Here is a 576,716-nt window from a genome sequence, read left to right on the forward strand (position 1 = left end):
CTAATTCATGTAATGCTTGAGATATGTCTTATTATTGATCCCATATTATAGATGGGGAAATCGAGGACCAAGAACTATCTAACTTGCCCAAGGCTATACAACAAGCACACGCAGATCCAGGATTTGAATCCAAGCAGTCTGACTCTGGAACCTACACTTTTAGCCATGTTCATTCCATAGAGTGGAAAGTCCCACCTAGGGACCCAGAAATAACTTCCTGGATTAGACAGGGTTTCTTGACCTTGAACTGGTAAGTAGCATTTTGAGAGATGAGACTAATAAGACCACGATGTGGTGAAAGCAACCTGAATAAATGTCACGGGAACGTCTGTGCTTGGGGGAAGAGGCACAGCTGGAATTGACACCACGTAGAGTGCAGAGGGTACACTGGTAGATACAGGTAGGAAGAGTGGGTTCCAAACAATCACATAGGTCTGGCCATTGCTAGGCACTCAGGTTCTAATTTTCAGGTAGGTGGGAGCTATAGAAGGTTTCTATGGCAGAACTCATTTAGCTCTCATTTGATCTACCAGGAAAACAAGAATTGGAAGGCAGTGGGAGGAAGCTTGTTTTTTTTAAAGCTTAATCTATAGGAACAATTGCTGGCTTAACCCTCAGGAAACTTATATCTATTAACTGCTTCTCAAATTTTGAATTTTTTTCCTCAATACTTCTTAATTATTAACTCCTGACTTTTAACCCTCTGGAAGGCAGGACCTGGCTTCTACCTGTTTCTATCCTCAGCACCTACAACAGGACCTAACTCAGCACAGAGGCTTATTAGAGAAGAATTCTGGAAATGAATGAACATTTGGGTGAAGTCATGTGTTGCTGAAATTCTTTCATTGAAGTGGTACGCCTTGTCTACTTTCTGAAGAGACTACAGGGCAATAACACACAGTGCATGACATGACAGTCTTTCTCAAAGGTGAAGAGGGTCTTTGGAACCAGATCTGAGCAGTTTCTGTGATTTCCACCCTGGGAGAAGTGGTAAAGGTGGTGAGGGGCTGTGTGTGCTGGGGAAGGCCCTAGAAAACACTGGAGAGGTGGACTGGGACACACACTCAGGGGCTGTGTGACCGTAGACAGTCACTTGGCAGGAGTGTGAGTTTTGAAAGGGGAGGTCCTTAGGAACTGTGACATCCTGGCAGGACAGCTGGAGCCTGGGATGTATGCACTGGGGGGTCTCCCTGCAGCCTCCCAAAGCATCTGTCAGGGTCCTAAACTTATAGAGTGCTAAACGCAATTAGCTTTCTTAAGGAACATGATGAAGAGTGGCATTTTACATCAGGATATGATGAGGGTAGAAGGTAGTCCAATGCCAGGGAAGAGCTCAAAAGCGGACCCTGTGAGAGACACCCTAAACTTTTGGTTACCCTGCAATTGAGTAAAGGGTGTCACCCCTTGCCCCCAGCTAAGAGGAGAAGGGGGAAGGTCTAGAGACCCCCAGGAATTAATCTTCTTCAAAGAGGGACACTGAGGGCCTGTGTGCTGAGTTGGTGGCAATAACCTGACATGACCTCAATGTCATTGAGAGACTAGAATAGCGATAGGGAGGCTGGAAGAACCCAGGAGCCAAAGCAAGACTCACCTACAAACAAGGACATCCCCACATCAAGGAACAGCCAAGAGAGGATTCCCAGAGTGCACCCCCATGCCTGCTGGTAATAGCTCCATATCCAGAAAAGTTTCTGACAATTACATTTACTAAGACTCATCTTTTTCTCTACTAGAACAACTGTCATAGTAACTTGACCATATATTCTTTTCCAATGACCTTAAATATTTTTCCTTTTCTTTTTAACCAAAATATAATTCAACTTTAATGAAAATGTTGTAGCGATAATAATAAATTACCCCATATCCTGTCACCTAACACAACCCCTATTGTCATTGTTTCTTATTCTAATTCCCCTAATCAATGACAGATTCTCTCTTGTCTTATAGAAAGGACATTCCCAATGGGAATGAGCAAATGGAAATAGAAAAGGATGAATTAATCCATCCTCTATTTAAAGTGATACAATCTACTTTAAATAGAACACAAAGGGCTTCATATATGAACCTAGAACCTTTTTTTCGGCAATGGAATCCAGCCCTAAGCCTTGGGACAAGTTCTTTGAAATTTGCAAATTAAAGTAACTAACACATGCATCTTGTTAAAGCTTGAAGTAAGAGAATGGGACTGACAGGAGTGTAGAAAAAACCGTACATGCCTGTAAAGATGAAGTTTGGCTCACTGGACTGGTACTTATGTTGCACCACAGTCCAAGCCCCAGTTGGCCTTCCACTCTATTCTCCCATCAGTTCTGCACATAAACCCCAGATCCAGACCTAGCCTGCCTCACACTCTGCTACAGTCTGAATGTGCCCCCTTCCAAATTCAGGTATTGCTAACATGATGGTATTAAGAAGTGGAACATTTAAGAAATGATTAGGCCACAAGGGCTCCTCCCTTGTAATGGGATTAAGGCCCTTTTAAAAGAGGCTTCTTTGGGCTAGGTTGCTGTGTAATGATGCAGCAAGAAGGCCCTCACCAGACCAAATGTAGTTGCCTTGATCTTGGACTTCCCAGCCTCCAGAACTGAGAAATAAATTTCTATTCTGTATAAATTACCCAGTCTAGGGTATTCTGTGCAGCACAAAGGAACTGAGACACTGTCTTTATATTTGCAACTTTCCCCTCTAGCAGATGCCTCTTGTCTCTGACCATCCAATGCCCAGCTCAAATTTTAGTTGTGAAACAGTTGCAAAAAGCCATTCCTTTCCTTCCACTCTGGAGAGATCAATTCTTGCTTTCCATGATCTGCCTTCCAGGTAGGGAGGCTGTGTGACTCCTTTCTCACCAAACGAGACATAGAAGTCTGCTCTTGCTGGTGAGAGGTTGGTACTGAAAAACATTTTTTTTTTTCCCTGCTAGAAGGTGACAGTGCTGGCACCAACCTTTCTCCCTTCCTTCGTCCTGCCTTGAATACAGATGCCATGTCTGGAGGTGCACAGCCTTCTTGTGGCAAGGAGGTGATGAACATGAGAGGAAGGTCATGAGCTGTCAAGTGTGTGCCAGTTGCTGCCTATATCCAGACACTTAGTAGGAGAGAAAAAGAAACTCCTATTTATTTAAGTCACGGTAAGTCAGGTTTTTGTTACTTGCAATCAAAAGTATTCCTAACTGATATAGCCATTCTCATCAGCCTTCCCTAAGCAACCCAACCTGAGAGGCAACGCCTACAGTGGATACAAACTTGGGTTCTGAAGCCAACCTTAGTTTTGAATCCCAGGTCTATCACTAACTAGCTGTACAACCTTGAACAAGTTACCTAACTTCCATGAGCTTCATTTTGCTGATCTAAAGTATGGGAATAACAGTGGTATGTACTTCATATATATGCTAAATGAGATAATGCACTTAAAATACTTAAAACATTGGCTGGCAGATAAGTGTCTAACAACACTGGTTTTCCTAGCAGAGGTGGTCCAATCACCCTTAGCACCCACTGGAGACTGAACTCTTCCTGTCTGCCATAGCTGGGCCCACTCATCCCGCTCTCAGAGTGCTGTGTTCTGACTCTGTAGCCTGAACAGAGAATCCAGAGCAGTTGTTCCCTCCATCTGCCCCGACCTGCCTCCTGGGAGCCTCCACCCTGCAGCCTGATTGGCCATGATGAGCTTTCATGCTTGCTGTTCTTACTCTCACAGCTGATCTGGGACCTCATCCCATTTTATCCACCAGTTTCTTAAAGGGGGAACTTGTAGCAAAGAGAGGGAAAAAAGAGAGCTGTGAGTCCATTTTCCATCGCCCTGCTTCCCAGCTGCTATTGGCTGGGCAGTGGCGAGGCTCTGGACGTTGCCATGGCAGTGGGCTCTAGGACACCACACGGCAGCCTCTTGGTCTCTCTTGCACTTCAAGGATGGGAAAAATAAATTGTTCAAAGAGTCTCTTTACCCTTTGGGAACTAGGGATTATGCTGAAACTTTATTATTACTTTAAATAAATAAATTACTCCCTTGAGGCCAGATGAAAACATGCTCTTATTAAATTTTTTAAAGGAGAAAAGGAATTGGAGAACAAAATCAAAGGTGCCCAAATGGATTGAAGTGGCTCCTCAGAAGCTGACATAATAGCAATTTGTATTTATATTATGCCTCTCATCAAAGGAACGTTTCACAAAGGCCCCATTTCCCCAGAGCTGCCCCACACTACAGAGTTCAACTTCATCACAGAAGAGCCTAGAGCACTGGGGGTCTCCCAGCATCCAAAGCCCCACCTCAGGGCTCTGACCAAGGCAGCTGATCTCTGCCTCTGGCCCCCAGGGCTGGCTGAGTCTCAGAGTCCTCAGGAAGCTGGGAGAGGCATGTGTGTTGCATTGGTTGGTGGGAAAGAGAGTGCTGCCTCCCATGTACAGATTCCTAGTGGAGACTGATCATGGAAACCTAACTCAGAGAGGGGGGTGTGCACTTCCCACAACACACACACACACACACACACACACACGCACCACGAAAACTAACTGTTGGCAAGCGGAGCCTGTCTGGGAATGAGTTTCCTACTCAACTGCCTATTAGCAGAGACCAGGATTTCTGACTGTGTTTCATTTTCCCCAAGTGTTTCCAACATTCAGGAAAGTAATAAATAACTTTTTCTTTCCTCATATTCTAGGTGGGAGACAAGACATTATATACATGTGTGTGTGTTTGTGTGTGTGATGCATCTATCACTGGATCTACTTGTCTTTGTTTCCACAGTGCTTGATATATAGTAGGGGTTAAATAAGTCTTCTTTAAGTAAAGGACTGCACAAGTGATTTAATGAAGGACAAATTGGATAAATTAAATAAATGGCCAAAGTTTCCAGGCAGAAGTGATCACGCTGTGCCTGGGGAGCTTGACAGGATTTCATTCTTCAAACACAAAAGCAATTAAATAATATAGCAACCATTTATTAAAGGTTTACTCTTTGCACAGTGCTGAGCTATGAATTTGATATAGCCTTTCTCATCACATCATTTTACAGATGAGGAGACTGAGGTTCAGAGAGATCATGACCTGTGCATGGATGTGGTAAGGTCAAGGTTGGAATCCAGCTCTTCCTGGCTCCAAATCCACACTCCTCCTCATTGCCTCCTGCACCCCCAACCCACTCCCAGTTCCACCTCATCTTTCCACCATGATGTTCACATCCGTACCTGGTCCATGGAAATTTCCTACTCGAAACACCTTCTTCCTCTCTCATTTAGTAAAAGTTTTGTATTTTCCTTAGAGTCCAACCCTACCCTAAAATCTTCTGGTATCCAGATTTTGTCCCAGCACAACCATCAAGCAAATATTTCATCAGGAAAGGCAGAGTAGGGGGTCCCACATCAATTAACCAAGGTTTGGATAGTCCATGTAAATGGTAAGTGACTTCTACAACCCATGGTCCAGCTGTTTCCCTTCCGGGACCTCCATCATTTTGACTTCACACAAGCAGTGACTGTGAGCTCACTGCCATCAGAGACTGGAGCCTAAGTCTCAGCTTCATCCGTGAGTATCTTTGTGACATTAGGCAGGACACTGAACCTCTCTAAGCAATATTTTCCTCCTTTGGAGAAATGGAGATAATAATACTGACCCCACTTCATAGGGCTATTGGAAGAATTGGATGAAATAATAGCTATAAAGTCTTAACACAGTGTACCTGGCATATAGTCCTGTTGGCCATGATGGTCCGAGCATGATGGTTGAAGTGGCAACTCTTACACCCTCCTTGTGCAGTGTTAGCCTTGATGGGTGGGCTGATGTTCTGTGCAGGTGTTTTCTGTGACCTCAGCTGAGTGTCACTGGGGAATGCAGTGAGTGAAAAAGGGGAGACCATCTTCTATTAATATTATCCAAGCCACATAAATGGCTGCTTTACCTGAGTTGGACCAACTCCTGGGGAGGTTGATCCCCAAAAGGTGACATAAGAAATGTCAAACACTGGGATAAAAATGTCCTGGAATATTTCAAAGACATGGCATGCAGTAACATCAGAAGGGCAATTGGTGACCTTTGAGGCCTGAGTGCCTCTCCCTGAGATAACCTCTGCCCTTTCCCACCTCTGCTTTCTTGTTCACACTCATCCAGCTGGTGCCCACCTCCATTCTCCCTCCTTATCTTTACGTGTGCCAATCACAACCCTCCTCAAAGCCCAGTTGAAATCCCACTTTCTCTGTGAGGCTTTTCTCACCACTGTACTCCAAATGCCCCTCTCCTTCAGCACTGTCTGTACCTCTCACATGTCAGTCTCAGTGTGGTGACCTTGCACTGATATTCCATTGTTCACATTTAAGCCCTGATGATTAGTCTGCAGTTCTTCACAGGCAGCACCCATGCCAAGGATAGATTTTTACATTCCAAAACCGCGGTCAGTATGGAAGTGAAATGGAGCTGACCACCAGTGTCCAAGCTACATACTTTTTGGGCAGAAGATAAGTAGAAACCAACTGACCTGGCAGAGTTCTAAAAGTTCATACAGTCCAAGTCCTTTTTTTGAAATAAATGAATAAACTGAGAACCAACAAGCAGAAGTTTCTAGCCCAGAGTCACAGTTAATGTCAGAGCCCAGACTAGTGTTTCTCTACTCAGGCCATGGGTAATATTAATCTTTATAAGAGAACCAAAATCAAATCATATTTTCCATCTTCTCCCCCCATATCTTAATGGAAATTCTGAGCTTCATTGTTTAATTGGGAAAACTGCCAAAAATGTGTGCTCATTTTTGATCCACTGTGAGTCTTCCAAAGTTTGCCTATTTTGAGGACGTGAATTCTCCAGCCTCAACCTTTATGTTCCACTCCACCATGTTGGACATCCTACAGTCCCCCTAGAGCTCCCACACAAGCCTTGGCACATCTTCCCCATGCCTCGCTTCACCTGGCTAGCCCTCCCCTCCTAGGTCTTAGGTTTAAGGTCACTGCCTATGTGAAGTCTCTGCTGATCCCCCCCCCACCCCACAAAGACTCTGCTAGGTGCTCCCATCAGGTGCTGTGTATTTTCTGCAAGAGGGTTAGCTCACATCACTCTTCAAGGTCCTTATTATATTGCATGGAAACTTTCCTGCTTACTTGACTGTCTTTGACCCCAAAATGATACACTGAGTATCTGTTTCAGTCACACTTCCCCTGGTGGTGAGCTTCCTTGGGGGAACTCCCCCTCTTCCCATCTCATTCCTTCCTGAAATACGGCTGCCGTCCTGATGAGACCCACGTCCCTGGCTGCAGTGACACATCTGGTGGCACACACTGGCTGATTCTGAACTAATCAAAGTGCCTCACTCCCATGCCACACTGATTGGCCCATGGGTGACCACCTGATGCAAGATAGGCCAATCAGAGGCTTTTCCCTGGAGTTTTCAAACCCAAGCTGGGAGGAGGGCACCTCTTTTTCTCTTTATTAATGCACTAATGACCTGAGGCCAGAGGTGCCTGGAAGCCATGGAGTAGCTGTTTTGGAACAATGAAGCAGACTGAGAGAGAAGAGCAAAGACATTTAGAGGAAGAGGATCTTGAGCATGTTTGATTCCTCATTTTCCAAGTTCAGCTGTTTCCCTGCCAGTTAGATGGTTTGATCAAATGACACTGTTATGGGCTGAACTCTCCCCCATCTCCAATTCATATGTTGGAGCCCTAACCCATAGTACCTCAGAATGTGACTGTGGTTGGCAGGCACTTCCTTCCAGGGGTATTTTTCTAATTTCCAAAGCAGCTACTTGCTTACTACCAGGAATGCGCACTTCCTACCTCTGTTATGAATGACTTTACCTGGTAAATATTAATATCATTCTTTTTTTCCTGTAATAACGTTACCCACATTCTATGTTGGACCTCCATTCACTCACCAGATAGCTACTGCATGCCCACGAGCTGTCAGAAAACAAAGTAGCCTGACAACCGTAACTCAGTTTGCTACAGAGAATCTACCATTGAGCTAAGATTCAAAGTCTTAACGTTCTACAAGTGTTAGCCATGGGGACTACTTCTTAAACCTTGAATAGCTTCTGCCTTATTCACACTTGATTTTGTTTGTTGGTTGTTTTTCCTCCTCTGCTGTCTTTGTTATCACTACTCACTTCCCCCACTCCATTGCAGGGATTCTATTCTTCCTAAAGTATAGTTTGTGAATGTATTTTTCTGCCGCCTTTTTCCTCAATAACCCTGTTGCTTGTTTAAAAGTAAACTATTTACTTAGGAAGGTTTGAAAAATAGAGGTTAAAGACAAACAATGAGAAATTTGCTAAGCTGGCTGGGTGTGTTGGCACACACCTGTAATCCCAGCACTCTGGGAGGCCAAGATGGGAGAATCACTTGAGGCCAGGAGTTCAAGATCAGTCTGGGAAACATAATGAGACTCTGCCTCTATAAAAAATTAAAAAAAAATTTACTAAGTTATGAAAAGTCTTTAATAATTGGTATTTCAGAGTCTCAGAGGCATGAAAACAAGGAACTGATTTTTTGTTTTTTTAGTTCTCTTTGCTCTTTTGCAAATGCATCTTTCTCCGTAAATCTCATATAGCCTTCTAAATATTTTAACTATGGCTTTGATAACCTCCCTCCCCATTTTCACCTCCTTCTGTTCCTCACTAGCTTCTACCATTTGGGAACCCACGGATAATAATCAGTCCTTCATAATGGACATGCTTCCAACAAAGGACTTAACTACCTTTGCTTATTACTTGTATCACAGAGCAAAAGGCTGTAAGAAAAATTTTACCTAGGCAGCATTTTATTTAAATAACGTTGCTATGTCTTCCACAAAAATGCAGACTAAAAATATTAAAAGTGTTTACTACATTGATTTTTCAATGTTCTTTATGTGGACAAGATAAATTCTTCAGTTTAGCTAAGGGATTTTAAAATGAATAACATGAATTCTCTGCCTATGAATCTAAGTTAAGTGACTTTGTCCTAATGATGGGAAAATCAAGCCAAATTTATAGGTATGTGAATCACAACCCACTCAGCTCAGGGCTCTGAGAGAACTCACTTTCTCATTTTTTTCAGATGCTCTCACTTTTGTTATCTTCTTAAAGATTTTACCTTGCTTTTAACCTGGCATATATCAAAGTATTACCGAAATAACACCTAGAAAATAATTCTGAGTTCAGATGTGTTTGGAAAATGCTAAGTAAAATAAAGTAAGCATTTTCTTTTTAAGGCAGCAAAACTTCCCAGAGATTTTTAAGTGCTGTGTACCGAGAAAACTGGCAAGGGATGCCACCGGAAACAACTCACAAATTTATGTGACCTTCTACGCTCCTTTTGCACAGAGCATCTTTTAGGATCAGCGGTCTAGGGCACACTGGTTTGATATCTCTAGCCACTTCAAAGACTTACAGAAGAAAGAAAGTTTAAAGACATAAAATAAAAAAAAAAAAAGCTTTGTTTTTCTTTTAAAAATCCAAGCTATTACTCTACTTGACCTTGGAACTACTATTAACTGCCTCAGAGGAAATGCCATTTCTGGTTGGTACCACATGGTGTATTCTTAGAAAGGACCATATCCAAACCCTTAAGTAAAATGGTCATATATTTCAATATATAAACAGAATTGAGTCAACAAAAAATACCCAGAGAAGTATATAGATGCCCACTGGATGGTAACAATCATTTTATCTTCCCCATAAACTTGAGATGACAGAGAAACAAGTGCGGCATACACATACGATCAAATATTATTCAGCCTTAAAAAGGAAGGAAATTCCAACACATACTACAATATAGATGAAAGTTGAAGATGTTTTGCTAAGCCACATAAGCCAGACACCAAAGGACAAATATCATATTATTCCACTTATATACAGCGTTTAGAGTGAAATTCATAGACACAGATAGGATGGTGGTTGCCAGGGGCCGAGACAAAGAGGAATGCGGAGGGATTGTCTAACGAGTATAGAGTTTCAGTTCTGGAAGACGAAAAAGTCCTGGAAATGAATGGGTGATGCAGCACAACAATGTGAATGTTCTTAATGCCACTGAACTGTGCACTTAAAATGGTCAAAATGGTAAATTTTATGTTATGTTTTACTGCAATAAAAGAAATAACTGGTGAAGACCACCATATGGAAATCCCAGACGCCAGAGGGTGAGACATTAAGAAGACAAAGGAGAATCTGAGTAACTGGTGTTTGAAGAATATTTAAGACAAATCTCTCCTCAGATTTCTGTTTTGAAAATATTCTTCTGAAATATAGGAGGAAGGCCACACAGTGGCTTTGAAAGGGAGAGTTAAGAAACAAATACTTTAAAAATCCTAAGTTTTTAAGGGCCTACTGTATACAAGCACAGGGCTGGGTAATATAACGGATACAAACAGAAAATGTTTTTTATCCCTATCCTCAGATGATTTATAATCTTACAGGGAGACATATCTATGAGTAACTTGGAGATTACAAAGACTGTGTTAAATGAGCATGAGTTATAAATACAGAGCTTTAGGGATATGGGGGAAGAAGGCACAAAGTCTGATTGAGGATCCTTTCCCTCTTCTTCATATATACCCTACTTCTTCCATCTTCGAGGTCCAGGCCAAGCTCCACTGCCTATGGGATGCCATTCCTCGTTGTTCTAACCCACTGCAGTCCAGCTTTTAAACTCTTATTATAAATTACACTCTTGTAACTATTTAGAGTTTCACCCTTTTAATTTAATTAATGGTCTTAGGTAGACATTGTAACATGACTAACATATATACATATATGTATACACACACATACATGATGTATTTTAACATGCTCTCCATATTTGGTTAGAGGCGTGTGTTGCTTTGGGAGTGTTTAGGATTGCTAACATAGGAGTGAAAAGGAGGAACATTGGGTTTTGAGTCCATAGAGATAAAAAAGTTTTGAAAGCCAGGCTTGGTCAAGAGAGAAAGGCGTTTGTAAATTCCAAAGCTCCCCTCTCCAGATCAGAAGCCAAGTCAGGCAAACTCAATGGTAGAACTTTACCCTAACTCCTAGTGCAGAGAACACAGGCAAGAGGGAAGGTTCTTACCAGATAAGAAGAGGAGAAAGCATAACCCAGGCAAGGAGGAGGAGGAGGATTTTCTGTGCATGTGTCCAGGGTATGAATATAGGTCATTTCTCTGAGAACCAAAGAGCCTTGGTCAAAGGTGGGAAGTGAGTTGACTGAAACATCAGACTAGATAAAATGAAGTCTTCTAGAACACGTGGGGCGACTGCTGTTCTGCCCCTCTATGTCACAGATGGCCAGAAGCCTTAAACAGGTGGGTCTGAGGGAGAGACCGGATTCCACACGAGATGTGCATTGCATGCAGAGCTCCCTCGAGTTCCCATACACCCCAATTTGGGGGTGAGGGAAACAGGGCTGCTGAGCCCCTGCAACACTGTGTTAGATGAAAAGGATAAACAATGCAGAGACCTCTCCAACACTGATATATTTTAATGACTATGGGCTTCAGCTGTGAGCACCAGCACAACACTCACAAAAACCAGATGAGACTAGCCATCGAGGGCAGATACCAGCACAAAGTGTTCAGAAGTCAAACCAGACCAACCTTAGTCTGGTGGCCAGAAATGAGGACAGCTCACAGGCAACCCTTCCCCCCATCCTCAAAGAACATGTCGGCTTTCCCTGCACACATCTGGCCATCTTGGGAAGGGACAGAAAGATGCTTCTTGTGAAAGGAAAAATAACCCTGAATGAACACTTATACTTGAAATTCACTGAATATATACCCAAATTAGACTAAGAAACTATTCTAAAATGAAAAAGATTAAATTATATTTAATTGGAAATTTTAAATCTACCCTACCCTTCCTATTGGTAGGAATGAAGAGAATAGTTATAGAAAAAGTTTATTCTTTTATTTTCTAATCCATCTAGCTTAGACTGTGTGAATGTTCATCCCTTTTCACATGTTTCACACAAGAAGTACGCATCTCCTAGAGATCTGTGGAATGCTTCATGCTGTATAAGCAATAGGTGTCTCTAAATATGTGCTGTATGGAGAAACAAAAGGGAGAAAATATGGATTTCATTTCTTCCCTGCCTCTCATTTCACCAAAAAACAAACAAACAAACAAACAAAAAAACAAAACAAAACAAAAAAACCAGAGAGATAAAATAGAAGGAATACCATTATAGAAATCACAGAGAGAGTTCTGTAAAGAGAACTGGTATTGGGAAACTCATAGGGCTTAGTCTTTAGAATATTAGTAATCCTGGCTACAGACAGTCTTCCTGCAAAGCTTTCTGTCAATAAGCTGAAGCAAATATCTATCTGGACCAGTGAAGTCCCACAAAAGTAATAAGCGAAGTTTTCAATCTTCAAAAATGTTTGAGCGTCTCTCTGTTATAGTGGAAAAACCCTAGAACTTCTCATAAATGGATATTTCCCCTGGGGGACTAATATCCTCTCCAGGGTCAAACTTGAGTTCTCCTTATGATGCGGGGAGGCAACATTCACAAGAAAGTCACTTTTCCCCCCCTTCCTATTCACTTACCTTTAAATTCACTTTGCCTTAGGAAGTCATTGAATATCTATTTTTTCTGATTAGTGTTTTCAACAGGGGAGAAACTAGGACAAATTTTAGACAAAGCAAAAGACAATCTTAAAAGTTGACAACCAGGCCAGGGAAATCTTAATGAGAAAGTTAACAGACTGGCTGACTTTTCCTTGGTGTGCAAGACAGGCGTGCAAGGCTATTAACAATAGAACTCTGCACAAAGCCCTGTGGAAAGCAGGTGAATATTGATTCTTAGTCTTAAACCCATAAATAATTCATAAGGCAATTGTAGCTTAAAGATACAGGCATTGCTTTTATTTTTTTCCTGGGACAATGGTATTCAGAAACTACTATATTCAGTATCCTATAAAAAGAGTCTTCTCATCTTTTAAGAAGCCACTCAAATTTCATCTTATTCCTAAAGTCTTCTAGGACCATCCAGTCCTCACCAATCACTCCCTTTTCTGAACTCCAAGAGAATTTATTGCCTGTAGCACTCACTGGGCATAAGCTGCTAGGTATCTTTTTTTTTAAAAAAAAAAAAAAAAAAAAGAAAAAAGACATGGTCCAATAGATAATAAAACCCTCCAAAGTAGGGATCATATTACATTTCTCTTATTATCCCCAATACCTATGCTGGAGCCTGGTCCTCAGCCCGTAAGTGTTCAATAAATATTTATTGTTAATAATGATATGTTGTAGATGCATCTGCAACATAATCTGGACAAACACAATACAGGAAAAGTGCAAATCATCATCTAACGAACATGCAAGCCAAGAAATCAATATGAGAGAGCTGTCTGAGCACCAAGTGAAAGACAAAGTAATACATTCTTCCCTACCCCAAGATCCAACATGGTGATGGATTATGCTACATAAAATTATCAATAAAGACCAATGTAGTCACAATGATTTCTAAGCAGTAGCAAGAAACATTAGATACAAAAAGTAACATTATAACAAAGGCAGAAGAGCTGAGAGGCCCTAAGTTGAATAATAGATACATTCATCTGATGAAGAACCTCTTTGCAAATAAGTAACTTCAAGCATAATGAAAGCATGATGCTTTCATTTCCTCCTTCTTTATTTCCCCAACCTAGAGACTGTGATTCTGATTTCCCTCAAGGTACGCAGAATGAACGTCACTTGCCCCTTAAACAAAGAAGCAGAAAGGCAAACTTGGGCATTCAACCTTTGTCAAAACAAACCCAGCCCTTTCAAATGAGTTAAGTTCTCATGATAAGAGTCAGGTTGAATAAATTCATACAATTCTTAATTATATACACAACAAGGGTAGAACAATCTGCTTATTTCTGGTCCAAATCCCTGTCTTCTTCCATGAGGTTTGGCTTACTAACTCAGCAGCAGAAGATTGGGGCCAAATCTATTCCAACAATGAACCTCATCTTGCCTTTCGCTGTCACTCTTGTGTGCCCTTTCTCTACCTATATCCTTCCTTTTGTCCCGGAAGGTAAGAGACTCTTAGGCAGAAAGCTCTACCATCTTCACTGAGCATATAGGTAACATATTCAGCACTACTATTGGTTTGACTAAAGTGAAGCAGTGAAAAATTTCATCAGACCAATCCAAAAGTCTCTGCGCCCTGGCAGAGACCTGGGGCAGGGGTAGGAGAGTGGGTACTACAGGATGATGTTTTTCTCTCAACTTGTAGGTGCCTTATTATTGCATGAGCAGCCTAAATGGGAGAATTAATTTTACTGGTCACTTCAATAGAACATTGATAAGGATTTAACTGATTTTTTAATAGCATTTCCTAGTTCTTTGGCCTAATTGACCAGTCAACAAGATTTGAACTAATACACTTACTCCTTACCTTACCCACTTCCATGATTCTCAGTCACATTTAAAAGTTTGAATGGAATAAAGAACTTGTAAAACTAATTAGCTATTTAGACATGGCTCTAATGGCCTGGATTTTCTCCGCTATACTTTTATACTTTTGGTATATAAAATCCACTAGTTAAAGGAAATGAAGATTGAATTCCATGGGTTAATTTTTGTATATCAACAACAATTTCCATAACCAGCTTGGCTTCCTTCATGGCCAAAGGATGACCAATACCATTCTCAACTCTGAGATAATTGGCTCATGGCATCTTTCTGTGGGTCAAAGTTCTCATTGAAAGAAAGAAAGAATTTTTTTTCCTGGAAAAAATATATAAACTATTCCTTAATTTAGTGAATTCAGGAAGCCATATCATTATAGTATGTGGAGTTTTCCTTCTAGATCCTAAAGACATGGACTTAGAAATGATTCCTGTACTCACAGTCTTCAGGTCCAGTGGGTGCAGGGGCTTGAGGTGCTCCAAGCCTTTTTCTTGTTGGTAGGGAATATTTCAGTGCGATGCATTCATGTCCAGAAACATTCAGGAAGAAAACTGGAAAGCATCTAAATAGAAATACAGAGGAGTTCGTTCAGCATGATCGTTTTGTAGGCTAATGGGGGCAGTCCACAAAATGGTGAGTTGGAGCCATGGCTGAAGCCAGGAGGCACTAAGGGGCAGAAAGTTGAATTCTCCACTAGATGGCACTAGGACACATCTGTGGCATCCGTGGGTACTGTTACTATGGCAGAGCAGAGGAACGGGATCAGATTTCATACCATAGGCAAGGTCCTATATGGAGTATCAATGGATTAAAGTGAGTATATGTGGGTATTTCATACCTTCTCAGGTTTGATCCTACATTGAAGGGTATGCTTGGGGTGGAATATGTGTATGCTCTTTTGAGTATGATTACTGGTTTGGGTATGAATATATATATATATATATATATATGAGTGTACACACAGATACACATACATACACGTATGTTAGATTATATGGATATGGGTCAACATAGATATGGGTATAGATTGGGGACCATTAGCACAATAAATGGAAATCATATTGGAGAAAGGGGATTATCTTCTGTTGAGTGTGTATTGAGTACTAGGCCTTTTCCTGTGCTTTCTCATTTAATGTTCACAATAGCTGTGAAAAGTGGCTATTATTGTCCCATATTTACCAAACTTGATGGACTTCACATAGGTTAAAGAACTTGCCCAAGGTCACACAGGTGGGAAGCTGCAGGGCCTGGACTGAAATGCAGTTCTGCTGAGCTCTAAAACCATAATGCAGTCACACCTCACATCATATAGAATTGCTGCAGTTTCTTACAATGTGCAAATTAACTCCAGGGAATTTGGTTTGTGGTATGTTTGCACAAATAATACTGACATGTGCATTATACAAAATGAAAATAAAATATATGAAAAAGTTTGATTTATGTTGGACTACAAACAAACATAAAAAGCTAAATAAATAAAGCATTCCACTTTCCCCTTTTTCACCCAAGATAATTATTTAAAAAAAACCCACCATAGAAAAATACACAAGAATTAATTCCAATATATCATTCTATTAAAATAGGAGTCATTTAGAAGAATATTGAGCTTATTTTAAAGTGGATATATCAAATCCACATGCATACATAATTAAAGCCATTCACTATTTGCCTCAAAATACGTTCACATTAAGGTAACAGTATGACTTTCATTTACGCTGCCTCTTCACATTTGTAGGAAAAGCCATTTCCATTGAGATGGTTGGTGTTCCCCTTAACTCTACCGCTCAACTATGGTCCATTGTCACTGAAGACATGGTAGCCTTTGGACACCAGCCTTTTAATTTTTTCTTATCCAGAAGGTGTATTGTTGCATAAATTGTGTTTTTGTGAGACAAATTAAACAATGTAGTATACACTGATATTTAGCAGAGTGTCTGACAAATAGTAAATGCTGAATAAAAGTCAAAAGTGGTGGACATGATGCCTACAGGAGGAAGAAAAGTAAGGAGACAAGGAAGAGAGAGCTGAAGGAATATGTGAACTAAAATAAAATCTTAAGGCTCACCCCCCACCAGCTGACTGAATGGACCCCCTCTTGGCCAAGGGAATATTGTAAAACTAAATTGGCTACCACGAGGAGGGAGGTCAGACATGCTTCATCATGCTCACCTCCCTTCTTGGAGATATCCTTTGTAAACCATTAACAGACCTAAGGGTATGCAAGACAAATCTGCAGGTCCCCAATGTACACAATAAATATATGTCCAGGTGGCTTGTCTCTGATCAACAGCTCATCTCAAAACATTCCAAGCCTTTAGACAAAGCTTCAAGTCTTTAAACAATTACAAGTTAAAGAATCTTTAAACCCACCTATAACCTATAAGCACCCCCGCCCGCTTCGAGATGGCCCACCTTTTTTGGGCCAAAACAATATATGCCTTCCATGTATTGATTTATGACTTTACCTGTAACCCCTGTCTCCCTGAAACGTATAAAACCAAACTGTAACCCAGCCACACTGAGTCCACTCGTTCAAGGCTTCTTGGGCATGGCTCTGGGTCATGGTCCTCAAATTCGGCTCAGAATAAATCTCTTTAAAAATATTTTACAGAGTTTGGCTTTTTGTTCCATTGACAAATAGAAAGAGAGTAAGAAGGTGAGATGAAAGGAGAGGATGAGGAGAAGAGGAGGAAGGTATAATTGTGGAGAGATGAATGTGCAAGTTAATCTGCAGCTCTTTTCTTCTTCTCCCCAGAGGTTCAAAAAAGACATCTGAAACAATATGGGATTTTAAATATCTATCCTGCACCTTGCATTCTGTTCTTCACCTTAGTCATTGCAGTTTTCTGTTTTGTCTAAGATGGGTTAGCTTCTCTGAAGGCTAGGAAGAATGTGCTGAGAACTAAGCCCCCAGCTGAGGCAGTGGGATCGAAAGGGAAGAATGACAAGCAGCATTCCATCAAATTGTACTCTGGCTGCTGGGAAAATATGTTGGTTGTGCTGTTTAAAATTGACTTTTTGGCTGCATGATAAAAATGAAGGCTGGCACTCTAAAACTGGTTGGAAGTTGTGAAAGCTCCCTCTAGAAAAGTCGAAGCAAAATAGAGACATTTTCTCTGGTCCTTCAGAACTGTAATGAACATTAACTGCAAAATAGTGACGTCTCTGAAAGTTGAGAAGTCACACCTCAAGTGGAAGGAAAAAGAAAAATATTCTCTGTTGCTTTTGACAGTAAAATTCTACTTAACAAATTTTCTAAGTAGACTTTCGCCGTGTCAAGTCCTCAGTCTTTGTGTCTAAGAATGTTCAAAATTGAATTGATAAAAAAAATAATAGTAATAATAAAGGCAAACATTTATTGAGCACTTATTAAATGTACAGCACTGCTTTCCATGTTTTATATCATTTTATACTCAATACAACCCTATAAATTAGGTACTATACTACAGATGAGAAAAATGAGGCTCAGAGAATTTGAGTAATTTGGTTAAAGTCACACAAGTAGTAGGTGGCACAGCTAAAACTCAAACCCAGGAGCTAGCTGAAGCCAAAGCCCTTTTTGTGGTCCACCATGCTATATATAGATAACATTCAAAACGCCTATGTCAGTGCCTGGCACACAGTAGGTATATGGTAATACTCACCTTTGCTTTCTTTCAATTATTACCCTTGGATTGTTACCTCTCTCAGTACAGCTCTATTTCAATCTGTACATAGTTTGAGAGAATGTCATGTGCAAGGAGTGAAACTAACTTCAATCTGAGGATATGAAATATTCATTCTTTCATGGATGCTTCTGTTTTGCAGATCCTAGATATTTGCATAAAAGCCTAGCTTCCTTTCCCAGGCTCAAGAAACCATAAGATGTGGGCAACAGCGGGAGGCTGCCTACATGGATATATGAGGAGGTAAGACGCTCATTGGTGAGAAGGAAGACATCTGACTCTGTTGAGTTTTCTTTATCCGTCCCATTCGGAGACCTTCCTACTTACATGATCACATAGTATACATAAACTTTTAAAACTAGAGAAAAATTCCAAAGCATGACCTTGTTTCCAGTAGGTGATTTCCTGAGCTATTAGAGGACAATAACAAGTTGGCTCAGGAGCACTGGGCATGGTAGCTACCAATTAATTATTGCCTCAATAAAAGGACAAGCCCCTCAACCATAGCTCTGTCAAAGGAATAACTGTCTCAATTCTTTCCCTACAGTCTCTCTTTATCTTCTTAATCCCCAAACTAGGATAGCAAGATGAATGAAGAAATTGACGCCCAGAGCTGTCTAAGGTTATACCATTAAATTATAACTGACCTAGAACCTAGGTTTTTTATCTCCTGCTCAAGGAAATCTTTAATTCAAAGCATTTGTACAAATTCTGAAAGATGCCTTGCTGGGGGAAAAAGGGGTGGGGGTGGAAAGAACCCTAATTAATTAAAAATGTTTAGAAAATACAACTTTAATCTATCACCCTTTTAGAAATTTAGAATGTATATTTTGCATACACTCTCATAAATCCTGCTGTAGATTTTTAAAACCACGTTTTGACTGCAGCTTATTTATTTATTTTTTATTTAGGATATTATGGGGGTACAAACATTTTGGTTGCCTCACCCAAGCCAGGATTAGAGATGTGCCCTTTCCCCCATACAATGCTCACCCCTCAGCCCCCAATGAATATTACTACTGTGTGAGCACCTTAGTGTTGATCAGTGCCAATTTGATGGTGAGTACATGTGGTGCTTATTCTTCCATTCTTGTGATACTTCACTTTAGAGATTGGGCTCAAGCTCTAGCCAGGAAAATATAAGAGATGGTAGATCACCATTGTTTTTTGTAATCGAATAGTATTCCATTGTATACATATACCATATTTTATTAATCCACTCATGTATTGATGGGCACTTGGGTTGTTTCCACATCCTTGCAATAGTGAATTGTGCTACCATAAACATTCGACTGCAGATGTCTTTGTTATGAATGTCTTTTGTTCCTTTGGGTAAATGCCTAATAGTGCTATTGCTGGATCAAATGGTATTTCTATTTTTAGTATTTTCAGGTGTCTCCAAATTCTTTTCCACAGAGTTTGTATTAATTTGCAGTCCCACCAGTAGTGTAAGAGTGTTTGTATCTCTCCACATTCTTGCCAGCATTTGTTGTTTTGGGATTTTTTGATAAAGGCCATTCTCACTGGGGTTAGGTGATATCTCACTGTGGTTTTGATTTGCATTTCCCTGATGATTAGAGATGTTGAGCATTTTTTTCATATGTTTGCTGGCCATTACTCTGTCTTCTTTTGAAAAGTTTCTGTTCATGTCCTTTGCCCATTTATTGATGGGGTTGTTTGAGTTTTTCTTGTTGATTTTTTTTTTTTTGAGGTCTACATAGATTCTTGTTATCAGCCCTTTATTGGATATGTAGAAAGCAAATATTTTCTCTCATTCTTTAGGCTGCCTATTCACTCTAATGATAATTTCCTTGGCTGTGCAGAAGCTTTTTAATTTGATCAGGTCCCATTTATTTATTTTTGTTGCTGCGGTGATTGCTTTGGGGGTCTTCTTCATAAATTCTTTGCCTAGGCCGATGTCTGAAAGAGTCTTCCCTACATTTTCTTCTAGGATTCTTAAAGGTTTCATGCCTTAGGTTTAAGTCTGTTATCCACCATGAGTTGATTTTTGTAAGAAGTAAGAGGTGGGGATCCAGTTTCAATCTTCTGCATGTAGTTATCCAGTTTTCCCAGCACCACTTATTGAAAAGAGATTCTTTTCCCCAGTGTATATTTTTGTCTGCTTTGTCAAAGATTAGCTGACAATATGTGGATGGTTTCATCTCTGGGTTCTCAGTCCTGTTGCAAAGGTCTGTATCTCTGATCTTGTGCCAGTACCATGCTTTTTTAGTTACTATAGCCTTATAGTACAGCTTGAAGTCTGGTAGACTGATACCTCCCATTTTGTTCTTTTTGCTTAAGATTGCTTTGGCTATATGAGGACTTCTCTAGTTCTATACAAAACATAGAATTATTTTTTCTAGATCTGTAAAGTTGCTGCAGGGCAACTCAGTCCAGAAAGAAGCTCCTCTAGTTACTCCCCACCTCCAAGGGCAGGGTTTGCCCCAGCACGAAAGACAAGCCCCCAGGCTGGGGGAGGAACGTCCAGAAAGTGGCTTCTCTTGTTACTCCTTTCCTTCAACGGTGGGGTCTACTCTGCCATGCTGGAGCAGGGGCGTTGCCTGAGACCATTGCCTGAGCTTGCTCTGCTGGGTTGGGGAAGGGGTGGTGCCCAGAACCACAATGTGCCCCAGTGTTTCTAGGCTGTGGACCCCCAAAATGGCGGCTGCCCACCCACAGAGAGCCAGCACTGGAGGCAACTGCTCGGGGGCAGCGGGTGCTGGGTTTGGCAGGCTGTCTCAACGAGCCACTGGCTGTCCCCACTGCTTCCCTGTCCCACTTACTCATGTCAGTCCAGTAGAGGGTCCTACACTCTCTGCCCCACCCTGCGCCAGCCAACTTTTTGGCAGTTTCCAAGGGCAGAGCCTTCCTTTTGGCGTTCACCTCCTTTGTTCTGGTCCTGGTGACCACCAGAGGCCAGGTGCTTGTCTCCCAACTCCCTCCTGCGGACCCGGGAAGTGTCCACTCAGACTAGTCCCTCCCCTGCCCAGTGTGGACCTAGCACAGAGCATTGGAAAGTTCAAAATGTTTCCCGCTAATGTCTCTTCTCCACATAGCCTGTCATCCTGTGCCACAACTTCACACTGACTTCAGGCGTTTCCCTGCCTGAGTGGATGAGGAGGTCAGTGGAGGAAGAGTCGTCCTCCTGTGGGTCAGATCACACTGCCCCAGCTGGCCAATGGGCATGGCTGTCCCATGTTCTATTCCCTATTGTATATCTTGCACTCTCCAGACTTTGTGGTCAATTCTCCAATTCACCTCTTCTTTTTCCAGCACTGCTTGTCCCTCGCTGCTTCTCTGCAGATTCACTATGCTGTTCCTGTGGGAGAGCGATCCACTCGAATGTAGCTGTCCATGTTCTTCACCTCCTACTCTGGGAGCAGAGAGCCAGGAGGTCACCACTGATCCACCATTTTCCCCCCATAAAGCCCAGTTTATTTTTTAAAACACCTGCTAATATATTCAGAGGCAATACGTATTCCTCAAAATCCATTTTGGATCATACATCTCAAAATGATTCAGAACCAGTTCTGGCAATGCTCTTTATTAATCATAATAGCAGAAATAATCATAACCATAATTTCTTTTTACTGGTATTTCTGTTATACCAGCTCACTCCAGAATACCCCCATAGCTTTACAACAAGTCTCCCCAAGGCCCCAACTTTTCCCATCTGATTTATGCTCCTGCTCGGTTTGCCTTCCCTCAATACCCTCATTCTGCCCCCTTCCTGCCTTTTTATCCACCATGATACCCCACTTTTCTCAGTATAAATTCAACTTCTTGATCTCCCTCTCTTTCTAGGTTCTTATTCCACCAGTCTCCAAGGTGAGCCCTTTGGTTTAACTAACCGGGCTCATTCTCTGATCCCTAACTAGGTCACGCACTCCCTGCTTTTAAGGTCTTTCCTTCTCCCAACTTCCCACGTGTGCTGGTGTGGGTTTTTCAACAGATTGTGGCTTCCTTTGATAGTAGAGGCTGTCACCTGTTTGTCACTGTTTCCTTCTCCACATTCAGACCCATGTTGTGCACCAGGGTTGTTGTAACAATGAAAGCTGGCTCCCTGTGCTAACTTCACTTCCCATCCTATTCTCAAAAATGAAAGTCCACTTTTGATGGCCTGAAACTCATGTGGTTTTATTTTTTAACTTTATGATAACAAAGCTTTATTATTATGGAAATTGGAAATACTTAAAAGAATTGCATTGGAGGAAAACAAGCAAGAAATAATTTAGTTCTGTATTTTTTAAAAATGTTATTGCAATTCTAGACCTTCAGTTATAGGAGAGTAGCTGTAGGTTGGCCATGGATGTCCAACTATGAATAAATAAGGCCTATAAAAATATAAACTCCAACTAGTTACATCTTTGCCACAGAAAGGTCACTGCAGAAGACTCAATGGCTATGAAGGCAGAGAGGGCAAGATAGGACAATGTATAGTCAAAAGATCTGGCTTTGGGTCCTAGTTTTATGGTTGACTCCTGAGTGATCTTGAGAAAATCTCCTTAACCTCCTGAGCAGAAGTTCCCTCTGCTGTAAAACAGGAAGTTTAATATTTAAACTCATAGGGTTACTGTGGGAATTAAGTGTGGTAATTGCTGTAAATGTCTTGTAATTTATAAGGGGCTCTGCAAATGTGAGTTATTATTAAGAAAACATTCCGGGCATCTCCAGCTTTTTTTTAAATGCAAACAAGAAATGTTTCCAACTTCCCTAAAGAAATATTTTATCATGAGATGTGTGATTCTCCTATGTCTGTATGATTGCTACGTGTTTAAGCTCTAATTCTGTTCATATTACATTCAGCAGAGTCAACTTCTTAACAAGTCATTCTTCACTTTATTGTTTGGAGGCTGATGTTCAAGCTGGTGTTAGCAACACAGTTAAGTATTATGACTAACATTTCCATTATATTAATAGATGCTGATTCCAACTTTAGACTTTCAACTACACACACACACACACACACACACACACAATTAGGCTTATTTTCCCCCTCCTCTCTCCTTCTCCTTCCCTTCCCCCTTCCTTCTGTACTTTCCTTCCTTCTTTTCTCCCTTCCCATTCCCTCCCTCCTTCCTTTTCTCCCTTCCACCCTTCCTTCTCTCTCTCCTACTTTCCTCTTATCTCCTTCATGCCTCTATCACTTCTTTTCCTCCAACAAGATCCTAGAAACATTCACATCAGAAAATGCCACATGAACCTTTGACGAGAGTGACATATTTTACTTCTCCCCTGCCTAAGTCAGCCTGAAACACTTGCAAACCCTTGCATTTTCTCCAGAGCATACAGACGGCTCTATTTAGTAGGTAAAATGTACCTAACTGTATGTTATTTACCAATTAGGTCCCAGAGCAGATGATAAAGTTAATGCATAATCTACTATGCAGGGTACTCGATTACTGAAGAATGTTCCCCAGACATCCCATGGCCTACAGGGGCAATGCATTTTCTACGACATGATGGGAATTATTGACTCACTGGACCAGAATGCTCTCAGAGTCCACATAAAGGCCCTATTTCCACAGTGGATTGAAAAGCCAACAGACTCTGGTTTTCTGCATATTCACAGTTTGCAAATTATTGATCCACTAATGAATCAACTGAGCATCCTCTGAGGATCTTTAGCCCCTATGTGTGCAACTCTCCTTCAGGAGGCCTGAGTCTCGGAACTCCCCAGACCAGCACCTGCACAGCAGCTGTTAATGACACTCAACTGCTCAGATTGTTTTTGTCTTTAAAATGTAATATTTCAGCTTTCCCTAAAACATACAAGGTCAGGGAATGTAATATCCCCTAGTAAATAAGAGAAATGCCCAATTACATTATAAATAAGAAAGGCCTATCAAAACATAGTCACAGAATTTTCAAACTGAAATGAAATGTAATAAAATTACTTACAATTTATTATACATTAAGGCTAACTGTGGTGAATTAAAAGCAAGACTGTCTTTTAAACCAAGTGCTTCTGTGTGTGTGCGTGTGTGTGTGTGTGTGTGTCTGTGTATGTGTGTACTGATATTTCCGAAGGGTCATTGTTAGAGCTTGTTTAATTGAATTCACTCGTGTCACAGATGAAGATGGAGAGACCAGGAGGAGGAGGGGTGGGCCTGGAACCTGGTCTTCCAGATTTCTAGGACTGCAGCCTTCCCGTTGCACCAACAGTTTCTTAGGAAAGTATGTTCTCCAGTGACTGACACAAGCTACACAGGCTACATGGAATATTTTGAGAGAAGGGTCAAAACTTGATTTCATCCCCATCTGGTGTACTGGAACAACTGTCTTCTAAATTTCAGTGTAAAGATCAATTCTGTCTTGAAAGACCGCTATCACATATGCAGATGAAACATCACACTGCTATTTGCAGAGGAACAAATAGCTCCTCTATTTCCATAGTCTCTCCGTTCCCACCAGCCTCTACAAATCATCCCTCCAACTCACACTTCAGTGGACAGCCTTCTGCTTAATGCAGAACTCCAAACCGGAACCAGTGTTCTGTACCATCACTCTTCCTCTTCCTTGGAAATTCTCCCTCTCTTCCCATGTTCCTGTCCTCTCTTGCACTGGAATGGAGGGGGCAGCAGCAGATGCCTTTGTTGAGATCACAGAGATTCACATATGTGAAGTGCTCACTCTATGTTGAATAAAAGAACAAGTGGATTCCAGAATAGGTCCAGCCAGGGACCTGTTCTATTTGGCTTTGCTCTCTGAAGGTTCCACATGTTCTTCAAGTTTCTCATATTTAAAAGATTGAAAAGATTTCTAAACCCACACAATTGGTTCTCTAGCAATGTAATTTCAGCTTCAGTGCAAGCAGTGAAGTCTTGAGTGGTATGTCTTTGCATTGCACCTACTCGATCTATTTTTCCATCAAGGGCTCATAAGCACCACCACAACAATGACCTTTTCCTTACTCCTGTGTTTAACCCCCAGTGGTCCTCATTATATTGCTCTGTCCAACAAATGCTGATGTCCAGCTCTTTCTGCTCCTTCCATCCCCAGATAATTTAGAGTTGACACTAATAAAATGTTTTGCAACTTACAGCATGAAGTCATTAAAGATCCTCTGTCAGGTAATTGATAAAAGAACAGTCTAGCCTGTCCTTCACATTCACTGGCTCAAAGTTCATGCAAACTGCACTTGTACAGATCATACCTATGCCACCTTTGGCCTGCCAATTTGAGATTATCATCCATTATCCATCAGGGGATGAATGGTGATGTTGATCCCTGGCCTTCTATGCTGCCTGACAGTTGGGCTGCTAGGGGAATTTCCAGGCCCCCACCAATGCTAGGATTCTGGAATGCTGTAATGCCAGAGGAAAGGATCTTGATGGAGAGGTCCCCACACCCAGCACCAAGTGGAAGCTCCCAGTTCTCATATCATGGCCAGGGGCCATAAGTGTGCCTCAATATCTACATCTTCTATCTAGGTCTTCTGAGCAAAGCTGAGGGACGTGCTCCCCAAGGCAGGTATCTCCTCACTCAGCCAACTCTCCCTTCCCCTCCAATTCCTCTTGGCCTCAAGCATGACTTTCTCTCTTCATGCAACATTAGCATAGGTGGTGTGTGAGGCAGAGGACGATTTCTGGCAAGCAACTGGGTAGGTACCTTCCCAGGGAAAGTTTGTTTGTTTTTTAAACCTCAAGCATAGGTTTAAGCTGCTTTTAATTTATGAAAATGCATTGGTTGAATTTGGCTCACTAATATAAAATCACGGCTTACATGTCTAATAAATTTTCTCTTGACATCAGTCAGTTAACCTGAATATAATTTAATAATTTAACTTCATTTTATTGTTAATGCCAATTATCATTTGACTTTTTAGCCATAATAAATTTATAATATCGGCATTATTCTTGAGTTTTATAAGACAAAATAAAAAAAAAAAAACAAAACATGCTCACCATCATTGCTTTTAAACCCACAATTATATGTAGCCCAAACACACCACTGAGCAATGTGCTCAGAGATCATGAAACCCCAACTCTCCATCAGACGAGCCACAAGTTTCCAAGGTCAACAGGGTCCTGCATATGTCAGATCTGCAATCACACCATGACAAAGGTGAGGCAGACAATCAGGTAGACCAGAAGGTTTCCATTTAACACCCATGCAATACGTCCAAATAGTTGGAACAGATTTTTGAACTTCCTCCCATGGGCACAGATAGAGCTATAAATATGTCCCCTTGTTTTACTGACAGGAACCTCAGGAGGTTGATATTCATCTGTCCCAAATAAACTCTTGCAGGATTCCCTTTAGATTTTTTATTACCACTTTGGAAAAATGTGCAAATAATTTGGTGACAGGCTAACCTTTGTTTGGCTGAACATTATTAAATATACAACAATTATCACATACAGTATATTCTATGTGCATACAAGCCCCTTCAGGATAATGCATATTCTCAACCCCTAGAGACAAAAGTATGAATTATTAACATTCAATCGTCAAGCTCTGTAAAACTAACTCTCAGATCGTGGCACTGAATACTCACCACTCTGGCACCTATCCAGGCTGGCTGGAGAATTCATGCACTACAGTGTGTGACACACTCATTCTCTCAGGTGAAATACTGCAGGCAAAACTGCATGATTTATTAGGCTGCTACAGCAGGGCTGAATAATTAGATCATCTCTTTATACAAGGCTACATTTTATGATGATTTTGTAAACTCTATAATCTAAATTGGGGTTGCATGGGGATGTGGGGAGGGAATGGAAAGCAAACTAACTGGAAGATGCTGTATGTGAAATAACAGCTATATCATTCCATGCCACCAAAAGTATAACCCCCATCCTCAAAAAGTTTGCAATTCATCTATATTATTGGCTAACAAGCACCTCAGATATCCCAATAGAAAAATGATCATATATATGTATATATATATACACACCTATACACACACACAATGTATTTTTATTTTGGTGAGTGGGGAGGAAAATAAAGAGAAGCTTAGAAGCCAATAATTTCTCCCATGAACAAATTTGAAAAGAAGAATTTCCAAAAGTTAGCAAGAAGGGACAAAGTTAAAGAAAGAGCTATGTCTTACCCCACGGTTCCTCCTGAGCCTTGAAACGATGGTTCTGAAAAGAGTAGCCAACGTCACCAAGAAGACCACATGGAGTAAGAATTTAGGGTCCTTTTCAGAGGGCCAAGGCCGAGAAGACAGCCAGCGTGGAAGACGTAAGAGTGCCCAGGGATTTGCTCTCCTGGCTCACTCAGTTCTTCCTCACTCTTTCTTAGTCTCTCAGTGCTAACTAAAGTGGGTGTGTCATCGAGGAGATTTGCTTTTGAATTGCCTCCCCTGGATGACTCTCATTAGCATCCCATTCTCCTCCAATGGCCAAGCGATACGTAAGGACCAGCTTGTTTTCCCATTGGAGAATTTGCTTCCTATTAAGTAGCCAGAAAACCCATCTCAGGGGCACCTGCTACAACCCTTGGAAGATAATTCTTCCTGTGGCCACTCTGGTTCTGCTTGGCTTCCCCTCTGCTACATGGTTTCCTTCTCTTTTTTTCTTTACACATTACTGAGAGGTTAAATTTTTACGAATCTTATATTGATAAGACATTTCTATCTTTGAGCTGATGGAAGATAAAGAGGGCTCATACACCTGGCCCTCCCGGGGTGGAAAACTCCATTTGAGAAACTAATTGGCTGTCTTAATTGTTGATGCCTGAGCGTACTTTATCATGCAATTCAGATGGGAGAGGCAGGTTCAAAGAAAAGGTCAAGAGAAACCCTTCCCATAGGATCTGGTCCCTTTCTCTCTGAGAGAAGATAAGACTGAAGTCAAATTACACTACCATGGTTATTTCCAAACTGAAGCAACTCAAAACTAGGAGCCTAGACCCCAATCTTCATCACCTTCATTTCATTCTCCTCCTCTTCATTCTGTTATCACAAAAAGAGGCAAAAAATAACATTTTATTCCCCAATAATATATTTTATAACAGTGAGTAGAATGACTTGCACATATTTGCCTTGAGCATAGAGTAAAAACTGAGGCTATCTTGTATTTAGTGTTTCCTTTGTACATCACATAATTGGTCCCCAGATTTCCCTGAAATCTTAGATTTTATTCTGAAAACCTTACATTAGCTATGACTTTATCCTAAGGATCAACTCCCTTTAAGCCTCAATATCTATTCCTTGCCTTTGGAAATGGAACTCTTTTTCCAAAGGCTCAGCATGCTGTCTTTTGGGCTTTTGCTATATCTATAGCAACCACTCTGTTGGGGAACCTTACAAATAAAACTAGGCTTTGGAGTCTGGGCACACACAAAAAGATACATTGCAACAATAAACATTTAAGATTCTTTGTTTAAACCAGCAACGATGGCTTATTAATAGTTGCTGATGTGTTGCTCTTGGTTCTGATTAAAGAAAGAGTGTTTTTTTTTTTCTTAAAATTTAGTATATCTCCAAGTTAATTTGCTCTTGCATTTAAGAAATTGCCATTTGATAATTGAATATTAGATCCATGCTTAGAAGAAATGTGTGGTTCCAGCTGGCAATTAAGGGTGAAGTCCTCTTACCTGTGCCAAATTTCCTAACTTTCTCCAGGAGTTACAGGTCTCCATTTTGAAAGCCTCCCCTTTAAAGAAATTTAATGGCTTTATGAGGCCATTTACCCTATTCTCAGAATTCCTGTGAAACTGACTAGAGGAAAAGTACCAAATATTTTACAAGGAGGAACAAATAAAGAAAATAATGTCTAGTCATGTTGGATTCAATGCCACATTTTCTTTTAGTCAATAATCAACTTACTAAAAGAAACAAGGGCTCCTAGGAGAAATGGCTTATTCTTGGGTTGGGATAGAAATATACAAAATGAGCCTAGAGAATTTTGCAGTGCCAAAAGGTAAGAAGTGTTTAAACAGACACAGATGCTCTTACACACACAGGTGGTGGGTATGTCAAAGGAAAGCAAGAGCCAAGAGCTTCCAATGGCAAAAGTTGCAACAATTTGAACAACAAAGTAACTAAAGTAGTAAAATAAAATATATATTCATGAATCCATATTGATATAAGTAAATTATTAAATAAATAAATGGGAGAAGAGACAAATCTTCCACTCAGAACAATTCCAAATAATTTATGTAGATACTCAGCCCTCACGAAGGTACAATGCAAGTTCTAAGTGTGGGCTGCTTCCTGTGACTCCCTTCCAAAGAATGTGCACATCATGGACATTGGAAGTACCAGACAGGCACTACCTTGAACATCAAAAGTGATGTCATCTTTTTGTATCCTTCGTGTACCCTTGATATGAAGTGATGAGAATAGCACTTTTCTTCTGTGGGCTCCTCTAAGTAAGTAAGTAAATAAATAAATCCACTCTAATCATAATTACAACATCAGACAAATCTACAAAATACCTGATCCATAGTCACAAAGTTGTCAAGGTCATTAAAAAATGGCAAGCCTGAGAAACTGTCACAGCCAAGAGGTTCCTAAAGAGACATAATGACTAAATGCAACGTAGTACACCCTGGATGAGCTTCTAGAAGAGAAAAAGATAAAAACTAAGGAAATCTGAATAAAGGTCTAATAATGGAACAAGACTGGTTCATTAACTGTGACCAATATACCATACTGACGGAAGTTGTTAATAACAGGGAAAAAATGAGTATAGGTTATATGGGAAGTTTATCTTTGTAATATTTCCATAAACCTAAGCCTATTCTTTCAAAAGTTTATTTTCCAAAAAATAAAACCTACCCAGACAAAACCTAAGTGCATGGACACAATGGCATGCAACAAATGTTTGTGGAATTTGTGAAAATAAATTTGTTCCTTAGTCTCTGTGAGTTTACCCTAGTGTATCACTTTCTACCCAAGAGTTCTTCTTTTATTCAATACCAAAAATGACTTTGAGGGTAAAAATGGTATATGAAAAAAGCAAATTCTATAGTGGAAGAATCAGAATTAACATTTTACAATAAAAATAAATATTGACATTACTTATACTCACAGCAGAATTTTCAAATGATAATTCTCACAAGAGACCACAGTTTATTTCCAAAATATTTTCAGATTTATTTGTGAGGCCAAATTATGCATTAATGTATTGATGAAGGTAAGGCAGATGTTCTCCATTTTGAACATCAAAATCTTGAGGCAGAGATACATGTAGAATGTGTTTAAGGCACAGATATGCTTAATAATCTTCATATTGGCAATAATTAAGTTGCGGCCAGGGTAAGCTGTTTCAGTTTTCTGGGGTTTAGTTTCCTTGTCTGAAAAATGAAGGATACTCCCATCATAGAGGAAAGTTCATGTACAACCACTATCATACAGTTCCAAACACATAGAATATAATACATTGATTTATATTTTAAAATAAAGAAAGAACTGTACTAAATATTAAGGAAAAAAATTCACTTTGGTAGGCCGAGGCAGGAGAATTGTTTGAGGTCAGGAATTTGAGACCAGCCTGGACAACAGAGCAAGACCCATCTCTACAAAAAATTAAAAAATGAGCCAGGTGTGGTGGGGTGTACCTGTAGTCCCAGTTACACAAGAGGTTGAGACAGGAGGATCTCTTGAGCCCAGGAATTTGAGGCTGCAGTAAACTATGATGTCAACTGCACTACAGCCTGGGTTACAGAGCCAGATTCAGTCTCAAAAAATAAATAAATAAATAAAATAAAAGCAATTTGGAGTAGGTTTGTTGCCTGGCTTATATCTCCAGTAACTCAAATTTTATGCCTTCAATTGTAAGTATAAAATGAAGACATCTTCAGGCATTTAAAGATTAGGTTTAGTATTGTAGGATCCTTGTTTAAAAAATGACTAAAAGATGTAATTCATCAGAAAGAAAAATAAATTCAGAAGTAAGGAGTGGGGTTCAAGAAAGTTGGTGAACAACGAAACTGGATATTGTGATGATAAAAATACATAGGCATTTACTGTAAATAATCAAGAAAATGTGCTTCCTTTTATCTTTAAAGTATGCTGGAATTAAAATTCTAGACAGCAGTAGCATGAAAATTGGGAGTGAGGAGATCTAAGGGGTATGAGAAGTACGGAGGTCCTTCTTTGTACACTCTGTTAAAAAAATTAGTAATGGTACAAGAAGCAAGTTACAGAATAAGACTTTGTGTATAGCATTGCTGCCTATTATGTAAAATTTTAAAATCCCCAATAAAATAATTATAATACACACACACCCTATATCAACTATATAGAATGTTTTAAATCGAAAGAATTGAACTCATCAAACTCATAGCAGTTGCATATTGAGCAAGGGTTCTAAGAAGAATTAAACTTCATCTGTAATGTACTAATTATTTGTATATTAAAAAAAGAGACAGCACACATATAGCAAAGTATTTCTGCTTATTAATTGGGGTAATGGAAACACAGGTATTGTTAGATTTTTCTTTGCATGCCTTATTTTTTTCTATTTTTAGCAAAAAAAAAAAAAAAAATTTAGACTAGCTTTTCCATCTATTTCCCACACTGTGTATATCTCTGAATTACCCCAAAGCACCCAGGTAGTTCCAGGCAGAACCAGTGCTAGCAACAAGGTTTCCTAATTTCAAGTCCACCGTTCTTTTCATTACACCGATATTCTAGGTTTTCTGGTTGTAATCAACATTAGCTGCTCCCTGGGGTCTTTAGAGATGACTTTTGAAAGTTTCCATAAGCTTTGGGTTTTCATCATTTTTTCTTCTACTCTCAATGCCTAGATTGGCACCAATTTACCCTGGAGAGGTTCTTGTGAGCCTTAATTGAGAACCACAAAAGATAGCAAGATCTTTAAGTGAGTAGCTCTGAATAATTTCCCCAAGCAGATCACTCTGTGGAATTTCATTTTCAACATGAATGGTCACACTTCAAGCAATGAATGAGATGCATTGTTCAGGGGGAAATGACACATTCAATCCTGTAGTGCCGCTCAACAGTCCCAGGTCAACTTCGGAGTGCGTCAGCATTTTCATTACAAACCCGTCAGCGGGATGTAAGTGCCCAGAGGCTGCATCTAAAATCAATTTGCTGAGTCACTGCTGAGAAGGTTGGCTCAACAGAACACACAAGACGTCACAAACATAAACGTCAAGACCTCTTCCAAGATGACTTCCCTGACTAGACTGGTCCTCCCCCTGGCCTCTATTTGACCCTGCATTTTTTCCTTGTTCATAGCTTGATTATTATTGGCTCATATGAATAGGCTCTTACTTCTCTTATGGGGTCACACTTTTTCTTGGCAATTGGACAAAATCTGAGGGTAGGCGGAAGGTCTTCCATTTATCACGCAGCTCCTTACAGAGCCAAGTGATAGTTGCACACAACGGGTTCTTGAGATGGAATAGCTGAATGAGAAAGGTCATCAATAATCTAAAATAGGATTATGCATTTAGACATCATGAAAACTCTCTTTTTATGGCCCTGGACTAACTACCAGATTATAGACTTAGCTGGAATGTGTAATAGGCTATTTTTTCTGGAATGTGCACATGATGGAGTATAAAATGTGTGTAGTACATCCAAATCTATGTCTAATGTGCTTTGACTCTGAAACACCCCTACTTTTTTCTCTGGGTGTCTGAAGGTGGCACATCCTTCATATTTAGTCCAAGATGGTCCGGGTCTACCTCAGAGAATTCTTGCCACTAGCTCATCATCCCTTCTCTGTTGCCTCTGAACTCCTTTTGTGCTTATATTATGCTGTGTGCACCTTAACTCTTATTTATGTTATCTTGGTCTGTGAGTTATTTCAAGGATGTTAGTTCAATTTGCCAAGTAAATGGAAGAGCCCTTGAGAGTAGCCCCTTATTTCAGAAGTTGAAACAGTTTGAAAAGTTTGCTGACAACTTACCATGCACTGGAGAATTAACACCTTAACTGCCATGTGAGTTGTATTTAACTCATGCTAGTTTTGAGCCTGGGGCCTCGTGACACATATGTAACTCACATGTCTCTTCACCTTGGGAGCTGCATGAACTATTTTTCAAGTAGCAGATAACTCATTCACAGAAAACAATGAAAAATAATAAATTTTTCATTAAATTAGAAAGGATTATTTTGTTTTCAAAGTTCTTATTCTATTTTCATAATAAAACACCGTGGCCCCAAAGACAATTTTTTTTTCTAGTGTGGCCATGGATGTGTTAACTCTGTGTTGATTGACTGCTATTGAGAGAAGACACCAGCTTCACTCCTCTAGGTTGGGCCTCCTTCAAAGTCACAGAGTTGGTGGGGGATTGAGTCGGAACACAGAGCACTCTCAAATGGTCTATAATCACACTTTCCCATTATTTTGCAAAGGTAGCAATCTGTTTTAAGAAATATTCTTCAATATTACCTTCAGGTTGGCAAACTCAAAGGAGATTTTGACTTAGAGGGAGAACCGAAGGATTCTCAGCAACAACTGTAAACCTTAGCTCTGTAATTTCTTCCACCACTTTAGAGACTCACAGCTTCACAGAGTGAAAGTGCTTTAACTTAGTAGCTTCAAAATTCTTTGACTGTGATCCGCAATAAGAAACATATTTCACATTGTAATCTAGTACATACATGTAATTAAACAAAAGAGAAAGAGAATTAAAAAGAAAAATCTCAGGAAAATCTACTACATATGGTGCATTTAATATTGTAGCTCCTTCCCTGTCTTATCCTACCCTGTCCTATCCCATGCTATCCTATCCTATACTACATCATTGAAAAAGAGGTTGGATATGACCAGCTATATTGAATTTATGACTCTGATATAGAAATTACTTTTCCCACATTACAGATAAGAATTTCTTATTCCCATTATCGGGCTTCAACCTTTTTAGTGACCTTCTAACCAGTAAGAAGTACTTCAGCATGTTTGATAAGATCCTATTTCTCTGTAACTTCTCTACCCAGATTTATTAAAACTTTTCCTGTCAGCCTGAATTGTGGCTAAGGCCAAAGTCTCTCCTCACTGCAAAGCATTGTGACCAGACACTCCCTTCAGGGCTATCTGAGAAACTACAAATGGTTCCTCCTTCATTAAGCTACTACGATCTCTCTTTCCCTCTTCCCAGATCTAAATAAGAAGGAGCTAGAGCGACCAGTTTCAGTAAGGAGAGGATTGCAGGAAAAACAGACATTTGCCTTTAAGGAAGTACAGTGTTAATAAAGGAAATTTCTCCTTGTTTTGCCCATTCATGCCTGAAGTCAGGTAAGAGAGATCTCCAAGAATATTATTCATAAAGATTTGGAATGTCTGCAAGACATATGCACAGGGAGATGTTACAGGAAAAGAAAACTATAGGCCAATATCCTTTATAAATAAAGATGCAAAAAATATAACACAAATTTAGAAAATTAAAGCTCACAATACATAAAAAAATACAATACTTCATGATCAAGTAGGGTTTACCCTGAGAATACAAGTTTAGTTTAACACTTGAAAATAATTGTAATTTACCACATTAAGAAAAACTAAAATCTAAACAAATAAACAAAAATACCCTGCATGATCATTTCAATAGTCTCAGAAAAATCTTTGACAAAATCCAACATTCAAACCTGATAACTCTCACAAACTAGAAAGAGAAGGGAACTTCTTCAACTTCACAAATAAAATCTACAGCTAATCTTATACTTATTAGTAAAAGACTTAATGCTTTTCCCCTAAGATCAGGACCAAGGTAAGGTTGTTCACTCTCATCACTTCTATTCAGTATTGTACTGGAGACGCTAGTCAGTATAAGTCAGTAAGAAAAGAAAAGAAAGGCATCCAGATCAAAAAGAAAGAATAGAAACCATCTTTATTCACTGATATGATCATTTATGGAGAAAAATCTGATGGAATCTATAAAAAACACTACTATGAGGGAGTTGATCAAGGTTGCAGGATACAAAATCAACATTCAGAAATTAATTGTATTTCTATATATTATCAAATAACAATCATAAATTAAAACTTAGAAAATACCATTTATGATAGCATCAAAATATTTAGGGAAAATTTGACAAAATCTATGAACTGAAAACTATAAAATGTTACTGTGAATAACTGAAGACCTAAATAAATGGACAGAGATACCGTAGTCATGGAATAGAAGACTCCATCTTGTCAATATGTTAATCTCCCCAGATTACTCTCTAGTAATGTCAGCTTTATTTCATTCAAAATTCCATCAGGCATATTTATAGAAATTCGCAAACTGATTCTAAATCTTTTCTGGATATATAAAGAATGTAGAAGAATCAAAATAACTTCCTAAAAGAAGAACAAAGGTGGATAGCTAACAATACCTGATTTTAAGTCATAATATTATATAAAGCTACAGTAATTAAAACAGTGTGCCATTGGCAGAAAAATAGACAAATATATCAATGAACAGAATAGAGAGTCCAGAAATAGATCACTACATATATGGGTAACTTATTCTCTATGAAGATGCAAAATTCTGTGTAGAAAAATGATCTTTTCTACAAAAGATGCTAGAACAATTGGATATGCACATGCCGAAAAAGTAAACTTGGATTTATACTCACCCCATATGCAAATATTAACTTAAAGTAGAGCATAAGCTAAATACAAATCCTAAAACAATAAGACTTCTAGAAGAACACAGAAGAAAATCTTTGTGTCCCTGGGTTAGGTGAGGATTTCTTATATATGATACCAAAAGCATCATTTATAAAATAAAAAATTGATAATTTGACTGCATTGTCATTAAAGACACTGCTCTTCAAAGGACACTGTCAGAGAATGAAAAGACAAGTCCCAGACAGGGAGAAAATATGGGCAAATTACATGTCTGATAAAGTACTTGTGCTCAGCATACATAAAGAACTCTCAAAATGTAATAATAAAACAAGCAACTCAATAAAAATATGAGCAAAAGATTTCAATAGACACTTTGCAAAGAAGATAAAAAATGTAAAATAAGTACATGAAAAATGTTCACCTTTATTAGTCCTTAGGGAAAGGAAAATAAAAATACAATGAGATACCACTACACACCTATTACACTGGCTAAAATGTTAAAAACTTACCATACTAAATATTCTCAAGGATGTGGAGGATCTGAAACTTGTGTATACTCCTACAGAGATGTAAAATGGCCCGAGCACTTTTAAAAACAATTAAAACAATTTCTTAAAATTTAAACAATTCCTACTATATGATCTAGCCATTCCAATCCTAGATATTTACTTAAGAGAAACAAAAACATATAGCTACACAAAGATTTGCACATGGATGCTCATGGGAACTCTGTAATAGCCAGGAACTGGAAACAACCCATATGTCTATCAACCAGAAAATGGATAAGCAAATTGTGGTATATCCACACAATGAAATACTACTCAGCCATCAAAAGGAACGGACATTTGATATACACTATAATGTGGATGAATCTTAAAATAATTATATTGAGTGAAAAAAACAAGACCCAAAAGAGTACATACTATATAATCCATTTACATAAAATAACAGGAAATGCAAATTGATGTATAGTGACAGAGAACAGATTATTGATTGCCTGAGGATAGGGTGAGGGGAGAAATGATCATAGAAGACAGCAACTGCAAGGGAGCAACAGAAAACTTCTGGGGGTGATGAATATGTTCACCACCTTGATTACAGTGATAGCTTCATGGATATATACATATGTCAAAACATGTCAAATTGCATTCTTTAAGTATAGGAAGTTTATGATATGTCAATTATACTTCAATAAAACTGAAAAATCAAGTTTTGAAAATGTCTGATACTATATCTTCAGATACACTAAAAAAAAAAAGAAAAAAAAAAGGACAAAACTATATTATAGTAAATTTTACAAACCAAAAGTGATAGAATAATTTTAGAATTAGGACAAGGTGTCTGCTGCTACCCTGCAGGGGAGAGGGGTTGAGTGAAGCACAATTGAAAGTTGAGACAAGGAAAATACAAAGCCATAGCATATGGGTATTCCCATGAGCTGGGATTCTTTTATAGACAAGTGTTTTTTGCACACACAGATTGTAATTCCTCCTTTGGGGCTACTCCTCTTTCCTCATACCAGTTCATCAAATATACCAAGGCAGCTGTCTGAACTCCTCTTAGATCTCCTCTTGTCCAGAATAAACATCCCCAGTTTCTGCAGAGGCAAGACATGGTTTCCAGATCTACTCATGTTTTCATCACCTTGTTTCTACATGGTTCCTTCCAATCACTACAAAAATTGCCCAGTGGGTGGGTGGATACTGTGTGTATGCTTGAAGCTCCCAGGTCTCATGCCACCAGTGAGGACAAGCTTCCAGAGTCTCAGTGTTGACATGGAAGGTCAGATATGTTTGGATGCAGCCCTGACATTGCACCACAGGACCTAGTTCATGGAGACAAAGAGGGCCCTGACGGAGGTCCCCGAGAAACAGCCAGACTTGTACTTGAGGACTAGGATACATCATTTAATTCAATACTTAAAATGTATGTAATTTCCTTTGGAACATGACTTAGAAATTGTTCCACTATCCAAGGTACTCTAAAGCAATTGTTATACGGATGTATACATTTGTATAATTTCCATCTTGGGCATTTTTGTTCTGGAATCCTTGGAAAGGCTGCCAGGTCAGGAGATACCTTACATCAGAGCATGCCTCCCTAATTCAGACACATCTGAGACTCCTTAATTCATACGCTTTCATTTTCTTATCCTCTCACACAATACACCATTACCGCAAAGTGTGAGTGAGACCGTGCAACACGCATCAGGGCTGGGCTAACAGAGGGGAACTGGGATGAAATGACCTCAGTGGGTCACAGCCCCTGTCTTCAAGGAGCTGGGTCTATTGGGGGAGAGGATTGGGATCAGACAGGAAGCTAGTATAGCGTGTGGCTTGGAGAGAAATGAGCCAAGAGGAGGAAAGCTTGGAGAGTGTGGAGCTGTCTACCTGCTGGGATAACAGGGAGTCTCCCCTCCTAAATCCCCCATTGGGCTGTAAGTCCCTCAGCTCAGAGAACCTATTCTCTTCTTTGGTAACATGTCAATGACAGCCAAAATGCCCTTCCTGGAGCAAGGGAAATGTGATGCATTTCCCTTCTAAAATAGGCCACTTGGAGTAGCAGAAAACGGACCTGGCTGATAATACTGACCCCAAAGTTCTTAGCTAGGAGATCTTGGGAAAATTATTTTCCACTTCTGAGTGTTAGTTTTCTAATCTTTAAAACCTGAATAATAACAATACCTTCATTTTTGGATGAAGAATTAAGTGGTATTTCTCAGGGTATGTAATAGTGCCTCACTCTTAGTGGGCATTATACAAACCAAGCTGGTACGGTGGACTTCTTTTGTGTCATAGGATTGGTAGGAAGGTGTCTGGGTCTCACTGAACACAATGGGAAGACACTGGTCTGTGGATCAGGAGATGTGAATTCTGGTGAACTTTATGTCACTACCATGGCCCATTTCTAGTACAAACCAAAAGGTAGACCAGCTGATCAATTTGGTCATGCTCAGCAGCAGAAATTCCAAAGGAAGTGACCTGAAATGCTGATTCTCAAACCCAGCTGCTTACACTAATAATCTGGGGCACCTGGAAAAAATGCAGACTATTAGACCCATCCCGAGGTTCTCTTTTATTCAGCCTAGCATGGAGGCAGGGAAACTGTATTTTTGATATCTATTCCAGGAGTCCAAAGCTGGATTTGGAAACGTGTTCCTCTTTGAGGTCTGTCAGTTTTGACACAAAGTGCCAAGACATTTATTTGTCTGTCTCCAGAAAAAGGATTTGAGAGCCTTTGTAGTCTGATTTGCTGCTTCTCTAAGCAAGGTCTAAAGGAAGAGTTTATAGAGAAAAGTATTGTATAAACAGCAAAATGTTTAGCCTACGAAAGAAGAAAGGTCAACAAATGGTTCCCAAGTAATTATAAAAGCCACTTTGTATGCAAATAATGCTACTAAACGGTGGATGTGCTAATTACAAATTATTCTTATCTCATCTGCAAAGCCTTTTCCTGTGTTCAAATGTGGATTATAGACCTGTGTTCAGCTCAGGACCCAGGCATCCGCTATACCCTGGGGCAAACCAGGGCCATCACCTTGGACTTTGCACTTTTGGAGATCTTCTGGGGCCAAGAGGTGACATTCTCCAAGGAACTCTGAGAGTCAGGGAAGGGGGAGCTTTCTAAATGTAAACAAAGGACTGGACCGCCCGCCTACACACCCTTGGCTCACTCTTTCTTTGTCAATTGTGATTTTGCCTCTATTATCACTCCAAGCAAAGGTCCTCAGCTCATGCTTGGATTACTGGTTCTATTACCTCTCAGTGAGCACTTACTAAACACCAGGCACTGCTTTAGACATTTCACATGCTTTATCTTACCAAATGCATAAAGCACACATGATTACATGTCTTACAGATGTAGAAAGTCAGGCTCCAAGAGGTTAAATAATACAGCTAATGTAGCACAGCTAGTGAAACAACTAAGGTCTAAGTAAAAGACCCAGGGTCTTCATCACTCCTCGCTACTTCCTCACACCTCTCCAATAACTCCATGTTATCTATTGATGACAGTTTCTCCATAGGCTAAATTCTCTCACATTTGGCTGCCAGATTTATTTTCTATCAACAAAAAAAACAACACTTACTGGCACGTAGTAAAGTGCCAGGGACACTTCCAAGTGCTTTTGTGCCTTATCTCATCCAATGCTCATAAAAACACTATAAAGCAGATTGTATTATTATTCTCATTCAACTGAAAACAAAAAACAAAACAAAACAAAAACTGACCCTCAGGGCATTTTGCTGTCAGGATTGTAGAACTTGTATTTCTTGAGTGTGGATTTGAACTCAAGTCTTCTGACTACGAGGCCTGAGCACATAACCCTTGAGCATGACCCTTCCAGTCCTCTACAGTATTTGCCAGTATCTTTGATCACACACCACATCCAGTTTGTCACTCACCAGTTTCTTACTGGTTTCCATCTCAGAATAATAGGTTGGGTTTTGTCCAGGAAACTGAGTCACAAACTCCAACCCTAGGAAAAGCATGTAAAAACCTAGTACATTGTACTACATGTAACAGAGCTCAGAGAATATTTGTGGAATCATCTAATAGGAGGCCTGTTGGCAAAGGTGTTCCCACTTTATCTGCTCCTTGGCCTATTGCCAGATAGCTGATTCATTCCTTATTTCCAACCTTGCCTTTGTTTTGCCTTCTGACACCATGGGGTTTCCTGAACTCTCAATTACCCAAATTACCTTCAATATCTGGCTCTTATTTGATCTCTACATTTTGGGAACTTCCCCGGTCTGGCTGTCCCAACATTCCATCTCAGGTAGGATTGGTTGGGTAAGGAAAGAAAGTTTCAAGTCCAGGGGATGAAGTAAACATTCACTGTGGGACTTAACTGTAATTCAAGTTCTGGACAGTGTTTAGGAACAGGAAAGTTGGGGAGAAGATGAAAGGAAAGATGTTCTGGCTGGGATTGGGGATCTGGGAAGGCCTATGATGGATAATACTAGTCTAAGTAGGCAGCATCTAGGGCCTATGAATTCTAGGACCATGCTAGATGACAGTCCTAGGGAACCATGGCTTTTAGGTAGGTCACCAAATCAGGTAATTAGACATAAGAGGAAAAGATGGCCTCCCAGTTACAAGACACAGGATATTAACAAGATCAGGATCAATGGCCAGGATGAATTGGTGAATCATCATTGAGCAGGTGCCCAAAGATTCTGTGAATTCTTACCTGCACTGACTATCCATCTTCTACCATTTCCAATTCAAATATCTATCTCTGATTTATAAGGGCCCTTAGATTATAACCACAACCCAATTATTTAATTTCCAATACCCTCTAAATTACACCCTCCCAACTGAGACAATTGATGATCCTAGGATATATAAGCATTCTGTGAGTCTCACCTTGTCCATAGAGACTGTTCTGAAGATACACTTGGCATAAAAAGAAAGAACCCTAGGGTGAAGTGATTGCCTATAGCTGCAGCCCCCAATCCCCAGGCTGCATACCAGTAAGGACTGTTAGGGACCAGGCTACAGAGCTCCGCCATCTACCCCCTTCCCCCCATACCCCAGACCCCTGTCCATGGAAACACTGTCCTCCACGAAACTGGGCCCTGGTGCGAAAAATTTGGGGGACCACTGGCCTATAGCGTAGACCTGTCTGATGAACAGGTAATGCCCTCTATTAGTACTGAAAGGATGCTTCCTAAGTAGCTACAGAAGCCCTCAAGTCCCAACATAATGTAGAAAAAAAATGGAGCTTACTCTCTTGTAAACTCTTTCAGAAACTTTACTAAATTTATAATACCCTCTGGCATAAGGTGCTTCAAGCTCAGATCAAAAGAATATATTTTCACAAAGATAAATATTTTCTACAGCATTCTCCAAGGATAGAACCCTCCTATCACCAAAACAACTAATTTTTTTATTAGAAGCAGAGATTGGAGAAGGTAGTAGTTATCAGAAGATAGGGAAGAAGTGATCTGAATATTCTACCTTTGCTCCAAGTCATAGATGAATTTCCATGGGGTCATGAACAGGTAGGTGGCTTCGTCTTCTTCTTTGGGGCTCTTGACAACCACCCATTGATTCCATGAAAGTTTCAGATGATCGGAGGATCTCCCAACACCATGGTTCCAAGATTATTTCCTTCCTAGCCTCCAGTAAACAACATTTATTTATCCTAAGATGATTATCCTAGGGAATTCAAATCTTAGTTCACAATTTTAGGTTCCCCAAATTTAAACCTTTACTGTTATACAACTTAATTTAATTATAATTGTGAGACCTATACTATTGGGGTTGGTGGCAGACACTTAACCTTGTTTGGTTTGGCATTCGTTCTACCCCTTTCTCAAAGGTTGTCTTTAAAATTGGGTTGCATACACATTCCCAAGCATTGGGAAGGTTCCATCTAAACTTTGAGGTTGTCTGTCTACCCCGTCAACCACAGAACTAACCCAAATCTCCTGTGGTCCTCCGTGATTGATCCATACAGGTCATTGCCTAGGCTTTTCGTGTTTCTGCCACAGTTACCAAAGTAGACTAAACATTTTAAGATAAAAGGGAATACAGAATACTCCTGGGTGGGGAGTTAACTTTTAGAACTATTCATGCTTTTTAAAAGAGGGATTCTTTGGGACAACAGCCCAGGGAGTGCTGTGATGGGCAACAGCGATTTCTGAAAAGAGTCTAAAGGCTTCTCTCAAGTGACTGCAGGAGATTGTACTGGAAAAGAAAGTAATTAAGGAGCCATTTGCATCAAGGAAACTCAGGGAAAAGTAAAAAGAGCCTTGGGGTTATGTGATGGTTATGATGGTTCAGCTAGAGGGGATTGCTACAGTCATGAGAGGATATTTTTAGATCTTCACCATGAGAACCTGGTAGATTTCCTGGATGGCAAGTTCACAAAAGTTTGGAAGCTCTCCCTAAGACTGCAGTCCCTGGGAGTTTCTTACTCTCACAGTAATTTACACACAATCTTCAACAATTCATCACAATTACCAGGTAAGCATTCCTACTAGTTTACGACTATAGTGGCTTCTGCTCCAGTCAAGCAGATCTTAACTATGATTCTCTGGATGCTCTTGTCTCTCCAGATTTTGGGGTGACAGTGTGCCCTGCAACTTTAGTTCTCTGATGGGTCCAAGAAAAGTCCTTGATATTCCATTTTTCTAACTTTTCTTCTGAGGAAGGGAGTGAGGACTTCCTAGCTCTTTACACATACCAGCTAAAATTAGAAGTCTTTAAAGGTTTTCTCCTATGCTTTCTTCTATAAATTTTATAGTTTTGGGTTTTACATTTAAGTCTATGATCTATTTTGAGTTAAGTTTTATAGATAGTGTAAGGTATTAATTGAATTTTTTTTGCATATGGATATCCAATTGTTCCTGCACCATATTTTGGGGGGAAAAAAACCCAAAGTATCCTTTCTCCATCTAGTTGTCTTTACACCTTTGTCCAAAATCAGTTGTCTGCATACAATTGGTCCTCTGTTTTGTTTGGTGGACCTATGTCTATCTTAAAACCAATACCATATAATCTTGATTACTGCAGATTTATAGTAAGTATTGAAATCATATAGTGTTCGTCCTCTAATTTTGTTCTCTCTTAAAGTTGTTTTGAATTCTAAGTGCTTTGCATTTTCATATTTTAGAATTTTAGAATCATATTGTCAATTCCTACAAGAAAAGCCTGCCGGTATTTTGACTGAGATTGTATTGAAGTTAGAGACTAATATAGAGAGACTTGACATCTTAACAGTATGGAATCTTCCTACATATGAACAATGTATACTGCTCCATCGATTTAGATCTTTCTCTATTTTCTCATAGCAACATTTTGCAGTCTTCTTTGTATTGGTCTTATTCTTTGATCAGACTTATGCCTAAGCATTTCATATATTTTGACACTATTGTAAGTGGCATTACTTTTTAAAATTTCAACTTATGATTATTTGTTGCTCATATGTGGAAGCACAGTTGAATTTTGTATATTAATTTTTTAAACCTGATACCTCTTTTAATTCACTTATTAGTTCTAGTAGCTTTTTTGTAGGTTTCATCTGATTTTTTTAAGTGGATAATTATGTTACCTGCAAGCATAAATAATTTTATTTCTTCCTTTCAAATTCAGGTACATTTCATTCTTGTCATATTACAGTGGCTGGAACTTCTAGTACAATGTCAAACAGAAGTCATAAGGGCAGATATCTTTGTCTTGTTCCTCACCTTAGAGAGATGGCATCCTATGCTTCACCATTAAGGCTGATGTTAGCTGTAGGTTTATTGTAGATGCCTTTTATCAGATTGCGGATGTTTCCTTCTATTCATCCCGATTCCAGGGCAAAGTCCACTTATTCTCATACCAGAATCCTCTGAGGTAAACATGCCTGGGTAGACTCAGGACAGCCTCAGGTGGCCATGGTCTGAGAGTACGGGCACTGTGTGCTTTTTGTCTCATGCTCTAGGTCTCCCCTGTTGATATTGAAGCATGAGATGCCATGAACCTCATCAATGTGTGCACAACCTGGAAATTTAGGGAAAAAACATCTCCATGCCAAACAATTCTTTGACCAATGAGAAAAGTGGCAAATCAATTCCTCTTTCTCCCTTTCCCAGGAAGGACTGGCTTGAGATACAAATGTTTCTGCAGCCACCAGGTGGATCAAGCCTGAGATGAAGTGAAACAATCAAGGATGCGTGATTCCAAGCAGAGGCCAGCTTGGTGATTGGCTCTCCCTTTGTGGTTGTTTCACTCTCTTTTTCCCTCACTCCTGCTTCCCTTGAATTACACTTTCTAATAAGATAGTAGCACAAAAGCCTCTGCTCTCTAGGGCATCCAAGCTAACAAGGTCTGCAGATGTGAAGACTGGACCTATTATATTTATTTTCCCAGCCACGAAGAAATTGTTGAAGAATGAAGCCAACCCATAGAGATGGGTGAAGCTAAGTGATCACAAAGAAAAGGAACTGAGCCTGCTGGACTAAGTCAAAGCTCTGAAACCTACTCTACCTCTGGATTCTGGTTCTGTGAAACAGTACCATTTCTTATTGTTTAAACAACTTACAAAGTTGGATTTCTATTAATTGCAGCTGAGAGTATATTACTTATGCCTTGTTTAATATTCTAATTATTATGATTTCTTCCATTACTTTTATATTTAGAAAGTGGTTTTCCATTGCTAGATTAAATAAATATCTACCTATTTTTTTTTCTTGGCTTCCCAGCATTTAAAATCAAGATGCTTCATCCATGTGGAATCATTTTGTGTGCATGGTGTGAGGTAAAGATCTAACTTTATCCCAATTCTAAATAATCAAATACTGTGTCAGTACAAGCCATTCCTTCATCTTTTATTTCTCCCCTGATTTGTGATGACATTTTTATAGAATCTTCTCTACTTATTAAGTTAAATAAGAATCAAGATAAGTTCCAGAGCAAGAGTATGTTAAATCTGCCACCAAGAGGTGACATTAGTGGTCACCTGTGGTCATTTTAATTCATTTACTGTACATACTTGCAGTTTTCATTGCTAAATTTGAGTTATTTTACTAATACCATTAACTTCATCATATCAGATAAATGCAATAGCAGTGTGAATACATAGTAGTAAGATAATGACAGAAATAAAAATAGAGATCATTTTTAAGCAGAGTTTTAAATATAGAACATTATAAACAATTGAAAGTACTCAGAAATTGGTAAACATTGCACAAATGTGTGTAACGAATAGTCCCACAGTTAGAAATGACTCTGATGGACAAAAGCAAATTGTGCAACTAGGAAAGTGCTAAACTCTCCTGTTATAAACAGTAATTCACACTAGCAGTGATAGGTAATGCAAAATTTTTAAGTGTAGACTAAAGAAACATTATCAACATCAGAAACTCATTGGTTAAATGTTCTAACATGATAGGAGTTTGAGAACATAAAAGCTGTATGCAATGTGGGTAGGCTGCTATCTATCCCAGTTCAAGGCCCATTCAAATCAGCACATCAACATGAATAGTGAGATGAGAAGTGGGGTTATTTCAACTGCTGAAGGTCTCCAAGCTCATACAGAGATCTTCAAGGAGGTTGCTGCCTACCCAGAGAGGCATTACCAGCCTTCATGAAACTGACATGGTTTCCAAAAGGATGAGCCATTGCGTGAGGATGAGCAGAAAGCTGAAGGGTGTGCCTGGATTTACAGCATTGAAAGACCACCTCTCCATCTGATTTGGTGGGAACGCATTGGGGGAAGCCAGCGTAAACATTACCCTCATAATCACTTGGGTTTATGAACAGATGGACCTAGGAGCTACATTTCCAACTCTAACTGTTCATAATTCTAATCTATACCAGTCTCTGCTTTTGGCCATTTATACTGTTCTAGTCACCAATCTGTCAAGTCTAGCACCAATACCGTACTGTTTTAATTATTCTCTCATGATTTTTATTTAAAAAAAAATTTCTTAGCAATCTGTAGCCTTTATTCTTCCAGATAAATTCTAGAATCATTTCATGTTGAATTAACCTATAAATTATAATGAGGAGAACTGTCATATTTATATGTATTTCCCTATGTACAAACATAGCATACTTCTTATGTATTAAGCCATATTTTATGCTGTTCAGTCAAGTTTTGTGATTTTCTTCATATGACTACAGCATATTTTATACTCAGCTACTTTATACATTTTGTTGTTGTTGCTCTATATATTTTTGTATTTATTTATTTTTTAAAGGACTTGTTTTTTATAATATTTTCTGTCTGATCCTTCTTGGAATATAGGAAAACTTCTGATATTTACATATTTTCTTTGTATTATAAAACACTCTTACTGGCCTTAGTAGTTTTAAAATCAACCTTTTTACTAAATACTTTCCATCTTTTTCTATTCCATGGTAAAACATGAGAATTATTTATCTTTTCAAAGTTTGAAATAACACTTTCAAATCAGCCAGGGTCTTTGGGAAATTTTTTTTCAATTATTTTTGTTCTCTTTAAATACATCTTGAAAGATACATTTTCCCAAACAAACAAACAAACAAACAAAAAAACTATCCATTTATTTGAATTTATCACTATAGGGTTTTATACAGTATTATGTTACTTTATAAGCACTGCGTATCTATGTTTATATTAGCTTTTTAATTTCTTATGTTGCCTTTTTTTATTAGATTTTCCAAAGATCATTTATTTTATTGTGATTTTCTTTTTCTAATGTACCAAATATTATTTTTAAGTCTGTTTCTCTGTTTTTCTATATCATAATTCATTAATTTTTATTTCATATATATTATTTTATTTCCCTTTTTTTAGGTGTGTTAATTCTCTAAAGCTTATTGACATGGCTGCTTAATTTATTACTTTCATTTCTTATTGCTTAATAAAAAACATATATAATAAAAAATATATATTGTTTAATAAAAAGTGAATATGCCAATGATTCTCTTTTGGCCACCAACCGTACATTTTGGTAAATACTACTCTCATTTCAGGGTACTTTCTAACCAGTTGGCAATTACGTTTTTTATTTCCTCTTAAACCCAAGCATTTTTTCAAGGAGTTGCATGGGTTAAAAAAATAAACTTTTGTTTAAAACATATTAATGCAAACTCATTAATTATTATATTCAAATTGTCTTAATCTACTTAATACATTAAATGGTCACACAGATATATAAAAACGTCCTGTTTTTCTACAAATTCCTTTTTATATTTTGTATGGGTTTTAAATATATCTTGATGCTATTAACTGATATATAAATCTGTTTCAAATGACATCTTTTATCAATTAAAATGATCCATTGTCTTATTTTGTGCAGTTTTTATTTTAATTTTACTTTGTCTGAAATTAATATTGTCATTTATTCTTTTCTTACACTTGAATGTGCTTGATACTGTTCTATATTTATCTTGAAGTTTTACAAACAGAGAGAAAAAGTCTTATAAAAGAGGATTTAGGAGCATCTCTATTCATTCTTGTCTGCCATCTTTTTCTGGTCCTCTGAGGAGCCACAATGCCTACCTCACCCATAACACCCCACTGAGACTTTGTAGCTCTGCCACGGTGAGCAGAGGTAATAGGATCAGGAAGGGGCACCCGATTCAAAGAGAGGATATGAAATGGCTGGACCCAAGAACTCAGTATATCATCCCATAAGAGTGATGCCTGGGCAATCCAATAACTCCCTCACCTGACAGGAGTTTAAAGGCAAAACAGAGAGAGCCAGTAGGCAAGAGAGAGGTGCAAAGCTGTGGGGACAAACAGGCTGTGTGTACAAGTCCTAAGAAGGAGAGAAGGGTATAAGAGAGCAGTCAGTTGGTGGTGTCTGGGGCATCAGATGCTGAGAGGAGCACAGTGATGGTCTGCAGGGGTGAATTGGGATGGCAGCCAGTGCCATTGGAGTCTGGGGACTAGAGCACTAGAGTTCTTATCTACTATAAGAGCTTTTGCAACATTTTCTTCTAGAATTCTTATAGTTTCATGCCTTAGGTTTAAGTCTGTCATCAATTTACCAGACTTCAAGCTATACTACAAGGCTATAGTAACTAAAACAGTATGGTACCAGCACAAGAACAGAGACATAGACCAATGGAACAGAACTGAAAACCCAGGTATAAAACCATCTTCATATAGCCATCTAATCTTTGACAAAGCAGACAAAAACATACACTGCAGAAAAGAATCCTTATTCTATAAATGGTGCCAGGAAAATTGGATGGCCTCATGTAGAAGACTGAAACAGGACCTGCATCTGTCATCTTTCACAAAAATTAGCATGAGAATTGAAGATTAAAGACAGTTTACCTGGATCTGTCAGAGACAGGAAGGCTCCAGTTGACATTTCCAGCAACCGTCTTACAAATTTCTCTGCATGTAAACTTGCACAGGTATTCTGATGATCAGTTTTACTGGGAAGGTGATTAATGCCTTCCATCTACATTATCACACATTTTCTTCAGCTTAAAAATATTTTTCTTAATTCATCATGATAATTAGGATCACAGGTGCCGGAGTCAAATGGCCAAGGAATGCATCAAGGCTCTCTCATGTGTGAGTTGAAGAACATTTGCAAATTATTTCACCTCTCAGTGCCTTGGTTTCCTCGTTTGTAAAATACAGATAAACTTTGTACCTGCTTGTCCTGTTCCATGAGCAGTAATGATGAGCTGATGACGTGAAGATGCTTTAGCACATATCTGGGCACAAAAGGGTTTGATAAAAGTTAGCTGTTATTATTATTGCATATTTGACTATCAATTCTGTTCTAATCTAGCTTCTTCCTCAAGAATGCTTATAATTCTTTGGTTACTTCTTTATTCAGAGACTTTTGTAATCCTCTTTTTTCATGATTTACTTTGCTTTTGCTTCATATTAAGGTAGAACTAATCAGGTTTGTCTTCTACATCACTGGTTTAATTTTCTATTGCCTTTCTTGTTCTTCAGTGTCAGCAATGTGTACTTTCATTCTGCTACTGTTTTCTTGCAGTTGTTTTTTATCTTGCCCATCTCTCATCTTGTCCACTCATGTTTTTATCTCATTACTCTCCCTCTGAATGACTGTCAGTTACCCTTTAATGGAGACTGGACCCTAGTGCTTCTTATTAAGAATGCAAAACTATTTTCAAATTTTCTCTTGGTTTCCATACTAAATGATTTTTCATTGCTGTTCACTTTTATTACATTTTGATATGCAATTTTGAAATTGCTTTAAGTGTTTTGTTTAAGTATTTATGAATCCCAAGAATAAAGGAATTGCTTCTTCTTCCTGAAAGAGAAGGCATGGGGCCCAATCCTCTGCCTGTCGGCAGACAGTCTGTGTTGTTTGCCTGCGGCTCTTCTCTCTGACTTATTGGGTGTGGCTCAAATTTCTTTCTTGGGTTTGTAGCTGCATGTTGGGCTATAGCTCTTCTGATACACTGATTCTTCATCACCTATAATTTGGGACTTGATAGTATAAATAGATGAAATATATGAAAAACCAGAGGCTATCTTGATACCAGTTCCCTCACTCTGCCTTCATCTACAAATCTTTACTTTGGGTTATCCCCTTTCATTTATTCATTCATGAAAATAAGCATTTAATAACTATGAATTGCATGTCTCCTATATGATAAGCCCTGGGATAAACTACTAACAAAATATACTTGAATTATCCCTCAAGAAGTGCCCACAAACAATCTCACAGATATATAATTGTGAATTATTGAATACTATGAGGAGAAAGAGTACTAGTGTGAATTTAATTTCCAGAACAGAGACAAATTCAGTCTTGGGAGTGATTGAGGAAAAGTTCTTTGGCGCTGACACTGGTAATTCAAGGGTGCATGGGAGCTGTTCAAAGAATGGGAGGGAGAGCATTCTAGATGGGGGAAAGAGTATATGCAAATACATTGGGGTAGGACTCAAAGAAAATCTGTGGCTGGAGCACAAAGTGCAAGAGGGAGCTTGGAATGCAATGCAGTAGAAAAGTAGCCTGGAGCCAGCTCAGGTAGGACCCCCTCCCCCACCTCAAGGTCTTATTTAGAACATTAATATTTATTCTAAAAGCAGTGTAATGCCATTATCCAGGTTTTAAGTAGTGTAGTGATATGCAAGAATTGGTCTTTAGAAGATCTTCCTGGTTGGAGAATAGAGAATTAATTAGAGAGTCAATTATGACACAGTGAAGCCAGCTAGGGGCTGGTGGCTTGGATAAAAGAAGATGGTAGCTTCTACCAGGGTAGTTTGGGTAGGGATGGTAGGACTTGGGTAGATTGAAGAGATATGTAGAGAGCAAACATGACCAAATATGGTGGAAGAATGGAATAGCGGGAGAAAGAGGGGTCAGTGATGCCCCTTAGGTCCTGGTTTATGTAACTTGAGTGGTTTTCATTGAAATAAGTTTAAAAATAGTTTTGGAATGAAAAAGCACAAGGTTATTTTTGGTAATGGTTGCAATTAGACGAGTCATGAAGACGTCCAAGTAGAAATGTCAAAAGGCAGTTATAACACAGATCTGGAGCTCAAAATAAAGGTTCAGGCTTCATTTGGGAGGCTTGTGAGTGTTTGACTAATAGAGCCATGCTTTGGGTGTCCATGAGAGCTCCAAGAAAGAGAAATTAACTTGTGTAGAGAAGTGGTTAGGACTGAGCCTTGTGAAACTCCACATTCGCTGGCTAAGGGAGCAGTGTGTGCCTGTGAATCAGATTGAGTGGGAGAGGTCCACCATGGAGAAAGAAAATCAGGACAGTGTGTGTGAATGCAGCTGAAGGAAAAGAAGGTTTCCACAAGAAGCAATGGGAAGCAATGTCAAATAAGAAATTTTGTCACCCTTAGCCTTTCTTTCCTAATTTTCTAGCAGGATTATAAAAATCTTATTCTGGGGGTTTCCATCTGTGAGTGGATATAGAAATGGAAGTACTCATTGGGAAGGGAGGGAGGTGAGGGAAAAAAAATCCATACTAGACAATTATTACCAATTTTGTGGAAGTTTCTGTAGGGTGCAAATTTTGTTTCTCAACCAGGGAAGGGCCGTGGGATAGGGACAGAAGGATTACGTGGACTCAGGAGTTAGACTGCCTAGATTCAAACTCCTCCTCGGCTTCCTCACTAGCTAAGGAGACTTGAGCAAGTTTTCTGTGCACACTTTTTCATCTATCAAATGGGAATAAAAATATTACATTTCATTCATTGTGGTTGTGAGGATTCAGTGAATCAACGTTTGCAAAGTATTCCTGATGGTACCTGGTGCTTAAGAACATCGGTATTAGCTGTGATGATGACTTCAAGTGGGCAAGCTCATTCTCTGCCCAGGAGCTAGCAGAGCTGGAAAGCCAGTGTAGACATCAGCACAGCCTCCCTGGCCATCTTCCCATTGGCGCTATTTTAGCTGGTTGCCAAGATAGATTATCTGTTCTGTTTCTTCACATGAGTTTTACAGGGAGGAAATAGAAGGTTGTTAGCCAGAGAACTAGCGCATGCTATAGTTTTAAAATTTTATTTATTTGACCAGATACTTGAAGAAGTAATCATCCCCTCATAATAGACAGAGCTACTTGTCACATAGACTGCCAATTAAGGGCTCAACAGGCCGATAAGACCCTTATGTTTTACTCCCCTGAACAAATAGTGTGACCCCTTTCAAAAGTATGCTGTCAGCACCCTTCACAGCAGGCTCGGCAAGGTTGCTGACCCCGTGGCCCAACCATAAGTCAACACTGCAGAATATTCTGCCACATAGTGACCCATCATAATGAACAGCTTGCCGTGTGACTTGCTGAACCTGAATCTTACTCCTTCCTGCCTGTCACCTTAGAAAACAGCTTATTCAAGAGCTTAAGCCTGTGGTCCTATTTTCCATGGAACACGATCCATTCAAAAGTCACAAAAGTTAAATTGTACACAGAGTGAAGAGACGCATTTCCCCTTTCCCACCTGCCCAGTTGTCACGCAGTCACGCAAAGGCCTCGGCACTGCCACCTGTGACTGAAGCTATCGGCTTCTCCTGCATCTTCCAGAGATTTTTTTAATTGTTCCCTCACCCCCATTTTTCAAATCACCAAATGTACTATATTATGACACTGACATTTTCCACCTTCCTTTTTTTTTTTTTTTTAAATGTAATATATCTTGGGGATCTTTCTATATTGGTATATAGAGAGCTCCCTTCTTTTTTAAAAGATACATAGTATTTAATTGTGTGGATATATGATGATTTATTTTAAAGGCCCTCATGACAGACTTCTGGTTTGCTTCCAATCTTTTTCTATTGCAAACAAGGCTGCAATTAACAACCTTGTAGGTATATCATTTTGCACCTGTGCAAGTAGTATCTGTGGAATAAATTCCCAGAAGTGGGATTACTGGGTCAAAGGGTATTTGCATTTGTAATTTTGACAGATATCACCAAATTGCCCTCCATAGGGGTTGTACTCATTGAAATTCCCACCAGCAATGTAGGAAAAGGGCCTGTTTCCCCACAACCTTGACAACAGGGTTTGCTTTTGATCTTGCGGATTTTTGCCAATCTGATAAGTAAAAAAAAAAAAAAAAATGGGATTGCAGTGCAATTTCCATTTCTCTTATTATGTATGAGCTTGCACATCTTTTAATTTAAGAGACTTTTGCATTTCTCTTACTGTTGCTGTCTGTTCATATGCATGATCCACCCATCTATTGGGTTGTTCCTTTCCTCAGCTATTTTAAACATGGCTGGCCCTGCCCCTGCCTAATTTTTAATATACCACCCTGGTACCCAGTTGTTGTGTTTGGACAGGACCATTTCTTGCCTGAATTCTCTATTTATAAACACGTGAGTGTGTGTGTGCAGAGAAGGGGACACATGAGACTATTATTAGAAGGGGAACGAAGCAGGGAGGGCTGGAAATTTAGGACTGACATTCAAACTCTGCCTTTTTTTTTTTTTAAAGTAGTGATTCTGGCAGATTCTCTCCACTTTAGCAGGGTTTCATTTCTTCCTCGTTCTGAAAGAAATGTGCAAATTAGAGAATATGTATAACCTCTTTAGAGTGGCCCCCGGAACAATTACTCTTAAGACAGTAGTTAGGAAAATTGTGAATCAAAGCATAGGATTTGGGGGAAATTGTCAAAGAAGAATTACCCTTACAACCACCTGCCAGTCACCTGGAAATCCACTGGTGAAGAAGAAAAGTGGCCAGGACTTTGTTATCTCTAGGGGAAAGGAAGGGAGAGTGTCATTCTTAATTGAGATGCTGACATGGTGGGAGAGATCTGCTGTGACATGCTCCCTGCCAGGAAGGAAGCTCATTCCCTAGATGTATGTATCTGATCTACCCCAAGCTTTAAAAATAGAAAGGGTGAGCCCAGTCCAGGGGCTGCTCCGGGGTGGAAGGGAAGCGTAATTAAATGCAAACATTGACCTAGTAACACAGACTCTCATAAGGTAATGGCTTACTCCATAAATATTCCTTAAGGTGAAACTCAGAAAATGGTTTGAAATATGACCACCAACCCAATCAAAATAAAACCAAGAGAATTTGATTTTTATCTATGCCTTGTCACTTATTAGCTGTGTGTCCTGAGACAAATTGTTGAGCTACTGCTGGGCTCAGTTTCCTCTTCTGTAAAATGGAGGGGTGGTTGTGGCATCTCAGAATCCTTTTTGGGCTTCATACGCTAGGATTCTCTGCAACACCAGAGGATCAAGATGTAAATAAATGGAGCCACACATCTAGTTTTCAAGCATCTAAAGAAAATTTATACTTAAAAGGTAGTTATCACTAATGGAAAAATAATTGAAAATTTTGTGTGGTCCTCTATTCATGCTTTAAGTGGCAGGTCAAGTTCTAAATCTTCCTTGCTGCCACTGATAAAGTCATTGGCCTCTTCTCCACCCTGCCAGCTCCCAAAATCCTGGGCTCACAGTACATCTGGCCTTTCGCAGGGTATTTTGCTTAGTCATTGTTCCATTTCCATTCATTAAGTTTTGCCTTGGTTTTCATTTCTATAGACACTTTCTCAGGAAACCTGCTTTGCTCTTGACACTTCAGCTCTCACTTGCAAGCTAATGAAAGGAAAATACAATTAAATTGATATTGGCCTTCCATATTTGAGCAGGTACCATTATTAGGCATCCTATTTAATGCCTCATTATTGTTGTTATTGTCTTTGCTTCTAGATTTAAATGACCACTTATAGGTTTTCCTTTTGTACAATACTTCCTATTTCTGATCATGGACTCTTAGAGATGGAGGAAACTTTAAAAATATCATCCAGCTCCATCTCCCATCTACTATTTCAAAATTCCTCATGCAGCATCCCTGCCAAAGGATCATCAAGTGGCTTTACACTCCTGCTAACAAGGAACTCAGTAACTCACAGGCGACTGATCACACAGGTATCTCAACTATGGCAGTATGTGCCTTCCCATTTTAGCCTCTTACAAGCAGTGTGACATTCATCCATTGCTCTTTATGCCTTAAGTCATCCTAAATCAGGAAGAAGCATTTGGGAGTTGATAGTGTCAATTTAGTGTATATTTAATAGTAAAAGTGCCGAATACTAGCTGTAATGTTTAGCAGCTGTTTTGTGTTGGAGACACAATTCTGATGATTATATTTTTTAAAGTCATTTCCAAAAGAGTTGAGACAACTTACGGACAAGTAAGGATGGGAAGACTAGAGAACTAGGATTTTGTCACAGCTTTACTCATAAGTGGTGACTTTAGGGAAAGTCACTTCTCATTCTGGTTCTCAGTTTCCTAATAGTATGTAAAACAAAGAGAAAAGAATACATCATTTTTAAGCACCACCCTTCCCCAGCTATAACTTTTAATGAGACCATGACAATGCTTTGCAAAACACTGATAAATAAGTGAATGAATAAATTAGTGGTAAATGAATTTCTATGACCAAACAAATATATACATATATAAATACACATACATACACATATACATACAAGGTAGAAAGCCATCCACAAGACGTGGGCTCAGGGTTGCTATAAAAGTTCCAGTTACTACCAGTATTCAGGAACATTCAGATAAAACATGATTTTGACATCCTTGGTGACTTCTGAGATGACTTTTCCACTTAGATCCTTCATTATTTTATTGCATTAGTGATTCTGGCTCCTAATAAATGTTATTACACCTATAAAGGGAACACTGCATTAATCTTATAAATTATTAGGCTCTTTTCAATAAATTGTGTTGATGATGGCTGAATGTATCGGTTGCCTTAGGAAAGCAAGCAGGCCACAGGAGCCCAAGTCCTAGCGCCAGTTTAGTGTAACAGCCCCGGAGGGGAGTGCAAGACAAAGGTTAGGGAGGGGTGAAGTAACTAAGGGAATAATCCTTTGAGTGAAGTCCAGTCTTATTTACATGCTCAATCCAGGCCAGTCACTGCTTACGACATTGATACACATGGAAGATTCTTTTCTGGCACAAATCTGCGTGTGGAGAATTTTGTTGTCTGTGGAAAATAACAACTACCAGGACTCTGAAGGAAAACCGCCTCCCTAAACTTTGTAGGATTTGCCCCACTGAAAGCTCATGAAAGAATCAAGGCCTTAGAGAAATCAGAACACCCAAGAAAGGTTTCCAAAGCTGTTCAAGGCCATTGGAGTGATTCATGGTGGAATTTAGCAAAAAATTTCATTACTTAGCTTTCACCACTGTGTCCCAGTAGATTGTTGGTTTGGCCCATTGTTCATTTGGGACTACTAGTTTGAGAAATAAGAAAACTATAAGTAGCGTGGTGAAGTGGAAGAGCATTGACCTGAGAATTAGAATAGAGTTCTGGTCCCAGATCTGTTACTTTGGGCTGTGCTTTCTTCATCTGTAAACGAGGGGAGAGATGACTGCTAAGATTTCTTCCAGCGTTAATTGTCCATGAACTTTTATTTATGAGACATGAAGATCATATCTACCTAACTTTCATATCTTCAACCCACAGATCATTGGACCCATCAGTTTTAAATTTTCATGTGATTAGAGTGGTGAATTCCCGCTGGTTCACCTTTCTCTTTTACATAAGCTTTCCATTCCAGATTACCTATTTTACTCGCCCTCTCTTTTAAACATTATATGCTTTCCTTTTTCCTCAAAGATCCCACTTTTTCTAAAGGCTTTCACATCCATGAATCTATGGGATAAGGTAGACTTTTATCTTTAAAGTCTCCCCTGGCCGGGCGCGGTGGCTCACGCCTGTAATCCTAGCACTCTGGGAGGCCGAGGTGGGCGGATCGTTTGAGCTCAGGAGTTCGAGACCAGCCTGAGCAAGAGCGAGACCCCATCTCTACTAAAAATAGAAAGAAATTATATGGACAGCTAAAAATATATATAGAAAAAATTAGCCGGGCATGGTGGTGCATGCCTGTAGTCCCAGCTACTTGGGAGGCTGAGGCAGGAGGATCGCTTGAGCTCAGGAGTTTGAGGTTGCTGTGAGCTAGGCTGACGCCATGGCACTCACTCTAGCCTGGGCAACAGAGTGAGACTCTGTCTCAAAAAAAAAAAAAAAAAAAATAAAGTCTCCCCTGACTAGAGTTGCCAGATAAAATGCAGGGCATCCTCTTTACACCCCCTTTACATTTCTTTACATTTGAATTTCAGATAAACAATAATGTTTTAGGACAAGTATGTCATGGACATGTGTGTGCTAATAATTATTTGTTGTTTATCTGAAATTCAGCTTTTACTGAGCATCCTGTTTTTTGATTTGCTAACTCCAACAACCTTGTCTTTGAGCAGAGTTCTCTCCCCCACTTCCAAAGTCCCATGGATCTCTGTTTGAGTCATTCTATGAGCACTGACATTAGTAGTCATCATTTGGGAGTCTGTGTCCATCTGATTTTCCTAACTAGATTATAAATCCCATGAGAGACACAACTGAGTGTTATACATTTTGCATCTTCTCCTACCCCCAATGGTGCTTTTCATCATTTTATAATTGGTAGATTTCTTTAAGACTCCTTCACAACTCATGTACTTGCTCCCAATGATTAAAACGCACTGCCTCTTCCTCAAGCAGACTGAGACAACATACTCAGGCCACATTTGCCTGGAACCACAAGAAAATAGGATGAGACTCAATGAAAATTAACACTGGCCTCCACAGCAGTTGATCAGTGTTACCAGTGACAGTAAAAAAAAATATAAATTAATCTAATTATTTCTAGTGAATTTGAAAGTACTATAATGTCACTTGCAGGGCTGAATTGTTGGCTTGCCAATTTTGTCCTAGCTATCCTTCAACCTACAATCTCCTTCATGCAGGGCACTGAACCAACTCCTCATGTATTTGAAAAGTCTTATAAGGCACTGAGTTCCTTTTGTTTCCATTCAGTGCTGTGTATTTCTAACCTCAGAAAACCAAGGGCACCAACCCACCTCTCTCCTCAAAATAAAGTCCTTTATTTTAACTTCCTTTCCATGCTGAGTATATATTTTCCTTTCAAGTCTTACCACCTTCTACAGCTTACTCACCATTTCCCAAACACACCCTGAGCATGTGCTTGCCCTTCTGCCTCTGTCTCTGATGTGCCTCATCTCTGCCTCTCCAAATCCTGCCCACTCATAGTCACTGGTTTGTGAAACTGTAGAGTAAAAGGCACCCTAGAAATCTGCTCTGACACTTTCACTTTAAATGAGAAGAAACAATGAACCTCAGATCTGCTCAACAATACTCTGCAGCAGAGTGACACAGCCATGACTCAGAAATGTCCCCAACGTCTTTTATTTGTTCCCTTTTCACATTTCCTCTTCAAGAATCACCTTTGGCTACCACCTCTTTTGGAAAGACTTTCCCCATCATTGCAGCCAGAAATTTTTTCTCTGTCTCCTTTAACCCCAAGTGGCATTTTGTTTGTAGCTCTCTTGAGGCTCTCAGTCCTTTTTAGGTTGTGTTTTTGTTGTTGGCAAGGTTCCAAGAGAAAACTATTCCCTGTGCTGAGAGCGAGGAGACAGGGTGGCCCCTGGAGTCCTGTTTTCCTGATGGCCTGATAGTTCATTTGGGAAGAATAATGAGTGGATGTTGTTGCCCAGCAGCTGAATCTCATACGACTGCCTTAACACTCCGGACAGTGTTCAGAATGGAGAAGCAACTCTGGGAAAAGGGAGCAGGATGCCTGGAGTATTCCAGGGTCACAGTGTATGACGTGTGGTGGGGAAGAAATGGTCTTGAGTAGAACTTTGTCATGTCTTGTTGTATGCAACCTAAGCCCAGGATAACTTGTCATAAATTGATTAAGAGAGATATATGAAATAAGTATAATTGTGCTAGGGGCACTCCAAAACACTAATGTAACTGTGAATCTGTTATCAGAGCCTTATCCAAAGTTCTGGATTCTCCAGGGGGAGAATCTTAGAAGAGGAATCAGTTGGCATGGGGTGGGACAATGCCAAGAGCGAGCCGGGGGGTCAGTGTCAGCATCGGACCAATTGCAGAGTGGTCCCTTATGTGCACACATGACAGCCCCAGGTCTCCATGCCACAGTGAACTGGTTCATCAAATGTTTTGACAAAAACTCCATACGACAGTGTATCACACTTGATCAAATTTACGAAAAAATTGTGATTCATATGGGAAGTTTAGCATCGACAATCTACCTTGTGGCAAATAATTGACTTTAAAGGACATGGCTTTTCATCAATACCATTTTCTTTGAAAACTCTTTTCCCCCCAAAATGTTGAAATAAGAGGAATGTATGTAAAGACTACAACCACACACGGTTAATTTCTCCGTGAGTCAAACTTTCAGACCCCTGCCCTGGCTGGTTATGTATCCGGTCAACAGACATCCATGGGGTGCTTCCTGGGGAGCAGAGCTGGGCCCACCCCCACAGCAGTAAATGTAACAGGTGCGACCTCTGTCTCATTGAACTTGGTCTCATGATCCAAAGCCACAAAAACACCTGCTATACATACTTTGGCACAGGAATTAAAATATGTAATAAGTTTTAATATGTTTGGAGCAGCAGGTTTTATGCTGAAAACCCATTTTTTCATTTTTAGGACTGTTTCATCATCAGATGTGAGCATCATGTTCAAGGCACTGACTGCCTCATAAAAAGGAAGATCTTTTTTCCCCACTAAAACAATGCTCGGATTTGAATGCTTCATCAAAAGAGGAGGATTTCTCAGGATCAGCCGTATTCCAAACACTTAGATCACAATATGGTAAATTTTCAAAAGGAAGTCACTTTTGCCAAGATTTAAGGGCTCATATGTGTAAGTTCTATACTTCAAATATAAGTACATCTCAGAATATTATTAAAAGCTACCATTTACGGGGTGTTTCTTATGTGTCTGATACTGTTCTAACCCTTTTTGTTTGTGTTTGAATTTAATCTACACACAACTCCAAGAGGTAGGCACAACTCTTACTATTTTTATTTTGCAGATGAGGAAACTGAGGCACTCAGTTTTTTACATAGACATAAACTAGAATGTGGTTCAGCCAATATTCAAATCCAAATGTGTGGCTCCAAAGCCCACCTGCTCTTGGTTATACAAACTGGTAAGTAGTCTGCCCTCACCATAAGTATCAATTTCAGACTACAAATCAGATTAGTATTTTCTCCCCCTCTGGAGAAATCTAAAGTGGTCATTCAGAGCAACTCATCTTTTTGCCAATTATGTGCTACCTTAAAACAAAGTTGCAAGAAATGAGAAAGATAAGGCTTGACCAGGATAACACTGTCACAAACTATATGAGTACAAAAGAGAACTATTCAGCATTATTAGTATGAAGTTGTAGATCCAGGGCAACATCAAGACACCAAGCTGTTCAAAAGCTGGCTCTTTGTGGAGTTAGCCGTGCTGAGTAGAGGTGGACTTGCAGAGATGCCCTAACCAGGCTCACACTTAAATTATACAAATGGCAAAACAGCACAACAGCACAAAGAATATATGAGCTTAAGTCAGGTCATGACCTACAGCAACAGAACTTCACTGGGAAATGACAAATGCTTATGTCTCCAGTACTGTCTCAATTGGTTTCTCACGCAGAGAACTCAACTAACATCCTATCTGGTATTAAACCAGACAACAGGTGAGAACAAGGACCAACTAGGCAGCACAGTTGCTGCCAGCAGGTAGGTAGATTACAGGGACACCTTGAATGAAAGGTAAGACTTGGGAGTTCCCAAGCCAGAAACCACTTCTTGATTGCTCACTCATAGACTGGTCTATTCCGGGAAACAGGGATAACAGGTGAATTTATAAATATGTCTTACCACCTCTATAAAAGTGCTGATAAGGGAGACTACACAACTCAAGCCAGTTTGTAGCCACAATGGTTGGTACAGTCTGAGTGCAATCAGTGTTTGTCAGTTCTGTTTTATCTGTGTTTTCCTGTCAGAGTTTACAAGAAGAAAACATTAGCTCCCAAATGCTTGGTTTACCTTCTTTGTGGTTGTGGTCTGCTGTTAAGACACGTGCTCCATGGCTTGGGCTGGGGATGTGACATCCAGGACGCACTGAGGCTTAATGTTGACCCAATTGCACATAAAAACCAACGAGAATACTGATATCACTCAGTAGTATATGGCGTGCTATAAAAAAAGGAACTATCAGTATGTCTGAAAGTCATTCCTTCCCACACTGTTGAAATAAAACCTTTCAAGTGGCCTATGGAAGCAAGAACCTCTCTTTGTGGGACAGTGGGGAGCAAAGATAAGGATGTTCTCTGTGCCATCGTCACAAAGCAGGACCAGATGTGGCTAGCTGAGTTTTTCCTCACTGACGGTAACATCCCCCTAAGATCCCTGACGGGCAGCCCCAAGCCCTAACGCACCACACCAAGTGGGTTATGAGGCCAGACCAGAGAGCCACCGAACCTCACGGAGTCAGCCAGGCTGGTGCTGCCCTCTGTGGGCCTCTCGCCAAACCAGCTCAGAGACAGGGCCGAGGCCTGAGACCTCAGAGAGCAGGACAAGTAACCACATTCTAGTCCAGGGGGAACGGGAGTAACATTTAATGGTCGCGTATTGCAAACGAGTCTCCAGACGGGGTGCCCCGCAATGCGTGGGCTCCTTCATTCTTCCCATTGTTGTGGGACATCAGTATTGTTGTCCTTGCAGGGACTGTGGCACAAATGGGGCTTATGTGAACTGCGGATGCCAGGAGCCTAGTGAGCCGTGAGACTGGAATTTGGCCTCCGTCTGTGGATATCAGAGCAGATCAGCATCTTTACCAGGTCCAGCCATTTAAACTCAAGAAGTGAATCTGAGTCAGGGCCGAGAAAGACCTTGAGGACAACGTGTTTATGCTGAGCTGTGTTTGTTATAGCATGTCACATTTTAAAATACAGTTTAGAAAAAAAAAAGAAAATAATTATAAAATAAAACCTGATTGTATACTGTGAGTCAGATCATAAATTCTATCACTTTCATATTTAGGAGAACCTTCTCGTCAGACATGAGCATTCTAACAGAAACTTGACCTTTTGTTGAATGGGTTCCAACAATGATAAGAGGATCCACCGACGTCAGAGCCAGAGCCGTCACGCCAAATCCACTCTTCGATTAGACTGTACCGTGTTTTGAACTTCTTAGGCAAGCCCATAAAGACCTCCCAAAGCATATATTCTCTCCTGCTTCAAGAAACTAGTGGAGTTAGTCTGGCAATTCATTTACCTTGACTTGCAGGGTAATGTTTAGATGCTTTCTAGGCATATGTATCATCAAATGCTCTGTAGTACAAAAGACATTTTTCCAGCTGACCCAGATGATGACTCTAGACAGAAACTACTCAACACACTTTGTGGTTTTGAGAATTTGGAGGACTGTGGTCTCAGGAGCAAACCCAGTGATTGTCTATTTTACCTTCTCTGCAACTCGTTGAAGGAGGTCAGTGTCCTACTCAAATTCCCAGATGTGGCTCAGTCCTACTTCATCTCTGGAATCTTCCTTAAAATACAGCAAGTACAGAATGAGAAACAGCTAGACTCAGAAAAGAATGATGAGCCAGTGTTGCAGCAAGCCTGCTGGCAAGCCTTCTATGAGACCTTCAACTTTCCTTTCAGTCGAATGGTTCCTATTTTATTATAATTTCCTCTCCTCCTTTTTACAAAAATGTGTTACCAGCTGGCTTGGCATAAAATACGAATCCTTCAGACGCAGGCTGCCCTGTCATACCTTCCACGTGCTCCATTTCCACTTTGCATCTGCTTGGCCCCCTCTGGCTTTGGGACCTACCCCTGTGTGTTCATGCTCGCACTGAGCAGGGTTAGGAAGAGAGAGAAGGGACAATCTTCTTGGTCCTCAGTTTCCAACTTCCCACGGGGTGACCAGGTGAGGGTGTGCGTCAGCAAGTGGGGGAAGGGCTGAGTGAGCAATGTGCAGGCTGGACGGACCCCAAAACCCTCTATTCAACCCCATTTCCTAAGGAAAGCAGATCATTGGTTGTGCCCACTGGAGTATCAGCAGTTTGCTTCAGAGAGTCAGGCAAGATTATTCTGTAAATAACAGGACTAAGAAAGTTTGTTTATAAGACTTTATAGTAGGCAAAAAAAAAATTAAAAAATTGTTAATGAAAGGTATATATTTCATTACAAAATAATTGAAGCTTATGAATAATTAGCTATAAATACTGTCCAATGGGGTTCTAATGTCACCTCCTAGTTTTGTCCCATAAAGGACAGGTTGGACACTTTTTGTTAAGGTCACCAATTACATTGTCTTCTGTTCTGGTACACACTGGAATGTCCCTTCTCCTCCATCCCATGTCTGCTGACATGTCATAGCCTTTCTTCACGGGACTGACTGTTTTCTGTTCCAGGGCTCTTCTGGATGATTTTTCTTCTTTCCACCTGCAGATGCCCAAACTTCAGTGTGAGCCCGGGCTTCTGGAGAGAGCCCTGACTTCCCTTCCTTAGGTTGTGTGAAATGCTAGCTGCCTGCTTTGCTTGTCAATTTTAGAAATGTCTTTGATGTGTCTGCAGTTCCGGCTCCAGCCTCAGCATCCTGCTCTGCCTGTATTCATTCATTCTCTCTCTCTCTCTCTCTGCCCTTTGCTGTGGAGAAGGCAGGGAATCCACATTCTGATTTAGAACAAGGCTCGACCCATCAAGCATCTTCCCAGAAGCCATCGATGGAGCAAACATCTCCGTCCTATCCATAGCATGAGCTGAGTATCAACGGAATAGTGAGATTTCCTGAAGCCACATATTGGTGTTGTTATTAATGGCTTCCTTCAATATTGTATTGTGCGAAAACATTTTAGCATTTTCTAATTACTTCCACACATATTATTTCATTACTTTAAATTAAAATACTGACCTAGTCAGGGCCAGTATTCTTCTCCTTTTGTAAATAGGAAAACTAAGTCTCAGAGAGGTACATTACACATTCAAGTTCAAAACCAGTGTCAGCAAAACAAGAATTATTGTCTCCTAAAACTTAGTTCACGATTCTTATTGCCAGATGTGCTTCTGGAAGACTATTGTGTGACATGATATTGGCAAATAAAATCAGTCTGCCCAGGGGAAACAGGCTCTTTAAAGCAGTCTCACTGGGAATCATTTTGGGAAGTTAAATATTCTCTAATGCATCCGTTTCACAAACCTGGATTTTCAAGTGACTCATATCTGCTCAAAGTGGGGCACCGTGAGCCTGCGCATTTCAGCCATTGAATCAGCCTCCGTGTCTCTCCTGACCGGAGGGAGCTGCAGGCTGGCTGAGCCTGTGATGTGTATAAACGGGAGAGGCGCAGAAGGAATGTCCGACAGACGCTTGCGCAAGTCCGGCCCTGGCTGTGGCCACTAGTCAGCTGTTTTCCATCATCTTCCCAGGAAACTATTTCTACCAGGACTGGAGGGTGGAATCGCTGGGCCCAGGTCAACACACTGCTTCCGCCAGTTACCCCCCTGTGCCAGACCCCGTCCCACCTCTGTCTCCTGACCTGCTGCCACACTCCCAACCCGAGTTGAGGGTTTTGCTGTTAATACGGCCACTGGATCATACCTTTCCCGTCTAGGTTTGTGTCTTACTCTTTCCCCCAACCCTGTTCCTCCTGATCTTGCCCTGGTAGAATATGGAACTAGGGCTAAGGGAAACTAGATCTTATTTAAAATAAAGGTTGCCCTGTGTTCACATCTAGAGCTATTCTTATCACCCTCCTTATTCTAGTTGTCTCTTTAATGGTTTCTTTCTTCTTTTTTTTTTTTTAATTTCACTGTCATTTCTGGCAACTTTTGACCATCTTTGCTTCCTCTTTTCTGGATCCTGAGCTGAGCTTAGGGCTTTTCTGGATGTGTAGTCACTGCCAAATCCTTTCTATGCAAAGGTGTCAAGGATTCTCAACTCTGCCCCTGCGTGAGAATCACATGTAAATCACGTGTGAAGTCAGGTGCATAGCCTCTGCCATGGAAATTAGTTGAAATAGGAGGTGCACAGTTACAAGAAAAAAAAAAAAAAAAAGAAAGAAAAAGATACAAAAAACAAACAAACAAAAACAACTCAGCAAACAAGAAGAGGAGAAAACCCACAAATGATTCTCCTGCATGGGCAAGGATGAGAAGCATTTAATTAAACATTATATGCAAGTTTTAGTGCAGAGGCAACATCTGTAGGGAGAGAGGATGCAGACATCTTATGTTGCCATCTGTCCCCACTGATTACATCCCTGATGATCATTAGGAGGTTTGGGGTGAGAGTTAAAACATAACCCTAATTATAACATAAAACTTGTTTGGAAATTCAGCTAAATTGTTTAATATTATGAATTGTTGTAAAGGTCATGGAACATGAGCATTCTTAGAAATCAGGTGCTTTACATGAAATCTTGAGATTCAAAGCTGTAAGCTTTCAGAAAAAAAACAAAACCTAGTGCTGGTCATCAGGGTGCCTTCAGTGGGGAACATGATCCAAGCACAAGAAGCCACAGTGACCTGGTGCTTTGGCCCACGTCTCCACCAAGCACAGGTATTCTCTTCTGCTGCCACTTCCCTTTGGTGTGGCTCTTTAATCTCTGAAGTGTGCTGACATTCTTCATTATCCCAGACACCAACACTATTCAATTGGTTTCTACAGGGATGTCCATTTTGTGAAGCTGAATGTAAATAAAAGACCTTGGTGTAAGTAGTGCACTTATCAAACCAAGACTTTACCATGTTATTCATTAGGCAAATAAATTAATGTCAGGCCTCCTTATCTACTGAGCCATCAAGGGACAGACCAGCTCCTTGACAGGATTCTTTTATGAACAGTTATTTGTGTGTGAGAGAAAATCTCAGTGAAAGCCTGAAGGGAAGTGCCAAGGAATTAGAGTATTTTCTGCAGAGCAGCTGCAGTGTGAACAGGGAACGGGGGGCTGTGTTGTGAGATCTAACATTTCATGTGCTGCCTTGACATCTTTGAGCCACACAGGACCACAGCGCCCTACCTGTGAGTTCCCCTGCTCTCTCCAGATGTGTCTCCCACCTAGCAGATAGGTTTCCCACCTGGCCTGTTCTACTAGCAGCCAGGCCAGCTGCACCCCTACAAGTTCCCAACCTAATGGGTTTCACCTCCCTGCCAGTCTGCAGAATTATTCAAACAAACCAGTCATATCATCCTGTGGGGACCAGGGGCCATCTCGCCCTCTTGTTCCTACAAAGCCTGCCTCCCCCAGTTCCTGCTTGTTCAGTCTATCCTGAGTGCAACCCCAGGGGGCCATACATGATGTGTGGTGTCCTCTCTCTTCCCTCACTCCCTGGACTGTGAGAATACATGACTAATAAACTGCTGTCAATCTCTGTATGGTGTCAAAGTGTCAGGTGTTCAGCCATCTAGTATTATTTAGGGTAGAGGCTTCTTCTGTCATTAAAGGGTTGAATAAGAGATCATCAAAGCAGAGGCCCATCTCTTTCCATCTGCAGCAGCACTTCAGCCTTGGTGATCACAAAATAGGCAGTCAGGGCCCTGGTTTCCAATGCAATATTTCCACTTAGGTATGTAACATAAACCCTCTTGGCCTCAGTTTTCCTATCTGGAAAACAGACACAATAACATTGGCCTCTACTTGCTTGACAAATGTTTATTACATCTAATAATGGTGCTTTGGAACATTAGAGACACTAAAAATCTGTACAGCTATTCTATAATTACTGCATTCAGTTTTTAGAATAGTTTTCTTCACCTAGTCTAGGATAAAATGGGAAGTTCCTTTTTAGCGACCCGGAGCATTATTCCTCAACCTTCCTATGTCTTCCCCTAAAATGTTACCTGAAGAAGGAAAAAAGAGAGGAAGAGGGAAAGAAGGAAGAGGAAGAAGAGAAGGAGAGAGGACAGTGGAATCATTTGAATGCAGCAGAAGTGACAGAATTTTTCTTTGCAATATTCTAAGACAAATGCCCCTAATTGTGCCACCATATCTCCACATGGAGAACCCTGTTTGGGTACAAGGTGCAGGCACGGGAGAGACCAAGAGTCAGGAATTAGATCTGCGCCTGCCTAAAAGGAGTATTATGACGTGACTTGGGTGACAAACAGCTTTAAGTGTCTCATGAAACAACATACAACCAAGCAAAAGTTGAAATATCTTTTTCTCTCTCCTTTTTCCAAACTCCTTTATCTCTCAAATTTCTACTGCTACATAAAAAGTCTTCCCTGAAGCTCCCTTCCTTAATGATCGCACAAATTGGTAGAAGGCTGGGATTGACACAGACTTTAAAAGTCAGTTATGTCAACACAAATCTCTCTCTTTCAAATTGCACGGTGTGGAGATGTTAAAATAAAGCTGGTCTGGGGTGAGAATAAAACCCTATATCTGGAGGCATGGCAGTGGGGAGAGAAGGTCATGGGATGGTTTCCTGGGGGGACTTGCCATATGAAGGAGGGGGCAAAGAGGGCTTGAGGGAGAGGGAAGATCACTCTTTAAGTAAAGAGAGGAAGGGAAAGCATGGGATACTTGCCAAATGACAAGGTCAGGAGGTCTGGAGAGGGAAGCCCACGTGAAAGGGAGCCTGAAGGTCAGGTGGAATGGTGGCTGATCCTGGAATATTTTATTCCTTTTTTAAAAAGTTTGATTTCATATTGAAGTGATGGAGAAGCGTTAAAAGATTTTAAATGGTCAATGTGTGCGTGTGTGTGTGTTATCATCAGACCTGTACTTTAAAAAGCTCACTGTGGCAGTAAGTAGAATGGAGACTGCACTAGCATATTGAAAGCTAGGGAAGACTATTATGAGACTCGAAGTGAGAAATGAGGAGGAACCAGTCTATAGCTGTAGCCACAATGAAGGGCAGAAGGGGATTTGGTTCAGGTACCCTCTGTGTAAAGGTAGAATTCAGTGTATACAGTGTATAGGGCAATGGGCTCCAACTCTTCCACTCATAGCTGGGTGACCTAGGACAAGTTCTTCTCTTTCTCTAAGACTCCTTTTTCTCCTCTGTAAAATGAGAGGGTTGGATTAGATGTACTGTGATCCCTTCCAGCTCTTAACACTCTGTAATACTAGGTTTTTGGTACAATTTGAATGGCATCTGAGGAAATTTGGTTAGAGAAATTCCCAAAAGGCCTCATTATAAAGTGGTCCCATAGATGAGAGTCCTAGGACAATTATGGCAAGACTTAAGAAGACTATTACTACAGATAATAATAGTGTTTTGTTTTTACACAACACTTTCATGCCTATAATCACCTATAATCTGTGTTAATCTTCACTCTATCATTGTGAAGCTAAGAGGTATAATGATCATTATCTACATTTTTAAAGAGGAAGAATTGAGTCTTGAAAGCTCAAAAAACCTGCCCAAGGTTCCAAACAAGTCACGTTGGAGTCTGGACTGGCTTCCAGTACCCCTGAGCCTGTAACACAGAGCTCTTCACCTTACCTGGGGCTGCCTCCAGTCTAACCTGGACCTTCCAGGGGCATTCCTGATGAGGACCTCACCCCATTCCCTCCAATGAGCCCAGGAATCAAATGTCACCAGGGTCAACTTCAGCTTGGGTTGCTAGGTTAGCAGGAATGACTCTGAGTATTTACAACCTGCTCATGATAGTGATATATTCCTGGGAAGAAGCTCTAAGTAGTTTCCTTTTGAGAAGAAGGGAGCCCTTAGGATGACTACATGCAAACAAAATCTGAAATTCTCTCATTTGCTATGTGAATTGCAAGTCAAAATGCAACTTCTTGGTATTTTTCCAAGAGGCTCAGAGAGCTTACCAGTTTATTTTCAACTGGGTGACCTTGCCCAGGAAACGAGATTTGGTAGGACAGCCAGTTGTGGGCACTCTTAGGAGGGCAAACATCCTTTTTCGCCCTTTCTTCTGCTCCCCCATCATATTGTTGAAAGGCTTCATTAAGGATCTGTGATGAAAGGAGAGAATAAATTCCTCCTAGAATTCTTATCCCTTAACAAATAGGCAAGGTCGTCACAGACTGTCTTCCTGCCCCACCGACTCTGGCTCCAGATGAATCTACGCCTCACTTCATTTCCTCCATCCCTGTCTTATGTCCCACATGGACTGGTCAGAGATTGAGTGATTGTTATGGAAGAGAGAGGGAAGGAGAAGAGGTGTTCATGTATTCGTGATATTTAATTAGTACCTATGAGGTGCCAGGCATTGTGCTGCTATTTTATACACGCTATCTTTTTCATCCTCACTATAATCCTATGAAGTAAAGGACACTATTACCATTTTAGAGATTAAATCAAAGAAGTGAAGTAACTTGCTTAAGTTCACATAGGTAAAAAAAAAAAAAAAAAGTGAGAATTTGAACCCAGGAATGTATGACTCCAAATCCTTTCTAGCTCACCATACTACCTTCCAATTCCAATGGTCAGCTGAGCGCTGATCTTGAAAGTTTATCTGAGCAGATGACTTCAGTTTTGCACAGTATGGCTAAAATCTCAGCAGCATGAAGGATAGTAAGATAAGAAGAGAGTGAAGGTTAGGTAAGAATCTGACTAATATTCATACAGATTTGTCCATGTTCTTCAAACAACCTTATCTATAGTTCCCACCTGTTATGTCTGATGAGAAAACTGAGGCTGATAAAACTTACGTGCGACGAAGCCAGTAGATTTCACAGTCAGGATCTGAACTCAAATATTCCGTTTCCCATGCAGGGGCTGGTTGCACTTCATCATGCTCTTATCTCCCATAACTCTTTATCTATCCACGGTCAAGAGACAGTGATGGTGGCAAATACGTGCTTTTTCAACATGTTGATGGTTCCGGTAATACTGCTATTTTGTTTTATTATGACCTCTATAAGCACTGTCCTTGAAGTTCCCCATGATAAACATAACAGCTCCACAGACCAAGCAGCAAAAGTGCAGTGATTGGCAGTTTTGCCAGGTTTCTTCTTGTTCCAGAACTGTTCAAATATTATAGGATTAAGAAATGTGTTTTTAGGGTGCTTTGGTCCAGAAAGTTCCAAAAGGAAATTATAAGAAATGGTTTCCACACTTCAAGATTAAAAATACTCATCTTACTCACTTTGAAAGGAAGTGAGGAAATGGCAGAAGGAGCTGTAACAGTCTTCATGAAAAAGACTCAATCCCTTGTAATTAATGGGAACCTCTAAAATCAGAAGCCAAGGCCATTAATCATTTAGCCAACTCTTCATGAGGTTGGCATCATGCACTCACCCACACACCTGTAATGACTCAATTCACAATGGGCAAACTAGAACTGTGGAACGGTCCTCAGCACAACATTTTAAAACTGCTGCTAGTGGAACATGAATGCTCTCATTAAATCAATGAGTTTGTGCTCTGTCTAGCCCATAAATGTGGCTTAAAGAATGTTTTTAAGGCTGGGCTTGGGGTGTCACAATTGTTTCCAGGATTAGAAGTGATAGGCAGGGAAATTTTAATCTCAATATATGGTAGGAATTCTTGGGTATCTTGTCAGACTATGAACATGATTATGCCTGAGTGCCCAGGGAAAGCTGAGGAAAGGAGTTCAGGAGAAATAGTACCTGCATTGGGTGAGAGATAGAATTAGATTTCTGTCCAGTTCAAAAGTATTTGTGTTCTTTTCTCAGATATTTCTTGGAGTGATAAAATTAATTGAGAGACACAAATAGATCAAACTCCTCGAGGGAGTTCCAGATGGATTGTAAGAGCACAGTGGCTCTTGCTAGAGAAAACTTGCAGCAATAATGGTGGTTTCAAACGACATGACTTCCCAAGCCCTAACCCAGCTAGCCCAAGGTATTCTCTGCAGAGGTGACTACCAATCTTCTGGTGGAGGGAAAAATGTCTTCTATCTATTTCATCCTAATTCTCCTGAGTTCTTCATTAAACCTTAGTATGCTAGAGTTCGTTTAACTGAAATGTTTAATTATATGGATTGTACTACATTGACTGATCATTTGAATTTTACCAGAAAAGGGAAGAAAAACATTTTAGATGAAAACATTTTTAAAACATAGGTTGTCTGGAAGTCAGTACAGACTCAGTCTCTTCTGTTTCCGGCAGGCATTTATATAGAACATGAACCACAAAATAGGATTTGTGGTAGGTGATTTACAGATACATGGCTTATCATTGTTCTATGATTGTCTCTTGCATATGTATTTTACTTAGTAAACTGTGAACTCCTTGAGGTCAAGGACCATTTCTTACACTATTTCAGCACTATATACCATATAGTCAGGCCTAGAGAAGATTCCAATCGATGTTTCTTAACTTGAATAGATTGCTTCTCAGAAGGCATTTTCCCAGTGTCCTAAAGGTACCTCTGCAATAGCACTTGGTTCTTGAGAAAAGCACTTGGTCACATGGTCTTGAGAATACACCAATCTTTGCTCATCCATCTGGGAGTAAGAGGGCACCAGCTCCCTACCAAGAAGTAATTCCATCCTACTTAGGGTCTTCACTGTTATTACTGGCTTCCAAACAGAAGGAGCCTATCTTGAATACATTCTTCAGAAATTTTCTTTATCCCTTTCTTTCTGTCCATGACCAATTCCATCTTTAAGGCCGTATAAAAAGGTATGAAGAATCATTGTGGAATTAGGCCTTACAGAATCCAAGAATAATAACTTACATATGTCATGAAAGGTTTAGGTGTAACAGAAATGACATAAGCTCCAGGCATATTTATGGAGTTAAGAAAAACAATGTTATTTTATACAAATGTGTGTCCATATATTCTATTCTATTTTATATATATATGTATATATATACAGCATATATGTGTGTGTGTGTGTGTGTATGTAAAGTAAGAATGAATGGAGGCTCTCAGCAGTTTTCATGCCCAAGGACCTGGGGTTATGTGCTAATAAGTGGAAGTTTGGGAATGAACTCCCAGTCTATCTAACTCTTGATCCAGGATTTTTCTTTCTCCCATCACAGTTGCTGTGCCTTGGAGCATGAGGGGAATGTGTTCCCACAAAACACCATCAAAAGTTACTACTTAAACATTTCCTTCAGCCATATATGAAAGCTAAATCAGATAAAGACTCCAGGAAGTGTTCAACAGGTAAGGCATCTTGGAGAGTTAAAAATAAATTCTTCTAATAGTCCTTTAGAAAGTTAAAAGAGATCATATCACAGCCAGGTAAAAATTCAATAATATCTTCCCTACCAGCCAAGGAAAGGAAAATGATCAAGAAATTCAGCTCTGATCCAACCCACAGGCAATTGCAGCCATTCTCAAAAGGACCCTGTCTTCCCAAAATAAATGTCTGCTCCACTTCAGTTAAAATTAGACACACATCAATTCTGGCTGTTGACACAGAAGCCTCTGGCAAACAGGGTGGAATCCAGGACCTTCTACAGAAATGACCAATCTCTGAAGACATCCCCTAAGATACCCAAGGCTGAAGAATTAAAGTGTCTCACTATTTCTTCATCACCAGCATCCTGTCTCTGCCTTATGACCAGCTACACTTTAGCAACCCCCAGGGCATGAACAAAAATTGTCTCTTTTTGTGACCAGGCCTCTAAAATGGAATAGCACAAATATGAGATGGTTTTATTTTTTTATAATATTCTTAATTCCTGGAATCTATAAAATTGCCTTGGCAACATAATATTCATTATCTCCTTTATCCATTTCTTTGGGCAAATATTAATATTTATTGATCATCTACTACCACATTGTGCTAAGTATTGGGGCATAAGACAAGGTCCTAGTCCTCAGTGGCCCCATGACTGAAATATGAAAAATATTATTACCCCTCTTTGAATAAGAAAAGACATTCAGAGAGGTAAATGACTTCCAGTGTTAGTGCTGGAGCAGGAAAAAAGCCCATTGTCAGAGATGTGACTTCTCAGAGATGTGACTTCCTTTCTATCCTCATTTCCATTAAGACAGAAAAACCTCATGGCAACTCCTGCCTTATTCATGCCTCTATTATAGTTTTTCCCAAGAATATTAAATATTCTTGGGAATATTTAATCACTCAATATTTAATTACTCATTTCCTATGTGAATAATCATAGGAAGGACATTTATATTTGGACTTGGGAAAATAATTTTGTGTGTGATAAGGAAAGGAAGAAGTAGAACTCATCTCAAACTTTTTTCCTGCATGAGTTATTTTGCTATGAAAAATTACCTACTGAGACAATCATTTTTGGTTTGTAGTTGTTTGCTATGATCCTGGTCCTCATCATTCCAGGCCTGTATTCTCATAGCAGCTTCAGAACTGGTCTTGTCCTCATAACTTTTTATCCAAACCTAACCATCAAAGCATTAATATTCATAGAAAAGATTTTCTATTTAACTCACTTGCTCAAGGGACTTAACTTATTTTTTGTAGAATAAAGTCCTCCTATAGGATGGAGGTCAAACTCCTTCAGGATCATTTCAGTAATCAAGTCTAATCTCCCTACCAGTTCAACAAATACTCATTGAGAATTTAGATTGGGGATACAACAGTGTAAAACCCAGAGTCTTTGGAAATCCTGGTTTGGCAGGGTAGGAGAGGAAAGGGAAACCAATCATTAAGCAAATAATCACAACACAGTCTGAAAATTCCCTAGTAGGAGCTGCTAGTAGGCAGAGGGATAACTCTTCAGGAGAACTGATTAACTCAGTCTGAAGATGTGTGAACAAGGAAGGCCTGAAGGAAGAGATGCTTAAACTCTTCTTCAACAAGATTCTCCCTTTTCAGCCAAGCCAGTCTTCTTAGTATGAAAATGTGCCAGCCACATACATTTCTGCCTCCTATTTTGGCTTAATTCAATGCTTTTTATTTATTGAGAATTTACTATGTTCTAGACAATGTGTTAAGGGTACAGTTTTATCACATCATTGTGGGAGAACTTATTTTCTTTATTTCCCATGCATTTACTCAATATATTTAGGTCAGTAAATATGAAATATCAGATTTTGATTCAAAAGTGTAGTTTATTATATCTCAAACAAGAAGTAGTACAATTAATCAAAGTTTGTGCCTAAACTAGCGACATAGTTTTGCCATCTAAACGATAGCTTGTTCACATCAGCAGCAAAAAAACCTTGAAAGTGAGTGACGATAAAATCATGAAAGGCGTTTTCCACAACTTGTTGAAAATTGAATATTTTTCCTTCCAAGAAGTGGTCCAATGCCTGGAAGAAATGGTAGAGTTGGTACAAGGTCTGGTGAATATGGTGGATGACAAAGAGTTTCCAAGTCCAGCCTCAGTAGTTTGAGCAGCACTGTTTGTGAGACATGTGGTCCAGCGTTGTCTTGCAAGAGGATTGGCCTGTCTCTATTGACCAGTCTCAGCTGCTTAATCACAAGCATCCTCATCATCTCATCCAATTGGTTGCAGTAGACATCTGCTATAATCGATTGACCAGGTTTCATGAATCTGTAGTGGATAATAGCAATGCTGGACCACCAAACAAACACCATTAGCTGTTTTTGATGAATATTTGGTTTTGGACTGTGTTTTGGCACTTCATCGTTATCCAACCATTGTGCCAAATGCTTGTGATTGTCAAAAAGAATCCATTTTTCATCGCATGTAGCAATACAGTGTAGAAATGGTTCGCCTTTCTGTTATGACAACAAAGAAAAGTGAGCTTCAAGGTGATTTCTCTTCTGACATTCTTTTAATTCATGTGGAACCCATCTATCTGGTTTCTTTACCTTGCCAATTTATTTCAAATGGTCCAATATTGTTGGAATAGTAACGTCAAACCTTGCTGCTAATTCACACATAGGTTGAGATGGATTTGCTTCCACTACAACTTTCAGCTCATCATTATCCACCTTGGTCTCAGGCCGCCCACGTGGCTCCTTTTCAAGATTAAAATCACCAGAATGGAACTTCTCAAACCATCGACATACTGTGCATTTATTAGCCACATCCTTCCCAACACTTCGTTAATATTCCAAGCTCTCTGCACTGAATTGGTTCCACGATGGAACTCATATTCGAAAATAACATGAATTTTTGACCTATCCATGGTTTCACAAAAATTGCTCTAAAAGAAAATTTGAAAGATAATCACAAGCCAAAACTTGCTTTTGCAAAACTAAGGATGTACCTTCATAATAAAAATAAAACAAAAAGTGTCAAAGTGAAATGTCAGAGACATCAACTGTCAACCTTAGTACTTAAGGAAATTGGACATTTCATACTTAATAACCTAAATATTAATATTTAAAAGACTTAAAAATATTGATGTTTGACATCATCATTTCCTTTGTCCAAACTTTCAACTCTAAGAACATGTCCTCTATGAATTCATTCTATAGTCTCCCAGGACTTAGAAACACTCTTACAGGTCTGGTGTCCTCAATATATACTGTTTTGTTCCCCTATAGTGTTATCCATATAGATTATGTTTTTATGTAGTATCATTGGCCAATGTCCCATAAGAAAAATACACTCAGGACTATGTGCTATGTCACTACCTAAACGATTCTGTAAAGGATACTGTTTATTCTTTTACTCAGGGTCCTCTTTATGATGGTTTATAGGAGACAGTCCTAGCAAGTGTTAGTGTTAGGAGAGTTCTGAGTCTACTGAGCAATTCATCTATTTTAACCTGATAAGATACTATATAATTTGCATAATTCATCAGGTTTTCCTTTTCAAGGGAAACTAAATTATATCTTATAGCCAAATTTGTGGCCATCTCATAGGAAGTATTTGTGGAATACTGGGCCCCATTTCTCTCTTTCTCTCTTTCTCTTTCTCTGTTTCCATTTTGTTGCTTTTTGCATATCCTGGTAAGCTACCTTAAGTCCCTTCCAGGCCAAAAAAAAAATCTCTTCTAAATAGATAAAAATAATATTTTCACTGTTCTTTAATTATCCAAGTCTGTAGCACAGGGATAGCATGGGACTAGGGTCTCACTACAATTTCAAGGGTTGGATATTCTGGGAAATATTTGGCTGTTTTACTATCCTGTGTTTTATTATCCTATGAATGGTGGGAAATGTAGGCAGAGTCCCCTGAAGGAACACATGAGTAAAACTCTTATTTTGCTTCATGACCAGAGCAAATTAAAATGAAGCTAAGATGTAAATTTCAAATACCAATCCTGGAGTCATAGAGCCTGAGGAGCAAAAAGATCATTTCAGGCCTTGAAGTTCTCACCTAGTAGGAGAAGACAGGAAATGGAGAAATCTGACCCTTATTAATGCCTCTGATTTGCCAAGCTGTAATGATATTCCTTTCCTTAAACTTTATTGATTTTGCTAAACTCTGAACTCTGTCTTGCTTTAGGGAAAGCCATAGAGGCATAGATTTTTATGTCAAAAAATTTGTAGGATCAACATTTGTTCTTTGCTGAAGGCCTGTGGAGGATATGGAGAACAGGCTTATTGGAAAAAAGCTTCAGTGACTAGCATGCAGAGAAGCACTGGGAGCCACTGATAGGCTGCAGACAGCTGAAATCAGGCCTGGTCTCTGTGACCTCTTCTGTAAAATACATTCCAGCCAGTTAAAACTTCCAGGCTAGCCCCGAAGCAACGTGATAATGCTGTCCCTGCCCAGGTTTTGCCCTCCATTTTTTTAGACTACCTAGTGAGTTGTTGATCCAGCATCCAGCTATCTTTTGCCTATAGCCTACATTGAATCAAGTTGACCTTCTAGGCCAGCTGTTACATGTCTTTGTAAGGAAGACAGGTAATAGCAGGGATTGGAGGGTTCCTTGAAATAGTCCCTCTTTGTCTCCCATACCTTCTAAAGACTATCTCCTCTAATAATCTACTGCGGAGACATGATATTTTATCATAAAGAATTAATTCTTTGGATTCGACTATTTCTGTCATCCTATGTCTCTACCTGTCTGTATAAATGAGTTTCTCTAGAATGTTTCATCCTAACAGCTTCCCTTCCTAAAACTAGGGGAGAATTGCCTTGTTACTAAGGAGATGACAGGTCAAGCAGGGTGGGCAGGGGGAGAAAGAGGAACAGAGAAAGGAGAGAGAAAGAGTGCCCAGTTCCAAGAAGACAGATTAATGTATGAATGTACATCCCAATTTTGAGTCAAAAAAACTGCAAACCATGCAAGAATTGATTTGAAGGGATTCTGTGCTGGTAGTGATCCAGCAGAAGAAATGCAATCTTTTTCTGGAGAAAAATATATTTAACCTGAGACTTGGGGAACCTACACAAATAAATTTTCAAGAGAAATGACCAGCCCATGGTCAATATAAACAGAAATACAAACAAGCAAATGTGTCCACAAACCAGCAGAAACAACAGATAGCAAAAAATGTACTCACAAAGACTTCATGTTGTATAAATACCACACAAGTCCTATAAAATAACTGTGTTTACTACATCTATGTTTAAAAACATTAAAAGCTCTAGAAAATATATTCAGTCAGGAAAGAAGAGACCAAAAAATAGGTTGGTAAATTAAACAACAATGACAGATAACTGACTTCTGCTTAGGATGTAGAAAACACAAAAGAAAATTATTCTTACTCTCAGAACAATATAAAGGGGATAACCTATGAAAACAAATTTTTCTTTTCTTTTTTTTTGAGACAGAGTCTTGTTCTGTTGCCCAGACTAAAGTGAGTGCCATGGCGTCAGCCTAGCTCATAGCAACCTCAACCTCCTGGGCTTAAGCAATCCTACTGCCTCAGCCTCCCGAGTAGCTGGGACTACAGGCATGCGCCACCATGCCCGGCTAATTTTTTCTATATATATTTTTAGTTGGCTAGATAATTTATTTCTATTTTTAGTAGAGACGGGGTCTCGCTCTTGCTCAGGCTGGTCTCAAACTCCTGACCTTGAGTGACCCACCCACCTCGGCCTCCCAGAGTGCTAGGATTACAGGCGTGAGCCACCGCGCCCGGCCCATAATTTTTCTTAAAGCTATTGGAGAGCTGAGGTTGTAGGACAACTGGCTAGCCTGAAATCTACAAAAAGAGAAACGTCTCCAAGGAAACATAGGACACAAGCACTTGCTTTTCTGGGGGAGGTGCTAACCCTTATACAAGCCAGTAAAAAGTACTCCCCTAAAATTTGTAACAATTGCTAAAGAATAATCATTGTTAAAAATTGTGTGAGAATATAGAAATGCTAGGAACCACAGGCACAAGGGAAATTAGTGTCAACTCTCAGGCTCTCTTTCATGGGACCATACTGGCGACGCACAGGAAAGCTGAGGGCAAAGTGAGAGAGATGAGGGAAAGCCTCCCATGTGCTGCAGGCCTGGGAGCAGCAAAAACTATAGGAAAGGCAAAAAGTCCCGACTGTATTACTATTAAGAAAAGTAGACTTAAAATAAGGAATATTGCTAAAGATAGAGAGGGATATATCATAATGGTAAGGGGATCAATTAAAAAATACTTAATAATACTAAAGTTATATGCAGCTAAAAACAGACCTTCAAAATACATGAAACAAAAATTAACAAAGCTGAAAAGAAATAAACAAATACAGAATAGTTGGAGAGTTTAATACCCTTCTCTCAGTTATCAATAGAACAAGCAGACAGAAATCAGAAAGAGCATAGAAGAACTGAACAATACTACCAACCATCTTGATTTAATTAATATTTACGAAATACTTGATCTAACAGCGTACATATACATTTTTTAGAGAAAATGAATTTGTAGTATAAAGCTTTCAAACAAAGGTATCTCCAGGTCTAATCCTCTCATTGCCAAAGATTTCTTAGGTGACACCAAAAAGATAATTTGCTATATTTCAGGCAGAAGAAAAATTATTCCTGATGGCAGGTATCAGATGCAAGAAAAAAATGGTGAATACAAAGGGGAAAATATATGGGCAAATCTAAACAAATGTTAACTCTATAAAACAATTAATATATCTAATTATAGGGAAAATAGGCTAAAATAGACAACAAGGAACAATGGAATTTGAGTTGAGAAGGAGTGATCATATTTAAAATATTCTGAGGCTCTAGTATTGCCTAGAAAGTTGGTAAAAAAATTTATTGTCTTTGGACTTTGAAATGAATGCTTATTCAAATAGCTATAGTTAGCATGTGTACACACATACTTTTTATAAGTATACTGAAAAAAATGAAATGATAAAATTTTTAAAAAAGGGAAAAAAATCAATCCAACAGAAAATAAGAAAGGAGAAAATACTGAAGCAAAGACAAAACAAATAGACAATCATGATCAGATGATATGAATAAGTTCAGATTCATTTGACGTGACAAAAATTGCAGGTTCACTAAACTTTCCAATTAAAAGACAACGATAGTAAGAATGGATTTTTAAAAAATACCATGTCAGGTTATTGGTTACTTACAAGAGCTATACCTTAATAAAGATATAGAAAATCTGAAAGATAAGAGTAGGAGAAATAAAGAGAGATATCACGCAACTAGTAGCTTAAAGAAAGCTGGTGTAACAATATTGATAGTAGACACAATAGACTCTAAGACAGAGTATTATTACAAATAAAGTTGGTCACGATAAAAAAAAGATTCAATCCACTAGGAGGATGTAAAAATGCTAAATTCATAGGTGTTCAATAATATAGCTTGAAAATCTATAAAAACAAAAATTTGATAATACTACAGGAGAATTGACATCCCAACAGTGCAAAGTTTCAACATATCTCTCTCAGTAATAATTTATCAGATGATAAAATTATCAATAAGGATGTTTGCACATTACAATTCATAACTTTGATCTCATGGATATATAGCATGTATCACATCCTGAACTGAAAAATACACACACTTTTTACCCATTCTGTTTTAACTCTCTCTTGCTGTTGAATTGTAATGGTCTGCTTTGTGCGTGTCTACCTGACTAGTTGTGGATTCCTTGAGGGCGGAGATCATATCCTACTCAACTATGTGTTCCCACTTACAGTCTCTAGAAAAAAAAAAGCATATGGTAGGCACACAAGAAATCCTGGTAGAAAATATATTGTGTAAATGAATGAATGAAAATGGCAATCCACATTTCTAGGGACCCTGGTCTCAGTGTGGAAGAGTCACACATTAGCCAACATTGATTCATCCCCGTGGGAATGCTACATAAAACTGGGGAAGGGCACTAGATGGGCAGATGGCAGCTTATCCTGATGTCCTAGTGTTAACATTTTTAATGTGTCATACCTTAGCATGACTTTGGCACTTCCCCTCTTCTCTCTGAACCACCTCTTGCCTTGTGTCAGCTCTGAAGTCTGGCTTCCAGGCTCAAAGGCTCTAAAGCCTCCTGGGCAGCTTCAAGATGCTGAGCCTGGTGGTCCACACCCACCTGTTCTTCCTATCACTCTTAGGAATCAAAGTTCCTGCTGTGCTTCTGCCACATCACTTGGTCTCCTCCCTAGGAGCAGAGCCTTCCCCACCACCCACGCTCGGCTGTGATGTCCTGCCTGAGCACGCTCCTCCATGTTCCCCCAGCACTTTTGAATGGATTGTGTTGATCCTTTTCAGCTTACAACATCATTATACCACAGTAACCAGTCCTGACAATTTGAATCCTGAGGCACAAGAATACTCTAAAGAGACCAACAAAGGATTAGGGGAAGCACAGCATCCCAACAATTTTTAATTATGATGAGATAATATGTAAGCATAACATGGGACAGACAGTAATTTTGCCATTCAATTTTGCCAGGCTGTGCCTGGAGCAGTCAGTGAAGCATGGTTTTTTATTTATAATTGGTATGTGCTGTTGTTCAAGGGTGGGTGGCTGCATCCCCACAACACATCACACTGCGAGTCCCTGACATGCCCTTCCCTCTGGCTTCTCTAGACTGGAAGGAACCTGTTTATTCTTACTATTATTGATATTGTTTTTTTCTGCCTTTGCTTTCAGCTGTTTCATTGGCATTAATTAAAGGGTCCTGGGCTTACAAAACAGGCAGACATCCCAGTCACAGGGACGGCAGTACGCAGGCGCCAGGCTCTCTGATGGTACAAAAGCAGGGGTTCGAATGAGGAGACATCAAACATCATTGTTCTAATACATAAATACATGGAACGCTAGGACCCACCAGGACTGGGAACACAGGGGTTTTCAGCAGGTCAGGACGTTCACCTGCTACAGTCAAAGCAGCCTGCAATATAACTAGCAGACAAAGTAAGGGCTACAAGCTCGGACAGCCAGGATGTGGGGTGGTCTTAGGCTTCAGAGAAATAAAAAAGTAAGAATAAAACCCTACTAACCAGAGGAGAGAAAGGGTTTCTTACAGGATGTCTGAAGTGAAGAAATGAGACTAAACGCTCAGAAAACAAATCAGAATGTAAAATCAAAATTGCCCTTCACAAGAAACACCTTAGGGTCGTGAAGTAGTTTTCTGGGAGTGAGTTCATCAGGGTTCTAAGCCAGGTTTTGTGCTTACCTCTGTGTCATGGAGCAATCTCCTTCCTCCCCGCTTCATCCGTAAAATTAAAAGTTTGTAACACAGTTTCTCACAGTTCTCACTCTTTTCTCACAAGCTACCATGCTGCTCTACCGATTCAATACAGTCCTAAAACCCCTCTCTTTCCAGTGCCTTCGGAGCTCATTTGCATACGTGGCTATATGTGAGCGCGCTGGCGCATGTGCGCGCGCACGCGGACACGGGCGCGCGCACAAACCCCCCTCCCCCGCCCCACAAATGAGGCAATTATTTCAGAGTTACATTTTGTATATTTGTAACCCAAATGATATTTCTAAGTCTCACCGTTCACCTTATTTCCATCTTGCCTTCAAGTGGCTTTTCATTTTTTTTTAAAAAAATTAAATCAGATATGGAATCAAATAGCTTTTATTGAAATGCTTATTATACACCAATATTCCACCAGGAAGTTTCAATTATGTCCTCTTTGATTATTCTCATATTATTAAAGACAGATGAGACCAACAATATTATCCCCATTTAATAGAGGAGGAAAACAAGGTTTAGTAATTTCCCAAAATTACAGAACTACAAGGGGTAAGTATATTTAAAATTATATTTTTAATTAAAAATTAAAGAATAAAGATTACTGATCTTTTATCAAAATCTTAGAAATATTTTAATGCCCATCTGCAATTTCCCGTCCAGTATGACATTCTCCCTGTCTATTCTGGCCTCTCCTTCCTCAGAAGTGATTATTCTACTCACTGGGAATTTCACATAGAGTCTTCTACCATCTCACCATCGGGTACATGATTCTTACTCAAACGTGAGCTTCTGGAGGACAGAAACCACGTCTTCCACATCTTACAACCTGTCCTGAAGTTTCTTGCACAAATCATAAAGCCAAGAAAATTAGAGATACCCAATAAAAAGGAAATAAATAATCATAGCTATTTGAGTAGCCTAGTTGAAGTCACAGTTGTATAAACTCAAATTCTGTTCTCTTGCGTGCTTAGCACCCTTCTATGAAAGCTATAAGAGAAAGTAGAAGATTCAACATATTCACTGCAAAAGCACGAGAGAAGGTATAAAGGGCGAAGATTCTGAGTGTCTCTTTCTTTCTCTCCGTTAATGGGGTGGTGAAGGACAGAGCACAACATACTGTACTTAATGCAGATTCTGTTCAGTGAAACAATGATTACAATCAATTTGACTACTAATGTGACTTATCTTGTAAATTGCTGGGTCATTAACTTCAACAACATCAATGTGCTGTCACTATCCAATTCCACCACATTAGTGTCCGAGGTAATAGGAGAACGAATGTATTAGTGCATTATTGGTGGCTAATAGAGACAGCAAGTCTTTTTTTTTTTTTTTTTTTTTTTTTTTTTGTTGAGACAGAGTCTCACTTTGTTGCCCAGGCTAGAGTGAGTGCCGTGGCGTCAGCTTAGCTCACAGCAACCTCAGACTCCTCGGCTTAAGCGATCCTACTGCCTCAGCCTCCCGAGTAGCTGGGACTACAGGCATGCGCCACTATGCCCGGCTAATTTTTTCTATATAGATTTTTAGTTGTCCATATAATGTCTTTCTATTTTTAGTAGAGACGGGGTCTCGCTCAGGCTGGTCTCGAACTCCTGACCTTGAGCAATCCACCCGCCTCGGCCTCCCAGAGTGCTAGGATTACAGGCGTGAGCCACCGCGCCCGGCGGAGACAGCAAGTCTTTAATGTGCTGCAGAGAGCAGCTAAGGCACCAGGGACCGAGACAACAAGGCTAAGAGGGTGGATGGAGAGATCAGGATCCACGACACGGTGGCGCATTAGGGCTGCCGCGGGCACTTACCTGGCCTTTTTTGCCTTGGTGCCTCAGATGTCACAAGAGATGGGTACTGGGGAGATCTCAACCTGTGGCAGAGAGAATGCACATTCTCACCTGGGGCAAAAGTACCAAAAGCATAGCAGAGGCTCATCCAAGATTAATGGGCCTATTTTAAGTCCAGGTTTTGAAGCAGGGCCTTTTCCTGCCAGCCGCAACTTCACTGAATGCAGACGAGCGCATGCTCATTCTGCACACACAACAGTGCCGTATTCGTAACTGGGATCTAAAGTCGTCAAATCCCAAGTCCTATCCTAAAATTCACTTAGCCAAATGCATTTATATGCAACTTGAAAATTCCTCTGATGCTTATTTTTGAGAAAAAAATCTAAAATATTGTGTTTGTGTTCCAGAGATGCTCATGGTGCCATCCCAACCCATCCCAACCCATCCTTTCTTGTGCAGAAACTGCGACACTCCCAGCCCGGCAGTAGCAGCACCCACCACATGAGCCCACACTCCACCACACTTCCTTGAAGAAGAGATGAAAGATTCACCGAGGTGGGTCATATTCACTCTTTCAAGAGTGTGGAATGGAGGTGTGAAAACTGAGACAGTTGGAGAGTGTCAGTCACCAGCGCTGTAGCTCCTCCAAGGTGGAGTTGGTGCCAGGACACCGGAGCCACTTTAAAGCCAATATTATAAGGGAACAAAATCTAAGAGCCTTGCAGAAAATGTTCTAATGCAGAAAGGAGAATGAAGAACTTCAGTGAAGTGCAGAGAGAAGCCTGTTCTCTGAGAGATGGAGAAAGAACAGCCACTTGACAGCTTTCCAGGTGGCGAGCATAAAACTTACTGAATATCCACAACTGGGTTCTACCTACTTCTCCCATATATATCTTTTTGCTAAACTGGTTTCAGTGGGTTTCTATTTCGTGCAGCTGAACAACCCCTATGGTAATCTACTTTCTTCCTGATTGTCAACAAGCATTTATTGATTACTTGCTGTGAGTGGCACGCTAAACCCTGCCAGAGACACACAAAACTGAAAGAGGAGGTTATAGCTTTGCAGGGAATTATAACTGAGTTGGAGAGATTTTTCCTATTGAACAGACTTGTATCTTTCTTCGCTGAAAGTGGAACTTGTGGGAGCCCAGGGTCTGTGATCTGTATAGTGTCCGTCCTATGGCTTAGAGCCAAGGTGGAAACTGTAAAAAGAGAACATGTGAGACATACTGCATGGGGTGGGGATGGAACCATCACCGACACCACCACCACTGGCTGCCGTTGCCTGTGGGCCCCTAGGAAGCTGGCCCTGGGCCTCTGTACTCCTCACAGCTTCTGCACGGGTAAGTTAATATGAATATACCTGTTTTCAGAAAAGTAAACATTGCACAGTTAGCAAACAACAGAATATTGTATGTAAACCCAACTAGTTTGTCTGCAGTCTACTGTCAGCCATTATCCCTCCCTTTTCCATGTCTACCTCTCTCTTCAGAGGCCACGTAACCTGTTCCCTTCTCAGGTGACCCTTGGCCTTCATAATCAAATCTATAATCATTATCCTGCCTCGAATCAATAACCCACTGTATGTCTGATTTCTGCATCTGAAAGAAGGTATATTGTCCCCTAGTTATAAAAGTTTAGGTGGCAAGAAAAGGGTAGGCAAAAGACAGCATCTTTAATGAAAATCCTGAAGCACAACCTTGCCCTTCCTGCAAATAAAGATAGCTCTAAAAGTTTGCATGTGGAATGAGCACTTTAGGAATGGCTTTAGAACTTCCCTGAATTCATGTGTTTTCCCTTACCGTTATTATTAAATTGGGCAGAAAAACATCTTTGTTGATACTCTGTAGGTTTTAGTTATTTTATTTTGGAACATACTATCTTCCCTTCCCTAAAGAAAAGATGAATTAGAATGATGAGGTTGAACATATGGCAGATATCACTCAACATAATCAATGTGAATCTACCATGAACAATTGTCTCTTGCCAAAACCTATTCTACACAAGGTATGTAGGGAGATGTGAAGACAGCTATCATGGAGTCTATCACTTCTGGTCCTTGAGGGTGACAGATATATCCATTACATGTCTGTGGCTTTGGGCTTAAACTTTATCCTTAATAGATTTTCCACATCCTAGCAGAGAATTACCACCACAGAGGCTGCCACCAAGTGACAGACATGGCTGCACGTAGATACTTGGCACAATGGATTAGATATGTTGAAATTATAACACATACACAAAATTTTTAAAAACTTTTTTATTGTGAAATAACTACAGATTCACAAAAGCCTGAAAAGAAATGTACATGGAAGCCCAGTGCACCATTCCCCCAATGTAAACAGCTTATGCAACTGTAGTACAATATTATAACCAGGAATTTGACTTTAGCAAAATCCATAGAGCTTATTCAAATTTCACCAGTTATATAGGCACTCATTAGTGTGTGTATTGTGGGGTATATGTGTATCGTTCTGTGAAATATTATTGCACGCGTAGTCTTGCATAAAACCACCGCCACAATCAAGGTACTTGGCTGTACCATGACAACAAAGATTCTCTTATGCTATCCCTTCACAGCCATGGTTGCCCTGTCCTTAGCCTCCCCAACATCCCTAATCCCTGGAAACCACTAATCTCTTCTCCATCTCTACAATTATGTCATTGCACGAAAGTTACATAAATGGAATCATGCAGTATGTATCCTTTTGAAATTGGCTTTTTTCACTCAGCATAATTTCCTTGAGGTTCATCCAAGATTTGTGTGTATCAATAGTTTGTTCCTTTTTCTTGCTAAATGGTATTCCATGGTATGGATAACCACAGTTTATTTAACTATGCACCCATTCAAGGACATATGGGTGGTTTCCAGTTTGAGGTTATTACAAGTAAAGCTGCTAGGAACATTTGTGTGCATGAAAATAAGACTTTATTTCTCTGAAATAGATACTCAAGACTGAAATTTCTGGGTTGTATGTTAAGTAGATTTTCAGTTTTGAAAGAAACTGCCAAACTATTCTGAAGTAGCTGTATCAGTTTACATTCCCAGCGATGTATGAGTGATCTAGTTTCTTTGCATCCTTGCCAACATTTTTCCTTTGCCATTATTTTTCATGTTAGCCGTTCTCATAGGTGTGTAGTGATATCTCATTATGATTTAAATTTACATTTCTCTAATGGCTAATGATGTTGAACATTTTTTTGTATGTTCATTTTCCACCTATATATCATTTTCAGTGAAATTTCTATGCATGATTTTGCACATTTCTAGTTGGATTTTTTTTTTTATTATTGAGCTTTGAGATACACAAGACTTCTGTGTGAATTTACTTCAAATGTTTATTTGGAAGATAATTTTAAAAAATATTTGTATGTTACATTCTTGATACAGTTCAATCTTGATTATTCTGCAAAAAGTAATGCACAGTAATAGACACTTGGCTGTTTTTCTTTGCGTTCACTTAATAACACCTAATGAGTACTCTGCCTACTTTTATAAATTAATCAATCATGTACTCTAAATTATCTTTTAAGTCTCTAATTAATTAGTATGCTTCCCTGCAATATACCTTCTCGTACTTCTCCAGCTTTATCTTTCATTATTCTACCCACTGAATTTCGTGCTCAATTACCCTCAACTTTCAACCCCTCCTCAAACACACCATGTCTTTCTTGACTCCATGCATTTAGATAAGCTTTTTTCTCAGGCTAGAATGTCTTTTCCCCCTTTATGTAGAAAACTCCTACTCAAACTTCAAGATCCATCACCTCCATGAAGTTTTCTCTAACTGCACCAGCCTTTCAGTCACTTCTTTCTCTAAATTTCTGCTCCATTTTGCTTGACCTTAGGTTATAGCATTTACTACATTACTGATTTTCTTGACTTGTCAATGACTAATATTTCACATTCACCCATGGTTTCCTTCCCCTATAAAATAGCTGGCAGAGGACACACGGAATGTGTGAGGTCAGAGTTCTCTGCCTGGAACACTTGCATAATTTTGTTCCCCCCAGCACTTGAGTGACACACTTCCCAATAATCTACTATGTTTGTTTCCAGCTTGACAGTAGAACTTTTCATTGTAATTATGTAATTAAATCATATACTATTTAAACTGATGAAGTAGAGGTGTGAAATAAAATGGTTTTTTTAATTAAGTTAATTGGTTTGGGAAAACTTGATAAAAGCAAGTCAGATTAGGTATGGGTGAAAATTTATAAAAGAGTAGGGGTAAAAATCATAAAATTCGAGATGTTCAGAGCTCAGTGTGTTTTGATGTAAGTATTTTTAACTTTTCACTCTTCTTCGAAACAAAAGGAAAATAAAATTAGAAATTTTATATAATGCATTATGGATGTGGTTTATGTAAGAAAGACTATGTGAAACTCCAGCCATAGAACCTGTATACAGAAGTCCTTGGCCTTACATTAAAATTGATTAATTAATGATCATTTTAAGCTAAATATATAGTATTTATAGCATTAGCATTTTTTACAATTCTTCTCTTTAACTCTCTCCATAAACAAAATACTGGTTTGAATTTTTATCAGTTTACAAGGCTTCTATTATATTTTCCATTGGAGCTTATCATTCAAAAAACCTTTTTTATTTACATGCTTTCACACTAGATTGAGAGCTCCTTAATGTCAGGAACCTGGCATTTTGCCTGACACATCATGAGTACTCAATAAATTATTGTTGAATGAATAGAAAAATCTGTAAAGCAAATTTATAAAAATCAGAAGAAAATTGTATCTTACCATCTTGATGCAATTATTTAATTCAATTCATTCAAAGAAGTTATCAGTCTCAAATATCAATAGTCAGTTCAGAGGAGTTCATTCTCTCTCTTCCTTCTACAACCCCATATGCCCAACAGAATTTGGATCTATTTGATGATGTGAGTCTTGCTAAATATGTGTGTGTGCATGTGTGTTTGTGTGTGTGTATGTATGTATACATATAAAATATGGTCCCATAAATGTAACTAGATCTCTGTGGAAAAAATCAGACTTTTGGCATGGAAATGTTTCTTAAATATTATTATTTTTCTACATACCTTCTGTAAGATGGTCATGATGTAGTTTAAGATAACCTAGATATTTAAAATGAAACATTTTTAAAGGCAAGCCTAAATTAAGCCCTGTGAATTTCATCCAGAGTATAGTGTATTACATATAAACCAATTTTTACTCCAGACAGTTGCTCTGGGCAGCATCCATAGAATCCATGTGAAATCCAACTTGCTAGATGAGATGTTTTGCATTAGCTTTTTACCAAGTGACCAAGAGACCTCCAAGATTTGAAGAATCCCCTCATCCCCACCCTTGGTCCAATTGACACAGGATGGAAAATTGGGAGTGCACTTCTTAGCACTGCCTCTGCCATTAAATAATTGTATTGATCAAAGATTTTTAGGCATTTATTCAGCAATTTACAAAAAGAAATGAAAAGAATGAATCAGGTCCTGTATTGTCGATTACCTTTGGCTTAGCTCCTGTTCCTACTTTCTCACTTTGGAGAACCAATGACACAATCTACCTTGGTGCGAGTGTCAAGTATCTTGTTTTTCAGCTGGAAAGCTAGAAGTGACAGCTTGTTATATTAAGAGGTCTCTGCTTGAATAAATTGATGTCAAGTTTTATTACATATAGGCCAAACTAAGAGGCACAAGACAACCACTCAACAACTATGTATTAAACAACCAAATGGTGTACAGCAGTATTGCAAGCTCTTGAAATAAAGATAGAGACAGGCAAAGTCTGTGTTTTCTAGAAGGCTGAAGTCTACCAATGAAAATGCACAATAATCACAAACCAAGATATATAGATCCTTATGGTGGTGAAAGGAACCACTCCCTTGTCTCTATGGGCAAGGTTATTCAAAGAGATGCCTCCTAGAGACACTAAGACTTTGTGGAGATTTAAGGAAACAGAGAGCTTCAATAGGGTAAACAACCTGAGAGAAGGGGTTCATACTCATAACTTAGTTTAAGAAAGAAAGAAATGAGATAAAGAATGATTTTTTATTTTTTTCTTTTCTTTTTTTTTACCCCCCAGAATGATTTTTTTTTTAAATAAAAACCATTCCCTAGAATGGCAAAACAAAAAGATATAAATTAATACCACTAGCAGTTTTTATATGTCCAGTAACTCTTTTTTTTTTTTTTTTTTTTGTTTTTGAGACAAGCTCTCACTCTGTCACCCAGGCTGGTGTGCAGCAGCATCATCATAGCTCACTGCAACCTTAAACTCCTGGGCTCAAGTGATCCTCCTTCCTCAGCCTCCTGAGTAGTTTGGACTATAGGTGTGCCACCGTATCCAGCTCATTTTTCTATACTTTTTGTAGAGACAGGGTCTTGCTCTTGCTCAGAAATGCCTAGTCACTCTTATCAGATGCTAAAAGAGTATTTTTCAGATTAAGGGTTGGAACCCAATGGAGAATTGCAAGATTACCATTTTTTTTAAATGAAATAGAATAGAAAACATTGGAATATCTCCCATACTGTAAAGGTAGGTTTTTATTTGTTTCATTTTATTTGTTTCAATTATTGCCAGGTCCCGGGTCAGAGTATAAAAATGTATTACATACTGTGCATTGTAGCAAAAGAATTTTAAAATATTGCTCTAGAAAGTTCTTTTCAAATTTAGCTAACAATCAAAATTATCTAAAAGTTGTAAAAAAAAAAAAAATATGAGTTTCCAGGTCTCATCCAAAGAAGAGGGGGACAGGGTCCCGTGGAGAATGCCTCAGAAAAAGCTACAGACAGTCCATGAGTCATTTACTCTGATTAGAATGAGCAAGAAGAACAGTGAGAAAATTCACAACAGTGAGAGTGTAGTACAGCCTAAGCATCAGGACCCACAAGCAGAGTTGAAGACTCATGACTGTGGGAAGTGCATCACAGCAGACCTTTAGAGGAGATTTATTGAGCACTTGCTATGAGTAGGATTTTAAGGTACCTGTATTAGTCCATTTTGCATTGCTATAAAGGAAATACCTGAGGCTAGGTAATTTATTTTAAAAAGAACTTTATCTGGCACACAGTTCTGTGGACTGTACAAGAAGCATCCCACCAGCATCTGCTCCTGGTGAGGGCTTCAGGGAGCTTCCAATGGAAGCAGAAGGTGAAGGGAGAGCAGGCGTGTCACATGGCGAGAGAAGAAGAGAGAGAGACGGAGGAGGTGGTGTCAGTCTCTTTTAAACAACCAGCTCTTGTGTGAACTTATAAAGTGAGAACTCACTGATCATCGTGGGAAAGGCACCAAGCCATTCGTAAGGGATCTGCCCCCATGATCCACACACCTCCCACTCATCCCCACCTCCAACAGTGGGGATCAAATTTCAACATGAGATTTGGAGGGGCCAAATATCCAAACTGTATCAGTACCTACGGCATTGCAATTTGAGGGGGAAGAGATAAAACACATACAAAAAGCTTGATGATTCAAGGTACTATGAATATCATAAGTACCATTATGTGAAGAAAAAGAGGATTTTAGGATAGAGTCCACCAGAGAAAAACTCATGGAGGAAGTAAGACCTGCTTTGGTTCAACCATGAAGAATGATTCAGCCAAAGGCATGTTGAGGGAAGACAGTATCTTCCTCACATTGTGCTCCAATTGCTGAGAATATAGTAACTATCTATTGAGTAGGGAAAGTTAGTGGAAGGAAAATGAGACAATGAACCAGAGAAGTAGGTATAGATGGTAAATTTGAACATGAGATAAGCCCCAACTCTTTGTATGTAAGAGGTATAAGAGAATTAGAATCAGAAAAATTAACAAAAAATTCACAAAATTTTCCATCCCTTCTCTTAACCTCTATGACAAAGTTATACAGAATGTAAAGGGAAAGATTCAAAGATTTCCTCCAAAATACTTGGCTGGATGAGACTTGGGGCTCAGGTTTAACCAATAGCTTTGGAAAAGAGATTCTGTTTTAAGGTCATAAGAAAAGGCATGCATATGGATTTGCAGTATTATTAATAGTTTTTATATATTCCATTGCAGCCATGAGTCTTGACCTAGGAGAACTTGGGAGCTTTGCTGCTGAGGCTCCTCCCCAAGGAAACGAAATGAAATTAGAGTTACTGGGTGTGGGTCGTGAGTATTTGTGCTATTGAAAAATGCCACCAGTAACTCTAATGTGCAGCCAGGGTTAGGAACCATTGAAATGTGAATCCTGAAATTCATACTGCTACTGCAGAGCAGAGTTTATGCTCTCTTTCTTGCTTTTCCACAGAAGAAATCAGACTGACATTTATTGTTTTTCCAACCTTGCCCCAGGCCATAGCCACAATAGAACCATGGGCAGCAATGATTCTTTTCCTTAACTCCGTAGGCAAAACCAAAGATGAGCTTTTATGCTGAAGCTCCTGACAGCTGCTTCTGCTCAGTGCCAATTATACTAACCTAGACATCCTCCCCTTCCCAGCTCTGTGGCATACCATTGTCAGGCTTTCGTATTCAAAAATCTTCAGTGGCCCTCAATTGTTTAAAGGCAAAGCCCAAGCTCTTCATCTGGGCATTCCTGGCCCTCTGTGATCTGGCTTCAAACACTTGTTCATGCTGTGGTCTCAGAATTCTGTCTATATAGTCACCTTGCTATTCTCATAAATGACACATCTTTCCTCTTTCTTTCTCTTGCTCTTGACTACATCGGCAATGACAACCGTTCTATTTTTCTGCTCACTTCATCCATGTGTTTCTACTCAATGTCAAAGTCCAGTTTAAGTCCCTACTTGACTCTCAATAGCCCAACAACCTGCAGTTTCCATGAAGCATCTTCCCACTACTCCGAGCACCGGGAAAGATGTCAGATTTAATGGTACAAACAGCACTGCAGTTGTTCAGTGAAGACAATTCATTGTATTTGGATCATTTATTCAGCATTATGACTTTATGGTCTGGCTGCCTGAAATCAAACCCTACTTCTTTAACTATTTTATCATATGACCTCTCTAAGCACTGATTTCTTCACATGTAAAGTGTGGAAAATAATAGTCCTACCTCGGAGGTGAGGATTAAATCAGATAATGCAAGAAAATTCTTTAACATAGTGCCCGGCCTCTAGAGACTCTTCAGTACATTCTAGCTGTTTTTATTTGTCTGTGTGTTCATTTTCTGATGACTCTATCTTGTTTCCAGTAAAACTGTAAAAATGCTCAAGCACAGATTCTACTTTGTAAGCCATAGCAACTAAATCAGAACAACACAGTTTGACATCAGAGCATCTAATTTCAAGTTTCAGCTCAGCCACTTATTTCTTGTGTGATTTTGCCATGTTGTTTGACTTGTTTGAACCTCAATTCCCTGATATCTAAAATGGGAGTTATAATAATAATGATATTTCCCATATTCTGGAGATTGAAGAAAATAACATACCAGAAAGTTCTTTGTTATCTCTCAAGTACTATTCAGAAAAAACATAGTCAAAGTTATGGTAGACAGCCTATGTGTGTACTGAAGTTTTCCACAACATCCAAGTTTGAGATCACACACTAACAAATACATTTACTTACTGAAAATATTGGCTCTTTGTGTATTTGTCAATTTAAAAATTAAAAAAAATGGGTGTAAAATATATGTCTTGATTTCTTTAACTGAAATATAATAGAACCAAATAAGAAGAAAGATCTTTGAGATCTTTTCTAAGTTCTAGATTTTTGGAAAGTGCCCATGTTTTTATATGAGTTGAAAAATACAAATATATAAATCTGTGTGTAAATAAATGAACATATATATTCATCTTAAAAAGTTCTCTAAATTTTTTCCTTATATGTATATTCTACATGGGAAAAATAGGAAAAAAAGGTACATGTTATTAGGGTTATCTCTGGATGGATGGTTGACTTAAATATTTAAATATATATTTCTGCTTTATGTTTCAAATGTTCTACAATGAGATTATGGTAACTTTAGATTTTTGTGAACTTACTGTTTTAAAAAATAGTTCTTGAGACATAGAATTCCATTGTAAATATTGGCATTGTTATGTCTGTGCACATGTGTAAAGAAACATAAACATCTCCTAGGACACACAACTAGCAGCATGCTATGACCATGCTTTGCTCCCAAACATGTGCCTTCATTCATTGCTTGTTATGTTTAGAAAACTGAAGGGACAGAATGAATAGAGTTGGGCATAAAGTCTTATCTGATGTTTTGTAACGAGATTATTACCATCTCATAGGTAAAAATTTGAAACCACACACCAAAAATACAACGTTTAAAACTTTACCCGGAGAAACCTGGCATAGTACAGTGACCCCAGAATGCAGTCCAGTAACCAAGTATAACTCACAGGTCTGGTGACTTTATATCTAGGTGTTAAGGAGGCCAAAAGGAGTTCCAGGATAAAAGACTTAAGGTTATACTTGAAAGTACTAAAAACTACAGATTTACTTCAAAAGTAGTTACTATGCTCTTATAGAAAATATTTAATTATTTTTTCCTGAAGAGGAACACGTCTCCCCCTTTAATATGCTAGCTATAGAAAATAGGGTTTTCTCTGTGGAAATAAACTTTATAGACATTTTAGTTGATAGCATATGTCAGGTACAGCACATAATACCTACACGTTGTTTATCTGGTTTAATTTAGGGACCTCTGAATATCATATTAATTCTTTAATGTTTATGTGTGGATTTTCACATTTAGATGAACATGAGGTAGGAATGGGTCAGGAATTCTTAACTGGTGATTTGGAATACACGATAGGGGGTGAGTTATATCCTAAAACATAAGGTAAAACTTTTCTGGAGGAAGAAACTACAGTTTTCATCCTTTCCCCAAGGAGTTTATGACCCAAAACGGGCAGCCAGGACTGTCCTGGTTTATGTCTATTTATCTGGTATAACTTTTATTAGCATCCCCTTTCACTCTCAGAATTGTTCCAGCCTAGACGACAAGCTATACGGTCACTCTGTTTAAGGCCCGGAGGCCAAAGCATTGTTTTTCTCTTTTTGCGGAAGACAACATCAATAAGTGAGTCAGGACTAAATTGGCAAGAGGGAGGGTAGGTTTGAGAGAAGTTTCATGAAATTCTCTGAACACAAATGACACATATACCAACTCTGGGTTTAAATTCCTTGATTTTATATTCCACTTAAATGTGGAAAACACATTACCTAGGAATGGTGCATCCACCACTCCAAAAAGCTTCTGTTCATTTTTTCTTCCTTGCATTATATCTGGTTAGATACTAGAATTGGCAGGTAAAGAAATATTTGATAGTTTCTGTGCATTCATTCATGTTGCATTATTATTATTATTATCATTATTTGAGACACAGTCTCACTCTGTTGCCCGGGCTAGAGTGCCATGGAGTCAGCCTAGCTCACAGCAACCTCAAACTCCTGGGCTCAAGCAATCCTCCTGCCTCAGCCTCCTGAGTAGCTGGGACTACAGGCACGCGCCACCATGCCCGGCTAATTTTTTAAATATATATATTTTTAGCTGTCCATATAATTTCTTTCTATTTTTAGTAGAGATGGGGTCTCGCTCTTGCTCAGGCTGGTCTTGAACTCCTGAGCTCACACAATCCACCCGCCTCGGCCTGCCAGAGTGCTAGGATTACAGGCGTGAGCCACCGCGCCCGGCCCATGTAGCATTATTAAGTACCCATTTAGTAGTATTTCTGTGGTAGTGGACAGGGAAAAAATGTGAAATCAGGTCTTCTTTCTCCCATAGCTTACCGTCTGTTGGAGGAGACATGGCACACATTTGTTAGAAAACAAGACATCTAATGAATGGTAGGCAGATAATTAGAGATCTAAGAGCTCTCTGTAAGTCAGAAAGGTTACAAGGACTGGTTGAGATGAGTTTTTGTGGAAAGATTACCCTGTAGGCAATGGGATACACTTGGACATTTTTGAGCACAAGTTAGAATGTACTAACATAACTTGAGAAATGACTCCAAGGCACGGCTTCCGGAAAATAAATAAATAAATTCCTTAGTTTTCCTGAAGACATTCACAAAAATTATCAGGCATTATAGAGCCTTCCATGCTCCATAACACTTGTCTCATTGCAAAATCTCTCCAGTTTTGGTTTCTGTTGTTAAGTTATTAAATATTTAGGTATATTTTAAATCCATGGTGACTTGTTCCTAGTTCTCTTGTCTTTCTTTCTGGAGAAAGCTCCTCAAGTCCAGGGACAATTTCTAATTCTATTGTGCTTCTCTACATAGTATCTCCTGTCTCTCTGTATCTGTCTCTCTCTCTCTCACACACCCCAGATAGAAACCAGTCTTGAGCCTTCGTGCAAGTGTGGATGGCGGTGGATGAAGGCCTTGGTTTCATTTCAGTGGTCATTTGTCATGTTCAGATCATCAGGAAAGTATCTTGATGGGAGCCACAGTTGCATATGGGGAGAAAATGTCGCCTGTGTCACAGTGGGCATTCTAAATAAAATTCCTTATTCTACTAGACTTTCCAACATCATTTGACAGAGGTGATCACTCTCTCATCATCAGCCTGACTTCTAAATGTTAGGGAGCTCCAGAGCTTAGTTTTTGGTCATCTTCTTTACCTACTTGCTCTTGTCTGGTGAACTGATTCAGTCCCATGACTTTAAATACCACCTGTATGCTGGTGATGCCCAAATTTGTATCGCTACCTCTGACCTCTGGCTGATCTCCAGATGCGTGGCTGTAACTTCCTATTCCACACCCCCACTTGCAGGTGTGACAGGCAACTCAAGCTTTACACATTTGAAATAGGGCTCTTGGTTGAAGCCTACTACCAAAGTCCTCATGCTCTCACTCTATTCCAGATTTCACAAATGGTGTCTGCATTCTACCACTTAGTTGCTCAAATAAAAGAAAAAAACTTCGAGTCTCCTTACTATGAGTCATCCCTGACATCTGTCTTTCTGTGATACCATATATACAACCCATCAGCACCGTCTGTCAGCTCAGCCTTGGAAATGTATGCAGATTTCCAGACCATTTCTCTTCACTTCCACTGCTGCTTCCCTAATCTGAAGCCATTCATTTTCTCCCAGATTCTTTAAATTGCATCCAAACTGGTCTCTCTGCTTCCAGCCTTGCCTTCATACAGTGTATTCTCCACAGTGCAGCAGAGTGATCCTTCTCCGGTACAAGTCAGATCATGGTGCTCCTCCACCGCTCTGACCTCATTTCCTAACTTTCCTCTTCATTCTCTTGGCTCCATGCATTTGGTTTTCTTAGTTGTTCCTCATACATACCAGGTACATTTAAAATATGAATAGCACCTTTCCTTCTCCTAACTCTGTGTTTGTTTCCTGCTTTATTCTTTTTCAGATTTCTTAGCCTACCTCACACACTACCTATTTATTAGTTATCTGTCACTATTAGAATATTGGAGCATAAGTTCTATGGAAGCCAAGATTTTTAACTATTTTGTGTACAGCTATATCCCTAGTGCACCAGTTCTTGATGCTCAATAGATAGTTGTTGAGCACAGAAGTGAATATGTAAATGAAGGGATGAATAAATACACAAGCAAATAAACCATTAAACTTCTGTCTTACTCATCCATGGAGTTTCTATCTTTGTCACAGCAGAGTTCTAAAAGTTGCCACATGAAAGACTTAAGTCTGTTAACATATAAATAACTACACAGGTTTTTTTTTATTTGTTTGTTTGATTTTTTTTATTTTCAGAAAAGTGTGAGAGTTGGCACGTTTCCCCTCACCACTTCCTCCATATCCTCCTGTAACTTACTGATTTTATGCATGATTTGTACCACTTGGGGTCATTAAATAGTAGAATGAGAAGGGTCACTATAGACCATTTAGTCCAGATTATCATTTCAGAAGAGAGAAAATTGAGGCTTGGGTTCATGAAATGACTTGCCCAAGCTTACGGAGCTAGTTCAAAGCAGAGTTAGAATTTGATTTCAGGTCTCTAAATTTTTATGCCCACTTCTTTTCTACCACGACAAGGATAAGCAAATCTCTCTCTCTCTCTCTCTCTCTCTCTCTCTCTCTTATATTGTCCTTGCTACCACTGTCGGTGATCACAATTCAGTAACAGCGGTCTTTAAAAAGAGAGCCAGATTTGCAAGTGCTTCTGAAGCTCAGCGATGACTTTCTCAGAGTGGGAGCGGCCGGTGGTGAGGTCCCCCTCACTTTCACAGAACAGAAGAGGCAGGGATTCATCTGTGGGCACTGGCAGTGCTGGTGCTTACTGACAAGCCCTGAGAATGGAAATATCCTGCTTGTCCTTTTAACAGGATTTCAGCCAGAGATTTGAGGGAAAAGTACTGCAGCCTAGTGGGCTGTGAATATGAGTGGAAATGTCAGAGCTATGAATCAGTTAACACATTTTTATTTAGCATCTTCCTGTGAAGGAGGATGAGAAGACATTGCTCCTGTGCTTAAAATCCTCACCATTTCAGGGTGGAGTCCAGAATAGTCTCAGACCCTGTTAGATCTTACAGGTTCTAGCACTTAGGACTTGGGAAAGTATGACCTGAATGGCAAGAACAGGGGTGGTTTTCATGGAGGACACGATGCTTAATCTTGTCATGTAGGGTGGCTGGGATTTAAGTAGGTGGAGGGGATTGTGCCAATTGCATTGCTTGCTCCTGTTCTCTCTGGACTCAAGAAATACATTCACATTCTTCAGCTCATGGAACCCTCAAACTCTACCTAGAAGGTAGAAAGGCCAGAGAGTGTATTTCCCATGTTGCGCAGAGAAACTGAGACTCCAACCTGTGAAGTAGCACATGTTCTCCCCATCAGGTTTAGCGCCAAAGTTCCCCAGATTCCTTCCTAGCACACTTTCTAGAATACCCTGTGGAAGATTGCTCCTTTGTATATTTCTCTACATTCTGAAGATGCAGGTACTAACCCAATCTTGAAAGCTCTCAGAGAGGTCAAACTTGGCTCCTGCCTTAAGTTCTATGATATAATTTTTAAAAGGAAAAAAAAAAAAAAAGTTCAAGACATCCCAAAGTGTCAGTTTCCTCTTTGCTGTTCATAACCAAAATGTTTTAACAGCCCTGAGGAGCCATCTATCCCTGGGGCCCCGACTCTTTGAGGCCTATCTGCGGAGGGTGCGCAGTTGACCTGGCCGTGCTGATGAGAAAGGCACAGATGTCTACCATCTGGTCAGGGGTCCTTGTGCCGGTGCCAATTTCCTGTCACTGACAGCCAACACTTGATTGATGGAATTTGGTACTCCCCCATTTTTTTTCTTAGTACAATATAACCTCATGAATTCAGATGGCACTTAGCCAAAACGAGAGAATTTGAACTTGGGCAGGGTAAAGTTTACCATCAATAAAATGAGGGTCTGTTAAATAAATTACCAATGTAAACAGGATTGTAAAAGGGACAATTTAATCTACTTACAAGAATAAATTGTTTTCAAGCACTTAAGTTGCATAAATTTACATACAGTGTGCTAATTACAAATGATTGATAGCCAGTCTTTCAAACACATCTGGTAGGAGCCCTGTTCTCTAACACTTTGTTAGACACTAGATAGCATTACTTGAAGTATTTGAAAATAGTACAAATATAACTTTTATAGATGTGTATTCACACACATTTATATAAAAGACAGTCCTTGCTTTTTATCAAGCCATGTTCTTGGAAACCACACCATAAAGAAGATTATCAAACACAGATCACTAAAAGCCAAATTCTGTTTTTAGATAGGAACAATGTTATAATTGGGACTGGTGTGCCAGACCCAGCGATCACACCAACTAAATCATAGATTCAATCAGCATATGTCAGAACAACCTAAACTACAACCACCATGACTAGAGAAAACAGCTAATATTTATTGAGCAGTTGCTACATCCGAGTGCTTTACATATATTATCTCAGTCACCAGTATATGACCATTGGGGAGCTACTGCCACCATTTTATGGGAGATGACACAGAAACTCCAAGAGATTAAGTAATTTGCTCTTGATCACATAGTTGTAATCAGTAGAGTTAGAAATTAAATCTTGGTCTGATTCCAAATCCCATGTCTCCTTTTAGAACTATAGCATCTATAATCCTTCAAAACTGTTAAATTGTGCATAGCTATATAACTTATGAAATGGGTATAAATACGCTGCCATTTTCTATGACCTGGATGAAATTTTATCCTTTAAGAAAACTTGCTGTTGAAGCAAATTCTCTCCTTTTATGCAAATATCTTTTCCAAACTGTGAAACTATTCAAATATAAGACACCAATTTAAACACAGCTGTAGTATCTTTGACATATATTACTTTATACATTTTTTTCAATTATTAGTGTACATGTCTTATCTTTCCTAATAAATACTAATAAATATTAAGCTCATTAAAAGTAGAGACTAAAAAATCACTAATCTTTGCACACACCACCCTCTTTTATTTTACTACCCAGAATAAAGTCTTGACCATTAGGTGCTTAAATGTCTTCATTGCATGAATTAGCCAATGAATGAATTTTATCTTATCATAAATGATTATATGTCATAAATTTAAAATCAATATATGGCTATGATAAATATTAGAGTGTAATCTTTAAAATTACTTTAAATTTTAGAAAATGATTGGTGGTGGTAATGGGGAGACGAGGTATTAAAGAATGATTTGGATATCTAGGGATTTTGAAGTATAAAGTTTCCTATAGCTAGCAAATTAGTCGATATTAACCCCTTGACTTCAGAGTTAACATTCAAAGTAAAAAGGAAACATTTAAAAATTGTAGTAATGCACACCTAACTTAAAATTGACCATTTTAACCATTTTTAAGTATACAAATCAGTGACGTTAAGTATATTCATTCACATTGTTGTGCAACCATTACCACCCTTCATCTCTAGAATTTTTTCATCATCTCAAACAGAAACTCTGTACCCTTTAAACAATAATTTCCCCCTGCCCCTTCTATCTAGCCCTTGTGACCACTATTATACTTTGTGTCTCTAGACATTTGCCTATTCTAGGTACATCATATAAATGGAATCATTCAATATTTTTTAAAACTGCATTTATATCATCTAAATATTTAAAAACCTCATCATCAACTTCCAAACTGATAAACTAGGGGAGAGAAATATCTTAACTCTAGTCTTTTTATTCTTTCTATTTGTTTTCTTCTCTCCTTATATTTGATAATATAAAAGACAGGCTTGCTGATAAAGGTTCAACAAAGGCAAGCAGAAAGAAGGCTCTATGTCCCAATAGGGACAGTGGTCTTCATGTCAGTTGTTCAGGGCGATGTTCGTATTCATCAGTGATTATTGCACGTGTCTGACAGCCAGTTTAGCATTCAACTTTCTCCCCCAGTCCCTGCCTCTTGTCTTTTCCTTCCCTTATCTAGTCATTATTAAAAACCATCAAGTGAACAGATAAAAGTGACAAAATGGGATGTATTCAATAGTCAGCATTGCATACATAAAACAGCAAAATGGATACCAGTGTGCTGGGGAATCCTCAACATTTCTACTTATTCTGACTATTCTTTCATACTAGTTCAACTAAATCCAAACTAAAAGGGGCTGAGTGAACCATTAAAATCGCTCAGTGTACTCAGAGCAGGTCACCAGCCACAGGAACAGAGAATGGAACTCAGCTGTCAGTTCTAGTCATAAAGCACCATGTTGCTTCCGTGCGTCCATGTCAAGGAGTCTCCATTTTAAGAGAAGCCTCTGCGTTATCTGTTCTCCCTGTTGAGGAAATGTTCTCTTTGTTAATGTCATCCCATTACTTCTCATCACGTCTCCGTGTACTGGGTTGAATAATTCCTTTGCCTCCTTAGAAGTTAAACACTTCAAATATTTATAGGCTGTAACTTGAAAAGTTTTGGGCTAATGGATCATATTTCTACCTGAGGGACTCCTTTATTTTCCAAAATTACTGTGGGCGCATAATCTTTAATCCTCCATTATTTCTGATTTCTCCAGGTTAAGCATCTGTGGGTGGCAGCGAATTTAACTGACACCTCCAAGCTGCCTTTTTAAGATAAAGACTTTTCTTCCTTACGTTCAAACATTTGAGCTTTCGGGAGAACAAATTGGCTCTGTACTTTCTGGCATAGGAAATCTGATTTGGCCAAACAAAACATTAAGACTGAAGAGATGCAGCTGGTTCTTGAACCGGAATACAGGTAACTCTTATTACAAAATATTGCTACAGCTTTACATTATGCAGTGAATGAGCAGCTGTAAATCGTCAAATGAGGTCACATCTATGAAAGGGATTTATAAAATATAATAAAAATAAAACATATTAGTAGTAATATAAATTGTGTCAGGTTGTTTGGATATTTGAGGTTTTATTTGGTTTATACTAAAATTTAAAAAGCAGTAGTGTTGGATAGATATAAAATTTACAGAATTTATCCTTTTATCTCTGACATAAGGCCATCACAATGAACCTCATTGTTGTAATAAGAGTAGCTCACTTTTATTGAAGGTTTGTTTATTCCGTGTCAGTACATGAGGCTAAGTCTTGTGCAAAGATTCTATCAATCCTTACAATATCTCTCAGAAATGTCTCTAATGGACAAGGAAGCAATTTGGGGCTTACAAAGGCTATTACCAAAAGCTACTCTACTAATGTGAACTTGAACCCAAATCAGTTCAATGGCAATGTCTAGGTTTTTATAATACTTTCCTCTTCCATGATATTACGATGCTTTTCAGTTACTGAAATGCACCGACAACTTTCCCCCTAACTAAATGGGTGCAGCTTCCAGGTTTCGCATTCTTTGGAGAGTTTTGCATTCTTTGTCTTTCTCCTTCACTGTCAACTATGAGATGCTCCAATTTCCTCCTGTCTCAGTGGTGGCAGTCCCCTCACTCCCCTAATCTGGTGCTGAGGTCTGCTAAGGACTTGGAAAGCAGATGAACATGTTAAAACTGTGCAGTAAATGAAAGTCACTATACATTGGGAGGGGGACTAAGAAGGCTGTTTGAGCAAAACAGGCTGTTGCACAAAGCTGTTGTTTTAAGCAGAAGCAGCTATGGGAATGGGGAAGCAGGTGAGGGAGCTACATTAAGTGAAAAGTAGAAGAGAGGCTTTCTGTGAGTCTCTCCGTTTGGGCATTTTATAAATCCATGAATGAAATTCTTATAAACATATCAGAATGAACTATTTATTCACTGATTCATTGATTCCTTAGTTCAACACACTTTATTGGAAACCTCTTCTGAGCCAGTCACTGTCCTGTCAGCCACACGTTCAGCAGGGAGCAGGAGAGAAAGGGCCCCTTCCCTCCAAAGGGCATTCTCATGGCAAAGGGAGAGCTCGGACCACAAGCACACAGCAATCGAGATAGTTGCTGGAGACAAATGCAATCTAGGGATGTCATGGAGCATGACGGGTCACAGAAATTGCTCTGAGGAGATGACGTCGGAACTGAGACTTGAATGACAAGCAGCAGCAAAGATCTGAAGGAAGAGCTGTTCAGACTATTCCCTCAAAGAAAAACAGAACATGAGAAGGTCCCAAGGCAGAACAGGCTGGGCTTCTGTACCAAACAGAAAGGTCAGCGTGACTGGAGCTTGGAGAGGGGGAGGAAGAAGATGGAAACCAGATCACAGGGTGCTTCTAGTGCAACCTTCATGCAACGGGAAGACACTGGAGGCTTTTAAGCTGCAAAGAGGCATGACGTGATGCACGTTTTTAGAAGATAAGTTTGACTGCTATATGGAGAATAGTTTTCTTTCTTATTTCTTTGTTGCCATGTACAGCTTTCTATGATTGTAAATAACTTTGTCAAACTAAACGTTGATCAGGCCAATCATCTTATTTGCCTTTAAATTTAAAAGAAAAAAGGAAAAAAATCTTAAAAGAATGAGTACCTCAGGGAGTGTCTTTTTCTCTTGCTTTCACGAAGTCACTTTATGTAATCCTCTCTCACTCTGGGCTTGGTAATAACCACATCTCCAATGGACCTAGACTCACCATAGAATGTTCGGTTCTCAACAATCTTGTTTTCTCAATCCTTCAAGGATTCAACTGCAGCGAATTACTCCAGGGATGCAGAGAGACTTTTCTCTCTCACTCTGAGTCCCAGACTGATTCTCCAGCATTTACTTTCTAATGCTAGAACTATGACCTTCGGAATTTTGTTTCTTTGGCTCAAAGTTTAGATCCCCTGTTAAAACGCAGGTATCTCTAAGGGGAGCAAATTCTAGCTTATCATCACTGATTACTATCACCTCAAATTGAGGTTTTATTGGGAGAGAAGGAGCAGAACATCGATGAGCTCTGGAAATTACCACGACTGGGACAAGATCAGATGCAGTGAGCAGGGGCATCCAAAATAAAAGCCTCTGAACTGAGAAATGGCCCAGGGCTGCCATTCCTTTTCTGCTTCATTTCAGCCTTTTCTTCTGGCTGAATGCTATTTGTTTGAGTGAGCAATAGCCTCTTTTACTTTGAGAAAGAATTAAAGAGAAACTTGATAATGCTTGTGCCTGAAACCAAGGTAGAGGGACGGAGTTGAAACTCCAGGTAGAAGCTCCAGAGAGTTTGCTGGAGCATCTCAGTTGGTAGTCAACACTCAGTGCAGCCAGGAGCCATGTACTTGGGGAGTGAGGAATAGCAGGAAAAGACTAATAACCTCTTCAGAGAAACAATTTGATACAGTAGGAGGTGCACAGGAAGGGGCATTTGGAGACCTGTTCTGGAACACTAGCTCTAGCATTCACCCCTGTGGGAACTTGCTAGAAGGGGAGGCTATTTCAAGGAATTCACAATAAGGAGTTGATGACTAGTGAATTAACCCTCACAGGAACCCTCAATTGGCCAAATAAATCTCCAATAGCCTATTTGGCAGTAGAAAGGAAAATCTCTAAATCTCTACCCTCTAATCACACAAAACTAATTCTGGCCACATTAATTAAACCCTCAATCATATGTGCTTTTGTATGTATGTGTATGCATAGTTATACATGTGTATATTTATAAGCAAACTGGTATTCATGAAGATAGATAGATATGTATACATTCACATGTGTGTGCATATCCACACACACAAATCTATATGCTTGTATGCACGTGCATACACACATATGTGTGTGAGTATGCAAGTAAACCTGCATGTTATGCATGTTTATAAATGAATTTGAACTTCTATTTGGTAGAAAGACTTCATCCATGATGGAATAACTGGTACTAGACTCAGCTGCTCACCAAACAACTACAAAACCTGGATAAATCATATCGAATCATTATTTGTGGATATTGGAGAGCAACTGAATGAAACATTGGATTCCTTCAGAGAAAGAAGGCATAGGAGATAATACCCACATTTACTCAGACTTTCTACCCAAGGACTTTTTCTGGTCTTTGATACAGAGAAGAGGAGCTCAAGCAATGGATAGTGATCTTTATGGCCAAAGGAAGCAAAATCAGAGTTTGGGTCTGGTAAGGTAACTGGGATTTTGCAAGCCTGTTGTCAGAAAAGCAGTAACTCAAAAAACCTGGGTGGAAATACACCTCAGGTCTTAGGCCAACTCCTAGACTATGCAAATGCAGCATGAGACTATAGGAAGCTTAGAAACAGCAGATGCTGAGAGGTTGAGAGTTTTGATCAGAGGTTGCAGAGGTCCTATAGAGGGCAGCCAGAGTAGAGGTAATGTGAGCAACACCCGAGAAAATTAGAGATCCTGAAAAGGCCATACTTTAGGAGTAAGGACCATGCTAGGGAATAAAAATAAAATTTTAAAAACCCATAAATAGATCTGCCCTAACAAAGTTTTGATTAAGCTTGAAAATAATCAAAGGGCTTCACCATTTAATTTAATTAACTACCTGCCAAAATAAAATGAAATTCATTTTAGAAAATGATAACCTAATCTAGAGCCTCTGCAAAGCATTGTTGAAAATGTCCAACATACTATCAAAATTTACTAGGCATAAAATGAAACACAAAAAGTGACTTACCATAAAGAGATAAGACAGCAGAAGCAAATCCAGAGACAATCTAGATGCTGGAGTTACACAAGAATTTCAAAAAACTATGTTAAAGAAAATACAGGAGAAAAAATGGATGTAATGAATAAAAAGATAAAATATTTCAGCAGAAAATGAAAATCTATTAAAAAGGAATTAAATGAACATTTTAAAAGTGCAAAATACAACATTTGAAATTGGATAGGTTTAATAGTAGAGTGGACACAACAGAAGACAGGATTATTGAACCTCATAAGAGCATATGAGAAAATACCCAAACCAAAACAAGGGAGGAATAAAAGAATAAAAAGAACAAAACAGAAGGAAATATGTGAGATGAATTACGAATTAAACTAGTATGTACATAACTGCAATCCTAGGAGAAGAGAAGGCACAGGAAAGAAATAGTACTTGGGGTGAAAATAAAGGTCAAGAACTTTCCAATACTGATGAAAGACACCAACCCACAGATTTAAGAAACTCAGTGAACCCTAAGTGGAAAAAAAATGCAAAAATGTTATATACAGGCACTATAGAGTCAAGCTTCTGGAAGCACAACTAAAGAGAAAATTTCCATAGAGAGAAATACTGGCATGAGGGAGGAAGTTTGATTTCTTTAAATAGCCTTTATATGCTGCTTTGCTGAGAATCTTTGGCAAATCCTTTGACAATCTTTAAATGCTTGTTATGATAAAATGAGAGAGCATATTATATGCCCCTTTGGAAGTTACTCAGTACCTGCCTCAATTTCACTTCCTCTATAATGTCTTATCCAACCACTCCAGCTCCCCTGAGAACTGGAACAGAGCCAGGTGTCTCTTTATTCTTGTTCTCTCGGTGTTTTATGTCTGTATAGATCATGCCTCTCCATCTCAGTGCTCAGCTCCTTAAGGATGCAGGCTCTCTCATGAACATTTCACATAGCTCCTTCAAAGCTTGGCACAATGCTAGAACAAATTATACTCCCTATGAAATTTTGTTACATTGAATTAATTAAAGTGTATTAGTCCTCGTAACACAAGAGAGTGTAAAGTTTGCAGATTTTTTTTACTCATGTAATCCCTGCATTCTTTCAATCAGTACTTCCTATTCCCCTTCTGTGTGTGAAGTTCTTGTATCTAAAAAACAATTACCATTGTTCCATAAATTTTCAACATGTACCTAAAATAGGCCAAATAAATACCAAATTTAGTATCCTGTTAAACATTATTATCCATTTACAATATCTATTACCCTTTTAAAATTTCAATACCTAAGACTTCTATAATCAATTGCAATTGCATGAATACACAATAACTTTTTTTATTAAATCTGAATTTAAATATTTGTTGTAGAGCCTTCATTTAAAATCTGACCCTCTTCTGAATGAAATGGCTTTATGAAATTTAATAAAACATGAAGGTCATAAAATGTATTAAACTATTGTACTTTCCATTTTTAATTCTGAGCAGGCAAGATTCAGAGGGAGCAGCTTGCTTTTTTACAGCAAGACAAGGCAAATTGGAAGACAGGATGATTTCTCTTCTTCCAAGCCCTCACCCTCAGGAAGATTCCTATCAACTAGTATGGAAAAGCCTGGGCACAAAAAGACAGGGGACACACCCCATGACTTTCCCAGGACCTTCTGCCTGAAGATTCCATAATACATTCTCTTCTTGTGCAAATGTGCCCAGAGAAATTTTAACCAATGGGGAGATCCCAGCTGCCTGTGGTTAAAAGACCATCAACACCATATGAAAGATTCGTCAGAAACAAATACTTCAACTGGAACAAAAGGACCTCCTCAGAGCACAACTGACCTGTTTTTGAGATGCTGGATTTTGGGGAGGGGCCTTGAGAAGGAAAAAAAAAAAGAAAACATTATTAGTTTTACCCTTTAAACTAGTGTCTATTCCTTTTTTTAATATCCTCTCTAGCTGATTGTTTATGGTTCCAGGGAACCGGACAGTTAATAAGTACTAATTGAAGGAACAGATACGCGGTTCTCTTCTGCCACATTTTCTCATGAATATAATTCAAATCTGAAGTGCTTCTGACAACAGTTTTGGTCACCTGAAAACCAGTGTTCTTTTTTGTCTTTTTTTTTTTTTTTTTTCCCCAACATCTTGTAAAGAAGTGTGCTGAATAGTGTGGTTCTCAAACTTTGGTCCTGACTCAAATTAAAATTGCTGATGCTCTATAAAATGGCTTGGAAGCATCCCCAGAAAAAGAAACACTTTACCCTCCCTGTTCCCAGTCTCGAGGCCAACTGCAAAAGGGCAAGGAACATGGAGTCTTCACCGGAGGAAATCCTATTCTAGAATGTTCTCCACTCACACCTCCCAAACCGTGATGAGGGGTGGAGAAGGGCACACCACCCACAGCCTGCAGTTGGCCGCCAATGCCATCTTCACTTCTGGCCCGAGGTCTTGGAGACAGGAGAACAGAAAGGAAAAGAAGGAAAGGGTATTAATACATTTTTTTCATTGCTCATTTATGATGTGACAGGCATTATTCTATGAGCTGTAAAGATGAATAAAATACTGCTGTCACCGACTTGAAGGAATTTCTTACTATGTGGCAGAGACCTGTGCTGGAGAGCTTCCCTTCGTCCTTCCTGATTCACCATCCACCCTCTTCGCTGCCCTAGAAGTTTGAACTGTATGGACTATTTCAAAAGGCTCTTCTGCCCTCTGCTTTCTGATGAGTTCAGTTAGTGGAGCACTTTGCAAAGAGAGAGTGAGAGTGGCTTGAGAGTGGAGAGAATTGGAGCATATTTATTGCTCTGACTGCCTCCCTGCCCAGTCACCTGGGTTGTCTCCATCCCTCAGATGAATCATGGTTCCTACTCTGGACTTTTTCTCTCCTTGGGCTTCTGTAACCACCCCCCTCCTTCACTTCTTCAGGCTTAGAATGGTCACACCATTTCTGCCACCAGATTCAGGATGCTGTATTACCCACTGTGGTTCACTCCATTCTGCCAATGCTTTGAGAATACTTCTTTTATCAGACTACCCTGAAATTATCAAATTTTATTGTGGCATCTCTGGCTGACACAAGGACTTTTTCTGACTTGCAGTGTGACCCTGGCCAAGTTATCTAACCTCTTTATGCCTCAATTTCTTGACTTGTAACATGGAGACAATAATGTATATCTTGTATATCTGTTTTGAAGATTAGAAAAGGACAAAGCACCTGAGACCTGGTACCACTCAGTTGTTTGATTCAGGCATTGGACTTATATTTGAGTATATGGGCTTAGTCAAAATAGAGAGAGAAAGATCAACATTAAGCTACATAAGCTGGTGATTCTGTAGCTCATTCTCTTTAATGAGTGTCTGTTCCAAAGTGATCTCAGTTCTCATGTGACCTTTATTTTATGATAATTTTCCCATTAACCAGGATTTTGCTGTTTGGAGTTTTGTTTATTTGTTTGCTTTCTATTTACATGGCCCCTAAACAAAAGCCAACCACCTTCACTGGTGCTTAGTCAAGAAACAGCTCTCTGGTGGAAAAACTGGCTGAGTTAGACTTATTGAAAAATTGTGAGTTGGTCCTCACTGTGGTATTTTCTAAGATATTTCAAGATAATTTTTATTTTGAATCATATTTCCTGGATTTAGAAACCACTCCTCAGAAAGGCTGGCTCTCCCATGCAAGTGTTCAACCACAGGGATCTTTCTCTCTGCCTTTCTCCCCACTAGAGTCTTGTCCCTTCTGTGTCCTTGTAGATCCAATTCCTAGCATAAGTCCTTGCACAAAATAGATACTCAATACATATTTCCTGCACAAATGAGTGACTACACGAAAGAGTGGAGCCAGAACATAAAATGCTTTATAAGATCATCACAATCCCTAGGGAATGTTTCTTTTCTCTCTTCCCCACCCCCTTCAAGGGAGAGCTGAAATGCATGGTGGGTCAAGGAAAGCCAGTGGTTTATTGGGTACTCACTTAAAGTCAACATATGGAAGGTTCAGTTCATTGGAGCTCATGGATGTGAATAAGAAGTTTGAGGGATTCACAGATATGAATGAGAAGTTTTTCTGTGGCTGTTCTATATACACTAACCAGATTTCATAAGACTAAACTAGTTAGCCTCCTGAATCCTTGATTTGTTATTTTTTAAATGGAAGACACTGTGCCACTTTTGTTCCATTTATTGTTAGTGTCTTTGAAGAAGGCTGAGGGTGGGTATTGCAATGTGGGCACAGTCGAGGTGATATGAAAAGCTACCAATACAGCTCTGGGTCCAGCTCACGCTTCCTCCATCTCTTTGACAGTGACCTTCCACTTTCAGGGGTACATTTCTTGGATTAGAGCAGTCTGAATACCATCCCTATCTTGGAGCAAAGTGCACATTTTCTCAACATCCCTTTTGATTCTTTCTGGCCCCCTGGTGTCATCCCCTAGGGTGGCTGCAGTTTGTAAACAATGCTAACAAGAAAATCCTGACAGAAGAGATTTTGAATTCATTTTCTTTACTTATTTACAGAGTTCTCCTCCTCCCTGTGTTTGTTGCTAGCTGACTGACATGCTATGTTAGCCAAGTGGGTCTGATAAGCCTTCTGTGTTAAGTGGCAATGATGACAGACAATACTCTGCTCTGAAAATGGATAATTGGGCAATCAACTTGGTCTCTCAGTGACATCGAGACTTTGGGACATAAGTCTTTGAATAAGTTGATCTTTTAGCAATCTTATTTAATTGACGTGAGTTCCATCTACCTAGAAAAATAACTCATGCTTCACTTGACCAGCCTTGAAAGAAAAAAAAAAAGATAGAAAGTGATCTAACTATTTAAATCACTTTAGTTAAATTTCTGGCTGTCATGTGTCATTCATTCATTCATTCATTTGACAAAGATTAATTAAATTCTGCTATGTGTCAGGCCCCATTTTAGGTACTGAAGATACAGCAGAGAATAAAACACATAAGCTGGCAAAAGTCCCTGTCCTTATAGAGTTTATATTCTATGTGGAGCAGATGAAAAACGAACAACACAAATAAAAAATCATGCAACATATTAAAAGATATTAATTGCTCTGGTACCAAATAAAGGGAGAAAGGAATAAGACTTGGGCAGAAGCTTCGAGCTTAAAAGAGGCAGCACAGGCAATGTCTCCAAGGTGAGGTGTGGCTGGCATCTTCACTGCACAACAAAGAGGCCAGTGTGGTCTAAGAAGCGTGAGCGAGAGAGATCAGAGAGGTGATGGGATCAGTCGTGTGGGTCAATGGGTCTTTCTAAGGTAACTTTGGCTTTGACACTCAGTAAAATAAGGATACTGAAGAGTTTTAAACAATGAGTGACATGATTTGATTTATGTTTTAACAGAGTCATGCTGTTGAGGATAGCATGCAGAGTCCAAGTTTAGAAATAGTGGGAGTTAGGCGAGCCCCACCATACTGTGGACAAGAGACAAAGAGATTTTAGTGGTTGAAATCAGGAGGCAGCAGTGCAGGTAGTGAGAAGTGGGCACGCGAACCAACAAGATTTGCTGATGGATAGGATGTGGGTAAGAAGATGGTGAGGTGTTGAGCCCGAACAATCACCAGAATGATGCTGTCATTAACCAAGCCAGAGACCCCTGCAGAGGAGTCAGTTTGGGTGGAACGGTCAGGGGTTCAGTTTTGACATACCAGTACCTTCCTACTGGGTCCAGTGCTGGGCTGAGAAGGGATCCTTGGGAGGGCCAAAGCCAAGAGTCCCAAACCCCAAATGAGCAGTCATTTGGTCAGTTGACTCACCTATCCAAAAATATTTGTTGAACACCTACTGAGTACCAGGCAGTGTTCTAGGCTCTAAGGCTATAACAGTGACTAAGACAGGCAGATCCTCTTTCCTTAAGGGCTTATAATTTTGTGAGGGGATATGAAGGTAAATACTGGACAGATGGATGGATGAACAGATGAATGGATAGGCAGATGGATGGATGGATTAGTAGATGCTTGAATGGATAGAGATAAAGGAAGATGATAGATATCCATGAGATAACTGCAGAAAGTGATAAGTCTTGTGGAGAAAATGTGTCTTTCCTGAGAGGTGAAGGAAGTTAAACTGTTTATAACAAAAGATGGGGATTCCTGGCTTTGAATTCTGTTCGGTCATGGCCATTAGGCAGGTTTTTGACTTGTGCTGGACTGTTGCCAAGCATTAAGAACATTATACCAAAGTCCAGAAAACTGCTAATTAATCCCACAGGATTGTGGTCCCCAACCCCGGTACCGGTCTGTGGTCTGTTAGGAACCAGGGCTCACAGCAGGAGGTGAGCGGCAGGCCAGAGAGTGAAGCTTCCTCTGCATTTATAGCTGCTCCCCATTGCTCACATCACTGCATAAGCTCCTCTTGCTATCAGATCAGTGGCAGCATTAGATTCTCATAGGAGTGTGAGAACCCTACTGTAAACTGCACATGAGGGATCTGGGTTGCACACTCCTTATGAGAATCTAACACTTGATGATCTGAGGTGGAGCTGAGGCGGTGATGCTAGAGCTGGGGGGTGTCTGCAAACACAAATTATCACTAGCAGAGAGGTTTGACTGCAGAACAAATGTAATGCATTTGAATCATCCTGAAACCATCTCCCCACACACCAGTCTGTGGAAAAATAGTCTTCCATGAAACTGGTCCCTGGTGCCAAAAAGGTTGGAGACCGCTTCCACAGGAGATGGCAGAAACACACTTGCCATTCATCCAGCACATGCTATTTAAAAGCCTGTTGTGAGCATGTGAGTGCTCTTGGGCTAAGAGCCCATGGGCTAGGTGGAACAGGAGCTGCACAGCCTGCCAGTGCACCATCAGCCCATGCCCAGGATGAATATCCCAGGTAACTACTCTACATTGGCCAAGTTGCACCAGATACCTTTTAGTCCCAGAGATTCCCGACCACCCCACTTTTTTGGAGGCACCAACACTGAGCTCAAAATGTGTTCAGTTCATTCCATGCAGTATACCATGTGTACCTTCAACAGTTAAACTGGCATTTGTTAAGGTAACATAAGATGCAGCAAATAGATGGGAAGCATGCACTTCGGGTCATTGAATCCGAACTGTTCTTTCACTCCAGCCTGTTTTCTGCACAGCAGGCTTTGGCTCTAATGACTCTGTTTCTCACTGAACTCCTAGAATAGCAGCAGCAGTCTCAGTCTCTTTTAGTCTCTTTCCTGTCTCTCCTTGGGGGAAAATTGGCCTCTTGTGCTTTTCTCATTCTAATGGAATGAGCCTCTAAGAGTTGGCCTACCAATTTCTTTGGGAGTAAATGCATCTTGTGGATATTAAGGCACAGTACAGCCACCTACATGGGAAAGAAGCACAGAAACGTACTGTGGTGTTGAGAGTGATTTGATTTACTTCAATGAGCATATGTACAGAGCACCTAGGCATGTGTTGGGGCCACGGGCAGCTAAAATTCTTTGAGACCTTACTACATCCTGAGCGCCAGGGCTGGAGCATTATGTGGGCCAGCTCAGTATACCCTCACCACTTTGTGAGGACACAATACTGTCTGCATTTTAGACACAAGAAATGGAGAGGCTCAGCAACTTGCCCAAGTCATGCAGCTAGAGAAGTCTTGAAAGCCAGGATCTTCTGTCTATGTCAAAGCCTGAGCTCACCACACTTTTCCAGTGTGTCTCCTGATGCTGAAAATGCACAGGAAAGATGCAAGTCAAATCAACAAGTAATGAATGTGGGTAACATAATTCAACAGGAAGAAAGGAGCACAGCCTCTCAGCAGGAGCCTTAAGAGGCATAAAGGTGAGAGAGGAGGGTCCTCAGTTCAAGGCTCAGTCCTGGCACTCTGTTGTTCTCCTACAAGGCTAGATGGTGGATATGGCTCTGAGTACTCTGTTAGCTGTCCTCACTCTCATGTAGTCTCCACCCCATGAGGCCAAATATCACCTGCACTTGAGGCTCCACAGGCTGTTTGCCCATCTCCCCTCAGAAGCTTCACCAATTCTTAAATTTTTCACTTAATTCAGCAAGCATTTATTAAACTCCTACTATTTGCATTACATGCATGCTTCCTCCTTATAAACACAGTTCAATGTCAGGGATATTATATGCATGTGTTAAAATATGTATCAGATTATTCATTATAGCATTATCTTAATAATAAAAAGGAAATTGGTTAAATAAATTATAGTACCCCCATACAAGTGACTGTTCTGCAGCTATTTTAAAAAAAATTTAGAAAAAAAATCTCCAGTGGAAACTAAAAGAGATCAGGCATGGCCATTCTCATATTAGATAAAATTGACTTAAATCAACAAAGGTAAAGAAAGACAAACAGAATCATTATATAATGGTAAAGGGAGCAATTCAACATGAAGACAACAATCCAAAATACATTTGTACCTAACACAGCAACTCCCAGACACATAAAGAAAATTTTACTAGAGCTAAGCAAAGAAATAAATAGCAGCATAGTAATTGCTGGGGACTTCAACACCCCACTGTCAGAGCTAGAGAAATCATCAAAGCAGAAAATAAATAAAGAAACACTGGACTTAAACCAGACTCTAAATCAAATGGCCCTAACAGACATTTACAGAACATTCTACTCCAAAACTACTGAATATACATGCTTCTTAGCAGCACATGGGACATTCTCCAAGATTGATCATATCTTAGGCCACAAAACAGGCCTCAACAAATTTAAAAAAATTGAAATCATATCATGTATCTTCTCAGACCACAGTAAAATAAAATTAGAAATCAATCACAAGGGAAACATTCGAACCTATACAAACTCATGGAAATTAAACAAACTGATGTTGAACAATTATTGGGTCAGGAATGAAATTAAGGTGAAAATCAAAAGATTCTTTGAACTGAACAACAAAGCGGACACAAACTTTCAAAATTTGTGGGACTCAGCAAAAGCATTCCTCAGGAAAATTCATAGCCTTAAATGCTCACATCAAAAAGACAAAAAGATCACAAATTAACAATCTAATGTCAGGTCTCAAAGAACTAGAATGAAGCTTTTCAAAAGAAGGTAGACAAATGGCCAATAAACATGAAAAAAATGCTGCATGTCACTAATCATCAGGGAAATGCAAATTAAAAACACAATGAGGTTTCACCTTACCCCAGTTAGAATGGCTTTTAGTAAAAAGCTCAAAAAACAATAGATGCTGATGTGGAGGCAGACAGAAAGGAATGCCTATATACTTTTGGTGGGACTACAAATCAGTAATGACCCCATACTTTTTCTTCATATAAAAAAAATTTTTAAACCCTAAAAAAAAACCCGACATAGTGTGAAATGAAAAAGCAAGATACAGAACATTTAGTATGCTATCAATTGTGTGTGTATTTGTGTGTGCAATACACACACACATACACATGCCTGTTTGTAAGCTATGCAAGGATATAGAAGAAACCAATATTTATTACCTCCAAGAGGGGACTGGATGGCTAAGGAATAAGAACAGGAGGAAGACTTTTACGATCCAGTAGTGCTTTTCAAACTATCTCCTTCGGGGAAAGACCTGTAATATTTTCCCCACCTTGGCCATTGCAGACCAGGATGTGGTCCTATTGTGCATGTTTCTATGCAACCTACTCTTTGTACCACTTGCCACGTGAGTATGACAACATTCAAACTCATTTATTCCCTATTCCTGGACTGGAGCCCACTGGTTTCATGCTGGGATGTTGAAACAGTGTCATGTTACCATAGATATTTCTAATTCTTTAATTCTTACTCTTAATTTCTGTTGTGTACCCATAACAAAGAGCTCATGGACAGGCACTGTCATACCCTCTTCTGTACTTTTGACTTTGGACCCATTACCTTTCCAAGCAAATTTTCTTTTTCAAAAAATTGCCAGTGACCCCCCCCCCCTTAGCAGGAGTGAGGATAGACTCAGCTATTTTGAGTTCCTTTGGGTGCTCTCTTCCAGCATCAGCTCTCAGCAAAGTGTGGGGTTGTTCAAATCTATCTTTGGCTCTTTCACCTCGAGCTTCCCCTGTCGTTCTCCCTCTTCTCTCAAGCAACGTCCCTACAGTCCCTCCACCTGTCCTCTCTGACACTTATTGTGGCTGCCAACTCACTCTTACACAGATGTGCAGTCCTAATAAAAACATAAAGTATTTCCCTTCCCATGTCAACAGAGGAGTTGAAAAGATGGTTTTCCAGACTGAAGGAAACAAGGCATCAGATGACGGATATCAGACGTGAGTGTCTTTAGTTGGCCACCACTTACTGCTGGTCAGCTCTAAGGGAGAGTGCATGAAAAATCTGGGAATGCGGTCAGGAGACAGGGCGTCTATAGGCTGTTCTTGGCAGGGGAGGCACAGGGTCCCTGGGGAGGAGACTCACATTAAGGGAAATGAGACTGGCCTTTCTAGGTTCATGTAGTTCAATCAAGTAGTGACCAGAACTAAAGCATGCTGTCATCTTAAAGATCCAAATAGTTGCCAGGTCAAAGAAAAATCAGGCTGAACATTTTAACCTGTCTAAAGAGAGAGAATGTCTATCAGAAGCACAAAACTGTGGAGTCCCAGGGGCAGATGTTGGCAGTGTCCATTCAAGCCATGACCCAGGGAGACGGGTCCAGACCTGAGAATAGAACACACCAGGTCCTGGTGGGAGAGATATTCCTACTGCAGAGATGGTAGCATCAGCCTGAACCTACGGCTCGCCAGCACGGCGCTCGTCCCCATTGTTCTCGTAACATATGGATCCAGCAATCTGTTAATACAGGTTGCATTACCATGTGTCTTTGCCTACAGGGAGAGAACGTGCTGGCTCTTCTGTTGTACGTCTTATTATAAATTACAAAGCTGGCTCTGTGGTTTATATTCCAGGCTCTTGTAAACCCAGATAATGTGAATCAACTCTGGGGATGTGGATCCACTTTTTGGTCACTAGGAAAACTCAAGTGTAGGAGCATAGGAGGCTGAAGAACTGACCATGGGTGGGAATGTTCCAACATGGCAAAGCTCCCCTGAGGCCTTGTGGCATCCAGACAGCTAAAGACTGAGGAGCCAGCATCGCAATGACTTTCTCTCAAATTTCTCAAGCTCTTTTGGTCAAAGCAGAAGCTCTGGACATAATCCTCAGGCTTCTGTACTGGTTTTGATTTGGCATGCCTCAGCCATGGAATGAGTGTGTCTGACATGCAATTACACAGCTGCAATAGCTGTATACTAAAGACCATGTAAAAATGCCCCATGTCAAAACAGTCAAGACAAAAAGTCACATACTTTTTAAACCCTGTTTTAAATTTAAAAAAAAGAAATTAAGAGATAATACATGGACGTGTTTCAAATATTAACATGTATTTTAAAAGGACAACAAGAAGTCTTCCTCTCTTGCTCTATTTGCCCAGTTTCCATTTCTCCCAACAAGTAACCCCTGTGATTAATTTACTGCACACTCTTGTAAGTAGTTTAGCACATACAATCCAATAAGATATGTTTTTATTTTTTCCTTCCTTTTTTTTTTCCACCCAAAGTAGCATACTCTATGCTTTTTTCTGTATATCTTGGTGATCTTTTAATCAGCTTATGGTGGGTGATTTTTCCATTTTTTTAAAAAATATGGAATGCTTCACAAATTTGCATGTCATCCTTGTGCAGGGGCCATGCTAATCTTCTCTGTATCATTCCAATTTTAGTAAATGTGCTGCCAAAGCGAGCATGATTTTTCTCTATCAGTACAAAAAGTCACTTCTTTCAGGAAGTCGTATCATTCTCATAGTAAACAAGGTAAGGACGCAGGATTTGGCATCAGACAGGCACAGCCTTATAACTTATGATTTATGTGCCTTGGGTGGGTTTCTTAATTTTAAAATTCAAATCTATAAAATGGGGGACAATAATACCCAGTTTACAAGACTTTAATTAGGTCTAAATATATATGTGGTGCCCTTAACATGTTGTCAGGCATATGACTGTTGGAAAGGAGGAGAAGATGGAAGAAAGAAAGTGGAAGAAGAAGATAAGGGAGGAGGAGCAGGATTCTGCGTTAGCTTAATTTCCAGGTTCCTGCAATTTCACCGCCTGGGCACTGGATACACAAGTTTCCCGCCCCACACCCAGGGGACTTTAGATTCTTTATTTCTAAGTGAGAAGAGAATTAGACTGGATGATTTATGAAGCGTTGTTGATACAATTGTTAGAATTTAATGCCTTCAAAAAATTCACTAAGTTTTCCATTTTTAAATATTTATTTAATGTGCATTTATTATGTACCTGCTTTGTGCAAGACAGTTAGAGAAAAAAAAAGTGAATGAGACATGTCTCCTCTCTTCAGAATAATTTACAGGTTAGATATAGGCAGGAAAAATACAAAGGAGGGGGCCAAGAAAAAGGAGAAAGAAGAAAAGTTTTTCCTAAAGTCTTCATTTGAAAGAGACAGAAAATTCCATCAGGAACAATGGAGTTGGCTCTGAAACCTGTCCCAGTGACATGGTCAACGTCAGTTAATCCCCATGGGTTTGCTGGCAGAAGAGAAGCCCTAGTGAATGACTTCGTTCTTGACTTTCACCTCAGCGGTGTGGTGGGTGGAAGGGAATGCTCTCTTGGAGGTGAGGCACCACAGGCAGCAACACAGGTGCTGAGAAAAATTGGCTCAGTTCATCTTTGAACTCACAATTCAACTCAATCCCAGCTGATTTACCTGTATTAAGCACCTGGACATGATAGTTATGGAAATTTGAGTGAGTCACCTTCAACTTCCTCACCTGTAAAGTGGGAACAGTGATAGAAGCCTACCTCGTAGGACTGTTGATGAGATTAAATCAGTTAATGTGTGAAAAGCACTTGAAATAGTATTTGGCACATAAAAAGTCCTGTATGAATATTTGCTATCATTGTTATTGTTATTCAGACCCGGGAACAGTGCTCATGGCTACGGGAGACATGAAGATCCATAACACAGCATTTTTGTTCTCAAAGAGAAAAATCCATAGGACGCCTGAAGATGCTATTTTTGGGCTTTACATTAGTTATATAGGGCTGAGTCCACTTAGATTCTCTAAGAGAAACTTCCTTTGACTTCTCTAGACAACCTAGGTGATCAATCTCTCTCTATCGTGACTTCAGACTAACTTAAATCTTTAGCATTGCAGGTCAGTCCACTATTGTCCGAGAGGTAGAGAAAGCTGATCAACACTTTGTAAATAGGCTGCAGAGCCACTAGTGAAAATGATGAGATGCTCCTGGATTCAAAGCCAAAATGCTACTATTGCATCTTTACTGGATAGTCTAGGAAGATAGAACACTCAGCACATTCTTTCCAGGATGACAGAACCCATACCAAGAAGAGCACCAGCCCACGTCTACGGTTTTAGGTCATTGGTACATACCACTCCAGGAGATTGAATGGTGTGGTGGCTATTGTTCCTGGGGGAACTCTTGGTGGATTCTTTCTTGTGGTTGAAATAAAATCTCTTGTCTGGGCAACTCCCAGACAAATGGCCAATATCTCAACTTACAGAGGTTTTTTTTTGTTTTTGTTGTTTTGTTTTTTCTTTTTTCTTCTCTTTTTTCTATCCTTAGGCATTTTTCCTAAAAAGAAACAACAAGAAAAGTGGATAATTATGCATGTTATTCCTTCTCTGGCCTTCTCCCATCTCTGTCGCCCTCCCCTCCCCAAAGCATCAGAAACACAAAAATGAGCAGGAGTCAATTAGAGCAAAACCAGCTGAAAGTAGGTGATTTGCAGTTGGGTATGTGGGACCAATTGCTGTGATAAATGTGCTTTTAAGTAGCTAGTTCTGCAAAGGATATAGACTGTTTACGTATGATTAATTAAGAAATAATTATCTTTGACTGGGGGAATATGAGACAATAAATGGACCATAAAATCTAAATAAACACTCAGGCTGCTGCCTTTACTTTCAATTGGTGCCAGGGAGATTTATGATTTGTATAAAAAGACACGATAACCAACCACCCTCCTCAATCCACACACCATTTCCAAAATCCAAAGGCATTGTGAAATCACACTTGACACAATTCTTGTTTATTATACGTTCATTCCCTGTCTGAGGACGTTCCACATCAAAAGAGCACATGAGTGCACAATCGTTACGATGCTCTCATTTTCCATTTGTTGAAATCCATTGTCTTAGAAGTCATCAGTGGCTTCCTCAGCCACATCTTCATTTCTTATCTGACCTACAGAAATGCTTCAGGAGAGGTTCTCCAGGGTCTAGTTCTCCTCATTCCAATCCGCCTTGCACACTGCGGCCAGTGTGCGCATGGTGCGCTCTTGCTCAAAAACAAGCCAACAGCCTTCCCCAAAAGTTCAATTTCTTTTTCTTTTTTCTTCTCTCCCTCGCTCTCTTCTTTTCCCTAGGGAATAAAATCCAGACTGTTTAGGCTGGCCTTCAAGACTCTATCTTTCATGAATTCATACACTTAACAATTATTGAATCCTCACATGTGGCAGGCATGTATTAAGAATGTAAATACAAGTAATATGTGTCTCTTGATTCAAGGACCTTACAGTTTCAAGAAAGGGGAGAAGAAATGTAAACAAACAAATAAGTGCACAAAGTTGAGTTCGATAAAAGAAAAATTGTACAGGGCATGGTGTACGCATACACCCAAAAAGAACATGTAATTGCATTCTCCTTGGAAAAGCCTAGGGAGTTTTCTACCAGGAGGTTGACAGTTTCACTGAGGATTGAGCCAAGTCATATTGAATTGTGGTTAGAGGTTCTCCAGAATACGAAGTGGGAAAAGAAATTCCAAGTGGAGGGTGCAATGTGAAAAGAGAAGGGAAGTTGGGGAGTGGCTAGGAGCTTGATGTGGGGAGCAGACAGGAGTAAGACAATAAAATAAGTTGGAGGCAGAAATAAATAATCAAAAGGTGCTCTGTAAAGAAGTAAGAATTACCCTACTGTGGCAGAGGAGATCCGAAGACAGATTTTAAACCAGGAAGGAATATGCTTGAATTTTCATTTTACAAAAATTACTCTGATTACATGGATGGAGGAAGGATTATCAGAGGACAAGGAAGGTTGTAGGGAAACTGTTTATTTTATTTATTTATTTATTCATTTATTTTTGAAACAGAGTCTTGCTCTGCTACCCAGGCTAGAGCACTAGAGTGCCGTGGCATCAGCCTAACTCACACAGCAACCTCAAACAAACTCCTGGGCTCAAGCAATCCTCCTGCCTCAGCCTCCCAAGTAGCTGGGACTACAGGCGTGCACCACCACATCCAGCTAATTTTTTCTATTTTTTAGTAGCTCAGCTAATTTTTTTTTTCTTCTATGTTTAGGAGAGATAGGATTTCACTTGCTCAGGCTGATCTTGAACTCCTGACCTCAAGTGATCCTCCCGCCTTGGCCTCCCAGAGTGCTAGGCTTACAGGCGTGAGCCACAGCTGCCAGCTAAGGGAAACTGTTTAGAAAAAGCATTGCAGGAGCTCATAGGGTGCACACTAAGAGCCCAAATAGTACGTTGCGACAGTGCATTTGAAAGAGCATTGATGTAAGAAGAAAGTGGACCTGGGATGTGATTTAGAAACTATGTAACCCATGCTAAGTCACTTAACCTATCTATGCCCAAGTTCCCTCAGCCATAAAATATAAATACTCTTGCCTACCTCTCAGGGTGGTTGTGAAAATAAACTAAAGTAACTTTCCAGAAGTGTCTAACACAATGTCTCGCATACACAGGGACTCAGTAAATAGTAGTTAGTGTAAAGACACAGCAGTGGGGATGAGGGATGTAAGGGTGTGACAGATGCTAAAGCAGTAGAGCTTACTGGATAGGACTTGGCCCCTGATTTTACCTCTAGAGTTAAACGCAGGGGACTCAGCTCCCTTTTTACAAAAATGGGTAGGTAGATAACAAAGGGGAGGAGGAGATGTGGGAGAAATGTGTTGAACTCAAGTGGAAGTATCCAGCAGGCAGTGTGATGCAAGCCTCTGGAATCCAATTTAGAAGACTGGGTTTATTATTATAATAAAGATTTGAAAACCCAAAGCATACCTACGGCAACTGAAGATTCAGAATTGGATGAGATTGCCTAAGGAGAGAATGGGAAGTGCAAAGAGAAGATGCCATCAGAAAGAACCCTGAAGAACTCCAGCAATTAAGGACTCTGGTGGGCAAGAGCCTCCCAGAGCAGCTAGAGGCATGGGAGAAGCCTGGGGGAAGAGAGGACACATTTACAAGGGGATGAGAGCATTGGAGGAAGAAGGGCATGACGGATAACATAGAATGTAAGGAAGATTGTGTAAGATGGTCATGGAATCCCATTTATCCAAGTTAGAAAATTAGAAAGTCACTGATGACATCTGTTTGAGAAGTTTCCTTGGATGGTTGGGGGCCAAAAGCCTTGTCATGGTGACTGAGAAGTGAGCAGATGAGGGAATGGCAAAGATGAGTGAAGAATGTTATTTGGAGGAGGGTGTGAGAAAAAGGGGAAAGGTGTGTATAAGCGGGGATAAGGACTGAGAGGAGGTATTAAAGATGGGGGAAGCCAGGAAGTGCTTATAGGCTTTGGCAATGAGCTGTGGGGAAATCGTTTATAAATATAAGCAAGAGGAAAGAACTGATGGATGAAGGCTGGAGAGGAAGAATCCAGGTCACAAGTGAAGGATTAGCTGGGAGCAGGTGATGGAACAGGTCTTCAGTGTGGGACAAATGTGCCTACAAGCACGCCAGCTGTGGGTGGCAGACTGAGCCCCCCCCCCCCAAAGATGTCCATGTCCAAACCCCTGGAACCTGTGAGTACGTCATATTACATGGTAAAAGGAACTCTGCAGATGCAATTAAAGTTTCAAACCTTTGGATAGGGAGACTCTCCTGGATTATCCCAGTGAGTATAATCTAATCACCTGGGTCCTTAAAAACAGAGCACTTTCTCTGGCTGAAGCCAGAGAGATGCAACAGAAAGAGACATTGGAGTAATTCGAAGTGTGAAAGGTCCTTTCCTCACTGTTACTGAAAGGGGCCACATAGAAAGCATAAGAAGAAATGCAGGCAGGAACAGAGACCGGCCCCTGGATGACAGCCACCAAGGAAACAAGGACCTCAGTCCTAAAATTGCAAGGAACTGAATTTGGCCAACAACCTGAATGAACTTGGAAGCGTATTTATCCCTAGGGCCTCAGAAAGGAACACAACCTTGCTATACTTTAATTTCATCCTTGTGAGACTAAACAGAGGATCCAACTAAGCCACACTGTACCCAGACTTCCCACACACAGAACTGATTGCTAAATTCATGGTGATTTGTTATGGCAGCGATAGAAAACTAATACATCAGCTGAAAGTCTACAGGGAAGAGGGCTGAGGTGGCAGTGAGTGCCCACAGACAACCAGATGGTTGCACCTGTTTGTCAGTTTCTCACCCAGCAGGGCTTTTGACCTGTCCTGGTTGTCTAGGCTCTTGCTGCAGACTTATGGCACAGAGGGGTAGGCAGTGATTGTCCCAAAGTAATGTTAATTCTGAGACAGGCAAGAGCCACATAGAACCTTTTCCTTCAATTTTACTTCTTGCTGCCCTCTGTAGCCACACACCTCCCAAAACACCAGTCTCCCAGAGTTTCCTCACTTGTGGTTGCTATTATTTCCTGGTATCCATATTAACTTCTTGCTTTTCCAGTTTTTTTTTTTTTTTTTTTTTTTGCTTTTCCAGTTTTTTAAGAGTGGATCTGGGAGAGAGAATCAGAGACTGCCCAATTTGTCCCTCTTGGCAGAATGGAACTCTTGAATTCATTTAACGTGCTGGTATCTCCAATTTCATTTAATCAGTTACCAACCCCTTATGATAGCTAGTGTACTACTGTTGAAGAAAGAAGCAAACTGTATCACAGTATATAATTACTTGAGGGTATGCAGCTAGTAGGTAACATAGCCAGTTGATCCTGGGTGTTCCTGAATATGAAACCTGCTCTCTTAATCAGGATAGCCTGCTGCACACAAAAATTTGCATTTTCAGTCTTCACTTACTGAAGAAAGAAAAGTGTTGACCTTAGGGAAAAGTATCTGGAGGGTTGGAGGTAAGAAAGGCTGAGAAGGTATTCACGCCCTGTTGATAGCTTCCTATTTTGCCAACTCATGGGACTGGCTCAAGGCAGGAGGAGAAAACATTGACAATTATAATGCAAAAGCCACAGGGAGACTGACCTTTTTCTAGATCTTTCTCAAACCCAGCATAAAGGATATCCCAATGTTCCATGCAACAGTAGTGCTGGATGATTATGAATGAAAGTTAGAGGCAGTTTTCTACCTGGGATGAAGATCTGGGTTTGAGCTTCTTATTCACCCATTACCAGTTGCATGATTATGAGACTAACTTAAACTTCTGTGCCTTAGTTTCTTCATCAGGAAATTGGGAGTAATAATGACAGTTTTTCCAGTGGCAGATGTCTACACAAGATGATCCCTTAGGATCCCTCTATCTCTAATAAGTGGAATCCTACAAGTCACAATTTAGCCACGTGAAAGCTCTTCTATAGACACTAAGATCGGGAACTATAACACAGGAGGAGATCTTCCCAACTAAAAGTAAACAAACCTTTTTGCATTTTGCTTTTGAGTAAATCTGACTTCTTAAACATTTCCCTTTACTTAATCTAGTTTGACAAGCAGCGATGAACTTCCAAGTTACCTCTCTGTGGATAATATTCTATCATGTATCCGCACGGTCGTTGCATGTCACAGAGGAATTCCATAAAGCTAACATATGACCCAGGTGTCAAAATACCACTTCAGGAAATAACTCGGAAATGAATTTTGATCACCAGGACAGTCCATCCATTCCATTCAGCCAGGGAGTCTTCGTGCTTCCTGTAGCTCACTTGGCTCTGAAAATAGCATCTTAAAGCAAATGTGGAGGAAGCAATTAATTGTGTAAAATAACACAAAGATTTTACCCTGAATTGCAGGATCACGTTTACTCAAATCCTCTTGGGTCTTTTATAAGCACTTTCTTTTCCCATAGTGAGGAAGTCTAAGCCAGCTATGAAAATGACCACTGGTCAAACTGCTCCTGGCCTGGAGAAGTGGAGGGAGGAGGCCCTCATGAGACATTAAACACAGTCATTTTTCTTTCCCCACCTCCCCCATGAGATTCTAAGTCTTGGAGAATGCTTTCCTTCTCCTTTGCCTCTCTCTTTCCTTCTTTTCCACTCTTCTCCTCTCTAGGTTTAGGATCTTCATTCTTGTGAAAAATCTACTATTTTTGGTTTATTGACTAAGATCCAATCCTTTCCTAAAAGCAGGTTTGAATGGGAGAGACATGGAAGAGGACAGGAAGACATTAGTGATGCTTAGGTAAATGCCACAGAAAAAACAAAATAGACGATGCATATACAATAGAAATGATGACAGTGAAGTTAATAGGTAATACAGAATTAGACTGGTGAGAAGTTGGTTCTTTCCTGACCTCAAGATACAAGGATTCTATGAAGACTACTAGTATCAAAGCTACTACTACAGTTACTACCGACACAAATATTACTATTAATAAAAAGAACAAAAACTCACAGTATTGTAACTTTCAATTTTCCAAAATGCCTTTCCATTTTTAGTTTCATTTAACTCTCACATGCATAAGGCAAGAGAGGAACTGCGATATTATTATCACTGCTTGGCTGACACTGGAGGCAGTTGCGTCTCAGAGATGGCAGTGATGTCACTTCAGTGCACCGTGGAAGACTCAGGACTGAACCCAAGCCTTTTGCACTGTCTGGGCTTATTGCATTCCATGGCACTCTAAGGCTTAATTAATAATATTAGACTCCTGTGAAAGCAAGCTTTGATGGAATGTTAAGGGAAAAGAACAGTGATTAAAGAGGCAGAAGAGAAGAAAGGCATAAAAGGAGGATTCAGGGATTTGGGGGCCCAATTTTGTCCTCTTGGCCATTTTGGCTCTGAGGCTAACTTAGAATCATACTACAGTGGAGCTTCCCTGACCAGAGGCTGCTTCTGCCAGTAGATGCTTTTGTGTCTGGGTACGCGGAAGACCACAGGCCAAACTTTGCAACCAGTTCTTCCTGGCTCAGCATACCTCCTGTGTGCTGTCAGCAAAAAAGGAGCAGACAGGGGTGATGTTTTTATTGAAAATCAATTCACCCAATGAACACGAGATCCCTACTACATGGCACCCAAATGGGCCAATTCCCTGCGATTTTCCGCAGAATTACCCTCCATTTGTCTTCACGGTCAACTAAGCTTATCTGTTGGAGAAAACAGAGTCCAGGGTGGCTGGGTTATATTCTGATGCCAACTCTAAAATTTCCTGTTGCCCTGACAGCTTGTGACACAAGTAAGGAAAATGCTGGCCATGCTGGAGGTGCCAACCAGAGCATCTGACATCAGAGCATCTGAAATCCGGTGCCAGGTAAAGACAAGTTGAAGTGTGCAGGCTTAAATTAGGCCAGACACCAATTCCCAAGAGTAAGTTCAAGATTTCAAGGAGTCAAATAAAACAAAAGAAACCCAAAACAACAAAATTCAATTCTTTCTTGGAAAGATATTGCACAATTTTGGATGGTGCTGGTTAATGCCCTAAGTAATACTTTGAAAACCTAGATGTCCTGCTATTGAGTCATAATGATAAGTCATACCTCTGTATAATGATCTTAAGTTTTCAAAGATCTTATACCTGCAGGATCTCATTTGGGTCCCACAGTAAACCTTAGAGCAAGTTATAAGGCATTTTATTCCCATCTACTTGATGAACAAACTAAGATACAAAGAGTCTAGATGGCCTGTCCAAGGCCACCCATGAACTGGCTGTGGAGGCAGGCACTGAACCAGGACTCTGATGTCAGGTGGCCTTTCTCTCTTGCTTAAGTTCAGTGGCCTCTCCAAGGTCACAAGACAGGGCACTATCATGAAGTCACAACTCTTGACTTTCAGGAATTCATTGCCAGACTACAATACAGGGAACATGGTACTGTTTTTAAGAACACATTCTGACAGAAATAGGGCCAGGGTCTACAAAATATAAATGCTACACATTTGGAGGCAACTCATGCCTCAGGCCCGTGTCTACCTGTCTCCATTCCTGTTCTCAAAGCTGAATGTCCTCCCACTTTTCAGACTCTGGCACACTCCTAAATATCTGAATCTTGAACTCGTTCTTTCCATAGCACTGCGTTCCCTGCTCTCAAACCAGAGCATATTACACAGTTTTCCTTTTTCAGCCTTTCTGTCCTTACCTGTTAAATTTTATGGTCAATCCTATGCATTTTGACTTTTTGGATTTAAGTTCCTTCCCTGGGCCATTATTTTTGGTTCTGCTCTAGACCCAACACACAGCTTCTTTACTTCCATTCTCCCTGGTTCTTAGTAAATGCCTGACTTTTTAAACAAGCTAGACCCATAGGCTCTTAATTCATTAAGCAAATCCTCACAGGACACCTACCAGGCATTGCTGCACAAGCCAATGCTGTCTCAGCAATGTTTGGAGGGACTGGTGTCTTTATGTTTGGTCTGGTAGAGAGAGAAGCCACTGAGGCATTTTATCTTAACATCTTGTCCTTATTTCAGCAGTTCCAAGGCAGAATAAATGGAGCTGGATAGCATTCCCCATTTGGGAAGATGTTGGTATGACTGCTTAATAGATTTGGGAGGAGGCTGTATTGCAATTCTTCATTTCCTTTGTCTATTGTTGTAGGTTTTCATTAACCTTTGAGGTTGTCTTCATTTTGTGGTTTGCATCTTAAGCATTTTCTGGTTTTGAAACTGCCTAGCAAATAATTTCTTTTGATCCAACTGCTTCCCTCAATTACTATTATATTTAACTCTTTTGTAAAATAGCTAACTCCACGCCCCCTGCATATCTCAGGCCATCATCCTACCCATCTGTGGCCCTTATGGTTCAGGGTTTCATTTAGGAACTGAGCTTCATGCACTTGAGGAAATGATCTCCTAATGTTAGACTTCTGCACCTCTCCCCAGATGGGGAGTCCTGTTGCTTCTTCTAGTACTAAATAGAAGGAAGGAGAGGATGGAAGGAGGAATGGAAGGAAGGAGGGAGGGAGGTAGGGAAGGAGGAAGGAAGGATGGAAGGAAGGAAGGAAGGAAACACAAATGAGTTTTCTATACATTGTTATTATTAAATAATTTTTGTAAAATTTTGCAAAGAACTGGATTATCACAGGACTATAAATTTTGCTAAAGAATTATAGTTTGACATCATGTTCTCAAAGCTAATTTCTTTGTTTCATGTTTTGCATAGTTAATACAGTCACATTTTTCCAAAGTCATCGTAATTTCAGAAGGTATAAACTGATGAGTCTCCCCCAACTCTGGCCCCATCCATTCATCTCACTTGCCCTCACAATAAACAACTTTTATTAGCTTTTAGTGTTTATTTATGCACATTAAAATCATTATAATATTTATTTATGCAAATAAGAGCAAAGGCACATGTAGACAAATCTATACATATTCTTATTTATCTCTTTCTTTTATGAAATGGTGATTTCTTAGGTTTTAAATGTCTTACTAATTGTCATAGATACTAGATTATGTTTCAAGGCAGTTTACATTCTTAGCATGTGATATTGATGCATGGCCTGTTGTTAATTGTGGGGGATGTAAACATATATTTGAAGCAGACATCCTTCTTAAGGATGTAACATTTATTTTAGCCTCCTTATCAGATATGTTTAAGTTCTTTTATTACTTAGGCTATTGATATTTTTTTAGGTTGTTGTTATTACTTTGTACTGGGCCTGAAGAAGGACTTACACTAGCATAAGACTAGTGGTGATGTCAACTCTATTTTATCTTGTTGTTTACTCATACCTGCAAGATAAGGATTATCTTCAATCAGCAAGATTTTTTTTTTTTTTTTGTAGTAAATTGTTTAAATCAGCTGTCCATCTGTGGAGGCTGGTTTAGATAGTGTAGATAGCATAACCTCAAATCCACCTTACTGCAATATGTCTCAAGGTCCTAATGCCTATGAACACCCAGAGGGTGCCATCATAAGCCCTTGTGAACCATGCCCTTACCTTATAAAGACCTCGCCTGCTTTAAGTGACCCATGACAATCTGACATAAGTACTAATGAGTGTCCCTGTTGATCTATATGTTGAATCTATCATTAAATATTGTTTTTTTCCCATTTTCTAGAAAAATATATTCATAGAAGTTCTAGTATTTCCTTCCCAGAGTCATGGGGTATGTACACTCCCTCTTAAAGACCATGTTCTTGGCATTAGCGAGCCACTGAAGGTTTGGTGGAAAGTGGCAGGCTTTTGAAAAAGGCCACTATCATGATGGCTGAAGTCAAGGCTTTCAGCGTACTCATCACCAGACTAGTGTATGTTGTACCCAATAGGTATATTTTTATCCCTCACCCCCTCACACCCTTCCCACTTCTTAGTTTTCAATATCCATTATGCCACTTGTGACCATATATACCCCTCATTTAGCTTCCATTTATAAGTGAGAACATGTGGTATTTGTTTTTCCGTTCCTGAGATACTTCACTTAGATAACGGTCTCCAGTTTCATCCAAGTTCCTTTTTATGGCTGAGTAGTACTCCATGGTGCATGTGGGGTGTGTGTGTGTATGTGTATTTTCTTTATCTATTCCACATTTTCTTTATCTATTCCTCAGTTGATGGGCAGTTAGGTTAATTGCATATATTTGAAGTTGTGATTTGTGCTGCAATAAACATTTGGGTACAGATGTCTGTTTTGTAAAATGACTTCTTTTCCTTTGGGTAGATACCCAGTAGTGAGATTGCTGCATCAAATGGTAGATCTACTTTTGGTACTTTGAGGAACCTCCATATTGTTTTCCATAGAGGTTGTACTAGTTTACATTCCCACCAAAAGTGTATGGTGTTCCCTTTTTACTGCAACCACACCAACATCTATTGTTTGTTGACTTCTTATTAATGGTCATTCTGATAGAGGTAAAGGGGTACATCATTGTGGTTTTAATTTGCATTGCCCTGATGATTAGTCATGTTGAGCATATTTTCGTATGTTTGTTGGCCATTTGTCTATCTTCTTTTGAAAACACTCTGTCCATATCTTTCACCCACTTTTTGATAGGGTTATTTGTTTTTTTCTTGCTGATTTGTTTGAGTACTTTGTAGATTCTAGATATTAGTCCTTGAATATTTTCTCCCATTTTGTAGGTTGTCTATTTACTCTGTTGATTATTTCCTTTGCTGTACAGAAAGTTTTAAGTTTAATTAAATCCCATTTATTTAATTTTGGTTTTGTTATATTTGCTTTTAGGATCTTAGTCGTATATTCTTTGCCTAGGCCAAAGTCCAGAAGAGCTTTCTCTAAGTTTTCTTCTAGAATTTTTATAGTTTCAGGTCTTACACTTAAGTCTGTAATCCATCTTGAGTTAATATTTGTATATGGTTTAGATCTTTGTAGTAGTCTTGGATAATATTTTGTATTTCTGTGGTATCAGTTGTAATTATCTCCTTTTTCATTTCAGATTGAGCTTATTTGCAACCTTTCTCTTCTATTTCTATTATTTTAGCTAGTGGTCTATTGATTTTATTTATCTTTTCAAAGAACCAACTTTTTGTTTTATTGATCCTTTGATTTGATCCAGTGGCAGTGGTGATAGAAGCGGCAACAACAGCAGTGGAGACAGGAGCATTTTCCCTGCCTGGGTCCATTGGTGGTGGCATTACTTAGTTGGCAGCAGTGGGAGACAGGGGTTGCAGGTACATGCTCCACCTGGGTCCCACAGCAGCTGTGGCTGGGCATGGCCACCCAGGTGGTGGCAGCAGGCACCAGATCCACAGGCATTTGCTCTGCTTGGGGTCTCCTGGTAGTGGTGGCAGGGGCACACAGCACCTGTTCACAGGGCACAAGAGAGTTCCTGGCCTCCCTATTCCCTCCCGGCCTAGCAGGGTGATGAGGAGATGGCATCAATGGATCTGACCTTTGTGTAGACACAGCACTCTGAGGCTGGGACCTCAAAATGGTGCCAGCTGTAGTATGCAAAATTTGGGAAGCAACACCACTGCACAGTCTCCAGTCAGCTCCCTGTATCAGAGAGGAAGCCTGTGTGGAGGAGGGGCCTTTGCACAGTTCCAATTGCAATGTCCATGGGGGAAATGTGGAGCCCCAGTTTCTCTCTCTGTCCCTTCCCAAGACACCCCCAATCCTATGAGTAGGTTGCCACACTTTCTTTCCTTCACTTTGGGTGTCCCCTGTTACCTCTTTCCCAGTGCTTTCTCCTAGACGGTCAATCTGAAGGTGAATATCTGCTCACCACTTTTGATTCTCTCTGTGAAAGCAGCATGTTCAGGCTGCTTCTAGTCTACCATCTTCTCTACATTCAGAGGAACGAGTTTCAATAGGATGTGAGAAGACTAGCCAGAAGGCTGTTGCAACAGTTTGGACAAAATGTGGCAAGGTAGTAATGGTGCAGAGGGAGAAGGAGAGACAGCCAGATGAGGTTTTAGGAGGGTCCATCTTCAGGAATTGCTGAGCTCGGATTAAGGCAATAAGGTGGACTCTTGTCATGAATGTTTGCATTTTAAGAGAGGCTGTCTGGGGGAATTGCAGACTACCTTCAGGGCAAGAGGAGATATATTTAGGCAGAGGATAGTTATATTCTTCTGATAGCATACATCCCTGCCTATATGCAGGAACCTTGCTGCTCACCTTGCAGAAGCTTCCCAGACATCTTGGGGTTTGGGCTCCATTGTCCCCCAGGGTCTCTTATTGGAAGACTTTCCCAGAAGTCCGACTCCCAGGATAGCCATTACCTGAAACTTACTGGAGAAGGGCAGGCCATTCTCAGCCAAGGGCGAGCTCCTCAGTAAGACAAAGGGATTCATGGGGAATTGGAGGCTCCTTTCACTACCCTCTCCCCACTGCCAGGGTCATTCTCTGCTGGGCTGAAGGGAGAATCTAAATACAGGGCAAAAACCAGGATATAGGTCAATTTTCCCTTCTCCCCATTTAAGCATATGCCTGTGAAATTGTAGTATTCTAAAAGAGAAATGACAGCAGTGATAGGAATAGCTGTAGTGACACAGCATCCTCTCACCCAGGGCCCCAGTCTAATGTGAGATCTGTGAGAACAAGGATCTGTCCTGTTCACTGTGGTATTCCCAGTACCCACAGAGCTGCCTGGCCTTCAGTGGGCCATCAGTAGACTCCATTTCCCCAGTAAATTAATGGATGAATTACTGGAGTCTGTAGAGATGTTCATCCCTCTCTCCTTTGACATTTCTAAAGACAATGTCTTCACTGTGTCCCAAGATGGTATTTTGCACCGTTTGACAATTACATTACGAGCAAGTTCTCTCCTCGTCCTGTAATAAAATATTTCTCCTTGTAATTCTGCTCTGTGGTCTTGAGTTTTCACCAGAGGGACTTGGAACAAGGCTACCTCCTTTTCCACATGACAAACCTTTGGATCCTTGAAGATAGTTATTTTCTCACTGATATTTTTGGACAGGCTGACTCCAGCTTGTTTATTCAATCATTCTCCTGGGGTATAATGTGTGGTTTCCAGATTCTTCATCTGGTTGTCCATCCCTTTGGTTGGTATAACTGGTAGTATACACAGGACTAGTAGCAGTAGTAGTAGAGTGTCAGCAGCCACATGCATAACAACCAGGCTTACTAACAATATTTTCTGCTTGGATAGTGGTTCATGAAGGACTTTTATAGAAATTGTCTCATTTCACTCTCAAGGTAATACCAGGAGGTAGATATTATGGTCTTGCATTTTACAAAAGAGGGAACTAAATGCAATGCTTGCCCAAATTCTCATGCTAGTACTCAGCACCTTTCTTACTTTTCTGCCACATTTTTTTTTTTTTTTTAAAGTGTTGCCAAACATCAAATACTCCATCTGTGGCCAGGGACATCCCAAATCTTGGTGAGAAAAAAAGCAGAAGAGGCAGCTCCAAGACACAAGTGCTGCCTGGGGAGGGAGTGTGTGAAGGTGACTTCTCTCCTTCCTTTCCTCCCTCCGTCTCCAGGCTGGGCACCAGACTTTCCTTCCTCTGGGTGGTTAGTGGAGATCCTCCCGAGTGGGCCAGCTGGGGAGACAGTTGCCAGTGGCCTGCTACAAATTCCTCAGGGCTGACCTGGTCCCCTCTGCAAGCAGCCGCTCTGTGTTAACCCCTGGGCCACACTTCTCTGCGTCTCCTCCTGGAAAATTCAAGTTAATAAATTTATAACATGTTCTTCAGTTCACTCAAACATATCACTGAACAGTGTTGGGCAACTTGTACTTTCCTGCAAAATTCTGAAAGGCAAGAGCTTTAAGAAGCATAAAGCACATCTGACCTCACTGGCTGACCCATCCTACCTGAGCTGGGAGAAATCAGCCCACAGCGGGGCCGGATGTGCAGAAACACAATGTTCTCTTGTGACAGGGGTTTCAAAGTATCCCTTTCCTGGAATGGGGGCTGGCGGCCTGAGCAGTGGAGCTGGAAAAGGCCCTCAGGATTTATGAGCCTGCTGAAACTCCAGCGCTTGCTCGTGTAACAAGAGGAAGACAGAACGTCCTGTCACCACGTCAGGTTTTGTGCACCAGGCCTTCTGGAAATGTTTTCTTAGCCTGGGAATTAAAGGCAGATGCAGGCGAGTTGCTTTGGTTCATGTGCACCATCTCTTCTCCTTCTCGTACGCTATTCAAATCCAGTGAACCCAGAAGGAGTGTGAAGGAGAAAGGACATGAAACAAATGAGCACTATCCAAGGCACAGCCCAGAGAAAGGCCTTTCTGCTCTCTCCTTCCTGGCTCAGCTGCTCAATCAGTCCATCAAGTAGTCAATCAACAAATACATAATGATCATCTACTAAGGGGCTGTGGTAGCACTAGGTAGGAGGGATAGAAAAAGATGCTCAGGGGAGGCTCTTCCTTGAGGAGCTCACCTCAGACTTCAGCAGATGCTCAAAACAGCTAACAACAGTGACAGACAATTCATTATTAATCAGGCCTAGGTTATCTGACCTCAGAACCTAAATGCTCCAGGAAGGCAGAAAGGCAGCTGCTTCCCTCTGGCAGAACACGGGCTAGGGTGGGATTCTGGAGGCCCAGAGGCTTTAGCAGGACTGGAAACCTGGACACAACTGAAACACTGGGGGGTTGGTGAGAGTAATCCAAGTAAATACAGCTTATGCAAAAAAACAGAAGCCTGAATGACGGAGGGGCACGGAAGGTTGGGATAAAAGTGACTGTGTTGGAGAGTTATAAAAAATGAGGTGGGGATTACTATTCCCTCTCAGGAGCTGAGTAAAATGCTGTAAGGCAAATTTTATAATGAAATGAATCATGTTCATTCAATCTGTGTTTTAACTTCCTGGGGACCAATAGTTTACATTAGTCTACTCTGTGGGTCAGCACGCTTTTTGTACAGAGGGCCAGATAATAAATGTTTTAAGCTTGGCAGGCTATCTGATCTTTCTTGCAACTATTCAACTCTGTTGTATCACAAATGCAGCCACAGCCAATATGTAAATGAATGAGTGGGCTGTGTTCAAATAAAACTTTATTGGCAGACACTGAAATTTGAATGCCATATAACTTCCTTGTGACATGAACTATTATTCTTCTTTTGATTTTTTCCCCAACCATTTGGGATCATAAAAACCATTGGCTTGTGGGGCACGCAAAATAGACAGCAGGCTGGATTTGTCCCAGGGACCATAGTTTACCAGCCTCTGGTCTAGCAGGACAATAACATCTCACTCGTAGTAGAAAAGGAGGGAAAGAGAAGAAGAGGGAAAAATATATTATTTATTAAATACTGATATTTACGTCTGTCTGAGTTTAAATGCATTAGCTCTTTGCTTGTTTCACATATGCAAGTAATTCTTGACAATAGCATCTCTTAAACATATTTTTAAAAGTGCACTTTTTTTTTAGTATTTAGCCATGCTGACGGTCATTTTTTATCTCAGCTGTCTTAGCCACCATTGGATATATTTTCCTTGAGGGCCAGCACCTGCTTTATGGCCAGTGTATTTATGTTGGCTCACAAAGACTTTTTTTTGGAGCAGACCTACAGTAATTTAATGTTGTGTTGAATCAGCAAATTTGACAGGATTCTGTGTGCAAGGTACTAGGTATGAAAGGGAGCACATAATCAAAATACAAGACTTGGCCCATAAACCATAAACCAATCTCTCTGGAATTTTGAATCCTGGTTTATTGTTTTTAAAATGTATCATAAATGCTCAGCAATTTCAGCCCCAATTTTCTGTCTTTTTAACATTAGGAGCCCCTTCTATTTATTCATTTATATTCCCCACTGATACCTCTCCTTCTCCTGTAACACTTTACTCCACCAGCCAATCTGATCTCTCCATTCCATAATAATTCTGTATGTATAACTCTTAACAGCATATTTGCTTGCATTTTCTTTTCCCCACATACGACACATGCCAGCGGATGCCTCTCCTTTGCAAAGGTTCTCAAGTCCAGCGAGACAGAACACTTATACAACACATCAAGTAAAACAGTTATTACTCACAGACAGGCAGCAAGAACAAACAGAAGGCTAGGGTCCATGGTGAGCCAGTTCCCCAAGGCTCAGGAAAGCTGCCCAGGGTGCAAGGAGTCTTGCTTGCACATGCCCCATGTTTCACTGCAGCCAAGGGACCAGAAAAGCATTCCACTCTGGGTTTTAACCCTGGGCATCGCTTGGTTTGCTGAGCTCAAGTGTTGTGGAACATCCCATTCCAGGAGAAAGGGGGTCATAGCCTGGGCTCTCTGGATACTTACTTCCTCCTTATCTCAGGATGATGCATTCTTGTAACATTCTACGGGTATTCTGAGAAATTCAAGTGGGAGGAGGCGAGCTGGGTTGGCCTAGGCCGTCTGAGGACCTGTCCTCCTATATTCTTTGCTTTCTCAGAAAGTCCAAATCTACCATTTAAGGTCACATTCAGGTCCTGTCTATAACTAGATGTGTTATTTTTCTCCATTTGACTTCTCAAATACTGGTTCTCTGGGCACTTATTTTCATTCATTTTGTGTGTTGTATCTACAATTGAAGTTGTATAGAACCTCAACTTGTAATCACAGATGGGCTCTAGACCCTCTTAAAATTTCAGCATGTAGCACATGGTCAAGCTTTGAGAATATATTCAATAGTCAAATCCTCATGTCATTTAACATGACACTAAAGAGAAGAGGGACCATAGAGAGGGTGGAAAGAGAAGGTTCAAATAAAATTAGGTGAGGAAAACCGAGCCAGGAAATCTTAGAGAGCAAACCAACATGTTTACACCGCAGGGAAACAACAAGATGGAGTGCTACAAAATTAGAAAAAGTATCTTCAATGCTGTCTCTTTCTAAAAGATCATGAAAACTAATTTCAAATAAAAATTAGAAACAGAAAAGTATCAACTTTTAAATCCTATAGAAGTTATTTAAAAAAAGAGAAAAAGAGACAGAATTAAAAACATCAATGAATTGTGCCCACAAAACAAATCAAAACTCTAATCTACTTTTTCAAAATAAGCCAAAAGATATTTAGAAAATCCTCAAAGATATGAAATAATAGCATAAATCAGAATTATAAAAACTCAGAAATGAAGTGGAATTCAGGAGAAATTAAAATTACAATTGAGCCTTGACCAATGCAGGCATTAGAGGCACTGGCCCCTCAAAGTCAAAAATCTTTGTATAAGTTTTGACTCCCCCCAAAACTTAGCTACTAATAGACTAATGTTGACTGGAAATCTTACTGATAACATAAACAGTCAATTTACATATATTTTGTATGTTGTGTGTACATACCGTATCGTTGCAATAAAGTAAGCTAGAGAAAAGAAAATGTTACTAAGAAAATCATAAGGAAGGGCAATAAATTTACTATTCATTAAGTGGAAGTGGATCATCATAAATTTCTTCATCCTCATCATCTTCACATTGACTAGCTCAAGGAGGAGAACCTCAAGATACTTTTTACTGCAATGTGCAATTTACTGAAGAGATGAACTGCTCAAGCAGAGACAATTAGTGTCTCACAGTGTTTTAAGCAGATACTCACAACACTTGAGCTCACCACAATAGCAGTAGGAGGAGGCTACAAAATTATGACAGTAATATAGTATTACTATAGTTAATTTTATGCAGTTATAATTTAATAGTGCATCTTTACATTTGTTTACCTTTCTCTTGACTGTGAATGGTGTCATGTATGGTCTATAAGTGTTTGAATGTGTAAGTTTTGATAAAGTTTAACTTTTTATAATAGATTTATATGCATTTTATGGCAGTAAATGAGAAAATAAACTAGTTCTCTACCTATAATTATGCATTCATGACACATCTAACTTTTTCTTAATTTTTTCAACCTTTCTGGGCTACGTGGTTCATCTGCAAGTTGTTCTTCAAATTGTTGCAAACCTCCAAAATTTTTTTTAACATATTTAATGAAAAATGGACCAGTGCAGTTCAAACCCATGTTGTTTAAAGGTAAACTGTGAATGCAAATATGTAAAAAATGAAGATGAAATAAGGAGGAATACCAGAGTGAATAAACACAACGGAAAATACCTGAAAAGAAATAGAAAGTTAAATGGAGAAAAATTTTTTAAATCAAAAAGAAATGGAAAAAAGAGGTGAACAGGAGTCATGAAACAGTGACTCAAATTAAAGCTACACAAAGGAGATCCCTGAAGAAGAAAACCAGCACAAGAAAACAGAATAAATACTAAAAATAAGCTTCAGGAAAACTTTCCTTAAAAATATTTAAATCATTTATTTAAGGAGAACATTGACCAACACTTGTAATAATACAAGTATTGGATTTAAAGAAAAAGAAAATATTCTTTGTGTATCTAAACAGTAAGAACAAGTGACATAAGGAAAAGAAAATTAGATTATAATTAGGTTTTTTTCCAAAGCAGCATTTTATGCCAGATGAGAATGTAGGAACCTATTTAAAATACTCAAGGAAAGAATTTGTGAGCCAAGGATTTTATATTCAGCCAATGGACTTTCAAGTATAAAGGGTACAACTCTTATTAACATGCAGGAACTCAGGAAGTTTTATTCCCATGAGCCCTTTCTTAGGGATTTACTTGAGAATGAGCTTCAGGCAGCCAACATGACTAGAGACATTGACGTAAGTCTGGTGGTAAGAACTAAGCAGTCAGTTACTTTTAGAACTAAGATTAAATGTGTGTTGAAAGGGAGCAAGTAGATATGCACTTTATGTTCTGAAAAATGTAGAAATAGAACAACTATTAAAATGGAGAAGGAGGAAAACACACGCTATGTTTTTCATGTTTTCAGTAATCATATTGATGGTATTAATAGTATTTTGGTTGTTTCACTGAGACTCTTGTGTGTATGATGTGGAATAAATAAACCAAAGGGTAATTATGGTATTTTTCCTAATATTTTTAGAAGATACAGATGTAAGTTTTAGTAAAAACTCATCCAATCCAAATTCAAAAATTTGAAATAAATTTAAATTAGAAATATCATATGAATGCATACACATAACAAGTTCATATTGATATTTCTAATTCAAATTTATTTCAGATTATATCTATATCTACCAATCTATCTCTATTACCTATCTACATATCATCTATCTATCTATTTATCATCTATCTATCTATCCCTAGTATCCAAATTATGGTCTTGAAATATCATTTCCCACTTAAAAATAAAACAAGCATTCTTGGAGAAGTGGCTTCTTTCAGGTCTGAACAGAAAAAATGAGCTTAGAACATCTTGTCACATCAGATAGCCACGAAGCTATCAAAGCCTACTAGGTTATAGAAACTGCTGGGGTTAGGTAAAAAGGACTCAGGAACCAACTTGAAGAGACTCAAACTGGCCATACATAGGCCATTTTGATCTTCAATAATGATAATAATTGCAGTGGATTGAAACCCTTCAAATATGTTTAAGTTCATGAACTCAAAATGAGACTTAAAAAAAGAGTCTAGTAGGTCATCTTTGGCAGATGATGGAGAACAAATTCATTATGCTGAAAATTAAAGGAGGGGTCAAATATTTATACTGTTCTTCTTATATGAACTGTACCACAAGGTAACCAAAGTATGGATAAGGGAAAATATCTTTTTATAAAAGCCTGCCAATTAATCAATTAAAAACTAATGACAGTGTTAAAACATCATCACTTTGCAATCTGTAATAAATTAATAGATCCAGGCATTAAGCGTCAGTGGCTGTTAATATCACACAGAGACAACCAGACCCATGTGCTTCTTGATGGAAGGACACAGTGCCACCTATAATCTTGCCAAAGGAATCAAACCTGAGCTGGATTGTGTCTGTAGATCCAGCTGCCAATTTTCAGGTAGTTCTGAGGACAGAAAAATATACTGAATGACACCATGAGTGTGCATTCAGCAGCATTCACACTTTGGGCAATTCCACAGGTCAAATCATCCAGGTTCTTCAACAGGTACACGTAAAGAAAAGTAAGGAATGGAGGAGACACATGTAGATTTAAAGAGACTTCAAAGACATATCAAATTTTAAAAATGGTTAAGACTAAACATTGATGTCTAGGGATGCACTTGGATGACAGACCATGATCATTAAAAAATGCATGGAAATCAGTAAAAGTTAAGAGAGTGCCTGCCTCTGGAGAGAGGGCAGAGCTGGGTTGGGATGAGGTACTTGGGGAAGTTTCTGGGGACATTTGGTAGGTTCTATGTTTGACCTGCGTAGTGCTCATTGAAGGTTTACCTTGCAATAATTCATGAAGCCATATTTTGTGTGGGTTATGCATTGGTGTTTTGTTTTACAGTCTAAAATTTTTAAAATAGAGTGAAATGTCCCCAAAGACCCAAAGAGCCCTTTTGGGGGCTTCACGATTCTTTCTCAACATGCACATTTCTCTGGTCACTATGAACAGAGCAATGTATAATAATATGTGCCCTCCTAAGCCAAAAGGTTTGGCTCTGACAGTGAGAAGCAGACCCTTTTCCCTGGCTATGTCATCACCACCCTAATCCAGCCCGGATCTAGATGTGTGTTTGCCTGGATGTGTGTGGGAAGGTGGGAGAGGTAGTGGTGGTGATGGAGGGTACAGTGAAAAGTATGTGCATAAATTACTGAACTGAGGAAGAAGTATGTTTTAGAGGTTTGAGTCAGGGTGACAGTCAGCTCTTAGTCATAAACAACACTTATTAAGATTGTCACAGATATTTCAGGGAAATAAATAACATATGTGTTTTGGGGTTCAGCGATAACATTCACAAGGCATCAGCAGCCCGCTGTACATTTGCTGGTGAAACCTCCAAGGCTCTCCTTGTTGACCACTTGCCACATCACCTCCATTGACACCACTTGCTTTCTGCTGTGCTTCTTCACTTTCGTTCACCTTCTCCAAGGAAAAGAGCTCCTTCCTGAGCTCCCAAGTCATTATCCTTCTTTTCCCTCAACCCCTTAGGGCATGTGCATGATTGATGCGCTAGGATCTGAGAACCATGAAAGTGTGGTAGAGGAGGGAAAGGATCAGACTGGGAATCCAAGCCTTGGACTCTAGGCTGGGGTCCTCCAGTAATGGATAAGCCATGTGAGTTATGGCAGACTCACTTCATCTCCTTGTGCCTCAGTGTTATCAATTGTAAATTGAGGGACTTGAGCCATAAGCTTTCTAAAGTTCCTTCCAAACTAATAGTCTGTTAGTTGAAAAACTCTTTGGCACATAAAGGGAAAAAAATTATCAAACACATTGTTACTGAGATTATTATCCCACTGTAGAAAAGTATTTGACTAAAAGAATGCACTGAGTCTAATCCCAGCTATGCCCTTAATAGGTATGTATTTCAAAAACAAGTCACTTTATCTTGCTACCTATTCTCTCATGCTAACATGAATATTACCCATGTTTCAGGGGTATTTTAAAACTTTAAATGGAAATGGAAAGACAAATTATAGACTGTAATTAAATATTTGCAAGTCACATAATCAACAAAGGCCTTCTATCTATGATATATAAAGAATTCCCAAAATGTAGCATTAAAAATCAAATAATTCTGTTAGAGAATGAGCAAAACACACACAGAGACATTTCACTGTAGGGGATGCATGGAAGGGGGAAAAAACACATGAAAAGATGTTCAGCATCATTGGCCACTATGGAAATTCAAATTTAAACTATGTGAGTTGGCTGAGCATGGTGGCTCACATGTGTAATCCTAGCACTCTGGGAGGACGAGGTGGGAGGATCACGTCAGGACAGGTGTTCAAGACCAGCCTGAGCAAGAGCAAGACCCTGTCTCTACTAAAAATAGAAAAATTAGTCAGGTGTGGTGACACGTGCCTGTAGTCTCAGCTACTCAGGAGGCTGAGGCTACAAAGAGGATCACTTGAGCCCAAGAGTTTGAAGTTGCTGTAAGCTAGGCTAATGCCATGGCACTCTAGCCTGGGTGACAGAAGAAGACTCTGTCTCTAAATAAATAAATAAATGAATGAATATATAAACTAGGTGAGTTATCATTACTACTATGGTATAAGTGGTTGTGTTTCCCCTCCCCCCACCCCTATCCCCATGTCCAAATTTATATGTTAAAATACTAACCCCTAAAATGATGGTATTAAGAGGCAGGACCTTGTGGAAAGCCATTAGGTCATTAGGGTGGAGCCCTTAAGAATGGGATTAGCACCCTTATAGACAGGCACAAGAGAGCTAATTCATCCCTTCCACCATGTGAGGACACAGAGAGAAGGCGCCATCTATGAACCAGAAAGCAGGCCCTCACCAGACACTGAACTGACCAGTGCCTTAATCTTGGACATTCCTACCTCCAGAACTGTGAGAAACAATTTATTATTTATAATCCATCCAGTTTGTGCTATTGTAGTATAGCAGCCTGGATCAACTAATACAACTAGATGCCTATCAGAATGACTAAAATGAAAAAGAATGATAACATCAATGGTGAGGATGCGGAGAAACTTGATCATTTATACATTGCTGGTGGGAATGTAAAATGGTATAACTACTCTGGAAAATTTGGCAGTTCTCTTCAAAACTAAAAATAGGCTGAACCATACAACCATACAACCCAGCAACTGCAGTTCAGGGTAATTTTCCAGGGAAATGAAAATTTTTTTTCACATAGGCATTTATATATAAATGTCCATAGCAGCTTAATTTGCAATAACCCCAAATTGAAAACTTCCCAGATGTCCTTCAAGGTATGAATAGTTGAACAAACCCTGGTACATCCATGCTATGGAATATTACTCAGCAATAAAAAGAAACAAACTGTTGGTACACACAACAACTTGGATGAACCTCCAGGAATTATGCTAAGTGAGAAAAGGATAGGCATGTATCAACTATTCTGATACTGCTCTACTGGAATTAAGCAATTAAGTAAATGAATTTCATATAGTGAGAGCTAGTCTTTTCACTGTTGAGTGGGACGTTACAGACAGGCAAAGAGAGGAGGCTAGAATGATCCATGTGGTAATAGATTAGAGTTAAAAGTATCAGTTTAGACTCTGGTTACACACATAGATATTTAGAGATTTGTACATATACATGGGTTAGTATACATGCATATATTTCTTCATTCTGTCAGCTGAGAGAGCCTAGGAGCAACAACACTCCAGCAGCAACAAGCACACCTAGCACTCAGGTCTTGGTTTCTAATACCATTCTCCAATAAAGGGAACCAGAGATCTTTGGAGAAATGACTAATTCTAGGGCCATATATTAAGAAACACACAAGATGAGCTTGGAGCATCTTGTAGGATGATAAAGTAAAAAAAATACTCAAAAAAGAAAGAAAAAACCACAATGATATGAATATGGACAGAGGGACACGAGCCAATGGAAAGAGCTCCCAATGTTCATAGCTCTAGTAATTTCAGCAACAAAATAAGGTGGTGTTGAAATGTAACCCAACATATAAAACAGGTATCCATGAGTTCATACCGATATAAATCATTGAGTAAATGAACAAATGAAGGATAAAAGACAAATCTCCTAAAAGATAAATCCTATATGATTCCACTTGTATGAAGTATCTGAAGGAGTCAAACTCATGGAGACAGAAGTAGAATGGTGGGTGCCAAGGGCTGGGAAAGGGGAAATGGGGAGTTGTTTAATGGGTACAGAGTTTCAGTTTCACAAGATGAAAAAGTCCTGGGTCTTAGTTGCACAATACTTAAAACTATTGAACTATAAACTTAAGATCATTAAGATGATACTTTTTTTTATATTATATATATTTTAGTACAAGTAAAACATTTTAAAAATATTTTTAAATGGCATAATTGGAAAAAGTAATGAAATACATTCTGAAGTTAGGCTATGGTATTGCACCAAAGTTAATTTCTTAGTTTTAATCATTGGACTATGGTTATATAATATGTTAACATCAGAGGAGCTGGGTGAAGGCATTAAATAAAACTCTGTACTGCTTTTGCCACTTTTCTGTAAGTCTAAAATTATTTCAAAATCAAAAGTGTTAAAAAAAACCCCAAATCTCCTGTGCATAAGAATTCCAAATAATTTATGTAAATACTCATCCCTTGAGGAGGTGGAGCATAACTCCACACTTCTTAAGTGTGGGCTCCGTGTAGTGACTTCTTTCCAAAGAGCACAGTATGAAAAATGAGAAAGAAAGAGTAATCTTACAGTCGAGAAACTGGACAGACACTCCTCAGCCAGTGGTCAAGGTTAGCATCGACAATGACACTTCATGTTGATAGTATATATCCATGTTAGGATGTGACACTTGACCTCTATAGTCTTCCTCCCCACAGCATATGAACCCAGTCTAATTAGGCAAACCCAACTGAGGGATATTCTGCAAAATACTTGATCAGTGCTACTCAAATTGATAGGGATATCACAAGCATGGAAAGTCTGAAAAACTCACAGCCAAGAGAAGCCTAAGGAAACATGAGGATTAAATATGGTACCCAGGGTGGAATCGTGGCAAAAGGAAATTAGCTAAAAACTAAGGGTCTGAATATGGTTTGGACTTTAGTTAATAACAATATAATAATATTTTTTTTTTTTTTTTTTTTTTTTTTTTTTGTTATTTAATTTTTTTTTTTTTTTTTTTTTTTTTCTTTTTATTTTGTTTGTTTTTCAGCTCATCAAGGGGGTACAAAAGATCAGGCTATATACATTGCCATTTTTGTTAATCATGACAAGTGTACCACACTATTATAAATGTTAATAATAAGGGAAACTGGGTTCAGGATTCATGAGAACTCTGTATAATCTTCATAACTTCTTCTAAATCTAAAAACTGTTCTAAAATTAGACTTTATTTTAAAAAGAATACATGTCACATGATTCCATTTTTGTGACATTCTTGAAATAATAGAATTGTAGAGATGGAGCCTTCATCAGTGATTGCCAGGGGTTAGGGATGGTGGGAGGTTAGCACAGGGAAATCTTTGTGGTGATGGCACCATTGAATATCTTGAATGTGGTGGTGGTTATACAAGACTATACATGTGACAAAATTATGTAGATCTCTACACATACAAAGAGACAACACACACAAGTTCATGTATAGCTGGTAAAATCTGAATAAGTTCTATGAATTGTGCCAATATCAACTTTTTGGGTTTTTTTTGGTTTTGATATTGTACTGTGGTTGTGAGGGGCATTGTCATGGGAGGGGGTAAGTTGGGAGAGGGTTGACAGGACTTCCTTGTAGATTACTTAGCTACCTCCTATGAATCTATAATTATGTCATAATAAAAGTTCCAAAACTCTTTGGAAAATCTGAAATGTCAGATGTCAACAACTTACTGAATTTTATTCACAAGGATGTGCCACTGAACCTCACTGACACATTCTGGTTTCACTGTTTTCTTCCCTTCTGTCCTTACAGAGAGCTGGGGCAATTGTTCAGTTGGAGAATGGATTCAGGGGTTTTCTAGAGTATAGAGTATTGCTGACTAAAATGGTGGAAGGGGGTCCTGGATTTGTTGAGTGACTTTGGAGGTCTCAGGGCCACAGGCAGCATGGATGGTCTCAGTGGGAACAAGATGCAGAGATCCATTTGCTAGGAGTTTACTCTAATTTCCAAAAATACACAGAAGATCTTGAAATTTTTTTTGAAGGGACTCTATTCTAACAAAATCAATTTTGTGAAAATGGGAAAAAGATGCCCACTCATATGGTGCACATCTTGGCAAGAGGAGTCCAGGCTGGGTAACTTTATATGGCAGCCCTGACTAAGGACTATACTGTCACATGTGGAATTATTCTGAGCAGTTACCAAATGGGTGGTATGAGAGATGTTTGTGGGTTGTGGTCATGAGACTTCCTAGAGGAGGTGAGGTCTGAATTAAACCTTAAGGATGGGTAGAATTTGGATAGGCAGAGACTTGGGAGATAATATTCATGACAGGTTTGCTCGACTAATACTCAATGAGGCCTCGTCTTCTTGCTCATTCTTACACACACACATCTTTGGCACCTGGCAATGTGCAAGCAGGATAAGAAGAAAGGAAGAAAGACAGAGAGGGAAGGAGGAAGGAAGGAAGGATTTGATTATATGTTCTCACTCTATTTCTTTCATTAACTTCTTCCATACTTTTTCATTGTATTAGGATAAGATAGACTATATGGAGGTAGCAACTCCAGACTGTCATTGGCTTTACCCAATGGTGGGGAATAAAGTTGGAAATTAAAGGTAGGACCTGTTTGGAAGGAACAAAGATGACAGAATTGGAGACTTTTAGACTCCAAGAACACTTCTGTTAGTCACCTCCCCACAGTCCAGGTTGCTGGGCTGGCTTAAGCTCATCCCTCAGGGTATGTATCTGACAGGAGAAATCAGGGGGAAACATTAAAAAGACTTTCTTTCTAGCTTTGAGTTTCAAATGCATGGAAACTAGGGAAATAGAAATGAATTGGGCAGAGAGAAATGATTTGGAAGAGAGTTGGAACAAGACTTTCTCTAGGACTGCTCCTTCCTTTTCCTTGAGGCTAGAAAAATGACTCTCTGGCTCTGGAACTAAGATTCTGCTATGCTGGTGGAATGGGGTCTTAAAAATTAATAAAAATGAGCTGGAGAGAAATTAAAAAGCGTATATCCCTTTCCCAGTCTATTTGTAGACCGAGATTCCTATCAGCTCCATGTGTGGACACCTCTGACTTCCTTGAGAATCTTTATCAGCACATGGCTGCTCTATGGATGGATGAAAAACCCTGAAGTTGAGTCAATCATTTCTGAGGCACCAGCTTTGTCCCTGCCTGAGAAGCTGGTAGGAAGAGATTAGGAGCTCCCTCAGAAGTCATTGCTGATTCCAGAAATACCACCAGATTAATGAGTCCACGGTAGAAAGAAGCCTATATAATGTTACAAGTTTTCCTAGTTCAGCATAAGATAGTCAGCAGAGGAGAGGGAAAAAAGGGCAAAGTCTACTCTATGAGAGGTTGCTGACCAAATTCTCTGAGTCTCAGGAGATTACCTGGGGCACAAATGCTCCACCCATCCCAAGGCTGCCCTAATAGACTGCCCAGAAGACTTCCATTCATGCACCCAACTTTGGTTATTCCACTGTGGATGCTGCAAATACCAAAAGTCACAGTAATTGTCTGAGTGGGTCACACTCACGCTTAGGGACGGGGGGATGCTCATAACATTTCCTGCCTATCTTGTTGGCTATTGGAAGAGGCACATCGGAAGATAAGACAAAGAAAGAAGGCAAGAGATAAATACATAAACGTACATAGGGTTACGTGTCCTTAAAGTGAAATGTGCAAAGTACACTTTAAAACATGCTTTTGAAATCCTCTTATAAACAGAAACTAAAAATTGGAACAGAAAGGGTGGGAAGTGCAGGCAAGGAGATAGTGGAGACTCCACACTTTTTGGGGACCCCATTATTCTTTCACCACTGGCCATATTCTGCTTAGAACTGTTAGTTCATTTTTCAAACGTTGGCCTTGTTAAGTCCCTTCAGAGCAAGACCTCTCAGCGTAGGCAATGGGTAGGGAATCAGTAACCGTCTGTCGTTTATTAAATAGTCCTTCCTATCACCCAGTAAAACTTTAAGTGCAGGCGGGGATCCATCCTTCAGATGTCTGACATCATGGGATATTTAGTAAGAAAGCTTAATCTCTATCCATAATGCTCTTCCAAAAATTGAGGACAGGATGGTCTTCAACCTTTAATAGCTTTCAGCAGAAGTGTGACTGGTTCTATGAATCACCCCTGGCTTGATGTCCAGGTAGTGCAACCTTCTCTGAACAGTAACCCAGTAATTCAGACTCAAATCTTGTCCACAATGCACTTCCCAGTATCATACAAAAGACAGACGTTTGGTTAGAATTTTCTCAATGATTCTGTATCCAGTTGGTGTGAGCAAAGACCCCCATTATACTCCTTAGTGATGTGAACCAGATGGAAAATAAAACAAAAGAATTCACAACTCATGTTAGACTGAATTGAATGTCTTTAATTTCACACAATGAATAACATATGAATAGGATTAACTTTTTTTTTTTTTTAATAGTTAAGTGCTCTATACTGTGCTAACCTGATCTGGTAGCGAAAAAGACTGAGCTTTCTTTTAGAAAAAAATGTTTAAAACCCAACATCTAAGACCATGGAGGAGCATGACAGTCAGCATGCCAGATGTATCTACGCCTCAAATAACAGCAAGTCCATGTTCATTTTAAATGTACAAAAATGCTTTATGAATAAAAACTGTTACAAAAAGAACATTTCAAACAATGTACAATTTTTCTTGCCTCTATATTCAATAAAATACAAATACATTTTTTGTTCTAAAATATGTTTACATACAATCAAAGTAGAACATGCAAATTACACTTTAAAAAAGGCTTTTAAAAACCACTTATGAATACAAACTAAAAATTAGCCAGCACGACTTGTAAGACAATCTTGTGCCCCATTTTTTCTTTTGAAATATATATGTACATATTTAACACATCATGTGCATTTATTATTAATTAAGAAATAGATTTTTTTTTTTTTAAAAAAAAGGAAGAAAAAGAAAGACACCAACCTAAGGTGGAACTGCCCTTCCATGGTGACAGCTGGCAGTTCTTTTCAATTTTCCCCCTTTAGTGTTTATTATACCTGGGCGAGTGGGCAATAGATATCCAGGAAGTTTCTTCCTTGGTTGATATGTGCTTCTAAGACTGTTCCCCAAATGACTGAGTCCAACAGGGAAGGAAGACTCATCAGCGGGGTGAACTCTCCAAGAAACAAGAGGCAGAGGGAGCTTTGTATTGTGGAAAGAAACTTTTTAAGAAACACCAAGAAAATGCTACGGTATATTACAGTTCGAGTTTCTAGGCACTGTGATGACATTATCTGTAAGCTCTGGCATTTGGACCATTGTGATACTATAGGGTACTGTTGTGAATAATGTCTATATTTATCTACTTTTACATAACGAGGACTGAAAATCCTGCAACGTAACACTTAAATGGCTTTTGAGGCATTTCAGCTTCTGCCACCACCCCCCCTTTCCATGTTACAGTTGGTATTTAAAGGCTTTGGAAATATATATAGAGACTTTAGACAGTTCCCAGGTAAATCTTTCTAGTGATAGGAAGAAATATTCTCTAAAAGCTCATTATATGAATATTGTTGGGTAATAAGCTAGGAGTGGGATTTTCTACTTAAGTCTTAAAACCAAATCCTTTATGATCTGCGTGTAGTACATCACCTTATACTATAATTCTGTCACCACTTGCTTATCATATTTATAGACCCAGCAATGTGCAGAACACAAATTCTGACTGCCATTGAACATGGCCTCCCACTCCAGCCGGCGGCCAAGTTAACATGCTAATCTTCTGCCAGCCCTTAGTCACCTTCTTTGGGCTGTCAGAGGCTGCTGAGTCCTGGTCCTGCCAAGTCACAAACCAGCCCCTGACATGCTCTTATTCCCTTTGAACTTTCTTCCTTGGGTTTTAGCCAGAGCCGGACTATTTGAGGAAGTTAAACTTCTGTTACTCTCATTTGAGATGAGGGGTTGAAAAGCAATGGCTCCGCCAGACACTTAGTAAGGTAGACCAAAGATCCATCATCACCTTCAAGGAGGTTTTTATATCTAGATTTCATCCGTTTCTCATCATTAATCAGACTCCTTATAAGTGGGTCCACATCTGCTTGCTGAAGGTAAGTATTCCGGAAAAAGAAAAAGAGATGAAAATCAAGGGGTTTCTCTTAGTATGAAACATTTTGTGGAACTGTATATGGAATTTTGTGCGTCCCAAATGACCTCCTCTCAAAAAGAAAAAAATGCAGGGCCATTAGGCAGTGCTGAGAGGCTAGAGACCTGTACAACCTGGGTTCGGAGAGCTGGGATTTCTTTCTGGCTCTGTAACCAACTAGATGTGAAACTAAATTGGCCCACTGTTGAGCTTGGACAGGAAAGGAGAAGCTATACGAATTCAGGCAGTTAGAGAATAAGGAAATAGTTACACTGATGAGAAGAGTTAGGTTAATGAAAAGCAGCAGAAGAAAAAAAAGTAATGTGATAGTGAGGGAGGGACTGGGTGCTGGGGAGAGGAAGCTATGTAGGTGACTTGTTTCCACTGCCGAGCAGCTGTGTAGCACGCCTCGGCTTTGGTCCTCTGCTGTTTTCCAATCTATTCCTACGGTCATTCACATAGAGCAGGCAGCAGTCCCCAGCCTTTCTGGCACCAGGGACTGGTTTCATGGAAGACAGTTTTTCCATGGACCAGGGGTGGGAGTGGTTTCAGGATGATTCAAGAGCGTTACATTTATTGTGTAGTCAGACCTCTCTGCTAATGATAATCTGTATTTGCAGCCACTCCCCAGCATCACTGCCTCAGCTCCACCTCAGATCGTCAGGCATTAGATTCTCATATGGAGCACGCAACCTAGATCCCTCGCATGTGCAGTTTACAGTAGGGTTCATGCTCCTGTGGGAATCTAATGTCCTGCTGATCTGACAGGAGGCGGAGCTTATGTGATGATGTGAGCAATGGGGAGCAGCTGTAAATACAGGTGAAGCTTTGCTTGCTGCCTGCCGTTCACCTCCTGCTGTGTGACCTGGTTCCAAACAGGCTATGGACAGGTACCAGTCCGTGGTGGCCAGGGAGGTGGGGACCACAGATGTAGAGGATTTACATTTAACCCATATGGCAACTGAAGACTAGACTTCACGTATAAGTTGCAACTCTGCTGTTAACTCTCTCCTTGAATATCTTTCATTGGTTTGGAAATTCTAACGTACCCCAAAGTTATTTGGAATTTCTCACCTGCTAGATATTAATGCCAATTAAACTTTGGGTCCTCTTTTAAGAAGTTTATCTAGCACCAGCTCGTCCTTCTGTGCAAGAAGACCTAGTCTGCTTACAGGCTCGGTTAGGGAGATGGTACAACACAGCAAGAAACAAGGGCAAAAGAAAGAAAGAAATGATTTCAAAACCCAGCAAGAAGAGAAACCTCTTTATGGCTTAATTGGAATGAAAATGGTTGCTGTTTCACAGTGATTGTGGGGTGAGAGGGGCTAATTTAAACCTTCCTTTCAGGTGACTTTGGAACTACTCACACATGGCTTGAGAATGATAAATTAGAAATGGCTGCTTTGATTTTGCTGTTCAACTTGTGTGAAATGCCAAAGGTCAACCCAGGTCACAAAGTGAGTATCTAGAATATAAGCTTTAAAGTAGAGGGGAATGCAGTCCTTTAAACTTACATATTGCTAGGATTAAATGCAACTGACCGAGTGGGCAGCAAATGATGCGAAGTCCATGGTGACAGTGCAGAATAGGATGACCATGTGGGTAACTGCAACCAACTGTGGGTGCCATGACAGAGCAGTGATGCTTGCAAGCATATTAACCTGGGATTTTAAAATTTACTCCCATAGATACCCCATCACTTATTCTCTTACGTTGCCAACAAAAATCCATCTCTCTCTCTCTCTCAGGAAAAATATTATGTTCTGAAATGATAATACAATTTCCAGCTGGTCCCAACTTCCTGTAAAGAAACTTAATTTGGAGGTAAACCAGATATTCTAATTCCCATTAGAAAATTTAATTCTCTCTGTCAGAAAAACTCTTTTTTTATAATCTACCATGCCAGGTGTTTGATGTCTTGGGCAAGGGAAGGGGAGGAGTGAGGGAGGAAATTGAAAATACTTATTTGAAATTTTCACATCTGACTTTTAGAAAACATCTACGAAAATGGAATATCTTCATATTCATTCTGAGTCTTCTTAACATATTTTACTTGGGCTGTGGAAATGGATAATAGAGATGGAATATCTGTCCACGCTAAACCAATGGCTAGAGTACAACTTGGATGAGAAATGTACAGTTGAAATTGACCATTTAAAGGACGATTTGTCACACACAGTTTGCATCCATGCAGACTGATAGGTTTATAATTACATTATGTACAAAAATGTTTTAGTTTATTAAGGCAACCACAATTTGGATACTTTGTCCAAGGTGGCTTGATATAATTGGAGTGGTGATACCCTTTGAGCGTTTTCTTTAACTTTTTTTCCCCCAGATAAGAACACTTACTCCCATTTGCTTTTAAGAAATAATTATCAAGAGATAATGGACTTCTTATATTGTCTTTTTGTTTCCTTTTGTCAACAACTTAGGACAATTATTTATGTGAAAGAGATCAGATACCAAGGCATTGCTAGACACTTGTCTTTCTGGTGGGTCTAGAGTTTCAGTTTTTGGTGATTTGTCAGTTATTCCATTTGCTGTGGGATATTAAAATCATTTTATTCTGCCTATGCTCTGCGGATATGTATTAAGTATAAAAATAACGTGGTTGACACCTGGGTCAACATATCCTTGGCTGCTCTGAGTTACTTATTAAAAAGGCTCTATCAACACTGAGTATGTTTCACAATGATTGGGATTCAAAGCCAGGTTCTTGGGACAGCATGCCAAGGGTGAACTTTACACCACAGGTAAGGGTTACATTATTTAGATGTGTACCAAGAAAAAGAAGGCAGCAAGTAAGTTAATGAAAAGGTATATGGAAGTACAATGGGCAAAGGAAAAGTAGAAATAGACGATGCTAAAAGCCAGTGTATGTGCCATAGAGGAGGCATATAGAAGAATACGAATGCAAGTCTAAGGTCGCCTGTCACTAGAATTCTACCTTCTGATCACACAATTCCATCTGAGAAATTGAACTGTTAAGGGAGAGATTCAGGTCACCTGAAGATGATGTTGGTACCCCAAAGCCTAACAGAGCTTGAAAACCGAAATAAATAAAAACCAATTAAATGGAAGTGGGTTATAGCAATGCCAGTTGAGCAATTTGCAACTTTTCTCCCCTTGGAATGTTTCCTAATTGAGGGTGTTTCCCTTTCGATTTTCCTGGCCACCAAATGAAATCGGAATCGAGGGCGCACCTTGGCTGTGAAAGGTCAGGTGGCCTTCAGAGAGCACCACCAGCTTCCCCCTCCTGGATGGGGTTCCCTCTCGTCTGTAAAGGATCTAGCCACACTTGGCTGGGAACTGCTGTCAAGCACAGACAAGCTTCTTTTGAAGGCGACCCCACCTGCTTTGCTTTCCCAAGAGCTCCTGATGGCTCAACCCCTGTCATCTGGCCCGGTTCTGCCCGCCCACTTCTGGAGAGAAGGGCATGGGTGTCCCTGCAGCGGGGGCTCCGCCCCCACCCCGGCTCACTGCACTTCCAAGGTGTCGGTTCCCCCAGCCCCAGGTGCAGACGCCCAGACCCACCCTAGGGAAGGACATCGCTCTCGCTCCCTCGGGACTTCCTCTGCCTTTTGGCTTTCACCTCCTCTTCCTGGGGAAGGGGCTGCTGCTGCGGGGGCTGGGCGGGAGGCTGGGGTTTGTGTTTCCTCTTCCCGCCTCGCGGGGCCTTGGGCAGAGGCGGGGGCGGGGGCGGCGGCGGTGGCGGCGGCGGCGGGAGGGGAGGCGGCGGCGGCGGGGGCAGCGGCGGCGCCTCCCGGGCCATGTGGATGACAGCTTCGATGGTGGCCATGATGGTGTCTTGGCTGGCGGCGGGCTCCAGCACGAGCGGGCTCAGGCTGGGCTTCTGACCCCTTTTGCTGGGCAGGTCGATGCATTTTTCCAGCACGGGCATTTGGTCTCTGGAGTCCTCATCGAACTGGGTGGGCTGCTTGCGGGGACGTCCCCGCCTCTTCTTGACGAAGTTGTTGCCTGTCTTTGATTGTCTCTGCAGCCGCTTGGCCTTCAGGATCTTGTTCACGTGGTCCAGATTCTTCTTGGTGGACAGAATCTTGGTGTAGTTGCACATCTTCCGCACTTCGCACTGGATGGCTTCGATCTCCCGCCGCTTGAATCGCTTCTTCAGGGAGGAGCTGGCTGCAGGAGGGGAAGAGAGAAGAAATTGAGCACAGGATGCGAGCTGCCTTACACCTAGCCTTTTCCCTGACACCTAGCGTTATATTTACCTACAAAGATGATGCACAATTAGTGGCTATGGATGTGACTCAGTACCCAGTATTTATTCTTCTTTTTATTTATTAAAATTAAAAATAATACAAATAAACATTGGTCAGATATCTATTATATGTGCAAAGTATATGAAATACTGTTGTTCCCATTTTCAAGATGTGGAAACTGAGGCTTATGCTGTTGATGTGACCTGCCTTGGAACTATGGAATCAATGGCAGAATCACAATATAAATTTTCTCATTATTTTTCTTATTAAGAATTCTTTTTTAAATGCAGCCCTTTAATATTTGATCCCATTCAACTTAGCATTAGATTATATTTTTTTCTTTTTTTGTAGACATTGGATGAATAAAAACGCATGCAGCTCTCCATATCAAGCAATTGGGATAAACCAGATGTACTATCAACCTCATAGAAGAGATGCCTTATGTAACTGAACTATTTCATTCCTACCCCTCCTCCACTGACAGAGGGAGGACTATTTCCTGGAATATTCTAGTTGGCATGGCTCTGTCTCGCTACAGTTTTTCTCCCCGATGTTCTGGACTTGTCAAGTTGCCTGGTGGTGTCCAATTAACCAAGTCCTTCTTACTCAGTTCATCTGCTGGGAACCTCAAGGGAAATCTCAGCCAGGTGTTTCTGAATCAATTACACTCCCCCTACCGGGCTGTTGTTTGCAAAAATCTCTTTTCATGTCCTGGTGGCCAGATGCGTCTCTATTTTATGAGCCGAACTTCTCGTCTCAGGAAGTCCTGTACTGCCGCCACTAAATGGCCTTCAGAACTGCTTCGTTTTGAAGTTCAGACACCATAAAGTGTGGAATGGCTTCAAGACATAGCCAACTATTCTTCCTTCAGATCATTCTTTCTCCTTGTGTTGTTTATGAGCAGGCACATGTGTACATACCTGTGCGCACACACACACACTAGCACAGATCCCACGTCCCCACCTTCACCGTGGCCACTCCCTCTGGCCATTTATAAACCTAAGAAGTGTGTCCTCACTGAGTTCTTTGCTGCTGTCATTTACCCTATATGATCTACCCCAAAGAAGCGCACACAGAAGACCTAGGCATAGAGAAGAAGGTGTTTTGTTTTAGCATCTTGATTTGTTCTGCCCTTTCATTGTTTTTTTCACCTACTAGTCCAAAAGCAGAATAAATATTCATATCTTAAGGGAGAGCAAGAAAAATATGTTGAAAACGTAGATACCATTCTCATTTCTTCTTGGGTACCCCTACTCATTCTTTCCTCTGCTGTGCCCCACCTCTCCCTCATGCTGTGCCCATCACAGACTGCCAGGAGGGTTTTATTTGAAGTTATTTACAATGCTGGCTTCCTGGAGTGGGAAGGGCTGAGTCCCGCAGGCCAGGTCAAAATGCTACTGCTTTTGGCCAAAGGTCAGGGAGACTGACTGAGCAATGAATACCTACTGAACGATTTTTTCAAATAAGTTATAAAGATCAAAATAGAAAAAAAAACCAGAGTGAGCTTCTGACCATAAAAATAAAATTTTTGTAGTTAGTTTTGTAAAAGAAAAAGGTTGCCTGATTGTAAGTTCTCAGATGCAGGAACCAATTCTTGTCTGTTCTTTGTGTCCCTCACAGGGCCTAGCATGTGCCTCGCTTATAAAAGGGACTTAGGAATTGTTTCTGGACTGACAAATGAGACTAATCATTGCTGTCTTGTAGTCATATTCTCTGCAAGAGTTCTAGTTTGGATTTTCAAAACTACCATTGCAAATATAGTGACACTAAGAGTTAGCAGGCTCCCATGTCAGAGATGAGTAATTTACCTTGTCCACATAGTTCATGAGTAAATGGAAACTAGTCAGAAATACTCCACAAAACTGGCATTATTCCAAGCACAGCTTCCATTTACAGTTTATCGTCTCTTTAGTTTGTATCATCCATAGAAGAAAAAAATGCTATGCGATATATACTATAGTATGCAACTATAAAGTAAATCATTTTGCTGACATATAATATAGCATGCAAGTATAAAGTAAATCAATTAGTTGGCAATCCTGTCTTTGATTGAATAAAGCTTGATTGAAATACTCAGTGAGCTGTAGGTTGTTTGGGGCAAATATTAACATATCCAATGGATTGTCTCTCTTAAGCATTTTCTTTTTAGAGTGAAATGCAAAAAACACAACAAAACAAAAAACCCCCAAAAAACCAAACCGCACAAAAACCAAAATCAAAAAATAAACAAAAAACCTAGTCAATAATCCTATACTCAAAAATTTGTTATATGCTGTATAATTTTTTAAGTTCTTGTATTAAAAATGATTATGAAATAAAAATTCTGATAGTGTAAACTCACTAAACAGTAGCAAGAATGACATAACCAACTTCCTTGCACCCACTTAACAAATGTTAACTTTTTGTCATATTTGCTTTTTTTTTTTTTTAAGGAAGAAAACAGGGCAGATTGAGCTAAGTCATTGCTCCCTCTCCATTCCCTACCCTTACCTTTTTATGCTTGTATTTATACTTTTATTGCATATATGTGAACTCATAACGGTAAAAATCTACCTAATGGTGGTAATGATGTAAGAACTGGGAACACTTGCACCTTGTTGGTGGGAGTGTAAATTGGAATAATCACTCTGGAGAACGACTGGGCAGCTGCTGAAGGTGTACATGTTCAATGCCCCAGCAATCCCACGGCAAGATTGCCTCCTTTACTCATTTGTTAACAGGAGGCAAAAGTCATGCAAGGATGTTCCTTGAAGCTCAGTGTATGGTATAGAAATTGGAAAACAATCTCAATGTTAATTAAGAGGGTAATGAATCAACTATGATACATTGAACAATGGAATACTATATGCCTATTAAATGAATAAACTACATATAAATATATCAACATGGTTAAATCTTAAAAAAAAAGTTGTGCAAAAAAAGGAAATCATGAAAGTATTTGTAAGTATACCACTTATGTAAATTTAGAAGCACATAGTTGCTTGAATGTTTATTTCATCTTCCATGTCCAGTTGTGGAGGTTGAAAGTGAATACTGGGTGGTGATCAACTGTGGGCCAAAGACTTGGTACATGAGATTTCAACATGTACTTCCCTCTCAAGTGGCCTTATAGAACTTTGCTAAACCTCCTGAGTAGAGCTGCCCAACCAAATTTCCTGCAATGGTGGAAATATTCTATATCTGGGCTGCCCCATAGGCTAGCCACTAGCCACATGTGGCTGCAGAGCACTTGAAATATGGCCAGCGTGACTGAGAAACTGAATTCTCAAGTTCATTTAATGTTAATAAATAGCCACATGTGGCTAGTGGCTACCACACATGGGGCAGCACAGCTCTAGACCTAACCACCTCGAAACAGAGAGGACAGAGGACACATAGGGATTCATTCAGTAAAACGTAGAGTGTGGGAAACTCTAGGCAAACAACTTGGTGTCTTCAACAAATAAATTGCAGGGTAGGGGAGGGAGAAACCAAATTTAAAAAGACTGAAGAGATAAAATGACCTTATTTGGATGTCAGTTTAAATAAACTGTAAAGGAGATCATGAGACACATGAAAATTTGAACACCGGGCATTGCAAAATATATGATGATAGTTAATTTTCACAGATGTAATAATTGCATTGTGATCTTTTTTGAGTACTTATCTTTTAGAAAGATAGAGTAAGATATTTATAGATGAAATCATATGATATCTCTGGGATTGGTTTCAAAATACTAAGGAAGGGATGAAGCAGGTGAAGATATTGCTGAAACAAGATTGGCTGTGAGCTGATATTGTTGAAGTTTATATTGATGGGCACATGAGGTTTATTAATGCTGTCCTGCCTGCTTTGGTATATGTTTGACATTTTCCATAATGCAAGGTTAAAAAATTATCAATGAGCGGCAATAAAACATCTCAGAATCTTAGGACTTGAGAGTTCTCTGGTTTTTACTTCTTGAGGCTCTATTTCACCAAATAATTTTGGAAGGATAAAGGATGTTCTCAGTGAAGGGCATGCATCCACCATCTCCCTAGAAAGCACACGTTGATAGCTGCTCTCCTGGCTTAACGGCTTGGGAGAATAAATGCATTCTCTGTTTTATGCTGCAACCAATTGCATAAATACAGGTCGTGAGCCAACCTCCATTGATAGCAGAAGGTGTCATGACTTAGTATCCCTCTTTCTTTTGTACATTATAATCTTTGAGGTTTTTCACATCTACTAAACATCTGAATTTTATTTTGTCCTTATGCTTACTATCCAAACTTTAGGTTCAGATTCATTATTCCTGCGTGTGAACAACAGCAGAGTACAGGGTAGCAGAACAGACTCTGTATCGGGGGCCAGGAAAGAAAGGTGGACCTGGGATGAATCCTTAGCCCCTCTGGGTCTCTTTATCCTCATCTGTCACGTTGGATGGCTGAACCAGCTGCTCTCACAGTTCCCTTCCAGATTTAAAGATTGCTATAATTCTTTCCTATGCTCATTATCAATTGCCTCCCCAGAATGTGGGGTGGCTTTCTAAAACATTTATTTCACCTAATAATTCTGAAATCCTAGTGTGGAGGGAGGAGGACTGTGGGCTTGGCAAGGTTTGATATTCACAAATCTTTCTCCTTATTGCTTATGATTTCACTGTCCCTCTAAATGTTTACAGATTTTTCTCTCTTCAAATTGTTTCATTATTGGACAGTAATTTCTGGGCTCTTGCTGCAAGATTGATTCCATATTTGCTTTCCTTCCTACAATTGTCCTATATCTTGCCTGCTCTTTGTTAGTTTTTTAAGAATAATTATGAGTGGCCCAGGCAAAATGCAAATTCATTTCTTCATAACTCTGCAATACAAATTATCTTTTTAGACCCCGTCTGTATTTAAAATTGCCATGCAAATGATTGAGCTGGTTTGGGTCCAGATCTAGATTTTCTATCTTTTCACTCCCATTATCAGAGGGTTGGCTCATCAGCATTCTGTTGATTTTGTCACGTCTTTTATGATAATTGAAGAATGGGCTTAGCAGTGCTTTTTGTACGCAAACTTTATAGATGTAGCACAGGCACCATGAGCCAAGACAAGGGCTAACAAGGCTTAGTTATATGGAAGGTTCCCAAGAAATAGGCATTCATGTTTGTAGATTGTACTTTACCCATGTGCAAGACACATCTAGTTTTACATGAAAGCTTTGGGTGGGCTAGGGAGGGAGGAAAATTATCTCTAGACTCCTTAAGAGTTTTTCTTGCCATTTGAATGTTCCTAAGGGGAGGTGGGGTGATGCTGCAGAAGGCTGAATTGCCTGTATTTCAGGGTTCAGTTAAGCTGCATTCAGGGTGGATAGGGCTGGAACACCATCTGCCTCTACTGAGGCAGAGCTGCAGTGTGAATTGCTTTTTGTGCTCATACATGCTAGAAGATTCTCTGAAGGCAAAGGCCACATCTTTTCTCTACTTTCAGTGTTCCCAGCACAAGCCACTTCACACATGATCTGGTACATACTATGTGGTCAGCAAATACAATGTAAATTGTACAGAGCTTTTTTTTTTTTTTTTGTACTTCTACTTGACTTGGTAATGGTCCTTTATTTTTCTAATGCTGCCTTTTATTTCTTAATGGGAAGTATGAGGCAACCTGCCTTGGCATGCAAACTTTCTTCCTCCATTCTTAGAATTTAAATTAACTTTCTATAGTCCTGGTCTTAAAAGCTCTTTTGAAAAAGATGGCAAGTTGCCCCTGCAAGGTAGGGGGCATCTGAGTTGCTGCTGGTTATCAACACAAGTGCTGGAGGCCTGCTCTCTATGTTTAAAGCAGTAATTTAGAATTAAGAGTTAGCAGATGTCAGGGCCTTGTTATGATATGAAGGTGTTTCCATTCTGTTCTTAATGTCATCTCAGTATACTTCGGGGTTTCTTTGAAACTGTGACTAGCTTGTTTGAAGCATAGTAACCACTTGACTGTTCAAACAACAGTTTCCTCTGAGAGGTTTACTGTGAAAGAACTCTCTATCTTAGCTGCAATGGCTTGGGGGACCCTGGTCTTTGTTCTGCTCCTATTTCACGTTCTTCCCTGGGACAAGGTAGGAGGGGAGGTGGGCAGACTGGCTGATGCAGAGGTGAAGCAGTGGGGTGTGTAGGTGTAAGCAGGTTTACCTATGTGATCTCTGAAACGGGAAAGGCCACCAAACCGAAAGTGCCCCAGGGCGTCTCCCTAGATCTTCTGATTAATAGTGTTGGATTTAGAAACTTGTCCAGCACTCTCCTCCTCTGCAAACCTCGCCGACACTGTTAACCTCCTCTCTGCCTCTCCAAATTAAACCCACAGCTTCCCAAGCAGGAGTGGGGTGCACGTTCCCCAGGAGGAAGCAAGCCTGTTTATGGGGTTGCAGGAGGAACATATTAATAATTTATGTTTGTATTATTTATATTTTATCTAAAAAACAAGGACTAAATTAAGCATTCTAATGCTTAATATATAGAACAACAGTGATGCCCTTACGTGGGCTGCCTATCAGATGACGCTTCACCTGTCACACCTGGGCATGACGTTCCAGGGAGAAGGGGAGGTCACGTGCATTCAAGGGGCTGGCGGGGCAGCTCATCAGTTGGTTGCTTTCAGGGTGTTGTCAATGTTCTATATTCTAAATGCTACAGCAGGTCAGCCCACATGGTTAATTTTAGAAAAACAAGACTTTAAATAGAAAAAAAAAATTCAAAATACTATGTAATGAGATGAAGAATATTCATGAAATATTTTATATACCACACAGAGTTCTGTTGATTATCTCACAGCAAACTGTAGAAAAGAGTTGTCGTTTTCAAAGACAAACTTGGCAATTTTCTTGTGCAAAAAGACAAAGGTTCTTAAGGTTCTCACCTTTTCTGTCTGTGCTGTCTATGGGCTGTCAGTAAGGTTACCTAGCAGCTGGTAAAAGACCAAACACCTAATGTCCCTTTAGGGTAAAGTGGGCCAGAGAGTAACTGCTTTTAGAAAGAAACGCATGCTATGGAAAGAGCATTTTTGGAAATCGATTGCAAATATTTCCACTGTTTGGCAATTTTGTTGCTGAAAATAATGTATTATAGCCTACACAATCCTGTAAATGTGCAAATTTGAAAATCTTGTAAACAGAGCTAACTTCAAATGAAGAGTTTCAGCGCTATGAACTAAAAAAACGCAATATCTTCTGATTTGCAAGCCAAGTTTCAACAAAAAATCTCAATTGATAGATGACATGAAAAAATGATAATATGATTTAAGCACAGTCAATAAGGCACTTTCTTTTTGGAATCTATATCTATGTGAAATATCCTTTTAACCTACAGCCTCTACTAACAGCAATGGTTGTCGAATTCAGAGTCAGATCTTGAAATTATTTATCACCAGTGTTTTAAAAAACCAAGACTTTCTAAAGTTAAGTAAGCAAACTCAATCACTTGGCCCTCCTTAAAACATCATTAAAATATTAAAATTAGTATAAAATCTTTATGGCAGCAAAAATATTTTGTTTCATTAATAATACATGGAATAAATTTAAAATTATTTTAAGAACATCATTTACTCATCCTTTCAAAGTTTGTGTTTTAAAAAAGAATGCATGTATTTTAAACATGTATTTAAATGGGGGGGACTATTCAAAATTATGTTATTGATACCACTGCATGATCAAAACATTTGGAGCCCACTGCTTTAAAGTTTTCCTTTCTTTTTTAAAACTTCTGAAGAGTTTATTCACTCACTTAGTATTTATTCCCAGAAGATCTTAAATTTCTATGAGCTCCCGACCTAGGAAGCATTAAAGATTCTTGAAGACAGAGAGCATGTGCTGTTCTTCATACTCCTCAAAACAAAGAGCACAGTTCCTTTTTCATAGTAAATGCTTAACTAATATTTCCTGCTGGATTTTTTTCAGATTGCAAGTTCCTAGAGCCCAAAGCCTGGATAACATTAATCTTTGTATTCCCTAGAACACCTTTAACTGGATTGCATGCAGTTCCATGGCAATAAGAAGGGGGCCCTGTCCATGGAGAGCTCCCAGAATGGGACCCATGCTGACATCCTTTATTTGTTTAGGCAATTGTGAGGTCCTGGTCCACAGGCTTTCAGAGTCCTTGACTTTTCTGACCATGAGGAAACAATGCCAGTGATTTCATGAGCCTGGGGGTTGGAGAAAACACCTATGACTTTGGCCAGGTATAGACAGTGGTAATCTCACTCCAAAGAGGCTCTGAGCCAAGTGCAAACATTGCCAGGTTGCTTAAGGAACCAGAAGGTAATCAAGACTTTGGCAGGCCTGAGAAAAATGGGTAAAAGGAGAAAGCTCAGAGATCAGAGAACTAGCAAAAAAGGACACAGTACTTTCCTATAAGGTACATTGTGTATATTCAGCAGAAGGGACTGCCCATGGTGGCTCAGCAAGAATCTTTTAAGTCTGGGAGCTTTCCTGGGGGCGATATTTATTAGGGTCAAAGTCCCTTCCTAAACTTTCGGTCAGGAGTGAATTGGGAGTGGTGTCACTGGTAAACTGAGGAATGCTAGGGCCATTTAGCCCTGCTCTGTTTCGACTGACTTTGGCATTTGCTTGTTGTATGGTGGACTGAGCCCCAGCACACTGACTAGACAACACGGGAGGCTGGAGAGAAATGTAGTTAACACCAGAAAGTTTGAAGCTACATCTGTTGAGTCGCACAGCATGCCAGTTGGTCACACAGCGTGGGCGGTGGCACCCTCTCAAAGGGCTCTTTATATTTCTTTTTTCTTTCCTCTCAAATGTGGCATAGCTTTACCCTTAACCATAAATACCATCTCTTATATAATACTCCAATTATTGTGCATGCATGTTCTTACCTGATTGTAAGACATTTTCTTTCTCTCTTTTAAATTTTGAAAATAAATACAGGGAAGAACAAAGAATCATGGAACAGACATGATCTTAGGACATTTTCCACATTTTTAACATTTAGGCTCCGATAAAATAAATCCAGTTGATCATGCTAGAACATCAAGAATTATATAAAATGGGAAGTATCTACGCTCCGTTTTCTTCCTGGTCTTTATAATAACTGCATTTGTTTATGTAATACTCAGGCTTATTGTTGGTTATCACCCCTCAATTCTGTGTCTCTTGACAAATCTCTTAATTTCTTAAAAGGACCCTTACTTCTGAATAAATGAAATTCTGTAAAAAGTCATATACCTCCAATTTTTCTCTGCTTTAGATAAGACATCTTCCAATCCTTCATCTATGTCTTTTATGAGAAGAATTCTAGACCAAATCAAAACATTCCATTTTGATAGCTCTCCTCCAGAGATTTTATCACCTGTCAAAGCTCATCTTAAATTTTGGTGCCTAGAATTGAACTGATTTTCCAGCTATGAAGAGATTAATACAGAAAAATTGGATTGATAATTTCTATGATCAAACCACTGTACTTACACTGATAAAGGCAACATTAAATTAAAAAAAAAAAAAAAAAACTGCTACTATTTTTTCCTGCAACCTTTCACTGTTGGCTCGTGTTAAATGGAGGCTCAATTAACTCCCTGAAATACTTTCATATAAACTGCCACCAAAACTGGCCATTGCTATGTGGAGTTGGTTTTTGAGCTTAAATGCAAGCCTTCCATTTAAATCTGTAAAGTTTAATTTTATTGGTTTTAGTCCAGTATCCTAGTCTGTTGTGAAATTTTTGAATCTTAATTTTGTTTTCTCAAAGAGTGCCCAGATTTTTAGGGATTCTCAAAGGGTTTGAATACTCTCAGTGTGAATGCTTGTCCCTTAACTACTTCTGGGCTGGATTCAAGTGACTCAAATGCAAGCTATCATTCTTCTCTTTATTGAAGGTTTCTAAGAAAAAAACATCAATTTACACGACAAAGTATCCCTGTATTCCTCATAAAAACAATAAGCAATTTATACCAATTGCTTTAGACTTTCACATATTTTTGCATCTGTCTGGTTAGTGGATGATGGATGTACCACAGAAATAATAACTTTGCATAGCCTACAGGTGTGTGCCCAACTGTATTATTTCTGTAGGTGTCAGAGAGAATATTGCGTCTGATGTTGGATAGTGAAAAAAGTCTTGCATTTTTCTTTTATCCAGAGGCAACTCTCTTGCCCTAGTGAGGAAAAAAAGAAAGACACAAGACAAAAGAACATCAGGCATCATTCCAGTGCTTCCAAATTTCCACTGGAATTCGGTTTATAATTCAGTCTTAAAGCTTTTTATTAATAGTTTACATTCTAGTACATCCTACCTATTTTTTAAAATACCAATTAAGTCCTCTTCCTAAAAGCCATCCATGGAATCTCATTTCAACATTAAGCTGTTCGATCTCTTCCGTGTTGCTTACGTATCTCTAACAGGATTTCCCTTAGTTCTATATTACGATTATGGGATTAGTCAATATTTATCTCTCCTCTTAATTGCATTTTCCCTAGGCACAAGGACCATGTCTTAGCCATCCTTATTCATTCTCGGAACAGACATCGATTGCATCCCACTTTGTGCCAGGCACTGTGCTGGGAGCTGAATTCTGTGCTCGTCCTCCTCGAGGCCGGCACAGAGCTCAGCTGACTTCCTCGAACTGAAATCAACCTACGTGGCTTCACCTGAACCAGCATTGCCGCTCTATTTTGTCAAGTCTGTGTGTGAGGCAAGAAGGGATGTTTTGAAGGACAGTCACATCGCTGTAAATTCAATTAGACTCTCACATATTTCAGCTGTTCCCTGCTCTCCTCGGAGTACCGCTAACTGTTCAGAGACTCTAAGCTATGACCAAAAGTGTGTGACATAGAGACTGATATCCAAACTCATCACAGAAGAAATGAAGTTTCAATGACAAAAACAAATTTGGAACTTATTAGGAGCCAATAAGAAAATCAGCTTGAACATTTAAGGCCAAATATTGGATTGAAATGATTGGCCCTTCAGAAAAAGAACATATTATATATTAATTATCTAACACCAAAACATATATATATATATATTTGTGTTTGTACATGTATATGTGTACACATATACATATTTATATATAGAGAGAGAGAGAGAAAGAGAGAGAGGGAGGGAGGGAAGGAAGCGAAGGAGAGAGAGAAAGAGAATGAATGGTCTTATTTTGTTCTTTTAAAGTAGAGCAATTTTAGGTTTACAGCCAAATTGAGTGGAAGGTACAGAGATTTCCCACATACTCTCCTGCCCAACATATGCATAGCCTCCACCATGAATGGCCTTTTCATTGCCAAACATTTGAATCAGAACTATAACGGTTTATTGTGGGGGAGGGGTCATATGCTGTTTTGGCAAATATATATATACATCCACGTTCTGAGCACTATACCAGTAGTTTTTTTGACAAAAAGTTATTGCTTTAACTTTTATCCTTCTTTCAAATATAAGCTTGGACAGATTCAAGGCAGCAAATACTCCTTCCTCAATTTAAAATTTGACAATTTAAGAGGAAAAAGCTCATTCATCATCTTTCCCTTTAAGAGACCATAAATTATTGGCTCATATACCATGTGGCTTGGATTCTAGGAAAAGTTAGTGTAAACAAACCCAAGTTACAATGCGTGGAGTAAGAGAGTGAGTCATAAACAAAACACAGACATATGCTCTCGTATAAATACGGGCCTGGATCATCAGCTTCCCAAAGTCTGCTTCCCATTAATTACACAACAAAATGAACTTTCCATATGTAAAGCCCAAATCACTTCACTCTGGCAACTTGTACAAGACAAAGACCAGGATTGTGGCTATTTAAGCACTAACAAAGCTGGATTTCAAACGAAGGAAAGTCCTCTCAAAATACCTTCAGGTACTGGGGAACAAGCTCCTCCATCCCTTGGAGGAAGTACTTTTGAACAACGAAACTACACCTGAGCACCCTCGGAAACACTGCTTAGGAGGCTGCTCTGGGTCCCCTGCTGAACTTACAGGTGATATTAGGCTTATCCTCTTTTGTTCGGAGTCCCTTCATCTTTCTGGGGCTAACCCTGGAGCCACAGTGTCCACACACATCGCTGGGACCACCGAACAGTTGAAACTGCCTCCAGCAGTTCCTTCTCTCTGTCTTCTGACACCGTCCACTGGTAGCACAAACTCACGTTTCCCGATTATCTTACAAGGCTATCTGGTCTCTCTTAGTTTAAAGAGTATCACAATTCCTGGGGAAGAGGATTCTTCAACAGGTGAGAAACTCCAAGTAAGAGTGGAGGGAAGCAGCTGAGCTCTTTCTTTATGTCCTTTTCAAAAGCTGACTTCGTAAAACAAACTAACAGAGTTAGTTTTCCAATGGACATTAAAACAACAGATATCAAATTTTAAGTTTCCTGGGTCGGGGAGGTGGGGGTGGGAGGAAGAACTTTTACTCTTTGCTAGTGGAGATGAAGGTGGTTTTCAACCACTCATCCACTCAGTGATTATTTTTCTAACACCTATGCTCTGTATTAATAGCATACCTTAGACCACACAAGGGAGAGTCCAATGAAGGGGAAGGTTTTGGAGAACCTACAGTGCAGCCTGCAGTATTTCTCAGGCTTCCTCATTTAATTGTGATGGCAACCACTGGAGGACCTTAGCATCCCCATTATATGGAGATAAAAACTGAGACCTTGGAGGTTAAGTGATTTTCCCAAGGGCACACATCTCGGAAGTCCTGGACTCGACAGTTCAAGCAAGGGCTGCCCAATTCAAAGCCAGTTTCATACCATGTTTCCTCAAGAAAGCAAAGAAGACAGGGAGCTGGATAAACACAGAAAACCTGGGCTTCCTTGTCGATTTGCTACTCTTGACTGCATGGGAGTGCCAGCTTTCTCTGGATTTCGCAATCCCAAAGGCCTCTGAGAAACCCCAAATTCCATAATTAAGTAACAAAAGATATTACTGCAGATCACACATGTTATTTCTGCTAGATTAAGTGTTCCAGCACATTGTTTTGATCCCACTGCTTTCTCTAGTTCAAACGCCTTCCATGGTTCCCTAAAGGGAGCCAGGCAGTCCACATACTGAGGGAAGCTGCTCAGGGTCATGAAGGAAGGTGGCGGTGGGGACATGGGGGACATGGCAAACTAATGAGAATATGGACCATCTACTGGGGCAAATGTCATCCTGTTCCAACCAATTGTTGCCAGATAGAAGTAAATCTGAGTTATAACCCTCTGCAAGCCAACCAAAGAATAACTGCAGACAGCTCTTGGCCCACAGCTGCCATTGGGCTATCATTACCCTTCAGAGTGGTCACCATGCCTTTTTCTAGAATTTCAGGTACTCTGTGTTCTGGCCTTAAACTACTCCTCCAGCCTCATCTACCATTATCTCCACATACACTGCTGTCTCAGAAACAGATGCCCGTCCCTCCAGCTTCTGTCGGCTTATCTAATCTGGCCCATCCTTAGAAGTCCATCTCAACTCTTCTCTTCCCAGATCATCTTACTGTCCTCAGAACTCCCTTGGTATGAACCAGTTGAAAATTAATGACCAATCAATCGTCAGATGATAGCTCCATTAGCATCTCAGATTGTTATTCAATCTCTTCATGTGAAATATTATTTAGTGATCTCATAGTTTGGAGTTAGGCCTTCCCAATTAGTGTGAAAGCTCCCCTAGGGCAGGAGCTCATCTTCTACTTGCATACATCGCTCGTAGATTTGAGTGCAACGTGGCAGGTGCTTAAAAAAATTTGACCATTTTTAATGAAGCCTTATAGATCTTTGAGTAAGATGAACTTGACACAGCAATGAATACCCTCAAGGGCAGGGGCTTGGACTGGGTCCTCACATAAGGGTACTTGGAAGGAGGGGTGAGGGTAAAGATCATTTTCTAAAGTCTAATTAGTTAATGGATGTTATGATCTAAGTCCTCACATGACTAAGTTATGACTTCACATGACTAAATCCTGACATGACATAACTTCATTTCTGACATGAGAGAGGTCATAAAATACTTATATGTTAAGTTTTTAATATGGGATTGGTGTTTTCATTGGCTAATTCATTTCTTTCTCGCCACTGCCTAAAAGGCAAAATTTAGTTTTCCCATTGCACTGATGAGAAAACCTGGACCCAGAAGTCTCAGTAAGACTCAGGAGCTTACCTAAGGGAATGAATTGAAAAGTACTACAGTACTGTAATAAGGACTCCACAATAACTGGTGCGTGATCTCTCTCTCCTCTCTCTCCCTCTCTCTCTGTCTTTGTCACACCTGTCTCGCAATCCTTCCTCTCTCCTCTGTCTCCCTGCCTGTTCTCTGTGTCCCTGCTCCCCTCCCTTAGACTGACTATAGCCTGCCTGGACCACTCAAGATCACTCTTAATGACAGTCATTACACAGTTCTTCCACGTTGCCTGAGGCCATTTCTGCAGCGATGGAAATGACTTTGCCACACCCCCAGCCCCGACAGCTGGGCTCACTATGCCAACTTCACTAGAACCAGGAAGTTTTTCAAAAACTCTCCATTAATTACAGAAAACCCCCAAAAAGCACCATACCCCCTTCTCATTAGCGCAGTTGCTTTCAGTTGCCACTGAATTATCTCGCCACCGTTAAACCAACAATCTAATTAGACTTCTGGAAATGGAAAGAGCCCGTGAACAAGGCAAGCGCTGCACTTTCATCTCAAAACTGATCATAAAATATTTGTGCCCTTTCGTACTTTGCCGCACAAAATCTGCGCCTGTGAGAGCCGCCTTTCATTCTCTCTCGTTTATAAAGAGGAGCTTGAATATTTGATATAAAATGAGTATCTTAATAGAAATCGCTTCACGTATGGGAGGTTTTCTTTTCCACATTTCTCCGAGTGTGGAGTCCTCATTACAATAATCGCACCTGACTCCCCTCTACCTCTACTACCTCCCAGCCGAAGCTCCCAGGGGCTTCAGCGGAGCTGTGAATGATACTATCACTGGGAAGAAGATAAAGTGTATTATTATCATTATTTTTAAGAGGGTCTGACTGTGGCATTAGGTGGTTGGGAGCACAATCTGTATGAAGCATTCAGAAAAGATAAATCGAGTTCAAATTCGCACAGATATGGCACTTTTAAACCTGTCATTAAAACCTCTGTGTTTCCTAAAATCTCAGTTCTGGAGAGAAAAATAATTAGTTAAATTAAGTTCAGATATGTTTATTGAGTACGTACTATGCCCTGAGCACTGCGAACAGGTCTTGACACCCAAATATGATTATGAGATGCTCTACAGCAAGGTTCCTGGCTTTTGTGTCTCTTGCTTTCTTTCCATATATTCCAAAGTCCTGGGAATTCATGGGATGCCCATGATGCATTGAATGAGATGAAACTTAAATAGGAAATGGCTGCTGCTCTGGTGAAACCAAGACTCTGGCCACAATGCAAGGCGACCACGTATAAAATATTAATAATAACAACAGTGGCCGGAGCAATAGTAGCATCCATTTGCTGAACTCTTACTCCGTGCCAGGTACTTTGCTAAGATTTTTCACAACGGTTATCTCATTTATTCCTTCCTCACTACAATCCTCTATACTAGATATTCCTTTTTCCTTTTTACAGATGTGAACGCTGAGGTCTGAGATCACCCAGCTGGTAAGTGCAGCACTGAGATTTCCGTGCAGGAAACATGAGACAAGAACATATTTGTGCAACTGGACTATTTTGTGGCCTGTGTGTGGTGGTAAGAAAAATCAGCCGGAACTTAGAAACCAGGCAGACAGAAGGGTGCAAGTCCTTTCCAGCCTGCCCAAGGAGTACTAATAATCTAGAAAAACGTGCCCTTGTTGGACTTGCTACTTACTACTGATTAAAGGACCAGAATCTGCCGGTTTATAAGTTAACTTGTAGACTTCTGCCTAGCAAAGAGTCAATGATTTTTGTACTGTAGAAGCGATAACCCCTGAGGTTATGGTTTTATTGCCAATTAGGACATTAACTGAGCAATCTTGCCCAGCCTGCTTTCTCCAATGCCTACGTTCCTATACTACCTTGTTCCTCTAACTGTCTTTTGGGCCAGTTTTATCCTCATGGCTTTTTCTTCATTAAAGAGTTGAATGAATCTTTGACATGAGTTTTTAGTTTTTTTGAAAATAATACTCTGACAGTGGAGATCCCAAAGGAGTTTAGTGCTGGTTGAAATTTGTAAGGAGATGAGGCTGGAGCAGAGGGCAGGGGCCAGGTTCCGGAGAGTTTGATGCTTCTCTGGGATGTTCACAGCCTTGGCCATAGGAACCGCTCAGGTGCCCTGGGATATATCCAGGTCAAGTCAGAAAAGAGCTTATTTCTTCCTTTGGGGCTATGGTTTTTGGAGGTTTTTCAGAAGGTCTCTGGTGTGTGATTGGGGCCCTCAGGGAAGCACAGCCACTTCCAGCCCTGCTGAGTCTCTTGGTGGCCCAGAGCTGGGAGGAGGGAGCTTTTCATGAGCCTGTTACATTCAGATCTTTCTAGGCAAACACAGGCTCATTTGCGATGCTTCCACATGGGCTCATAGGTAGTACTTTTCAGACAACTTGATCGATTGTCTTTAATTTGAGCTTTATTTGCTCTGGATCTTTTTTGGAAAGTTTCCCACTGTATATTTTAAGTGATTAGTCTGGGCTTACAGGAATTTATTTTACAATTTCAAAACTCCCTCAACATATACACTTATGGCTCTTGAATATTCCAAATCCTATTAACTCACATATTTATTTCCTCTATTTTGGTTCTTTCGAAAGACAAGACTTTTGGCTGAACTGACCTGTTATTTTGGTGAGAAGCTTTATTTAGATCATGATTCTACATAAGACAAAAAGCAAGTGAAAGAAATAATTGTATCATCTTAAATTCCTATTCATTACTTTTTTTTGTACCTGGATATTATTTCATTATTACTGGGTCTCTTCCCATAGATGGCAGTTGGCAAAGAGAAAAATCAGGTATCAGAGAATTTGGGAGCTAGATGCAATTTTCATAATCATTGTTTAGCTGTTAGCAGACTTTCTTTATGATTTTATTAGAATTAAGAATTCCTACTATTATTTGTAAAGGTAATTAATTTTTCAAGGTCGAAGTTTTCATCTCGAGTGTAGGTATCAGTTAGTTCTGATTGGGCCGATAGTTTGGTTAATAACTAAATGGTTGACATTATAACATTAGTCTCTGCCATGAGAAGCAAAATGCCTAAAAATTTAATAGACTTATGAAATTTAAATATTTGCACTTGCTTATGGGCTTTGGTAGTTCAAAACAAGGTAGATCATATAGTTCATGAGAATAATGGATTAGCCTTGATATAAAACAGATAGAAGCTAACAACTGTGCTCACTCTATTTCCTTCTGTTATCTCTAACTGAGCTATACCTTGAGCAGTTGAGATTTGATGATAGCATCTCTAATACATGTTTTTTTTTTTTTTTTTTCTCCTTGGACTTCAGTTGAGAGAATGTTGGTGTATGAGAGAGGGAGAGAGAGAGAGAGAGAGAGAACAAGAAGGATATACTCATTTTATAATCATTTGTTTTACCATCATTCCTAGTCTGGACTTTCAGCTGCAAAACCATAGGGATTTTGTTTTACTGAGTTCTTACCACAATTTGGAATCTGCTTATTAATATAGACTCATCTTAAATACAAGCAGGGAAAAACACGTTTCAGGAATGAAAGCATAAATTCTCTATACATCGCATGACCTCCCCGAGAAGTTAGTTTAACATGTAGAAGGTCAGAAAAATTAGCCTGGCTTATTCCGGTAGGGATTATCTGATATGATTATTAAATTGTTATTGGGCTAGTGTAATAGAAGTTATTCAAATTATGCATCGCTTTGAACAAACTTTATTGGAGCTTTTACTGCATTAGCTCTAATTACTCACCATAATGATGCAGTGCTCCCGTGAATCAGACCTCCTGTGCTGCACCAGGGGACGGCAGCCGATCTATAGCTATTGAGCAGTTTGATCACGAAGGCTGACCTGTTTGAGCACCACTGGCAGCCACTGCCATCCTCCCTCCCAGCAGCTCAGAAACTGACCCGTTCTCAGTTTCCACATTTCCTGAAATGCCCCCTTCTACAAATCAATAACTTCATAATCAGCATGCCTCTCAGACTCTGAGAAGCTGTAAGAATTGCTCTAAACAAGAAATGGGGGGGAGGTCCCCTATTTACATGCGTGTGTGTGTACATGCATGTGTGTGTACATGATATGTGTGTACATGCACACACACGAGCTAGAAAAGACATGTTTTGAAGCCTTTGACCTATATTCATGTCTCCCATATTATAATGTTTATAAAATAAGGTGAGAATGTTCCTCCTTTTACTTTTACCAAAGATCACCTGTTTGGAACAGTACTGTGAGAATTACAGATTGATTAATTATTTGGCAAGTATTTGCCAGCGGCCTACAAAGTGCCTGTCAAATGTTTTCCATTTAATTGTTAAGTGGTTCCAAGTACGTTTCCAGCATGTTTTCCTCAGATGTCTCCCACCCAGTTTAGTACTATAAAAGCACACAGCTACTGCCTCAAAACCACTCATTTTACTCAGTGATTATTTACTAAGATTGTACTATGTGTCAGAAACTGCACTAGGTACTTCAGCATCCATTATTTTCAAATGAAAGGAATTTGTAATTAATTGAATTATTTCAGTATCTTATTTCAATAAGTGATTTCTTATATAAATTTTGCTCTATAAGCCACTTAGTTGAACTCTTCTTTCCTTTTTTTCCCCCCCTGCAGTTGTCTGGTTCCAAATCATTCTGAAGAAATGATAACCTATTGGAAAATAATTTGTTTCTGGATACAGCCAGAGGTAATTCTAAATTATCTTGCTTATAGTGAAAAATGAAGAAAGGCACTCTAAAGAAAACAAAAATCAAGTGAGCTGTCTCATCAGAAATATATATTACTATTGCACTAGCACCCAATTAAATGAAATCAAACCCACATTCTATTAACTACCTACTATGTGCTTGGTTTTGGTTAAAAACTATCCATCTCATCAAAGTATGAATTTCACTCACTGCTCTCCAAAAGAAGTAGGAGTTCATAGTTATGGAGAAAGAAATCTGCCTTTGCTCACGTTGTGCCTATGACAGAAGTGGGATTCCACTGGAAATCAGGCAGTAAATCAGGATATTTGGGTTCCAACCCAATTGTATGACCTCAGGCAAATCTCTGAATCTCAGGAGGTGTCAGTTTCTTCACATGTGAAACAGAGCACTGGCTGTGAGCCCAGCCTGTGTGTTCCTAACTCCCTCAGGTTTGTGGGAAGCCGTTTATCTGTGGGGAGTGAGATCTCAGGAAGGCCTGGCTTCCAGCACCTGGGGTAGATCACTGGCCTATTTCCCCCTAAAGTTCTGCTCAGCAGCCTGAGACCCGGAAATGGACCAAATCTGTGAAATTCTCATGAGGATCTCATTTGAGTACTGCCAAACATAAACAGCCATTCCTGCATCCTGAAACAGGAGAGTTTTAGCTCAGCTATGATTACTAGAGAGGCAGGTTTAAAAGTTTAATGCCCACCTGTTTCTACTGCCTGTTTGGCATATTTGTAAATTATTTACTGAATGCCAAGAGGGGAGAGACAAGCCCATGTGAGCATGTGATCCCAAGAACGGGTTCTCTCACCCTGGATGGAAAGAGTGCAGGGGAGGAAGATGAGTTCCACCTGTCTTTTGCCCCTGGGAAATATCTGTGCTTTGGCAAGCAAAGGCCGAAACACACGGGCTAATTTCTGAATCCGTAAAAGGAGGTCTCCAGTGTTTAATGGATGAGGCCAAATAAGCAATTATCTGGATGGGTAGTGCAGACCCTGGACCAAATCCTTTGCTTCAGCCAAGTGATGTCTTCCCTGAATTCCAGGCCAGGCACCAGTTCTCCCTTCCAGGACTCTGCCCAGATTGCTGCCTCTGCTGAGACATCCTCCCACAAAGGTGCTGCTTATCCATCCAGTCTCTCGGGGTAGCTGCTTCTGCATTCCTCTGTCACTTTCCCTCCCTTGACTTCTTCTTGTGCTCCTTGCTGGCATCATGTACCTGGCATTTCCACCAGAAACTTTTCATCTCACACCAACTGAAAGTTTATGATCTTATCTGAGAGATGACCCCATTCCTGCAGAGCAAGATTTCCCACACAGCTGGGTAGAACATCATTTCCAAGAGATGTTAAGAGCTAGTTTCAGAAAAACAAGTTTTGTGGTCAGATAAGAATGTGAAATTCTGTGTCCCTTCCTCCTGGAACCTCACAATGCACATTGGTCAATTAAAGGCTCTGGCAAGTCCTGCAGGAAGGAAACGGTGCTAGGTAGCAGCGTTCCCTATACTCACTAAATGATGAAAACATCTTTTATTACAAAACACCTAATATTTTGCCAAACTCAATTTGGAAAGTGTCGTCCTGAGCATTTCTTTCTGTTATTTCAACTGGGCTTATTTTCTAATTACCAGTGATTTCCCATGAAGGAGGTAGACAAATTGAGTTCTCTGCTCAAAGCAACTTGCTATATTAGAAAATGAGTTTGGAGTAAATATTATTAATGAGTCTCTTCTTGGGCTTCTAATTATAATAGGCATTTCTAAATACTGAAATATGCTCACCACATTTACTAATATATTAATTCAACAAATATCCATGGAATGTGCCATCATTCTGCATACCATGAACATAGCAAGAATCTAAATCATTGATTCTGCCTCTGGGGTACATTCAATTTTGCTACAGGGGAGAAGAAATTAAGTAGAAGATATTTTTTAATGCAATCTATGAGATGGTGGAAATGCGTGGGAGAGACCCTGTATACTATGAGTGTTTGGAGGAGCTGTGACTGGCTGGGTCTTGAAGATTGGCAGGATGTGAATAGGAACTGGGTAAGGCTGTCCCCAAGCTCAGGTATTAAGACAAATCCGGGCCTGCCTTCTCGGCAGCAAGGATGAGCTTGGCAGAGTAGGGGTTGGCAGAGGGGCAAGTGGGGGACCCTGTGGAGGGCAGAGTAGGGCAGAGGTGGAACAGGCCAGGCTGCGGAGAACTCGGGATATCTGAATAAGTGTGTATTTTGTCCACTGCTGGTGAGGACTCTGGGGACTACTGAGGAATTCATGAAATCACAGGGTAGAAGGTAACGACACCTCCAGGAAACTCAGCGCTGGCTGTCTTTCAAACTAAATGAGCAAGGCGGGCAGTAAAATGCAGTGGTGGAGGGCATGGGCCGTGGGATCCTGACTGTCCCCAGGTTCTTGGGACAAGCTTCTTTATGATCAGCTTTCTCTTCTGAAAATGAGCACGTAAGTATTTATCCTGCAGAGTTCTTTTCAAGTTACATGAGGCAACATGTGTAAGGCCCTTGATGCAGAGATTAGTAATTACTAAGGCTTGATAAAGAGCGATTAGTGTTGTTATCATTTAGTTGCTACTCAGGGGACCAGTATTAGAATAACTGAAAGGCTTTTCAGAGTCCCCTTCCCTCCAGGTTCCCAGGTGATCTCCTTCCTTTCTTAGGCCCCCTCCCACCTGAGAAACCCAGTGCTGAAACAGCTTCCCTGTCTATGGGAGGTTGGCTAAACAGAGAACTCTTACCTGTAGTCAGCCAGAACATTCCCAGTGGGCCTCTCCACCTTCACCTTCCGTGGGGTGAACCCAAAGCATCTGAAAGGTGCTCACCTGTGTCCGACGTTGCTGCAGACGCAGCAAGGAGAGATAACACGGGGGCTGGTGGAATTGCAACACTGTCAACCGCAGCTGGCTTCTTCCTGGTCATCATGCTGGACGCCGAGCCCTCGTTCTTACTGTGCGCTGCTGTCTGGTCCACTTTTAAGTGGGGACTTGGCATTCCTAAAAAACAATAACCCCAAAGCTTGTGGTTACTTTAAAGGAAGAGGAAGAGAGACAACATAAAACCTGAAAGTGATCGGAGGAAATGGTCAAAGGATTTGACCTCCTTCTCATACAGAATCAAATGCTAAAATGTTTAAAGGAAAGAAAAAAAAAAAAATAGCCATGACTAGTTTTGGTTTTGTGGCAGAGGTCAGCAGTGATAGCATTCCAGGTTGGCTGCCTGGACGTGGGGGCCAGGGCACACGCCTAATGAAGCAGAATAATCCCTCGGGCACCCTTTGCTTTCCAAGGATAAACATGCCGTCTTCACAGAGGCCGTGCTGTGGGCAGCACGAAAGGGGCTTCAGGGAAGAGAAGAGGCTCCCACCTTAGTGAGACTTCTTGTCTCGTCCAGCTGGAAGACAAGACAAAGTGAGAAGGAAAAACTGGCCATAAGTATGTGCAGGCTTGTGTGTTTTTCATCCTAGGTGCTGGGGGAGTTCTCAGGATGTGGAGATGAATATGGGAGGAGGTGAGGAAAGGCTTTGTTGAGCTCATGCTGGAGCCACAAAGATGAGGCAAAGTCATTCTTGACGCCAAGAAGAGCAAATGCTGAGTCATGGTTGGAGAATGAACATGATCTAGACAAGAGTGAGCCTGCTGGAGGCAGAAGATGCTTTGTGGGGATCGGTGTGTAATAAGAGTCTCTAGGCTAAGGGAGAGCTGATCTGGGGGGCCTTGAGTGTCTGGCCATAACAAGCATCATATGTCATGTCATTAAGATGCTGAAAAGCCCGTGAGGTGTCTCTGCAAGGGCCTGGGAATTTGCTACATAACAAACTGCAAGAGCTATTCTGCAACCTGGTTTCTTAAGCTTAAACCCAGGCTCTGCCACTTCCCAGCTGTGCGATCAACGACAAGATGCTTAACCTCTCCAAGCCTTAAACTTCCTTACCTATAAAAATGGGGTGGTGACAGCATTACCTTGTAGGGATTTTTGTAAGCATCCAATGAGTCGATCAATGCAAAGTGCTTAGAACAGTGTGAAGCACATAGTCCATGCTATGTGTCTACCGTGATTATTACTCCTGTTCTTGCTACTCTCATTAATACAACCACCTGCCTCCTCAGAACTAACTATAACCAGCAAGCAATGGCTAAATTCTCTTCCCTGACATGATCAAGGATTTCTGAGTACCTTCCCCAGTTGCAAAAAGGTGACTCTCTAACTCATCCAAACATAAGTCCAGAGACTGAAGGTGTCTGAATACGTGTCCAATGGTTTTCCCTTTAGAGTTTCTTCATCTGTAGGTTACACACCACCACCAGCAACAGCAACAAATTGGGCTTTATCCCAGTAGTTCTGGACCCTTTTTTCCATCCCAAGCAACCTGAGTCATATAATCCCCTCCCAGAGTAACATTATCTCACCGCCGCAGTGAGATCGGCTTCACCTGGGCCCCATGACAACTCTGTGGAGCATGCAGTGTGGATATTACTATTTTCTCAATTTTACAGATGAGGAGAACACATTTCTAGGAGGTTAAGGGAGAACTGAATAAACTTATATAGCTCTTAATGTCAGAGCTGGAAATTTCCAGGTAGCCAGAGACTAAACCCAGGGATCATGTTGGTCTACCTGACCCTGACCCAGGGCTGTCGATTGCATGTTTCAGGCTGAGGATAGACAGGTGCTAGTGCCACACCTGGATAAAACACCTGTAACCACCTAAGGACGAAAGTCATGGTGACAGGGACCTTCCATTACTTTCCTTCCACTCTCCATTCCAATCTCTGAAACTCCCAGCTGAGATGCTATGAATAACAGTACCATTTATGCTCTTTTGGATTTTTATTTCACAGCAGACAAACATCACATTCTATGACAGACAGAGATTTCAAGGCACAACCATTGAGAGAAGTGTAGCAAACGTGTATAGCATGCTCTGATTATAAAATATGCAAGTGTGCTACTGATAGTCTAGGTACAGGCATATAACATAATTAAAATGCATCTGAAAGCTGTAAGGAGATAGATCCAAATAGTTAACAGTGATTATTCTCAGGGAAGGAGAACTCAGAGACTGGTGAGGAAGAGGAAGTGTTTACTTTTACTCCTTTGCCTTCTTTATTGTTAATATTTTTAAAACCACAAATGTGTACTAAACTTTTTTTCCATTGAGAAAATAAACATAGTTAGGGAAAAATCTAGAAGTCTATTAGAGCATGGGCATTGGGGTAGAATGACTGATGTACTTTCTCAGCTGGCTGTTAAAAAAATCTGATAATGGGGAGAGCAGGCATGAGTCTGACAAAAATTTCCCATTTGGTACTCTGTAGTATCACAGCAGTGTTCTCATCAAATGCATGCAGGCATACTTTCCATGGACTACCTCTGGAACTCTAAGCCAGAGTTCTATTGGAAAACAGCTTCTTTGGAAAACTCACGGATATGTCATCTTTGTACCTGTGGACACAGATTGGGGAGGTAATTCTTTGTTCAGAGTATAATATACTCGGGGAAGGAAGGCCATAAACAAGAATAGTAACGGGATATATAACTCTCAGTTGGGAAAAAACAGATTCCAGTAATTTTAGTTGTACCCATTTTTATGCAAATGCTCCACAATCCAAATTAGTTTCAGTGCACATCAATTCATTAAAGTTGATCTGATCAGACCTCCAGTGGGCATACTTTGTTACCCAAGTGTTTATGTTATAAAATACATTAAAAGTAATAAAATGACACTTAAAATACTGTTATCGTTCAGATTATCACTATGAGTTCTCTACGAAAACCCTAGGTAATGTAGAATTTTCTAGATTACATTACTGCTTTCTAGTTGCCATCCGATGAATTTGAAAACAAACTGAAAAAAGAAAAGAAAACAAACAAAGCCCTGACTTTTCTCAGTCATTTTTGGGTTTCAAAAGGATAATGGAAACAATCCCAGAAATAACATACACAGGCAAGAATATTAAATAAGCTTTAAGGAAAGGCTAACATAAGAGCACTTAATAATCTACAAAATCTGTCTGAGGGCAGAGGTCTCAGGAACTGAAATGGGTAGCTGCTCCTTGGGAGACAGCATGGGGCAGTTGGCCACTGGAAGTCTTCCTTTCCCTTCATTCCAGGTGGCAACTGATGCTCCTTAGTGTGCAAAAGCAAAATGGCAGGGCATTTGGAAAATTTCTTCCCAGCATGAGCCTGGCTTCTCTCTCTCCACAGCAGGGGATTCTTGAGACTGGAGGTTGATTGCAAAGAGCCCCAGATATAGTCTCATACTGACAGGACCCTGGAGATGTAGTACGTTTGCTTACATGGGGGCAATGAGTAATACCAAGGGTGCCTTTGCTCTGGCGAAGCACTGTCTCAAAGTCACAAAGCAGACTGGAAGGAGAGCACTCTTGGTACATGTGTTCAGAGCATCCCTAAACCCCAACACAAGACACACTGCACTGAGGATTGCATATTTGGAGGCCAGTGTGTTTTTGAAGGAGGAAATAACAATGCTAATAACTTTGTGGATGCAACATCTGTTCATAATTAAAAGACAGAGCCAAGAGGAAATAAAAAAAAGTTAAAACTATATGAAAACATTCTGCTATAACCTGTTGACCTCCACTGACAAATTAAGAAAAAAAAGTCTTTGAAACTGTGCTATAGCTTATGTAGGAACAGTCACTCATTTTCAAAGGTAATTTCTCATAGACCACTTATCCCCTCAAACCTCTACCTGTACACCATGTTTGCATTAGGGACTTGATTTATGGATTCCCACTCATTCGATGCAGAAGCTGACTTCCTGTTGCCTTGGTTACTTGGAGCTCAGTTCAAGGTTAAACTACTCCCAAATCAAAATCAGTGGCAGGCGCTGCATCTAGTGGCCAAGTTATTGACTGCCCCAGGATGCGAAAAGGTCAGAGACCAAAGCACTGTTTACTGCCTTAAGGGTGAGTCAATAGCTTCAATATTTCGATTCTGTTTCTTCCAAAGTAGTAGTTGCTGCTCAATTACCTCTTCCCCAGGTTGCTCAAGGTCACAGAGGTTGTGGAGGAAAAGCAGGGTCTATGGTGGCGGACTTTCCCAGGATCCCTTTAATGAGCTCTGTGACCTTCGATAATAAAAACCAGCCTCATCTTTTGCATGTTGCTCTACGGTTTACAAAGCTAGTTATCTACTTTATCTCATTTTCTCCATAGGGCAGAAAGCAAACAAAACCCCTTTGTGGGATGGCTACTATTTACTTCCTTTTCCTAGATGAGAAAATGAAATGGAGATTCAGAGAGGTCATATGATTTATCCAAAATCACATGGCTGGTAAGACACGGTAAGATCTAGATACTCTGACTTTCAGTTGAGTTCTCATTCTGCATAGTCTCTTTGACATAAAGGAGCTCATGGAATCATCACTGAGGGATCATATGTAATTCATTTTGCGACATCTACTGCAGAGCACAGCATTTCTGGCAGGTAGTATGTGATTAATATAGGCTTGTTGAACAGTTCAGTTCATTTTTTAATTCTACGATTTGCAAATGCAGATATTTCCTAGTGGCAAAGCCTATGCTGGTATGTAGGGAGAGGCTGACACCACTGGGATAGTTGGTCCCTTCCGTCATCCCCCTGGCTCCCTCTACACTGCAGAATGCATTTTGGCATAGGCTGGGAGTTATATTATATTGAGCAGTTAGTGGTTTTAAATTTTGCAAAGAGCTTTGACGTGCATTATGTTATTTGCCCCTCACAGCATCCCCGTGGATGACAAGAGGCAGATGGTGAAACCCCCAAAGTGCAAATAAGGAAACAGAGGCACAGAGGACAGGGTAATTTGCCCAAGCTTGCATATCACGTGTGCAGACAAAGCCATGCTGAAACCCATGTCCTTGACTCAATTCAATGTTCTTCCTTTTCCCATAACACAATGACTTTTGGGTATACCAGTAAATGACATATTTTTTACAAGAAAAAACTACTCCTGAAAACGTGATAATAATTCCCTTGCTAATATACTAGTTGTCTATTCAGATTCTTCCATGGTTCTTTTTTTCTTGTTTGCAAAATGAACTTCATGCATGGCAATAAGGGGAATCTATGTTTCAGAAGAAAGTGAATCAAGTAATAGATACCCTTAGGATTTCAAAAATAATATTTTTCTGTGCCCATCAATAAAACATTTATTTTTGTTGCATCATCTTATTTATTAATTTGACAAATATTTATTGAACATCTACCATATCAGAGACATGGCATTGTTCAAAGCAGTTAAAATCTTTGTTTTCTAAGAATTACATTCTAATAATTTTTGCATAGTATAAGGGTAACTGTCACTTTTATAAGGGCAATAAAAGATCCTAAAGCACCTTTTTAATCATCAAAGGGGCAGAATCTGTGCTACTCATATGGCATCTTTAGGTAAATTAGAAAAAGTCAAACCATCCAGGTGAATATAGCCTCATGGATCTAGGGCTTAGCAAAGAAAGGGTACCTTTGGGCAAATTAGCAAAAGGCATGGCTTCCTGCGTGCCCACACGTCCCCAGTGTGTGGGACAGGAGAGTGGGCTGGATTTTAGCCTTATTTCCCCCTGTGGACAGCAAACAACCTGCTCAATCAGAGATGGTGGCCCTGTCAACATTTATTTTATGTCAAATGATTTTTACTTCATTCTAAGACCTTAAGAGATGACATTCTGGTAAGATTACTCTTAAGCAGAATACTATTCAATGAACCTAGAATCAATCATTTTGAAATCAATAACTATTTGAGAGCTGACTCACAAAACCTGGAAGTTGTGATCTCTGTCTTCAAAGAGATGGTTTTGAACTGGAGAGTGGTATAAGACAGAAACACTTACGTGACTGGTAAACCACACAAGATAGGAAGCCCAATGAGACCTCCACAAAGTAGGAGGAAAATCAGTTCTCAGTGGAATCTGAGGTGATCTTCTGCTCATACATTTATTAACTCAACATTCATTAAGAACCTATAAGTGCCAAACACCATCAGGCCCCAGGAACTTGAATCCTCTCTGAATGGAGCCAACCATCCAGTCAAGAAGCCAGACACAGGTACAAAAATCCCAGTCTTGAGAGTTGGGTAGAATTCAATGATTCAAAGTAGAAGGAGGGCCTGCTAGGGCTACGAAATGAACAAACCAAAAGCAGAAATAACAAGTCGTCTCTGTGCAGCTGAGAGAAGAATGCTTTGGATGAGCTGTAAAAATCAAATACTGAGATATGTTTGGAAAGGGAAAAATGAAACCTACATCTCTTTGTGAGGTAGAGTCAGTGCCTTTCTCCCACTTGTTTTCTTCCCATCCCGAACATCCCTCTGTAAGAGGACTTATCTTTTGTTCTGTATTTATTTGTGCATTTCTCTGCCAATTCTTCTAGACAGCTGAAAAATCCTAGAGGTTAGAAACCACGTCTCACTTTCTTTTAGTTCCCCAGCACCTTGCTTGGTAGATAGTAGGTACATAAAAATGTTGGATGGATGGATGGATGGATACACAAATAAAACACACATCTACTTTTTGAGAACCAAATGTTGTAGAAAGCCACCCTATCTACTTTAGCCCACATGTTCATCTATTCTAAAGCCCTTTTTAAAGTATTGAATAGAATATACTATATTTTATACCACAAAATACAGTAAATTGGTGATGAATATAGTCTATGGAGTAATACTACTTGCTTTCCTAGCTGTGTAATTTTGGGCAAGTTTTATTAACTTTCCATGCCTCAGTTTCTTTCATCTGTTAAATGAGGTGGTTGTGAGGACTAAAGAAGTTTGTACATTGTCATAAACAAAAAATAATGTCCCCCCCTCCAAAGCTGTCCACATTCTAATTCCTAGAACCTGTGAATATGTTACGTAACATGATAAAGGAGAATTAAGGTTGCAGATAGACTTAATCTTGCTAACGAGCTGACCTTAAGATAGGGAGAACATCCTTAATTATCCAGATTGTCACAATCCAATTACAAGGGCCCATTAAAGGAGAGGAAGAAGGCAGAAGAGAAGAGTCAGAGAGAAAGAGGTATAATGACAGAAACAGGGTCAAAGAGATGCTCAACGTTGCTGGCTCTGAAGATGGCTCTAAAGATAAAGCTCTGTTGACACCTTGATTTTAGGCCGATTTTGGACTTCTGATCTACAGTAATGTAACATAATACATTTGTGTTGTTTAAGCCACTAAGTTTATTGAAATTTGTTATAGCAGCAAGAGAAAACAAATACACATACAAAAACACTTACGATGATGCCTAGTTATAGTAAGTACTCAATTTGTTAACCATTATTATTTCTTAGCACTACATTGTCTTAGTACAAATTGTCTCATTTTAAACTAATTTCATATGTTCAAGTTATGTGTGTCCCCTATAAGATTTAAATTCCTTAGGAAGCAGAGACTTTATATTCTTTTCTTGTATTTTCCCAGAAAAAGAATGACACAAAGAAACTATTCAATGAATATTTATAGTTCATAAATTGTATCAGAGAGAAATAATTTGTTAACATGAAAGTTAAGAGATTAAAACTGTGAGACACTGGGTTATTGCAAGCTCTTCCCCACACTTGCTGGATGAACTTGGACAAGATTTAGAATCTAATAATCTAATTCTGCTTTGGTTTCCTCCTGGTCAGAATCTATTCTAGCTCACTATTTTCACCCCAAGCTTTCTAGATTCAGAGAAACCACTAAACAGTCTGGTTAGTTCTTCTCACTTTTAATTCAAAAGTACAGAAACGGGCTGAGAAGATAACATTTTTTTCTTTGGAACCTCACAGAGATTTACATTAAAGAGTATTTTACTATATGCGGTAAATTCTCTTGATGTAGAAGTCAATCTTTCCTGATCCTACAGTGGAAAGTTCATGCCAGCTGAAAGGTGTTTCCTAGAAGTTCCCAATGATATCATACAGAATGAAGATGTATCCGATATCAAAAGTGCAAAGAGACATCCTGAGTGAAAGGGTTTAATCTTTCTCAGACATCAGGTCCTATTCTTAGGGGTGAGGGGAGCACATATATATACACAGAACAAATTTCATATCCAGCTTAAAGTTCATAGATACTTTTAAGTTCAGGTTAGAATTCTTGCCTGCCTAAATTGACTCCTACACACACACACACACACAGAAGGACAAAGGACAGATAGAACCAAACAAAATGCTGATGTAGTTGCACCTGTACTTAAAAAAAAAAAAAAAATGGAGAGACAATAGGGTGGTATCAGTTCTCTGGAAAATATAACAAAGGGATTTGCAAAAGGTATTAACAAGGGAAAATCCAATGCATACATATAATTAAAAACCAATTTAGTAGTACAATGCACCAAGTATGCATTACATCCCTGGCAATCAGGTAGATTAAGAATTTGCTACTGTAGTATACACAAAGCATGATATAGGCTATTTCTGAACACACAGAAGCTTCAGCAAAATAAAATCAAGGTAGTTTACAGTTCGAAGGAAACTAGTCCAGTTCTTCCTGGGCATCTGAGTCCCAGGAAGAGGATGTGATTTGCTGTGCCTAGTGTCAGATGCAGAGGGTGGCAGATCCATGATTCTGACTCTGGTCATGTCCTTGGGTCATCTCAGACCAGCATGCTGGCTTGGTGCTAGAAGAATTATATTCTGAGACTTCAAAGACCCAGTCTTCTTGCTCTGCTGATGCATGCCTGTTATTCCACACTCACAGGGGGGCTTAAAAAGAGATGAAGCCAAAAATGACAGATGTGATATAAGCTGTAGGACCATTGTCTCTGGAAAATTCTTCCCTAGATTCTCTCTAATGTGAAGGGCTTAGTAATCAATGCCAGTTCATACAAGCGTCTTTTGTAGTGTCTTCCTTTTTACCTCTGGAGTACACAGTTGCGGAGCACATCTGCATGGTAATACAGATCTCAATGCTAACTGGGTCACCTTATTTGCATTTTGATTACTGCTTATTTAGAAGCCACATTGAGAAAAGAGCTTGATATCAGGAGCTTAGTGCATGTGTGTACATAAATATATGTATAAATAGATAAATACACATTTACTGGTTTGTAAAAATCAGTCCAGTAGGTACTCATCTCTCATGGACATATCTGTAGAAGTCTGGCCATGTATGGATGTTGGCATTATGAATATGGTTATGGAATCTAATTATTCTTCTCAGCGAAATATCACTCACTGTATCTGGCTAAAGAAATCAGTTTAGCATATATCTCTCTTGTTTGGTAGTCATGTCTTTATGTACGGGAAAGTTGCATTGTTTTAAGAGCTTTATTAGTTGTCCTTTCCTTAAACCATTTTATTTCACTATATTTTGAATTCATCCTATAGAATACAAACACATTGTGATCGTGTGCAGGCATGCACATGTAGACACAGAATGTGTGCTAGAAAATCTCTCCTCTTTGCAATAGAAGAGAAAAAAAAAATCACAGAAACTCAGACCCATCATTAGATAGATCTCCTAATCTTTATCTCTAGTAGTTCAGTCAGACGAGCTAATACCATGATGATGGCTTTGAAATCTCTTAGGAATTGGATGAGGAGAAGCGATAGTGATGAACTCCCAGCTAATAAACACAGAGTGCTTATTTCGGCAGAATGATCAATTTCTAGATGTCCTGAGGCTTGTCTGATACAGTTGATTTACTCATCCTCGCTTACCTCACTAATAAAGCCAAAGTCCACCATCAGATTACAGAGGTGCCTGGGATTTCTTAAAGGGGCAGGAGAGAGCCAAGGGAACATTCATCACCTCCTTCTGAGCATCTCTCCCCATCCACCTTCTTTGGAACCCCAGCTGCCTTCCTCCGCTGATATTCCAGACTCAGTAGACTTTGGGTGAGTACAGTAATACAGACAATTAATTTGTTATCTTGTTAGTGGAAATTTAATGCAATGATCTAAAGGAACTCTTACATATTGTGATAAACTTTAGTGCCTCCGGGTGGCTCCCCTCGCATTGGGCTCATTTCACATCTCATCCATTATGTAAATGAGATTTGGAAATAGTTGAGTTTCACTAATGTAGCTCAACCCTGATGGATTGGAGAGAGTCAGTCCTACTGAAACTAATGAGGTTAAATGCATCTCCACATTTCTTTCTACTTGGTTGATTCTGCAAGCCCCTATTTAAGAAATGGATGTAATGTGTATTTTTTTTTTTTTTTTTCCAACCATCCTCTAAGGTAATTTCACTATTGCCTGGCCCCAAAGTGGTCCAAAGTAAGTTCAGCTGGGACAAGACCCAGGCTGGTTACAACCACTGCATGGTGTGCAGAGCTACTGGACAACGTACCATCATGTTGTATAGTAGCAAGAGTGGTAATATAATTTAAGGTAGAAGGGAAGTATTTTAATAGTTACTGCATCTGAAGAGCTCTCTAGGTCCTCCAGAGAAGAGTGAGGTGAACTTTCCAGAAGTGGACAGTGAGAATGAAGCACGCTTGCTGGGGCTCGAGATCAGAGAGAAAACTGTCATTTTCCCACAGGCAGGATGCTATTATTTTTTTAAAAAAGGGATAAACATTTCAGGAGAAACAGCCTCAAACTATTCAGGGTCATGGAACCAGGGAGGTAAGCACAAGATGTTAGTTCAGAACCAAAAAATAAGATTTTACACTGGTATCTTGCCTTTTAGTCTTTGGAACTCCCATCTCTTGGCTTTCCAAATGAAATCCAGAGTGTACAAGTTCTTATTCTTTATCCCTGTCTCAAGACATAAAACACAGCCTGTGAAATATCATAGTCTTTATGTTAAAAAGGGGTAGGGGTTGAGTGGAGGAAAGTACAGCAAAGACATAGAGAGAGAAACACTCAGTGCAATGATCAGAATCCAAATATGTTAGCCAGTAATTGGGAAATGTGCCACTTACAAAAAAAGGAGTTTTCAGCTGGTGGAGAAGGCTGTGGCCCTGGAGCCAGACGGCCCTTGGTTTAAATCCCAGCTCTGTCACTTAACTAGGTATTTGACCTTGTTCAAATGATTTAACCTCTCAAAGCTTCAGTTGCCTTATTTTTTTATTTTTATTTTTTTTAGAAAAGTGTAATAAACCTTCTACCTCAGAGTGCTATCATGAGGGTTAAATGAGATAATGCCTATTAAAATACTTAGTGTAGTGGCTGGCACAGAGAATATGCCCAGAACAGGCCAACCAGTCCTGGGAACTTTGGATATTTAAAAGGTAATTAGGAGGGAGGCTACCACATGCCTGGCTGGAGGGCTTGCCGTTCGGAGGAGAGGTTGCTGGCCAAGGAATTGGTCCATCTCTGCCATTCCAACTAACTTCTAACTCACTGAAAGCTGGGACCCCAGTAAGCAAAGTTTTGTCAAGTCCTAAATGTTCAACCGGGTGCTATATTCTCCATGAATTGTTGGTGGTTGACAATATGGAAGCAGTTTTGTTCATGTGCTAATTTATTCAGCAAAAGTTTCAGTGCCTACTATGAACACAGCAACTCCGTGTCCTTTGGGGGACCTTTAAAGTATAAGAAACAGTCTAGTCTTTGGGTAGCTGAGTATCTAGTTGAAGAAACAAGATGCAGGAGCAAGAAATTTAAATAAAAATAACAATCTCCCCTGAGCTGAAAAGACCACCCACATTCCCTTCCATTGCACCTGGGACTATACTGGAGATTTATGGAGGTGATTTTAACGACTACATATTCTAGCACAATAGTTAAAAATGAAATTTACTTAATATATAGTTCGGATGTGAATATAAATAATTGCCCTGGTTGACTAAGAATCAGAATTTATATTAATAAATAGATACTACAGTAAATGTAACAAGGTAACCAGTGTGATAATTTTTATGGAGAAGTAGCATTTCAAGGTGGTTACACAAATGAGCTCTGAGCCCACATTCCCAGTGTTCAGATCACAGTTCTACTAGCTACTGGTTATCTGAACCTGGCTAAGTTATTTAATCTCCTTGTTTCAGTTTTCTCATCAATAATGGAATTACTAATCGCCCTATGCCCCAGGCTTAAATGTGAGGCTACAAAGATACATAGATAAATTTCTATCCTCAAAGTGCTGGAGCCAAACATGCAAATGCTAATTTTAATACTGTGTGAGAAGGACCACAGGCCAGGATAAGAGCCAGGAGGATGAGTGACCTCCCAGTTGGGGTAGGAAGGACATCACTGAGGAGGTGACGCTTCACTTGGGTGTTAAACAATTTGGAAGTATTGACTGAAAGGAAGTGAAAGAATTTCCACGAAGAAAGAGCAGCAGGGACGAAGGCAGGAAGCATAAGATGGTACAGTGCCTTTGGGGAAAGGCAAGAATTCTTGTGTAGCCAGAGTGTACATTTCTCAGGTGGGCAGGTGAAGTGGGACAGAAGACAGGGCTCAGGGTTGGCTGAATGGTGCTAGGAGTCAGGATTTCCCCTGGGGGTAACACAAAGCCATGAAAGATTTCGATGTCAACACACAAACCCCCAGCCACGAAGAGGTGCTTGCTGTCTATGTGTACAACTTGGATTACACAGGCCAAAGCTGTTCCCAGTGGGTTTCCAGAAGGTGGCCCACAGATGATAAGATGCTTTTAAATCAAGGGTAGAAATTAAACCTTTGATACCAAGTGGTTAACCAATGTGCCCTACTGTACACGGTTTCTAAATGCCTCCCCTCCTTCTGTTTTCTTTTCTCTTCCTCCACCTTTACTGGGCAAGTTCTGCATTAGAAGGTCCTTTCTAAGCACTTCAGGGGACACACGAATGAGTAAGTTATGTCTTTTGCTCGGAAGACACCTAAGTTCATGTTCAAAAGATGTTTTTTGCAAATCAAATCTTATTTTGTTCATTGGGACGGCTTACTATTTAGAGAAAGCTGGAGGGGAGGGTTTATAGGAAGTTATAATATGTCTTCAAGAAGGTAAGTCCTTTCCTAAATACATGTGTTCTGCAAGTGTGAATTTTTATATATTTGCACTGGGGTTTTCAAGTTTTCTTCCTGTCTTCATGGGCTGGGTATTTGACATAGGTTTTGAAGGACTTCATTCCCAACACACTATCTTCTAGTGATGCTCAATCTTGGATTATTAAAGAAACTTGAAACACAGGAAAGAAAATGAGAGGTTTAGGGAGAGAAGAGGAAACAACTGAATAATAATGACTGGGAATGAACATGTCAATTGTCTAAGGGGACAGGTATGCAGATAGAAACCATGCAGGTGGCTTAACCAGGAAAGCAGAGATGGGGAGGCAGTGGGGACCAGGCTGGGGGACTAGTGTCAGTCCCTAAAGAAGGAGGTGCATTCTAGTTTTAAACCATGGCAGCCAAATAACTGGTTAAAAATAATCAAGATAGCTATTAGTGGGCATACAGACCCAAACTAAACTGTTTTACTAAATTTAAATTTCATGGCTTGTTTAATTTGTAAACTGAAGTCAGTCCACCAAGTCATAGATACCCCTGCATTGATACATGCTGGGAATATTCATGTATTTATTCATGTATCTATTTATTCATTCAACAAACATCTATTGAGCATCTACAACGAAGAAGGAATACTGGCAGAACTTGGTAAAAATACCATTGGTGAACAACATAAAGATGGAGAAGCATTAGTATAATAATTGAGAAAGGGTGGTGATGATTATCATTCTAACTGAAGACAAGTCACACACATCGAATTTCTGACCGCTGAAGAAACAGACAGTATTGAAGGTTGAGATGAGTTCAACACAGAACCACCGCACATTTATGGATGGATGTGCAGTAGAGAATGAGCAACACTGCACTGACGTTGTCTGGGCCTTTCGCACACTGGCTTAGCGATTCAGTTAGAGACCAGGTGAGGCAAAAGCATTTCCATACAGGAGTGACTTTGTGTGCTCAGTATATGGTTTATGGTCATTAAGGAAGGCTGCAAGGTGGAGGGACAGAGATTGGGACATGGGATTTCCAGGCTCTCTTTAGCTCTATGACTTTGAGCAGGTCACTTTTGTCCTCAGTTTTTTTTTTTTTTTTTTTTCTTTTTCGAGACAGGGTCTTGTTTTGTTGCCCCTGCTAGAGTGCAGTGGCATCATCATAGCTCACTACAACCTCAAACTCCTGGGCTCAAGCGATCCTCCTGCCTCAGCCTCCCTAGTAGCTGGGACTACAGGTACATGCCACTATGCCTGGCTAATTTTTCTATTTTTTGTAGAGATGGGGTTGCACTCTTTTTCAGGCTGGTCTTGAACTCCTGACCCCAAGTTATCCTCCCACCTCAGCCTGCCAGAGTGCCGGGATTATAGGTGTGAACCGCCATGCCCAACCCTGAGTTTCTTTATCATATCTAATTCCTCCTGATCTGCATCTTGGGTACATGGAAGAATTTCCTCTGCTCTTAAACAATAGGGAAATCACCTGTCCATCCTATGGGACGATCTGTGAGCCAAATCTCAGGGGATTTCAGAAGCACTTCTAGTTTTGAGAAGACAACAGAGATTTCATTTCTTTCAGATAAACCAAATAAATGTAATAGTTATTAGATGGAAAGGCCTAGAAAACCCAGTCAGGTCCAGGCTTGTCTGGGTGTTTCTGTCATGTAGGCGTGGGTGCCTCGCGGCAACAGTGACTCAGGAGGGCATGCCCTAGAGCGGCCTTACAGGGGGAGCCACTTTGTAACTAAGTCCTTTTGATTATTTCAGGACCAACTCACCGTCCGTGGCTGAAGACCGAACAATTACACGAATCACTTTTAATATAAACCTCCCACAACCCAATGAAATATTTAAAATACTAGCCATATTTTAAATATGAGGAAAAGGAAGCTGAAACATTAAGAACCCCTCGGGGTCTCAGGACAACTAAATGTTACCAGGAATTCGAACCCAAGGCTCCCTGTCAGATGCTTTCCCTTAAATGGCTTTCTTCTCCCTGGCCTTCAGACATACAGGTTGACATTTTAAGGTCTGGACTCCAAAAAGCGGCAGAGAGGATGAGAGGCATTTCTCGTGTGTGCCCTTTAGGTAAAGGTGTAGAAAAAGAATCCTTGTCAACAAATGGCTCGTATCTTAATTCTGTTTAGTTAGCCCTGGGTTCAAGCAGGTAATGGCTTCATGTGGGATTAAGAAGTTGCAGAACCTGTTGAGGAGGAGCTAATGCTGTTCGAATGTGCAATTAGGTCACAGCTATGGAAAGTCTCCAGGAACTCAGAGCTAAGAAATAACTGTCAGGTTTGACATGAACCTGAGAATTAAGCTTCCCTAAGAGAAGAAAAAGGAGTTTGAAACCAGGATTCAGGGAGCAAATGAAATGGCCAAGGAGTGCCAATGAAGCAAATGCAAGACTTTTAAAAAGATTTTTAAAAATTCCCTCACCAAAAAAAAAAAAAAAAAAAAAATCAGTATGTGAGGCAATGTATATGTTAATCAGCTCAATTTAGCCATTCCACAATGTATTCATGTTTCAAAACAACATGCTGTACAGGATAAATATATACAATTTTTATTTGTCAAGTAAAAAAAAAAAAATCCCCTGACTGTATTTCCCAAACCTGGAAATTATTACGTTTCCTAACTAATAAACCTGACAGTAAAACATTATTTTTCCAGCCCTTGGTTATGTAATAAATGGAATGTGTTTGTTTTTATAAGCACCGTTTTTAAAGTAATCAAAGTTATCTGAGGGCAGCTCTTCCTCAAGCCAGGGATTGGCCTGAAGGACATGTAGCATTGAGACACCGGGTCCTAGGCTTGGACAGCAGGAGGGCCCAGCTCTCTCCAATGGTGTCACTAAAGGCTTGCCTGCTATTAAAGAGCACTAGGAGAGGCAAAGCAGTGGGCTTCCAGTGGTCCTTTGAACATCCTCTATCAGGAGTCCATCCTCCCAGTGCACCCTCTCCATAACCCTGGGTCACTTCCTGCTCAGGCCTAGAAGCGGCAGAACTTACTCAGAACTTCCCCATCCTTGATTGTGCAGAGAGCACCTTCCTACACCACAGCTCTGTCGAGTTTGCTTACATTTAGTTTGATACTTGGCTATGTGACATTTCAGACTCATGGAAGCAGTCAGATACATCTTCAACCACTGCCCTGCTTTGGGCAGAAACACTGACTTAAGCCTTAAATACCTTGTCTGTAAAATGGGAATAAAAAGAGATAACTTAAGGAATTTGCTGTGAGGCTTAAATGAAAACTCTATCCAGGATCTAACACACAGCCTGGGTCCTAATAGGCATGCTGTGATTAACATCATTATCATTCCATACAGTCATCTTGACTTTCCAATAAGATAATTAGAAGGTTGAGAAAAAGATTCTGTGTCCTAGATTTCTCATGTGTCTCCAACAGTGTCCACCCAGCAAACGGCTAGCAATAGATCACGTGATCAACAAACCCGTGTCGAATGGAAGTGTTTGTAACACGCATGCTGAGAACAGCTCAACACATACGGAACCACGCCACTGACACTCCTATCTGAAGTGGAAACAAGACGGCATTTTTTCCCAAGCTACATAAGAAATATTTTACAATTCTATAAATATTATAAATAAGAGGATGCAATTTTTATGATGTGAGGAGTCACAGCAGAAATAGAGGCTATTTATTATTCCATTTCAAGAAAGCGAAAAACAGAGGAGGTGTTTCACTGTGTCTTTAATTCTGAAATTCTATGAAGTAAAACACGATAAGGGAGAACCACTCAATATCTGTAGCCCAGATGTCAGAATCACAGAATGTCGGGGCTGGAAAGGATCACTTGGTGGATTCCATCATTCCACTGATGAGGACACTGAGGGTCCCAGTAGTCCCACTGCATTGTTGGTGAAGCTGTCCCAACCTGGGCTTCCGGACGCTGGTCATCTTCCCCACTCACTAAGAGCACCAGGCCTTTCATGTGATTTTCCAGACCAGGTTCCTGACTTTGCAGTTTCTCTGCTTATTTTGCCTAATGATTGTGAAGGTCCCATTAGGGAATGTGCTAAAGTGAGGGGGGATGGAGTGTGGTGGGCGGACCCTTGCAGAACACTCTGTGATTTGCTTTTGAGAGTAATCCCAAGAGAGGAGACACACAGGGGCTTCTGGCATCAATAAAAGTCACTGATAATAATGGAAGAGATCAGACTACGGTTTGTTCCCTAAAAGAAGAAAAATAGCTGGTGGTGTCCCTTCATGACAAGGAAGCATTTGCCCCCATATTGATAAATGGGGCCTTTACAGCCACCTCTTTGTCTTTGTCACCAGTGGGAAACCATGTCCCAGACCCCAGAATTGCCCCTCCCCACAGTGGTCTCCTCCTTTTGAGGCGGTTCTCAGATGGCAACCCATAGTAGACCTAAGTGTTCATTTTGGGTACAGAACTTCGGAGTTGCACGTTCTTGGAGCATCTTCCTGCAGCAAGAAAAGGCTGGGCCACCAAGAGGGACCCATGTTGCAGATTGCACAGTTTTACCCTATGTGGGCCATGTTTCCTGGAGGTGGGTGCCTGGAGCCTGCTGCTGGCCCAGCTCATTGCCCTCCCCCTCTCTGAGAAAGTGTGCCATGCCCCACTACCCTGGTCTGTGTCCGTCTTCCTGTTCGCTTCCTACTGCTCTAAAGCCCGGAGCACTGGCTGTGTGGCTGCGGTGAAAATCAATTCCGAGTTCTTTTATCTCCACATCAGGCCCCTGTAGCCAGCTGTTTTTATATGGAAGTCCCCACAGGCCGGGCCTGGTCTAGTGACCATTTGCAAGAAAACAAAGGAAGAGAAAAAAAGGCTGATGATGGCAGTTTTGGGAGGTGAGCCTAGCAATTCCAACAGAGAGGGAAAAAATTAAAAGATGGCATTTCCAAGCAGCCGTGAAAAGAGACAGGAATCCTTCCTCTTCTTGAACAATAAAGGCTCCTGCTAATTTTAACCAGAGTCGGCTCTGGAAAACCTGCAGTTGACTGTGAGTCACTGGTCCTCCAGGGAATAGGAGGTGGGGAGGTGGGGGCGGGGTGGGAGCTCTGTGTGTGTGTGTGTGTGTGTGTGTGTGTGTGTGTGTCTGCGCGCGCGCACCATGTGTGTCTGCGCGCGCGCACCAGTGTGTATAATCTCACAGTGCCCAGAGCCCTGGAGATCCTGGAACACTTCAGTAGCACAGGCCAGATTCATTAAAAACCCTGGCTACAGGCCAGCAGTTAAAATTGAAGCAGCATATTTATTGCATTTTGTTCAAATAAATCTGAAAACGTGTGAATCATATTCCTTGGAGAGATTGGGAGAAGAAGTAAACAACATCAGGCTAATACTTACAAGCCGTGGCGGAGAGAGAACAAAGATACAGAAGGTTCCGCCTCGACAGGAACTCTGCGAGATGCTCACCCTTCCTAGGTGGGGGCTGGCAGGGCCACACTCTCCCGCCACTTTCCCTGTGGGCTGGATCCTGGACTTGGTGTCACTCCAGGGCACAGGCTCTGCCCTCTGCCCTGGGTTTCTCAGCTGCACCCTGGCTGATTCCACTCTGCTTGGCGGATGTGTTGTCTCCTAGATGCTGCGGCTGCCATCCTGCTTTCTAATGGCAGCTGCAGAAATTAGATTCAATTATAGGTTTTCCTAAAATAGTATATAAGGGAAAATCTCCCTCCCCCCGCGCCCGCTAGCCCAGTTCATATGAAACTCGGCAAGAGCTCAAACTAATTATGTGCCTCTACAAAGCAAAATAAAGTAGCTGGTCAGTTCTATCACATGTGGGCTGTATTTTCTTTTGTTGCTTGGTATCTTTCCGTGATGCTCAAAGGGACTATCTGTGTAGGGGGTAACCTCCTTGTGGGTGGAGACTGTGGATGGGAATTTTGGCCTCAGTTTCTTTAAATGTAAAATGATAATAATTCCTCCCATGTAGTCATTACGAGGACTGACTGACTGGGATGTCTTATAAAAGCATCTAATATAAGAATGTAATATCCCCATGACTAAATGTCAAATCTCTTTTCTTTCTCCCTGCTAAAGAGATGATTTATGGACATACATATGTAATACTTGTGATCTGTTTTTCTCTGTTCAACCCAAGATTGTTTCTATAACATAATTTTGCCACTGACTCCCCCCGCCATTGCCCTAATTATACGTGCGCTTGTTAGTGTGAAACATTGGTAAATGTAGATGAACAGGTATGAAGTGTGCTCTAACATTCTTTTCTTACTTTACACACACAGGGTTGCTTATGCATCTTCAAAAGCGCTCTGACCTTCTGCCAATTTTAACAGGCCTGAGGCACGGGCGGGGTGGTGCAAAGCATGCTGATGGTCACCTAGGAAAAGTGGGTGCCTGTCTGTTATATTTTAAAGCCTTGAGAAAAGTAAAATTGCTTCTAAGCACCTTATATCTATTAACTGAGGTTAAGTTCTTAGGTAAATGTTTCATGGTGATGGAGGTGAAGTTAGATCAAAACCCAGATGTCAGCTGCCCATCCATAGATCGGGCAAAGACCGCAGGTTCCTGAATTTGGGCCAAAATGTGAGAAAATCTGACACACTCAATGGAACAACTCCTCTAGCTCAGACCCCTAAGAGTAGAAAGCGGAAATGACTCTTCAAAGGTTGGACTTACTCTAGCACCTCGTTGAGACTCATTGTCTTTCTCCCTGGCCAGGTTTGGGGCCATTCCTTTCTACTTTTTGTGCTCTGGACCCTGCAAAACCTGTGGGGGAGTTGCTCTAACCTCCAGGAACATCCTTCCCAGGCCCTGGAAGGTGCGACACCCATCAGGGAACCCCTGATGCCAAGGCAGAGAGGACAGGGCAGGTGACCCATGGCAGCCTGCAGTATCCCAGCTCCTGAAACCCTTTATCTGACAACCGTGCTGATAACAGTAATAACCGATACTTAAACTGCAGGTGTGCTATGCTATGACACTCTCCACACCCCTTACATGTGTTACCTCATTTCATATTTACAGCAAGCCTATTTGTTGGGGCATTATATTCATCTCCATTTAACAGAGGAGAAAACTGAGGCACAGAAAGAGTAATTCACTCTTTGTTACCATAACTAGTAGGTGACAGAGTCACAATTTGAATGCATGCACACTGGCGACAAAGTCTTAACCACTAAGCAACACCATACCGTCCCGGTTTGTTGACCCTGTCAAGAATAGACACTGGATTCCCTCTACGTTTTGTTTCCTGAGCGTGTGTCAGGAGAACTTCAGTGAGCCATCACTAGACCAGATGGTAACAGGAAGGTAAACCGAGTTTCCCTGTTAAACAAGAGCATATTTATTAATTTATTTCAATCTATACGAACCTGTCTCTGGTTGCACGGGCTTAAATTGACATGTGCTGCCCTTGTCCTACAGTGGGACACAACTGGATGATTTTCCCGAGATGGTGGCTGTGCCCTGAGCTACGGCATATACTCCTCCCTCCTTTGCTCCTTCCCTGCAGGACGGCAGGTCAGAGCTAGGGGAAGACTCTGTGGTCAGTGAAGCAGAGCAGAGCTAACGCGGTGGCATGAGCCGAACCCCCTTCCTCTGAGCACTTTATAACTCTGCCTTGTTGCCATGGGCTGTAGGAACTTCGGTTGTTTCTTAGCGGACGGCCCCAGGCTGTTTCCCCAACTCCCCAGCCTCCATTCTGGCTGCTGGTTGCACAGCAGACACTGGCTTTCCGCAGCCCTCCCACCTTGGAGAATTTGAGTCCCAAAGCTCAATGATTCATTTTGCTGTACTCTCTCGGAATTCAGAAAAAAAAAGAAAAAAAATTCTGCCAAACATCATTTGCTTGTTGAATGAAAGAATGAATGGATTATTGAATTAAGGCAGAACCTGAGAAGAAACCAAGTTGTTTAAACACATCTGTGTATTCCCAAGTGTCTTGGATACCACATGCCTGTTCCTGAAAGCGAATTTAAAAACAGAGTGGGGAGAAACCTGGTGGGTGAGTTTTTGTCTGTCAACCACAACCATTGCAGCTTCAGACTTCACTGCGGGCTTGGGGACGCCTGAGGACTGACACGGGGCAAGGCAAGGCCACTCGTGGCTGCTGCTCAAAAACAATCAGATCCTGTCCTAAGTAGTCTATGTCTAAGTGGACTCCAGATCTAGGAACAGGTTTCTCAAAGCTCCCGCAGGGCTGAGACAACCAGATTGTCATAGCACCACTCGTCCAGTGTGTAATCGGAAACAGAGCAGTTGGGCAGGGTGGAAGGCCAAAGGGGTGAGCGCTGGGCCTTCCCAAGTCATCTTGGCCACTAGGAATGGTGGGAGGGTGGGGACACTGTGGCTGGCACCCACCCAGAATCCTACTTTCTACTGTGCAGACACCCACGGGACTCTGGAACCCAGAGGCTGGGTGAGGAGGCTGTGAGCTTGCCAGAAGCCATCACTCTGCCTTTTGTAAGTACCAACCCTCCTCCTGCCAACATCCAGAATTGCAGGATCAAGTGTATTAATCCTGTTTTGATTTTCTATATCTTATGAGGCTTTGACCTCTGGGGCCTTGCAGACTCTGGAGAGACTGCCCCTCCCAGGGCTGGATAATTCCCAGAGATAGCAAAGGACACCCCTGAGAGTGCACCTTGCGTATGCAAACCAACCAGCCCAGAGCCACCTCTGCCAACCACCTCCCTGATGGGGCTCGCACAGGTTAAGCCACTACCCCCCTGCTGTAATATCACCCTAGGGCCAGGTACCAAGCAACCAGGGACAACCTCTACACCCTGGAGCCTGCTGAAATTATTCCAACTAGCCAATCCTGAATCTGCCTACTCAGTCTTGCCTGGTCCTTCCCACAAAAAAAGCCACAATAAACGTTTGTGTCCACACTTTCCCCGCATCCCTCTGCCCCCTGACTGACCTGGCTCTTCCTCATGTGGCCCTGCATGGTGTGCCATGCCTTCTGTTCCTAGGGACCTGGGAGTATAAAAACCTCTCCTTTCGTGACAGTCATTCCTATCTGCATCTCTCACTACCTGTGATTGAAACAAATCCGGGTGCATTTTGTCACACTAAGGCTCATGTCTGTCCCTCCTCAACTCCCCTGGGTCAAGGTTAGAGACTTAAAAAGGAATCACTCTTCTACCATTTCTTGAGCCTTTAATATAACCTAGGATCTCTATTTTACAGGAATCTTTATTTTTATAAAACCTCTCAGGTGTTTCTAGGTAAAAAGCATTACTATGAGCTGGACATTTCCTATGGATGATTTTCTGTAATTCACACAATCTCCCTCTGCATCTTCAAAGACTGATTGTCCAAGATGGTGCTCCTGGACAGAGGTGGCATTCAGACCTAGGGGTCTGACTCCCAGGACAGCACAAAGAGCCAGTGAGCATTGTGGGGTGGCCACACGTGGGAAGCAGGTATCAGAAGACCACTGAGACTAATGCGCACAGCTGTAGCCTAGCGCTATGCCAAGTCTGTTTGCAAACTGGCTATTGGGCATCGGACTGTTTGTTACCTGGCCCTGAGAGAAAGAGAGGTTGCACCTGTATGCAAATCAAGTATGACACTAAGCACACTGTTTAGCTCAGTTTTTTTGTTTTGTTTTGTTCTGTTTTCCCCTAATGAGACTTTGTGGATGAAGAGGAGCAGTGTAGTGATTTCCACTAAGGCACCGTTTCCTTGTCTCGCTCTCCTGGATTAGCACTTTGAACACAATCCCTGCTACAAGACGGCATAGGCTGCCTTGCACCCTCTGAGGCCCCGGCCCTGCTGCTTTGAGAATTCCTGCACTAGACAGGAGAACTGTCTAGATGATCTTGTTGGTTTGTTTGTTTAATCATTGACCAGATCTCCAGGGGGCCACCCCAGGTCCAACACAGTGTTGCACGCCAGTGTCACAACACACATCCCTGGAGTACAAGTCGCTTCCACCCTACAAGTCTATGATTCTAACCACATCGTCCTGTTCCAATCAAATCAGAGTCATCATTTGTGATTTATGTTTTCACATGCTTATATCTTATTTACCCTTAACAGATTGTAGACTCTTTAATCCCGGAACTGTGCTGCGTATTTCTTTGGCATCCCAGAGCACCCATATCAGTAAATTGTTTGATTTCACTTGATCACATGAATTATGTCTTCTTACTGAATATCATATGTAATCCTATCCTAATTTTGTACAGTTATAAAATTATCATTTGCCTCTTAGAATTAGAGCTTTGCTTTCCTTTAGACCCCAACATAAGCCGGCCGTGACCTTGAGAAATTACTTAAGCCCCTTAAGCCTGAATTTTCTCATCTGTAAATATTAGTAGTGCCCAACTCTATAGGGTTGTTGTGAGGGATAACTAAATAACGGCTATGTATTTATAAGTGCACAGTATTTAGCACGATGTCTGGCACATGGTAAATGCCCTAATAGTATTTGCTAGTATTATTGTTATTACTTTCAGTTAGTTGTGAATTAAGAGAGAGGGGAAGAATTCTAGAAACCATTTTCTAGTAATCCCAATAAGAACCATCACTGGTGACATACTGTCTCACCACTGTATTTTGGAAAAACTTCTGGGCTGCTTTCCTGTGTGCTTAGTTATTTATTTAAGTAATGTATACACATTTTAACACCTGCCTAAACCAAAAAATGTCATGACACATATCACCGTCAAGTTCCTAAAAAGTTAATGAGAAAAGCTACAGGAAGCGTGTGTGTGTGTGTGTGTGTGTGTGTGTACATAGGTAATTTGGGGATTATCAGTTTTTATAAATGTTCCAGGTCCAGGCTTCCTCCTATCTTGAGAAGAACTGGAAGTTAACAGCCCCCTAGAGTGTGAATTTACCGATATGATGGGGGCAAAAGCATCAGCTGATCTTTAAACGAGGTGCTTTTGGGTCCAGGAGTTAAGCCACCCTTGATGTCTGACTTAGCCTGAACCTCCAGGAGCAACATCAGCTCATGCCAAGACAAGCTCTGGGGTGTGGGGGGCCGCGGGGTAGAAGCAGATGGAGACGGGGCCTGGGTGCGGGGGAGTGGCTGGAAGAGGGGGGCATGGTGCAGAGGAGGAGATGCTTTTATAACTCAGGGTTTCTCCTTTCCTCTCCCCCGCCGTGCTCAGTAACAGAGCCTCCCAGGCGGAGGACTGTGGTTAACAGGCATTGATCTGTGTACCAAAGGCAAGACCACAACCGATCAGAGGAAAGGACATGTGATTAAACAGTTCGCTGCCAACTGGAAACAAAAACACAGGGCTAGCAGGAGACATGAGTAGCATGCGAGATTGGAACGGATAAGGCACTAGGACTCAGAAGACCTGATTTGGGGTCCCAGCTCCATAACACGTGGTGTTCAACCAGGCAGGTCACTCTCTGGGCCTCGGTTTACACACCAGACAGAGCAGGTTAGCGATTCCTAATCTATGTCCCTCTCACTATCTCACAGAGAGACCCAAATAAGATCCTAGATGTGAACTTTTCTGCAAAACATACAAATGCAGACTTGAATTATCATGTGGCTGGAAGCAAGGCCCTCCTGGAGCCGTAAACACATCCGCCAAGGACCTGAGCAAACCTACGAAAGATAAATTGGACTGAATGATGACAACAAAAATGAAAGAAAAATCCCTCAAACAAAAAACACCAGGCATGTTACAATCTTCCATACCCTCTAAAAGCCACTGCCACTGCTGAACCACCCACTGAGGTTATATTATGCCCCATAAAAACCAGCGCAATCATTATCTTCCCACCGCGGGGGTACACAGCTCCACTCTGTGCTTCAGGCCACAGGCATCTGAGATGGAGGCCATTTCTCCGAGGCAGAGCTGCTAACCTGGCGTACACCTGGGTTGCCACGGGGAACCTGGCAGCCAGCACCTGCCGCTGCAGCTGCAGCCCGCGCTTCCCTGTTGGCAAACACCAAAAAGCATTTTGTGAGGTTGGCTGCGGGGCCCAGGGCTAAGAGCGAGACTCCTTCCGGTGCCCCGTAGGTACGGTTGGCGGCCGGGTGGGAACACACTTCTTCCTGCGTCCTCCCATCTGGGAACATGGCTTCTGAGGAGCCCTCATTAAAAGGCGCGTTGCCACCACTGTGCAAGGGGGCAGTGGCCCCCCCCCGGCACCTCCATTTTTTCATCTGTGGAAGCCAGCCCCGGAGGGAGGTGCCACATCCTGCCCCGCAGCCAAGGGGACACTAGCTGTTCTGTGGCCTCGCCTTCATTCCTCCGCTGCCAGAGCTGTTGGAAACACGTGTGAACTCTAAAGCCAACCTGGACGGCAAGGAGGGAGGGTGGGCCTGCCTTCCTCCTCCCCACGTGGCTGGCTCAGAAGGTGCTGACCACCACGCCCACGCCAGGAGTTGGGGCCTGCTGTTGTTAGCTTATAGGGCAGTCAGAGCCTTGCCTTTAGCCAGAAGAAAGAGAATCCGAGAGTTCTGGGATTTATTTTTGCTCCCTCCTTTTGTATCTTAAGGTGTGCATAATTGTTCCCATTTCTCTGAGGAGGAAAATGGAGGCTTAGATACCTCAACTATTTTGCCTGAGGTCAGAACTAGTAACTAGTTGGACCCAGAAGTAGAAACCTGGTCTGTCAGACTCCAAAGTCTTTTTTCTTTCAACGTCTACAAGCTGCATATTTTTGCTTTGTTTGTGTTTTGTGTTTTTGAGAGAGGAATAGGATGGGACCTTTGGCATCACTACTTCCTCAAGAACAGATCCTGGGCTGCCTTTCCCGGAAATAACCTCTGAATTTAATCCCGGTATGTGAAAGGGGGAAGAGACACCAATTAGGGTAACCTTTCTGTCGGACCCCTGAAGAACATATTAATACCTGGTCTCTGATGAAGACTACACATCATTTTAAAACCAGGCTCCTGACCCGACCCATCTGGACCCCTGCGAGTTATCACTGAGACTTTATACCCACATTCTCAACATCCAAGAGGTGAATGTACAAAAACTCTTGTCCCTTATTGGCAAGATGGAGTTTGGTTTTTGCTGCTCCCACCACAAGAAAGAGGGGGAAAATCAAATACTGATGTCCAGAGGGCTATCCTGAGCTCTCTCTGAATCTTCCTCCTGTGTACACAGACTGAGGGCTAAGGGTTCCTCAGGAGTTCATGGAAGGCATCGGGGACAGGCTTAGACTATGCAAAGCCTGGCTTTGGGAGCTGGGTGCTTTGAAGGAGCCCTTGCCAAGCCTCGGGAGGTTCTGGAGGCATGTCTGGAGCACTCCAGCAGGAGGCTTTGGGCAAATATCTGCCTTTTGTGACTTCCGGAACATGGACTGACAGATCCACTGGGACCCTGTGTGGTCCAGCCATGGTTCAGCCTGTTTGCTTTTTTCATCCTCAGAATAGCTTCAAAGGTTACTGGGTCATGTTAGGTTCAAGAAATACCTTGGCCTTAATAAAGAGACAAATTATAGCCAGTTGACTCAATTTTGAAGACAAAATTCCTCATTTTTGAGAGTTTCTAAGTATCAATATCTCTGGGTAAATATGCAAATAAATCCTAAGGATGGAAGGAAAAATGGAAAAAAATATCACAGCTATGAGGTGGGAGAGATCAGGAGACCATGTCCTGGTAGGAAGGAATCTTCCTACGTAAATGGAAGACAGTAGGCAAGAAATGCAGAACATCATTTGAGGCCTCATAAGCTGTCTCTGGAAGGCCCTTGGGAGCCTATGGAAGTTTTCGAACAAAGAGAATAATCATCAAAGTGAGGTTTTAAGAATTATTGGAGATCTTTTGTTTTATGTCGTCAACGAGCCCTCAAAATGTGTCTTGTTTTATAACAAACATGTTTAGAGAAAGACAGAACAAGACAAATTAAAAATAACAACACATCTAATATAGTACATTACTGCACAGGATAAATTAAAGAGATAAAAATAACAACTGCACAGTGAATAAGATGCATTGAGTGTGATTAGCTGGAAACTGAGTCAGAGAGAGATGTGGGGCAGGAATGAGTTGACTGGGGCTGGAATGCTAACTGGTCTGGTTGAGTCACGTAGTTCCCCAACTTTGCAGTTTATATAGCTAGGAGGTTTACAACTAGGGGAAGTGGGCATTATTTGACAGAACTTCTTAAATGACAATCTCCCACCAACCAGCCTTCTGCAGCTCCACCAGAGATCATGTATTTGTGGCTCCACATTGCACTTCTGATTAACCAACAAACTTACTATGTGCTGCACAGCGAACATTGTACAATAGGGTCATAGGGATATAAGACAATTTCTGCCCTCGAGACCTTACGCTTTAGTTGCTATTGTGTGCTAAACTGTAAGCCCCCCAGAAAGATATGTGGAGTTCTAACCCCCAGTATCTCAGATTGTGACCTTGTGTGGAGAGAGAGTCTTTACAGAGGTAATCAGGTTAAAATGAGGCCATAAAGGTGGGCCTTAATTTAATGACTCGTGTTCTTACTAAAAGAAAAAACTGGGACAGAGACGTGGACACAGGGAAAATACCATGTGAAATGAAGGCAGAGTTAGGGGTGATGCACCTTCTAGCCAAAGAAAGCCAGAGATGCCAGCAGAACACCAAATGCAACAGGAGAAGCATGGAACAGAGGCTCTCTCAAACTCCTAAGAAGGAACCAATCTTGCAGACCTTGATCTTGGACTTTCAGCCTCCAGAACTGTTAGATGATACATTTCTATGGTGTAAGCCCGCCAGCTTGAGGGACTTTGTTACGGCAGCCCTAGTACACTAATATAGTTGCAGAGACTCTGAACAAAGCTGTAAGGAGCAATTCAAGAATAAGTTAGTAGGGACAGATATGTATTAAGTGAAAATGCTCTGTAAAGGGGGAAATATGCTGATTAAGAAAGCTTTTAAGACTTTACGGAGGAGGGAGGACTCAAATCAGGCCTTGAATAGCTTTCAAAGCTTATTCCCTGATTTGGTGAGTTTGCAAGTGGTTTTGCACTCTGTCCCCTCCAGGCACCCTCATGGAGCCTGCAGATCTTTCCCTGAGTCTTATTAGTTCATGCCTGCTCTTTACAGAAAGTCCTCAGCTCAGATCCAATGCATACTTTCTGGGTGCGCTTAGAAATTCTTTCCCAGTTTTAAGAATCTGTTGATCCGATGATCCTCTGACCATATTACAGGCATTATCCTAGGTCTACATCTGGCTGGCAGGCTGAATATTCTTGTGCTCACCCTTTCCAACAGAGAAATAACTACTGCATCTCCTTTCACTTACCTTATGGGGAGCCTAAGAATGGTTTGAAAAACACCTTAATTTGGGGAATTTTTAAGGGTTAACCATCAAAATTTTTGTTTTATTAGTTTTTATTTAGTAAATTTCAAGGGAACAAGACATGACTAATTAGTATACTAACATTGTATATTCTTACTATACCTTTTTTCTTGTGTAGTGATGATGGTTGGTGCCTATCTTGTCACGATATTGGTTTCATTCCTTCCCTGAGATGCTGTGGCAAAACCCTTATGGGACTTTCCAGGTCACTGGGCTTTTCCTACTCAGTGGACCTATTTTAAAATAATAATCACAGTATATGAAATTCCTTTGTCCCACACCAGCTATATTCCTGGGATGTTCCCTGACCATGATGGAGGAGAAGCTTAGCAGGATTGCTCCCAATGTCAATTAATGATGTCTTAAAAATGACATTGGGTATGAACTGAAAAGAGAAAATCATTCTCTAATCTCAGCAGAAAGGCCAGGGATTGAGCTTTACAGTTCAGAAACTCTGCAGGGTCCAGCAGCAGAGAGAAATAAGCTCTCACCCTTGAGTGAAGCTTGTGATTTCACTGCCTGGGCATGTAAAAAAATCTGTTATGAGCCGGGGGCACTGGGCCTGGGGCTGCTGCTCCCTGCACCTACAGGACAGAAGTGTGGTGAGACGGTGGTGAGGTGGCCAGCAAGTTAGGTCTCAGGAGACCTGGTCCTGATACTGTTGCTTCTTCATCTACCTGGAGAATTACCCGAATTCTTGTGATTTCTGTTTCCTCCCAGGTAAGATAATCAGAAGAGCCTTTTCCTTTGTAATGTTCTTTGATTCTATAACAGGCAGTTGGTTACAGAATAGAGAGTGAAAATTGCAAAGACATGGATAGCAGAGAGGCTGTGTCTTCTGCACACCACACGTGAAAGATGCACCATGCCCGGGTGACAGCGAGGCCCATCCTTACACCAAACATTGGTGCAGAGAAGATGAATTTGGGATGCCAAGGGCAGCATCTATTGGGGCATTCCTGTTTTAATGGTATGAGCTAAAGAGAACCACAGTAATTGGCCCCTGTACTAAATCTTGCTCAAAGAAGGCAGGCGTGTACGTGATATCTTGCCAGGGCTATGTTCACACTTATGCCATATGTTGCCTTGATTTCCACCAGGTGAGATTTGTTCTGGTTTTTCCACTTCAGCACTCTTGACATTTAGATCAGATAATTCTTCATGATAGGGAGGAGGGAAGAGCTGTCCCGTGCCTTGTAGGATGTTTAGCAGCATCCCTGGCCTGTACTCACTAGATGTATAAACCTCCACTTAGTTGTGATAAAAATGTCTCCAGACACTGACAAATGTCTCCTGGGGGGTAAATCATCCCCAGGTGAGCATTACTGCTGTAGGGGATATTATTTTATGGAAGGACTACCCACGCCCAAATCACAGAGCACAATGTTAAGAAATGTCACCCCTCTTGAGTTTTAAAACAAAGCCACTGCATTAGATTCCTGAAGTCAACAGATATTTAAGTCCCTCTGCAATCAGACCTTGTGAAGATTTAAGAAAAGTGACTTTCAGATTACTGCTGTTTTTGTTTTCTCATGATATCACTATTCTTCCAGCATCTAAGGTGGGAAGGGAAGTTTGGTCTTTTCTTGGGTTCGCATGAGGATGGTTTGACTGTAGGGATGTAGATAGGCTAGTCACCTCTCCACGAGTACAGCAGGAAGCACTTCCTGTGAGGCTGTGCCCAGAGCAGACACTGCCCATGCACCCGGTTCATGGTGGTGCTGGGTTGCGTAGACTGCAGTCTAATCATGCTCATTGAATGGGACAAAGGCCACTGAGTAGGGCTGCATTCACCTACATAAATGAGTAGTAATGGAAGGGAGTCATTGCAGAAAGCAAATTACTCATGCTGAAGATACTGACATTGTTCAAACATTGGTTGACTATTAAAACCCAACTGCAAGCCAATCAACAAACTCAGCCTCAGGAACCTGTGATAATCACAGACTGGGAACTGATTCACTAGTATTGTCTACAGGTGATTTTTGAAAGCATATATATTTTTGGAAGTATATTTTTTGTATTCTCAGAAGATGAAGATTTTCCCTGATTGAGAATACTGAAAAGAACATGTACCAAAGTCTCTGGAGACAATTCCAGAAATATTCCAGAGTACTTTAAGCAATGGCAGCTTTGTGGAATGTGATGTATCCTCCCGTGACAAGGACGTATTCATTGGGTTTGGTACATATCAGTATATTTCTTAAATGGATTAATCTCATTACTTGATACTAATATCTCATATTTATTAAGGTAGTCAACCCCATCTCCCCCCGCAACAACCCAAGTCCTTAAACTGCCAGTCCCCAAAGCAGTATTGAGAAGTTAAGGACCCCACTTGTTCCAGTTTTCAGCCAAGTTTCCACTGTCCTTTCCAGGATCACATTTTCACCTGACTCCTAAAAACTGGCCCGCCATGTTGAAAAGAACCAACGCATTTCCAAATAAAGGAAAGAAGCTCAATAATATCTCCTCAGGTGCAGGTGTTGTTGAGGCCTGAGAACTTTGGAAGAGGAACCACAGCATGTCAGCAAAAACTGGAGGCTACAGGTGTGAGGGTGAAACCACCCACCGAAGGTAATAACAAGCAGTACTTAAAATTTGGCATTGCCCTTGGAAACATTTATAGGCTTAAAAACATAATTATAAAAGATATAGAGTGTGGAGGGAGAGATAAAAGAAAAGAGAAAATGAATGGGAGAACTGTTCCATCCCTAGCCACCATAAATACCACCAAATTAAAATAAATCCCAAATGAATAGGAAGAGGCAAACACGAAATTCCAGAAAGGACTAGGCCTGTGTTTTAAAAACAGGACCATGTGCTTTGGGAGGAATGCTGTGTGCACAGCCTTGTTTATAAAATGGCAGAGGGTTCAGGAATGGAATCTGTTCCTCTTGACCAAAAAAAAAAAAAAAAAGAAGAAGAAGAAGAAGAGATTCTCCTGAACCCTCACCCTCCACCTGTGCCTTGTATCCCCTGCCCTGTTCAGACCCCAGACCTGAAAGACAGGACTCTAGGGCAAATGTTTGCAATGTCTTCCATCAGTGGTGTAGAGAGAAAGATGTGGTGGGCAAGTGACTTAAACCATGGTGGGGAAGGTTTGTTTTTTTCAAAAGGATTTTAATGTGCGAAAGTGAAGCTTTTCTGAGGAAGCTTTTCAGACTTTTCAGATCTGTGGTATTTTTAGACAGGTTATTAGTAGTATTATTTTGGTGGGGGAGCTTTGGGTAATGCACATAATATGGAGATACATAGAGGAGCTGCTCCCTCTACTTCTGTGCTACGACATCCCACCCTGACTTTCTTCTGTCTCAGGATGAGTCAGCTGAGAGTGAAGGTAGCATAGTGGAAAAAGCATGGATTTAGGGACTCTAAGGTCTGTTTCACCCCTCTCTGGTTGTGCCATCTTGGGTATGTTCCCTAGCCCTGCTAAGTCTCAGTTTCCCTAATTGCAAAAGGAGAATAGTAATATCTTTACTGCAGCGGTTTTGCAGGGCTCAAATTAGAACACATCTGTAAAGCTGTGACTCCAGGCTACACTGCTGTCCCTCATAGCTCAACCATTTAGTGCAGTGTTGGATTCAGAGGTGTTCAGCAAGTGGAGATTGATTCAGAGGTGTTCAGCAAGTGGAGAATGAGTGATCACATGCGTACATACTAAGGAAGAAACCTGTTTGCAAGGTAGTGAGGACCTGGATTATTGCAACTTCCATTTTGTTGGGGTCCCACTTTCAATACCTCCTGGCCTCAGTGTTGTCCTCAGGCTGTCTGTAACTCAGTACTGCTTTTAAGCAGATGAAAATGTAAGGTGTGCACTCTGTCTAATGTAATGTTTCCTGGGGGTGAGTGTGTACGTGTGTATGTGCGTATGTTGTGTGCATTTCCACTGGTGTGTTGTGTGCATTGCCAGTGGTGTACTGATCTAGGCACACAGATTTTTAGCAGCATCTTAGTTACTGTTTAAGGTCTTCATCATATTCCTTTACAACTTCTCTGCCTTTTCTTTCATTTTTTTTCCAATGAGAAAATTGTAAGACCAAAAGCTATGGAATTCTGGGAGGTTTCCTTATCAAGTCTAAAATAGACATGTATTTTTTTTATTTTAAAATTATATTTAGTAAGATTTAGACAGATACATTTTGAACAGATTAGGTGGTGGTGGTGGTGGGGCTTTGTAATGATCCACAGAGCTCTCTAACTGCAGTCTCCCCACCTCCCCCAACACGGCTACCATGCTCTGTCCAGGCAGGAGCATGTTCAGAAACCTCAGGGCAATACGTCAATGTCCAGCAGCATCCTGCTCTGTCCCCGGGCCTTGTTCTCATCCCTGGGCTCTCAGTTTTCCCTTGTGATTATGTCTTTGCCTAATGACTTGATTCTACTAGCATAAGCATGCTTTTGTCTGTCTCAGTCCAGATATCTGATTACCTAATAACCAAGACCAGACTCCTGTTTTCTCCTCTACTGGGGATGAATGTTTTGGCTGAGAAGCCCAGCCGAGGCATCTTTATGCCAAACCTGATCCCTCTTACTAAAACACCATCTGAGGCCCTTCGTTGGCCTTCATGCCAATGAGGAAGTTAGAGTGCAGTGCTACTAGGGGAGGCAGGCATGCAAACAGATCATTGTCATATAATGTAACATTGGACTATGAATGAGACAATATTGGCAACTATAATCTCTGGTTAAAAAAAGAAAGACTAACAAGCTTTTTGTGTTTTGCCTATTCTCTTTCTCTTGGTTAAACATCTTAATTTGACTGCATTTAATTTCACTATGATCAGTCGTGAGCTCTCTTAGACTGTAAACTACTAGTGGCAGGACATAACTATTATCTTATTAGTTTCATTGTGAATTACCCAGCGTTACATGATGCAGGATTACATCCTTAAAAATACTTGTGTGTGCCATTGGGGTTGTGTATACACAGGCAAATTGAATCAATCACTATGAAATAGATTAACCAAGCCAGCTGATTTTAGCAATGCAGGCAAACTAATAACTATTACTTTCCTTTTTACTGTGAAGCATTAGTAAGAAGGGTTGCCATGAGTTATCTCTGAGGTTGTTCTAACTTTCCATCCTATTATGTCTATGTAGACAAAGCACCAACTTTATAATCCATTAATAACACATAAAATAATGCCAGTGATATGGACGCACAGTGCACAAGTCCCAGAGATTTTTTCAGGTATCATTTAGTAGATGATGTTAAAGACTGCAGACTTTTCATCTACACACTCACTCACACTGCACAACATATAAAATACTGAAAGCAATATAAGAATGATTAAAATTATATTTTTCTACTTTCAAAGTGTTGTTCTTACACGGAGCTCTGGATGTTCTTTGCAAATGTTGAATTATCAACACATCAGAACTTATTGGAAACTTTTTGTTCTCTGCCTGGGTCACACATTGTAGGGTTGCAAAGGAATATGACATGTGAGTTTGAATAACTAATAATCTGATTAGGAAGATCAGACTATTACCCCTCAGAATATCATCAGACAACTTAGAACCATGCATAAGTGAGTCTCATAGTGATAACCAGAGCTGTAGAAGTAAAAAGAAAAAAAAAAAAAGCACAAAGAGTAGGAGCTTCTTTACAGAGAAATGAGGCCTTAGTTGAGGTCAGAAGGATGTTCAGGATTGTTAACTGTTTGTTACGTAAGAACCAGAAGATTCTACCTCCAAATATATAAGGTCAACATCACCAGCTTAAGACATCATTAGCTCTGATTCAGCTGGGTGTCTGGAAAGCTCTGGCCATGTCTTTTTTGTCATCAAGCCATCAAGCTTGACAGGTCAAAATGGCAGAGTATCAAGTACTTTCTGTTAGGGTGACTTTAGAACTACTTCTCATAAAACAGCAGTGATTAATATTGTTTATTGAGTTCTCATACTGGAGGTGGGTACACCGTAAACCAACATCCCTGTGGATATACTTCCCTGTCTCCAACATTCCCCATCACCATCCCGAGTGCTTAACTTTAGACTGCTCCACAGCACGGAGAGGAGGGCAAAAGACATTGGTGGGTGAGTCTATTCGTACGGCATCTTCCAATTGCAGCCTAGAGCGCTATCTACAGATCTAGCTGTATATGGAAAGGGAACGGCAGTCGTTGAGATCAGCGCTGGAAACTGTGAATACAGTCAATATGTCTACTGAATGGTACATATGTTTGACTAGAAACAGACACATGGGTTTATGTGTATACAATTTCATTCTGTGCAGGGCAAGTGAATTCTCTGGGGTCTTTAAGGCTCACCAATCAACCTTGAAGAGAAAAGCTCTACCTACAACTGGCCCAAGGTAGGGAAGGGGTTGCCACAGAGTCAAGTGTGGGGTGAGTTCCTGGAGTAAGGAGACTCCCCTGTAGCTGGGCTACCACCCTACTCAGGTGTTTTCCATACACAACTGGGAGGGCTAGAAATGCCACAGTCAAGGGGCAGCTTGGCCTTGGATTCCCCTCCCCTCTGCCTTGTACGTGGTTGCATCACCACACAGACTTTCTCACCACCGTGCCCACCAACTACTGGCCTGGCTTCGGAAAAGCCCCAAAGAACTGTAATGATCCCAATCTCACTTCCCTTTAACTAGAACAGGGGCTGCTAAACGGCTTCTCGCTGCCTTTTGCGTGTGGTGCTAATTAACATGATCCAAGTTACAATATGTGCTAAAGATTCTAGTTTTGTTACTTATTTAATGAGCTTCGTGGGATTTGAACATGAGGCTCAAAGTAGCAGGGGAAACCTCATAATTAGTTTCAATTACAAGAAGTTCCTACGCATTAAGACTATTTGATGAACTGCAGAGGGAAGGAACTACCGACCAGATACAAATCACTAATTTTGTTTCGTTTATTATTATACTTATTTTCTTCCTAATTAGTGCTGATTGGCTTATGATCCTAATTAATGCAAAGGAATTTGGAATGGTATACAATGGTATGGCTTAGAAGATGCCAGCATGTACAACTGCTAAATTATTGCTAATTGTTATTTACATGAGGCCTGGAAGACTAAGTACGCAATGCCTAATTAGCATTAAAGACATGGTATCCATTTCCAATTTACACTAAAGCAATGGAGATCAAATCGTTAGTTTAAAAAACTCGACCTTTAGATCCCAAGAATTGCACCATTGTATAGTGACCTTCACCTAAGGGGAAGTTGTTTTCTCTTGTCTTCAGTTGCATCTTGCCCAAGCTTGGCTAGAACTTTGCAAAAAAGTTACTCAGGCGTACTCAGCATCACATTGGCAATGGGCTGCAATATTTAAGGATTAGAGCTTGGAGCCAGTCGGCAAATAGGCCAAACATGAGGCCTCAGTTTCTTCCAACACTGAAAGGTGTGTGTGCTTGTTGGAGAGTGGGGTCCTGAGATGGCAGGTTTCTGGGAAAGCTTAAGCCCTCCCTGACATCATGGTGCCTATGGATGAAATCCACAGAGTATGAAGGATGCCTGTTGTGAAGGGCTGGAGGCTTAGCCAGTACCGCAGGTGCGGATGCTGTTAGCCTGATGGGGACTGCAGTGATGGAGAGAACAAAGAGATGGTCTTGGACCTGAGAAGGCTACACACTACCTCTTGCTCCAGAACACCCTCAAGGGGGCCTGCTCATCCCTGATTACACCACTTTTGTTATGGCAGATGTTGCCCCTCATTCTAATCTAATCTCCTCCAGTCAATGAGGGGGCTCAGAGGAAACACTCCGCCATACTCCTCTTCCTCTCACTGCTTCTGCACAGGAGTGGCTGTCATTTTGCCTTTTTCTTCCTTCTCCTTTTCTTCCATCAGCCCCTTATCTTTTCCCTTTTTCCCCTCTCTTGTCTTCTCCTTTGCTTCTGCCTTAACCCAACGCTCTGTGGAATGGAAAGGAAGAGTATTGCAGTAGGTGCCAGAAGACATGCCTGGCTTGATGCTACAAGAGTCATGCCACCTCTCAGGACTTGAGGTTCTCTGTCTCACAAAGCAGAAATGCTAACATCTGCTGCTCTATCCCTTCCTTACAGCAGGGCATGGGAGCTCTGAGGGGATGACATAAGGGAAATCATGAAGTTGGATATAAACGAGAAGGATTCTTAGAGCTAGTTCAGTTTTATCGTCCATGGGTAGAGTTATTCAGTGCCCGACGGAGTTAAAATCCAGTCCATGGAAACTTCCCCCTCTCACTCTCTTGCTGATACAGGGACAATGAGCCACCTCTTGGAGATGACTCTGTAGAGCTGAATGGAGCCAAGGAGAGAAGCCGCCTTCCGCCCAGACCCCTGTTCTGTAACTCTCTGAGAAATCCTTTTGAGAAGACTTTTCATGTTCCCAGGCAAACATTGTTCCTGGCAATCAGGCTTTATTTAAACATTTCATTCTCTGCAGCCTCATAAGTATTTTTTATACACACATGTATTATTTTTTTTGAGAGAGAGAAAAACAAGAACAGTAGCTACTTGATGTTTAATAAAACTGTGTGAAATAAATTTTTGTTCTTTGTAAGTTACCTAGTCTGTGGTATTCTGTTATAGCAGCACAAATGGATGCGGACAGTAAGGTTAAATTATGTATGTATGTTGTGTGTGTATATGCATACATGTGTTCATTTGACACATGTGTTCTTCATATGTTCATATAAAATTGTAAACAACATGGCCAGTTATCTATTACCACACAGCTGAAGGCACATAATATTGCCTTACGCTGTGACACATCCATGTGTGTTACTCCCAACCCCGACAGCTGCCTGTAGGTAAACTTGAGTCTCCTTTCTTCCTAGTGGAGATACGTTCATTCCTACAGCAGGGTAAAAGGCTTGGCAATAGAGTTAAGGGATAGTGTTTAGCTCTCATCATCCTCTTGGCTGGATAGCCTTGTGCAATATACAACCATACATGGAAACTCTGCCCAAACTCCTTCCTCTGCAGTTTTATCATAACTATATGGAAATATGCTGTTTATTTTTTAATGTTTATGAACTTTATAGAAATTGAATCACATGTTTCTCTTGCTCAACATCCTATTCCTAAGATTCATCCAGGCTGATATGTGTAGATGTAGTTCATTTATTTTCTTGGCTAATCATCTTCCTTTGTATGAATATTCCACCACCTGTCTATCCATTTTAATGACGATGGACACCCAAATTGTGGCCAGTGCTTACTTATTACAAAAAAAAATTTCCCTATGAGCACTCTGATATCTATCTTTTAGTTAAGTGGACAAGAGTTTCATTTCAAGAGTACATGCCTAGGGATGAAACTGTTGGGCAAGATGTGGAGATCTTACATCTTTAATATTATAATATAATGCCAAATTATTTTCCAAAATGTTTGTGCCAACTGGTATTCCCACTAGCAGGATATAAATAATTATCATTGCTCCCTGACTTCCCAATCCTTGGTCTTATTAGATTTTGATTTTTGCCAATCTGATGGTTGTGGCTTTAATTTGCATTTTCCTGATGCAAATGAGGTTGAACATTTTTTGTGTGTCTTCTCTTGTGAAAGTCCTTATTGTGTCTTTTATCCAGTTTGGTTTTTATTTTTAATCATGTTGTCTTTTTAAAATTAAATTATGAGTTTTTTAAATATTCTAATTTTAGTTGAATTTGAATCTTTGTTGGTTTCCATGTATCAGCAATAAATAGAAATACCCATCAAAAAGGCTTTTATGTATTTATTCAAAACTTCTAGTCTTACTATATTTTTATTAATTTTGAAAACATGTTTATATATTCCTTCTGGATTTCATTATTATCGTATTATAAGCAAAAAACAGTTTTATTTTTACTTTCCCAAACCTCATACCTTTTATTTCTTTTACTTTCCTTATCTTACTGGTTGGAATCTGTAATGCAACTTTGAATAGACATGAAGACACTGGGCATCCTTGCCTTGTTCCTGATATTAAAGGAAAGGCTTTTAACGTTTCAGTGTTAAGTATGATGCCCACTGCAGGGTTTTTCCTTGATATCTCTCATCAGGGTGAGGAAGTTTATTTCTATTCTTAGTTTGCTGAGAGCTTTTATCACAAATGAACGATGACATTTAACAAATGTCTTCTGCATCAATTGAGATAATCATTTGTCTTTTCTCCTTTGTTCTGTTAATATGGGGTATTATATTGACATGTTTTCTAATGTTAGGTCAAAATTGTATTCCTGAGTTAAATCAAACTTTGTCAGAATGTATTATCTTTTAAATATATTTCTAGATTAGGTTTGTTAACACTTTGTTTGGGATTTTTATATCTATGTTTATGGGTGAAATTGGCTTGTTATTATTATTATTTTTTTTAAACTGTGTTTGATAGTGATCAATGCTGCATCTTGGGGAGACTTTCCTCTTCTATGCTTGGGTAGAGTCTGTGTACAAATGGAATTCCTGGAAGAACTAGCTGTAAAATCTTTGGACCAGGTTTTATTGAGAAGATTTTAAGCTATTGATTCAATTTATTGAATAATTAAAGCAAAATGTGGGTTTTCTATTTCTTGTTGAATTTATTTTTGTAAGTTATATTCTTTTCCAAAGCTGTGTCTGTTTTATCTAAGAGTTCAAATATATCAACATACTGTTGTTCATAATACATAGTCTTTTCTTCTCAACTGTATTTGCAGTTGTATACCCTACATACATTATTTATTTCTTCTTCTCTTTATTATTTTTCTTTGCCTTCTATCTTTCTCTTTTCCTTCAGTTATCCTTGCTATAAATTTTTATCCATATTTTAAAAAGTTATTTTGGTTTTATTGATCCTCTTTGTTGTTATATGTTTTGTATTTTATTGATTTCTGCTTTTACCTTTATAATTTCCCTTCTTCAGTTTTCTTTGGGCATATTCATTTAGAAAAATAATTTCCAAATTCTAAAGTTGTGTGGTAAGCCTTTCTTGTTTTAGCCTTTCTTATTTTCTAATATACATCTTTAAACTTATAAATTTCTCTCCATGAACCCAATCTACCTGCATCCTATAAGTTCTGCTATGCAGTATTTTCACTATTATTTAATTCTAAATTTTTTGACCCACTTGTTAATTGAAGTGTTTTCTAATCTCCAATGATTTGAAGTTTTTAATGTTATCTTTTTGATATTGAATTTAATCTAATTGCCTTTTGTTAGAGACTATGATCTCCATGATATTGATTCTTTGAAATATGTTAGATGTGCTCTACAGCCTGGGACATCATCCATTTTCATTACTTCTCCATGTGTGCCTTGCTGTATTTTCTATTAGTTGGATGTGGCATTTATGCATGGTTATTAAAATTAGATTTGCAAATTTTTTCTCTCCAATTTCCCACATTCTTACTCATTTGTTTTTTGTTTGCTTCATCTATTACTAAAAAAGATTGGTTGAAATGTCACACTCTGAGAAATTTTTTTTTCCAATATATCTTGTTTGGAATTTCCTTTTTTTTTTTTTTTTTTGGTTTTAATACTAGTCAGAATTCTTTTTTAAATTTTTTTTAATTTTTAATTTTTTATTTCACAATATTATGGGGGTACAAATGCTTTGTTTAAATATATTGCCTTTGCACCACCGAAGTTGGAGCTACAAGCATGCCCAACCCCCAGACATATGTGGATTTACCCATCCCCTCCTCCCCACTCCCACCTGCCCAATGCCCTGTGAATGTTACTTCCACGTGTGCACATAAGTGTTGATCAATTAGTACCAATTTAAGGGTGAGTACAGTGGTGCTTGTTTTTCCATTCTTGTGATACTTCACTTAGAAGAATGGGCTCCAGTTCCATCCAGGATAATACAAGAGGTATTAGTTCATCATTTTTTTTTTTAATGGTTGAGTAGTACTCCATATACCACATTTTATTAATCCACATATTGATGGACACTTGGGTTGTTTCCACATCTTTGCAATTGAGAATTATGCTGCTCTGAACATCTGAGTGCAGTTGTCTTTTTTATAGAATGTCTTTTTTCCTTTGGATAAATATCACAGTAGTGGAATTTCTTGAGTTCTCTGATGGATGCTTTTCATCAATCCTGGAAATTTTTAAAACTGATATATTCAAATATTCTTTTCACCCAATTCCTTTTACTATCTCTTTTCTGGACCTTCAATAAAATATGTGAAAAACCTACTTTTTATCCTATGGTTCTCTTAACCTTTGTTTATTATTTCTACTGTTTTCTGTATACATTATAAACAATTTCTTTGGACCTATTTTCCACTTCAATGATTTTCTCTTTAATTGTACCTAATTCACTATGTCATCCATCACTGTGTTTCTAATTTAAATTGTATTTTTCATTGTTTGAAGTCCTATTTCAAGTCTACCTTGTCATATTTCATAATCTATTGTACTTATTCCTCTTTTGATGCCTCCTTTATTTTTTAAAAATAAATTAAGCTTTCTTAGTTTGTAGTTGAGGGGGCTTCATATTTTTTGCAGACATAGTGGGTCTAATTTTACTCTTTGTTGTTTCTCCTGACTCTTATAAAAACTTGTTCCCTCATGCATTTTACATTATGATATTTTTGGCATTTCATTTGTGTGAATTCTTTGAGTCATGGTTACTAAGTGCATTTTCTCAGAGATAATAAGCACTCACATCTGTTAGGTGCCTAGGGGTTCCATCAACCCAGGAGAATGTTAAACTAAAACTTTGGCTTGGTCATTTTTAGTTCAAATAGGAAGTGTCTGCTTTGACACCCTCCCCCCCATTTTTGTGAGAACTGTTTTGGGGTTCAGATTTCTCAGAGGTGACTAGTCCCTACAACAAAAGCAGAGACAGGTAAGATTCCTTTCTCTCTTTGTGGGGTGAGTGATAGTCTCTTTTACTCTTTTGCTGAGGGCTTTGCTTTATGAAATCTAGTCTTTCTGAAGGGATTTTGGATCATCTGTCCCACATTGCATGGATGTTACATTTATCTTCTCTTCCCTCTGGGCAGCCAAATAAACCAAAGGGTCTGAATACCCAGAGATAGGCAGATGCCCCCAGAAAAGCCATCAACTTTAAGACTACCTACCTCTTAGATTTAGTGCTTTCTGATCAATTTTCGCTTCTAAAAACCCCCACCCTCCACTCCTCCCCTGGATATGCCTTTAAACAGATCTCTTACACTTCATTCAGCTCTTAAATGTTTTATATCAGAAGGGTTTTAAAGTATATCTTGCCTGCTAGATCTTGAAAATAGAAATCTTTTATGTGATTATAATCCAAATGTCAATACAAAGTGACCCACTGCCTTCTCTCCTTCTCTGTTATCATCACTAATTTTTTTCTTAGCCTTATTCAAGCAATCTGAAATTCAGTTAATTAACTAAAGATGCCCCAGCTATTGAAAAGTCATTTTTAACTTGATTTTATGAATATATCCTATGATGTGAATTTTAAGCCACTTTTCTTTCTAAATCCTAGGCCAAAAGTTCTGAACATGATGTTCCTTTCCCCTCCTTTCCAAATCATATGAACGTGTATACAATTCTATTTTTTCTACAAAAGGGTGAATAATATTCAGAAAATTCTAACAGAAGTATGTAACCTTAAAAAAAAAAAGGTTAAGAATTGCTTATCTTAGAGGAATATCAACAATTAAAAAGGTTCACATTTATAGGAGAATTCTGGAAACTATGTCTGGGAAAAGGGAATGAAAAATATCCCATGAGAAACAGTATATATAGCTGCATCTATATATGCTTGTCTAACTATAGATTGATCTGCCTGCTTACATATAATCAAACACACATGGCTATACTCTCACACATACACATGCTACTCCTGCTACAAAACAATAGTAAATGGGGTTAGGGACTGGGATTATCACTAATAAAAATGTTTTAATTATGCATATTTTTCTACTGCAAGCTTAAAGATAATATACCGCTTGATCTTCACTGAAAGAACCAAACCAGTCCTTGCTGAGAAAACTCTGACAGCCCTCCTATTTAAAATGGGTAATTCTAAACTAACATTACCCATCTTGACCCCCTGCCAGATTTGGCTCCAAGGGATTTGGCTGTTTCCATAAATCATGTCTTCCTTCCAAAGACAAAGACATTTCAGATATTCAGAAGAATGTGGCAGAGCTTGAAAGAATTTCCAAGAGAACTTTGAAACATCTTGAGCAGAGGCAGCGGTCCCCGAATCTGTGCTGTCCAGTCGTTGCTATTGCTGGGCAGGCAACGATTCTAATTCGGGGGCTTCGGTGTCACTGACTTCATGAGTCTCAGTGTTTTATCCCATCTCATTATTACTGTCTATCTTAAATATGTGAAACTAGAGGGTGGTCAACAAAGTAACGCTGAAAGCTGTCCTGGTGAAGGCGTTTTGAACACAGTCCTGCATCCTGGAATGAGGTTTTGGTCAATGACAGACTGCATGTATGGTGCTGGTCCCATGAGATTACAACAGAGCTGGGAAATTCCGATGGCCTGGTGATGCCATAGCTGTTGTAACGTCTACCACAATGCATTGCTCACATGTTCGTGGTGATGCTGGTGTAAACCAACCTACTGCACTGCCAGTTCTATAAAAGTCTAGCACATATCATTATGTACAGTACATAACACTTGATAATAGTAATAAATGACTATGTTACTATATGTTTAATGTATACTATACTTTCTATTGTTATTTTAGAGTGTACTTCTTCTTATTATAAAAAAAAGCTAACTACAAAATAGCCTCAGGCAGGTCCTTCAGGAAGAAGGGCCACAAGAAGGCATTTTATCAGAAGAGATGACATCTCCTTGTATGTTATTGCCCCTGAAGATCTTCCAGTGGGACGAGATGTAGAGGTGAAAGACAGTGATGTTGGTGATCCTGACCCTGTGTAGGCCTAGACTAACGTGTGTGTTTGTGTCTTAGCTTCCAAAAAAGTTTAAAAAGTAAAATATAAAACTAAAAGCTTTCAAAAACAGAAAAAAAACCTATAGGATAAAGATATATGGAGAGAATATTTTTATGCAACTTTGTAATATGTTTTTGTTTTAAGGTGTTATTAGAAAAGAGCCAAAGTTAAAAAAAAATTGAAAAATCTTATAAAGTTAAAAAGTTACAGTAAGCAAAGGTTAATTTATTATCAAAGAAAGATTTTAGTAAGTTTAGTGTAGCCTAATTATACAGAGCTTATAAAGTTTACAGTAGAGTACAGTAATGTCCTAGGCCTTCACATTCACTCACTACTAACTCACTGACTCTCCCAAAGCAACTTCCAGTCCTGCAAGCTCCATTCATGGTAAGTGCTCTAGACAGGTTTACCATTTTTTATCTTTTACAGTGTATTTTCACTGCACCTTTTCTATAGTTAGATATGTTTAGATACACAAATACTTACCATTGTGTTACAATTGCCTGTAGTATTCAGTACAGTAACATGCTGTGTAGGTTTGTAGCCTAGGAGAATAGGCTGTACCATAAAGCCTAGGTGTGTAGTAGACTATACCATCTGGGTTTATGTAAGTGCACTAAATCATGTTCCCACAACAATGAAATCGCTTAACGACACATTTCTCAGAATGTATCCCAGTGGTTAAGCAATGCGTGACTGTAAGTTAAAGAATGAATGGGCCTCCAGGACAAGGTGACACGTGACTGACATCTTGAAGGGCAACACCACTGGGGTGAGAGGTTTGGTTATGCACACTAGAAGCAGCAATATCATTTTATAGTTGTTCCTCATCTACTCTCTGGCATAATGTATGTATTTTTTCCCACTTTAAAACTAAAAAGTCTATAAATTGGCTGTTCTTTTCCTCTGGGAACAAGACTCTAATGGAGTATTGTATACTCTGGTTCTCTGCTCTAAATATTGTCTATAAAACAGAAAGTCTTATATTAGCTTCCCCTGCAGGAGCTCTGTGGCCTTCACTGCCCATCTGTGAGGCAAGCGTGGTACTTATGACGATGTAGCTGGCTAAGGGTTCAATGCTGAAAATGAACAATGGAGAATTCATAGCCCTGAAAGCTGATTACAAGTAATCCTGCAGATACTAAGTGGTGGATTACGGAGTGATTACTGACAAATTGATAGACTGGCACGTAGACACTGTAAAAACTGAACAGTTGTACTGTAGATTTAAGTTAAGACCATTTAGGAGAAGAAAAAGAATCATCACATAAGTAACCGTGGCCTTGCATGAGATTCAAATAAAATAAACAAGATTGTGCTCCTTGAATGATTCCATAGCTTAAAATAGTTCAATATTAATAAGTTCGTTAGGCCTAAGCTAGAATTATTATTACTACTGCTATATTATCACATGTAGAGTTGTCTGGATCACTTAAGAGAGAGAGCAAGAGACAGAGAGGAATAGCACAGCTCTAGAGAAATAAAATCTGGACGAAGTGAGACTTTGAAGCAACCACACGTTATCTGAACATGGGAAGACTAGCACATGCTGCTTAGCTCAGAGGCATTGTGTATTCTCTACAAATTAAGCTTGTAAACTTTAAATCAATGCAGGGTATATTAGTGATAATAATGATAATAATTGGTAATGTAATAACCAACATGTACCCCCATGTGTCAGACACTATGAGAACAAAATGCTTTTAGATGTAGGACCTCATTTACTCCACACATCACACCCTGATGATGTATAATAATGATGAAAACACCATCTTATTGTATGGCATTCTGTAGCTATAGCACATATGGTATTTTGATTCTGCACCTTTTATAAGACAGCCAGAGTAGGAACAATGATCTTTTGACAAATGACAAAACTGAAATTGGGAAAAGATGAGTCACTTGTTCAATGACAGACAGCAAATGAGTATTTAATCTCCAAGTTCTTCCCAAAGTTTCATACCAGCACAGACCAATGGAAAGGAATGACAAGGGAGTGTCTTTAATTAGGAGCATGGTTAATGGTTCTCACCAAGCCCAGAAGAAGCCACTCAACTGGCATGAGCTGATTACCATTTCTGGTGTTAATTGTCAGGAAGAACAGGGGCTGCTGCTACAGCATGAGGGATTGAGAATTAGACTTGAAACTGTGCTCCGACAAGAAGGGTGATGGTACAGCAGTGAGAAGCTCTATGATCCTGAAAAGCTACCTCCCCTCTCTTTGCTTCATTTCCCTGATCTGCATAATGGGGCAATAGTTATTCTTAGTTCTTAGAGCTGATCAGTGGAAAAATAAAATTATATATATAAAACACTTAGCATAACACCTAATACTTCTAAGCCTCAAAATTAATAATTATTAAAACCTGAATGTAACAGAAAAAAGTGTCTGAAGAAGGCTATGCCTACCTTTTTTCCCTAATCACCTTTTGATATGCACAAAACCTTCTGCTTGAACAAATACACTTAACTCTATGATTCTATAAACTGAAATGGTTCCCTTCACGTTCTCCCTCGCCTCATTTTTCAGTGTTCCTAATCATGATTTGTTCAATAGGTCTGGTTCCTCCCCAGTAAGTTCCCGAAAGATTTGGGGGTCCGAAGGCTGAGTGTCCACAGGAAATATTAGACGGGGATTTGCGGGGCCCGGAGCATACTGCAATTACAATTATGTTCATAGCTGAAGTCAAGCCATCCGATGACCTTGGGCAAGTCCCTTAGTTGTTCTAGTCCTTGGGTCACCATCTATAAATTCGGATATAGCAACATAAGATGCCCCTAGCTGAGGAAACTCATAGTAGAACCCATGACTTCACATTAAAGCTTGGAGTGACCCCAAGATACCATACTCACTTCCAAGTCTTTAAAAGTAAAGGTCACAATGGTTTTCAAAATTATCCTTCATGAGACAGCAGAGATTATATCACCCACAGAGAACAGGAATAAAATAAGAGGAAGCTTCAAATGTTCTGTTGTAGAGGAAATATACTAATCAAAGAGCTTTCAAGTCTCTATAATTATCTACCTTGATGACTATTTAGCTGATGGCTCACCAAATTCGTTACTTTACTGGTGTGGATAAAATCAAAAAGCTACACTCTTGCGTGCCTGAATATGCTTTTCAACAACTCATGGAAAGGAGAAAAAAAGCAAGTCACACCAAAGTCATGAATGAAAAGAAAAAAAAGAGTTTAGGCAGGGAATACCCTAAATGATGTAATAATCACAAAATCATCCAAATTAGATGTGGAAGGATGGAGCTGGGGCTCCAGCCCCCTGAGGCAACTGCTCCAGGAAGCCAAGGTGTGCGGATCTTCCAGCCAGCGTGCCCTGCCTCCCCAGCCCGGCTCCCCGCCATATGTTTGCTTCCTAGGCTTTTTGCTTTTATGCATTTCAACGATGCTACCATTTTCCTCACCCAATTTGTATATTTTACACCTGTATAGAAGAAGGTTATTGGAAGTGTCATTTATTCCAGAGCTGTGAAACCACAAATGGCGATTCACTCTACAGCAACTTCAGTTCGCACGATCAAACGACTGAAGGGCTTTTACTACCTTCAACTCCACCCCACCTTCCCCAAACTTCTGCTTTATGGGGAGCGTTTTTATGCTGCCTACAATAAGCTCGCTCTGAATATAAATGCACATTTCCGATGTACATGGCACTTTCGAACAGCGTGAATAGAAAATCTTGGAAAGATGCTACAGTGAAGCAACTGCAAACGTAATACCCTGTTGTTTTTATTGCTAATTAGAAACAAAACACAAGTTCGACCTTATTGCAGGCTAATCAGCTATTAAAACTAAGTGCTTCTTAAAAAAAAAAATCAAATCTGGTTGCCTTCTTTAGACATATGAAAAGAAAAAAAAGCAACCCAAAGGGGGCACGTGCTTTAAAATCCTCTCTTCATTCTTCTCCGTGCTGTTACAGATTCACTGGGTGGTTCTAATGTAAAATGTAAACGTGGGCAAGGCAGCTAGTGGTCTCAGGGCAAGGATGAGGCTGCCATAATAACCCCTGGATGCTCTTCTCTTGGAAAGTCCTGTTATTGTCAGAAAGATGAATTCTAAAACAACTCTATATTGTCCAATCTGCAGATTTTATTGACAAAGGTGTCAAGTCTCGCAGAACTGAAAGTTGTTTCCCTTGTCATGAAATAAATAAGCAGGTTTGCTCGAGCTTTCAGCTTTATTCAATTTGCTTAGATACAAGGTGACTGTAGGCATTGATTCCATGTAAGACCGGATATAGATTTTTTTAAGGGAGGTACATGTGCTGGGAGTTAGAGTCAACTCTGAAGCAGACTGGCTTTGCGGCACAGCTCATGGATTTAAGGAGAGAGAGAGAAGCTGCTGGGACCTGAGGGAGTATGGTGAGACCGGGGACAAGTGGGCAGGCCACAGTTTTCAGTGCTCTGCCTCATGGCTTCACGGGATGTTATGGCAGAAATTGAGAGCCTCGTAGGGTTCTGGATGCAGAACTACGCTTTTCAACTTGTGAGAGCATCAGTTTTTAACTGATTGCTGTTCTCCTGCCTCAAAAGTTCTGATTCAGTGGTCTGGGATGAAGCCTGGGAATTTGCATTTCAAACAAGTTCCCAAGTGAGACAGATGCTATTAGTCTGGGGACCAGAGTTTGAGAACCACTGGTGTAGTACAACTCGCTCATTTTACAGATGCACAGGCCATACCCACCCAGCCTGTTGAGGAAAGAGCGTGGTCTGGAAAACTCATGTTTCCTGCTTTCACATCCAGGGTCCTTGCTGTTTCCCTGCAACCACGCGTTGCAGCCTTTGCCTTGCTGCACATGAACATCACCTTGACCTAGAGACAGGGAAGCTGTTTCTAAAGTTGGCAGCGGAGGTGGGCGCTCGTCTTCCTGCTGGAGGCCTGCACCTTTTATGACTTCAGTCAAGGGGAGCAGCCTCCACGATTGAGAAAAAGGAAAAGGCTTTTGGAGATTCCTCTCTCTACTTCTGCTTGCCAGAGAAGTGAGAGGCAGAGGAGGCTGAAGCTGTTCAGAAATGAACTTAGTTGTCTTATACAGTAATGAGTTTCTAGAAACTACACTTGTATTTATTTATTTATTTATTTTAAGCAGAGGAATGTGGCAGAAGGGATGTGCAAATCAGAGAAGCTATTTGGGGCTGGATGACCTCTGAGGTCCCTTCTAACTTTGAGATTCTATGATCTATGAAATTGGCTCTTTTAATACATATTGTAGTAAAATTTCCTCATTTCAAACCCTACTAAACCATAGTTTGTGATGAGGTGCAAGCTGTAATCGAATAATGCTGCGCCCTGAAAACAGTTTACTGTGAAAACTACCTATTTCCTGAGTCTTATTTCAGCAATCAATTTATAAAATACATGTCCTGACACTACTATCAAAATATTCCCATCTCACTCAATCACTCTACATGCCCTTAATCTGCTTCATTGTCAGCCTTTATCAGTATTTGAGATCGTATTACAGACTCATGGCCTTGCATGTTGTCTGGTCTCACCGAAACAAGAATAGAGAGCAAAATGTCACCTCTCTTGGTCTCTGTTCCAACCGTGACACTAAGTAAGACAAAGCTGGGCTACACAGCAGCACTAGATCAACATTTACTGAGTTGATGAATTCTGAAATTTCCATACCTCCAAATCCACATCCACAGAGGTTTCTCAAAACATGAATTTAGTAATTAAGAAGGAACTGTTGTATTTGTAAACCTATAAAATGAGGGACATGAGTGGAGAATCAAGACAGTCATGTATTTCCATTCTGCCAGTCAATATATTTTCAGCCAATGGTGTTAAGAAAAAAGAAGTTATGTTCAACTGCATAGGGTGACCTTTTTTTGAGCCTTAATCATGTTTTATTTCCTTTAGAGCCTCCATATGCAGGAGTCATTTGTGATTTTTATATCAGTGTGGACCAGTTGCTTGCACTTAGGTCTGGAACACTGTCCCAAATTCTTACAGCAAAACCACCACCAGCTTGGTCGAGAGTTCAACATTTCAGGTTTAGTCAACATGGAAAAAATATCACCCTGCTATCTGTCGTAGACTCATATACCTTTGAGACCATCTCTGTGAACCATACTTTTTAAAATTGTTTTCAAAATTATGGAAGAGAATGCCATTCAGAAATTTTCACTGGCTGCCATTTTGTTTCAAGATCGTGGGCTGCGCCTGAAACTGAGCCACACTTTGTATGGATGTGTCCAGTAGTACCCTAAATTTTATTAAAGTAAGGCAAACCCTTCGAGGTTGTCTTAGAACAAAGGGCCAGGCACACATGAAGGGCTTAGAGGCAAAGTTAAAAACAGACAGCTTCAAGAAAAACAGTTTCTAGCACAAAAACATGGAACACACTGGAGTTGACCTCTCAAATTGCAATGGGAAAGAAATGCAGACTTGGGTATCAGGTCCGTAATGAGCAGAATGTCCATGAAACTCCTTTCATGGAGTTGTCCTGGTAGCATTCACCAGATAGGAGTCCAGCCCAAACCTGTGCTCAACTTCCAGCAGGGAGGAAAGAAGAGAAGCCTCCCTGGAGCCTCAGAGGTACTCTGATTACCCGTGGAATAGATGAGTTCTTTAAATCAGCACTTAGTAGAGGCGAAAAAGCATCAACTCTGAAGTTAGGATGGATTTGGGTTGCAATGCTGGTTCAGCCTCTTACTAGATACATGATCTTGGATAAATTATTCACTTCTCCAGGCTCAAATCCATCTTAAAATTGGGATGTGTCTACAGAATCTCCAAGACATATGGGATAATTAAGGACATTTTATACAAAATGTCAAACGACATCACATCCTGTAGCCTTAAAACCATGTCAGTAAGCAGGGCGCAGTGGCTCATGCCTGTAATCCCAGCATGTTGGGAGGCTGAGGCAGGAGGATCGCTTGAGGCCAGGAGTTCCAGGTTAATAGTGAGGTATGATTACACCAATGCACTCCAGCCTGGGCAGCAGAGCTAGGCCCTGCCTTTAAAAAATAAAGATAAAAAAATAAAAAGTGCAATGAGGAGACTGAATAGGGCTTGGGAAACATACATGTGTCCATCTATAAAGACTCACTATGCTTGGTGTTGCCCACTTTACTATGAAGCAACACACTTTCTATTTTGATATTCAATAATAGCCCTTCTCACCTTAGGGGTGGGGTGGGTTGTGAGGATCACAGCAGATAAGGCAGGCGAAAGATCCTCTGAGCAGTGTAAGTAAATACTGGGTGGTGTTACGCTGTTAGGATTGCATTCCTAATGCTCACCCATTTGAGCTTCAGTTTCACTGGGCTTTGTGATTAATACCATTACAAGACGTCATATAAAATTTCAGGATTTCCCCTGCACAGGCAGACAACTTATCCCCAAGCCCGGCTTGCGGTTTCTCTCCTTGCTCACTCTGCAGTGGGAACAGAAAAGGAACCGGCTTGCAGTAAATGTGGTGGGATGCCTCTTGGAAAATGGGGCTTCTGACGGTGAATTCTATATTGACATTCTTAAAATATGAGCCTGTCTTAGTGTTTTATGTCATCAATTGTGACGACTGTCAGTCTCCTTTGCAAGCTGAGGAATAATGGAGCTATGATTTTCCTTGCTTTTCCTAAACTAATATTGACTCCTGGGCCAGGTGCAGCTCTGGCTGCGGCGGGAGGATGGATCTGTTTTAGGAATGTGGAAGGTTTTACGACGCTGCATAGTTAATCTCATAGGCAACAATAGGAAGAGCACAGGCCCTGGAGCTGAAAAGTGTTCCAAGCTGCTAAACTTTTTGGTAGGTGAAGACCGCTCCTTTGGAAGCTGGAGAGGAATTTACTAACTCACCAGCGCTGCTCATGTCCATAGCAAGCAGAGATCAGTCACTCTGGGATAGAGATGAGGGGCGACAAAGAGGCTGGAGGGCAAAGTGAGAGGATCTCTCTCTTCTCGGCTGGGCCTGGCTCTGGGCTGTAACTGCAGGAACACTGGTGTTTCCAGGCCACACTGGCCTCTGCGAATTGAGCCTGGCAGCCCTAAAATCTGTCCTAGGTTACAGGATCATTCCGGGAAGCAAGGTTTTAACTTCTACCAGGGAGACATAAAAAGCCCAGCGATCTACTAATAAATCAGAAGACAATTAAGGTTAAAAAGTCAATGTTCAGGAAACATCAAGGTTCTGAATTAAATCAACATATCAGGGTAATTCAAAGGCCAGTGCCTGGAAGGCAGCATTTTATTCACAATCCAATTTATCCATCAAGAAGCATTTCCCCACTCTTGGGCACTCTTTCTGCAGAATGATTTGGGACATTTGCCAGCTGCAGCCAGTTTTTCTGGCTGGGGCTCCTTCTTGAGTGTACGGTGGCCAGGGTTTATCATCACAAACCAAAGTTAGATTAACCTCATCTACCATATCTCCCTTCTTTGCTCCTTTTTTTCCTAGAATATATCAGTCGTCTGCGTATTCTTCCTCCATTTCTTTTTCTATATCTACCCAAAATAGACCAGAACATGCCCAAAGGACATTTTTGTGGGCTCTACCTGGGATCAGAAAGAACATATAACAGCACACCTTCCCTTCCAGCACATCCTTGAGGGGACAATTTCAGAACCGGATCACCTGGTGAGTACAGACAGTCTTTCAATGTTCTAGGGCTTGGCCCCATTGTGAAAGTTGAGGAATCATTTCAGGGCTTGAGATAGGGGAAATCTCATAGACACTAAGAGCAGCTGCATATTAGTTATTTACGACAGGTTAGAAACTCTTATGCATTCTTTATGTACATCAGCTCCTTTAATCCTTACAGTAATTCCCAGAATAGACACTATTTGTCCCCATCTTATAGATATGGAAACTGAGGCTTATAGAGGTTAAGTTATATGACATACATAGTCACAGAGCCAGTAAGTTACAGAGCTGGGACTCAATTGCAGGCAGGTCTGATTCCAAAGGCTATTTTGTTTGGTTGTTTTGCTTCAACCCCAGTGTCTATGGGACTCAGAATGACAACAATAAAAAATAAATACTTGAATACTTTTTGAGCACGCCCTACGTGCCAAGCTCTGTTCTAAGCATCTTACACAAAGTGACTCCTTTAGTAGTCTTAATACATCTATGATGTAGTTTTGTATTTATCTACATGTTACCAATGAAGGGGCTGGAGCACAGAGAAGTAAACTACTCACCTAGATCACCCAGGTATTGAGTGACAGAGCTGGGGTCCACATCCAGGCATTTTGAAGCCTGTGATCCTAAGATCTATTAATCCTATGACCAATTATTTCCTACTTGCCCTGAGCAGGGTTTTAGCCCCAAGTTTTTGTACCTGGGTCCCCCACTCTGAGGCCCCAAGATGGGACTGCTCACTCAGGTGCATCTGGTTCTCGTGCCCAGACGAGGCACAGCAGGGCTGATACGGGCGGCTCCCTTCCCAACAGCTTTCCTGAGTTTACACCAGATTGCTAACGTTTTTTTTTTTTCAATAGTGGCTTTTTCTTTGTGGTTTATTTATTTACTCACTCAGGTTCATTTGCTTTGGAGCTTCTTGAATGTCAGAGCTTTGGATCTCAAATGCAAGCCAAGCTTTGGCCTTTGCAACAGCCCAGGGTTAATACGGACTGCAAACAAGGGGCCTTGGAAACCCTCTGCGGCTCTCCTCTGCCGCTCCCGGCACCTGCTTCCTGCTTTCTGCTCCAGCACGTTTCCTGGGTCTCGCGCGAAAGGGGCTTTGTACCTACCCCGAGGAGCTGTGGTGTCTGTATGTAGAAGTGTACATATTCCTCCCCCAAAGCGCATTTCACTACCGAGTGAATATACATGCACAGTGCACTAAAGGTGGCAGTAGGTATTTTGAGAACTTAATTCCTCAAGGGATAGAGAAAGCAGAAAGAACCCCAGGTTTGCAGACCTGTATTCTAGTCCAAGCTTGGCCACTACTGCTTGATCTCAGCCGGGACACTTAGCCCTCTGAGCCTTGATTCCGCCATTTTTAATTTTAGGGGATTAAACTAGATTAGCATTTCCCTCTTCTGCAGAATGTTAGCATTCCTTGATATGTTAACGAGTGGATGTGGAAAAATAAGAGTAGTGCAGTCAGGTAAGTTGAGAAAAAGTAACTTTTCTTCTGTGGACAGATTCACGCCACTCCATCAGCATGTTAAAAGCTATGAGATGTTATGTACTAATATGTTTTTGCTTATTCCAATATTTAATAAACACATTTGATAATCAAACTCTTTTGCTCACAAAACACCTGTCAACACATCTTGGGGTATTGGGCAATGCTGAGAATTAGTTTTAGGGTGTTGAGCAGTCCCCAAGCACAGAATCTTCACATTCAAACTTCAGTAACTCCATAGTGAGTTACTCCACTTGTTAAACGAATGAATTGCTAACAGGGCAAAAACTGTAAATGGTATTAAAAGTGAATTTATCTTAGTATAAGTCAATCAGTTGACAAGACAGCACAATTGAAGCTGAGATTCCATCTCTGTGGTAAGTAGTGGATGGTAAAACATAAAGGAATGGTCCCCACAGGTGAGACTGTTAAGTGTCCTGCCTCTAGCAACACGGAAGATGCAGATGGTGTTTAATTACACAATATTCCCAGATTCTTTACGATTAATTTGTTTTTTGGTGCAGAAGGAATCTTAAAGTAAGAGAAATACAAACATTTAAATGGAAGAGAGCTTCTCTTCTTTGATATGCAATTTTCCAATCATATCTTTGTACCCCTTACTGATCTTTATACATCTTGTGGCATTGATAACAGGGCCACACATACAGGAAATAATAAATAGGTATGGGTCAAATCAAATTTCAACAAGTGCCTTTGTGAGGTCTACATGCCCACAAAAGCCAAAACAAAACAAAACAAAACAAACAAACAAAAAAAACCCCAGTAATCCAATTTTTAGAGAGAGTCACTTGCAGGCCAATTCAGTAAAATTATATACTATTTCTACTTAGGTATCTTTGCTTTATTGTCTTCCTTTTTCTCTACGTAGTATATTTTATATGTAAATGGAAAGTGAATTTTATAAAATGTCTGTGGTCTTTTAAGTAAACTGGTCTCCTCTTTACTCGTCTTACTCTTAACACCAAGAGAGTTGGGGATGTTCTTATTTTATTTTGAAAAGATTGGGAGCCACCTTTCTTCTCTTCTAAACATACGCAAGTACATATAGTAACATTTGTTGTCTGCTTGGTTGTTGTTTTACCAGGCGTTGGTAAATCTAGTCACCTCAACTGTGCTGTGTGCGTGAGGCCACATCAGACATTTGGGCAGGTCTACCAGATCTGAAGCAGGGAACTTCTCTGGCTTTTAGTTTAAAACCTCAAAGCCTTTTATGTAGTGAAAACACAATAGCATGTGAGGGTGAAGGAACCTACACCCCTCTACCCTGCTCCCTCCTCTCCGCTTTTCTGCAGCTCTGCAGAGTCTACCTCGGTGTCTCTCCTCTCCTTCCCCTCCGTGCCACCCCTACTCAGCTACCTTGGTTTTGAGCCTCTGAATTTCTCACCTGGATTATTGTAGCTGTCTCCTAGGTGGTCTTCCTGCCTCCTGCCTCTTCCCTCTGAGATGTATTCTTTATTCTTCTTGCAGAGCCATTCTTCTAAAGCAGTGCCACTTACGTGTGGCCCTGGGACCAGTGCCCGTACACGCCTGTACACGTGGGCTGTTACTGGCCCATGGTAAGTATGAAATTGAGAGGAGGCATTTGGAAACTTTCATAACAATGTGATAGAATAATTGTATATTCACACAATCTAATAGTTGAATTGTATACTGTAAGACATTGCGTGTTGTTTTCATCTCATTTTTCTAGAAAGCCCTTTTAATTATCTTTTATATAGGTATTGATCAGTGATGGATTAGGAAATGGAAAAACAAAAAATAAAACAAATGGTTCTTGATCACAGTTTGAAAAGCCCTGCTCTAAGCACAACCCTGAGAACAGCACCCCCTTTTTCTCCCCCAGCTTAAAGTCTTTGAGTGCTATCCCAAATACAGGGTGAAGAGTTTCAAGCCCTCTGAGGGGTGTGTCTGCCCCTCCTGTTCTGCCAGTCCATGGACCCAACCGTCCCCTCCCGTCTCACCCACGAGACAGCCCCATCCAACATCCTCCTGCCGCTGCCGGGGCAGCTGCTTCAGGGCACTGGTCTTCATTCTCACTGCTGCCCTGCCTCGAACCTGCTCTTGTCTGTGTCCAGCCACAAGGCCCTCAAAGCTTCATGCAAATGCTGCCTTCTCTGGCCCTCCAGGAAGCATCCCCTACTCTATCCACATGCCCCCAAGAGCTCCACACACCATCTCAGCACCAAGGACATCCAAGCACCTTTCTGTGTCTCCATGTGCATCTCCCTTGCTTAGAATGGCAACCCCTGTGGGGCAGCAACTGCGTCATGTGGGTCTTTGTGTATTAGATCCCCTGACACAAAGTAGGCAGATGCTTAATACATATTTGTTTAAAAACAATTCCATGCATTTGAAATTATACCAACAGTGATATATTCTACTATTGGAAACCAACTAGAATCATTGTAAACAAAATATGAAATAAGGTTGTCCTACTATAGGTGCTCAATACATGATGAACAATAATAATTATTATAACTGCTAACATTTACTGCATGTTTCCTATGAGTCAAGCATTATGCTACAACTTTACAAGCAAACATACCCTATGAGGTGCTAGCTACTGTTTTCCCTATTTCGGACTTGAAAAAACAGAGGCAGAGGTTGTTTAAATCACTTGCCCAAGGCCGCCTGGTTGGATCTCTGTGGTCAGCCTCCTTTTCCCAGTTCCTTCCAACCATAGCTCACTGCCCTAAATTAGAGGGTGCTAATCACTTTTTGGTCTGAGTCCCTGAGCAAAGTCACTGGGGCTGTTCCTGGAGGAAGTTATATGAGTTCTCAGCTTATGGGACAGTCATGAGCAAAGGAGAGAATGCACATGAAGGTATTTTTTAAAATAGAAGTCATTATCTCAAAGCACGCAAAATAACCAGACATGGAGAATTAGGATTTCTTGACTCAAAGGCAGCAGTAGATTCAGGGTTACCTGCTGAATTGCCTATTTGACCTTGAGTGGACATGACTTGAAATTTCTCCAGGTGCAACTACACCTGAGGCCACCGTGATCTGCCTGCTGCGACAAGGTCTAAAGGGAGCGCTGTGTAGGTGGAACTAACTAGGAGGGCAGCTCAAAGCACAAAATGAGGCAGTGCAAAGAGTGGGAGAGTTTGATCTTCAGAGCAATTTCATTTTCCAAACAATCAGGAGGACGTTGTGAGGGGTTGGGTAAAACTTCCTCCGGGCAAGGAGCTATTAAATCACAGCTTCACACGGTAGATACTTGATGTAGGAGGGACAATTGAGATTTCACAAATAAAGTCAAGCCTAGGCCCCAGCTAGCGGAGTGTGCCTGCTTTTTTTGGGACAGGCTCACTTGCATGCCGCCAGCAGACCCAATGCCAAAGGGCCCAACCTAAAGTCTATACTTTATATGAATAAAAATGTCTCTAAATGCTGAGATTTATAACTTCACAGGAAAAATTTGGGAGGGGGGGGAGGCTTAAAAGAACATTCTGTGTAGAGTTATGATGCCGCCAACAGTTTGTGGGTTGGACAAGGCACTGCGTTCCTAAAGATTAGACATAACTGAGGGTTTTTTCTTCTTCTTTTTTCATAGCAAGGAAATACAAATCCTCCCCTTGTGTCAGAGTTTCAATTCTTCAGACGTTTTGTAAATTTTGCCCATTCAGGAGTAACATGTAACTGAAGGGAACTTAGAAAAACTGTAGCTAATTTTTTTTTTTCCTTGAAACCAAAAGAATTTAAAGATATCGAGTTTAGGTTTCTAATTAAATTTCTGAACCTTCTATTTTTTTTTTATGAAAGAATTTTAGTGGCTATGTGGAGAAAGCACATGTTTTTGTGATTACTAGAATTTTGGTGGTTGGTATTTTATGAAAATGCCACAGAGCTGCACCAGGAGGTGCAGTAAAGCATTCAGAGTGAACCCCCCCACCCTTGACTCCCACCAAAAAGAAATGTCAGCAAGAAATCCAAGCAGAGGAGTTATTTTACTTTTCACATGGAATAGGACACAGATTCCGAACTGCGAAAAGAAATTAAGAGTGAGAAATATTTTGATTTTACACATGTTCCGAGCCACCTCCCCCTAGCACACGAGCTATTCCTGGATCACAAGCAGGTTTTGGTAGCTGGTTTGTCTCACCAGTGCACTTTCAAGGAGCAAGTTGTTAAAACTCAATCATTCAGGCAGGGATTAGAGAAAAAGGCACCATTACCTACTTAAGAAGAAAGGATCTATTAAGCCATTCAGACATATGACAAAATTGCAAGATGTTCTGGAACTACTTAAACCATCAAGGGAAGCGATAGCGTGGCCACACTAACCTGTGTGAGACACATTGGTCACCACGTCATTCCTTTGGTCCTAGCAGCCTGCTCTTGCTGGCAGCACCCAACCAAAGCCTATCACGTGGCAGTCCAAGCTCTCTGATGAGTTCACACCTTACTTAGGTAGCTCCCCGCTGGCCCTCCATACCGACTTCCTACTCAAGTCAAGCAGACCATGCCCATTATGTATCTTCTTTTTTCCAAAACGTATCACATTTTATTATTTATTTTACTTGCTTTTTCCTCTTTTGCATCCTCCAGTGGACTGTAAAGTCCATGAGTATAGGAGCTCTATATTTTATCTTTCTTGTTTACTTTTGTATTCCCAGGAGTGTGTGTGTGTGTGTGTGTGTACAATGAATGAATAAATTTAATATTTTCTCAAAGGGCACTGTACACATACTAATATATTCATATTTCCCCTAAACAATTCCCTTCTATTCCCCATTTACCCAAATCCAGCAAATTCTCTAAGGTCCAGGCATGGCATCCCCTCCTTCACGGAGCATCCCATATGCCACTGCAGTCTTATAAAAATGAACTGTTCTTCCTTACCACCCAGTTTAGCAATTTGCCGTTCTAGAATTGATGTTTTCTTAATTGTATTTTCAAACTTATCCACAAGGTAGACCTCTATCTACAAGATCATAAAGAGGAACCTACAAAAAATATAAGTACTCAGTCATAAAGCAAAAATGTTAGTATCTTTCCCTCTGACAGGTGTTCTGGGAGAAAGAAAGAACATGTGCAAAAGTCAGAAGGTATGGAAGTGTATAGCAGCTGTGCTTAGGGAACAGCAAGAAGTTCCCAGGGGCTGGAGTGTCGGGGGAGAGGAGTGTCCCGGATCTAGAGAGATTCGACTCTGATCCGGAGGGCCCACACAGAAGGCATGAGAAGGAATGTGGGCAGACACTGAAAGCAAAGATCAGCAAAAGCCCTCAGTCCTAAAACTACAAGGAACTAACTGGGACAGCAATCAGAATGAGCTTGGAAGTGGATCCTTCCCCAGATTCCCTAGTAAGGAACATAACCTGGACCACACCTTGATTTCAGCCCTGTAAGATCTTAGGGGACCCAGCTGAGCCCACTGGAATTCTGCCCTACAGAAACTGTAAAATAACAAATTTGTGTTGCTTTAAGCTGCTAAATAGCAATAGAAAATGAACACACATTTCATTATTTTTCTTATCACTGCATTTTTATGGCTGGGGTTAGTAGGTAAATTGGTCTATAAAACAGGTGCTACTGAATAGAGTTACAAACTCTCACTGTGATAAACCAAATGCCAAGAGACTGAGATGGCTGCCCTTTCGGAGAACTCCCAAGTCCTGCAGACGATGCCCACACAGTGAACTTCCAGCTATCTTTGGGCAAAATGTGTATATTGTTACTTATCTGCCATAACTGTATAACCCTGACACCTTATCCTCATCAGCCAACACAACTGCAGTCCAGCCGATTTCTGCCCCTTTTTGTGTGTATGTGTGTTCAGAGACAGATTTAACTTCACCCCAGTCACAGCGTAATTGAGAATTGCTGTTTAAAGGAGGAAACTTCTATAGCAATCTGCTGTCTTGTGTTTTCTGTACTTGACTATATTATCCAAAGTGGAAGTGAAAGGAAATAAACATGATTAACAGCTATGTGGTAAGCAGTGTGCTGGCTGCTCCTGTGTCTACTCTACCTTTATTTGGCTCTCATGAAACTCCTTGAGGTAGGGATTCATAGCTTCATTTTTCAGAGGAGGACAAGGAGGATCAAAGAGGCTAAGTTGCCCAAGGTTTCACCTCTGGCAACTGGGGGATTTAGCATCCAGATCTAGATCTGAGAGAACTTAACTCCTGGGCTTTTTTTTTTTTTTTTTTTTTCCACTCTCCTAAGCAGCCTTAGAAGTTGTTGAATTTATTCTTAAGCTAGTGCTTCTCAAAGTATGGGGTAGATTGGAACAGGAAGCAAGGTGAGTGATCACCGTCAGCTGGGACCTGTGCATTTACATTATCATAGTGGTTATTTCTGGGCAATGGGATTTTTTCCTATGTATACAGGCTTCTCTAAATTTTCCAAATTTTCTTCATTAATGGATAATTTTTAGATGATAAAGAAACAATAAATGTTTTCCAAACAATCTCTTGCTATTGGCTTATGGGTGGAGAATCCATTTTTATTGTTGTTTTTGTTAGGACCTCAAAATGAAAAACAGTATTTAGTTTTTAAAGGGGTTCATGATTTAGCAGGAGATATACTGACCCAGACTTGTAGGACTGTGACAAAGCCATTAAAGGATGACAAGATGTCTCTTACATATTTATAGCTGCCACATTCCCCAGGACCATGTTTTATACAAATTAGGTACTCAGTACCTTGTAAATTGTGTGATTAGAATAAATAAAGTAAAAATAGCACAAAGAAGAATAGCCTATAAGAGAAACCTTTTTGGCCTACTGGTTTTGCTTGAATAGAAGACATGTCAAATACATTTAGAGCCATAGTTTCTCGAGCCCACATCCCAATTCCTGGTGGACATTCAAAGTGGGATATGGTCTCCTCTCTAACAACATTCCAAACTTTTGAGATGTAGCCCCAAACTTAATGACTTGCTCCACTCTGTTTTTATTTTTAGTGTGTATCACTCTCAAGGTGTAAGTTTTTTGTATGTTCACTAGTAGATGTATAAAGTCTCTCAAATTGTACGAAACTTTTTAAAAAATAAAAAAAACAAAGATTTAAATATTAGTTTCAGCGACTTGTGATTTAGTGAATAAAAACATGCATGTTCTCCATTTGTGTCCGCTTTGTGATTTTTCAGGCCACCCATGCTCCATCCAAGGTCTCTGCCCCCAAGTGAGATGAAGGCTTTACACACAGAATTGGCCTCACATCCTGGGCTAGGTTAACACTGGCTCCAAAAAGCTCCCTTTCTTTACACAAAAACTATTTTTAGCAAAGACTAAATTTCCTGATAGCTAGTGCCTTATTCTGGGCTCCACTATTTAGCCCACTGGCAAGGGCCCCTTAGGGCTAACTCAGAAGCTGAGTCATGCTATTGACCTTGTCAAACACTGAAGAAATATAGATGGGGAAAAAGGAGGTGATGCTGGGGAAATTCGGGAAACCTGGGATCCAGCAATTTCTGTGCAAAAAACTAGCTGGGTCACTTTGGATTTTGATTTCCTTGTCTGTCAAGTGGGAAAGCAACACCTATCTGTAGACCTCACTGGATTTTGAAGATCAAATGAAAGTGAGAAAATGTGCTTTGAAAAGCATAACACCCTGATCTGATATAAGGGATTGCTGTGATGTAGCCTCAGGGTAAGCCTTTTATCTCTCTGGGTCCTTAGATCCTCCATCAACAAGGTGAGCCCCATCTTTTTACTGACTGGCTGCCCACCTTCTCCATCTCCCAGCCCCTTTGCTGAAGAGTGTGGAAATCACAGCTCTTGGGACTTGCCTGCTGTACTCTGTCAACCCCCGCTTAATGCCTCCTTCTTTTTATCCAACTTGTTCTGAATCCTTCTGTAACAGGGCAAACACCAATACAACTTGCTTTTACAACATGCAACTTATTACTCTGAAAGTTATTTTATGGATCCTTTTTTCCTGTAGAATGGGTTTTATTTCTAGCCATTAAATGTATAAACTCCCATTATTCTCTCTAATTGCTTCGTATGTGTGTGTCTATATCCATCTCTTGTCTCCTGATAGCTCTATACGGTCTTTGAGGACGAGCATGTGTCCTGGTACTTCATCATTTCCCCCAGCACCGAGCACCAAGCTCAACAGCCTTCATGCTCAGCACCCTTGAATGTCAATGTATCCTCCCTTCCTCTGGGATGCAGTTCCACATCCTCTCCAGGGCAGCCACGCCGCTTAAAAATCCATCTCCACTCCACTGCTAACTTTGATCTAGCCAGGTGCCCTCCTGTACCCCACACATGCCTTCGCTTTGGCTGCTGTAGCACCCACTCCCTAAGCTTCTGCACTGGATTTTGTCTTTCACTGAATACTGTTATCATTCCCGATCCTGGACCCCCATAGTTCCCATTGTTGGCCAATGAGTTACCACGGATTAAACTTGTTCTGCATTTATTCTCTGGTTGTTTCACGCATGCTAATTTAGTCTTTCCTCTTCCTTGCTTTTTCTTTTCTTCTGGTCTCCCTAACTTTTCCCAGCACTGTGCTATATGACTAGAGAGCTCCTGATCATTTTTAAGACTGCAAGCTTTTTATGCACCAACATGTATACTTTATTCCATAAGTAAAGAGCTCTGAAGACCAACAGTTAGGCTTTAGTGTATAATACCTTGTACGTAGTCAATGTTCAGTAACAGATCCATTGCTAGAACTTATGATAACTTGGATGGGTTCTTCCATGCATTCACAGATGCGCAGCCAACATCCGTGGTGCCACAGAGAAGAATTTTCAAGTAGTCATTATCATGATTCAAAGTTAAGTGTTGGGGTGTCTACGGGGCAAGGAAGTGGGGAATGGCCTGGAATCTCTTGCCTGTTTTCAAATACTATAACCTTTGCCTTTTCTAGACATGGCCTTCTTGGGGAGGGGGAAGGACGTAGCATGAGGGACTCTGGCATTGTGTTTCTGCTCCCAGAATTGAGGGAACTTAGGCTTAAGGCCTATTGAGAATGGGATTGCCACTTCTCATCTAGGGCTGACTTCAGAAACAAAGTCTCCTTAGAAGCTGAGGCACTGCTAGAGGAAAACAGAGTGTCCACCTTCTGTACCTGCAGCCCATTCTCTCATCATCCACTTACTCATTAACTCCTTGCCGTTTGGATTTGGCACAGAGCCCATCGAGCCTTAAACGTATGAGACACTAAATAATGTTTAACTTTTCTGTTGTCTTCAGGGCCACCAATATGTTCACACATATTCTCATCTGTTCTCATCCTTTGTAAACTCTCTGCAACTTCTGGCCCTACTGATCACTCCTTTCTTCTTAAATTCATTCTTCTCCAGTTTCTGGCATTCCTTCTCTGCCTCCTCTGATCCCCTCTTACTCTGCCTCTCTCTTTAAGGTAGGCCCTAAGGTCCTCCCTGCCACCCTCTCTTCTTCGCTCCCTCTCATTCTCTCCTTTGTGAATCTCTAGCTCCAGCTCTGAACAGCTGCTGCCTGAACCACTCTTGGCCCTGCACGCCAGCCAGGTTCTCTCTCTGATGTCTGTGGCTCCGTTCATGTGCACCCACTCTCAGTGGCCTGGTGGCAACTTATTGGAATCATCTTTCACTTTAGCTACAGAGGGAAAGAGATGAATCAAGGATGACTCCTTATGAATATATACATACATTTTTTTGCTGGAGCACCTGGGGAGATAATGATGCCTTTATGATGCTTATAATCTGGGGGTGGAGGCATGCGGGAGGAAGGGCAGGGAGTGGGTATGATCCAAACAAGTGGATCATTACAATACGGAAAGTACAGCACAGAGATGGGGTAAGTTTGCCCAATCAAGATTAGTGAAAGGGAGCGGTCAGGGAAGAAAGACAAAGTATAATTTGATCATTTCATCATTTTGCCTGTTTAAAAAGTGGCTTCCCACTGCCTACTTCATTAAGCACGAGCCTCAGAGTGTGGGAGAAAGACCTTCCAACCCATGACCACAACATTCTTTTCTTACCTTATCTGCCATGATTCCCCAACTACTGGTCCAAACCGCAACAGAACTGTTCTACACATCTCTTCCCAAATGTTTCTTGGGTATTTCCACCTAAATACCTTTAATTACATGGTTCCATGTCGGGCTTCCCACTCCATTTCCCCAACTTCGCTCTCCAAAATTCACTTCCATCCTTCAAGACCCATCTCACAAGGCAACTCCTATGAAGTATTTCCAGGTCCTACGTCTCCTCTCACACTGAGAACATGGAGACAACTCACCACCTCTTGGACAACCCTAGACCTTCTTCCATGACTTTCTGATGGCCCTTAGAGTCTGCTTTATAATGTGATGAAGTGCAGCTGTTTTTTTTCCTCTGGGTTACCGGGGAGCCTCCTGGATTGCAACCTCTTTGAGAGCAAATGCATTGAATTACTCATCTTTGAATTCCTCCTAAGATTATACCAAGCCTTATGCATATTTATTGGGCCTTAGACAAATAATTTTGAAAATTTTCTCATCTTTATCACTCCCCCTTGAATTCCATAAATTTGCATTAAGTGCTATCATGGCTCAAGCCCAGGTCACAGTCCTAACAAATATTCAGACTCATCACTTTTTCATTTATGGAATGAAGAGATGGTTTTCTGGAGTTTCCTTCCAAAGGCACCTTCCTTATCTCTGCCCAGTGACAGTCCAGCTTTTGGAAGCACGCTTGCTGATCTCTGTAGCCAAGAAAGCCTGCATGTTACATCACGCCAAGTCTGTCAAAACTGTAACGTCTCTGCACCCACACCTGAATCTGCATAATTCCCCAGTCCCACAGAGATATAAATAAAAACTTCCAACAGGACAGGAGAATGTTTGCCAACTGTGGGAAGATAAATGGCTTGGGGACTTCATGCCCCAAAGGCAGAATTGCTTGATTTCTGATTTCAATGTAGCAAAAGAGATGCTGTGAGTCTAAGATTTTTTTTTTTTTTTTCATTGCTAGAAAGTTATGGGTTACACCATTTAATTTGATTAATTCCTGGTTTCCAAAAGGAAACCTTAGGAGGAACCTTGGGAGGCTCAATAAAATAAGTATGTGCAATTGTTAAGACAGGAAAGGGGAAAAAAAATGACTTCCATCAGAGGCCACAAAGCTCGTTTTCAGTCCCAAACATGGGTCCCTAGAGATAGCCTGGAAACCAAATTATTGTCAAAGAGATGCTTACCTTTTACAACAGCTCACAGCAAAAGAAAACATATAGCTTAACATCTCTCCCACGACTCACCTTTGTTTTTTGTTTTTTTTTCCCTTTTATTCTCTTTCGCTCCCCTTTTCCCTTTCCCTCTTCCTGATGTTAAACTTCCCAGTCTGAGTTCTTCATCCAATTAGATATGTATCACTAGATGAGTCACTTGACCTTCTTAAGCCTCAGTATGTTCATGAGCAAAATGAGGTATCTGTATTACATTATCAAGATTCTTTTAATTCTGGGTCTAAATATAAATTCAGGTGTGCTTTGACTGTCCCCATACAATTGGTCATATTAGTGCTGTAACCTATTCGTTTTTAAGACAGGAGTATGGTTTCAGCCTGCACAAGGGGGAGAAAGCTGATTTGTTGGTGGGACTCAGATACGAGGAATTCCGCTTTTTGGAAAGGTGAGATAAAATGGCTAAGTGAAGTAGCTGAAGCAAAACATGAATGGGGTGAGTCATATAGATTTATCCATGGGCCAGTGGTAGCTGTCTTCAAATTTCATCGAACAGCTAATTAGTTGGCCAATGTGGCCAGTAAGTTGTACGTTTTATTCCTAACTTCCCATCCTACATGTGATATGTGTGCATTCATATTCAAGTTCCGTTGTATAAATTTAAGACTTTTAGAATCTTAGACTATCAGGTCTGGTTAGAACCTTTATTGTCATAGTCTCACTGAGGAAAACTGAGAGTCAAAAAGAAGAAGACATCTTTCAGCTGGTTGATTGGGAGACAAGACCTGGACGGTTACTCATAATCCCACTTAAACCACACGACAGCCATTAGCTAATTAATCTTTCATCTCTTGCCCCAGGAGGACCCAGAATTCAACCTGGATTAAGGTTAATCAGACTACACTTCATCAGCTTTCCACTTTTTACTCTCTTTTTTTCCTGGTACTAACCTTCTCCTCCCATGAGCCCTTGGCTTCTTTTTATTCCAGTTTTAGAAAACTTTCCTTACATGTTTCTCTTGTATAGTTTTCATGACATTTCATCCATGTGGTTAATTCCTGCATTTAGATGAGTGCTTGGAGGAGGTTTTCTTTGTATTATTCTTGGCTTGGGCATCCATTTCCTGCCAGTGAGTGACAGCAGAGACTGCCTCCCAAAATGCCCACGGTGCCGATAAGAGGAGCTGGCAAAGGGCAAGACAGAAGCCACAAGGAGAGGTGGAGTGGGCCAGGCTCCAGGGACTCCAGCTACCCACACGGCAGGATTCTGATTCTTGAGAAGTGAGCTCAGGGTTAGTTCTCAGCATGCATTTATCACGAGGAAAGTACTTGGTGTCTGGGGACTGGGGATGGCTACCTTGCCTAACAGTGGCGTTGGATTACTAGGTAACATTTACTCTTCTCACTGTTTTTCCATAATTTAATAGGAGTCTGGACAGTAGTAGTCACTATGTCTCAGTACCTGGCATAATGTTTGGCTAAAGTATGCAGAAATGGTCCCCAAGCAGTCTGAAAAGGAAGAACATCATTCACACTAGAGACCTCTTCCATTGCCTTGAGAGAACTTGGCTTTGAGGGCACGTGGCATCAATCTGACTATGCATTGTCAACTCCAGACAGGTTTGCTCTTCTGGGACTCTGATACATGTCAGTGTGCAAGAGATGGTGATACTTGGTGACAGAGAGGCTCAGATGGGGCTGTTAAGTCTTCTTCCGATTCTGAGATTACACTTGCTCACTAATTATCCATTGTTTGGCCCCAGGCAAGCATTTTTATAAATGGACATTTAACAGATGGTATGCATTTAGAAAACAGGGCAAAAAGAGCCACCACCTTTTGAAAGCACAAAAGCATAAGGAATAAAATACCAAAAAAAAAAAAAAAAAGGTTAGGAGTCTTTGTGACTTCCTAGCTCTAGGTGTGTTATAAGGGGCCTAACAAGACCATGCAGGCATCTGCTGGGCCAGAGGTGATGTGGGGAGGAAAAATGAGTGATTTTCCAAGCAGTAAAGAGGAAATGGAGTGTGCGAGTGCTATTGCTAAGTGAGGTCTCTAAGTCGGCTCTCCATGATGGAGATGACTTGCATTTAGGTGGTGCCTTTCGTCAGCTCTGATCTCAGGGAGTGTTCAGAGCCCTCTCTCGACTCAGCTCCTAAATCTGGTCCTCAATAAGCTCAAAGATGACATCCATATTTGTGCTGTATCTATTTTAGGGAAGGATAGCTCATGTGAAATAGGACATTCAGATGCTAAAGAAATGAATTCAGAGTGAATGGAGAAGGAAAAGGTGGAGGGAGAGAAGTTGTGGAAAGCTCAGATGCTTATTTCCAATCATGGCCCTCAACGTCACCCTGCTGAATTGTCACCTCCACTTACATAATGGCTCTGAAAGATCTTAATGCTGCTGGTAACCTTGGCCTCATCTCACCTGCCTCCTGCCTTTCCATGGAGCTTGGCACTCCTCAGGGTACATCACATTAAGGCAAATGTTCTTTAGGGAGTTTTGACAAATTCTGACATTGGGGTCCACATGCTGCTAAAGACATTTTCTCCTTAAGCTTTGGGGGTTCAGAAATGAAGGAGGCATTTGAGATATAGGCAAGGAAAGGCCAAGGCTTGGAAGGGAGGGGAATGACAGGGAATCTGGTCTTTCTCTGTAAGAGACTAACATGTACACGGATATCAGGCATAACTCAAGAAGAAGGAGAAGCCACCAACAATTATGATTCACTAATAGTGTTGGGAAACAATAAACTCATTTAACACAGAGATAGGCACAAAGCCGTGCAAAAATAACTCAGAGGACTGGATTTCAGTAAGGACAGAGGGGGAAGCCCTATCATGTACATGTCTCCAGGCTGACATTTAGAAAAGATTAGGTGATAAGAGTTCCTTCTTTATTGTTTGGGAATTGAATAAAGCGATATCTTCTTTCCTTAATTATTCTCTTCTGCAACCGCCACATAATCACTGTGCAGACACTTTGGGGAGGGGCATGCAATCCGATGGATGGGATTCTCAGAGCAAGGGCAGTGGTGACATAGAAGAGCGCTGAGCTGGGCACTAGCAGCTGTGTTCAAGACTCCTCCTCCACGAACTGGGTGATATGCGGCCAAGCTTCAACTTAGTGGGCAAAGTCCTCAACTTAGAATCAGAAGTGATGGCGTTCTGAACCTGGGCAGCGTATTTGATCTCTTTGACCCTCAGCTTCCCGATCTGTAACACAGGAATGAAAGCACCTGCCTTCTGAGATTGCAGGAAGGGTGTTATGACGAAATGTATATGAAGTGGCTTTAAGAATTGAAACACACTAGACACAAAAGGTCAGGCCCAACCTGAGTTACAGGTGGATGTACAATACCCCAAAGAAATGGAACACCATGCTGAAGGCCACACCGAGAGTTCATAACAGAGTTGGACCTAGTGCCCGCTTCCTCGGGCTGAATCCAGCTTTCTTTCATGACTTTGTCATAGTGTCTATTTCTTCCCATTTCATGTGACTAGCTGAAGGTCAAATGAGAAGATGGGAGAGGGGTAGGCAGAATTTTGAACAAACCAATGACAGCCATGTAAATGCTAACACATGAAAAGTGGTATAACTAGAGTGTGGGCACCCTCAGAGATACACACTGTGACTGGAGGTGAACCTCAGCTGGGGAACTTTGTGATGTCAGCCAGCACCCAGCAAAACACTCTGGCCACAGAAACATCCCAATAAGACCGCTGAGAAACTTCACATGCAACAACCGAGATCTTACTCCTAATGTCTGTTATGTTAGAATTTTTGCTTGTAGGTTCTTAGCAATAACTCACTATTATTATTTTCTAGCTAAATAATATCCAGAAAATACAAATATAAGAACACCCCTTGTCCATAGCTAGTTTAGGTCTCATAGGTCAGTTTCACCGTTTTGAAAGAGACATCCATAGTATTGCTCACATGCAAGTTTAATCTCGTGCCTCCTGTCCAGGTGGCCTCAACCTGGGTTCTGCACAAAACCAAACACCTTCAGCCTCCCCAGATGAGCACATCCACTTTGGGCAGACATGAAGTGTGAGCCATTTATCATCTTCAGCAAATGCAGGAGATGTGACTGCTAATTGGTCTCTTCATTAGCCAAGAAGAACATCTACCACTATAACTACGCACAGACTCGTGGCAATCTGGGGGAATCTTTAAGTGGTTTCTAACTCATAATCACATTTCTTCCTGAAATGTGCTGGCCTAGAAAATGTCATGAATAGACTGTTCTTATCTTCACTAATTACAGGCTTCCTGGGAAGGGAGAGGACAGGTGAGTGGTACATTCACTGTCTCACTTGCCATTCGAAGGGGTCAGTTCACTGAACACGTCCAGGTTCTTCTATCTTGTGCTGCCACCGTCCCCACTACTGCCAGAGGTGAAACATTAAACCCAAACCTTAAACATGGATGATTCATTCCTTAAAACAAAGATTCGACCAGAGGGTTTAATACTATTTGGGGATGGTGGAACACAAGAAATTCTTTTAGCTTCTGCAATTCCTAGGAAAGGAGTTTCTAGTATTTTCCGAATAAATAACTGCTCAGGTCTTGTATCGGAGTCTTACTATTTATGTGAGGTGTGGACAGGGACAAAGGGATACTTTTGCAGAAATCTGAGGCTCTCCAGGGCAGGGAAGGATTTGTGTGGGTGGAGAGGTTAGCCAGGAAATTCTATCAGCCACTGATGAGAAATAGGGTCTTTCTAGTAGCAACCAACACTGCAGTTTAGACTAGTGAGCAAAATCCCATTCTAGTGGACATGCTAAGAGACACAGTGGTAAGGTCTCCCAGTGGCAAGAGGCATACAGTACCTTCCAGCCCTTTCCCATTAGGGTAGGAAAATGACAAGTATCTGAATGTAGTCCAGGCTTCACTTTGGAGGCGTGCCAAGGCTAGCTTATCAAATGCCCATGGAAACAATAAAGCAATATGGCCCAGGGCTGTGGCTCCCTGATCAGGTAGATTTCAGGACTCACTGGTCATTACCTTCCAGTGACTCTGCAATGGACCTCTCACCTTGGATGTGTGACTTCTGGAGCCGGTATACCAGATAAACTAGATATTCCCTTCCAGCCTTGGCATTCTTGGGATCTTGTTGGTATTCCTAGCAAGCTTTGGAGCCTTTATCCAACTAGCAAACTATACCATTAGATCAGACAAGGACCTAGGAACAGCATCTTTAATAAAAAGCATAACTGTTGTGGGCATGGTTGCAGTCTAGGCAGCTATTGGGACTGCCTCTGGGTCCCAGTTTCTCAGGTGATGGCTCAGGAAAGAGGAAAGACAGTAAAAACCATGTAAACAATGCACAAAATGTGCAGCAAACTCACATGTGTGAGGAGACCCATTTTAATTTGATTCCCACCTCATTGCAAACCAGCGAACACAATGTGCCAAAGATGCCCAGCTTCTGAGGTGCAAAGCCCAGCAATTAAAGAACTAGATAGTCCAAGTCTGAAGACAAACTTGGCCTTACCTGGAGACAGGGAGGAGTCATAAGAACCTCTGTCCTTGCGGTTCATCTTGAAGGCTTGGATGTCCTTTTCCCTGTATGTCCCAAAGCCTTCATAGCTCCTCCTTTTACTCCCACTCATGTCACTGTCCCACTTGTCACTCGAAGGAGTTAGTTCACTGAACACGTCCAGGTTCTCCGATCTTGTGCTGCCACCGTCCCCGCCACTGCCAGAGTACCTTTTAGTGCACGAGTCCACAGGCTCACTGCTCAGGTCACCTTTGTCCTTGGCCTGCGTCCAATGCTGGGCGTCAGAAAGTGACAGCGTAGACAGGGTGTCCACCTCAAAGTTGCTCTTGGAAGCTTTGTGGCTGGTGTCACTGTGTTGGTGCTTCTGTTTCTCCTTATGCTTGTTCTTCTCACTCACCAGCGGGAGCTCCTTGTCTGCGCCGCTCAGCCGCTCGCTGAGGATATGGCTGGAGAAGCCTGTGGCTTTGCCTGCAAAGAGACCGCTCAGGTTGTCGTGGGGCCCTAGGATCCGGTCTTCCTTGTGCTTATGCTTGTGTTTGTGTTTCCGCTTGTGGAGCCGACCGCTGGACAGACTGGCACTGCCTACCTTGGGAGGGTTCAGGGATGGCTGCATATCACCGAGGCCCATGCCAACGGGTCCCTGCAGGTGTACTCCATGCTTCGCTTTATGCTTAGCTGCACCAGACATCTTGACGTGGGAGCTTGTGTGGAACTGAGGTGGTGGCACTGTTGGCCTCATGAACGGGGAAGCTGCTCCGAGCGTGTGCGATAGGTACAGAGGAGCTGGGTACTGACCGTAGTAACCAAGGTTCATCATAGGCATTGATGTGTAAGGCATTCCATAGGGTGCATAGTAACTTCCACTGGGAATAGGGTAGCTGAACCCTTGTAAAAAAGGCACCTTTGTCATGGTGTCATTGGTTTTTGCAGGCCTACCACGCTTCTTCTTTGACTTCAAGTCTGAAGTCCTACGAAGATAGAGCAACGGGTCATACTGGATATATGGCACCGGGTAATAGTGATCGAAATTAATCCGAAAAATGCTGGGATATGGATTCTCGTGGTAAAAGGTGTAACTCCGGTGGGAGATCCTGAACACCTGGAACTTGGTGATGAGCTCCTCCAGGTCTGCCAGGAACTGGAGGTCATCACGGTTTTGCAGGCTCTTCCGTTTCCTCTTGTGCTTTGGCTTCTTGAGGCTTTCGTGGGCCAGAAAGTTGTCCACGATGAGATGCTTCTGCCGGTGGCCATGCCGGTTCTTTGTGCTGGTGTCGGACGGAATGGCCTCCGGGTTATCCAAGGAGCAGAAGTCAAAAGAGTACCTCCGTCGGGATTCTGAACTCTTCTCCGCTTGGTCAGACGTGCTGTTGTTGTCTGTTCCGATGCCGCTGTCGCTGGGGATTGTCTCCTCACTGTGGGACTCGCTCACAGGGGACAGCGTTATTTCCTTCAGTGAGCCAATCTCGCAAAGGTGTGATGGGGAGTTGGCCATCAGCCTGGGTGGAGACAGCTTCCAGGTTCCACTGTGTATTCCCTTTTGGGTTTTGGTTGGAAGAGCACTGATGGGCTGGAGATTTGGCATAGTTTTCAGCTCTGAAAAATTGGTTTCGGTGCTGGCGGGGCTCAGGTTGCCATGGGACCCACCTAACTGTGTTGAAAGTGGGTGCATAGCTGCTGGTGAAGATGCCACAAGTGACTGAAAGTTGGAAGGCACGGCTGGAACATCCGGCTGGCTAGAAACAGGCCTTGGGTGCTTGATGGCTGTTTTGGGTTCTTCGGATGGGGGTGGCAGCTCTGCTCTTGGCTTCCTGCCCCTCTTCTTGCCAATGTAGATGGTTCCCCTCTTGCTGACATTAATCTGCTTGCCCAGTTTGCTTTCAATGGCTGCTGCCCCAGGGCTGGTCTCTGGGGGAGCCTTAGCCTTTAGAGCAATGCTGCTGGAGCACGACAAGATCTGGTTCAAGATATTTTTCCTCTTGAGTGTCTTCATCTTGTTGATAGTTTTGATGGTCTTCTTATCCAACACGCCGAGCTTCCCAACTTTTTTGTGAAATTTCATCTCGCTCATGGGTTTGTCCTCTCCTGGCACGAGCTGGGCCAACTTCGCTAAATTGCGTCGTCTCTTTCTCTTCTTGGTGCCAGGAAACTCTCGGCTGATGGGACTGACTGGGCTGGTGGAAGTACCCTCGTGAATTGTCTCCACTGTGAGCAAAGGCTGCTTCTTTGGTCGTCCCCGCTTCTTTTTGACTGGAGTGATCACAGTAAGACTGTCTGTGTTGGTGTACAGAGGACTGGATGGGGTAATGGGGTACGCAGACGGGGGTTCCACCATCAGTTTATCAGAGGTGGCCATGACTGCCTCTCGAAGCATACTGGTGGGTTTGGGTTTGCTGCACGTCCACCTCCGTTTTGCAGCAAATTTTGGATGTTGGATTTCTGGCAGCTTTCTTGATGGAGAGGGATCTGTGCACGTTGGAGGCGTCATGACCATGGGTGGCTTTCGCTGCTTAGACACACCTCCGGGGACAACCTTCTCGGTATTTCCACCAGTCTCCAGGCCAACCGAGGAGGACTCGTTCTCTATTATTTTACCCAACTTAGGGACACGGGGATCCTTCTTATTTACTTCAGCGTTGGAAAGTATCCTGTTAACTACTTCACTGCTCATAGCGATTCCAGAAGCCAGGGCTTTCTCTGGGATAATCTTTTCTACCACTGCTTTAATGGACTGTCTCTTTTTCCTCTTATGGCTGGTTGGATCTAGCGAGGGTGCCTTGATGGGGATAGTAATCCGAACGTGACTTGGGTCACTTTCTGGATTACTGATGGAACTCACGTTCTGCCTGGCTGGTGATGTTTCCTGGCCACTATCTGCAGAGTAGCCTTCCCTCTTTCCTTCCGTGCTGTCAAATGCTTTCTGGGCATTCTTGACCCAATCCAGGTCTGGGTTTGGTATGGTCTGACTTATTACATCCTTTTTACTGGACTTTTTCTTGCTGCCCATAGTGGGTGGTTCTGGGGGCTCCTTTGTACCTCCTCCATCTTGATCTCCCAAGGGCTGAAGCCCATTGCACTCGGCAGAGCTGCTGGGTGGGGCTGGTGGACTGTGGTTGCTTGGGGATGGAGCCACAGCCCCCAAGAGCAGATCTTTGCTGTTGTTAGACAACTGACTCCACGTGCTCCCCGCACTGCCTTTCTTACCCTGGGCCTTCGTGAAGGAAGCCACGGGCTCAAGAGCTGGGATCTTGCTGGTGCTTGCAGTTTCCCTGCCAGAGTCTGGACTGATGAAGCAATTCTGAGTGGCAGGTCCACTCTCAGAGTTGGTGGACCAGTCCATGTGGTTCTGGCTGCTGCTTTTTTGCTGGTGCTTTGGTTTTAAGGTGTCACTGGTGAAGTCCTGTGGGAGGCCTGTGTCATAATGGAGAGTTGAGTGTTTCTGAGGCCTCTCGTAAGCCTAAGGGTGGGTCAAGTGGAGGAGGGGAGAGAGAGAGAGAGAGAGAGAGAGAGAGAAACAAAGATGAGCATGTTGGAGCTACTTAGAATTGAACATCAAAAGTCTTAAGTATTTGCAAGTTGGAAACAAATGGCCATGTGAACAGCCACCTTTAATTCCAGAATGTTTTACTGAGGTTTTCTCAATTGCAGTAGTAAAGATACATTGCACTGGTTTTGAACATCAATAAGGATGCTTTAATTGCTGTCTTTCCCCCCTAAATAACAGGAACTTCGACCTATCTTGCTTTAATATGATCTGAGAATAGGAACTATTTAGAGAGAGGAGGGAGGGGCCCTAAATGTCACTTGGCCCAATGCCTGTATTTTACAAATGAGAAAGCTGAGACCTGAACCATGGACAGTCTTGCCAAGGGTGGTGAAGCCCAGCAGAGCATTTGAACTTCCCGACTCCCAGCGTTCTTTTGACTAGGGCCGCCTGCCTCTTATTCCTGCCCCTGCTTCTCCTCAAATGCATGCGTTCCCTCACTTCTTTCTATTCCAGTTCATTTCAGCTTGTACTTTTATCCTAGAGCTCAACGTCTCTGCACTCTAACAAGTAGCTCATAAGGAACAGCTGTGACCAGTAAAAACGGTACAAGTTGAGCAACTAAGGGGGGAAGTATGAAGACTGCATGGGAGAAAGTGGGCCAGTCAAGGGCATAGTGAAGAAATGGGAAAAGAAAAGAAACATAAAAGAATTGTCCTGAGCCTTCGAATCTTTGCAGACTCTAGGAGTGTTGCCGTGTTTGGGCGTTAGCATGCTAAGGAATCCTTAAGCCTATATATAAGCTCTTATTGTTCTCTTGAGGAAATTCTTGGATAGTCTCAAAAAGAACCTTGAATATCCTAGACAAACATGCCAGGAAAAAAGTCATTGTCATTCAAGATCACTCCTTTGGAATTTATCATTCTCCCCTACATTGATTCTAAATGAATCTCTTCAGCACCTTCCTCAGGAAGGACTCTCCAGTTAAAAAAGGCGCGACCTGGTGTTTGTAGCACAATATAATTAATGTCTATAAAATCACAATGGGAATGGATGGTGAACACATTGCTTTGAGATATTAAAGCTCTTTTTAATATAAACATGCTTTCACTGTTCCAGATAAGATTTTAAGCTCTGCTATTAGTACAATGAAACATTCCTTAAAGCTCATTGTAAGTCTGATTTATACATAGAGTAGTAAACTTACAGGATGCATTAGCCTAAGATTTGTTAAAGAAGCAAAAATAATAGTAAATTGAAGAAATCTTTGAATAATATCCCCATTGAGAAGTATATGATGATTGGCTTTGTGAATTTAGAAAACTTTTGCCTGTGATATCTTTCTGTTTATCTATATATCTGCCCATCTATGTAATTCTATATCTATTTACCATTGATGCTATAGAACTTATGCTTTATCAGAAAACATTTCTTACAGCCCCTGTTAAGAGTCAAAACACAGATGGCAGAAAGCATTATGGATAAAATTCAATGTCATAATGCAACTAGGGCTTCCTTCACACTAGTTTCGGAATCCCTGGGGTTATTTCCTGCCTCCCTGATTTTGTGAAATCCTGTTTAAACTTACAACATTGCATTATATGTTCTAAGTATCATGAGATAGTCCCCTCAAGCAAAGCCTATAAATGCCCAGAAGAAAATTAAGAAAACAATTTAATTTTTTTTATTCATCTTGCAATTTGTAGTAGAAACACCACCATCGTCAAAATCTAGAGAATTAATCCTACCACTTGAATGTGTTTACGAGGTATCACTGCTGTGGACATAAGCTATTACTGCATTTTCGGCAAAAATATAGAAATCTTATTCATGGCATAAAATATTAAGTGCCACTTATCTTTTGTGAATCAGGGTATTCCTAATTAGTATTTATGCTTTGGACTGTAGCTGGTACTCGGTGTTTACTCACAGTATTACAAGTACAGAAGAGGACTTGGAGACTAAGTTTTCCATTCCTTAAGATGACAATGTATTATTACTCATACTGGGGCATCTTTGAGAATTAGGGGGGTGATTATTAAAAATTACAGTGGAACAAAAGGTGTGATTATTTTGGACCTGGGCCCTTTCCTCCCAACTCTACCCATTCCATTTCTCTAGTTTTGGGCACTGAAGTCTACAGAGAGGCTTCAAGGTGAAGTTAGCATTGAATTTTGGTCTCTGACTCCCACTACTTTTTCTCTGTTGTGCCATTTTCTTATTCTTGGCACCTAGCACAGTCCCTAACTAATGCTTTCTTTATGCTCTGGTCTTAGCTCAATCCTAGGGAAGCTCCCCTACCTTATAGAAATGCCCCTATTATAAGTTTTCATGAAACCACCTATCTCACCTTTTTGGCACTGATCATAGTTTTAATTGTTTACTTAATATATGTGCTAATTGAATTAAATGTCTGCCTCCCTTTCTAGGTTGTACACAGCAACACAGAGACACCAAGCACAGCACCTGGCACACAGTAGGCACTCAATAAACATTTATTGAATGTATGAAGGAACATCCATTTTACAATGGGTATTTAATTTTAACAACAGTGAGGTCAATGACCTACATATTGCAACATGTTGTCTGCAAACACAGTCACCATCTCCAGCCTAATTTCTCATATCATATATACCTTCTGCATGTGCCATTGCCTCCCATAAAGACATCACAGTCCTTATACTGCTAGGTGGCATTTATTTGTATACTATTCTGACTCCCTCTCCTAGATAGTAAGCACTTTGAGGTCAGAGACAGCCTTATTTATCTTCTTATCCCCAGGGCCTACTACAAAGCTAAGAACCCAGAAAGTTCTTGATAAATGTTTGTTGAATAAATAAATAAATGGATAAGGTGTCTATTACAACGGCAAAATAAATGGCTTCACGGAAAAGACAATACACCACTGATCGCTCATTTGATAACGGCTCATAAGGAAACTGCAGCACTGAAATGCATTAGGTATTGAACCAAAAATCCTTCCCAAATACTTCAGGACTAAAGGCGCTGATAAGGTAACTCCCCTTCAATGCAGTTTGGACTGTTTGTTCTCCTCCATCTCCTAATTGTTTCACTTTCCAATTAACTCTGCCTTGGGGAAGGCCATGTGACTGTCAGAAGGGTGGATTTCACCCTGGCAATTGAAAGGTGGGTCCTGCTCACTCACACCCGGGGCATACGGGCTGAGAGTAATGTAGTTAAGCATGCCTGGTCTCCAGCGCTGGACCACTGCCTGAGCCCATTGTTCCAGCCATTTCAGCTGCAATTTGCCCTGCTGGGAGCGCTGAGCAATCAAAGTGCGGGGTGGACAAAAGGGAAGCACAACAAAGGAGTAGGAGTAATGGGGGGAGATGGTGCTTTAAACTCCTCACTCAGATGGGCTGCAGCGATGAGGCAGGGAGGACCCAGGAGGAGTGCTTTCCCAGAGGTGCTGGGAACAAGGGCCTCCGGCCTTGGCTGATGGCTATATTCCACTGCACTGCACGGAATCCCAATTCTCCAGCTGTCAGCCACGACATATGATATATACAACCGTGAGGCTGTCAGTTCCAATCTGCCCTTCGCTGAGAACTGGGAAGGCGGAAGCACAGGCTCTCCCTCCCATCCCAGTGATGGGAAGATGATTTCTTATTGGGGTCTTTAACTCAGGTCTTTACTGTAAGACCTATGCAGCATGTCTCCTTCATTTTTCTCTTTAGATAAGGGTTTTTTTGTTGTTGTTCTATTTTGTTGTTGCTGTCTTTTTTTTTTTTTTTTTTTTTTGGATAAGACCTGAATATTCTAAAGTCTTTAGACCACCCTCAGCAGGGCTGTCTCCTAAAACAACAGTTAGCAAATGAGAGGAGTCGGTGATATTCCAGTTGGGCATGTGATTTTTGTGGAAAAACTTTTACTACCAAACTAAGCTCAGCAAGTGTCTTGGCTGCTTTCCTCTACCCCCCCTCACCCCCCAGAGTGCAGTGTGGAACTCATGGTTATTTTGAAGGTGCGGCTCACTTTTATAGGAAAAGTGTTTTCCATGCACATTCAGCCTAGGCCAAATGTTTGTCAGTGAAACTTTGAAAACACTAGACAGAGCTGCCTTTAATGAATGTCTGCATGGCAGTAAGTCCTTCTGTAATGTAAAGAATTCTTCTGTAGAGGAGATGACTATACTCTCCCTGACAACTTATAGATAAATCATATACATTCAAATTTTGTACAAGTCAGATTTCTTTTCACAAAGCACTTTTTAATTTCTTTTTTAAAAATGGGATTAAATTACTGAGAAAAATCTTAAAAATCCATAAAAATGGGAAGAAAAGAAGCGCCCTAGCCCTATCTCAGGCTTACCTAAAGGAAGGTTTGTTGCAATAAGATGGTGATGTTGCAATAAGGTTGTGATTTGCATCTGAGAAAAATCATATAACTCATCAAAAAAAAAAAAAGCATGACTTTGTGGGAGATAAACTACTCTTTTGGGTTAGCTGTGTCTGTGCTGCTTTCTGCTGACACCAATAATTTAAATTTACTGTTTGTGAGATATTTTGGTTTACATGAGCAGGAAAATATGCCTGGGTATGGAGCAATGAGGGAAGCTTCATCTCTTAATTTGGCACTTGGTGCTTCTCAAGATGTGGTCTTGGATCACTGTGTGGGAATCACTTAAGGTGCTGGTTATGAATACAGATTCCTGGACCCGCTGCAGACCCACAAATTCACAATCTCTCAGGGTGGAAATAAGGACTATGCATTTTAATGTGCTCCCCAGATAATTCTGATGTACAACGAAGCTTTAAAACCACCGATCCAATGTTTTAACACCATAATTTCTCTGGGGTGCGGCTCTTCTGTGGTTGCTGTGACATTCACAGCACTTTTTGGTGATAAATTCACAGAGCCAACCACCACAGGCCTGTTAGGATATGCAATTTGGCAACACTGAACATTCCTGTTTTGTTCTCTGCACCCTTTGTAATTTACAGAGTAAGAAACTCTAACATTGCTCCCTGTGTAGTTATTCCAAGTACACTGCAAGGTGAGGTGGACAGAAGAACCAATCATATTGGTGGATGAGAAAGGACTAGGCACGTGGGTGTTCGTGACCTCTCACCCTGAGATTTCTATTTCCTGAACTCCTCCAGACCAAGCCCCAGAGCTCTGGGGGAATTCTGGCTTTCCATCTCTGAGGCTAGAAGCAAGTGCTTAAACCTCAGCGAGAGCTGAGTGTGGCAGACAAGGAATGCAACCACAAACTGTGTGAGTAGATTAAAGGTTCCCAACTCTGGCTGTATGTTAGAATCATCCAGGAAGTTTTGTGCAGATCAACATCCCTGGGATCTGACCCACAGCAATTAAATCAACATTCTGGAGGTGGGACCCAAACGGCATAGTACTTTTTTCAAAGCTCGCAGGTGATCCCAACGAGCAGACAGAGTTCAGAACCACTGGATTATATCAAAGACAGGGTCTGGGTTAAGGACTAGAGAGGCTCTGATATTATCAAGAGATGTTCCAGCTCAGTGGTTTTCAAATGTGTTTCACAAAGTCCTAGGATTTTGCAAAGACATTTCTGAACAGTAGCCAATGGATGGGGCAAGAGAGATGCTTCAGACCTTCCTTTTAACCCCCAAGCCCCCAACTAAACAGATCAGCCTAGCAAAGGATTTCATTTAAGAGAGAGAAAGGGTGAAATGGTTCTGCCACTTGAAAAATAAAAAACCGACTAAAAAATTATCATTTCAAGCTCATGAATAGGAGGAATGCACACAATAGCTTCCACTGAACTTCCCCAAAGTTTCCCTCTTTACCAGTTCATTCCTGCATTTACTATTGGTGGGCATAAAAGAATGTCACTAAGTAACCTGTTTGAACCATGGTTTTATGATTCTCTGATTCTAGGGGACACAGAAAAGCTACGCACCTCCTAAATGGATATGAAGGTTGTAGTTAAATGTATAAACTGAATCCATCTTCATATTCTGTCACCCTAGGAAGTCACCTGGATGTCATTCCCATAGGTATCATTCTTATTTGCTATTTGGGGGCTACAAATGGTGATAAAGCATGCCTTTTTACTGGAGGTAATAACAGCTCATACAAAGACAGAGGCCCCTGTCATATACCTCTCTGTGTACACAGTGATTCTGCAAAATTAAAAATGATCACTGACTTGGTTTCAGCCATGATGTAGTAACCTTTCCATGGAGACAAATATAAAACTACACAAAATATATGAAACAACTGTTTTCAGGTATTGGACCAAAGACAATATGGGCTGTGATTCTGAAGAAGGGAAACTCATGAGGCCCCAGGGTATCCCTAGTTTTCTGCCTGGGAGCACTTTCTAAAGTAGAGCCCAGATATCTGTGATTTCACTGGGCAGACAAAACAGAGATTGGAGGGAACTGAAATTTGGGCGATAGGGAACCTGATAAGAGGGTGCTATATAGAAAGGAACTCTAGAAACCTTCATAGGGATAGCCTTAAGTCTCTGTACGAATTTTAATCTTTACTCGAGGGCCAGATTCCATGAAGCCTAGCAGAGATTAGCTACTAGGGTGCTATAAGCTGAATGTAGAGTCCTTCAGTCACTCAGTATTGGGCAATGTTGGATTTCGACCCACCAGAGTGGGGCGGCTTTAATGAATATCTCAGACATTCAGCTGAGATCTCAGAATGGTACTCCTCAACAGTAGGATTACTCTAGCTCTAAAGTAAAAGCTACTCTAGACCCTCCCTAACAAATTCTCAAAAGAATCTTCAATAGGATAAAGCTGATCTGCCAGGAAGTTAACTGTCAATCAGAACAAAACTCAAAACTCTTTAAAGGAAAATGACAAAATCCAGACTTTTAACAATATAGCATCCACAATATCCAGGACACAGGAAAAAACTTATTAGACAAGCAAAGTGGTAGACAAATGCAATCCACAACCAGGGAAATAAAAGCTGACGCAAGGCCTTCAAAACAGTCATTATAAAAATGTTCAAGTATTTAAAAGAGAAGTTATGCATAAATGATGAACCTATGGGAAATCTCAGCATAGAGATGGCAACTATGCCAAAATAACCAAATGAAAATTCTAGATCTGAAAAATAAAATATCTGAAATAAAAAATTCACTGGAAAGGCTTTATGGCTTCTAGAACATCATGGAAGAGAAGTTCATTGAACATGAAGAGAGGATAGTAGAAACAATCTGAATTGAAAGACAAAGGGGAAAATAATAATAATTTAAAAACAGTACTTCAGTCACCTATGGAACACTATCAAGAGGTCTAACATACTTATAATTAGAATATCAGATGGAGAAGAAAGAAAGAATAGTGTATGTAACTCACATAGCTTTAAGAAGCTCAACAAATCCCAAGCAGAATGAACACAAACAAAAACCACATCTAAGCACACTGTAAACAAATTGATGAAAACCAAAAATAAAAAGAAAACTTTAAAAAGCAGTCAGTAAAATAAGATGGATTATTTATAAGGGAACAAGAACAAAGATAATGTCTGACTTCTCATCAATAAAAATATGAACAAGAAAAAATGAGATAACATCTTAAAAGACTGAAATGAAAACAACACCGTCAACTTAGATTTTTATATCTGGTGAAAAGATTCCTAAAATGATGGCAAAATAAAGATATTCACAGACAAATAAAAACCAAAGGGATTAATTACTGGTAGACCTGAATTACAAGAAATGTAAGAGGAAGTTTTTTAGGCTAAAGGGAGATGGTATCAGAGAGAAACTTGAATCTACAACAATGAATGAAAAGTGCTGAAATGGTAAATATGTGGGTACAGATACAATGTTTTATTCTTGTTCTTAAGATCTTTAAAAGGCAATTGACTGCTTGAAGCAGAAATAAAAATGTATCTTACCGCGTATGACATTTGTAGAAATAAAATCTACAACAATAAAACAAAGAACAAGAGAGTATAACATAGAAGTATCCATTTCTAATGTTCTTTTATGTGAAGGGATATAAGAGTTCAAAGTAGACCATAATACTTTAAGGGTACACACTGTAATCTCTAGGGCTACTGCTATAAATAAAACAGAGTGGTATATCTGAAGTGCAAATATAAGGAAAAATATAGAATATTAAAAAAAAGCTTGATGACTCTAAAAGAGGGCAGAAAAGGAGAAAAAAAAATGAAGAAAGACGGGAAAACAGAGAACGCATAGCCACATGGGATACTTAAACTAAACAATATCAGTAATTCTATTAACTCTAAAGACACCAAAAAAATACACTCCAAGAAAAAAAAACTATCAAACTGAATAAAAAAGTAAAATCCAACTATATGCTGTGTATAAGAGATATACTTTAAACTTAAAGACACAGTTTGTTCAAAAGTAAGAGGATGGAACAAGATAGGATATACCATACAAAGACTAAATTTAAAAAATACTGGATAAATTACATTAATATAATGCAAAATAGGGTTCAGAATAAAAAGTATTACCAGAGATAATTAGGAACATTTCAAAATGATAAAAGAGTCAACTCTTCAAGACGAGACAATGATCCTAAATTTGTTTGCACCTCATAACAGAACTTCAAATATATAAAACAAAAATCAATAGAATTAAAGGAAGAAATAGATGATTCTGAAATTAAAGAGATTTCAACATTTTTCTCTCAGTAATTGCTGAACAGATTGACTTAAAGAAATTAGAAAAAAAGCACAGAAATTTTATCAACACTATTGACCAATTTAACCTCACGCAACAACTACAAAATACCTTTGCCAAAATATGGCATCAAACAAGTAGGAATGACCAATAAACATATGTCAGTGTCCTCAAACGTTATCATCAAGGAGATGTCAATTAAAACCACAATGAGATACCACTACATAGTCACTGAGCTAGCTAAAATTAAAAAGTCTGACAACAACAAGTGTTGGCAAGGATGTGGAACAGCTGGCACTCCCATACATCGCTGGAGGGAGGGTAAAATGTAAAAATCACTTTGGAAAATGTCTTGGCTATGTCTTTTAAAGCTGACCTAAGACCCAGCGATGGCACTCCCTACGCAGGAGAGAAGAAAACATGTACCTACAAACAGATTTTTATAAATTCTTCATAGCAGCTTATTCAGAGTCTTTAGCAAGTGAAAACAGTTTAGGTGTCGACCAACAGGAGAACAGACAAACTCATCAATAAAAAGAACAAAATATGGACACATTCACCATATGGATAAATAACACACAAACGCATAACTATGCTGAGCGAAAGAAGCCAGACCCCAAAAAAGCAGACTGTATGATTCCATTTATATAAAGTTCTAGAACAGGCAAAACAAATCTATTATGATAGACATCAGAACAGTGGCTGCCTACAAGGTGAGGTGGGGAATGGGAACAGGATGGAAGGGACATGGGGGAGTGTCTGAGGGTTAAGGACATGCTTCGTATATTGACAGGAGTGTGAATTACACAGCAGTGTGCTTTTGTCCGAACTCTTTGAACTGTATACTTAAGATCTGTAGATTTCTGCACATATGTAAATTTGAACTCAGTTATGCAAAAAAAGAAAAGTCAAAGATGAGAAAAAACAACCCAAAATAATTGCTATAAACTCCCTATATCCAACACACACACACACACACACACACACACCCCCCTAGGGCGGGCAGAAACTCACTGTTTCCCCTTCCCAGGTCCTCATTCTCCCCTCTGCACAGGGACAGCTGACAGAGCTGATCCCAAAACAACAGAGGCTGAATCAGGAGCCAGGTGCCTGTGGCTTCTGCACGCACCACTGTTCTCTCCTTTCCTGGTCCTGGCGGCAGCCCTGACCTGGGCCAACAGGTAGAAAGGTGAAGCCTGTCCCCACCCCAGCCACAGATTCACCTTCCTCGGAGGTAAGGAAGGAAGCTTGACAAGAACCTGGCTCGCAAATCAAAGTTAACGCTGCCCCGCCTCCTCTGTAAATCATGTGAGCTCCATCTGGGTAATGACTCCTCCAGTGTAATTCCCTATTAAGAGGCTTTATCTGGAGAGATAAGCAGCTGGTTTCTGTGTCACTAATTGCTGTCTGCTGTGATTTTAAAACATCTGCACCATTGTGCTCTTCATTTTCATATTCTAATCACCCTGAAACTTGAAAAAGGTACATCATTGATTGTTTCTATGGGTTAATTAGTACACAGTCTCCTTGTAGAGACAATTTAGAGGCAGCCAGAACCTCAATCAGGAAGTTTGTTTTAAAAATTAATAACATCGGCAGTGGCTGGAGGGATTGCCACGTTTAGGGACGTATCGGGACTCTCTTGGGGTGGGGAGCCGCCCTTTGTCATCCTCCACAGAGGAGGGAGGCCAACAGGGGCACAGAGCGGACAGTGGGGAGTGGCGGCCACCCTGTCTGTTCCGGAGTGGTCCTGACCACAGGGTCGGCTGCCTCCCTCCCCTGTTCTCCCAATGAGCCAGGTCCCTTGGCACAGACCAGAGCTTTGCTGAGGACTGACCACAGCATCTGAGGAATGTGTCAGAGCAATAGGAACATCAGAGACCCTTTGATATTTTTAAGTCTGTTCATCATTCTTTTCCTCTGCCCAGCTCAACTAGGGGAGAGGGGAGAAAGAGAGGAGGATCGGAACACAGAGGAAAGAACCAGACCAAACGGGAAACTGAGGACTGAAACCCAACACTTCTCAAATTCAGATTGCACAAGATCTACCTGGGAATCCTGTTGAAATACAGACTGTAATTTTGGAAGTCCAGGCGGAGGCTGTGATTTCGCATTTCTTTCGTTCTTTTCTTTTCATTTCTTTTTTTTTTTTTTTTTTTTTTTGAGACAGGGTCTCACTCTGTTGCCCTGGCTAGAGTGCCGTGGCGTCAGCATGGCTCACAGCAACCTCAAACTCTTGGGCTCAAGTGATCCTCCTGCCTCAGCCTCCCGAGTAGCTGGGACTACAGGCATGCACCACCATGCCCGGCTAATTTTTTCTATATATTTTTAATTGTCCAGCTAATTTCTTTCTATTTTTAGTAGAGACAGGATCTCGCTCTTGCTCAGGCTAGTCTCGAACTCCTCAGCTCAAACGATCCGCCCACCTCGGCCTCCCAGAGTGCTAGGATTACAAGCAAGAGCCACTGAGCCCGGCCTTGATTCCACATTTCTAACAGGCTCCCAGCTGATGCCCACGGACGACCCTCTAAGGTGTGCCCGTCTTTTCCCAAACCCTTGACCACGGTCACTATTCATGACATCCAAGGACTAGCTGAGAGGCGGCAGTGTTGGGGGGTGCCTCAGGCTCTATGCCTGGGATTGACCCCCAGCTCCGCGATTCACTGGACAAGCCCCTTGACCTCTTATAACTGAGCGTCCTCATCTAGACACTAACAGCAGTCCCTGCCTTAAAGGAGGACTTGAGGATTGGAAATTGATGAATGCCAAGTACTTCTAACACAGTGCCTGGCCCACAGTAGGCGCTATATAAATATAGCTATTATAGTTCTGTATTTTTCAGTAAACTTCTCTGAAAACAACATCTGGCAGAGGTGGGGATGGGGTAGAGACATTAACCAGGGAGTGCCTCACTTAAACTCAGGTGGGGATTTCACGCACTCGTCCACTCTGGTGGTCCTCTTCGCTGCGGTCTCTTGCCACCTCCTACTCCCAACTAACCCAACGTCTGAGCTCAAGATCTTCCTGCAGAGCCTCCCTGGGAGCTACCTGGAATTTGCAGCCACGGGGAGCTCACTTCTGCACAGATCGTATTGTTCTACCTGTTACACAGTGTTTTTCTATTTGGAGCTGAAGTCTGCCTGCCCTTAGATGGTTCTGGCACAAGAGGAGACAGGCATTTCTTCCCGGAGTGGCTGGGATCCGAGGAGCAGGTCGCTGCACCTGAAAGCAAATGCCCCTCCAGAAGACAGTTCCTAGCATCACCCCCCGCCCACTATGGCTGTTTTTAGCAGGCTTCAAGGGGCTTCCCCTGTGGGAGAAATTATAAAAACTGGGCTTTCAATTATGAGGCTTACAAATAAGAAAACAGCCTTTCAGCAGTAGAGCTGGAAGCCGACTTCAGAAAACAGAAAGAAAGAGAAAAAGAGAGAGAGAGAGAGAGAAATTAACATAGAGCTGCAGGGTGATCACTCCAGAGGCAGCCATGGGGCAGGCTTGGGGGGCTCACTGGGGTGCAGAGGCCTGGCTGCATCCTTCCAGAAGGGACACAGAGGCCTCCTGATTGTGCTATTCAGGTGCAGGGGACCCGCTGCCCCAGAATCCCACTGACAGCACCGCTGTTCCGTCTTTTCTGGGAGCAGGCTTCGCCCTCCCTGCTCAGGCATCCACCGGCCTCCAGCTGGGCCCTGGGAGTCCTGGGCTGGGATCCCCGGGGGACAGAGCAGAAACGAAGGCACAGTCCTGGCCTCAGACACGTGCTGCAGGGTGACCAACAACCGCAAACTGATCCTAATGGAACAGAGTGATGGAGCAACATTTACATTTTAAAAATTTGTGAGCTGTTTCCCCTGTGGCTTTGTTCTTCCTTCCATCCTTCTCAGAAAAGGAGGAAACAGAACACTTTCTGGCCTCCTCTTTGAGACTTGGCGGCCTACGAAGAAGTGGCAAAATTAGTAAGGTGGAACGTTCAGGTCTGAATGTCTTGTCTATAAGAGATGTCTGAAAACCTGTAGCTCATGCAGAGGCGGGCACAAGTGACAAGGGATCTGAGAAGCCTGCCCCCCAAAAAGTGGAACGAATGAGCAGTGTGGGTAATTAATCTGGCCCAAAATATAAAAGACATCTCTCACACTTGCCTGTGGATAAGAATCACCAGCAGCCTCTGTTTAATACACAGTTCACCCGGCCTCCCTCCTGCAAGTTGGAAGTTCTGGACTGGGGCCCAGAACCTTGGTGTTTTTTAATTTTTTTAAATTTCATAAAATTTATTTATTTATTTTTAGCAACAAGGTCTCACTCTATTGCCCAGGCTGGAGTGCAGTGGCACAATTAGCTCACCGCAGCCTTGAACTCCTGGGCCTAAGCAATCCTCCCGCCTCAGCCTCCTGAGTAGCTGGGACTACAGGCATAAGCCACCATGCCTGGCCAATTTTTAATTTTTTTTTTTTTTTTTTTTTTTAGAGATGGGGTCTCACTACATTGTCCAGGCTGGTCTCAAACTCCTAGGCTCAAGAGATCAATTCTGGTGTTTTTAACAGGTAGTTCCAGAGGGACTTCAGTCAAGTTTGGTCAGTGCTGCCACGTGAGAGTTTCTACGTGCAAGGAGGTTGAGAACTGTTCAGCTTTGTTCCAGGGTGGAGCGGGGTCAGGGAGGCCAGCCTGAGGCCAGTGGTGCAGGTGGCAGCAGGAGAGGACTTCAAGACCAAGGCCAAAGGGTACAACTAGCTTTTGTGTGTCAGAGGAAAAAAAAAAAAAAGAACGGAGAGGGCAGAGGAAAAGAAGGATCTTTTTCTTCTTTACCTTATGTCTCCTTTTTACCTTTTTATAAATGCTTACTGCAAAACTGTTGCTTTTTGCCATTAGGGTTAAAACAATGGTTCATTATAAATTGAGTCTAACATGTCAAGAAGATGCTGAGTTCACCTAAAATTCCAGCTCTTAAAGCTTCCCATGAACACTACAAACTGTGGGCACTGGGTGCCTCTTTCATTTAGCATGACTCTCATGTGATAAAAGACACTACCTCGCAGAGGCTGGGTGACAGAGGGTGAGGGGCTGGCCTCGTGGGTGGGGGCTGGGTCTTGGGTTCATTCTGCCCCTTCCTGTAGTGCTGCAAGAACAAGTTCATGTCCTGGTGGCTGTCCCTGGAGCAGTGGTCACGTGGGCCGTGCCAACCCATGTCAACTGCCCTTGGAATCTCCTGTTTAATCTGTGCTCCTGAACTTTCTCTCACAGGCTTCCTGTTGAAGGTAGTATGGCATCTGTCACTTGAGGATTGTCTTCTATCTTTCTTCTGAGAGGCAGTGGGGCAGAAGCATACAGTAGTTAGGAGCACAAACTCTTGAGCCAGTGTAACTGGGGACAAATATTGGCTGAATCTAAATCTTACTAGCTGTGTGACCTTAGGCAAGTTGCTTAACCTCTCTGTGCCCCAGTTTCCTTATCTGTAAAATGGAGATAACAATATTCTTACTTCATAAGGTCAATAAGTGAATCAAATAATCTATGCAAAGCACTTGGACCAATGCCTGGAGCCCAGTCAGGGCCATCCTAGTGCTACATGCAGGGAACAAGCCTGGGAGTGCACTCAAACTCAGGATTTGACTTAAGCTCAAATGCCAACTTTGCCTCTTACCACCTACGTGACCTTGGCCTTGTTACTTATCTATTTCAAAAATGGGGACAATTACAGAGCCTGCCTGATAGGGTTGTGTTAAGAATTAAACAAGGGAAAATTGATAAAAATGTTATCACATTATAAGTGTTCAACAAATGTCAGTTATTACTATTTTACCTTTTTTATTATTATTTACTGGCATCACTACCCACTGTAAAAGTAGTTCCTGGCTAATGGGGTAAAGGAACCCTGCCCCGTTTACCCCAGCCACCCCCCACATTACTTTTGACAAGAAAGTTCCAGCTCAAATTCCTCATGAGTGATGCCAGCTCTGGGAAGGTCTCTGCTAACCACAGTGACACTAACTAGTTTGAAGAAGAGTCCAGCCCAGGCCTGGCTCTGATTACTACCAGCTTTTGACCAGGCAACCTCACTGGCCATGACTCTGTGAACATATTCTGAGCCAAACAGCTTGGTCTCAGTTGGTATCTGGTATCTTTCTATAGTACAGCTATCTTGAGTGTTAAACAATTGCCCAGAAGTTGTGAAATGGACACACCTTCTCCCCTCTGTTGTGCTACAGGTGAGGCAGGGTGATCTTCACTCGAAGATACAGAACTCGGAGTTGCCAAGGATGCTGGAGACTCTCTTCCCCTTTGACAGATGGAGAAACTGAGTCTTGAAGACTAAAAGGCTACTTAAGCTCACACAGATAATCAGGGCCAGAACTTGGTCCACGGGCTCCTGTTCCCAATCTCCAGCTGCTCCTTCTACTTTCCCATAAGGAGACAAGGTGACAAGCACTGTGTACCTTGCTAGCCCGTGCACTTCACCTTCCTCAAGCACTCCAGCTTCTCGAACTCACCTCCAAGGTAAGGCTGACCTGAAGCTTTTGCCCAGCTTGGTGGCTTGACTGTCTCCTTTAGGGTTTGTATCCGCCTTTCCATCAGCTCCTTGAACACTTCGGGTTCGAGGGCTTGGTCTTGATCATTCTGCTTGCTCCTTAAGTGGGCCCCTTCTCAGACACGCCTGGCCAATAACTGCTCTAGCAGTGATCTCTGAGCACCTCCTTCCTTGGCCTACTAGCTTAACTGTGTTTCAGGCCAGGCTCTCCTAGGGATGATTTTCAGAAATTCCCTGCATGCAAGAAGTTATGGGGACATGTAGGAGTTGGGAGAGCCCCTTACAGACCACCTTGTCCCACAACGAGGACATTGCATCCCAAATTGGGGAAACACCTTATCCTGGCATTTCCTGGTGAGGAGGCATTCACCATTTCAGGCACAAATCTTACAGTGAAAAGCCTTCTTCTGTGGCCTCATACAGGTTAGGTGTGTTGGGTCTTTGTCTCCCGGGCTTTGCTGATTACGCACCAGGGCATGTGGCTTTTATGGACAAAGGCACCTTGGAAACGCAGGTCAACAGAAGCCACCTTTTATAACATTGACATTGAGACTACTGTCGCCGCCCTGCTTTCCCCTCACCGTAAGCTCCCCACTCCTTCCCAGGTGAGGGTCTTAATTTTATTTGCTCTTTAATGAATCTGGTTTTAGTGTTCACTCAGCCCTAAACTAGCGGTGTGACCTTGAGCAGGTAACTTCTCTGGGTGTCAATCTTTCTTTTTTGGTTATAGAAATCATCCCCCCGGGCCGGCCTGCCTCTCCCGGTTGCCCTGAAGACCTGATGGATGTGAAAACGTTTTGGAAACCATAAAGAACTATATAAATGCAGGCTACTGCTGTTGTTTGTGACTGCTTGGTTGAGAACTCTTCTAATGATTTGGGAAAGCCGAGAATGCCGAATGTACTCCCTGTAAAATCAGCATGAGATGCAGGGATGAATTAGGATAAGTTCTAGTGCAATCTTGAAAAGCGTATTACTTCCAGGGACTTTCTAGGGACTCCCGAAGCCCCACCATGCTCCTGTCCCTGTCTCGGCTGAAGGAGAGTGTGTGGGGAGGAACGCAGGGGAACAGAAAACAAAAACAATAGCCCTCCTCACTCTGGCAATAAACTTCTAGCTCCAAAAGCAGGTTTTATTTAGTGTGCTATAAAAACAGTCGTTTCTCCCATCATAAAAGAGCCCGACTACCCAACCTCTTTCTCCTGCAGCGAGTGGCCGGCTGAGTGGCTCTGAGCCTTGGTGAGGGCTGCAGCCTGCCCTCTTCTCCCCAACCCCAATCTCCTCTCCACACAGCCTGTATTTACGTAGGGAAATGAAAGGTGATTCTTAAGTATTTTATGAAGTGTGAATTTACAGGGGACAAGAAAGCATACACTTTTGGAGATGAAACTAAGATTTAATTGTCTCTCTGCTTTCTGGTTACTGCCTTATGGGTATGTTCCCGAAGGCTTGGGCACTGTGCTGTTTTTTTTTTTTTTAAATTGAGTCAAGATTGTAGCAACTTTCCCAGCCATCAAACAGGCCCTGGAAAGTTTAGCTCATTCTGGTGAAATTAAAAAAAAAAAAAAAAAGAAAGAAAGAAAAAACTCACACAGGGTCCAGAAGGAAAAGGAGTGTGGTGGGAACATCGAGTGGGGCTCCCCGAGCTGGGACAGCCACACCTGTCTCTGAACTGCTGTCCTGCTCTGCAGTCCTCAGCCTTGAGAGCTGACTGTGCTTGTCTGAGCCACCCGGCAACACCTTTGATGCCACACAAGAGGTAATTTACTAAATGGTACCTAGATGAGTCAGTTCTCCCCAAGGGTGTGGGCAGTGAGCAGTGTACTCTGGGAGTCTGCTTCTTAACAGAAAATCAGAGCAGTTGGCACAGAGACACCCCTAGGGTCTGTCATGTATTTCTAGGTTTCTTCTGAATGAAGCTATATCCTGCCAACCTGGCAAATTTGACTCCTGGAATGCAAAGGCGACTCAAGACACAGTGGGCACAGAAGGAGAAGCATTAGGGTGTCAATAACCTTGGTTTCTAGTGCACTCATTGTCCCTCTGGGCCTCAGTTTCCCTATCCATAAAACGACATGGTTAGTACGATAAAGGGTGTACGAGGTTCTTCTCAGCTCTACCATTGTAAATTCTGAAATCCATTCTTAATTTAGGATTAAAGATGGAAAAGGAAGTTCACTCTTAAAAGCCTTAAATACAGCTGGGGTCATTTTTCTTCTCTAGCCATTTCTTATTGGGCTCACCTGGGCTGATTCTACACCAAGCCCTAGGTTGTGGGTAACATTTGACTCACTGGTCCCAGAGCCTGTTTATCAGTGGGAAGGACAGAGTGGCAGGAGTCTGAGGAAACCAGTGGCACAGGAGTGCCTAACTCCTGACCTGGCATCGTTTATTAGGTAGATGGCAGTTCCCCTCTTAGTGCAAGTTGAAAAGAGGCTGTACTCTCAAGGGTCCCACATATGGGCCATCCTGATGTTTTCCTGTTTGTATCTACAGCCAAATAAAGAGAAGGCTGCAGGGATTTTTTGGAAAGCAGAAAATTTGGCAAGAGAAGGAAGAAAAAGAAAAAAGACTGAAGAGTGGGGTTTCCCTGGCAGCTGTGGAACTTCTACCAATGCATCCCAACACCTCAGTTCCTTAACCCTCAAGCCACCAGCATGCTGGCTTATTTCCTTAAGGGAACCCATTTCCTTGTGTCTTCTAGACTGCACCTGCCCCTCCAGGTGGCATTTAGGGCACTGTGGGGAGGGATGCTATAGACGTTGTGGGTTTCAACTTATTGAATGTCTCATCCTTAATAACAACAAATTCTCAAACTTTGGCCAGTCATAAGGGGAGACTCAGGATTCAATCTTGTTCATAGATGGAAGAGAAGCAAAGTGTATCAATTGTTTAGTGCTCAATGCTGAGGGTTCATGCTCGATGGTGTGTCAACCAGTTAACTCAATTTTATCCCCAAATGTAGTAACTCTGATTTGTTAGCTCGCTTACAAATGCATACTATTGGCCATGGAGATTTACTTTAAAGAGGTTGGCTGGCTGAGCACAAATTTATCCCAAGTAAATGAGCACATTTATTTGTGACTCAATACCATGTAAAGACTTAACAGTGTCAGCAAATTTGCTTGCTGGTCCAGATTGCAACGCTAGATCTCTGGGTGATCTTGGGCACAATAACCAAATTTTCTGACCTCTGTTTGCTCATCAGTTCAATAGGAACACTGTCCTCTGCCTCCCCAGTGCTCAGCCACATCGCTCAGGAGGAAAGGAGTTAATGCTATACTAATGGAATGGAACTGACTGAAATGTTACACTTTTTGTGTAGGGGAAGTTACATGTCCTTCAGATGCCCAGGGGGTCACACTCTTTGACCTTCAGTGATTTTCCCCACTTCACTTCTCCATGTTTCTTCAAATAGTACATAAAAACAAAATGTCAGATGAGGTGATCTCTGAAGTTCTCAGCACTGCCGCCCTAGAAATCCATAATGCTGTGACACCATCAGTCCTTGCTATGCACTAACCAACATGGCAGCCGGCCGATGCTCTTTCCAAGGTTAGGGTAATCCATGGTTTGAGGATCAACCTGTGGATTCTCTGAGCTCTGGGTTAATTATCTCCAAGAGAGGTCCCTGACACTCTTCTCGTCACTCGGAGGATACAGTGGTCTCTGTAAGTGCCTATCCTACTGCTTCTGCTTCTCCAATAGTTTACAAGCGACAGCATCTTAAGTTAGAACATGTGCCATGTAATTAGATTTCCTTGCTATGGATGCTGTGTCCCTTTAGCTAGAAAGGAGAGCGACACTTCACCCAGAGTTGAGAGCTGAGCAACAACGAATGCTGTGTGTCTGGCCCCTAGTAGTCACTTCAGCTAGGCAAAGAAAACACTGTCATTTAAACGTGGCTTTTGTCCTTTCAACAGCTTCTCCAAAGAACTGGAGAAAAGAGATTTTTAACTGGGCCACAGAAAGATAAGAGTCTAACCTCAGTGACTTGGAGGACAGAGGAGGAGGAGATAATTACTCCAGCTTTTTATAAAGGTATTTTGCAACATCAACACTTTACATTCCAACAATGGCTGTAGCTCACATGGGAACATTTGACGGACCAGAAAACATCACCATTTCTAGAACCTCAGTGAGCTTCATGGACACAACTAGAATATATTTTATTAGACAGACCATTAGTTTTGCCATTCTGCAGGTGCAAGTCTTGTTCTGGCTCTATTTGTGGGATTTGGGACAAGTCACTTACCAAAGTCTCTATTCCTCCATTTGCCCATATATAAAATAAGTCTAAGAATGCCTTACACAGCAAGGAAGAACTGAGATACTGAGACAACTAGTGTATATATATATATATATATATATATATATATATATGTATATATATATTTTCATCTCTTCCTGTGTAGGTGCTTGTTACTATACTAATCTATGAGCACTTGGAGAATAAGGAGACCACTTCAAGCCACTTTAATTTAATTTTACACAGCAAAGTAGCTGAAATAGAATGTTTGAGTGTCTATGCTCACAAGTCTTTTGTGGCTACTCTGACTCTTGAATAGAGTTCAAATTTCTTGACTTGGCCAATCAATGCTTCCAACCTGATGTGCGGAAATACATGTGTCTCAGCAGACCACTCAGCACCATAAAGGACCCTCAAGGTCTGTGACACTAGCTGTGCAGTTCCTTCTTCCCTGGAAAGCCATTTTCTACATTACCCTTGCTCGCCTTCTTTCCATGCGGCAAAAGCCAGCTCTAATGCCATCTCCGTCACAAAGCCTCATGCCGCCATTTATCCTTCTGTCCCTGGGCTCCCATGATACTCATTCTGTATATCCTATAGGCTTAGCAGAGTCAGCCTTATAGAAGTCACTTGCTGCTGCTCCCCATCCTGGACTATAAATCTTTTGTGCAGGTCCTTTACAACAGTTAGCACAGTTCCTAGCAATGGCACCCGCACTGACTATGATGACCTAAAAAAAAAAAAAAAAAAAAAAAAAATTGCAGAGGCATTTCTGAAGGTATAAAGCACTACTGAAATTAAAGTATTTTTGTTCTTTTGATTATGAGCCTCTCCCAGTGGGCTAACTTAGTTTGGGAGAGCACTATGCATCCCTTCTGCTCTGCCTTTAGCCCCTCAAACATGGATGATCTAAGACCCACTGCCACTGGAACCTCAATCCAGTCCCAACAGGTGGTGTCCAGCCCCCTGCTCAGGGCCCACAAGGCAAAGTTCAGAGAAATTCAGCCATAGACACCCCACTAGTCCATGATTCTGGTGACTTCTGGACTGTCCCTTTGAGCGTTCAACTACCTTATGCTTCAAATGGTCTTTGTGAGTTACGCCAGCTCACCTGGGAGCCTAACCGTCATTTATTATACTGTAGACAGGTGCTTCACAACTAAACTGCCAGTAGACTTCAGGTATCACCTCTGCTTATCAATCAAGGGTTGACTTTACTAGGAGAGGAAAAAATTGTAGAACTTGAAGATGAATTTGAGAATTAAAGTGCCTTAAAATGGATGTAACTTGATTACCTCCTTTTATCAATAAAGAAACTGAGAACTAGAGACGTCATCCAACTAGTTAATGATAGAGCAAGGACTGAAACCCAGGCTTCAGACTTGTCAGTTCAGCTCAGTTTTTGCTATACCACATCCTTGTAATTATTACTAGTATTTTCATAGATGTGAGAATAAAGGGGAAAGTTGAAGAACTATGGGTGGAAAAAAAGTTATCTGCAAAGAGTTAAGGTGACTACCCCGATGCTGGTAACTAATTTTTAATTAATTCACTGACATATTATTAAGGAGTAAATTCTGGAGAAGCCTGAGTGGAGGAGACTTCCAGACTCCCAGGAAGTGGCTTTCATCCTTGAGGGCTCTAACTCATCCTGCGGGCACCGTTGTGGCCTCTACTGGCAGAGGCTGGAAACCACAGTGGACAACCACTGATGACCAACAGCTACCCATATGATGACAAATAAGCACAGAGATTATTTTTAAACCACTGGGCTCTTGTTTTTCTCCCTTTAACGAACTGTCTGGTCTTGCTGTGCCCATCGCTTGCAGGATTCTCCCTCTCCTATTGGGCTTAGCCAAATTCTAATCAGTCTGTAAGACCCAACTCAAGTCCATCTTCCCTTGTAAATATTCTTTTATTTATTCATCCATTCCAGAAATATTTTTTAAGCAACAATGAGATGCCAGGCTCCATTCTGGGAATATAGGGATGAGGAGTGCTATGGCTTAAATGCTTTTGTACCCTCCAAAATTCACGTGTTGGAAATTTAATCCCCAATGAAACAGTATTGGGAGGTGGGACTAATCCATTCTGCCCTCATAAGTGGATTAATGCCACTATCAAAAGGGCTTGCAGGAGTAGGTTCTCTCTCTTCCTGCTCTTCTGCCATGTGAGGACACAGTGTTCCTCTTCCTCTGGAGGACAGAGTGTTCAAGGCTCCATCCTGACCACAGAGAAACTGGGCCCTAACCTTCCAGCACCTTGATCTTGGACTTCCTAGCTTCCAGACTGTGAGAAATAAATTTCTGTTTCTTATAAATTACCCAGTCTCAGGTATTCTGTTATAGCAGCATAAAATAGACTAAGACAATACATGAGCAAAACAGCCCACCTGCTCTCATGAAGTTTGCATCCTAGTGGGGAGAAAGGAGATAGGAAAACAAACAAACAACTATATTTATATCTATATGTATGTTTACACATATACATACATGCCTGTATCTGATATACACGTAAACATACAAGTGTATGTATATACACATATAAAATGCATATGCATGTATATACATATATAATAATATATATTAATCAAATAACATCAATTATTAAGAAAGCTAAATAGGATTTGGGGACAAAGGATGGAGAGATTTGATTTAGACAAGTTGGCCAGGGATACCCTTTTTGAAAAGGTAACATGCAAACAGGGACCTAAGTGAAAAGAACTCTCACTTCTCTAAACAGCTGTTACCTACAGCGCCAAAACCCTATGGCTAATCCCTTAATTCCCTTAGTGTATTACAGTTTTATTCAACAAATATTTTACTGAGCACTAACTACATGCCAGACCCTGTGGGACAGATGATGGGTACACGGTGGAGAATGAAATGGACAAGGCTGTGCCCTCGTGGAGCTCATGGTCTAGAGCAGGGACGGGCAAAGCCGGGAGCGCGGGAAGGGCACTGGGCTGAGTGGTGCTGGCTGTGCTGCTGCTTTATCTCCTGGAGAATCCGAAGAGCAACTGGCAGGTATCAGGCCCTAGGGGAGCAGTCTGCTAACAGTGGACATAATCTCAGTGAATCACTCCGGGCAAAGTGAAGTTTCCACTGAGATTCCGCGGAGGCCATCGGTGGGGTCTGGCTCAGTGACAGTGCACCTAAGACATCATCTCAGGTTTCAAGTTGGCAACTAGAACACAAACTCTCACATTCCCACATCGTATTATGTTAGTCAAATGTTTTTATATAGTTTTTTTTTTTTAAGTCTAGCAATTCTGTGGATTAGATAGAGCTGAGCAAAATGGCTAGAATTGGAAATGTTCACGGTTGGAAAGAAACTTTGAGGCTATTGGATCCCACGTTTTACTTCCTGCTGGGTTCCTGTCCTCAGCATTTCTGAGCAAGGTCCACTCACCCCTGCTGCAACACCTCTAATGACAAGGGACCCATGACTCTCTTCCATTTCTAGACAGCCAATGGCTTGTTAGTGGTCAGGTGGGATCCGTTCCCTATGCCCTAACTCCCAGTCACGTGCTCTTTTCACTGGGACCCCTGCTGGAAGGACTCACCTGGGGGGGCCACTGCTGAGCAAGCCTTTCCCAGGGAACTGGGGAAGGCCTGGCCTGGGGGAGGCTGAGCTTCGCTGGCTCCACCCCCGTGACCCCTGCCCTGCAAGCGCGTGTCTCCAGGAAGCAAAACCAGAGCATGGTGACCAGATCCAAATGTAAACACAGATTGTGCAGAGGAACAGGCTGTCCCACGGATTATTATTTTGAAGTAGATCGTGTGAGGGGGTTCATTTAATCAAACTCTCTGACAACTGTTTATTGAGTAGAAAATACGGATGGCTCAGCAGCACCGGGAAGGATTTTGGCTTTCAAACATCTAATCTACTTTCCTAAGCCCTCCAAAATACAAAGTGAGGGCAGAATGCCCTGGGCAGGCCACGGTCAACAAGTCCATGTAAGGGCACGTGAGCACCAAGAGGCGTTTGGGGTGAGACACAAGCCGGCTGCAGCCGGGGCTAACAGGTTCCTTCTCCAAACCTGGCTTCTGGGAGTCCCCAGAGTCATGCTGAATGCTGAAATCATCCCCTTGAAGCATGGTATCCCAGAGCACTCACATGCACTGGTGCCCATGCAGAAGGGAACACAGACATTCGGGGCACCTCCCAGCCTCTGCTGCAGGAGGGAGACAAGGGCAGCTTTGGGGACTGGGTAGAGGGGGAGGGAGATGCTGGGGCACTCAGAAATCACCAGCTTGAGGAGGCAGAGCCCCAACCCTTCTGTTGGGGCTGCCTGGGGAAGGATCAGAGCATTGAACTCCCTATACCCACACATAGATGAAGGAAGGAGATGGAAGACATCTCACTCACTAACCATATCTGAGAACCATTTAGATATCACTTGGCCTCAGGCTTTAAAAAAAAAAAAAAATAAGCCTTGTATCCCTTAGTTGAAATGAAATCTCAGCCAGAGCATAAATAAATAAAGAAAGTAAAAGCTGAGCCACCCTGGGATCAGACAGCTGCAAACAATCCCAAATATCCCATACCAAACTACCTCTCCCCGGCCAGCGACCCTAGAGTGGGTCCTGTAAAGCACTTGGAAAGCATGATGCAAAAACCACCCACTAGGTCTAATCATCCTTTCATTTTACAAATAAGGAAACTGAGGCCTGGTAAGAAAGGGCTGCCAGCTGCACTATCTCACAAGAGTACTGGTCCAAGCTCTTCCTGCCCTACACAGAATCCTGAGAAGGGTACCCATCCCCTGATGTCTGCTCAGAGGGACATGCCGGAGGTTCTCTGGAGAATGGAGCTGTCTCCAAACTGTTAATATATTAACCCCTTTCCCTGATTGAGCCCCCTAGAATGAATTAATAGGGCAGAGGGAAGTCAATGAATTGGCCAGATGACTAGTAGCCACGTGTGGATGAGGTCTGGGAAACCAGGAAAGTGGCTTATTTGGCCTCTGTGTCACCAGGCCTGGGATGGTCCACACTTTCCAGAACAGTATTCACCTATATTCTCTCTCAGACCTCCTAGCACCCCTTTGTGAAGTTCATAAGGAAGGGAATATCAATCCCATTTTATCCTTGAAGAAACTGTAGCATAAAGAGTTCAAAAGACTTGTCTGAGGTTGAGAGAATTAATAGCAAAGTTGGGAGTTAAATATAGATTTTCTGACATAGTTTAGGACTCATTCAACCTCATTATACTGACTGCTCAGAAAATATGCTCTCCATGTCTCAGCTGTTTCTCGGACACTTTATCCTGTATTTCCCAAATAGGGCAACATCCATTCATCTTCATGTATAGCTAGGAGGTGGCGTCTCAGGGTAAAATTCCATTGTGACCTGGACTGTAACCATATTTACACAAATTATGTTCAGGACATTTGAGTGCTTGAGGAGAACTTAATATCTGTGGAATGAAAGCAAGCAAGAAGGAAGGAAAGAAACATTCATGGGCAGCAGGCAGAAGATTTTTCTCTATGGGAAAATTCCAGGGAAGGTTGCATCATGCAGCATTCTTGGTCCCACAAACTCCAGCCAGCCTGGATATCGGAAATCAGAAAAGAAACAGATGTTTGTTCGGACTGAGAGTAGCATCAATAAGTAGGAGGATTTGGAAAGGGAAAGAGAGTGGTTAAGAGAAAACTTTTTGGAATCGTCTAGTCTCAGATTTGGAGCTTAACTGATATTTACTAGCTGTGTGATACGGAACAAACATCTCGTCTCTTTGCACCCTGCCCTGTTTCCTCATCTGTAAAATGAGGATCGTAACAGCTACCTCATGGGGACAGAATGAGAAGAAAGAAGTGCTGTGCTCTGCCCAGGGCACACAGTAAGTGGTAGCAGGTGCCTGTGCTTGGCTCTTCCCAAGTGTCTCTTTTCCCTGCTTTAACCAGATTCTGCTCAAGTAAAGCCCAGCTCTGGTGTCTGCCTGGAGCTTTCTCTGCATTCCTCATTGTTCAACCATCTCTCATCTTGTGTGTCTGACATCTGATTGCTGCTAGCAGTCAATGCTGCACATTTGAGCCCTTATTGGTGATTATTTTTATGTGTTTATATCTTTTTTCTTCCAAAAATGCTCTGAGCCCCTGGAGGGTGGGAATCATGGTTGTTCTTATATCCCCACGGTGTTCGGCGTAGGGCTGAGCACACACACTGTTAAGTGCCCTGTGTATATTTATTAATTGACTCACTGGTTAGTTGAATGACTTCCACCCTCCACTTGATACCAACAACCTTTAGATGGAAGAAAAGATTTATAATTCTTCCTTGAGTCTCCAAATGAAACCCTATACATCCTTTGAGGACTGGTTCTTGACTACATTTCTGAAGTCAGGAGACCTCCTTGGAGAGCTGTCATCTGGAGTGTGAGGGAGTGAGGGGCAAATGTTTCCCTGAGCTTTCCCCTGAAGATGCCCTATTACATCTTCGATTGCCAAGTTGAGCATGCAGTAGAAAACATGCTTTCATCATGAATTTCCACAATCATATTCAAGTTAATATAAAGCATGTATTTATGACATAGTCATGACATCGGTCACAACCTGAGCCATTTACTGAGTAAATTTTGGTATTTTTTAATGATCTCATTTGGTCATCTATGATTTGTGAAGGAATTAAAATAGGCCTTATGCAAAAATTCAGAGCTCACTCCAGCAGCCAGCTGCTGAAGGGGCTCTTCTCTGAATGTTTGCCTGGGTAGAGTGTTGGGGTGATAGAGCTCAGAGAAAGCTCACAGCCAACAGCACTGGTCTCAGAATCAGAGTCCTGGGTTCAAGTTCTATTTCTGTTGTTAAGTTACTTTGTTTATAACATAAGGATGTTGGCCCTGATGAATTTTAAGTTTCCTTCCAAATCTTATTCTTCTAAAACTCTCACCTTAGTCCGAAGCCTGTATTAATAACAACCAATGGTACCATCCTTACCTCCCCCAATCACTTCCCACCATCATTTGATTACATTTACCCTTGAATGAAATGTCTCTCCTATGTGAATCGAAAAGGTGAGAGTCACTTGAAAAGTGAAGAGAACACCAAATCCATCTATTTACTGCCAGTCTTTGTCAGGTAGAAACACTGTGACTTTGATCCTGCCCAGTGAAAACAAACAGACTAAACTAAAAATCAAATGCCCAACCTTGACGTTGACATGACAAAACAAAATATGATGATATGTGATTTCCCAGTTGCTCAAGTGTACTCCTTGTTGCCTAAAGTAGAATATTTCCTAGAGGGCAGGGCGTTGACTCATTAGTCAAGTCCTGTCTTAGGCCACTGTGTTCATAATCAACAGCTAATGGTGATCACTGTGTTCTGAATGACAAATATTCCCAGCCCAGGTATCTCACGACACTGCAATTTACTTTGAGATGACATCCGTGCAATGCATGTGCAAGTTGCAAAAGGGAACCACACACAAAGAACATGAAAGAAAGGCATGTATGGTCTGGGGTAGAGATGATGCGAGTGAGTGCCTTCTGCAGTTCTAGATACTCTACGCTGAGTCTAGGGTCTGTCCTCCGTCTAAGGACAAATGCTGTAGACATTGAAAGGCCAGGTCTGGACACCTGTCCTAAGCCCTGTATTATTTTTTAATACAGGAATGGCATGTTCTATATTGCAAAAGGCCGAGAAAGGAGCAAATGGATGAGAGAAACAGAAAATAAACCAGTGAAACCAAGCCTCCCTAGTAACTAAAAATGGAATGGACCCAGCCATGGTGTGGCGTCAGCCTGACCTTTTCACAGCCAGCTGTGGTCACCGTGGGCCATTCAAACATGCCTGAGAGAGCACATTGAGAAGCCAACACACACATAGCTCTGAGTTGCCCAAGGGAGAGATGCACACTCTACTCACTTCCTGGCAGGACTAGGAGGCTCTAATGTGGATGCAGAGAAGGCAGCGTGAGCCCGAGGGAGGGAACCCCTTGTTTAGTGGTTGCTGACAGTACGGTGAAGTGCCAGGGCTAGACCTCAAGAACACTGGGACAACACAGACACCACCTGTCCCCACTGCACCCTCGGTTATCCTTGAGAGGAAAGGTCAGTAACCAGGAGAGAAGAAGAGGGAAGGAAGGGAGAGAGTAGAGAAGAGAGGAAATAACTGAGAGCCCGTGTACATGAGCATGCATAAAGGAGGAGTAAAAATCCTCTGAACACAGAAAACACTATAATGAAAAGCAACTTTAAAATATGTACACAGGTGTGCTCAGTGAGCATCAAGTGATAAAGTGGGCTTCTAGAAGGAAGGCAATCAGTAGCATCCATTCCACAACATATCGGCTCCCCTACAGACTCAACCTAATTAAATTTCATCATTACTTGGATGATATTGCTACAGGTTCTAGAAGAAGCAGGTAAAATTCAGCACTTCCATAAACATTTATTGAGCTATAACTACATGCCATAAACATGGTCTTTGTCCTTGAAAAGCTTGAAAGAGTCAAGAACAACATTTACCAAACAATAAATATATCATCTAGAAAAAAGCTCTTATGAGTCAATCTGACCTATACTTATTATAAAAGGGAAGCTCAACGTCACTTCCTTCCCATCTTTTTACCTCTGCTAGAGATGCTTAGCTTCTCTCCCTCCAAAACCCCCAGCACATTCTTTATATCTGTCATATATTAATTGTCACCTATTGCCTTTACATGTGTGCATTTGTGTTTGTGTGTGCATGCATGACCACACACAAAGGTGTCTTCTGTCTTTCACTACTAAGACATCTGTGCCTTCTCCATGATGTCTGCCCCAGTCCCTGGCATGTAGTCAAGCAGTAGTAAATATGGCTTGAATGTCTATTAGGGAACAGGTATGGGGTGTTGGGAAGTGTAGGACAGGCCCTTTCTGATGAAGAATTTCACTGGAGAGCTCAAAGAGCTCAAAGTCTGGCAATGCTAGCAGAATGTAAGCAGAGTGGGGAGAACATTATCACCTAGTGGTGGGAGCCCCAGAGGGTGGCACCTCTTCTACGACTTTGATGAAATTCTGTTCAACTGGAGCCAGGTGGCTGGTAGGCAGCAAGAGCATGGTATCAGGATTCTGGCTTTCTGGTTTCTAATTTGAACTCTGTTGAGTGACTTGGAAAGTCATTTTACCTCTCCTTGTTGGAGAGCATCATTTGTAGGATAAAGGGCTGGAATAATGGATTTCTAAGGATTATTTCAAGTATAAATTCTTTGGCAGCTCTATACTCTAAGACAGGTTCCATTTAAGGGGCTAGTGGTATTTCAGTAAATGGATGCCTCAATGAGCTAAATACACACCGGAGAAAATGGGGTGATCATATTAGACAAAAATGCCTCATCACTGATGCAAAATTTCCTGGTGAGGAATGCTCCCTCCCTTATTTCAAACTTAGGGCCTGGCTCAATGGCCCTTTTATTTTATTGAAACTCTTTGTCACTTTTTCTCTTTTTTCAAAAGAAATTACACCCTTGGACAGCCTGTGTTACACAGCGATCTGCACGTACACATACAGGGATGTGAGAAAATCAAGGTGCTATGTTGATACCCATAATTACCCTGGCCTTCACCTTCTCTGAAACTTTAGAGAGTGGCAAATAAGAACAGTGTAGGTGGATGATAAGGGGTGAGGGGCAGGGGGCGGCCAGGGGCCTGCACTGCTCCCCAAAATGTGCAGGAAAATCAGAGGTTAATTTCCCTGTGGGGAGGCACTAGATGAGACCTAAAAGTAGAAACAACCCCTATCCACTATCAACAACATAAAAAAAAAAAAATCATGAATTCATGATTTTTACAAAAAAAACAAAACAAAACTAAGAAACAAAACTCCTACCAGTTTTTAGGCTAACAGGGCAAGAGATTTAGTTTCCTTTGGGAGAAGAAAAGTTGCTAGTGAGGATGCCAAGGCAATGACAGAGAGCCACGATGCTGACCACCGGCAGGACACTTTCCTGCACCACTGATATCAGGCCACCGCTCAGAGCTTGGTTTGATCTTTAACAGACACGGGGCAGTTTCAGTTCAGTTAGATTCACATAGTGGGAAACAGTCAACAGGTGTGCGCTTTGGGTTGTCCATACAACAACTTCTTTGATCTTCTTGACTCCATCAAAGACACAAAGGTTTGGGAAAAGCAGGTCAATCCAGGTTTGGCCTAAATGAAGCTGTGAGGGAAGGGAAAGTGCCAAAGAACCCCTCACTCTCCCTGGCTACCCCTCATCTCACCCCATCACCATCTCTTGAGTGAGTCACTCACCGCTGTCAGTCTCTGATCTGTTATTACAGAACAGCCGCAGTGCAATGGTGGTTACAGCGTGAAGGCCGTAGGACAGAGTCAGCATGTCTTTAGTGAGAACTTACTGCTCAAGTTAACAAACATTTTTGGAGAGGAAGAGGCATGTCTGGGCATTGTTGGTGATGCCAGTAGCCTGGAAGGCAGACAGGTCTCAGCCTTCAGAAAAGCCCATCCAATTGTTATGGAATAAAGTGCTGCCTCATCAAATGTAACAGGAATTCAGAGAAAGGAGACCACCCTGTGATCGCCAGGAATTTTGGAGGGCACTTCCTTGAAGAAATGGGATTAGGTCATTGCCCTTGAGGGTCTTTTAATTCTCGAGGGCTGGAAGCTAGTTCTGTGATTCCCCAAGTACAGACAAAGTGAGAAAAAGGTCATTTGAGCCAAAAAGATAAGAAAAAGAAAGAAACTGTAAACTGTAAAATGGGGATAATAACTGTGCTGACTTCATAGTTCTGTGGTTAGAATAAAATAATATACATGTAGAGCACACAGCACAGTGTCTTACCTTCAATAAACATTAGCTAAGATAACTGTGACTGTAGCATGCGTTACATAAATAGAGGGAAGAGAGGAGGACAAAGAGCTGTTGTTGGGTTGCTGTTAGCTTTAGGCCGCTCTGAGCCCAGCAGCAGGACAGCTACGATGCTCCACCCTAGCTTCAGAGGACAGCCTGAATGACAAAAACCTCAGTTTTGGACCCTGGCCAATATGATCCCCCTTGTATCCTCATCACTTTGGGTTATATTTGGAGTCAGCCAGCAAAATAAAAGGCAGCCAAGCAGACACCTATAAGCTGGGTTACTGGATTCTGATCTATTCACATAATGGGCTTTCCAGCTAGAGGTGGAGTAGAGCCTGCAGTGAGCAGAAACACATTCCCCCTCAGCACTGCCAGCCAGATCCCAGCCTCTCACGAGACAAACCCACTTCCAGTATAATTCTCTATGCACTGCCAGCAGCCAAAGAAGTTCCCCATCTCTCTCCATTTCTCCTGATTTTTCCTTCCTTCAATGGCTCCTTCCTTCTCTCCTTTCTGACAGTAACCTCATCCCACCTTAAGATAAGTGAGGCCATTTTCCTTCACACACCCAGAATTTTGTGACTCTACCAGAGGGAGTGGGCAGCAGCAGCAACATCCCGGTCCTTGCATAAACCAGGGGACATGACAGTTTTCACTGAGTCCAGAGGTATGACGATGATAGCACTATGTTAATAAAAAGGGAAAAAGATTTCTCTGAAAATGAGGATTGATATTGGTTGAATTGGATGAGTTGAAATATATTAAAAAATGGGGATTGAAATTAATACTTTTAACATTTAAAGCAGGTTGATATTCTAAGGGGCATCACAAGCACTCTAGAGGACATGGGTTAGCAATCTTTTTAAACGGATGAGACCATGGAGGCTTAAGGAAGCTAGGAGAGCAGTTTTTTGCAGACATTGATAAGCTGATCCTAAAATTCATAGAGAAATGCCAGGGACCCAGAATAGCCAAAACAAATCACAAAAAAGAACAAAGTTGGAAAACTCACACTTCCTGATTTGAAAATTTCTACAAAACTATAGCAATTAAGAGTGGTACTGGAATAAGGAAAGGACATATAGAACAACAGAATCGAATTGTGGTCCAGACATAAACCCTTACATTTATTGTTCATTGACTTTTGACATGGGTGCTAAGATAATACAATGGTGAGTAAATCTTTTCAATATATGGTGCTGGGACAACTTGGTCTATACATACAAAAGAAGATGATAGAGGAGAAGAGGGAGGAGGGAGAGGAGGAGGAGAAGAGAATGGGGAGGAGGAAGAGAAGGAGCTGGATCCCTACTTTACACAATGGACAAAAATTAACTCAAAATGGATCATAAACCTGAATGTAAGAACTAAAGCTATCAAATTCTTAGAAGAAAATATAGGAGTAAATTTTCTTGACTTTTGGTTAGGCAAAGCCTTCTCAAATATGATACCAAGGCACAAGAAAAAAGAGAAAAAATAAATAGATTGGCCTTTATAAAAATAAATAAAAAATTGTCTTTCCAAGGTCACCATGGAGAAAGTAAAAAGACACCCTACACAATGGTGGAAAATATCTGCAACTCATACATCTGATGAGGGACTTGCATACAGAATATATAAAGAAGTCTTACACAACAATAAGAAGTCAAACAAATTAAAAAACAGGCAAAGATATGAATAGACATTTCTTCTCTGAAATTATACATGTGGCCAAAATCAGCAATTAGGAAAATACAAATCAAAACCACCATGCGATGCTACTTCATACCTACTAGGGTGGCAATAATAAAAAAGATGGACAATAGCAAACATTTGGTAAGAATATGGAGAAATCTGAATTTTCATACATTGCTAGTGAAAACATACAAAGGCACAGCTGCTTTGGAAAACAGTTTGGAAGTTCTTCAAAAAGTTAAATGTAGAATTACTATTTGACCCTGCAATCCCGCACCTAGGTATATACCCAAGAGAACGGAAAACGTATGTTCACACAAAACCTTGTACATAAATGTCCATAGCAGCATTATTCACAACAGCTAAACAGTGGAAACAACTGAAATATCTACCAGTAGTTGAATGTGTACACAAATGTAGTATATCCATATAATGGAATATTATTTAGTGATAAAAAGAATGAAATATTTATACATGCTACAGCGTGGATACACCTCAGAAATATTATGCTAAGTGAAAGAAGCCAGACACAAAATGCCACATATCATTTGATGCCATTTATATGAATTGTCCTGAATAGACAAATCTACAGGAACAGAAAGTACGTTAGTGGTTTCCAGGAACTGGAGAGAGGAGGAAATGGAGAATAAGTGCTAATGGATACAGGGTTTATTTTTAAGGGTGATAAAAAATGTTCTGGAATTGGAGAGAGGCGTTGATAGCAGAAATCTTCAAATACGCTAAAAATCACCATAATGTATGCTTTAAAAAGGTGCATTTTATGGTGTGTAGTTATACCTCATTAAAGCTGTTACTAAACATAAACAAAAGTCTAAGAGGGTTACCGACATCACACAACCATGAACCTGACAACTCAAACAGGAATAATGAGACTGGTCTAGTCACTTTTTAAAGTTCATTTATATCCTCACTTTTGTTTTCTTCTGCTGTGACTTCTTTTGATTTTCCCTACCTTGTTGAGTGTTGTCTGTCTTTGCAAGCCATTTAATATTATTCTAGAACAAGGAGGGCTAGAAATAAAAAATTAATCTAGTCAAATTTTTGTTCCCAACTCAATTTAGGACATTTCCTATAACTGTATAATGAATTTTTCCCATCTTAAAAGAGGAGAGGGCATTTCTTTCTATGCCCTGCCAGTTTTTCTCCTGGTGCAGATGAGATGTGAGGGGTGGTTTGTCTAAAATTTTATCTTTGCAGGATATTTTCTCCCTTCATGTCTCACCTGATGAGCTAGTTACACCAAAACGCACCAAGAGATGTCGAACACGGAGAAAAGATGGAGTGTGTGCAAATCACTTTAGTAGCTGCTAAGACTACTATCAGAAGAGAAAGAAGGTAGCTCCTGGTTATCTCCCTGGAGCATTCTCAAGATAGTCTGTCATGCTGCAATTCTGATGTTTCAAGCTCCTCCTCTTAATCACTCAAGTTTCAAGAATCACACCAGCTTCCAAACTCAGCTGGAAAAGCAAAGATGTCCAGTGTTTCCTGTATCCTTGGTTCCAGTGACCCCATCCCCAGAAAGCCTGGCTGTCTGTTAAGTAGGATTCAGTCAGCAGCCCTGCTGCTGGGCCATGGGAACAGGAAAGGGTGTCCAACAGGTGACCGTGACCATTGGCTGCGAGTGCCCTAGAGTAAGGGAGTGTAGCTAAAAGGTAGTGGAGGTAAACTCTTGAGCCAAAGTTCATGGTAGCACTGGAAAATACTGGCCAAGAAGAAAGGAGCTGGGAAGAGTTTTCCAAGAGTAGCTTCCAATTATAAGGGAACAACTCCTTTGACAGTTCTCCGGGTCAATTAATTTTTGTGTGACTCCTGTTGATGTTGGCCACAATGCTGAAGCCTGCTGTGCCACAGTAGCCTCTAAAAAGTTTGATCTGGGATGAAGAGTCCTTGCATCAAGGTAGAAGGGACCTTTGCTTGGAGGATACTGCAGATGTTGTGAATGCTGTGGCTTGTGGCAACAGCCCTGTTTGTGTCCCGGCTGCAGCATTCCTGGCATGTTCAGCCAATTTTTCAATGCCCTTGGTATCAGAGACCTATGACTTATCAGGAAACTCTGTTAGGATCCAGGACTGCAATCTGGATCCTGGTAATTAATTAATTAATTAATTCCATCCATATAAGTTACTGAGGGTCTAAGTTGGGTTAGCCATAGTGGTTAGGACATAGTGTAACATGTACATATTTCTTATCCTTCTAAATTCTATGGCAGTCACAATTGAGACTTCTGTAAACCTCTAGAACAAGCCAACTTCATCTACTAAAAGATTTCTAGCCATCACTGATATGCTCCTATATTTCACTTGCCCAGGACAAACAGCTCCAATCCTAGTCATCCTTTCTTCCTGAACACGCTTCTTGGATTCCTCTTTCTTGGTCTGTCCTTCTCTGTTCCAATTCTGGTTTCTTAATGTTCCATTTAAAATGTGGTATCCAGACACTTGCTCTTGCTGAACTGAAACTACTGCCTCTCTTACTGTGCACCTCCATACTTGTATTGATGGAGCCTCCATTTTCTATTGATCCTTTTCATTTTGAAGCCACCTAGCAGATGGCAGAATCATGAGCTGGAATGAGCCTGGGTTCCTGAATCACTGCATAGAGTATTGTCTCTGGCCAGAAATATCAGACTCTGAACTATCACACATTTGTTAAGTCAGTCTAGCCTACTAGACTAATGTGAATAACCAGGTCTTTTTAAGATCAGCTATTATAAAGTCAACCTGTGCTTGTGCAATGAGCTAGTTTCAATATAATCACAGGATTTTGCATTGCTAAGTCTGTGAAAATGGGTTTAAATTTTTGGAGGTTTCGTTTTGTCTTTTTTGGTAATACCAACCTCATTTATAATCAATTTGGCATCCTTGACCACGAGAAAAACACTATAAGGAGGTCATTTAAATCCACAGCACTATACCTGTACGAGTAGGGGAATTCAAGGCAAAATGAACAGAAGCTACACATGCCTAGAAAACAAAAAGGAATATGTACTGGCTCCCAGGTGCAGATATCTTTGCATTTGTGTTGTATTTTGTTTGTATGTGTTGTCACAAACCTAGAAATCTTATGCACAGACACAATAGGTAGTCACAGACGGGTCATTCATTTCACCCTTATCTTTGAAAAAGAGTTATTGTCATTGATTTTGTAGCATGGATCTACACTAAATCTAATCTCTAAAGTAATTCCATTTCCTATTTGTAAAATTCAATTCTATTTAATTCATTCATTTATTCATCCATCCATCCATTCATTAGCAAACATATATGAATAGCCTGCTGTAGACCCAGTACTATAGCAAGTTTTATGTAAGATAGTAAGAATTAGAAGATATGACTCCTGGCCCCAAAGACCTTTAATTTAATGTGGAGATAAGCTGTATATAAGAAAAAAATAAATGAAACGTCAAGCCTTAAATAACAAGGTCAGACTATCAAATGAGCAGTACAGATATTAAGTATGAAAGAGTTCCCAGGAAGGAAATTGATAAATCAATTCAATTTAACCAGTATAAGTACTTACTGAGCACCTACTATGTGGCATCAGATAATTATTTTGTGATTTTAATTTCAACAAGCATCTCTTTTGTGCTTAGTCTGTGCTAGGCACTGGGGATGAAGATGCCTGCAAGAAGCTTACTGCAGTGAAAAACAGACTGCTAGGTATTATAATGATAATGACAATGGCATTTGTCCAGCTCAGAAACCCTGACTGTTTTATCAAGTCTTGGAGGGCAAGGAATCCCTCTTACATTTCTTCATTCCTTTCTCCTCTCATCATCTGAGTCATCCCCATGAAGTCCCTTTGGACTCCCTAGATTGGTTTATTATAAGCTTTCTCACAGTGTGGCTGGGCATTGTTCACAAACAGAGCCTTTTTACTCAGTTGGTTGATAAGCGAAGGGGATCTAAGTTGTCAATAATATCAGGTAGTGATCTATTTCTGTACCTTTTCCCTGACATTTCAGGGCAACCGAGGGAAGATAAAATGCTCTGGACTCCTTGTGTAGGACAGCAGGTGTGTACATGTCAGATAGGCACAGCCCAGAGTAGGAGAGAAAGAGAGCTCTCATTTCCCCATTTTTCACATGGGAAAGAATGGATACAGGTGGATGTATTTAGTGTGAGTAAATGCTTAACTGGTGTAGAATCAGCGTTTATTTTGTGTGCAATAATGGTGACATGGTTATGCATGGAAATGCTCTTGGCATTAAGAAATACTCAGGGAAGGAGGTAGTAAATAGTCACTCTGCCTTGCAATCTGTTCTTCAAATGGATGGGCAAATGCAATAAATTTGGCAAATGTCAGTAATATCTGAATCTAACTAGAGGTTTTACAGATGTTCATTGTATTATTTTCTTAGTTTTTCTGTATTTTTGAACATTTCCATAGTAAAAAGTTGGTTAGAAAATGCCTATCTACACTGAGGCAACTGGAAGGCCTGGTTGAATGCTCCCTACTCAGCCCTGCCTGCATTTTCTCTTTCACTAGTTGACACCTGAAATTCTACCCCCAAAGGCCTCAATCCAATTTAGCTAAGGGGTTGTACTCATATTACAATGTATATACATCAAACAATATTAGCAATTAGAGTATATTATGCACAAATAAATGCACAAGAATTGATAGGAGGGAAAAGCACAAGAAGACACTATAAACTGTAACAGAGAGAGAGGAAGAGAGGAAGGTATACATGGTGGGTGGGAGCAGAGGTCTAGAGCAATGCTTTTCAACAGAATTTTCTGCAATGATGAAAATATTGCGCATCTACACTATCCAATATGGCAGCCACTAGCTACATCTAACTATTGGGTGCTTGCAATATGGTTAGTATGGCTACAGAACTGAATTTTCAATTTTATTTAATTTTAATTAATTCAATCTTACAATAGCCACATGTAGCTAGTGGCTAGCACGTTGAACCATGAAGCTCTATAGAGACATGAGCCTAGACAGGCAGAATAACTAGCCCCCATAAGTGAGTTGATAACTGGGGAACTCACACTTTCTAAGGGAAGTGAAAAAGAGGTGTTAAAATGCATAGTTGGTGGGGAAGGACTAAAAGAGGGAAAGTGGTGGTCCTTAATGGTTTAAGAACATTAATGGTCAAATATTATCAGAAATGTTTGTCCCTGGGTAATATTTATAATTGGTCAAGTCACAATTATTGCAAGATGGATCTGCTCAGTATCAATTTTTTCCATATAGCTCATAAGTGCAATATATGTACTGAGTATATAATGCTTGGTTAGCATGACAGGAAAGGTGGATTCTAGGGGATGGGATACATCAAACACCAGGCCCACTGAGTGGGTTAAATGCTATAGGCAGAGGGTTATGTCTCTCATTCCTTCATCTCCTCTACCTCCTATCCCACCCAAAGCTTCAGCCAAGAGAAAGACGATGCCTCCCACATGGCCGCGGACCGAATGAAGTGCTGCCCCTTGGTGGCCTGAAATCATTCACATGCAGGCAAAGATGATTCTAAGAACACAAAGATATAAAGCAAAGAACAAAGTTAAGAAGAAACAGAAAAAGACTGAATTCATTAGACAGGTCTGCTTGGCTTCAAAAGCTATAGTCTGAAAAGTCTATGTCCTGATGACTTTATTTTCCTTTCAATTTTTCAATGTCATTGGCCCTGCCTGAAAAAAGGACAAGAAAGTCCAAGGTCATCCCAGAACAGACAGAAGAACACAGAATAGACAGCAATGTAAACCACTGCAAAGCCAGACATTAGTCCTCATGCTGGGCGCAGTAAAGAAGGAAGGAGAGAATCTACCGAAGTGAGAGGCTGTTAATTCCCCCAAAAGAAACAGAACAAAACTAAATTAGCATTATTAGCTCAAGTGAGGAAGCTGAATCTTCTCAGGGTGTCAAACAGTTTTTGTTCTGTTTTATATATTAAAGCCTCATGTGCAGTTTATTGTTTTTGTGGAGTTAAGTGGATTCACGTGTTAAATTAAAAAAGTGGGGGCTGATGAGGGGATTTTGTTTGTTTCTAGTATTATTTGGCAGAATATAAAAGGTCCTGGGCTCAGAATTGGAAGGCCTGGGCTCAAACCCCCACCCCTTCCTGGTACGGGCCAAGTGCCCTTGAACAATCACTTACATGCCCGCTCCATCTCCTTTTCCCTGGTGGTGTGGCATCCCTTCTCAAGCAGAAATAAGAGCTAAGTCTTAACACCCTTAGCCAGTGGTTTTCCAACTTGAGTGTGCTCATGTCACCTCGATAACTGGTTAAAACAGAGCACTGAGGCTAATCCCCAGAGTAGCTCTGGAGTGGAGCCCAGGAATCTGCATTTCTAACAAGTTCCCAGGTGATGCTGATGCTGTGATATGGGGACCACACTCTGAAAACTGATGCTCTATGGCATTCGTCATGTGTAATGAAAATGACTTTTCCTCCTCTGCATCTGGAATGGTACTAGCTACATATCATCCTCGGGAGAATGGAGAAAACCAGTCACTCAAATCATTTTCTGTAAGACTATGCTCTTATGGAACCCAGGCAGGTCCTGAAGATCAACGGAGAGGAAAAGTTTGAGGTCTGTTCACAGCCATAGAGCAGCATAAAGATATATGCCTTTGTAATTATCAACAATCGATTGATGGAGTTTTCTTACGTGTGTTTTTTGCTTTACTGTTTGACATTCTTGAATTTCTTTGCTTTAGGAGTGGTGGTTTTTGAACTTGAGCCATGTGTCAGAATCACCTGCAGGACATGATAAACACAAATTGCTGGGCGCCCACCCCAGAGTCTCTGATACAGCAGGTCTGGGCAGAGACCTGAGAACCTGCATTTCTAACAGCTTCTGAGGATGCTATTGTGCTGCAACCACACTTTGAAACCACTGGTCTATTTGTCCCAGCTGTCTCAGTTTTCTGCTTTGCTAGCCTCTAGTCCAGGAGTTGGCAAACTGTGGTCACCTGTTTTCATAAACAAGTGTTATGACAATACAGCTGCACTCATTCATGTATGTATTTCTGATGGCTGCTTTCAAACCACAATAGCAGAGCAACAGAGACCGTGTGGCCTGCAAAGCCTAAAAATTTACTATGTGGCCCTTTATAGAGAAAGCGAACTTCAGCTCTAGTCGTCTTTATTCCCCTTAGACATAACATACATTAAACATCTTCTATTTAAAAAAAGCATTTAATATATATTTTTGTATTTTACCATCACAATCATATAAATGGATTCCGGATCCCTTCTAGCTCAGAAGCAGGAGTAACTTTCCTAAGGGTGCATAGATCTGAATCAGGACCAGCTACATAGTTTGTGGAGACCAGTGCAAAATGAAATGGTGAGTCCCCTTGTTCAAACATTAAGAATTTCAGACGGCGAGAACAAAACACTAAACTGAGTGTGAGGTCTTCCAAGTGCAGGCCCCTTGTGGCTGCAAAGGCGGAATGTCCACGAAGCCAGCCCTGACTTGAGAGGAGAGCCCAGTCCTGACCTTCCTGACTCCAGGGTTTGGAGCTCTTTCCTCCACGGCTGACCATACACCACGGTCAACATCTATTTTCATGGGGAACTACTGGAGTTTTCTTTGGGAGATGGAATCTCCTTTCTTGAGAAACCACTCTAACTCTATTTCTAACTTCCCTATACCATGATTCCCCTCAAGCCCTAATTATTATATCCTTGGGGAAGGAATATCTCTCTGTATTTCCAAAAAAGCTTGGTATCTGGAAGCCATTCAAAAAAATGTGACTATTTATTTATATAAAATGCTCCCTTTGTCCTAGAGAGGATTTAAAATAGCTTTTCAATAAATCACTGCCTGATTTGTGGACACTAATAAAGGCAAAAGTATAGAAAGAGATGGCAGTGATTATTATTATAACTCTACAAAAGAAAAAAAAAAAAGAGCAATAAAGACATTATACCTTATTTTGCTGTCACTTGAAAATTCATGGGAGGATCCCAGACTAGAACCCAGAGTCTCTGGACAGGAAACCGAGTGCTGTTTTCCAGCCTCGCAGCAGAGAAGACTTCCGCTTGGCCCTGAGCATTGAGGTGTAAGTGACAGTGGAGCAAAAACATGTGCAGAGCCAAGCTGGGGATCGTTTTAAAGAATGCAACATCCCATGTTATTTGATCACTATATTCTCTGAGCATTTAATCCTCTCAAATATTTTGCAATCACTTCTTTTAATTACAGAGAAAACACATTGGAGTGATGTGGGTGCTCGGGAGCATCCCCTCCTGTTTCCTTCTTTCTGTTTAATCAAGAATTTGAATCACCTTTCAGCTTTCTAATCCTATAATCCTAAAAGGAATTTACTCTGCTCCAAACTCTGCTTGGCAAGACTCTGCACGGTAGAACCTGGAGCCCTTTCACAAAGACTGTGAGAGGGGAGAAAACATCCTAGAGGCAGGCTTCCTGGCTTCCTTCCAAGAACTCAGGAAATTGGGGCCCTGGAGAGAATCCTCTTCTAGCTATTAATAATATTCTGGAGATATGGACCTGGACGCCCTGCATCAGATTTACCTGCATGGCTTGTTAAAATTCTAACTTTCTGAGTGGGTCCCATTCTAGCCATACGGTATAAATTACAAGTGGGAGACAGAAAATTTATCTACCTCCCTCCCTCCCTCCCTCCCTATTTATGCATTTGTATTTACATTGTGCCAAGTGATTCTCATATGTACCAAAAATTGAGAACCAAGTGGCTGGCCAGACACATCGTCACTGTACATTCACCGTATGACTGTATTACTTGCGGGAAATTCACTAGTGGTTGGTATCACAACTAAGCTTAAAGACTGTGAGTTATAAACATACAGAGTCAAGTCATGGCATGGCTTAAAAGGCTCTTGATCAATATGGGTCTTTGCTCTGGGATCCAGAAGGAATGTGGAGGGACAAGAAAATGGGCATCTCTATACTGGTAGCCACTCTGGGGTACAGGCAACGTGCCCCGAGTGAGCAGCTCATCTCAGTTTAGAGTCAGGGTGTTCACTCCTCAGAAGTCTGGGCATCATCACTACAATGGCCAAACTCACAACTTTTGTATGACAGCCTGTACTTCCAATATTCTGATGTACTGTCTCCATGTAACACTCTCATACACTGGAAATCTCAACACTTCAGTATCTAAATTGTACCAACTCAACACCCCGAGAAGTGTACTAAAATCCTTCCACACAGGCTACAGATCCGTACGTATGGTTCAGAGAACGTGGTCACCATAACTAAAATAATACCATTTTTCTCACCCATCAGGACAAGAGGTGTCTCCGTTTTTCTAGAAAGATGGCCTTGCTCTGCCCCCGAGCAGCTGCTCTTGTTCATACTCTGCTGGTTACACGTCTGCTCCCTCTTTCCTATTTACCTATTTTCTGAGCGCAGAAACAGTGCTTCCCAGTTTTCTCCCCCTCACAGACGCACCTGCAGTGTTTCTCACACAACTCAATTAATGCTATAAACTGGTAAGAGATGATGGCCCCTGCTTGATTCGAGGAACTCATCAGCAAAATGAGCTGATGTGTCCCACACCACATGCTGGGAGGAATACGAATTTGTAACACACCTTCTCATCAGCCCCGGGTCGCTAAATAGGGCAGACTTTTTTTTCTCAGAGCCTCCATATGTTCAACTCACATAAATCAACAGAAGCACCATATTGTCTTCACAAAAGCTTTAGATCCTCACCCTTTTGAATATACAGAAGGCCCAGATGATTGTTTTTTCTCAAATACGGGGATGCCCCGAAGCTTCAGCTGCCAGTATGGAATCGGGAAAGAGCCCACGGTGAGTGTGACATGGCCACAGACTGGGGGACATACCTCAATAATTCGGGTTTTAAATAGCCCCCCAAAGGACCATGGAGTACTTCAAAGGAGAGAAATGCAACAACTCTGGGGCTCAAATACAATCTTAACCTCTGAAATGCTTTTATGGAAATAAGGCAGAAAATCAAAAGTTAGGAGTGCACAGCTGCCCAACCAGAAGCAAAGTCCCAACAGGAATGAGGCAACGCGCTCTGGGCGACAGCTGGGTAAACATTTCTGATAAAGCCTCACAGTTTTGATAGAACCGTGTGAGTGTGATGGTACAGTTGGGTGGATTGATAGCTGCTTAAATATCTGTAACCAAAGAGTATGAAGAAGAAGGACATTGATAAACTGCAGCAGATGAAGAGAAACACAAATAACAATGGTGATGAAAACAGAACCAGAGGAAAGATGAGGATATTCAGCCTGAAGAATCGGAATTTGGATGTAGGGAGGGAGGCTCAGGGATAATGGTTCTTTTTAAATACAACACGGGCCAAGGTATGGAAGAGGGATTAGACCTATGCCATAGGTAGAGGTCCAGTGAGCAGGAATAGGCTAATGGGTGAAAGTAACTGGGGGACAGATTTTAGCAAAACATAAAATGTTTTCTGAAAATCAGAACTGTTCAGACATGGAGAAGCTGCTGGAAATTTTAGAAGAGACAGAATGTCTTTTTGTCCCAGAGTCCTTTATGAGATGGAAAGTCAGAACAGTGGATCTCAAGGTACCTTCCAGTACCAATTCAAAGATTGTGTGAAAGAGACTCATTTCTCCATCCCACCCTCCTCAGCCCACCTGCCAGGAGTAGTCAGTGAAGTAAGTGACAATGAGTAATACTGAAAGGATCAGATGTCACAGGTATGTAGTACCCAGGAGGTCCTGCTGTGACTGTAGGTTCCTCTCCAGCACTCTGCCTCAGGGAATGATGATGCTCCTATCAGGGAGTTAGTGTAGGGAGGGTCAGGTGAGCGGGGAGAAATGAGGAACACATTTTTACTCTGCCATTATACTAAGTATTATACCGAGTCCCCTTAAAGAAGGTCTTTGGATTTTCCTTTTGATATTTAATAAATAGTTTGTAATGCATACAAAGTGGTTTTCTCTCTTTGGTTGGAATGAATAAAAGTAAATATTTTAGTTTCCCTGAAGAGAAGTCACTTAGTCTTCAAATTATATGCTAAACACAGCATTGTTAGGTTTATAAGCCATCCTAAAATTCTTAACCACTTGTCCAGTTGGAAGAAAAGATAGTAATTGATGAAGTGATTACATCCTAACACCATCGCCACCTTCCCACTGGGAGGCAGCATGGGGTTATGGAAAGAGCACTTGTCTATGAGTCCAACTTCCTGCTCTAAAAACTTGCTGTGGCACCTTGGGTAGCCATTTCACTTCCTCTGTCAAAGGTCACTGCCATTTTGTAACTCAGCCATAGTCACCCAATAGAGAAGACTGAACACCATTTGAATACCCAATTATATTTGAGGACCTACACTCAGAAAGGGAGAAGAGATTCAAAATTCATTGTACTCTTTTGGTCTTATGTTTTCAAAATTCACAGTAACTTGGGTTTTTGAGCATTTATCCACAGCATGTGATGTGAACTCATAGTTTTCAGTTATGTTTTCTAGCAGTGAGTTAGACCTAAATGGTCTTCTGTTTCAATGGCTGAAATACATTTAGATTTTCTAGGTGGTCCTTTGTTGATTACTGGAGATTTTTGTACTGTACTTGCTTCATTCTTATATGTAATTTAATTGAATAAAATGGGAGAATGCACTTTTCCAAGTGTCTAAAATGATTCTGGAAATAACCATGGACAGTTACTAGTTTTCAGTCTATATATCATATTCAGATACATATCACTGTGGACCTCACGGATACAAATAAATTGTATACGCCCATAATTAATCAACATAATTTTTTTTTCTCCTTATGTGATAATTTTTATTTGAGCACCAAAGGGGGCTTTTAAGCCTGCAAATTAAGCTTCATGACAATCCAACAAGCACAATATCACTATCACAATTAAGAATATAGCTACATGGAAGAGTGAAAAAAAATGATCCAAGTAAGATCCACCAGAAATACAAGTCTAGGCATTCCCTGTTTACTAGGGAGGCAAACTGCAAGTTTCCTCTCGAGGAATATGTAAAACAAATTTATATTTACAATTGTTTCCTGCAAGGCTGGCTAAATTGAAGTCATTTTGCCAAGCTTCACAGAGAAAAAGTGAGTAGCATCTCCTGCATTCTCTGGCTGGTTCCGGTAAATAGCTTGGAGAGAGAGGAAGTGACTTGCTTGAGGTGATGAGTTAGGAATCTATGAGGCTGTTGAATGGAAACTCAATTGAAATCGGAACAGCTTTTTATTTTTCATTTCAGCCCTCAATCATCTCTTTTCACTCTAAGGTTCTTTGCTTAAACTTTCTGCTTAGTTGCAAGTTGTGTTCTCACTGGCTACAGATCAATGGAGATCTAAAACTATTGAAGTGTGCCCCACAATGCCTCTTTAACCTTAGTGTAAAGAAATGGACAAGGTCTGGTATATACAGTGTACACGGCAGCAACTCTCAAACTGTTTTGACTGTGTGAGACAGTAAGAAATACATTTTTCATCATAATTCTGTGCACACATACCAATGTGTATTTGTGTGTGCATTTCACACATGTTAAAATAAGAGTTTTAAGAAACAAAATTTGCACTTACTATGTACGATGCATTTTGATATTTCTCTCTCTTCCTCCCTCCCTCCCTCTCTATTTCTCTCTCTTTTTTTCTTCCTTTCTTTGCTAAGTATTAACCCACTAAATTGAATTCATAATCTGCTAAGGGGTCATGGATCTCAGTTTGTGAAAAAAAAACAGACCAAAAAAAAAAAAAAACCAGACCAAAAAAAACACCAAAATATCTTATCATAAAGCTCGAAAGTAAAAGACTTGTGGCCACTTCAGGAAGGTGACATCGGGGTGAGGAAGGAACATTCCTCTGGCAGCCGGAGACCAAGTGTCTATCCTGTTGATCACTACCTATGCACCCACCCAGGGTGAGGCGCTGGGCCAGAGAGCCTGCATTTGCATCTTGCCTGCCCCAGTTAACAAGTTGTATGAACTTAAGCAAGTTACCAAACCTCTTCATGCTTCTGTTTCTACATCTTTCAAGTGGAGCATTCATAGAACCTACCCCAAGGGCTATTAGCAGCATTTGTTGAGTTAATGTAGGAATCCTGCTTAGAACAGTGTTAATGCCTGGCCTTCAGTTAGTGGCCAGTAAATGTCATCTAATATTTTTTTAAATTGACGTGACAGCCTCTGTTATAACTACCTAAACCTTTCACTTAGGTTGTTTGCTTATTTTGAAGGTGATGAGAAGAAATTGAGTGGGGAGAAGTGAGTCAAAGTTGTTCTGGGAAAAGGACTGGTGATGTCATTTGACCACAAGCTCTTTTTGAGCTAGCAATGGTTGCTGAAATAGTCATCATAATCCTAGACGGCAGAAGTTGAAGTAGAAAATCCCAGTGGACACAGGTGACTATCCCACTGCATTGGTCAGGGCACATTTAGTACACTGTGTCAAACTCTGAGAACCTTGCTTAGAGTCATGGAGATAGGAGAAGGCTATTCTAGGGGAAGGTGAACAAAACTGGGAGGGGATGGAGACTGTATCCGTAAAGCCTTGGCTGAGAAAAAGAGATGGGAAGATTTAGGGAAGCCGTGGTAACTGCTTTCAAATGGTTGAAAAATTATCGTGTGGATGAGGAAGAAAAACTATTGTGTAGGAGTTACGATAGAACCAGTAGATAGAAGCTTTTATGAACTAGATTTGAACACTAGATAGAGAATAATTTCCAAACAATAAAAGCTGTCCAGCCACAAAATAAGTTGCCTGACCCAATAGGAAGCTCTCCATCACTGGAAACACTCAAGCGGAGATGAGATGACCAAATAGGTATGCCTAATAGAATTCTTGAATTGGTAGCAAGATCAAATCTGATAGAACCTCTTTCAGAGCTAAAATTCTACACAATAACCCATGTAAATGGGCTTTAAAAGGCCTAAAGCCACAGGCATATGCGAAGTGATGTTATTTCAAAGGTGTCTGCACCTGTCTGCACCACCTGGAGAGTCTGTTTAAGACCCCAAGGAGACATTTTTCTTACCAGTCTTAATTCCCATACAAGACCAGTCCCCAAGTTCTACTGAGCCTGATTAAAGCAAAACTTGGGCAGCTCTATAACTCTCTAGCAACAGAACAGCTAGGACTTGTGCAATGGAACTTCTTCTCATCTATAGTGGCAGGACAGTGGAATTGTATTTGTGTTTTATTTTCTTTCAGCTCTTTAATAGCAAACAAACAATTTTGGAGATAATTTGGGCTCTGTGTAAACTTTTCACATGCCTAAAGACTGTCAAAATGTTTGAATGTAAAAGGATTATTCAGGATTCATTTTATGAGACATCTGAGCTTAATTTCTGCTGTTTCTTTTCACATGAGAGCACTTCCCCTCCTCTCAGCTTCGAGTCTGGGTTTCTCATCTCGTAGGTGGGTTTGATTAATATGTCTGTCGATCATGTGCAAACTCCTTTGAGGAAATAAAAAGCAACGTTCAAACGTTCAAAAATAATGTCTTTTCCAGTTCCCATCTCAAGATATCTGTGACAAAAATCTCTGTGAAAGACGTGTGACCTAAAAAGAAAAAAAAAAAAAAAAAAAAAGGCCTCCGTGATACAAACACCAGGCTCACCTGGCATTTTTGCAGGAGGACTCCGAATCGGTCAGATACACAGGGAAAGGGACAATGGAAGCCTAAGCAATAGTACAGGAAATCTGAAAAATATTTACAGCCAATTGGGATCATGCAGGCCTCAAACACGTCATTTTTTTCAGGAATAGGACATTTGCAGCCTGCGTTAAAGCCACGGTTACAGTAACCTTGACTCACTTTGGTGGAATAGACTCACCCATGATGACTTTGGAAGCTGTGGCTGGAGCAAGACCCCATTATATGACTTACACTCGGGCCAAGGTTGGGTTATAATGAGGTCCAGCCTGTCCCACCCCTGTCCAGTGCTCAGAGGTACCTGGCTGGGGAGAAGCATGACAAATAGGGAAAAGAGAACTAAGAGGACAAAGGACAATAATGTGCATGACAGAAAATAGTACGATTAAAATGAGATGAAATGAGATGTGGGCTTACTTGTGGAATGGCTTCCTCCGACCCCACTATTAATGTCTATCTCTGTTCCTGGAATTAATCAGGAGACCAGGGATCATATCGGAAGATAAAAAGGTCTACCATGACGCCTGGCCGAGAATAGACATTTAATACATATTTGTTATAAGTTCTCTTCTCCTCATCTCACTCTCCCTCCACCGTCCAAATCCTATTCCATCCTCAAGGTGCAACTCATTCTCCTCTGCCTCTGCACAGCGCATGGCCTGACAGGCCTTTGGTGTCCCCCAGAGTACAGGGTTATGTTCACATCTGTAAAGAAAATACATTGGAATTGAATGTTTCTACCCAAGAAATAAATCTAAGGAAAGAAAACAAATAAATAAGGACTCCATTCAACTGAAGGTCTATTTCTCAAACCAATGTCCTTGAATATACTAAAATCTAAGCACTGCCATGTCTTAAAAACTATAGGCACTTAATATTTGCTGATTGAATATGTGTGATAAAATACAGCTCAGACATAGATGATCAAATATATGTGAGTCTACAGTGCTTTTCTTTCATTTCATTTTGTGTTGATACGCCCTCTGCTTCATGTGAAGTGTTTTAGCGTTTTGTGTTTGCCAAGAACCCTAAGCCTGGAATCAGAAGATCCATGTAAATTCCAAGCCAGTTTGGTCACTTACGAACACTTGAGCTTGGGAAAATCCTTTAATCTCTTGATCCTCAGTTCCTTAGAGTTTAAACTTGGATGACAGTCATTTCCCTGACTAGGTCACAGGTTTGATATAAAAACACAATGCAACACTCATCAGGAAATTACTTTTTAAGCAATGAAGCATACTGAAGTGTAAGATTAGGTGGATAAGTTATAGTCCATGGTTTACCCTCTCACCTTTCTTATGCCAGCTGCAGGCTGAGGCTACTTTGGGAGATCCCCTAAATTAAACAATTAGAGAAAAACAGGCATATTTGTTCTTAACAACTTTTGATGATATGTCATGTCCGTACGATCTATACAAACATTTCTGGATGCTCCATCTTTGTACTCTAAGAAGATTCCTGTGGAAGAAGCTTCCTCATCTACTAAAGTTCCCTCAACAGGTGGAGAGAAATAGGGCAATCTCTTAAGAGGGAGAAACAATCAGGATGCAGAAGAATTTAGTATTATATAGAACTAATAGCCGTTTTATATTTAACATTTCAAAAAGGTATTCTGCTTTTTACATAAAGATTTGCCACTACTGAAGTAAGAACGCATAAAAAAAAAATCCTTGGGAGTGGAGGGGGAGTCTGGAGAGACATTGATCTAAAGGTTCAAAGCTTCATTTAGGAGGAATAAGTTTAAGAAATCTATTGTACAACATGGTGTCTATGGTTAATAACAGGGTATTGTATACTTGAAAATCGAGAATAGATTGTAAATGTTCTCATCACAAAAAACATAAGTATGTGGGGTAATGGATATGTTAGTTAGTTTGATTTAGCCTTTCTGCAATGTATACATATATCAAAATATCATGTTGTAGACTATAAATATGTACAACATTATTTGTCTATTAAAGGAAGAAAGAAAGAAGGATGCTAACTGAATTTTTATAAAAAAGCACAAATCGTCCATTAAATGTTGGGAAAAATTACACTATCCAATAAAAAGGGAAAAATTTTCAGGGAAATAGGGATTCCAGAAGAATTGCTATTGGTCAGTTATTTGCAAACGCTGTGCATGGGGTTTTCTCCCCATAGATACTAATTAATTATCAACATCTAAATTTATCTGTCCCTTCTTTGTGTGTATAGACATATAGCTATGAAATATGTCCTGGGTTAATTATGTATCAATAGGCCTCATCTCAACAGTTTAATTCAGCAATCTGCTAAGATTTCTGCAGCAGAATGTAACAAATGTGGATGACAAAAAGGGTATCAGCCCTTTTAGGTGCAGAGTGAGTGCAGCTCATGCCTTGGAGACATCATTGCCACCCCCTTAACAATGCTCTGAGGTCCCAAGAGCAGAGGGGGACTTTCACAGCTAGAGATGGCATTTCTTATGACTCCAGTGTACACTTCCCACATGGATAGGGCCAAACTGAACTCCTCAGGGAATCAAAAAATGATCTAAGTTAATTGATACGAGACTTCTCGTTGTTTTTTGTTCATAGGACAGGCTTGATTAGAGATGATAAATAAGGCTTTGATGGTAGCTCTCAAACTTTTAGAGAAAGAGTGGACATCTTTGCACAAAGATAACTAATTTCCTCTTTTGATTCTTCTCCTAGTTTGGCAAGAAAAATGGAATGTTTTTAAAGCCATGGAGGCCTATTGTTGTCTCTGGAGATTAATGAAAGAATCAGAGAAATTCTAAAAGCATTAGCAAAATTATTTATCTGTTTTGAAATGCTGAAGGGAAAAAAGGTAGGAAGGGTATGACTTTATAATAATAGGGGAAAAAAAAACAAGTTTTCTTGGAAGATATTCAACTTTCAAGTCAATTAGTGCCAAGAGGTAAATGAAACACATTTGCTATTATTCTTTGAGAATAAAGAAGTATGGGAGAGAAGCTTCCACTTGCTGGTGAGTGGTCAGGTATGTTATTACTAGATACTCCATCTTACACATTCAAACAAAATCAAGACATCTCTCTAGTCCTCAAGGAGAAGGTCTTAAAACTAAAGCAGTTGGTTGACTTGACTCTAAGGAAGGCTTGGTTGTCAACTTTTTCCAGACTGTCTTTCTTTGTACCTTTTCCTTGGACCTCTAATTTACTACCAACCAGTTTCCATACTCCAATCCCCTGGCACTTCAGAGGCATCAACATTATTAATCTTCAGTGGCCGTGTCAATGACAGTCACTGCTCATGTAAGTCCACACAAAGGATAAACATAATAGAGGTGTATTAGGCCTTAGTAGACAAGGTAAGTCTGGGGAAATGAACAGGGTGATTGTCACAGTTTTAATAAAAGCACAAAGCTCTCTTATCTGCTATATAACTTTTTACTTTGCACCAAATGGGAAGCCCATTCCTTCTGGTACCAATTCAATTCATAAGGCTGAGGAAAGATAAATCTTTAACTAAAGAATAGAGCAAACGGTATCAGTTTCGAGACATTACTTCTTGGGATCTTGTTAAAAAAAAAAAAAGCTCTCCACACACTGACCAGAACAAAACTCCTAAGTGTGCTCTAAAAGTGGCCTGGATGTGACATTTGACTAGCTGCTAAGAATGCACCTTCAGACCCGCAGAGCTAACTGACTCACAGGGGACAAAACTTTTGGTTTGATATTTACTAGCCCTGTTCCTCACCAAGTGACATGCATGGTTTTAGGCTCAATTTATACAATTTGACTCACTGGGAACCTGGTGTAGAAACTGACCATCCTCATTGCAGAGAGTAGAACCAGCACCCTTCAATATCCCACCTAGCAGGGGCATCTTGGGATGACTTTTGTCTGGGGTGGAGACTGGCTGACTTCCAATGTGTAAGTTCCTTATTTAAGCCCAGAAAATGACTGTTTCTTTGTTGTTCCAGATGTTCTCTAGTGTGGCTTTATTGTCCGGCATCCCAGTACCCCCTCCTTCTCCCACTGAACCCTTGTGTTTTAGAACCTGGGTTCCTGTTATTTGCAATTGGATATTTCCTGCTGCCACTCCTCTGTGTGATCCTTGTTTAACCACCTTTGCAAAGGCCTTTGACCTCCTCCTGTTCTTCTTCTGCTCGGATAAGCCCTGGGCATCCTGGACACAGCTGGCCACTTGCTCACTGTACTTTCTGCCTGTGCCTTCCCCTGTTGTCAGTGGTCTGAGAATTTTGCCCACTCTGAGTGCTCAGCCTAGAATAACTGATCCTAGCCAGCCCTTGCTCCTGTATTCTTACTCTGAAGATCTGCCATTACCCTTGGCTTCAGCCTTTGCACACTTCAGCCTGTTTTTCTACTGCTCAGGCCTTAGCTGAGAACAGGCAAAAGGCCTCTCTTCTGTCATCCCATTATCAGAGCTGCTCTCTCCGCCCCAAGGCTAGGAGTCTTTAGTCCCATCAAGAGGGGAATTCCCAGATAATCTTGTTCATCCTCCAAATAGCCACAGAGAGCTGTAAACACCTGGTTGGCTGGAACAACATGCCAACCAGGAGACTGGGGACTTCCCCAGCTGAAAACAGAGGCCCTGTAGATGAAGGAGGTATCATTTCTGGGTGTGAATGAATCATGGGCTCCAAAGGAAAGGGCTCAGCTCTCTCCAGTCAGCAAACCCCTTGCTAAAGGCCCACTAGGAGCCAGACCCTGCATGAGGAATGGAAATTTAAAAAAATCCTTCTTTAATTGGTCTCTTACCTTGTAGCAGGCACTTTACATTGATCATCTCCAATCCTTCCAATAACACTCAAAAGGAGCTAATGTCCCCATTTAACAAATGAGAAAACAGAAGCTAAGTACTTTTCTCAAGGTCATATATCTACTAAGAGGATGGACAAAATTTTAGACCCAATTCTATCCGACTTCAAAGTCTAAGTTCTTCCCAAATACCGCATGGTGACACTACTCACTCATTCACCAATTCATTCATTTATTCAGCTAACAAGTGTTCCTGAGAGACTGCTACAAGCCAGGGTCTCTGATAAGTTCAGTGTGAGAAGTCCTTTTGCTAGAAACTAGGAGGTCACTTTGGAAGAGCTTGATTGGAAGCTCTGTGGGGGCATTAGAATGCTGTCATACACGCATGGTGTTGAGTGCAATATTGGCTTCCTTTTAATGAATAATAATAATGAAATGTACAGTCCCCTAATCTTTCAAAAGGAGAAATGGTTGCCAAGCTAATGAAAATCCCAAAGATGAGGTTTTCTCCATATATCTGATAGGTGCTAGAGTTTAAGAGGAATTGGATACACCTGAAAAGTGACAGGTCCCTTCCTACAGAAGGCCATCTGTATAGATCTCAGGGCCACAGATTCTAAACTCCTCCTTTTTGTTTTAAATTAAAAACACTTTTACATATGAATATAAAAAGTACACTATCCAACTAGGAAAAATATACATTCATCAAAGACTAAAAAGTAAAAAAAAAAAAAAAAGAAAAAGAAAGAGGAAGACTTTGGTCCAAGCAAGTTGAGAAACTTCTTGGATAGAGGGAAGATTTAAGTAACCAACGTCTCGAGAAATAAGCTATAGAAAAGCAGTATCTATTCTTAAAAACTTTCAGTTATACTCTTTACAGCCTCTGGAGGTTCCATCTGTGCAGGAATGAAATGGAATGGAAAGTGACAAAATACTAGAGGCTGGAAAGCTTCTCAGCCATCATTCAAGCATGTAAACCCTCCCCCCCCCCATTTGCTACATAAAGGAACTGAGACACACATCGCAAGGGCACACTGGCCACAAGGCTCACTACCTTTCTCGATCCTCCTGAACTCTTATTCTTAATTTTATACTCTGGGACATAGTTGTGATTGCTTTTTAATTTTTCCACGTATGAGATGTTTGTCTCTCTGGAACCTTCTGACTCTATGTTGGATCCAAACTATCCAACAAAGCAGGTACGTAGCATAGTTTGCTGCACACCACTGGAGTTCACTAAGAACTTACGAAAATGGATTGCTTCCATTAAGAACATAAGACTCAAACGAGGAGGATGCAAAGGAATTGCATAATTGAGGCGACTCTTACGGGGAGAGCCACTTTGTTTTTCTTGTGAAACGGGCACATGTGAAGCTTCAGAACATGACCTAGGAGCACGTTTTTCCCTGCCTACACATGGTCCAGGGCTCATACCCACTAAACTTCCTCAGCTAAAACCTCTGATTCATCTGCACTCAGTTTGTCGGAGACCTTGATATCAGCTGTGGAATGTTTACTTTCCGAGGTCTAAGGTTACAGCCACTTGGCACTTTTTAGGTCCTCGGTTCCCTCAGATACACGGAAGGCGGTGCCCCATGGAGTATTTAATCCTATCAGGGTCACAGTCCAGGGGATCCATTTCAATACCCACGTGTTACCAAAAAGCGGGAATCGGAACGTATCAAAATAGAAAAATCCTTAGTGATTGTGGCATAGTGTATGGCTCCCAAGATGTTCTAAAAAATATTACCTCTACAACATGTTAACAGGTGTGCTGCGAAAAAAGGATTCTATGGCCCATCAACTTCTTTTCTTGGGGTTTATGTGCTCGTTTACTTGTTAAGAGTTCTGAGAATACTGATAATATTCAATAATGATTTTTCTTTAACTCAGCCTTTGCCAAACCTATTTGATTACAGATTCTTTCAAGAAACATCCATAAAATTCCAGGGAATGTGGTTTGGAAAATGCTGGTTTAAGGCCATTTTACAGCTAAGGACATTGAGACCCAAGGCTGCAAAGGGAACTTCCTAGAGTCAGCCACATAATGGCAGCTCCAGGTCTGGAAGCCGTTCCAGTGTCATGAGTCTACCATGGTGAGCTTTGTCTGGCTTTAGCTCAAAGTGACAAAGTCCCATTTACACGTGCGTTTCCACATTAAATAAAATCCAGAGGCTAGCCTGCAAAAGTGTTGGTAGTGGTCATTCCTAGGCAGGATTCTAGGTGACTTTTAATTTTAATTTTACAAATTTTCTACAATAAACATGTATTATCATAGTAATCAGAAATACATGGTGGTAGATGTGTATTTCATGTTTGTAGTAATATACCGAGACTCCCGACTCACGACATACTGAACGACCCAGTTACTCACACCATTTGTTTTTAGAAAAACCTCTTCAAGATGCCAGCAGAACCCAATGGAGTGGGCTGGAAGAAGTTTTATTCAAACAAGTGTATCTCCATTGATACATTTCCCATGTGTCATCTTCTGGCAAACGCTGTTTCTCTGATGGCACGCTTGTGAATTACTCAGAGTTGCTGGGGACTCCAGTTCCATATTTCTAATGACCTTTTTCTGCTTCTGAATCCAAAGTGAGTTTAAAACAGTTTTGAGCCCAGAACTGGGAGAGGGGAACACACCCCCCTGGCTCCCGATGCTGCCTTGGGAATGACCTGCCGGGGGCAACTCTTTCTACTTGTACAAAGGGTGTTGACTTGGAAAGGGTGGCAGAGAAAGAGGAGACACAAGGGGTACAAAGACTTGGAGAAATGCCAAGCTGGGGAGGTCTTAAAATTAGGTTTATTAAGAAAGTACTCTGTTCCAGGCAAAGCGCTAGGTCCCTTACACCCGTATTTCACTGGTCTCTGTTTAGAGAGCTGACCAGTGTTGAACCTGGGATTCAGCCTCAGGTGCCACTAACCCCGACCCTCCACTGCCTTCTCTTCAGATGCCACTGAAAAGCACCCAGAGATGGGTGCTAACCGGGCACATGGGAGTGAGCTCATTCCGTTGCTGGGAAATTCTTCCCAAATAAACTAAAAATCTGCCTCTTTCAACCAACTCCCACTGGTCCTAGTTTTTTCTTTGGGGAGCAATTAGCAGAAATTCCCAATCTCTTGTATACATAAAAGAGAAATGTATAGAGACACCACTGGTACATAACACTGGCTACTCTCTTGTCTTATGTCTGAACAAAAGGGGAACGGAGTCTTAGAGGGCAAGGTAAACCCAGTTCTATCATTTCACCACCTAACAGCTAAGGATTTTGAGAAAAATCCCTTAATTTGCCTCACTGTCTACTTTTTCTTCTGTAAAATGGAGTTAATCATCCTTGCCTATTTCACATTTCTGCTGCTCACCAAGTATAAGACAGCAGTTAAAACTGCTACATAATGTAAGCTGTTTCTATTGTTTCATATCTTGTATGCAGGTTTAGTGCATCACCCTAATTGTTCCATGCATGCAAGGAATGAAACACCTTTTCAAAAAGTTTCCCTGGCCCTTACTTTTGCTAGAGGGTCCTGTACCTAGTAGAGATGAATTAATATGGTGACACACAACCTGCTTACCTAATCTAGACTCATACATATTTAAGGAAAGCGAAATTATTAAGATTTCCACAAGGGCTAAGTTTCTCAAAACTGCCTGTTTATAGCATATATTTATTTTAAAGATGTTATGGAGGAAGATGGGGGAAGAGTATTAGCTGCACGAGGAGAATTTATTTTCAAGGCTGAGCTACGTCAGTGCCTGTAAGACTGGTCCGATCCCAAGGGGGCAGACACAGGATTGCACCCCACTGCGATCGCTTTTGATGAACTGCATCTCCGAACATCCTTCTCATGGTGGAGGCTATTTCACCAAATCAGAGCTTTCCTCCAAGTTCGCATGGGAACAAATGAATCTCCCTACAGACTAGGGGATCACTGAGTGTTTTCCAATTCCCGCTGATGAGAAGGCTGGATACAGCAGCTCCGTCTCTGCCATTGGTCGTGGAGTTACTGATGCTGAGTACACGTGGCATGATTTGATGGCCTCACCTCCATTTAATGCTTCGTATGTTATCTCGTGATTTCTGAGGCCCTCTCCTGTCCCCAGGGTGTGCAGGAGACAAGCTCTGCCTCTTATCTGAGAGCCAGGTAGCTTATCTGAACAGTGGCCGGCTGCAGAAAGGCTGGTGTCAAACCAAATGCAGTGGTAGAAGTACCTCTTTTCAGGGGAAACATTCACACGTGCACACACACGCACACATCTGGAATCAATGATCTGCAAGGCTGCTGAAGCCTATAGCATGAGCCCTGCCATGCTAATCTGATATCCTGTGACCTAGTCAGTCGCCTGTTTCTGCCTGATCCCGTGTCTGCCTTCCTATCTAAAACAGGACCTGCCCTTATCCCAGTCTTGTGGGCAGGGAGCCCTCAGCAGCAGCTGGGGGAGGGGGGTCTTGGGGAGTCCATGAGCCACTTACTCAGAGGCATTGGCAGCTGCCTCTGAATTCAGGAGAATCCTTCCTTCCGTAGGCAAAGTGGCCTTTATCATAGGCACGAAGGAGGAAGAAGTAGGTTAAAAAAAAAAAAAAAAGACGATACAAATGCTGCCTGTCACAAAGCAGAGGGAAGAGAATAGCTTCCCCTTCTCCAGGCTCTGGCCTCAGATGACAGCTGAGCACAAGTGGAATCCAATCAGCCCTTCGCGCTTCAGTCTGCGGCTCCAGCAGCCACGGAGCGCTCTGTAAATGCCCATGATTAGCGCCTTCCTTGATTGGGAGCGTAAATGGAGAATCACAGCTCACTCCTCAAAGTAGCGGCAGCCACACACCCATTCATTTCTAAGGAGCCAAATGTAAACAGAAAATGAACGTTCCTGTACACGCTCCAAATTTTATTTCCCCTGTTAAAATATTGGGGAGGGGGTGGATATCTTCCTCTCTTCCGATCTCTTCCCATAGTTGAAATGATCTGTATGTTTGACATTCCACCAAATAACTCTCAGAGGGAGATAGTGAAAGCCCTCGCACCCCCATTTGTCAGTATTTAAGGCTTAATGAACTCTTGGCGAGTTCTCTGCTCCCAGAGCTACACGTTTGCTACTGCTGCTTAATGGTGATCTGTCCAATGCTCCAACATGCCAAGAAGCCTCGCTTGTAATTGGAAATATATATTTATTGACTGGTTGGTTAATCTACAGAGAGGTTTTCTGGAGATTGCTACATTCACTAAGAACGACCAAACCCAGCTGTGCTCTTTATATTTAAATCCCAGGCATTCTCCAGTGACAGGGGCACTGGGTCCAGCCTGCCCCTGCCTCCATCTCAGAGATAATCTCCCTCAGCTGTGTGTGAATCGGACTGGCGAGAAGGACATTCAGAGCTCTAAGCCTTTGGGTGCAAAAGATTCTCTACAAATGCACATTCAGAGTAAACAAAACCCATCAGGCCTCTGCAAGAGTCCGATGCCTGATTGCACTAAACGCATCACGATGGAATCTGCAATTGGCAAAGTAATTGGCGTTATTATAGCTGATGGGGAATTTCTGATGCTGCCTGAGCTCTCCTTTGAAATAATACTCAGCCATTTAATTTGTCCAGCTCTCGTTTAGCTGATTGCTCTTTTCTGCCAGAGTTTATCAAGAATGAAATGCACTGTCTCTCTAGACGCCTGCAGGCTGAGATTTCACAGGAGATTCTCTTTGCCAATACCTTCCCCCTCTCCTCTTACCCACCCCTGCCTGAGGCCACTGTTCACAAGATGCCAAGATGCCAATAATGCAATAGGTTTGAGGTGGGTGAATCTAACCGATGTGATTCAAAGTTGTCTACTTTTGGTCCCACCTTCAGAAGTAGTTGAACACTCCTATTATACCATAAAGCCAAAAAAAAAAAAAAAAGACAAGTGAACCTCCAAAGATTCGGTTGTCCTAAAAAAACCTCACAAAACTTTTTAGCTCCAAAAATAAGTTATAGAAGACATCTTCATTATAATCCCAAGGCTAGAAGGCATTAGAGAAATCTCAGAATTTATCTCCATGCATTTTTGTTTGGGGAATCCGTTTTGACCCCTGGGTCAAACGGTCCTAGAATGGGTTCTACCAAATTTATTGAGCATCTACTTTTTGCTGGAAGGACACAGACTCTTTTCTTACACCACACTCATTCCCCCATTTCCCACTTTGGTAATTCCGTTCCTGCCCAGATCAAGGGTGAGAAGCCAAATCTAGCTGTGCTTTCTCACACTACAGATAAGGCCAGCACCACAGATTTCTCCTTTTCCTACCAGCAAGCTGCTTGCCCTGTCCCCAAGGCGGCAATGGACTGCTTGTTGGAAATAAGAGTCCTGCAGCCAGGACAGCTCTCTTCTGCAGGTGCCATTTCACTTTGATGGCCCATTAAATCCAGAACCCAGGTGCTCTTGGAGTCACCTCTTGTCTTATTTTTAATATAGAAACACCTGAATTTAGGGGTATGAAAGTCATCACATAAATTCCTAAAAAATCCCCAAGCCCTAAGGCAGTCTTGCCAAGTGCCCTTCGGTGCAGTTCCTCACTGATGTTTCTGGGCAACAAATCGCTGTGCCTATGATTCTTCCACGGGGTAGGAGCCTCAGTGGACTTCCAGAAATAGACTGAGGATCACTGGCCCCAAGGAGGTTGTTGAAATGAGGCAATACTGCGGCTGGAAAAGCTCTTGATACATCTGTTAAAAATCACCTTTAATACTTTATAGCCATTCCTTCTCCATCAGTAAAAGATAAAACATTAATCCAGAAAGTGCCATAGGTGGTGAGGGAGGCAGGCAATCCGTGAAGACACTCGTGGGTGTTCTCTTCTCCTGGCCAAACACTCCCTACTCATACCCAAGCCTGTTCCTGTCAGCTTCTCTTCAACTCTTTCCTCTTCTGCGGTTACTCTCCCAGGGCCACGGTGTCTGTCATTGCTTATTATAATTGGCAGGAGCCATAAGCAGCCTAGTGAAAAGGGCAGGTGGATCTAGATTTTTGGTTTATTTTTGGTTTATTGTCCCCCCCACCCCCACTTTTGGATAATCCCAAACTCTAGCCATATCATCCTGGGAAGCTGTAATCTGTGCTTTAACCCTGACTTCAGCAGTCCAGGATCAATTTCAATTATGTAATTTATAAGAGCAATAAGAATTATAGTGCACATTTATAGAGTGTTTACTAGACACCAGACACTTTTCAGAGGGCCTATCTATTCAATTCCCCTCAAAAATCCCACGGGGTAGGTATCCTTCCTCCACTAAGGAGGACTCTGAGCCACATAAATGTTAAATAACTCCTGGAGGTCACACAGCTAGTATGGGACAGACCTGTGATTCAGACTTATCAGTTTGGACCCAGAATCATTGCTTTTAACTACTAAACCATAAAGTAATGGGAAATGTTCTCTACACTTGATATTGGATACAGCGAGGTGGCAGAGATTCATGTTTTGCTACTAAGGAAGCATCAATTTTTACTGTTTATAGTAGTAAAGATTACAACAATATCACACAAAGTTTCTCCATCCATGCATCCTTGGCTGAGGTCACCTGTTGGAAACATGGGATTTACCAGGAGCTCTGGTATACATTTTTAGGAAGATAGGAGATGTAGAAGGGAAATCATGTGCAGAGCTGGAGAGGGTGGGAAAAGAGGATGACCATTACCAGGGAAATATCAGAAAACCATGGTGGAGGCTGTGTGCAGACTTAACCCACCCTCCAAACACAAGCAAGCGGATGGCTGGAAGAGGCCGCTTGAGGTCTGCAAGCTATTCCACTGAGGACAGCTTACAGCAGTCTTCTGACATCTCTCAACTGATCCCTTTTGCTTGGGACAAGATAGTAGGAAAGGGGATGGGTAGATGGCTAGGAGGGCAAGAGTATTAAACTGTGAGTCAGGCAGCAGGAAAGAACTCAGGAAGGGAGCTAGCTTATCTATGGGAGTGGTGGGCCTTCTTCCTCGAGAGGCAGGTGTGGGGACTATCCTGATAAAGGATTTATGAAGAAGAAACCTTCTCTCAAGCCCTAAACGTGGTCTGTGAATTTGTGTTTACTACATTTGAATTATTCCTAGACCTAAAAATGTACAGAGCAAAGTCATGCATCCTAGTAACATTTCAGAAACAGGAGAGTCTGATGCTGTAACTTAAGCTACTCATAAATGCAGCCATTTGACACAGAGTTCAAACATCAGTGACCAGGCCTCAAGTAATCAGAATTGCAGGAGAATTTTTAAGAAGCTCATCTTTAGGCCTATGGACCAAAAGGATTGGAGAGAAAACCAAGGATGAAAAACTGGAACATAAAGACAGGGGAGGAGGCACAGAGTAACTGAACCCATTGGAGACCCAAGGGATTACAGAACGCATCTAATCCTACATCATTTTTGCTAAAGTTACCACTCAAAGTTAATTTGCCTGGTTGGCCTCATTTTGTTTATATTTTTATTCTGAAAAGATTTTAAATCAGATTTTGAAAGGATAATTGTCATATGTGAATATACTAGCAGGAATGACTTGTATTGATTCCCTTAACAAAGTGGAAAAATCTTCTTGCATGTGAATAACCCCCTCCTCGCTCGACACCCACCTGCCATTTATCAATTTTCTTGCCTGTGAACTTGTGCACATTAGGTTTGTTTTAAGTTGAGCCCACCTGCACATGGCCCTCAGATGGCCAGAACATCTTGGGATTAAGAAACAAAACATTCACTGAGGTCTAAAGAGATTTAGTATCCCAGGAGAACTTATTAAGACTTCAGAATATTCCACTGAAATGCCAGCCTCTCTGGAAAACACCTGGAGAACTTCTCTCTGCAGGACCAAATGCCAGTGCTGGTTTTGTTAAAAAAAAAAAAAAAAAAATCGACTAAAAACACTATCAAGGCAGGCGGTGCAAGAAATATATACCTGTGGTAGGAAACTGTTGATTTCACATAAGAAGAGTAATAGTGTCAGTTTAGGTTTTAGAGCAAGGTGTGTGCATGCATATGAACAAATATTTTTGTTAATAATGTTCTGTTATTGTCGCAGATGTCCATGTCTGGTAACGAAAATAATTAAATGGACTTCCTTAGGAATTACGGAGAAAGATCCATGTTTTGTGCAGGTATCCTAAAAGTAGCAACAAAGATACTTCTGTAGGCAGAACCATTTCTTTTGGAGGGGGAACATCATTCTCAAATTAAATATTCACATACAAGTCTGTAGAAGAAGAAAAGATGAAGCAAGAGTCCAAATCCTATTCTTCTACTAAAAACTAGAAGATCTCAACATTGGGTAACTAGAATAGAGCTTCTCAAGAGACCTTTGGGGAAGGACTGGGTGTTTTTCCTCAATTCATATTTTTGTATGGATACTTTGATAAAACATTATAAAGAGAAATTAGTAGGAAAACAATCACATGCTTAGATATCATGGAAACATCAAATTGCTATAAAAGTTTCTAGACATTTTTAGTTTCTAGATATATCACCTGGCAGACCAGTGATGCATACTTGAAGGACCAGCACTGATTTGCAGCTCATGATCTGCAGAGTGTGGGATCAGAGAGCAAAGACACATGGCAGAGTTGATACGAGGCAAGCCAGGAATAAGCCTGGAGAATCAAGGCATGTGTTTACCAAGCAAGGGTCTGAGCAAGCAGGACTCCTGGGATCAAGCCCACTTTGGAAGTCAGGGGATGAGGCGTGCTAGCCACCCCATGCATTCTCTTTTGGGGGGTAGTACCATCAAGCTGAATCTTTTTGGCTATCTCTTAGACCCAGAAGGAATGTCTAGACAGCAAGCAGAGAAGACCATAAACCCAAACACCATTGCTCACTAGTTTCAATCTTGGGCAAATCTCAATTGTCAAATGGAAATAGCAGGGGATGAACATGGCGTGGGCTTGGCAGAACTCACGCTTAGCCACATTCCCCTGCCTGGTCCACGGTGTTCCCTGGGAAAGGGGAGGAGGGAGACAGCTAACCAGGGTATTGAGGGCACTGGATTTGAGGGAGCAAGAGAAGCACACGGCACATCCTGGCACAGGAATGCTATTTGAATGTGAATTAAAGACTTTGTTGGAGTCTTTATCTAGAAGATGAAGAGGCTGACTTAGATCTAAGGGAGCTTCAGAACATGCCAATATCCAGACCCCATCCAGACCAGTCCAATCCAAACCACTGGGGTTAGGCCTGGATTCCTGTATTTTTCAAAAGCACCCCCGATAATTCCCACCTGCAGCTGAGGCTGAGAACAGCTGCTCTCGGTGCTCAAGCATGTCTTTTAGTTTACAGTGGGGGCGGGGGAAAGGAAGGACATCAGGAAGCACCAGCAGCAGGTCCTCCTCATACACTGCCTTGCTGTGGATGGTTTGTCCCTAAAAAGCAGACCAAATATAATGCAGTGAATTCAAAACAAGCCAACCCGTTCCCTCATTGCTGTGTGTCTGACGCTGCCTACCTCCCCCTCGGCTTGGTTTCCTCCTTTGTGGAAGGGGCAACCAAGCCCAGGGATGCTCGTTTGGGCGTTTGGAGAAGGAAGAGAATGAGAGCAACAGAAATCCTTTGCCAAGATGGAAGCATTCAAAATGCTCTGCACTAACTCCCCTACAACTCTGAGATGGAGGAATTGCTTTTGTCTTGGAACCTGACAAAGATCTAGAAAACTCAACACAATCTACAAAAATGAAGACGGGGCTGCTTATCTTGGTCTTACCAATGTCCTGACTGGGTCTCAGCCATCTTAACTGTGGAGATAACGTCAGTTCAAGGTTGCATACCATAAGCAGTTAAAATCACAGATGCCTGAGCCAGACTGCCTGGGTTCAAATCCCACTTCTGCCACTCACAGCTTTATGACTTTAACTTCTCCAAACCTCTGCATGCTTACTTGTAAGATGGTGGTAATGTTATAATTGAGTTCACAAAGGCATTGTGAAGATTAAGTGAGATAATAACACATAAAATTCAAAGAACAATTTCTGGCACATATGCACTTCCCGTAAGTCCTTGGCATACGTATACTCAACCAAGGCAGTGCAAACATGTACTCACTACATGTAGTTAGTACAACAACTCCGGTTGAGTCCACCAGGGGCTGGGTGCCCTGGAAAACCCAGAGCTCCCATTTCAATCTTTATAACTGTTGATGCTCAACTTGGAGATAGCAGATGCCCATTCAGAGTTGAGTCAGATCATAGTGATTTTATTCTGAAAATCAGGCTCAACCCTAGAAGAATAAGCAACCTGGGAACTCAGGGACTTCAGGCTACAAAAGAGAGGAGCTGCCAGACGACTCTAACCCTCCTGCCTGCCCTCTGTTTCCCAGGACAGGAATGCCCATGTGTAGCAACCAAACACGTAGACCCTCCTTGAGACATCCCTGCTCCGTGTCGGCCTTCTTTTCTGCTGGGAGATGAGCACAGCCAGGATTTCATTCCACTCAGAAACTCTACAGTCACACCTTCCTAATGAGTAGCTTCTCTTCACCAAATGTTTGCAGGCTTTGCATTAAAAACTCCTGGGTTCAGACTCGTGGAGCCCAGGATTTTTCGGAAACGGTTTTGTCTGCTGGTGATCTCTGGGTAGGACTGACTGTGGGGCCAGAGGAAAATGGAGTAAGGGTTCATGTGAGAAAGACAAAACCCTCCTCCTTTGAACACTTCATCACTCTTAACCCAGGAATGAACACTGCATTTCCTCTGGGCCCTCATCCTGGTTAACAGTATCCCCATTTCTATAGCCACCCAAGCAGCTGGCAGCCCTGCTCATTTTGCCTCCAGACTCTGTCACTTCCCCACCATCCCCAGCTTCATTCCCCCCTATTTCTCATATGAACCAATGGCACGGGCTTATTGCTGAATGGCCTCTTCATTTCATCTCATCTTCTGCCAAGGCAAAAATATTCTGGCATCACCGTTCTGACCCTCCCCTGCCCTCAGACCTTCAATGGCTCCCACTGCCTTCAGATGGATGCCAAAATCCAAACTCTGCATGCCGATTCAAACAAATCAACCGTAAAATGGTATGTTGAGATGATCAGAAAAATCTGAATATAGACTTGGTATTAGAAAATATTAAAGAATTAATTTTGACAGGTGTGATAATGGCATTGTGATTATATATATATAAAAAATATATATTTTAAAGTCCTTATTTGCTAGAAAAGCTAGCTAAAGTATTTATGAGTGAAATAACATGATGACTGGGATTTGTTTTAGAGTATTCCTCCCAAAATTAAAATTAAAAATCCAAGTAGGTGGGAGTATAGATGAAGAGAGATTGGCAAAGTGGTAATGACTGCTGAAGCGGGCCCAGTGGTGTGCTGCGGGCAGCTCGTATCAGCCCCGGAGAGCTAATTGTCAGAGACTTTGCAAACAGGTTGTTAAACCTGGTAGCTTAGCAGTGGTCACGATGGGGATATTTACAAGACAGAAAGCAGCAAGTGCTATAAATCTGGGCTTTTTTAGCAGCATATTATTGAAATTGGATAAAAAGTATATGGGTTTATTGTACTATTATGCCTACTTTTGTGTAAGTTTGAAAACTGGAATCATGGTTAATTTTTTTTTTTAAAAGACCAACTATTTTTCTAGACTTTTAAGACCTGAAATTTATTTGGCTCCACCTGAATTCACAAGTCATTTCCCACCATGATCCCTGGGAGGCAGAGCAATGAAACCACTTCTAGTCTCCAAAACACACCCCAAGCATCGCTGCCCTTGGCTGAGCCTTCATCCCAGCGTCACTCCTCCCCTAGAAATAAGTTCACCACCCCTTCACTTCCCTCTCACCGGTCTTGGCCCAAGTACAATGACATTTCTGCCTGGAAGACTTCCCTGCTGGCTCCATCCCGATATAATTTCTCCTACATCTGAATTTTTAATTAATTTAATCCGTACTTCTCTAATGGAAGAGAAAATTGAGTTCACTGTGCGTACCAGGCATCCTCCTCGGCTGCTTTCATAGTCTCATTTGATCCTCACAAAGCCGTGAAATAAGCAGCACAACTCTCTTGATTAATAACCAAAATGAGGATCAGAGAAGTTAGGTAACTTTTCCAGGGTCACAAAGCTAATATTCTTGGCAGAACATTCCAGAACTGTCAACTTCTGGGGAAGGGTATGGAGCCCCACACAAAGGTCTTCCATGAATGCCATTTGAATGAAATGACAACTATGTGATTGACAGCTCTGTGTTTTCCACACTAAAAAATGTTTTCCTGTGTGTCCTGGTGGACTTTCTCCTTACCTTTCACTACAAGTTTTCCTTGACCATAATAGCAATTAACATTTTAGAAACTCATTAAAAATGGCTGCCCTTCAAAGGCAGCTATTATACTTGCCCCAGACTTGAAATGATACTCTATTTTTCCTAAAGGAAGTGTCCTCTTCTCTGAGACAATGGAGAGTTTATGCAGCAGGTGAGGACCAAGGCTCTCAGTCTGTGCTCTCCTCCGTGGGGGATGATCTCTATAAAGTCACTGTCCCAACACTGCGGCTGGGGATGGAGAATCTGCATCTGAATTTGGTCCCCATGCTATGGTTATTTCTGTACCACATTCCCCACCTGAGTCCTTGTAAGCATGTACACAAGCCTGTGGGTGTCACACATGGGCACTTACTGTAAAGTTTAAGCAACTTGCATGTCCCTATAGTGAACCAAGTAATAAAAAAGAAATAAATGCCAAGAAGCCTTGGATACTATTCATAGTTGTATCCTGGATACAGCGGAATCCTAGCATTTGCCTTGGATTGCTCCTGGGGACCTCAGCCTACAAAAGGAATGGAATGTCCAACAGGAGGGGAGGGGTGAATGAATGATGGTACTGGTGACTAGTACAAGAATGGCCAGATGCTAGATTTTCCAGTGACTCGGAAATCACACAAACAAATAAAAATTAAGGCAACAAAGAAATGTAAACTATGATATCAATTAAAAAAAAATTCAACACTTGTATGTCTTCATAGAACAAAGATTGGATGATTATACCCCAAAATGTCATTATCTGTGTTTCAGAGGTAAAATAACAGGAGATTTTTTCTCTTGTGTTTTTCTGTGTATTCTAAATTTCTAAAATGAACACTTACAGCTCTGACATTAGAGGGGAAAAAAGAACAAAAAGATAAATGGACAGGAAAGCATATAGTTATTGGGCTTTCACTAAAGAGAATTAGATGCCAGCTCTTACTCTTGAGGGTGGAGAGGACAGGTCCGGTGGGACAAAAGGAGATGAGGGTCCTCATTTCCAATCCTCCAAAGACTAGAAAGGAGCTGACTCAAGTGTGTCTTTTGCTTCAAAAGGCAAGAGGAACAGGATGTAAGAAAATAAAAAGGAGATGTGTTTGTGGGCAGAAGAGTCAGGGTGGTTTAGCTGTGAGTTTCAGAAGGTTTTCCATCTGTGCCTTTAAAACTTGCTGAGAATAGTAGCCACCTACCAGCACCAGGCCGGCTTTAGCAGACAGCTCTGCCCTGTGGTCCAGAAGCCAGGCTCATCAGCCTATGGAAAGACCACCCTATCGCTTACGCATGAAATATTAGAAAACACCTGGCTGTACCTGCAAAGTCCTGTGTTTATTTCCAGGAACGATCATGATGTCTTTAGAAACCAATAACCATGGGGAGAAAGGCAGATATTCACTCCTTACCTTCCTCTTTTCTATCTGGATACAGAGAGAAGGACAGAAACCAACAGACAGAACAGCCCAGCCCAGTACAGTCACTGCTCTTCACACTTTCAAAGTCATCAAAGATCAGCGATTAGAGAGGAAATCCTAGCTATCTTCCTTAAGAGCCTGCAGCAGGTACAAACATCAGGAAAACAAAAAACAAAAACCTCTGCACTCAAGTGGTACCTGTGAGACATGCAAAAGCTGAGAAGTCACATACAATTATCCCAGGGAGGGTCCTCAGTGAGGTCCCTCCTGACAGTCAATGGCAGGTTCTGGAAGGGAACACACCCATGAATTATTACATGGAGCTCAGTTTCATCTGGAACCCAAAGAGAGAAGGGGAAAGACGACAACAGAAGCCAACAATTAGGTGCAGCGAGGCTGGAGGGGGCAGCCCCAAGCCTGTGGGCAGCTTTCTGTTTCTGTTTGAAAACGCACCCAAAAGGGTGGTGTTGACTCGAGACACATCCGGGCCTTTTTGATTTAGGAATAACACTGCAGACTTCACTTTGATCTGGGCATTACACCCTGGCCGCAAATTTCCCAGGACTTCCTGGCCTTAGGAACAGGCATCTTGAGGAGTGAAAACATGCATTTATGCTTCCAGCCTCAGGGGGATGACACACACATGGAACAGTGTGGAAAGAAAGGCTGCACAGAAGCAGGGGAGGGAGCCACCTGCACTGCAAACTGTGGGGTTGTCTGCAGGGGAGCGTGGAAGCTGCCGGCCCCCTCAAATGTTATGGATGCACCTCTACTTATATTTACCTTTTCCTTCACTTAATAGTTTATTTCAAATCCAATATCTACAAAATGTATCTCAGTAGACACAGAGAGAATATAATTAGCTCAGAAAGAAGCTATGCCCAAATCACAAACACACACACACACACACACACACACACAAACACAACTTCCATAAACTCGGTCTCCACTGTGTGTTCTTTTCAAGTGGCAGAACAACATCACATGAAGCCCTTTTTTCATTCATTTTTATAAATTTTCAGATAGAAAGAAATCTTTGGCTGGGATGCTACCCTGTGTGAGTGTAGGTGCGGAGGTGGGTGGAGTGTGGGTAAATGTTGATTTTCTTTTGTTTTGGTTTTCCATTCCCTTAGCCCAGCTGGACGTTTCTGTGACTATGTGAGTAAGCACTTTAATTAATTATCAGTTTTTGACAGTTGACAAAAAGGCTTCCTGGCTATCTATGTCTAAAACCTCATTACATCCTTGACAGAAGGATCAACAAAGCTGTGATGAAAACACCCCAAACCGGTATATGGATCTATCTCCAACTCATACCGACGGGGCCCTTTATTGGTTACTTCTCTTCCTCTTGCCACTCACTGGCCCCTGTCTGCTCCTGTTCCTAGCTCTCTGTGTATCGGGGGCCACTTCGCATTAGGCCTTGGGTCCTCGGCTTCCCCAGCAGTAAAGAGGTGCTCACGGGCTGTCACCCCCATGGGAGAAGTATATGAGGGTGCATCGAGCTCCTGGATGTGAAACACATTTAAAGAAGAAAACAGTCCCAAATACATGGAATTTCTGCCATTGGAAAATTACTTGCTCTACTCCCAGAAGTTCACTGCCAATAGCTATGATGCATTTTCCCACAAGGTGCAGCACTGCGGGATCTTGAGGCAGGCGCTGAGTTGGAGGGTGACAGAAAGTTTCATCTTGAAAGGGAGACAGGGGCGGGGACTGTCCCACAACTATCACCCTGGATTTACCTTCCTTTGTGTACATGCTTCTCCTACACTGGGATCTATGGGAGAAAACAAGGGCTTCTGTATGTCCAGTGTGTATTTTTGGTACATGTGTTGGTGTTTGTGTGTAGACAGAATATCACCCACCCTTCCAGAGACAGGGAGGGTGATATTCCATCTTCATCCCTGCCAAGAAGGGCCCCAGAAAGCCCTTAAAGCACCCTTTCGTAGTTTGCCCATGGCAACCTCCAAACACCATTCAGGCCAGAGATACAGTGGCCCGTTGCCTAACCAAGATCAGCAAAACTCAACTGTCTGCCTCTGCAGTAAGGTGTCTGAGATTAACCTGGACACCAGATCATGATTGCAAGGCATTTGCACACGAAGATTACAGAAATGTGAGTATCCTGTCCAAAAAGAGAGAAATACAGGGGAGAACCCCAGGCCCAACTCCTCCACTTCCTTTGGTTTAACCCTTTCCTAAGCTGAGTCACCCAGCATCCAACATTCCAAGCATCTTGACTAGATTTTTTTTTTTTTTTTACCGCTATAAAACATTAGGAGAATACAAGCAGAAAGAGGTGGTTTTGTCCATGGTGGGATGAGGCAGGAGTGGAGGGAGAGAGCCAGCTCCCAGGTCATCCTCACAGGTAGCACCTTGAGCCAAAGAAGCTAAGGTAGGGATTTTTGTCCTGGCTTCAACTGTGTTTGTTGACAACCAAATTACGGAGCATCTCGTTCTCCCAGACTGCATGAAACCATCAACAGGACTTACCTGTGGCTGAAATCCTTTGAGGTCGCTGGCTGCAAGGTCACTGGCTGTGAGGAGCTGCAAAAGAACAAAGGAGTTTCCTTAATGACACTTCTCCAAGTTTGCACATGGTACCCCCACGGCAACTGACCAGCAATGGACTTACCACAGCCTGGATCGGAGCTAAAGACGCAGGATCGCAAAGGACAAATGGGAGATTTCTGGGCTAGGACTCTAGACTCAATGGCCCTCCCTCTGCATATGAACCACATCCCCGACTTCTCTGCCCTTTCCTGCCTTCTTTCTATGTGCTGCCAGTTCTTCAAAAGGCCTTAAATTAGGAATCATGGGCTATGGATGGCTTCAGCAGGTGCACAGACTCCCTGAAATTGTAAGTGTAATTATGTGTGAGTCTATAGATGGAATCGTGTCCTTAGGGAGAGAGGCCCTGGCTTTCTTCCTGCTATCAAAGTAGTCTGTGATACAAGTTAAGAATTACTGCTTCAGAGACAGTTAAAGACTATCTCCTTTAAGAAGGTTTTTTGTTCTTTGTTTTTTTTTGAATCACCTCGGTAAAATTGACCCTCTCCTAATCCCACTTATTTGTGACTCAGTTTCCCTTTGTCATACGGTACCTGGGACTTTATATACTATTTAGGTGTTCATAGTTTATGCTTCAAACAATCACATGCAAATTAAAGAAGAAGAGTCAGGTGTATCTATTTTTTGCACTCTGTGTCTAATCAATATTAAAGGGTTTTAATATAGATTGATCAATGTTTTAAATATTTTCATATCCTTTCTATGGTTTTGTGCCAGAAAGCACTGAATAAAAGTGTGTGATTAATTAATGAAATAATCCCCTTCTTTATTATTGCTTTAAAATGCTAGGAAAGCGTGAGATAAAGAGAAAAAAATGGGCAGAGGCTTATTTGGATTCAAGGAGGATGACTGCTAGCTTTGTTAGGCCTGGAGAGCATCTGTGAAAAATAGGAAAGATTTCATGTTTGCTGTGACAATATTTTGCTTGGGTCAAAAAAAGAGAGGGAGTCATGCTGAGCTCCGGGGCCTCCAGCCTTCAGAAAAGCTCAACTGGATTTCTCAGCTTCCCTCAATGATTCTGCCAAAAATGGTGCTTAGGTGGTGCTAAAGCTGGGATGCAGAAGGAAGGAGGTGGGGGAGGTAAAAGCTGCCTTGTACCCCCCAACATCCTGTCCTGGGGGCTAGATTTCCCTCGTCAAAGGCATCTGGGTGGGTGTGACTATAACGAAACAGCCAGGCAACAACCCAATAGGCCACTTGACCGGGCACTAACAGTCAAACATAATTATGGACCAAGTCCTTGCCTTCAAGGAACCTATACTGTGGCTGAAGGATCAGACATGTCCTTGGTCAACATGAGCAGAGTGCAGAAGAGCATCAGCATCACCCTGGGAAGATGAGATAAGAGAGGTCAGGGCGGCGTTGTTGAACTAAGATGAAGTTTGAATTCAGCCTTGAAAAGTGGGAAGGTGGCAGGGCAGGCACCCCAGGGGGGAGCAGCAGGAAGAACAGAGACATGGAACGGGGACTCACTAGTCCCAACGCACCGCCCTGTGCGTCTGTGAAATGTTTTCTAATCTTCACAACTCCCCAGGAGATAGAGAGTATCTCCACTTTGCAGATGGAAAAATTGAGACTTCGGGAAGTTCAATGGCATTTCCTAGGCCTCACAGGTAGTACCTGTATGTAGAATTTAATTCCAAAACTACATTTTCCCAGAGCTCATGCTTTTTCTCCTGTAATAAGATGCTTCTGAATTATAGCTCGTTGGGGACCACCTGTTGAGGAGACGTGGCATAGGAAAAGAGCTGAGTGCCAGAATATTAGTCACATGAGCCACAGACGGTAACACAAAACATGTGTCTTTGTGAATGACCCCTAATTCTTCTTCTCAGAAATAATTTTATTTAATTGGTCATGACCATCTACTCTTCTGAATGTATCAATACAACCTTGGCCTCTAACTTGAGCTGGACACAAGGTTGTGATGAAGCTAGGGAGAAGGGACAGAAAGGGTGAGGTATAAGCATGGCAGTGGCCTTTGTAAGCCATTCCCAGGTGTTAGCACATAGGAATCAGAGCTCAAATTCTCCAGGCCCTGGGAGTACAACAGCTGGCAGAGATCTCCCTACTGCTGTCAACAGGGTTCTCCAGGTAGGCGGGAGACATGAGAACACAACTAGTTCCTCCTAGTGCTGAGATTCCCCACCTGAACACAAACCACAAAGGTGTGCAAAGCATCTTCAAGTACGCACGACTTCCTCATGTTGGTGGTTTTGGGATTGAGAAATGACAAGATCTAGTTGTTTGATTCGAAACAGAGATAGGGTATCTTTGGTTATTATGACTCAAACTCCAAAAAGTTAGGATTTATCTCACTCTCCCCTTAAATCCTCTTTCTTTCTCTTAAGAAAAAGCCACTGTACACAGTTTAATTCTTAATTTTTGGCAAGTTATGTTTTATGCTATTGTTGTATATATTTTTTTCTTTTCTTTTTTTTTTCACCTAACAAGAACATGCCCGACAAGACCACGTCTAACAAGATTATTGTTTATATCTTATGTAAATTGTGCATTTCTCAACATGTTGAAAAGAGTCTGGACATGCAGTTAGTCACTAAGTAACCTGTTGGTCAACTTCATTAAAAAGAACATGGAGGATATTGTTAGCCGAGAGGCGAGGACCAGAATAGCTAAAGCGCTCTGAGCCCCGAGAACACAAGTACGAGGGGCAGGCTTGAGACGTTCTCCAGACTGTCAAAAGGAAATGGTACTTGGCACCTAGACGTTTCCTGCATGAAGGAGGCACTCCAATATTTGAAGGAATTAATCAACTCAGACAATGGGGATGGCGCTTTTTTTCCTACTATGGGTTTTGCTAGAGAATATTGGCTGATACTTCAGTGTAGAAGTCAGAGGTTACATTTAAGGAAGAACAGTATGAAAGTGAAAGAGCTGAATGGTGAATAAATCCACCACCAGAGAGAGACAGTGGGTTCTCTGCTTCCTGTGGATGAAACAGTGACATGGTAAACGGGCCCATTCCAGGGCAGATGTGACAGCTTATCTGATGGTGGGTGGGAGGATGCAGGGATATGACGTCAGGGATGGTAACTAAGTAACTTCTAAAACTTCTGAATTCCTTTACCTTGGAGATGCTGAATGTTTCACTCATAATCTCCTGTGCATTGAAAGTGTTATCTGACCTGGGGAACACCCAAAGGCAAGCCCTGGGATCTCTCTTCTCAGGGGTCCTGGAAGGCAGGTGTGCAGATGCCTGTCTTTTGTCACCATCAAGCCACGACTCCCTGCCTGCCTGGCTCCTGGGTTCTAACCACTGCTGTAACCAGATGTAAGAGCTCTTGGGTCAAACACAGACCTTGCACCTTGAATACTCCACTTCCCAAAGTGAGTTACTTCCTAGAAGTCTACACATTCTGTACCCAGGAAAGGAGAAGCAGCTGACTCTTGGACACTAAAATATGGTGCTCAGGTGTGGATTAGAAATACAGAGCAAGATCACTGACCACCTAGATCTGGATCTTCCTAAAAGAGTTCCAGTCTTACAGTGCCAGGGCCTGAGGGAGGCAGCTGAAGGTTTCTGCAGGAGATAAGAAAATCACTGTGTCCCCAGAGAGCCACCTCTACTGGGGAACTGGGGTGAGGAAATGTTATACATACAAAGGTCCTCCTCTCTCTTCCTTCAACGAGAATGGCTCTGCTTTTTCTTGTTTCTTGTACACAACTTCATTTGTAAATGAATGTTTTGGTACTAAAACATATTTTAAAACTCCAGACTAAGTTTGTATTTTGCAGGAGAAGAAGCTGATAAGTGATGTTTTCGAGATTGCCTTGCTACTTAGCAACAGGCTTGGGTGGGTCCACTAACCCCCAGCCCCTCTACAGAAACCTTGTTTGGAGATCATATCTGTCCAGTCCAACTCAAAGACCCATATATAACCAGCTTCAGATTTCTGCCCTGAAGCTGGAATAGATGTGCTCAGAAATTCAGGGGAAACTGAGGCACAGGCAAGAAGAAGTAAATGTGTCCCTCCCCAAAACCACTGCCTTGAAAAGCACCAATCCAGACGTTTTTCCACTGCCTCCCCCTTGGACCCTATGCCCACTCAATCCCACGGGGGAATAGTTCACTACTCACGGCAGCCTCACTGCCTAGGGAGGGATCCAAGACAGGGAGACAGCGAGAGGGAGGAAAATGAAATCCACCATGGCTCCAGGGACTTCAATCAGGCTGAAGTTAATGAAAAGGATCCTGCCTTTTCCCAGGATGCTTAAATGTCTGCACCGCTCCCAGCTAGAGGGTGGAGAGGGTGCGGGGGAGAGGGCAGGCAGAATTACATTTAAAAGGCAAAGGAAGGAGAAAATTCTTTCATCTCCCTGGTGGAGCTAGGCAGTGTTCCTGGGGCCCTGCTCAGACCAATCTCATTCCTGACACGTCTTGCTGCTCTCTGGAACAGTCCACGTTCAAAATATTAGGAGGATGACCCTGCCTTCCATTTTTGAGGAGCTGCAGTTTCTCTTGGCATAAATTCAGGTGGTTTTGTTTTTTGTTTTTTTTTTTTTTTTTTGGTCTCTCCAAGCTCCAGGAGAGGGTGGAGAGTAAGAAGCTGTGGGGCCCTTAAGGAGGTGAGAAGAGAAATCCCTCCAGCTTCCCCAACAGAGACATTTTGCTCTCTTATCCTCTTACTTCTCTGCTCTCTGAAAAGGATTTTTTCCTTTGCTGCAGCCAACATTCCCTTATGACCTCCACCGACCTAGACTATCCCTCCAAACAGCTGCCCTCCTACTTGCAAGCTTCTATAGTCCCTAAAGCTTCCCGCATGGGAGGCGAGGAGGCCGTTCTATCTTTCTCCCTCTGTTCCCTGTCCTCCGCCCCAGGGACAAACATCGTATCCCCTGTGTTGGCCTTTTATCAAAAGTATGCACCCCATCTGGGGGCCCTCACATATCCACACCAATCCTGCTGGCTGACCCAGGACACGTGCTTCTGAGAAGGGGGTCACTGACCCAAAAGCGGGGGTGGGGATGTGGGTCCATGCTGGACATCTGGACAAGCTGAAGCCTGGTGGCCACGGGGACTCTCCAAGTCATTTTCTCTTCCCAGATATCCCCTCCCTTGTGGGTTCGAGAAATAGATGCTGACACATGAAATGGATGGACAGATGGACTGAGGCATAGGTAGGTAGGTAGGTAAATAAAGGAAAAGAACAGTGATGGCTTTGGTATAATAAATGACCCATTTTCAAATTTGTCCTAAAAAATATCATCCTTTCATTAAATGAGCCTTCTACTTCACCTCCCTCCCTCTTTTCAATCTGTCCTCCTTTCCTGTCCAATTTTGTGGGAAATGGATCTTCTTCTCCCTTTTTATTTTGTGTCACTTGCTTCTTACCTTGACTGTAGAATGGAAGCTGAACTCCATCCCATGCCAATCCCTCAACCCACAAAATAGTTCGGAACAGCCCATGTGGAAGGTAACGCCCCAGCAAGCCAGGACAGACGTCTAATCCTATGTCTGTCTGAGGCTGCTAGCCATGAACTAACCCCTCCCTTTCCCCTTGACAAAGGAAACTGAGGCACAGAGAGATGAAGTGCCTTACCCAGTGGAAAATCAGGAACAACAAATCCATCCATATGTATGTGCACAACCCAAAGAAAGTTTTAGATGCCCAGACAGCTGGATACTGGGGGATTCCGACAGGAAGGGGAAGAATTACAAGGTATGTCAGGGGTTGAAACAGAGAACAGGACAGGAGTCTAAGGAAGGCTTCCACTGAGCAACAAGCTCTGGAGCCACCAGCTGGGATGGAGCCCACACGTCCACTGGGACTATAAAAGAAAATATGGAAATTGTAATGAGCGCGGTGAAACAGGAAGCAACAGGTTACTAGTCTTCCCCGGGATGATAAATGGAACACTATCACACAAAAGAACATGAGACTTGGAGGGAGAAAACTTGTGCCCTAGCTCTAGTTCTGTATAACTCACTATGGGATCTGTTATGGGATCATTAACCTATGCAGGTCTCATTTTAACCACCTATGAAATGAATGCCATGTTCCCTCTGCCCTACCTTGCTGGCACCCCAAAGTGCCCCTCTCACCTCAGGGATGAAATAGAGGGGTCACTATCTATTCTCCTTTCCCTTCCAGCAACAGTCCCCCCGAAACACACACCTCTCTAAGAGCCTGTATACACTTTCTGGAAAAAGTCCGAATCAGAAGGACAGAGAGGAGGATAATGAGATAGCCTTGTGCAGTGGCTCCTTTATTGGTTTACAAACAGAAACTAGGGTAGATGACAACTCAGACTGCAACATGAGCTCCCCATCCCAGTGAGGCTGAAGTCAAATCCACATCTGCACTAAAGTTAAACAACCTTCCCAATCAAAAGGCATTAGTTCTGACGGCCAAGGCATTTGGGGTGTATAGTATAGAGACCGAGGGGCTGAATTCCCACCTGCCTAAGATGCAAGTTATACACTCGAAGCTGCCATCCTAGCTGAGCTGTGTCTTTTTGCTAAATTCCCTCAGCCTCATGGAATTTGAAAGGTTAAACTTGAAACCACTGACGCCTCCAGTCTTAATTTCAGCTCCCTTCTTAAAGAGCAGCAAGGATAACTAATAATAACTTTATGCGTAACTCTAAGAAAGCGTGGTCTTGATTGCTTATGTTTTTCTTTTATTACTTTTCTAAATGATGGGGTTTTAATATTTACAGGTGAGATCTGTATCAAATTCCCCTAGATATGCAGCCAAAAGAGCTTTGCAGCCAAAAGAGCTTTTACCTATTTTAAGATTCCATGCGTAACCTTGCACACATAACCCATGCTTTTACAGCAGTGTGTATATTTGGTGGCTGTCCAAGTCACAGCTATTTTAACTTCTGGGTGGGAATGTCTTTAATCCCCTGCCTTGCAGATTAGAGCTGTAACTACCAAGACCTAATGAAAGAAAAGCCCCCTGAATGCCCTAATCTAGAACCCACAGAGATTATGAGTCTTGTTTTAGGTTTTTCCAACCTGGTGAACCTACAGACGCTCATCCCACTCTTTTTGAATTTCCCAGTAGAATTCTTTTTAAACAGATAGTTCCTCAAATAAAGAAAATGAAATTTCATGGAGAGCATTTTGTGTGGTATTGGGTGGGAAGTTTATACAGGTAAGTCTGGTATAAACTGGTGACATGGATGTTAATGTCATTATTTATTAAGCATTTCAGTAAAAGGTGGCTCAAGAGGATTAAGTAGTCTCTGAGGTTCAGGGCTAGTAGGTGGTAGAATGGCACTTGAACCTGGTTTGGCTAACTCATGCTCTTCTTCACTACCTCATAACACCCTACGGACCCCTGACTACTTTGGTATGCAGATTGTTGGAGGCTATACCAGGTCTTCCATGATGTGCCAGACATTTTGAAATGAAGGATGCACAGGAAATCCAGAGAATGGTGGTTTTCAAACTGTGCCCTAAGGAACCCTGGAATCCATAGAAAGATCATGTTGATTGTGAGTTGAGAAAAGCTGAGTGAGGAGTTCTAGGCCCCAATCTCACTTTATCCAGAACAGCACGATGGTTATTGGCATGTTATAGTGAACTTCCTCATTAAGCTTGATTCAAAGCTTTGTAAAAAAAGAAATTTCAAAAACTCCTATTTAATATCTTGAGAGAGAAGGACACTGACTGCACAGGTGAGTGAGCCGTTCCTAGGGCTAACAGAATTTACCTGGGGAAAGAGAATTAATCAGCTTACCTCTTTAAAGATGCTAAGATAGTCGTTTCCTACCAGGAGCAAATTGGGTGCATGACCAGACCTTATTTTAAGTGCCCTGCCTTTAAATACGTGCATGAATTACTCACGGGGAAAATGCTTTCTCTTCCGTTCTTTGCACTTTCTGCAAGGCAATATGTCTGCTCTCTTCATCTGAAGTTCAGAAAGCTACACACTTAAGAAAGCACAACTAATGCACCAGAAGAAGAAACAGCTAAAGATATGTTGCTTCTCGGGAGCACAATCTGGGTTGTAGATCCTTTCCTTGCAACAAAATTAAGAAATCACACCGCAAGCATCTGTGAGCTGTTCCCAAAGTCCATAAGAGCCAATAAAGGAGGTTCCCCTCCTTGAACAGATGCTAAGCAAAGCTGGATGCTGGGGGAATATCCACCCTGATCTTCTTCTTCTTCTCATCGTTTACTTTATGTCTGCTTAGATCTGACCAGATGATCTGCTCACTTGGCTGCAAGAGGAGTATCAAAGCTTTCTAATTCATCCCCTTGGTGAATCCTAGGAAATTGATTTACACCCCTGGCTTACTCAGCGGTCGAGAATGGAAAAGTCAGAAGGTGCCTGCTTCAGAGATGTCTGAACACTGGAGTCAAAAGCTCTGCTCCTTAGCTCAGTGTAGCCAATTTGGCAGAGAATCTCGGTCCCTCAGGCCAAATCTGGAGCAATTAATCACAATTACAGGTGGATATCTAAAAGGGATGAAGCCAAGTGGGACCCAGTGATAGCTGAACCTTAGAGCTGTAGGTAGCCACAACTTTTATAATCCTCAGGTAAAATAGAAGGATCTCCTCCAGAAAGTCTACCCTGGACTCTGGCAATTATAATATGAAAAATAACTATGATTTTTTAGAACCTACTTATGCCTGTTCTTGTGCCAGGTAGAGGTTTAAGTTCACTATCCCTCTTAAATTTCATACTATCAGTGCAAGATAGTATTATTTCCCCCAGTTTATAGTTGAACAAACTGAGTCTCCAACTGGTTAAATAATTCACCCAAGGTTATAAAGGCAAAAAAAAAAAAAAAAAAGGAGCAGAACTGGAATTTGAACGTAGCTCTGAATCATGGCAAGTCCAGCTCTCTGTCTAAGCCATCCATGACCCCTCAGGGATCCCTTAGTGGAACATTGCTGTCTCCTTCCCTACTGTGCCAGGTTCCCAGGGACACTGGTACCACTGCCAGCCATGCCCCAGGTAACTCACCACACAGGTAGGAGTCAGGCTTCCCATTAGCCCCATGCAGCCATAGCGTAGGTATCAGAGGTAATATCTCTACCATCTTCATCTTTCCCTCACATTTTTCTGAACTCAAGCTAACTTTGTTCAAAGGAGCTTTGTTCTTGAATCTAGCTCACCAAGGAATCACTAGAGTTTGTACTTCGTACTGCTATGGACATTGTTAATTATCATGGGTATCTTCTCTCCCTTCCGCCTCCTTTCCCCAATCCTTCCTTCCATATAGCAAATGAAGGCATGCCAAGTCCAGGCACCATCACAGATGTTGGGAGCCCCCCTAAACCACCAAATACTTCACTCTTAGTATTATATCCTCTCAAGCATCTCATAAGATAGTCCTACAATTACACCCATTTTACAAATAAGAAAACAGAAACTTAACAACATTAAACAACTTATTGAAAGTCACAGGATTATAATTGACAGATCCAGAGAATACACATAATTCCATTTGGAACCAAAGCCTATGTCCATTCCAAACTATTCCACATGTGTCACATTGCCAGTAATCTAAGTGCTGTCATGGGTCACCACATCCTACATAGGAAAGGTTTTTGTCTTTTAGAGACAAGAGCTAAGACAGATAGTAGGCAGGTGGTTATAAATAAAGGTAACCAATAGTAGGAAGGAGATAGTTGAATCTCAAGGAACGGTAACATCATTATGATCATACAAGTAGGCACTTTTAATAATACAGAGAAGTGGGAAATCTCACATAAGCCATGTCTGTTACTGCAAGTATGAACAATGCCATTAATTCATCTTCGAATCCAACATAGCACGAGAACCAGAGAGAGCACAGGTGGGAAGAACAGCCTTGCACCTGACAGAATGAAGGAGCTGGACAGCAGGAGACAGGACCTCAGGGAAGACAGACAACCACCTTCAGCAAAGAGAAGAGAGGTGAAAAGCGAGCTCTTCCTCTCCTTTGCAAGGAAGAACCTTCACAAAACAAAAACTTTAAAACATTGTCTTTGTCTATCAAATACCTATGCTTACAGTTTTCATTAGAAAGGTTACTAAGTATTTTTAAAGATGTCAGATTAGATGTCAGATAAAGATGTTATTCGCTTACTCATTTTAATTAACCAACTGGAACTTGCTCGCTTATATGCTTTGCTATTGGTTGAAATGAAAACTTCGAACTGCTATTTGAAAACTGTTTGCACAACCAGTTTGCAATCCCTTCCACAGATGGCCCTGCTCTTGCATTCATGTTATAGGCAGTGTAAGTGCTGGGACTTGGTCCTGCCACTCCCTAGGACTGGGAACTCTGAGGACTGAGACACCTGGCCGTTTCCAAAATGATTCTTCACCACCGAAGATATTCCGCAGAGTTTGTCACAGCTTCTAAAGATGCTCCCAGTACATTAAGCAAACAAAACAGCCTTGGAAAACAGGATGAGAGTCCCAGCATGTCAACTTTCCAAGGCATGGCTCCTTGGAATATATACATCCTAGTCTTTTGTTAAAAATCTGTTCTTGCCTTTCATACCACACTTCTGGAAACGGCTGTGTCCACCAGTAACTCTTCTCAGCTGGAGTTTGAATGTGTGTGTTTGTGTCTCATACAATCCTGCCTCAACCAATCATAGTTTGCTAAACATGGTCTCTGTGAGTTCACTCTCAAGAACTCTGTGATCATTTCACAGAGGTATCTGGAAATAGAGGGTTACTTCTCGCCAAAACGACTCAGTCCAATGTGGATTATAACTCCCCAGACCTCTTCCCCAAATGAGATAATCTTTAATTATTCTCCCTGAAATCACATGTGTGCCTGACTCCCAGCCCACCCATTTTTCGACAGATCTGCCCAGAATTTCTGGCTGACTCAGTTGGGAGGTATCTCTCCATACATTGCCCACTGAGACTGAGCAAAATGGATGTAACACACAGATGCTACCTCAGCAGGACTGGAAGTAGCTGCGAACTCAGTCTGAAAGCCCTTTAGTAATCACATGCCCAAGCCCTTTATTTATAGCACAAATGGAGGGCCCACCACAGGGACTGGCAATGTTCTCTCCTGCAACCATGCTCGGTGAGTCACTGTAGAGTGACCTTGGGCAAGTCACATCCTCGCTTGAGCCTTAGTAGTCCCCATCTCTAACATTAGGAACTCTGTAAGATCCCCTTGTCATCTGACAGCCTCTGAATCTGGAAAAGGCTATGGATGGCCCGGCCACTCACCTGGGGCATTATCAGGCTTCATGCACGCTGTCTGTTCCTAAAGGCAGGGGCTACCTGGAGCTGGATTGCCACGTCAGGGTGAGATTTCATAGCAAAAACGGTGGAATGGTAGGGCTCTTGGCAGAACTGAGAAGTCGGCAAAGCCTAACTGTGTCTTTAGAAAGAGCCAGGCCCTCACCTGTCCCTGGTCTTTCAGAGAATAAGAGATCTCCTGTTTCTCTCCACAGCCCTTCCTTCTTAAACTTGGTTTTAGGAATGTGCCCACTAGCAATCAATTGCACCATGATTGCTGGGCAACTGTTCTCAGGATTACCGTTTGTTGTGCTTCACTTATAACTAGTCAAGAAAATCAGAGTCCCCGTGTCCTTGGATAAAGAGAAATCCTAGACCTTAAGAATTGCAGCAAAGAATAGAGGTGAGAGAGGTACATAATCTGTAGGGCAGAGGGCCCATTGCTACATCGGGAGCTACACTAAGCAAGGCTGGCTCCAGGAGAGACGGGGGGCAAGAGAGTGGTGAAGCCAGACCTACCTGTGCCCACCCACCTGTCCTTGCCATGTCTCACCAAAAAGCATGTGAGTGTCAGCAACGGTGGCCTTCCTCTGTTTTCACCCTCAGGCTTTCCTTGACCTCATGGGATATTAATAAGCATCCCAATTCAAAGACACATGAGCTGATTTCCATCTAAAATGTAAAAGGATTTGGCAATAGGCTGCCTTTTAACTAAATATTTACCCTCTGTAATCTATTGAGTGCAAAAGTGGCAGGTGTTCTTGATAATCAAGTCACAGGGATCCTTGCCTTATTTCAAGACATACAGTGTTTTTATTATAACAAGAATAGTAAAGAATGACATTGACAAAATAGCTTTGCTCCCGAGACCTAAAAACATTTCAAACGATGATCTCACTGAATTATCCCAACAACAATGAACAACAGGAAGGGACAGAAACTATCCTGCCTGTTTGACAGATGGAGGAAATGAGGCTAAAAATTGGGCAGTGACTTGCCCAGGGACATGCTCTTGGCTTTGGGAGTCCTAGCGTGGAAGGGATTATCCAGAGCAGCCTTCCTCCAATGCCGGAATCCCCTTCTCCAACTTCTCTGACAGATGGGCACCCAGCTTGAGCACTTCCAGGGAAGTGGCACTTGCTATTTCACTGGCACAGCAATAGTCTTTACCAAGTTCTACCTTTATTCAGTTGAATCATGCCTCACTGAACTTATCCCCATAGTTCTGAGAAGCAGGAACTAATTGCTTTTTTTTTTTTTTTAAACTTCATGACTTTCCTGTAGAATCCCATCCTACAGATAAAAAAACAAGCAGAGGAAGCAACACGATCCAGGGCCCCTGTCTGAAGTTAGATCCAGACACCAAACCCAGAGGGTTTTAGACTCATCCTCTCCCCTTGTTCTCTGGTCCCACCCATGGGTACACACGGCAGCCTGATTAGTCCTGCCACTGGCCTGCCTCTGGCACATTTGATGACATGCCCAGATAGGGTAGCCCAGGTGCTTTCAACTCTTCCTCCCTGAACATGGTTCCCAGTGTCATCGCTATCTAGCTTACAAAAGCCTCCTCTACAAAATGTGGCACTCTTGGCTGGGCGTGATGGCTCACGCCTGTAATCCCACACTTTGGGAGGCTGAGACGGGAGGATTGCTTGAGGCCAGGAGTTCAAGATTAGCCTGGGCAACATAGTAAGACCCTGTTTCTAAAAAGAAAAAGAAAAAAAAAATGTGGCACTCAGATCTGAGCACATAATGCCAGTGGGAGGAGTGACTGCTATTAACCAGTCATGTGCTGGCAAATCTTTAACACCTGGATCTTGGGGCGGGGAGATCCCCATTGTGAGGCATTTGTCAATTTCCCCAGTGTAAGTACTCCCAAGGTGTCAAGCTACCAACCTGAAGTCACTGACTGTAGAGTTGAGAAAAGATGTGCCCAACTCTTGCCGCCCAGTATGAGCTGGCTCCAACACACCACTGCTGTGTCCATGAGCCTATCCACTTACGAACACCAACAACTGGACTCAACCAGACTCAAGTGCAGACACTAACTCTTCCTAGTGGCTGCATGTCAAGTCTCTGTTTTAACACCCATGAAAGGTGGGTAACATCAGCTACCTCACAGGGATGTTTGGATGCCTGTAAGGTGCTGAAGAAATCAGTGCTTTATAAATGTGAGTCACCTGCTCCCCTTCCTACCATATGTTTCAGGGGTGTGGTGAGGTTCAACTTAGATCACTTAAAAGGGATGATTGGTGGAGTGTGCTGTATCACACCAACAATGGGATGTTGGTATTGAACTTGGTACCCATTCCTCTCCCTTACCTGCCCTCAAGCCCAGGACGCTTTGAAATCCTTTCCCGTGGGAGGGTTGTGGGAAACATGGAGGAGGTTTTGCCATGACTTGGCCATGGCCAGGTTTTAACTGGCCACCTCAGTGTAGAGTTGGCAACTGGCCTTTCTAGGCTTAGGGCAAGGGTGGGCAGTAGGTGGCTGGAAATGTTGGCTCTTCTGTGAAGATTTTATTAGAACTAGGGGATTTCCCCACTGCTCTTTCAAACTCTTTTGGCCAAATATTACATGCCCCAAGGTCAAATGTATTAGTGCATCTACCAGCCCAGAGAACTCTTGGCTTTGCTGCTGAATCCCTCTTATCTCCCTTCCCTCCCTTAAGCCTTGCAATTTAGCCAAGGCAGCTGCTCATACCTCCCCAGCCCTGGAGTGGCTCAGCCTGTATATAAAAATAGACATGCACAGCGGTCACTGCTTTCATGGAGTCATCACTGGAAACTAGATACATGCAGGACATTCTCCAATGAGGGAAAAGAGAAGCTGCTAGATGTTTACATGGCAGGGTGACAGAACTTGGGCAGGTCCACAAAGAACCAGAATAGGTCTACAAAAGTGCTTGGAAAATGCCATTTTACCTGTCTGAACTTCAGTTTCCTTATTACTGTACAAAGGTCCAAATCTCCTGGCTAGCTCACAGGATTTTAGGAAAAATAAAATGGGATGTGAGCCATGAATGTGCTTTATACCTGCTATACCAATGGAGGCTACCAGTGAGGAGACTATTATGCCCACTGTCCCTGCTACACCAAGAGATGGTATATGGGGCACGCTTAGGGGAGAGGGGGAGCCCCTGGAGCCCCTGTGGATCTGGCTGCTCCTGAGATTCATCGCAGGATTCATCGCAGTAGAGCAGCTGCTGTTTAACCCATGGCCCCGCACCATGCCCCGTGGGAACGTGGAAGGAGCAAGCTGCGTTTCCTGCAGCAACGGTGCAAAACACAGCAGAACCACTGGCAAAGGGCATAGCAGGCGGGGGGACCATGCAGGACATCTCTAAGAGGCCAGGGGCACTAAGGCTACCGAGTTCACAGCCTGTGCTTGTTGCCTCAGTTTCCCCTGTGTCTCTGATCAGTGCCCACCCGGAGGGGCCCCTGAAGGGAGTGGGATGCGGGTGGGCGGGGCTGCCGGCTGCGCCTCCCGCCTGTGCCTGCGCATCTCATTACCGAGGGGGCGCGAATCAAAGCAGCCTCGTGCAGCTGCTGTCCTGTTTAATCCATCTGCAATCACAAGTGATTAGCATGGATGCCTCGGCGCTGAGGTTATTGTGTGTGTGATCAAAGCCCAAGCTCCTGCGCGCTTCCCAGAGCGGCCTGCACCTGGGAGGGCGTGGAAGGCCGTGAGCCTGGGGCGTGGGGCAGGCAGTGGGAAGGAGGGTGGGCTCCCGAGCAGAGCCCAGGAACAGCGAGCGTAGCTTTGCCTGCCTGAGGTGCACAACCTTGAGGAGGGCCCTGGGGAGGCCCATGGAGGCCCCTTTGGAGGTGGCGTTCCCAGCCTAGAGATAGAGGCAAGCAGGACTTACTCACTGTGAGACTCGTGGAGGATTCTTAAACTCCCCTGTTTTATAGATGACACTGAGACCCAGAAAAAGGAAGCATATTATATGCTTGGCTGGCACCTGTTTGTGTGAAAGCTGAATGTATATACTACGGAAAATTAATTTAAAAAAAAAAGAAAGAAAGAAAAGGAAAGAGAGAGAGGAAAAGTAAAGAGACCAAGAGACGGGAAGGGACAAAGGAAGTAGCCAGAAGCCATGCACGGCTTGTACACAGGCCACGTAGGCTAATGCTGAGACAAGAAAGATCACAGCTAAAGAAGCAAAGGTGATCTGAAGAGCTAAGAGGCAAGATGTGCCCGGGCCTTTAATAGTTTATATATTTGCTCCCACACACCAGCTCCAGTAACTTTCTGAGTTATATCTCCCTAAAACAGCAAGATCCCAGCCCAAAACTCACCCTCTATTTACAAATTCTGCTTGGGCAAAGCCTGATGTCCCACTTCTCTGCCAGCCTAGATGATAAACGTCACTGCCATCCAAACAAAGACTCAGCTCTTATTGGGAGCGTTCATAGATCTTCCTTCTCTGAAATGTTCTATCCATGCCACTTCTTTGACAATCAGCATGCATTGTCCTTTGGATAGCTCTTGGGTTGGTAGGGTAAAGAATTCTTTTAAGTCTTGGATGACGTGAGTGCTGGTGATGATGATAATGATGAATGTATGAGCCCTGCTTCATCAGCCAGCCCCAAGCTCTTGATGGCAGCTATTGCGTGGTGCCCTTCAGGACACCTTCCACACCTGCCTTGGGGTCGAACAGGTCCTAGGTCTTTAATAGGAGACTGGGAGCCTCTTGAAGGCAGGAGCTACACTTTTAGGAGTTTGCACCTGTCTCCAGCACCAAGCACTCTCCTTGCATGTAGTAGAGCCACTAACAAGTGTCTGTCCAATGGTGAATGAAAGACACAAAGATTTTTGAATGAATATACACTATGATTTAATTTTAATGTGGTTAAAGAGGCTACCTAGAGGTGTTCCATTTCCAGCAAAACTTCTGATCCACTCTCAAGGGGCAGCAGAGAGGAAGAGGACAGGGGGTCCTGGAGAGTGGCATGAGTGGGGAACTCAAGAAGCCAAGAGAGCTGCTTCTTTACAAAAAGGTTTTTCCAGAGCCAAGAAGTTGGGGAGGGGCTGGTCCCCCTATTCCTAATACAAGAAGCCACCTGGGCCTAATTAATGCTTTGCACACATGACCTGGGTGCATGGTATTTTTTAAGATCCCAATGGGTACCTGGGATGCAAAGTCCATGGTATGTCATGAGTTAACTACAGTTTTCACCACTGATTTAGAACCAAAGGAACATCCCGGATCCAATTTGTGGATGACATTGTGGGGTCCTTCACACCAAGAATGATCCAGTTTTGGAGATGAGAACCAAGTGGAAAGATTTGGGGGGCAATTCAGAAACTTTTGCAATAGACACTAAGAGAACTAATCTTTATGTTGCTGAGTTCTACGTCATGCTGAAAGATAACCAAATACTCCAAAGCTATGCATAATAACTAATTACCCAGTATGGAATGGGTGACGAAAATAATAATAAACTTTTAATAAGCCCTCACATGTGCCAGGTGCTTCATATAAATCTCACTTATTTCTCACAACAATTTTTCTGAGTAGGCACAGTAATCCCATTGTGAAGACAAAGGGTCTGCGGCTCAGTGAGGTTAAGGCATTTGCTCAAGACCACACAGCTAGAAAGTTATAGAGATCAGAGCTGAACTTCTCACTGTCTGATCCCAGAGCCTATGGACTCTTCCCTGTGGCCTTCACCAACTTTGGCTCAGCCCCATCTCAGAGAGGCCACACTGATGTATTGTCACCACGCAGCATGAGCAGAGCTGACGTATCACGGCACCCACTTCGCCTCTTGCTCACTTACACTTCAGTGCCCTGCCAAATGGGCAAGCCATGCCCAACTCGTGCTGCTAGGAGAAACATTAGAGCATATTCAAATCGAATGCTCTCATTTTACAGATTAGTGGCTTGAAGCTCTAAAAGGTTAATCACCTGCTCAAGACTGTAATGCTAGTTAGCAATAGGCCCAGCCTTAAAACCCAAGAGTCTCTGACTCCCAGGTCAGTGTCATTTTTAGTGAATCGTGGGCTCTGGGAATAGAACAGAGGCTGGGAAGTCGGGGCATCGGAGTATCTGTCTTTTTGGTACTGTCATTACGGGGATAAAGCTCTACATAAAATGCCCAGAGGTATTTTACTAATATGTTGCCACAAAGGCACATATGCCCTGTGCCAATTTCCTCCTTCTGGCAGTAGATCATGGTGGCTCTGGCTTAGACATCCTTCAGGACATAGTATGTTGCGTCCTTGTGGCCCTTACAATGCTCCGGTATCAGGGACTTGCAATGAATGCAAGAGACTGGGGAGAGCAGGTGGAGATTTTCTTGCCTGATTTTTGGAAACCCACAATTTCCGCTTAACTTGTAATAGAAGTGAGCCTAAAGAAAGTGACAACAGGGCCACCGGCTATTCTGTTAGTAACACTTGAGACCATAGCACTTCAATGTGACTAGCGCCAGCTGTCCAATGCACACAACGACCTTTGGCCTCATCCTAGGAGAAATGTAATTCACTCCATGCCTCTTTCTGTCCACCGGGAGTTAGAAACCAGAGCGGCCAGAATGATCAGGAGGCTTCCTAATGGCAACACTCAAACAAGCGGAGATTAAGCATTGTCAGAAATATAATCTGCAACTCTTCTCATCTGTTTCCTTGTGTTTGCATTTTTTAAATCACCTCTTCAGGAATAGAAGAGACAGTTGGAGGCTCTTCCCTGTATTTGCACCTAGAGGTGCACTTATCATCTTCATCTAAAAGGCCAGGAAAGATATTAGAACGTGGTGAGTTCAGAGGCCTTCTAGTTTTGTGACTTTTAGCCCACGATGTGTGTATACATGTTTCTTCTAGACACATATAACCAAGCGTGGATTAACTATGTGGACTTCTCCATGAGCAAAGGCGGCTTCTCTGCTTGCTACTTCCCAGGCTTTGATGACACTTCCATAGAGAGGGCACAGACACAAGGGTACTGATCTGGTCCTCTCACCTCCTCCTCTAGAACTTTCTAGTGGCTTTCCATCACTTATAATAGTATCTGCAGTCCTTACCGTGAGCTTCAGGCCTGCCCACCTCTCCACACTTTTACTCCCCACTCCTGGCTTCCTGGGCCCCCTTGCCTCCAGCCACCATGGCCTCCTTGCTGTTCTTGTTATGCAGTAGTTTGCAACGTACTATTGAATAACCTGGTGAGTTTCTGTTTCTCTCTTTCTCTCTCTCTCCTTTTCTCTCTCTCTCTCTCTCTCTGCCACCTCCAGGGATGTTAATAATGTTAATGTAATCTATCTAGGGTCTAGACCTAGAGAGTCAGGGTTGAGTATTAGGGCTTTTGCACTTGTTGTTCTCTCTTTCCTGGGATGCCTGCCTGCTCCCCCTTCAACTTCGCACAGGCCATGCCAGGTATCAGGAAGTCCTTCCCTGGCCAGCCTTTGCAAATGGCCTGTGTTCCTCTCCTCTGCCACTCTCCACCCTCTGGACCCAGTTTATCTTTCTTAGCAGCATTATCTCCACCCAGCATTTTATTCTGTATTTGTTACTCATTTATCGTCCATCTCCCTTCCCCAGCCCAGTCCCATCCACTTCAGTGGAAACTCCAGAAGTGCAGGGACTTGTCTTATTGTACTCATTGCTCTATCCCAACATGATGTAGGGGCTAAGGAAAGGATTTGCAGCACACAGCAATGCGAGGGTGTCTGTCTGCTCCACCACAGGGCTCTATCTTGTGTTCCCAGCACTGGCCAGGGAAGGCACTCCCACTGCCTCACACAACTGCCAGGTTTGCAGCTTCAGCCAGTGGCCCCATGTACTTCCTGAGCATTCCTTCTTTGTAGGTACCGACTGACAGCTGACCCTGGACTCAGCTCATCTCAGAAGGCACAGAGGCAAGAACGGAGATGCTAATGTGATAAACGACTGTCCAAGCACCATGGCGGAACTGTGTGAGGCTCTATTAGGCATGGCCCGAGTGTCTCGGGCTGGGATTGACTCCCTTGGAAAACAGGAGGCCTCGGAAGTGGAGAAGCAGCACTAGGATTATTGAACAGACCCTACAGTCAAGATGCAACGTGGCCCTAAACCATGCTCTGATATTCACTGTAGTGTTATGTCCATTCTTAACCTGTCTCCAGATTCTAACTCTGTGTTTCATCGCCTCTAGCTTGGTCCTGGTGCATGCATGAGACTCCAGCCTGGCCATTTCAGTCAAGTTCCCTTGAGTGACCAGGACTATCCCTGTTATTGTGGAACTCTCTGGAAAGAACTGTACTTTTCATGTGTTTCCAGCCACAGTCCTGTGTGGAAAAGTTTTATACATGTTGGGGAGATGGTAACAGTCCTTGAAACTCACCCAATGTATTGGCTTGGGAAAGGAGAGACTAGAATGGATTTTGATGGAGAGTTCCATGAAATACTGATAAAACAGTTAATTGGACAGTATCTCTCAGGGTGGGCATCCTAACTATGCTAGGCTTTCAGAGATTCCTCTACTATGTAAACTTGGTTATTCAATGAACATTTCCTGAACACCCACTGTGTGCTAGAGCTAATGGGGGCATCCATGTGCATGGCACTTCCCACATCGAGCCCAGGTGCTCAAACCCTGGCTATGCCAGGGGAATTTTTTTTTTTTTTTTTAACATATAAGGCTCATATATTTCAATTCACAAGTTCAGAATGGAGCTGTACACATATTGAATGATTCCATTTATAGGAAATGTCCAGAACAGACAAATGCATGAGACAGAATATAGATTAGTGATATCCTAGGACTTGGGGGGAGGGGAATGGGGAATGACTGCTAATGGGTATGGGTTTCTTTTGGGGAGTTGAAAATTTTCTGGAATTAGATAGTGGTGATACTTGCAAACTTTGTAATACTACTAAAAACCACTGAATTGCACACTTTAAAAGGGTGAATTTTATAGTATGTGTATTATATCTCAAAAATAAGATGCTATAGGAGCATTAAGTTTTTTAATTTTTAAAAAACCAAACAGGGCATCTAAATATTTTTTAAATTGCACAGGTGGTTGGGAACTGTAGTCAGAGTTGAGAGCCGCTGTTCTTACTTCCTAAGTCATCACCTGGCCTCTCTGAGAGGAGAGACTGTAGCCCATTAAGGATTAGCCCTGGCAGCAGGCGAGAATGTGGTTTCTATACATCTTGAACATGAGCAGCCCTGAGCTTCCAGGAGGAGGCTCATGGAGGCTCATGTTCTCAGGCACCACCGGGATTCCCCTCTGCTAGGCACTGGGGACATAAGGAAGGCCACATTCAGGTGCAACTTTGCACGAAGCCAGATGCCCCGGGAAGAAGTGTTGCTTCCAACAACAGCCCTTGCAACTTGAAGATTTCGATAAAATTTCCACGTCTATTCCTTCCCACCCTCCCCTAAGCCAGGTTTCCCTCTTGAGTGAAAAGTGGGTGGTAATTAATTAGAACTGGCTTCCCTGGAGAATTTAGATAAATGAGGAAGCGGTGGTTGGGGGGTGGGGTCTGGCCTTGTAGAGAACAAGCCCTGGAGAGAACACTGAGCCAGGTGGCTGCCCAGGGGGAAGAGCCTTGAGCCGCAGGCAGAGAGCGCCACGCGCTGGCAGTGCTGGATGTGGAGCGATGGGCCAATCCAATGGGGACCGGTGGCTCTGGAGACCCCCCAGCAGCAGTCTTCCTCTTCCAAATTCAGTGTGCTGTGCAGCCGCCAGGGACATTAACCACCCAGAGACCAGAGACTGACTGCAGAAGTGCATCAAGCAGAACATCTTGGGCCCTGAATGGCAATCCTGCTCACTGGCACCATCTGAGTTAATGAGATGAAGTGCAAAGTCGCCTGCTTCCTGGAAAGTTCCATGCAGCCAGGCAGTTTCAAAGAGCTGAGGGCAATGAGGAGAGCGAAGAGAGGCTGGATTGCTCCCCGAGACTCCGGGAGATGTCCCGGCCTGGGGAAGCACTGTGGTCCCGGGAGGCCATTTGACTGTGGTGTGGAAACCGACTTAGTGGGAGGCAGCACTGTCCAGTCCGATAACCCCACTCAGTCAAACCTCCCTTGCTCTGAGTTTTAACGAAAACGGGATCTTTGTCACTTCTCTAATCACTACAAGAGAACTCGCTGGCTGTCACCCCAGAGGGAATAGCCAGGTGCATCGCTTCTGTGACATTCAGAAACACACCCTCCCTCGCAAGATCATACCACATCTGTCCCCAAGTCCCATCAAGACCCTTCTCTCCACAAAGCCAGTTTTCCTCCTGGCCCTGGGCATGAGCGTGAATATGACACAATGTATGAAAGCAAACTTGTCCTAGGCTCTAGCAGCCGTATGCCAAACTCAGCCCTCCTCGTGGTCTGGGGCAGGAAGCCTGTGTGTGACTTGTAAAGCCTCCCTGGCCAGCGAGACCTTCCAGCAATCTCCTCTTCTGAACCTGGAGACTTCAATCACGGAGAACCTTACAGAGACACTTAGTGTATGATGCCTTGCTGGGTTGTGCCCTGGTTTGAATTTTGAACCTGCCCCTCCAGCTGGCTGGTAAGAGCTCACGGGGCAAAGCCCATGTGTTCTCTTCTCTCAGAGCAGGATGAGTGGAGGGTTTTGAAGCAATCCAAGTTGGCTTCAAATTCCAGCTCTGGCCTTATTAATTGTGCCCCTCTGAGCAAGCTGCAAAACTCTTGTTAGCTTCTGCTTTGTCCTCCCGACACAGACTCAGGTCCCAGGCATCTCCATGCATGGCCTCCAGAAGCACAGATCATTGTAGAAGACAGTGAGAAGCAGAAAGTGTCTCTCCCTAAAGGAAGTCAGAGCAGAGCAATAGGGGCTTAATATTATCCTTTGTAATGTGTGTGGGCATGTGTGAGAGAGGGGGAGAGGGAGAGTGGGTAGGGAGAGGGGAGAGGGGAAGAGAGACAGGGAAAGAGGAAGAGGGAGAGAGATCAGGAGGAGAGACACAGTAAAGAGAAGGAACAGCTCTATCGGGGGCAGGGAGCTGATATTCCTGACAGCACTTGAACAAACGCTAAATCAAACAGCACACAGCTGCCGATATCAAATATAACCTCTTTTTGCACTACATCAAAAAGCTTTCATTAACAACCAATTTATCTGAGGGAGAAAATAAGTTCCCTTATCCCACAGAAGTATATTTTAAGGCAAAGAAGAGACATTCCCCTCCACACACACACACACGCACACACACACTAAAAAAATGACAAAAGTGAAAATTGAGCCCTTGGAAAAAAGATAAATAAAAATCTGGATCAAAGACGAAAAAGAGTTTGTGAACTCGAGAGGTCAACAGGCCCTAAATGGAGACTTAATTTGTGGGAAGTCGCCTCCTCTCTGTCTGCTGCGGGGGCCCTCCGGCAGAGGGGCTTGTGCAGATTAATGAGTGAGCCTGGTCCTGGATCTCCAGGTGACAGTCAGTGGAGATGCACTGAGGCCCCCTGGGTCTGCCTTGAGCCCAGTCTCACGCAGGGCAGGACCAGGGATAAGGGACAAGTCCCCTTCCCGACTCCCATGAAGCCAAACTCCCTGCTGCCTCCATGGGCCGCCTGCTCTTGAAGGGTGTCCCCTCTGGCTGGAGAGACAGTGGCCCACAAAGGGCCACAGACTGTGAGGGCCCTGAGCACTGTGGCTGGCCTGGGGGCGGGGCAGGACTTCCGAACAGGACCTTGGAAAATGGGTGTCAGGAGAACTCTGCTCCGGGCCTTGCTCGGCCACTGACCTCACTTGTGCCTTCTTGCAGAAGCCGCTGCATCCCTCTGAGACTCAGTGTCCCCATCTGTCCAGTGAGAGGGGCTGCAAATTCAAGCAAGTCCGTGGATCATCTGGGGAGCTGCAGGGAACCCCATTAGCAGACTGTTGCCAGAAGCCAAAAACCGACCACAGGTGTGCTGTGCGTGTGTATGCACTTGTATGCACGTGAGAGATCTCCCTAGTTTCAAATGTTGGCAAATTTTGGTAACAACTGAATGAGTCAAAAAAGAGATGTCTATGGGATGAACATGGCCCCGGGGCCCTCAGTGTGAGGCCTGTGGACAAAACAAGGCCAGAAGTGCCTTCCGTCTCTCACATCGTGTGACTGCCTAGTGAGCTGTCCTCGCGTCACCCTCCTTTCCAAATTCCTCATACACAGACACTAGTTCTGAGTACAAGAAGTAAACTAGCTGAAGAATGAGGGTCACCAGGGCCCCCCGTGGGTGCGGAAACAGCTCTGGGCCGAGTGATTGGCCACTGTTGGTCTCTGTGGCTGACCAGCTGCTGACGCCCGTTTCTTCATGTGTAGGATGAGGGTCTCCAGGGTCTCCACCAGCTCAAAGGTCTTGGCTGATGACCTCAGCACCTTCCAGTGGTTTTGCCTAAACAGCCAACAGTCATCCATGTGGGAGATCAGGGCCACCCCACGGTGGCTCCTTTCACCAGGCAGGAATGGAGGGCCACCAATAAGCAGGGCAGTCGGACCAAGGCCACGCACAGAATTAGAGACGTGTCTGTTTTGTGGTCTCTCCTTTCAGCTTCCTTCCACACCCCTCCTGTCTCTGCCTCCCTGAGTCTAACCCTCGCAATCCACGTGTTCATCGATAAGCTGAGGACAGTTGCCTTTCGGGAACTTGTAGCCCATGTGGGCCCAACCAAAAAAAAGTTGGCTCATAAATAATGGAATTTCAGGTACCCCAGGGGTCCTTGTGAGCTGGTGCTTGGGGAGCACCCCCAGGTTGACACCCTTCAGATTGTAGGACCACAGTAGTCACCTGCTCCACCTTGATTAAGGTAAAGCTGTCCCCAGAGAGCAATGTTGGCAGGAATGAAGCTACAGGGCTTTCCTGTTTCAATAAAAATTGACAATTTACTGTAATTTGGTTGTGATTTAACAATGCTTTTAAAAGAGGAGGTAAATGGCTCATAAAGCCTGGTGACCTATTCACTCCTGTGTGTTTCACAGGGCCCTGTCCCTGAGCGGGTGCCCTTCACGTATCCCAGCCCTCCCGGGGAAAGGCCGGGGATGAGCCTGCTGCCAGTGCAGGAAGCCTGCAGAGTTCTTCCCTTCTCCCTCTGTCTTCTCAGTCCCTCGTGGACTCTGTTTCCTTCCCCCTTTCCAACTTCCTTGCTCTTTTCTTTCCTGTTCTCTTTCCTGAGCAGTGAAAGATGAATGGCAATGCAAATCTCAGTCTCTCCTTAAAACCCCCAGCCAGGGAGCCAGCGTGTCACCCATATTTATGAGCTTTAAATGGCTTTTATCAAAGTGAGGTCTCACTAAATCACGCCCGAGCTGTCATAAATACAAATGGCTCGACATAGGCTGCAACAAGCCTTCGGTGAAAATTATATGATGTGCTGTTGCAGTTATGGTATATCACACAGGGAGCTCATACATTTCCACTGGCAAGGTAATCCGATCCTTCCGAGGACTCTAATAGGTGAAAAGAGGCGGTAAGTCGGAGTGAATCGCGCAGGAGCTGAGATGGTCACATGCCTCACGAATGAAGAACCCATCTCTGGATGCTGATGAACCAGCCTGTCCATAGGAAGGAGGTAATTGATGGGAGCTTAAATATTTTATGGGGATTTCCTAATTTAGAATCAATCAATTAATTATGAGAGCAGTTGATGGGGCACTGGACCAGCAGTCAAGAGACTTGTAGCTCTAGCACTAAATGTAGTTACATGACTTTGGCCATGGATGGATTTAAAGTAAGTCCACAAATTCATTGATACTCTTCCCCTTAAAAGGTGGAGCCTAATCCCTCTCCCTAGAGCGTGGCTGGCTTTAGTGACTCACTTCTAGTGGATAGATTGTGGAGACTAGGTCATAAAGGCATTGTGGCTTCCTCCTTGGATCACTCGCTCTAGGAAAAGCCAGCTGCCATGCCTTGAGGACTCCAGCAGTCCCATGGTGACATCCACGTGATGAAGAATTGAGGCCTCCCATTAAGGGCCAGCATGAACTTGCCAGTGTATGAATGAGCCACCCTGGAAGGGGATGCAGCAGACCCATCAAGCCATCACATGACAACAGCCATGGCCAGCATCCTTCTTGACTGCAACCTCATGAGACCATGAGCTGGAATGACCCAGCTAAGCTGCCCCTAGATTCCACACACCCACAGAACTTCTGAGAGGTGATAAATATTTATCATTTTAAACTACTAAGTCTTGGGGTAATTTTAATGCAGCAATAGACAGCTAATCCAGGGCAATTAACTTAAACTCTGTAGGTGTCAGTTTAGTTATTTTTATATTAAGCTTGGACAAATCAAAGGTTCCCAACCCTAGCTACATATCAGAATCATGTGGGAGCTGCTGAAAAGCATTTAATGCTCAGGGCCTATTCTAGACCAACTGAAAGAGTCCCTGGGCAGGGGCGGCCCCAGCACTGGCATTTTTAAAAAGCTCTCCAGGTGATTCTAAATGCACTGCCAAGATTGAGTACCCCTGAACTAGATGCACTTTATGTTCTAAAATACTTTTTACAATTTTACAAGACCCTTGGCAGGTTTGGAAACTGGGCACGTGAGAGTTGGACTATTTCTTCATTCCCATCTCTCTCGCCTGACAACAGATGCCTGGGCACTGTCCAGGACAGCCCAAGACAATTCCTTTACTCCAGCTGGTGAAACCCGGTCCCAGACAAAGAAGTATATTTTAAGATATAAAATGTCATTACAATTAGGACGAATCCTGGGGAATAGGAAAACGGCCCAGACCTGAGAACTGGCGCTGATCAATTCCCTGAACCCACTGCATGAAGAGAGTTAAAAGTGGGCCATGCGTGGCTTAGCAGAGTCCTCTGGCATAAGAAGAGGTGTGCGACCAAGCATGGCCCCCGTGCAGAGGTAACACCATGTCACTGCTGTGGTCCAGCAAGGGTGATCGTGGTGCTGGATAACACGCTGGCATTTGAGCCACAAGACTTGTTGCTCGTTGGCTGGGAGAAGTTGGACAAGTAGTTCACTGTGACTCAGGGCCCACATCTGTAAAAATAGATATTACATACCCGCCATATTGACCTTGTCAAATGGCAATGGAGACAACAGAGGTTGAAAGCCTTATAAAGAAAGAGAAGTGTACACATGTTGTGGTGCTATGTCCCTGAATCATGGACACTGATGGAGAGAATTCCACTCCCGGCACAGGTCTCCTCTGAGGAAAAAATAAACAGCTAAATACATAAGTGAAATAAAATAAAAAGCAACGTGGATCAAGAAGAGGCCAAGTGTCACCAAATAAAGTGACCTCCTCCTCCTCCTGTTTTCCTGCCCCTGCTGCTACCAAAAGTCACATGTCATTATTGTTCTCCACTTGTTCTTCCTAGGAGGTTTAAACACATCCCTCCGTGCCATTCCTGGGAATGCGGCAAACACCAAGTCTGAGGCCTCCTTCTTTCATCCATTTCTTCATTCAACAAGTGTTTATTGTGCACTTGATATACATAGGTACCCCTAAGAGCCATGCTGGGAAGGAATGTGTGTTGCATTTATCTTTCCTCTCAGACCTCCACTTACAGGGAGGCTGCTCTGTGGTCCTCTCCCTTCTGTTATAGCCTCAGGCAGTCAGGTCACCCCGTAACACTGCACCTTTGCCTCAACCTTGACGTTATCTCCAGTGCTGGCAGCTCGTTCTGCACAGTGTAGGACTGGACCCCCAAGACAATGGAAGAGCCACAATGGCCAGGGCACTTCCCACAGTTCTCTCCAGCATGTGTAAAAACAGCTGAGGGTCCAGGAGATGCTCCCCCAGCCTGTGCGGGCTGATGGGCATCCTCGCAGAGGCAGAGAGCCAGGTTTTGCCCAGCATGCTGAGCCAGCCTCCTTCCTCCCATGTCTGCGCATCAGCCTGCCCGTCCTCTGGCGGTGACAGCAGTGGATAGAGGGATTAGACGTCTCATTTCAGCAGAACGTCTGCGACCTCCCTGGAAGCCCCTCACCCTGATTCCCGCTGCAGGGAGCAAGTTTCTGTGGTTCAGTCTCCTGCCTAAACTGTTCAAGATGCTGCCGGATGAGAATTTCAGGCTCCCCAGACCAGCCCTTCCCAGGTCTCTCATCTGTCGATTCTGTAATACTTAATTCTTTGGAAAGAAGCATCAAGAAGGCTGTTTTTTTTTTTTTTTTTTAAGATATTAAGAGAATCATTCATTGCTGAGAAGTCACATCAGGGTCTCATCCTTCAAACCGACAGTTGAGTGTGTATCAGCCTGAGAGAGAGCCTGATTATTAGTTTTAAAGAGCTTATTTCATTCTCTTAAAAATGGGATCAGTTCATCTTCGTCACATCTGTCTCTGCGTGGCTCCTGTGTGCCACAACAACTGTCAGCTCCAGGCATTATGTTATTAAGGTGTAACTTGGGAGGGGGGTGGGATCTGCCCGGGTGTGCCTGTTTGCCAAAGGAGCAGACAAGGAGAGTTAGAACCTGAGTAATTTTAACAAGGTTGATGTGCTCCTTTGCATTAAGAAAGGGGTGGAGAAAGTGGTTCCCATCCAGCCCACCCATTGGCCAGAGAAGAGGTGGACCCTGACTGGAGCCGTCTTTTCTAAGTAGCAATACAGTACAACTGTCATAGTATTTGTCTCACAGCCCACGGGCTGCCTAGCGTTAGCCTGGTGACCCATGCACAACTGCAGCAGGGGTTCCAGATGATCCCCAGTACCTGGATACAGAGCTGCTTCTTGTCACCCACACTCCTTCCTTCCCATCCTGCTAGGAATGAAAACAAGGGCTGAGCTAAAGTATCAAATAAAAGAACAGGTAGAATCTTCTACTGTTTTGCCCTATCTTGAAGCCAACCATTCATCTCAACAGGAAGACACTGCCCAGGGTCAGGACTGAGTGTAGCTCCGTACTAAATGTCAGTACAAAAGGAGTAGATAAGTGGTGAGAGACTCTTATGCTGAAATACGTGATGAATAATATGGAGTAGACATTAATATGCTAAACCAAATACAGCTGGGTGTCAAATGTGGCTCACAAAATGTTTTTGAGATGCTGAGGAAGTCAGAGGGCAGAGCCAAGCGTGGGATCCCCCTGGCAGAGGGATTTGGAAGAGTGCTGGAGACTGGGGGCATCTTCATCACACAAGGGAGGAGGGAGAGTCCACCAAGCATGGGTCAGCGAGAGAAAACAAGCAACAGCAGGAACGACGCTTGAGAATTGTGGAAACGTGGTACCCATGGCCCGTATAAGAGAACGGTGGGGAATCCAGGTGAGTGTCTCCAGGCATGCCTACAGAAAGAAGCGTGTTTGCATATGTCTCTGTATGCACCGATAACTGCAGGACAGATAATCTGAAATGACAGATAATCAAAACATCATTTAGGGTATATCTATGTCTTGGAATTGATGTGGGTGGGTCACGAGATGTTGCTTACAACACTTTTAAGAGATAATGAAATGCCTCTAAAGATCTGCGTCAGGAAGAGCTGGACAGCTGTCACGCTGATCCCAGGGATGCACCTGTCCCTCCCAGTTCCTACCTGCAGCAAATGGACTGCATCATCTTTCAGGCTGAAGCAAAACACCTGCATTTTCCAGGGTGTTGAGGCCAGGGCTTTGCCCCATCCCACCCACCCCACGCAAGGAAGGCAGTTACGTGAAGACTATGTACTTCACTAAGAGTGGGCACATCGTCTTAGTTTCTGTGGAACTAGAGTTGCAATAGTCCGTATTCATTATCAAAGAAAAGATATGTATTTTAATGAATGATTTAGAAAGAAAAAGACTTGCTATGGATGAAATCACAATGCTAATTAATTTACCAGCAGATAATTGAGTTCTGATGCAGGGACAAAGGCCAGCCTCCTCCAGGAAGCTTGACTGACACTCTTCCAGCCAGAATGAAGCGCTCTTGCTCTGCACTCAGTTCACATTTTCTACTCTCCTTGTACAGTCAGTGTTAGGGGAAGAAAGGAATGCATATCAAAGAATGCCCGGGTGGAACAGGGACCTATATTCTCGGCTCCTGCGTGGGGACTGCCAGCACTGCTGGTTTCCCAGACATCAAACAGAGTCCTTAGCCTGTGGGGTGGAGCCTCTCCTGCCCTCTAGCCATCTCTCATAGAGACTGGAAAGTACAAACAACTCAGAAAATTAACATGGAAAGATTCTTAAAGGAGAAATGGAAATGGAAGGCAAGAAAATCATGGCCACGTAACAGTTGCAAAAAAAAATAGACGTGTAAGTGACAGGGCCCAAAATTACAGTGGCTCAGAGTGAAATATAGCAAGAAGTGCTTGGCCCTCACAGGCTGGAACGTGACTAGAGATGCTGCTAAGAGCAGATCACAGCAGGAGCTGGCAGAACTGAGGACAGACACCTGTCACATACCGCCCCGGCCCTGGGTAAGGTCATCACCCTGGGTTTTCCTCTTCTCAGCTGCTAAATAGACAATTACATACCTGTGTTAGCCTAGAATTTCCCAGACTAATATTGGGAAGGAAAACAAACAAACAAAGAAAACACAACAAAGAAATGGTTTGAAATCATGGGCAAGTCATGGTTGTCAAGATTCTTGGGAGCCTTGTTCTAGGCCAGGAAAGAGAGGGAATTACGAACCCTAAGGAAATACTAGAGCAGAGTAGAGAAGCCCCCAAACTTGGCAGCCCTGACCCCTGGCACTGGCATGTCCTGGCTGGGCCTAAGGGGACTTCCAGCTCTTCCAGTTTACAGTTGTAACAATCTGACGTCCTTTTGTGGACAGCAGCAACGCCAGAACAGATATGTGTGTGACAGAACCAAACCGCGGAGAAGGCACGGCACTGTAACAAAACGAAGGGGGGTAGGGAAAGAAAAGAAAAGAAGGAAAATTTGACTGCAGTGTGTTTATAAAAAGCTGATATGTAATTCAGTGTTTGTGGAAACTGTACTGGTTTGTTTGGTGGCAGAAACCGAATTTGGTGGCAGAAACCAAATTGGAAGCATGTAAAGTATGTAAATATCATTTACAATTAAAAAAAAAACCTTATAAAGATTAAGGAAATGATGTTTCTGAATGCACTCTGAAAAGTACGAAGTATTGCCCCAATGGAAAGGGTTCTGGGCTGTGGCCAAATATGTCACGTGATTATTTGCAGGCTCCAAAGGCCGCGCAGGCTCCCCTGGCCGAGGTAAGACACCTTTGCTCCATTCTAAGAAGGCTCCGGGACCAGAACACCTTCCCACTTGAACAGGACTTGAATTTTCATTCTTAGACATTCTTACTCTAGTTTTTGCCCTCGGGTCTTCTTTTAAAAATGCAAATAGTTCCAGGAAGGCTGCCACGTTTAACTAATCCATTCCAAGGTACGGAGAACAGGTTGCCAAGTGGACACAAGTTGGTCTGGAAGTCACAGCTTTGCTCCAGCTGAGCTGTGTGAACTTAACAAATAAACCACTTGACCTTTGGAGCCTGAGCACTTTCCAATGGGAAAGGGACCTTGGGCAGCTAGACAGGGTGGACCTCTAAACACTAAAATGAGGTTCTTTGATGTATCAAACGTAGGGTTGCCAGATAAAATACAGGACAGTTACCTTTGAATGTCAGATACACAACCAATAATTTTTCAGAAGTATTCATGGGACAAAACAGTACTTGTAGGAGTCCTGTATTTTTATTTGCTAAATTTTTGCTTAAATCTTAATCAGATGGGCTTTTCTCTTGAAGGGGAAGATTCCAGGATGGGCACAGGCAGTGAATGGGAAAAAGCTGAGAGCAGAGGAAAGAGGCATCCAGAGAGAGGCTGTCAGGCATATTGCTGTCCCTTTCACAGTTCTTGAGGGCTGGTTTAGTGTGATGACATTTATGAAATGCACCTCACCCCAAGGTCTCATGGAGAAGCAAGAGCTGTGTAGCCCCTCCCTTGGAGGGCAGTCCTGAGTGCACCCAGGGAAAGCTGCCCTGAGCTATCCTGAGTGGCCACCTCTCTGCCTGTGGCCCGACCCTTGGCTGCTCCTCCCAACACAGTGACCTTCCTAAAACACAACTTTCATTACCTCCCTCTCTCCTTAATGCTGTTCAATGGCTCCCTCCAGCTGCTACTCTGTAGAATCCAAGCTCCCCAGAAGCTCCTAGGAGGCCTATCTGCTCTGATAAGGTCCCCCTCCTTGGCCTGGTCCCTGCCCCTCCCACCTCATACTTCATCAGCCAGCCACACCCTTTCCTCCTTCCTCTGCTCCTCTTTCCAAGTACCTACGACTGCACCCTTTCCCGAGGACTGTCCTTAGCGCTTGTCCCCCCCCTTCCGATTTAGCTCATCTCACTTGTCCTCTCTACTATATCTATGTGGGCCTCAGCTGAGCAGGGTATCAAGTAGGATTCTAGTTTATATCTTCCCCCTCTTGATCAATTTCTACGTAACTCCTTGAGGGCAAGTAATTCTGTCTTAATTTGTCTCTGAATCTCTGGCCCCCGCCACATCTCCTGGCATTTGATGCATGTACAGTAATTATTTGATTGATTAATTATTACATTCACTGATCCCTGTTGACCGAGGACATTTGGAGAAAGATGGATTAGCCCCTCTTCTCTGTCTCTGTGCTGCTTCTATAACTTCTGGGGATCACAAGTCATCCCTGGGACTAGCCACCTTCTACCCATCCACACCCACCCTTCCTGCTCTGGCAACCACTGAGGAAGCCCTCCTTTGAACTCGCAGCTCTGAGTAGGCATTTCTCATTTTATAATCTACACCGTCGGTCTGCTTTGTACATACTTAGCAATTAACCATCTATTCCCATGTGCCATGTCGATTTATTTACTGTATTGTCATCCCCATAAAGTAGCATTTCATTAAACTTTGTCTATACAAGGTCTGGTACCACGTTCTTGCTGAGGAATGAAGTCAGCAAGCAAGGCCCCAGCCCGCCGGGAGCTTGCATGTGTCAGGTGAGCCATCGTTGGAGATCTACATGCAATGGACTCATGCTTAATGAGAAGTCAGATGCCTGCCCAAGTTTCTGTAGATTCCTGGAGTCCAATCCTGGGTTCTTACTCTTGATTTCCTATTCTGATGCCCCATTCCACAGCTCTTTCTTTCAGCTTTCTACTCTGCTCTCACAGTTACATCAAAATTTTCACTCATTTCTTATGAAGAACAATTTGTTTTCTTTCATGCCATGCCTTGCAGGCCATACCTTTCATACCCCAAAATAGATATTTATTTTAAAAAAGACCACACATTGTACCAGAGACTGAATCAAAGGCAAATTTTGTAATTTAAGAGATCCTTTACCTTCTCCCTTTTCTAACTAAAATAACTATTGCATGGAGTAAGAGCTGTGAGCCAGGGGAGCATGGAGTAAACAGTGACCATTTTGGACCCAGGAAATGCAGCATGTGCAGTCCGTGTTTTCTGGATCCAATGCCCTGACCCATCTCAGCACATCTGCCCTGTGGGCAGGAGCCGCTGGGCACACTTCTAGCTCTCCCCGCTCAGGCACTACTCTCTGACATGACCCTTAGTCCTATTTCCTGGCCACTCCTGGTCCAGTTCCCAGGCCCACGTGACGCAGGAAGGCCATGGACATTCACAGGCTTTGGTACCCATGCCTGCACTTCCCAGTCTTCCCAGCTCTGCCCCCTCCTCATCCTTCCAGGGACTCTCCTCCTTCTCAGGCCTCTGGCCACAGTGGACCTCCATGCTCCTATTTCTCAGAACACTAGAGGAAAGCCAACCTCTGCTATGCCCTCACCAGCTTCCCTGTCTCCAGAAAGACATTTCCAGACCAAACTCAGCTGCTGCTTAATTTACAGCACTCCAAAAAGCAAAAAGTCTCAAAACTGAGTGTGCCTAAGAAATGCCTAGACGGCTGAGCCCCACCTCCAGGGTGAATCAGAAGATTCAAAGTGAGGACCGAGATTTTGTATTTCTATCAAACTCCAAAGTGATAGCGACACATCAATACTGGCCTAGGCACTTGGCTTCTATCATGCCCAGCTTCTGGGCTCTTAGACATACTGTATCCTGGGCTCCTAATCAGAGCAGACACTTCCCATCCACCCCTACTGCCCCCCAGGAACACACAATCGGTGGCGCGGCGGCAGGTCATAGACGCAGCAGTGAGGGGTTGGAGACTGTCCTCTAAGGGGTGGCTGTGGCCTGCTGCAGACATTTGCCCCATGTGATTAAAAACCACATATGAAAAGCTTCAGGGGCCAGGAAACCGAGAGAGCCAGGACCTGGCTTGAAGAACAGCGTGCATTTTGTGTAACTAGCCTAAACGGAGCAGGGTGTGGACAGGCAGCTGTTTCTCATTCAGGGACCAGCAGGGCCCAGGGAATGGGAAGCCAGGCACAGAGCTGCCTCGCCAGGGCCCTGTAATCAGAACCTGGTGGACACGTCAGTCCTGCTTCAGAGCACCATGGTGAGGGGGACCCAAAGGACACTGCGTTTGGGAACAGAGCTGTCCCGAGCAAACATCTGGGTGCTAAACAAAGGCAATAACTGTTGATACCCAGCTCTGTCCTGACTAGCTGGTATCCTGGGATTCTGAGGAAACTCAGCCTTACCAAAGAAAGGGCTGGAGGGGGCCACTCTCATGGCCATGTTTCTCTGATGAGGTGTTTGTCGGAGACTGGTCAGAGACCCAGGAGCATTAAGAACCCTCAAGCACTTACTGAAATGCAGATTCCCAGGCCCCATCAGGTCTATGGAGTCAGAACTTCCGTGGGTAGCCACCTGCCTGGCCTGGGAATCTGCGTGCTACAAAATCTCCCCAATTGATTGTTAACACTCATTGAGGTTTCACCAGAGCACAAGCGGCTTGGGTTTCACCCGTGCTGGAAGCCTAGGTCCTTTCCAATTCTTTGTTTAAGTCTGCAGATGAGGCCTAGCCTCACCTGATGGGCCTGGCAATCAAGAACCCTAAAGAGGGGATCCCTCCTGGACACTGTACCCCAAAGACCACCTGTTTTCCAGAGCCAAGGGAGGCACTTTGCAACCCATTTTTGGCATTTTCTAAATCAATCAATTTAGTATTCCATAAATATTTGTTGAATACCAATTTTGTGCTTATCACTTTATAGGAGGAACACAAAAAAAATATGAGCCATGGTCCCTGACAGCACGAGTGAGAGCACAGTGGGATACACACAACTCAGTCCTACACAAAGTCAAGGGCGCCCTGCGGCAGAATACACAGCAAGCGAATGGCATGGCGGGAGGCAGTGGGGTGGGGGTATTTTAAAATCTGTTACAATCAGTGTCACAATCATCTGAACATTGATTTTAATTCAGGAAATTTATATGCCTGGTTTAACCCCAAACCAATGATAACAACAGCCTTCATTTATGGGATACTTCCATGGTGCCAGATAGGAAGAGAGTTTACCTTACATTATCTCACTTAATCCTCTTTATGACCTGATGAGGTAGGTACAGTTATTTTTAAATTATAAATGAGCATTCTGAGCCTTTGGGCTATTAACTTCTTGCCCAAGTTCACACAGCTAGTAAGAGATGGAGTCAGAACCTGGCATCAGTTCTGCCCGATTCCATTAACCCAAGGATCTTCCGTGCCAGTCTTGTGTTTGACAATCATGAACAATCTGGGTCTAACATAATTAAATGTCAGACCTGGGCAAGATAATTGAAAGCCATGTTGATACCTACCCCAAAGGAAGAAAAGTGTCAGAGAAGTTTGTAAGAGTTAAGAAAAAACTTCATGGAAGAGATGGACCTTTGGAAGGGTAATTCTGAAACTTCCTGACCTCAGTCACCCCTTAATCACATGTCTATGTTCATACAGGATAGAGGTCGAGAAGCTCTGGGAACCCTGGGGAAAAGATTATGTCTAACAATGATCCACGAAAACAAGTCAAATTGAGCTCGTGCTCCACATTACACGACGCTGCATCGGTTGAGCCCAGGATAAGAACTGTTCATCGTTGGCCGTGTTCACAAACAAGCCTCCACTGGATTCACAAAATGTACAACTAAGCTTGCTACTCACTTTTTTTTTTTAAAGGAAGGTTGGGAATAAAAACAAAAGAGAAAAGACAACTCTAAAAGAGGCCTTACTAAATAAGCACTCTGGGAAGTCACTGAGCAGAAAATTGAATTTAAGTTTCTCCAAACGATACATATTCCCCATCCTCCAAGCGCTTTGTGGAATGATCCACTCCCTCTATAAGGAAGTCATGAAACCAAGGAAACTCTTCAAACTGGAGAAAACACAATGTACTGTTTTGTGAATCCAGACTTTTGGAACCGATTCAAATTCTCAATGTATAGGGTTTCTTCCCCGCCCCTCCCCCTAAAAGCACACAGTAACCTTCAGTCTTCTTGCAACAGTATGTTTTAAAACTTGTGTGTGGTTTTCCTGTATTCACTGTTTACAGAGGATGAGAATAAAACTGTATTCTGGCCAAGGAAGCAGAATAATATCCCTAGTAACTCTGTTCTCTGAGGGCTGTCCCACCCAGCTTCCATCTGATCAAATCCCAAAAGTTTGCACTGTACAAGCTAATAAGCAGAAACACCCTTTGTATAGACAAAAAGGGGGTAGGAAACTTTTCGGTGTGATTGGAGAAGCTCCAAGCATCTCCCTTATATATCTTAGTCTGAAATTCTCCCCTTGAGATGACGCTAAGATTTTATAATAAAAGCCATATAAAATAACAATCTAGAAAGAACCTTTGAGATTTAGCCCAGTCCCCAAATTGTATGGTTGGGTAAAACACTACCTACATAAAGTTACTGCCTTGCATAAGAATTTAGTTTTTAAACTGCAGCCGCACTTCCCAAAGCGCATGTGTACAGGAACAAGGCTGGGCCTTTCTGACCTTGGGTCAAAATCAGCATCCCATGGTCAAATCAGTTTGGGAAATGCTGCATAGATTACATCTTCTCCTTTCTCAAGATTGCAAGCTCAAGTACATCTTACACATGTTACTGATCTGCTCTAGTGCACCGATGCCTGCCCTCTTCTCCCTTTAGTAGATTCACAAGGCAGACTACAGAATTGTATTAAAGATTCCAGTAAGTTCTGCCATCAGTTGTTTGTTTTATTCCCAAATTTATTTTAGCTACTTAAATTTTTTACGGTATAACTTCATGAAGGGGAATGAGTGACCCTGTGTTAAACCAATTAAAAAGTATTAATACTACATTATATCATAGTGTGTGTTTTCCCTTAGGAGAAAAATAATTCAAAGATAATATTTTATACCAATTCACATTAAGTCTCACTTTCCCCTTGACAGTGGTAAAGAAGCTGGATGCAGGGAAGCATCTGAGATGTGCAAAACACACTTTGACAACAATTTGGCCTTGAGCATGGCCAAATTCCACAAGTGGGACTATGCCAGGTTAAAGGGATCAAAGACAAGGACCCAAACAACTGATCACTTTGCTCCTCTGTTGTAGAAATTCACCCTTTGATCTTCAGAACTCCATTTTGCCCCAAGATTACTACTTTCTACTATTACACAAGGCCACTTTCCCACATTTTTCATAAGCAAAATGGCAGACACACAGTAGGTGCCTAATGATAAGTAGAGATTAAAAAGAGCATGTTGCCAAAACAGAAATCTGATCATGGTTCGATTTTTCTTTCAGCAAAATGGAGAATGGGATGTGATTAGCACCAGGACTTTACTAATTTTTATTCCTCCTAAACAATTTTTTTTTAAAGTTCAAATATTTTCAGTTGTTCAGTTGACTTAACCAGTTTAAACAAATTGAGCTTAGATCCATTGTATCAGCAGAATTCAGTCCAATGAATGAAATTCTACTTGACCAAAAAAAAAAAAAAAAAAAAAAAAAATTAGTAAGCACCAGTGCAATAGAGCAAATCAGTAACATGTATAAGATGCACTTCAACTTGCAATCTTGAGAAAGGAGAAGGTGCACTGGCAGCCAAGTTCATAATAACATATTAAAGTATTATCTACAGATTAAAAAAACCCAAATGGATCCAAACAGGCCTTGTGGTGATAAATGTTTCTCTTCACTCTCTAAGTTTGTGCCCCACTATTAAATGGAGAACAGTGTTTTGTTTTGTTTTGTTTCGTAGAGACCAGGACTCACTCTGTTACCTGAGCTAGAGAGAAGCGGCACCATCATAGCTTACTGCAAACTCAAACTCCCAGGCTCAAGGGATCCTCCTGCCTCAACCTCCCCAGTAGCTAGGACTACAGGTGTGCACCACGATGCCCCATTATTTTTTATTTTTTTTATAGAGATGAGGTCTTGCTGTGTTGTCCAGGCTGGTCTCCAATTCCTGGGGTCAAGCGATCCCTCTTGCCTCAGCCTCCCAAAGTGTTGGGATGACAGACATTAGCCACCATGTCCAGTGGAGATCAGTCTTCTCAGAGGAGTTGAGGAAGAAACTTTCAGTTTTTCACTCTTTTCCACTTATCTGGTAGGTGTAACTGGAAAAAGAATTTTGTCTTAGCTTGGGCTGCCCTAACAAAATACCACAGATTGGGTGGCTGAAAAAAACAGAAACTTATTTTCTCACAGTTCTGGAGGCTAGAAAGTCCACGGTCAAGATTATAGTAGGGTTCAGGTTCTGGTGAGGGCTCTCTTTCTGGCTTGCAGACAGCTGCCTTCTTTCTGTGTCCTCACATGGTGGCGAGCTCTGTGGTATTTCTTGTAAGGGCACTGATCCTATCAGCTCAGGACTCCACCCTTATAACCTCATTTAACCTCAATATCTTCTCTACTCCAAATACAACCACATTGGGGGTTAGGGCTTCAACATATGAATTGCAGGGGAAGGGGCCCCATTCAGTGTATAGCAGGTCTGAAGATGCAAAGCAAAAACAGTGAGGCTTCCTCTCTTTTTCCTTATTCTATTCTCCCCTCCTGCCATTCACCTCCTTTCTATCCAACACTTCACATTACAGAGAATAGGAAAAATAGTCAATGTGCAAGAAATAATTTTCAAAATGATTTGAAACAGGTTAGAATGGACCAAAAATATCTTATTTTCTCAGCTGCCCCTAAAATCACCATATTCAAAGAGACACCCAATTCACTGGCATTTGAATTTTCATCTACTACATTGAATGATGACTGATGGTTCAAGAACCATTGCCAGATGTGATAAGTCAGGACATGTGGTGGCTCACAGAGCCTGAGTCCTATTGTTTTCATTACCATGTGACAAGGCCAAGGGTAACCTGTTCCACCACATTTCAGCATAATGGAACTTCCTAAGTGGAGACACCTGGGGCCCTGTTGGGAAGAATCAGCTACATAAACTAGAGAACACTGTGCTGGTCTCTCTTTCAAAAACCAGTGACTTGAGTGATGATGAAAAGAAAAGAAAAAAACAAAACACAGTGACTTGGAAACAACAAAGGGATATTTCAATCATATTTTGAACAATGGCAATAATAAGTGCATAGTCTCATGAGGTGAGCATTTTGAGACATAACTACGCTTACTTGGAAGTATGATGAAGTTCAGTTTGGGTTTTGAAAAGTTAGTCTCTTAATCTCTCTTGCTTTAGTCGGTAGCATGCCCATCTGTCTTCACTGTGGTCCACTGCTAAAAAGTTCTGAGCATGACTAGGGTTGAATTGGCACTATTTTGCCATTTCGTTTTTCTTCCTTTTTCCCATTCCCCACCTAGGGGACTGCAGAGAAAGTGTGTGTGTCCATGGAGGAGCCAGTTGAAGGCTTAGCAGGATGAACAAATATGGTGCCAATGAATAAATAGGCTAAACTCGTGTCATTCACATAGACTATATTTTGACAATGTGCTTGGTTCCCCCATGGGTTCTACAACTTATGCAGTTACTCTTTGTGGTATGAACTTACTCATCCAGGAAGAAAGAGGTCTGTTAAGTCCTGCTGAAATGCTGTCCATCTATGGTTTGATTGGCCAAGCTAAGGCCCAATATAACTGCATCTTCCCAAACTCTAGCATAGGGCCAAGGTACCAGGGACCTTCAATGAATAGCCACTTGATAGCGAAGATATCTATGTTGCAATGAAGAAATTAGTGAATGAGCTATCATGGGGGCTCTCTGGAAGCTCAATACTCACCAACTGATCTATTCCAAAGTCTGATCTGATCAGTCTGGGAGCAACAATCCATATAATTCCTATTAGCAAAGAAAGCGAAAAGGAAAACACAAGTGTGTCTCCAGTGACATTTCTATGGACAATTCCAGTCCACTGAGAAGGGAAATGTGGTTAGAATACAACTGTCCCACCATCATCCCAAGGTTTTGTTTTATTATTCTCCTCCCAGGGACTATACTGGGATGTTCCTTACCACAGATTTCCTATCACAGAACCCAGGAGAGCTTTTTAAACAAGTTTCTTTTCTTTGAAAAGAAAAAGATATTTGTCACCAAATAGAACATGTCATCACCGCCAGTGAGTCGTCCCACGCTTATGTGACCACACTGGCTGTATCATGAACTGTGGCTCTTCAGCAAGCATATCTAGGGCCGAGGGGGTGAGGGAGAGGAGCTCCCCACGGCATTCTTCGCCTGCGTTGCACATAAAGAAGAAAGCTCAAGAAATTGTAGTTTCCCTCTGTGGCCCCTTTGTGGGCCCAAAGCAGCCATTAGGGAGCCTTGGTGTTCCTGAATTATGTGCTAAACAAACCGATGTTTGAACCACAGAAGGGCCAGGCTGGGGCTGGTCTGGTCTGCAGGGGCCTCCTTTGTTTGGGGGTTGGAATCATTCCTTGGTTCCTTTTCACAACTCCTCCCCACCCCCAGCTCCTTCCCCTCTCCCAATTCATTCCTTAAGAATTTATCCTGCTGCTTCTTTAACTCAGCATGTGTCTGGGCAGATGTCCAAGAACGCTCCCTTCAACAAGGACAACAACAGGAACAGGAAAAAAAAAATCCTCCACTTCAATTCAGTCCTCCTTGCTCTTGCTAGCTCTCCTGTCTCTCTCCTGGCTTTTAACAGCTCATGATTGATAATGTCCTCCTCTCTCTCACCCTGGGACTTCACATGGTTTTCTATTGAACAACACCTCCTCTGTGAGGCAACCTGGGAGCCCAGCCACTGGGCCCTGGGACCCCCTTGTGGTCTTTTGAGAGAGAAAAAAAGAAAGGCCAAAAAGGGGCCCTTGATGGGGGCAGACCCAACAGGTACAAAGCAACCAAAGAGCCGAATGCAATGAGCCTTTGTATAAGGGCCAGGGACTGGCAGAGCTGGGGAGAGGCAGGGGAGGTGAAGAAGGGGTGAGGGGGGGAGAGGGTCTTTCCACACCTCCCTGCCACACTTTTCTTTGTCCCAGTGAGAAAGACAACCACAGTGAGACTCCAAAGGACCAAGTATATTTTGAACCAATGAAAATCATTATACCAGAACTTCATGGGCTTCTCCTGACTTTCCCTGAGAGAAGACATCGTATTTGCAATCATATTTAGTTACAAAAAGTTTCGTCTAACAATCATTGAGTACCTACTGTATTCAAAGCATTTTGCTAGTTGTTTGCTCATGCATGATTCTATTTAACCCTTGAAACATCAAGGTAGTAGCTACTCCGTATTAGCAGATGAGTAAAACAATGTGCAGAGTGATTAATTCCCTTATCCTAAATAGTGTCATGAGTTGAATTCAGGTCTTGTGATAATAAGGACCATATATTTTCTATTCTACTGTGCTGCTTCTGTAAACTTTGACATATGAAAGAATGGTTGAATGAAGAGCTCCTAACAAAGGCAAAAACATTATTATTATCATTTCTGTTATTATTATATGTACCTCCCACTGAATTTGCACCAAGAAATTTGCATCACCCAGGAAATTATTTTTCTCCTTTTTCCTCATGACTATCTTGGGATAAATGGGTCAGATAAGGATTGCCCCAAAGTTGATGAACCATATTATCTCATGCTACTTTAGAAATGTTTACTTGGATTTCCAATTTAACCTTATATCCTCCACATTTCAAGAGGGTCAATTTGAAAGCCTTCTACCTGATTAGTATTAATATCTTTTCTAAAACTGGACTTGAAATATTGTCTACTATGTTAGAGATCATTCTTTTTTTAAAGATACTTTCAGAAAAAGTATGTGCCTTTTATTAGATAGAACAAAATTCTGATACTTTTAGATAAATTTATGCCTTTAACTAAACAAAATCTGTCATATAAGATGGTTCCTTTTTCTTTGTAGCTTCCAGAAAACATATAGACCAGTCAGCTCCCAGCCCCCAGCAGAGCCTTGAAGGAACCCAGTAGCTCCCATTCCTTTGAGATGATGATCTCTGCTTTGCTATCCCCCTAATTGCTGAATTTTGTATTATGCTTGTAAACTTCTGGATTTCCTTTGGAAACAGGCAAGATATAACTCCTCGACAAATAATCAATATATGTGTCTATCCCAGTGTGGTACCATAACCTGAAACCCCTTCCCTTAATGCCTCCCCACCCCCAGGGACATAGCAGAGTATAACTCCACGTGACTACATGAACGACGGGCAGGGGGGCACTTACCTCTCCCGGGAGCACAGCTGGGAAGCAGCTATCCCAAGTACGTGCAGGAGAGGAACATTCTGCACGTCTGCAGCAAGACCAAGACTCTTCCTCACTCCTTTAACTTCCTGAGCTGGGATCTCCCTCCCTTACCTGCCCTCTATGGTGATCCGCCCCCTTTTCTCACCTGCTGCCCTGGCCACTGGCCACTCCCTTCCCTTCCCACTGCTCTTTCTTTCTTCTTCACCCTGTTTCTTCTCCTCCCACCCCACTCCTTTTTTTCCAATTGCTTCAAAAGGGCAATAAACTGGGGGGGGGGGAGGAAGAGGAGACAGCCAAAAGTCATAACTTGTCATTTAGAAAACTATCCTGCTAATGTTAAATATTTAGTGGGTCCTTTAGACACATCTATTGAAATGTTATGTTAGACCCTCAGACATCTAGCAGAGCAATCAGGAAATCCATCAACACATACCTTTGGAGCATCTATTTTATGCAGGTGCTGGGTTAGTGGGGTGACAGTGTTAAAATTAAAAATGAACTTGAGTGGAGACCCTTCCCCCAGAGAGGGGAGAATTGACTGAGACACACGCATATGCCACGTCACACAGTTACAAAAGTGAATCATACAAAACCCTAGATGTGATGCTACGTGCAGGAGATGAACTGGTGTCAGGGCAGAGTGCTACAGATGTGCAGCAAACTCTCAGAGGCAGGATATGCTGCGAGGTGGGCTCAAGAAAGGGGGCTTGAAATGGGCTCTGAAGGATGAGTGAACTTGGCAGAGGAACAAAAAGCAGAAGAGAGCTGTGGCCTTAAGATCCATGCCTTGCCTAACAACGTGTGTGTGTGTGTGTGTGTGTGTGCGCGCACACGTGCATACTTGGTCACCTCTTGAGCCCAGATAACTGGTCTTAAGATTAGGGCGGGGGTGGAGAGGTAGAATCTGGGTGGAACGTGGGGTGAGAATGAGCAATGCCTCCTGTCAGGGCACTGGGGAGTCATTCTCTCAGCCACCTGGGATTATTGCCATGGTTGCTACTAAGCCAAAGTGCATGTACACTAAGGATTCAACTATTGTTTTCTCTTAAATTCCACTGATCCCATGCCTAAATGGTCTTAACCTCATTACTCACCTCAAGAACTTACCACAACTAAACAAAACTATAGGTGTGGGAGTGCGGGAGCCAAATCACTTCTCGTTTGGGAATTGAGGGAGTTAATCCCAAACATCTATTGGCTGTCACATATATGTCATCTTCCCTTCCATTGTTTCGGCACTTTGGCTAATAAAGTTCATTCCTACTTCCCTTTTGCACAAAAGCCCCTGGTCTCAAAAGCAAAAGCTCTGTTTTGCAGCAAGGTTTGAACTTCCTTGACCTGAGCATGACTCCCCAGACAGGTCTGTACGGCTGCTGAACGCTCTTAAATGCCTTCTCCCCAGGACATGGCACCCAAGTCCCCAAATCGTGGGCCTGCATGGTTGAATGGATGTGAGTCCCCAGCACAGATCAAATGTTTTCAGCACCAAATGATAGAGTCTGGCATAAAAAAATAAATGCCATCTATGTCCTGCTGAACACAAGGTGTGATCCCGGTTTATTTACTTCCTTAAAATAGAACTGCTTATTGTTAGAGCAGGGAGGGAGAAGCTATCATGGGTTTTTGTTTTGTTTAATGTTTTCCCTCAGATGGATGGAAGCATGTATCATTTTCGTTAGTATTAACTGTAAGAAGACAAACCCAGGGGTATCCATTTCTTTTTAGCCTATTAAATGCTAACGGCTTCCAAGTAACCAATATCCACTCAAGATTTAGACTCTGCTGGATGTTCTGTGTAGGCTGTAATCTATTCTAATGAATAACTCATGAGGAGCTAGGCAAAGGTAAATTCTCTTTTATTTCTCTCCTCTAACTGAAAACAATTGTAGTTGGTGACTTCCGACTGCATGCACACATGGACCTGTGGGAAGCGGGGATCAGGCCACTTCCATCAGAGGCCCAGGTTTGCAACAGCGGACTAGCCATGGCCATGTGCTATAAAGACTATAGCTGCCGTAGGGAGCAAGTCTGAGTTCAGATCTTTACTGTAGGTAAAGATAATTACGGTATCTTTAGTGGGGGCAGGTGGAGAGTGAGGTCGGTGGGAGAGCAGGGTTGCAAAGGGTTTCCCTCTAGCTTCACAATTCAATCACCTACACACCTTGTGCATGGCAGGTGGTGAATTCTAAAGGGAATTTTGAGGTGAACAGCTAAAGAATTTAAACACCTGTTCCTCCATGACAATCTGACTGGAACTTCTTTGCTAGTCAGTAAATCAATAATTTTATCAATCATTTTAGAAGGCAAAATTGAAATTGATGAGTATTTAGGTACAAGATACTGCTAGATGCTATGAAAAATTGAGACAAGAATAAGACATGGTCACTGTTAGAAAGTTATAACTTCCCAAATACTACCTGGACTGCTTGGTGACAGATTGCAGTCAGCTTGAATGACTCTCTTCCCACGATGGGGCTGCTTGGTCAAACCAAGGGGCTACAAGTAAAGACAGCAAACGTTCTCCCTGACTCAGTCATGGAATTCACGTTCCAGACTGGATTATTCCATTCTGAAGAGCAGAAGTCACTGTTGTTCCAATACATGCAGTCACTCAATCAACAAATAATGATTAAACACTAGTAGAAAATCAAATAAATAAATAAAGTGAGAGACAGACAAGTGGGGATTTAATCAGTAGAGAAGAAAATCCTTCAAATAGCAGCTCCAGGGAAACTCAGCCCTTTCTGCCTTCCTGCTCTCACAGAGTCACACCAGAAGGGGCTGTGCTGTCACAGATTTGGGGTACAGCTACCCAAAGCAAGTGTTCTAGCAATGGAAAGCACACAAGTCCCCAGATACACCAGGGGGACGGACCCAGGTCCTTGCTAACCAGCTCTGATTCTGAGGAGACTCTTTGTAGCACTCAATCTTTCTGCTTGTCATTTCCACGCGTGATTTTTTCTGCCCACTGGAGTGACAGGCCTTCAGGAATCAGTCTATCCTGATACATTCAGCAATGCTACAAGCACTTATTGGACACTCTGCCATGTGCCAGGAACAGGGGAATAGGCAGGGGATCCAAAGCTTTTGAGAAACCAAGGGGGAGAAAAAAGGTACATACATAGGAAAAATGAAATGGAATAAATGTTCTGTTATTCTAGAAAGATGTCTACAAGGGTATGAGCCCAGCTATGGGTGACATAGCAACTATTCTGTCCAGTGAAGGAAGTCTCTGGAAAATCCAATTTAGAAAGAGTATTCTAAGGAGATCTAGTGCCCCCCAAGAAATGCACAGGGGCACAGAAAGACAAGGAACATTTGAGGAAATTCAGGAGACCGATGTGACCACAATGCCAGCTGCAAAGGAAAGAGAGATGGGTCACTACTATACAGAGTCAGGATTCTGCCTCTCAGAGTTTGGATTTTATTCTAGGTGACAGGGTGCCTAGAGGCTGTTAAGCAATGCTTTGTTAGAAGGGTGGCAGAGAAGGAGTTAATGTCTTGATTTTATGTATGAAAACAATTGTGGCACAAAGAGATTATGCCTGAGGTTTCTCAGCAAGAGAGGTCTGGAACACAAGTCTTCCCACCCCCAACCCAGACTGCCATCCACCAACTCATGCTGTTTCCAGAGTCAATATATCTTTGTGGGAAGCGATATATCTCTTTGGACATCCTGTGGGGCGCAGAATCCTTACCTGCCAATAAGGGACTGTAATCCTCTTACTTCAATGAAAGGAAATGTTACTTTGATGGCTCCCAAGTTACCAAGTATATATTTCTATCAAGTCACTTGCTGCAATGTCATTGTAACTATTTATCCATCTGCCTTTCCCCACCAAATATGAGCTCCTTGAAATCTGGGACTGTATCTTCAGTCAGCCCATATAAGACAAGTGTTAATTGAGCCCATCACCTTGTGCCAGGCATTGTGCTAGACATGGAGTGTTCCATTCTACGTGACCTAGACACAGCCCATGCCCATGGTAGAGGTGGAGTCTTTCCATATCTGCAGCCCCAGGATGTGGGCACAGGGTTAACACTTCAAAAAGTTGTGTGGATGACAGCGTGAATAGAGCTGGTAGCATCGCACCATTTTCCCCCAGTATGGAGGTTTCCAGAAGCTGTGCCTTGTCTGTGCACAGCTTATAAAGGAGGAAAAACGGCCAATCTCAGTCTTCTTCCCCACTGCCCCCGCCACCGTTCAGAAACACCAGGCTTAGGACAGAGGCGCGTACTAGCCTGGACTTCACAGTTTCGGGTCAGACAGAGGACCAGCAGGTGCCTGATACCTCAGTGTTTGGTGGCCAGGAAACCATCTAGCCAGAAGCTGCAAGAGTTAGGAAACTGAGGAAATGAAGCCTTCACTGCATTCTAGCGTCTTCCCCTGGAACATTTATAACTCTCAACTGCCTTAGGTGACTGAAGAAGAAACTAAAGCCCTGAAAGAGGGAAACCGCTAGGCGAGGCTGTCAAGTTCAGCACAGGCTCCTGAACCCAAGCTCCGGCCATGTCACTGCCCGCCCACCATGTGGCACTCAGGTGAGTAGCTTCAAGCCCAGCCTGGGCTGCCGGAATGAGGAATGTTCTCCTGCTGAGCAGGTCAGAAAGAGCAGCCAGCAAGGGCTGCCACTCCCCCGAACCAGCCAGGCTCCTGCAGCTGCCAGGACCGGCCAGTCCAGTACCGCTTTCAGCTGCCTGCTCACGCCACCACCAGCTACGACGACACAACACGTACAGCGAGAAACCATACTGTTTTGTAAAGAATGATCCACGTGTGCCCTAACCTGGCTATGGGTCCTTACCTTTTGCTGCTGCTTGGGGATCATTACAATTTGCTTTGTCCTCGGAGGTGTACATGGAGGTTGCATGTAGTACTAGCTCATTCTGGAAAAATCATCCTCAGTGGAAATTCTTAGTGCCCAATTGCTGCCTGATGGTTGTATTTTAACCTGAGAATGGCACTGTCATCTAAGCCAGAGCAAACCAAGATAGTCACCCCGTGTGGGTGATCTTGGTGTGGGCATAAAATTATGCTTCATTATGGTGCTGTGGGAAAAAACAAACTGGATATCCAATCAAAGGTTCTCGATGCAGGTCTCCCTCCCACTGACCTTCATGGGACCTTGGGGAAGCTTTTTTTTTTTTTGAGACAGAGTCTCAGTCTTGCCCACGCTAGAGTGCTGTGGCATGAGCCTAGTTCACAGCAGCTTCAAACTCCTGGGCTCACGTGATCCTTCTGCCTCAGCCTCCCAAGTATCTGGGACTACAGGCATGCACAACCATGCCTGGCTAATTTTTTACAAATATATTTTTAGTTGTCCAGCTAATTTCTTTCCATTTTTTTAGTAGAGACGGGGGTCTCGCTCTTGCTCAGTCTGGTCTCGAACTCCTGAACTCAAACGATCCGCCCGCCTCGGCCTCCCAGATTGCGGAAGCTCTTGACCTCTGAGGTCCTAGCATTCTCTGTTGTAATACAGGGGGACCCTTCACCACCACTCAGGAAGTGCTAAAGACTAAGTGGGAAAAAAAGGCTTCCATTTCTGTTTGGATCTCCACCTACTTCCAAAAACGTTTTTGTGACAGTCTGCAGTGAAGGAAACATACACAGTAAGACTGATTATAGAAAGAAAAGATCCAACGCCGTGTTGAGGGGGCATAAGGAGGATAGAATTTTAAACACACAGAGCTGACAAAGTGGCAGGTAAACATCCAGAAGTTCTGATATGAGAGAAAGTGAACTTTGCATGTATCCAGTACCTGGTACTGCTGCTTAACAGGGAACTAGGTGATCCGTCACCCATCCCCAATGAAAGGTGGCATTTTGATTCATTTATGTCTTTTGAAAAACAACATTACACATGTATCAAGAGAAAAATGAAAGTCTATCTTCACTCTTAAGTATCTGTGTGAATGAAACAATCCCAAAGAATAAAAGGCTGTATACAAAGTCATGCAACTGCTTCCAAAGGTCCAGTAATAGCAGACCATCAAAATAAATTTATGTGTATATATGCACACATACACACACATTCAATGCAATATTACATGGTAATCCAAATCACTAAGAAACCATGGGGAAATGTTTGTGACAATGTTAAGTGAAAGCAAATGCAAAAGGATATATATGATGATTAGAGGCACCGTGGCATGTTTTCATAGAGATGGTAGAACAGCACACTCTAACCACTGAACATAATCCTGTTATGCTGGTAAGATTCTCTCTCTCTCTCTCTCTCTGTGTGTGTGTGTGTGTGTGTGTGTTTCTTTTCATAAAAAGAAATGTCATATTGTTTTTACAAACTTTTTTGTGGAGATAAATATCACAGAAACAATATGTCATGCCTCCTAGCTCTCTGTAGGCCCCCTTTAACTTTGCACACATAGGCAAGTATGATTTCAATCTTCTTAAAAGTAGTTAATATTTTGGGGGGATGGGAGTAGAAGTTTAGACAATAAACAAAACCCACAAAGGGAATTTGTGACCTTGGCAGCCTTTGGCTACTACCCCAATGTCCATGGTCACTAGCTTTGAACCCAAGGAGTTGGCATGTCAGAGTGAGAATGCGCTCAGCTGGGGGTCTCAGGTTCAATGCCGCCTGACCTTGGCCAAAGTCACTGCTCAGCCGGGCCTTACTTCCTCATCTGCAAAACAAGTTGGTTGAGATCAATGAACTCTGAAGTCCTTTTTCCTTTAAGGTTCAGTGATTTTATGATTCTCTGAATCTCCACCAGAATAAATACCTTTTTATATGTGAAAAACTTTGCAATGAAACATCTCTACAATAAAAAAATGTATATAGGCCAGGCACGGTGGCCCACGCCTATAATCCCAGTACTCTGGGAGACCAAAGTGGGAGGATTGTTTGAGGTCAGGAGTTCAACCTACCAAAGATCAGTCCTACTAAGACCAGCCCATCTCTACTAAAAATAGAAAATATTAGCCAGGTGTGGTGGCACATGCCTTTAGTCCCACCTACTCAGCAGGCTGAGGCAGAAGGATCACGTGAGCCCAGGAGTTTGAGGTTGCCGTGAGCTAGGCTGATGCCAAGGCACTCTAGCCCGGACAACCAAGACAGACTCTGTCTCAAAAATAAAAAATAAAAAAATTTATATTTTTTTTATATATTTTTGTATGTATTTATATATTTTCTCAAAAGGCAGCGCAGACCAACATAGGAGGGTATAATGTGGAGTTAGGCAGACAAAGGTTTGAATCCCGGCTTGCCCATTCTGAGATGTTCATTCTTTTAGGAAATTATTTAATCTTGCTGTAATGGAAGATTAAATCTATTAATTTATGAAACTCAATAGTGACGCTGAGTTACTAAAAACACCTGGTTAAAACAACATTCAAGCCAAAAGGCAAACATACAACAAAATAGAAAAGTCATATGCAATAATTTGTCTATTTTTAGAAGATCCAAAGATATTCTGAAAGGTTATATACTTCCAAGAACCATAAATGCCAGATTTCTCAAGACAGTTCTGATTTCTTGTCATCTGATTGCCCGTTGTTCCCATAAGGACACACGTGTCCTGGTTTCTGTTTGGAAAGCATAGTCACAGTGCACCTCATGGTTGCACAGAGACCCATGTTCCTCCCAGACCAAGAAGACTTTCTGATTTTGAAGGATGCACTTTCCCCTCACAAACACAACGCTCAAGTACAACACTCTTTGTCGGGCTAGATTCTTGCCTGACCTCTGCATTAGGACGGTCTAGTGGACAAAGTTGGAGGCTGAATATCCTAATTCTGAGGCCTCAATATTTAACTGTGTGATCCTAGGAAAGTGACTTGCCCAGTTTGGACTGTGGTTGCCTAGGGAGGAGGCTGGTTTGGGAGGTAATGGAGGCTGTGGCTTTCGAATGCAATGCTCTTCTGTTAGAAATATGCACTCTTACTACAGTCTTTTTAAATGCTCCCGGTTCCGCCCCAATCCCTACGTGAAATCATTTGAACCCATGGCTTCCTGGTTTATCCTCCATGGAGGAGCGGGGCTGGTACTCGGTGCAGACCTGCCTCCTGTCGACGGAGAGGATGCACAGGACGGGCGTGGAGATCCCTCAGTGCTGTCTGGATGTAACCCAGGGGGCAATATTATCATCTGACCCCAAACAGAACAAGCCCCGGAAGATCGTCAATTTCCCTAAATCGGTGGCTGGATACATGTTTAATGCATTCTTGTCAACTCAGAGTAAGACACACAATACTCCGGGTCACGAAGAGGCAAAAGGACCCATGGGGGAGGAGGGGCGGTGCAGAAAGGGACACATTTGAAAGGTGCTTTAAAAAAAAAATACTCTAAGCGCTTCTTTGTTAGTACTGCATCCAGAAGAATAAAAAATCAAGGGGAGGGGACGATGTGGCGGTGAGGAACTGAGGTGTTCTATTCGCAAAGCACAGGCCTCTGACAGGCTGTACAAGCAGCAGTGGCTTCAGCAGGCAGCTGAGGACTTATTCACGGAGAGGCTATACACCCCTTTTTTTTCCTGATGCTCTGGTATTCACGGAATGGGCCCCTGTGCTGGTTTGAGGACTAGACACAGATGGGAAATTTCCCTCCTAGTAAAGGCAGGCATAGAAGTATCACTTAGGCAGAAAACTCACCACTCGCCTTTCCCAGAGTCTGGCCAACCCGCACCCCCTCTCCCCCATGGGCTCCCTCCCTGCCCCTCCGGCACCCTCTCCCCTCAGCCAGCTGCCGACCCCTCTCTGGCTTTTCCCAAGATATGCCTCACAACTGCCCCTCTAGCCTGGCCCCTCGATTCTTCCCGAGTATTTGCATTGTAGCCTTTGCTTGCACCTGCTCCACAGCCCCTCCCCTTCCCTCCTCTCTCAGGGGTCTGCCCTAACCCCCCTCCCACCCATTAGCAGATTCCCAGGCAGACGACCACAGCCGCAGAATGAAAAAGGCCAGCGGAAGCTTCCTTTCCCCCTGCCCACCTGCCCTGCGCTGGCTTTTAGGGGACGCCCCCCGGGGAGCCCCTCCCTCACCTCCCTTTCTTTCCCCCAGGCCTCCTTCTTTCATCTGTTGTCCCTGGTTCCCAGGGTCTCTCTGCTATTTCTCTAATTTGTTTATTGATTTGGAGAATCATATCACTTTTGTTCAGCAAAAGAAAGAGCCTGGTGTTGCAGAGGACACATTCAATCGGCATCAGGAAGGCTATATTACAGACAAACTCTGGACATGGGGGCCGAGTGGACCCTCCAAGATCATGTCTTTCAAGCTTGTCCCTTCACAGATGAAACAGAGGCCAAGAGAAGCTGCAGGCCCCCTGTCCTTGGGCATCTGTATGTCCCTTAGGTTGTTATTTTGCTGTCTGAGTCTCCATTTCTTCACATGTCTGGCAACAGAAACAATGTGTTGCAACTTCAAAGAAAACCTTGAAGGTGGCAATTGTGTCGGTTGACCAAAGCAGTGAACAGGTGACCCTGGCGGCAGCCTCATCCTTAACACATGGGTCCCACTCACCCTGCACACTTCACGGAACTCACAAAAAAGCACTGCACACGTGAACACAGGTATTAGTAGTATCAGAAAACAATGAAAAGCTTCAGATTTCTGGAACTTCTATATCTCCAGTTCCAAGAAAATGACCAAAGTAAATAGGGGATTCTGATAAGATATGTCCTATTTGATAATCCAAATGCCTACTGCCCATTTCTTCCTTCCTGGCCCCTGGGAAGTAGACTGCCCGGTACAGCCCTCCCCTTTGAATTCAACTCTTAGTTCAAAGTTCACTTCAAAACCCCTCCCAGCAATTCCTAAAGTCCTGATGTTTTTTACCACATATGTTAAGGTTGGATTATGTATGGTCTAATTTTGTTTCCTCATCAAGAGGGAGTTGAATCCTTACTGGTGAGAACAATACCTTCTTCTATCATCCCCTAGTGCCCAGGGTGCACTGGACACAACAGTACGAGCTTAGGAAATACCAGTTTTTCGATTTCTGAACCCAGAAGAGAACGGGAATCCAAGTCCACCCTTAGCTCCTGGCATAGCGTGTGCCATGGCCAATAGCTCCATATCTTCCCACCTAGACATAAGGGTCTGCAGTATGAGGCAGTCCTCCCTGCCCAACAATATGCTTATGATATTAGAGGCAGGGTACACAGCCAAATTATGAGATTTCAATTGACATTAATTACCACTGAACACGATTCAAGGACCCTAACTAAATTCCACATACGTCATTTTCATAGCCACCTCTACACACCTGGACTCATTCTATTTCACCTACCAGGAAAGCCTCCTTGCCAAATCTGATCATTAAATGCAAGCCCATTTTTAAAAACCTGTTCAGGTTCTGACCTTCCGGAATACTATGAACAGCTGCACGAGTTGGACACTGCCCCGCATAGGAGGCCACAGCTAGGAGTGCAGCAAGCCTGTAGCTACCATCCCTAAAAATCTCTGCTCATTATGGATCTCTGATTTCAAAACAGTTGCCATGTGTGTGCTCTAATCAAACATTCCATTAAATAAAGAGGGAATTTTATTTAGTCTCTGTTTATCACTGGAAGCGTCTACTTCCTAGGCCACCTAAAATTTGCCATCATTTAAACTAGCAGACAGTATTTCTGTTGTGCCAATTCTAGACGTGTAAGAATCCATATATAACTGTGGCTCAATATATTGTAATGAATTCAATTTTAAGGAATCAGAGGCACTCAACCTGGCCCTTGGGTCTGGCCTTCTGTTTACTTTGCTGTCTGATTTCTTTGGGCCAAAACTCCTCCCAACCTTACGCAGCAACCTCCGTTTCTACCACAACTATCTTGTATCTAGTATAGATTTTGCATGAGGCAAGTTCTTGATATATTTTTACAGAAATTTGCCCAAATCAAATAAACTGGTGGTTGCTTCTAGAAGATTCTATTCTGTGCTTATGAGTGTGGTTCTCCTTACCAACTTGTCCCCCTGTTTCCTTACTCCCATTGGCTGTAGGTGACCCTTCTCTGCTCCTTCAGCCCTTGCTTCGAATGTATTAATAGAACTCATTCTCAGTTACTTGTTGCCTGGCTCCCCGCTTGGATTGGGAGATCCTGGAGGGCAAGAGCCCTCATCCTCACTCATTGTGGTAGGATTTGCTAGACAGATGTTAGTGCTTGAACAATGGTGTTTGTGGACTTCATAAGAGAACAGGACAAAACGACCTATAACTCTGACCTGTCAGAGAACCACCAGCACTATTCTACCACCTTAGAAGAGTTGGGGCTCCAGGATTTTTTGAGAGCAGAAAACCCATCAGGGTTCCCATGTGCAGCGGCAGATGTGGTCCACTAGTGTGTGAGCTCTCAGAAGACCCTGCGTTTATGACTCGAGTCTTGCATCTGCAGCACTCAGCACAGTGTCTGGCACATTCTACAGAATTACTATGTGTTTGTTGCACAAATTAATGACTGAATACAACTGGATCAATCCTCTTGTCCTCTCTTTCCTCAGAAGGCAAAGCTGTGTAAGTTTCCCTTTTTAATGATGGCAAAATCATAGAACTGCAGAGCCTGGCGGAGCTGGGGTGCTGGTTCCAGTTTCTCATTTACAGATGGATACTCTGGGGTCCAAGATCTCACAGAAGGCATCCTGCTCCCAGTCTAGCACGCGTTCAACTCCGTCACACTGTCACACTCTGCAGGAAATCCAAGCCTCGAGAGCCTGTGGGGCCTATGGCTGAGCACAAGGCGCCTGGCTTCTTTCTTTCCACCTCCATCCAGCACTTGTCCCTCCATAGCGAAGAAGAGCTTCCTCTAGGAAAGAGAAAAAAAGCCCTTCTTCTTCCCAGGAGAAAGCCTGGTTTTTACAGCCTCTGCCATGTAAAAACACGGGGAGGAGCCATCATCACAGGGTATCTTCCGAAGGGAATGCCTCCGTTTCAAAGACAACCTGAAAGGACGCAGCCACAGAAGGGACTGTTCAACTTCAGTTTTGTTTGACTGTCGAACATCAGTGGAAAAGACTCTCCTAGAGACAGTTGTGGACAATGTTACAAAGAAACTACATTCAGTTTTGTTTTTCTTTTTTAAAGTGGACTAGTGCCTTCCTCCCTTGTTACAGCGTGTCTCCTCTCTGTTCTGTGGATAACTGATGCTCAGAATGAACATGTCACTGATGTGGCCCCAAAGAGACCTCTGGAGTCACCCATTGTTAATGCCCCAGAAGGGACAATCGCGGCGCCACTCCTGGCCCATGAGGTTTTTCACCTCAAAGAAGACAATGTGGAAACAAGAGAAAGCCCAGGTGTGTTGAAGTGTGGCATTTTCTGTACTCTGAAGCTCTCCCAAAATCAGAAATGCTAAGGAAATGCTGCCCCAAAAGTTATCTTTTTCAGCTTACGTGTTGGATTCATCCCGGCTCACATCTAGAAATTTGATTTTCAGAGTGTTGGCAGGAGGTGATTCACTGTGCGACTGGGCTCCGACACCAGTGTCATCACGGGACAGGTGACTGCCCGGAGCCCACAGGACAGAGACAAAGACAGGGAGCCAGAGCAGCAACAGGTCCCTTTCGGCACCGCTCAAGGGGACAGCACACGTTGCCCAGCCGACGTGCAAAACTATTTCGAACACCATGATGGGGAGAATAAAAAGCTATTGTTCATTTAATAAAATAGTTCACTTCACAATTGGTTGAGAGGCCATTTCCTCTTGCTCACTTACGGTTGTTTTATGGCCCTCCAACTATTTTCGAGAGGAATATAGCAGCACTAAAAATCAATCAGAATTCTAGCCAAATCATAGATGTCGAAAGGGATCTTGTGTTTCAATAAAAAAATGATTGAATTTGGCAAAGAAATGAATTTAGTCCAGTGTTTTAGGAATGAGACCACTATCACCGTGGTGCAGGGCTTAGCCTCTGCAGGTGTGTGTGTGTGTGTGTGTGTGTGTGTGTGAGTGTGTGTGCACAACAGGAAAGGGAGAGTAGGGGACAGAGGCAGAGAGCCATGCCTGCAGGGACGTACAGGTAGGTCTCCTCGCTGAGACCCAGACACCACCGCATCCTCCCCTCGTCTGCAAGCCCCTAATTCTACAAGCCCCAGACATATTGATGGGGCAGCTGCTCAGGCCCCCCAGTCATGCTTCTGGGCCTCCACGAGCTCATTTCTACAGGCAAAAAGATCACACTGCTATTCTCTGGTGAACCAGCCAGCTGTCCTGCTCAGAAAAGCCACCACACCAGTCTTCAGAGCATGAAAAGCCAACTGCCTCCCTGCCCGTGTCAGTATTTGGACCTTTTACTCCAGGAATGCTGATCTCTGCTGGGCATCCCCACCCATGGGCCTCAACATGAGCCCTTTTGCACACCCTATGCCAAGGCAGGCTTGTACCCCACGTAGGGGCATCAACAGCTGTGCTGTGTTGCTTTGCTCCTCCCCATGGTCCAGGAAGAAAGACAGACGTTCACATTCATCATTAGCTCAAAGGTTTAACTTCAACTTTAAATAAAATTGCTTCCTATCCCCTTCCTTTCTCAGGTCTGTTGGTATCTATAGCAGTCATAGGTCTACGGCTCAACTACGCTCCATATACACAGGCAGGCACAGCTTACAGTCAGGGTCACAGGACTGCTCTGTGGCAGGAGGACAAAGCGTGAAACCCATGACCTTTTTTGCAGCCAGCACAAACAATTCACCAACCCGTATCTCTCTCCTTTTGTAAAGTGTATGGGGCAGTGTGGCAGGGACATGCATGAAAATTTGTGTGTGTCCTCGCATGCAAATGCACACAAGTGTGAGTGAGCACACTCGTGTGCGAGTGCATGTGTGTGCATGTGCGTGTTCATTTACACATCTCCACCTGGATGAATGTTCAGAGAGTGACGGGTGGATGGGTCAGGGTTGTAGCAGCCTGGAAAATTTCTTGTAAGGCTGGATTTGTCTCTTCATAAATAAAGTATGTTAGGTTTTCAAAGAATTTCAAATTTAAGGTCTGGTCTAATATCTTACAGCAAGTTGTCTGCAAAAAGACTCAGGCAGAGTAGATAATAGAATTGTTCTCAAGAAATCTGTGTTCAGGTCTGAGTCTGAGATGAGCGTGAGCTCTTAGGATAAACTTCCCCAGTTGGAATCTTAGCTTTTCAATCTGGAAAATGAGAAAGGTGGACCTTTGCTGGGTGGGTCATGAACCCCTTCCAGAATTTTCTTTTTTTTTTTTTTCTTTTTTGAAATTTACATTGCTTTCCTCAGAAAACACACATATTCACATGTGAATACAATTATGTATGACATTCAAAGGAGGTAATCACGTGAAGTTGCTTACTGTGTTAGGTGATGTCCAGTGTTCCTTTAGGCTTTAAAAAATTACTTTTTTTATATTTCTGAGCAAGAACATCAGTGCCTGCAGGCTTCCGTTTCAATTTCTCTTTTCCTCATTCGCTCAACGCAATGATCTACATGCAAAGTCACATCAAGCTCCGAAGCTCTCAAGTTCTATAAAACTGCTTCCCAAACCCCAAATGGACATGGCATGCTAAGAAGTAAAAGATTACAACCATTATGATTTCCGATCCCTTAATCAAACAGCCCTTACTCAGCTGTGGCAGTGATTGTTTGGAAAGCTTTGGGAATGGACATCTCTAACACAACTCTGTTTCCTGGGGGTCCCCTGTCTCAAATGCTACATGGACACCAGAAACCATGAAGACAGGGGTACACTGCTTTCGCTCCTCATAAGGTTACCATCCCTCCATCTGTATACAAGTGTTCTAGTGCACTTTTCATTTTCGTCCTTGCAATCACTTAATTTCATATTGTAGAGGGCGCCTTCCACATTATCTAGTTCAATATCCCCATTTGAGGCGACTGCTCAGGAAGGACATTCCCCTGGTAAAACTAAGACTCAGACCCAGTTCTATTGACTCTCAAGTCTTGATTTTTTTTTCCCTTTGTCCTTTTCTGCCTGTTTCAGAGGCCCCACACAGGAAAATAAAGCATATGTGTCAGGAGGAGAAAAAAAGTAGGGATATTTTGTGAAACAGAGAAAAGTGTACCCCGGATAAGAGCTCCCCACCGCTTTCCTTTCCAGCAAATGCAGCGACAAAACCCAGGAAATCCACGGGGACCTGTACAAACGGGGCAGAAAATAACCCTTGCAGGAAGGCTCTAAAGGACAATTTGCCTTTTGCAGGGCAGATGGGAGTGAGCCTGGAGTACGTGCTGGTCCCAGCACTGACTTTTCCAACAGAGTGTGGGGACTCCCGCCTCCTGCCTTAGATTGACCTTTCCTAACCCTGACAACCACTCGTCCACTGACCCACAGCTCCAGGCAGAGCTTCTCATAGGCACTTTGGACTGATCTCCCATGAATCAGGCCTCCTAACACTTGAGTTTGGGTTTTCTCTGCTTCCTCCACCCCTCAGCAATGAGCTGTGGCCCACAGAGCCAGAGCTCTTGCTTAAAGGAACAATGTTATCTGTGCTGTGCGGACTTCGTTAAGGATGAATTGCTTAACAGAGCCTCTTCCCTAGGATCCAGCAAAACGCTAAAGGTAACTTTTTGATCCAGTTTTTATGAGCTGGTTCCTCAACTATCCATTCTCCTCACAGTTCCAAGGAGCCAGTCAGGATGTCAGATTAATTTTCCTTTCCAATCGTACGGGCAGGAATCAAACATACACATTATCCTTCCCTGAGATATGTATGTCCAGACTGGGAGAATGAGGGTAATGCTTACGATGGAATTAATTTTTTAAGCTTTCAATTTTTCCGGAGTTGTCTTTGTGTGAGAATGATGAGAAATCTCACATTTCTAGGATCATCTAATTGCAGTTTTGAAAGTCATAGAACCCAAGTTTCATCCAACTGTTTCTTACGTATTTCAAAAAAATTAGGTTTCCCAAACTTCTGCTCTATTCCCTGTTGCCTCCTGGAACCTTCCAGTAGCTCAACAGAAAGGAGTAACACTCTCGCTGGGACAAGGGGAGCCATCTGTACCAAGAATCACCTTTCAGCATTCTGCTGCCAACAGTTAAAACACAGACGAGGTCCACACTACTGGATGTTGTATACCGCTGCAGGGCACCTAATCCTACTTTGTGTAGGATTTGCATCCTATTGGTGGTTAGGATGTGGGAGAGAAAGGATTTGTAGCAACTCTTGGTTACTCATAAGTCACTGGATAATGGCAATTACCTTGTTTTGAGTAAGTTTCTTCCTTGGTCAGTTTCTGAAGTCTTTTCCCCCTGGCCCCACGACAGCAAATGCTTAGGGTCAGCAAAATAATGTTAAGATGAGCCTGATTAAATATAATTAGAGAGGGAAACAAGCTCTGAAAGGAAATTGGGTTTCCCAAATGCACTTCCTGCTGGGTCTCCCCACGGCCCACCATGTGTTCAAGGAAAGCCTATCTCCTCCTCAGTGGCTCCGCAGAGGGTCTAGCATCTGTCAACACCTGTTCTGCATTCTTCTTGGAATTAGCCTCGGTTCCTCTCCATACATCCTGAGCATATCTTCATTGGCTAAACTCAAGTCTCCCCTCCGAAGGCTTCCTGAGCTACCCTGGCTGACTCTGACCTTTCCCAACACAGAAGTCTTTGCTTCAAATGAAACTTAGTTGGCAAATGGAATGGTGCATGTCAGCTGCACAAGTGAAGACTTGAAAATGAACAACACACGGAAGGCCTCTGTGTGGGGTGCTCAAAGGCTAGTGGGGAGACGAACAGAGAAATAATTATAAGGAAGTATGAAGGAGGGTCTATCGGTCAAAGTCTTAACAGGACACAGATGGCATACTCAGATCAGGGTTGTTAAGAACTAATTGACAATGGTGTGGATAAATGGAACAGCGGCACGAGGAGACATTAATAGAGAAGCTATAACTGCCTCTCAACTTAAAGTTACCGGAACCACCAGAGCCTCCAGAGGGCTAGTGGTGTTTCAATGTCTTCTTTCTCCAATTTCATCTCTATTTCAGTAGAAACACCTTTTCAAGGGGAAGATCTGAACATCCTACTGCCTCTTTCTCAGTTCTGATAGCTTTGCTGGCCCTGAGGGTGAAGCCCAAGCTCCTCAGCTTGCTCCTCCAGGTCCTGCAGTGCCAAGACCCAGCCCATGTATCCAGCTTGACACTCCCCACACTGAAGCTGCCATCGTCTATACCGTCATCTCCCTGCGAATTTCATGGCCCCCCAACTGGAATGCTGTGTCGAACCAGCCAAGTCCTACTTGGCCTTCAAGATTCAACACAAATATTTCTCTTCCTGTTAGCCTAGCCTAACCCCCACCTCAGTGGAGGTATTTTACTTCAGCCTGCAAAATCTGTGTCCCCTGCATCTCTTACAGCTCCCCAATAGGTGCATGGTGAAGGAGCTCTGAGTTTAAGCAGGGACAGAGAGACGGTGGCCAACGAGACATACATCCTCTCTCAATCTTGGACTTCTTCCACAATACCACGTGGTCACGTCCCAAAGGACCCATTTCCTCTTTTTGTAATCAGAAGGTCAAGATAATTCAGGGAAGATTCAAAAATAACATTTGTGACTGCTAAAAGTTGTTATATCCATATATCCATACACAAAAAGTGTGGAAAACAACATGATGAGGACAACTCAATGAGCGGGAATAACGATGATAACGATAGTTATTTGGAATCCTCTTCTGAGGCGCTACCCTGGTCTCATGCCATTGGTACTATGATTTCCAGAGGCCCCAGCGAGTGTCGGGTTCCTGCAGCAGCACTGTCGGGACACCCTAAATCAGCAACATAAATCCTTTTAGAAATGACTAACTCCACTAGTTCTTCAGTATCAGGAATAATTAAAAATTAACCAAGGAGGCATAAAGGGTCTTCAGCAAATAAATCCAAAACGATTAGCTATTGATTGGCCCAGGGGATTCTATGTTATTACCACTTGGGGGCTTTGCTTTGCTCTCAAAGTCAAAGTCAAACTGCCAAGTATTTTTTGACCTGAAACATCTCAAAGTAAAAAATAAATAAATAGATAAATAGATAAATAAATAAGGCACCAAATACAAATGTGAAATGCCTGTAAAAGATTGCATGGACAATTTAAGATTTGATAGAAAAGTTTTCATGATTCTAAACTGAGTAAAATAAATTTAAAACGCTTCTTGGTAGAGTAGCTACTAACATCTTAACCGAAAACACAAAAAATAAACTCAGGATGGAAAAATGGAATCAGTGGACATAAACTTTAGATCTACAATGTAAACATGGCATCAAGAAAGCAACTTTATCCAGAAGCTATAAAATGCAGTTTTAATATATACCATTCCCTGGGCCCTGAGCCTCAATCAGTCTGAGCTTGCATTATATTGCCAAGGTTGTGCTGTGCAAAATAGTTGCCATGAAAAAAAAAAGATGAGATTCCTAGTCTTGCCATCCAGAACTTACAGTGTAGTTAGGGGTGAAGACTAACACACTCAAGACAGTTTTGCACCCAGATCTACACTGGCTGTCTAGGGTTTACTGTGAGTGATCATGGAGTCCTAAGATGGAAGCTGCCAGTTTACGCTGGTAAACCGGCATGTGGAAGTTAGTTATAAAAAGAGGAGAAGAGAGGACAATGGCGAGGTGGCACAGAGGAGGAAAACTGAGTCCTCTAAACATAAGGGCACTGCATTAAATCACCATTACCAAGCAGGGTGTGGTGGCACATACCTATAGAAGTCGCTACTTGGGAGGCTGAAGCACAAAGCTTGCTTGAGCCCACGAATTCCAGGCTATAGTGTGCTGTGATCGTGCCTGTGAATAGCAGTCACTGCACTCCAGCCTGGGCAACAAGTGAGACACCATTTCTTATAAACAAAAGTACCATTACCAGAAAGAGAAGGTGTTCATTATGAGCAAAGATCTGTGACAAAACAAAGCTCAGTGAGATGTAGGCTTGTTTTCAGCACGTTTAGGGTTTAAGTGTTACTAGTAGTCACATAAGTGGGAAAATCCCAATAAACTGGGGCATCAATATATAGATATATGGAGACCTTTGTGGTAGCAGAGAGAAAGATGTACACACATACAGAGATAGAGAGAGAGAAAGAGAGAGCTTAGAATGAAGCTATCTTGAAAGACACTAAAGGGAGATGATGTTACACGGGAGATTCAGACATGACGCATTAGTAAGGGACGACAAGCTTTCGTGATCATTCCTGCTAAAATATGCCAGTGGCAGAAGACAGATTCGTAAGCTTTAAGAAAAAACGAAAACAGTGTTCGAAAGTTATCCATAAGCAGAAACAAATTTTAAAAAATAAGTGAAATTACCTTGCCTTTCTCACAGCTAGATCATCCATTTTCCTTCCACATTTTTATATTTCTTCCCAGTTTCCCAGTGTGGCATTTCCTTTACCTGCCAGCATGCTTGTACATGTGCACACACATAATACTTTAGAATAATGGCAATGTAATGTAACAGGGTCAAAGAGGAAAGGAAGGTCTGAAGCATGAGTTCCAGACTTTCCAGCACACTTTTATGCCAAGCATGGAAGAGCTGCCGGCCTTTTACCCTAAAACCTAGTTCAGACACTTAACAGTTTAGTGTACAAGAATGGGGCTGAATGAGTTGGTTCTCCCTACAGCCCTACTACTGCCTTATCTGGTTGACCCTGGGTGAGTGAAGTGTTATTTCCTTTGTTGAATGAATGAGTCGGGCCAGCTGCTCTCTCTTTGGATGCCCAAACCCAGTGTGCTCTATCCCAGCAAGCTCAGAGCTGAGCTCAAGGCTGTGCTCAGGCTATGGGGAAATCAATAAGAGGATGACAGTCTGTGCTATCAAGGAAAAGGTGAACTAGCTCAGAAAAAAAGTAAATGCAAAAACGAAGAAAGAACAGTTCGACAGACCAGGGAAATGCAGATGAAGTTGTAAAAAAAAAAAAAACCCTAATCAAAGTTAAAGAAAAGAGATATCCAGGGTAAATGTACCCTTGGAGAAGCTCCCCCAAAAAATAGCTTTTGAAGGAGGTGGGACTTGAACAAGAAATTGAAGAACTGGCAGGCTGCGAGATGGCAAAGGAAGAGGAGGAGCGTGTGCACACACGCACTTATCCACGTGTACACATGTGGACCCACACCACCCCCATGGGTGTCTGGCAGCTGTTGGACACACAGAGCAAGTCAACTTCTTAGGTATGTGGCTGAGTGGCGGCACTAAGCAGGTTCCCCCATCCAAGTTTCCAATGCCAACTTTGAACATGCTGGAAATACGTCTATTACTTTATTATTAAATTGCTTGGGATCTTAAGGGGTTTTCATCTCCAAATTCTTCCTATACACCAAAATCCCTACAGAGAAGAAATTTCCTAAATCAGTTCTCTTCAAAATTCAGTTGTACGGGCAAAGTGTGAGAACTGCAAACAGCGGAGGTCTTGGAAGGCTAAGGGGTTGAAGCACACACAGTGCTTCCTTCAGGGCAGCCAGGATCCTTAAACAGCCTTGTGCCCAAGGCCCTCAAAGGGATTTCCAAGCATTATTTATGTCTCACTGTGTCTTTCCAAGAAAAGTAAATCATGCAGATTGATAACTGACATGGCGTGGTGAAGCTGAAGCCTTTGCACAGGCCACATAAGAATGTTCTATAATAAAACCCCTCGGCACGGTGACTCATGCCTATAATTCAAGCTCTTAGGGAGGACCCTGCAGGAGGATCATTTGAGGCCAGGAGTTCAAGACTAGCCTGAGCAATAGCAAGACCCCATCTCTACAAAAACAAACAAACAAAAAAAATTAACTGGGCATGATGGCATACACCTGTAGTTCTAACTATTTAGGAAGCTGAGGTGGGAGGATCACTCGAGCCCAAGAGTTTGAGGTTGCAGTGATCTATGATGACACCACTGCACTCCAGCCTGGATGACAGAGCAACACCCTATTTCAAAAAATTAAAAAAAAAAACAAAAAACTATGAGAGTATAGGTGATGATGCACCCTTGTTAGAAATCACTACCTCAGGCTGAGCTCAGATTTTTTTACTTAAAAGAAGAGGGTTGGATTTAATGGTCCCCAAGCTCCCTTCTAATACTCAAGTTCTGTGTTTGTGTGTTTGGGGCAAGTTGAATCATATTTGTGGGCTTTTGCTTTCCTCATAGTGGATGGAACTGCAGATTCTCTAGCGGACCATAAGAGTTGCAAAAATAGTTTAAAATCCTTTAGTAAAAACATTAAATTTTTTAAAGTGCCCATTAGAAAGAGGGGAAAACCCAGACACAAAAACCAGTCCTTACAAAATAAGTTAAGCACAGGGTGACTTTTAAAGAGCTCTCTTACCCCATTTTACATGTACTATTCTGCCAGGCTCTCCACTGACTCCACAGTTCATATTTCCAAAAATTCATTTTATATAATCACTTCAGGAAAATATCTACTGCCTGAAATGAAGTTCACCTGATTTGAGGCAGAGTATAATATTCCACGAGGAGGACTCCAGAGCATTTTGGTGGACATCCTCTGGCCCAAGCCACTGTATTTATTCTCCCCTTTCATACTAAGAACCTGAAAGGAAACAAATGTCACACACTGCCTCATAGGCCCACACACGCATACACACACTATACCCTTCACTTTAAGACCAATGAGGTTAACCCGTTCAATTCTATAACTGCTTGGTCTGTTTCCTGTGTTTCAAGTTCCCATTTTCTTCAAATCTGTGCATATCTGGGCAATTGGTTTGCCAAAAAGTATAGATGGCTGAAGACAATTTACTTATACAAGTTACAATAGCTTTTCTTTTCCTGATAATTCATTAGCAAAAAGAGTGACAGATGGAAAAGGAAAAGAAGAAAAATTTTGTCCCAATAATATGAAGCCATTTTCCACATACTTCTCTATAATTTTTCAATAAACCACGAGAGGACACCCACTACTTTATGCAAAGATGTATGATTTGCCTAAATCTGAGAAGAGTCTTCTCCCTGAAAACAGTAAATCATAGCTAGATATGAGGAGGCTTCTTTTAAAGAATATACCCTCTTTAGAAGTGGTTAAAATGAAGGAAGTGGCCAGGCGCAGTGGCTCACACCTGTAATCCTAGCACTCTGGGAGGCTGAGGTGGATGGACCGCTTGAGCTGAGGAGTTTGAGACCAGCCTGAGCAAAAGCGAGACCTTGTCTATACTAAAAATAGAAAAAATTAGTCGGGTACAGTGTGTGTGCCTGTGGTCCCAGCTACTTGGGAGGCTGAGGCAGGAGGATTCCTTGAGCCCAGGAGTTTGAGGTTGCAGTAAATTAGGCTGACACCATGGTACACTAGCCGGAGTGACAGAGCAAGACTCTGTCTCCAGAAAAAAAAAAAAAAAAGAAAAGAAAAGAAGGAAAGAAGTAGTTACAGAGAAACATGAAGAAAAGTAAAGAATGAGAAAAAGAATAGTATGAAAAGAGGTGAAGAGGAAAGAATAAGACAGAGAGAAGAGGAAAATGCAAGGAGAATTTAGGAATGTTAGTTAGAGGTTGTCTACCTCCTGATTTCACTACTGAAGAAAGTGAGACCTAAAGCATGAAGAGAGGAAGATCATGGAAAGTCAGAAGAGGAAAACTGAAAAGAAAGAGTAATCAAGAGAGAAGAGAACGGAGGGAAGGAAAAGGGGGCATGAATCTTGAAGCTGCATCTGTGGAGACACGGCGTAAGAAATCCACGCTCTGAGGAGCACATTCTGTCCTGGCCACAGATGCAATCCTGTGGACATGACTGCTCCGGCTATATTTAGCTGCTGTGTAACTCAAGTCAGTAGTGTTCCATCAGGGCAGCTGCTGCAGAGCCCTGCAGAGATGTTTTACTACCTACCCTGGAATAGCCATGCCAAGGGCCTGGGCCTTCACAGCTACAGAACTCCACTGTGTTTATATACAAAGGAGCAGCATTTTGAACATAACTGATAGGATTGTTAACATAGTTTAATGGTCTGCTGTATAACAGGACAGCATTTTCAGAAGACCAAAGTCATTACTCTTGGTCGCTACCGACATCCCTTCCCCCAATTCCTGCAAGCAAATATTGGCCTTTACCTTATATGGTGTGTTCTCTCCTGAGAACTGCCCTGATTTTCTGGTCTTCACTTCAACTCCAGCAGGGCTCTGTGCTTTGGAAGAATATTTTCCAGTGTCTATTCAAGTACACCCAGGCCCAGCTGACCCACAGAAATACCTATGAGTTTCCTCTGATGACAGGGGAACATGACAGACTCCTACTGAAAGAAAAAGCTTTGTGATTGGAGGGTTGGCAGATTACCAGCCTGCCTATCTTAAGGCCATCAGTGAAGACCTGCCACCACCCAGAAGAAGCACTAAGTCCAGGAATAATTGAGAAAGTCAGGCTTGACCTGAATAAGTCATTAAGATATTAGGAGTCATTGTTCTGGATAAGGCATCCTGCTGGATTCTGTGACACAAGAACACATGTAGGCTTTCCCTTCTCTCTCGAGGGGATTCAGTTATGACGTGGACACAACAATGATCACAGAAGGTGGAGAGGGAATAGATGAGTGTGGTCACGATAACTGCTGAGGGAGGAACAGGCAGTTGGAACCTAAGACATCTGGGAACATTTTTCAGAGGGAGACACTCCTTTCTTGAAAAATGAATTGGGTATTGATAAGCAAGGAGAGCATTCCAGTTGGATGAGATAAAATGAGCAAAGATGTTCCTTATGTGTTTGGTCAGGTAGAGTCAACTAAAATTCCCAATCTCGTGCCTTGACAAATATCAATAGATTCTTCATAACTGATTTCTAGAACAAAAGCCATTTGCACAAAGGTTCTTGCCAAGAAGCAACCTCCTGATCTTCGAACCTGAAGCTGGATGTCCCTCTTCCAGGAAATCAGACAAGCGAAGGTGAGCAGAAACTAGCATGGAGAGTGTCTGGGTCCTACAAAGAATAATTGTCTCTGTTTTAGAAAAAAATGCAAGACCAGTGACATTGATGGGAAACAAGGATGGAGGCACAAGCCCTGGCCTGAACCTTGAAAAGGACAGTCCCTGGAGGGTGTTGCATGTCAATCATCCCAGCCTGGCAGAGGAGGGCAGGAGAGGCAGCAAGTGCCAGGTGGGGTGAGGAGTTCGCCATGGCCACAGTTCACCTACTGGCTGTCTAATTCCTTTAACCTGGACTGGACTGAGGGGCCGAGAGAAAAACATTCTCATTAGGGTATGAAATGGATCATTTCCAGTGGCCAGATGGTTCCCCATAAATACATTAATGACTTTATAGGCATGTCTGCCTGGAAAAGTAACAGTTTAACTACCAAGGTGTGGGAAATGCTCCCTTTGGATTCTGGGTAAACTAGATAAAAGACCCAGGAATTATTAAAAAGTATGTGTTAAATTACTATCTTTTGAACACCTCATTCTTTTTAGATGACAAGCTCAATCACCAACCCTAATATTTGTTTTAAAAGAAAAAAAAATAGAATGGTTCAAAACTTCTTTGAATATGTATGGTCCCACTGTTGAAAAACACACACACACACACACACACACACGCACACACGAACCCCTCATTGGTAGCAAAGTCAAGGCTTCTACAGCCAAGCATGGCTGTGCAGTGACAGCACATACCCTGTGGCCAGAAACGAAGACCTGCCACACTTCAGCTGGATGACTTCCCAAATGCAGTCACATACCTGTCAAGAAATCCTTTTCTTCTGCCTCCAAGCAGCTCCCAAACCTGTCTTATCCTCTCTATCTATTCCCCCATCCCCATCCCTCACCCCAACTATCAGAATAGCCTCCTAATTTTTTTTCTGGCTCCCTTTCAGCCCTTCTCCATAGAGCTTCCAGAAGGATCTCTTTACAAGAGAATCTAATCTTGTCATTCCCTACTTAACCCCTTAATGGTTCCTGTTGCTTTTAAGCCAGAGACAGGGAAGTCTTGCTCCGAATCAGCAAGGACTAGGCCAGGCATCCACCTCCTCCAGTCTCATCTCTCACTGGCCCCCATCACTGCATCCTACACTGATCTTCCATGTCCTCAAAACTGCCCAAGCCCCTCAGGGGCTCTTGGAAGAACCTCCTCTTTGCTGGATGCTCTTCCCTCGTCCATTCACTGGTTCCCTCCTGCCCACCTCTCTGCACAGATGCATCAGGAGAGCTTCCTGCCCTTGCCAGCCACATGGGATTGCTTCACAGTCCTTATCATGTTTGAAACTGTTTATTTATATTTGGATTGTTTGATCATGCCATGGGGTCACCAGGGTTGGTGTGTGATCAAGTCTGAGAATGGACATGGAAATCCTTAAAGAATTACAAGCAGTCTCCCTATGTAAATCACTGTTTTTCCATTGCTACTTCTAAAGGACTCCCAGTCCCCAAAACAAAATGTAAATGTCACAGCAGTAGCAGCACTTTCCGCAAACATCAAAAGGAAATGACTTCCAAAGCAGGCTCTTTTGTATGTTGGGCTAAGACAGTAGCAGCCTGTGACTTGGTGAATGATTAGCCTTGGGATCTCCTAGCATCAAATAAAAATTCACCCCCCTTAGGCCAGAGGAGCCACTGACATCCACCAGCCTGAGTCTCCATGCTCTCCCTGGACCTCACACACCTGGTTTCTAAGGTCCCAGAGGCCACAGGGGAGTAAATAAATATTAACTATGGTAGGGAATAATTAGTCAGTTGGGGACAGCTGTCCAGTTTCCAAGGTACTGACCTGAAAAGAAGATGAAAGGAAAGAAGATCGAGGTAACTTCCCCACTAGGCAGGCATCTTGCCCTTGCCTCTTAGAGTCCAGGATATTTCCTATCCCCTTCCACCCATCAGCTTTCTCTGCAAGGATGCTGAACTCCATGTCTGTTCAGGTCCCTTTACCCTCTGGCTTCAGAGATCACAGGAAGGGAGGTGAATAAGATCAGGGGTATTGTCCTCCTAGCCTTGGCCCTGCTGGGTCACCCCAGGCAGCTGTGCCCTTAACCAAAGGAGGCATTTACCGTCAAGTATTCCTTCAACACAGCTTGCTTGTGCCATCTGGCTAGCTCCCCATACCAAACAAACCCACACATTCTGAAACTGATCCCTCCCTTTTCGAGCCTAGGGTGATCATGGTTCTCCTGGACTATCTCCATCCCTGGGATACTGCAGTAATCTTTGTGGTTTCCCTCCATGCAGCTCACACCTGGAGATGGAAAGATTCCAATAAGCACACACATGAGCATAAGAGTGCAGGCTTAGAGGAGTTTTAGGAAGCAAAGAATACGTTTCTACAAGTAGCTGCATTTCTATGATCTAAGGTGGCTGCAGGACTTGGTAGTTAGGAAAGGCTAAAAGAAACCAATGCTTAAGCTGGTCTCAGAATCGGGCCAAATTTAGGTGGGGCGTGGGTAGGAGGTTAGCAAAAGGAGCAGGAAAATGCCAGGCAGAGAAAACCGCCTGTGCAAAGGCCCTGTGCCACTTTCTTTCCCTCACATCTTTTCACCCTCATACAAAGGGTCTCGCCCCTTCATGTCACTTCTGGTGAATAAAGTTATTATGAGGAAAACACTGCCATCTTACATGTCTACACAAATATAAGATATTAATGACAGTAATAATCATGTTAATAAAAATTCTCAAGTTTTGAGTTGACTTCTCCAACACATAAAAGTTTCTTAGAGGCCAGACCTTGTCCACAGTGCTTAGCATGATGACAAATATACAGTTGAAGTCCAATAAACATATATAACTAATTAATTGATTGACTGAATGACGGAGGAACCAAAGGATGGGAAAAATCCCTCAGAGATCTAGCACTGCCTGTCAGTGCAGGTGGCTGCATGACATGAGGATGGGTTGACTTCATGATTAAAGGGTTGACCTTGGACAATTTACGCTTATCTTTAGATAATGTTTGCTCAGGTCTGAGGCACTAGGATAGGAGATAAGCAAGAGTTATTTTGGTCTTTTGAATGCTTAGGAGAAGAGCTGAAACTAAATTGGTGACCTCAACATGTTAAATTCATGCCTCAGTGTGGGGCTTCTAGGTCCCCACAAATATGCAACATCAACGAAGAATAGAGGTTTCCCTATAGCCCAGAAGTACCTTTGCTAAAAGCCATTAATGCCTGAAAAATTATGCCTTTCCTCCAAAAGGGAAAGTTATCATTTAGAGTCAGCCACTTTTTCTTTTCTTTCCATCTTAGTGGATAAGTTTGATTCCTGGCTATCTTCCTATACCTCAAGGAGTGATGCAGGACCCAAGAAGGAGAGAGAGCAGTCAACACTCACTCTAGTGGAAGGCATTTCATTGTAGCAGAAAGAAAAGGTGGACAAAGAGACAGGAACCCCAGTTCAGTCCCATTTCTGTAATTAAAACCACAGGAAGACACCATCCTTCTCTGGGGCTCAGTTTTCTCAGCTGTAAAATGAATGGCTTATACTCAATGATCTATGAGATCTTCCGATTTTCTGATTTTGAACACCATTTTTTTATTACTACTTCAGCAAATATGTATTGAAAGCCTGTATATTCTCTACATTATGTTATTTCTTGGGGGTAGCATTCCATCCACGCACTCAAGGATTCTTATCTTGTGATTATATGCCTCCTAAAAAGGTCCATGAATATTTTGATATTGTCTGCAACATTTTGTGGCTATGTATATTTTGTCTGCCCCCCCCCAAAAAAGGGTCCATAGCTTTTAGGTCCATATATGGGTCCCATATGCTTTTAGCAGAACACAGAGATGTGACTGCTAAGAAGACAAGGAATGTGTTCAGAGGAGACCAGTGTCAAGAGCAAGCAGGACACCCATCCAACCACTATGCACTACAGGTTCCAAGGAAGGCAGCCCTAGTGACCTCATGGTTAGGAAGATTTCGGGAATAAGATGACTCCTGATTTGGGATGGAGTCAGGGAGGTGGGCTGCTAAATGGAAGGAGAGTTTGGGAACCCTATGCAAAAGTATAACTGTGATCAAAATATGCTGTGTTCTCAACAACAACAACAAAAATCTCTGGTTGCTGTGGGAATTAGCACTTTCTTTGGTGCACTTGTGGTGTAGTCCACACACTTTCTCTTTTCTACCTGTCCTCCATCAGCACCAGCCCCCTGAGTCCTGGGGTCAAGGGAAGAACAGGGCTTGGTTTTTGCAGCTGGGAGTTGGCCCCAGATACAGCTGCCATTTTTTGCCAGGAGGATACTGGAGACCCTGAGCCTCTGTCTGGCACTCAGGCTGGAAGGGGTTGCCCCAGATCAGGCCACACTCTGGGTAAAGATAGGTGAGTGGTCTGGGACTGTTCTTCACAGTTAATAGGGAATAATAAGTCATAATAGCTAAAAAGGACATCATGTTGCTTGGAGATTAGTTCAAAATACATCTCATTCATTGAACTTAAGGTAAATTTAAAACATATAATGACAAGAGTAGAAGTTATGCCACATACAGTTATACATGCATGTGAGCAAACACGCATAAATTGAAGCTTAGGAGTTATAACTTATATAGTAAATGCTATTATTCCAAAATTGAAGCATATGTGAGACAACTCATAGCAAATATGCTGACATATGGCATTGAAACCAATATGTCAACACTCATAAGTAAGAAAACATCTATAAAAATGCAATCAAGCACAGTTCTCTCTTTACATTTAGGCCACAGACGAGACCACTGCTGGTTAAGCACTAACACACACCAGGACCTGCCTGTAACCTGTTGGTTAAGGTGCAGTGCTAATTCATACACCACTGGCAGGTCAAGTTCAGGGAACCACGATGAGCAAGTGCATTCCTAAGGCCTCATTTATCCCCTTCAGGTGGGAGGAAGTCCAGAAGAAAAGAATAGGGCAGGAGAGAAAGAGAGAAGGAAGAAAGGGGGGATGATCATTTCATCACCATAGAGCATTGCACAATTTTTAAAAGTGATGTGTGTGTATGTGTTTCTGTTTGGGTGTCTGCATGTAGCAGCCTTGTGTGTTGGCCAAATCCTGAAATCATGTCACTTGAGAAAAAGTTGAAGGAGTAGAAGCTGTTTAGACAGAGAAATACTCCATTTAAAGAAGGCTATCATAACAGTATTCTGCCATTTCAGGGTCTGTCACTGCCTGTGGGTTTAGACAATGCTGTACTGCCTGTCGCTTCTACTCCCGGGGCCTCATATTGTTCATCTGTAACGTGAGAGGCTTGTATGAGATTCAGGTTCTCAACTTCTGCTGCAATTAGAATCACCTGAGGAGCTTTTAACACATGCAGATTCTGTAGCCCCGCCCTGGATAAGAATCCCTTCAGGTGGGAAACATGTATTGGTCTTTTATAATAATAGCTCCCCAGGTCATTCCAATGTTCATTTGCTGAGGGTTAACAAGCCCTGGTCTAGATTATCCGAGATAATTCTAGATTATACCAGAGATCTCCCTCAGTGTGACAATAATGAATGCTTCTAGCTCTCAAACTTCACTTAACTCAGTCATATAGAATTCTCTTCCCATTTCCTCCACGATTCTGGGAGGGATCATAACCTTGAGGAAACTATAAATACATAACATATTGATGTTCATTTTGCAAATACCCCATACATAAATTCACTGAAGCCGACTGAACGTGGAAAATCCATGGAGGGCAGATTTCATTACAGAAAAGCTACTTGGGTCTTAATTCAGGATCAGTTTGCTCCAACTTTCAGCACATTTTTTACCAGCTCAACATACCAATCCACATCCACGACAGATTAAACACACACATTGGAAGGTTAGTTTGGTGAAAGAACTGGATGTGTTTATTAACAGTGATCAAGAAGAACTAGCATCTTAACAGTGAGAAAAAGACCTAAAATGATACAAAAGCACAACCCAGGAACTAATGAAAAATCGTAGTGTGGGGACATTTGTGTGGGGCAAGTTGCTCTACCAGTTTTTAAAGATACTGAAGATATCTCTGTGTTACTCTTTAATAATAGGGGAAAAGAAGAGTTGATATGTTGAGTGAACTCTACTTAAGGGAAGGCCAAGTGTGTATTTGTGTTATGTTTGCATATCTCTTCGGTGATTTTCTAAGCAATGACTTCAAACTTTCAAAATCTGGAGGTCAGCATAAGGCAGTGTTGTATTATTTCATCAGACTTTTAAAAATAGACCTGATATATACAGACTTTTCCACCTCACAGTCACTCGCCAGGTTTTCTTCAGATAATGTTCACCCAGGATGTAACCAGTAAATAACTTCAGAAACCCCAGAATCTGCAGATAAGCAGACTGAGACACAGACAGGGAAAAATAATTTCCCCAGCCACTCTCAGTCCAGAAACCTGATCTAAAACTATTCAACCACTCCCACTCTGCTGCTAAGAGCATCTATAGTTAATGAAAGGAATTCAGGCCATGAGGAAGAAAACTTGGTTTGAAATACACCAAGCAGCAATGAATAAGTCACAAACTCCTAGGGTCACTGACATCCTGACATCTTGGGGATCCAAAGGAACCTGATACGGAGCAACCGAGAGACCACACATGCTATTACCTTGGTGATCATCACCATCAGTGGCAGCACATTAACAAGTCGTGGTATTCCAAGAAGAGAAAAAGAGGTAAGTGGGGAAACGTCGATGAAATGGTAGACTGTCCGCTAACTACCAATAAGCACCATGACAAGCAATTATTCACAATAACATCTCCTGATGAGACGCTGCTATTTTGCATTCTAGATCTACTGCACTTAGGTAAAAGCAGCGCTTTATCACCTTGCTTTTCTACAGCATGGGAATCATTTTTTTCTTGAAACCAGAGGGTAAGGCCTCTGTCATATTTCACAGTCTAGGAAAGCCATGATCCTCCACCGGGTTTGAGCCTTGCCTGTGATATTAAGTAGAAGATCTTGCGTCCATGAATGCTTCCTTGTCTTATAACCCACGGAAGAATTGCAACACATAAATCTTGAATCCTAAGACACATTTTATCTCCAATAATCATCCCTAAAGAAACTTAATGAGGATCCCTACACACATGCCTCCTCAATACCATTTATTTAGGAGCAATGCCTGTGGCCAGATATGAAGGTAGAAAGACCAGCAAATCTTCCTAGTGTTTATTTTGGTGACTTCAGAAAATGATGTGGTGTGTTAGAGAGAGCACTGGATAAGAATGACATCAAAGCACTGGAGTCATTTCAATATCTTGTGACTCCAGCAGGTTACTTTCCCATCCAAACTTCAACATCCCCTTCTATAAAATTAGAGATTTTCTGGAAAATCTCTAGGGCTCTTCCCACTAGCCCTGGAAGCCATTGGTTCCCGCTGTCATTACCTCCAGTAACCTCTCCAGTTGTGTGCAGGATCGAATCTTCCAAGAACGCCCCACTGCTCTTCCCAACTCTGGATCCCTCGGCCTGGGTGTTAAATGGTTCTAGTCCCAGATCCCTCTCTTGGTCATTGAGTATAGCAAGTAAGTCCTTCATTTATCTCTAGGACAACTGGATGAAATGATCTCTTAATGCATCTAAAATTCAGCCCTAAAACTCACCCCAGATCCTGTTTAAGAACAGTTTTTAAAAACGGATGTAACCACGACAGATAGTGAATTTTACAAAATGCAGGGCAATGGCTGCAATCCTAGATATTCTGAAGAAGAGCTACAGGCAGTACAGTTGTGTCCCGAGGGAAAGGTGCTGTTGGTGTTCCCACCCTCCTCCTTGTCTGTCACCCCCTGTTCACACTCGGCAACCAACCTTTACCGGCCCCCTAACTTCCAAAAACCTGTTCTGTGACAGCAGTTACAGGAACCAGGGATTCAGTTGTGATTCACCCCTTGCTACATGCCTCAGAATTAAAGAAAGTTCTCTTTACACTTAACATGCCCTACACTGCAGGTATCCCGTGAGCTAAAAATAACATGTTCTCTATAATCCTGTGGCCCACAAGAAGCTCAACAAAGAGGAGGGAGGGAGAGAGAGAGAGAGAGAGAGAAGGGGGGAGAGAGAGAAATGACATGCCATGAATCCTAAATAACTTCCTAATTGGATAATTAAAAGAGCTCTGGATGGCAGTTCAAAAGGCCTGGATTCTGGTAAGGACTTCACCACCTATTCAGCCATCTGTGTGGCCTTGGCTTGATCTTGCTGTTTATAGGATTATAGATTTTGGAACCTAGTAGGCACCCCTTAAAAAGTTATCCAATCTATTGTTTTGTCAAACTTTCTCATGCATAAGAACCACCTGGAGAGCTGGATGGAACACACGGGTGGTCCCCACCACAGTCTCTAATAATTCAGTATGTCCGGGGTGGGGTCCAGGAATAGGCATTTCTAACAAGTTCTCAGGTGACCCTGCTGCTTCTGGTCCTGAGACCGCACTTTGAGAAGCACTGATCTGGCCCAGAGATGGTCAGCTGGGAATTAAAGTCACCTGGGGAGGAGCCCTGACGCTGCACTTTGTGCTCAGTAAAACTAGACCTTTTAAATCAGCATCTCTGCGTGTACATTTTTAACAAACTCCCTGTATGATTTCAATGTGCAGCAGAGGTAGAGCATCAATCGCATTCAGTCGCTTCATTTTATAGATAACAAAACTGAGGTTCAGAGGCTCAAGGATTGGCTACTTTGGCACTTTCATCTGCAAAAGGGAGAAGGTTTGGACCCTAAATAATTCTGAGGCCTCAGACTTTAATTCTATGATTGCAACACTCTATAGCTGCATTTCTCCTTGGTCTCCTATCCCATTGTCCCTAAATAATAATAGTCAGGGAGACTTTCTTTATCTGGCCACCCCAAGTAAACCAGAAGGAGAATCCAACAGGGCCACTCATAGTTGGAAGGCTCTAGCTTTCTTAAAGCTCCGCTCTGTGTAGTTTCTAAATATAACAGGCAGGCAGACACTCTGAATAACTCTTGGCTGATTTGGCTTCCCTGGGATAAACTTTTTTTTTTTTTTCTCTCCTAGATTATGCTACACCAGGAATAGAGCCCTAAGGGGAGAAATTCCTCTTCAAAGTCAGAGCTAGATAACACCGTGTGTGGTATTTCAGGTTGTTCTCCTTTGGAAAGAGAAAAAAAAAAAAAAAAGGTGGGAGGTAAACTTCTAACACCAGCCAACATCAAAAAGCATATTCATACTTTGTCTGTGTGGCAAGCATGGAGGGAGGCGGACAGGGGGGGAGTGTCCAGGAAGGACAATGAACATGTCCTGTTTCAGCAGGGGAGGAGCCTGGGTGACAGGTCCAGGGACTCCAGGTGGCAGTGGGCAGCAGGGAAACTACAGGTGCAGGCAGGTACTTGCGGCTGCCCTGTGCGGGCTCTACCAGGAAAGGCCCAGAGCCCAAGTTAGGGGCACCGTTCGGTTCCTGGGAGGTGGGCTCAGGTACAGCTCTGCCTTCCTTTCTCAGCCAGACTACCAACACTTCCAGCATGTTCTCTGGATCTTCCTGCTCCTTCCAGTAGGGAGAACTTGATGCGACCTCATGATTTTCCGACACATATGCAGATACTGATGTCTTCTCCCTCCCATAAATACAAAACCCTTCCCTCCTTATTTTAGTGCCTGCCGAGCCTCTGTATTGCCCAACTTGACAATATTGTTAAGAGGTGGAGTTGGACAGCACGTTGGAGATCACCTAGTCCTGTCCTCTCCCTTTGCAGACGGTCACATTTTAAATGTTTTCATTTATGAAGCACCTACTATACGTCAAGTACTTTCTATAACTTAAACCTAGTCCTCACCCAAACTCCCAAAGCAGTAGAATTTGCAGATCGCAGGCGATGGAGCAGAGTCAGAGAGAGATGAAACAATGTGCCCACAACTGCTCAGCTAAGAGTGTCAGAACTAGGATTCAAATGCACATTCATCAGAAATCAAGCAGGTGAGGAGAGGATGGATAAATTCACACCTAAGGGGTGCGGTGTGCAGTCTGGGGGAGGGGCACGCTTATAGCTCCGACTTGGGCAGTGCAAAGGTAATATATGTAACCACAGCATTTGTACCCCTGTAATATTCTGAAATAAAAAAAAAAAAAATGCAGGTTTCTGGCTCCAAACTGATGCCTTGCCCACAGCCGGACAAGAGGTCAAGGAGGAAGAAGCAACGTTCCCTGTCTCACCCCTACCCAAGGCGTTTGTGCAACTGACTGGCCGCCTCTGCCAACAGCACTCTGTGCTTTCCAAGACTTGAGCCAAAACTTTATTGAGAAATTCTAAATGTCCATAGAGGAGTTTGTTAGCGTGCACGCTCCCTCTCTCTCTCTCTCTCTCTCTCTCTCTCCTGCCCCCCCTTTCTCTCTGCCCCCAAAGGAAAAAAATAGCCTTTTGGTGTCAACCTCAGACAGGGTAAAACCCAGCTGCTATTAAAACTGAACTGTAAATTGCATGGGCAACCAAAGAGCAATTCTTCTTTATGGAAATTTCTCCAAAGTGCTGAACGCTCAGGGAGTGTGTGGTTTGGGGAAGGTCTAGGGACCCTGAAATGTGTCCCCCACCACAGGAAGATGCAAATCTCTCCGAAGGCTGATGTGAGGACCACAAATCAAAGCACTGATTTGTATGTTTTATCTGTGTGAGTGTGCGTGTGTGTTTGTGTGTATGTGTGTGTTTGTATATGTGAGTGTCTTGTTTTGTGTTGGAGGAAGAGGCATTACAGTAAGAGAACTATCCCACAAGAAGCCTTCTCCCATCTTCTTCCTTAATCTCTAGAACGGGTTTCTCAAGTGCTGCACTTTTGACACTTGGGACTGGATTGTTCTTTGTGGGGGGGGGCTGCCCTGTGCATTTCAGGATGTTCAGCAGCATCCTTGGCCTCTACCTACCAGAAACCAGTAGCATCCACCCAATCACAGCAATTGAAAATGCCTCCAGGCACTGCCAAATATCCCCTGAGGTAGGAGGAGGATAAAACCACTCCTGTTGAGAACCACTGCTCGAGAATGTCAGGAAACAGCTCACTCAAAAGTATGTGTCTGAGAGGCTCTGCAAAGCAGCTGAGGATCTGTACTTTGCACATTTTCATTAAAACACGTGTATTTTCTATTGATATGAACCTTATAAAAGAGCAAGGCTGTGCACTAGGCACCTCAGGCTAATCAAAGGCTCTCCAATGATCTGATGTCTGCATCTCCTGTCTTCTTTCTGGTCCCCCAGGAAGGTCCTTCCCTACCCCATTCTTCTCCACTAATCTTTCCTGTCCCACCTCCAGCACACCTGTTCCCCAAAGTCATCCCCAGCCCACTGGCAACTCAGCTGTCCTTGAACTTCTGTAAGCTCCATTCTGCACCAGCTCAGCCTTCAGACCCTCGGGGCCTACGACAGTGCTCACACACGAAGTGCTCTGTCAGTATTTCTGAATAAGTACAATTTTAATAAATAATTTTTTAAATAAGCAAATGCTCTTGCAGTTTATCTAGGTTATGTGTTTGTTCAGAGTGGTCTCTTTTAAGGACTATACATTTTTATCTCAACATACCAGCTGTAGACTTCTCAGAGGCAAGAAGTTTCACCAAGCAATTCCAGAACCCCTAGGACAAAGGTTCTCAACTTAAGCTGCACACATCTTAAAAATCCCAACACCCAGGCAGCACCCCCACCCCAGGCCAAATAAACAGAATTTTGGGGGGGGTCAGATCCAGGCATCCTAGTTTTTAAAAAGTTCCCCCATGTGACTGTGTTATGCAGCCAATGCTGAGATCCCAGGCCTGACATGTCTGTGAATGAATCCTGGGAATCTACTTGAAAGAGCAGCCTGGAATCTTAAATTTACTGGGGGGAAAGCTGCCTATGTTAACTAAAAACAGCAAGGTTCTCAGCTTGCGTGGGTTTGTAGCATCTCAGTATGACAACACCAGCTATCATGGATCAGAAGGTCTGGTTGGCTTTGACTCATCAACATGAGAAAATTAATGAATGACTATCTAATAAATACCTTCTGCTCAGGAAACAAAATCTTTGTAAACATCAGTCCGTGTGGGACTAGTAAATTATCTTAGAGTTGTCTTTTATCTTTCAAAGTGCCCTGCAGAGGGAAAGAACTGAATAACAGTTGTTGATGAACGATTTGATTTGGTTGAGAAGTATTATTATTTTTTGTTGTTGTGTGGTTTTTTTAAGCTGAGTGAAAAGTACCCAAATTCTCCTTTCTTGAGCAAAAGTAATCACACACACACACACACACACACGCACGCACAAACTGACAGTGGGCATGTGGCTATTTTTTCCACATAAAACACAACCTGTTCTTCCTGCAGGGATCACAGAATTGTAATCTGTGCAGCAGCTACCAGGATTCAAAGGAGAAGTGAGAAAAATCTTATAATGGGTGGGGGATTTTGTTTAAAGAATAGATCTGGATAAATGACATCATTTCTGGGTTTGTCCAGTGAATTGGATCTCACAGCTTGTCACACAATGACTTCTGACTCTCCTGGGGCCGGCAAAGCAGCCCCGGGGCAGGCCTTATCAGGAGGAATCAGTGTGGAAAAGTACTTTCTGAAATAAAACTAACATAAACCAGGCGTGTCATGGTTGGTTTTGCTAAATTTCAGGAATGTGGGAGGGGAGTTTACTATGCACACAGGTTGGGACAGACTCACTCTGCTAAAAGCACAGTCTCCATCTCACTCTCTTCTTCTCTGCTAATAGATAAGGACAAAGAATCACCAGAAAATAAATCCTTTTCCTGTCTACTTTTTAAGAAGGTAAGCAGAGCAAGAGAGGAGGGAGGTGACAGATTGCCCCCCAGATAGAAACATAAATATTGACAGCGTTAAAGGTAAAGGGACACTTTGCTGTCTGGACAAGCAGTCAGATTCTGTCCTATTTTTCCTATATTCTCCAATAAACTGAACGAACTCAGATGCAAGAGGGCATGCTTGTACTCGCTGGAACACGGGAAGGAAACATGCTTTCGATAAATCAATTGTGTGCAGCTTTAAAGTTTAGAACCTGAGTGACACGGAGCTGGGAAGTCCCCCCAACAACCATCTCACCCTTCATTTTACGGAGGGAAAAGCTGAGCACTGAGGAAGTTAAATGATCGATCTAACGTCACAAAGCTATTCTGGGAAAGGGTCAAGCCCCATGTTTTCTTCCCCCTGATCTTTTTCTTCTCTTAACCACTATCACTCAGCAAAGTTCACCACACAGTAGGTTAGATCCACGGGAAAGAGCATGTTCTTAATTGGCCATTTGTTTTAAAACATGAGGAAAAATAAGTCACTCTGAGTGGGGAGTCATTCCTACATTTAAACGATCACATTTATGACTGATCGTTTTACTATTAAATAATTAAATGAGGGCTCAGTGCTTGCCTTTTCCATAGACAGTTCTGTTCCCTTCTCATGGGTGTTTGTAGCAGAATAAACAACATAAAGGAGTTGAAATACTGCAAAGATAAGGTCTTGAGGCTCCACAGATTACTATGTGAGCAAGGCCAGGCTTCCAGATACTTGTTCTCTTCACTTTGCTAATGGCCTCAGGCATCTAAAGCTAACACAGTGACACCTTCCACAGGAGTCCCCAGCCCCCCATCAAGAGAAAATACAGAGGCACGGCTTAGGGAGCTGCGCACACACTGAGGGTTCCCCAGGGAACAAAGCAGCCACTGTACGTGGCATCAGAAAGGGTACACTGTCTCCTGGAGTCACTGCACAAGCCCACAAAGATATACCTTCCCCCCTTCCCCCTGCCTCCTGCTGCTGGGGTTAGCAGTCAGGAAGGACCCGCCTCTCCTCCTGTCAGCTGGAGAGAAATGGCACCATTTCTCTCCAGCAATCGGACCTGACTGTCCCAGGGGCCAGCTGGAAGCGAAGATTCTACACTCCTGAGCATGAACTTCTTTCAATAGCTTAAGGGTTCGTCCAGCCAACATCATCTGGGAAATTACCCTCTGGGGCTGCATTTTATCTTTGATCTCTAAAGCATAGCAGTGTTCTTGCCTTGGCGGGAGTGGGGAAGAAAACAAAAAAATAAATAAATAAATAAAATAAAACACCCAATAAATAAACTAATATATACAAGTCCAAATAAGTAAAACACACAGATCAGGTCTTTATCCAAGTTACAAGATGTCTTTTGTTTTCTCTTTTCTTTCTTAGAGAACGATTTTCCTTTAAATGAACAATTTCTAAGGTACCAGATTTTTTTTTTTTTAAAGAATTGACTTCAAAAAACACTCCATGTCTACATATCTTTGCACAAAGTGAGGGGTCCCTGCTCCCAGTTTTCTCCCACAATAGTCCTCTCAGTTGTGTATTTAGCTGGGGCTTCTGGGGTTTGTTTCTGTTCCATCTTCAACTCTGGCGTTTTTCTGAGAAGGAAAGCAGTTCCCATTTGTGGAGACTCTGAAAGTACTTCAGGCTGACAGGTGCTATATAAATGAAATATCCTTCCAATTACTGCTCCTGCACGATATTGAATTAAGCTATATCACCATAAGTAAGGAAACAAGCTTGCCTACACAGCGGCGCCCCTTCTCAGCCTGGCTCTGCTCATGCTCACCTCCTCATAAATAAAATGATTCTTAGAGAAATCTAAATTACCTTTGAAAGCATGATCGTCTCCTGCACAGAACTACACACCCTCAGAATTAAACTGACAAGGCATCAAAGTCTGTAAACTGATTCTCAGGTAACAGCTCAAAATGTTCTCCCTTCTTGGTACCCAAAGCATCTTCTGTCTGCTCAGAAGACAGAGAATTGGAGAGAAGGATCCGAAAGTGAAAGCTACTGACAGGCGGATAGGAGCATCTCACCATGACAGCTGATGGAGATGATCACATTTCCCCCAACAAACAAAATTGCTTCAGTAAATCAAGTGAAAGTCAATACAACCCCTCCCTCTTCAAGTCCCATGTGGCTCTCCAATCCCAGGCCACTGAATTTGTTCTTCGGGGTTGGGAGCGGGGAGCGAGCCCCACATATTCAGGGAATGCTTAACTAATACCAAAAATGTTTTCTTTCTGTTAGAGGTAGATGCTCTTCACCAAACAGAGCTGACGTCTTAGAGATTGAAATGCATTCTCTCCTCCCCATAGCTCTGACATGGGATCTTTGCCTTGCCTATTTCCGTTGGTCGTTGGATTAGGGCATACTTGTCCAAAAGTAAGACCTCCAAGTTCCAGACAGTACATTTGCCTCTTTGCTTTGGCCAGTGACTTCTGTTTATGACTGTACAACAGGACACAATAGGGCCATAATCAGGTAGTATGTGAAAAAATGTAATTCTAGGGGAAAAAATATATAAAGAGCCCTCAAATCATGTGTTTGCATTTTTGTGTGTGCTAGAGCTTAGGTCTAAATCTGGGCTGATGTCACTATTAACCCCCAAAACCTGGGATGTGTGTGTTCTTTATGTGAGTCAACAGCACGTTTATAGGGAAATTCCAGGATGTCAACTCTGTAGCTTTCAAAAACTTTGAAAAAGATACCAACTAAGAACAACTAAGACATTGCATTTTCAAGGAATAAAGGAGATGTTCTGTCACAGACTGGAAGTTGACTTAGGGATAGGAAATAAAGGATGGGACAAATGGGCATATCTCTGCTAGTCTCATCAATGGCCTCCCTGAAAAATCAATGCTGGGGCTGATAGAAATGATCTAGAGGAATAAGCACCCCATAAAACAGAGAAAGTCATATATAAAAATGGCAGGAAACTCTTGAGAGATTGAGTAAGAAAAGAGAAAGAACCAAGAGAGTTTACTTTGCACCAACATAGGTAACACTCTGATTTAGGGAGGAGGGTTATTAGAGTGTCCTTATAGCACAATGGCACCATCATTTCAGTTACAAGCAGGTCACAGTAACAAAATCCAAAGTGGCAAAACCTGTGACATGTCATGAAAGATGTAAGAGAAAAGCCAGTGTCAGTCTGTCCTTTTATGAAATCATCCTTAGCTTTAAGCTGAAATGCCAAGTGCTGTTGGGCATGTTATATCTCAATAAAGAGATAACAGAGGGGAAGAACCAAAACTAAAATCAACGGGGAGATAGGACAATGATCTTAAAATGACAGGTTAATAACATTTGGGCTCTAAAGGGGGAGATGAAGGCTGACAGGTCCAGGGACTGAGAAGTCAATAAACACAGCCTTATTCACCAGCATTCAAAAATTTTGACCCAGAGGAAATCTCCTTAATGCTCCAAAGAGAAAACATAGAGCCAATGAGAAGCAATTTGCTTCACACAGCAGTAAATAAACTATGCAATTAAGAGGTAATCTAGGTGACATCCACTGCCTGATCCCCCCCAAAAGTTCTAATAACTGACAGATTGATATGAGTGATTGAGAGAAACTAAGCTACATAGAAAATATCTGCAATGCAACTTCTGAGGCTGATTTTAGAGGGAGTAGCCACGCCCCCTGGAACTTCATGGGTTTCATAGACTCACACATAAAACCCTTTCGGCTACTGTCAGAGAGAAAATCTCTGCAGTTTGACTGAGGATCTAACCCACATGTCATTGTTTATGTTCTCGCGTGAGTGTGTGTGTGTGATGGCGTGTTTATATGTGAAAAACCAAACGTCATCAATAAAAAATATTGAAAGTGCTCCTAAAATGAGCTTCCTTTAAAAATGAGTTAAACAAATACGGGATGATTGATGTCAAATACACAAAGTACATAGGTTATAAAGTTCTGTTATCACAAGCTGAACGGTGTAAGCCTCCGGGATTTCCTCATTTCCTTTAAGAAACGCATTCAGTTTCACACAAATGCCTCAGGATCGGTCCAGATTTTATCAACAGTCATTAGGAACTCCCAGGTATAAATATGCATAAATTTTGGCAGCATAATATCAAGTGAAAAGAACAATAAGCTGGGAATTGAGAGATTGAATTCTGGTTTCAGTTTAGTCTTTCATTGACTATGGAATCTTGAGCAGGTTGTTAAATTTCTCCTAAGATGTTTATTTCGGTCAACAAATATTAAGCTCTTACTAATATGTGCAAAGCACTGTTCTGGGTGTTTGGTATACAACGCAGAGCAGGAAAAACAGCTCTGTTGGAGCTTAAATCCCCCCGCATGGGGAGATAGACAATGATAATGTAATCAAACAAAGAATATTTACGATTGAGATGATGATAAATGCTATGAATGAAATAAAACAGGTCAGTGAGATAGAGAATGACTGAGCCTGGGGACCTTCACTGAGAGAATCTGCAAAGGACCCTCTGAGAAAGTGACATCTGAGCCAAACCCCAGTGACAAGAAGGGGCGGGTCACATGCAAGGCCCCTGGGGAGGCACTAGGCTAGGCCTGTTTAAGGAACAGAAAGGCAAGAGTAGGCAGAAGAAGTCATGAAAACCATCCCTTGGCCAACCTCTCTAAAGAACATTGTGAGGATGAATGCAGAAAGATGAGAAAGTCCTTGAAAAAATGCAAAGCACTCTACAAAATCAAATGAATTATTAGAACCAGAACACAGTGAAGAAAAACTCCTATCCTTCCCCCTTACCTTTAGGAAAGTTCTCAATTATAGTATCTTTCATCCATGCATCTCAAAATACAATTTTTAGAGCTAGAGAGAATAGTCTAACCCCTTTATCTTACACATCCAAAAACAAAGGAGCTAATTTACCCAGGTCTATGCAGTCACCTTCCACGACCTGGATTATCAGGCCAGGGTGCCCGCCCCACCCAATTAGGCTGCTTGGAAACAAGGCTTCCCACTTCTTTTCTGGGAATGACTCATTTCACAGGAAATTTGCAATACAGGTGAAACAAACCATTTGCCCAAGGCTTAACGTAAAGAGTTGGTGGCATTAGCAACACCATGGAGATAAGAATTTAAAGTCTCAAGATCCAGGGCTGACCCTAGACTCACCTCTTACAAATTTTGTGACCTTGGACAAGTTATTTCAACTCTCCAGGCCTTATGTTCTGCATTTAAAATTAGAGGATAATAAAAAGCACTTCCATATTATAAGATTGCTGAAAGGATCAAATACAATGATATGTGTGAAAGTCTGTGGAAACTATAAAGCATAAAACAAATGTCATTACCGATGTCATTTGTTTTGTATATGGCTTCTTTGTAGGTCATTGACTATGCACTACTGCCCACACTCCACCATGTTGCACAATTACCGCTACCTGGGTTAGGCCTTAGGGGTGTCTTTCTATTTTGTGGGTTAAAGAAATTGCATCTGAGGAGCTCTATGAATACTTGATGATTTATGAAATTTGCACCATGAATATACTTCTCACAAACTTCCTCCCTTTGCTCCTGATTGCTCACAGTGGGAGAAGCAACCCTGAATTTCACTGGAAATACCTCTTTCTGGATGAAGACCCAGGAGGAGGACTCTGCTAAAGACACACCGTGGCACCTTGAGCAAGTCTCTGAGCTTTCAGCTGTCACACTGTTTTCAATCCCAAATGTACAGAACAGTTATTGCCTGTCACCCACAACATGCAAGATGTTTCATATTTGTTGAGATTTCCTGAGTTTATGGAGCAATTTCAGATGCATTATTTCATTTGATCCCTTTAATAGCCCTGGGAAGAGTGAAAACAGAGATAAGGATAGCAAATTTACATATAAAATAAAGACTTTTTGTGGTTAGGTGACAAGTCCAAAATCCCGGAAATCTAGATATTCTAACTTCAAGTCTAGCAAGCTTTGAAGTTTGCTAAGCCAATTCTCGGTGAGGATCTAGAGAAGATCAAATGGGGTCATGGATGGAAACACAGTTAAGGCTTCCCAGATGTAAGCTATAATTATCACAAGGACAGGTAGTCTTGACATGCTACCTTCCTCTGTTCGTTCTCATTCCCTGACAGGTTAGGGGTGTAAGCCCATCTAGAACGTAAGCTGGTGGAAGGTGAGGACCAGCCTTGGACATGCCTGCCTCCCCTAGGACACCTGGGAAAGTACACAGTAGGTGTCTATCAATCCTTGTTGATTGACGGTCTGAGTGTAGCCTGAAAGATTATCTAGCTCGCTTCATTGGAACCATCCCTGTTTTTTTTTAAGAAAAGAACCCCCCTCTGGAGTCCCAGCAGAAGGAAAAACAACACACCCCACCTAGGCAATTTCCATGCAGCCAGGAAACTCTACTTGATTGAGCACTCTTGACAGGGCTTTCTTTCTGTTTCCTCCTGACTTTTCTTTCCTTCCCCCATGAGGTAAATAAATATTTTAAGAAGAAAGAAAGCTGTGTGCTCTTTTGTTCTGTCTGATCTACATATTGGAACTAAAAGACTATATTTTTCCCCAAAACCAGTCATTTTGGCCAAGGAGCAAACATGCATTTCTTTAGAGAAAAAAAAAAGTTTATTTTACATGTTGTGAATACCAGGAAATTCTTATCAGGATATGAAAGTTCAGTCTTGTTTTTCTTTTATCCTCTTTCTCTCTCTTTCAGGGAGAGAAAGAAGAAAACAAATTTCTCTCTTTATAATGAAATCCCCCCTTTCTACCCATGTCCTGCTGGAAGCAGTGTGCCTCTAAGTGGCTCCAAACATTCTGCTTGAGGTCGTTCTGCATTCCTAACAGCTACTTCATTTTCCCTAATCCCCAGACCAGAAGGGAATAATGCAATACCCCAAGATAAAGTGGGCCTGGTTTTCTAACATCCCTCTAGCAAGGGACATTTTATGACAGACTCAGAATGTTGAGGGTTGCCAATAGCGAGAGTTGTGCTTGATTGATTTAAACAGTATTACAGTCCCTTAAGTCATAGAATCACAAAAAACGGTGATTAATAGGCTTTCTCCAGCCTGACTCATTCATTTTACACTTGAAGAAACAGGGTATCAAGAAGCTGCACCTTGGCCCCGTTTGCTCGGCTTCTCGGGAGCAGAGGTGGGATGAGAATTCAGGCTCCTTGTGCAGTTCTGTGCACTGTGGTCCCATCCTTGCTCACACATCATTTGGACATCAAGGGAAACCTTAATGGGAAACTTCTTTCAAGACGGGAGTCTAATGAGGGCTTACGCATTTCTTCATTCATTCGTTTCAATTTGGCAAACATTAATTGGGTGCTTTTCATGCCAGGATTCTTGCTAGGCAATAGAGATACATGAATGAAAAGGACGTGGACCTTTCCCTTAGTGTGCGTGTGAGGGGGCGTGTGTGTGTGCGTCTGAAGAAGCACAGCTTAACATCGTTGCTTTGGTGATAAGAGGCTACATTAAAAACTATCATGGTGGGAGTGATGCCAAGTAGAAAACCATGAGCCAGATCTTCCCTGTTTCTGAGAATTTCAGTGAGGCGAGCACATCCCTGCATATCCGCCCTCAATATCCTATCATCCATTCTCCATACAGCAACCGGAACCGTCATTTAATGAAGCAACTAAGGTCAAGTCATTCCCCTGGTTAAATTCTTCATCGATTTTCCATTGTCCATAGAACAAAGTCCGGAAGCCCTCAGGGGGCTGGGATGACCCCTACCATACCAGGCACCCCTCCTGCACCTGCCTTGCCAGCCCATCAGGCTCCCCCCTCACCCTCATGCCCTGAGCCTGCCATATCGGCCCCCGTCAGTTCCCCCCCAAGCACTGGAGTGACTCTTGCCTTAGGGTCATTTGAACAAGTTGTTCCCTTTCTTTGGAACTCTTTCTCCACTCAGCCAGACCTCTCCCCACCCTGCCCAAACCCCCATTCTCCTGGCTCACTCCTCACTCTCCAGCTCTCAGTCTGGACACCACTGCTTTAGGGACACCTTCGCGACCCCCACTACTAGGTGACAGCCCCTCTATGTGCTGCCACAGCACCCTGCTCCCTCTGCCATACAGTCAACAGCTTTATGATATATTTCCTTGCTAAGGTCTGTCTTCCGCAGTAGACTATAACTCGACCAGGGCAACTATAACGTTTGTCTTGTTCCCTCTAAGGCCAGAGCTGAGTGCAGGGCTTGGCACACAGCCAGTTTTCCATAAACACACACGTTAGTTGAATGAATATATGAAGGTGTATATAGGAACATCTCAAATGAGGAATATCCCAAAACTATGATGGGGGTAAAAAAGTTCTAGTGTGGATTTAATCTGTCCATTCTGGAGCTCAAGAACAAGTGAACATGTCCTAAAGTATGCAAAAGCTAACCCCAGATAAAAATAAACAGTTAAGATTCATGATCCTAAAAAGTGATGAGGGTACATTTAAATCCGAGGTACCTGACGGATGAAAGGAATACAGAAATGACAGTTCAAAATGAGAAAGGCGTTAACTCAGTGGGACGCGCACAGGGACGGGAGTCAGGGGCTGGGGCTGTATGTCTTCTGCAGTTATAAAATATTTAAAAGTGGCAGGGGAATGGATGCTGATTTCTAGAGCCTTGGGCACTGCGGAGCATGGCAAAGTCTCCTGCAATGCTTGCCTCCTTGAGAGAGCCGGAGGAGCAGGGCTTGCCTGAATGTGTCTTGTTTCTGAACACCCAGATGACAGCACATCTTGGGTGCAGTTGTGCAGGGGAAAGACAAGTTGTGAGTTCCCCATTCCCCAGCAACACTCTCTTCTGCAGTCCCAAAGCATTGGTGGGAAAGTATGGAGAGCATGTGTGTGTGTGTGTGTGTGTGTGTGTGTGTGTGTTTTCAGGACTACAATTGAAACTTAACTCTATTAGACTATTAAGACAAGGTGACAAAAGAAAATATAACCCCAGAGAAAAACAGAAGGCAGCAAGCAGGAGGCAGATGCGATGTCTGACCTTGATACAGCTGAGCAGAGAGGTAAGGAGTTAGCAAAGACAATTAAGGTGGCCACAGAGGGGTGGATCAGCTCCGACACAGACTCCAAGTATGTTGTTAGAGTTCTCAAAGCCTGCCTCATCACAAAGTCTTCCCCTATAGTTAGCCAAGAGCAGCTTGGATAAGTGATCTTTCTCCCTCTTTCTCTCTCTCCCTCCCTTTTTTCTTCTTTTCTTCCCTTTCTCTCTTCCTTATCCTCTCCTGCCAACTGCTTGTCCCCAGAGCAACTGCTGACAGGCCATTATTGTAAAAGAAAAAGAAACTGCACGACTCACCCTAGCCACAAAAGGAAACTAATGCATGCTGAGGCAGTTTATATATTTTGACATCCTCAGTGCATGAGGTGTGTTTCTTGCACTCCTGGAATCTCTACCTCTAGTTTTGGGGTTTGGGGGGAGTGCTATGCTCCATCAGAAGTGAGTATGCCCCAGCTCTAAGCACTCGTGGGGGCTCAATGCATGGCCCCCAGCCTTCCAATCGCCCCACCAAGTGCAAGGCTCTAATGATGAGGACACAGTTCATGCTACAAGAGAACAGAAGCATCACACACATCCTCTGCCTCTCTGACAGGGCTGTGATTTTCTCCTGGTGGAAATCTGGAAGCCCAGCCTCCTCTAACCTGCCTAGTGACGCTCTGAAGTCACAAAAGCAACCTTGTCCAGCCCTGTCTTGAGGAAGATTAAACTGCATTTAACAACTCAGGAAAGGTAATGATCTCACTACAAAATCAACACATGGCGGTGGCCGGGAGGCTGCTCCAGCCAATGCTCAAGTGGCCACCCCACACCTCGGGCTTCAAGCAGCCATTCATCCTTCTCCTTCCACCCGGCTGCCCAGCTCTAAGGCTCTGACCCAGTGACATCACCACACACTGCACAGGATTAAATGCTCTGGGTCTAAGTAAATAGACCTCAGCAGGGAGTTCCTACAGGGGCTGCTGGGGAGAGATCAGGAGAGATCAGGAGAGATGGCATGTCCGCCCCAGCCCTTGGGCTGGAATGACAAGTTTCACAATTCCCCCCGCCCAGGGAGCCCTCCACAGGCTTCCTAGCCCTCCTCTGAGCTAGCCTGAAAGGGAGAGGAACAGAGGAATAAACGAAAGGGCCGAAAACGAAAGTAGGGCCAGAGAAAATGAGTCACTTAATGGAAAAGTATAGTATCTTACCACTGGATTGGCCAACTTAAGAAAATCAGATTTTGACCCCAGAAAATGTAAAACAGAGACTTTGGGTGTGTTTGTTTATATTCTTAGAATACAGAATGATATGAAAAAAATCAGACGACAAAAATAAATCGTACTTAGGATTTAGAGCCTGAAAGTTCTTTGTGGATACGCCACGCAAGTGACACCAAATTGTCACCCATAAGCTGCTGCCCAACTTCTCAACATTAAGTCCAAGTTCACAGAACACCCGGGAATAAAACTCGGGTGGAAAATGGTGAGTGATCAAGGGTCTCCCTCTCCCCCCGGCTCTAAGCGTGCACTGAGTGGGTCTTCGGGTCTTGGGGCATCAGCCACCCCCAGGCTGAGCGCTAGAGGACGAGGGGACAGCGGGACGGCCCTCTGTGCTCCAGAGGCTATCGCAGGGCGCACTCCGACGAAGGGATTCAGCAAGTGGGTTTCACACAAGGCCAGCTCAGTATCAGCGCCTCCAGACGCGAGCCAAACCAAACAACTCGAGTCTTGGCACTGTGACTTGAGGGAGAAGGGAGGGAGGGGACCCTGGCAAATAAAGGCGCTTCAGAGAACATGCCAGCCCGTCCCTCAGCCCATCCACACACAGACAAGGAGCTTGATTTTCGTGCCCCAGGGAATCTGTGTCGGTGAAATTCCAGAAATTTGCTCAGAGACTGTAAATATAACAGTCAAGTTCAGAAATGGGAAGGCAGCCCCCCAGCCTCTGCTCTTTCATCGAAAGTACTCATCCGTGTCATTCTGATCCGACAGACAAATAAATTGCTTGGGAATTCAGACTTTTATCATTGGCCCTCCAAACGGGCCTATTTCGGCTTGTCAGAAGTTGTGTGAAAGTCAGATTTTGAATTTGGATTTCCTCTTCTGGCCTGTTTTATCAGACGGCTGAGACGGCGCCAAATACGAGCTGATGCGGAGCCGAGTCTAACGTGCGTCTCTCTGCTTTCTTCCTTGACTGGTGTCCAGGAGCCTCTGTGTCCTCAGTTTGCCTGCACAGAAAGCCTGGGGAAGGGGTGGCGGTGCCCGCTCTGAAGGGGAAAATAGAACAGTGGCAGGTATACAGGTACAGCTCTGCACCTGACGAAGGGACGGCAGCCCAAGGACACACGCTGGGTGGTGCAGGGGCAGGAACCTGAGTCAGGTCCACGAGGAAAGGCACATAACTGTGACGACCACAGTAACAGCCTCCACCTAACAGCTAATGCCGACGAAAAGGCTATTAAGCACCAGGCATGGAGTGTGAGTTTCAGAAACACACGGAGCTGGGTTTTCAACCTCATTCTGCCACTTATAGTGGTGCGATCTTGTGCAAGTTATTTAACATTTTGATCCTTGGTGTCTCCGCCTGTATTTGGGAGGAGAGAGAGTAGACAGGGCTCCACGTCTAAAGAAGAGCAAATCATGTGTCAGGACAATGCTGACACCAAGGAGACCAAAGTCCTTTTTACTTTTACTACCCACATTTGGACCTCTAAAGCATTTTTAGCTTGCTCGTCACATGTGATCCTCTCTCCCCCCTGGGAAGTAGCCTAAAGAAAAACTCTTCTCATTTTACTAGTGTGGAAACTGAGGCACAAACAAAGTATAAGCAGAATACCCAGGAATAGACCCCAAGTCTTCCTGATCCTACACCAAGTTTTCCCTTCTGTTAAAACAATCAGCATCAAAACTGGGCACCTTTGAACACATATGTGCTTGGTAGGAACATCTAAGCCTTAAATTTCCCAGAATATTATCTCCCTGAGGCATTATTTAAGGTGTTTTATATTTCTTTCCGTGTTTTTTTTTTTTTTCCTGGCTAAAAGATTAAAAGGCAAGACTTCTTTAGGCATAAAGGATAAGCCCAAATGGCACAGCTCAAGTGATAAATACAGGGAATTAGAAGGAAAGAGGAAAGCTTCTTAACACACACTTTCCAATTGCCCTGGAGCCCAGGAGCTTAAATATTTACCATGAAATTTCCTGTCCCTCTGGCTTTGGGGAGTTTCTAACTTGCTAGATAGAGTCTTATCCTGACAGTTCCACCTCACAGTGCCACTAAATGAAACGAGAGTAGATTCTGTCTGGTTTCGAAATCATATTTTCTTTGGTCTTTTAGGAAAAAATCAATCTAGGCTGGGTTTGAATGACCATCCATATGGCAAACACGGACTGTGCTGTAGAGCGAGGAGAGGGCTCTGCAGCCCGATGGCAGGGGGAGCAGCTAAGCGAGCCCTAGGGGTTGGGTGTTGGGCGCCCAATGGAGCCATGGGAGGAGGCAGAAGGAAGGAAATACCAGGGGCGAATGTGCCCTCCAGGCCTCGACTGCCTGTCCACACCACCCGCACGACGGGTAACTGTTCCTAATGCCCTCCCCTTACCTGCCAGGGCAGCCACGCACAGAGAGCTGTACTCACGACTTTACAGGTGATAGCAGAGAGCTCCAAGTACATAGCAATTCAGTTAGGGTAGCCTTGTTCGCTGAATGTCAGAGGGCAGTTAAGGGATAGAAGCAGGAGAGGGTCATTCAGAAAAGCAGAGGAGATCACAATTTGAACAGATTAGACAGAGGTCAAAGTGCAAACAAAGGACTTTGAGCAGGCATCTGCCCAAGCCTCTTTGCCTGGGTGGCTGAGACAGGACATTGGCTTCTGTGGACCACAGATGCCTCATGGGTACATACAGGTGATGGGAGAGATGGCCTTTAATGTCCCTTAATGTCCCTCCCAACTCAGGTAGTCTCATCATTCTAAACCCAATCTCTATGACTCAGTGTTTTTCAGTCTAAGACAATCCTAAACTGACCTACATTTGAAAATTATGCCTCATGCTCGGATTGAGTGAAGGAATTAAGAGGTTAAATAAAAGTACTGAAGAAAAGAGAGACTAGAAAATAAAATAGATAAAAATTATGTGTTATTCCTGTGTTGGAAACAAGGCTATGGAGGAAGAGATGACAGAAAAAGTAGCCAAAACTCAAGTGCTGAATTCTGACAGGCACGCAGCAAGAGAGAGAAAGGGTTCTAGATGTCATAACCTTGTTACCTCCCTGGCAACCTTCCTGACTTTTCAGGCCATGTCACTGTAGCACCTTCTGCATGTTGTTAACTGCATGTGGCACACAGAAATATCGGTGTTGATTTAGTTGTCTGTGTCTCCCAGATGGTGAACCCTTTGAGGACAGGGAGAACATTTTACTCAACTTTGTATGTGTGGGACCTTGCAAAGAGCCTCTATGAAGTAATTGGTTAAAAAACATTTTGAATCAACAAGCCTTGGAATTATATTCCCAACAGCAATTTAAAGAAAAAAAGAATGCAGGCCAAGGGCTAAAGGTTTTAATTTCTGGTGAGAACTTTAGCAGCAAGGCAAGGTGCACTGATTTGAAAGTATCATCACTCTCAGAGTTTTCATTTGCATTTTCAGTAAAGCAAAAAAAAAAAAAAAATTCTAAATTTACCTCCAGGGACATTGCCATTATCCTCTTTCCAAAGCATTATACCAACTTTAAAGTGACTTGACGCAGAAAAAGATCCAAACAAAAATGCAGAATCCCATGAATCTATTGCTAAATACCAAGAGGCATGTGACTCACTCAAATTGAGAGGCGACAGCCATTTGTCTCGATGCCAAAGTGTCAAGAGTGTGAGCTCTGAGATCAGATGACCCCAATTCAAAACCTGACTTGGACTCTTCCAGACTATATAACTGTTTTCAAGCTGAGGTTGAAGAATATCTTCCAGAATGTCTGCAGAGGAATTAAATTAGATGACTCCAAGTTACCTCCAACTACAAATTCTCATAATCCCACATGTCCCACCCTACCCAAAATCATCTACTGCCAGGTCACATCGTGCATGACACATGGTAATCCCCTCCATGTGTCCTAGTAAGTGACCACCATCTACCACAATGATTCTCTAATGCTCAGGGGTAAAGATCAGAGATGGGTCATCAGAATACCTGTGCAGGTGTTTTATAAGATGTATATATCTAGGCCCCCTGTGCAAACACAAATGTGTGCATACACACACACACTCTCTCTCACACACACACTCTCTCCTGGAGGGTGCTTCTAAGGATACAGGTCAGAAATGTATGTTTCAATGAAGTTCCCAGATGAAATGATTTCCCCTGGCCTCACCCTTCACTCTGATGGAGGCCCCCCCTGACTGTGCTACAATCCACGACTACATCTAAAGAAGGAGTAAAGACTGTCATAATCTTAAGAACAAAATCTTCAAAGTCACAGCCTCAGCCCACAGTAAACCAAACACATTTCTAGCATGAACTGGAGCATAAATCTCAGGCCTCCCTTCCTCCATCTCACATTACCCTTCAATAACTATGATCTACCACTGGCTCAAACTTTTGTTTTCAATCTGATTCAATGACCATGTTGTCCCCAGGCACCTTTAAGTGGTTGTGGCAGGAGAAAAGAAGTATGTTAACATGTCACTAAGGAGCTATGTCTTTCACCTCACCAGGCCACGCCAAGAGAGAAATGAATACACACGCTCAGAGAGGGGGGAGGGAAGAGGGAGAGAGATGACAGAGAGAGAAGAGAATGAGAGATTAAGATTAATACTTGGAATCTGAGGTATAACTCTTCAGCTAGCTGGAGATATTCTGCAGGGCCATGTTGCTGGATTGGGTTTTTGCTTACTTGAGTGTTTGTTTGGGTTTGGATTTGCGTTTCCATCATTTGGGAATAAGCACTTAAACAGCGAGACTCCAAATATCCCAATTACTGCTTCTCTACATTCTGGGAGCAAGAAGAAAGTTAATTTCGGTTGATGTTGCAAAGATGTATTAAAAACTGAACCTCGGTGTGCTACCTGCTGTGGACAGGGGAGGCGCCCAGCACGCCCCACAGTTCTCCAAAGCCAGCCCTACAGTGTCCGCTGGGGTTTCCTCCTTACCCCTTTCTTTGTGCCTGGCTGTGAGCCAATCTTCATATGACACCTTCAGGGGCATGTTGACAACTAAGACCCACAGGTTACAGCCAAAGCCACAGAGGCCCCCTTCCTTGGACACCCTTCAGTTAAAAAAAGATCACTCACAGCACAAGTAACCCTGGCAGAAAAAGTTGTGCAAGTTCATTCCACAAGAAGTAGGGAGGTCTAGGGGCACCTTAGTCAGTATGTTTCCTCTATGGACTGTCTCTACATTTGTTTTTGTGAATTACCGTAGCTCACAGATGGATGGTTATGAACGCTTACTCAACAGGAGTTGGTGGGGGAAGAAGACGGGTACAGCAACAATCCACTCCGGGGATCCACAGGAACAAGTATCTCTGGTCTTCAATAGATACCAAAGAGGTAAAACGAACTTGAACAAATGAACCTCTCCTAGATATTTCTACACAAAAGGGCATACTTCATACTTTGAAAAGTCCAACTGAGTTCTGAAAATACTAACAGAATGAAAGATTCTTTCAGGTAGGAGATGCTTAAGAAGGAATCATCATATTAAGGTCTAACAGGCGTTGAGGGTCTACTCTATGCCAAGTATCACTCCAGGAATTTCTATATGTATCACCATATTTAATTCTCAAAAATGCCCCCATGAATCCCATTAAACAGATAAGAAAACCGAGGTGGAGGAATATCAAGGAACTTGTCTGAAGTTGTCTGACACTATTTAGTGGAGCTGGATTCAAATGCAGTCAGTCCAAGTGCAGAGCCTGTAGCTTAAGCACAACACACAGCAACTGGGGAGGGTGACCAAGAACAGGAGTAGCACACTGCCCAAGAGTGGAATTTTCCTCCAGCCCCGGGGTTACACTTTTATGAAAATACCCCCAGGACCCAAAGAAGCCTCAGAGCCAAGAATGTTCCTCTCCCTGACAAGCGCCCGCATTCCCAGGGATGCGGTTCCCAGTCCCCGCTGGGCCAGGGCAGGACTCCAAAGGAGGGGGACCGCGTCCTCCAGCCAATGTAGGAGGCCCAGCCCTGCACTCCCCAAGCAGATGTGAGTCCTCGAGGTGTTTTCTTTTCCTTTTATTATTTAAAGAAAAAACAAAACTCTCCACACTCCCCACATGTGAAATGGCGCTCGCGCTGCCGCCAGACAATAATTTTACAGTCACACGATGACCCTTGTGCAAAGAAAAGAGGAAAAGCCTGCACCCCGCCCAATCCAAACCCAGGAGAGGCAACCTTTGGAAAAGCCCAGGTCGCAGAAGATCAAACTCACAGGCTGAGGAACAACAGGGGGTGGGGAGCCCAGGGCGGGGGAGAGGACGGAGAAGGAGGAAGCATAAAGTTTAAAGGTCAAAACAAATGTCAACCTAACACCAGTACTGTATGAATAGCACACAGCCTCACTGCTAGACAAATAAATGCTGCCGGGGAGGAAAGGTATCAAGAGGTTTTATTAACTCTCTTTCTGGGATCGTACACATAGGAAGTCTGTTCCATCATATAAGCTGCAAAGCACAATATTTATCCCTTGGGGGAGGAGGGAAATCACAGAGCTGATCCCAGCCAGGCTCTGTTCTTGCGGCACCTCTCAGAGGCCTGTGAGCAGGAAATACCCGCACAGATTTTGATAAGAGTGGGAAGGGCCACATGCTGATGAGAACGCAGGGCATGACGTTGCCGCCACTTTCTGCAGACTCTTTCCCAGGCATGGCGTGGTCCCGCTGGGCCCAGGGGAGGCCTGAGATAAATAGCATCCCCACCTCCTCCTCACTGTGGGTGTCTCTGACCCTGTGCCCAGTTCTTTGGGGATCCCACCTCTGTGTCGGGGCCCTACACGAAAAATGCCTCTTTGCGAAACATAAGACAATTAAAGAGAAACCACTGGGTGGCTGGTCTGGGCTTGGCCCACTTGTAGGGCCTGTTGGATAAGCTCTCTGCCTGTGCCCACTATGCGTCCCATGTTGGTTGCTCACTTAGGTCACCTGGGTGACCTAGATGGAAAGTGTGTGTGTGTGTGTGTGTGTGTGTTCCCCAGCCCCACTCTCAGAAGTTCCAATTCAGTAGATCTGGAGTGAGTTCTGAGAATCTGTATGTTTTCAAAGTTCCCAGGTAATTCTGATGCAGTCAGCAACCCCAGCAACAGTCTGAAAATGGGTGTTATAAGATACTAGCAATCATGGCATTGGCTTCCCTGCAGGTTAAAACCAGTGGTCTAGGACAGGCAGGCCACTGTGATAGTCATCATGATCCACAGGTGACTCAGCAGCCCCACTCCAAGTGCCATGCAGTTCTCTGCGCTGTGTTCAAGCATCAGTCCCGAGTGTGGAGGCACTCCTCCGTCCTCAGGCCTTCCCTGATTCCTAGAATGCCTTCTCTAATCCACCTTTCCTGCCACCACCCTACTGTTAGGACGTGTGTGACTGTCCACCTTCTGGTGTTTAACATCTCCCTTACTCTCTGATTTGGTCGATTGAGCTCCCTGACATCTGTACAGTTATCACCTATAACTGAAAACTTTTGAAGGCAAGACTCAAAATCTTTGTGGGCTGTATCTAAAGAATTAAGGCTGAGAAATCTTTTGCTCTGGCAAATGCTAAAAACAAAAATAGTGTGAGGTATTTCTCAGGTAACATCCACGTACAAAGATGAAAAAAAAAAGGACACTGAAAAATTGTAGACTAAAAGAATAACTTAAGGGTAATAAACAGATGAAAAATGGGTTAAAAAATAAAGTAAATAAAGCAGGTAGACTCAGAAGATGCTTGGTGTGTAATTGATCAAGAACCAAGGGAAGGTGAGGACATTAACTCACCCGATCACCCAGGATCAGCAAACCAAGGAGGAGCTCTTTTCCCAGCAACACTCAGCATCTTTTACTTCTGGTTCTTCTCTCCCTCACCTGAACATGCTGGATGCAAGGCCCTCATTCTCTTTTTCCTCAAGACTTCCACAGCAACTCTTCTCATCGAACTATCAGTTATCAGTTATTGGTATTTCACTTTGAATAATATCTTTCCCATAAAATTTGCATTGAGTGATTTATTTCTCAACGGAGCTGGGAGGAGGGGAAGGAGGAAGTAAGAAAGAACACTTTCTTCTCTCTTTTGAAAGAATTTCAGGATCCACTAGGAGTTAAAGACAGTCTAGGGTTTTCTTTGGACGGCTGGGTCAGGAGTGAGCATTCTGGGATTTCTGCAATTAAATGTCTTTGTGAGCCCACACACAGCCTGGTGTGCCTTTGTTTACACAGTCTAGCCGGTGTGTGGGCACATAGGTGGTGTCAAGTCCCGAAGACACCCTCTTTGGAAAGAGGACCCTCACCACAACTGCATATGTATGTCTCTAAAGATGTCTTTCATCTCTCAGCCTTTTCCACTCGATGACAACAGAAAGGTGGCACTTCATGAACTTCGATGCAGCATAATGATGGAAAGGAAATTGAATTTTGTGCCTGTGGTTTCCTGTTTTGTCTGTCTGTTTGTACTTGATTTCCTAGAAAGAATCTTTCCTAGGAAAGAATCAAACTTTTAATTCTCCACTCTGCATTCTCACCAAGTAGGTACAGGGTATCTCCCCAATAGCTACTTCTGAACAGTGAAGCACACCTAAGGTAGAAGAAGAGAAGAAAGAATTGAGCAGAATCTTCTGGAGAACTTGGCTTGAGTCAAGACAATCTAGATGTGTCTCTTCTAATGGACACAGTCTCAAGAAATAACCCTCCAATGGTAGCAGAGATGAAAAGTACACTTTGAAAGATCTTTCTTGTAATTTGAAGAAAATATCAAGACATGATCCCATTTTGCTTCCAAGGAACTTGCAGTTGTTAGAACCAGTACTAACAGAGAACCAATAAAGATCCAATAAAGAACTGATAAAGATCAGTGTCAGGCTAAGTCCAAAATTTCTAGAGGTTGAGCTATCATAGAACAAAATGCAAAATGGTGTAAAGACAGAAAAAGAGACATGTGTTAAGGAGAAGGGCTCTAGGCTCTCATGGGAGTGTCCAACTGTTGGACCCCTTGCAATCATCATAGGTGAGAGTTCCTCTTCTGGACCAGGTACTTTACCAAATCCCAGACCCAGCACCCTCTCCAGCTCCCTGGCTTAGCTCTGAGCATTTAGTTAGACCCTCCAGTTTGTTTCTTCCCCTCCCGCCCATCCTAGTGCACCTCCGTCCTCTGTCACTGAAAGAAAGTCACCAGCAGGTGTGTTATGCCCAACATGTCCCATTGCCCCCTCTCTTCATAGGGCTGTTGCGGAGATAAAAGAGTCTATCAGCCTGTCCTCCCCTCCATCACCTCCCCGTGGGTATGGAAAAATGACAACAGTGCAAGAAGCCTTTGTCGTATTGCTGAGAGTTTCCTCTGGATTTTCCTGAGCAACGAGGGGCAACTGTCAAAATAAAAGTCTTTGCTAAAATATCTCTCTATATATACTTTATGGAGTATTCAATAGTGCAGAAACTACAGGTTTCTTGCATAATTCATTGTCTGATATGGTTAAGCAATAATCACTATAAATCCACTAATGGGAAACTCAAATCTCCTTAGAAGGGAAAGAACAAAACAGCCGGTAATCACCAAAAAACTTGGTAAATATGAACAAAATCCTTAGCTAGTCTTGACAGATCCCTAATGGAGCAACTTGTATAATAACCAGCCCAATTCCTCCAAAATAGAGAAACATTTATTGAAGAATTAAACTGAATAAAGAAATCGGAAAACATTACACCCTATCCTAAGCTCTGCAACACACAACTTACATACCACACACATACCATACACACATGCCATGAAAGCATTTCCTAAAAGTTTAAGTATTTGTGTATGTGTGTGTTTAAAAATATTTTTAGAGAAAACTTTACTTTAGAATTCTGATATGTAAAAGAGATAAGAAGCAAAGCTTCTATGTTTAGAGTGGAGTCAGAAGAACAGATTCCTACCATTTAGCAATCTCTTGGCAATCAACATTGGACTCTGAGGCACTAAGGGCTCTCCAAATCACACCTTAAAGATCACCAGCCCAGACTCTACAGGAGTCTATATTACTAACAACAGTCGGGGTCCCCTTCATAGGAGAGAGTTGATTGACTTTTACCATCCATTCGAAGGGTAATTTACTGAGCACCCACTATGACTACACACAGAGATACCAAGGTGAAAGACACATGAATCCTCATCCCAAGGAGCTCCCAGTCTATTATGGGAAAGAAAAGTCATCAGAATTTTCCAAAGCATTAGAACAAGTAATGAGAGAGAGGTAGTCACAGGATGCTATGGGGTTCCAATTTTCATCTCGCCAATAATTTTCAGGACACTGTTTCAAAGTGGATTATCCTTTAATTCACCAGTTTGTTAACTTTGAGGCAAAAGATTGGCCAGCTGAAAAAATGAGGATGTGTAAGACTTATGTGAGACCAACTCAACAAAATCTGCTATTTTATTGTATCCCTACTTACTATCCACCCTGTGATGATGCCAATTTTTTAAAGACATAAGAATAACAGAATGTTCACACTGTATCAAACGGCAGACATCTTGCCCAGGATTACAATGCTTCAGATGGCATAGTGTCCCACATTGACACTAATCACAAAGATTAAGGTTGTAACAACATTTAATGCCATTTAGTAACCCATTAAATCTTTTTTTTTTTTTTACAAACATTTCATATAACCATTTTACGGAGGTAAAGAGTTCCTAAGTTGAATACCAATTTCATGAGTTGAACTTGTTGATTTCCTTGCCTTTGCTGAACTAGAAATCCTTAAGTTTGAGGTCCAAGTCACAGTTGGTGACTCCTCTGAGAACAAAACAGTTTCTAATAAGTGGATTTGATCTGTCCCCAGATAATTCAATTTACTCCCACATAACCTGTGGAGCCCTTAATGGCTTCAGAATTGTATTTTTCTTTGTAGTAATAGATGCTGTTATTTGGGGGAATGAAAGAAAACACTCACACCAAGGAGAAAGGAAAGGAATAAAGAACATCAGGATCTTGCCAAGGCAGATGATGGCCACGCCGATGACCACGTCATCTTCGCGTGGGCACAGCCAGGAGAGGGGGTTGACTACTTCCTGGGAAATCCCATTCCTTTTGGACAGTCTTTTAAATTATTTTTTCAAGGAAAAAAATGTTCTTAAGTTGATACAAAGTTCTGTCTCCCTATTACTCCTACCTATTGGTTCTAAATTTGCCCTATGAGACCACACAGAACTGAAATTCTCCCCCTTCCACGGGACAGGCCTTCATGGGATCTTACAGATCAGCCTCCGGTGCTTTCTGCATAGGAAGCCCCAGCACTCTGAGGACCTGTGATAGGTCAATATTCAAAGATATAATTTTTAGAGATTATTACCATCCCATTTCAAATTTGTCTAAATTGTGGTAAAATATGGATACATAAAATTCATCCCTTTAGTCACTTTTAAAGTACAATCAGTAGTATTATGTATATTCACATTGTTGTGCAACAATCACCATCATCCATCCGCAGAACTCTTTAAATCTTGCAAAACTGGAAGTCTATACGCACTGAACAAGAACTCCCCATTCCCTTCTCCCCTCACCCCCTAGCAACCACCATTCCACATTCTATCTCTGTAAATTCAGCTACTCTAGATATTCATGTAAGTGGGATCATGCAGTATTTGTCCTTTTGTGCTTATTTCACTTAGCATAATGTCCTCACGTTTCATCCGTGTTGTAGCATGTACCTGAATTTCCTTCCTCCTTAAGGCTAAATAACATCTCCTATTATCATTCCATTTCACAGACGTGAACTATCAAGGCTACAAGACATTGAGAGCTCTCCTGAGGTCACACAAGCAGAGCTGCAGCCAGGCCCACTGGCTCCCTGTCCAGTGCCTGCCCATTTACCCCTCTCTACTTTCTAAATGTCCTGTATTTCAATTTGGATTGAAGCAAAACAGTAAAGCTCCTTTATCAACTTTCCCCAGGCAAAGAGCTTATCTTGTTCTTGGAAGCCATTCCACATACACCCCAGAATGGGAAGTACCTTTCAGACAGAAAGGAGTTTGGAGGCTTAGAGACTGCTGTTCTCAAGATCTGAGCATTGGTGGAGGAACCAGGAGAGGAAGCCTGTGGATTTAGTCCTACTATGTGCTGGCTAATAAACACCACTTGCTTAAGTATTACTCCGATTTTTACTATAATTATATATTTTGTTCTTTTTTGCAGGGGCAGTGTGCTACAAAGCCTCTTTCTTTTCTAACACTGGAACTTGAGTTCCTCTAGTACGTGGTAGCGGGAGAAAGATGACTCATGGATATTTGTCTGTTTTTGTTTATTTTTTTCATCTGGATATGCACGGCTGTCTCTCCTGCTGAGAAATAGGGAAAGGCACAGTACGGCGTAACCAGAGTGCGGCTCGGTCATTCCTTACAGCTATTACTTCTTAATAAAGAGTAGCACTTCTGCAAGGGATGAGGTTACCACAGAGAGGGCATGATTAATAATGATTAATTTGATCTGTGCCAACATAAACTGGATCCGCCATTCACTAAATAATTATTCTGTAGCCTGGATACCATTTCCACAGGGTTCAGGGAAGTTGTTGGCCATTTATCACATTAAAACAAAACAAAAAACCTACATAAACAAGGGAGGATAAAATTAGAAACCATCACCAAAATAAAGCCAAATGCCTTCACATCCACCCACAAAATGCCTGCTTAAAGCTAGAAACAACAACAATACCAACAAAATCCCTATGTCGCTATCTCTTGCCAAAGGGAGGAAAACAAGATTGACTGGACATGTACCCTTCTCCAAGCAGACAGAAGAAGCCACACCTGGTTTCTTTCCTAGAGAGGGAAAAGTACATCTACCTCCACAACTGATCTTCACTTCATTCTTGTAGGCAGGATATCAGCACCCATTCAACACGCAAGGAAACTGTGGTTTGTGACACTTCGGCGAATTCCCTAAAACCACAGAGTATGTTTACAACTAAACTTGGTCTCAATCCAAGGCTTCCACCTTAAGGACTTTCCTTTGCTGTGGCCTTTAACGAAGTTTACCCTGGGCCAGATTCTAACCCTGACTGTCTCCTCGAAGCTCTATTTTTAGGGGGCATTATTTCGCAAATCATTTTACAAATGTTGGTCGGGTAGGCACTGTGTGGCAGGCACTATGCTCTAGGCACAAGGACAACAACAAATGAGCGCAACAAAGTCCCAGCCCTCAAAGGGCTTTCATTCTAGCAGAGAAAGGCAGGTAATAGGGAAATAAGTAAGTAAAATAGAGAGTACATCATTTAGAGATAAATTCTAGGTATAAAAATAAGGCAGGTTAAGAGGAACAGGGGTAGTCAGAAGGGGCGGAATCTGTAATCTTATATAGGGTAGTCAAGAAAGGCATCAGAGGTAACTGATATTTAGGCAGAGCTCAAGGGCAAACATTGCAGCTGTCTGCGGGAGCAGCTTCCAGATAGAAGAAACAGCAAAAGCCAAGTACCTGCGGTAGATTAGGGCTTATAGTATTCCGTAAAGTGGAAAAGAATGAGATGAGGCCAGACAGGCAACAGGGCCAGCTCACTTATGACTCTGCAGGCCATTGCAATGAGTTGGCTTTTGCACAGAATGAAATGGAGAGTCACTGGAAGGTTTGGAGCAGAGGAGCATCCTAATTGGACTGATGTTTTAAATGATCATTCTAGCTACTGTGTGAGAAATAGAATGGCTATATGACTTTGGAGCTCAGTTGGTAGGTCCTAGAGAGAGATAAATGTTTGGGAGTTTTATGTGTATGGATGATATTTCATGCCAGGAGAAAGGATGGACAGAGAAGAGGTTGGAAAACTGAGTCCCGCAGCACTCCAATGTTTAGAGGACAGGGAGATGAGGAGGGACCAACAAGGACCCAAAAAAGGAGCAGCCAGTGAGCTAGGGGGAGGATAGAGAAAGAGTGGTGTCCCAGACGCCAAAAGGAAAACGTTTCAAAGAGGAAAGAAGGATCGACGTGTCAAATGCAGCTGAGAGGTCAGAGGGTAATTAATGCTGTCAGAACCGTGGGAATATCTCTCCAAAGATGATTCAAATTCTGGCTTTCGGCATATATCAGAAGAGCACTGGAGAAAGAGTTTCACAGTTTTAAAAGGCCACTGCCATTTACCATCTCTCTTGAGTTTCCAAATTGTTCACAGTGGGTGTTTAGAGAGTCACTACAATGAACGTCAACCTCAAACATGCCAGCTCCATGCTGTAGCTGATGATGCTTGTTTCCACCTAAGGGATGCAGACACCTGGATGTCAGTCACCTCCCCGTTCCTCACCACATGCCAGGAGGCTTAGAGGGAGCAATCAGGTTGCCTCTTGTCATTTTAGAGACGAAGATACCAGGACACTAATTTGAATTCTTCCTTTAGGTGCTACGCCTCATAGCAGTGTATACCATTAATATATCCCCTCTGCCTATCCAGTTTGACTTCCACAACCTTGCATTCAATGTCCTCTATAGCCTATTGTTGCATCATCCCAACGACTTACTCCAACCCGTGTGGTTACTCACTGTTCCCTCAACACCTGGAGCGATTTTTACTCATAGGCTGGCATGCTTCCCTCCCTAACTCTGCCTATTTAACCTAATTTTAAGGTCCGATTAATTTTATCAATGAAGATTTCTATAAATGAGTCTCCTTCAAAGTGTAGGATACTTTCTCCTTTCTCTGTGTGCTGCTCACATAGCATTTATTCCATACATATTATTGTTTGCATCCTGCTAACTTGGTATCTTTTCAATGGTAGGCACTAAATCTTCACCACCTCTTTGTTCTATGTATTACTTGACACTGTGCCTTGCTCCAAATAAGTATTCAGTGACTATTTAGAGGATGAATGAATGACTCATAACAAAGAATGATACAGCGTAAGAGCTAAGAGCAAGTCAATAGTTGAATTCAGTTCAGGACCTTTAAAGTCTGACACCCAGATCCACTCTAGAAATGGCTGTTCCTTTTTCTGCCAATGCTAATCATTGACAGTGACAGAACTGTTAAATATGCTTTGAAGGACTTGGCTTGGTCACCCCAGAAACAGGTTTGCATTGCCTTTCCTTCTGTGGGCACCTCTCCCGCATTCCTAGCCTCAATGGGAAACTCTTGACCCATCTCTATTAGAAAAATTACTTCTTTCTTTTCACAATATACCCCGACAACCATTGAGATAATAAATACTATATAGTAAATCAGACCAAAGCAAATGGTTAATGTAAATCTGTTATGACTCATGGTATGCATAGAACCATGCTCAGCATTCTGCCTCATCTCCATCTCCATACTTGGCACACAGAAAAGAATGGGCAAATATCTATAATTTTACATATACTTGAATATCTGAACAAAATGCAAACCTAACTTTGCTACTTGCCGAAGGAGTCGTATTGTCCGGACAACACCACCTTGAAAACTCAGGACATGGGGAGACACCAAGAACTGGCTGCCATCCAGGAAGAGTCCCAGAGGAGGCATGTTCTGGCCTGGACCTAAAGAACTGGAAGGATTTGCTTGAGTGGTAACCCCAGGGGAGAGCACACCGGAAGGAAAAGAAGCTAGGAGAGCCCGAAGCAGGAAAAAAACAAGTGTTTCAGAGCTTGGTAGAATTGTGCATTGGCCAAAGTGAGAGGTAAAGCTGGAAAGACCAGTCTGGCCAGCCTGTCCTGTTCATTACCTAATGGTCCTAACATAGCTACCTTGTGCCTTTGATGGCCTGGGCCAGCCAGAGTACAACAATGAGGCCAGGTCATGCACAAAGACCTACCATTAGTCACAAGCCATGGAAAGAGCACTGGACCAGGAGTCAGAAGGCCAAGCTGGAGCTTGGCCACTCACAAAGCTTATAAACAAGGCAACTGATTTCTGCTTGCTTTGGTGTCCTTCCTTTAGGGGGAAAAAGGAGGGAAAAAGCAATGCCTCTGCCCACCTCACATGGTTAAGAGGCTTGTATACAATGATTACCGAAGCTCTCTTCAAAAGCAATATGTAGATGGCATGAATCTCTAACAAAAACATAGTATTAATAGCTCATCTTAAGAAATACACTGGTATGATTTAACGTAGACCCAATGAGAGCATGGTAACCCACAGGTGCCTTCACTCAACAGGACATTCTCTTGATGAGGGGCTCCAATCGATCCTTCCAGAGCAGTGAGGCACTAGAAAGAATGTCAGGATCAGATCAACATGGACTGACTCCTGCCTCTGTTTTGAACGATCTTGTGTGACCTTGGGCAAGTTCTGTAAGCCTGCTAAAACTCAGCTTTTGTTTAGTTTTATTTTTCAGTAAAATTGAAATAGAGTAGGGAAGGGACCTGGAGTGACTGGTCAATGCATACAAAGTTAGACAGGAAGAACAAGTTTTGTAGTGTTTTTTATACTACAGTGTAAAGACTATAGCAAATAACAATACAGTATATATTTCAAGATGGCCAGAAGAGAAGACTTTGAATGTTGTCACCACAAAGAAATTATAAATGTCACAGGATGGATATGGTAATTACCCCAATTTGATCATTATACTATCTATACGTGCATTGAAGCCTCACATTGTACTCCACACATAGGTACCATTATTATGGGTCAAATATAAATTTTTTAAAAATTAAATAAAACATGCTTTTAAAAAAGTTAAAATAAATAACACTGTGAACTTTGTGGTGAGAATTAGAGATGACTCCATGCAAAGTTAAACCTCATGGACAATAGATACTATATCAAATTCATCCACCATTAGAGAAGAAGTGAAATGTGATTGATATTATAAACATACTTTAAATCTTATTTCAGACTCCCCCTCTTCTCTACAGATGTCCTTTATTTCTCAAACTGAAGATGGCCTGGTGGAAATTAGAATACAATATCATTTAAATACATATGTGTCAGAAAATATTCTATATGCTTTCCCACCTTAAAAAAAAAAAAAAAAAGAATAAGTCCAGGTCTACTGACTGTGAAATAACTGAAAAATATACTGTCATCCCATACACTCTTGTAATTTGGATTGGATTTTGTGCTTCTATCAGGTTTGGGTTGAGAGGAGGGAGAAGGAAGAGGAAAGGGGAAGTGTTTAAGCCGGAATGGCTCTGAATAAGCATTTAAAGCTAATGAGATCCACTGGGCTTCAGTCAAAACCTCACTCCTTTCTTAGACGTTAGAAATTAGGTCAGTGGACTGAGATTTCGAATTTGGCTTTTGCTGGTCATTGCTGCATTGAGATCTTGGGTAACCGAGGCAGAGCTGGGCTTCTGGACAGGCCTGACTGACCACTTATAGGCTCGGCCAACCATTCGCAAGCACAGGGACACGTCCAGTCTCTGCAGTGCACCCACGCGGACCACCCTCCTCTCTTCCCACTCCTGGGAGAACTGTCTGAGGCCTGACGAGCGGTGGCCTCCCTCTGTCTCAGCAAGGAAGTAGTGAGAAGTTTAAAGTAAAAATATCCTAGACGATCACCTTTAAAATAAGGACTGTTTCAGAAACAGTGTTTACCAAGCAAGGAGAGGGGGTTTGATAGGAAATGTAACCACCAGTCCAGGAGGCATGTTACCCTAGTATTGCTACTGCTGCTACAACAAGGGCCACCACCGCCACCACAACCCCTGAAAGGGCTCAGCCGAGAAGGAGCCCAGGCCCTCAGCAAGTGTCCAGGCTACTAGTCACCACCCCAGCTACACATATGAATCACCTGGGCAGCTTAAATACCGATGCCTGAAACCCAGCTCTCGATTTTCTGGTTTAGTCGTATGGGATAGCGCCCAGACAGCAGTGCTTTGGTGTTTTTGTTGTCGTTTTAAAAATTTCCAAGGGATTCTAACATGCACCAGAGTTGAAAACTAAAATCTAGTTTTTCACCATTGCACACAGCAGAGGAATGCAAGGCTCAAACATTTCCAATGAGCAACTTGACTAACATCATAAAAAGGGCTCGATGCATCCTTCAGTCAAATTGTCTTTCCCTCATTGTCCAATGTTTTTGTGGTATTTCAGGGAAATCTTCTTATTTTAGACTTAATTATAAAGCTCCCCTCCCCACCTCACCCCACACACAGGCTGTTTGGGGAACTGAAACCCTATAAGGCTAAGGTGGAGGAGGGAACTGAAAGGTGAAACTAACTTTAAATAGGAGTGAAACTGACAAGAGTCAGCTCAGAGGCCAAAAGGGGAGAAATGAAGCAAATGAAAACAATCCACCTCACTGAGAAAAGCCCCGGAAAGTTCTTTCAGTTCAGATCATTTAAGGTTTCAGTGAGGGATTATGTTTTACACGTTGCATGGATCGCCTTTGCACGCAGTAAAGCTGGGCAGACTGGGCATTGCTGGACGGTAACTACAGAGCCACGCAGGTCTGCTGATAGCAAACACACCTCCTGCAGTAAGGCAGGACAGTGCTCGCTGCTCGGGGACCACCCTGGGGAAAGCCGAGAGGCTGCCACCACCCCACGCCCTGTAACAGCACCACCCTGCCTAGCGCCACGTAAGCTCCTTCTGACAGCTGAAATAAATACCGTTTCCTTTCCACATCACCAAAGGACCTAACTCACCAAGGACGGACGGATGGGAAGAGAGATGATGATCTCCAGTTTGGAAAGGTCTAAGTTTAGGTTTTCAGATGAAGAAAGTTGTTTCTTTGAGAAATTGGTTATGGAGAGAGTTTGAGTTTAGACTCTGAGACAGCATCGCACAAACACAGCATCTATGCAAGTGTCCCAGAGAGCCTTAGGGTGCTCTCTCATCAGTGGACAATGAGAGAAACGCCCTTTCATCTAAGTCTATATTTTTTTATGTAGAACACACAGGTGCAAATCCAGGTCCATAGTTTCCTATAAGACCATTGTAATCATGATGGAAAGGAAACACAGTAGTCAGAAAGGCTACATTGTCAAGGCTATGCCATGGTTCACTGATGCAACTTATTAAATAAGCAGCAAGATCTTTTTTTAAAAAAAAATCTCTTTTGGCTCTGTGACTTTTGGAGCCTCAGGATTTAGGTCTTGAGGTCTATTCTCAGCTACTGTTTGCTTATTTGCTCCGAAGAAAGTAACCATTAGCAAAGGGAATGATCTGAGAACAGATTTATTTGATCACCTTCCTAACTTAGCTAAAGCTCAGAAGCCTGTCCTCTCAGTCCTGACGCACCCTCTGCCTCAGGGGTCTGTCCCCAGACTACCGTCTCCCTGGCTCAGAGACCAAGCTAGAATAGGACTGTAAGCGGGTGACAGATGGGAGAGGATGGGAGCTGCAATTTCCTTGCTCTCTCTCCTGATAGAGTCCCCTACCCGCTCAGTCTCCTCAACTTTAGGACCCTCTGAGACAACATACAACAGACGCATCTCCAACCAGAAATGGAATGGTCAGAAACATGTTTCCCTAACAGGCATGAGTGATGTGGCTGGGATGCCTTGGGACTCAGATTTTCCTCATTACCCTTTGGCAGTTTGCACTGTGAGAGATTTAGCAACAACAGTAATGGTACCTGAGCTACAGAGCACTTTATGATTTATAAATTACTTTCCTGTGGTACCCTTAAACAGAGCGGTTCAAACCTGGACTCTGGAGTCAGGATTCAATCCCAGTGGTATGAAACTGAGGCAAGCTGTTTAACCTAAGTTTCCATTTAATCATCTGGTAAATACTTCCCTCAGATTTGCTGAGAAGATTAAGTAAGGTAGTATAAATGAAGCGCATAGTAAAGAAGTACATAGTAAGTGTTGAATAAACGTTCACTATTATTATTAACACAATGGTATTTAAACCCCATAACCCAATCCAGTGAACCATAGTGAAGACTGGCAAGGGATACAGAGCACACATGTTCCTGCGTACCGGTAAGTGTGTTTGTGCATTCTCCCTTGGCTAGTTGATGGGAGGTGTGGATGGATCCTGTCTAGAGAACTATTAATGGCATCAGCAGTGAGGCAGGCTCCACATAACCCCATACTTGCTATGTCCCACCAGGGATACAGCTGTACTGTGGACCACAGATAGTTGGGAACCCACTAATGGAGATTAAGAGCAATGAATCCAGATCATACTTCACTGACAGAAACAATCAGAGACTGAGCACCTGTCCAGGATTACCCACCTTGTTAATAAATGGCAAAACTGAGATGCCAACCCAATCCTGGCCCTATAGCCAAACTCAGGGCAGAGGGGAGAGGGCCCCTTGAGAGATTTCAGAAATGACCCCAAACCTTCTTCCCCACTGCCCTATGTCACCTGATGCCACTGAACAACAGTGGAGGGGCTCACCCTAATAATTGCATCATATATTGGATGGCTCAGATGTCAGATGTATGAACTAAATTATGTACCCCCCCTCAAATAAAAAGAATTTAAAATGCCAAAGTTGCCTTTTGTCAAATAAATACAGTGTACTTTTGTCAAATGAATTTAGAGCATGGTTGTGCAGGGCAACCAAATGCCATATTTGTGAATCAGCAAAGTCACTCTGAAAGATCAGGAAATCCACAAAATTGTTCCCTGCTGCTCTGCTAAGCATGTCCCCAACCCAGAGACAGCATGCCAATTATTCTCCCCACATAGAAGGGGACCGAGTTCCAATTCACAGATCAGCCCGTGAGTGAAAGCTCTCCTCCTGGGAAGCACTGAGAATGGCAAATGTTCAGGACGGAGGTTTGTATGGAAAAAGGATATTGCATCATTAAAGAGGTTAATGAGCTTAGGAAGGCAGATGCCCTGAATGCCGAGGAGGGGAGAGAGGGGGGAGGGGTGGTGGGAGAGACATGTCCAGGGAATTGCTCCCATTCTTCAATGTCAGGCGTGGTCAGGAGTCGCCCTCCTCATGGTGATAATTGCAGCAGAAAGACAAGCTCTCCCCATGGGCACTGGAACCTGGCTCATGGCTGGGCAGTGACCTGTGCTTCCCATTCAGGCCTAGGCTCTCTGAGTGAAGAATGCACTTGTCAGCACCAAGATCCCAGAAGGTTCTGCCAGAAACCAACTAGTTAGTATTTCTCAAAAGCGGGGCCAGGGAAGATATGTCCCCATTGAAAGTATCCCACGATCACATAAAGTTTGAGGAAAACTGCATAGTACTTCTCACTCTTGGAGACTCATGAAATACAGCACACGGAAGGCTCTGGGAAATGCTTTATAAGGAAATGTGTTTAACTTTTTTTAAGCAAGCTGTATTAGTCAGGTTCTCCAAAGGAACAGGACCAGTAGGATCTATACGAAATTGGATTGATTAGGGGGAATTGGCTCACACGATTACAAAGACGAAGTCTCAAGATAGGCTGTCTGCAGAGAAGCCAGTAGAATGGCTCAGTCCAAGTCTGAAAACCTCAGAACCAGGGAAGCTGACAGTGCAGCCCTCAATCTGAAGCCCAAGGCCTGAGAATCCCTGGGCTAGTTCAAGTCCCAGAGTCCAAAAGCCAAGAAACCTGGAGTATGATGTTCAAGGGCGGGAGGAAAAAAATAGTGTCCCACTCCAGAAGGGAGAGAGGGAGAGGGAACAAGAGCCAGCTGAGAGTCCCCCTTCTTCCACCTGTTTGCTCCCAGCTGGGGCCCCAGCTGATTGGATGGTGCCCACCCACAGTGAGGGTGGGTCTTCCTCTCTCAGTTCACTGACTCACACATCAGTCTGCTCTAGAAACACCCTCACAAACACAAGCAGCTACAATGCTTTACCAGCTATCTAGGCATCCCCGCAATCCAATCAAGTTGACAATACTAACCATCACACAAACATTTGTAAAACTTATTTAATCATTGAATTCTTTCCCCCCACTTTTTAGTCTAACAACATTTCATGTTGGAAAACATTTTTGGAAAAGCTGTTCCAGTCAAGATCCTTCATTTTACAAATGGTGAAACAGGTACACTGAAGTTTTAGCAACCTACCAGGGGTCACAAACAAGTTGGTAGTTCATATTTTTCAGTGCTTTAAGGGCATATGATATTTTGGAGATAGGTTCCAGAAATTTGGCAATGATGCCAGGACAGAATATTGATCAATAGATCAATATCCACATCAACCTATTGATCACACTCTCCCATCAGCAGTAGACTGAAAAAGAAATGCCTCTGACTGACTATTTTGGGGTTTGGGGACAGTATATTCCAGAATCCTACCTGAGGGAGGATTTTAAGTTTTCACAGGAGTTGGTCATCAAGGCCAGCAATAGGTGTATGAAGCTGAGATGCAAAGTCCTATAGAAGACAGGACAGTCAAGAAGAACCAGCATGACAAAGTTCACGATGGTATACATAATTGGATCTAGATAAATTATTGAGTAGTTAAGATATACATTCTTGAGACGGAGCCCAGTCCCTGGGCTGGGTATTTACAGGGTCTTGTGTGTGTTACTATAAGCATGTGTTGCTTATTTTAAGAGGCTAAGACCATATACAGAAAGGGACCACTCTATTAGAATGCCCTAGACTTCTTAACACTGGTCTATTTAATATCTTCAACAATTTGTTAGATGAAGTCATAGAAGGCTTTTTTTAAAAAATCAACTCCACTGATGATACAAAAATATAAAGGAATAACAAAAACGATGGACAAACTATATGAAATTGAAAATAATTTCCAGTCTAGGATATAGATCCAAAATCAACTCAGCATTATTAAGGCTAGTTAGGAGTAAGTTCTCATGAACACAGCACAAGAAGTCTAGTATTCTATATAAAGTATTCTACACATGCACCACTGTGTTCTGTATTGATCAGAGTATATCTGGAGGAACAGATTACACTTTATTCATATTTATGGTATATTTAAATAGGACATTCATAGAGGGAATATATCTCACTCAAGAAGAATTACTAGAAATGACCTGCAGAGTGACTAGAAACTGAGGACGCTGAGGTTAAGCTAGAGAAGACTAAGGCACTGCATCAAAGTCATCTTCAAACACTGGGGAAGCTGTGGAAAAGAGGAAAAGACCTGATTTGTAGGTTTAAAAAAAAAAAAAAAACTGCACAGAGGTGAGATACGGAGAATGCAAGATCAAAATATTTCAGTGTAATATAAGAAATAATTTTCCTTAAGTTTGAGCTGTCCACGAATAGCAGGTAGCCAGATGTCATGCATCCTTTGAACAGCCAACTCTAACCAGACTTTGTCTGCTATAATTAGAGCTCTGCCATGCTTCTTCACCCCATCTCTCCCAGACTCCTAAATTCCTTCCCATTCATGACTGTGATTCAGGTCTTTTTCCTCCCTTCCTTGCCTTGCTCTCTCTGGTCCACCTCACACCATCTTCAATGTTCTGCTATTCTGTCCCTAGACATTGAACCTACATTTCCACCCAAGACACAAACCTGTGCTTCCAACATGAAGCTCATGCTCACCTAAAATACCTCTGTCTGGGTCATCATGGTCACACCAGTCATGGGGTTGGGAGGCCAATACCCCTTTGCCAGGGATTTGAGGAATGAATTATTTCCTTAGGTGTGGAAGACAGAAGCAATGGCCTTGGAGGTCTCAATAATGGTATGTTTCTATTATTTTTGACATAGCACTAGTTCCAATACACAAGTCTGTTAAAGGCTAAGCAAAGGCATTCCTGTGACATTAGGCAACCCAGACTGTTGCTATTCTCCATACTTAGAACACCCATCCCTAGGGTGAGGCTCCTTAAAAGGATGCTCACCAGAGTGGAGGAGTTTTCTCATACCTGCCTCCGCGATATATCCAGATTATCACTCTGGGGTTCTATGATTCATTGTGCAAAATCCCTATTCTTCTGTGATGAGCCTATGATGTGTTCAAATTGGTCCCAATACAAGAGCAGCCTCAGTGGATTAGAGGACCTGGCAGGAAATCAATCTCTAATTTCTTTTTAGTAGCTCATCCTTCTCACTAGGATTTTTGGAAATAATCCACAAGCAAAAGTGACTTCTTGATCTGTCAGAGGGGAATAGTGGAGAGAATATTGTGGTGTAAGATTAAAAACCTACATAATTGTCCCAGTTTTGAGTGGCCTTGAGAAAGTCACTAACCCTGTCTAAGACTTGGTTTCCTCATCTGTAGATTTAAGGAGTTGGAATCAGCAACACTATAGTGTTTCATACTATAATTGGTAAATCTGCTGGATTTGGAGGGTAATCCACTGAACAAAAATAAAATAAACAAACATGGATTGTTCTTCTTCCACTTTTTATAATTTTTAATTTTTTTCTTTAATTTAAAAATTATATCCTGCTGCTATAGACTGAACTGTGTTCTTGCAAAATTCATATGTTGAAATCCTACCCCCAGTGTGATGGTATTTGGAGATAGGCCCTTTGGGAGATAGTAGGGTTAGATGAGGTTGTAAGGGTAGAGCCCTCATGAAAGGATTAGCGGCCTTATAAGAAAAGGAAGAGAAAGATATGTTCTCTCTCTACCACGTGAGGACACAGTCGGAGGATGGCAGCCCATAAGCCAGGAAGAGCACCCTCATCAAGAAGTGAATTGGGGCCGGGCGCCGTGGCTCACGCCTGTAATCCTAGCACTCTGGGAGGCCAAGGTGGGCGGATCGTTTGAGCTCAGGAGTTCGAGACCAGCCTGAGCAAGAGCGAGACCCCATCTCTACAAAAAAAAAAAAAAAAAAAAAGAAGTGAATTGGCCATCACCTTGATCTTGGACTTCCCAGCCTCTAGAACTGTGAGAAATTTACATTTGTTGTTTAAGCCACCCAGTCCATGCTAATTTGCTATAGCAGCCTGAGCAGACTAATATACCTCCCTAGTTTCAAAACATATTGAAGTCAACATTAAGTATTATATTAACTAAGAAAAAGAAAACTTATCTCAACACTTAGAGAGACACAAAGAAACACAGTCCCTGCTTTCAACTCCCTGGCATTGTAATTGGAGAGAGAAGAAAGGAATCAAATTATAAGAAACAAAATAATAAATAAGGGCTAAATCCAACACCACTTGCAAATAACTACAAATAGTAATAAAAATAGAAACCACAAGTCTTATATGATTAATTTCCAAACAGTGGCAGAAAGAAAGGAAAGGGTTTAGAAAGCAAAGGACAGACACGGATCCAAATAGGAACCCCAGGCCTCTGCCACTCCGTTGGCCTCTCTCCCTCCAGCTATCTCTCTGATCCTTCTCTCAAACTGTCTCAAATTCCCACTGCTAGGTAAGCAGTGGAGTTTTTACAACATGACAGCATGAGCTTGCAAATTGTCCTCCATAGACTCACGGTGGCTAGCTGTGGGGAACAGAGTGGTGAGGCTGATGTCAAAGGTACTGTCAGCTCCCCTTACCTAATCCTGCTCCTCCCACATCTACCCTTTTCACTGAATGGACCCTGGACAAACAACCAAGAAAAACAAACAAATAAACAATAAGTTGCCTTGCAATGTCCTGTAGGAGATGAATAAAAGCTAGAAATAATGCTCATCTGGCCATATCCCTTGCTGACCCCCAAATACCAGGCTTGCCCACATGTGCTTATGTTTACTCATGTCATTTCCCACTCCATCAGCCTCACCATAACCGCAGGCCCCGCCACCCTCAAGGTCCAGCACAAATCCCACTTGGCCCAAAAAGCTACATCCTACTCAACTGGCCATGCTGATCTCCTATCCTTTCATATTTTAACACAGACTGTCAGTACCCCACACACTTTGCATTGTATCTAGTTTTGTTCTTAAAATATTTCATAACTTTGTATTTTTCTATGCCCTAGCTAAGCTTATTGAAAGCAGGGGTCATGTCTTCCCTTCCTTGACATCCTCCGCAGAACAGAACTCTGTGAAAGTTGAATGGACTTGGGATAGGAAACCCCAAAGAACCCCAGTGGCATCTGTTCTCATCAAATCCCAACTCAGGTGTCCATATCCCTTCAGGACATCCACCTGATGACTCCACCTTACTTGGACCCTCAAACGTCTCCAAGTTTGTCCACTGATTCAAGTTCTGGGATCCCAATCTAATTCAAATTGAATCCCAATTGTTATGGAGTGAATGTTTGTATTTTCCCCAAATTAATATGTTAAAGATCTAATCCCCAAAGTGATGGTATTAGGAGGTGAGGCCTTTGAGAGGTGAGTTCAGATGAGGTCAAGAGGGTAGAGCCCCCATAATATGATTAGGGGCCTGATAAGCAAGTGAAGACAAACCAGAGCCTCCTCTCTCTGCCATGTGAGGACACAGCTAGGAGGCAGCCATCCACAAACCAGGAAGAGGGCTCTCACCAGGAAATGAATCTCCTGGCATCTTGATTTTGGACTTCCCAACCTCCAGAACTGTCTGTTGTGTGGGAGATACATGTCTGTTGTTTAAGCCACCCAGTCTATGATATTTTGTTATAGTAGCTTGAGCTAAGACACCAATATTGAAATTCTCCGATGAATAAATCAGTGTCTCTGTGATTCTCTTTGGCAGTTTACCCCCAGAGCTAGAGATTTCCCATCACACCTCCCTCCTGTCTTCCCATTTGAAATCTTTCCTATTCTTCAAGCCCTAACTCCATTTCACATCATTCATGAATCCTTCACTTACCACCCCACTCTACTCTCACCCTAGGCACCCTTCTTCACTGTGAGCTCAACGCAACAACTCTCTGTACCACTCATTGGCTACTTCATCATGCATTGGCATATCACAGAATTCAGGAAACAACTGGTGAATGAACACATATGTCTGTGACAACTCTGGATAATCAACTTTTATTTTTATTTACCTTTTGTATTACTACCACATCCCATTGATTCTAGGATGCACAATATTTTACTTCTAACATCCCTGAAATTGTCTTACAGTTTATGGCATCTTAGATTTGATGATATATGGTATTTCAATTTTCATATATATGTCTTTATGCAATAAACTGCAAGCTCTTTTAGGAAAGGACCCAACACATTATGTATCAATTTTCCTTCATTTGCCTAGCAAAGATTCTGTGCACAGCATCAGTCCTCCATACTTTCTTGCTAAAAGAAGAAATTGCTTCCCTGGAATCCAATAAAAAGCTACAACTCCCAGAGTTTCCCAACTGGTACTTTTCTCCTGAAAAAGAATCAGATAGGCAGAGAGCAGCCAGAGACGTGAGTGTGTCCAGTGATGAGGGGCTTAATCCTTGGCCTCTTTTATCCCACTACGATATAGAATTTTAGAATTGGAGGCACACCCTGGCTCCCTTACAATTTTTCTCTCTGAAAGCCAGAGTATCACTTGCATCTCTATGCCTCACTTTCTCTTGTGTAAAATGGGTCCAATTACATTTAACTCCTCAGAGAGGTGTAATGAATGGAACAGAACTAAAAGATGATATCTTATAAATGCTGCAGAGGAGGTCATGAGCATGATTAAGCACCTGCCTTGAGGGAGTGTTGTTTTGAATAATGGAAAGGAGGAAAGAGGCTTGGAGATCCTAAGTTGCTGCTCTCTGTAAACACTGTATGTTACCATGAGGCCACCCCTTAAGCTTGCCCCAGTGATAACTACCCCAGAAATCACTCTGCTGACAAACAAGCAAGCCCCTGTGGTCATGGAGAGAATGAGGGAATACGGATGGTGCGGAGAGCCAGCAGAGTTCCGCAGCAGCCTTTGGGAGACACTTGCTCACCATCTTTCTTCATCTGTCTGTGTGTCTACTTGTGTGTCTTCCCACATGCCCAGGCAGTGAGTGAAAATATGTCTTGTTACATGATCCATCCTGCATTGCCCAATAAATAACAGACACAATCTAAGTTGCCAAAAGCAGCTTATCAGAGGCTGATCTTTACGTCTGGATCTGAGGTCCGGGAATACCAAGCCAATGAGGCGGAAGCTAAATGAGCTCTGGACACAATTCCCTTTACCTGCGCTGCTCCTGGCATGTGCATGCATGAACATGCACACAGTGCCTACACACACACAACCCTCCTTCCAAGGGGTATCTTGTGCAGTCTTGGATTGAGCTCATCTTATCAATCGACCCTTTGCAAAACCATGGCCTCTTGAGCTACTTGAGGTTGGACCATGATCAGTAACTGTCCTGACGTTTTCGTAGGGAAAACAATGAGGCCAAAGCTGATAAAACTATAATGCTCTGCTAACCTCCTTTCTTGCCCTCCTCCTATTTCTTCTCCAGAAAAGTAAACAAATGTTCTCATTTGTTCCCCTTCTTCCCTTTGCCTTTCTAGTCCTACATTTCTAAACATTTCTTCCTAATTAAATAGGAAACAAAGAAATCTTCTTTTATCCCAACTTAGAGAAAGATATTTGTGCCCCTGCATCTCGTTAAGGCATGGGGATCTCTAAAAGCAGTGAAATGGCTCCTTGCTTCCTTCCTCCCTTCCCTCCTTCTCCTGAAGGAAGTGACACTCAATGGAGTTGGTGTTTCGGGATGCTTCCTTCTCCAGACTCTTGTCCTCAAGAGCTACAGGGCACTGTCACCCTCCCCACCCCACCCAGCCTCCCAAGGCAGAAGGATGGATCCATGCAGCATCTTTCCAAAGGCAACCTAACCTATACCTCTCTGCCAGGGAATTTGTCTCAACACAATAATCAGAATTGGAAGTGTGGTCCAGGGATAGCTGGTCTCATAGATAATAGCTTGTAACTTAATGAATTTGTGAAACACCATAAATTCAACCATACTTGAAGATCTATCACACTTATTAACATATAAAAGGCTTTGAGATTTGAGCCATCCTTACTGTTTAACTTTCTTAAACCAGTTGTTTCCCAGCTTTTTTTTTTTGCTCACAGAATCCTTTTTGGTCTCTAACACCTCTTAACATTCTGAACAACTGAGTTCCACAGACCACATGTTATAAAATGCTGACCTTACTCATGGGAAAAGTAAGACACAGAGATGGGTATTAACATACTTAAGCTCACACATACACAGAAAGTGGAGTAAGCTCTGGCTGGAAGGCCAGCATGTCTGGGTCAAAGCTCCCGGCTGCCATTCTCCAGCTGTGTGGCTTGAGCCAATACCTCTCCTTCCTACAGTTTTTTTCACTCTCAGTAAAAGGAAGATTTTTTTTTTTTTTTTCTTCTGAGGATTTCTAAGGCTCTTTTCAGTTCCCTCTTTCTGGGATGCTGAAAGACTCTAGTACGTGCTGTAACACCTTCTGGAGCGGGTCCCAGAAGTGTGAGCCTATAGTTGTTCTAAATTTAAACTTTAAAAAGCTCATGAGATTGTCAACCCACATAAAACCCTGGCGGGTCATGAAGGTATCCCTGAAAGGAAAGGCAGGGAAGAAGCAGGGCCTCAGAGACTGGCCATCCCGTGTGGAAGCCCTGGAGTAGATATGGCTGACGCTGGAGCCACCGGGGACCTGGGAAGCCCCTCACACATACACACACGTGCAGCTTCCCCAGGTGCTTGGAAAGCAGCATTAGACAGCAGGAAGGCTAGGACTGGCATGTGACTAACCATTGTGCCAAGGTCTGTCTCTGGCCACCAGGCACTACATAAAAATATTTCAATACAATTTAGATGCTATATATATCCATAGCATGCTCTACCTGCGCCTCATCTTTACCTGAAGACTGTGCTCACACACGCAGGAACAATATGCAGAATCCTCAATTCCACGTGGATGGAGCTTCCCTGTCATCGTCACAGCCACACCAGACCACAATCTCCATGTCTGCACGTACTACCCCACTTGCTTGTTCCTCACTGTGTCCCCAGCAAATGGCATTCATTTGCACTCTGTCAATAATGTATTGTCAATAAATTATTATTTCTGAACTGATAGTTTCTGATTATTAAGAGTCAGAATATACATTAATCCATTAAGTTTATCAAACACCTATTAAATGCTTTGTATTTTCTGACCACTAAGATAAACACTATGAGGGAACAAAGAGATAATTCCAACTCAGACCTTGCTTCCAAATATAATATTTTTAATGAACCCTCTGTACTCTTGACTATGTTAAAAACATATCATCCCACTCTTCTTGTCACCTGTTCCTTTTTCTGTATTCCCTACTTTGGGACATGGCCCAAAGGCAACCACTCACTGGGTCACCTAAAAAAAAATCATAATTATTATTATTATTATGCTTATCATGTGCCAGGCTAGCAATGCGATGGATTTTATACCATTTGTCCTATTTTACAGAAACGTGGGCACCCTTACAGACCCATGCCTTTCTCTCCAACTCCCTTCATTCAATGATTCTTGAAGTCAGTTGCACATCATAAATGTCTTCCCTTCCTGCCTCTGTCATCTCTCTAGTGATGTCCCATATTTTATCACTATTCTTGCTTGAACGTTCACTGCCACCTTCTAAATGACCTTCTGGCTGACTGACAATATAGCCGCCTTCCAATCACCCAAAACAGAAATGACAGAGTGACTCCTCTCCCTTGCACATCGGCCTACGTCCTGGTCCCTCATTCCAACTCTGTCTCTACTCCTGGGTGCAAAGGGGCCTTCCAGATAAGGATGTCAGAGAAGGGATGGCCACCACCATGCTGGCCGCCCACACTCTGTGGAAGAACTTTGCCAGCCCTTCCTCTTACAGATGACTCTGAACCTCGAAACAATCCTGCACCTCCTCCTCCAGCCTTCCCTGACCATCCTCCCCAGCATGGCTTTTTCCTGTGCCCTCCTGGGATGCTCACTCAGAACGTCCAAAATTCCATGGCCCCAGTCTACTTATTGACCCCTGACTTTGAGATCTCAGGACGAGACTCAAGTCTGGACCCTGCCTCCCCAGCACCTGTCACAACCCTTGGCAAAGCTGAGAGGCCTCATGCTCCTACCACAACCCCTGCTTCCCGTTGCCTTCTGGCTTTATTTTTTACTGATAATGCCCTACAAAATTGTTACAGTGATAGGACACCTCTTTTCTTTTTTTTGTCATAGCTTTGAAATACATTAAATATTTAAAAAAAAAAATACGGGCGTACCTTCTTCTTTCTATCAAAAAGAACGCTCTTATCTTTTCTGATGAAGAAACTGGGACTTTGAGAGATCAAGTGACTGGCCCAAGGTCACACAACGAATCGGGGACAGAGCTGAGGCTGTGATCCCGGTCACCAGGCCCCAGCCCTGCAGCACTCTCACCTGCTCCCTGCCTGAGCTCAGGGCCCCCTACTAAAAAGAAACAAACAAAAAGAATGTATACGTGTATGTCTATGCAAGTATGTATACTTATATAGGTGTGTACATATATGCATACACAACTATACTGAGTGAATATACACGAATATGACCATGAATCCATCCATCCTAAGCATTTAAAGAGAGGCGTGGGGGCTCTGAGAGCTTCACAAGAAGGGATTCTACCCAAGAGGGGGCCAGGCAGGGCATCGCAGCAGCAGCAGCACAACAGACAGCTGGTGTTTGGGTGGTAGTAAATCACCCTGAAATGAGCCTCTTCCGTGGGCTCAATGAGGCCCCCACAACAAAGGGAGGCCCAGCTTGCAGCCGGACAGCCTGCCCGCCAGCCCCAGACGCGCATAACAGCTTCATTCAGGAGCCCCACGTCCACACAAAGGCCCCGAAATCAATCCGACATCCCGCCACCCTGGACAATGCCCTGCATCTTCTCAGAATCGAAGCCTCAAATGAGGGGACAGCATTCAGGGGAGATCAAACCGCCGGCCTGCCACTGAAAGCAAGCAAGAAAAAAAACCATTCTTTTTAAGAGGAGGGTTGGACGTGGCAGGGGACTCTCCTCCGCTGCTGGCGCGCGTGGTGGCTGCGCTCTAGCTCCCGAAGCCAGGGCCACACTCAGGCAGAGGCTGCGTTTGGCCCAGCTTCGACCAGTCCTTGCGCGCCAACGCTGCTGCGAGGGACCGGGTGCGCGACATTCGCCAGCGAGGGCCACCGTGCCGCTTGGCCTCGGGGCTTTGTGCAGCGGTGCCCCGTGTGAACCGCCACCGCAGGCATTTCCCACTGGCTCCTGCGCGTACAGTAGGTCGCACACACATGCAAATGCCCCGCCGGAGGCAGCAGCTTAGGGTGTTGACAGTGGCAGCCCCCACGCCAGGCCAGGGAGCCCCTGTTCCCATGCAGGGCCCCTCGGGGTACTCATCTGCCCCTTTCTGCTGCCTAATCCGGTTATCAGCTGCAGAACAAGGGGTTGCCTGGTGGAGCTGGGGAGGCCCCTGCAGGGAGGGGGACAGGCGTGCAGCCCCAGCAGATGAGCCTGGATTGCATCCTGCTCCTTTCCTAGGGTCATTGTTAAGGCTTCTGGTCCCTCCCAGTCCCCTGAGACCCAAGAGCCTGAGACTCAGTGCTTACGGGTCACAGCCCTCCCGGATGTCAGCAATCCACCTGCTCTCTGAGAGTGGGACTCCCCAGCAGAGGCAGAGTAAAAGGTGGGGGGTAGCAGACTCTATGTGACTGATCCGTGGGAGTGGTGCACCAGTGTGACCAAGGCATGTGCCATTATACGTGGCCAGAATCTCTCCGGAAACTCCAGCTAATGCCGCCTGAAATTTGACATTCTTGTCAGCCACCATGAGGGTTAAATAAATTTTGATGGAAAACAAAGGGCTTCTGCTGGAGGGCCATTCACTGAAGTCTCCCGGAGATCCTGCCTGGACTTTTCCAAGTGAGCAAAGGGAGTAGACAGGTCAGCAGGAGGTGTGGCTGTGTGGGCAGCCGGCCATGGGCAGAGCAGACTCGAACCAAGCAAGACGACTAGTAAAAGAAAGACCTAGGTTAAGCGGGGGCTTGTCTTCCCTTGACCCTTTATTTTAACCACAGACATGTCTATATTTTTTCCTCTCCCTAAATTACTAGCCAACTTCCTACTGGAACTGACCCACCAACAGCCAGCCACGTACTAGTACTATGTTGTGTCAGAAATCCTGCCCACCCCCACTGCCCCTGGCAGACCATCTTTGCAGAGCCAGACCCCTGGGCAAGGTGGGGAGTTGGTGGCAGGGAGGTCCCCTGGAGGTGGGGGCTGAAACTTGGAAATTCAAAAAGGGCACTTTCTGCTTTCGATTCCCTTCATTCTCAACTGCTTCCACTGGCCAACAATAGTAAATTGAATCCAATTCCCCCCTTGGAAGGGTCAGTTGTTGTTGTTGTTTTTCTTTCTTTCTTTTTTTTTTTTTTTACCCTTCCCCTTTCCATTTTCTGCTTTTGTAGCTCACCTCCTCCAATCTACTTCCCTACAGGAGCCGAAATTAAACAAGCTCCCCATATGCCATGCCTCACTTGTTGTCTGTTCCCCTCACCGCCATCTGGCCTATTTGCTCAGCCAAAAAGAGAAAAACAGAGAGAGGGAGAGAGAGAGAGAGAGAGAGAGAGAGAACACACACACACACACACACACACACAGGAGCAAACCAGGGAGGGGGATGGGAGAGTAGGGAAGCAGGGCTAGGAGAGGGAAGAGGGGAGAGAGAAAGGGAGGGAGTAGAAAATAAGTGAAGGAGGGAGGGAGGCAGGGAAAGTGGGGGGGAGAGAGAGAGAGAGAGAGAGAGAAGGAGGGAGAGCCAGACACAATGAGGAGGCAGAGGTGATGATGCAGCCTCTCCCATCTGCTCCTTGGCCAGAGTCCCGGATGGAGCAGTAATGGAGAGCAACAGAACCAGTGATAATTAACCCAAACACAGACCTGTTTATTTAACCTGTTCAGATAGATCAACTCTGAGGCAGCGCTCTAGCAGAGGGCCCTGGGACACACGTAGGGAGACACCCTGGAGGCTGCTAAGCACACAGAGGCAGGCTGGCCTTCCCCACAGACGTGCTGGTGCTAAGCGTGTGCCTGGTTCACAGGAAATAAGAGGAGAGAGCAGACATTCTGAAAGAAGTCAGTAACCACCTCTCGGGTCTCCTGGTTAGGGGTTCTTTTGTCATTGTGCCCTTTCCCCATCCATTATCCTCGTTCATGGCAATAGCTGCTTCTGAACGACTGAATAATGCACAACACTAGCCAATGAGCTGCACTTGTCTTCTGCATGTTCCTGCCCCACATCCTCTCTGCCCACCGTCCCCGCCCCCATCTTGGCATAAGGAATGGAGTCAGGAGACAAACAAGGGGCTAACTAGAGGACATGGGACCAGAGCAAAATCATCCAGAAGACCTCAAGCTGGGATGGTCAATAGCCAAGGACCAAAGCCAATGGCACTGATGAAGGCACCGTGTGAAAGAGTCAAGAGCCTGGGGTTCGAAGCCTAGACCCGCCGCTTTTGCTGCATGGCTGTGTCTACATAACTTCTCCTCCCTCAGCTTCAGGTAACCTATTTAATGGGGACAGCAAGCATGATCTCCCCAGATGTTTCTATCTTCAAAAATTAAAATGTAAAAGGTCATTGTCATCCATCTATACTTCCCCAAGTTAGGAAGAAGACCATAAGCCCTAACCAAGACAACCAAGGACTACGATCGGTGTGAAAGGTGCACTGCCCAGAGAAGAGCGTGCACAGCGGCAGTCGTGTGTGTTGTCCCCACCTCCACCTCCACCCTTGGAGGCCAGAAATAAAGGGCGAGAGCATTCCCAGGGCTGAGTAGCAACAGAGAGAATAGGAGTTGTGAGTCTGGGAACTGGAACCCAAGAAAGCTCTTGGCTGAGCACTGAGGGTTAGTGAGGAAGAGCACTGGCTGGCTTGAAAATAGGAAGCGTCAGGGGTGGGTGAGGAGTTGGCAGGCGCCAGATTCCAAGTGGCTTCGCGCTCCTCAGTGGAAGAAATGCAGAGATAATTTGAACATGGCTATTTTCAAGCTCCGCAGCTGAGCTCCCTTGCTCTCCCACCCCACACCTCCCACCCAGCCCTGCAATTTGGCAAACCCTTTCTGCTGGCTGCTCTTATACCCAATATGTTGGGTTGCCTTAGCAACTAAGGCAATTATCTCCTTGGAGCAGTTAAAACAATGACCGTCATAAATAATAACAATAAGAAGGATGATGGTAAAAAATAGATGTTAGGCTTCCAGGGTCATAGGGTAGCATGGAACTAAAAAGGAAAAGTGGTCCTGACAGAGCAGGCAGTGACAGGCGTTCTCTTTGGGACTCAGTCTTATTTTATTTATCTAGAGGATGAGATAGGAAATACTTAGACTTTCCTCGCCACCCCACCCCTCGCCCCCAGGCAATCTTAGGACAGTTTCTATTTGCTGTTGGATCATCCTTCCTGTCCTCCCCTCAGCCAGACCCAGCACGAAGCACAGTGAACACTAATTGTTTAATGTCTATCTCCTCTCCCGACCATGAACTCCTTACAAGCAGGCACTGGGTCTTTCATCCTGGTGCCTTTAACACCTAGCTCAAGGCTTCGCACAGAACAGGTACTCAAAAATATGCACTGAATAAATGAAAATATTATATTACACTGAGTGAATGCCTGATTTTTTGTCTTAAGGCTTTTTGTTTGTTTATATTTGTTTTCTTTAACCCTCTGGGCCAGGTAATTTTGAAGTCACTGCTAGCTCTAACATGCTATGATCTCATAATCTACTAGTCTACAGTGCAAGGTATAGTAGGGCTCCACATTTCGAAGAAAACAGAGAATTCAAGATGTAAATTCAAATGTATCCAAGTGCAAGTTTCTTTTCCCCTAAAGAGCCATCCATAAAGTTTTGTGAATGCAGAGCATCACTTGAGACAAAACACTAAATTAAAAACAATTATAAATGAGAATTAAACTAATAATGGATCACATAACTTTTACTCACCCTACCCCAAACATATACTCCCTCTGTTGTACACTCTACAAACTCCATCCTATGAATGATATTCCACCAGGAAACTCCAATTAATGTGCAGGCTTTAAGACTCAAAGCAAAAAGACAGCCTGTCCTTTTCCCAGTGTCCGTGAGAAATGTACTGAAAAACACAGGATCAGACAGTTGATTGGATCATCTCACTTTAACATGGAAAGGTTTTCTACCCCTCTCTTTCTGTTTCACTTTCTTTTGAAGTATTGGAAACTCAACAGCCACTTGACACTTTCAAAGTACATTCACATCTTACGTAGTCTTTATAGTAATTCTTGAGGTAAGTTGTGCAGGAATCATTATTCTCATTCCAAACACGAGGAAATGAAGTTATTGATCCCAAGTGTTAGGCAGTGGCAGTCCTCAGCGGTCCTGCCTGCTACCAGCTCTCCTGCTGCTTCTTTTTCTGGTGTAATGGCCACAGTGTGTAACGTGTGACATGGTCATTAGTGGAAAGGTGAAATGGGCAACCTTTCTAAGCTGTCAGCAGAGTGTTAAGCATATGCCTGTTCTCACTTCACAACGTCAAAAGAAGATGATGTAACTCTACCATTGAACCCTTGGTAGAGTTACAATGCTGTTCTAGAATAATAACCACAACTTTGGTACCTCCAGACTCAAGGTCAGCCAAACTTAGAAATACTTAACCTTGGCAAGTCTCTTGGGAGAGTTCCCTACCAGGACTGAGGAGGTGAGGTCCAGGTGAGAATTCTGACAACTCTCAGTAAACAGAAGAACCTCATCCCCCGGCATTCCAAAGCTAAGCTAGGCAGACTTTCTATTCTTCTAATCTTCATGGAGAGTCAGTTGGCAGCTCCTCCACTTCCCATGTGTGTACCTGCAGCTCCGCAAGAGTCAAGTCTTTGCCCAGGAACCATAATCATTCCTACTTGGACTTCAAACACCTGCCAAGGTATAGTCTCTGCTTGCTGCATGATAACCCAGGATACTGTTTTTTTAATTTAATGAACACACTGCCAACCTCTTTCTGTATCCTTTATCCATTTGATAAAAGTAGAATAACCAAGTTATCTTCTTCAGAGCATTTCAAATGTGAAAGACCTGAATCCAAATTCAGACGTCACTGACAATGAAAAGCAGATTTTCCAGAACCTTAGATGAATGAAAATATTTAGTCAGACTCTTTTACAAATATACAAATGTCTTTTTATTATAATATATCTTGAAGGTGTTATGACTCCAACAGTTCTACAAATTACAGCAAATTGGATTAAACAAAAAGCAATTATTTTCATTCCCAAATATAAAGGATTGTGCTTGGGGGAGTCGTCACAGATCAGGGAGGTAAGGCAAGGTAAGACTGTTTTTTAATGTTTTATTAATCCAGGTTATAATCACTACGAAAATAAGATGTGGTAAGCAGAATAACAGCCCCATAAAGATGTTCCCCATCCTAATCCCTGGAACCTGTGAATATGTTATATTAGATGGCAAAGGACAATTAAGGTTTCAGATAGAATTAAGGTTGCAATCAGATGACATTAAAATAGGGACACTGTCTCGGGTCAACCAGGTGAACCTGAATGTAATCACAAGGGTCCTTAATAGTAAAAGAGAGAGCAGAAAAGGTAGAACCAGAGAGACGCAATGTGAAAACGACTCAACCTGAGGTTACCGAGGGTAAGATGGAAGAATGGAACCATAAACCGAGGAATGCAGTGGCTTCTAGTAGCTGAAAAAGAAAAGGGAACGGATTGTCCCCTAGAGTCTTCTGAAAGAATGCAGCTCCGCCAACACCTTGATTTCAGCCCAGTGAGACCCATTTCAGACTTCTACCTCCAGAACTGTAAAATAATACAATTTGTATCGCTTTAAGCCACTAAATCTGTGGTATCTTGTTATAGCAGCAATAGGAAACTAACATAGAAGGAGTGACTGTGTGTGTGTGTCCCTGTGTATGCCCTCTTTAAAAACACAAATAGATTTATAAAAGCTGAACACTTGCCTTCTAATGATTTCAGGAAAATAACGTAAAATGGAGGTGATATCATAATTCTCCTTTCAGGGTTATGGAGCTTCGGAGGCATTTCAGTGTTAATAGAGAGAACTCTGGTGGCACAGACACAAGGACAGAACTGCAAAGAATGAGTGGAAACAGATGTCAACACAGGACACATATGACTACAGGGTAGATGTCACTCTTCAAACAATGGCAATTGGACCATTAAGTGCCAGTGGAGACCCCAGTGTCTGAGCCTCCTGCAGACGAACACAGTTAATACAATGCACCCAGTCTACAGCTCCAGCTACTATATACAGAGGCAAGTCACAAAGGACACCAGGTACCAGGTTCTCAAAGGAAGAAGAGAAAGAGCATGAGCATGTGAGCATGTGAATCTGTGTGTGCTTGTGGATGTGAAGATGCCCAACCAACCAAAAAAAGATAATTAAAAAATGGTGGACAATGGGAATGATGTTGTCACTATCAAAATAGCCGTGGCAGGTAATTAATTCACTTGTAGGTTGTGCAGAGCAAACAGTGTAATAATCCCTCTCTCCCCGCTGACATCAGTTTGGCCCATGCTGATGGGATCTAAATCAGCTGAAAGTCACTCTATCAGGTTGGAAAGGCTCAACACAACCACACTTGCAAGGGACAGAATTTCTGCTCTGGAATTTTCAGCAATTGGATGCTCACTGCCTTCAAAGGCAACCTATTCCATCTTTGAAAATTCCTAGTTTGAACTCTGGGATTATATAGTCTAATGCACTGATCCTACAGACAAAAGTCAAGCACAATGAAGTAGCTTTTCTAAAGTTACACGCTCAAGGCAAACCAGATTTGGAAGAAGAATCTGTGTCTTCCTAACTTCAAATCTAGTAGATTTTACACTACACCATGTGGCCTCTCATAAGGTAACCTGGCCACTGGCTTGTATAGTATAAAATAAGCACAGTGTACTACTCCTAAGCCAAATCAGTAGTTGTGTGTATGTGTATGTGTGCATGTACAGAAAGTCTATGAGTCTACACACCAAGGAGAAACAAGGCTGCCAGTGTCTCCTCCCCACAAAACAGGTAACCAAGTACTGACCATCTGTATCCAAGTGGGAGATACCCACCTCCACCTCTGCCACCAGTCCTTTCCACTTCTAGAAAATAATGCATTGCTTTGCCAGGCACTTAGCCAAGAAGGTTGGGCCCTATAATGTTGTGAAAGCTGTTTCTGCTGGATCACAGAATGGGCCTTCCCAGAAGGCCTGACCCAGACAAACTCAACACAGATCTCCAGCTAGCCAGGCCCACTAGTCAGTACCCACCAAGCCACTTGCCAGACTTGCCACCAACTCTGCCTCTTCTTCTCAGCCTGAGCTCCCAGACTTCAATATCCATTCATTAATTCACTCATCACTGATTCTTTTACAAGGATTTATGAAGTGTCTCCCATGTGCCCAGCCTGTACTCACCACTGGAGATATAATTGAGGAGACAAAGAAAGGAAGAGGGATGGTGATGAAGTGTGTATGCAGGAGGGAGGCAGGACAGAGGGCAGAGTGGCCAAGTTGCCTGGGCCACGATGGAGGTCAGAGGAGGCTTTATGAGTCAGTTCCAGATAAAACTCTCTTCCTTCCCAGCAATAATTCCCCTTGAAAGAACTGCAAAGGCATGCATACTCCATGAGAAACAGGATCATGGTGGCAATGAGTCAATCAACAAACAATGCACTACGTGTTCTAAATGCACCACAGGTTATGACGGGAATGTGAGTCCAAACTTCTTCTTTGATAACTTTTCAGTTATTAAAGTGATAAAATGTCTACACAACATCATATTATATATACTTGAAATATATGCTAATTTGAAAGAAGCATGAAAAATGGAAAGAATGAAATATGACATAATCTATTATCAACCATGCAGTACAAAAAAGGGAAATATCACAGTGGATTGATGTCATCAGAGAAGGTCTCCTAGATGAGATGACAGTGTCCTCCCAACTTAGAGTAATGACATTGTTATGTCTACAAATCTCTTCAATAACAGTGTCAATTTTAAGGACTTTTGCATATTCTACAGAGTTTAGGCAAACACCAGGAAGATAGTTTATGTTCAAGGACTTGATACTGACTCTCTTAATGAACATGGCATTTCTTTTTTTGGCTATCCCAAAAGACCAGTAGAGTGATCTGCATTTGGAGGTAAAAATGGTCCTTATCATTCCAAGACAACACCAGCTGATAGTTACTAAAACGGGACTCACCAGATATGACCTTTCCCTCCTGCCACTATACCTGAAGATAGCAGCATAGAATGTGTTCCTCAGGCTGAAACGGTCCAGATGTTTTATGAGAAAGGACCCAACTGAGAGCCAACCCAGAACACCTTTCTGATGAACCTCCTTGAACACAGGAGCAGCAGGTAAGAAATGTCTTTTACCGTTCTGTCCTTTGTGCAACTTGTGTGAAGTCATGGGACATCAAGGAGGCTCAGATGAGAAAGGAGGGACCAGGCACCTTTGTAGTTTTGATCCAGAATCTTTTCTAAAGGTGTTTCAGATCCTCCTTGGTCACTCTAGTATTTGACACCACTGTGCCCGGTGACATCTATTGTAGCTCCATTGTCCGTCTCCCTTCTTAATCTTTAGCCTTTGAGATGTTTGTACATTGGTTCCTGCTATGTCCAGTTGAACTTTTATTTGCTAACACATATTGCAAAACAGCAAGCAGAATTAACCACCAAATAATGGAATCGAAGAACTTAAGAAACATAAAGGAAATGTAATAGATCATTGGTTCAGATCTTTAACCATAGGCAGTTGATACAACCTTAGTTGTAAGGAAGAAACAACTGAGCCCAGGAAATGATGTGACTTCCCTGAGGCTGAACTGCCAGAAACTGGGAAAGAGGAACTAGAATTCAGGTCTCCTGAGTCCTAACACAGAGCTGAACTGGACCTGTAATCTCATTTGATTTAAGCGCAGACAACCACAGGCTTCCACAGGTGAAACTTTAAGCACATTTTCAATAAAATCTAGTAACATGTACTAAATTCTCTGCACCTATACCAATACTCTTTCTCTGGATGAATGCATATTGAGAAATTTTCTTGAGGTTTGGCTTTCCGACTCTACGGTGTTTTATTAGCGAGCATCTCTATGTAGATTTCTATGTAGACTTAATAACCCCATCTCCTCTTACCTGATGGACAGCAAAACTCCTTAGGAGCAGGAATGGAATATAATACATTTCTATAGTGTCTAAAAAATTAATCATATAACGTCGATTAGTATTAATTGAGTACTTGCTATCTTCCAAGTGCTGTGGGGAATGCCACTAAATTAAGCTTTTTATCCCCAGAAGAGAATTCCTAATCTAAATAGGAGAAAGCAACATGAAAAGTAAACAAATAAATAAAATTTAAATAGTCCAAACAAAGAAAAGGTAACAATGGTGGACATGTTTTACCAGTAAATAACGTGTGACAGGTGCTCTAGAAGTTCAGGGGTAAGGAAGGTGTGAGCTGGGAGAGCCAGCAGGGAGGGGGTTTTTCATGGAGAGGTTAAGTATTGGCTAGATAGGGAGAGGGAGGAGGGCATTTAAGGTCAGAGTCGTATAAACAAAAGTATGGAAGCGTGGTCAGCAAAGGAATAGAGCCTTCAGAAAGTGGTGAAAGATAAATCTTTAAATAGTATTTTGGGTGAAATTGGAAGCATCCTAGAAGGCCAAACTAAGGTTTTTCACTGTCTTTTTATGTCTTGCAAGAGCAATGGCATTAACAAGGGCCTACGTTGATCCATACACACCCCCAAAGTATACAGGAGAGCTCAAACAGCAGACAGCTAGGATCCACATGCTGTCTTTGGGAAGGCCCAGGGAAGAAACTTAGACTGGCATGGAGTACGAATTTAATTAATAGTTCACGAATGACAAATCCAGATGCACTAAAGGGCAAGGAGACTCTCGAGCAATCAGCATCACATCTTATCTCCATATCACATTTACAGTTTACAAATTCTTCTGCCGTCTGCGTCTGATTTTGTTCTGTTATTTCCTTTCAGAAAAGATCTCAACCTAGCATACCAGAAAGCCCCCCGGACCCACCCTCGAAAGGCTCTCTGACTTCAGTTCCTGCTCTTGCCCTCATGTGCTTCAATCTGTGACTTTCAGCCCCATCGCTCATTCCTGCCCCTGGCTCCGTGGAGGCCCTGAATTGTGGTGGGAGAGGGACCTTTCTGAGCTCGGGGTATATGCCCTCTCAGCCACACGTCTGAGGATTTGAAAATCATTCATAGGCCGATCAATTTCCTCATCGCCACACGAAGTTGGCAGCGGGGTCAGAGGACGAGCAGTGGAGACCCGCTGTTCCCCAATGGACAGGGACACAGGCTCTCCCAGCCACTCCTCCCCAAAGCCCTACTAATCTTTAACATTTCCCCGGGGGACACTGTGTAATTCAAAGGCCGCAGTCCCGTTGATGGGGCACTGAGACAGGGTTTTTATTTTCCACAAAAAGGGAAATTGAGGTTTTTGTGGTGAAAGAGAAGGATGTAGAATCAGCCACGTCGTGGTTTATTCACGGCCTGACCCCTCCCCAAACCCACAGTGATACCAGAGCAGCGACGCATCTCTTCGCATGAGTCATACGGACTTGCACGGGCCTGGTGGATTGAGGAAAGAAAACACCAGACTGCCCAGTGTGCACCAGCATTTGGGGACAGAGATGCGATCCAAAGATGGAGAGATACAGGTCTTTGACTTTAATGCGGGGAGACAGGCCGGAAGACAGCACTGTCCAGGTCTAATAGAACCGACAGGTCTTCTCTCAGAGGGCCAGAGAGCGGCTATCACATTTGGGGCTTGTTATTTGAGCCGTCATAGCCGACTTTTCCACTGACATCCCCAACTTCCAAATCAATTATTTACTTACCAGAGATTCAGCTTGGCCATGTCAGACGGAAATAGCAGGGGGTGTTGTATAGCTCGGATGGGCTGGCATTCAAACAGCGACAGAGGACGTCATTCGGACCACACGCCCCTCTCGGGTTCAGGAGAGCCACCTGTGAGTCTCAGAGGTCCCTAAGATCACCTACGCCTCCCCTCATCTAGGTCTGGAGCTAGCAAGGAAGGGCTGTGCTGAACCCAGGACCTCCTCTGGGAGTCATTTATCTGATTAAATTTTTTTCTTGGCCCCCAAATGAGAATCCTGGGGAAAAATTTCTTCTCTGACTCTGGTTTTTCAGGGTTTGAAATCCCAGGTGAAAGGTGCCAAGCTGCTGGAAGGGCCGGGGCAGGAGGGGCTCAGCCATCACTGTGAGCTCTGTGTGCCGGCAGAAGGACAGGTGTTTAGTTACACACTCGGGGAACGCGAGCGCCAGGAAGGGACCTGGTGGGTGCCAGCCAAAGGAGCCAGGTCAATACCTCCTTCTGTACTGGCTCTTCCTGGAGACCAGAAAAACAAACCATTCCTTGGCTTCAGGTTCCTGAAAAGACCTGAACCATTCTTGTTTACTGTTCTAAGAGGCTGCACAGCACTTCTTTTTTAAAGTAATTTATTTCGTTGAATTAAAGACCTCAGAAAGGCAGCAGTATATACAGTGAGGGCTAAATAGGGCATGTTTACAGAGCACTTATCCTCGGCAGTAAGGGTCTAAATAAATACAACATACAATGTGGTCGCTCCTGTCTGTGCAAGGCTGGGAAACGGCTCTCTATGCATTTTGACAAATGTCTGTGCTTATTTATCCATCATGACACAGGCTTTGGGTTTCCTCCCCTGTGGGATCACTGCTCAGAACACCAGATTCCCATACATGCAGGAGACATCAGGGGCTTTAGGGTGACAGCCTCTATGGTCAAGTTGTAGCACGTTAAAGAAAATAGAATCACATAGCCCTGCTCAACTTCAAGGGGTAGTAAAGTAAATTCCGAGAATATCATATTTAGTCATAAAGTTCAACCAACTTGAGACTCATACCAAAGGTACGTGATCACCATCTTGAGCAGTAATCAACTGTCTTAAGTCAGCTTTTATTCTGAGTCCTTCATGCAGAGAGTCCAGTGTATTTGCAAACTCACACAAGCACATCGTTCATCAACTAGAGCTAGGCAGCCCCAACACAAAAACTGAGAACACACGCACCTCACAAATACACACACACACCAGCCACCGGTATTTTGTAATAAAGAAAATAAAAATGATATCAAACAGACATTAGGAAGAGGAAAATGGGTCCAGCCAGATGTTATATGGAAATTCTGACTCGTATCAAGGCAAACAATCAGGAACGCTATGATGATTCTTATGGAAAGTCTACTCTGAACAGATAAGGGACATTTTATTTTATCTTGTCTTCACATTAGCCAGGTCAGTAGCATCATCCCCAGTTGTCAGATGAGGAAAGTGAGGTTGACAGAGTGTGTGTTTGACGAGCAGCAGAAACAGGAAGTGGACCAAGGTCTGCCTGATCGCAGTCAGTCATTCAACCCTGTTCCCAATTTATGCAACATAGGAGGATGTGTGTATGTGGCTAAAGAACTCTTCCCCTATCTTCTAAAACCAGTCTAATTCTATTCAATCTTGGTCTAGCAGAGTAAACTACAAAACCATCATGACCAGGTCAAAACTATTCTAGGGTTGGTTAGATGGAGATGAAGCCAGAGCCAGAAATCTGATCTCTTGGCTCCTAGTTCAGGGCTGTTCTAGCCCCTAGATATGGGTCTTCTCCATGTGGAAAGTGACAGTCCCGTAAACTTCTCTGTGGACCCTGTCTTCTGTCGGGAGCACATCAGTGAAACAAGGGGTACCTTTCTCACCTGTGGCCATGTGGAAAATGCAGAACTTTCATGGTACCTGATTATCCGAGCTGGCCTTAGTGACTTGCTTGACCAGCAGAATGTGGTGGAAGTGACATTTGGAAATTCTGAAACAAGTATAGAAGAATCCCTGCAGTTCCTATCCAATTCTCTCGGAACAATACCATGTAAGAAGTCCGACTACCCTGAGAATGCCATGTCGAGAGAGATCACGTGGAGAAAGAGCAGTACCCATGCAGCCCCAGCCCAGACACCAGACATGCCCAGCAGACACGACACAGAGAAGAGCTGGGCCATCCCGCCACAGCCAGAGCCATGACCCCCTCACAAGTCTAGCAATGTCACACTGTCCCAGCCACTCCAACTGAATTCCTGATTACCAAGGGGCAGAGCCGAGCCATCTCCACTAGGCTAACGCACAACACTAGAGCATAACAAAATGGCTGTAGTTTTAATGCCACTAAGTTTGGGGGTGGTGTATTACACAGCAGTAGATAATTCCAACAACTTTTGTCTCTTCTAGAAAGAGTTCCCTAAATGATTCTGTCATCCAGAAGGCCCAAGACCACCACTTAATCCCACCCACCCACAGATTTTCTAGCTGCTCTCTTTCATGTCACCCTTGGACAAGTGGGGAATGATGAAATAAAGAAGGATCTGCTGAGGGCCTAAAAAAGAGCACAGGCACAACAGGCAGCAGGGGACAAAATGCCTTCTCCTTGTTAGGCAGAAGTGGTCCATGGAGAGACCAAGCAGCACAGGTTGTGAGCACATGGAAAGTTCCTGGAAAAGGAGACTGGAAAAGACACACTGTCAAGGAGAGAGCTGGGCTCCTCACTGCCTCCCTCCCCCAATCCCTGCACACCACCCACCTACATATCCACGTGGCAGCTCACATGTTCCGGGGATCCTCCCTGCTCCATGCTTAAGCATACAGTTCACTCAACACCTCCCCAAGGACACGAGCAAACTGACTTTTCCCTTCTTTGACAGCCTACTGTTTATAAATAAGTTTAGCTTATTTTCACTCTTAGTTTCCCTTGTTTGTCTTATCCCTGCAACTAGACTATATTATATAGTATTTCTTCATGTTCCATAGTACCAGGGACAGACCTAAACAGAACACAGCAAGTCATATTCAATATGTGTCTAAGGGAATTTAGTGCTACCCATACACTGAGGGCAGATTAGGTCCCAGCCTTGTGACTCTAGGCTTCTGCAAATGTTCCATGATGTGTTTTCAAGAAGTTGACTCACACTGATACACAGCTAGACTTCCCTTCACAGGCAGGCTTCTGGAAAGATCAGTCTTCGCTACAGTTCCCACATGTTCTTCTTCACAGGCTTGGGATGCCACACAACTCCACAGAAAACACTCTCTCCAAAGTCACAGTGACCCTGGGTTGCCAATGCCTAGGTGACATGTAAACCACATCCTCTTGGGGACTTCTTGGGGTTTCTCTCTTGCTCTGGCCGGACTACTCTTTGCAAAGATGTTTTTATCTCTGCTGATTTCTTAAATGCTTGTAATCCCCAAGGATCTCTCCCCGGCCTTGGACTTTACATGTCACCCCAGGCAAATTAAGCCACACCCACGGTTTTAACTGTGAACAGATCCCAAAACCCACAATATTCCTCAGAACCCAAATATTCAGCTGCCTATCAGCTACTTCTACAAGGGCATCCCATGGTCCCTTAAAACTCGACAGGACTCCCACTGACACTTCAGCATCCTTTCCCCAAGCTCGCCCTCCTTCATGAAGGGTGATATCCACCTACCCAGGAGATACCTTAAATACCACCTCCTCATCCAACAACTAAATCCCATTAGCCACTGGGTCATGAAGATTCCACCTGCTTAATGCCTTTTGAATCAATTCACTTCTGATACTGCCCTCTGTCACCAGTGTGTTTCAGGTTCTTATCACCTCTGCCCTACAACATGTCAAAGGCCTCCAGCTGGCCTCTCTTGCTCCGCTCTTTCTCCCCTATGATCCCGTCACCACATGGTTCTCCATGTGACCTTTCCAGAACATAACTCTGCCCACGTCCTTCTTGTGTCTGAAATAAATCAGAGTTTTCGGGATAATGTTCAACCTCCTGGTGCACAAGGCCCAAAGAACAGTGATTCAGAGGGTGAACTCTAGACCCAGACATCGGTGAGTTCAAATTCAAACTGGACCTCTTGCTAGTTCGATGACAGGCAAATGGCTTCATGTTTCTGAGAACTCAGAACCCTCCTTTGTAAGGTAGGGATAGTAATAGTAGCTACCTCCTAGGGCTTTATGGAGATTACTAGTTAGTTCCTATCTGCATTCTTCCCACTGCCTAGTCCTCCCCTCTGGTTCCAATCACCCTTGGCATCTTGCATTGGAACAGAACCACTTGGATTTCCTCTAGTCAGTCAGTTGAGCACCCACGCCTCCACACATACCCTTCTCTCTTCCCAGGGTGCTGGTCTCCTTCTTCATTTAGCTGGCTCCGCTGGTCCCGCAGAACTTGCGCCAAGGCTTACTTTCTTTCCATCCCAGAAGCTTACTCTCCCTGCCCCCAATGTGACTGGAAGGGTTATCCTTTCTGCTCATTGCATCTAGTACATGCTTTTATAATCATCATTTTATTTGCCTTTCTGACTCACGTTCGTCTGATTCTCAAAGGCAGATGACGTGTCTTATTTGATTTGATAGTCTTAATGCTGACAACAATGACTACCTTAGAATCCACACTCTTCAAATGTTAGCTGAATGAATAAATGATCCCTGTGAAACATGAATAGCAGGAGCCCAGATACACTTCAATTTGATTACTTGCACTTGAAACAAAACAGTGACTTTTTCTCCAAACCTGCATTCCTTGTGTAATTTTTAATAGATTGCAAATAAATTTAGCACAGAGAGATATGATCATGTCCAGGGAAATGATCAGTTCTGAAAACAATCAGTCTTTAAAAGTAAATAAACACTAAACCTCAGGAAGTTTTCTACTTCTGCCTATCTCCTGATTGCCCTGCTCTCTGGAATAAATCAAATAGCACAACACAGGAATTTGAATAAAGTAGCCAAGCTGTGCAAAAGTGATCATAATGGAATAGAAGTATTTTATTCTCTCTCTTAGAATTAGCAAATTCTAAATATCGAGTCTTTATTTTTCAGAGACAGTGTCTCTCTCTGCTGCTACTCAGGCTAGAGTGCAGTAGTGTGATCACAGCTCACTGCAGCCTCAAATTCCTGGGCTCAAGTGATCCTCCAGCCTCAGCTTCCTCAGTAGCTAGGACTACAGGTATGTGCCACCATGCCTGGCTATTTTTTTTTTTTTTTTTGAGTTTTTGTAGAGCTGGGATCTTGCTATGCTGCCCAGGCTTGTCTCAAACTCCTGGCCTCAAGTGATCCTCCCAAAGTGCTGGGATTACAGGTGTGAGCTACTATGCCCAGCCAGTAATGAGTCTTAAATGAGAAAAGAGAAGACTTTGCTTTTCTTCCTGAGATAGCCTTCATCAGCAAAATGAGAATAATAAGATTTACCTCTTAGAGTTTTTGAGAAGATTATATATAAATTTGTAGGTAAAGAGCTTGGCTTGGTGTCTACCACACGGAACTCAAGAGAGAGCTATTATTATTCGATTATTTTCATAATCTCTTTCAATGATTTCCAACTTAAGGCCCTGCAACAAAGCAAAGTTCCTATTTTCCTTGAAAAGAAAGTATTAGATTAGATTCAGAGTGAATTTAGTGAGTGAAAACAGAGTAAACAAGGGAATGCATGAATGGTATGTACGTTTAAGGACCTTCCCTCAAATCCAGGCTCTTTTCTATTGGATACATACAATTGCTCTGGGTTTTATTTTGGGATCTAAGAAAAGTGACACTAACTCTTCAGCATAGCTTCTGTGTTTTAGGATTAGATATGATGAAGAAGTAGGGTTTACAAAGAGGAATACAGTGACCCAAAAGGAAAACAGTATCTCAGCCCAGAAGTGTCCAAGAACAGAAAGCCACTCTCAAAGCACAGGGGAGGCTGGCTAAATATCCATGGGGAATGCCAGCGTAAGTCCCTTTCGTATCCAAGAATCTAATTTTACAATGGTGGTAGAGATTTCACATTTAGGGTGTTTGGAGAGCTTGGCAAAGACCCGGTAGAGGATGCTTAAATGATCGTTGTTCCCGTTGAAGTGGAAGGGAACATTCTGGACATCTCAAACCATTCAGTTGGCAACCTCCTACGGTGCTCATACACAGGGGGTGTCTGCTGACTTTCCATCCCCAGCACTGAAGAGTGACGCTGGCCGTTCAGTGCCAAGGCTGCCTCTAAAGCAGCAAGTTTACAATGTCATCTAAATGCATCTTCATGACCTACACAAAATAGATATTCAGCAACAAATCCTTAAGAGGCTTTGAAATGAAAAGGAAGTGATGAGAAAGCCCTGCCACGAGACAGGAATCTTCACAGATATCATTTATCATAATCTTTTACTCCAAAGTGGTGAATGGAACAAGGACATTAACAGTAAAACCTTGACAGATTGTCTTTGTTTGGGTATCAACACACACACACACGCACACACACACACAAATGTGTGCACGCTGACCAAGTATTTGAGCCAAATACATAGAACTCTTCCAGGGTGCTAAAACACTGAACCACCCAAATGTAGGCTTTCCAACTAAATCAGCTTCATTCTAGTTACCCAAATGAACATTCTGGAAAAGGACATCAAAGAGAAGCGGCTGAAAAGTGAGACTGAAGCATGTTTCATCTGTTTTTTTTTTTTTTAAATTAAAAAAGCTGTGGACATATTCTATTTTGCATTTGGATAATGCTTTAAATTTTCCAAGATCCTTTGATAACCATCCTCTCCACAATCCCCCTTCTCACCCCCTAGACAGTAAGATCAGCAGCAAAAGGATCTGCCTCCCCGATTGACCCCAGAATGTGAAAGCAGAAACGGTGTGAACATGGCTGACACACGACAATTTAGCTGGGTTCTTTCATCTTGGGCTTTTCTCCACGTATTATTCTAAAAACAAATAGTTAACGGAGCACCCAGTTGTGTGGCTTGAGGCATTTGTTAAAACAGAGCTTTTATGAAGTCTTTGCGTACCTTAAATATTTAATAAACTTCAAGTGAATTCGGGTCTTTTGGAATCAAACATCTGATGAAATTTAAAAGCAATATTATTACAGTCTATGACCTCTAAATTGCAAATGGGAGGTCCTACAGCTTCCTAAGAACATGAACTTCAAAATCAGACCGACTTGACTTCAAACGCTAACTCTCATATATTCCTGATGTGCCTAGCAAGCTCTCTGACTTCCCAATGCCAGTTTACTCATCAGCAAAATGGGAATAATAAGATTTACCTTTTAGAGTTGTTGGGAAGATTTTCTATAAATTTCCAGGTAAAGGGCTTAGCTTGGTGCCTACCCCACAGAACTCAAGAGGTATCTATTATTATTCGATTATTTTTATCATCTCTTTCCATGATTTCCAGCTTAAGGCCCTGCAACAAAGCAAAGGTCTTGTTTTCCTTGAAAAGAAAGTATTATATATCTAGAACTGTTGGAACTGAAATCTAAAGCCTGGAAATGTCACTTACAAAGTATCTGTAACAACTCACATGAGTTAGTTGGTAAAGTTTAAACATTACATAAGAACTTCATGAAGCTTTAGGAATGGCCCCTGAATTGGTGGGGAGGAAATTCCCTTCTGAACTTAAAAGTCAAAAAACTTCAGAGTGGAAGGAATCTTTTAGAGACCTACTCAAGGTCACCTGAAGGTTCTCAGTTCTAATTTCCTCCAGGCTACCTGAGAGCCAGGAAAAGCCCTTTGAAGAGTCTCATGCCTCCCTTCCCACCCACCCCAGCTGCCATTACCACCCTATCACACTTTTCTAACCATAGATTTCTAAGTAAAAAAGGAAATTGTCTAAAATTGAAACTGCTTTCAGTCTATTATTGGCTTTGGTGGCTGTGGGAAGAAAACGGAGTGGGGGAGGGTGAGATCTGTTGATGAAAATGATCTGAGTCATCACTTCCTGGAAGAGGTGGCCATGTACCCAGAGCAGCTGGGAAGCCAGGGGGCTGGAGGGAGGGTCTCTGTTCCCCATAACCTCGCACAGCACCGTGAGGACATCACTTAGCTTCTGTGGGCTCCCCTCTGCAAAACGAGCCTCCAGACCTTCTCAGCTCTGTGCCCCTATAATTCATTGAACGTCCTAGTGAATAAACCATCCGTAAGACTCACTGTCAGCCTGGAAACCCAAATGAACTTGTGCTCTTGAAATACTAGAGCCATTTCTTTCAAGCAAGAGCAGGCAGGGCCGAGCAAGGAGGAGGAGCAGCTGGCTATGGTTGAGTCAAGACACAAGCGCTGTATTTCCCAATCACTTCCCCAAACCCAGACAGACACCCCCCTCCCTACGTCCCCCGCCCCAGCCCTGCCACACAGCAGTGCCGGGCAATGCCACTGAGAAGTGATGCTCTGGGACAGCCAGCGCTAGTGCAGGAGTCACTTTATATTCTCTCTTAGATGTGAAATTATATAAAATTATTCACTAAACTGTGAGCAGACACAGATGATTACGAGATTTAGGTGCTCAGAGAAAACAACAATAACAGCATCAAATCAAGGGTCTCAGGGGGTGTCAGAATCACCTGCTCGTGTGTCTCCCTACCCTGGCGAGGGAGGCCTGGGCTCTTTGTCATTGGTCTTATGCTAACTCCTGGGGGCAGCTACTAAGACCTCCAGGGGAAGTAGGTCCTCCGTGGCCATGTGCTGAATGGGTGGTGAGGAGACCTCGTGCCAGTACGAGGAGGCAACGGGGGGTGGCCACATCTACACAACTCCGTGAACTCTGCAGTCACTCCAGTTTCTTGCCGTAATTTAATAATATTCTCTCTCATTCATATTCTCTCTCTCCACCTCCGGCCCCACCCCCACTCATTATGCAGTCTGACTGAATACCACTCAAAATATTTTCTCAATTAGAGGAGAAAACAGGAATTTGCCACTTGTCTGCCTCTATTCTGTTGCCTGTCAGCCTTCAGCAAATATTTCAATCCTGGGCCTTTGCTTGCTGCTAACCCCTGGCCTTTAACCTTTGACCCTGCCCCCTTCAAATCCTCTGGCCTTTACCTTCTCATCTTCCCAGCCCAGACACTCCACTCCAGAGCTGATGTCCCCCGGCTACTATGTTTAGCCAAAGGAGGTATAGCGACGCCCCTAAAGCAATTAGGGTCAGAAGAGCACTGCTGAAATTTGCTCGTATGATCAGAAGATGGTGAGAAAAATTAGCATATCGCAGTGCATGGGAGACATCCTCCAACTAGGCTTCCACTGGTACTTGGCTAAATGTTGCCTTTGGAGCCTCTTCTCCGGTCTAGGCCTGCTCCCCTCCCCCGCCCCACATCCTAACTACCCCAGCTGGGCATGTCACTGAGGTCAGAGGTGCAGGGCTTGGCCTTCAGACGCACGCACAGGAGGGAAATCACAGCCACGAGGGCAGTACGGGGCAGAGTTCCTAGTCAGCTCTTCCCAACACTCATGTTCAGGCAAACCACGTGACAATTCCCTTCCAGACCCCTGCCCTGCCTGCCCCCAATCACTGCAACCCCCATGGCTCCCACCTCCCCAACTTCCAACACGAGCATCACTAGGGCTCCTGGTTTCCCTGTCCTTGCCTATGTCCCCCAGTACGTGAGCTGCGCCACTTCTGTGTGCTTCTGCCAGGATTGGAGGACAGCGTGGAATATTTAAGGACTTTTTCTTTCGCAGTGACTAGTTTGGTGTCTGAGAGCACTCCTTCCCATGTAATTAATTGTGCTGTCTCTTGGCTCGTTAGAAAGGAGACCCTCAGGTCCCAGGCAGCATTATGCAGGGTAAATCATGTTTAAGTAACTGCATAACTAGTGGGTCAGTTTTATCTTTTGTCTTGGCTGTGACCATTATTTAGCTGGGTTCTCAAAATGCCCGGCAGTGACGCTTTCATGTCAGGCCAGTATTGAAAGACAAATGTTTTCTCCTCTCCCCACCCCCATGGCCAGCCCCTCTCCTCTGAATGCTGCACGCACGGGGCAGCTGGGAAATAAAAGCCTCCTTTATCTGATTATCCTGGGCAAAGGCGTGGTGGGTTCGGGAGGGTTCAAGAGAGACGTGCCAGACTGTATTAGGATGGGCCACGCCAACAGGCAGGGCAGACTCCCATGCAGGGGCAATGACTGGCCACAGCAGTCGAGATCCTGTCTCATTTTAGCACCCAGCATTGTGATGACTAGAAAGCGTGGTTTTTTCCACACTGTCACTGATTGGCCATGTGATCTTGAACAAACCATGAGACATCACTGATCTGGGCTCTCCGTCCTCGTCTGTGAAGGGAAGACGGCTCTGATGATCTTCAAGGTCTCTTTCTGCTTTAACATTCTTTGTGTGTATCCATCAAGCGACGAAAAACAGTTTGACCCTCTCCAATAGCTACGGAGAATACCGCCCGACAGTGTAAAAAGAGGACTTCTGAAGAGATGAAAGCAGCAACTTTCTTTATAGCCGGAGTTTGTTTCGTATAAAGGAAAGCCAGAGGAAGAGAAGGCAAGATTGCCCATTTCACAATGGAAAGATTAAGGTGCATGGAAATTTGGGCCAATCAAGTGGCCAGTTGCAGAGAGAATTAATTATTGGTGCTGTTAGAAATAAAACTCAGGATTCCAACTCTTGTCCCCAGTTCTAATCCTACCACAGCATCCTTCACACAGGATGTTGTGATGATGAGCGGGAGTATTTTTGCAGTCGAATTTTTGCATATTTGCATTTACCATTTTCTTTGGTCAACTTGGAGTCTTCGAAGCCTAGGACGAGAGCCCTCCTGATTGTATGTCCTACACAATCACCTGCCTTCCATGGTCAGGTGTGTAGCCTTCAGCGGCCACAGACCACAGCGACCAATCTCTCTGCTCATGTCCTCCAAAATTTTATTTGGCTCATCCACAGAGCACGTGATGCTCCGTCTACTCCATGGAAAGTCCCCGAAGACAGGGGTTGTGGATAGCTTTAAACAGCTATAGCACCTGAATACCAATTGTCTACCATAGATCCACCATAAACAGGTGCACAGTGAATGGAGATCAAACAGCAGTATCTTTGGCACAACACTGTTCAGTCACATTGGTGGCAAACAAACAGACATCTCTCTCTCTCTTAGTTTAGAAAGAGCTGCCCTAAACATGTTCCACCTCTTGCCCACACACACCACCAATTAAGATCTTAGAAATTGAGGCAAAAATGAGTGAGAAGGCAGGGCAGCAGGCGACTCCAGGGAGGAGCAAAGGAGGGGACACAAGAAGGCAATCAGAGATATTGACCAGGAATGTCCAAAAATAATAGTAACAGGATGTCCCGGGATACTCCCCTCTCCTCCTAAGCCCAGAGTGCAATCAAAGTCAGCCCCCAAACATCTATTTCAAGGGCATACCAACACTGGGCTCCTTTCGGCACGCACATACGTGTCCACACAGTTGGCCTCTCACATACACATGTCCAGACACCCTCTAGTTGGCAAACAAGTGATAATATGCAAATTATCAGAAGCCACAAAGATTTGCTTCGGTGGGGAGCCTGAACAAACAAGAAACAATTTTGCAAGTGGCCACAGATGGCTTAGCTTCTCTGCTTACAATGGACACTAACAAGATTTGCCATAACTAATTCGTTCTTTGACACCACTGCCCTGTTCCCCCACCTTCTGAGGGTGGGGGAAATTCCCCATCACGGCCATATGTATTTTTGTTCTTTTCTAACACAGGAAAAGTGCAGCTTGTTCATCCACACTATGTACGGATGGGTCGCATTTAAGGTGGTTAACCTAAGTTTGCAAGCAGACCATGGGGGAAGCAAACACATACTGGCTTTTTCCATCCCCCAGCCACACCACCCCCATCTCTGAAAGCCTTATTTGTAGTCAGGGGTAAAAAAGGAATGTACTGGATCCTGTCCTGAGCTGGAGAAATCAGCAGCAGAAAAGGAATGAGCGGAAAAGCATAGACAAAACAAAATGGACCAGAAACAGACAGTGAACCTATCCGATGACACCCAAACCTTCCCACATAATAGGCCACAACTGACCTGAAATATGGGAAGTGAACCTTGGGTTTACGTAGCAAAAGAAGACACACTGATAAAGTCTTTCCTCCGTGCAGTCCTATACTAGGCACAACTGGCGGAAACAAGACTCGAAGGCAAAGGCCGGACTGGGGGCCTTTGTGATGCCTTATTAAGTTCTTCTTATATGAGGCCCCTCCCGGTCAGCTTCCCGTAAGTGTCAGTGAGACACTTATGAATTCTTACGAAAATGAATCGATGAATTCTTCAGAAAATGCCTGAACTTCCCCGGGTCGCAGGAATCAAGATGTTGGAGGCGGCTCCTTTTCCTTCCTGAAGGCTCTCTCGGCCTCTTCAGCGTGATGGCAGAGCCCGAGAGCACTTCTGATCTTCCCTGGGTGCTGCATGAATTTCTGGTCCTCCTCTGGGCTCACTCCCCTCCACGGCTAGCTGCATTACGATGTCCTAAAGCAGCACCATGCACACTCCCTCGTTCTCTTATTCCCAGGTGGAGGTGGGGGGCTCTGTTACTTTCTTAGTGCACTTGGGAAAAAGTTAACTCTCCCTAATCTGTCCTACCAAGGCCTCCTTCCACTCCTTCCTACCAAGGTCAAGCTGCAGGCCAGCAGGTCTGGGCTGCTCACCACAGCCGAGGCCCACCGTGAGCGCTCTGCCCTCTGCACAATGGTTCCGGCACTCTCCCCGGCCATCAATCCCTCCTGCCTAAATCTTATACTTTCTTCAAGGCCCATTCAAGGCTCCCCTCTTCATCCATACCCCCTGGACTCCCTCACATACCCCAGCATCAGGTACAACATAAGCATCATACATTGGCCTAACCTCCCCCAACAAGACCCAGAGCTCAGACGTTTCCTTCTAGGCCAGGAAAGTTGGAACAAATCTGGAGTGATGGCTCTGCATCCTTTCACCTGCCCAGGTACCCACGTGATTCTTTTCCTTTTTCTTTCTTTCTTTCTTTTTTTTTTTTTTTTTTGGTTTTTGTTTTTTTGTTTGAGGCATAGTCTAGCTCTGTCGCCCAGGGCTAGAGTATGGTGGGATCATCATAGCTCACAGCAACCTCAAACTCCTGGGCTTAAGCAATACTCCTGCCTCAGCCTCCCAAATAGGTGGGACTATAGGCAGGCACCATCATGCCTGGTTAATTTTTCCATTTTTTGTAGAGATGGAGTCTCCTGCTTAGGCCGGTCTCAAACTCCTGGCCTCAAGAATCCTCTCACCTTGGCCTCCCAAAGTACTGAAATTACAGACATAAGCCACCACACCCAGCCTTCTCCGTTTTCATTCCTGGGCATCATTCATATTAGGTGTGGCTGAATGTGTCTACTTTTTTCTCAGATAAATATGCATTTGATACTTACAGCAGGCAGCTGTTGAGAAAATATGTACATTATTACACTGATAATTAGATAAAATTTGTTTACCTATGAATGTCTTGATAAACACTTATATGTGAATACCTATTTATATTAATATTAATAGGTATATCCATAGTGATTTCCTGGATATCAGAGTTGGAATAGACAACAGTATCTTCTGCTTCACTGCCTTCTTTTCAAGATCGGACCTCTGAGAACAGCAGAGGGTGAGGAAACGCAGGTGTTTAGGGGCAGAGACTAAAGTTCTTGCTTCTTGGGCCAGGGCTCTATCAGATTGTATATGCTATCTATCTTCCCCAAGGCTATACATGCATACACATGTATACATGTATGTGCGCACAGCACTGAACTCTAACATGCACACCAAACCACACCCCGCTCTTCGGCCGAGCTCCGCAGAGAAACTTGAGGGTGGAATGATTCGAGGATCCTCTGGATGCTCTCTGGATTTGATCTGGAGCATCGCCTCACCCATTTGTCCTCCCATCCAGATCCACGGGCTGTGTGCTGTGACCCCTGCACCCCCCACAGCTGGACTGTCCTCTTCTGAGAAAGACAAGCTCCAAGGACCAACAATTATCTCCCCGTGTTAAATGAGAGGAGCAGAAGCAGCTACGGCTGCTCCCTCAATCGGGCCCAGCCAAAGCGGAATCTGCTGCAAGTCTAAAATTGGGAGCAAAGGTCAGCTGTCATTTAGGAATGAAGCCAGAAGGAAAGGCAGGCATCCAGAAGTTCAGCACCTGCTCCTCCCTGGAGGTGGAGGGGGACACAGCCTGGGGCTGCCCCTCTCCGAACACACCTGCACAGCTGCCCTTATGGTGTAGCCGGCAGCTCTGATACCAACAGGAAACTGCCAGGACCTTGGATGGCCCAATAAGCATTTTGCAAAGTTCCCAGAACCGCAGGCCAGGCTTCCCCAGGGTACTCTCTGTTCCTCCTCTAGCAAGGTCACCTGGACCGATGAAGGCTTTCAAAGGCAGCCCCTTGCCCCAGACCTTGAAATGCTGATGCCATTATAAGCACATGCCAGTCCCCTGCCCTCCAGCCCTTGCAGCCATTGTCTCTCTGATACTGTCCCCTTCCTCCCCTGGAAGTGGCAGCTCTCACGCGGCCTCCGCCCTTGCACCTGGTCTACCCCAACACACTGGGCCTTCAGGTGTTTTGACCTTCCCCTGTTTCTCAGACTTCCATTTCTATTTCCTCCTCTACTTTTTTTGGATTCTGTTCCCTCTGCTAAAATGTGTGATGCATGATTTTTCAGGTTTCTTTTCAAGTTTACTGTTCTCTCCTCTCCTTTCTCTGCTGGGAATTTCAAGGACATCCCATAGATTCACTACATCAATACGCTAAAGCCACGTGTGTCTCCCCACGAACAGCAGAATGGATGCCTTCAACTCACATCTCGTCTCGTTCTACTCAAAGGTGCTTCCTGTCTGTCTCTTCAATTAGGCACAGACTGTCGCTCTCACTTGATTGAATCAACCAGTCAATTACAAGGCATTTTTTGAGACTCTTTGGCATCCTCCTTTCTAGTTGAGGTGCTATGGAGAAGCTTTTCCGTCTCCATTCCTACTTTGGTGTAACTTACGAGTCAGACAACATTACCCCACTTGGGACATTTGAGGAACAATACCCAGTTGTATCTCCATAATATTGCCTGGCATGCAGCAAATAGTTATTGAAGAAAATATCTGCGGTTGAATGAATGAATACATTAATGAATGACTCAGTGATGCTGAGGGAGAAAGCACGTCAAGTGGGATAATTAGCATCAGCTGGGGCATCGAAGCTTAGGCTCTGTGACTCTCTCTTTATTAGGGCATCTTTCCCAGGCTCAGCAAAGCCCACTGTTTTGAGGTTAAATTTTGTTTTTGACACTTCCTCCTGCTCCTCCTGCTTCTCATAGCTCTGGGGTCTGCAGCTTTAGGTGACCCTGAGCTCTGGGTCCAGAGAAAGGGGCTCTGGCTAACCCCAGAGTCAGCTGGCAGGGCTGAGCATTGGGACCATTTTGACCCCACTGTCTGCCCTGTACTCACTGCCACCCCGACTGGGGACATCCATCACTTGCCACCTCCCTCACTTAGTCCGATGTGTCTGCATGCCACCTTCTATTCCTCCCTAATTGCTTCAGACATGGTTTGTTTTCATACTAGATTGTATTAAAAAAAGAAGGAAAGGAGAGAGTATTTAGTAAAAACCACCTCATTTCCCAGGGTAAGGTGCTGAACGAGGACTCTATGAGACAGCTTTAGGAGCAAAGTTGCATTCATTGCTTCGTAAAGTTGCTACATTTCTTATAATCCACATTGACAGGAACCTACAAGGTATTTTAGGAAATTAAAATACACACATAAACATACACAGACACATACACATGAATTTTATGTCATCTAGAAAAATTCTATGTCCTCAGGAGGAAGTAAAAGAGAAACCTTGACCTCTCTCTCTCTCTCCCTATCTGTTCTCTCTGTTGTGTTTGTTTTATCTTATATTCCATTCTAGGGGAATCCTCACATCCCCCCATGCTGTGGGTCACAGGATTAGCCCAACAGTGAGAGAAGGAAGGAAATGGTGTGTTTAAGAACAGCGTTAAGGATTTTACATATTTGCACCAATTTAGGAAACTCATGATGTGATCATGTGTTCCTTCCCCGGATCCCTGCTCTTATCACCCTAAAGGAGCAAAGTACACCCTTCTGCGTAAAGGGCCAACCCCTTGCAAAGGCCCCTGAGTGGAGATGGGGGTGGGCAGAGAGGGGGACCCGCAGGGCTGGAGGCCAGCAGCACGCTCTGCCCACAACCGTGCAGGAGAGGATGGGGCCCGGCGTCTCCTACATCTGCCAAGATGAGCTTTACTAATTTTGTAGGGCAGGACAGACGAAGAGGACAAAAGCACAAGCTTCAGGGGTAGAAGGCCTTATAAAGCTTTCACAAGATTTGACCAAACTGTCTCTCTGGTTTCCTGGCATCTAGCTATTGTGGTCTCCTTTTACAGACAGAGAAATGGGAAGATTGAGAAAACACCTCGCTGTGAGTTTCCCAGAAGGCAGAGTCAGAGGGGAGGGTCTCGGGCTCCCACCTCAGGTTCAGCCCCCTGAGCACCGTGTGAGGAGCCAGAGCAGCTGCCTCGGAGCCAGGAGGGCAGGCACTGGGGTCACAGCCTCCTGGCTGCCTCGGAGACCCCAGGCGAGTTCCTAGACTAGGTCTCTGTGCCTCATTGGATTAGTCTGTAAAAAGCGGATAATGACATCTCCATTGTGGTCCTGGGGAAGATGTGGTAGACAATGGGTGTCAAGCACTTGGTAGAGTTCTCAGCTACGGTAAGTACCAAAGTGGTGGCCACGGTCATGTCCAGGAAAGCAACCTGCACAGCCATTGGTCTGCTCTGTGATTCGGGTTTCCCACAAAAGAACGACTCTCCCACGCTTCTCACGCACAGTTCACATTCCTCAGAAAGGAATAAGAAAACACAAGAGGCTGGACACCAAAGACTCTTCGAGAAAAGCTTCAAGAACAGCAAGGCCTACCCTTAAGCAACCAGTAGGATCTTAGCATGACTTATGGGACAAGATGGGAACAGAAAGACTTTTGAAAGAAAGACAGACTTTTGTTAGTAGTGATTTTAATTTTTTTTCCCTGTTTTTTTTTTTTTGTTTGTTTTGTTTTTCTCCCTCTGCCAAGGGATTAACATGTAGGTTCTTAAACAAGGGGGTCCCCCCTCTACAGCTGACAGCGGCAGCTGCAACCTCTGACTCTCCTGCAGAATGGCAGGGAATCGAATCAAAAAGAAAAGCAAGTGGACAACCTTTCCTCCGGGAGCAGGAAACACAATACCAGCCTTTCGCCAAACCCGGCAGACACCAGCCCTGATTGGAGGTTGCCTTGGAACAAAGGGAAATTGGTATTTAAAAAAAAAAAAAAAATCTTCTGAAAGCCAACTCAGCAGATGGTTTTTTCCTGGGCTCCCCAGAAGGGTGGGGGGGAGGTGGGGGTAGGGGAAGGATGCTGGGATAACACAACTGCCACCAGGATACAGATGACTGAGAAATGACAAAGATGGGCAAAGAGGGCTGACCTCTCACCCCAGAATTTCACAAAGGGCAATTGCGCCATGTGGCGGGTATCTGCTGACCACTCCGACCTGCAGCTGTTGTCTGTCACGGCCACTTCTGGGGGCTTTATTAAGAGCAGAGGAGGAGAAAGGCCAGGGGATGAGAGGATATTGAAGTGGGGGATGGAAAAGTTTAATCAGAGACTATAGTTTGTTAGAAATCTACTACAGGGCAGTTCTAAAGCAGTGCAACCTCGGTTTCCATTGCACCGTTAACATTTCGGAACCACGTAGCCGTTCGCTCAGATTATTTTCAGAATAATGCGGCAGGAAGAGCGACATGGCTGTGGGCAGTCAGGAAAGGAGCTCTGGGTCTCCGAGAAGAAGCTGCAGTGCTGGGGTTTACCCACAGCCAGGGCCAAGCGGCAGAAGCGATCCGGTGAGCTACACAGGACTCAACTATTTCCTACTACGGATGCTCCAGGAGGACAAGCTGGGGTGGATCATTCAAAGGTAGCTTCCTGCTGTTGGAAACCAGGAGACCTGAGGGTCTGAGGCCTCAACACCCCTCACCCCCCAAGTAATTAGCTGCAATCTTGGGCAAGCCATTCTAAAACCCTCACAGTCCTTTCTCCGGTCTGTAAAACAGGGAGGAATTACAGCTACGTCACCGAATTAGCCGAAGAACAAACCAGAAAGGGGCAACAGTTGTGTGGATGTGAGTACACTTTGCAAAGGTGCTGGGCCGATGCGACGGTTGCTCTCAATTTTCCACACTATGCATGATCTAGAACATGTATTTTGCTAGTTAATTATTAACATATTGCCCTGAGTTTTTCTCTCAATGTCCCGAGATCAATTCTTCTTCACAAGATCTTTCTACACACCCCACGTAGCACTTAGGCTGAGCACCCCATACAACTCTGTGGATAGTTGTAGCACTGAGATGCCTCAGCTCTGCTGTAGTATCAGGATATGAGCACCAAAAAGGGAAGATTTCAGATGTTTCTAAGGGACCATTGCAAAATACACAGGGCTGACGAGGCAGAAGCTGTTTTGGTAGAGAAGAGTGTTTTCCGGGCAACTATCTGCATTGGCAGAGAGCTAACAAGAACTTGTTTAATGTCTAGGCTGGGGAAATAACATAAACGGATATCATATGAAAAGATATAACTCCTGTTCTCAGAGAGCTTCCACAAAAACTGGGAATAAAATACTTTACCTTTGACAACATGCAGTTAACAGCCCCTGCATTTACATAAAGGAAGCCATTATGTAAATGAGAAACCAGGTTCAGAGATGGCAGCCATCTAAGGATGTCTCACTAGAGGATGCACAGAAAAGGAATTCCGAGCAAGATGGGCATCTACATTTCAAGGATGTCTAGTTTCTATGCCTTCTGTGTAGTCCCTAGACCCGAACCAGACCACCTGACTAGTATTTGATTCCCATCTCTGCCTAGCACTGTGCACAAAGAGATGATAAAAGTAATGCAAACACCTGAATTTGGGCCCAGAGAATCTATTGAATGTAGGATGTGATGGTTTGGACTAGCAAACGTAGCATAAGGCAATATTAATTGGGAGAGTTTCCTTGACCTTTAGTTCTGTATATGTCAACAATGACAAAGCTGCTAGAAATCTGGTACAGCCAGGGTCATGTTAATAGAGGTACTATGTCTACAGCAGAGGAGGTTACAATTCCTTGGCACTCTGCAGGGCTAGACCACCTCCTGGTATTGTACTCTGATCTGTGAGCTCTCCCCACCTTCACCTTTCAGGAGGGACGCTGAAAAATTAGCATTCCTAGCACAGGAACCAGGGTAGTTTGGCATGAGGAAACCATGGAATCCAAAGAACGCTTTCAGGAACTGGAAATATGTAGGTTTTAAAAGAGATGACTAGTGCAATATAAGAAAAAGCTTTCTAAAACAAAGGCTGCCCCAGGAGGAGGCGAGTCCCCTCCCTGAGGGCCTCTGAGAGGCAGCCAAATAACTATGCCTTAGGGGCTTTGGAAGGTATATTTTGTTTGTGTAAGAGGGACGCTGAAATAGAAATGCTCACAGGCTCTTCTGACTTTCGGTGATATCCATGATTCTGGAAGTGGGACCCAATTGTGACTTTCCTTTCCTTTGCCCTAGAGCTTCTGTTGTCAGCCCTCTCCTGCCTGCTGACCTGGTGCCCGATTCTCCCCTGTGTCCTCAACAGATTCAACTCCTCCTTCTCAGACGCTTTCTGGATCTCCCCATCTTGGCTTCCTTCATGATCCAGCAGCACTCAAAGCTCAGCACAAGACAGTGACCTGCCATCTATTTAAATGGTAGCCAACAAGGCCGGGACAGTTCAAGGAAGAGCCTTCCTGATCCAAGGAAGAGGAAGAGACACACACTCCAAATAAATTACTTTCTACCTCTTTGCCCCCCCAAAAAGGACAAAGATGGAGAAATCACAGAGGGTGCCGCTGTACACTAAAAAGAGGTCCTTGTTAGCTACACCCATGCTCCACCATGAGAGGGAACTGCTGTAAGTTAGTCCTCCAGGGGTATAGTCTGCTGTGAAAAATGCTGAAATTCCTGAGCTGGGTTCTCATTAGCAACACTAAACAAATGAACCAACTGCCCTGGCATAAAAGGCTGCCTACACTCCCGGGCAAATGTGTATTTATAAGCGATTCCTTCTTATTGGCAAAGCTTAGTGGCCCACCTTGGGGGGACAGAGGTGCTCTCTAACTCCCTTAGAGAATTTTCTGCCCACCCCCCACCTGTGAAACTGGCTAGAAACTTGTGGGAGGCAAAGAAGGCCATCTGGGGAAAAAACACAATAAATAAGATCTAGAAAACACACCAAAGCAAACTGCATTTGATACTAACGATGATTATCAAATGGCCTCACAGGCCAGCTACCAAGGTGGGAACTGCTTGGACTGTTCAGAGTAAATAAAGGCCTCCATTGTTTCCCCTGGTGAGGTCACAGGCTGGTGGGGAGGTGAGGGAAGTTGGCCCCCGGAGGGAGGGGCAGGCAGGGAAAGAAAACAACAACCTAGGACTTCAGAGAGAAATGCACACTCCAGATACACAGGGCGGCCCTTGCCTGCATAGAAATCATCTGAACACTATGGAAAGTGGGAAAATGCCCTAGAGGCTATGTAGGGCAAACCTCCCGCAATGCGGGGCTGTGGTTTTTGGTGTTCCACACACTCAGAAGGCAGCCTGGGCTTGCACTCCTTCGGCACCAGAGGGCTCACTGCTTCCCCAGCGCATAATTAGACTCTTGTGCCCACTCGGTATGACACAGTGTGACTAAGTGTCTGTGCGGGTGTTTGCATGCTGTGTCTGTCTATATGCCTCCTGGGGGACTGGCCCTACTGAACCCCTGCCCTCCCCTCTGGCAGCCTCTTCCTCTGGCCACTGAGTCCCCCTCCACGGGGACATGCACCCAGAGCCTTAAGGTCAATCTTCCAAGTCAAGTCACCCTGAGGACCATAGAATTGAAGGCCTCCCCCAAAGCAGCCTGGCCATGTGCAAATTATTACACAAATTTTTAGTTTATTGTGAATAAACAAAACCTCCTAAAATGTATGGCTTCAATGCCTGGTGCTGTTCGTTTTCTGTATTTAATGCTGTCAGGAACCTGAACCAAGGCCTCCAGCCCAGGCTCTGAGACCCTCCCTACTTCGTCCCCTCGCTCTCCACCTTGGCTGCCCTCAGCGGGTCCCAGTGGCTTCCTCACCAAAGCCACTCGTGTCTAATCAGCAAGGCAGGCAGGGGGTGTCCGGGATGTTCTGCATTGTTGTACTTTTAAAGTGGGATGTTTCTAACTTAAAGTTGCAGGAATCAGAAGAGTCAAAGGATGAGGTGGGGAAAGGCCAAAAGCGATTGTTTCTCTTGCCTTTTACTCAGGATAAAAAAGGAAATATAACTGAGGGTCAACTAGAAAGGCAGCAATGAGAGGACTTTTTGAGGATGCAGAATTGCACTGATGGGACGAGGGCCCGACTTTGCAGATGCTGGAAGCGCGGCAGCCGCCAGCTGAACCCCCCTTGGTGGTTCCTTTGACACCGCTTTCAAACTTTCTTTTTGAGTCATCCTTTGTGCTCAGCAGTAATCCTGGTTTGGCAGATAAATGACCACAGAGATAAAAGACCTTTGAACCATCTCTAAATAAATCCCTATAGCAATCCCCACCACCACCCTCACCAAAAAAAAAAAAAAAAAAAGTATTAGTGATATGCTCTACTAGATGTTTGTGCAGGCATCAGAAATGAGACATGGGTGCTGCGCCCCCGCTGACATAACTCAACACAGCCCAAGCCTCCCAGGCACCCAGCACCACCGCAGGTCACTGTGTGCCTCAACTGAGGACGTTCCTGCGGGTGGTCAGAGAGAGAGAGAGACACCACACAGGAATGAGAGCAAGGCAGACTGAGCAAGGTGCTGCCTCGGCACCCAGCGGGTACTTTCATCCTCACAGTGACATCAGCAAGGAGGTGCTGCTGTTATCTCTGATTGTCATACTGCCAGGAAATGTTTCCAGAGGTTAAGTCCCTTGGCCAAGGTTAAAGAGAGCAAGCAGGCAGCAGAGTCTAGATTCTAGCACAGAACCTGGAATCAGGGGATCTAAGTTCTAATCTACTCTCAAAGGAGGGACTCCTAAGAGATCCTGTATTCCTCACCCAGAATTTTACGCAGAGAGCACACTGGCCATGCTTCAGAGAGTGAGTAACTCTCCAGCAGAACAGAACACAGTTTTCTGCTGTTTACTCTGCTCGATTTATCTTCAATGACATAGAGTTCACCAAAGAACCTTCCTTCGGGAAGTCCAGAGAGAAACAGCCCACCTAGGGAATACCAAAAGCAAAAGGAAACAGGCTGCTCAATGCTTTAAAGCCCCAGAGAATCCCCCAAACAGAAAGAAAATAAAAGAATCAAATATTCCCAGAATATCCTCATGGAGCCCAAGTTCGGCAAATCTCATCACTTTTTAAGCTCAACTCTGACCTTTGCCCCCATGATTTTAGGCCTTCAGACATTTGGGGCAAAAAGGAAATATTTTGATGATGGAACAGTGGGTCCAAAGAAAGGTCAAAAATCTATGTTTATAGTAATTAGTATTCTTAAAGAGAAAGACTTGCCCCGTCAAATGAACAGAGTGGCTCTTCTGTTCTGTGCTAAAACCTAGAATGGAAAGTTTCTAGGTTTTAGCACAGAAATAAGGCTTCAGAGATCAAAAGCTGTTCTGGTTTTTCTTCCTTTTCTTCTTCTTCTTTTTTTTTTAAACATGCAGAAACTGCGAAGCAAGGAGGTAAAGCATGCTTTCTGAATGTTGTTATTAGTAAGAGAAGCAGAGCCGGTGCCCAGGGCTCCCAACCCCAAGTCCAAGGTTCTTCCTCTCACGCTTTCAGCTCCACATGTCCATTGCTCCCTGCTGCCCTGCGGAAAAAGCCATTCCCCACCCTCCATGCTGCTTTAGCTGTAACAAAATCAGAGAGAAACCTATCAGGAAACACAATTTCCAGGCACTCTGATGAGCAAGTAGGAATGCGGCACTTCAAAAGAAATGTTTTTATTAAAAAAAAAAAATCTCAAGAGATAAAAAATAAAACTAAACAACAAGGAAAATTCAACCTCTTGTAAAGAAATGCTGGCGAGACCTGTTGTTCTCCAAGTCAGAATGAGGGTTGTAGAAGAAGCAGCTCATACTCCAGGAGTCCAAGAAACCACATTCCCACCCCAAGAAGAAGCAAGACAAAGCCTTTCATCAAGCAATACACTTGGGAATGACAGAGAAAGTGCTGGCTGGGGAGGATGGCAAGGGAGGGACACTTGAACCATGAGGAGGGTGGAAGACCCTCTGTGGACACTCAGGGCCATCCACCAGGGTGGAGGAGGAGATAACTCTGGGTGCAGCGGCCAGGGGTCAGGCATTCTGAGCCTTGCCCAACACCTCCTCCCATACTCCCCTCCTCACCTACCTGGTACACCCAATTGCTACAACCATTATGCGTCAAGAGAGAAATATGCACCTCCACACCCTCCTGGAAAAATGGAGAACCCTAGCGCAGCCTCTCCTCACTGACAGCTGTGTTACCAAAAGGCTCCCCTTTCATCTCTCCGATTGTAAGCTCCTCTGCACGGCATCACCAACTTCCCCAGGCTCCTACGCATTCCCTCTCCCCAGTTCAAAGCCTGCTGAGCAGTTCTGTTAGTTACAGAATTAAATCCAAACCCATTTCTTTATTCGATATTCATTACTCTCTGCAATCTGATGCCAACCTCGCTTTCCATCAACAACACCTAAAAAACCTTTTTCCTCTCCATACTTTGTGTGTTTGGCACAAAGAAGGTGCTATTGAGGAAGGAGGAAATCAATGCATGACTTAATAGGTTTCCAGGAGTGGGCTGTGAGTGTTCCGAATAGAATACGAGAGTTTTTCCATACACCCATGATGATGGTCTAGGTGGGGTTGCCAAGAACGAACCCTGAGCATGTTCGCAGAACCATGACAGCCACCTGATGGATATATGGTTGAAGTCCTTGCTCCTAGAGGAAATAAGGTCTCCCGATGGTGCTGGGGAGAAGGGAAAATTAAGTCCAAAGAAATGAAATAGATGTTGTATGTTTGTCAAAAGCAAATGAAATTCCTAAATACAATGAAGTACCAAAAAAAATAAGGTTTTAATTAATGAGGCTTTGAAAGCTCCCTGAAAACCCTGGAACACTTGGAATAAAGGAAAATGTGCCAGATTATGATCCTGTCACCTCGGCTAATATGGGAAAGTGTGGAAGAAATGCTCCAGTGATCCTTACCTTCCTGCAGCCCTTTACTTTTATGGAGTGTGATGACTTAGGGACTGGAATATAACATTAGCTTGGAGTCTCATAGAATTGGCTTTGAGGAAAACCTTGTCCCTTCCAGATCCTCTTCCTTTGAAGCAATCTGAGCCTCAATTACCTATAAATAAATGATACCTGCCTGGCAGGATTGTTATAAGAACTAATATAGAAGGTGAGTACATGTAAAACAGCTAGCAGAGGGCCTGCCATATAGCTCAGTAACTCAGAACTATTATGATGATGTGTGCTCTGTAAATTATCCATTTTTTTTTCCTAAAGTCTTCTATTGAGTTATATTATGGAGATATCATCAACTCTGTTTGGCAGATGAGGAAACTGGGGCTTCAGCAAGGTTATTCTCTGGATCCAAATTCACAAACCCACTTGGCGTCAGACCACACCACATCTCCTTCCCTGAGCCACTATATGGAGTCTGTCTAGAACACCCATGTCCTCCTCTTGCTATTGAACTAGATGGGTGTCCCTGACTCCCAAGGTCCTCAGGAAAGAGAAGAGCTGCTAAGCTCTGCTCAGATAGGAGCCTCTTCAAAACCTTGTTGCTGCTGGAACTTTTTATGCTCATGTTTTGAGTTCAACTTTATGCTCAAGTTCATGCTCATTAACTTGTTTCTTGAGACTTATCTTCATGCTTTCTATTGATTTTACAGAGTGACCTAGAAGAGAACTAGAGGAAACATAAGTTATGATGTCACTTACCTGAGTAAGCTTAAGATGCAACAGTGTTGGTCCTGTGATAAAGAACAGGTTGCATGTGTGGCATCTACCTGCAAAGCTCAACCTATCCAAAAGAGAGTTCTGAGGTCCTGAAAGGTTCTGAACTCTCTCCTCAACCTCTCCTTCCTACCAAATGCTGTTTTCACACCTCATGTAAATCCATTCATCATTAACCCTTTCCCAAATAACATCTCAATTCCCATCCTAGTTTCATATGTAAGGGAGGAAACTTATCCCCTGGTTAGAGGAGTTCATGGATCCTTGAGCCAGTGAGGTATACCATTCATGGGCCCTCCGTACATCCTGTCACTTAAGTGGCCATGTTCCCTGACCTTCTATAAACCCTCTTTAGTTTGGAGAGTTCGTCCTAGGTTTGACATTTGGAATGAAGCCCTTGAGGATGCTAGATACACACCCCTTCACCCCAAAGCAGTAGGCCATGTATAACTAGGGTTAATCTAAGAGAGAACTAGCCCATGATATGTGAGGCATGCTGCTGTTATCATGAGGAGCTTTCTTTTTACAAAAACCAATGGAAACAAAATCATTTGGGATCCAATATAAGCCGTCATTGCCTGAGGCTGTCAAGCAATGACTTGAACAAAATTAATTGGTTCACTTAAAAAAAAAAATAAAAGCACATACTGTATCACCTAATTTCTCCCAGCCTCCAAACTGGGAGGTTGAATTATTAAAAACAAAAAAACAAAATAAAACAAAACCCTTGTTATCCTGTAACTCTATGTCCTTTCCCTAAGCCAGAGTCAATTAACATTTCTAGTAAGGGCTAGATACTAAATAGTTTAAGCTGTAGGGGCCATAGGATCTCTATCACAACTGCTCAACTCTGCTATTACAATCCAAGAGCAGTTGTAGACAAAATGTAAACAAATGGACTTGGTTCTGTGCCAATAAAACTTCATTTATGGGCACTGAAATTTGAATTTCACCTTTTACAAAATAGTATTTTTCTTTTGATTTTCTTCTAATCTCTTAAAAATGTAAAAACCATTCTTTGCCTGTGAGCTGCACAAAAACAGGCAGGGGGCTAGATTTGGTCCACAGGCTTGCTCAACTCTTGCTCAAAGTCAGCACGTACGCGCAGATGATTCCCAAGTAGGACTCGCAAGAACCAGCTCAACAGAGCTTCCTTCCTCGCTCTTAGAATAAGACCTGGGCCGGGCGCGGTGGCTCACGCCTGTAATCCTAGCACTCTGGGAGGCCGAGGCGGGTGGATCGCTCGAGGTCAGGAGTTCGAGACCAGCCTGAGCAAGAGCGAGACCCCGTCTCTACTAAAAATAGAAATTATATGGACAACTAAAATATATATACACACAAAAAATTAGCCGGGCATGGTGGCGCATGCCTGTAGTCCCAGCTACTCGGGAGGCTGAGGCAGTAGGATCGCTTAAGCCCAGGAGTTTGAGGTTGCTGTGAGCTAGGCTGACGCCACGGCACTCACTCTAGCCCGGGCAACAGAGTGAGACTCTGTCTCAAAAAAAAAAAAAAAAAAAAAAGAGTAAGACCTGGTTCCCTGGAGCCACTCCATCTGCACTTCTTCAAAGAGTGGTGCACATCAAAAAAAGATTCAAAAGACTTGACTTCAGGGTCTTGATGTCCATCTGTTGCTTACAAAATGCCATCCTCATCTTTCCCTATCCCAAATCACTGATCACCTACTTCCATTCATACAAATGAGTAAATTCTGCAAATTCATGCCATTGAATGTGTCCATAGGAAGAAATGGCAGGCAAAGTTTCCACCTGTCAACCTCAGCGTCAGCTCTTGCTTACTTTCTGGTTGCGAAACAACAGAAATTGGACGGGGAATAACATTAACATCCTAATCCCATAGAGATCCGAGAATGTTCCTGTCATCTATCAAATAATTGAGTCTCTGTGATGATAACTTTATTCATTCATTTCTGGAGAGTAATAGTGCCAGGCATAACTAAATGTAGCGAGGACGGAGAAGAACAACATGAAACAAGCACCTAACAATTAGAAAGCTTTGTAGGGTATTCCCATCACGGTGTCATCATAAAAGAGCACTGTGCATTCAATTTCAGCCCTTCTCCTTCCTCTCTGTCCCCTCCAATTGTTGGGGCATAGAAACGCTTACTTGGCAAATCACATGATCAAATAAGCAATTTAATCTCTTTCAAACAAAGTCCATAAAGGGCAACCAGATTTTTGGATGAGTATGTGACTGGCCTGAGAATTTCAGATATGAGAACTGAGGTCTGTTGCTCATTTTAGCTTTGAAATCTTCCTTGTGGGTAAAAATTCAAAAGCATTATTTTGTGCATTCCAACGGGCAGAAGCTATATTTGGGAACAATCTGTGGCTTTAGGAAAAGTAGTACCTAATCAGGACAACGTATTCTCTTTTCAGGGCAGTGAATTTGGGTTTGCACACCCCAAACTGTGGGCTGCTACTTAAATACTGGTAGTGATGGGGATGAAGAGAAAACAGTGACCACAGTTTTCAAGACAGCCCACCCACACAAAAACACAACAATACACAAATAACTGGCCATCTCAATGGCTGGACACAGATATTCATTTTCAGAGCTAAAGAGACCCAGCTGCAAAGCAAAGCCTCACTTTCTATGTAGAGCCTGATTCGAACTGTTGCATTTTCTTGCATGACTCTCAAAAGTTTCTACATGTGTTAAGACAATCTTTGATTTTATGACAGAGAACCCGGAAATCACCACAAAGTTATGATGGGGGGAGGGGAAAGCACAACCTCTGTGCTCTGGCAAAACAAGCCAATTTCTAAAGGGTCTTGTGTGTTCCAAAATGTTAAAGTAAGGTGACCAACTGTCCTGGTTTGTCAGGAACAGAGGAGGTACCTGGATGCAGGATTTTCAATTTTAAAACCAGGACTGGTTTACTGGGCAAACCATGAGGAGCTAGTCGCCCTAAAAGTCTCTTCTAGCCCATTCTTTGGATTTGAAATGCAACAAATTAGCCAAAATACCTGGTATGAGGAAGGATGCAAGCCCTATACTAAAGATAGTTTTATTGAAAATAACTGCCCCAAAGCTCAAAAAAACCACTGGTAACAGAAACGCTATGAATTATCTCTGAGCTATAAAGAAGAGAGGTTCGTTCATCTGTACCATTTTTATCTAATCCACCATGGCTAAAGCCCAAATAAATGATCAAATGTCAGGCAGAGAAAGACAAAGAGGACTCTGATTAACACCTACAACCTAGAACCTTGTAACTCTGTCAACAAGAGGGCTTCTTTCAGAGCCATCCCTAAGCCCCAAAGACTCTTGTAGACAAAAACTTTCTGCATTAAGGCAGTTCTCTGCTATCACAGCTGAGTGCTACACCCCTCCCAGCAATGGAGGTCACTGTAACCCCCTATGGTACAAAATAAATTCAGCCAAACACAGACCTATTCATTCCCAACCAACTGACACCAACACCCACCTCTCTAGCTGCCTTGCAGATCCACATTTGACTTTTAGGAGAAAAATGACAACCAACCAAGTTCATTCAATAACCGATTTTCAAAGTTCATGACGTGTTGGACAAAGGTTCAGGCCAATTGCCTGCCTTTTTTTTATTATTATATTTTCTTTCTTTCTCTAGTTCCCGTTCTAACGTTCTTCACTGGTTTTCAGAATGATGATCTCTCAGCCTTGCAAGAGCCTCAGTTACTACAAAGACTGGGCTTCCTTGGTCAGGTGAGTGATTCATCTGAGGAAGATTTACAGTAGTCATGATTGAAACCAAACGAGGTTTTAACAGTTCTTGACTGTTCTGATTGACCAAAATTTTTCCACATCCTACTCCTGACTATGAGAACACACACAAATAGTAAAGAAAAAAAAAACTCAAAACTGTGTATGGCTTAGTTGACCTAGCCCGTGGGCTGCTATACAGTACACGGGAAATCTGCAGAATTACAATTCTAGTAGCTATTTTTTTCAAGTGGATAAAAGATGTCATAATAAACTTGACATTATACTAAGAGGCATTTCTTCTAGAGGCCCTAAATATTTCATCAAAGAGACTGGTAATTTAGAAGTAAAGAAGTACAGTTGACCCTTGAACAACACAGGTTGGAACTGTCCATGTATACATGGATTTCCTTCCACCTCTGCCACCCCTGAGACAGCAAAACCAACCCTTCCTCTTCCTCCTCCTCCTCGGCCTACTCAACATGAAGATGATGAGGATGAAGACCTTTATGGTGATTCACTTCCACTTGCTGAATAGTAAATATATTTTCCCTTCCTTATGATTTTCTTAAGAATATTTTCTTTCTTCTAGCTTGCATTATTTTAAGACTACAGTGTATAATACACACAAATACAAAACGTGTGTTAACGATTTATGTTACCAGTAAGGTTTCCAGTTAAGGCTATGAGTTTTTAAGTCAAAAGTTATATGCAAATCTTCAACTGCGGGGGGATGCATTATTCAAGGGTCAGCTGTGATATGAAAATAAATGCGAAAAAGTTGGGAATAAAATGGCAAAAACAGAAACAAACAAAAATCCTACAAGGCAGGGCTTCCTACCTTCTTTTTGGAGTGGCTTCTTTCTTCCTCCTTCGTAGTTTTGCTATTTTTCCCAGCACGGGACACCTTCTGGTCCCCAGACTGCTTAATGGTGATCTTGATCTCAGGTGGGCATATATAGTTCTCCAGGTTCTTTGGGGGTTTCTTAGCCCGCTTCGTGGTCTGAATCTTCAGCTTCAGGCTTCCCTCTGTGAAGTTGGCCTCCTTGATAGAAAACTCCTGCTCTTCCAGGCCATCTCCTGCCACCCATTTCTCACTGTCCGCGTTGGAGTTGGAATCCACGTCCCGCCCTGAGCCCAGTTCATCCTCCTCCTCTGGCTCCATGCGTTCTCCGCCCACGGGGATCCCCTTCCCGGGTCCCGGAGCAGAGAGCAAAGGTTCCCCTGCACAGCCTGGAGCAGCCGGGGGCTTGGCTGAGGAGCCGGGCAGGAATTCGGACTCGCCCCCTCTTTGCCGGGAGCTGCTTAAGATTTCCCTGGACTCCATGACAATCCTACAGTCTTCAGGAGTTCTCAGGAGGGGGGTGGGGTAAAGGGAAAAGGGAAAGGTAAGAAGAGACGACACCCCAAATTCCAAGAACAAAGCGGTCCAGTTGCTGGATTCAGAGTCCCAGGGATGGAGACACGATGAGGTGTTCAGAAGAGATCAGATCTGCAACTGAGAAGCAGAGCGATAATTAGCCATGGTAGGAAGAAAAATGACCCCAAAAGATACTCAATCTAAAGTTCCTGAAGCCCCTTTCCACTCATCTATAGCATCGGGAAAAAAAATCAAGAGAAGGAAATCCGACCAGAATGTGCACATCCCCAAGCTGGATTTTCCTGGAGCAGAGAGGGCAACACACTCACCCACACCTTCATATCGGATTGTTTTGAATTTTATGGCTGCGGGCTCAAGAATAAAAATAAGAGGGGCAAGTCTTCCAGCCCAGTAACAAGCTAGAGGTTTCTGATACCAAAGCCACAGCTGGCTGAGTCACTGGCAAAACCAACCATGACGAAAGGGAAGTCTGCACTGCCGGGGCTCCGGTCTGTGGGAACCATGTTTGGCTTCTTGCACCACTTCCCTCTAACCTGTAAAGAACAGTCTGCAAAGCTGAACACAACCCCCAAGCTGCCCGGGCCGCACTCCCCACCCACTTGGAGGAAGGACATTTTGCTGACCTGGTAACCACTCTTTCTTTATCATTTGTCCTTATACATGATTTCAATTATGCAAAGGTTTCTCTCTGTTGCTTAAAACAAATGCAAAGCTTAGGTGCAAGGCTTGAAAAGGGAAAACAGAAAGAGTTCAGGAGGAAATCACTTGTAGCACTGTGATTAACGCCAAACTAACTAAACAAATGTTTCCATCGACACAAAAGAAAGATATTTAATTGTTATCAATTATTTAACTAAAAATAGCCATTCTAGACAGTTTGAATTCCCTTTCTGGTTTCTTAAATGAAGTGGCATTTTTGTCTACATAATAGCAGAAAAGAAAGAGAAGGAGCATTTTACAGGCCTGTGGAAGTGTAAGGAATCTCTCCAGGACTTTCATCTCTGCCTTCCTCCAAGATGAGAAGAGAAAAATCAGTCAAGCTCTCTCTGAACCAGCATAGGATCAGCTAAAGTATCCTTCACCCCTACTTACCCCATGTCCCATTATTCCCAGTTTCATAGTCATAATTTTCAAAGCCCAAATGCTTGTTCTCAAGAGAAAACCTAGAGCCCTGGGACTGCACAAAACCTCAAGACATCACGTCCTCCCACCCTTAGGCTGTAGGTTAGCTCACACTCAAGCCTTCTTAGCTACTGAACACGCTCTAAGTTTCCCAGTAGAAGACATTACTGTACATGTTAGGTTCCAACCTCTGAGCCCATCAATTTAAAGAACGGGCCAGCAAATGTGCCCCACCAGAAAATGCCCAAGGATGCTTGCAAACACACGTTCGGAACAGCCAAGAACGGGAAAGCCTAAAGACAGGGTGTGTGTCTTCTCCCTCTGGAATCAGCACATTTTCAGCTGACACCCTGTGAGGACACCAGCCCGGAAGGCAGCCCAGCCTTCAGCGTGGACCCTACTCCCCAGAAAGCCCAGGAGCAGACTCGGCTACTGCAAACTGCCCAGCCCTGAAGAAAGACACATTTACAACTGCGTCCACTTCAGGGAGGATCCAATGAATACAGCTATTCTGAAAGAGAAGAGGCCGCCCTAGTGAGAGCGTGAGCATCTTTGCTGAAGCTGTTGAGCATAAACTGAACATGCTACAAAGTCACAGAGTCCCCACTCTGAGAAGGGGGAAAGAAGTTAGACCAGACGACACTTGATGTTTCTTTTACTTATGAGATTCTCTGTCTCATCTAGACTGATCTGCCTACCAGCCCAAAAATGTATACAATTTTTAAAAGGTGACATTCAAGTCAACATTCATGGAGGCCTCTTTTGCTAGTGTCAAGCGCCACACTAGCTGTGGACAATATCGCCTTAGATACACCTTAGAACATGTCCCTGGCTTGTCGAGCACCAAGAATCTAGTAGGTCTTTCTCAGTCTGTACCCCAGATCCATACAAATTGCAAGCCATGTCATCTTAAGGCTATGGTGTTGAAAGTTTATTCCCTTTGGCAGGAATCTCCAATGTTACCTTTTAATTCTTTAATACCTACCTGTAAAATCTCCTTGGGTCAGGACAAAAGGTGAAGCATAGTCTACATAAGAAGTTTCTAAACTAAATCCATTTGGATGTTAGAATCAGAATAAGAAAACGTTGCAGATTCTGTGATGAGATGAAAAAAAAGTAAAACCTAAACTTTAGATGCATGCATGGGGGCCATAAAGTGAACGTATTGTTAATATTAAGAAAATGTCTTCCATTTAAAAAATGATTCATTTCAGAGTTTCTTGCATTTAACAGTACAAATTAGTAACTAATTAGATATAGAAGACAAAGTTCCAAAAGTTAAAATTCAAGTAATAAGACATCTATAAAATATGACAACTTAATTCAACATTTTTTTTTTTAGTTGTCCTCAAGTCAAGACCCTGAGATACAAGGCTGGGCTAGGTGGCTCACGCCTGTAATCCTAGCACTCTGGGACACCAAGGTGGGAGGATCAATTGAGGTCAGGAGTTTGAGATCAGCCTGAGCAAGAGCAAGACCCTGTTTCTACTAAAAAAATAGAAAAAATTAGCCAGGCGTGGTGGTGCACACCTGTAATCCCACCTACTTGGGAGGCTGAGGCAGGAGGATCACTTGAGCCCAGGAATTTGAGGTTGCTGTGAGCTATATGATGCCACTGTACTCTAGCCTGGGCAACAAAAGGAGATTGTTTCAACAACAACAACAAAAAAGAAAAACACCCTAAGATACAATGAAAATACAATTACTCTCCTCACATAAGTTACACTTTTAAAGAGAGATTTGAGAAATAACTCTAAGACAAAACAGAACTGTATATGTATTGTAATAAATGATGGAAACAAAAGGAAGAGAAAGTGTTTTCCACTTCGGCAAGGTGTTAGATTGCTAAGAAACAAGAAACTACACAGGAAGGATTCAAGGAGAGCACAGGATACGGCTTTGATCTTGATGAGTTTTCCTAGGTAGAGCGGGAAGAAGCTGCGGCTGCCAGAGGGGACAGCATGAGAGGAGAGGTCCTGGGTAGAGAAGTGTGCAGGGTTACACTGGGGAAAAGAAAGTTGACATTTGGCTAGGGAGAGTGGTATAGAATGGGAACTGGTGAGTGTTACGGCTAGAAATAAAAGGTTACAGCCAGATCACGGACATTGTTGAAAGTCACGCTAATGAGTTTGGATTTTATCTCACAGGTAATGGGAAGCCATTTAAGGAAGGTTAGTAGGGAAGGGACACTATCAAAACTATGCTTTCGGAAGATAATTCTGGCACGTGGTACAAGGGTAGGATTAAGGGAACCTGATATTAGAGGCAGGGGCCCACAGAGGCTGGGCTGAAATGTGATTCTCGTTGCTTGAGAACCTGAACTAGGGCAATGTGAGTATGTCATAATAAATACTATAGATAAAACAGTAACACAGTTTCAAATTGTCTCAATCTTTAGGAACACATCTGTTCCAGACTTTCTGTGCTGGTCTCACCTTAGGAGTTCAGTATCAGGGCTTATTAGCCACCAACTTGCATTCTCTATTCAGGTCAAACCAGTCACAACAGCAACATGACACACACAGACTCTTTCTATATATATATTTTTTAATGGAATCAGTTCTTATGTCTCCTTCCTCTGATCCATGCAATACCTGACATACAAACTGGTGGTCTCCTAATGTTTGTTGCATGAAGGAATGAATGAACTAATGAACGAGCAGATCCCAAGCCTTCCTATATTTCCAGGTCATGCCCAAGTCTTCACTTCTCCATGGCAACATTTTATAAACCCTGGACCAGGGTGCTCACTCCCTGGCCTGACTTGCATTACACCCAGCTGTCTGGTTCGCTACTAAACATCAGTCTTGCGTTGTCTTCAAGTTGTTTTGAGCACATAAATCTTATTTTTCTAACTCTATTGAAAAATAAATCAGAAAGGCTGAGACCGACTGTGGTTGTATCATGCTGACATTCCGTTCAGCACCCAGTGCAGAGTCGGGCACTTGGAGGATCTCAAGATTTGTTGTTTCTGAATGAAATGAATTTGCCTCCTGAATTCAAAGTCCTGTGGTTCAAACTACTCCAACTGCAGCTCCACCCACCCAGGGATCCCCTGCCAAATTCACTGCCTCTCCCGAGGATTATAATCCAGCGCCTTGTGTCCACATGTGCCCCTCACCTTCGAAAAATAAAATTTAAAAAGCTTTCAAAAGCAAGCAACAAAGAAGCCTAACCTGTCTGTCTACTCCACCAGCACACAAGCTGTTGTTTTCCTTCAGCCTTCTCCCCCCAACATCCCTGCCACCCCAAATGCACAGCCCAATTTTTTGGTGAGTCTGGGAGTCCATGGCAAGTCTCTTGTGACACAGCCCTGCCAACACACGCGTGTGAGCACACGCAGGAGCTCACTCACTTGGAGTTTGGGGAAAGCAAGACAAGGTGAAAATGTTTTGCCTTGTCACATTCCAGCAGTTAGCGACTCCTCCTGAGGGGGCGGGCACACAATGGACACTCTGTCCTTGGCCGGGCCTCCAGTCCAACAACAGTTAACCCTTCCATGGCTGCCTGAAGGAAAGGGCAGGGGGAGGAGAATTAAAATGACAAACTTGCTTAGGAAATAACTGCTTAGCAGGCCCCAAGGAAACAGAGGTTCTCAGAAAGAACACCAAGACCAGAGTCCAGAAACTTCATCTCTACTCCTGGCTCTGCTGTTCACAGGCAGCAAGACACTGGACAAGCCACTGTAAGTCCTTTACCCATACTTATGTTAGCAATGAATGGGGTGGGACCAGTATCTCTTCCATATTCAACACTTTATAATTTTACCCTGCACAGCCACAGATCTAGGGGGACCCTCCAAAATGAATAGTGTGAACATGCATAATTATGTCTCTGAGTGGCCAGGGGAAGGAATTCTGCTTGGTTAGATGTGCCTCATACCCAAATGAGTCTCAGAGAGTACATCCTCCCCAACCCCTCCAAATCTGCAAGATAGATGAGTTTTTCCTGGTCTAAAATATATTCTCCACTTGCTGTCTGGGGAACTCTTACCTATCCTGGAGCTTGGTGGAAATGCAAATTCTCAAGCCCCACTTAATGGATCAGGGCTCTGGGGATGGGGCCCAGCACTCTGACTTTTACTAAGCCCTCCAGGTAGTTCTGATGGACTGGAATCTGAGAACCACCGCCTTAGACTTTGCCTGGTCTGTGTACTTATCCCTGTGTCATGTTGTCCTGTAACCCTTGGTTTGGAACTTTCATCTCTGTTCTCCATTTCTATCATTTTTTTCTCTTACTGTTTTTATTTCTTTCTTTTGCATTGGGGGAGAGCATACCCCAATCTGTCCTCCATCTCACCAATTGGATTCTATTTTTCAGGCCTCTTTTGCTTTGATTGACTCACGGTGGATTTTTAATTCCACAGTTGTACCTTAGGTATCCCCACAATCTTTCTGACTTTATTCATCCTCCTTTCAGCTGACTCTGATATCTTTTCATCTCAGCACACTCCATTCTTGTTATTTCATGCTCCTGTCCCACTGGGTCATACATCTTGTTGAAGATGCCAGACAGCTTTCTAAAATTCTTATTTTCCTGTTGCAGGAACTGATGTCCATTACATTGCTCCTTTTGCCTTGTTTGAAGTGTTTTTCCCTCTCAGCCCTCACATTGAATTCTGTCTCTTTACTCATGCTCTGACGAGAAGACAATCACGCAGAAGCAGCCTTGGCCTACAGTGGAGTATCGGATGCTTCTGACTCTAACTTCCAGCCATCAGGAAGCCAGTCAAATCCCCCTCTTGGAGTTATTGCTGTTCTCGGGGATCATCTCAGTTCCTAGGGAACAGGGGTGCTGGAGGCCATCCCTACGGGCTCAGGAGAGTTCATTGTGTGTAACTCTTCCCAGCTCACATTCCATGGCATCGAGTTAGTAGCCTGAAAACTGGCTGTGGTAGGAGTGTTTACACCACAAGAATCAGCAAACTGTACAAATCAGGCCTTAAAAAACATCTGGAGAACAAGATGTGGTGCATCTACTAGAACACCATTGACAACAGACATCCATCTACTCCTGTTTTGCTGGACTAAGAAGGGTTTCTTTTGCTGATTCCTTGAAACAGCTGAACAGCGCAGCAGCTAAGTTCCATAATACACACTGTGACAAAGACTCCACGTTTACCTCGGAACTTTACTTGAAGAAACGTCTCTGCCCATAAGTCAATCCCTACTTCCACCCCTCCCCAAACCATCCCTGCAGTCTTGCCCATTTGTTTTCTAAGAGCTGTAGCCTTGGAGAATGGTGTGAGGGAGGGGACAGTCTTTAACTGTTTTTGTAAAAGCTGCCCATGCAGTAGACCTGATGACTGCCTATTTTTCTGGTTGATGGAAATCGTGAATCTCTGATCAGAGAAGGCAAACGGTGTAAAAGGATGGAGTGTGATCCTACCTGATTACAGACAGGGAAGCAATTGTAATGTCAAGCTTGGCTCATTGGCCTGTGGTTAGACTCTCTTGTCAGATTCTGGCAAGAGACTGTCTGACTTTGGCTTTGAAGGTGGTTGATTATTCACCCTTTTGTACATCTTCTAAGGTATTTAGGTGGGGAGTCACAAGTGGCTTTTCATGTGACTAAGCATGCCCCTGGAATCCTTCTCCTGCCCTCTTGACTTAACACCTCTTCATTACTCAGCCTCAGGTCAAATGTCTCTTCCCTAAGCTACACAAACCAGATCAGAACTCCCCATTTTGTGCCTTTGTAGCATAGAACTTTTCTTTCCTACCACTTATTATATAATTACATACTTGTGCCACTCTTAGTTTCAACTCTGCCTCCTCCACTAGACGATAAGCCCTTGAGGGTAAGACCTGGGTCTGTGTGTCTCATTGTGGTCATTCCCAGGGCCTGGCACCGTTCCTGATGCATGAAGACACACTCTGAGCTCCTCGTTCAGTGAATGTTGAATGAGGGGCCAGCCAGACACCATTTGACTCAGGTGCCTATGACTCTGAGTGATCTATCTTAAAATTCCTTCTGGCTGCAGAAACACCCCAAGCAAATGCTCCATCAACACTGGTAAATTTGCCAAGTGACCCAACTCTTACCCAGCTCTCAATCAGCAAGGGCAAAGGCAGCTCTACACCACAGTTCTCTGACACTGTAAATACATCAATAGTCTACAGTAAAATGGCTTTTTTGTACTACACACCTGTGTGGTACATTCCTGATCATATTTTACCTCTTCCACCCTGCATTGCCTGAGTCGTTTACCCACCAGTGTCTCCAGTAGCATCTCATGAGCTGCAGATCCCCCAAGCCTCACCGATATGCCCTACTGTATGTGAATCCCTGCTTGTCCTCTGGCTGGGTGGCCCCTTCTCCTTTCTCTGCTTGGTTAACTCTAAGTTATCTTGCAAGAATTGGGTCCAGTCTTGCCTCCTTGGAGGAAACTGGCTGGATCCTCCACTTTCCCCCTTTCCCTCACATACACACGTGTGCACACATGCACAGATGGTATCGCTCTCACTTCCCTGGGCATTCTGCTATCAAAGCATTTGGCAAACTGTGTTTTAATATTTCATTTACTTGTCTGTCTCTCCCACCAGACCAGGAGCTCCATGAGGAAAGGAGCCACGTTTTAAATGGCTCTCTACACAGGTCAGAGCATAGAGAACAGAAAAAGTCACTGTCCTCGAGTAAGTGCCAAAGCCATGTTTTTCCTTAAAGAAGAAGAATGGATGTAGCGCTGATTTGATGTCATAGGTTTAGATTACTTAGCCTCTCTTCCCTACTGAGTAATTGTGTTCTTGGGAAACATTTTTAATCTGCTCAAGTCCCACATGGAAAGTGGGAAATAATCCTACCTCAAGGGTGTTTTGAGAAGTGAAGATTAAATGAGATAATAATTGTGAAAGAACGTACTGGGATCACCTTAGTAAGTGTTCAAAATTTTTAAGTTTGATTTACTCCCATAGTTTATGTCACGCAGGCTGGCATTTGGCTCAGTGCTGCTGCCTCTTCACACACAGATTCCAAGTAAAGCCCTGAGGAGCAGGGCTTGGAGGCCAATCTCCTCCATCTCCCTACACAATGAGAAGCACAGACAACTAGTTTAATCTGTACCTGCTAACTTGAGTGTTTTGCTGTTGTTTTAAGTAGTGCTCTCTTATTATTCCCAGTTTGTCTCATAAAAAAAAATAATACTAAGTTCAGTCAAGAATTCTACATTCCTTTCTATGTTTGCCTTAGGGAGCTGGTGGCCTCAGGCAAGTTCCTTCTTCTCTCCCTGAGTCTCCCCATCTTAATTTGTAAAAGGAGGGGAGTGGTAAGGTGAGCTCTCTAGCCCCTTCCAGCACTGACGCTCCCAGGTACTGAGCCTTCTCTCCTCCACTTGACCACCGGAGACCCCTCAAGGCCAAAGCTGGTCCTTTCTACCTATATCAGATCCTGGAAGCTCTGCAGCTCAGCCTGCTGGGTTGGCTGAGCCCAACACACAACTGAGCATACAGCATCAGTCTCTGGGCCTGGGGGTCTTCACGACAGGGAGAGAAGCAGATCAAACTTCTGAGGCCGGAGGCCGGGTACATCATCCATTACCCAGTATTTCCTGCTCTAGCCGCAAAAATAGTGCCCCCTCTGGGAACCAAGAACACAGCATAACAGCAAGAGCTTTGGGTCTTGGCTCCCCATGGAATGATCTCTACAGCACTGAGTGGACCAATCTTCAAGTCTGCAGGTTGAGCTCTGGTTTTGACACATTACTTGTTGCCTGTGTTTCTTCCTGTAGTCAAGGAAAGTGCCCCGTTGTTGTGAAAGAGGAGGTAAACATTACCAATAACTTGTGCTGAGCCCTTTACGATCATTATCAATTTAATCTATATAACAGCCCCGTGATGCAGAAGATCTTGTCCTCATTTTACAGACATGGAAATGAAGGCTCAGAGAGGTTAATGATTTACTCAAGAGTACTACAGAGCTTGTGCCAGATCCATAATCAAATCCAGGTATATAAGATTCAAAAGCCTCTTACTTTTATATCATGATGTATCTAAAACACAGAGTGATGCCAGCTTTTGACCAAAATCTCATAGTTACTTCTACATACCTGAGCTCTAAAACCAATTTACCATCTGAATTGCCATAATCACCTAAACCCTCTGGGCATCAGTTTTCTCATCCGCTCTTCCTAATTCTCTTCAAACAATCTTACAAGGAAAAAAGTATACAATATATGCGGTATAGTGCCAAAATAAGTTAAATATAGTAGAACTGTAAGAAGTAATGTAACCATAACATTTCCTGTCCAAGTAGGGTAGAAGAGATCCACAAGGTAAAGAAAATGATCCTAATTTTTAATATGCATCAGCTATGTTTTAAATTTATTGAAGTTTGTCATCTGATTTAACGTTACATTTTAAAGTTATCTGATTTGACCCAGATTTATTATCTGATTTAACCCAGGATGTGCCCATTCTACAGATAAGAAAATTAAAGCTGAAGAGATCTGTTGAAATCACAGAGGTAGTTGTCTCTGACACCAGATGTGATTTGAACCATAACGCCACCAATCTTCAAATACTCGGCATTAGCAGTACCCTGACCATTAGTGGTCACTTATGTCCTGGTCCCCATCATGCCATTATAAGTTGGGGAGGGAAATGATAGAATTCCTTGGAGGTGACAGGGATAAACTGAATGGTCAAACAGACTATAATAAAGTCTTTCTTTCAAAGCCCTTTAACTTTGACCCCACTACCTGTTCAATCTTAATTCAAATTCCTTGACTTCTCAACCAACTGCTTTGTTCATTGCCATTTGAACATGAAGTGTAACCTGACACTTACATGTTTGTGCTTCTGCTGCAAAGGAGATGCTAGGAGAGCTAAACAAATATTAGCTTCAGTTCCCTTCCTTTATAGTATTTCTTTTCTAGCTCTCTTGAATTGTCATTTAAACGTTGCACAGTTACTGAAACTTATATATATCTTTCTCCAATTATACATCAAACTCCTGGAGATAAGTATCAATATTACAGAATTTTATGCTCCCCCAAGTAGCCCATCCCCGTTCTAAATGCTTATACGTAGTTTTATTTTTTGTTGTAAAGATACCTCTTTTGAACCCCAGATTGAAGAGTTGGTGGCAGTCAGGACCTAGTGGCGGGTGGCACAGTCAGATGTCAGGGTTCTTTTGCATTCCGTGCTGTAAGGGTGGAGGACTCTGACTGGTGCACACACCTGCTGCTCAGGTCTGTTCCCCTGCACTAGGACAACTGCAGTCATGGCTCCCTGTCCCAGCTCAGGGGAAAGGGAGCCTTGGCCCACTTCTCACAGAACCCCATCCCCTATGTCTTGCTGCCTGACACCCCACAGAGCCCTGTGTTGCACCGGTCTTTTTTCTCCTTATATGCCAAAGTGAATGATCTTCCTTGCTGCTCTGTACCTTCTCCCAAACTGTCCCATTGCCCAGGACCCAGCTCACCTTCCCCCTACTCTTGGAAGCTCTCCTTGGCCAGTCTAAGCCCTAGAGATACTGGCCTGCCTGAGCCTCCACTACAATCCAGTAATTGGCCCTTGAGTACTTGGCTTCTGCTGCAGCCCCTCCACTGGTTTTCATGAGTTCCTATGGCATCTTCCACCCAGATTCAGGGCAGAGACTTTGTCCTCTCCATCTCTTGGGGTCCCCATAGCACCCCAGAGTCTGGTCACCATCATGTTTAATGTCAATGAGCAAACATTTTGCTGAATCAGAGAGTTGGAAAGTTGAGTCTGAATTAAGACAGGTAGATTGAGTCCTACTTAGAGGGCCCTGGGTTTTCTCCTTCCCACTGTGGACAGAAGATCTCAGACCAACAAGGAGCCTGTCTTGTTGCAGGTGGTAGCCTGCCCCCCCAATCAGCCACCTGGACCTTCATCTTCAGGGCTGCCCAGCTCATGCCAGATCAGTACATTAGCATTCATTGCCTTGAGGCAGTTCCAAACACACACTTGAACTTTGTCCCACTTTTGCCCCATGCCAAAGCTGTTCTACCCACCAAGAATGTCCCCTTGTTTCACTGCTTCCATCAAATCCCAAACACATCTTCCTTGAAGCCTTCCTTGACTACATCTTGGCCCTGATCACATAAATAGGAAAATTCCACTTTGAATCATGTTCCTGCTTTGGCTGCAGACTGATGCTTTCCATTTGAGCTAAGCACGTACCTCCAGATATACTGCCCACTCTCCAAGAGCAAAAGCCACATCTCATAGCAGACCTTTTCCACCCAAGAGTACCAGGCACAATGGCTCACACTGCTGCAACACTGATACTTTAATAAATATTTGTGGATCAAGAAACTGGTTGTAATAGAGCTCTAGAGTACAAAGTAATGAGCAGAAAGAAGGCCCGCAGAGCTTTCACATCAAATCATCCTTTTTAGCCACCACTACTAATCAATACTTTAAAAAAAAATCAAAGATCTCATTGCTCAAATAACAATAGGTCACAGACATAGTCACCAACAACTGTGCAGGACTTGCTACCCAGATTTCATTATTCTGCTGCAGGCATATCAATGCCCCACTGCTTAAGAAGAGCTACTATGTTGGATCCTTCAAATTCACCTTCTCTAGTTTCCACCTCTCTCTAAGCCACAAGTTCAAACTCCAAGCAGTTCCTTTGCATGGACAGAACTGCAAATCATTGGCAGACAAAAGAAATAATGAAGAAATTGCTTTTTATCCAATTTGGCTAACAGTATTGCTTGCTCCCTGTTTTTTTCCCTTTTTTTTTTTATTCCAAATCCTTCCAGATGCTGGAATAAAAGTAATTGCTACATCTCAGCAGCTCCCTCTTCCTAAATATCCAACCAGTGCAATCCTAGGTGACTCAGACATCCAGCAGGACTTTCACAGTGCCTTAGGTGAAAGCTCAATTTTCTTAATCCCACCCAAACCCAAATCGCAGAGGGCTCTGGCTTTGCACAAACTGTGGGTCACTCGCTCTGATCTCAAAATGCAAAGCAACCCACTAGCCATTACTGAACACAGCCTGCCATGTGGCAAGGCTGGCCAGGTGCTGCGAGGACGGCGAGGACACCCCAGGAGCACCGGCACTGCCCGGGCTTCATGGTCTTTAGAATCCACATGCGGAAATGACATTCAGCCCTTTAGATCCATGAGGGAAGTGAAGTATCCATAGCAGAGATTCTAGATGCCTCATGGGCACAGGAGCAGGGGCAAAGCCCAGATAGAGACTACATTCTGGACTTTCTAGTAGCTGTCTTTGTGTGAACTATATCCCTTGATTCAACTCACTTATTTCACCATAGAGGGCCAGTCTTCAAAAGAGATGTGGTTAATTCAGTCCTTTTCTTCCTTCCACATTACTCCTTGTGTTGTGTCTTCATATTTAACACACCATCTCCCCCTCTCTCCTTCCTTGTCCTCCAAACCTGGCTCTCCTGTTCTGATGGGGTGCTTCTCCCAATTCTATTCACCCCGGGGCACAACCTTTCCCTTCTGTCACTCTTTCAACCACATCAAACACTTAGCAAAGGGCATGAATCTTCAGTGGGATTGGTTTGGACGGTTGCTGGGATGCCATTAAAGGGGTTTGAGGAACTCTGAGCTTTAAGAATTGTTTAAAATTCCTGGAAAACCTCCAGCTACAGAATCACAGAATTGCAGAAGGGACTCTCTGTATCAATCCAAATTCTTTCACTCAACAGTGGGTCAAGCTAAGAAGTAGAAAGGCAACGCAACTTGTCCCATGCCATATGCAACTGATGCCAGCCCTGCCTGAGCCTGCCTCCCTAGCCTCAGCTGGCCTTTCCCCTCTGCGTGCCTTCCTCTGCTCAGCCTCCTCTTTCCCCCTGTGGCCAGGCTCACTCAGTCACCACCAGCAGAGAAGCACTTGGACTTAAGCAGCAAAGAAGATCGCATGGTTAAGTGCCAAAATGAGTGTGGTAGACAAAAAAAAAAAAAAAAAAAAAGTCATTGGAATTTTCAGAGACAGTCAAGAGCCATGTGTGTTAGAGTGGCAATGAGACTGCAGTAGACACCTAATAAATATTTGATGTTTGAATGAATGAGTGAATTGGTGACTGGACAGATGCACGTGTCGTGAAACAGCATTAACTCTTAGGCTTTGAGGGAGAAACTGAGTTTGGGCCATTGCCCCTGAAAGATAGCCAAAAATATAAAAAGCCATTAACATAAGTAGCTATTATTCACTCTGCCTAAGAGACCCTCATTGTGTCGCTGCACACTGCAGAGCTTTAGCACACCTAAGCCAACATTTATGTTTAGTATTCTACCTCTAAATACATTCTCTGATTCATTCAGGCAACAAAAGTCATTCATAAATAGGTGCACTTCTTTGTGGAGCAAACTTGGCCCCTTTCTTGTAGCTTGGGGAGGTCAGTTACAACAAACAGCAAAGCAGGATGAGCCGGATGCTAGGCAAGGGCTCCGAGCCTCAAGTTCTCGGGGAACTGGGGATGAGGAGCTGAGGGCTGGCTGGGAGCAAGTGCTAAGTCTTCCTGGAGGAGGCTGGATGCTGCTAGTTGCCCTGAGAGGTCCACGCTCTGGATAACAGGTATCGATAAGGGCACCACCCACACAGGAGGTGGCAGGCGGCACAGAGAGTGCCGAGGTGTGGAGGTGGCCAGGCGTACAGAGTGCCCAGGGTCAGTGAGGAAACCGGTCTGACAGGAGCAGAGCCTGGGTGTGTTGCATAAAATGGGGTTCACTTGAGAATACTGCAAGGTGTGGGGTACACAGGCTGCTGGGCAGGGAAGACCAGGCCCCATGGGAAAAGGTCAGAAGACAGGTGTGGAAGAGTTAGGGAGCAAGTGGGCTGTGAAGAACTTTCCTGATTCTAGAGAACTGACCAGACTTGCTAGGGCAGATGCAATCCTTCTATCACTTCTTTTCTTTAGAGCAGGCAGAAGAAATTCTGTCCCGAATGTCATTGTGCAACTACTGCAGTTCCCTGATGGAGAACCTCTCCCTCACTCTCTCCCCTCCCCTCCCCTTTTTGTGTATTTCCATGATTTTCCTTTTCTCTTCCCAATTCTTAACTCAAGAGACCATTTCCTGAGTACCATACATCCTTGCGTCCAATTGGATATCATCTGAGACTTTGAATCTCAAATGTACATGGTATAGTAGGCATCTAATAATTCAACTGATATAAATATATATGCATATAGATTTATATCTGTGTAATTATTAGAACACAAGGGGCCCTTGTGGGCATTTCTAGTCATTCCAAGAGGCTATTAATCTCTGGGCTACGGCAACAATAATCCCAGGCACCAGTCTCCAGGAGGCGGCATGGAAATCCTCCCAGAGTTCAATTACAGAAATTAGCTGGTATTATTTAATCCTTACAACCCCTGTGAAGTGGGCAGGGTAAGCATCTTTATCCCTGTTTTACCGATTAGGTTAGCAAGATTCAAAGAGGTGGAATAACTTGCCTGGGGTCATGGAACTGGGAAGTAGGGGGCAAAGGATCCAAAGCAGATCTTGTCACTTCAGGTGTGAGGCTCTTCACACTTTACCACTGGCCCAGGTCAGCCACCAACTTGTGTCATTTCAGGCAAATCAGTGTATCATTTGGCTCATCTTCCGAATGGAGATAAAATGCTTATCTGGCCTCCCTCCTTAGGAGGATCAAGGGGGTGGATGTGATGTAAAGATATTTTTGAAAAGAACAAAATGCCATGCATATGAAAGGGAGTATTTTGGGTGGGAAAAGATAAGTTGGATCAGGGAAACATTTTTCCAAGCTGACAAAGTTCTGAAACTCTTCTCTGCTCATCATTCACCCCCTGACCCTCCCCAGCACTTGGAAAGGCAGAGCCTCTGCCCACCTGAAGGTCAGCTCAGCTGGCTTCACCCATAATGTGGGTCTGCCGATCATTACCCATCATCAGCTCCCGGGAGGGGTGGCCGCTCCCTCCCAGGAGAACCTGTGGACTTCAGGGATGCTCCCATTCTTCACGTGACCCTGGTATCATTTGCTGCGAAAAGGACAGGAAGTCAACTGCTGGTTTATAAGCCAAAGGCCATTAAAAAAAATAATGTTTCTTCAACCTAGAAGGATACCCTCTAACAGGGTTTAAAAAAAAAAAAAAAATCAACTCTAAAAGGAGAGCTGCTCTAGTCTGAACCCATGAAACTTCTAGATGAGAACTATAAAGACCATCAACTTAGACTCAGTCATCTAAGGTCACGGTTGCCCAAAACTTTATATAGCCCAGCTTGGTGTGTCTCAGGGGCATGAAAATGGAATAGAAGGCTAAGTGAAAATGGAAATGAAAACTCAGCGCCAAGCAGAAATGTAGGCTGGCATCATCCCCTCGCATTCATGAAGTACACTCTGTGGACATCTTGGTGTCTTCTTTTCTCACTTATCAAGTGTTTGGCTGGCCAAAGTGTCTGCAACTTCATGAAGAGTTTGTGAAATACCAGGGTTGCCTTTAAAAATAGCTCTAAAAGAAGCCCAAACTTATGGCAATATGTACGATGGTAGCACTCCTTATTCAATGTCGGCACAAAACATTTTGGGAGGTCACCAGGTTTCATAATATGCCATAGGATGGGAGTGGGATTGGATTGTTCTGCTCCCTTCTTCACAGGAACCCCAGGACCAGGCAAACCGACGTGCAGCAAGACCTCCAGGAAGCTTTCTTCCTCCAGCCCTATGCTGCTAACCCTCTGGGACAAGAGCAGCCTCCTGCCCCCAACTCCACTCCCTGCGAGGATTATCCCATACCCTAGGTCCCAGAACAAAGTCAATAACACCATTCCATCCATCTCCTAAGGCACTGCAACTCCTTACAATGCTAACGTGTTAATAATAAATTACCCATTCTTCTGACAGGAGCAAAACTGAAGCTACTTGAAAAGCCATCAGCAAAAAATTATTTATTTACTATTCCTGAGCATCAGAGAAAACAGGGTTTCATTGGCCAGTTCCCCCTTCAATAGCTTTGTGGTTTCAATTTAAGCTTGGAGTCTCCAAGAGAAAAACTGGCATTCTGGAAGGCCCAGGCCCAGCCAAGTGTCAGTGTCTCCCCAGGAACCCAGGAGGGATGTCCCATTCAGCTAGCTACTGCTCATCTTCTTCCTCTGGCATATTACATAGATACTTTAGGGCAGAGATTGAAGTACAACTAAAAATAATGACCATGTTGTGAGAACTCTCCTCTCCTAGAGGTATGTTTTTGTGCCAGAGAAATATCAATTTGGCCCCAGATGGAATTCAAAGTTAAGATTTCCTCTGGAACAGGGAATACAGAGGAAAATGCCTACCTATTTATTTCTTCGTTAGCAAAATCCTGCCTCCTGCCTCTCCCCACTGACCATTTTCAACTAAATTCTACAGAGCTCCCAAGCACTGTTTTCTTTCTACCCTAACCCTCATTTAGGTCAGGTGATTTACAGAGTAGCTCCCTCGGAGCAAGGCATGTACGTGACCAGAAACCCTGGGCACCAGGGGCTGTTTGGCTCACTCAGGAACACCTCTAGGTTTCCCCTGGGTGAGGTCCAGAACTGGGCCTCCCAGCTGAGCCTTCCTATGTCACATTCTGATGTTAACATACAAAAGATCGGATTACAACCCTTCACTTGCCTAGTCCATTCATGAACATATAAGGCAGTTGGTATTTTCTCCCAAGCTAGAAGTGGCCCCTTCCTAACAGGCACTGCTGCGTCTCAGACGCTCCTCCTTATGTTCACTGCAAGCCGTCCCCTCCCCCACCTCCAGTTTGTTTATTCCAGAGACACATCTATTTTCCCTGCTAAGAGAGACAAGTCGGTTTCCCTCCTCTGGCTCCTGATTGCATTTGCTCACCACCTCCTCCCCCAGCTCAGCTCAGGTTACTGTAGTGGCCAGCAGCTCCCACAGCCCAGGTCTAACACCAATTCGACTTCCCAAGACCAAGACTTTTTTTTTTTTTTCTTAATGGGAGAGAAGGAATTGAATCTTGTGCCAAGCAGCACTCTGACTACCTGGTCGTCGTATTCTCTGGGGCTACATTCCCTGTAGTTTGCAAATACTCTGTGTTCAGCCCCACTTGTTTTCTTCATCCTCTTCGGATCTGCCCCAAACATTCTGTCCTAACACCCTTTTCTGGTAACAAGCAATGAGATTGAGCGCAGGTGAAAACACAGCACCTTTAGCTTCGCTCTAAAACCTGGGAATCCCACATCAGAGTAAAAGAGATCGCGCCTCTCTCCGGGGAGTTTAAGGACGGTGGAAGCCACAGAAATCAGGAAAAAGGGGAGGGAGTGACCTGGGATCGTAAACTGGCTACATCTTAAAGTGCTACAAACTTTCTCCTCCCTCACACGCCCCTGGCCAGTTGGCCCCGCCTCCTCATCCCAGCCAGACAACTTCTAACTGGGGTGTGCAAAAAAAACTCTCCCCTCCCCTAGACACCCAAATCTGGTCCCAGTGTTGCAGATGTGGCCTGCACAGAGCAACACTCTCCCCCTCTGAGTCCCTCTTCTCTACCCCACTTCCCCTGCCCCCAGGAGACACACACAAACACACTTTGCAAATGAAGAGGAGTTTAGATGGGACACAGGAGATTTACCTGTGTGAACTAAAGAGGGGAGAGATGGTGCTGAACTGCCAGACAGTTTTGATGACAGCTACTTTATGAAAATAGTTTTTAGTACAAATCTACCGGAAAAGGAGAAAAACAGGATGAACAGTGAAGGAATGAAAAGGAAAATAAAGAAAAAAGAAAAAAAGAAAAAAAGGAAGATACAAGAGAAAAACAAGTACTAGTATTTCCTTAGAGACCATGGACTCCAACCAAACTTTAAGGAAAAGGTGTGGACAGTTGGGGGGGCGGGGAGTGCAGGGGCTGGGAAGGAAAAGTAGCTGCTGTAGAATTCCAGAAGAAACTGCCCTTTTGGAGGAGAGTTTCTGCAGGGATAAAGAGACACACAAATTGCCCTTTTAGCATTAGATGTCAACCGTGAGATTATCAGGACAGTTTATTTGAAACGGAAACGAATCGGAAATCCTCCCTCAACAGTCCTTTTAGACAGATACACATCCTAAGAACCCAGCACAGACACACATAAAGAACAAATGCAGCATCAGGGGGCAATAAGAACTCCTTCTCCACCCTCCCAGTACCTCCAGCCTCCTCTCCTATTTCCAATTGCACAACTTTCAATCTCCAATGAAAATATTTCCAGTTGGATCCAATTTCAGAACTGTAGTAAGCGGTGTGGATGGGGGAAGGAGGGGTGCTGGTAGTGTGTAGGGGAGGGGGGCTGGAATACAGGATTTCGGCAGTAACTTATTTTTTTAGAACCAGCATGCTCTACCGATCAGAAATTGCTATTACCCAACAATGCGTCCATCACAAACAGACACCGAAAACAGCATCCCCGTTATCACCATCTTGCTAAAGATCTGCCCAGTCCTGTTTACCTGACTTTGTCTCTGCGGAACTTCTCAGACAGTATTTTGGTCAAAGAGATAATGGTTTGAAAGACAAAAACAATAAATCGATACCGAAGGGCTCCCTTTCCGGAGTGATTTCCCACTGGAAACCACCGAACGGGGAAGCCTGCCTGCCGCTAATTCCCAAGCCCACGGCTCCCCTAGAAACGCACACAATGAGTGCTTTCAAAAAGGCATTCGTCTGCTTTTAAGGGAATTCCTGTCTTTTCAGAGTCCCAAAACCAGAGAGCATAAAAAAGAGATTCAAATCCATTGATTAAGATTTTTAAAAGAAAGACTAACATACAGCCACAACACAAGCACACACCAACCTTCGCCGGCTGGACCACTTCTTGCCTGTTCTTCTTTCTATTAACGACACGTTAGATTCTGATACATTTCCCCCCCAAAAATCCAACTAGGTTACAATGTAGCTCTCTAGCTCCACTTAACCTGCAAGTTACAAAGAGAGCAAAAAAAAAAAAAAAAAAAATATCCTGCCGCCTTCCCACCCCTTCCCTACCCCCTCCCCCTCCCGAGTCCACTCCACCAACGCCAAACCCGCCAGCCCCGCCAGCCCCGCCAGCCGGCGGCAGGACCGAGGGAGGGTGCAAAAGGCGGGGGATGGGGGGGATCAGATTAGGCGAAACTCAGTAAGCTCCCAGCCCTCCAGCCCAACGCTTCCACCACCGTCGCCACCAACGGGCCACTCCAATTGAGCCAGCATCGCTGCCCACCCGCGGGCCGGTCGGAATCGCGCCTATCCCCGGGCCACCTCGCCGGGACCGGCATCCCGCCCCCTCGGCCCGGTCTCCCCCTTCCCGCCCGGTGCAAAGTCAAAGACCCAGCGAGGCGACGTGAACTTTTGCATGCAGGGCACACACCCCGCCCCCGGTTCCGGGCGTGCGGGGGCCCGCGGCGCGGCGGGAGGCTGGGCGCCGGGGCTCCCGGGCCGAGGTCGCCGCGCGTGCTCACCCATGTCCCGGCGGCTCCGGCTCCGCTGGCCCCGGCGCTCGCTCAGATCCCGGCTCCGGTCGCTCGCCCGAGCCCCCAAAGGTGCTGCTGCGGCAACTCCATGGCGATGAGCATCTGTCAACCGGCGAGCCGCGGGCGGGCCGCCCTAGCTCTGGGGGCGCCGGGGCCCCCGGGCGCGCGGAGGCGGCGGCGAGCGGCGGGCGCCCCGGCCGGCCCAGCGCTTCCCGCCCGACTCGGCCGCCTCCGCCGCGCCACCGATTTATGGAGAGAGATATCAAGGGGGAAAATGGCGTCTCCGGAGCCCGAGGAGTCCTGGAGTAATCACATTCACACACACACGCCCGCACGCACACACACTCGCACACACTCGCACACAGGCGCGCGGCGAGCCCTGCTAATTTTAGCAGGAGCCAAAAAAATTATATATATATAAATAAATATATATATATATATATATCCCGTCTCTCCGATCAATGTTATTTTTTTTTTCTCTTCTTCAAAGGATGGATTGGAGCGTTAAAAATGTTGCTGGGTTTGGGCTCGCAGGAGGCGGCGCGCGGAGGGCGAGGACGCTTTTGCTGAGCTGTGCAGTTCGGTCCGCGGCGCCGGGCGGCCCTGCCCGCCCGCTCGTCCGCCCGCGGTCGCTAGTGTGGCCGCCGCCGCCGCTCCATGGCCGCGCCCGCCCCGCGCCCCCACCGCGTCCCCTCGCCGCCCGCCCGCGTCCCCGGCGAGCGCTGGAGTGGGGTCGGGCCCGTGTGCCTGCCTCCCGCGCCCTCTCCCGAGTCTGGGAGTCCTAGTGAAAGGAAGGGGGAGGGCGCGGGCGGGGGAGGGGGGAGGATCGGAGCGGCAGCGCGGCCGAGCCGAGCGGGGACCGCCACCCCACGATCTATCTCGGAGGGGGCGCCGGCGCCCACACTGCTCGCCCAGGGGGCCCGGGGCCGCTTCCCGGGCTGGAGCCGGGGGAGGCGCGGCCGGTAGCGAGCAGCTAGCGACCTCTCCCTCCACCCCCACTCTCTGGGTGAATTTCGGTGAATTTCGGTCAATTGCAGGGAGCGGGGCTCTTGCCGGGGGAAAAAGGAAAACAGTTCGTGGAGGCCGATCGGGGACCCCTTGCCGACCCCCCGCGCCCCTCCCGCTCCCCAGCGCCCTCGCGGCCCAGTGGCTCCTGCGCGTCGGAGTCAGCCGCGGAGACTGAGCGGCCGCGGGGACCGCCGTGGGCTCGGCGCGGGTTCCTGGGCTCAACACTGCCACTATCTGACACAACAGGAGCAGTGTTGGGGGGAACTGCGCGCCCAGACGAGCGATGTGATAGGCTTTTGAAACTGGGTGCATTTTTTTTAACCTGGTAATTACATTTCACTTTCAGGATTTTTTTTTTTTTTTTTGTAAAGCGACTTGTGTGCATTCAGATGCTCATGTGCATTTTCTCGTTATTCACGGGAATTGGACACATGATGGAGGGAAGGGCACGGAGAGGCGACAATCGTACGTTGACATGCAGTTGCCTGTTCAGGTTGGCAGGAATGAACAAGGTGGAATGTCTTTAGTTCTTACAAAATATGGTAGGATTTTTAATCTCTTCGAGCGTTAGTACTTGGTCTGCAAAAGGGGGTCCTGCTAGGGCAACTGAGGAATGGAACCGCTTTGGGACATGTCTACATTGTAAGACACTATGGGACAGATATGGATTCAGGAACGTCTGCAAATGGTTCCACTTTAAGACCTGGGGGTAAAGTTTACTCAGAACAGGGATTCTCAGAGGACTCCTATCACGTTCTTTATAAGAGTTTTGGCCTATTTAGACAGAGGAATGATTTGGAGGTGAGTGGGGACATACTCCCACCAACCCCACCAGCCACTGCATCTCTGGGTTGGCCGCTGGCTTGAGTTCCATCGCAGAACTTCTTCACTCTTGTCAGGATTTTAGTAGGAATGCTGCAGTCACATGGAGTGAAGGAGACTGGGTAGGTAGACCCCCCCACCCCAACACCTATCTCCCACCCTGTACCATGTCCTGGGAAGGAATTCAGTCTGATTCTGAACAGACAGTTCGCCCCTTTCTGATCCAGGTGCTCACACCATCTTCTATTTTTCTGAGGAGTGTTCGGGTTGGCCACAAACTTTTCCTCTGTTACTCATCACTGCAAGACTTCCTGTGCAGCAGCGTTTCAATAGGTCTTCTGCTGTGCTTTATTACTTGAACATTGTTATTAGTGGGAAAATAATGCTTAATTAGAAAAAAATCAGCAGGGCATACGAGCTGATGACAGAAGTAGAGATCAAGGCACAAAACATAATGTCAAAACAACTATTCTCTGTAATCAGATGACCTTTGCCCCATTGCTCATGCACCCAGATTTCTGAAATCCTAGACCAGACCTCACAGAGAACAAAGATAGCGTGTGGGCTATTTCCTACATTTTCCTAGTGGAGAAAGTGAGTCCCAGAAATAAGAAGGGTTTGTACACAAGCATATGGCTGGCTGATGTCATCTAAACCAGAACTAAAGTTTGTTGCCCAAGTTCTTTATCTTCTATGACCTAGATATTTACAGAGTCTTCCTTCTTGTGTTGTTGCTAGCTTAGAGAAACATGTGCCTTATTAAAAATTCACTAATAGATGGTAAGTCTGTAGAATTATAGGGCAGTAGAAGTTTACCTAGGAGATCACCTATTAGCATTGCATCATCTTAAAACTAAGGAAGCAATGGACTTTTTCAAGTCACTAAGTTAATTCAAAGGCATGAATAGATTCTATGTCTCTTGACTTCTCATCTAGTGTTCCTTCCTCACATGTAGCCCATCTATGAATCATGAGAGGTGAGAGAAGGGGAAGGAAAAAGGAGGGATATCCTAATTCTTTGTTTCATATATATATTTCATACATATATACACACACACATACAGTCATGCACACCACATAATGATATTTCGGTTAACCACAGACCACATATATGACGGTGGTCCCATAAGATTATAATACTATATTTTTCCTGAATCTTTCCTATGTTTAGATACACAAATACCAATGTGTAACAATTGCCTACAACATTCAGTACAGTGACATGCTTTACAGGTTCATAGCCTAGGAGCAATAGGCTACACCATATGGCCTAGGTGTGTGGTAGAATATACCATCTGGGTTTGTGTACGGACACTCTATGATCTTTATACAATGACAAAATTGCCTAAGGATGCATTTCTCAGAATGTATCCCCATTGGTTAATCGACACATGACTGTATATATATATATATATATATGCACACACACACATAAATATATATAACAAATATAATAAATTTATTTTGTACGTATTTTATTAATAGCTTATAACAATATAACATATTAAAATATAAAATAATGTAACTTTTAGTATAAAATAATAAAGGATTTCTAAAAACTAAAACCCTAGCCCTGAACTATATATATCTTAATAGAATGGGACCCATATTCAAATCCTAGCTGAATATCACAGGAATTCTTCTCATCTTCTTTCTGTAGTAGGCCATTTTTTTGATTGAGAAACAAACCCTGAAATACAGAAAGTCTAAAACTACTAAAGAAGCTTGTCTGAAAATAGACAATTTTAAGGTACCCATTCTCAGGGCCCCAGAACCCTTGAAAAAATAAAAGCGCAGTCTGAGCACCTGGTGGGAATGCACAGGGCACACGTGTCTTAGTCCTACACAATCCCCAGTGCCAGGATCATGCAGTCACTCAGTAAATAATTATGTAGCATGATGATGTGTCAGGTACTGTGGTAGCAACTGGAAATACAAACATGACCAAGAAATAATCCCCATCCTCCCAGAATTCATGACCTAGTGGAAAAGATTGCATGCAAACTTCTAACTACAACTAATGTATGGAAATATCAGAAAGGAGTCATTTACAAAGTGCAGATGCAGATGGTGGAAGGATAGTGGGGTCAGAAATCATGTCCTCTTTAGAATTGCTGCACATTTATTGTCTATGTGTATGTAACATACACATTTCCTTTCCCTCTTTACAAACATATATCTTTTTTTCTAAAACCTATTTTCCAACCAAATATAAAACTTATGAGGACTGGACTATGCCTTGCGTGTACAATGTCAATAAATGCAGGTGAAAATAAATGATCCTCTGATATCACTTGCTGCCAGCTGGGCTTTGCTCTGTGCTCTGGGCATCTACGTGTCCAACGTATAAAATGGCCATAATGACACTCGTTCTTGCCCCAGACTCTAGGCCAGATATATTGCAAGGATCTTCAGGATGATCATATCCTGTTTGGTGCAGGGTACAAGAGCAGGTCATGTCATTCTTACATCTCCAAAGCTAAAGGTAGAAAGAAATGAGGCAAACCCATCCTTTCTTCTTTCATAAGACATTGAGAACAAGTATCAACAGTATAATCAAATGCTCAAAGGTAGTCACCTTCCCTTCCTGGGTTCAAATACAGTATTGATTCTCACCTTTTTAGAGAACAAGGTAGTATTATCCAATGTAGTTCCTCTCAAAAATAATTATGAATTGGATTTACCTGGAAAAATTACTGGTGCTTGGAATCCATTTTTATTTAATCAGTCTTGGGTAGACCCAGTGTCGGTACTTTTAATAAAGGGCTTGGGTGCTTCTGATATGTAGCCAACATTGATAATTACCGATCCATTCGAAAGAGCATGCCCCCGCAATGTTGATCGGGATACGTACATAGCTCCTACTTTCTTAGCCTATGTAGCATTAATAGAAGGTGTCCCTCACTGAAGGAGGTGATAGATAACATGAACTGTACAGTGAATGAGCCATATTTGGAGTTTGGAGGCAATTCTGGAAATGCAGAAATTGGGAGTATGTTTCACACTGCAATGAAAAGACCACAGGACAGATCATTAAAAAGACTTGGTTTTAAGCTTATTCACCAAGTCCCGTCATCTCTCTGCCCCTCAGATTCCTCTTCTGAAAAATAGGAGTATTCAAAAGTCTGTGAGGACCAAGCCAGCTACAGAATTCACTCCATCTTTGATTCTGAGACACGGGAAAGTCCCAGAAGGACAATGAGAGCATATTGGGAACATTGAGAATGCGATGTGGAAGTTTTCTATAAATGTAAGAAAAGCATCAGGGAAAAGAGGCAATAGTTTGCTTGACTTTGCTCTGGGGGGCATAACAGACCCCAATCAGGTGAGGTTATAGGGAGGCAGATCTCAGATCAATATAATGAAACACCTTGCGATTGAACCTAAGATGAGAATGAAATACCTTCAATAGTAAGAGCTCCCTATCTTGAGAAGTTTTCCAGAAAAGATTGTGTGCCTTTAATTTTCTATTTCCTTCCAACCACAGGCTATAAATTCCTTGAGGTCAAGGGCTTTGCATTTTACCTCTATATGTACACTGGAGAAAATTATTCCTGATGCCTAGTGTATGCCCTGTAAGTGTTGCTGGAATGTCAAAAATATTTAACAACCAACATGATATGAAGCCAATCCATCAGAATGGACACTGACACATGGCTCTGCTCAGTCAGGTGACATCCCTTTAGTTGTTAGATACTGTGGAGGTTCAGGAGAAACAGAGTGACAGAGTGAGAGAAACAGGGGTGAATTTGGAGCAGTAGTTATTTATAAATTCCAATATTTTAACACCATCATGCCTACCCATACTCATTGGATGGACATCAGTCCTGCATCATGAATGAATGAACGAATCAATCAATCAATCACGGCTACTACTGAGAGATAGGAATGCCAGAATTGGATTATAGTTATCCTCTGCCATTAACTGGCTGAGCAAAGCTAAGCACACATTTCCAGTTCTCTCTACCTTGGTTTCCTCATCTGCAAACTGAGAATTATAATCTTATCCTAAGATATGAACACCTTGATGCTTACATTAGGAAGTTAAATAATTCCATTCCAATACTAGCTTTGATTATTAAGATGTGATGTAGGCATTTAAATGAATCTTTCCCAGGGAAGCCTAATTTTACCACTTCTGAGGTCCACATCATATTTTTCTCTCTCTAGGAAGTGAAAAAGTAATTTCCACTCATAATTTCTTCCACTCCAACCCCACTTTGCAAAAGACTCCTCTATCCACTTCCTTCCCCTGATGATGCTGTGGTTGCTAAGCAACAAGGAGCTAACCAGAGCAAAATGTAATTGTCCCAGGAAGGGAATCCCAAGTCCAGCTACAACTAGATGGTAGTTTGGGAAACTCTGCCTTTCTGGCTGCAAGAAGTTCATTAAAGGAAGTTTTCTTGTCACATGGCTCCTCATGAAGATGCTCCAAGAGAGCGGCTTTCACGACTTGAAAGGAACAAGGGGGAAGGAGGAGCATCCTTCTGTGTTGTCATTTTCTATTTCTTCAGCAAATTTGTTGTCACGGTGACTTCAGAGTACCCCGAGTCTGCAGCAATATTTAAAATATTCCCAATTCCTAACTGAGCCTGAGGAGCCCAGCTATAGGAGTTTATGTTTATATCACTCTGTAGGGTGCAGGAGCCAAGAGTGGATCCCAGAGGAATACCACAGGCAGATGGATGTTCCTCCTTCTCCCTAAAATCCCACCCACACGGGCCATCACAGACAAAGGGATGCACAGAAAGGTGTTGTAGGAATGGCTTGTTTAAACCACAGGGAATTTAGTGAAAAGATACAGGGAACCTCCCAGAAGGCAGATGTAAGAAGTATCATCAGGCCTCCTGGGAATTGGGAAGTTGCCCGGCAACATCTCTGTCTCCCTCTCCAGGGTCACACTGACTCTTGCCTGTGTTTCTTTCTGTCTATCTGTTCTATCCCTTAAGAGACAAGTTTTCTTTGCAAGATTCTTGCTTTTGCTCCTTTACAACTTTGGTTTACATCTGACTTTGGTTTTCTTAACCCTCCGTGACAACCCTTAACTGTTTGGACAATCTTTTCTGGGATTCAGCTTCCTCATAGAAAAATATCTGATTGCCTCTGGGGCATCCAAGGTGCACGCCTGGTACCCAAGACTGAAGCCAAAGGTTTGGTATTCCCATGGCCCCCCAGCCCCAAGCACTGCTTCAGCAGAACTGTGGGGAATGTGTCCAACATGGGGCATGGCCCGGAATGGTACTCCAGGTGTGTTTAGAATGAAGAGAAAAAACTTTCAGCAAATTTAAATGCTTGCAACACCAAGGTCATCTTGCAAGATGAGCAGAACTTGGATTTGAAGCTAGACAGGTTTGGGTTTGACTCATTCTGAGGAAAACTTGTCAAGCTACCTTTTTGAGACTTAGTTTCCTCATTTGCAAAATGGGCCTATGGATAGTAGCACCAAGTCTTTAGTGTTTTAGTGAGGATCTAACTGCATTTGTAGTACAAAAACTACCTAAGATGTTCTTCACTTTTAGAACGTTCAGTCTAAGAAAAGAGACTTATGTCATGTTTGAACCAGAACTGTCATTCTACCCCTTTTATCTCTTAGTGGTTGAACTTGAAGAACAGAGAGATTATGGCTTATTCCTAAACCCTTACCCAGGGCTAGCTGTACCTGTTAGTAGCAGGAGAGTCCTCCATGCATAGCTTGTCCCTGCCCTCATGCAGCTTGCAATGCATTTTTTCAGACAGGACTATATGTGAACCCGTAAGGAAAAAATATGTAAGATAGTATGAAACTTTACTTGCTACTGACTCATATGAACATGCTGAAGGGATTCCATTATAGGAAAGAGATTAGGTGAGACATAAAAAGGGAGAGATCCAAGTAAGCTATAGTTAAGATAGAAGCTTTCATGGAAAACTTGAACTGCCCTGGAAAGAAACACAGGACATAGACAGAAAGGAAGAACCTGGCTAGTCCAATCTGGACAACTCAGCTTTGCCATGGAGCATTTCATAAGCATGTGGAATTTTCAGCCTATTATTTCTAATTGGAGTTGGCTCTTGGTTTGATTAACATCATATGAGCATTAGAAAGACCTGGGTAAGCAAACGAAAACTTTTAGAACAGCAGGAGGATGGCCATGGGAGAACATTAATTTGAGCTCTGCTTCCTGGACAGAGGTCATTGCAAACTCTGAGGTAAGAATCCACAGAGTCATTCTTTCATTCCTTGATAGTTAAGTTATTCATGTCCGTGCACCTATTAGATATAGTCTTATGGATCCCGACACTAAATAGATCTTCACAAATGTCATTTGGTTCAACCCCAGTCCCAAGTGATTCAGCACAAGATCCATAGAACTGAACCAGCTGGGGAAGCTGAGACGAACTGCTCAAAGTTACACAGATAGTAGTTATTGGAACTGGGATTTATGCCCAGTAATCTAACTCCCGAGCCCACCCTCTTATCCATTGCTCCACATAGCCATTCTGTTGCAGGACTGCCTAGCCAGGAAGCAGCAGAGACACCTGGATGCTCCTTACATCACCTCTTTAGAATGTATTGAATGAGGTTGTTGATTTCAGTCTTCTAAACTAAATGCATCGCAGTAACATTGAAACTTCAAATTATAGAGCTGGCAGGTTTGTTAAAGATCATTTAGAACAAACAATTCATTTTAGAGATGAGAGAAAACTGAGAACCAGAAAGATAAACATGCAGGTAACAAAGCCAGGTGTAGAAACCAGCACTTTGGACTGCAGTTCCAGAGACCTTCCCATTACACCCAAATGTCAGGGTCTGGTTTTACTTTCTGCAGACCAATTCACACTCAGAAAAAGAGAACTCTGAACTAGGAGATTCAGCAAATGGGCACCTCAATGAGCCTTTGAGGCAGGGATTTCTGGGCATGTTCTCCTTGAGAAAATAATTTGGCATACACTGTGTGATCATTCATTTTCAAACTGAACTGTGGCCCACATGAAAGAAAATAGGGTTGAATATGTCACATTTAGACCAATAATCTCCCAGGAATTACTCAAATTTCTGTCTTGTAATGATTGATAGTAAGAAAATATTTTAGAGGAAAATGTAAAAAAAAAAAAATTCAAACCACAAGTATGAAATTGTATGTGAGGAATTTCTGAAAATAATTGTATGCCTTTTTGTAAAGCAAAATTAATAATTATAATGTCATATATTCATAGTGAAAGATGTAGATCCATCCATTCACCCACCCTTAATATTATAAGCCACTGGGCATGATAGGCACTGTAGAATGTACTAAGCAGGGTAAGAGGCATCTTAGCCTGGGAGATACATTTAATCCAGACAGGAGCTTACAACTTTTAGTTGAAGGTCTGAAGAAGAGTTGATTAAAGATGATTCTGAATTCAGTCAGAAACAATGACTGAGCATAATAATTTGCAACATTGTTTATCCAGATCCTCAGTCAATTTGACCAAAGTCTGCTACTTTTGGTCAACTTCTATGATATTATTTGTGAGTAAGTTCCCTTATAGACAACATTACGGACATCCATAATATTGTCTATAATCAATCCATATCATCCATTATTTAAAATGGAAAATAAAAACTGGTGTGCAAAAAGAATGTTCATCAAGCCCTGCCTGAAAATTTTTCCAATCATTTAAATTATATGTGTGTGCATGGGTACTCATTTTAAATTTCTCAACAGTCAATTCTTTCTCTCTGAACAATGAGATAATGTGTATAAAACACTGAGCACAGTGTCTGACATGTAGGATGGCAAGTAGGCAAATGGGAATGGCTTCCACATCACCTAGATTATCTTTCTTTCTTGTATAAACTATCATTTCTTCAAGTCACTCAAAATTCTGCTTATGGTGATCCATCAATTTTTACATATCATTACACTGTGTATCTAATACTTTAACCACTGCAACAACCTATATATGATTGCAGAGTTCTGGTATATAATGCAATTATCTCTAACCTATATTCCCAAGTTTGAGAAAACAAAAGGGAAATAAGATGGGCAAATTAATAAAATTTAATTTTGTTTAACCTTAGTGCTAAGATAAAATTTTGACTTATTTATATATGCTATTCTTTAAATAAGGATGCCTCTTTATGAATGTGGTGATTAAGCCTTTTCTCTAGTGAGAAATACAAGACTGATGAAAGGCAATTATGTTTATTATCTCAGGATTCTTGTATTTATCAGTTGTGCCAGGGAAGATGTGAAAAGGGTCAGAACTTACTGATGTATCTGTTAAGGAGGTGTGTCAGACTTTGGGGGAAGAGGCCCCTGACAGCAGTGAGCCAGTCAGGCAGGCAGGGCAGGCCTCCAACAGTGACAGCAATGTTCAGACACAACTGAGATAAAGGGTCAATGATAAAGTTGTGATTGTGCTAATAAGGAGGCAGAGCATGGTGATTGTGAATCCAGGGTGGCAAAACTCAGCAGCTAGCCTCTGGGAGATCTGTCCATGGCCCTGGGAGAAGGAGGAGATTGTAAGACTAAGGCAGGGACCCAGATCTGGCAAAGGGGACACAAGGCAAGTCACGTCAATGAGAAATGGTGGACATAGTAGAGATTAAAGCAAAACTGGAGTCCTACAAACCCACTGTAGAGCGATGATGTCCAGGAAGGTATCTCTGGCTCTGAAACTTAAGTGGAAGGACCCTGGTGGTCAGAATGGAGCCACTGTAGGGCAGTGAGTCATGTCCAGTGGTCAGGGATGGGGGAGGCTGTCAGAAAGCCAAATATTCAGCACCTGGGCCTGTTAGGCTGCTCCAGCATTTCTCACGCAATGACCAGTCCTGAACATCACCCTATTGGTTCAAAGGGAGGATGCAGAGACTATTTAAGTTCTTCCTTAAATCGTATTGGTTTAATACCAGGAGTGAGATTGAAATTTATGTGGAGATCTGCATGTCTATCATGAAGAGGGAAAGAAGACACCAGCAGAAGAATTGAACAGGCAGAGTGAGGAGAGACATTGCTAAAAGATCCTTATACTTTGTAAAGAAAATTTGTATAAATACAAGTGTTCTGTCTTGTCCAGGGGATTTTAAGTGAATCAGGGAGAGAAAAACTTTGTTTCAGTGATTTCAAAATATTTATTAGATACTATTTCTAGAGATTTTCCTTTTTTCCTTGCCATAGACTTCTCCTTACCACAACTCATCCCTGACAATTGATCTCTCACCCTAACAACCTTCTGCATAAACTATTTTCTGTATTTACCACCACCATCTTTTGATAGTGCCTAGAGGAGACAACTGCCTACTCTTTACTACTCTGAAGAGGGGTTGCAAGAAACATGGGGTCCTACCTGGCTGTACACACTAACAGTCAGGAGACTTTATCGTTGGTAGGAAAGAGAGGCCCAGAGAAGGGGAGCAGATTGGCTCAAGATATATAGGAATCCTGGTAAGGGAAGGCAACATCTGATTTAATCACCCTCTCAGGAGTAGGTGCCAGATTATTTGCCATCTCCATCCAGACTCTTCTCCAACTATGTCCCCCTCTATTTTGCTATTGGTATTCCCCAGGTCTCTGTATCCTTCTCCAGGTCTTTGCTGGATAAGCAGAACTTGGGGTTAAGATTTAGGATGATTTATAGTAGGCTTTTAGTTACATGGAGGGATTAATAGAGTTCCACTCTGGCTGTAATGGAGTGGCTTGTATTATACTCACCCCCTGCTTAGAACAAAGCTCATCTGTTTGAAAGCACTTGAGAGCAACCAAGAAAGCCAAAACATTAAATGCCAGAATGCCCCCAAAAGGAAAATGCATTAAAGAAAATCTGATATTCTGTATTATTTTTTCAGAAAGTGAAAAAAATGCTGATTCAGAAGACCCACGTGAAGCAAGAGTCTGAGAAACCAAGTAGAAAGTACAGCTAAAATGTAGAAAAGGTGAGCAGAGTTTGATAATATTGGAAGCTGGCAAGATAAAACACGTAATTTTGGGCTTCCAAAGCAACCAAGACTTGAAGGACCGAAGTCACAGAGAGAAGAAAAACAGAGAATTAAGCTCTTCTACTGATTATTCTCTAGAGGCATGTGATGATTTCTAAGCAGAATGTAGCAAAAGGTTGAGAGGCCAAGGAGAAAACACACTAAAAGACTAAAAATCTAAACAGCATTTTCTGCAGCCAAAATTATGAGAAGAAAAAAAATTATAGATCAGGCCCTACCAAAAAGGAGGAGTTCTGGTAAACATTCCCAAGGTTCATTTAAAATTCTTGAAGGCTTTCAAGTTAAGAAAGTGGATAAACTAGAAACAGATTAGGCCTTACAATGATAGAAGCCCAGCTCCAAATTAATTTAATATGTGACTAAATTAGGGTAAACTGCCCCTGTAGGGATCAAAAGTACATTCTCTCTGGAGGAAGGTGACACTGATCAGAACTGCTGTAATTTTCATACACAATGTCTAGCATTCAATCAATAGTTTCTAGGCATTAGTCACCAGAAGCCCAGAAGAAATAGAGGTAAAGGGAAAGAGGCTGATTAATGGGTATAAATATTCATTTAGAGAGAAGAAATAAGACCCAGTATTTGATAGATCAGTGGGATGACTATAGTTTACATTAACAGATTGTACATTTCAAAATAGCTAGAAAAGAACAATTTGAATGTTTCTTGCTTAAAGAAAAGACAAATATTTATGGGGATGAATATCCCAGTTACACTGATTTGATCTTTGTGAATTATAGGAATATATTAAATTATCACATGTACCCTGAAAATGTGTACATCTATTATGCATCAATAAAAAATTAAATTAAAAAATGTTACTAGGCATTTAAAGAGATAGATAATAGAAAAAAGGTGACAATAAAAGCTGAGTAAAAAGTGATCTAGACATGGGAGTTATCAGGCACGAATTGTAAAATAAATGCAATTAACATATTTACAAAAAAAGAAGTTACACAATTTCACCAGATTCATACTTTTTATAAAAAAGGAAATAAAAATTTAGAAGAAAAAACTTCATGACAGAAAGTAAGTTTTCTATAAATGGATTTAATGGCAAATTAAATACAATTAAAGAGAGGATTGATAAACTGGAAGTTAGGGCAATAATAGATAACCAGAGTAAAGCATAGACTGATGGAAAACACAGAAAACATATGCATGGCTCATGAACTATAAAGCAAGATTCAGCATATTTCAAAGAACTAAAACATTTTAAAGGTCATCTCTGAACAAAATGGAATTAGCTGGAAATTAATACCAAAGAGATAATCCATGAAAAACATACAATCCCCATATGTGTGGAATTAAACCATATACTTCTAAGTAGTTTATGAGTCAAAGAAGAAATCACAATAGAAATCACAATAATAGATGAGAATAAAATGATAACTAAAATACAACACACTGAAACTTTTGGAATGTCATATTTTAAGTGAAATTTATAGCCCTAATATATAAAACTGAAAGTTGTAGAGACTAAAAAAATCAATGAACCAATCTACAGAAGTTAAGAAAATGAAAACACCAAAATAAACCTCTACAGGTAGGAAAAAGAAAATAATAAATATTTAAAAATTGCAAAATTAATAAGACATTAAATATAAAGTAAATTAATAAAGCCCAAAGATGTTATTTTGAAAAAGGTTATGCAACCCCTTATACACTCATATGTAGGCCCATTATTCATAAACTTGAAATGATTTTACCTGATAAAATATAACTAGAGTTTTCTTTCCATTGATATGCATATAGTGCATACATTTCTGAGCTGCTTCATGAGATTGTTGAAATAAAAAAAAATTAAAAACTTGACGTTCTGCAATAAAATTTGTCAATGAACTTATTTTTAATTATATATGTTTTAATTTATACATATATGTATTACATAAATAATATTCTTAAATGCATATGTATACATATTTGTGAATAAGATTTCAATGCAGTATAGGAAATATTTTTGCATTTTCAATGTGCTAGGCATTGGAAGTAGCCAAGAAGGTAGATATAGTCCTGGCTTTCCTTAAATTTAAGGTATAATGGGAATGCTTATGTTGAGAAAGAACAAAAGGAATGAAAGAAGAGAGTAAGGAAGAGAGGAAGGAATTCTTCCATACTACTTAGCCAAAGTCAAGAGGAAATGATTATCTATCTAGATTAATCAAGTTTTTATCTATTGTTTTTAACCTTATAATCCTCTCTTTTCTATTACTCAGTTAACTTAGATTATCAATTTTGATTTTAGTTGGTCTACATGCCCTGCCTTTACTTCACCTTATTTTATAAACTAAACTTTTTATAATTTTATTTTCATATATTCCTCTAAAATGTTCATTTGAATAATTTCCATGATTCTCAGGGGAAAGGTTCTGAATGGAGTTCATGGCTCATAGCACGGTATTAGGTACAGACTGGACATTAAAGAAATATTTGTATTTAATATTTAAAATGACAGAAACTAAAAATGGAAAATGCTTGTTTTACACAGTGCAGCAGGGATATTGGAACCCAGCTGGACTTACCCTCCTTTCTATGCCATTGCTTAATGTCTTATGCCACTTCTCAAATCTTTTCCTCCTCTTTTCTGCCTACCTATGCTTGTCAGCATTCTTCTGGGCTTTCCTCTAGCCTCAACTCCTCCCAGGGATCTACCAGTGAAGACGCCAGTACAACCTCTATCCAATGAAAGCAATTGCACTTTCCATTTTTATCACTCAGTGGCTTTCTCATTCCCTACCTGTATGTCTAGATATCTTTCTTCACGTACATGTCTTTTCCCTGCCTGGAAACCCCTTCAGCGAGAAGACGTTGATACTAAATTGTATGGGAAATGCAAACAAAATGCATACCCTCTCACCCACCCACACACACACACTGAGCTCTGATGGCTTCTGTTCCAGTTGTTGCCTAATTCTTAATAGGGCTTGTGGTAGATACTCCAATACTTATTCACTCATCTGTCCCCCAAATAATAGAATCCCCACATTTTTGATGAACTGGGAATAAAGGTTACACTTCTAGTCTCTGCAGCAAGATGCAGCCAGATGATTCCAGCCAATGTGATGATAGCAAAAATAATATATAAAATTTCAGAAAATGTCTTTCCTGACATTCCTTTTGTCCATGCTAACACGTGGAACTAAAATGCAGCTGGACTGAGAGGTTGAGACTATACACTACACAGCAACAAAGTAAAAGGTGCCTGACATCTTGGAGCACTATATCGGTCCAGGATCATCTATCTGGATTTTAAATGAAAAACTACTCTCTTGTAGTTTCTAACTGTTAGGCTGGGATCGGCTTCACTCACTGCCTAACCTACTCCTAACTAATCAAGACTTTTTATCAGGACAGCATGTTAATATTCCTGTACCTCAGTAAACTCATAGTGTAGTAATAATGACTCCTCAGGATTTTTATGACCGCATTAGACAGAATAGGTAAGACTTCATTGTACGTGAATTCCAAAGTCAAAATACATTACATACTTTTGATTGGTTCTTTAGGAAATATTTCTATTATTACATGGCCCTTCGTAGCACAAATTATCTGTCTCACTAAGCGAAGTGACTATCTTTAGACTGATTTCATCATGTTACAATATTGTTAGCAGACGTTTCCTATTAAAATATTAGCTTGTACCTGAAATGAAAATCTGAAACTTATACATTTAAGGTTAGTGTACTAAAGGGTCTAAAGTTGACAAATAGGAAATATTTATCTTAGTTTTTGTTCTGAAGTTTTAGTTCTGCAGTAAAGATAATCAATAGTTATCTGAAGACTTATCCCTTAATGACAAATGTTCTATGGTGCAAATCATGAGATAATCTTCAGGCTTCCAGGTAAAACTAGGTAAAAAAAAAAAAAAATCAGGCAATAATAGCCCCACCCCTGAGAACTCCAAGAACTGCCAGGAGTTCTCATTGTGGTTTTCCATACTCCACACCCTTACCAGCTTCTTTCTTCAGTTAATATTTTCCTACTTCCTGTTTCTTCCCCTGAATTCAAAGTACCTTGTGTTTTAAGAGAAAACTAGTAACTGCATTAATTAATCCATGTTAGACTATCAATGACTGCCCTGTGTACATGTAAGAGTGTTAATTCCTCCCTCTCATTGCATGTGCCCTACAGCAGGCATGGCACAGCACCAGCTCTGCCCCATTCTGGTTAGCAGGGAAGTGACAGTCTTCTCCTTAGGGTGACTTCTTGGGAAAACCAACATTGAGAGTGGGAGGGAAGGGGCGAAACTGCTAAAATTGAATTCATAATATCTAGCTTCTTCATTCAGGCAACACATTGCTTTGCATGAACATGTGGGAAAAGACACAATAATAGGAAATGAGCCAGCTATGGTTCTGAACAGGGCCATAGGGCCTCTGGAGACCCCTGGCTGACTTGGTTTGTTATTTAAGAAAAAACTCCAAAGATCTTGGGTGGAGGCTAAGTAGTCATTAAAGGTGACCAGGAGGGTGGACTTTGTGCTGAACCTCTGCTAATGTTTACATTTTATGCTTTATGCTCAGGTATTGTAGATGAGTGGAGAAATTCTGAGAGTGCATTGCAGAATTGAAGGTAATCATGAACTGCCATTCCATCAATGGGTTATCTTTGGATGACTATCATGTGGTCTTTATAGAGACTGACTTAAAAAAAAAATCTATGAATTTCCACAGATTAATTTGCATAATAGGGATAACTTGGCAGACTAGGAAGCCAATGCCTCATCCATTAGGCAACTGGGGCTTCTAACTTGGCATAACAGAAAGTTCTTCAGGGCTATGAAAACCCAAATTTCAACTTTGGCTCTAACACTTTACTAGATGTATAACCACAAGCCCATTACTTAGCATTTTTGAGATTTAATTTCCCTTTCTATAAATGAATATCTTCCTTCATCATTTTTATGAAATTTAAATAATAAAGTATAGACAAAACATGTCTAGCACATTGTTCATTTCCAACCCGGCTATAACGTCTGAATCTCAATCAGAAGTCATTTGCAGCAGGTGTAGGGCTGTTCCTTTATTCTATCACCAACCCACAGGCCAGAGATGTGCAAAGACTCTGGTGATGATGTCAGGAGTTTTCACCACAGTTCTGAGGCTGGAACATCCGAGATCATTATCTTTAAACCCAGAATTGTGGTGAAGGCAGACACATCTAAGACACGTCTGGTCACAGCTAAGGCTCGGCTTGGTGAAAGATGGCATAGTCTCATGGGGTTTCATGTGTCCTATAATTCTTTGCACAGCAAGCTTTTGTCCTTGTTATTTTGTTCAAGCCACTGCAGCAGATCTGACCCAATTTAGCTGTAACTATTTCCTCCTTGCAAAAGTGAAGCTCAGAGAAGGACAGGGCTGTTGTGTGATGTCCATAACTCACCTAACGTTTGCCTGCCCTCTCCCAGCTCATGAGCACCTGTAGAGCCGAGATTTACCCAGGCCGTCTCAGTAACTAGTTTGGGTTGGATATCTGGGCTCTCTTGTCTCTGCTTTTACTGTTTAGCTAATGTAACTGACTCAGTGTTAGTTGCAAAAACTAGTTGCCTATTCAGTGTGATATGCAGGTGCACCCCAAAGAGTTCCTGATTGGCTTCCACAATGGCCGATATTTCCATTTGGGGCAAGACTCAGAGCTCCAGAAAGTATTTCACAGCTAAAATATACAGATCACCCAGGAGAGAAGAAAGGGTGGGGGCATTTGCACATTTGCATCGCTTAATGAGCATGTTGCCATAGATTGGTTATCAGATTAGCTGGCTGTATCATTGGAAATCTGGAAGCCAAGCCTGGAGGGGAAGGAATAGGATACAAGGCTGGCACGGTTAGATGAGAGCGAGCAGGAAGGAAGACTTCTGGGTTTTGGAGCTCCGTCCTGGGTGAATATCTGCAGTGGGACTCATGGGGGTGCCAATATCAGCATAAGACAACTGATTTGTGGAAGAAAGGACCTTAAACATTCCAAGGTGGCTAATTATGTGTGGTAGAAATATGGACAATGCTCCTTTCTTCTTTGCACTTTCCAAGTTCTTTAAAAATACATGTGACAAATGTCATAAGAAAAGTGTTAACTGCACAGAAATTTTAAAGGTTGAAATTCTATGATTCCATGTCTGACCTTTTATGGTTTAAAGGAGAAACTGAGTGACTGTCACAAGTGTGGTTACAGCTGATGTAGGCTTTGGTGCCTTCTTCACGGTTCCCTTACGCTACAGCCACTTTATCTGATGGCCTCTCTGAGGTGTTGTGATGTCCATCATTCCTTTTCTACCCTTGAGATACCCCCACTTCAGCATGATTCTGTCACTCTACCTTCTCCAGCAGTCTCCATAACACAGCTGTACCTATTTAATTAAACGACTATTTGCAGAACATTTCCTTTTCTGAGAAGAATATGCCTGTATCTATAAACTGAAGTCGATCCTTACGAAATTTTAGTGATTCGATGCAGTTAAGACACTTAGTCAGAAATTGATTCAGTTCCTTAGCATCTTTTTGCTTTGTACTGACATAGGTTGTCTGAGCCACCTTGATCAGGTAATTCTGGGAATAAATAAATTTGATCAGACATGACTACTATAGCTGTCCACATAGATCCAAAGTTCCTTTTTGCTTTCTGCAACAATTGTCCGAGTTTGTGAGTTTCTGACTGGCAGTGGTTTCATCAACCACGTGATTTCAGCCAGCTTCAGGATGAATCCAGCTAACACAAGCCAAAATGATCAATTAATCCAGGATGCCCAACATATAAACTGGAGTTTTAGCTTGAATACCAAATATATAGATCTCTCAGGTACATAGTTATCTCATTTGGAAAAGGAGGATAAAAGTTCTTGTCTACTTAATAGCTTAAGTTCCTATCAGGGTCAAATTAGGCTGTGAATGTTGCAGCCCTCTGAAAGTTAAAGTGCTGTATATGTGGACAGTGCTTTTATTAACAGACTGACCATTGCATAGTCCAATCAGCTCAATCAAGGTCTAACCAAGCCTCAGAAAGAGGGAGATTGTTATCACTATGTGACGACAGCCTGTTTAAGGGCCATCCCTGGCGACCAATTTGCCACTTTTCCCTATTTTTACTCCTATTTAGCCTTGGAAACATTGCAAGTGATTTCCATCTGATTTAGGAAAGCAATGGAGCAAAGAGACTATCTGTAAACATAAAGAATACAATGGGAAACATTATGTGTGTATATAAAGAAAGAGAAATAAAACCAGGCGAAAAAACTTTACAGCTTGTCTCAAAAGAATTATAAAATTAGTGGATGAAGGGCATGTTGTTACTTTTTTATATTTGCATTTTGCCAGTGGAAGGCCTCGTAATATTTTTACTGTATTTGTAGACTTGGCTCTTCTGCTTGTCACATGGATTGAAAACTGAGACTCAGAATTGGAGACGGCTGGGAGGTATGAGACGGGAGAAAGTCCGAAGTGGGGATGGCCACACTTCTTCAACACCTTCCCCTGGTGCAGAGCTGAGCAGGTGCAGGCATCGGGCCTGATTGTGCCACTCACATCCAGGCTCCATTCAGGCTCTTTTAAGATGCTTTCTTGGGGGGAACACAGTCTCTATTCTCCATTCTCCTCATTTGTACTCTGTCTTAAAAAAAGGGAAGCTAAATCAAAACAAAACAAATGTTCGTTAAGATAAAACCTCAGGATTCTAACCTCGGCACTTATACTCTATTGCTCTGCTATGGTCATTCTAATGCTTTTGAATGGTTAATGTCTTGATGTTTGACCTGTATCTGAAGGAATTTTGCTTCTGCATTGCAAAGTTAGTTAATTTGTTTACCCAGCTTGCTATGGATGGAATTATGTCCTGCCCCACCCCCAAATTCCTGCATTGAAGTCCTGACTCCCAATTTGACTATATTTGAACATAGGGCTTTTAGGAGCTAATTGAGGTTAAATGAGGTCATAAGAGTAGAGTCCTCATCTGATAAGGGTGGTGACCTTATAAGAAGAGGAAGAGACAGAGATGTCTTTCTCTCTCTCTTTCTGCCACGTGAGGACATAGTGAGAGGCTACCCACGTACGCTTCAGGTGAGAGCCCTCACCAGACACCCAGTAGACCAGCACCTTGATCTTAGACTTCCCATTCTCTAAAACTATGAGAAAATAACTATCTGTTGGTTAAACCATCCAGCCTACGATATTTTTGTTATGGCATCCCAAGCCAACTAATGTACAATTAAGTGCTTGTGTGCATTTACTCTAAATTAATTAGGGATTAATTTGACTACTCAATTTTGAAGGCATTTCTGTTTCCCAAATAAGCTAACTGGTTACATCATTCAGAAAACAAGAGGGAGGATAATGGCTTACTCTGTAGCTGGGTATCCACGGCGGTCACATCATTTGGCAAAGCTTGCCCAGTGACAAGTGTTAACCCAGGCCTAACACCCATGCCTGCTGAGTCCTGTCTGGTGTGTTTTATACTATGGTACACACTTAGACACCACCAAATACAAAGCCTTGCCCAATGTGCCAAAAATAATCTATCTAACCAGGACTCAAAATCCAGAAACCATAAAGAGAGAATTAATAAAGATGGCTGTGTTAAAAAAGAAAATCGGGTTTCTACCTGGCAAAAAATAAAACAAAACTCTACCACAAGCACAGTCAAAAGGCAAATGACAGATTTAAAAAAAAGTATTTGGCATCTTCAACTATTAATAATAACCTGATAGGAAAACGGGCAAAGCAAATGAACAGGCAGTTCACAGTTAAAGAAATGTAACTATTTTAAATAAGTGAAAAGATAGTTTACATCCCTCAAAATAAGAGAAGTGCAAGTTTAAATTTTACAGAGATGTAATATTTCACTTATCAGACTGGCAAAAATCCAAAAGTTTGATACAACATTTTATTGCAAAGTTGTGGGACAACAGGCACATTCACTCATGGTGCAAAGTCAAATTGGCACAATGTTTTTGGAGGGCGATTGAAAAATATCCAAAATTACAAGTGTATATATTTTCTTGACTCGGATATTGTTTTTTAATGGGAATAGGTCCAATAGTTTGCAGAAGGGCAGAATAACTTTTGTCCAAAGTAATTCATTTAGATTTGTTTGTAAAAGTAAACAAATGAAATCAACCCTAAGTTCCATCAATGTGAGAGTGTTCAAATAAATGGTAGTGGCATCATAAAACAGAATACACCGAGATTAGAAAGAGAAGAATGAGGACCCTCTCTATTTAGTGACATGGAAAGATCTCCAAGGAATACTGTTAGCAGAATAAACAAAGGATAAATATTTTGCTACCTTTGGAAAATAAAATGCTTACGTAGACCTAAATAAATACTGGAAGGACATACAAGCTTGCAAGTGGCCTATGGAGGTGAGTAGATGTGGGAAGAGATAGGAAAGGGAAGGAGACTTTGGACTTTATACATTTTCAAACCATAATTTTTTTGAGCCAGGTAAATTTATTACCTATTCATAATTAAATTTAAAAAATAAATAAAATGGAGAGAGAGAAAGCTATCCATGAAGGAAACTCAGAATTCCCTCAGTAAACTGTGCCACTTTTTTCTATTTCCTGATGTGAATAATTTCTTCCTTATGACTATTTCAGTAACTTCAGAGTAATAATTTTACTTGTCAGTTTAAAAAACTGCATATAGAATGTTTCCAACACAAAGAAATGATAAATATTTGAGGTGATGGATATCCCAATTACCCTGATTCGATCATTAAACATTGCATGCATGTATGTAAATATCGTGTTTGATTACACACCCTATAAATATGTACGATTACTATGTATCAATTGAAAATAAATAAAATAATATACATATAGAGCAGTCACCACATATTCTGAAAGTATAATATTTAAAAGAGGTTTGGCCAAGAAACTGGAAAATGCGATCCCAAAATAATCTTGCCACAGTTTAAAAGGTTTTCCATCAATATCTGTAGCATGACATAGTAGAAATAAACAGGGCTTAGACACAGCCACATTTGCATTCAAATCTCATTTCTGCTGCTAACAAGCTTTGTGATCTTGGATGAATACCTTTACTGCTAAGAACTTCAGTTACTGCTGTTAAAAATGATAAAGTAGTAAACCACAGTAGTAGTAGTGAGTATCCACTGGGATCATTCAGGTTGAAGAGCTGGCATTGGTAGAATTGTCATAGATGGTAGCTCTTATGAGATGATTTCTATATTCACGGTCATTGTGAAAATTATAGCAATGGGAGGTGTGTACAAAATAAACACAGTCTGCAGAGGTCAGTAACATCTTACCTATTTGGAATTTCACTACCTCTGCTCTCACTCACTGTCAGAACATAGAAACAGAAAGACACAAACAATGGCTCTTGGTAGCAAAATGAATTCCGAAAATATTTATAGGAAAGTTTGAGCACTTGATTCTTTGGAGGGCCTCTTGAAAGCTCCCGTAGAGCTGACGTGGCTTGGATTTCATGGTGGTGGCAAGAGCAGAATTAGAGAGGGGAATGACATACTCAGATGTGCTGCCCAGTGAAAGTGACAGACGGAGGCCTGAGAAAGAGCCATAAGCAACAAACACAAGAACCTGGAGCATCACAGTTGGCAACTTTTCTCTAGGATACACATCTAAGACCCAAGTGAACTGTGAAGACTTTGCCCTGCCAGGCCATGTCTATAATAACTACTTACACAATAGGTTTGGAAAGGTAGGAAAGAATAAAGATTTTCATAAAACATGGTTAAAATAAAAATAAACGTTGATGTTTAAATACCTAGTTATGCATAAAATTCAACTCTGCTGAATTATTCATTCCTTGCATTTTTCATAAATAGCTAAAATTTCACTGTATTCAGTACCCAAAAGCTCATTAGAAACAGAAACTCTAACAGAAAACTCTGGGCTGAGATGAATAAAAACATTTAAATATAGCTTGAAACAAGAAAGCTGCACAATAAATGGGATAGTGTTCCTATGTGCTCTTGGAAACCCTGGTAAACAAACAGAACCAAGTTACCTGTCCTGCCTTTGACTTGAGGCTTATGTATGCATAGAGGACGGCCTGTAATATTTTCCACCAGGCTCTCTTCTCGAGTTATTATGGCTTGTTTAGATTTGGCGAAACCTAAGAGCTGAACAATGACTTTTGCAAGTTGCAAGTTGCTTTAAGGGAAAACATTTCAGTTGTTGTGAGTGTAGCTTGGTAAATGATACCCTCTTTTGGAGCTGTGGAACAGAGATCCTAATTCCTGTTACGCTTTTGTTTATAGAGGCACAGGAGGACATTTGCCCCCCAGAACTTTGCTGCCATCCACTTGGGATAAGTACAACTGTCCTCAGCAACAAAACCACAAGATACTGTTCACATTTCTCAAACAGGCAGCAATGGGACTGTCCGTGCACAGTCTGCATCACATATTTCGTGGATGACATAGGTAGCTACATTCCTTCTTCATTATTAGTATGTGGAGTGCCACGGTCACTCTGCAAACCATCATGCCACTGCTGTAGCTATTAACCAGAGAAATTACAGGACCAGATCCAAGAAGTTTGTTTATAATGGAAAGTGACCAGTTCACTTTTATGATCATCATCATCATATTAACAAAATAATAATGAAGAATAAAATCCTGCTTGTTGATTAAATTCCACTTCAAGATCAGAGTATATTTAGTCCTCTGCATCTGTGGGGCATTGACTCCAGGACTGCCTACGATACCAAAATCCCTGAATGCTCCAGTCCCATATAAAATGGCACTGTGCAGTAGGCTCTCTGTTTCTGTGGGTTTCCATCTGCAGTTGGACGTGAAATTTGCAGATATGAAGGGACAACTATACTGATCCATATTATCTGCATTTCTTGAATTCATAGTGAAGGTTTTGTGTGTGGGAGGAGGTTGGTGGTGGGCAAGGCAGGGGACATGTACCAGAATCATCTGGGATTTATTCAAAGTATTTTTGTACATCTCTGTTCCTTTCTCCTCATCCCCAATAGATTCCAATATGCCCTTGTAGTGAAGTTTTGTGAATTAAAAAAAAAAATGTTTTTCAAATGATTCTGATAAAATAATACATGTATAATATAATATGTAACATTCTCTTTCTTATTCCCTTATGAAAATATTGTATATTTTTATGAGAAAAAATGGTGCACTGAAAGAACACTTTCCTGTGTGCCACTTGTGACCTTGGACAAGAAAACATTATCCTGAGCCTCAGTTTCCTTATTTGTGGTAAATGGGGAGAATAAAAGCTTCTATGTCTATACTGATATGTTTTAATAGTTATTATAATGAGACAGTTAATTAGATTCAGAGTGTGGTCAAGAAAGCAGGAAACTTAGGGCTCCATCTGGAAATCAAATTTTATCAACAGGAGGGTGTAGGTGAGCCGAATCCGGACTAAATACCATGTGGTACAAACAAATGTGTAGTACTTCCTCACTTCTATATATTTTCAGAAATAAACTTGTGAGATAATCAGTGAACAAGAAAATTTTGTGTTGCCAATATGGTGCTAAAAATCGGGGTCAAAAACTAGAGCATAGACCCTGCTAAGACACTGCAAGCACGAAGTGTTAAGAAAAGGCATGGGTAGCATGGACTAGATTCAGGAAAGAGGTATGATTTGAATTAGGTGTTGAAGGTAGCAAGGTGCAAAGAAAAGGGAGACATTGGTGGAGGTGGGAGGGCAAATCAGGAGGCCTAAGTAAACCTCTTGTTATGTTGCAACTCTCAGACAAAAAGAGAGACAATAAATTCATAGGGACATTATGCCGTGAGTATCTCTGTGTGAGGGTTACAGTGTGAGTAAAGTATGTGCTTCTGAATAATGTGTCTCTAGAAGTATCGCCTGAGGCAAAGGGTCAGAATTCTGTGTTATAATTTCTACGCCCTCCTAATGTTCAGCATAATTCCAAGTACATCAGGAGAAGAAACTCAGTTCACATGTCTAAGTGGGTTGGAAACATAAGGAGCTTTGATAGGGTTGGCAGGTGGGATAAGGCGAGAGACCCTGAATAAGGAGTTGGAGGAACAGGGCTATGCAGAAGGGGAGCGGGGACCATAACAGGAAACCGGCTCTCCTAAGCCGTTTTCCCAAGGCATGGCGGCTGTTGCACAGCCCTGAAACTCCCACCTCCAAAGCTGGGATCCTCCACCTTTCCTCCCCACCCCTCCCCCAACCCCAATTGCCTTTTCTTAAATGTAGACAAAAGTTGAGGCTGGACAGGTGTGATTAATACCAGCCTGTCTTGAGGGCACCTCCATCACCCCACGCTCTTCCCATTTTTCTTAGATGCTGAGAAAATGCTTTTCACAGCTATGATGACACAGCCAGAAATATCACCTTTTGAAGACATCATAACCGTGAGATATGACACTCTTTCAGCCGTTAGAAGGTTATTTGCTGTAGCCATTAAATACAGCCCTGTCATTCCCACTCACCTGAGCCATATTTCCTCCTTCAATAGATTATCCATAAATATAGGCTCAGGTACAAATAGAAATAATGAACATTCACAGCTGAAGAAGACACGCACCGTCAAATCCTGTAGGAAAGCAAGGGGACATCCTTTCCTAGAGCAGACCCAGCAGGGCCCAGAAGCCAGGTGTCCTGGAGGGGTTCTAGGGACGCAGCTTAATGTGACCACAATTTCCTGGTAATGCAGAGCCCACACCTCCTAAATTCCAAGGATGTTCCAGACTACCCACTTGGGGACCCAATCTATTTTGCTGCCATACGTAATTAGAATGAATTATTAGAAGTAGCTTGGCCAGAATTTAATTTCCATTCATATTAATATTTTAACCAATGCATTACATTTATGTAGAATGCTACACTTTCCAAAGGACTAAACAGGCAGGTAGTATACTCACTTAATCTAAATAATTTTCTAGGTTCTAATCTAGATGCTTTATTGGGTATCTTCTTTCTGTGTGTTCAGGACTTACCTAGGAACCTGATGAAATATGGAAAAATGTAAAAAAAAAAAAAATATGTAGCAATTTAGCAGAAAACTAGAGCCAAAACCTTTTTTCTTATGCAAGAGTGAGAAAACAATACTATAATTAAATATCATATTTTGCAGCATAGATGACTGACTCTGTAGGTGTTTGTAGAGAAAGCAATTGCCTGGGATTTGCTGGTCTTTGGGAGTGGCGGGTCTGCAAAGGGCCTTTATCTGGGTGCTCAAAAACGGGACCCCTGTAGAGAAGTCAGCAGATCATCGGCAAGGTGAGTAGAAAGATGAGAAGCCAGAAGTATTCCTGAAATATATGGGAATAGCTGCTGGAAGATAATATAAGACCTGAATTACTCGTGAGAGTTCCTCATTGAGGAAAACAGCACTGGTAAAATCAAGTCTTGGAAGTAATTTGAAAATTCTCGTAATACTGTGATATGGTGATTTTCAAGAATGATCTGCAAATCCAGAAACTTGCCTTGTTCACAGGAGTTTGTGTCCCCCATCCTCAAAAATACTCTTGCCCCAGTGAGATAAAACTCAGTGAAAAATGATGACAGACTTGGGACTTGTGTCATGTTGTGGCTCCAGATAGATCTGCCTACCACAGAGAAAAAAAATAATATTTACGAGTTGTGTTTTTGTCATTACCTGCCTGTTCACAAAGTTGATGTATTTGATTAGCCAAGAGATCACACCTCACGCAGAAATTCCTAGTCAATAAAAGCAAGTTGTTTTTCATAAACATGCCTTAATTTCACGAGTTCGTACCTCAATTGGTCAAACATTTTATGTGGCAATAGCTCTGTTTTTAGAATTGTTATTAATTTTTTTGACATTAGGAGTACATGACACACATATATGTAGGTTAAGTGTTATATCCAGATCTGTCTTTTATCATCTATCCTAAAGCTGTGACATACAGATAAAATTCATATACATAGGTCTATAAGTGATCTTGCAAGGAAAGAGTGAGATGGAGACAGATACATTTGTTCATACACGTATCGTAAGCAATTTTATTTTGAGATCTGGCCATTAGTTTGCCAGGAGTGGAGGGAGCCGCATGCAATTGTGCATTAGGAGATTTGGTCTGCCTGATTTTGACCCTCCACGGTCTGTGTGCCACACAGTAGCTCGGAAGTTCCTTTTGAAAGGTAAAGCGGTTTTTGTTAGTTCCCTGCTCAAAGCTCTCCAATGGCATCCCGTCGTTAGAATAAAATCTAAAGTCCTCATTACAGCCCAGAGGACCTTTCCCGACCTGGCCCTGGTTACCTCTTACTTATTTCCTACAGTTTTTTGTTCTCTCCATCCATGCCGGCCTTCTTGCTGTTCTTCAAAGGTGTGTCGCCTGTTTCTGGCCCAGTCTTCGCTTCCTGCTCCCTCTGCCTAGAACACACATCACTCAGACAAACACGTGGCTCACTGCTTCACTCCACTGGGGTCTCTGCTCAAAGGCCACCTCCTCAGGGAGCCCCTCCCTGATCACCCCGTCCAAGATTGCCCCCTTGTCCTCTCCGGCCATCGTCTTGCTTTATTTTGCTCCATAGGAGTTAGCTTGATCTGACATTTTATGATACATCTATTTTTTTATTCATTTAGCTTATCTAGTTCCCAAACGAGGATGTCAGTTTCACAAAGGGATAGGTTATGTCTTATTTGTGCCTATATCTCTGGCACATAGCAGATATCGATTAAATACTTGTTGAATGAATAAATAAAAGTAAGTAAGTATTTCTTGGGTTATTTAGTTGCTTATTTGCTTATTAATTTATTTATAATTAGCACCATAAACACACAGCCCAACCCGAGAACTTAAACATTATCAAAGACTGTCATCTGCCTATATTGGCCCCTTCTTCCCTCACACTCTTTGCCCCCATCCCAGGTAATAATTATCTTGAATTTTGTCTTATTCTTTTTCTTTTAAAGTATAGTTTATTATACATAATGTGTTTATCTAAAATTGTATATTGGTTAGAATACATTGATTTGATTTGGAATTTCATTTACAAAGAGTATCATATATGTAATCTTCTGAAACCTTTTTTCACTCAATTTTATATTGTTAAAATTCATCAATATTATTTAGATATCATTTATTTTTATATTCTGATATATGGCTGTCATCCATTCATTCCCACGTCATATTTCTTTTTGTGACTGTGCTACATTTATTTTCACATTGCCTTCAATTGAGAGTTCTAGGACAGCACCCTCACTCAAGAGTTGTAGACATTTGTCGGTCTTTAAGTTTATCCAAGACCACTCAAGTAGTTAGCATGGGTTAGGCTCAGACTCTCTATTGAGGATCCTGTCCAATTTGTAGAGGCTTTTGTCCGGGGGCATTCTGAGTGCGATGCTGTATATTTGGTTAAAAACTGAGCCCGTTCTGCAATCTCTTGCCTCTTTTCCTCCAAGGCAGCCTCTCCTAGTTTTTCAGAGCTGGGCTCACTTGTGTATTCCCACCTGTAGGCTAGTCCTGCATACGTTCCCAAAGCAAATATGGTAGAAGGAAGAAGTATATTAAGGACCCTGGCAGGTGAGATTTCAAACGAAATCCCCTCAGACCCCAGTGTAAGAGTCTTTGTTGCCTACGGACTCAGGAGTTAGTGCTCTGCCTCCGGCCCCAATGTTGCTTGTGCTGGCTCGCTATTCTCCCACTCTGGTTCAACTTCACAGTCGGGGTTCTTTCTGTGCATGCCGTACTGCTGCCCTGTCCAGGATTCTGGTTTTTCTCTAGAAATCATCCTCTTCTGTGAACTGCAGCCCAGCCTTGTAATCTTGCCTTGACTTTCTCATCTCATTCCTTAAATGCTGGGTGACGGTCTTCCCCTAATGTGACTGCCAAGATCTAACAGCATCTGGACCTTCCTTCTATTGTGGAGCCCTGTTTGCTTGATCAGAGATCCAGAGCAGGTCATTCTTAGACTTATGCCAGAAACCAGGAGATTGATGGAGAGAGGCTCTTCCTTTAAGCTGCACATCAGGAGTTGGTCTGCTATGGACAGAATAGATTTGCTAAATTTGTGAACTAAATGGCTTAAATCACAGGTGGGGTTTGTAACTAAAGACCAGAGCCCCTGTAACTGGTCTCACTGGGCTGTAAAGCACAAATGATATAATTTGAAGCAAAAATGATCATGTGTCATATTGACATAACTTTGTGACCTAGAGTTACACATTGTCGGAGAGAGTGTGCCCTGGTATAATACTTTGGAGAACAATTTTATAATACGGATTCTTAAGAAGTCTGTGACTATTGGCCCTATGTAGCTACTTCAGAAAACATATCCTAAGGAGGTAATTTTAAACACAGAAAAATTTTATGCGCAAAGATGTTCCCTCCAGTATAACATAGCTACAAAAAATGTAACAACCAAAATGTCCATTAGAATAATAAATAAATAAATTATTACTATAATAGTTCTATTAGAACAATAGTATTACTCTTAAAACTTTTATGCTAACTTTGAAAAATATCAGCATTATAATATTATAATGTTATATGAAAAAAATTAAAATCATGTATAGTATTAATATAATTGTAAGTATACAAAACAACCCCTCCTCCTCCCCATTAATTGTGCCAGATAATAAAAATGGTGAAGATTGTCCGGAACATGAAAAGTCATGGAATTATAGCTATCTTCTAGTTTTCTGGGGGGTTTGTGTCTTCCTTAGGAATATGTACCATTTTTATAGAGTGAAAAAAAGAACCAAACTGAAATAAATCAAACATGACACCTTGTCAATTATGAACACAAATAAAAGGTTCAAAGCAGGGAGTGAAAAACACTAGCCTCAAAGAGCTTCAAACTGCCTTCTCTCCTGCACAGATCTCTCACCCTGTTGAGATCAGAGGACGAAAGCCCTTTCTAACTGCTTGTGAAACATCTGCTTTAGAGATCAAATTCAGGAGTAGAAATAGACCCAAGATATAAAATAATTTAATTCATGGTGAAAGTACACTTTAGAATCCAGGCATCATTTCATGTGTGTAAATATTTAGAACAATATTGGATCATATTAAATACTTTTTAAAAGGTGAAATATTATCATTGCTATCAATGTTCAGTATATGGTATTGAACAGGTGGCTATCAATTTAGGAAACTACATAATGATAAAATTCTAAACATTAGGTCGTATATAAAAACAGATTCCAGATAGATCAGAAATACAAATGTCAAAAAAATAAATCTATAAGCCAACTAGAAGAAAATTTAGGGTAGAGAAGTCCTTTCTCAACATAACACCAAAGGCAGTGCCCTTTAGGAATTAGGAGAATAATCACTTTAATCATAAGGAACTAAAATTTTCTGTAGGGATAGAAGTTAAAAGAAATGATAATCTGGAGTAAACAGTTACAAAAGAGCTATTTTATTCAGTTTCATAATTTTTAGGATATCATGGTTATTTTTCTCATTTCCTTTATTACAAAGGAGTTAATAACTTTATTGAAAAGCTCTTTCATACTTATAAGAAAAGAGAGGTAGTCAGATAAAGAAAATGGAGCAACGTATACAAATAGTAAAAGAGTGTGTGCGGGTATAGACACACATTATATATATGTGTGTGTATATAGTTATTAGTAATTACAAAAATGTGAATTTAAACAACATGAAATACTAGGTATTTTTCCCAAAATTAATTGACAAAGATGAAAACAAAGATAATGCCTGATATTTTTGAGATCAGGATTTGTGCATTGTTCTTGTGGAATTTAATATTAATAGAATACCTTTCTGGAAAATTGCTGTCGTTCAGAATTATGAAAGCCACCTTGGTTTACCTTATGCCTATGAGAAATGTCGTATTTCTTTTAAAATAGGAAACAGGGAAGTAGGTATATGGATTCCAATGAAAACATGATGCAGAATTTCTGGTGAGTAATAATTTTGAGGTTTTTTAATAAGAAAAAAGATATTCTTTAAAAAATTATTTATGTATTAGGATCTTCATTAATAGACATGAATTGTTCATTAATTAAATGCTAATAAATCAGCTAGTTCTAAAAATTATGCATCAAATTAAATTAAAATCAAATAATTAAGTCTAATAGAAACACAGAAGGATTGTGGTGTGCTCCAGAATTCTTCCCTCTCCTCCTCTCTCTCTTTCTCTCTCTCTCCAAAAGAACATTAGAGTGTTGCTCATGATTAAGGGGAAACACACACTCATAGGAATGTAAATTAGTAAAAGCTTGTGGCAGAGTGTTTGGAAATATATAAAGTACTTAAAATTGTAAATATGCTTTGACAGAGAAGTCTCATTTTTTAGGAATTTATCCTAAAGAAATAATCAGGCAAGTGTTCAAAGATGTTTGTACAAGGGTGTTCATTGGAGTGTTGTTAATAGTATTGAGAAATTGGAAATAAACTAAATATTCAACAGTGGGGAATTACTTTAAAATTTATGCTGTGTGGAGTAGAATATGCTAAGTAGAGTGAAACTTCGAGTATTTGAATTTAGATGTATATATATGTACTGAGTTTACTGAAAAACAAGATGTTCATAATACTTTAAGTGAAAAATCAGCTACAACCTATTATGTTTAACATGATTCTTTTAACATAAAAATTACACACACATGTACATGTACAAACATTCCCCAGTATATCAACTGCCAGAAAAAAATGTATATTAAAGGCTAGCAGTGTCCACATCTAAATATATAATGACAGATGAATTTTTTTCCTCTTTTGTTTTTGATGTTTCTACAACACATGGGTATTATTTATTCAACTTCAAAATAATCTGGCAACTTTTCATCTTAGCTACCCCCTTGTTCAAGCCATGGTCACCTTTTACCTGACATCATCACTTACATCACTCTGAAACCAGACCGGAAGATAAGGAGCGGAGGGCCGGTAACTGGTGTGGGAGGTGATCCCAGGAAGCAGAAAGTCCAGGAAGGGAGAAAAGCAGGTGAAGCGTGTCAGCGAGCAAGCTGCCCTGTGTGCCACTGGAGCTCAGCCCCCGTGGGCTCTGTGAATGAGCCTCTGAACTGCCCCACTGTGCGATGGTAAGAAAGAGGCACTGATGCGTCCACCCTCAGCTCTCCCTGGTAGAGGGTTGCCCCAGGGTGTTAAATTTGGGGTAGCTGGTATTAAATACTTTTCAGCTGGCCTATGTGTGGCCTGAGCAAACTGCCCTAGCTCTGGAGGAAACCGTCGAGCAGAGCAGCAGACTGCTGAGTGTGTTGGAGAGGACGGGCAGATGGGGGGCTGTCTGCAGGGGTCTTGGATGTGACGCAGGGATCGCCTGCCTGGGGCATGCTGGCTACCCCTGGATTTCTGTCACAGCATCTCAAAAGATTCACCTGTGTCCACCCTTATCCCCCAGCAAAATCTCCAGAGAGCTTATTTTAAAACTGAAGTCCTATCATGGTATACCTTTTTTCAAAACCATTCCATATCACTCACCAATACAAAGAAGCAATCAATCAATCAAACAAACAAGAAAGCTTAAATAGTCCACAAGGCGATACTTGATCCAGCCCCCATGACCTCATCTCTCCCAGTTCTCCTCACTGCCCCCACAATAGCCAAACTGGCCTCCCTGTGATGATCCCTCCAAGCACCCATGCTCCCAGGGCCTTGGCATTCGCTCCTTCTGCCTGGAAGGCTTTTCTCTCCAGCTATGCTGTTTCCTCTCTCATTGTTTTTCATGTTTCTGCCCAGATGATCGTTTCTCCGAGAAACTTTCCTTGACTACCTTTTGTAAAATAGCAATTATCTGACTCTTTTGTCCTCTGTTTCTTTTTTATTTTTCTCCATTGAGCTAGTCATCACCTGGCAAACCTGCTCTCCCACCAACAGTGGACTGTAAACTCTGTTAGGACAGAGCTATGCATTTTTGTTTTGTTTTTATTAGTAGTATTATAATTATGTCCCCAGTGCCAGCATTGCAGGCACTTAATAAGTGCTTAATTCATGTTGAATGATGAATGAATGAGCAAAGGACTACCCAGCTTCCAAAGGAAGTATAGATTAAGGCAGAGAACATTTCCCCAAGGCAGGCTTCTTCTTTGATATTTGGCTCTGTAGAGCCACTTTTACTAACCCTCCATGACCTTGCCAACTCTGCTTAGTCTTACTGGTCTAAGTAGGACTTAGTCTAATTGCCGCAGATATTCTGAACTGCAGTCTTTGGGCTGCCTAGGTGTGTAGTATCTGCCAGTGTTCACTGGGTAAGTCAGATAACGATTTCTCCAGGCTGGCTGCTCTCAGGGCCGTCTATACTCTGAAGTGCAGGTGGACCAGAGTGCCAGTCAAGGTGGCCTGCCCTGAGAGCTCAGTTCCCAGAGGGCAGGGACAGTGTTCTCACTACATTCTTGGAACATGTTCTGATCGACTCTGTGCTTGTCTCCTTGTCAGGCCAAGGGAAAGGCCCTGCTAGGCTGGCACTTAGCCTGGTAGCCTAGACTTCTTGACAACACACCCTCCCATAAGCCAAGACAAAATCATTCTTCCATCAGCACCTTTCCCAGTTTGGCTTGTCCTGGATCTCTGCCCCAACCTCCACCCTGCCTCACTGCCGAGGTTGCTTATGAAACATGAGGTCCACCCATAACTCTCTTCTCCCATGATTCACCTGAATTAATAACAAGGCTCCACACTGGGAAGCGATAATATCTCCCACCCAAGGAATGTGAAGTGTTTGGAAATGTGCCTGGGCAATCCACCCCCAGCACCCAGAGACACCACAGGTCACTCATTTACCCAGGAGAGGAAAATGAGCTTGTGCTTCATGGAAGGGAACTGCAGAGCTGAAATGTGTTCACACCAGCAGGATTTAACCCCTTTGGTGACATGCACTTCTATTTGGGTCTGTTCCACTGCACCTCATCCTATTCCATAGGTAATGAGCACACTTAAGTATACATAGCATTGTTGCCAAAATCCATTTTCTGATACTACATTTTCATTTTAGTGTGACGTTATGAGACTATTTTTCAAGAGATTGCTAATATTTTTTTCTTTGTCTACCTTTCATAACTGAATTTTTGTTTAAACATGAATCATGAAAACATTAGAAAAAAATAAATATTTTTATACTTGTTACTTCACTATACCTACATGCCTGTACGGAAGTCCCTAAGGGGCTTATCATGTTCAAGTGGCTTCCTAATACACCCTGGTAGGAAATGATCAATGGATTTCTACATAGGATTACCCTCAAACAATCTGGGGTTTATGCAAAAGTCATTTCATGAATTTTATTATAGCCTGGCCCCTAAAGAGATTCCATTGAGGCTATATTCTAACATTTTACATTTCCATGCTAAGTTTGTGACAATGAATAAAAATGAATTTGTATATACGAGAAGGAACGTTCTCTGAATGTAGATTCAAAACCACAAACACTATATCTCACAGAAAAAATACATCATCAATAGAATTATTTATTAGCATTATCTATATTATTTTGTGTTTTTTCTTAATATTATTAAAATAAATTTTCCTCTTCCCTACCCTTTCCACAGAATGCAATTCACTCCTACCTACAACTATGCATTGCATGCAAGATTGTGCTTGAGGATTTGCAACATACAACATGAATCAGATGCAGGTTTTGCTTTCAAGAAAGTTACTACCCCTCTGTTCTCAGAGACGTAGTTTGTTGTATCCACAAAAGCCAGTCACTTCTTATAGAGTCCACAGCTAATAATAAAACAACCTACCAATAATTAAATGTTTATTTTGTACTAAGCATTTTGCATGTATTATAGAACTTCATTCTCATAATATCCCCATGAAGCAGGTATCATCCTCCTTTAGTAGATGAAACAATTAAGAAATCCTCCGTATTTAGTTGGCTGGGGGAATCTGAGCTCTGTCCTTCCACATTCTGATGTAGCTGTGTAAGCCTTGTCTGCACTCATTTGTTTGTGTATTTACTGAAAAAAAGATTTTCTTGATCTTCTACTCTATGCAAGAAAATGAATCAGGAACTGTGCTGGGAGCTGCAGGAATCACAGAGAAGAATGAGAGTCAAATCCTTCTCCTGGGATTTGAAACATAGTTGCATGTATTGTTAAGGGGCACAAATTTCCAAAACAGTGAGGTCTTAAAATCTTAATGATACAATAGAAGTCAATTTCTTCTCACCACAGTATTTGGTAGGCTGTCTTCCACCTGGTGATTTCAGGATCCAGGCCTCCTTCATTTTGTGATTTTGTCATCCTTTGTGTTTTAGGGCCCTTCTTTTCTGGGTGGACCATGAGCCCTGTCAGGCCATGGTGCACATCCTTCTCTTCTATTGGTCAGAACTTGGAACATGCCCCTGTGTAACTCCAAAGGTGGCTGGACAGTGTGGTCTCACTGTGTGCATAGAAAGAAATAAAAGTGGGTAATAGTGAGTATGCAGCCGTCTCTGAATGGGCCCCCACTCTGGGCATCAAATAGCCATTCACTTCTCCATAAAACACTTGTTCCCATCCCATAGATGACAACCTCAAAGATCCATCTATTCAGTGCATCCATGTCAATGTTCTGGATCTCCAGGAAATGCAAATCTTCTCCATGAGGTCCCAGTGTGGCTCCCTGTGGTCTGGTGACCAGTAAACTCAAAGGACAAGTTTTCTGCTCTCCCACCCCATCACCCACGTACCTCCAACATACTTTATAAAGCAGGGACAGGATAACAGCTGTAAAAACTCCCGTCTGCAAAGTTCCCCGGCAGTTATGGAATTCTGCAGGGTGGTCCTTATGAAGGGTCCTTGTACCAGGGATTGGGAAGTCCTGGATGAGACCCTAATTATGCCTCTGGGAGAAATGCCTTTGTGTCTTGTTTTGGTGGCTCCCCTTTGAACATTTTCTCCATGGCCACACCTGAAGTTGGTGCAGAGAAGTTTTCTCTTCTTAAGGACAGCGGAGCATTTGTTGCCTATTTTCTGCTGGTGAAAGTTTGATGGCTTGAAGGTTGTGTGGAGGCTTAAGTAGTCACAGTTTTCTTTCACAATACATTTCCGTCAAAAATGTGATAAGCTTTGCTTCCAGTCACTTCCATGTGCTAGAAGCCAGTTTCCAATCTCATTTTAAGTAAAGATTCTCAAACTTGAGTTATTTCTTTCCCCTCCCACAGAACTTCCATTCTTATCTAAATGGACAGCAAGCTTGAGAGTCAGGGGGAGGCTCTAACACCCTTAACCTGATCTTCAGCAGTTGTCTGAATCACTTTGAGTTACAAAGGAAAAGACGTATTGGTCCTTCCTGATGAGCAAGCTTTCCTTTATAACCAAAACACAACAGAACAGAACAAACACAAACCAACAAACAAAGAAAAGATGCTGGCAAAGTTTAAAACTAGAATGTTCTCTAGTAGATGAAGTAACCACTCTTGAGGAAAGATGCATTCATGTTGTTCCAAGGTCTCTTACCTGCAATGGAAAGTGTGAAGCCTACCACGTCTCAGATAAAAGCCATATGAAGTAGGTGAACTTCCTGAAAGCAGAAATACAGGATTAACTGAATAATTTTAGAAGTCGATCATTCTCATTCATGATCATATTGCAGCATCTTGCAAATTCATAAGTAGAATTAAGCACTCATTGTAGGGAAGAGTGTAAGAACAAATTCTATTGAAAGCTTCTGGGAATTTTAATTCTTTGGGTTAATAATTCACAAATAGGAGTCTACCATTCCTTAATCTTATCTCCATGCATCCAAATTGCTCCCCTTGCTAAATTCCCTAAATTCTTCCACTCACCATTTGCTTATATTTAGGCAGACAACAGGCTTTTGGGAGGAAAAACAATGCAGTATTACAGAGAAAGGATTTTCCCAGATGAACTCTAAATCACACACTCTGGCTTTGAAAGTGAATGTGATCAAGGTCCTAGGCTGCATATTACCAGTGGACAACTGAGTTGACTCTCCGGTCAGGGGCCCGGGGAAGCCTGGGTGGTACTACATGGGCTCAGGAAGTATGGGCAGAGGTGATGGAGGTGGTGGAGAATTTGACATGTCTCTGGAAATGGTCCTAGAGATGTTTCCTGGTTTTGGAAGACAACACAATGCAGTAGAAGGAACACTAATTTCAAAGGCGGTAGGTTTTGTTTACAGACCGAATCTGCCATTTATGAGCTATATAACACTGAACAAGCTACCTCACCTCCCTCCAGCTCATTTTCCTCATCTATAAAATGTGGGATAATGATGATACATTCTCTACAGCATTATTAGAAGGATCAAATGGACTAATGAATGGGAAAGTGTTTTTCAAATGACAAAGCAGTTTCGAATGTAAGTTGTGATTATAATTGGCCCTCAATAAATGTTCTTTGATTCTAATGGTCAGTGTCTAATACCATTCTCCTTCCCTGAAGCATGGTGGATATGGGGCATCAACCCCACAGGGCTTTCTGTGGACACCTTCTTTTACTCATCTTAGAAGACTGTTGGAGAAGTAGGTGCAGGACCCACCTCATCCTGGCACTGTTTTTCTAGGCAGTATTTTACCAGGTTAGAATTTTGTTCTAATTGAGAAGATAGTATTGGCGTGACTAAGTGGAAAAAAAACATTGGGCTGAGTTTCAACACATGCTTTCATTTCTTCATTATTTTGTTATTCATTAATTCAGCAAATATGTCTCAGAGCCCATGACCTAGCAGGCACTGTGCAAGCCTGCTGTAACTGCGGAGATGAGTATTTAATCTCCTATCTCACATTACTAGGAGCTGAGAGAGTCACTTAACCTCTTATTGCATCAGTTGACTCAACCGTCCATGGTGATCAGCTCTGCCTGTCTTCCTCATACAGTTTTTATGAGAGAATAACTTGGAGAGTGCTTTGTAGACATAAAAGGGCTGAACATTTACGAGTTGCTAGTGCGTCATTAGCATTTCTTGAAGAGTCATTGGCATATGGCATGGGTACTGTGCTCAGGTAGGACAGCCACAAAGGAAAGCTGATCATAAAAAAAAGAGAGGAACTAGTGATGGCTTAAAGACATTTTGTGGAATGCCAATAACTAAACCCAAGATTCTTTCATGGTTGTGTATGGTGTGAAGCTAAGGCCATGAAAACAGATGAAAAAGTGAATTCCAGGGGAATAGAAGTAGGTACGGGAAAAATGACTGTAGTGACTAGGGGGAGTTTTTAACACACTGCCTCACAGGAGTGGGCAAGCAGGGCAGGGTGGGTCTGATGAATAACTCTGGGAGCCTTCATGTGGGGTAACAATGTGACATTGGTTTTCATGGTAATATTAGTTTGCATTTATACCACACTTTATTTTCAAAATACTTTACAATGGTTCATTGGGTAATTATATCCCTGTGAATTAGGTCAACATTGTTCTTTCTCTTTCACACCCATAATCCCCTCTCCTCCTCAGCTAGCTGAGGCCCTTAGTCATCAAGTCAAACATTCAGCCGTTAAGTGTGTCCCCATGAAACAATGTGTTGGCCTTATAGGGCAGAAGTAGAAATAGGTTAACGTTCCTCTAGTATTTTCTCCTCTTTAATGCTAAGCACAGTCTTATTGATCCGATCTTGGCCTACAGAGGAACTAGTTATAATACTTTGAAAGCCACTGTCGTTACTGTCATGCCTCTGCTTTGCTTTCTGTGAAAGGTGCGCCAGCTACTTTCATACCACGTGGACTACTAGAAGGACTCACAGAGGTGTGCTCTGGGGTGGCTTCTGCCACTTACCAGCTTATTGGGTATGATGACTTCAACAAGCCATCCAAGATTTCTAAGCCTCAGAGCTCACCTTTGTAAAAATGTGAATAAAAATACCTGGCCGATTTTCCTCCCTGGTGATTTTTGTGAGTGACACAAAAACTATAATTCAGGGAAGACTGGCAGACTCTAGTAGGATACGCTAGTCTTACTGGCTAGCAAGGTTTTTGTGACATGAATCAAAAGGTGTCAACTATGCAGTTCCACCACTGCCTCTTCTCTTTGCCTAACTGGTGTCACTAACTGATCACAGTACTCTTTTTATTGTTTTTTCCTCCCCAAGCCAGGCCTTAGTTTCAGAATCCTTTTCCACACAGGTCTCTCAGCCACCACTACTAACTGGAGTTGGTACAGACAAGAAAAACATTTGTTGAACCCAAATCTAAATCTCTTATGCTGTTTATATTTATTTTCTGTTACCTTAAATAAGTTATATATACTCACAGGAAAATACTTTTTAGAAGACAAATAGTCTCCTCCAAGTCCTCTTGTCTTCTGTTATTTCTAAAGTGAAAATCTTCTTCTCTGGTTTATTTGCAGCCTCTGAAAAATATTCTCTTAGGGAAAAGAATTAAAAGATATCTCCAAATGATATGAGATGGATTAAGAGGTGTGAAATTACGAATAAAGAAAATTCATTTCATTGTGTAACTTTTGGCAATACCTTGGCTGAAACCCTTACCTTTTAGCCTGTATTTCATGTCACGTGAATTCTCTGTAAATAGAAAATGCTCTTGAATCCAGTTGAATTGAATGTAGGTGCTCATGTGACTTAACCATGCCCCAAATACTAACTTCTGTTTTTAGCCTCAGGATACCTTTCCATTTTGAATGGAACAATGAAGATTCATTGAAATACTATTATTATCACTAACACCTGGGATGATTGAAGAACTTTTTTTTCTCATAGGGGTCTCTCTTTTGCAATGTTGGACTGGAAGGAAAAGTAATCAGGGTGAGTGGCTGAGAAAAATTTCCATTTTCAGTGGAGATGCCTGGGTAACATTTAGGCAGATGAAGCAAAGTCATTGGATACTCTAGGGTGTAGGATCCATTTTCTAACTCATGAGTTAAGGGTGTATCACATGTAAGTGACAGATGATTGTGCTGAACTGCACATAGCAAACTTGATATCACTACTACTTCCATCTATGGTGTCTTGCGCATTGTAGAGGGGAAAGTGAGAGACTCCTTTTTCCAGAATCTTCTTTTCTATATGGTTTCAAGTTAGAGTTTGTCAATGAGAGGCATTTGCATGTCATTTGGAAACAGGGAAAAGAAAAAGAAGTCAGTATTCTTTGGAATATTTGCAGCCAGATTCATGAACAGATAGATGAGTGGTTCACAGTAACTCGGTGAGTTCTACAGAACCACTTGGTTCTTGCTGAGACCAGAGAGATTTGGTACAAATATCTCAAGAATTTTTGAGAGTTGAAATAGTTTTCCAGAGAGTTCTTAAAACTCCTGCTTTAGTAGTTCAGGTATGATCTTTAGTGTCATCTTTTCCAACCTGTGCTTCCAAGTTCTTCTAATAGTTAAGCCCCTATTTCCTGACTTAAGTTCTTCACACTTGAAGTAGTTAGACTGGCTTCTATTTCTTGATTGACCTCTAACAAATAGAGGATTTTTTTTTAATATAAATAGTTTTGGGATATTAGAACTTTACAAATGAAACTGTCAAATTGATTCTCTGGTGTGATTACGATGGAAAGCAGTAACAACTTCAATGACAGTGCAAAATGGGTCACTGATAGTCGGTGGTATGCAGTAGCAAAACAGTTATCTATGTTATCACCTTGAATTTCCTGGTGTTATGGACCTACAGAAGGCAAGACTTTGGGAGGCAGAGTACTAATAGCAGTAACAGTGATAGAACTTTATGGTAGAAATAATTACTATAATGAACGTGGAGTGGGACTGGCTATTTCTAAATACAGTAAAGAACCTGGAAAAAGAAAGACAATGTCAGGGTTTTAAATTAGCTATATAAGAAGTGGGATAAGTACCAGAGACCATAACTTCAATTATTGTCTGGAAGGGATTTTTCATTTCTTGTAGTCACTGGGTCGATATTTTGAAAACCCACCTGAAAGTGTAATTCTGAGAGTGGGTGAATTTATACTCAAACTGGATGTACAGACTGACTTATCAGTTATTTTATAGTAAAGTTAGAGAATTAATCAGGTGAGTGCGGCACCTTGGAAATCATAGAGGAGAAACTTGGGCAGATTTCAATTAATCTGAGTACCTTGAACCCCCCAAACCCTTCAGGCCTCCCTTGCCAGGAGAAGCAGCATTGCTTCTTTTCCTGCCTCACTCCCCAGTAATGATCTAAACTCAGGCATTCACCTTGCAGTGGAGTGATGATTCTCTTTAAGACCTACCCACCACCTTCCTTTGCTTCCAGACCCATACTCAGACTCAAATCCTGTTAAAACCCAAGAGGATAAGATAAAGCATAACTTCTGATTAGGGAGAAAGTTCCATACACATAAGAAGAATTGCAATATTTTGTCAATTTGTAGTGGTTTATGTGTGGGAATAGGTTATAAGTGTTAGACCAGGGAGTAAAGCGCGTTGATTTGTACTTGAGTAACTACAATAGAAAGTCATGGTCTCTTACACAATTCTCAGACTTAGCTTCACAGATGCCAAGATTCTTGAGTAAAGGGGAAGTTGTGACCTCTTGAAGAAGGACTCTGCTCTACTGCTGATGTTTATACTATGAATCTTCCTCTCACTTTTCCTCAAATTGACTTGTGGTCATTAATAAAGATGACTCTGTGTAGAGGAATACCAAGAATTCTGCATGATTACTGGACATCTGAATTGATGCTAATTCTAGGGAATTCAAAATGCCAATTTATTCTACAAATGTAGAGTAGAAGCTTTTAAAGATCAAGTAATAAATGGAATTTTGGCCCAAGTTCTATTTCAAAATGGGTTTAGTGATTTCCAAAACACCAGTAGTTATTTTTCCAGTTCTTGAATAAATAGTAGGAATAGATACATTTAGAAATGGTAAAATATTCCATGTTGGTTTCTTGATCTATGAAAAAATAGCTGTAATGATAAGAAGGATCAAGGAATAGTATATTCCTCCCAAAATGGAAAACTAAAATCAATGTACCAAACTAGGGAATTTCAGATTAGAGATACGAACAAAGATTTGAAGTATGCCTACATAGCATGTCTAAAATATAGAATTTGGAGAATAAAAATAAATTTTTGTGAACTTAATAAGGTGGTGGCTGCTATTTCAAATATAGTTTTTGCTGTTGTTTTGTTTTGTTTTTTTTACTTGAACAAGCCAACTAAATTTCTGATGCCTGGTATTCAACTATCGCTCTGGTGATTATTTTTATCTTCTATACCTGCTAGCAAAAAAATCCTATGAATAGTTTGCTCTTACTTGCTGCACATAGCAATATACATCACTGTCTTAACACAGATTGTATCAACTCTTTGTCACAATTTAGCCCATGAGACCTTGACTGTCTCACCATTACATAGGGCATGATGCTAATCCGTAACACTAATTACATCATGCTACTTTGAAATGATGATCATGACATAGAAAATATCCTAGATACCTTGGTAAGAAATAGGCATACCAGAAGTTAGAAAATCAAGCCCATAAAAATTCAGGTATCACCCATCTTGAGGGAGTTTTTTGGTGTCTAATGGTCTGGGGAATGTTGAAATCTGTCAAGTTGAAGAACAAATTGCTGTGTCTTATACCTACTACTTTTAAGAAAAGGGCTCAACACCTGGTGACCTCCTTGAATTCTAGAAACCACATATGCTACACGAGCGCATGCTTACCTGCCCCATTCTCCTGCTGCCAGTTTAGCATTGGGCCCAGATAAAAATAAGGCTCTGTAGCAGGCATAAGCTTCTCTGCTTCTTGAGCTACATAGGATCAAGTACATCTAATGGTGCTAAAGTGTCTTTGAAAGATAGAGTAGGCTGTATTATAGGGGAGCTGTATTATAGGCTGTATAATTCCAATAGGAGAATTATGGCTCAAATCCTTAGAGGTCTGGAGCATAACTATGCTGATTTTTGCACATAGTTATGGCTCTTTTGAAAAGCAGCTTCTGCTTTCTACAGGGCCCCGAATGAGATGAATACTTAAGTATAGGACACCCAGTTGCTATGTGACATGAACTATTCACCTTTAACCGGTTATTATATGACCCACAAAGTCATGAATCTGGGCATGCTCAATAACATTCCATCATTCCGTGGAAATGGGATAAACAATTTTAGGCTTGAGAAGGTTCTGAACACATAACTGAGGTGTACAAGCACATAGCTGACTCTATTTCAGTTACCTTTACCGAATAACAAGCCACCCCAAATTTAAATGCAACCACTAATTCACGTTATAATTTTTTACATTTATGGATCATTAAGTCTTTCTTCTGGTCTGGGCTAGCTTCACTGATCTCCATTATGTTTGCTCGTGTGTCTGCTGTGACCTGGAAAGCTGGCCTACAGCTAGATGATTCCGGATGGTCCCACTCACATGTGTGGCTGTTGACAGGCTGTCAGCTGGAGCAAGGGAGGTGACTGGACTATGTTTCTATTATCATTCTGAAAGCTAGCCCAGGCTTTTTGAGTGGATATGTCAGAGTTCCAAGGAACGTTAAGAATAGAAGCTACAAGGCTTATTGAGGCCTATGTTCAGAACTCAGAGTTACTTTTACCAAATTCTATTCAATAGCAAAGATAATAAGAATAGCTCAGATTCAAGATGGAAAAATAAATTCCACTTCTTAATGGCAAGAACTTCAATGTGTCCTTGCCAATCTTAATAATGTATACAGACTTCCATGGCACTTATTGTTGCCTTGTTGATACCTCTTACTCAACCATCACGTACGGTTTATGGGAAGTTCTCTATTACCAACTGAGTAAGGAAAAAAAAATGGACCTGTTTTCCTGATAATTCTGCACAATATGGTGGCACCACTCAAAAAAAGTGAATGGCTGAATAGAAGGGCTCTACTCGGGATAGCATTGACGGATAGCATTGAAGCATAGTGGTGAAGAGAAATTCTCCAAGTGGGCAGAATTGGGAGCACTGCACTTCTTTGTTCAATTTTCCCTAAGGAAAGATGGCCAGGTGCACACATTTGTTCAGGGATAATTAGGCTAGAGTGGTCATGGACTTTGTAGGAAAAAACTTAGAACCACGGTGATGACAAAGTCTGGGAAGAAGTGTGTGGAAGGTTCTCACGGAATGAATAGAGAATATGGGGATATTTATGTCCCACTTAAGTGTTCACCAAAGAGCTGATGTGGTTCCTAAAGGTCAGGTGGATAATAAAACCTGTGCTGTTTATGTCAGTTAGTCTCCTTCCCCAGGTACTCTAGCCATTGCTTAATGCTTTCATGATCACAGTGGGCCCGTGACAGCAGGGGTGGGAGTTAAGCACAACAACATGGGCTTTTGTATGTTATGACTGATCTGGTGACTATACAGCTGAATGCCAAACTAGCCTATAGAAAGGACCAATGACGAGACCTTTATATGGCACCATCCCCCTGGGAGAAGAAACAGTCACTTGGTGGTGATTAGATTGAATCTTTTCCATCCCAGAAACAGCAATGATGTATCTTTACTGGAATAGATGTAGCCTAGATTTGTGTTTGTTTCCCATGCTTTCAGTGATATCTCCACAACCACCATTTTTGGAGTTACAGTCACAGAATACCTTGCCAGAAAGACTCATGACCAACCGAGCTGCTGACTGAAGGCAAAGGAAACACTGAATGAGTGGGGTACAAACGGAAATTATTAAACTAACTCCAGCTACATGGTCAGTTGCAAAAATGAGAACTTCATTATTATGTATATTTTCTTCCTTGCTTTTATGCACTTTACATTTTCACCAGTTTTCCCCCCACCTTCCCATCTCCTATTTCTAATAAAAGATGTGTTAATTGTAAATGACCCTATAACTCAGAGTTTAAGTGATAGTATATCAAAGGAAATTTGGTCTGAATTTAAAAATGAAGGGGATTGCCAAAAGATAAAATAATATACAAGGCTTTATGTCTACTTTTTGGGCAGAAAGTAAGCAAAATATACACGACCAAAAGAAAACGTATGATCAGACAGAATCAGTTATTAAACTGAATAATTCAAATGACATGAGAAAGACAAAGGCTTATTTTCCCAGGAAGAAAGTTGTTCAATAGTTCATAAGAAAGCCTGTGCAGGGCATATAAGGCATTCTAAAACTACTGCGGGTGGGAATGCCTTGCTTTTCATATTTACCATAGCAACACTCTATATATTGGGGCAAACTGTTTCCAAGTGGAAATTGAAGTCCTTGTCTATGAAATATACTGTCAGTACATTCTACATAGATGACTTATTTCTCTGGGGCAAAGGTAGCAGCTTGGAGGCCCTGAATGATCTGAAGTTCATGCCTCGCATCTAACTTGACCACCTGGTCAAGGTCTGTCAGGTAAGAGGATGCTCCCAGAGGAACTGGGAAGGTTGAAGATTCCCTCTGCATTTCATACGTGAATATAGGAAAGAGATTAAATTCAATGAGAACAGTAAAGACATAAAAGGCCAAGAAGGTGTCTATCATCTGGCTATCCAGGCAAGAACTAGAGTTCCAAGATCAGAGGAGTCATTAGAACATCTCCAGTGTGCAGGAAATACGGGAGCTGAGTTAATATCCTTTGCTGAATTTTTTTCATTCATTTGTTCATTCATTCTTTCAGCAATTCAAAAGGTACTGGGCACTGCACTTACTACTGTGAGTATAACTTGGAGTAAACCACAGTGCCTCCTGCACCATCTGTTGGGAGAAACTACAGAGAAACAGACACATTATCCTGCACCTCGATAAGCACCTACAGTGAATGTCTGAGCAGGGTGCTGTGGGAGCCATCATTCCTCATGCTGTGTGGGTGGGCGAGGAGGCACAGGTGTGAGCATTTGCCAGCAGAAGCACTGATAGAGCCCCCAGGTGTTCATGCTCCTGCTTAAGGTTGGGGCCAAGGAGAGGTCTTTTGGGATTTTCTTTTGGTAAGTAATTAATATATGTTTCAAGTTAAATGCCAAGAGCATGAAAAGACCTCGCAGGTGTTAAGTGTTATTATAACATATTAAAATAATGAGAGCCTTGCTCATCTTGCTCTGCCTAGCTTAGTGGTTATTTTCAACGCTGCCTGCAGGTAAAAATCACCCGGGGAGCTTTGAAAAAATGCTGGTACCCAGGCCCCATCTCTTGAGTTTGGATTTAATTGACTTGGGGTGAAGCCTGAACAGGAGGAAGTTAAAAAAGCTCCCCAGGTGATCTAATATACAGCCAGGGTTTAGATCCAATACAAGCAACTCAAAGCACTCTTTCCTCTTTATCCTTATCCTAACAGTTCCCTGAGACTCAGCTGAATTCCCACACCCCCCATGAAGTCTTCCCTGCAAGTTTCAATTCATTCAGTCACACCATGGCTAGTTAATGATTTTTCTCTGATCCAACCACTCCCCTTTCCAGACCTTTACTTCCCCAGTGACTCCCTTAATTACTTAAGGTCTAATTCTTATAATAAATTCCTTATTCCATGATACTCATGATGGTACTGCTTCCATGACTGAACCCTGATTAATAAAACCCCATGCCCTCCCCAAACTCCCTCGATGCATACCAGCCCCATGAAAAGAGTCCATTGAGGTGGCCACAATTCTCCGTATATCCCAGAGAAAGAAATTTCTGTAATTATTGTTGGACAGATCTGAGAACGAACTCTCAGCTGAGTGCCAGAGAAGGGTAAGTAAAAGTATTGCTTTGCAACAGTAAGAAATTGGAGGCATCCCTTCATTTATAGAGGGCTTGGATTGAGACACTCAGGCTGCAGGGATGATTGTAAAAGCTGTTGAGCCCACATGACTGTCAGTGACCCTAGGCCTGGATATAAGCTTAGTACTCTAGGTGAGGAAGCCAAGTATCAGGCAAGTGTATGTGCTACCAACAAGCCACCCAAACAGAGTACATTGCTTTAGAAAAGTGATTGCAAATGCAGAAGTCAAAGAGACTGTAAATGTGAACATGGCAACTTAAAAGATAATTCAAGAATCTCCAAAGCCATAGAGAGACTCTACGTAGGGCAGATAACACATTACTTTTCTTTTCCAGGCTACCAAAGATTTCAAGGGCATCCTGCTTACAGCCAGAGGAGACCACGGGAAGTTCACATTCTGGGCCAATAATACCAGCAGTTGAAGTTCTGAGAGAGTCTGGTCTCGCCACAGTTGGTGGCAGTGCCAAACAAAATCTACTTTGGATTGGTGGTCTGCAGAGCTTGAGGCTATTCAGCATCCCACCCAGATAGAGGCTGGATGGACAAAGAGTGTAGAAACAGTTACACCCATGACTGATGTCTTAGTCCATTCAGTCTGTTACAAACAAAATACCTTAGACTGGGTAATTTAGAAGAAACAATAGAAATTTATTACTTACGGTTATAGAGGCTGGAAATCCAAGATCAGAATGCCAGCAGATTGGGTGTCTGGTGTCAGCTCATTTTCCACCTCAAAGATGGCACCTTCTTGTTTAATCCTCACAAGGTGGAAGGTATAGACAAGCTCTCTCAGGCCTCTTATAAGGAAAGTAATCGCATTACTCACCTCCCAAAGGCCACACCTCTTAATACCGTCGCCTTACAAGGAGAGCTCAACATATGAATTTTGGGGGGACACAAACATTCAGACCATAGCAACTGGACTTTATTTTAGTTAGTAAAATATGTCTTTATTTCGTTAACAAAGGTGTTTGTATACTTTTCATTTTTGATTCGTTTCATGAAAAAGTTCAAAGTGAGGTTTCCCAACCTTACTCAGACTAGACTAATGAGGAAATTCATTAATATTTTGATGACTTCAGACCAGCGAGTAGATGGGAACCTGGCTCCTCGCTGAAATTCGGGCCATAGCATTATGTCTTCCTCCTGAGCAAGCAGCATGGCATCCGGGAGGGGACATGCACACAGAGGGAAGCATTTTCTGACTTAGCAAAGGAAAGTTGAAGGTTCCTGCTCCTTCCCACTTTCCGTGAATCTCACAACTTCCCTTTCTCCCCTCTCCTTCCCAGGCTCCTAGTGAGAGAATTCTCCCCTCCCCCTTCTAGCAAGAGAGAGAACTGATGTCATTTTCAGTTCAAAGGATCTGAAGGATTAGCCTGAGGTCTCAAACTATGTTCTGACCCCCTCCTCCCACCCTGCCCATTTCACTAAATTATCCCCAAACCCCAAATGAAACAGTCCTCTAGGCAGCTGGGTGGCTGCGGAAAGCAGCTGGGTGAGCCCAGCAGCTGCACCTGGAGGGATAAGATTACCCTGTGATAATCACACCTTCCTCTCCCAGGGGCACTGGAACTTGTAACTGTTGTGCTTTTTTCTGATTTACATATAAATAAAGGGAGGGAAATGCCTTGATTCCCTTAAGCTGTCAGTGGAAATTACGTTTTAACTGGAAGGTTGAAGCTTCCAGGTCTCCTTAAAATGATAATGAGCTTCCTGAGATGTAGGATAGTGGAAACTTCCCCAGGCGAGTTCTGCAGGGCACCCTGTGCTGAAGGCCGCTGTGGGTGGTAGGGAGCTCTGTCCCTACTCTAGGGTGTCTTCCTCTTTGGCCCTTTTGAATTATACTGGGGATGGAAGAACTGTTCCTCTTCTTCAAGCATTCTGGTGCCACCGTGAGCAAGCACACTTCTCCAGCCTACCAGGTCCCCAGATAATCCTATCAAATTCTTGGTGATATGAAAACTATGAGGCCAGCAAGGCTGATCTCTGGTTCATTCTCATCTGAGCTCGCAGACGCAAAATCTTCACAGGAGATGGAACTTGCAAAGCCAAAAATAGGAAGTGACAGATATTGGAAAGTGGAACCTGGACAAGAGACCAAAACTTAGTCTCCAAAGAAAACATCAAGGGTGGGTGCTCAGCCAAGCTCGGACACTGGTGAGTAGAATAGGAGACTGCTACTCCAATGAGAATGGGTATTTCTAAGACCAAAGGGGCCAGAAGTAGACTTGAGCGTACAAGGAGAAAGTCATGGGAATTAGGGCCATCCATCTTTCTCTATACAGTTCTCTTGACCACTTTTCCCTAAGGAGGGGCTTCTCTGGAGGGCCTGAATTCTCTCTTACCTCATGGAAGCATCTCTGTCATCTTAAAGGACCAGTTCTCAGAATTCTCCACAATCTTCCACTCACAGAATTTTTTTTTAACATGTTGTTTCCTACTCTGATTTGTTTTCTCTCCCCAGTACTGGGCTACTAAGACTGCTTTTGCTGAATTTTCTTTGAAGGTAATTTTTACACTTCCTCTCCCCCTCCCACCAATTAATAGTCACCTTTCGCCTGTCCCTTTGTGCCTGGTGCCCCAGTTAGCCCAAGGCTCAGAGCTGACTAACGCACTATAAGGTGTTAAGGGCAGGTAATGAGTTGCTATTTCTCCTTTATTTGAGTTTTAAATAGAAAATTTAGTTTCCCACTGGTCTCTTCTAATGAACAAGGCAGAACGTGCCCATTTTGCCACCTCTCCAATTGTGTCCTATGGGTATTTTCTACCTACCTACTAGCCCAAGGACAAAACTGAAGTAAAGAATAGGGCTGCACACTCAGAGTAAAGAACTTTTCCCAGGCCAGTGGAATCAAGGCAGTTGGCAACTACCAAATCTGTTTGCAGACTGCAATGAAAGTTGAGATTAGTCTAGCTGCAGGATTGGATACAGCCTTTGGGTTGTGTTGCCAAACATGGGGTAAAATGACTTTGGCTGCTGTAAACTCCTGCTTCAATGGAGACAGAAGAAACCTCTTTTTTTTCATCTTTTCTGAACTCCTGGGGCCTAACAGTCAGTGTTTGGCTTAGAAAGGGATTCAGTATCTTTTTATCATAGTTTTAATGTCAACCCCAATGCCACATGGGAAGGCTTCTTATGTGCAAGGGGCAGCCACAAGCAGAGAACAGCGATCTGTGTGTTTTTCTTTTCTGTTCTTTTTCTTTTTTTTTTTTTTTTGGTCCCTGGGATAATTTTGAAGGAGGCAATGTTTGTGTTTCCAACTTACCCTCCACGTTTCAATTTCTTTTCCCCTTATAAGTAACATATATCATTTTTGTGGCCTTGTGGTCTTAGGCTGTCCTTCTTTATAAAGGAAAGTAATCTGATAATCAAACCTATATTAAGTATTCAGAACTGAGTATGTTATTCCTTTAAGGGCTATTTGGACTTTAAAAGAGGTTACAGGAAGAGGGCAATACTTAAATCATATTTGTCTTACATGCAAGAACATTCTTTGACCCAGAATATAAATATCAGTTCCCATAAGCCAAGAAAATTTAGACTGCTATAAAAATTCAGCCCTTTCTTGATTAAAACATTAGTTCACCGTAGGTTCAATTTATTTTATTGGTATTATTGCTAAAGTAATAATGGCTTCTACAGATCATCTTTTTTCTTGATAAGGCAGAGGATCATAGAATTTTGGTGGGATGTTGGGATGGGAGAGGGAGGGTTTGTGGAGCAATAAAGCAGAATGCTGGGAAGACCAGAAGATGGGCATGCACTGCTTATATGGTCATTGGTCACCACTGCTGACTGGTGGCCAAAGTGTGCTCAGCTCTCATCTCCACGAATACCCTCAAGTCTTTAATCCTTTTTAGACACCCATGCTGTTTAAAAGATAAACTTACAAAGATAACTACCATGACACTTATAAAGTATAATAATTTTACTGGAAGGTCAATATTAGCATGAGCCTTTGTGGCAATTTCAGAAGGTAGACAGTTTTAGCTGTCGTGACATAGAACATTGATGGGACACATGGCCCCCCCAGCTGAAATGTATACTGTGTTCACTGTCAAAAAGCAAAAATGTTTCCACTGCAAAAATTTATTTCTGGCACAGAGAAGTTTGTTGAAAGAATCTTTTCTGTCAATAACACATATCACAATGGTGGTTGACGTTTTGACATTTGAGCGGGAAGACAGAACCCTATGGATGTGTGTGACATGGGAGATAAACACATGAATACTGAGAATGCTGCTTTTTTTTCAATTGGCATTTAGAAGAACTTGATGTCTACACCTGTAAATGTTTGGATTTTTGTAGGTGATCATGTGCTAAGACATTATAGTTGTAATAATGACTTGTGTTAAAACAAACGACATGAATTTATTAATACAAACAGCTAACATTCTTTCTCTGAATTTTTTACCCTTAGGGAATTTCCTCCCCACACCCTCATTTTTTGAGTAAAATTTTATTGAATTATATCATATATCCAGAAAAGTACACAAGTCACAAAGTGAACATGGACTTGTCATCAGATTCCAGTTCAAGTAAAAGAACATCATGTGCAGGAGAAGCTTCTCTCATGCCTCCCAGTCATAACCCAAGAAGAGCATGATCTTGACTTCCAGCATCATAGATTGCTTTTACCTGATTTTGAATGTTGTATGAATCAAATCATTAGCTTTCACTTTACCTTCATAAATTTATATTTAAATGTATACAAAATACCTATTCTTTTGCTCAGTATTATAAGATTCATCCACAGAGCTGTGTATCATTTTACTCCAATTATGTTCATTCCTGTATAGTTTACTACTTAATGAGTATATATCGTATCATGTATACTTATTCTCCTGATGAACTTTTTGGTTGTTTACAATTTTTGGCTAGTGTTCTAAAGACATTATCATACATATCTTTTCATAAACATAATGTTCATATTTCATTGAGTAGATATCTTGCAATGAAAACATTGGGTTATAAGGTTTAGTTCTAGCAAATAGAATTTTCTCAAATGGGTGTTAATAACTCACACTCTCATCAGTGGGCTATGAAAATTCCAGTCATCATCAACCTGCAGTTGGTTTTAATTATTTATCTATACTGATTCATTTTAGCCATTGTGTGTTGTTGTGTCTTATTTTGGTTTTAACTTGCATTACCCTGGTATCTAATGATTGAGCACTTTTCTATGTTAATTGGACATTTGAACATTTAGATTTCATGACGTTTCTTTTCAAATCTTTTGCTTAATTTCCTGCTACGTTTCTTATTGATGCAAAGGAGCCCTTTATATATGCTGAATGAGTCTTTTTTGGATTCTAGTATTGCAAATATCTCCTTACTCTCTTCATATTTCCTTTGAACATTTATTGGCTTCTTTTCATAAACAAAATTCTTAAATTTAATTCAATAAAACACAGTTTATCAGTAGTTTTTTAAAGCATTTTTTGTATCATGTTTAAGAAATCTTTGTTTACTTCAAGGTCATAAATATATTTCCCTATGATTTCCTCTAAAGTAATTACTAATTTTCCTTTAACATTTAGATATAGAGTTCATCTGGAATTGATTTTCTTTATATAATGTAGTTTTTGTTCATAGTCACCATTTATTGAAAAACCTATCTCTTTTCAAAGGAACTATAATGTTATCTTTTTCATAAATTAAATGACATTATAGGTAGGTCAGTTTCTGGATTCTCCATTCTGTTCTTCTCCTTTATGTCTGTTTTGTTACCCTTTTACCAATAGCACACTTTCTTAAGTACTATAACATTATACAAAGTTTTGCCATCTGGAAGTATAAATCCTTCAGCTGAAGTCCAAGAAGAGAATTTACGCTTTTGTAAGATTGCCTGAGCTATTCTTAGCCCTTTGTATGACCATATAAATGTTAGAATAAGCTTGTCAGTTTACACACACACACACATGTTGGGATTTATATTGAGATTGCCTCTAATCTCTAAATTTTAGGAGAATTAATATCTTTATAATATTGAATATTTCAATTTATGGTCACGGTATAGTCTTCTATGTATTGAGTGTTTCTTTTATTTTTCTCAATAATATTTTATGGTCTTCAGTGTTCATGTCTTAAACATGCTTTGTTAGACTTTTTTCCCTAGATATTTGATGTTTTTGATGCTACTATAAATTTTAAATGTTATATTTAAAATATTTTAATTGGCTTGGTGTTAGTGTGCAGAAGTACAGTTGATGATTCCTTCAAATATTGTTTTGCCTATCCTCTTATTCTTCTTTTGTCTCCAGTTATATTTGTTTTTAATATGTTCATATGCTTCTATGCATTTTTCTGTATGTTCCATTCTTTTTGTTTTCTATGCTTTAGTTTGGATGATATCTATTTACCTTTATGTCTAATCCATATATCTATCTATCTATATAATGATGTCTTGTTGGTCCTATAACTTAACTCTTGGGTTCTTATTTCCAGGTAATTTATTATCAAGTTCTGGAATTTCTACTGGGTCTTTATTTTTTTTTTTTAATAAGTTCTGGTGAAATTTTCCATTTTTTAACCCACTTTATCCATATCCTTGACTATTTTAAAACATATTTATCATTTTAACATCAAAGTTTTTACTTTTTCCAAAGGCATTATCTAGTTTATTTGCCATTTTATTATCATTGTATATTTTTCTTTTTGTTTTCAGTTGTATCGATCTATTCTTTTTAGGATGTCTAAGAATTTTTAATTGAATGCCTAATACTGTATGTAAAATTTGTTAGTGACTCCAAGTGATATCTTCCTTCTGAGAGTCACCCTTTTCTCTGCCAGGTAGATTTGGTAGTGGCCGGGCATCTTTATTTCAATCAGGGACTAAGTTCAACTGAGCGTGGTTGCAGGTTTTGGAGGGCTCAATCAGCTCTGTGTCATTCCCTTTCTAGGGTGTATCCTCGGAGAATTTTCAACTGAAAGGTGGTTGCTGAACTCTAATCTTTCTGCCCTTAGCCCTGCCCTACTATAAATAGCTCTGCCATACTTTTCAAAGGCTTCTGATTTTCCTTTAAGTTTCTATCCTGTGTAGCTTCAGAATTTGGAAAAATTTTGAGGAAGAAATCAAACATGTATATGAATTTTTTCAAATCTCCTATATGATCTCTTTAGTCCTATGAGTCCACCAAATCTGCCGCTTCCCTAGTCCCCAGTAGTGGTCTTATGACCAGGAAAAGCCCGACCTAAATGTTCCTCTTCTGTTTCCAAACTCAGCCGGTGTTCGCAGGGAAAGCGTGGCTGCAGATCATCGGTTCATTGCTATGTAGTTCATACTCTCTGTAATATTGGTTCATCTAATCAACAGTGCTTCAGCAGCTTTCTGATGCCTTTAAATATATGCTTTTAATATTTTATAGCCACTTCTAGTTATTCTCAGAAATCCCACAAGCTACTCTATCTTGCTTGGGAAAAGTCCCTCTTGTTCTTAACTAACATTGCTCACCAAACGTTGCTCACTCAGTGGGCATTACCATCTTGCCTTCTTTCTTTCCTCAATTTCTCCTTATATTGGTATATAACTCATGCTTTACGATTTTCACTTGAGCACCTTAGCAGTCAGTCTGAATAACCTTCTTACAAACCTTTTCTGAACTTTTTCTTAATTCTCTTGACCTTTTCTTTCTTTTTTTTTTTTTTTTAAAGAAACGTTCTTGCTCTGTCACCCAGGCTAGAGATCAGTGGCATCCTCATAGCTCACTGCAACCTCAAACTCCTGAGCTCCAGCGATCCTCCTGCCCCAGCCTCCTGAATAGCTGGGATCACAGGTGCACCACCACACCTGGCTTATTTTTCTATTTTCTGTGGAGACAGGGTCTCACTCTGGCTCAGGCTGGTCTTGAACTCCTAACCTCAAGCGATCCTCCCACCTTGGCCTCTCAGAGTGCTAGGATTACAGGCATGAGCTGCCCCGCCTGGCCTCTTGATCTATTGTTTAAATTATAAATTAATTCTTGTGTGTAAGCTTCTTGAGTATCAGAGTACATGGAACACTTTTGAGATACTTTATTATTTCACAACATATAGTATGGCTCTAATAAGTACATACTTTATCCATATGTAAAGAAAATAAATTTTTTAGTTGTGTAATCTTCCAGATCTGATACTCTTTCTTCACTTGAAAGTGGCAAAGAGAATTAACGATTGTAAATTTTCTTCCTTCAAAAGGGATTGGATTTAGAATGACAAATAGAATAAATGCAAGGAAATCTGAATATTGTATGTGTGCTTTAAAAATAAGTGGGAAGAGGCTGTTTATTATTTATAACCTCTATGATCTTATGTCATACTTGTTCTGTTTTTATTGAGCTCATAATGACTTGCCTGGTATCTTTAAACTAGTATAGCAGTTTTTCTCTAAGATGAAATACAGACTCAGGAAGAGGATGATCAAATATAGTTTTACCATCCAATTTACAGACTACAAAACTTACTGAGCAAAATTTACATTCCCAAAAAGCATGGTATATTGATAGCAACTGAGGTAAAATGCACTCTCTTCTATACATTTCTCTTACATTTCAGTGTTTTCAAACTGAGCATTCTTGGTTTTATTTGAAGTGATCTCTAAATTCTGACAGATAAAGCTTAGCAGTGATGCAGAATCACACTCTTGCATCTTGGACATCTACCTGTGCTGGGAGTGAGACTGTCCTTTTGTCAAGCATTGCTTCTCATAGAGTCTTTTGTTTTTCATTTGTCCTTGCTTATTCACTAGTTCTTATTAGATGTATAAATTATGATGTTCATGTGTGTGTGTACAATAATCTCTGCATGGAAAGTAATTTTGCTAATTGTATTAGAAGTGGAGAGAAAGAGATCCAATAACATAATGATTTTTTAAAAAGAAGCAATTTGAATAAATTTGAGTAGAATGTCTTAGAATTATGGGACCATGAATTATCTGAAGGCTGTAATTTGAAAATTTCAGTCATAGTTTGCAGCATGTTAAAGGGAAAACTATGTGCTATTTGGGTATTCTAGAATTTAGGGTTTCATAGTCCTTTTGATTGTAAATAGTCTTCACTACAAGTTAAACTTTTGTTGTTTTTCTGGATGTTGTATTTCTCCCCAAAAGATTGCTAGCTCTTTGAGGGCAAAGATCAGATAGTATTCTCCCCCTTACCCTTCTGCCCTTGGTATTAAGTTCAAGTTTGTAATAGGATATTTGTTCATTCTTTCTGGCTGAGGAATTTCGTAGTGATTTTCACAACTATTTCGGTCTGTCTGCCTTTGAGGCACACAGGAAGATTAAATTTACTGTCTCTTCGTAGTTGGGTGGTGACATAAGAAGAAATCTGGCTAATGGGTTGTGAGAGAAAACGGTGTATGTTACTTCCAGGGTAAAGCTTTAATTACCAGTGAGACCCACCAGAGCACTGTTTCCCAACGCTACAGTGATGGCCAACATCCAGGTGGTGACTGTTCTATCAGCATCGAGCCTGAAGTGAACATGCAGTGGAGCATACCTTTAGCCCAGTCAAGATGAATAAGAAATTAATCTTTCTTACTCTAAAACACTGAGATTTTTGAAGTGTCTGTTATCATAGCATCACTGACCCATCCTGACTGATACACTAACTGATTACTTGTGAGGTTTCAGTGTCCAAACTGCTCCAGGAATAAACTAGACATGTGGAGACAACCATATCACTGGTTCACTTTCTCTAGCTAACCAGGCAGCAAAGACATTTAGTACCTTTGTCTCCTGATCAAAGATAGAGAGAATGTGCTTCTACCAGCACATTCAAATGCATCTAGACAGCTGTGGGGCTGTGAACACCTGGAAAATCTGAATCTGTCTTTGGTGCCTCCAAGACCGTGTGCCTCAGGATACCTGAGTATTTGACCATGAACTTAATGGTATATGTGATTGGTGATACAAATCCTGATTAAGCATTTCATATAGGCATGCATTTTAATTCACTCTCCCGGCTCCGGATATGCTTTCCAGAGGCTATTTGTCAACTTCCTATTTCTCCTCTGTGCATTTGAAAAATACCAGCCCTAACTTCATTCTGTAACTCCGTATCCTGCAGAATGAGTACATTTTCAAAGAAAGAAAGAATCAGTTTCCAAGCAGCGTATGATGATGTTGAGTATCTTGATCACATCCTCTCTTAGCCATTTCTTCTGCAGTGTTTAACATTCTTATACTTTGCAATGTCTTCACCTCTTCGGTTACTCTCAGCTTGGTACCAGGTATCTCTAGGGCTCTGTGTAAGCCCAAGGATTTCCTGATTATTATGTCTTTTTGGATTGAGGCCACACAGTAGGGGCACTGTAGGAGGTTCCCCATGTGGTGATAAGCTTGTGCAAGTCTAAAAGGTCTTTTCTGGAGACATTCTTAGGAGTTCCCTGTTGCATAAAAACATGTTGGTGAAATATAAGCAACTCCAGAGGGAAGACATGCAACACAAACATCTAAAAATTGCACAGGAGAGAAGGGAACGTGCCATTTTTCAGATTCCTGTTATCAGTTGTCATTTTTCTTGGTTAAAGTCAAGGAAATCTGGGGCCAACTGAGAAAAACTATACGTTGGCTGCTTGACAGATATTCTTTTTTGTTGTTGTGTTCATTTCATACTTTACTGAGAAAAAAAAATATTTGCAGCATGGTTAGTCCCTATGGAGAACACATATGAGTTAGAAATCATTTTAATATTGCAGCACTTACAATTCATTCATTCATTCATTCATTTGTTCATTCAAGTAGTTCTTAATTTATCCATTAAAGATAGAAATATGGAGAAAAACACACATTGATATCTGATAGAAACCATGAAAATTCAAAATTTATAATAATAATTATGAATGCTAACATTTATTAGTTGCTTTTTGTGAAAGATAACTGTTCAAAATAGCTTATAAGAATTAGCTTATAAGAATTAGCTCAGTGAATTTTCAATGCCTCAGTTTCCTCTTCATTTCAGAGAACAGGTATGCGATGCTGAAAAGCTTTTGTCAATTGCCCAAGATCAACACAGCAGGTGAGTGGTAGAATTATGAGAGGGACCCAGACCATTGGCACCCAAACTTGTGATCAGACCATTTGGATCCCAAACCTCTACACTCTTCTGTTTTCCCTTGTACTATATGAAGCTTGTCATTGAGCAAATGGTAAGAGCCATGTACTTGCTCCAGGCTTAGACAGAGTTTGGGGCTGAGAGGACATTGGTGAAGAGGGTAGAGTCTGACTTCCTCCAAACTTCCCATTTTCATGTGTGTCTTAGATATTGGTGTTTCTTCCCTATAGTTTTTAATCCATAAAACTATGAAGAAGCAGCTAAGACCTTTGGTAGAAAGGAAGTGGGAATCTTACCCCTTTTCTTTGAGTTCATAGTTACTAAAATAGGCCTGATGGTCTAGGGTGGCCCTAAGCAGAGCCAGAGAAAGGATCTACAAGGTCCCAAGAGATAAAATTGATCAGAGCTATAAAAGCAGTGGGGGTGGGGGAGATTCAAAATTTTTGATATAATGAAGGACAAGGCTAATCATTGGAAAGAAGTTCTGGTTCTAAGACTTTCTTTTTTGCTTTCTGACTTTGCTTCTCTGGGATCATGTGGAGAAAAAAAATGGATGTGAGATAAACGTGTTGTGTGGTCAAAATGCTTCGGCACTTGCAGCCTGGCAGATTTTCCATAGGAAGTTGGTGGCTGAGATCTGTGCTGGTGGCAGCCATGATACTCATGGAAGCTCTAGAGCCCAGCCGGCCGTGTTGCATTACTCAGTATGCCTGTGTCTCTCTGGGCCACCAGGGCTTCGGTGCTAGCATCAGCACCAGTCCCTCTCCACCATTGAGCTGTCCAGAGGCCTGAAGTGGGGGAATCAGGTCTCCAGGGCAGTGGTCTCTCAGTTATGTTATTGTGTGTATCCCTGTTGGAAAAAGAAAGAAGCAAAACAAAAAGCACATGTAATAAATATTTCTTTATTTACAGATTATAAAGACACAGTATGATTATGAACAATAGAAACATACTCAAGATATAGTTTTCAAATGATGGAAGATAAAATAAACACTGTTATAAAATGTGTCCCTACATATTGGTGGCTTCATAACTACCAACGGCTATATCCCAAGACTCGCTCTATACTAAGGTGAAGTTAAAAATCTATACTGCAAATAGGTCTAATTATAGAATCCATTGTTTTTGCCTCTTAATGTTCCTGATGAAGAGCTTACACTATGCATAACTATTTTAGCTCTGCCATTTTCTTGTTATTTATTTGTGTTTGCATTACTGCTATTAACTTTAACTCATATATTATTAAATGGAGGAATATTTTAAGCTAGTTTACCTTATTGGGGAGGTAATGTTGTCAACAATTGACAACATTGCCCACAAATGCACTTAATAAGATGCAAATGAACTGTGACACACACATAGCCTTACTTGGAAAGTGAAGGGAAGAAAGAGGCTACCACTTTTGCTTTGAGAAATTTTTACTTTTTTCTGAAGATTCTTATGTATTACGTGAGACCTTTTAACACAAGGTTCAATGCACGCAATTTGTAAATTAAGTGTATAAAGATGATTTTCTAATTTTAAGGTAAATTTAAACAGAAATTCTATTTTGTGTATGTGTGTGCATCTCACTAGATCATCTTACACAACTCACTTTGGAGACAGCTCCCCATAACCTCCTTTGTCATTTATAAAACTGAAGCAAAGATATTTCATAAAAGGCACTTCTGTTGACATTGTACAGATCACTGGTTTAGATACTCAGGTAACAATTAGACTTGCAATAGGTTTTAGAAATTCAAAAGAGTCTGGGGTCATTTTTTAGCTAAAGGGATCATGCGTCTGCATTGAGGAGATGGGATTGGAGCAGATCATTGAAAAGTGGAGGGGATATTGATGGAAATGTAGGTATTCCAAGTGAAGGCAGAGTGAGTCAAGCACTGATAGAGAATACAAGGAAGGAAGGTTTACAGACACCATCATGTATTTAATTTGAAATAGTCTGCAGTGCTGGTAGCAATGTCTTTAGGGTTGGTGTTGTGGAGTAATCTCAGGGCTATAGACATTGATTTATAAATTATCTTCATAAGGCTATTTTCTGAAGTCATGGAAGTAATTCATCGAGAGAGTAGTGAGGACGTAAGGACTGTTTTTATGCATAATGAATATAATGAATACCCTTTAGAAAGCTTTTTTTTTTTTTTTGGCACTCCTCACATTTTTATTTTATTTTATTTTATTTTTATTTCAGCTTATTATGGGGGTACAAAAGTTCAGGTTACATATGTTGCCCATGTACCGCCTATCCCCCCGAGTCAGAGCTCCAAGCATGTCCATTCCCCAGACAGTGCGCATTGCACTCATCATGTAGGTATACAACCCCCCCCCTTCAGTCAGCCCCTTCAAGTGTGACCATTCCCCAGACGGTGCACATCGCACTCATCATGTAGGCATACACCCATCCCCTCCCCCCACCCCCCACCTCAGTCTGATATCCAATTGTTATCATTCCCAAATGTGCATTTAGGTGATGATCAGGGAAACCAATTTTCTGGTGAGTACATGTGATGCTTATGTTTCCATTCTTGGGATACTTCACTTAACAAAAATAAATGAATGGGACCTGATTAAATTAAAAAGCTTCTGCACAGCCAAAGAAACAGTCACGAGAATAAACAGACCACCTACAGAATGGGAAAAAATTTTCACATACTACACATCAGATAAAGGACTGATAAGAAGAATCTATTTAGAACTCAGAAAAATCAGCAAGAAAAAATCAAACAACCCTATCAAAAAGTGGGCAAACGACATGAATAGAAATTTTTCAAAAGAAGATATAAGAATGGCTAACAAACATGAAAAACGCTCAACATCCCTAGAAAACTTTTTTTTTTTTTTTTTTAATTTTTTGGGTTTCCTTCTCTTTCTGGAAAGTTGAGGTTACTGGAAGAGTGATTACCATATTTGTGAGTCTGTGGAGCAAAATAAAGGTTGTCAACATTCGAATGCTAGATGTGGACACCCACAGACATTCCCCGGCTCTCGTTGGAAGGGATAAGCTAGTTATGTGGGTGATAGAGCTAGAACCAGACTGGAACTTGAATTGGAGAGGGTGGGTTAGGACCCCTCATAAGTGATGAATAATTAAAGCTATGCAATAATGAAAGGAATGGCTTTTGCATTTAATACTGAAGTACAAGATCAAGAGGGCATGCCTTGAAGCATTAAGGAAGTAATTTAAAAAATTAAACCAAGTTCTGCTTAATGGACAAATCAAATACTGACAGCATTCCAACTTTAGTTAGAGTAATAACAGAGGACAACACAGTGCCTTCCCTAAAGTACTTTATACACTATTTGTAGAGAAAGGAGAGACAGGATAATGTTTTGGTAAAATAACACACAAAGGATGGGATAATTAATTTTCTATGTACTGGTAATGTCAATAGTGGCTATAGGTATTTTTGGAATGATTTGCTCTCAATTGTTTTTATTCTCAAACAGTGTATTGAGGAGGGATGTGGGCTGAATATTGATGAATTCCATTTTCCATATCAAGTTTAAAATATTTCCGTCATAATCACTTTTCAATATCAGTGCACAAGGTATCTTTATTGTTCAGTTTGAATATTTATAGCATTGAAATCACAATATTTTATATTTCAATGATTTTGAAAATTGTTTGTTATGCAACTTGACAAACATGGTATAGAAATGACATGTACAGATATACTCAGAGGAAGATCACTATTGCATGGTGGAGTGAGTGCTGCTGAGTTTAGAATCAAGCTTCTATTTATGTCCATTTCCAGACTTTGAAATAGTAACCTGACATCTTGAAAAAGAATCTTCATTTTCAAAGTAGAGACTCCTAGTATCTGTCCTGATTTCTTCTTAATGTTCTTGAGAAGATCCATTGAGATCAAGCCTATGATACCATGAAAATGAAAAAGGGCTAAACCAACATCAGGCAAGATGTCAATTTGTGCCCATTTTGCCTTATATAGAAACTTATATGCATATTTTTTTCTCTTAAGACTTTTCTTTTCATTAAACTGAATATTGTTTCTAGCAAGAGAAGCCTTTCAAGTAAGGTTGATTTTATTATTATTCCTTACAAGTTTTGTCTTGATTCATAAACATTATATGCCAAGAATAATGCTGTTTTAAAGACAATAAGTGCCTGTTTTTGCCTGGGGCCACTGGAAGCCCTGCAAAAGAGACAGGAGGAATTAAAGGCCCTTAATCATATTTCCCCATTTTTAACTGTTAGTTTTTACACTCTTGAGCCATTTCTCTCCTCTTGCTGGGCCCTACCGAGGCCCATAAATCTTAATTAAAGATGCAATTTTTTTTTCTTATGAAATCTGAGCTGCAAGAAACCTTTCATGTTTTTTATTTTTAAGACTAACTCCATGTGTCGGCTCATAAAACAAATAAGACTTTTACACTCAAAGGATTCTGAAAGCTGTTATTGCTGCTGTCGTGTGGAGCTGGTCCCATAATTATTATTATTGTTATTTTCTTTTCTTTTTTTTTTACACATGAGCTTCTGATTTTCTTGTACAGAGCACAATGAAAAATAAAAATGGAACCTACACCGGGCTGATCTTGGTTTAGAAAGCGGAGGTTTGGTTCATAAAACACGAAAGAAGCATGAGTTCAGGATTCCAACAGGGAAGGGAAAATGCTCTAAATGCAACTGGGTAGGCGGCTCCCTGATGCGGTCCCCACCAAGGAACATTTATTTGCATGAAATATTCTGTTGGCTGGAGTCTGGTAAGACGAGCGAAGTGTCTGCAACTGCACTTCTTACCACCTTAGACTGGGGGAATAGGCCTGGTACCTTTAGACCTCTGGACCTAATATCCCAAGTACATGCAACAAAGGGGTTTAATCACAGTTAACAGGTAGCCTGGAAGACCTGACCCTGCTCTAAATGATTTTTCTCAAGAAGAAAAATGATTCTGATAATATTATATAAACATCTAATGAGGCATGAGGCAGAGTCAGGCACTATCCCCAGAGATTACTGGGATACAAGCCACCAGACTTGTTACTAATAAGTGTCAACTTGCCTGTCTTTACCACCCCTTCAAAACTTCAATGGTCTCCCATCATCCACAAGATCACTTTAAAACTCCCAAGCCACTTCCAGTCTGGCTTCAACCTGTCATTTGAACCACATCTCCAACTGTTACCATTTTACCCAACCACACCTCTTCTCCTACTCATGCAGAGAAAGCATAGACAAGACTTTCCAAATGAACTTTATTCTTTTGCAACTCTGTGGCTTTGCACATATTGAGAGGTGTGGTGGGAAAGAGGCAATTATGTAATGGACTTAGTGTAGGTTTTAAAGTTATAAAGTCCAATTACTAGTTAAGTAACCACAGGCGAGTTAGTTAGCTTCTCTGAGCCTCTTTTTCCTCATATGGAAAATGGAGTTAATGATTACCCTGGAGGTGGTGTGAGGATTATATGAGATGTATGTAATGCAATGTACCTAGCACAACATTTGCAACCAAACAGGTCCTCCCTAAAGTAGATTCTCTTTCTACTTTAAGTGCAACAGCTTCACTTGGATTGAGTTCTTACTCATCTTCTAAAATCTTGTCAAATTAAACCTCATTTGTGACGCCTTTCATAAGATCCACCAGGCACATTAGGGTGAATTAGGATGAATAATTTGGCAATGAATTGCAAGATGGCTGGAAGGAAGGAGAGCCCTAGAATAAGCCAGCCAGCAGAAACCCTCTTCTCCTCGTGGCCAAAGTACATTCTCTGCAGAAGGGGCCTTCTGGTTCTTTGCCAGGTTCTGTCTCCTCCAGCAGCTCTCAAGTTTCTTTGAAGGTTTTCTTGTCTCCACCTTTCTCTCTCACGCTCTTTGCTTCACTCCCTATCCCAAATCTACCCATCTCATCTAGGGCTACTTCCAATGCTCTGGTTGGCTTGTTGACAAGTCTTTCAGCCCTCCGTTCACATCTTGACAAATGACAGAGGTCATTAACCTTTTTATCATCTTAAATTTCCCACATCGTTTTTACTCTTTTATTGGCTTTTGTATAATTCCATTCTTCCACACCCTTAGACCCCAAATTGCAAGGCCCCTTTGTATCCTAGACTCACAATGTTAGAAAGATGAGTCTAATATTTCTTTACCCTTTTGTTTTATGCATGAAGAATAGGAGGCTCAGAGAGGTGAAAATGCTTTATTGCATCAACACTTAGAGGCTGATTAAGGCTCTGACCCACGCCTCCCAGGTGTTGGCCAGTGCTTTCTACTATAGCACACTGATTCTTTTGACGTTTTTGACCATACAGCACCTTGAAATTTCCAGAAAACTCCCAGCGTTGGGAATTAGAGTGCCAGAATAATGCTCTGTAGCTGTGTTGGGTCCAGCTCAGAGCCCAAAGATCTCCTTTCTATACTGCTAAGCCATGGAGTGTGTTTAATCAAGCCAACAAGGATGATGCCCAGGGCACCAGTGACCAGGTTGTTGGAAGGAGCTTTTGAGACAGGCTGCTCTTGGAGAAATCTGCAGATGAAGTAAGCTGTCTTCTGGAGTTGGGCAGGATTGAGTTCAGAGAAGTGTTGGAAGTACTCAGCAGACAGACCCACTGCGCTGAATTTCCTACTTAGTATGATTTCCCAACTCATCTCTTTTTAGTTTCAGATGGTCACTGACTGTGGTTTTTTAAGAGATTCATATGCAAGGGGACTATGACAGTGTGGGGTTTTCTTGAATTAACAAAGGGGTGAAAAAAATGAATAAATATTTATTAAGCACTTACACAGGGTCTGGTAATTTTATATACAGATTCTTACATAAATCTTCTCAAAAAAACATGATGATAGTGTAAGAAATTTTCCTACTTTATAGACGAGGAAACTGAGGCTTAGGAATAATAACTAACTTGCCAACGGTTACCTAGGAAGCTAGAGCCAGATTCACGGTTTGGCTTGTCTGACTCACAGAAGGTGAGGGGTATAAAGACCTTAGCTGATGTTCTATAGAACCTATTTCTAGACTTCAATTTTGTTTTGTATTGATTTCAACAAGACTCCTGACTCTTGCTTGTATTTCTCTTCTTTTTGTCGTAAAACCAGGTGTTAATTCTGCTTTATTTTCTTACAGAGATGTTGGAAAATCAGGTGAGACAATGAATTTGACAGTGCCTTAAAAATTATAAAGTGCTATACGAATACAAATTTCATTACAATATAACTATTAAATAATTTTTTAAAAGGCTAAGGAAAGTGCAAACTTCTGCATAGTTTTTCAAAGTTTTTTGGAAGCTAATCAAAACCCAGAAGGTCTCTCTTAATGTTTTCTGCTCCACTGGTAGATTAATAAATACTCTAACATCATTAACTGTTTTTCAACTATGAATTTAAATGAGATTATGAAATCCAAAAGCTATATTTCTTAGTACTCAAAATAATCTGACCTCTTGATATTCTATGCTCGATAGCACGTGTGAGGCAAATGAAATTGCAAGATAAGTAGCATTGTGACTGACACTTTCATACCCTGCTTGAATCTTTTCCTTCAGACATTGAAAAATAATACTAGCAGTATCAGTAGTATCAATTCATAAACTGGCCATTTATATAAACAAGGTAAAGTGTTGGTGGTTAGAATACCATAATGATCTAGATAAAACTAATTTTTTATTTATTAAGACAGAGAAATAAACAATACATTCATAATGCACAAACTTGGAACAATAACTTTCCTTTCTGACTTCTTTTTCCGCTTGGATCATGAATGATTTCTTCTTCAGCATATGCAACCTAAGTGATGCTTAAGCGTAGGCACACACATAAATGACTATGTGTTATGTTTTCTGAGAATAAAACTATGAAGGGCAATTAAAAAATGAAACTAATTTTCATGGGACCCTTGAAGGAGGTCTCATTAGTGTACAACCGGTTCATGTGTATTGTTTGTTACTCTGTAAGTGTAAAATGGAGCACTTCACAGGGTACCTTGACTGCGTCCATGCTGGGGCTTAGGTGCAGTCAGGTAATGAGAGTAGAAGTAAGTGACACCACCCTCTCATGTGCTCATTTGCATGCCTGAGTACATACAAGGGTTGAAGGATTTCCTGTGAAAAAGTTTAGGGAATGGAAGTTCTGAATAGAGCATGGTAGCTGAAGTTGAGACTTGGCCTGACCCAGCTCCTCTGGGAAAAGGTGACTGGGTACTTGTACGGGTTGAGAGTTATATCAGTAAAAGTCACTACACTTTTGGGTTCATGACTCTTGCTTTGGGATCTACTGCTTCCCAGCCCCCATCTCCAGAAGGACTGTTAAGTAGAAAGGGTGATCTGCTATCACGGGGATTGCCTCAGGGGTTTTTGGCTCGAAAGTGCAGCCAGTCTGCACTAGGTCCAGAGGCACTGGGGTTGGCTACAGACATTCCCATGTCCTCTGGCAGCATCAGCCACCAGAGCCTAATCGAGCTTGGAGAGGCCACTCCAGGGAGCTCACAGGCCTCAAGGCTGTGGATGATCTTGATTTGGCTGGCTGCTTCTTGACATATATAAACCTCTCCAGTGATTCTGAGAACTTGGGGGAGAGAAACTCTGGAAAAGCCTGGGCTTCTAGCCATCCCGATGTAGTTATAACCATCAGCAGTGCCACATTGCATTTGCTGGTTAAGAAAGCTGCTCAGATTACCAGTAAATAATTCAATAAGTCATAAACAGGCAGATACGTAAGTAAACACAGATTTATTTCTACAAATCCTTTAAATAAAATTATACACTGGGAACATTTCAAAACCACATCCTCCTAATCTCTTTTAAAAAAAATGCAGCCCCATTTATACCATTGGCACTAATACTGCTTTTATTACCAGATGCCATTATTAACCTGGAGGAGGTAGGGGAACAAGAGAAGTGACGACACAGACCTTGATTATAATACAAGGTGAGTGAAGGGGAGGGCGGGGAGAGTGAAGCTACAGGTGAGTATGGATACAACCGACATCAATATGAGTGTTAGAGTGTGGCTGCTTTTTATTCTCTTCTCAGTATCAGGCACAACTTTATAAAACGTACTCAGGTCTAGAAACATAAAAGGACAGATAGAGGAACCTATTGAAAATTGTGGCATGGTTGAAGTTGGAAAGTCCGATCAGTTACAGTCCATGGCCATCCTTAGTCCCCGTGAGCCAATGCAACACCAACAGCCCAGTCTGTTTCTTCCAGTGGGAAGTTTCCATATTATTGGGCTCCAGGGGCACCTGGGACCATGGCCTACCCTGCTGCAGTCATCTGTCCACATTCTTTCCAAGAATCATAGACCAAGAGGTAACATGGATTTCAAATTATTTAGGACATGATGAGAGAAAAACTACCAAATCAATCATACCTAAAATATAAAATTATTCAAAATAAAGGATGTGATAGTGGAAGAATTTCAAAGCCCCACTGGAGATAGGTGAGACCTTGTGTTGACGCTGGCTAAAGGATTTCTCCCAGCAAACAATTTCATGGGGTTCATGGATGAGCTCTTGAAATCTGCCTACCAGCTTTTGTCTGTATGGACATACTGGCATTCTTATGTTAAGAGCAAACATGCCTTTCATCATATTTTTAAAGGAGTTTGTATTACCTTTTCTAGCTGCTGTAACAAACAACTCCAAAAATCTCTGTGGCTTAAAGATTTATTTCTCACTCATGACCAGATCAGTTTAGTTGGGGAGTTTGGGAGAGTAGTTTTTTTTTTCCTTTAGGGCTCTGCCTTTCTCCATGAACTGTTTGATGCCCTCCATGTGATACTCTGCACCAATCCAGCTAATGAGACTAGGCATAGAGTGCGGAGGATTCTGCAGGACACTTTAGGGCCTGGCCTGGAAGTTGCCTACATCCCTTCTGCCCACATTCTCTTGGGCAGAACTCATCACATAGCCCCATCTAGAGTCAAAAAGTTGAAAGATGTAGTTTTCCTGGTGCCCAGAAGTAAAATTAAATGTTTTGGGGAACAGGTAGAATGATTTTTGCCATAGGTATTATGACTCATAAATGGTTAGGAAACATTGCCTTGGGGAGTCATCTGTGACAGGGCATGTTTTGCAGGGTACCATGATTTAGGCCCCTGCTGGGTTGCAGGGAAATTGTTAAAATGGAGCAGATGCTAGCATATTCCTCCAATCTTGAAAGGTTCTGATTTCTCGAGGAGATCTCTCAGGAGAGATTTGTGGGGCTTAACTCCCTACGTTCTCCTAGCACCTTTCATCACTGAACCTCTAGGGGAGAAAAAAAGAACTGCAAATGGGAAAGAAAAATCCTGGAAAGATTCCAGGTACCCACTAATCTCTGGAAGAGATGAACCACCCCGAGGAGTGTGGAGAGGACATCTTTCACAATCTGTTTCTACATTTTTAGAGGAGAGAGCATGTGTCTAGAATGGTCTCAAGCTTAAAAGTGAGAGTTGAACCATGCTTCTGACAGCACTGCCTAAAGGAAGTGAGGTGGTGTAACTTGGTTACTTGGCACTTGGTATTTGTGTCTGTTTGTTCCATAAAAACTTACAAAAGTGTTGGCTAATGTAGCTAAGATTTGGTCCACTGCTATGAAGGATGTCAAGATCTTCAATCAGATTTGTGATTTTTCCATCAGCCCTTAGGAATGTTTCCTTTGAATGTTGGTAACATATTCCACCCATTCTCTTTACCATGATCATACTAAATATAAATTAGCTCTTAAAAGGAGAGGCAGAGAGTAGAAATTTAGGGAACTGAACCAATTTTATCAAATTTCAAATTGGAAAATGAATAAAATGAATATTAGTTTATAAATGATCATATCCTTTCTAATTTTTTTCACGTATAATAGTGAAAAATATTACATAGCTACTGCTTTAAGCACTTTCTATTCTCAGGATTAATATACACCATTGATTTCAAAGCTTTCTTTATCATATACCTTAGCTATAAAAATTGGGATCATGGATCTCAGATATATGCACATTTATTCATAAACTATATTTACGTGCAACTGTAATAACATAGGCATTTAACACCTCAAATGGAAAAGGTTACATTAATATATATGTAGTTTCTTTCTACATTCTAGCTAATGGTCTGGCCCACAATCTAGAACTTTCTTACTTAAAGTTTGTTAACATAAACAAGACACTTTATGCAGTAGTCTTTGAGTCAGAGTTTTCTAAGCAATGAGCTAGTCGTCACTGTAAAATTTTGTTTTGCAGGAATTCCTTCTACATTTTTAGGATGCTGGATGCCACACAGTCATGCTGTCAAGATGGCAAGTTGCCAAATAGGCTCCTTTCAAGTCCTAGAAGGAGAATCTAGCTTTCTCAGAAGGCTTTGTCTTTCACTCAGCTGCTGGTGATCCATCACATCTCTAAGTCTCTATGATGCAGAGAAAGATTAAACAACAATTTCTATTCCACCAGAGATAATTTAGAGAACCATGCAAACCGATTTTCCCCTATTCACCTGAAACAGTGATAGAGTCTGAAGGAAAAAGATGTTAGAGGTTGGAGAGGCCTCCCCTGCCCAAAGAAGAAAACATGAGAACACACAAAAGTAGACTAACGAAAATTATAGTAATAAGAGCTAACAATGCCTGTAGTCTCAGCTACTAGGAAGTTTGAGGCCAGCCTGAGCAACAGCCAGAATTCCTCTTGAGAGAGAGAGAGAGGGCACACACACACACATTAAGAGCTAAGCTAACAGTGAATACTCACTATGTATGTGCCCAGAAGTAGAAATTGTCTTGTTAAGTACTTTATACAAAATATCTATTTCCATCCATATAAAAGCCCAGGTAGTATGTGCTAATTATTATCCTCTTTATACAATGAGTAAACTGGCTTCTGAGATGAAAGATTAATGGAAAGGGGTTTTGTTTCTGGAAAATAAAGAATGTTTAAGTGACTTGTCAGTTATTAGGTTTGCCCCTTTATCAGAAGGGTTTCTTGTACCATGAAAGAAATTGGATTTACGTATCTTTTTGATCCTTTCCAGCACTGTATTTCTATAAACATTTTTGAACATTTACTTTGTGCTTAACATTCTTCTAGATGTTTACTTACCAAGTATACAATCTTGAGCAAGTCACTTACCTCAATGATTCTCAGTTTGACCTTCTTTAAATTGGGGCCATCCTATCTGATTGGCCTGCCAGAAATTCTCTTAAGAATCCAATTTGAGTATGTTTTTAAGATCATCAATGAGCATCTATCTGCTTAAGCATCCTTACCATTATTATTAAAATGTGATACAGGTGGGTTGTGGTGGCTCACACCTGTAATCCGAGGCAGAAGGATTGCTTGAGGCCAGGAGTTCAAGACTAGCCTGGGCAAGAGCAAGACAACGATGTCTACAAAAAAATAGAAAAATTATCTGGGCGTGGTGGCACGCGTCTGTAGTCCCAGCTACTCAGGAGGCTGAGGCAGGAGGATTGCTGGAGCCCAGGAGTTTAAGGTTGCAGTGAGCTATCATGATGCCACTGCACTCTAGCCTGGGCAACAGAGCAAGACCCTGTGTCAAAAAAAAAAAAAAAAAATGTGATATAATCTCCGTGTTTCAGAACTTTTTGGTTCATGAAGAAATTTTAGTTATAACATAAAGACATGTTGCAGACAGATAATCCATTTTTACTTTTTCCTATTCGTGAGTCACACAGCTTCAGGTTTGGGACAGGGAAAGGAACCATGAGTTGATGAGAGGAAGCAGTCCTGATTCCTTCACAGTGGCGCTAGAGACTTTAATAATCCCTTGCATTCATAGGGTACTTTACTGTCAAAACACCTGTACATTAGTGATCTCACCTGATCCTCCTTTGGGTTCTATGATCCAGGAGTAGTTTTTCCTTCAGCTGACGGTAATGGCCACTCAGACACCTGATTCCACTGTTAGCACGGTGTGTGGGGACTTCGGTAGCCAATTTGGGTATACCGTGTAACTCCCTCAGCTTCACTTTCACCAGAGTGGTCACCCAGCCTGCCTGCCCTCCTTTCCTTCCCTCCATGAGCGTATACGGATTTAAGGGCGTTTCGTCCACGAGGCACTATGCTAGGTGCTGGAAATGAATAATCAACCGCAGTCTTCAGGCTCAAGAACTCAGTCGTATGGAGGAAATAAGAAAAGGGGTAGCTACAATATGCTGTGATGGTGAGATGACAGTTGTAAGTGAAGGAGGTTTTGAAGCGGGTCAGGTCAGGGCCCATTCCAACGTAAAAAGGAAGCCAGGGAAGGCTTCCTGGAGGAGGCATGCCTTGGGGTGAGTCAGCCAGGAAGATGTGCAGAGGGAACAGTGCAAGGAAAGCCCTCCAAACTTGCTCCTTAGCAACTTTTGGTTTGACTAAAGGGCAAAAAAAAAAAAAAAAAAAAAAAAAGAGCGTCATGTTCTTGAGTTAGAATGTTCCTGATCTCAGGATGAGGGATTATTTAGGGTTTTGGCTTGCAAAGTTAAACCGTAGATCCTGTGAATTCTCAGAGACTGCTCCCTTGAGCTTTTTGGACCATCCTTTCCTTTTGGTCGGCCCTGGGGTGCTGATGGAGCCATTGGCCCTCCCTGCATCGTTGGCTTTGCTAGTGATTAAGGGCATTTTTGTCTGAGTGCCTAAGTATGGGGGCAAACTGCCCGGCTCCAATGAATCCATGGACTGAAAATTGTCTTCCCAGCAGGCACTGCCAAGCAGCCTCCAGCCAGCACTACAGGCAACTGAGAAAAGATCCATTGAGCTCGGCAGGAGGCTCTGTCTCAGCTGACTCAGCGCCCTGGAAGCACTTCTCCAGTCATTTATAGCTCTACTTTCCCTCTCAGCTCTGCTCGGGATCCACACTCTGTGTGCCAAGGTGAGAGCCACTGAGGTTTCAAATGACTGTGTGTTATCGGCATCCTGGTGTGCTTCTGACAGGCCGTAAAGTAGACCTGACCCGATAGTCCGTTTTCATTCTCTGTTAGTTTCATTCACATTTGGGTTTGGCCCAAGTCATAGAGGGTTTAGTTCAAGAAAAACAGTTTTAAAAAAAGTGATGAATGAGATTAATCTTGCAAAGATTGTGGAAAACAAAATAATACTTGCATTTGAAACTCAGAGTTTAAGAAACCTGTGAAAGATCTTACAACTAGCTTGTGGAAGAACTAGGCCTAGAACCTGGAATTAGCTATGACTTTTGGCTAATTCTACTGTTCTACAAATTACTATGTTTTCCTTATTTTTAAAGAACATTTTTATTTTTATTTTTTATTTCAGCTTATTATGGCGGTACAAAAGTTCAGGTTATGTATATTGCCCTTGCCCCCTCCATCCCCCTGAGTCATTTTGAAAAATAATCTTTCATTCTATTGTAACTGCAACCCTATGGAGAAGTTGTTGCCCTGCTGCAGGCTTGCAAAGTAGGACACCCACAGGAACCAGCCTGGGATGCTAGTGGATCATCAGGACAGGCTGGGCCTCTTTTCGGGGGCAACTGTGACTCAGGACAGCTGATTGCTGCCCCTCTAGAATGCTGGTGCGCAACAGAGAAGCTTCTGACTATTTCAGAGAAGTTAGAAATGGAGATTTTTGTGTAAGATCTCTTTATCTCTAATTGTTGGTGAAAGGTTCAAAATCAAAACGGTGTTTGAGCCAAGGCAGGAATGCCTGTGGGCTGGAGTGGCTGACAGGTTGTCAGTTTGTGGCATCTGGATGGCAAGCTCTGCAACCTTGGTGAGTGTCAACGCTCTGTGACTCCACTTTTTCTGAGTTGCGTTCCTTTGAGTGATAGAAGAAGATTACTTGATTATGTAAACATACGGTAAGTTTCCACAGAGCTAATCATCATCAAAATACATCTTAAACACCTAGCAAATAGCTTTGAAAAAGTTTAAGCAGCAGGCTTGAAAGAAATGTAGACAGAACAGAAACCTTAAATGACTACCCTTTGTTCTTCTCTTCTGTTGGTTCCAATGAATAGAGGTCTTTTGCCTGTAAAATGACATTGCTGCTGCATTACTCTGAAATTGTCCTGTGTATTTGTCTAGTCTCAACTGGACGATGGAATTTTTAAAGACCAGAAACTATTTTCTATCTCTTTCCCTCTTCTCCTTGACCAACATAATATGTGAACACAGTTTGATGTTGATAGTCATCTCTTTCCTTCCTGCCTGCTTTCATCCTTTGGTGACTATGTCCTGAATTATATGACAGTTCTCTCCACCTGACTGATTTTCTGTCTCTTTTGATGGAGTCCCTCTTTCTCATGCTGCTAAACATATTCTCCTGAGTTATCTTCTTGACTTTCTTTTTTGCTGCCTCAACCGTTACTTCCGCATGGATGATATCCATATCTTCCTTCTTTATTCTACTCCTGTAACTACTGTTAATTTTAGCCTAAAGCTGCCTCCTTCCATATTTTAATTTTGAACCAAAAGTTTCTCTGTACAGAGGTACAGAGTGACCTATAAATTAACTGGATGTGAAACACACTATAATCTACTTTTGGTACTAATTACCAAATTTTGGCCAAAGGCGACCAACTCTTCAAATAGTGTTCAAATAAGGCAGATGCCCAGCTGTAACCGATCCAGCTGTTTCTGTACCTCACTTCTGTTTTCTGTAAGTCACTTTCCTTTCTTGTCCTTAAATCCTCTGTGACCACATGACAGCACCACAGTTTGCTCTGAATCTACTCTGTTTCAGGAGGCTTCTCAATTAGCGGATCGTTCTTTGTTCAATTAAACTCTGTTAAATTTAATGTGTATGAAGTTGTTCTTTTAACACTACCCACATGCCCTTCAGAAAAAAAAAACCCATCATTTTCCTGGGGTAAATCAGCACCCTGTCCTGCCTTCAGTGCTTCAACTATCTATACCACCGTGGAGAGGAGAGGGCAGGTGTGAGAGAGATTATTCAGGGGCGATGTACAGAATGTGGTACCTGAAGTGATTGTAAGGAATAGGACAGGAGAAGGAGGCAAAAATGATTCTAAGTTTCAAGTCTAGGTGACTTTGGCATATGGTAATACCCGCAATAGAAATGAATAACACATCAAACTGGAGTCAAGAAGGGTTGCTGAGCTTGAATCTGAATTATTTATTTTAAAAAGAAGCTAAATATACTCTGAAACTTAGACTAATCTGAAAGCTGAAGCTAGGCTTGAGAAGGTTTCCATTTGAGCTACTGTGAATTATTTTAAATGATCCCTCTGGTCCTCTTTGGTGTTATGTTTTTAGCATCATCTTCTTGGTTAGGAGCAAATTGATCATGTTTTACCTGTCCTTTTTAATAAGAGGAATTTTTTCATGTTCTGATCCCAACCCATTTGCAGTCTACCATCCCAGTGGATTCAATCCATCTGTCTCCAGCTCCTCCACCCTTTCTCCAAATGAAAGATTATGGAAATGCGCAACATGCAAAACAGGTAAGTAAGAAGACGCTTTGCTGTAGCTGAGGTAGGGATCATCATGGTCCCCCACTCCAAGTCTCAAAGGCCCTCAAGGGATATCTGTGTGACTGTGCAGTGGGGTTACTGTTCTGACTATCTAAAGGATAGGGCAAAAGTTCTCAATTTTGGAGGGCTCTTGGTGCCTTTTATGCATCAGGATTTTTTTTCATGGAATGCGTAGGATAAAAGAAATACTTAAACATTTTGTTTATTAAGTAAACAAGTATTAAGTGTCTTAAGTGTTGAAATCCAAACAATTCAATAAGTGTTTGCCCTAACAACTTAGTAGGCATTTGAAAACTAATATATATGAAAAAAATAATATTTTAATTTCATTCTCAAATAAGCACAATTAATTTCTAAAGGAGTGTGTGCTTGTTGGGTACTGTACAAATTCTTAAGTCTTAGAATCAGACTGGACACTGTCATCTTCATTTTTGTTTCACATTGACTTTTGTGCTATACTTTTTTTTTAAATTTCAAAATATTAAGGGGGTACAAATGTTTTTGATACATGGCTTGAGTCAGGGCTATAAATGTGCCCATGACTCCTTGATTTCCAGTGACTTTTACTCTGCCTCCCGTTGCACTTGTGTGCCCGTTGGTTAGTTCCAAAGAAATGTAATGCAATCTAATTTTGAGACTGTGAAATACCTCAGGTTAGTAGTTTGTCTGGTGTCTGACAGATGTCAACTATTACTGTTTTCATTGAAAATTTAATCTGACAGCAACCTTGTGAGATCCCTGTAGCACTTTGAGGCATCTCTGCAAATACAGTTAGGAAACCATGGGAACAGGGCAAAGAATCAACTCTCTGACTCAGAGCCCTGGCTCAGTTAACTAGCTTTGTGACACTGGGTAAGCCATTTAAGCACACTCTACCACAGTTTCCTTATCACCATGGAGGATGTCTGAATTTGTTAATCCCTTGTGGTTCCTTCCAGCTTTCAATGCCTATGATTAGAGGAGTTCTTACTCTATCAGTGCTGCTAAAGAGGCTTGGAAAGAATTTGCTACCTTAAATAGCAAATAGTCATTTTTCTGGGCCTTTATTTTGAAACTGAGGATAAAACTGGTCTTGAATTCAGACTACTCTCCCCTGCCACCCACCCCAACCTCTGTTAGTTCAGCAAGCTCAGAATTCTTTCTGAAGAACTATGTAAGGAATTCCATGCATGCTTAGTATCAGGCCTGGGACAGAGAGAGTAAAAATAAGTTTGTATGTTCTGATGCTTTGAAACGAGGGAAATATCTCTCTGTACACAGTCTTGCTTAATAATACATCAGGAAACACTCTTAAGACTTTTTTTTCCCCTTTTGGGGCTACTAGTTTGGACTAGATTGAAAAGATGAGATGTTTCCAGTCAGTATGTATAAAACCATGCAGAGCTTATATAGAATGAAGACTGACTTGCTCATTAATTTTGAACAGAAAAGAATGAATGAGTGTTCTCTGGAATTTGGAACAGGCCAAATGAAAAGAAGCCATAGGAAACAATTTCCTATTCGCTATCCAAGTGGCAAATATAGAAAATCAGTTTTTCACTGGTGGTTTTCATTGAACAGAAATCCCCAGTTATTTATAAATCATCACATTTTTTTTGTTTTATATTTGCATTGTGAGGTTTTCCTTTAACAGTGTTTTCCTGTTCCTAGGTTACCAAATTATTCAGTTGTATTTTCTTTTAATATCTTTATAGTTTTAGATTTCACAGGTGGGTTTTTAATTCATCTATGGTCTGTCATTGAATGCGTTGTTAGAGACCTAGTTATTGCTACGTACATTGCGAGCTGGGTTTCCCTCAACCGTCCACTAAACAACCCTCCCTTTCCTCATTGTTTGTGGTACCCTCCTTAAGGCATAGTAAGTCTTCAAATGTGCAGTAATCTGTCTCTTGGCTCTCTGTTCACAGATTTGTCTGGTCTTCAAGCTAAGTGCACTGTTTTTGTTATTTGACTCTGTAATATGTGTTAGCATATGACAGGGCAAACCCCCTGTCTTCTATTTCCTTTTGAAAGGTTGATTCAGTCATGCCTGGACTTAGGGGTTATCTCAGACTGTTTCATGCTGCTGTAACAGAAGACCTGAGACTGGGTATTTTGTAATAAAAAGAAATGTATTGACTTGTGGTTCTAGAAGCTGGGAAGTCTAAGACTGAGGGGCTGGCATCTTGCCAGGGCCTGCATGCTGTGTCACCCGATGGCAGAAGGGCAAGAGAGGGCAATAGAGAGAGAGACGAGGCAGAGAGACGCAGAGAGGGAGACAGAGAGAGACAAAACGGGGTCAAACTCCTCCTTTTATAATGACCCCACTCCAGAGTTAATGGCATTAATTCATTCACTCCTCCCTCATGGCCTAATCGCCTCTCATCAGGCCCTGCCTTGCAACGTTGTTGTATGGGGGGTTAAGTTTGTAGCATATGCTTTGTGAGGGACACATTCAAACCATAGCAGGGGGCAACACAGAGCACTGGGGAGGTAAGACGTGGTGTAAGGACACTGTCCGGTACAGTCAAAGCAATAAATTAGATGTAAACAGTGTGTCATGAATGGATCTTATAAATACAATGAGAAAAAAAAAAAAAGAAACAGGATAGGGGTATCATGTAATAACTTTCATACAAAATTTTAAATACATGCATTTATATAAAATATACCTAATTTTAAGAACACATAAAAACAAACAAAAAGAGAAACTCATTAAACACATTAGAATAGTGAGGAGAGTAATGATTGTGGGTTTTGACAATAGAACAGAAAAAGATAGTACAAGAAATGTATAAAATAGAAATGAATTTATAATAGGGCAAACCAAATTTGAGATATAAGTATAATAGTAACTTTTGAAAATACAATCAGCCTTAAATTGCCAAATATTATCTAACTTTTCAGATCGGAGTTGGGGAAAAAGCTAGTTCTTTCCAGAGCATCCTTTTCTGGTGGACAGTGAACAAAAAAAAAGAGCTGGGCTTCATTTTGTAAATCAGTTCCAGCAAATCAACACATCAGGGATTAAAAGTTGGAAATTCTCACCAGGAGGGGCCAGAATCATTTGATCTTGTCTTTTATGAATTATTGATATAATCTGGGACCAGCTGATAGTGAAATCTGCCCCAGAAATCTCCTCGACTCTGGTAGGCCCTAAATATAAACACACACATATCCCTGCCTGAGTCACTCGGCAGTCCACCCTGCTGCAAAGAAAAGAGCACTTTGTCCAGGAGCACAGTGCCCTGACCGAGAGCTAAAAGCGTCCTCTTTTCTAATTGTCAATTATCTCTACGCTCCAAGATAAACATTTCCCTTTTAACATCAGACTGGCCTGGAAGGTTCATTTAGAGCAGGGCCATTTGAAGGGCTGGAGAGGGGTAGGGTGGGAGTAGGGAAGGTCAGAGAAAGCAAAGAGACAGAGTTTAAAACCAAGACATACAGTCTGCCTGTTCTGATACGTCTCAAATACAATCCTAATTAGAGAATGGCTGTGCAGTAGCCTAAGCTCCTGGGGAAGGAACAGGTAGGTAGGTAGGTGGCGTGAAGGAGTCTGTCTCTAGGGAAGTTTCTAAGAGTAATTTTTTTTTTCTCTAAAAAACTGCACTTATTTGTTGGAGAACTGGAAGCATTTCATGCATATATACATCAGATGCTCTTCAACTTCCGATGAGACTGTGTCCTGATAAACCCATCATAAAGTTGAAAAATTGTAATTTGAACCATCCTAACTCAGGGACCATCTGTATATATGTGTGTATATATATATATATGCACACCTATACATATGGATACATTGTATATGTGTATATGGACACACATATGTATACTTTTAAAAGGTGGTCTTCTATTTCTTGCCATGAGAGCAAAGCTTAGCTCAGAAACTTTCCAAACAAAGACCTATTTTCTCCAGTTCACTTATATAATTGATAGGACTGCAATTGACTTAACTTTGCAGTTGATGGCAAGACCAGAGATAATTTAATTCAGTACCTCCCCAAACCTGTGTTTCCATGATTCAAAATAAGAGGAAAAGAGGATCTGGTAAGAAAGAACAGGAATGTTTATTTCTGTGTAACAAATAAGTAAGACTAATACTGAAGGATTTTTCCTGCAGTTAATCCTCCAGGGCGCATCTGCTTTGGAGAATAAAATAAGGTCACTCAAATTCCTTTTGCCCATGCACCCTCCCTTTCGTTTTCTCCTCTGAGTGACCCTTTCCTCTCTCTTCTCTACCCTCCCTTACATCTCCCTTTGCCTGGCATACTTAAAATCCAGAAATCCATGTGCTAATTAGTGTGGTTATGATTTGCAACCTGTCCAACGATGCCAGGAAGTGAGACGCAACCTTTTCAAGTTTAGTAGCAACCATCTAACTCGAGTCACAACAGAGAGATGTGTTCAGTTAATTTGAGGCGGGGTGCTGGATGGGATTTGTATATTCAAAGTTCAATGATGACAGGTCACATTCAAGGGGGACATTCTCTGTGTTAAAACGCACCAATAAAGTCAGAAAATTTCTAGGCCAAGCCAAGGGAAGAGAGGTTGTTTTTGTTGAGTGAGCTGTTAAATGTGGTAGCCCAACAGACTCAGGAAACCTGTTTTCAATCAGACACAAAGATTATTTCTACTTCTTTTCGGTTCTAGTAATGAGACTTTTTAAAAGGGTTTGGGAGAGTAGTGAATACTTGGTTGTTCAATTATTAGCCTAGGTAGACTGTTAGTTTTAGGATGATGTTTTGTTGGTAAAGGAAGAAAGAAAATATGTGGATTTTATTGTCCTGGGAACCACTGGGTGAATTTTGTCCCTTGTGCTGGTCTTTTTGGCCTGGCTCTTTGCCTACCAATGCTCAGATAGCATTCCACATGACCCTTTAGAGTCTGGACTGTTGTTTTACCCAACAGGTGGGTGTAAATAAGGAGGAAGTTATGCTTATTCCTGTTGGTGAAGAGGGAAGAACAGATTTGCGTAGCTGGCAAGGACTCATTCTAGGGTTAACACCCAAATGACAGTGGCTCTTCAAGAATCAGAATCTTTCACCTTAAAACTCCAGTAACCATTAAGTTTCTGGGCTGGCACAGAGAAACTCATCAGGACTGATGATTCTTAATGAGAGTGTTCCTTTGATGAATGCCTGAACTATGGTTATTCACTAGAAAGCAATGTTTGCAAATGTTTTCTGTATAATATATGATATTTCTGAACAGTCCACATATTATCAATAAAGAGGTAGTCCAGCTTTCTTAATATCATCTCTGAATATTAGCTTAACTGGTAAGCCTGTCTGAACCTCAGTGGGATAATGATATCTACAATGTAGAAATGTCACAAAGATTAAATAAGATATGTGCAATACAGCTGGCACAGAGTAGGTCCTTAATTATCATCCTTTAAAATATCCTTATCCATAGTCTGAAAGTTTTCTAAAGAGATAGGCCATGTCTTAATAGACTTTTATCCCCAATTTATAATACAACATCTAGTCCTAGAAGGGACTCAAGAAATGTTTTGGATTACTGAAAGCATTTGCTGTATAATTCTTCAGACTTTGAGTTCAAATTTTTCCATGGGCTTTGAATCTCTTGCATGCCCCATTCAGTTTTTGTGCTTTCTGTTGTAATAATCAGGTGGGCATCCAGCTCCCTCTTCTTCTTCATGTACTTTGGTTCTAGTCATGCTTTCTGATAAATTAACAGCCAAGCTCTGGACTGGTCTTGATTTATGCCTTTACTAATCCACCCTGGTTCTAGTAGTTCATAATGACCACATATTCTGGTGTTGACTTAATACAGAAACCCGCCAATGTGATTGATGTTGATATAATAACCACAGAAGACTAAAAGATGTCTTGACTTTATCTTCGTTTTAAGAGCAGCCTTCTGGAGGTGGCTCACTGCTTGATCATGCTGTGACATTATGGTTAGGAGGTCCAGCTCATGCCAGTCAGGACTGGAATTGTTCGGGGGCAGGGGCAAGACTTTTTTTTTAATGATTCTCCTTCCCTGTCCACCAACACACCTACACACATGCACACACATACACATACATTCATACACACACACACATTCACACACACACACGCACACATACAGTAGACCTTTGCTGCTAATTACGGCATAGTTTTCATCTGGTGGAACAAAAATACCAGCCAAGTGAGTCATATTCTGATTTATTGAATAAACATTTTCCATGTGAGAAGCAGAGAGAAAAATGAAACCATTGCCTGTTAGAGCTGGAAAAGGCTAGTGTTTCCAAGACACTGGACTGCAGTTCTGAGCTGGGCTGGCTGCCGCAGGATCACCTGGGGAACTTTATAAAGAAATTAGCTTCCAGGTCCACCCTGGGACATTTTCAGCCAAAGCTCTCTTAATGATGCTTGGGTTTGACCAGTTTAGGCAACCACTGTTTTTTTCCAATCTCTTACTTTTACAGCAGAGAACATGAAAGCCCAGGACGAAGTGACCTGTCCAAATTTCTTCAGGGGTAAGAGGAAGACCTGAGAGGAAGGGAAAGAATGAATATTTAGTGACTGTGAGAATTTGATGGATGCTGTATTAGGTGCTCTACACATTTGGTTTTATTAACTCTTTACCATGGCCTTGAGAGACAGACATTAGCCTCTTCATTTACACAAGAGGAAACTAAGGCTCAGAGACTCCAAGTAATTTTCCCAAGTTTTCACAGCTAGAAAGGAGGAGATGGGCTATTAATTTAAGTCTGTTTTACTCTAAAGCCTCCCAGTTAGGATCTTGTCTCCTGAATCCTAGTTCATGATAATACAGTAGGAATTTACTTATTTCAAGATAACTGAACTGCTTAAACTCAACAGATTATTACTACATTGACATACTAATCTTTAGTTCCTGAGCCTGAGTTCTATTCTGTTCAGAACCTGTGCTGGTTTGATTTGACTCCATGATTTAATATTCTGAACCTTTGGCCTTTGAGTTGACAGCACCACCTCAGTCCCCTGCAACTAACTTCACTTCAAAATGTCTCAGCAAATAATTATTGAGAGAATACTATGTGCAAGATGCTGGGTTAGGAACTTAGAGGCAAACATGAAGGACAAAGTTACAGAGACTACAGTCTTGAAGGGTCTATGAGAAAAGAAGCTATGCAAATAAAATGTGATGAGAGTTATGCTAGGTGAAGTGGAAGCTGCTTTAGAATATGTAGCAGGAAAACTTAGCCCAGAGGGAAGCCCTCCTGGAGCTGACAGCTAGAAGATAAACAGGAGTTAGCTAGGTGAAACGGCGGTGGAGCAGGGGCGTGGGGCAGAGAGGGAGAGTTTTCACTGGAGGAAATAGCACTCGTGAATTCCAGGAGTCTAGACATTGTATGAAGACTTTGCATTTGACCAGTTCAAGAAACTGAAAAAAGCTTATTATTTTTGGAAAGAGAGAGGGAGAGAGGCTAGATGTTAGGAGGTAGGAAACCTCCAGATGGAGAAAAGCCATGAAAACCCCATTAAAGTCTTTGGATTTTATCCTAAAGCTAAGCCACTGAAGTTTCTCAATCCTTTAAAAATGATCTGAGGATTAAAACCAGGGCGTAATATAAACAGGTTTATAGTTTGGAGGATACTTTGATGGCAATGTTAGTGATGGACAGAGGTGCATTGAGCTTGCAGGCAGGGATGCCAGGTAGGAGGCTATTTCATTTGGAGACCGAAGCTGTGTTATTCACCCTTGTAGATTCGGCAGCTAGTGCACTGCCAGGTACCTAATACTGAGGAAATAGTGCTTGAATGAGCGGATGTGGAAATAAACACTCATTGGGATAAACCATCCCCCAAATATTTCTTGCTTATCCTGGCTTATTAGCTCTGTTCAATTGTTTCCCCCTCCTCGGGGATGCATATGTTTTTTTCTGATCTATCTGATTAAATACTTACCACACTTGTAGGTTCAGTTTAAGACTAGCTGCTTCTTGAAGGCTTCCTTCACTATTCCCAGTTTCGTTGATTTCCTGCCCCTGTCACTCTCGATAGGACTTAGAGTCTGCTTAAAGCTTTATGACATTCTACAATGCATGGGGATGTTCCATGTGGATGAATCTTCAGCT

At 42.1% G+C, this 576,716-nt stretch overlaps 1 protein-coding gene and 1 non-coding gene across 3 annotated transcripts; both read right to left on the bottom strand.

The window, feature by feature from the left end:
- Positions 1-115,791: 115,791 nt before the first annotated feature.
- On the bottom strand, positions 115,792-115,898 carry LOC138383585 (U6 spliceosomal RNA). Its single transcript, XR_011233640.1, has one exon. It is a non-coding gene; the product is annotated as a U6 spliceosomal RNA (small nuclear RNA).
- Positions 115,899-150,848: 34,950 nt separating this feature from the next.
- Positions 150,849-475,567, bottom strand: SETBP1 (SET binding protein 1). 2 transcript variants are annotated; one of them, XM_069468034.1, is made up of 5 exons: positions 474,990-475,567; positions 314,720-314,773; positions 242,922-246,381; positions 173,121-173,291; positions 150,849-151,456 (listed from the first exon to the last, which is right to left on the bottom strand). In XM_069468034.1, the coding sequence occupies exons 1-5, from the start codon at positions 475,473-475,475 to the stop codon at positions 150,849-150,851; spliced, it is 4,779 nt and encodes a 1,592-aa protein (XP_069324135.1). In that variant the 5' UTR covers positions 475,476-475,567. The 2 variants fall into 2 exon arrangements, with proteins under 2 accessions (XP_069324135.1, XP_069324136.1); XM_069468035.1 differs by lacking the exon at positions 173,121-173,291.
- Between the last annotated feature and the right edge of the window lie 101,149 nt (positions 475,568-576,716).

Source organism: Eulemur rufifrons, chromosome 5 (genome assembly GCF_041146395.1).
Source record: "Eulemur rufifrons isolate Redbay chromosome 5, OSU_ERuf_1, whole genome shotgun sequence".
Classification (NCBI taxonomy): Eukaryota; Metazoa; Chordata; class Mammalia; order Primates; family Lemuridae; genus Eulemur; species Eulemur rufifrons.

Excerpts from the sequence above, each read along its gene's own strand:
- SETBP1 (XM_069468034.1), bottom strand. The coding sequence starts at position 475,475 with ATGGAGTCCAGGGAAATCTTAAGCAGCTCCCGGCAAAGAGGGGGCGAG. Across the intron at positions 246,382-314,719 it reads TCAAAGGATTTCAGCCACAG|GCTTACGAGAGGCCTCAGAA; the intron begins GTAAGTCCTGTT and ends ACCCACCCTTAG. Across the intron at positions 173,292-242,921 it reads TGACTCCTCCCTGTCTCCAG|GAATGCCAAGTCCCCACTTA; the intron begins GTAAGGCCAAGT and ends ATTGTTTTTTAG.